Here is a 576,716-nt window from a genome sequence, read left to right as displayed (position 1 = left end):
AAAATGTGCATCGGGTCATGGCTGTGGCAAGAATGAATCAGTAATTAGCAGGTCTTCTTGGAGAAATTAGAGGGGGGAGACTGCCGTTGGAGATGCCCTAAGAGAAGCCAGTACTTTTGCTTCTGCCCCATCACCCTACTAGGGATAATAAGGAGTAAAATTCTGTCCTTATTTAATGCTCTTCCACAGATAGAATTCATTAGACTATCCCTTGTCAAAATGTGTAGTAAAATGTTAATAAAATATTTTCCCGTATGGCATAGTCTGGCAATTGCTATTCTATAAATTTTGTTTAGATGACTTTCATTATATAATCTATAAAAAAATAATGGGCACGGTTATTAAATAATTGGTGTTTGATTCTGAATGCAGGTTTATCTTCAGTTTTTGATATCATCATGCCCAATCTCTTGGACACTTACTCTATAAGGAGAAAAAATAATGGAGACACTTCCTAAAAGTTCCACTTAGAGAAGATGAAACGTTTGTTCATCTCAATCTACTTTATTTACTTAATCATGGCCTCATGATTTAAGTTTAAGTTCCTAGTATGACTTCCCAGTCCTCACATTTATTTATTTAATCAATAATATTTGTTAAGGTCGTAAGGGAGCTAATGATGAGCAGGAGATACAGATAGACCCTGTCTTCAAGATGTTCACAGGCAGATGATCATGAGCTAGAAACAACACAAATGTATTGTCTTGTCCTTGTCAGCCGGGACAGTGGGTGTTGGAAGAGAAGTACAGGGAGCTGCCAGACTGTGTTTAATGGGAGGATCTGTATAGTCAGGGTGTGGGGGTCAGGGAGGGCTTCCTGGAAGAAGTGGCATTTGCAGTGACCTGAAGAATAGGTGGGAGTTGACTTGCTGAAGGGAGAATTTTGGTGGGGAAGGAGAGCTCTTGCAAAGGTTCCTTTTCCCAAGCAAGCTGCCAGGGGTAAAGAAGGGAGACTGTGTGGCCGTGTTAGGTGTGGCCAGGCTAGGCATGCCCGCGCTGGTGGGGAGAGGGGAAGGTGGTGTGTCTGCAGAGAGCTCTGTTTGTGTGGCCAACTATTGCTCTATAGAATTCCATTCAATGTGAGATATTTATAGGCTCCAGAGAGAAGTTAGTGAGGCTGTGGAGTGAAAAGGCCACTTATTTACTGAGGATGATTTATAACATTTGAAAGAGATCTTTCACAAACAAATACAAACACATAGCTTCTTTTTTTCCCGTTAAAGTAGACTTTATTTTTCAGAGCAGTTTAGGTTTAGAGCAAAATTGAGTGGGAAGTACAAAGAGTTCCCATACACCTCTGCCCCTCCATGTGCATAGCTGCCCCCATTATTAGCACCCCTTCCCAGAGGAACATTTGCTCCGTGGATGAACCAATCCGACACAGACTACATGATGCTGCTCCACACTTACACCTGGCTGTGTTAAAGAAAATATGTACAATCTCTTCTAATGCTCTTTTTCTCTTTTAAGATGGCTGTATTGATATAAGTCATTTTCATTTATCTTTATCCTTCCCTGGTGGGTTGTCTTTGGGTGAATGCAGTCTTTTCTTTACTTGAAGCTTTTGAAGAATTATTTTTCTCTCAGGAAAAAAATTAAAAAGCTAGAAATGGAGAGACTTTGAAAATGCCATTGAAATAATGTCCGGGTGCAGTTGATTGAACTTACATAAAACTCTTTGAAAGCTGGATTGACATGCATTCATGTTTGATCTAGTTAAACCAATAAAATACAGGATGTAATCTTTATATAATTACAGAAGTCCTGCTGTCTGATCCTGCCTGGAGGTTCCAGTGATGATTCTGGAGGCAAACACCTTTCTTGTCTAATGTACTTTGAGTATTTTTTTTTGCTGGCTTTAAGCCAGAACAAGACTGCATTGCAAATACTGTATTTTATTTTTGTTATCAAGTGGCTTAACTGGTGAAGGCTATTGTAATCGGATGAAGAACTTCCCCTAGGGTGGAATGTTGAAATGTACTGGGTCCTTGTATTTTTCCATTGCTGTCCTGCTCAAAGAGCATTACCTGTAAGCAACGTAGGCGGATGGTGCCGTGTACACGCACACCTGGCCAGAACACAGTGGCCAGAGTTAATCAGGGCTTTACAGACATCCTTGATGCCATTAGGCAGGGTTCTTAGAAGTTCTTTATAGGGATAAATAGTATGGCATATGTTGATTGATAAAAGCAGAAGCACAGAACAGCTGCAAAACCTTGATGGGGTAGGGGTGTGGCGGGTGGGAGGGGCAGTCATTTTAAGAAAAACAGAAAAGCTAAAACCCAAAAAAGAAATAGAGATGCGTTTGGGGGAAAACACATATGTATGTGTGTGCATATGCATATACCTGTGTGCATGTGCATGTAAAAAATTTCTGTATGGAGAAACATGAATACATTCAAAAGACAATCACTGGAAGGATTTTATGCCTATTGCAGGCACATGATTATTAATTCTCATTGGTACTAACAGCTGGTACAGTTGATAGGAAAAGAGCAAACACCCCAAAATAGAAAAGGTGAAATGCACAGACAATTCATCCTAAAAGAAATACAAGTGGCCAATAAATGGAAATGAAAACAAAAGGAATACCATTGCCCACTCACCACATCGGCCCTCATGGAGAGATTGCTGCCACCCAGGAAGAAAAACATGGTGGGATCCCACTTCTGAGCTTTATAAGAGGATCCACACAGTGAGGGTAGGATGAAGAGCTGGGCGATTTTAAGGCCAGGATCACTCCCCCACTGCCAGAAACTGTAATTACGGCAAACAGAGCAATCCCAGGAATAACAATAGACTTTTTTCCTGACGTCTATCTCTGTGACAAGCACTTTGCTAAATACCATATGTGGATTATCTTTCTAATCTTTCCAAGCATCCTCTGACATCCTGTCTTCAGTAATAAAAAGAAAAATTATAATCATAGTAATCCTTCATGCTTGGTTGCTATTGCCCCAAATAAAATGACAGCTTTTCATTTTATGATTCGTGGAAAACTTTGCTTAAAACGAAAATGCGTTTGTTGAGGAAAGGCATTAATAGTGATTCCCCCCAAAATGTAAACAGCTGAACAGGTAGCCTCTGGGTATCATTGTGTTCCTTCTTTTGACGGGGGTGTGAGCCGGTAAGATGGGCAGCATGGAGTCCCCGCGGGGGCTGGGCAGCGGAGCTGGCATTTATGGGGCTGCTCAAAGCAATCCTGGCCGGGTTCTGGGGTTTCTGTTGAGGTCTGACCATTCTAGAAGTGGGACAAAAGGAAGCTAATCAAGGTGTGCCATGCACATGACTTCTCAAGGCCTCAATCCTCTTTTTCTTTTTTTTTGACCCTCTGCATTTACTAAATGAAACGTCCTGTTTCCAGCAGTAGGTCTAAATCTATTGTCATCTGCTTTCTACCTACTCGTCCAGTCTCCTCTCCTGTTCTCTGCTCCAACTCACCAGTCTTCCCTACCGCTTTCTGAACCTCCTGAGGACCATCCCGGCCAGTTCTTACCTCTGTTCTGAGATGATCAGTTGGGACATAACTTCCAAATGCACTGTAACTCTGACCCTTGCTTTGATCGACTGCGGCTGCTCTTTGTGGGGCTTCACGGCTGAGTTGAAGCACTGGCTTCAGGATGGGGGCTGTTGACTGTGGAGAATGTGCAGATGACACCTGTGCCAGTCACGATATGGGATGACTGGGGTGAATGTATGTCGGGCATCAGAGCGAAAGCCTGCCACAGAGATGTGGTCCATAATATAATAATGATAGCGTTTGTTGGTAACAGTCACGTCCGAGGCGTATTAGCCCACCGGAAACACTTGGTCAGCCAGCATTTGGGGCAGGCAGCGCGGCCTTTGACGGATGCCGTCCTGGTGAGGATCAGCAGCACGTTCAGCTGCTAGTGTGAGACAGTGAAGCAGAAGGGGAGCAGGAAGCCCTGTTGGGGAGCCCGCTCTAGTTGGGGAGCTGAGACTGAGGAGAAAGTGAGTATATCCTAACACTCGAGAGGGGCTGGGAGGGTGTAATCCATTCCCCAGGAGCAGTGCAGCCTGTGAGGGACCCTTAGGGACCCTTACCTCCTCCAGGGGGCCTGCGCTTCTGCGCAGGAGGAAAAAGCCCTGGAAGCAGAAAGGTCCCACCACAGGGGCCCTCTGGTCTGACTCAAGAAGGCTAGAGGTCCGCAGACCATGGCCCTGGGGGAAAAGAGCTTCAGGAGCTCACCTTGGCCCAGTCTGCAAGAGCTGAGGCCGTCAAACAGCCCTGGCTCTGTTTCGAAGGCATTCCACTGCGTTCCATCACTGGGTGGTGACCAGTTGACCATGCAGCCCTCACACTGGGGACAGGATCTCTGAGGGATGTGGGCCCTGCAAGTCCCAGCAGGAGCCACCTCTGCTCAGAGCGAGCAGGAACGACCCCTCCCCGAGATGCTGAGGGTGGGCCTCACCCAGGGGCTCCTGCCTGGCCGCCGGGTCCTGCTCTCGGCCTCTCCGTGATGTGCTTCTCCGTGGCCAGCCTCTGTGTATGACCGCCCCGCAGTCTGCCTGACCCCCTGCGAGCTTGGGGATTCTCACCAAGCCCAGGGCTCCTTGGAGGAAATCTCAGTCTGCTCCTAAGGCCCTTTTGCCAGCTCCCTTCCTGCTAACATTGCTAGGAATTAAACCAGGTCCTGTATTTGTCCAGCCTTGGCCTCCCCCCGAGTCTAAACTATTTCTCTCATGTAAACCCTGCCAGTAATCATACTAACGTCATGCCAGGCTGTTGATGTACGGCCCCAGCTTCAGTCCCACCTCACCTCACCAACGACCACTGATGTGTAGAGAGATGAGGGCCCGCTGAGGATGCTTGGAGCTCAGGACGGGAGTGGGTGGGTGGATTCCCGATGAGCTACAATCATAGGTCTGTGTAGCTGTTTTGGGGGGTTGAGGCTGCAGAGGAGAGTTACTGCCGTATGTTAGGTTTCATCCTAGGCTAGAACCTTTGCACCAGGCTAGCTCTTCTAGCCCATGATCTTCATGTTGAAGAGGAAAATTTCTAATCTTACATAGCTGCGATTTTTTACTCAGTGGTTTGGGGAATCCTTTTATATTCAGAGTTATTATTGGGAATGGGATACACTGAGATACATTATTGAGAGTAAAAGAGCAAAATGCAGTATATCCATACAATGGAATCAGACAATAAAATGACTGAAGTATTGTTTTGATTTTTCTGACAGTATAACTGAAGCAAATATACCACACCATTTAGCAAAATGCAGAACATTATGCTAAATGAAGGAATCCAGATACAAAAGGCCACATGCTGTATGTTTCTGTTTATATGAACCACCCAGAACACGCAAGTCAATGGAGAAAGAAAGTAGATCAGTGGCCGTGAGGGGATGGGGGGCAGGGAAGGGGTAACAACTGCTCACGGGTAGAGGTTTTTCATGGGATAATAAAAACATTAGAAAATTGGTGGTGACAGTCGCATAGGCTTGTGAATATACTAGTCACAAAAACTGTCCTACTTTAAATGAGTGAAGTTTTTGTATGTGATGTATCTCAAGAAATTTGCTACAAAGATGTATTTAGGAAGATATATCATTGGTTCAGTTTTCTCTTTAATGAAAACAAATGTAATACTCTTCTATCTGTACTGGTGTTCTTAAAATTAAGAGCTTAGATGTTCAAACATAGGAAATGGGCTTCTTTATCTCATACCCAGCCTTGAACAGTAAAGACCCAGAGACCACAGATCTTCATTTTGGGGAGATGGCCTCTGCTGCCTCGACCGACTACCCCAGCCGAGCCCAATCTGACATAAAATATCCCATCCAAAGGAAAAACCAAAATTTTAGTCCTGTGGAGTGAGAAGTTTCCACGCAGAAATTCTAATGGATGAGAAATCATAGTCTGAATATTCGTTCCATGTCCAGTGAATGTCCAGCCATGCCACGTGGTGGATGTATATTATTTCATTTAGTTATCCTGGAGGCCTCGAATATCAGGTATTGTGGTTATGCTTTACAGATGGATAAACTGTGGTGCAGGGACGGGAGTCCCTTGTGTCCATCCAAGCACATCCAGTGAAACGGAAAGAGAAGCCTTTTCACAGGAGATCTGACTCCCACGTGCAAACTCCCCCTCCCGTGAATTGGTTGAGATCAAAAGCCTCCAAATTGTACATTTACTCAAACTGCTGACCGTGGAGGAAATGCCCAATGTCCACTTCCCTGCTGATCTGTATGTCATTGCTCAGCACCCTGTGCAAAGCAGCCCGGACACTTGCCCTTCTAGACAGCCTGAAGTCTTCACTTTGTGTATGTCTGTGCTTATTTCATGAAATCAAGGACAAAATTGGACTTACATTACAGACACATTTGTTCTTTCAGGAAGAGAAAAATACAGGATGGCAAAATTGGCCTTTTGTCAATGCAGTTATTTAAAAGTTATATCGCTCACAAGTATATGTGGTTTTCAATTAGAAAGTTACTTAATGAGTCCGTATTTCTTTTACTTTTTGCAGAACAACGGTTCCCTGGTTTGGTGCCAGAATCACAAGCAATGTTCTAAGGTACGTTCCCTACAACTGTGTCGATATTTTTTAAAACTTAATTTTGGAATAATTATAAAGTCATGGGAAGTCGCAAAGATGCTACAGAGAAATCACATGTACTCGTCATGCTGTTTCCACTGATACTTACACCTCACGTATTTGTTGAATGATATCAAAAGCAGCAAAGGTGACACGGGGACCATGCATGTGTGTGGGTCTGATGTTTTGGCACATGTAGATTCAATGAATATAGTCACTCCTGCAGTCAACAAACCTGTGTCAGTATTTCTATCTACTACCTTATTTCTCTCTTTATTCTGCAATTTTTAAAAATCAAAAACATCTTGTGGTTCAACCAAATTTACTGCCTTCTACTTACACATCAGTTACTTTGTATGCAGTTTTGTACACATTTTTGATATTGTGATTTATCAGAACAATATATTTGGGCATTCAGGTGACCAAAGTATCTTTTTCATGTATTTGGCCCTCGTCCTTGATTCCTGGCTCACAGCTTCCAAAACATTTTCCTGAGCCGCGAGAGTTGTGGGGGGGGCTTCTGCTATTCTAATATTTGGTCTCTTGACCTCAGTTCCTGAAATCCCTTCAGGACCAGAAGGTGAGGTGGGTGTCTTGCTTATTCCCAACAAGTCCCTTTCCATCACATTGGGTGATGTTACCGAAGTGATTTTGTCCCTGAGGATGGGGCTGGTTGCCAGGGAACCAACCTTGGGCACAGGGCTGGGACTCAGTCCTACTCCTTGATTTCTAAGGAGGGCAGGGCCTGGAAACTGAGTCACTTACCATGGCCAACGATTGAATCAGTCTTGCCTAGGTAATGAAGTGTCCATTAAAAAAGGATTGCGGGGTACAGTTCAGATAGCTTCCGTGAGCATGAGCAGACATATATTTGGGGAGAGTGGTGTGTGGGAGGCTCTGAGTCCCTTCCCCATGCTTCGCCCTCTGCATCTCTCCCATCTGGCTGTTCCTGAGTCACATCCTCCTATAACAAACTGGGATCTGGTGAGTCAAGTGTTTCTCTGGGTTCTGTGAACCGCTTTAGCAAAGTGATTGAACCCAAAGAGGGGGTCATGGTTCCTGCTTCTCTAGCTAGATGTGGGATCAGCATCTGAAGTGGGAAGTAGTTCTGTGGGGCTGAGCCCTCAACCTATGGGCTCTGACTTCACCTCCAGGTAGCAAGTGTCAGAAATTGAGCTAAATCATAGGGCATCCAGGTGGTGTTGGAGATTGTGGAAGGGAACTACCCCCCCCCAAAGGAAGTTGGAATTGAGTGCAGAACTCTTAGTTGGTTAAGTAATTTGATCCTTCAAATAGTCTCTTTTCCACCGTTGAATGCTCCTTGCTGCACACGCGTACTCTCAAGTTGTCATACTCATTCATATGTTTAATAGCGTACATTTCTCACCTCCCACATCATGACAGTATTTTAAAAAGAATATTGTATAAACAAATAAAGTTTACAACTTGCTAAAAATAGTGGAGCAACTTTGGGATCATAATAGTGCCTGATGGACATTACTCTGGTACCTAAAACTGAAGCATTCCTTTATTTTGTAACCAAAATTTTATCTGAGCCATACATAATACTGAAATAACACATTTATAAAGAATGTTATTGTTGTGAAAGGTCTTCCAAACACGTTGTCTCAAAGTCAGTGATTGTAGTATAATATTCTTAAACCAAAAACTTGATTATAATGATGCATTCTTACATTCATGCATGCATTGTGTCACTTAATGCATATGAATATTATTAAAAATAGAGCAGAATTCTTAAATGAATGGGAAATCATTTGGTGAAAATAAGCTTCACTGAGCTCTGACTTGCTAGGTCCTAGACAGGAATGAAATGTCTGGCTTACGAGGTCTTTCCTCTTTTTATGTAATAACATAAGCATTTGCTCTGATGTTTTCTGATGTCTGTTATGTTAGCTCTTCAACTGGCATTTTGGGTAACCGGCTTTTGTCACCATCCCAGGAAAGTCTCTCTCTGTACACATCCCTTTTCTCCTTATCCTATCAAGAAAATAAGTAATCCTTTTTTACACACTTAAAAGAAATTTGAACAGAAAACGTTCATTTGAACTCCATTTTAAGTATCCTAATTAAAGAAAATTGCACCTCGAGGGATGACAGATTGTTAAACCATATTTTGTAATTGAAAGATGAAGGCTGACAGGAGACTGCATTTCACAAGAAAATAAATCAATTCCTTTTGCAGGAAAGCAAGAATAAATCAGTAAGTCCCAGCTAACTGCAACAGGAGCTTCAGCACACAGTATAAAGCTGACCTGAGGGTTGCCTTTATCTGTGTCATTGCAAATACACCTTACCTGTTAATCAAAGTTTATCTCCTTGGGGTTTTGTTACCACCAGGTGCATTTGCAAGTCATTCTGATTGTGTTTCTTTTGAGATTCATGAAGCACCACGGACACTTTTTGTCTTCATTTTTAGGTCAGTGAGGTGAACGGTGAATGACCCTGATTCCATTGTACAGATGGGGAAATAGCCTAGACGTGTTCGACAATGGTCTTGGAATCACTGAACCAGCCAGTAGAGGTGTAAGAAAGCTTAGAACACTGTCCCCTGTATTGGGCTGCATACAGTTCAGCAACTTGAAAAAACGTTTTGAAGAAATATTGGGACAGAAGAGCTAAAAAATAAAGTAAAACAAAGAATCCGATGTTGATGTTCTAACTTCCTGATGTATTTTAAAAGATAAGGTTTGCATAATGTTTTATAGAAACCACACATTCCTTGTCATTTCTGACTCCCTTTGGCAAAGCCTGCCACCTTCACAGTCCCTCCAGAATAGAATTTCTTCTTTGCATCTAAGCCCAACTTGTCCGTCTGCAGCCATCTCTTGTTTGGACCAGTCCTGAGCATCTTGCTGTGTCTCTCAGCTTCTGCTTTGCCCCAAACAATCAAGTCTCCACATGGCTGCTGGGAAGACTTTATACATCCGAGCTGAATTACGCTGCTGTCTACTATGTACCTTTTTTTTTTGGTATATAATTACATGAGCAACATTGTGGTTACTAGATTCCCCCCATTATCAAGTCCCCACCACATACCCCATTACAGTCACTGTTCATCAGCGTAGTAAGATGCTATGGAGTCACTACTTGTCTTCTCTGTGTTGTACAGCCCTCCCCATGCCCTCCTGCTACATTATGTGTGCTTATCATAATGCCCCTTATTCCCCTTCTCCCTCCCTTCCCATCCCCCGAGCACCCCCAGTCCCTTTTCCTTTGGCAACTCTTAGTCCATTCTTGGGTTCTGTGATTCTGCTGCTGTTTTGTTCCTTGTTTTTCCTTTGTTCTTATACTCCACATATGAGTGAAATCATTTGATACTTGTCTTTCTCTGCCTGGCTTATTTCATTGAGCATAATACCCTTTAGCTCCATCCATGTTGTTGCAAATGGTAGGATTTGTTTTCTCCTTATGGCTGAGTAATATTCCATTGTGTATATGTACCACCTCTTCTTTATCCATTCATCTACTGATGGACAATTAGGTTGCTTCCATTTCTTGGCTATTGTAAATAGTGCTGCAGTAAACATAGGGGTGCATCTGTCTTTTTAAAACTGGGCTGCTGCATTCTTGGGGTAAATTCCCAGAAGTGGAATTCCTGGGTCAAATGGTATTTCTATTTTTAGTTTTTTGAGGAACCTCCATACTGCTTTCCACAATGGTTGAACTAGTGTACATTCCCACCAGCAGTGTAGGAGGGCTCCCCTTTCTCTACTATGTACCTTTTGATGGCTTCCCGTCTTGCTCAGATAAAACATTGGCGGTACGCTTTCTGCCTGTGCTCTCTGTCCTTCTCAACCCCCTCAAGGCTGCTCTCCTTTCCCAGAGGGACGCTGGATCATCCCCGTCCTCATTCACATCTCAGCACAAAGGCTACCTGCTCAGCCTTGCTTTCCCAGATCACCCTCCCACCCAATTAACACATGCCGTTGTCCACATCACACTCTGACACATTATGTAGTTACTCCTTTGTCTGCTTAGGGTGTCTCCTTCCCCAGAAAGTCAGCTCAGTGGGGGCATCGACAGAAAGTCGGCTCTGTCTGCCTCATTCCCTGCGGCAGCCTCAGAGCCTAGAATGGTGTTCGTAGGTACCCAACAGACATCTGTAATACATGAATGAAACCCATACATTCCATTTCTTCCTCCCCCAGAGCACTTCATGACTGCCTTGCCTTCAGGAAAAAAATAATGTATAATCCATTTCGTACCTGTGTAACTTTGCAAGATGATTTATCATTATTCATTGGAAGAGCTATACCTTTTTCTAACTTATCTCTAGCCCATGAAATAGAGTGGGTTTATTGTGAAGGCCTTTCAAGATGACCCTTTAAAGGGAACTGATTTAGTTAGAGAAAATGCACTCATTTGCTCATTTTCTATTCTATCCTCTGTTCCTTGGAATGCAGACCAATGGCAGGGGCTCCAGCAGCTATCTTGGGCCATGAATTGTCCTTGAGATCTCTTGCTCAGTTTAGGAGTTGATTCTGCTGCTGTTCTGGGGTTTTTCCTGAGTCATTCCTCTGCCTGCTGTGAACTGTATAACTTCCTGGAAAAATCGTGGGCCAGCTTTACCAAAAGAATCATGTCTTCTCTTTCTTGCTTTTGTATGCCTATTATCAACTGGGAAGTCAAGAAGATGCAGTCTGAGATGGCCCACTTTGCTGGGCCAGCTTCATTTAGGAATCCACAGTAAAGACGCAGAGAAATGGATTTCCTAGAAATTCCTCCATGAAGGTGGTTTTTCACATTGAAAGAACATTTTACTCAGAGGAGCGTGTTTATGCCTCAGCCCTCCAAAATAAGCTGTTTGTGAAACTGAGGTCTTCGCCATATTTCCATCTCAGATGATTAGGGGTTTGCTTTCCATAAAGATCCCAAATCTACCCAAAAACTATTCCTTTAGAAAATTTATTTTTAGTGCTTCAATTTTAGTCGTAACCAGGTCATAAGATCATCGATTTCTAATTAAGAACATAAACATGTGCTTTGGGCATAAAAGAGAAAAATGTGTTTTTTTATTCTAGTTCTTTCTAATAAATTTTTATCTAAATATGATTTTCTTAATCCAAACCATCCTAATACTTTTTGGAATGAAATGTTATTGTGGCACTATAAAACATGCTAATAAAATGTTAATAAAATTCCATGTTAATGGTACTTTTAAGTTAGTTCAGTTTTAACAACGTGCATGATTTTAAGAACCTCTTTTAATCTCTTAAGTAGCAAATCATCCTATACCAAACAGAATGTAAATTTCCTAATTTTTTCCAATACTCCACAATGGGCTGGCTGCTCAGGCCTCTCATTTATGTTTCCAGTTTAACATTTTCTTTAAATATGTTTGTTCTAAAGGGAGCTTGTTTATTTCCACACATACTCAGTGAGCACCTCCTGTGCGTCAGCCCCAGTGATGAAGGAATACACAGCCCAGTTCATCTTTGCTCTTTGCCTCTTTGGCTTGCTGCACGAACCCCCTGCAACAAGGTTAATGCACATGCCTTTAGAGTCCCCAGTATTGTAATGACAGGCCCCCTCACTCCCCTTCTCCTCACCTCACCCACTGGTGCACTTGTAGGATCTACGCTGATTTTTCTCTTTGCTGATTTCATCATTTTCGCCCCAGTTCTAGCTTTCTCTCCTTTCTCCCTTTCCGAGGTGCCCCCGAACTCCTCCAACTCATTGGTTGTGGGTTACGTGACTGTGGCCCTTTCAGATTCTGCTCACGCTCCTGAGGTTGGTTTTTCAGTCTTTTTTATTTTTGTCACTGATGATAATTTATCATACTCTGGTGGCAGCACACAGATAGATGTTAATAAAGCCAGAGCTATGTCTTCATAGATGTGGGCAAAAATAACGTAGCCAGTCTTTGGGGCAGTGTGCACGTCCTACTGAAGTAACAAAGACCCTCAGCCCAGGAAGAGCACAGACTCAAAACGCAGTAAGTGCGGCAGTGAGGAGGCTTTCCCGAAGGCACACACTGGGAAAGGGGCGTGTGGGCAACCTCAGACAGGAGGCCCTGTTTCTCAGGCTTCGTAGGAAGGATGCAGAGAAGAATTCTAAAGCTGGCAAGACTTTAGGAATGTTCCAGGGCCATTCTTTCGTAGCACAGGTGAGGAATCTGTGCCTGACGCAGTCACCAAAGAGAACCTCCTCCTCAGCAGAAGGCCTTCTTAGAACCTGCTTCCCATTTTACATGATTCCACTGAATAAGCAGCTGAATAAACGGAAGACCAGTTTAGGGATGGTTTCGCAACATTTGCTGGGAGTCTTGAGTGGGTGGGCAAAAGACCCTGGTATTTCGTCTCAGAGAAGTTAGGACAGTTTTATAAACCATCCTATCGTGTTTGTATCTTTTTTGTCTTAGTGGTTTCCCTTTTCAACGTGACATTCCATTACACACTGTGATATTGTGATTTATAATAACATACATATATATGTTGGGTCTACATCACTGTTTCTGGCTGGGAGCTCCTAAAACTTGACATTTCTTGAGCCCTGAGAGCAGTGAGGTGGCTTTTGCCGTGTTAATGAGGTGATATTTGGAAAGTCCCTACTGAAGGGGACTAGTTGCCGTGCAGCCAAGCCTGTGGTTAGAGGGTTGGAACCTCCGACTCCCACGCCCAGGCCCCCAGGGAGGGGAAGGGGCTGGAGAGGGAGTTCAGTGTCCAGCGGCCAATGACTTACTCAGTCATGCCTACTTGACGAAGCCTCCATAAAAAGCCAGAAGGGCAGGGTTCACAGAGTTTCTGGGTTGGTGCCCACATGCAGATGTGCAGAGAGTGGCTGCTCGGAGAGGGCATGGAGGCCCCATGCCTGGCCCTCTGCATCCCTTCCATCTGATTGTTCCTGAGTGACGTCCTTTTGTGATAAACTGGGGATCTAGTAAGTAAAATGTTCCTCTGAGTTCTGTGAGCCACTCTAGCAAATAAGTCAGACCCGAGGAGGGGGATGTGGGAACCTCTGCTTAAAGCCATTTGGTCGGAATTACAGGTGATAACCTGGGCTGACAACTGGTGTCTGAAGGTGGTGGTGGTGGGGGGTGCGTAAAGAAGTCTTGTAGACACGACCCTTTAGTTGTGGCATCTGATGCTATTTCCAGGTAGATAGTGGCAGGATTGGGTTGAAATCTCACTCTGCTGCTGTCCGAGAACCCCTTGCCGGTGTGGAGAAGCCGCCCCCCACACTCACATTGTAATTGATGTGTGGGGACCCAAATGGCAGGCAGCAAAATGCAACTTCTGTAAAGACTAGATAGTAAATATTTCCATCTCTGTCAGCCTGTAAGTTCTCCGTGGCAACTAGTCAACTCTGCCGTGGTAGCACGAATGAAGTTTTAGGGAATAGTGACAGGTAGTACATAAACAAATGAGTGACTGTGTTCCATTAACACTTATTTATGGACACGGACATCCGAACTGCATATAATTTTCACGTGTCATGAAATTCAATTTTGTCCCAATCATTTAAAAAACATAAAAACAGTTCTTAGGTCACCAGCTACACAAAAATAGGTGCCAGGCTGGGTCTGCCCATTTGCCAAGTCTCTTCTATGTTATCTCATTCACATATGCAAAACCCAACAAAAGAAAAACATAGAAATTGCCACCTTCTCCCACCACAATGATGTATCTTGATAAATATACAAACTCAAACAGAAAGGGACAGTTTCTAACACCATTTATGGCACATGGTTGGTCGGCTTGTGAGAATGGATGCACAGCTGATAAGCAATAGTAAGAAAATGTCCAATCACAATTCTTGAAAATGCAGCATTAAACTGTGATTATTAGAGCCAGTAAAAAATTGCGAAGCCCTTGACAATAAAAATAAAAGATTACTGGAAGTCCTCTCCTCCGGCCCTCTTCCAGGTTCTCTCTGTGGTTCATTGTCTTGGAGCTGTTTCCTAGTCTGGAAGTGGTGGCAAGCTGATGATAATGCAGATGATCCTTGTCCACGGAAACGCAAATGAACTGTGTCCCGCAGATAGCAGCCGATGCTCGCCCCATGAACAGCCCGTTATGCATCTGTGGGTGAACCTCTTCCAGCATTCCCTATTTTGTGCAGATATGTTTCTATTTCTTGGCTTTCTCCTTTGAGCCGAACGTCACATATTGGTGCTTGCAGCCTTCCTTGAGTTCAATCTTTGATGCACGTTCATTTTATATTTTCATGAGAGTCATGCATTTACTTTATAACAGATGTCTCCTTTCACATTATGCTCGGTTACCTTTCCGAACCTTCCGTCTAAGACCGGCAGTCTCAGTGACAGCCCACCTGTCTGGGGGGAGCTTGCACGCCCATCCTCCCTTCGGGTGTTATAACTCACTTGGCTTTTGTTTGCCATTTGGTTTTGAGGAGATGTGTTGAAAAGCAGTAATTTAGGGCCCATTCTTGGTGCCTCTGCATGCTGCTTTGATCTCGGTGGGAGTTCCATTCTCTTAAGGGCTGGGACTCCAAATTCTCGGTCATTTTCCAGGTTTATTCAGAGTCAAATTGAGAGGTGAGGGAGATGGCATTTGCTCGTATGAACATCTGGACAGCTTTATCTGACTACTGTGAAATTTATTGGATAAGGGTCAAACCTCTGAAACACAGTCTAATGTTTTTGTTTTGTGTTAGATGATTTCTCATTGATGTGGTAATGATTGTAAATCCACAGAGCCCGGGGAAAACATATCTTACAGAGGAAAAGGAAAACTCAGGCATGTGTTGAAATACGCTGTGTCCACATACCCAGGGACCAGAGTGGAACATCTTATATTTTGTTGCAGTTCTAATAAACAATGGATCAAAATTTCAGATGTTTTATATATCTTAAAATATTTAAATCTGTGATAGTACTGATATTCATGCAGTTTTCCTTTATATAATCAACTTCAAGGGCAAGTTGATGTGTATTGAGTATCTGTTGTCCAACATATTGATGTTGTTTGGGAATTACTGGTTGTTTTGTAGGCAAAATCACTATTGACAGTGATTGTCAAGAATAGCGTAGGTTTGTGCCATTGCAAGTAATACCCTTTGTAGAAAACTTCTCAAGTGGTTTAGTCTTTATTTTGGATACCAATGTTATTATTTCCGTAAGTAAAGGTCATGGCATTATTTCTCAGGAGAGAGTAAACGGGATGTGATGATCTGAGAAGAGAAGAAAGCTAGTCTTTTATTTCCTTTAAGTAATAGAAGGTGGACTTAAAATTGGTATGGAATGTACATGAGAAAAAATTATCAGGTGTGTGAAGCCCGGCTGCTATTCTCTTGAAAAAGAAATCTACACACAACATTATGTTCGCATGATTAATAAAGACTGTCGAAGGGAAAATTTGTCCTGTAATACCGTTAAGTGGATACTAGCATGATTTTAAGTCACTCAAAGTCAGCGTCGGTCCCTGTGCTTACCAACAGAAGTCTGTCTTAAGGGAGGCTTGAGCTCTGGGATTGCACGGTCTGCGGGCAGATGGAAGCCGGGTGACCTGCAGGCTTGACTGGAGCATTGACACTATCTGCCCAGCATCCCTCTACAGGAACGTTCAGATGGATAGCATCTCTGATGTAAAGGCAGAAATGGGGGCGGGGGGAGAGAGAAAAGTGAGAGAAAATGAAACAGGCAAAAACAAAAATAACATAAATGGGGCAGCTAAATAAACATCTTGTTTCAAAACCTCACTTGTTAATGGTAAGGAACGAGGGCTGAGATTCGAGAGCAACCGACACAGGCTGCCAGCAGGGCCCCCTCTAGCCGGATCGCAGGTGGGCGGAGGGGTTCACGATTCAGGCAGTCAGCGCTTGGCTGCCCCTTCCGTCTGTCACCACCGCCTGGAACGCAGGCTCCTAGTTCTAATGAGAGCCTCCAGGGCTGTAGGCAGCCTGAACCATGTCCCTGATTCCCTTCTCTTCACACAGTCATTCTTATGGTAAGTGTTCTCTGCCCTCATGCTGGGGACTTTATCAGATACATTAATGGGCTTTGGGGTGGTCGTTAGCCTGCCGTAGGTAGAATATTCCAGCATGTATATATATTTTTTAGCCTAGAAACTAGCCTCTTTGCTAAAGGAATATGCAAAGCTACGCCCTGGGCTAGTAGCCCACTCCATATTTAAGGGAAAGTGCAGAATCTTACTTAGATTGAAATCCGGCATGTAACATGTTATAGCCCAATGTGTTTCTGATTTGCTGTACCACTTTATACAGCTGTGAAAAAGAACCTTCCACCTGCTGTAAACTTCAAAGACTTGGGGGTAGGGAGAAAGCACCTCCCTGTATGTCATTATTCTTAACTCTCCAGATCTCTTACCATTCACTTCTCCTCCCATCAGGTGGAGGTGCAAATGAAATCTCTTCTGTGGTTCACAATTCAAGAAGGGTTCCCGAGGGCTGGCTTTACAGAAGGAATCCATTCGGGCACGTGAACAACATCTCAGCATGCATTTATGTGGTGACTGTGGTCTGACAGATGTTTTTCAGGCTGTGATGTGTTCATCGGAAGGCACACCGCGCGTGAATGAGCGCCGATTCTTTGAAGATGTTGGTTGGGGTTTGACCTGCTGACTGGCCTATGCCGACCGAGGGCTGGAAACTGTGCATTTTAGGCAGGAGACAGCGCTGGGTTTCAAGAGCCAGGAGGGGCAGAAGTGGTGGGTGGGCACTGAACGTGGAATTATGCCGCCTTGTCCTGCCTTCCCCAAGACGGTCCCTGTCCATATACTCCCTACTGGGGTGAAAATTCTCATTGGAATTTAGCAGATCATTTGTGTTGATAATGTTGACCCCACCCTGTAGGTAATCCTTGACATAAAAGTGAAGTCTAGGTCTCCGTCATCCATACACATAGATCATCTATACATAGAAATTCCTCTTAGAAACTGATTTTTGTTGGTGCATAGTCTGTGTTGGAAATATCATTTCTCTATTCTTTCTATATTGAAGTCTCATTGATACACAGTCTTACATTGGTTTCCAATGTACAACACAGAAGATCAACAGTTCCCCATATTAGTAAACCCTCACCCCCTCTAGTGCAGTTACTGTCAGTCAACACAGGAAGATGTTACAGAATCATTGTCTATACTCTCCATGCTGTACTATCATTCCTGTGACAGACTTAAATTGTAATTGAGAATTTTTATGACCCACTCTCCCCCTCTTCATGTAACCACCCCAGGACTGCCCCATGGTAACCACCAGTCACTTCTTAAGTGTCTATGAGCCTACTACTGTTTTGTTCATTTGGTTTTGTTTTTATACTCCACAAATGAGTGAAATCATTTGGTATTTGTCTTTCTCTGCCTGGCTTATTTCACTGAGCATAATACCCTCTAGCTCCATCCATGTTGTTGCAAATGACAAGATTTCCTTTCCTTTTCATGGCTGAATATTATCCCATTGTGTATATGTACCACATCTTATTTACCTTTTCATGTATTGATGGATACTTAGTCTGTTTCCATAGCTCAGCTGTCTATGTTTTTAAGAACAAATCATTACAGGAAAATAAATCTAGGTTTTAATGTGAATGGTTTTTATGAGCTGGTTGAATAAAGACATACTCTTGCTGTCTAACTAACCTGAAAAATTGGGCTAGTTATTACAAGCTAAAATATTACCTAGTGGATTTGGAAGAATCTCCCTCATCCTGTAAAGAACATTCAGCCACTTGGTATATGCATTTTGCAGCTGGTTTGGGTAGGAGAACTTGTAAGATTTCATTGCTTACAGCATGCTGTTCTTTAGGTGACACGTATGTATGCACGTGTGTGTTTAATGGCAAAGGTGGGCATTTGTTTTAAATTCTTTTTCAGCCTAAAATGATTGTAGGCATGCTAAATGGGATATACCACTGAGGTCATACCTTCTGTTTTCTTCTGGGTTCATAGAGAAATACTTTTCCTAAGGAGGACCTTGGTCAAGTACTCCCTGTACTCTCCATGCATGTCTAGGCAAAGGTGGCTTTACCTTTGCGCTCCGACAAATGTCCTTGTTAGATCTTAAATTTTCACAGTGCACATCAGAGCTAGCAACGCTTCTGCTAGGTAAGAAATGACAATGTTGTGTTAACAAAGCTGAGACTTGCTAAGGAATAGAGTATCACACTCATCATGTCCTCATGATACCAAAAAGCACCAGGCAGCAGCAGTATTTATATACCCGGGGCATATGTAGTTCCCAGATGCTCTAGAATATAAGCCTTGATTACGCCACTAAACTGTGTACCGTCACCATCTCCAAGTCAGCCCTTAAGGAGTGGCTTGTACTGAATCGCGTGTTGCTGCACTGCCACATGTGTCAGATTCTTCTCAGAGGCCATCTCACAAGCCCAGTCACCGAGGCCACCCTGAGGACTGCGAAGACCTTGAAAGAAGGTGCCATCTTTCAAAGGAAGCTTGGGAGGGATTCACTGTGTTGGCTTTATGAGCATTAATACTATGCTTCCCCTTGAAATTGGTAGGTGGTTTTAAGTTGTGGTTACTGTGGAACTTTGTCACCAATACTGTTTTCCCCTTGGAATTGGCTGTTAGAAAGCGGAGACGCATCTGTAGCCCCATGTTTAACGAGGGTGCTGAAAGGAATCACATGCATTTAGGGGACCAGCTTCATCCACCGCTCCTTCTGCTTACCTGCTGTCCCAGCTGTTATTGCCCTTTCTCTCTTTTTTCTCTCCCTCGTAAGATTTGTTTTTGGCCATATTACACACATCTTTGTAAAGTGTCTCGAATCCCTTAACAGGGAGAAAGGCCATAGATAAATCCATAAACCCATAAAATAGCAATGAACTAGAAGTTGCCATATTGCGGCTGAAACTTGCCCAATGAGTTATTCGATGTTTTGAACCATTTCATCGATGATTTCATGGTTAGCTGGGATGAAGTGACAGGACACCTAAGTTCATAGCAACGGCCTTTCAGCTGGGCAGTGATGATGCTGGAAGTTAGTGTCAATTGGGTAATGCCTGCAAGTGGGCCAAAGAAATGAGAAAATGCAATTTAAATGATGAAGCTGGGGGTGCAGGACAAACGCGCTCTGATGGGAAATGACGTAACTGGAACCAAGGTGCAAAGCTTTTGTTTGTGTGCGCCATTTGGGGCCAAAGGGGTCTGGCCTTGTCTTCACAGATCTTAAGTCATAAATAGCAGAGGTCAAAGAATAGTCTTTAAAACGACACAATAAAGAAAGGACCTCTCTCAACTGGGCCTTTTCAGAGCCCAGCTACCCATGTAGGGTGAGTTCATTTTCCATTTGTGTGTGGGGGAGAATGGCGTCAAGTGTGCACTTTGTAAAGATTTCCTGTCTTTCTTTCCTTCTTTTTTTCTTTCTTTCTCTCTCGGTAGTAGTATAAATGTTTATATTAGTTTGCACGGAGAACCTTCTCTGTCTGCCTAGGTTGTGGAAGACCGCACCGAAAATTTTAGGCAAAGACACATAGACGTGGATGAGGTGGGATTCATTTTCTTTGCAATGGAAACTACCGTCGAACGGCCGGGTGGGAATTGTTATCAACAGCTCGGTTCGGGTGGATGTGCACATTGATTTTCAATGTGTATATATGGTCATGCAGAACAAGAGATATGCTGGTGGTTAGAAAAATGGGGTCGCATGGCCTTGCCTCATTAAACAGTATGCATCTTAAGTAATTACCAGTGACTAATTCAGCTTCACATTACACTGTTCACAAGAAGTGTCGAAGCAGCCGGTGCCGGGACCAGCCTGGTGCTGTGCAGGCAAAGATCACGTTAGGAGTCCGGCGGCCTGCAGATGGGGCCGACCCAGGCGTTTGCAGACTTTTCTCATGTGCCGGGGTGTCAGCTTTGTGGAAAGTGAGAGGCGAGGTGCCCAGCGCTCCCTCGGCCGCCGCTGCTGCTGAAGGTGGGGCTTCTGACGGCCCGCGGCTCCCGGTTCTCACAGCTGAAAGGGTGAACTTGGGCCCCGCCGATGAATGGGCTGTGTTTCCCCAGAGGAGCCGCACAATGGCTTCAGGACTATTAAGCTGCGAAGATTCATGCTTCTGCGTTTGGGAGTGTGTGTTCAGCGACTTTTCCTCGGGGAGGGAGCAGGGCGTGCGGGTGTTGGCTTTGTACATCCAACTGGGTGTGCATTTTCCCCTTTTTGTGTGAGGAAATAATGCCCGCACTGAGGCTCACCCTCCCCTGCTCCTAAATCCTTCCACAAAGAGATACTGATGAAGGCTGGCATTCTGAAGAACTAAATGCTGCTTTAACGTTGCTTTATCTGCTTCAGGGAGCACAGTGTACGGAGTCCGGGAATTCACACTCGGGCCGTGAGCCCCCCTCCGTCCGCTAGCGCTCCCTGGGCACAGAAACCACCCCTTCTCATAAGCTTTTGAGAAAGCCACTGAGCTGTGCAGGCCGGTCAGCTGTGAACCGTGATTGTCTCGGAAGTGCTGCACGAAGCAGCGTCATCGAGAAGTGTTTTAGGTCCCCTGGAAGCCTGTTGCTCAGTCCGGGGCAGCCCCACTCCAAGGGCCAGTTCGCAGCCAGCATGTTTCTGTGCCATCTTTTAATGCTCTGGAAGGCTGCTCCTTCTGTACCCATCCTGCACCTCCGCCCCGTTTACTCTGTGGATGTTTCCCTGTTTCATTTCTTGGTCATTTGGAGACAAAAACACAATGACCCTCCTTACAACCTTTGTTTTCCGACGGGTAATGGAGAATATTACAAGAAGTGAACTCTGAAGAGAGGTTAAATCTCACATGCTGAGAAGCTTTCCTGTTACTTCTAAACCATTTTCTGCCTAATCCTGGTACCATATTTGCTGGAAAAACATATTCTAGGTTGGAAGAGCCCCATCTCCATGCCTCCACTGTGCAAAAATCCCCCAATATCGTAACACAAGCTGTCATTCTGCTGCGAGGCTGTCTTCATCAGGCTGAAGGTGAGACTCATTTGCCTGGATTCTGCTTGGATTTGCAGGGTAGTTGATGTTCATAATGCATTTATAACATCACTAAGAGCACAAATCCAGCCTTAAAATATTTAAAGAACAGAGTTGAAGCCTCTGTCTGTCACCAGAATCTAACAGAAATGGGAGCACATCAGATGCTTTCCGGTACTTGCAGTTCAGAGTGAGAACTCCCGATTTCTGGCCAATGAAATATCCCTCTGCCACCTGCCTCATCCTTCCGGGTATTCCCCCATCTGTACGTACACGAATCACTGCAGTATTTCCCTCTTGAGCTGTGAGTTCAACTCCCGCCTGGTCATTTCTGATGTATGTCCTATAAAGACACCTCAAGTTACCGTGTCCTAATTTAAATGCCTGCCTTCTACTGTTTGCACTAGAGGTGGGGAACAGGGCGGTGGAGACGGTGTCACTTACAAGCTCTGTGATGAGGACCAAGCTGCTTATTTGTCCTCCCTTGTACCTACCCCTGCCCATGGATCCTCAACGTTAAAGAAGAACATGAATGAACCACCCAAGTTAGAAACCTCAAAATCCTCCCCAGGCCAGTCTTTTACCTTTATCCCCATCCTGCGGCAGAGTCCTTCCCGTTCATCTCCCACCGTGTTGCCATCCGCTCTTCTATAACTCAAGCAGGGATTGTCTCCGAGATATACTAGTCCCGTGTTTTTTTCTCCCTGCTTCTATTCCTGTGGCCCCAGCTTCAGACAGCAGCGGGCTTTCTCAAGTACTTGCAGGCTTAAGAATCTCCTGGTGAGTTTGATCAAATACAGAGATTCCACTTTAGCACATCTGGTGGGCTGGGGCCTGAGAGTCTGCATTTCTAAGAGACTTCCAGGACATTCTGATGCTACTGGTCCAGGGTAGCTTTGAATTTCTCACCGTTAAACCTGGTGGTAGCTGGAGGGTGTGTTTATCAAGTTGAGGAAGTTTCCCTCTCTTCCTAGTTTACAAAGAATTTTTATCATGACTAGGCATTGGATTTTGTCAAATGCCTTTTCTGCATCTATTGGTATGATCATTGGATTTTTCTCCTTTGGCCTATAGATTACATTTGTTGATTTTCCTATGTGGGACCTGCCTGGCACTGCTGGCATACATCACACTTGGTCGTGGTGTGTCATGCTGACACTTTTTTGGATTCAATTTTCTAATATTTTCTTGAGGACTTTTGCATCTGTGTTCATGAGAGATACTTGTTTTTCATCCTGCTTATTACAGTTCGTTGGTCTTCTTGGATCTGAGGTGTCTGATATGGTTCTATCCTCAGCTGTGTCCTTATAATAATAAGTGGGTCCAAGGCATCCTTAATCTGTCTTACCCTGTTTTTTATCCCTAGCTTTTCCTCTGGTTCTTCCTTAGGCCTTCCACCGCTCTCCATCCAATGCCTGTCTGTTCTTGCATGCTGCCTACTCTCTCCAGTAGACCTCTTTGCATGTTGTCATAGTCATTGTAAATTCCCAGGCTCATAAGTCCAGCGTCCGTGCCGTGTCTGCTTCGGAAGGCTGCCTTTTCTCCTCACACCGTGTTTGCATTTTAGTATGCCTTGTAATGTTTTTTTCTTGATGGCTGGCTGCGATCTGCTGGGTGGAAGCAAGGGCTCTCAGGAGGCCTTTAGGACTGTGGGGCTGAGGCATTGGGGAGAGGACATGATCTGTAGTCCTGTGATTAGGTCTCAGTCTTCTCATGAGCCGAGACCCCTGCCCTGTGAGCTTCACAAGAGTTTCTGGAGTTTTTTTCCTTCCCCTTTAAGCAGGACAGAATGGCTGAAGCCAGGGGGCACTGGGCGTTCCCCTTCCCAGGTCAGGTAGCCTCTGATAACCTCCGCAGGCTAGGCTCTGGTGAACTGATCCCCCAAGGCAGCCCCTGCCCGGAACAGAGTGCTTGGCATTTGTTGAAATGGCTGCACTTCTTGAGGGGCTATTTTCCAGTATTTAGTGTGTTAATCCGGCTGAGCTCTTAGAGGTGGATCTCACATTTTTGTGGGACCTCACACACATAACTGGGACCCCCTGAAGTTTTTAACTCCCAGACACATCACACAGCATCCCCAGCAATCTGCCAGTTGTGGTTCAGGTTTCTCTCCTCAGCTGTGGTTCTGTGTGGTTCCTACTTGCAGATTTCTGCTCTGGGAAGTTTCCCTGTCCTTCTCCCTGACCTTGGACCAGTGGTTTGTTCTGTGACCTCCCTTGTCTTACGGATCTAGGCAGAGTGTTAATTATTCCATTGCTCAGCATTTTAATAGGTGTTAACACGTGGAGCAGCAACATGCAAGTTCTTTGCTTGGCATCAGAAGCCGATGTGTCCATGCTGTATGTTTTTGCTGTGAAATTATCCTTTTCCTCTAAGGGCCAGATTGGATTTCTTTCTTCTGTGCAGCCGTCCCTGACCTTTGTATTTCTTTAGTTCCATGACCAGCTACTCAGTTCCTTTCTGTTCACTTTCATGGCCTTATAGATTTTTTGCTCTTATGTCTTATGTGTTTGCACATGGAGCCTGAGATTCTTGAGGCTGGAACCTCAGTGTCCTCACCACCTTTATTATAGTTTGGCTTGTCCTTCTCAGCTCACTTTCCATTTGTGAGATGGTAGTTACGTGCCACCTCTTGCCTGACCCAGTGCTTTTGCAGGGTTAAGTGGGGTGTGGGGTGGGAGTGGGTTGGATATAAATGTAGTCATGGGAATCAGAATTCTTCTGTTCTGGGCTCTCAGAAGTGCCCGCCAATCAGTATGGCCTTTTCATGTCCTTCACTTACATTAGCAGTCATCGGACATTTTTATGACTTCTAGAATCTTCCTGAGATGTGTGGATAGCAACTTTGGCTTGATCTTTCCATCATGATGCTAATAGTTTTCATTAGGTTGTTCAAGTTTGCAAAAGTCTTCACATAAGTTCATACCATTTGCTTTCCTGAGCCTCTTTCTCACAAGGGAAGGGAAAGTATTAACTTTCTTTGGCTGTTCTGCAAGAGACAATGTAGAGAGTAGCCTTCTCAGAGTCCCATGGCTACTAAGAAGTGAGGACAGAATGGGCCCCAGCATCCTTGGTAACTTTGAAAGGCAGGGGTCTGGGAGACAGGAGCCCAGCTGCATGGAAAGGAAGGCATTCGACTTCAGCTGTGGTGCCCCCCTATTTTGGTACTTTGGCCAAAAGTACCAAAAGGAAAGAGAGTTAAGAGGGAAGTCAGGGTTTTGAGAGGCTGCGCAACCTCTCAAATGATGGATTTGGTTGTATTCTCTTGAATGTATAGAAGTACAATTTCTTCTTCACATTTTTCTAGTTTGATTGGTACAGATTGTCATTGCTCCATTTATAATTGATATGGAAGGAAAACTTCTCATCTACCCTCTTAATTTTCTCTAGCTTGGCCTGTTGCCTACAAATTGGCATTTATGCTAGTTTGGAGGCGGGGCCCAAGAACACTGGGAGAACGTAGGGATGGGCTCCTAAAACTTCTGCTCCAGTGTGGCGCTTGCGACTTCTCAGGGCCCATTGGCCAAGCAGGTCACCGCACCTGGAATGAGGTCAGTGGGGCAGAGAAGGATACAGAGGCATGGTCGCAGCTGCCCTCCTCTTCTAGGGGGGCAGAGAGTGTTTGGGATCAGCATGCAGTCTACTTTATAGGAAATCAGTTAGAATGACGAAATAGTGGTTTAGTCACTGGGCATTTGGACAGGTCTGCAAACAATGGTAGTAATGGGGAATACTTTGACATATTTATGTCTTCAAAGCCTGAAATGACAGTGAACATGCAGGATCGGTGATTTTAGCCTGAGACCCAAGCCTTCGTTTATTTAGCTCTGATGGAGACGGTGTTCTTTTGTAGTAACATGAAACCACTCTGAGATGGGATTTTCACGCAACTCGAATGAAATCGTGTCATTTTTTAATACATGAAATTCAGGCAGTGCTATTTGATATACACTGTGTGCATAATGCTCTGCTGGAAGTCATTTTTCTGTGGGTTAAAATTTTAAATTACTTTACATGTTATTCTGCCTAATATCTTGGCTTTATCCCAGGGTGCAGCCAGGCAACTCTCTGGCTTGGGCTGAATCTTCTTTATTCGCTGCACTTCCTTTCCTAGCAACTTATCTTGTAGAGCTGCAAATGTGCGAGATTGGCACTTTAGGTGAATCATCTAGGATCTGTTCAAATGTATTTATTTCATATTTACAGTTATTTTTGCTATTTTACACTACAAATTACTGGTGCCATGTCACATAACATACTATGTATGATGCACCTTTTTGTCCAGGCCCCATCTTAGGGATCCCCTCCTTTAGACCAAACTTCTGTATTGAGGAGGTCTGGGTGCTGCTCAAGGCTTTGTATTTCCAACTAATTCCCAGGGGATGCCAGTGCTTCTGGCCCATGGCCAATACATAGTTTGCCCAGCAAGAGTACCCAGCTAAACTGGGAGCACTAAAGCTTGTAGAGGTGGCACGTGTCTAACACCGCTAATTAGTGGCAAAGATTATGACACACTTTCCATTTTATCATGCATGATTGGTTTTTTTGGGGTTTTTTTTTTTTTTTTTTTTTTTGTTTTGGCTCCTATTGGAAATTATTTTGTCCCCCCAGCCATTATTTTATTTCATCCCCAACTAAAACTCATTCCGAGAGGCTGAGTTCCAGGATCCTTATTGTTATTGTTTTACAAAAGGAGATGCTATGTGGAAGTTAGGAGTTTCTTTTCTGTTGGGGCGAAAGTCTCCCCCCTAGCAGGTGCTCATCACCCAGAAGAGCTTCTCTCTGATGCAGCCACATGACGAAGGGAATGGTCTGCACCCCGGCCCACGGGCACACGCAGGAGAGCAGGGCCTTGACGCTGAGTATCCGCAGCTGGGCAAGCATCCCTCCATCTCTGAGACGCTGTCCTTGGCTAATTCTGCCCTTGAGCCCAGGGAGAGATGCCTGTCCATGGGGAATATTTTCAGGGCTGCTCGTGTTGCCTGAGTCAAAGCAAGATGTTCTGTGCTGTGCTCACCCCTCTCGGTGCAGAGGTGACCATGGGTGTGAGGTGGTGTGTGTGTGTACCTGCACGTGGGCCGCACAGCTAGCCGGGCTGCACAACCGTGCTGTCCACTTGTCTCTGCATCCTGATAAAATATATGTTCAGATTTAAGAAGTTACCCTTTTAATCACTTTTAAGGGAGTATTTCAGGGGCATCAGTACATTCACATCACTGTGCAGTCATCACCACCATCCATCTCCAGAACTTACTCCTGTTCCCAATGGACACTCTGTCCCTGCTGCACACAAGCTCCCACCCTGGTCCCCCAACCCCTGGCCCCACCACCGATCGTCCTTTTGGTCTGAGATTAGGACAGTCCGAGGTGCCTCATGCAAGTGGAATCCTACAGTATTTGTCCTTCCGTGACTGGTGTATTTTGCTCAGCCTAATGCACATCTTTTACAGCCAAGTTTTTATTTTGTTCATTGTGTTTTATTATTATTTTTTACTTTAAACTGTTGAAATAAAGGGACAGTGTCATCCTTTAATCTCTCAGACCCTGAGTTGAATAAGTACTCATGCGAATCGATGGTTCTTGAACTCTTTGTCCATCAGAGAAGCCCTTGAACCTGGCAAGCCTGATAGCTTTTGCTTTGCAGTTAGAGGGAGTTGTTTATTTTGGCAACTTGGCTAGCCGTTCACTTAGGAGGCTGTTTTCTCTGCAGAGCCTATGACCCGTGGGGTCCCGGTTGCTGCCTCAGTAAGTGGCGTGTGTACCCTCTGTGGACTTCTTTCATGGGCTCCTCTATTATGTGCCTGTTTCCTTAAGTGGCTGTGCATCTTCTTGGGAAGAGAAACTGTGGTCACAACCTCTGGGCTCCCGTGGGCTCCCGACAGCTGGGCAGGCAGTTTTGTTCTGTGTGTTGGGGCACCGAGATGGGCCGTGCTCAGTGAAGGGGGATGGAAGCTTGGAGAACGTGCAGTGGGCGAAACCAGCGGTGTATTCTGAGAGGTGCTCCTTCACTTTCCCCAGAAACAAAGACTTGATCACTTTACAGGGGTTCAGACGGAATATCGCTCTGGCCAAGTTTTGTGAAACTGCACGTTGTTGTCTCTAGTGCCCGTGTTTGTTCTTCATACTTTAAAGTACTATTCCTGGCATCAGAAACTTTTTGTAGCTTCACCCTCCAAGGACTTGAAGCAAAAATACAAGATTTTACTGTGTTTTACCATACTGCTGAGTACCATTTCTTTCCGGCAATATCCATAGTATTTCTTAAAATGTAGAACTGGAAGGTGAGACATCTCTGGAGGCACTTGGGGGTCAACCGTTTGTCTCATGCAGGATTCCCTCCGAACTTGGACTCGTGGGAGCGCACAGTCATGGACAGCTTTCCCTCACCTACCTCAGTTACCTCATTTTGATAGGGAGTTGTTTCATTCGTCAAGGGAAAGGGTTGGTTACTAAACCTCCCCAGGTATCGGTGAACCCGGGTAGCTCCCCCAAAGGTGGCTGGTGTTGGCTTCATGTACAGGCATGAAAGGAGAGGTGAGCATGGCTGGTGGGTGCAGAGCTCGCTCCGGCCGCCGCTTGCCACCCGTAACAATCCGGACGCACCCAGCAGGCTCGGTGTCAGTGGGCTGGGACTGCACTCAGCAGGAGCAGCTTGCCCTGGGACGGCTATTAATCTTGCCTTTGGTTCTGGGCCCTGCTGCTCATAGACATCTGCCTGTCTCATTATTCCCTGCCTGGTGGCAGGTAGGCATAGAAGACCCCCACAGTGGCTTTTCTTTCTCTCCTTTTATTATTGATGTTGTTACACACTGCTAGGTTAGGATTGTTCTCACTGCTCTGAGTTCAAGACCGCAAATAAATAATTCTACGTGAGTAAAATGAAATCTTTCATTGTTCAACAACCCCTTAGCCATTTCAGAAATAAGTAATTCTGAACGTTGCAGCATATTAGGTCTGTCTAACTTTTTACAATAATCCCAGAAGTTTTAAGGCCACACTGTCCAGTACAGTAGCTGTTTGCCACATTTCCATTTAAATTTAAATTTCTTTAAAGTGAGTGTGTTTTACAAATTCTGTTCCTCAAATTATACTAGTGTGATGGTTCTCAGCGGGAGGTGGTTCTGCTCCCCCAGGTGATGTTTGGCACCATCCCGGGATATTTTTCATTGGGAATAATTAGGAGGGAGGGGTGCTCCTGGCCTCAGGGATGGAGCCCAGGGCTGCCGCTCAGCACACCACAGTGCCCGGGACGGCCCCCCACCCCGAGAGAAGTATGCTACTTGAAAGGTCATACTGCTGAGGGTGAGAAACTCTACCCTAGCCCCATCTCCCGTGTTCCGTGTCCACCCAGAGGCTGCAAGGCCGGCCAGCACACACTTCACCAGGCAGCACTGTCTAAGGTGAGAGAGAAGAAAGGCAAGTGCCAGCGAGGAAAGGGTGTCTTCACTGCCACACGTCCCAGTTCTCCCCGCCTGTCACGTCTCGGTGCTGACCACTGGCCACGTGAGGACTAGCAGTCAGTGTCAGCTCCAGGGTGGACAGAGGCTGTCTCATCCATTGTTTTGCTTAATGTTTGCAGAGCAGATAAGCTGTCCATTTTACAGATTTATCAAAATGAGAGTGCAAGGGATTGATTTGGCTGTTTTAGGGTGAATCAACTAAAAGATTTTAAAAGGAAAAGCTGGCTCAGTCGTGCCCACGCATCAGGCATGCAGCCCAGGTCTTCTGGCTTGGAGCTTGGACTCTTCCCACTATTACCACCTCCTTGCACTGTTTTTAAGGATTAAAGTACTCGATGCACAACATTAGAAATAGGCCAGCTTTCAAAACCCTGAATAGTGTTTACATCTTTATTTTCCATGGCTACTATCAGAGGGGAAAGGAGCATATAACGAAAATACAAATTTTTTTTTTTTTTTGCCCCTCACAGAATAATTCTGTGAGGATCTTCCTGAATTTACAGATCATGTTTTCATAAAGGCATTTTTAGGGACCATCTCATTAAAGAGGAGAACACCTCTTCCCCTCTCCCCTGCTCTGGGTCAGCAGAACCTACGGACAAATGATGCAACTTTTTTTTTGAGAGGGCATCTCTCATATTTATTGATCAACAACAATAAAATTCTGTATAGGGGACTCAATGCACAGTCATTAATCAACCCCAAGCCTAATTCTCATCAGTCTCCAGTCTTCTGAAGCACAACGAACAAGTTCTTACATGGTGAACAAGGTCTTACATAGTGAATAAGTTCTCACATGGTGAACAGTGCAAGGGCAGTCATCACAGAAACTTTCGGTTTTGATCACGCATCATGAGCTATAAACAATCAAGTCAGATATGATTATTCGTTTGATTTTTATACATGATTTATATGTGAATCCCACATTTCTCCCTTATTGTTATTATTATTTTTTTAAATAAAATGCTGAAGTGGTCAGTAGATGCAAGATAAAGGTAGAAAACATAATTTAGTGCTGTAAGAGGGCAAATGTAGATAATCAGGTCTGTGCCTATAGACTAAGTATTAAACTAAGCTAGACAAGGGCAACAAAACATCCACAGATGCAGAAGATTTCTCTCAAAACAGGGGGGTGAGGTTCTAAGCCTCCCCTCTGTTGGTCCCCGATTTCTCTCCTAATGGCCCCCCTGCGATGATGCAACTTTTTACAAAAATACCAAGTCTCTTTGTTTTTCATATGTGGAAAAGCAATTTTCCTCAGGTTAGTTTATGCAAATAAACATGTAATGCATTCACCTTAGTTTTCTTGAGTTTGTACTTCGAAAAAGAAAAGTGGGGGTGTGCTTAAACAGACTTATGCTGTCTCAACTGGATGAGAGCTTTCGAAGAGCTAATCTAAGTATATAACATTAAAGCGTAAATGCAGAACTCTACTCAATTTCACTTACTTTGCCATTTGAATTGCGTACAAAACAATCAGTCAAACAGCATTTAGGTTACAACAGGGAGGAATATAAATCAGGACTCCCACAGAGAGACACCTCTTAACTATTTCTAAACAGGATTGTGGAGGTAGAAATGTTTAATTGTAAAGAGCAAAGAAACAGGCTTCTTAGATTTAAATACGTTGATGGTTGTGTTTTGTCAAAGGTTAAGACCCTCGGCTCTTCACGGCTGTGCTTTCAGATAGACTGCTGTCGTCTTTAATTTCTGGAGGCTTTTTTAGGCAGCTGGGTGGACTGTCTTCTGAGCAGCATCGTGGAGGAAATGATTTCTGGCAAAATGGTTACCATGCTTGTTTTGGAGGAAATCATTTGAGAGGCTGCTTCTCGGCTTTGAGAGCTACAGGCACCATATGATCAATTTATGTATTTATGTATTACCACATCTTTTGGCCTAGAAATGATGCCTGTGAAAATGTGGAATACATTAGTTTGCAAAACACTTGAGAGTTTCTCTCCCCGTCTATTAACTTTTGAAAGGAAATGTGTAGTTGAGGTGTGCCAGCTATGTGGCTTTTGGATTTTGAAAAGTTCCTTTTCCCTGTAGGATGGACAGTGGTCCTGGGACCATAGTCTCAATTTCTACACTTCCTTCTGCGGCCCACATAGGCATTTCAGATCATTTTGGGGAAGAATGACTGCAATCAAAAAGTGGCCAAGGAAATGAGGATTTGCTGTTACGTTATGCAGAGGAGACGGGACAAAGATGACCTCGTATACAGATAAAATGTACAGATGTGACCATTTGCCTGACACCATTTGCTGGGAATTTCCGTACTGCTCCGAGGCCTCCCCACATTTCAGGGGTGGGTCACGAATTTCCATGTGTGAATTATGAATTTCACATGAATGGGGCGTGTGTATTTTATTATGAGTTCCTCGGGGCTGGAGTTTCATGCTCAGCGTTTGAACCATTGATGTCTTTAAGGCCTTACAGAGCAGAGAGAGCCATCCGTCACTCCCCAACCTTTGTTATCTTAGGGGATGACTTTAATTGTGTCTGTGAAACCTGTTGATTTTATAAGTCTGACTTTACCAGATCACAGGAATGCTAACATAAACAACATAACAGATAAAGCGGCCTTTTTTCCTATTTGTAAAACAAAAGAAAAGATCAAACAACCATAAAATAATAATAAATTAGTGGAAAGCTTGAGGAAGTCTTTCCACACTCTTGCAACAGATCAACATGTTGATTGTGCCTCCTGCTTTTCTTCGACGTCTAAGTGAAGGGGGTCTCATAGATTGTTCCCATGTCAGAAAAAGTAAATCCAGGACCAGGAGTTTCTTGTTACATAGTAAAGAAATAAGCCAAAAGGCGCAGACTTTTGCTTTCTGAGGCCCTTCTCAGAAGCATGTGGAGATTTCTGTACTCTTGGCATTTGGACCCTGATGACAGGCTTAAGTATACGGAGCTGCTTGACACCTTGGGTGGAGACAGGCAGGCAGCAAGGTCCCTCTGGACGGAGGGGTCAGGTGCGTGGGGAGTGGCCCCTGAGGCCTGCCTGCCTGTAAGGAGTCAGCTCATCCCCACCTCCTCAGCCCCCTCGAATCCCTGCTGTCAGGTTCTCCACCTTACTTAAACGTTGACTGCACTCAGTCTGGACCTGGAATTAAGCTTCGTCCCTGTAGCCTTTTTGGGAGACTTATCTAACACCATCATTTCCAATTAGGAGCAGTCTTTATTTTGCTTTTCAGAGCCGAGCAGAACTTGGCGATCCGTTTCTTAGAGCTCTCAAAAGGCAGAGGCGGAGGACAGTTTGGAAGGACATGGATGTGGCTGTAGGGGAGGCGCTCCGGACTGACATCCGTGCAAATGTCCTGGGTCTAGAGGGCAAACGTGTCTGCCGGCTGTTCTCAGCGCTCTTTGTATGAACCGGGGGACCTCCTCTGACAGCCTTTGGAAAAACTGTCCAGCTCTGTCCGAAAGAGACTTTCCTTTTCCACGAAGCCTGTGGTAATGGCGAACAAAACATGTAAGACGTTTGCGAAGCACCATCACCACTTAGGAGATTTCTAGTCCGTCTGTGAAAAAGAACAGATTATCGCGATGACATCAGTGAGTGGGGAAAAGAGCCAAATTTGGTGTGAGGTGCCCATTTTAAACAAATGTGAGATGAAAGGTAGTTAGCCAGGCATGCGGCGTTTACCAGATTAACGCCAAATGATGGATTGATGATGGTGTTACAAGTAAGTTTTAAAATATGCATTTTATCTTAAAGTCACATTACATCACCTTCATATTTTTACATTAGAAGGCATCTAAAAGAAAAATGATCTCAATGTGTAAGAAATAGTTGTACAGTTGTGTTTGATACCATAATGTGTAAATGTACGGCTGAACCACACGTTGATACCCACATTAAGCAATACTTTAGTCACGTGCCACCTAGACAAAGTTCTCATTTCTTTACTGGTTCTCGTATTTTCCTCGATTGGATTTCTGCGGACAGTCCAGAAAATGCTGTCTCGCCCTTGTTCTTTGCCCTCTGGAAGAACAGCCTGCCGAGTTGTCCTCTGCTGCCCCGTGAGATCAGCCCAGCCTCCGTGAGTTCTCCTATTACAGTCAGGATGTGGCTGGGTCAGGATGAAGACCCCAGCTGAAGGGTTTACAGATGTGTTGGCCCCTCCGTTGGCCAGTTCAGTGGGGAGGGCGTGCTCTTCTCAGTTCTTCATCCAGGGGACAGGAGGTGAGCCCCTCCCAGAGGCACTGGGGCTTGTTAGCAACGAATGACTCACACACGCTGGAGCAGACGCCCCCCTGGCCCCCACAGAGATTACAACACTGACCTCCGGGTTACTTGACAAGGGAACTCTCCCGTGTGAGTCGACTTCCCACTGCTCCAAGCCAAGCCTAAACGGACCGTTCACGGGGAACGGGGCTGACGGATGAGGAGTTTATATGCACGGGAATGGGCACGAACAGCATGGTGTCTGGCGTGTAAGGCTCTGCAGGCAGGTTACATGCCGTGAGCATTGAGAACTGACGTGCTCCTGGGATAAAAGGAGGCTTGTAAACTCATTGGCATGACCGCGTGGGTTCAAGTTTTCATTCTTTCTAAAGTCAAGGGAACCATGTGAAGTAATCAGGACTAGGCTGTGTGTGTGGGTGTGGGTGTGGGTGTGGGTATGGGTGTGTGTAGCAGTCTACATCTGTGATTTCTCTGGGAAAGTGATTTTTTAATGCAATTTAAGGAAATCAATTTCTGTCCTTGGATTTTCTTTTTTTTGGTGAATGGTTTTCTGCACACGTGCAATATATGCTCCACAAAATATGTAGCATTGTAATGTAAAATATGAATGATAAATGTTGCTTTATTTGACAAAAGGTTGGTTTTCATAAGAATGCAGAAGTCTTTCTGGAGACATAAGAACACACGTGACCCACGGAGGCTCTGAGCATCTGCTTAAGTCCACATCACAGCTCAGCACTGAGGCTTCACAACGATGTTCTTTTTTCTGTCTCTCTAAAACATCAGCTGGAAATGACTGTTCACAAGGCTAATTTAGCACCGTATCCCTCAGTGACCACCAGAAAGGAAATGTGATTTGCATCTTTCTTCACATACCTGATTTTTACATGCCTTGACACACTTTTCTGGGAAAATATGTTTAAATGTTAAATGCTTAAATAAAGCAACTTTCCTTTGCGCAGATGAAAACATCTTTCCTTAAAGTAATTCACTTGACCTTTTGTAAATGCCTCATAAGCTGAGAAATGGAAATATTCATGAGAATCTAGTATTTAACTGCTGACTTCTGGGGCATTTCCTCATATTTAATGGGTACTTGGGTAACACAGCATCAATGATGAGTATTAAATATTCTGAGAAGGACTTTTTCCTTTCCTATGACAAAACAAAGGGGGGATGGTTTATTTAGCAAATGAATGAATTCTATGTGGATGGAATATTTGGCAAATGAATGAATTCTATGTGGCATATGTGGCATGTTTACTTTAAAATCATTCATTCATTTCAAAATATTCATTGCCTGCCTGTTAGGTGGCCAGCCCTTCCTGTCTGTGCAGGTACTTGGCATACCTGCTCAGGCTTTGCCTTTGGGGAGGCAGAATGCATGTCGTAAACATGGAAGGAAGAAAGGAAGGCAGCCATTTCAAAAATGAATAGACATTGTATCAGTGTTTTAAAGAAAAAAGGCACTATGCTAAGAAAGATAGGAGGTATGATTGTTGAAAGGGTTCTCTGAGGGTGACATTTCTCTGAAAATTTGAAGAGTAGGTAGGCTTCAGGACTTGCTAGCTAAAGGAGCAGCATGTATAAAGGCATCGAGAGAACTTTTGGGACCTGTTACATGTCCAGAAGAGACGTGGAAAAGTAGGCAGTAGGCTTTCTGCAAGGCTAAGGAGGAGCAAGTATTTAAAATTCTGTATAAGGTGCAAGCATAGAAAGCACTGTGGAGTCATAAGTGGGGGGTTGGTGTGAAATGATACAAGATACATTTTAGAAAGACTAATGGGGCTGAGAATGGAGATTGAAGACTTGTTCAGAAACACATGCACAATTTCAGGCAGCGACTGCAGTGAAGGCGGGGTGAAGTGGATGAATTTGGGTTAAACCCAGGCAAAATTGGCCATTGTTGGGTATGGGGCGTGAGGGAGAGGGCAGCACCCGCCATGATGTCTGAGTTTCTGGGAGAAGAACGGGGCCAGTTACTCAGGTGGCAGATGGTGGAGGAGGAGCTGGGTGCTTTCTGGGGCAGAGGGAGAGCCTTGTCAGTATATCCTTCTGGACATGACGGATGTGAGCCTGCGAGAGAATCCAGGGATTTCTTAATCAGACCGTGGGGATCTGAGGTCTCGAGCTCACAGACAGTCAGGACTGCAGGTGTAATTTTGAGCTGCCCATGGTTTTATGATGTCTATGGCCACCGAGGAAAACCCTTGGGTAATTCCTATATTTGTTCACGTTGAGAGTATTTGTAATTCTTCCCTCCGTGGTGATTTCACAAGTGTCGTTAGGTTGTCAAGGACGGGCACTTACTTGAATCTTGTCGGAAAGAAGGCAACATGGTAGACGGAGTGGTGCAGCCGATGGCCAGAGGCAGAGGCTGGGTCCTTGTGGAGCTATTCCGACCCCTCAGACATGCTGTGTGTTCACACCCACGACCTTCCCCGCCCTTTCCTTCCCACAAAATGAGGTTTATAAAACTCAGATTACCTTGCAGAGTTCATGAAGTTTCAGCCACATGATTTATGGACATTTTCTAGCCCAGTTCAGGTGCTATGCTGACAGATATTTTATGAGCTCTGAGGAAGAATGAGGAGATGAACTCAAATGTTAGTGACCCGTTACAGAAAGTGTTTCAATTCACTTTCTACAAATTGGATGCTTGTCTCACTTTTAATACACTAATAATAATATAGCTGCAGTACCTATTTTAGGGGGCTATTTCTGAATCCAGAAAAGGTAAATGTTTGTGTCTTCTTTCATTCATTATATCTCTTTGACCAACTACCTTCATGTCCCATGCACTTTCACGAGAAATAACAATATATGCAAAATTCATGAACGATACTCAATAGTATATGTGAACTGGCATTTTTACCATATACTAGTGATGGTAAAAGTCCTTAAAACTATAATTTCTTGTGTGTTTTTTAAAACAAAGTTCTGTACAGAATTCTAAACTGTGTTTTCTTTATCACCTACTACATCAGCTGAGTCTGTCCACCTGCTCTGAGTAGGTGTTACCCTCAACATTGTTTTTGTACCTATGTGATAGATTTCTTTGGAGATGTATCATCTTTAAATGTTGGCGTGTATGCCGTGTGTATGAGAGTATTAAGAGATCGCGGGTTTTTTTAATTAAGAGGATTATATGGTTTTTGGTGAGCAGTTTTAGGCTTACCTAAAAATTAAGCAGAAAATATAGAGTTCCTGTGTGTTCCCTTCCCCCGCACAATTTCCCTGACATTAATCTCTCTGTTACCTTCTTCTGACTTGCAGAGTAGAGGGCTGTCAGGAGACAGAGAAAAAGTGCAGAAAAGCAAGGAGAAAAATGAAACAGAGAGCAACTCAGGACTTCTAAAGGGTCCAGAGCCTTGATCTATTTTTTTCCAGCTTCACTATTGACATACCACACTGGGGGTGTTTAAGGCAAACAACGTGATTTGATGTGTGTATATTGTGAAGTGACCACCACAGAAGGTGAGTTAACACATCCATGTCCTCGTGTGGTCCCATCTTTGTGGTGAGCACATGTAACATCTATTCTCTTAGCAACTTTCTAGTGTCTGAGACGATCCTGTTAATTATAGTCATCGTGCAAATCCCCAGAACTTGCCGTCCTGTAACTGGAAGGGTGGACCCTTGCCCCACCTTCACTCATTCCTCCTCCCCACGTCTCCTCACCTACATCTTTTTAATGCTCTGGCTCTCCTGGCCCAACCCAGCACTTTTGGATCAAAGCTGTGCAGTCGAACAATTAGGTTTGCATAGGAGAGTGAAGAGCAATGACTCCCGTGCGGCGGATTCATCTTTCCTGGGTTGGAAGTTGGTACCCTGTGCTTTGTTTATCATACCAACTCTGCTACTGTGGAATTAGAGATTTCCTTTGTTGTTCTTGTTACTGTTTATTAGTAGAGCGTGCATACCCCTGGCAGGTGTCGACCCTCGGCACGCATTAACCCAGTCGAACCCCACTGCAGTCTGATGCCGCACTTACCCTCCTTCCCCCCATTCTCTGTGTGCAGAGTCCGGGAGAGACAGCGTTTGAACTCACGGACCTGCAGTCTCAGCTTCCAGTCATCCCCGACTCCTTCACAGCTGTAATCTTGACCTTCTGATCCAGGCAGGATTTGGGGGAATGCCTTCTAGACACTCTGGTCCTTTCTGGTCTTTGACAACTAAGTGTTTTAACCTGCTCCCTGCTGTCCCCAGAAAAGAAGCCCACCATCTCCCTGATGATGTTCTATACCAAGTAGACGTCAACAGCGTGGAGAACGTGGAGACCATGTTCCCCTGCGCTCCCCGTCCCCTTCCTGCTGTGTCAGCCCCGCCCTGCAGTCCTGTTCATTCTATTTAAAAAGTTAAATCATTCCGTGAGACGCTTTCCTGGGGTTTTCTCTAAGGTTAAGGATGATGTTTGAAAAAACGTGCATGGAATTAGAAAAGGGAGTTTAATTTGCGCACTCTCAGGTAGGCTTCAGTCCCTTATAAAGCAAATGTGAATTCATTTTTCTCCTCATTTTAGGCTTGAACTTTGTTAGGGAATGTGCTAGAATTTCAAGGGGGGAGTTTTGGCAGCTCTGAGCCCATGATGGAGGTAGGGCTGGGTGGAAGAATGTGGACAGAGTTCATAATTTCTCAGGCACACAGAGTTCTGCATGATTCAGTCCGATCCCAGCCCTGGGGTGGGGTGGGGGGGATCCCCGCTCTTTGCACGAGGCCAGTCAGCCTAGAGCAGTATGTATTTTCTCCCAGGCGGTTCCTGCTGTTGACACTTGGCGTGTTTGCTTGGGGTGGAGAGCGAGAGGGTGGTTTGCGGGCATCAGATGATGCCATCAGCTGTTGGGCATCCCTGGAACTCCTCCCAGGGCACAGGAGGTGAACTCAGTGGTGTGAGAGTCAAATTTTCCAGTTATCAGGGAGTCTGGAGACTGGAGGAGACACAAGCTTAAGGGCACTTATCACAAGCGATGTAAATCTCCACCTTTTGGATGAAGGCCATCATTTCATTTAGTACAAAACCAGTTTGTCCACATTTGCTTCTTGGACATTGGAGAACGCGGGGCATTTCCCCTGAAGGGCCTCACCATGTCATACATACCATATCACACCTTTGGAATACAGAAATTCAGCCTTCCCAAATTTCACTCTAACCTACTGTAAATGATGCAACAATACAGTAAAAGTTAAAACTTGAAAACATCTCAATTTTGCAAATGTTTTAACTGTTGTGTGTGCATAAATTTTCCCTTGTGTTACAATCGCAGCATTACTTAATGATTTTTTTATGATACCATCTGTGATATAAGAAAAAATAACGTAATCCTGGTTTAGGAATCACTGAATTGCAAATAGTGAAAAATGAATGTGCTCAGTGTTTTCCTATTTTCTTCGCTTCCACATATTCACATTTTAATCTTTAAAGTTTGTTAAATGGGATCAAGGCGACTCTTCATACTGGTAAGTACATGTCAGATTATATAGTCAATTTGCAGTTGGGGGTCTTTTTCTTCCTTTTCTGTGTGGAGTGTGTATGAGTCAGATAGGAAATGTCAGTGTTTTCAGTCTCAAAGGATATGATCAAAAGTCACTCACTTTACCAGAATGAGCCCGGTAAATATTGACACAATTACCTGCTCTAATATTTTGAAGGTCAAATTAACTGACCACTTTATTTTCCAATACATGTAATGTATATAAGAGAATTACCAAAAAGCAATGTTTACATGAATTGGCTCATTTCCCAAAATAGCCTCATCCTTACTGAGTACTTTTAAAAAAGAAACAAATTTTAAATAAGCGTAAAGTTGATACGTAGACTTTGGCATTTGTCCTAATGAGTCCGCGATGAAGACAGTACACTCCCTCTCGAAAATAATACAGAGAATGGAACAGAAAAAAACATCCCTCGTAGTTCCGCTCCTCAAATTGTCACTTTTGTCAGCATTTGCTTCCCACATTTTCTCCCCGGAACAGTAAACCCTGGTTGGGAGAACCTTTCTGCTGGCGGCTGAGGTGCTGTGGGCCCACGTCTCATGCACAGCTCTGCTGGGCCAGCTCGGGGAACCTTAGGGGGTCTTACTTCCTTCTGCATTTTTTACTTGTATTTTGAGGAAGAGCTTTATCTTCCTATTTATATTTACGTATCAGTATGGGCTCACAGATTCTTTTTTTTTTTTTTTTTTAGCTCCAGCATAGCTTTAATTCAGACAGATTAAACACCTAAATGTGGGCTCACAGGTTCTTATTTACCTTGTCAGAGAAAACCAGAACCTGACAGTTGTTAAAGTGTTAAGAACAGGTTACTTAATCAGTCACCATTGCAATAGGGGAATGAGAACTTAGTATCAAAGCAGCTCAGCTCTGAATACAGCGTGGACGCGAGACGTTGCAGCCAAGGAGCAGGACGGGGAGGTGTCAGTGGAAGGGAAAGGACTTGGAGGGCCAATCCTCAGCAGTAAAGGGGGGTTCTGGCTAAACCCATTTGATGGAATTCTTGCTGAAGGCAGGCCAGGTTGATCAGATATCACCTGGATGACCCTGGAAGATATGCAATTTGATCAGACATTCAAGTTGACCAGATGGTGGGAAATGCTGCTTCAACTGGCTAAACAGGACTCCTGCTAAAACAGGGCTCGTGAGGACTGACTGGCCCAAGGACGGGGCATAGTTTATAAAAGGGCTCGGAGGAGCCCGTCTGGAGTTTGCTCACGGACAGAGTGTGAGCGTCAGCGCATTGCCACTGAGTCCTGCCTGATTTGTTGTGCTCTTCAGTTTGTCCTGCTGTGACTCGCAGCAGCATCGCCAAGCATCACCAAGCATGTTTTTTCTGAGCACTTAGTGATTTCTCAGACACCGGGAAGTTCTGGGCCCATCTTATCCCACCCTTACCCCCCCATTCCTGCATGGAGTCCTCGGAACACAACCTTCCACAGTCCGTGGTGATGCTCATCTGGTTTACAAGAAGGCCTGGCCTGAGACAGCCTATCTAGAAATACTTGCCTCTGCAAATATTAAACATGAACAAAGCTTAAACGTGTACAAAAGTTGGTAGATTGAAGTTCTTTACACACAGCCACACAAATTGCCAGAAGATCTGAGTTGAATAGCCCATTATACAAAATCAGTAAGGTGGACACAGGTATGTTTGAATGCAAGGGTTTTATTCATTCCCCACCATGCTTTCCAGCAAGAGTTAGATGCCAAATTTATTCTTTAACGTAAAAAGGAGAGCCCCTCGCTTAAGGATGTAGTAGGGCCCCTGGAAACCGAGAATGCAGGGTCCCTCTTGAAAACTCTGAAGTTCAAGGCAGCCGTTGCAAAGCATCCCGCCGAGTGTGTGGCCCCTTCTACACGTGTGCCCTGTGTTGACCGGTCAGACTGCGCACCGTGAGGCCAGCCCTGCCTGGAGTGTCGGCTATCGCCGCTTACAGGAAAAGATTCGGTGGGGCCTGCTTTACTGGCAGCCCTGGCAGCAAGAGCGAGAGCTTTGCAATCGGCCCTTCCCGGTCCCCCGAGGCCTCTGTCCCGAGTACCCCCACAGGCCTCCTGTCCTTTCCTGTGCCCTAGTTGTTCTGCACAGCCTGCCCGCTCCGTCCCCCCATCGCTGCTTCCCCGAGAGCTCCTGTCCCTGGCTTAAGGCTCGGCCCACAGGCTGTGACGTCCCGGCTGCCAGCGGCAGGGCCCGTTGAAGCATGGATGCCCTTCTGTCTGGCGCTCTCCCGCGACGCTGCCGACCGTGGGGCCGGCCACCGTGTCTGAGAATGACCACCAGGCCCCTCGGGGAGCGTGCACTCGCAGGCTCTCTGTTACCGCACGGTGGCGGCAGCCACCCCTGCTGCCTGCCAGCCAACCGCTTACTGAAATCCCATGGGCCACAGAACTCCAACAAGTCTTCTGTTACGGCCCGAATTGTGTCCTGTGTGCGCCCCACGCACATTCCATGTTGACGCCGGAACGCCCAGCACCAGATGCGGCTGTTTGGAGGGAGAGGGTCCTTGAAAGGGTAATTACGGTAAGTGGGGCCATCACTGTGGGCCCTAAGGCCGGGTGACTGGTGTCCTTACGAGAAGAGGAAATGACACCGACACGCACCGAGGGACGACCATGCGCACACACAGGGACAAGCCGGCCGTCTGCACGCTGAGGAAGGAGGCCTGGAGGAGCTCCTCCCCCAGGGGCCTCAGAAGGAGCCAAGCCAGCACCTGGGTGCGGATTTCCAGCCTCCGGGGCTCAGAGAAGAGAAAGGTCTGGTGCTTGAGCCGCGGGGTCTGTGGTGCTTGTAACGGAGGCCCGAGCGGACCCGTATCCCCGCCGAGTGCCTTAGGGTTCCCCGCGGGCCGGTGTGCGCCCTGCACTGACCCACAGCAAATGGTCACAGACGCCTCGGCTTCGCGCTGCACACTTTCTCCGGCCTGAGAGCACATGGCCTCTGCTCGCGCTCCCTGTTCCTTTGTTTTGATAACGTGCAGCGAGGACAGCTGTTTACAGGACACTGCCTGCCTCCTTCAGGACCTGTGTGTGCGTGAAGCTTGCAGCCGTCTCTGCGCTCCCAAGATCGGGCTGCGGTTGTGGGCCAGGGTATGCAGGTCGTGGGGCCCCTCTGCCGCAGGGATGTGCCTGTTCCCCTGCCGTCCGAGAGCAGACAGGGTCGCGCTGGGATGTGCACAGCCCCAAAGACCGCTGCCGGTCGTCTCCTTCAGCGAGGTTGTGTCATGAGTGCAATTAGTCCGTTAGAGTTCCTGAAATGAGAAAGCTTCTGAGAGCAAGGATTCAATCCACTCATGCATATCATCCCAGGATAAATTCCTTCATCCTGGCAACAAATACTCATTGAACAATTATTAAATATCTTATGCTCTGGAGATAAACTGGACACATCCAGCCTTTGAGCGCTATGTAGTCGTATGGGGGAACATAGGTCATGGAGAGGAAATTATGGCAGGAGTTGAAGTGTGGTAAGCCAAGGGCTAGGACACATGAGGGAGAACCCAGGCCCTGGGGACATTTGGGGGCAGATACCCAAGCTTGAGTTAACAAACTGAAAGGGGTGTGGGGAAGGCTCTGACGGTATTCCAGGGAGGGTGGCCCGCTTGTTATCCAGAAGGTGGAACCACCAGGGCACATTGGAGGAATTCAAACTGTACAGCCTGATGCAGATGGGAGCCCCCTGTGCCCCCTCTGTGCTGGGAGGTGCTGGCTGGCTACCATGACTTGGGTGGAAAAAGTCTCCCAGTGGCCTGTACCTACTAACCCTAACCCAATACTGCACTGAGATGAGGGTACTCAAATCATAAACCTTTGCATGTGTGCATCCCGGGCTTCCTTCCATGCTCTGCATTCCCTCTCTCCTCCCTCACTACTCTGTCTTAGGAATGCGTCGACCCACAGTTCCCCAAGGTGTGGGTTAAAATGACAGCCCTGAATGCCAAGTCCATTCCAGTCGTCTGGCACCAACTGTAAGTTCTAAGCCATTAGCTCAGTGTGGCTAGAGCGTCCAGTTGTCTGGGGGACGTGAGTGTCCACAGCCGTGCCTGCAGAGCTGGGCAGGGTCTGGCCGCAGGGCTTTGTGGACTGTTAGTGTCTGCAATAGGCAGGAGAGCAGGACCTGTCCCTGGCATAAAGGGTTCTGGCTTCAGTGGGACAGACAGACGTGAAGAGTGAGTCTGGAAGCAGGGTGAGATGGAAGATGCTTACAGAAACCCTGGTAGAAGGGCCTAGCAGCCTGGCTGAGCTGATGGCCCAAGGGATGGAGAGAAATGCATAGACCTGAAGCCTGTTGTTAAGGTTTACGGCAGGGAAGGTTCCACACGGCTGGGGGAACAGGGTATGGCCACCTCCTGCAGGGTAACCAGGGAAGGGGGGTGCCTGCAGTGTCACTGTGCAGGCCCGGGAGGCCTGCTGTGTCCCTACTGTGATGGGAAAACTCTCCCCATCTACAGGGGAGAGACGTCTTGTGACGGCGCTGGAGGCAGCCAAGCAGGGCCTGCTCCAGACACTGCAGGTGTGGGCACTGGAGGCATTCCGTTTTCCAATTAGTTCTGTTCCCTTCACATCACTGGATAGTAAACCAAGGGCCGCTCTTGGCAAAGCCCCAGGCAGGCGTCAGCGATAACGGAGTCACCTATCGATTTGAGGATTCTGGGAATCAAAGAGCCTATTTCACAGTTCCACTCACTCTGCTGATGTTGGATAGGACTGAATGACATCCCCTTAGATAAAACCACCTTGTCTGCTTTCTCTGAGCTGGTGAGCTTCCTACACGAGATAAATTCGCCTTTAACTGCCAGAGCCCCTTTCTGCTGATGGTCTCAAAAGCACTTGATACAATATAAGAGAACAATTTTGAGGTCTCAGCCTCTTTCCAAGGGTCAGAATTCTGCTGACAATCTCAGTTCGTTTTAATAAACATTTGATGAGCTGCGGGTATGTCCAGGGTTCTGCTGTCTTGGGAGGAGTTGATGAATTAGACCAGGGGGCTGGCAGGTTCTTTCTCTTTAGGGCCCAATAACCAGGATTTGGGGTTTTGTGGGACAGATTGATCCTGGGTAACCACTGGGACCATGCAAATGAATGCTCTGTGTGCCAAAAGCTTTTTCTCATTTTTTTCCAACCATGCTAAAATTGCAAACTGTGGCTAGATTGCAAAACAGATTACAAAGACACCAGCTTCCGAAAACAGGTGTCAGGCCGGCTTTGCTTGCCAAACCGTGTGCATGACACACACACACAGCCCCTGGCTTTAAGGAGCCCTTAGGCTATTCTGGAGGGAGAAACACGTGGGTACATCATGTCACCACACTTACGGTGAGAGTTGTAGTCGTGGGGTAGGGATCAGACAGTGCGCCCTGGGTTCAGCTTGCTTTTGGACCTACGTTAAGGGCTTTTGTGTTTTAGTTCTTGAAACTCTGCTACAGTCCCTAATTAAATGGAGAAAAGAGCAAGAATCAAGGAATGCAAAATCCACTTTTTTGCTAACAAAGGGCTTTTTTCTTTTAGTCCCCCTCATGGTGAGTTTGTAGGAGAAGATCAGAAATATTTCTGTGGCTCAGATACATCTTTCTACACATGAAACAGAGACAGACCTTCAACAAGACCACAGTTGATTTTTTTCTTTTACGGTGCCTTTCCTACTTTTAGAGTATAGATTTGTCTTTTGGGCTGGGCGGCCGGGAGGGAGTTGGTGTTTAATTGTACTGAATGCTCTTTGGGTATAAATTTGGCCTGTGAATATGGAAGTAGTGTACCAGTAGACTCTGACCTCCTGATGCAGACCAGTGGGAGACAAGATAGTAGGTCCAGCATCAGGCCGTTGGGGGCAAGGAGTGGAAGAACAGGCGTCAGCTCTGGCCGTGGGGCTGCAAGGCGTGGCGTGGAAAGCCAAAGCTGAAGCTTACAGGCACATGTCTCATCCCACCCAGGGTCAGCACCCAGGGACTGGGCTGGGTAACACTCTGAGGTCTGCAGCCATGTCTATTTCTGTCCCCAGCACCTGGCACCATGCTTGATGCTCTGTGGTTTGACTGGAAAACAGGGACATAAGCTTCATATCTACAGCCATGTGTTATCTCGGGTCCTTCTTCACTCATGCACTGAACGTTTATCGAATGCCTACTATGTGCTAAAGACTGTTAGAGACTCCGGTGATGCTGGAATGAAAAGGCAGGCACAGGGCCTATCTTTGTGGGGCTACCTTCGAGTGTGGGGGATGCAAAAGAAACACAAGAAGCAAATCTGAATGTGGTCGGTGAGGAGAGCAAGGGAGAAAAATTAAGCCAGAAAAGGGGAAAAGAGGGTTTGGGGACAGAACATGCACTTTGCAGCAGGTGCCCACGGGAGGTGGGTGTGAGCAGAGTCTGGGGCAGGTGAGGGACCGAACAGGGGTGTACTGGGAAGTCTTGAAGGCAGAGCCAGTGACCCCTGGCACTTCGCTTCCTGAGGTGGACAGTGAGGAGTCCTCTCTGGGCACTGACGTCATCCGGCAGAACATCCAAGCAACATGGCAGTGGGGCCATGCCCACTGTGGGCAGATAGCGGTCTGTTGAGTCTCTCTTGCACCTCAGCGTCACCACACCTGAAACCAGCACACTGGAGAGATGAGCACATGATGACAGCAAGACGAAAGAAAGAAGTCTGAGTGTGCAGCCTGTGAATCACACTCCGTACTCTAAACGGGATGAAGACCAGCTTGGTGCAGTTGTACAGTGGGCTGGCTCAGCCGAGGACACCGGCTGTGTTTTGGTGACATGCTGTGTTTTATCGAAACATCCATGGCAAAGGGGCATTGGGCTTCTGCGAAGGTGCTCTTGGCTGTGTCTGTGATAAGAAAGATTTTGCTGAACTTGAGAAGAGAATTCTTAGTATTTGTATGGGGAATAATTGTTCCCCCAGCCCACCTCCTTGCCTTTCACTTACGCATCCTTGAATCGTGTGTCTTGTTGGGGAGTACAAAGCTGACACTGAGAATTTTTTCTATTTTTTTATGTTAATCATTGCTTAAAAACATTTTAAAAGTACTACTGACCTGCCTGCTCTTGAGCCACCGTCTGCAGGCCCTCCCACTGGGGAGACTTCAGCCTGAGGCAGGACCACCCATCCCTGTGATCGCTAATTGTGATGGAAATTTAGGGAGCTGAATGAAATTCAGCACCCCCACTCACTAGCTAGGCATTTATTTCAGATAATAGAGCCATGACAGGCCTTGTTTTGTTTGTGCTATTTCCCACTCTTACCTGTTTTGTTATGACCTTGTGGAAAGCCAGGGGCGAAATCACAATCTGGGGAATTGTTTCTTGATTTAATATCATCTGAAACGTTTTCCGTGCACCCACTGGAGGAGTCCAAAAATGAGGGTCGCATCCCTCACACACACTCATGTTCCAAATCAGGTAAAGACGATGCATTTGACGACACTTGGGTGCTTATTACATGAAAGTGTTGCTCTGAAAAGGAATTTCTCCGTCATTTTCCCCAAATAATCTTTTCTTTTCTCATCGGTTCACTGCCAGTATTATTACTTTGCCAATCTCTGGCTAATTTTAGTTCACATTTTCTGCGCAGTTCTTCCAGACCTGAGCACACCGTTCTCCTTGGCATGCGCATGGTAGTGCTGGAGAATTCTGGGAGGCTATTTGCATTGGTTTTAAAGAGGGCAAGGGAAGGTCATCTGCTTTGGATCAGCGTGTGGGTTTTGCAGCCCGAGAGGTAGAGGCCGCACGGAGCCACCCCGGAGTGGACGGGCGGGAGGGGTGCAGGCCCGCCTCTGCTGCCGGGCTGTCCCGCGAGCCGCGCCGGCGTTCCCAGGCGCAGGGCGCCGTGTCCGCGTGGGCACATCTTCACAGTCATCTCTCCGGTCTGCAGACACTGGGTGCTTTCTTTCAGGTGTCAGCGCGGATCAAAGCCGCCCAAAGAACATTTGCATGAGAATCCGTAGAATGATTAATTAGCAATGGGCATTAGTAAGTTTTCTTCCAAGGCTTTGAAACGTCTTGCATTGATAAACTAGTCCTGTTAAGCCTTGACTCCTTTTCAAATGGTTTTCCCCCAGTTCTCCCTCTGTGACTACAGATTGGATTCCGCCACCCCACCCACCCTCTGCAAGTCTATTACGTCGATTCGGCAGTGTTGGCAAAGGACAGCTTCCCGAGGCTGACACTCATCCGCAGCGTGCACTTCACTTCCCAACTGTAGTGTGTGGTAGTGTCTTCCATTCTCTCTCTCTCTCTCTGTTTCTGTCTCGATTTGACACTCTGATTCTCACGGGCCTTTCCCTCATGATCCACAAAGGGCCTGTGGTCCGTGCGTCAGCAGACAGGCTCATGAACACATTCGGAGGCCGCAGTTCAGCAAACTGCACGGACGCTGCCGTGCTCCGTCGTGGCGGGCACAGCAAGCGCCCAGGAGAGACCCTCCACCAGGCTTGGAGCCTCTGGAAAAAGTTGTAAGCATGCACAAGGCGATTGCACTTCCTCTGGGGCAGGGGCAGGTCCGCCAGACAGCTGTCATGGGCAGCAGGTATAATTAGCACTGGCCAGCCCTTTGCCAAAAATAAAGCCTGTCCCCTTCACGCGATTGAGGTGTGTGGATGGGCAGCTTACATGGTTAAGAAAAAGGAATGGAAATATGTTACTTTCGCAAATTGCATATGGAGACACGTGGCAAGGGCGTCTGCCAGGGTCTTGGAGAGGCGCATATGGTGTGACAAGCCCCCAACGTGCAACTTGATCAGCTTCCTGGGCGACCCCTTCAGCCCGGAGGGAGCGGGAGGGCTCCCCAGCCTGCTGCACGGGGCAGTGACTTCCCGAATGCTGGTACTTGCAGGAGCGCCGCTGGTGCCGGCAGAGCTTGAGACGACCGTTCCTGCTTGCGAGACGTTTTAAATTGTAGGACTGGGTTCTGTGGAGACCAGGAAGAGTGCATGGTGGGGTTTTATCGCTGTCCTTCATCGAGCGCCTGCTCACCGCAGGACACACGCGGTGGACGAAGGCAGAAACCTTGAGCTCCTGAGTTTCAGAGAGGAGGGTGACAGGGCTGTGGTGAACATCAGAGTGAAGCAGGAGCTGGGAGCCAGTGGTGCGCTCGTTCTCTGCGGACCCTGGTGGGCAAAGGCCTGGGGCCGGAGGGAGGCTCCCCGGCTGCTGTGTGTCCTCAGGTCCTGGCCTTGAGTCAGTCACATGAGTCAGCTCCCTAGGCCATACAGTCCTGGACCAAAAACTGGGACCGTGAGGTCCCCTGGCTCGCTCTCACAGTTCACGGGTCTTTGCGTTTTGTTCTCTCCCAACGATTCCGTCTGCACCGCCTCTTACCATCGGAGATGTTGGGAATAGTTTGCATTTTCCATTTTATGTCTCGGCGTTGAGGACGAGCCCGTCTGTGGATGGTCTGGGTGCTGTGGGGATTCTGGGTCATTCCTGCAGAGAGGTAGACCGGGGTGGTACGGCATTCGTCCCCTGCATCGCCTCATCTTTAAGCCTTTCCTGTTGGAGCCATGCTAAGGGAGGGCCTGGGGATACAGGAGATGCTGACTTTGGGGACTGCCCTGCCTGGCTTGGTCCTTTATAGTAAAGGCAAGATACCTCAGGGACTATTGAGTCATGGTTCAGCTTTTATTTACTGAACATACAGAGTGCACCTGGGTCTATGTTGTGTCCTCTAAAATGCCGTGGATCTACATGATCAACGCGTGGCTTTTGGAGAAAGAAAGGACATACAAGACATTAAAAAGTAAATCAGCATATATGTGAAAACTGGCTACTTAGGAACATAGCTGGACCTTTCAGACACTCACAAGAGTATTTCTAAAATAATATTGTTACTTAATATAAGTAGAGTCACAAATTTCTATGGTTCCTTAATTTTATGAAATGACAATATGTCATCAAAAGGAAAAAGAATAAAAGTTAACACAAAGAATTTTTATTCTTCGACTTGCCTTGGTATAGCTAAATTATAAAAAATGTGCCTGTTTTTTAATTATTTTGCTTATTTTAGACTCCAGTATTATAGCCAGTAGTTATTTAGTTTGAATGTCATTGGATGCTTTCTTTAGCATTTACTGGATCCAGTTAAATTTGTTTCCATTGTTATAAAAGTATATAATTATTCTATGTTAGTATAACTCATTGTTCCATTTCAGAAGCGTATACCGTGTTTTCCACTAGAAAGATTAACCTGAGAAGCATTATGATAATTGGCTTGCCTATCAGTTTATAACATCATTACAATTTAATGAACTTCACTGGGTTCCAAATGCTTTGTGGAAATGGGAAGTTTTGATAATTGTTGCCCCCAGTTAGATGTCTGGGGTCAGAGTGTTCAAATGAGATACAGTAAAAATATATGTGTTAAGGTGCTTGTTTGGTTCAAAAGAGTATAATGAGGGGATTTCACTAATGTCATAATTCATATTTTTCATCTGTTGTTCGTCTTAGTGGGACGCCTAGGTCTGCTTTAAAGGAACCTGGACATAGTAAGTCTGCTTATTGCTTTTAGCCAAGAGGGAATGTGTCCCCAAAGCAGGCTCCACGTAGAAACACTCTGTTCACTAAAAAGCTGGCCAATTTGCCATTTTTTATATAAGTATTCCAAAAGTCCCACAGAAATGTTACTCAAAGCAGCGCTGATGTGTGGACACACTCTGTAGACCCTAACGTTCTTGCCAAGTGTTAGTAACAATTGTTGCTTGTTTTCCTTAACGTTCTCTTTTCATCCTGTGAATTGAGAGGCGATCCCTCCTATTCTAACCTACTTCTCTTAGCATCTTGTCAGAATTTCAATCTGGGTCACATTACTGAGGAATCCACATTGTGGAGACCAGCGAGTGTCCTGACTCCGAATCGGGAGGATGTGCTCTGAATACTTCACCCAGATGGATGACGATTTGTGCTTACTTGTTCATATCTCTTACTTTACCCCGTTAGTTCTCCATGGGGGTCCCTCTGCTCTCCACCCACCTCCCAGCGCCCAGCGGACATTTGGCAATGCTTGGAGATATTCAGGGCTTTCACAAGTGCAGATGGAGGTGCTACTGACCTGAGTGTGTAGAGGCCAGGGATGTAGCTAACATCCTGCGAAGCTCAGCCCCCACAGCACGAACTCACCCAACCCCAAATGTCCTTCATGCTGAGGCTGAGAAGTCCTGCCATTTCCACAGGGTGAGCGGCCTGCTCACATAGCCGTAGGAGGTAGGACAGTTTTCTCTGCATCCTCAAACGGTTCCCCATGGGGCTCAAGTCCTAACCTGGATCTCATTAACAGCATGCAAATGCCATAAAATATATTCTCTTAAAATAGGATTCTATTTTCAAGCCTTCCCTTTTTTGGTGGGTAGAGGGCTAGCCTTGCCTTCGCTCACAACCGCAGTCTACAAAAGATAGAAAGCTCTCTAATGTAGCCAAGTAAAGATGGAAATAATAGGCATTCGTGTTTACGTTTATGTCCATGATGGGAAATAGGACATCATTTCAATGTAGCCATTCTTAGAGTATTTTCAAACCCTAGCAGCAGTTTCCAAAATCACTAGACCTGGAAAATTCCAGAGCACGTTCCTGAAGATGTCATCTTTGATTGTCTCACACACTTGTTCCTGAACGAACCAGGTTTTCCTTTGCCCTTTATTATTCACTTAAAAAAATAGCATGTATGATAGATGCACTTTGTCATCTTGCTTTTCTTCCCCAGGTAAAGATTCCCATAAGGATAAATGCCTAGATGTAGCTAGAGATAGTCTTACTCTTTTGAAAAAGTAAAGTACAGGGACTTTTAAAGCAATCTGCTTTCAAGAATCAGAGGGCATCTGTGTATTTGTTCCTGGCCCCCAACTCTGCCACCCCCAGCCCCCCACTCCACCCAAATCTTCTTGTGTAGGAAGAAAAGGTTTGTATAAAACTATTTGGTGTATTCCCAACATTCTGGATTCAGGCAGAGTTTGAGTTCATGTTTCTTTACATTAAAATCAAAAGATAAGATGGATTTCAACATAAACTAAAAAAATAAAATAGCTTCAAGATAAGGCATTCGAAAGCTGGGTGGAGAAATATGAAAAGAGGAAGCAATAGTAAAAACAAAGGATAATCCCACAAATCTGCCATACCTTAGTTAGCACAGGTCATGGATTGGAATTAAGTCCACCAAAAAGCCCAGGGGTTTTGAATGTGGGATCTGGGGGTCCACACAGTTGAAAATCCTAGTTGCCGCCTTGCCAGCACCTGAAGAAAAGACCTTTGGTCATCCTTCCGATTCAGGCAGGCATGGACATTTCTTCTGTGGGAGAGCTTGGCTGCATTGACTGCCCTCCATGGATGGGGGCTTGCACACGGCTCCCAGGTACGATTTTGCCTCAGTGCACTGCTCCCTGGAATGCCCTTGAATTGCACGTTGAGGTGCATTGGAAATGGGGGCCTCTTGTGGTGAAAGGGTTTCATTTCAGGATCACCCAGGGGAAGTACACCTAATGCAATGTGAAGGCTGCAGGGTCCTCTGCCCAGTGCCGTTCTCTTCAGCCTAAATCTTAAACAGAAGCAGAGCAGAACAATAATACAATAATATAACCCAGAGTGGGAGGGCCCGATTCACTAGCACAATGTGTGATGTACGCTTAGACTTGCGGTCACCAGTATGTTGGGATGGTACATCATTTGGCTAAATCGACTAAGTTATTGAAGTAGAAAGACTCCATGATTACAAGCTGCAAACTGCTTTTTTTTTTTTTTTTTCTCTTTCAGGCTAAGACCTGCACTGTTAGGAATCCACAAGTGAGTGCCAATTCTTGGCTTGGAATGTCTAGGATTTGTTTATTTCTCAAGAGGATCTTTTCATTTTCAAGAGGTCATTTTTTCTAGGTGACAAACAGAAAAGTCTTTCTGTTGCCCTACAAAAATAATGTAATTGCTTTCTAGAATTTTCTAGACTCGGCGCTTGTGGGTTGCTAAACATGTTGCATGAAAATAATTACTCCAAAATGAATATAAATTGAAAATACTAAGTTTTTAGGAAAGATTTCCATTTTTGAGTGGCCAGTATCTTTTTCTGGAATCAGTGTAATCTGAATTAGTTGCAATCATTTAGGTCGTGATCCTCAGAGTCAGCCTGTGTGGGGGTCACCTGGGGTCCCTGTGGACCCATTTTCTGGGCTGCTATTTCAGACCTATTTCATCTCAACCTGGTGGAGAGTGGGAGCGGGCAGGATAAAAACTGCACTACAAGAGGATGTAAATGGAGCCACACAGTGTGTGGTTTTCTGTATGTGGCATCTCTTAGTCAGTGTAGTATTTTTATGGTGTGTCTATGTGTAGCATGTGTCGGTTCTCCATTCTTTTTCACTGCCAAATAATATTCCATGTATGTTTTCATTTTGCTTATTCATTAGTTACTGTATATTTGGGTCATTTCCACTTTTTGGCTGTTATGAATAAATCTGTTATTGACATTTGTGTACAGATTTTTTTTTGTGGTGTGGATGGAAGTGGAAATATATTGGACATGTTTTATCCAGATATTTTTGCATTAAATTTATGTCTAATTTCCAGAATTGCCTGGAATAGTGTTATTAAGTGAAATAACAATATTAAACTAAACTCTGTGTTTGAACCTTTGCCCCATTGCCAATATGCACATGTCCCCCACGTAATACAACTCAAATCCCTGCTGTGAAGGCCAGAACAACACAAAACCAGAGCGGGTACCTTTCCGGAACACTAAATGCTAACCTTAATCAGGTAGTAGGCTACCTACACACATCCACACATGTCAGGTCCCTTCCATGGAGAAACATTCACTTTAACACACTGTGTAACCGAGGTCTGCATTTAATATTTACAGTAATACCTCCATAGGGCTTAAGAAATCCATGAGGATTTCCCAGTGCAATAGCACGAGTGTGTGTGTGTGTGTGTGTGTGTGTGTGTCTGGTTATGTTTACAATGACTCCTCAGAAACATAAAATATTCTTTATTGCTTTTTCCCCTCTAAAATTCCTTACTCTTTGAGCATTCCATATGTCTGCCTAGCCTCCTTACTTCTAACGTTTTCTCATGATTTTAAAATGCTGTTCTTCTGCATATACAGGCTGAGCTATTGAAGTAAATATCTAATCTTATGCAATGTTGGAGAAGGACGGATGCCCCTGTTACAGTGAGAAAACATTGCTGTGTCAAATGTAATTATTTTTAGAAAACCCACTTTGTTTCTGAACTACTGATTGGGGTCATAGTCACTGATTTAAGTCTTTAGTGGTTGACCGTACCCATTGGTTTCTGGAGTAGAGATTGTAGAGATTACTTATACAAATAATTGATATTAATCATGTCCTCTGAAGCTTTTCTTTATAGAGACTGTCTTTAGATAGAATGAGCTACTCATTACCCTTGAATAGCCAATGTCTCCTAAGAGAGCAACAAGTTTCCTGTACTGAGAATCAATTTCAAAGTTCTGTGACTTTATTGCAAGCAGAAAAAAAACCCGTAAGAAATCTGTCTTCAGTATTGCCAATAGTATTTGTTGCAGGTTCTTTCTGCTGATTAAAAAGTCTGTGCAAAAGGCTGTACTTTGCATTTTTTCTCTTTACAGGGGAGGGTGAGAAGCCGGCCTGCCAGGAGAGAAGGCTCGGTGTCTCATGGTGTAATCGAATTGATTCGCTGGGGCTCTCCGTGCGGTGGGCAGCGGTTTACGTGTGCCCACTTTCCGTCTGGTGGAGAAGGGGGTCTGCCCCTGTGCAGCCGGCTTTCCAGGGCCGCCTCCCTGTGCTCGACCCTCGACCCCCTCCCTCCTGGTGGAGACCTCAGCGAATGCAAACAGATGCCTGTTGCCAGAATGCAGGACTTACCCTGACCCTCAGCCTGCCTCACAAAGGAGGGCTCCTAGGTCCCCAGGGAAACACACCCTGCATTTTTATCACTCCGTGAAATGCGGCGTGAAAAGCCCCCTGCCTCAGGCTGCTTAGCCACGCAAGGCTGCGGGAGGGTGCGCTGGGAGGGAAGTGGGGAGCCAGCGAGGAAGACAAGTGACAGCACGGAAAGGAGGCCTTTCCCCAGCTTTGACTGTGAGGGCATCTGTGGTGTTACTCATTAACAAACAGCCACTGCATTTCCAAAAAAATAAAGCCGAGGGAAGCTCCTCATTTCGTGGGAATGACTCGCCTTAGGGGACAAATCGTGAATCTCCAGAAATGCCCAAGGGATGCTCTTTCTGCTCAGTCGTGTACTGGGCCTTGCCTGCTCTGTGCAGTGAAGTCTGAGGATGCGCCACCCACATGTACGGCTGCGACTTACTGAACTGGGAGGACTTCCTGATGTTTTGTATAAACATGTACAGATGCTTGTGGCATATTAAAGAAACAGAAGAAAAGCATGCCTCAGCATGACGTGCGCTAGTGATGTCAGGACTGAAGTGTACACGGTTCGTTCTCGGTAATGTAGCTGCGTCACATCGGTTGCTCCATGATTCTGCGGACGCGAGGGGGTTAGTCACTTTCATGAACTGGCGTGTGGACAACAACAGGAATGAATCGGGAAGAAAATAATACATCATGTGAAAAACACATGTGTTTTTTTGTCCTGCATATGCTCGGCCAGTTGGACTGTTCCATGTGGTGACTCTAAATTATATTGAGCTGGCTATTCAGATTTATGGGGTTGGTGCACCTGCTCTAAAACTTCCAAAATAATTTCACATGTGAGTGAGGCTATTTTTAAGCTCCCCGTGATGGAAGAAAGCAGTGGTTAACCAGAACAGATCTGCCATAAATACCACACATAGCTGGCATAATAGAGGGATGGCCTCATATACCTTGTTTTCTAGTGTGTGAAGTCTTACTTAGGGAATTTTTACCATTTCATAAAGCACACCACTCCATGCTGTCTTTATGAGGTAATTAAAAGATTAGTTCTACGAACGGCACAGGATATTTGGAGAAACAGAAGCTAGACCTTTTGTGTCTGATAAAGGAACATAAATTTCTTGAATAAACAGTCTACACTTTGACAGCATGCCTGCTATGCTTCTGGAAACATCCAACAATTACTCCAACGACTGCTAAGATCCCAGCTTTCCTTGCCCGAAAGCTAAAATTTACCCTGAATAGCCTTGTTTGTCATAAATCATGTATATGTCTCATCCCACGGTACAGCAGACACAATACAGGACAGATTTAGGCTGCTGAAATACGCGGCTTATTTTCACGCTGCAGACGATCAGGTCTGATGGGAACCCATCTTCCATCCCACTGGCTTTTGCTACCCATTCGTTTCCCAGTCATCATTCTGCTTTCTGCCTAGACACCCCTTTACTCAGAGAGCGTGGCCCAACTCCACGGCAAGGCTAGTTGCCCTCATCTCTGCTTCTCTCCGGTTCTCTTCCATAGCACGGCTCCCCCTGCATGATAGCAGCGTGATCAGTGGTGCCCTTCATCACACCTACGGCTGAAGCAGGAAGGCTGTCTTACATGTCCATGTTTTCTCAGGGTCTCTCAGAGTGCTGGGCACGTGGATGTGGCCCAGAAAATACGTGTGCAGGGGAAGGAGGGGACAGAGTAAAGGGCAAGTGCTACTTTGTCTTACTTTTGTTTGCTGCAGAGCACAGGGGTAGTAGGGCTATAAATGAAGCCTGGGGACGCAGTACCCAACTGGACAAGCTGTGTCTGCATTCTGTGCGTTGTTGATGGCATAGGAATGCACATCTGTCACCTTCATTGCTTGTATTGGGCAGTGTCGGCGAGGAAAACAAACCACCCCAGGTACATAAACCGGAAGGAATTCAACTGAGGGGATTGGTGCTTCTTGGACGATTGGAAGGGTTGGTGGGCACTGTGTTCCACATCTGGAAAATGACCACAGCAGTATGGAGCTGCGCCTCTTGCTCACCCTGAGGTGCCTCTGGAACAACTATCTCAGGGTTAAGACTCTTTCCCTGATGAAGCCACTCTGGGCATCCAAGCAGCTGAGGGATGAAGGCCTGAGGGCTGCAGCACAAAAATCTCAGACTTCCACGTCCAGTGGCTCTGAATAGCAGAATAGTGAACAGGCAATAGCAAACACACACAGAAACCCCAAAACCTTATGCTTCGTTTCTGCCTTAAATGCTGCTGAGGTGCATTCATTAACCCAATTGAATGGAGACTCCTAGTGGCCAGGCCATCCAGGAGACAGAGTTTTTATTTCTTCTCCCACCGGAAGGAGGGCGTGATGTTGAATGCACAGCTATGTACCTTTAACCCTCTCAATTTGTCCTACCCGGTGTGGCTGCCACTAGCTGCATATGGCTCTCTGGCTCTACAAATCTGCATGAATTAAACTTCATAAAAATTAAATATGTACCATCTTAGTCACACCGGCCACATTTCAGCTCCGCACGACCTCATGGGGCTGATGGCTACCATATGGGGCAGTGCACATGTGGACCATGTTCACCGTCACGTTGTGTTGGATAGCACTGCTCCGGAGGGTTGCAGCCGCCTACTTTCTCTGCGTTTTTTTGGGTCAGTGGAGCAACTGATGAATGAGTGGGAAAAGGACTGGAGAGAGTAAAGGTAGTGTCATTCAGCGTTCAGTTTGCTGAGTTGCGACATGCAGAACAGCAAGAGGAGACTTCCTTGGTTGGGATCTTAATAGAGTGAGGTCAGGGGGGTTATGAAGGGAAAAATGACAAAAGTCCATGTTGCCCGCAGTGTGAGGCAGTCTCTTTTGGACCCCGTGCAAAATCTTCTCAAAGACTGGGATCCTCAAACCCCTTCACTCTGACCCAAGCTTCCTGAGTTTGCTGTCGCTGCTCATTTGGATCAGGTGCATAGAAGAGCTTCGCTGTTTTGTCGCTATGCAATTTCACCAGACACCAGAACCTCAATATCACTCTTATGGGGGGAAAGGGAGACCAAAACTACCCAAGGGACACGGTGCCAACTTTGGGTTTAAGGCCAAGGAGATTCTATGCAAGTAGGGTTTCCCATCCATAACTGATAACATATTCTCTACCATGGTGTGTCTTTTTCAGCTTCTGCAAAGTGATGAATATTTCGATGCCCTTGTTGGTTTTGCGCAGACCTACCGCATCGGACCGTGTTGAAAGCACGTGTTCAGGGATGCACTAATGCCTTAGAGGCGCTTTCATGTTCACAAAGCTGGGGTGATGTGATCTGGCAGGGGAGACCAGAAACAGGAAAGTCCGTGGTCCTTTCAGGAGCACGCCAGGCCTTCCTTGAACTTGACATCTGGGACAACAAAGCCGCACAGATAAGATATTAAGCTGTCAGTGTTACAAGTTGCTTCTATCTGAAACGGATTAGCGTTGACCCTTGCTGCTTTGTCTAATTGTAAGGGCTTGCTTCATTTTTACGTTCTCTTAGATCCTACTGCAGTCATTTACCTCTCACACACATTTAATTTCTCGGACATAAGAAGTGGACACTGTATATATCTACCTATGCCATCCCTTATTGCCGATAAGAACAGTCTCATTAACCCACGGCATATACATAAGACTAGGCTCGAAGGTAGCTCTGTGAGATGTAACATAGGGGCAGAGAGCAAAACCCAAGTCCTCCTGGGATATAGGCAACATTTCCTATGGCCGGTAGCACGGGGGAAGGGACACCAGGCCACCCAGCTTGGGAATACAATTGACACAGTTCTCCAGGACTACCAATGACATGATATCTGAGGAATGTGTGTTGTTAAGAAAATGCATAGAAAAAATACATACAGAGATATATCAGCACCAGTCGTGCCTAAGCTTTTAAATGCAGCATGAAGTGAGGGGAATCCCGATCTCCCTTCAGCTTGGAGCATGTCAAGGAGTTCTTTGACCTGGGGCTCAGAGGTGTCAGAAGCACGCGGTGCAGGTTAAATCCTGGCATTCACTCGGGAGGTGGGGCTGCTCTTTAAGCCTACAGATCGCTGTGGCTGCCGAGGACGGTCTGGATAAGCAAAATCTGGTCGAACAAAAGCTTGAGATTCTGAGTTCCCAGCAAGGTCCTCCTCGATGTAGCCCCTAAAGTCCGACAGATGGCCACAGTAGGTCTCTTGAGTTGTTTTGATTACCTTGAAGCCAGTATTGGAGAAAGATGAGTGGTTGATTGGATTGTCTGCCAAAGGACATAGATGCCTCAGTCAAACGATAATAAAAAAGTGGTGGTGGTGGTGGTGCCAGAGGTGTGTGTATTTACATTTTCTGGGTTTGAAATGGCACACAGAGATAGTATTTTCTAGCCATTGTTGAGTCTGTGAGCACTCTGATTCAGTGTAATGTTTTATTTCCCCAGAGCAAAGGCTGTGTTACCGTCAAGTCCCCGGATGGGGCTTAGGTGCTGCTTGGCCGCACTTCCCTCTGAGAGTCAGTCCTTGCGTGGCTTTAAGAAAATGTTCATGTTAAGGTGGTAAACTTCCTCTTTTCAGGAAAGGGCACACACCCCTACTCTACTTCCCTGCCTCCGCCACACACAAACATCCGTTTTCCCTCCCTGGATAGGGGAAAAAATGTGGGTTCTCCTGATTTCAGAATATGATGTATGAATTAAGGCAGGAGGGGCCCGCCCTGGGGAAAGCTAATCATTATTCACGGCATGTCATGGCGGGGTGGCGACTGCAAAACGAGTAGCTTACACTCATTTCCTATTTTCATTGTGAGGTGCATTCTGCTTTGATGTTGTAAGAAGAGTTTATTGAGTACAAAGGAGGGAGGGACATTTTCAGAGGCGAATTGGACCACAGGGTTGGCTGAACTCGTTTCCTGTGTTTGATAGTGAGAAACCAAGACAGAGTCAGGATGATTGAGGTCGTGACATAACCACGGTGGAATTACCTGAGACTTCCAGGATGGCTGGCGTTGCTGGGTCCCCCACGGACTGTGGTTAACCCCCTGTTCATGGAACCTGTGAGGCCCACCTTTACAAAACCTGAAAGACTCCTGGTGAGCAGTTTGGGGGGATGGCCAGCCACCAGTCGGTGTGGGGTTGATTTCAGAGCTGAAGCCCTGGCTTCTAAATCTCCATTTCTTCCTGCCAGCCCATTGGCAACCGCTTCATTATTTTTTATATCATCTTTTGCCCATAGATATATGTCCACAATAACATTTTTTAATGATTCCTAGTGAGGAAGTTTTTGATTTGAGGTCTCAAGTGCTTAATTTTAAGATTATGTATTTATTTTGAATTCCTAATGATTTACAAAAGTCAGAAATGTTATGAGAATAATTCAGAGAACTTTCGTGTACCTTTCATCTAAATCAGGGTAGAGCACGCTTTCTGTTAAAGACAAGTATCCTTTGGCTTTTTTGCACATAAATTCTGTCATAGCTACTCAGTTCCACTGTTGTCACACAAAAGGAACCTCAGAGAATCCATGTATGGATGGGCGTGGCTGTGTTCCTACAGATTTTATTTACAAAAACAGATAGCGCGCCAGATCTGGTTTCTAGATTTACCAATCGTTAACTTTTGTCTGTGTTTGCCGTATCTGCTTCTTTGCATTTCTGTACACATATTTAGGAAAAAATGATACATATACACGTACAATTGTTATTTTATCCCAACCATTTTGCAGTGAGTCACAGTCTTCCTAAGTCTTCCCGGCTAAGTGACTCAGCATGCATCCCATACACAACTACCTGAGAATTATCGAAGGCAGGGGAATTCACTTTGACGTCATAATACCTTCTCATACACAGTATATGTTTCATCTCACCGGCTGTGCACATGATGTCCTAGTGTTGCTTCACTGGATGCAGGACCTGGTCCATCATCATGCTTTGCACATGATTGTCCCTTTGTCTTCCGTCCTCATCAGTCCAGAAGCATTCCTGAGCCTTTCTTCGTCCTTCCTGACATTTGTTAACACTAGGGGTTTTTGCAGCCTTGTAGAAGGTGTCTCATGCTGGATTTGTTTGGTATTTCCTCACAGTTCAGTTTAGGTGCTACGTTTGGGGCAGGAACCTGCCTGGGTGATGCTGTGTTAGTCCCAGTGCAGCATTGGGGGCACATGATATGAGTTTTCCCGTGCTGGGAGGTGTGACCTTTATCACTAATGAAGATGCCACCTGCCAGTTCTCCACCTAAAGGTGCCCCTTCCTTTGTAGTTACTGTCGCTTTACCTTGAGAAATAACCATGCGGATGTTAACTTGAAACTTCCCTGCTATGCTGACGTGCCATAACGGAAGATCAGGGGGACAGTCTGGGTACTCAGAAAGCATGCTTACCCTTCCAGGCAGCAGAATTCCATGACATACCCATCTCAAGGTAACTTAGTGACACCCATGCTGGTAGTTTAGGTGAGAAAGAATTGCAATGAGTGTACCATTTTCCAATAAGAACTACCTTGATTCATTTCTCTTTTACATTTTAGTGTTGTTTGTTACTAAACACTGTCCCTGAAACTGGGGTCTTGATGTCAGCCTTCCCTTCAGGGTGAAAAACAGTTGTGATAAAATGAGTCTCTGATTTGTAGATAAGCATCATGGTGGGTGAGTAATTATCCTTTGGATGTTTCAGAGAGAGTTGATTTGTGATACCAAGTGTCTAAGGGACAGCATCATTGTTCTGGGTTGGCATGCTGATCTGCTGTGGTTTAGGGCTCTGATGGCTGTTCAACTGTACTTGTATGGGATGTCTGCCAAAAGGTTTCATTATTTTGGCAAGGCACGGTTCACCTTTCAACACATTTCTATACCAAGAAATGTGCAACATTTTCTATACCAATTGCAACAATTTCTATACCAATAGAGCCGGAGGGAGTCCATGAATACTTCTAAAGGCAGTAGGGTGCACATATTTCAGGAAATATATTGGGAAAAAACCTCTACTTCCATCTAAAAATCAGATCTACGGTTTCCCAGAGAAACTCGCCTGCCATTAATTCAGAAAACAGAAATGAAATGGTCTTTGGAAACTTTTCTAGATGGCGTTATGACATGCTATGAATATATGCCCGTGTGAAATGAAAAGTCAGATTTCTTTTGTGGAACCCAGCGCTTATTCGTTACATTCAGGCAAGAATCCAGACAAAAATGTACACCTTTATTTAACCTTTCATATTCAGCAATAAATAGTTTTGTAAAAGCAGAGCATATGTCCCAGAAAATGCACGGTGCCCTAGCCTTAGACATTCAGTTCTCATTCTATCTTCTGGCCACACACAAGAACCGTAGCCATTGGCATTTTGGCAAAATTTTCAACACTTTTCAAGCAATTATTGGAGCATGCTTAAGAGGCTGGGATTAAAAGAAATTTTATTTTCTTCTTCAATTAAGAGAAAAAAAGTTAGACATCAGGAAAACATGAAAGAACTAACATTCTACATATTGGTCCTCTGGAAATGGACGGGAACCCGGTTCACCGAGCACCTACTATGTGTACATACTTTAAAAGGTTGCCGATATAATACTTCAAAGGAATCCTCTTGGGCAAATAGTATTCCACTCTTTTATGTATCAGAAAACTATGGTTCATGATAAAACTTGAGTAGGGAGAACATATTTAGCAAGTGGAAAAAGAGGGACTGTCCTCTAGGCCGGTATGACGGCAAGGATCCACGTTCTTCCTCTCGCCCTCAGCGGGATCGTCTGTTTCTGAGCCCCTCCCCTGTGTTACCCAAACACTCAAGCCCGTGCAAGCTCCAACATCAGAACTGCACCTACAGGGACATGCTGAGGGTCATCGCCGTTTTCTCACCATCTTGGAAAACCAAGTGGATCAGCTGTGCTGCTCACGAGCACTGCCGTGTCTCTCTGCATCCAAACCCTTCCGTCCTGTACGCCAGACAGTGAGATTGAATGGCCTGTGTGCAGTCACAGATGCAGCCCTGGACCTCAGTCCTGCTGCCCAGGCATTGCCTCTACGCACATGTTTTAGTTCTCAAATCTGGCAGGTGGACGGTGGGGACCAATGGCATCAAAGATTCCTTGCTCTGTGGAGTTCTGCGGTACTGCGCTGGCACCCCGGCCACTTTCCCTGGGACTTTGGTCCATCGATGATTTCCTGTTTCTCCCCTATCCTCAGTCGGACCCCCTCCACTTGATCCTTTCTTTCTGCCTCCCGGCATGTTCCAGGTCTCATGTTCATGTCTCTTCATGCATAAACCCAAAACAGAGGAAGGGAAAACATTTTGCTGAACTGGGAGATCTCATTGTTGAACTCCTGCTGCTCATAGTGCGCCTCCCCAAATCCGTCACCCCCCAGTCTTCATATTTTATGTGTGGTTGACTTGAACAACATGGATTTGAATTACATGTGTGATTTTTTTTTTCAGTATACTGGGAATTTCTTTCGGAGATTTGTAACAATTCGGAAAAAAGACCATTTTCTCTAGCTTACTTTATTGTAAGAATACAGTATAAATACAGAGAACATACAAAATATGTATACATGGTTCTCTGACTAGTTTATGTTGTCTGTAAGGATTCCAGTCAACAGTAGGCTATTAATAGTTAAGTTTTTGGGGGAGTCAGAAGTTATATGTGGATTTTAACTGTGGGGAGGTCACTGCCCTAAACTCTGCGTTGTTCAAGGGTCTCTTTCTGCCGAACTTCCTTTTGACGTGTATCCTGGACTTTGGCTTATAAATGACCGTGCCTTTTTTACCTTTCTAAACTAAAGAACTTGAAGGCAGGTTTTTTGGGCAGTTCATAGATTCAGCGGATCCATGGCTTGGTAGGTGGTAATAAATTCACCAGATGTTTATGAAAGGAATGAATGAATGTATGAATGATGTAGAGGGGAAGGAAAGGGGAACTTGTAAATGCTCATCATTAGCTTTATCCTTTCTCTAGAACTCCGTATCCACAATTCCCGATAGCTCACTGGCCATCCTTCCTGTACATTCACTGGACAACTTCTTTCAGAGCAAACCAGCAGCCATGTCTGTGAGCTTGCACCTCCACGTTTCTCACACATTTGCATTTCCTTTTCCTTTCTCCTAGCATCCTCTGTCATCCTGAGGGTGTATTGACTCTGGAAATGGTAAGGGGAAGCTTTGGAAGACATTGTAAAAACTTTTACTCTAACTGCATTTGTGGAAATCTCCCACTTTTCTAATCCATCTATTCCAACACTCAAGTCATCTCAGCACAAATCAAGGCAAAGAATTCTCCGTTCTTTGAGTATCAGTGTCTCCTCATGGAATTCCAAGGGGCATCTTTCTAGCCGTGTATTTTCCTACATCTTCTCCGCCCTTTGGCTATGAAATGTCATGCTGCTCCCTTGCCCTGCCCCATTTTGCGACCTACTAGAATATATTTATGTGCAAGTCCTACCCATCCCAAGGTAGGTCATGAGTGCTCCGATCTGTGAAATCCTCTCCAATAATTCCATACGGAAATACGTTATCACCTCTTTAGTTCCTTATGGCACGTTATTCTGCCACTTACCTTATGCTTCATTGCATTAGACTGACTGACATGCTTTTCGTCCCATGGGGACCATATACTACCTCAAGGGAGAATGAATCATTGTCACACTTCCCTCTACCTCGGTGACTGGAAGTACTTTGCACACAGGAAATATTTATCCATGTTTGTTGATGTAGCACATGGTAGTTTCAACAGGTTGAGATTGTGTGGAAGGGCTGGTTGCTTTGTTTTAACATGGGTTCTATTTATTTAGTGTAATAAAATTACAGCTTCTATTTCCTTGAGTAGTGAGCAAATGTAAAATTTCAACTGTATAGGAGCCTTCTTTGCTTCAGAATTTGTTGTGATTGCTATGTAGGTAATGTAATTTCCTTTGCTGTACTTTTATGGAAGTGTTTAGTCAAATGTAAGGTCTGAAATTTTGTGCTAAACTGTCCAGATGTTACCAGATATTACCAAGTCAGTATCAATAATTTCTCTCTTGGTCAGTACTTCAGCTCATAAGAATTGGATCCCTTTGTGATATGAAATAGTCTTAGGGCTTGTGATTTCATAAATTCCTTGGAATTTCTAGCACCTAGGCCATTCTGAACTGAAACCTCTTTGGGATCAGCATAATTTAGTAATCACATAGATTCACAAAGCACTTTCCAGTTTCCAAATCCCTTCCATGTATGTTATCTCACTAAGCCATTGTAGCATGTGGAGATAACAATAGGTCAGTGCTTTACAATGGAAATAAGGTCTCTTTGAGTGTGCCAATTCGTGGGTCCACATTCTAATTCCTGCTGTCTCAATCACAGTCAATTGCTTTCTTTCCTCAACTTCCCCAAACTGTAGTTTCCTGACTAATCTCTCTCTAAAATGTGAGAATAAAAGTACCTAACTTTACACACCTCCTAAGATTTGTTGTTAGGAGGGTCCATTGGACAAATAATTTTTAAAGGGTCCCATAAATCTGTAAAGAGTCTGGCACTCTTTCAGTAGTATTTTAATAAGTTACTATGGGTGATTGTATGCTTTCTATATTTGAATTAGCAAATTAAGGCTAAATAGCCTACATGATCTTCTCAGTTGTACATTAGTCACGAGGCAGAGATGGGGCACAGACCAAGGCTTTCCACGCCTCCATTCTGAGCCAGGTGCACTACCACAGTGCCCAAGGGTTGTTAAGCATCTAATCTGTTCTCTCATTTGCAGGCTCACTCCCATATGCCCTGTGAAAGATTATAAAAGGCTTAGCAGACATAGTCCCTTCCTAAGAGGAGTTTATAGTCAATTGGAGATAGTGTGACTTCAGTACAATTTATAGTCTCCACAAATAAGTCAAAAATAAAATGGGAGAATTCTTGGGGGAAACTATTATAAATGTTACATGTTTACAGAGAGGGAAAATCAGTGTATAGTGTGTGACAACAGCAGTCACAAATAGATAGATGCTTTGAAGCTGCTGTTGATCTGACTGGAAGACAGAATAGTTTCTCTTTAAGCAAGAAATAGAGTAACAAGGGGAAGTAGAAGGGATCTTGTGTGTGGGGAACAGAAGAGATTGGCTTCACTGAACGAAACTGATTTGAGGCTGAAGAAGGTGGATAGGCAGGATTTACTGGTTGACCAGATATTTTGAATGTAAAACCATATACTTTGGGCTGAATCTGATAATTATTGACTTATCTGAGGACTCACATAATCAAAACCCTGTTTTTAGAAGGCTTAATGGGGCCGAAACAGAACTGTTATGTGATTAGAGGAGACAGTTCTGAGTTAGCCTTAACTCTTTATCCTGGCGAAGGTGTTTCTCAGGATCAACTGTTATTACGGCTAATCCATTGCTTTTCTGTTGTATTTTGTTCAAAAATTCTCAACCTCAGTACTGTTCCCATTTAGAGGCAGATAATTTTTTCTATCACTTGGGGAGCTGTCCTGTGTACTGTAGGATGTGAAAGCAGCCTTCCTGGCCTCTACCTACTGAGGCCAGTACCTCTTCCGTCAGTTGTAACAAACAGAATCATTTGCAGACACTGCCAGATGTCCCCTGGGAGGGAAAAAAATCACTCCCATTTCAGAGCCACTTATAGGAGCAATTAAAATAGTTTACTTAGTATATTGCACTGTAAGTAAATTGCAATAAAAAAAGACCTCGACAGTGTTATGCAATGTATTGAAAAGTTGGAAAGGTTTACATGAAATCCGTACATAGCACTGCTGTGTCTGGTGGGAGTAACCAGGCAATCATGGACCAGAACTAGAAGGCAGTGAAGAGCAGTTGTTCTCTGGATGCTGGGGGAGCCCCTGCCTGTTTACCATTCTTCCGTCACTCCTGTCGTTTGTCGTTTACCCTCCCTTGACTCACTCAGTATTTCCTTGGTCCCTGTAAATATTTGAGTGTGCCAACCCTAGGTCCTGGTTATAAAAACATTTGAACTTACCAGTGAATTTATTCAACAAGTGTTCTTTGGACTGCTAGTCTATGCTAGGAATATTGCGGTCAATGTCGGTCTCAGCATTCAGGCATCGTACCTTGTAGTAGAGCATCATGTGAACACGTTTATATTACTGTGCATTTTGAAATAAAAGTTTAACACAGATGTATCATCTAAGCAAGTGATATTGCAAATACCTCTTTCCAGATTAAGTGAAAAATAATTGGTATCTACACTCCAAAGGATAATAAATGTCATTAGTTCCATGAATCTTTTTTTTCTAAGTTTCTCTGAAATTTGAAGTTTTCTTCATTGTGTTTGAAGCAGTAGCCTAGGTGGAGATTATTTCAAACAGTTCATCACTAAAATTGGAAAGCCTGAAGCACAGAATAAAATATGAGCCTTAGTTCCTGCTTTTTGGTGTAGGTGATATGGGACTGTGTCCCTCATAGTTGCGTTATTATAGTATATTTCATATTAATTGTCTGCTTATAACTGATAACTCATATCCCTTTTCCTATGGAAGTGTGATTTTGGGGTACCCTCTTTTGGCAAACTTTTTAAAAACATACTTGGAGGAACAGGACCTGTTTCTTCTTGTTTGAAGTATGAGAGAAATGGCTTTAATATTTTTTTCTGCTTGGCTTTTGTTGAAATCACTTTGCCTGGCCAAGAGCACTATAAAGAAATAGAGCTTTGGCAAATTTATCCTACAGAGAGTTATTCAAATGTCAACTCTAGCCTTTTCTTGTCAGGCAGTTTTCACAGAGGATTATTAAAAGAAAATGTTGACTGCCATTAATTACATTTTGAGATGTGTCTTCAGACACTGCTGATTACTGGTTATTGGAAACGAGGCAAACATTCAATTAAAAAAGAACTTGAGATGAATTGCATATGCCGAGGATAGACTTGGCAGACAGATTCTGGATTCACAAGAAGACAAGTGTTATGTATGGCTTCCATTAGCATCTCAGAAACATGCCCGTTTTTGTAACTGATACTTGTTTTGTATAAGGTGTTTGTTCCACAGTCTGTCAGGAATGGGTCTATCTAGAATTGTGGAGCTCTCAGAGAACTGGGACTGTTTGGTACACTGCTGTCTATGGATGTAAAAAAGCAACTGTATACATATGCAGTAGCATGTTTTTATGATTTGCATGTTCAGCAGTGACAGAAAGCAAGAATTGCAAAATTATTTTGAGATACTGTTATTAGCCCATTGGCATCAAGCAGTTTTTATATGGAATAAATGCTTGTTCCTGGATGAAATGACGAAGAGTTAACTTGTAAGTAGCTGAACGTGTGTCCATGAAAAATCCTCAGATACCTTGGGGGTGGGGGTGGGGTCTTGCTATGTCGTAGGACACTTGTCCAACAGACAGCATCTCCAGGTTCATGGAAGAGTGCCATTCAGTTCTAATGGTCTTGAGAAGGAATTAGGTCTCTGCATTCTTATTTAATGACCACTAAACTTTTTGGCTTGGAGCCAGTGTCTTAATTCAGGAGAGTGCTGAGAATCAGGCATTAGACACAACATTAGGAAACAAAACTGACTCGTTAAGGAACTCATGAAGTACATAAGGCTGACAAGTTTAGGAACTATTTCATTGCTATGAGAAACATGTTATTCTTTTAGAGTTCTTGTATTCCTGAAAAACAGCATTTGTTTTCGAACATGCTTGGGAGAAGGGAAGGAGAGGTGAGCACTAGTAAGCCTGGCACAGACTCACAGAGGTCTTGGGACAGTATCAGTGAAGAGCTCTCTAGTTTTTTAAATTAAAATATCTCAAAGTGAATCGTTCATATGCAAAATTGGAGACTATAAAATCTAAAAAATGCTTGTAAGAAATAGGTTGGTTCTTAATGAAACATGCATGAAAACGAGAGAGATACTACAAACTCTTTGTTTCCCTGAAATTCTATAGCAGTTCTTTTCTTCCTGAGCTTTACTGAGATGTAGTCGACATGTACGTCATTGTGTGGGTGTGAGGTGTACAGTGTGATGAGTCTGTACACGTGTGGATGGTGATACGTTTCCCAGAAGAAGGCAGTTCTGTTTAAAGTTTAGTAAGCATCAGAATCTCCAGGGCAACTGGTTAAAAGAGACTCCTGGGCCCGGATCCCAGGCATTCTGATGGTAGGTCTAGGGGCGGCCATGGGCCTGCATTTCTGATAGAGCCCAAGGGGGTGCCCAGACCACCAGTCATGGATTGCCATCTGAGTAGCATGGCTGTAAGGGATTGACTGCTGATACACGGGCAGAGGTCTGTTTTCAGATATATTTTTCAGTTGAAAAACTTCACAATGGTAACTGAAAATTAAGTTTCACCATAGAGTCACCATAGAGTCTTGAAGCTCTGTTTCAGAACAGGAGGTTGCTGGAAAGCAGGGTGAAAAATAATACTGGTGTATATCATGAATTCCACATTGTACATGTCTGAAAGGTGACTGGGCATTTTGATCCTAATTGGAAAATTTATCAGTAATGAAATAAAATTTGTATGGACCAACTTATTATGAGCTGTGGGAGCCAGGGTTGTACCCATATTTAGATGACTGTCACTGGACTATACATGACTATTCATTTTCACTGATTAAAAGTTGCCTTAAAATATAATTTTGAGAATCAAATCTCCATTAACATGAATGTAACATTTTAATTTCAACCGTGAGGCCTGGCTATTCTCTCTTATTTATAGCTATATATTACACATGTATATTATGTGTAATACTTTATTTGATATAATTCTATATATAGTACTATATAAATTAATCTATATACTATATATGTATATATGCTTTGTTTAATCAACAATATCATTATTATTGTTACTGAACAATGGAGCTTAGCTATTATGTTTGATTTACTAAAGTATATGTGGTGATAATTACACACACCCACACATATATATGTTCAAATTCTATTCTGATCCTGTCATGTCAGAATGTAATGTTCAGGTTTATTCAATGTATTTAAAAGAGCAGTTAAACTGCACGGGTGTTAATGCTGCCAGATGCACTGAGCTAACAATAATGTGTATCTGTACACACACACACAGGTGTGCATGTGTATGTGCATAGAGGAGATAATACAAAATATAACCCAATGTTGCCAATTTAAGAGAATTAAAATTTAGAGCATATAAAATCTAATATTCTCATAAGAAATAGATTGTAGCCAAATATTGCCAATTTAAAAGCAAGTTAATATTAAAGTCTATGAGAAAAAAACATCATCCATCACAGGAACCTTTCAAAGGTGTTTCTTCCTAACAAATATGGCCCAGCCTAGCAGGCTGCCTGGTGGCGGGTATCCCTGCTTTTCCACATGTCCAGGTTCCCTTTTCAGTTGGGATCAGTTCCTCTCTGCAACGATGCTCTTCTTAGGCCCGTGTTATTCTCAGATAACCTGAGCCACAGGTGAGCTGACTGCCTAACCCAGCGAGGACCGCGGCCTTTCCAGTCAGTAGCGGCCCCGCGTCCTTCTCCTTCGAACCTGCTTCTTACCTGGGTGTGCCTACTAATTCTCACCGTTACTCTCTCCCAGTGCCTGGAGCCCTGCAAGGAATCCGGGAGGCTGCGCGAGCACCACTGCCAGCACTTCTGTGAGGTAAGACGGCGCCGGGGCTCAGCCACGGGCCCTCCGCACACGGCCTCCCCCCGGCAGCGCCCAGCGGGGTCCTTGCAGAGAAGCACCAGACCCCTCTGCAGCCCGGGGGCTTCAGTTTACTTAGGGACGTGTGTGTATGTGTGTGTACATGTGTGTGTGGAAAAATTCTTGAGTCTAATGAGAAAATAGCCACCTACTGCTTCTCTTATTGGTGAATCAGACAGAAAACAAAATGTATTACTGATGCTTGGACAGCTAGAAGCTTTTTAAAGGTACAGGCTGTTGGCAGCTGGGCACCGTGCCTCCTGACTCTTGGATGGGTGATTCTCAGCATGATGCTGGGATTTTCACCTCGTTGTTCACCTTTGAGCTCTCCCTGTGCGGGGCAGAAGGCTTTCCCACCTTTAACTGTGGGAAGCATCGTACTTGCCGCATGCTTTAGATGATAAAGAGGATTATTGTCCTGGACGATCCCTGTCTGAAGTCATCCGTCATGCTGGGAACGGGGAGAGAGGGTTTGCTGGACTGTCTCCTCTGGGGCAAACCGGGGATCTGCATGCCGGCCCTGCCTGGGGTCTGCAAACTGTCGCCAGGAGGACGAAGGGCCAGGCTGGCTGCATGAGGGCCTCTTGGCATAAGAAGAATTGGAAGGTCCCCAATCAGAGGAGCTCCACTGAGCGTGGTTGGGGGCGGCCCAGAACACACGTCCTGTTGCTTTGGAGCGATGGTGTTATGGGGCCTCAGTGGAGCTGGGGGCTAATGGCAACTCTCCGTGGTACTGCAGACAGACAAAGCCTGCACAGGTGTTGGCCACTTGCAGGAGTGGACCTTCTCACCTGGCTGTCATTGCAGGGGGCACACGAATTCCGTTCAAGAATGTCACTGTGGAATCGGGGTAGCAATGGCTCATCAATTTTATGCTGCATAAAATACCTCCAGTAAGGACACCATTTGACCCTCCCGGTAAGCCTGGAGACAAGCCAGGCTCCCAGGAAGTCCACAGGGTCGGGAGGACCCGGAAGTCAGAGCTCATGTGGGTAAATGGCTTTCCCACAGCCAACACTGCAGGGAAAAAGACCCCTGACTCCCACCTCTCTCTCTGTCAAAGGCTCTGCGACTGGACTTCTCTAGGACAGTTACACGTGAATGTTAGTGTTACAGTGTGACTTTAGAAAAGTGTTAATATCGATTTAGAAAAGGGCATGGAAATGTTTCTCAGTTATGAGTGTGATCAATTCCTAATCTCTTTTATTCCATTCTGAAAGTTCTTACCCAGCATTTGGTGACTGGCTGAAATATTGGTGATCTGCAAACTCCTGCGGAATGATGTCTGTTGTCAGAAGCACTTCAGGCCTGGTGATTACCATGCATGAAGTCTTTGGAAGCATTTTGTAATTGTGAGCGTTAAAATGCCTTGAATAATATGTGGGACTGGCAGATACGGAAAGGCATTTGGCTAACTGCTCTGCTACGGCCACTCATGGCTAAGCTAATGATTTAGCCTTGAGTCAACTAGAAGAGCCTTTATATGTCTTTTTGTGCCAGGCCTTTTCTAGATGTTGGAGATGATACAGTGGAGTATAAATCGTGGTTTTTGCCCTCCTTTGTGGAGCTGACATATCCATGGTTTTTCCAAAATTTCTGGCTTTTTTCAGAGATCCAATCCAAACTTTTCAAAAAACATATGCTTACCTGGCATGAAATGTAATGTAGCGGTCGTTATCTATTGCTGCATAACAAAGCAGTCCACGCTTAGTGGCTTAAAACAACACCCGCTGATTGTCTCATGGTTTGTGTGGGTCAGGGGTGTGCACACGGCTGACCTGCCTATGTTCTCTGCTTTAGGGTCTCACAAGGCAGCGATCAAGCTGTTGGCTGGGGTGCATTCTCATCTGGGTGCTCGACTGGGGGAAGAATCTGCTTCTAAGCTCCTTCCAATTGTTGGCAGCATCTGTTTCCTTGCAGTTGTGGGACTGAGGTCCTGTTTTCTCGATGGCTGTTGCCTGGAGGCCCGTCTCAGCTCCAGGAAGTTCCTTGCATTTCCTGGACACGTGGCCCCTTCATGGCTCTAGTTCATCAAGGGCAGCAGGAGAATCTTGGTCTACAGTCTGCTGAGCCTGAGTCTTAAATAGCTAATAATCTCGGGAGGGACCTCTCTTCACCTTTTCTACATTCTGTTGGTTAGAAACAAGTAACAGCAAGTAACAAGTAACCCAGGGGGAGGTGATGACACCAGGGCAGGCCCTGACTGCCTGGGGCTCACTCTGGGGTGTGCCTACTACAGAAAACAAATGAAGGAAGGCAGCCAGGCCCTTGAGACTTCGAGCAGAGTGGTCACCAGAAATAAAAAACACACTGATGAGTCAAGGCCGTGTCTTCCACGTTCTGTAAGGTACAGTCCTACTTGTACATTGTACTGTGTTCTGTACACAAACCGTGCATCCATATGAACTAAAATGTGCTGCTCGACAATCTTAAGGAACAAGATTATGCCATGCTGTCGGCTTGATAAGCACATATCCCTTAATACCTGTGCCTCTGGGTGAATAGTGTTAGGTCTGATCACTGAGAGGTTAGATGTAATTCAAGGTCATTTGAAATCTCTCTCCCCGGTAATTGCAAATGTGATGGCAGCTTTCCATCACTGGCATTCTCTCTGAAATAACTCTGAGGTCCTCCGAACCACGTCCGTTTATTCAAGGGATGGGACTCTGTGTACAAATTGTGATCTGCTCTGGCAGGAAAGGTTAATTGACACTTGAAAGGTGGGAAAAACAGAGGCTGGTAAACGTGGAGAACTTTGTGGAGAGACCTCAACCCAGTAGTCAAATAGCTCAAGTCTTGATGTTCAATTTCAGTTCCTCTGACTGTTTTTATGTCTGTGTTTTTTGTTTCTATCCTATTGTGCAGGAAATGTCTGACTATTATGTTGAAATAGACCAAATCCTGAAAAATTGATACCTGTTCACCATTTGTAAGGTTTGTCACTCACTGGAACTGACGCAGTACAGGCCTGTCCATCCTCTCACTTATCATATTGACCCTCCCAGTAAACCTGTTACTAAGAATGTGCACAAAGTCCATATTGTCATGACCTTAAGTTTCCCCTTTGTAGAAGGTGGGACCCTGAAGGACTCTAGATTTTATTCTTCTACAACAGAAACAACTCAGATGGTCAGATGTGTGTGGCACAGTATGTTATTTTGCAAGATAGTTTGAGCTTTACGTGTCTTCTAAGGCATGGGTTTGCAAAACACGGGCCACCAAGCAGAAGTGATCTGTCTCTTGTTTTTGTAAGTAAAGTTTTATTGGAACGCAGCCACCCCAGTTTGTTTACATATTGGCTGCTTTTGTATTACAACGGCCGACGTCAGTAGCTGTGATGGATCACATATCCATGAAGCTGAAACTATTTTGCAGAAAATGTTTTCCAACTCCTACTCTAAGAACAACAGTCATAAATGTATCACAAAACCCACCCAACCATTTAGACTGTTTTTACTTCTTAATCTGCATGACCAGCACCCATTTCTGTACAGAAAGCACTATTCTTTGCAATCTCAGTCATAAAATAGTTCACTCACAGAATTTGACGGCAGGTCGGATGTGCGGAATGGGGAGAAAGGAATGCATGATGATGCAGGTTTTGTCAGGGACGGCCAGGAAAGGGAGTTGGGATGGCATGGATGCGAGACTGGGGTGGGGAAGGTGTGACAGGCACAGAGTCTCTGGGTAAGGAAAGAAAGAAGGATAGGTGAGAAGTCCACTGTTGAGCCTGCTGTGTTTGAGATGTGACGTGAGTGCCCACATGGGATGGGTCTTAGGCAAACAGATACGTGGGTCTGGCCTTGAGGCGAGACACCTAGGCTGGAAATACAAGCGTCCTCGGTGACAGATGGTCTCGAAGGCCATGAATTCGAGATTCACCCAGTACCCATGGATAAGTCGTGGAAGGAGAAGGGCTGCGTGGTTATGCACCCTGACTCACACCTGTGTAAGAAGGATTCCCAGAAGCCACAGAGCAGCGAGTGGACTCAGAGAGGCCGGCGAGATGGGAGGAAGCACAGGTGATGGGAAAGCTTCGCGAGAAGGAAGTGGTGCAGTTGCACCTGTAAGAATGTTCGCTGTCAAGGTGGATCACTGATGCTGAGACGGAGAGCCGTCGTCAGCCTTACTGAGATGTGGCCTGGGAGCAAGTCCACCCCTCTGTGTCACAGGACAAGAGCCTCTGTGAGAAGGCAGGGCCCCAAAAGGTACACTGGGCGTGTCAGGGTGGGATCGGTGCACGTTTTCCCTGACTGTGTCCCTCTTCATGGTGTCCTCGGGTAGCTGGCTGAGGCTGCAGGTGGGAGAAGACGGTTTGAGTGTGCAGTGACTGGTGCACCACACATTTCCCCAAAATGGTTTTATTACTATAAATAAAAAGCTTTTACCTTTACAAATGAAACCTTACCTTTTATATTTTCATGATACATGAAAGTGGTGTTTACCTGTCTGGGCTGTGATCCTTGGACAGTGGTGTAAGCTACAGATTTGGTCCAAGTTTTCTTTCTGACTTAGGGGTAGCGGGAGTGGTGGAATCAAAACATTTCAGGGATGTTTATGAGTTTCTATAATTGCTATGAGATTTAGCTGTCATCTTAAAAGAAGTTATCTTTATTATGACAAATTTTATAGTCCTGGAAAATGAGGGGATGAAGAATCCCGAATGACTTTTCAGGGTTGTTCAGTAATTTATTGGCTATGTGGAATATGTTCTCCATGGAATATACATCTTATCTTTTGCTTTTCTTTTTAAAATAGGGATGTTCAATTTTCATTGATTTCTTTTTTTTACATGACACTTGGGAGTGTATATGAGAATTGAGAATTATATGAGACTCCGTTGGAGGGGAATCGATGAGTCTCGAAAGCTTCTAAGAGGCTGAGCCTGGAGATGATTCCGAATGAGTTAAAGACTTATCTTGTCTGACAAGAGGGACTAGACAGGTAGCCACCTAAGGTGGGGATAGCATGGAAATGACCAAAGCATCAAATTTAAGTGAAAAATAAAAGATGCATGTAAGGCACTTATCCGAGTGTGAACATAGGACGCATCAAACAAATATTAGCTATTTTTCTTATGAGGGAGGGAGGCAGGGTCTCTCAGCACTCCTGAATTCTGTGATGGGTCTGTAAGCCACGGAGTGAAAAGAGCCCCCTGAATACGGGTTAGGAGGCAGCTGGGAGCGCACTTCCGAGGGTGTCTTTGGGAAATAGTAGTCAATCCATACAACTCCGGGCTGCAGACTAAAAGGTCAGGGAGGACACAGAGGCTAGATGCACCTGCTCTTTCTCTAAGTTCAAGGGCCTCCTCTGAGACTGCCTTTGTGGGAGCAGGAGACACAAGTTGCTGTGGTCAGGTGCTTCCGTCTTGAGGGAGCGCTTCAGGCGTGCTTTCACTCGGGAAGACTTCACTACATTTACATGTCAGGGGGAAATGACTCATTGTCAGGAAGGTGAAGTTGGAGATACCTTGCGGGAAAAGCCAAGATTGCTGGGATAAGAAACTGGGAATGAGTCCAGCCTTGTGCAGAGGTGGAGAGACTCATGCTTCTGCTGATGCCAGCCAGCTCCCAGGATGACCTGAGTGGGTTTTCAGACTGGATCATGCACACGGAAGCCTGTTGGCATGCGGAGTCCGATTCTGCAGGTGTACGCCGTCTGCATTTCCAACAGGCGATGCCTCTGGGCCAAGGACTGGCCTCTGCACACACATGTATGGACGGTGGGGCAGCATCAAGCACTCACGTGAGTTGCCTGCTATGTCTGTGAATTCTTTTGTAATTTCTTTCAATATTCCATAGAGAGAAATTATGCAATTCCTGATAATGATTGAAAATCAATGCAAATGGTTTTTAAAAGTTAAAAAAAAAACCACTCTTTATTCAACAATGCACACTTAAACTTGTTGCTCTGTCTCTATCCCCAAATTGATATTCATTGGTGCGGGAGTCCAGCTCCAGCCTAGGGGTGGGATGCCCGTAGGTGCAGGACGGAGTCGGCGTATGGAGAGACAGGACACGGAGTCAGATGGAGGTGGTCTCTCGACAAAGTGCCAATGACAGCTTTATTTATACCATTTTGCACAAGGATATGATTATTTTTTATTATTCTGATGATTCATTAGTATAGGCAGTTGGTTAATAAGTATAGGCAAGCTTTTTTCTTTTTTTCTCCTTTCTAATCTATTCATGGTTGGTCAAGCATTAGACAGGTGATTGTTTTTCTGTTCCTTGACCGAAACTTTTGCTAGCAACATGTACTTTATTGTGTTTTACGTTTCTATGCAACGCAGTTTCTAAGTAGTGCATGTGACCGTAGGAGCGTGCAGTATGTAGCAGCGACTATGGAGTCTATCAGCTCAGGGTGAAATTCAGGTCACCTAGTGCCACAGTTAGCTAGGATTCTTTCCCACAAAAATATTCTGAGAGGCTTTATAAATTTATAATCAATCTAAAATCATAAACTCATATCTTCATCTTATACCCCTTTATAGGGCACATTAGGCAGCAAACTAAATTTCTTCTTCTTATCTACATTTCTCTTTCTTCTGTGTGGATACTAAAATCTCCCTGACATATGCTACCCAGGTCTCCGTGACTCCACTACTGCAGGGACTAAACAAGTTCTTACATGGTGAACAATGCAAGGGCATTCATATCATAGAAACTGTTTCTGTTTTAACTACAAACAATCACATCGAATATAATGTATGATTATTCATTTGATTTTTATACTTTATATGTGAATCTAATAAAATCTTAATGTAGTAGGTAAATGCAAGATATAGATAGAAAGCATGGTTTAGAACTGTAAGAAGGCAGGTGTAGATGATCAGGTTTGTGCCTACAGACCAGGTCTTAATCCAAGCTGAACAAGGGCAACAAAACATCCACAGGTGTAGAAGATTTCTCTCAAAACTGGTGGGGTGAGGTTCTAAGCCTCACCTCTGTTGGCCCCCTTTTTCTCACCCGATGACCCCCCTGCGACTGTGCCTGTCTTAGGTTGTTCCTCCCTTGAGGAATCTTACCCGTCTCTGGCTAACCAGCCATCTTATTACGGGGCCATACAGGGAGATGTAAAGCTGGTAAGTGAGAGAGAAGTAATATTCTTTGAAAAGGTTAGTTTTTCACTTCTTTGCAGATTTATGCTCCATGGCTTCTATGCCCGGCACTTGTTTTGAGGTATCTTTACTTCCTGGAAAATTATGGTGCTTGGTAATTTCACGTATGAGGCACAAATTCTAGTAAAGGGCCGTAATTAGGAAAGAAGAAAAACAAACTATAGAAGTAGTAGAGGGAAGAAAACATGAGATGATTAATTAAGTGTCAACAGGGTTATTCTATTCAATATTTTCTCATGACTTTATTTCTATAAAACTTTCCAACACTAGTTTCACTAGCATGGTAAACAAGGGGGGCATTCTCAGTGGAAATGGGGTGGTCAATATTTGACTAACTAACAGCAGGTTTTGGTACTTTATGCTAAGATTGCCATTTGGCCCCTGCCCGTTCCATTCTTCAGGAGCACCGTCCTGAAAAGCTTTTGGGAAGTTTATGTTCTCATCTTTTCCATGCTGCTCAGCAAAGGTTAGCTTAGTCTTTGGCAACAGTGCAAGCAAAAACCAAAACCAATAGTATAATGGAGAAAAACAAACTCAAGGTGGGTGATAGAGGGAGCCGGCTGCGAAGGCCCCTGCTTTGCGGGCGTCTTCCTCCAGCCTGAGCTTTGCTGCACAGCTGGAGTAGCATGGCTCCCGGCACACTGGGTATTGAATTCCAGGTTAACAGTTTCTTTATAATCAATATTCAAAAACATCTGTCCACTCTCTTCTATCTTGCATATTTTCTGAAAATCTTTCTTTGTTTTTACTGCATATAGTATCTTTTTATTTCTCTGCTTTTAAGGTTTTCTTTCTATGTCTGATTGTAAGTGACATGATCATGGCGGACCCTGACTGGGAGTTTTTTTTTGCTCCTTTTCTTGGGAGCCATCGAGGTTTTTCTAATTGCCGGCTTATAATTTCAATCAAATTTTTAACACATCAGCCAACATTTTCTTTCTGTCCCGTCCTCTGTCTCCCTTCCTTCTGGGACTGTTATACTGTCTCCTGGGTCAATGAGTCTCTGATCAGGTTTCTTTTTAATTTTTTCCCCCTGTTTGCTTCATTTGGATAGTTTTTATCCCTATGTCCTCACATTCCCTGCAAGTGATCTGTTCTTCTACAATGTCTAACATTTTTAGAATCCCATCTGGCATACTTTTCATTGCTTCATTGTTACTTCTGGAAGTTCCACATAGGTTTTTCTGTGTTTTTCATTTCTCTCCCTTCTGTGTTCATGTTTGTATCCACATTCCTGGACATACAGAGTAGATCCATAACAACTTTTCAAATGTCCTTTCCTGCTAATTCAACCGCCTCCATCCTTTCTGATTGTGTTTCTTGAGATTAGTTTTTCACCCCCTTTTGTTCTGTATCCTAATTTCTGCTTTCTGAGTATTTTGGATTGGATACCAAATTTTGTGTTCTGAATTTTGCTCTTTCTCCAAAAAGTGTTAGACATTGTTCTGGCATGTAGTTAAGTTGAGATCAGTTTGCTCTTCTAGAAGCTGGCTTTTAAATTTTTGTAGGGCAGGTCCAGAGCAGCCTTTAGTTGAGGGCTAATTTATCCCCGTTACTAAGGTGCTGAGTTTCTGAGGACTCTGTCCCACGTCCTGCGTATCATATAATCTTTCCACTCTGACTGCTTGGAATGTGCATTGTTAGAGTGTATGTTGTTAGAACTCTAGGAATTGTTTGTCCTACTGCTTTCTGGTTGTCCTTTCCCCAGCCTTGTGTAGCTCTGCCCCTTCAGATCACCTTTCAGCCAAACATGCCAGGCATCCCCCAGCAACTCTGGGCTTCTCTCTCGGTGCACAGAGTTCTGTCCTTCCTGATATTTGGCCGTCAGGAGTCACCTACATCAGCCTCCTCAAACGTTGATCTCTTTCCCAACTCAGAAGTCACGGACAGGACTCTCTTTGGGTGACCCTTTCCTGCACCGTGGACTCCAGACAACCTCCAGCATCTCGTGTTTGGCAGTCTTTGGGTGCACGTCATTTGTGGCACCTCTCAGGGCCCATTGTCCTTGTTGACCTGTGGGGCAACATCTGGATGAAGTTGTTGCGTCTAGTTTGTCCAGTTTTAGAGTTGTTTATGGCAGGAGGTCAATATACAAAACGAGGTTACTCTGGTTTTGCGGAATCTGTTCTTTATGGTTGCACAGCATCTAGGTTTAAACACTATACTTCACTCATTCCTTCTCAGTTAAGACAGCTGTCCTGTCTTCTGAGCACCTTCTTGGACCTCCTTCCCTTTATTTCACTTGGTGTCATTCCTGTTTTTCAACCAGATACTCACTGTGCTAGAATGGTTATTTGCATTTTATCTCTTTACTGAAAGGCAGAATGACAGCAGGAGCAGTGAGTTTATTCTCTATGCCCCTGTTGTGGGACACACAGCTGGACACCATTCAGATGTTGTTGAACATATGCTACCACCACTGGTTGTCCTAGGATTTGTACATGTGTCTGTTTCGGCCTGCGCTCACGACACGGGCAGCTCTTTTAGGGTCTGTCTCCTGCAGTGGATTCTAGGCTTCTCCAGAGGGTGATGGAGTCTTATCCCCTTTTACACTAGTGTACTGCTGGCTAATATATCAATTTATAGCTCAAATCCTGAATTTCTCAACTCTGGCACTATGGACATTTTTTAGTTACATAATTCTTTGCAGGGGGCCATCCTGGGCACTGTAGGAGGCTGGGCAGCAGCCCTGGGCTCCACCCACTAGATGCCAGGCATGCTCCCCTTCCAGTCAAGGGGACCAGAAACATCTCCAGACCTTGCCTAATATTCCTGGGGGTGGGGGTGGGGCTAAAATCACTCCTTTTGAGAACCATATTCCTAACCTAGGGTAGTTGTAATTTCCCTTGCACATTCATAAGGAAATAGCGTTGATTTTTTTTTACATTAATTTTCATTTCATTCTGTGATGGTCCGATCAATTTAGAAGTGGCATGATTTCCCCACAGTAGTGTATAAACAAAGGAAAAAGAGATTTCAAGGAAGCTTTCTGTGGTCTTTGGTTGCTTAGTAAGCATATGTTTGATCTTCAACCTCTTTCTTGATACAGAGCTCCTAAAATTGTTTGGAATTTCCTAAAGGATGAAGGCATTCAAAGTGACTTTGTTAAGTGGATGAGGTAACTTTGGGAATGCACCTAAGGAAGGGCAGCTGGTTGCCAGGGGAACCAGCCTTTGATTAGAGGGTTGGAACTTTCCCATCCACAGACCTCCAGGGAGGGGAAAGGGGCTGGAGATGGAGTTCAAGCACCAGTGGCCAATGATTTAATCAAGTATGTCTGTGTAATAAGGCCTCTATAAAAACCCAGAAGGCATGGGCAGTGACTGTAATGGGGTATGTGGTGGGGACTTGATAATAGGGGGAGTCTAGTAACCATAATGTTGTTCATGTAATTGTACATTAATGATAGCAACAAAAAAAACCCCCAAAAGGCAGGGTTCAGAGAGCTTCCAGATTGGTGACCACGTGGGGATGTGGGGACAGTTCCCAGAGAGGCCGCAAAGCCCCAGGCCCTTTCCCCATGCCTTCCCTCAGCATCTCTTCCATGTGGTACTTCCTTTTGTATTTAACTGGTGGGCTAGTAGGTGGAATGTTTCTGTGAATTCTGTGAGCCGCTCTAGCACATTGGCCGAATCAGAGGAGCTGGTTGGAGAATCCAGCCTGTAGCCGTTCTGTCCGAAGCACACGTGACAACTGGGAGTTGCTGTTGGCTTCTGCAGGGACGGGGGATGCAGCCCTAGCGGGCTCAGCCTCTCCCTGTGGAATCTAATGCCATGTCTGGGTGCACAGTGTCCGAATGGAGTTGGGTTACCTGACACCCTGCTGAGAAAAGTGCCCATCTTTCCTGAAGTATGATTCTGCTTATAACGTGGGTGGCTGTGATGAGTTTCCAGAGGTCGGTGGTGTTTGCAAAATTCTCTAAGATGGAGACCTATTAGAAATTTAACATCATAAATCAGAGTAAACATCTACATTTGACAACGTTAGAATGTATTCCATTTTTACAGGAAATTACTGGTGTGAGGATTTTAGGCAACCTATCATTCACCTATAGTGTTCCCTGGGTTTCATAGAATTTCCAGAACTAAGAATTCTGATACTGATATTATCAGCCACCACTAATTTAAACCTTTCTATATGCCAGAATCTGTGCTGCAGTACAGACTTTATTCAGAGTAATATTATGCAGCAATCATCATTATTATCCTCCTTTTCTATCTGCAGAAACTGAGACTCACACAATTAATCTTGAACCCCAAGTCACCCAGCTCTACCTTCCTGATGTATTGCTGTGCCGTGAGTGGAGGAGCAGGCAGTGTTTTCTTCTGTTCCCTTGTGTTTGCTGTTCCCCGCTTCTAGAACATTTTTCTGTCCTTCACGCCACCCTTTCCCACTGAAGTCATCCTGATGGTAGATGGCTTGTCTTACGAGCTTGCTCCTTGTCTAATCCTTTTTCACCTCCTGAGTTCTTCCCTTACTTGCTGCTTCTACCTTTATATCAATGCAAATTGAACTGTTGCCTGAATTCACCTCTTTGCTAATAAGCGCATAAACTGCAGTCAGAGTGGGGCATACTTCTCATACTTCTGCTCATCTTCAGAGCCCTAGTTCCTGGAAGGCCAGTTTGGCTGAAGAATCAGTGTATACGTGCTTCTGTGGGCTAGTTATTTCACAGGCACGTCTGCTAACGTCTGTAAACAAACTGCAGGCAGAAGAGGAGAGGTAGAAATGATGCTCTAGCCAAGGTGCCCTGGCCATCCTTGATTCTCTAGGAATTTTTGGATTTCTGAAATTATTTTGTGTGCCCAAAGATCTTCCAGCCAGATTCTAGAGCGTCGCTCCCAGTGGAGAATCTGACCATTGATTTCTCCCATACGAGGTGACACGTTTACCTTCAAAATAAATACTAAAGCAGGCTTACGAAGAGGAAGCTAGATACACATAAGATGACTGTAACTTAACAAAAAGAGTATGTACTCACAGGAAGGGACTTCCTAGTGTGCAAGTTTCTGATTTTCTCCTACATTTATATTATTCATGGCCAAGGTCTATAATTTGCCTGGGAACTAAATTAATTGTAATCACATCTAATAAATTCATATGTATAATTGAGTTTCTAAGCAAATTATAATTGCATTTCCAAGCATAAATTAGAAACATTTGAATTGAGAAGGCTTTTTCCTATTTCATGCATATGTAGTATTTAGATGCCTTCTTTGAAAGATACAACTGGTAGGTCTTTTTGATAGTATAATGTCTTTCTTTTTTATAGACATTATACATGCCCATTAAAACCTTTCTATAACAAGCTACACAAGAGAATAAAACCAAACCATTACTCCAAATTCTACCATCGGGATTAGCCATTGTTATGTGTAGAGAATTATCATTGCAAATCAAAGAGTGCTTTCTTAGAAACGTCCACTAAAAAGGTTGGCTGCTGGGGGCATCTGGAAAATCACATTTGGGGAGGGATCCCACCATTCCCTAGTGATAAGAGGGGCTCACTATGCCTAAACCATTACTCCAAAAAGAATGGTTTATGGTGAATACATGCTTTCCTGCTGGGAGTCAGGATTTTTGCTGCATGCTAGGCAGAAGGTGCCTAGATGATCAGTCCCCAAGGTACACCCTAGACATTGCGTCTCTGCTGAGGTGCTCTGGCTGACACATTCACACATGTTGACATAAGGGATTGGGACTGAGGAGTTAAGAGCATCCGGGGTGACTCTATGAGGAGAGGACCCTCGGAAGCCCGCAGCTGGTTTCCCCCAGACTTTGCCCCATCCCAGTTTCCCCTTTGCTGAATTTGCTTTGCCTCCTATTGCTGTGGTAAATCATGACCCTGTGTATGACTATATGCTGAGTCCTGTGGGTCTCCCAAGTGAGGTACCAAACCTGGGTGCGGTCTGAGGGACCCTGACACATTAATATTAGACAACCATCTTACCTGGCCTCTCTGTATGCATGGTAGATTTTAATAATGCTTATAGCATAATATTACTTGAATATAACAGAAGAAAAAAGAACCCCCACATTTTAGGGGGAAATTTTTATGAAAAATATGAGATTAAAAGCAGCATTTTTTAAATTTCATGTTTTTAAAAGTATTTACTGATGTCCTAAGATTAAGTTCAAGGTAAGTCACACTCACATTTCTCACACGACTCTTTGTGTGCCCACCAAATTGTCTAACGTACTGTGTTTCTCATTTTTAGTTTTATTATATCAAATTCTTTTCCCTAACCAGAGTAGCTACTTTAATTTTAGTTTTATACTTATGTGATTGATAAAATGACTAATGTCTTTTAAGCTGATTTTTTTATACTTGGCTTTTTAATTTGGACCGTATCTTCGTTTATTTTTAAAAAACAGTCCAGAGATATCATTTGCTTTGAGACTGTTCCCAACAGACTTTACCTCTTGTACTTGAAGTCCAAATTGGACTGCGCAAATGTTTTTTCCCACATAATATGTAAATATCTGCCTCATTTTCTTTGTGTACTGAGTTTTGTACCAGCCCATTTATTCTCGACCTGCATTACCTGTTAGGGGTTCACTACCACTGCTGTGGTGATGGTGGTGGTCCTGGAGAACTCATCTCGGGGGATTCTGTTGTCAAGGTGATACTTCTGTTTATCGGCTGGAACAGAAAGAGAATCCACCCAGGCCCTGGTTCTCTGCAAAGGCTGCCGTATTGGACAGTAAGCACATGGTGCAATTCTGTTGAATGGAACTGAATACCACATGCGACGGTCTTTCTATATCTGAGGCCCTCATATTTATGATTTCTGTCATATTAAGATGCAATAATAAATGGGATGTTTTTATGTTCATCATTTCCATGATTACTGTACAAATTATTTTATTGTACAATACCCTGCTTTTTACCCCAAACAAAATGACAAAATGAAGGTAATAGTTATCTTTCTCAAAAGCATTCAAGAACCATTACCGACTGCAGTTACTATTTCATTTTATTTTTATAAAATAAAAATTTTATAAGTGAAAATATCATATTGAATACAATTGCCACAGGTAAGTTGGGCTTTGCATATTACCGAGGTCAGACACTGAAAAACACGTTTTATATTTTTGGTTAAGAGATGAGATATAGGAGAGATTTATAAGAATTAACTAATATTGCATATGACATTCCTTAAAATATGAAGGATTTCTCACTAATACCCAAGTGTATTTCCTTTACCACTTTGCTCTCTGAATAATGATGCCCATTAGATAAGAAACTACTCTAGAAAAATACATGATCTTTCAAGGCTATTCCATTCTTAGTTTTCTAGAAGGTAAGGGCAGAAGAAAGGAAACAACGAACAAAAATTCATGACCATGGTAACCATGATTTTGCTGAATTTTAAACTGGAGCCAATGACCTGGCAAAAGATTGCCATTTGTGCAGTTTGTGAAATTATTCATATGAATAGTTTTATAAAGGAACTGTAGTAGCATTAATTTTATCATTAATAATTTGCCTTCATAGATAGGCTATAACTACATAAAGAAGAAATATAGCATTTAGCACATGCACCTTGTGTTACCCCACCTTTGCATTTACTATGAAGCTGATGCTCAGTATACTCATTATGATTTGGATAACTTGCAGTTTTCCTAAAACTTTCACACCCCTCTTGATAAGTCTATGAGTTAACTAATTTTTGATATCACAGCAAATATTACAGGCTTAATGGTCGGGAGGTTGCTCTCTGACACCAAATTGACCTTTGTTCATATGATTTCCAGCTAGCCATTTGGGGATCAATTCACACAATTTCTTTATATGTAAAGTATTAATGTTCACATACCATTTTCTCCAAACTGCACATTTTTGTGCTTATTCCATTCACCTAGTACCTTCTCATTAAGCTGTGATTGAAGGTATAGTGAGAGACCTTGTGTACAGACACCATATGCTCTCCAATTTATAAACAGACCATTAATATTTTTTCAGCCTAATCCAAGATAATTATCCAAGATAATTGATAGGCAACATCAGAATTTGCCTTCAACACATAACAAACAATCGAACGGTTAAATAGAACCTCTCTGTATGGTTATTGTGTCACATCCATGTATTTGTTAAAATGACCTTCATTTAAGTTAAACTACTCAGACTATTTCTTTCTTATAAATTCCAGCCATTCCCTCTGTGCTGATTTTCTGAGTTTAACCTAGCAGGAGCATGTTGGAAACTTGTGGCTAGTCACACTGTAAAAGAAGCAGAGACAAATTTCTATCTTTGGATCTTACAACATTTTTTGTCAAAAAAAAATTGGAAATGTTAAACAGTAAATTTGTAGCTGTGGGAAAAGAAGAGAGACACCAATTACTCCTCTCCTATTGAGTACCTATTGTGTGCCACCTCTGCATAATAGGGCTTAGCTCTTTGCATGATCTCATGTAATATTCATAACATTATTTGTATTATCTCAAACCTGTGGACCAGTCTAGGAAATGCCAGTACAAAGATGAACATTTTTGTTTCCATGGTCCTCAAAGTAATCACACCAGGAAATCACATTTTTGAATTCATACCAAAAAGGGAAAAATTTGAGTAAATGTACAGAACCCCTTTTACATCAATGGGAAGATCGATATTCCTGTGCTAATTATATTATGATCATTCTTCTTTTACCCTCTTTGGGAAGAAATGTTTCAGATCTGGCTAGGGCACTGTTTTTATTGTTTTGAATTCTGCCTCATTAGCTCGGTAAGCAAGTTATTAAGATAAGGAGATACCATGTCTGCTTTCCTGTCCTTCACCCTTCCAGGCTGTGCTGGTTGGCACACAGATAATTGGGATAATGGGAGCAGAGAGCCCAGGTTTCTTATCAGATTCTTGACTCATACCTTATTGTCATGTGAAGAAGTTTGAAGTGAGGTGATCTGATTATACCATGGTGCAAAGTACGTCACTGTGAGTTCCCCATTAGCAAGCAGAAAACACTTGCCAGGTAAAATAAAATTATTTTTCCTTGGAAATGTCAGCTCCTGTGGCAGGTGGGGCGCTGATGATTTTGGTAACTAAGTATTTTCTTTCAGTGCATGTATCGTATACATTCTGTTGAAAGAGGAAAGCTGGTAACCATTCCATAATTGTTACAGATCCCTTCACATACTTTTTTGATTCCTAATTTAGGATTGGACCTAAATTTAGAACTTCAAAAGCCAATGAAGTAAAACCATCTAAATAACTAACAGGACAATGAACTGTGGAGTTGAGAGAAAAGCCTTCAGAACCAATCATGCTGTAAATGTTTTAAAGGTTTTTTTCTATAATTAATTAGGTACAAATTAATATGGAACTTCTCTATTGAAACTGTGGCCTTCTAAGTTTTACCTGGAAGGTTCTTAAGTTGAGGCACTATTTTAATCCACTCAATTCATGTTTTCAAATTTTACATATGACTAATTATTAACAACCAGTTTTCTTAGGCATCTACCATTCTAATTCAAACCTTAGAGTTATACTTTTCTAGCTAGTGTTTTTTGTGTTCCACCTTCTATTAATGAATTTAGGAGTGTGAAATCTGTGCCTTGTATGTAATTGTAATAGACTATTGATGCCTTGACGTATGTTAAATTTACAGTATCAGAAAGAGTGCAGCTACCGGGGAACACCACTCTTTGATGCTACGTGCATCCCTATGGAATGGACACATTTCTAGCTCTTACATAGGTCTTTTTAAAATTGTGGTAAAATACACATTAATGTATCATTTGCCATCTTAACTCTTAGGCAGATTTTTGATTCCATCTTTTTTGGGGAGAAGAAGCCTGATGAAACAAAGTACACAGGCATTGGGGTCGCCCAGGGTCACCGGGCCGTGTCTGTGCTGAAGCTGATTGGATTTGGGGTTCTCAGTGACATTTCCAGTCGTCCACATGATGAATGATAGGCTAAAATCAACCCTCTTTTTGGGAAAGGGCCAGAGACATTCCTTTCTCTTCTCCCCACCCCCTCAAACCAGGGGCTTTGTTGATGGTGAGGTATTTGCCTTTCTTTCTATTTTTTTGTTGATATACCTTCGCCGTTGTGTGAAATACTCCCTGGTGAGTGGCCCTTGTCATTCACGGGCACTGTCTCCTGCCAGGGTAGCTGGTGTTGCCTGCCTGAGGAGAGGGAGAAGCCGCTGTCAGTGCGCGGGCAGGCCTTACAGGGGTTGCCCAGGTGTTCAGGTACCAGGTGTGCCCAGGTGTCCCAGCTGGAAGAGAGCCTTATTTGGGCACCAGAGAGGAGCCGCTGGCAGGGCGCGGGCGGGCGTGAGCAGGTGTGACCCGGCTGGTCCCAGGAGTCCCCAGGTGCTGGCAGTGGAGACTGCTGGCTCGTCCCAGTGTGGAGTGGTGGGTGGCACACTGGCACTCAGCCGCTCGGTGCTGGACGGGCCCCCGGTTTGCGCCCACCTGCGCCGCCACGTGCATCCTTGCGGCCCTGCCTGCGACTTGACACCGGATGGTAACGGCAGGAGCCCTCCTACCTACAGCATCGGGAAACTGCCCGTTCCAGATGCCCCCGGCCTTGGCGCGCTCTGGCAGGCGAACTGCCCTGGCGAGCGCCCAGGCTGGGCCACGTCCACGCGGCACGGGAGCAGTTCCAGGCAGGGCGCCGCTCTCCGCGTACCCAGCAGCATCCCAGTCTCTCCCGTCTGTGGCTTCTCACCGTCTAGGCCGTGGCACTGCCACATCCGGCTGGTGAGTGACAGGGAGGCTGGGGACGTGCCATGGGCACTGCCTCAAGCCCAGGCTCGCAGTGGCCCCAGACTTGCCACTAGTGTCCCCAGGGCCCCTCCAAAGGGGGTAAATGGAGGGCCACGGAGTTCACCCGGCTGGACAGCTGTGTGGCAGGTGATAAGTGGGTTTAGCGGGACAGGCTTAGGAATAGGGAAGAGGTGGGTGTGGCGGTGGTCATATTGCCAACCACCTCCCGTCAGACGGAGGGAGGGCCGCGCAGAGGCCTCGCCCCGTCCTTCCCTGGGTGGGGCCCCAGGAGCCCAGCAGCACCCCCTCCAGGGGCAGAAAAGGCCGTAGTAGCCGCCCATTGCCGCTCATGTCCTCGCTGTGACTGAAGGCTGTTCTCAACCGCTTTTCCTAAGGAAAAAGGATGCATTTGGTCAGCGATGCTTTCCAAGACTCACTCTTGTCGGTGTGTCCCTGAAGTGACTCAGGGAGCACCTGTCCCCCTAATTTTCATTCTGGGCTGAGCTGAAATGCGGTCAGCGGACGCTGTTCAGAACCAGCTGGGTCACCAGGAGTCCTGGGTCTCTAAGGGCGGTTTGCCCGCTTACTGCCCCGTGCGGCGGGGATTCCGGATCGGTAAGTACACATCAACTCCGAAGGCTGGACGCTCTTACAAACGCCCCATTAACCGGACTTAGCCCCTTTCTGATCAAGTATCAATATGTGTTAAGTGCCGTGAGGTTTATAAAGGTTCCACAGGCTGCCAGCTAACCCATTTTAATGAGTATTTATAGTATATGGAGAAAATAAAAGGAAATGAAAATATATGTACATATACATAGTCCAAAGGGCCCCTGAAATGCTATTTCCCAAATGTTTATAACCCATTATTGGACAACTGCTTGGAACTCAGAATGTGATACTGTGCAAATGGGTGTGTGTGCCATTGATGTGTATCTGTCGTGTGCAATCTGAAGTTACAAACTGTCGTATTCCTTTAGGAAGTTAGCATGAAATATTACTTCTTTAGCAGAAAAGAAAGCAAGTGCACTTACTCTTAAAACACTTGTGGGAAATATTTGATGGAAGAAGAGTTTTGACCTGCATTTCTCAGGTTTTGGACATTCGAGGTTCCGTGTCTTTGATGGGGGAATTTTCCTCTTCTCTCCCGTCAGCCTCTGTTCCCCAAAAAGAACTACGAATGCCTGACCAGCTGTGAGTTCCTCAAGTACATCCTGTCCGTGAAGCAGGGAGATTGTCCGGCGCCCGAGAAAGCTAGTGGCTTTGCCGCCGCCTGCGTGGAAAGTTGTGAGGTGGACCACGAGTGCTCCGGGGTCAAGAAGTGTTGTTCCAACGGGTGCGGGCACACCTGTCAGGTGCCCAAGACGCTGTACAAAGGTAAAGAGCAGAGCTGAGTCGGTGCAGGGCACTTGACAGCTCAGGGGTTTGTGTGTGTTTGGGGAAGGGTGTCTGTCCACATGTCACCATTGCAAGAAAGACAAAACATTAAGAAACTTAACTTTGTGCCGCATGTGAACATCTGAAAATATGAATGGATCTTCGACGTCAGCCACAGTGACATCATATTGGGCTCACAGCAGATCATTCACACTGATTATGTTTAAACTTAACATGTACGATGATGGCATAGTATTTTTCTCCACTAAGAATAAATCAGTTAAGCTCCACTGGGTACACTGGAGAAAACAGATAGAAATCCTTGGAAAATGGGCTGGGGATGGCACGCTTGAAAAATGTATAATAAATACATCAGTGTGGTGGTTTTTCTATTGGCACAAGCCAAGAACAGAAGTGTCACTGTGTGGACTTTAAACATCCTGATGAGTCTCCTGAGATCCTCCATGGAGGAACTGCCCTCTTCCAGAGCATGGAGGGTGGGGAGGGATTCAACTCTTCAAAACATTTAGCACATGTCATAGTTTGCCTTTATAGGCCATTTCCAGAGCCCTTAACTCCTCTTTGGTAAGTGCAACCAGCCTCTTGTCCAATGTTGTCCAATGTGACGACATTCTTTTATGCCAAACTGATGCTGATGTATTACATCTGGTTTGGGTACCATCAGAGGATGCTGTTACACATAAAATGTTAATATGGTTTTGGGTGTAATTTGAAGAGTGAAATAAATCAATCCCTAGGCTCTGTTCATCACAAGTAGAAAGAGGAATCTCTCTCACTTTCACTCACACACACCAATTATATGTGATTTCTAAACACAGATAAATTTTTTTAAGAACTATGTACAAAAGACTATTGACCAGCAATGCAGGTGAATGATGTGTGGCTATTTTCAGAAGTCCGTTCATGCTGCCCATCCTTGACCTCTCCTTCTCTCTCTTGATCTTACTCAGAAATACTCTCATCTAAAACCTGTGTCATCCATCCTGTGTCTCTTCTTTCTGCATAGGATCCTTGGAAACCTGGCATAAATATTACGTCTCAAATTCAGAATAATTGAATTTCCTCTTCTTACCAAGTGATGTTTCTTTAATGGATTTAAAGCATTATTGTTTTTGTTCCTCTCATCATAAACCACATAAAATCCCTACATAAAATCTAACACCATTCCATTTTTAAAAGTCTATTATTCTGAAATCTTTTCTGTTATTATAGATCATTTGCTATGTAAGTATTAGCATTTACCATAAAAATAGGATGCTTTTACAATGATGGTTGAAAACCCATTTGTAAAACCTTTCGTGTTTTAAAAGCAGGGCATTTTAAAGAGGTAATATAAATTAAAATATGCTTTTATATAAAAGCATTAAAGAATCAGTATGAATTTCAAATATGCTAGTTCACCGAGAATAAGGGAAACATTCTACGAAGGGCCAGCATAAATGATTATTAAAAGGTGCTTGCAGTTTAAACTTACACTTCACTACTTATGATGGATTTTGTTTTTTAAGTGCTGAAGTCAATCTTCTACAAAGTAGCTCTTTATTTGGATTTTTTTTGTGGAGAGAGGCAATTCATGGAGAAGAAACCATGACTGGAATAAGCAGACTCTGAGAATGGCTTTTGCACGATGATGTAAGGATAATACTCTGTTTATTCGGAAAGCTCTGCAGGTGTACACTAGACAGTTTCCCCTGCCCTCTTCAGTACCCCTGAAGGCAGGCCGGTTTCCGCGTTCCAGGCGCCTTTGCAGTCCTGATGCGTGAGTTAGCCCGTGCAGCCAGGAGGGGCTCCACAAGAGCCTGTTAGAGCCTCGCATTGACAGTCTGAGCTAATTAACCACTTGAAGTCCCTCATCGCATTCCTGGAGTCAAGCTGCTTGCTCACTTTCGAGAGAGGGTCGTGGCCGCACTCTTGGGAAAAGGGTCTTTTCTGATCCAGCAGTAGGCTTTGCGAGGAGAAGAGCACGTTTGGAGCTAGACCACAGGCATGTGCATCAGCCTTGGCAGATTAGAGTACCAGCCGCTGCTGCCATCCCGCTCACCTCACGTTGCCCTGTTAGTGCCCCAAAGCAGCCGGTGTGCAGCAAGCTGGTCCCCATCCTTCTGCTTGTCTGTGTAATCTTTGCCTTGAAGAGGGACCCACTCCGGCGTCGTAGAGATGATCTTATCCTGCTCCCAGTTCCTAAGGGTGACAGCTGAGGACTTGGTGATTGGTACCAGAAATACATCTAAGCCCTCTTCCCACCTGGCTGGCTCTCCTGTCAGGTTTCCTTTGACTCTATTCAACTGCCATAATAAGACCCTAAACCTCAAGCCATCTTTGGGCACCATTGTATTAATATATGTTAATATATGTCATCGTACTAATAGAGTAGAAGTTAATGAAAAGATCTCTTGCTAACAAAAATTTCTAATCTAATGAAATCACTGATTTATCAATTGTTTTAGGCTAAGGCATCAGGGGGCAAAATCAATACCACATCAGCCCCCACCTGGTCCAGAAGTTCCTTTCCGGGATAGTCATGCACACGGCACTCACTTGAGTGGACAATTTTCCTAACTTTTGCAGTAAATTGACAGATATCCATCTCTGTCCTATGTTTCCTTTTATTGCTTATTGGGTTAATTAAAAAACAAAACAAAACAAACACATACAAGCTTTCAATTTGGTTTCCTGTGTTTGTACAGGGAAGATGGGGTACTCACTTTATAGGCAGCTTCAAAAGCTTTCTATGGTGGGAAACTGAGTTCTTAAAAACAGGACATTTTTGAAAAGATGTTCAACAAAGAGATTCATTATATTTGAGCATTTGATTTGGTTCATGGTCTTTAGCTGATGCCTCTAAGCAGGTTAATACTTTATAGACCAGCATTACAGTTTGAAACAGTCCAACGGGACAGCAGAGCTTTTCATTCACCCTCCGAACAAAGGAAATTGTTAGCAGCACCCTAGAAGACTTGAAAACGTTAGCGTGGGTAGGTGAGGCCTGAAGGTGCTGCTTCTCTGAAATGCGAACCTCGGTGGCGTTGTGGAAGTTTAAGCGGCTGACCTTCCGTAGGTCAACTAAACGATGGCTCTCCGGGCCCCTTAATTTCCCTTTGATTCCCTCCTGTTCCTATTTTAAGCCTGACTTAGCTTAGACTGACTTCCCTCCAGAAGATGTTATGCTTTATTCTGCTCCTGCTCAAACTACGGCCTCTCCCGACTCTCAGCTGTGCCCCGTGGATTGGGCGGGGAAGATGTAAAGATTCCGGTTCATGTGTGACTCTCCATTATCACCATTTTCCCTCTACCATGTACGAACTGAGAATTACAGGTGTCTCAGTTTGTTCCTTTTTCAAAAAGATCTGATGATGGAGTTGATTCAGTAGTTCCATGAATATCTTAATGTCTGAAGTAGTTGACTTTCAGGCCTCTGGGGATGGACTGATACCAGGATCACCCATTAATTTTTAGCATTTTGAATATAGTGACCCAATGCCTCAGTGTCATAGAAACACGAAATCTTGATTATGAGAGATATTAAGTGGTTGATTATGGAATCATTGCAACACTCTCTCTTGCCAGTTCTCATGACACAAATATTTCTACATGAATAATCAGATCTGGTGATTTGCAACTGCTGATTATCTCCCACTATCTGTATAGTTTCAACATTTTTTAAAGTATTGGGTTGCTCCTCCTTTGATTTCAGCAAACCACTTGTTAACGCTTTCAAGAAAAAAAATGCACTTGTTCCCTATTGTGGGATGTTACGTGATAGCATTTAAAAATTTTTAACCGATTTTAGATAACAGTTTAGATTTCAGATGACAGATTTGTTCCAAAACAATGAAAAAAGAAAAAGTTTGGTTACTTGCATAATAAAAAACACCGAGGAGGGCTGCGTTCCACAATCTGCTCATGCCACTGGGAGGCTGAGTGAGCTAGCCAGGACCTCGGACGGACTGCCTGTGGGGGCTGGGGGCTGGGGTGCGCGGCCTCATCTGCACACAATTACGGCCCACTGCTGGAGTTTCTTCCAATCAAGGGATCCAGCTGACCTTAATGCAAAGCAGACGGGCCATTTCTTAACATGCAAATCGCAAGATTATTGTACATGATAATTGAAGAGATTTCTAAATGAAGAAATTTGAACTGACATTGCCTGATGCTCATTATGTTCGATTAAGGCTCTGGTAGTTGAATGATGTTTGAGATTAAAACCTTATAGCAAGGGGATTTGGAAGCACGGCTTTGCTTCTGATGAGTTCAGGTTACTCCAGTGGCTGGAGCATTTACTGTAGCTGCATTTATGCTAGGGGGTGATACAGAGGAGAGCCAAGGAGAAAGATGCATTTGGAAGTCTTAGAGAATGTGCTCCAGGAGTTGAAAGAGCTAGTCAAGCCTCTTCTCTTTACCATGTGCAAAGAAATCAAGTGACTCGCGAGGTGTTCTCAAGAGGCCACGTTCTCCTCCCAACTCCACCCAGCCCTCAGTAGGAATATGAGGACCAGACGGATACTAGTAGACAAGAACCGTACAAGGTAATCATTTGGTCCAGATTGGGTTCTCATCACTCTGAGCAGATTTTCACCAGGCTTTTTTCTTGACCTGAAACGAATACAGAGCTGCTTCTGGATTGAAATGATCATCCGTTAAGTTTGGGATTTCCATCCTATCCAGGATTGCCAGGGATTGATTTTTTTGTTTGTTTTATTGGATATCCAAGGCTCTTTTGTGTTATTCTTGCACCTCCCAGCATCCCATCATTTTATTGCACACAGTATAACCTCAGAAAGTTCCAAGTCCTTCTGTAAGCACTGACAGTTCTGTCGGTCCAATAAAAACACTTCATCTTGTACAGTTAATACCGCTTTACTTATTATTTAGTATTTGCCTTTTAAAAAAGTAAGAGTAAACAAATGTTGGAGTAATATGACCTTGCTGGAAAAGAGAGGTGTGAGTCCTTGGGAGGTACATGGCTGAGAAGGAGGCAAGAAGCATGCGTTCTAAGTCTCCCCCCTTCCCCAAGGACCGTCAGGCAGAGGGCTTTCCCACCGTCACAGAGATGTATGTAAATGTCTCAGCATCCCCTCATTTCCGCAGATGCAGGCTGAGGAGGTGGGTTGGCTTTTCCTTCAGCAAACACTGAACATTTGCTGGGCTATAGGTGAGGTGTGGGAATGAAGGAGACAATTTCTTGACTTCTGGAGCTGAGTCTGGTGGGGAAGACAGTCATGGTTGAATGAGCTTGCTGTAGAGAGAGGCAGTTACGTGCGTGATTTGACAGGCACAGGCTGAATGTTGGGGCACAGGGCACAAGAATGGAGCCTTTATTTCCAGGTGGGAGGTTCAGGGAAAGTGGTCCTGAGGGGTGGCATCTGGACTGCAGTAAATAGTGAATGTAGCATTTGGACTGAGCCTGGAAGTATTCAAGGGTCTGTAATCAGAAACTACAGGAAAAGACATCTCAGAGTGAAAAATGAAAAAACGAAAATGGGCTGTGGTGGTATGAAGTATGTGTTTCTAGAAAAGCTGGGCTCTGCCTCTAGAAAAGAGGTAGATTGTGGAACAGCTCTGTAAACTGTGCCAGGAGCTAAACTGAAAGCAAGTGGGTATAGATCGTAGAGCTGGATGCCTTCCATGTGCTGCAGAGAATCTCCCCTGCTTCCTGTTGAGAATGGTGTGCAACTGAATCATCTGGGAAGGAGAGGAGACCATCTCTCTGCTCTAGAACCACCACTGTGAAGAGGGAATTAGAAAAAAGAGATGGACTTGCAGGCACCTGGGTTGGGAAGCTATTGTGCAGGTCCAGAAAGGAGAAGAAGGGCCTAAGGGAGTGTGGTTGGTACGGAGACAGAAGGCCTTGAGACTTTCTGAAATTATACTGAGTGATAAAACAATGGGATGCTGGGAGGTGCAAGAATAAGTCAAAAGGGCCCTCAGATATGCAAAGCAGGGCATCCTCGTGAAGACCTGTATTGCAGGAGGAGGGTGCATTTTGGGGAGAGGCATTTGAGATGGGACTTGTTGAGCAGGCAGGTGGGCGGGGTGGCACTGGGTCCAGGACCATCAAGGATGTTCGAGTCCCAACGTCCAAGGGATCTGCAGATCTTTGCACACCACCTCTTTTATTTACTTGTGCCAAGTGGCTTTTCCTAATTCAAAATGTGGAAAGAGGCAGAAAATTCAGAGAGAAACCTGAGATCAGGTCTTAGCTCCAGACAACTTATACTCCTCAGACTCAATTACTTGGTGCTCAAAATGTAGGTAACTAACCGTTACCCACTTCATGGCGTTAAAGTAATGACTTTACAGCAAAGTATAGGGCTGTGCGGATAGAATCTGTCAGCCAGTGAGAACAGAGGTGGCATCAACTGTGGTGAATGCATTCCCTGAAAAATAGGTTTTGGAAATCAATGAACTTCAGCCAGATATAAATACACTATTTTGAGATTATTCAACTCCATCCACCGAGATGCTTTATCTCCTGAAAATTTTCCCATAGCATGAATTCAGGTCAAAATGGAATGAGTTGAAATTCAGCCAAGCTCACTAACATGCATCAGCTGTTGAACATTTCGTACTTGCATGTTTTCCCATTTCCTCTGTGTTTAACTCAAGAAATGCAAAAAGAGAGCATCATCAACTAAATTTCTCAAATGACTTGCTGGTGCTTTGGGCAAATGCTCATTCTAAAAAAAACACGTTATTAATGGGAACTGGTGTTCTTGGATCTGATGGCATAGAACGTCATGATGCTGTAGGCTCAAGCTAACTCCATTAGTCTCACATATCTTATTAGCATTATAAATTGGTTTTAGAATTCCCTTGCCATCGTGGCCACTATTTTGACCTGTGGTTCTTCAATCTTTCAAACATCAGACAACTTGCATGCACCACAGGGGCACAAAGACATGAGGGTGATTACCTGCCTTAAAATGAGACACCTGTGAGGGACTTTTGAAACGAGGCACTCACTCGGGCCAGAATCAGACATTGCACATTCATCATTTTCCAATTTTAAACCATAAACCCATAGGAGAGAGCCCCAGCAATCAACTGGGGGAATGCAAAAGACCCGTGCTTCGGAAATCGTTCTTGCACAGTTTGACCACAGGAGAGGATTTAACCTTACGGTTTTTCCCTTGAAAGCAAACCTGCTTGAGATAGAAAGGGGAACAAATGCCCAAGAATCGTGTGACAAGGGCAATAGAATGTATTTGTAGAAATGGAGTGTGAGAACGAGAAAAAAGGATTTCAACTCTGATTCCCACCTTGCCTGAGTTCCACGTCTGCCTCAGGTGATGTAACTCAGTGACATTATTCATTGTGAAGAACGCACATACAAAAATTGCTCTTGAGATTACTGGGAAGAAAAATATCCAGAGTCAGGAATCAATGTAGACCTTCTGTAAAAATGGGCAAGCTGAGAAAGAAAGAGGTAATGGTCTTGAGATGTGGTGGGATGAACTTGGGGTCGTGAGATTTCCAGGTGCATATGCAGAAATGAAATGTAATGGCAGTGCAAGGAGGCGGGCCTCAATTCGCAGTAGATGAGACTTGTCTCTCCTGCAGATGTCCTCCCTCTCCGTGGCATCCCCGAGAGTCACGTGCAGATGGTTTTAACTGACATACTCCTGTTTCAGGTGTTCCCCTGAAGCCCAGAAAAGAGTTACGATTCACAGAACTGCAGTCTGGACAGCTGGAGATTAAGTGGTCCTCCAAGTTCAATATTTCTATCGAGCCTGTGATCTATGTGGTGCAGAGAAGGTGGAATTTTGGAATCCATCCCAGCGAAGATGATGCCACCCATTGGCAGACAGTGGGCCAGGTGAGTGCCTCATAATCTTTGTTTTCCCCCTGGAGGCAACACCCATGCCACACCTACAGGTGCACCTCCGTCAGAATAGCCTGAGTACCGAGAGAACTTAACCACAGGTGGAAATAATAGCATGTGTATCTGTGTAAGGCAGGATGAGCATCGTACATACGACCTAACCGCACAACTAGAAGACTGACTGTTGGCTTCATTTGCTCAAACTATGTGTGGAAGGGAGATAGTTTCCTAAGCTGAATGCTCACATTTATTTCTGCCAAGAGCTGCACTTCCTCGAGATAAACTGAACACCGAGTGGAGTAAGGGATGCGGAATGCCACGAGACTAGTTAACCTGGTGTTTGATTATCTGCATCACTTTGCTTCTCCTTCTCCTGCACATAAGCCATTATTCCGTGCAGAGACTCCAGTAGTGCAGAGGACGGTTCGTATCACAGACCGACTGAGTAGAAGTAGCCAGCAGCTCAGCAATCTTTGCTAAGTGCTTTCCTCATCCTGGTCAACTTACAGATTGAGCGCCACCTGCCCCGTAGCTCTCCTGGAGTTTGTCTCGGCACGGCAGCGTCCTTTAGTCTTGGGGTGGGAAAAGCAAAATATTTTCTCTCGTTTTAAGAGTTGTTAAATGGACTACCGTGTGCAAGGAAACAGCACGGATACGGACAAAGAGTGCATTCCCAAGATGAAACCGCTTCATGCGTTTCCACATTTGTCAACAGGGAAGAATTCCCAAATTATTGAAAGGCTTAGGAAAGCAACTGGCAGGAAAAGTCTCAGTTTTAAGCCTCCTTTCCTGGAGAGAGAGAAGACGTTGCATGATTCCAGTTCACCACTTACGCTCGGTGGCAGCACATGTCATTCTTTCCTTCTTGCTCAGCTCCATGCTGCGCGTACCAGGCTCACATCCGTTTTTCAAATTCAAGGCTAAAACTCTGAAGGGTGAGGCCAGTACAAGTGTCATTCCGAAGTCTGCCATGCGAGGCAGAAAGCCACGTGGAGGGGGTTCGTATCCTTCCTCTGATCTCGCAAGCGTTTAGCTTCTTTTAGATATTAACGTGAACCTGTCCTCATTTTCAGTAAATGGCTACAGGGTAAGGTTTGAGAGGGTTTCTGTTCGGTTCTCCTCCTCCAGGGAGCAGCCAGGTTGAGCCCAGCACGAGGCATAGATGAGGCATAGAACGGGGGTGTTTATCCCACGGCATCGGTTTTCAGGGCTCCCATCCAACACAGAAGCAGGTGTATTTTCTCTTAGCTGATGAAGGAGGGAGTGGGAAGACCATAGAAGTTATCTGGTATCTCAGAACTACAGCAGGAGAGAGAGCAGAGCCTACAGGCCACCTCCGCCCCCAGTATCAGTTTTTTTCTCCTTTTGACGTTTTATTAGACAAAGATATATTAACACACTTTATCCTTCAGGAACACACGCCTGGGTCCTTGCAAATCTTACCTGATTTACTCGATAGCAAAGACAATTTAAGTTAACATGTCCTTGCAGAAATTGCTCACGTTAAGTGGATTTTCCTATTTATTTCCAAAATTATGTTTGGCGTGCCAGCTAAATGGGTATTTTCTTTCTGTAATCTCACGATGATTTCATTTTCTTGTCTGTCATGTAAGATCAGCTCATGTGTATCCTCACTCATACGTAGAAATTGGTTGATTAAACCCTGCCAGTGTTGTATTTAAAAATCTGTTAACCAGATTTAAAAACAGCCCACACACTTACCATAAGGTTTTGACTTCCAGACATCTTTGAACTCTTTGGGGTGAAATATTTATGAATGGGATCAAGCTATTGAAGGCTTCCCCAGAAATGCCCGATTCTGTGACACTCTCCTCATGACGGAGCCTGATTAGCCACACTTGTCTCCAAAGGTAGAGGGAGGTCAAGGCTGTGTTGTGCAGGCTGATGAGTCGGTGTCTTTATAATGCAGACCAACTGACATGTGTGGATAAAAGGGTTCTCTGTGCTCTGTGACGTTTCTCCTCAGACCACAGATGAGCGGGTCCAGCTGACTGACATACGACCCAGCAGATGGTACCAGTTCCGAGTGGCGGCTGTCAACGTGCACGGGACCCGAGGCTTCACTGCCCCCAGCAAGCACTTCCGCTCCTCCAAAGGTCAGCCTCGATGTCCTGGCCCCACACTCCGAGGCACACATGGCGTGCACATTCCCCGTATCTCTGGGATCATAGTTAATGCTGGCCGACAGGTGGCTTTCTGTCTTTAGCGAGTGGGACCAGATGCGTTTGCAGGCACTGTGTGAATTTATGATGAAAGACATCGTGGGGCTTTTTACCTTCAGAGATGGTGGAATAGGAAGGGGCTTTGTCCACTTTTGACTTGGTGCTTTCCCATTATCAGCCTCTGCTGAACCTTTGCCTCAAGATAGTCTTCATCAGGCGCCGTTCAATTAATTTTTGGAGTAAAGGGTTTCGTCTGAGCTACGTTAGACTATGCAGCTTTTCGTCAAATGATTGTTAAGTAGAGTGTGGATTCATCTCTTCAGTTTCATAACATCCAGAATTTAAGGCCTTCCTGAGTCACTTTATCTTTATTGTCAATATGTCCGGTTCCTATTTTTTTGGTATTTCAAAACCATTATAGAATCTGATAAATAGGAACCATATAACATTTTTGATTAGTTTAGTCTGTGATTGTTGAAAAACATAATTTGGATACTAATACCTCCAAGTTTATATCCCCAAATGTGTTTAGATGGCTGTGCACTTTCTGAATTAACTATATAAGCGTGGCTAATTACCAAGATTCTGTTTTCCAAATAATAAATCAGGTTATCAATCTACTCACTACTAATCTGCAGTTACCCTCTCCCATGAGGGCTAATTTAAATTTACTTTGAACAACACGCATTGTGATATTAATGAATAATGTGATACCTCTCCATCATTCACCCATCTTTCATTATGGGAGCGTTTGCACCAGCTGCTATAAACTGCAATTTCTGTTCCATGATCGGGAAACTTACATTTCAGCTGATCTGTTTCTCAGTGTACACTGTTGCCACCCCTTTCTCTGCAAAATCGTCATCTTCAGTGGAAAACTTGCAACCAAAATAATTAGATACGTGGATTCAATTACAGTGCATGTTGTAGACTTCGAACTCCTTCTTTCAGAAAGCCCTTTTAAGAACAGGAAGGAGCATGTTTCCCCTGCACTGAGGCATGTACAATATGCACGTTTGGAAGTGAAAATGATAAAGACATCAAACCTTGTCGGAAGACTGGTTTCCCCAATGGTCTGATGATTTAGAGACCAGTGGGTTCAGATGCGATCCAGGCACATTGTCGTCCGAATGCTGCCATCTGTTTGGCTGCCTGGGGATCCGAGCTGGTGCTCTCAGGTCTAGGCTACAAATTCAGACATGAGGCAGAAGTGGTTCCCAGCCTCTGCAGACAGATGTTGAGGACCTTTAAGAGCTGGGTGGGACCTGGCAGAGGTGATTTTACAGCCCCCAGGGCTGGTCACATGCCTGCTGATTACTTAAGAGGCATCCATGCTGGGCAAGCTGCAAGGCCATGCCATCCCAGCCCTTCAGAGTATATCTGAGCACCTTCACAGTCTAGAATGACAGCTGCCATCACTCAAATTTAAATGGGCTTTCAGTTAATGGAAATGCACCAGTTTGGGGAAACACTGCAGTCACTGTTTAAATGTTCTATTTCCTGCTTTTACAAATACCCCCAAAATCCAGACTTCCATACATCTCATTGTAAGGAGCATTCTAGATTTCTGTTCTTGCATTTCTTGCAAACCAAAACTGTCTAAACAGGGTGCATGATAGATTCTACTTTGGTTCCAGTGGCAATGTGTCAGAGAAATGATGGGAATATAATAAATCCGCTAAATGGTTCAATACATTTCTTCCAGGATTTGTCTCAAGGATACCTAACCGTCTACAAGAGGGTATCACATCTTTCCCTACCCTACTCAATCTCATCAAAAGTACAAAAGTGCCTGTTTTTCTGGGTCAGAAAATTTTTTTTAGCTACTTATTTGAAATTTGACTTACAGACCATAAAATTCTACATCTTTGCTGAAACTCTAGCAGATAGAATCTGTGATGAGTTCTGCCCAGACATTTTGGGTTTGTACGAAGTGCAAGAACAGAAATCTAGAATGTTCCTCCCAAGGGGATGTGGGGAAGTATGGATTTGGGGATATCTGTAAAAGCAGGAGATAGAACATTGTAACGATGGCTGTAGTGGTGTCAAAACATGGTGCGTTTTCATTTCATAAAAGCTCATTCAGTCCTGCTGGGCTCCAGACCTGAAACTGTGTAAACTGTAAGCCATCCAGGGGCTCCCAGTGGCTTTCAGGAAGAGTCGTTGCTTCTCACAGGTCTGTACGAAGAGGAAGCAATCATCTTGTGTGTTTGAATCGGGTACAGTCTTCATAATTTAAGGCTGGGTTTAGGGAAAGGGGAAGGGATGTTTTTTCATCTACCATGAGTACCTCTGAAAATAAAAGTAAAATTTAAAAACTTGAGAAAATAGGTTTCATTTAGTGTATGCTTTCTGCCTGAGAGTCATTGGCTATAAGCATGATTTTCGAGGAAAAGCCCAAATTCTTGTCATCCTCTTCTTTATGGTTACATTTAAATACAAAATTAGTCTGTGCTTTGCCAGGACGGACCGGCTGTTAAGTTCATTTCCTTTTTTTTTTTGAGAGGGCATCTCTCATATTTATTGATCAAATGGTTGTTAACAGTTAACAACAATAAAATTCTGTATAGGGGACTCAATGCACAATCATTAATCCACCCCAAGCCTAATTCTCGTCAGTCTCCAATCTTCTGAAGCATAACGAACAAGTTCTTACATGGTGAACAAGTTCTTACATAGTGAATAAGTTCTTACATGGTGAACAGTGCAAGGGCAGTCATCACAGAAACTTTCAGTTTTGATCACGCATCATGAAAAGTTCATTTCCTTTTACCTCGTTTATTTTCCTCTAACTCCTTAGACTAATGATTTTTATAAAAAACTCTTGAGCTGTTCACAGATTGGTAACTCATTTTCATGCTTTTTCCCCTTCCTGGTGAGTACCATTTTGATTGCTAACCCCTACCTGCTGCAGAAGAAATATGGGTAAAATTAGTGGGTTTTGCTGGCAACAGAGAAGCTGAAATAGAGGCTGCAATCATGTCTATCATCACTTATTCAAATTCTCTGTGTTCTCTTTCCCCCTGGTATTTGAGATGGAAAATTGGCTTCAATATTAGCAGTTAAAATCACAAATAATCCACCAGCCTAATGCATATGGTCCCTTTCTACTTTTACTTTTGTTTTGCAAATGGAAATGTTAATCTTTCCACATGGCAGATTGACTTGCTAGGTCACCTCCAGGAGGAAACCCTTTTCTAGCCACAGGACCTGCCAGACCCAGGGTCTACCCAAACTTTTCTGTCCCATCCTGCTTGGAACAAGCCAGAGGAAGCATCAGAAGAGCAGGTGTACATGTTGCCCGCTCCAAAGGGTGTCGGCATGTGGTGCTTTAGAATGTGAGCTGGGCACACAGGGATCCCCTGCTAAAGACAGGGCTCCCCCAGAAGCCCATGTGTGGTAAGCCTTTGAGCAAGTGGCTTATCAAGGACGAGACCAGGAAACAGGTCGGGTGAGAGGGGAAGCGAGACGGGGAAGAGAAGGAAAGAAGCGGAAGGTGCCTCCTCTGTGGGCAGCAGGACCTGCTTCCCCGAGGGGGGCCCAGCCACTGAACGCGATCGCCCCCCGCACATCTGTCCCGCATGTGGCCCGGCAGAGGCTCAGGTGAGGCTGGCCTTCTGTGGAGCTGATGTGCCCTGACATTGGCACAAGTGCCGGGGAGTGAGGTTGGGCACAGAGTGTCTGCTGTCGCCTTCTTATTTCACTCAATATGCGCATGATTCTTGCGGCGGATGAATCCAATACATCTTGAATTACCGTTTAAAATAAATATATGAATAGTTTCAGGAAAGGAACGCCAGCGTGCTTCCACAATTTCCCAGCATCAAATGAGTTCCACATTATTTCTCACTCTGGGAGTGAGAAAACCACTGAACACTGAGCCCCAAATGTGTGTGGCGATGATGGTGGGTGAGGTTAGTACCAACAGATAAAGCATCTTTGGCTTCTGGGTTGTACTGGAATCTCCTTCAGCGAATTGGTGTTTAAGCATCCCTTGATCATGTTGTTATTTAGTGAGGGGCAGAAAGATTTGCAAATCCTGCATGCTTAGTATGGGCATCACATATTGCTAAGTACTGCTATCTGTTACATTAATGATGAGGTTGCGGAACTGGGGGAATACCGTGCTTGTGGCTGTGGACATGACGACTTCCCTTTTGAGGTCAGAATGAGCTTTACTTTGCAACTGTAAAGCAAATATCTTTTTTTTTTGGTATCATTAATCTACAATTACATGAGGAACATTATGTTTACTAGACTCCCCCCATCACCAAGTCCCCCCCACAACCCCCATTACAGTCACTGTCCATTAGCATAGTAAGATGCTGCAGAATCCCTACTCGTCTTTGTGTTGTACAGCCCTCCCCATGCCCCCACCCCCTACATTATGTGTGCTGATCGTAATGCCCCTCTCCCCTGCCCTTGTCCCTCTCTTCCCACCCATCCTCCCCAGTCCCTTTCCCTTTGGTAACTGTTAGTCCATTCTTGGGTTCTGTGATTCTGCTACTGTTTTGTTCCTTCAGTTTTCCCTTTGTTCTTATATTCCACAGATGAGTGAAATCATTTGGTACTTGTCTTTCTCCGCCTGGCTTATTTCACTGAGCATAATACCCTCTAGCTCCATCCATGTTGTTGCAAATGGTAGGATTTGTTTTCTTCTTATGGCTGAATAATATTCCATTGTGTATATGTACCACATCTTCTTTATCCATTCATCTACTGATGGACACTTAGGTTGCTTCCATTTCTTGGCTATTGTAAATAGTGCTGCGATAAACATAGGGGTGCATATGTCTTTTTCAACCTGTGCTGCTGCATTCTTAGGGTAAATTCCTAGGAGTGGAATTCCTGGGTCAAATGGTATTTCTATTTTTAGTTTTTTGAGGAACCTCCATGCTGCTTTCCATGATGGTTGAACTAATTTATGTTCCCAACAGCAGTGTAGGAGGGTTCCCCTTTCTCCACAACCTCGCCAACATTTGTTGTTGTTTGTCTTTTGGATGGTGGTGATCTAAAGCAAATATTATTAATGCACATATATGAAAGTATTACTTCCTCATATATTGTTTTCATACTGTAGTTTCATGTTTCATAATGTTTCATAAACTAGATGATGGTGTTCAGGATTATTATGACCACATCTAAGGTGTGAGGAGGTTTTCCAGGGCAGTAAGGACTGATGAGGTTGATGACCTACATTAAGGAAATGATGAAATACCTAGTATTAGTTGACCTTGTTAAACTTGAAATTTCTTTAGACAAGGAGAATGATTTTGCACTTTTCCTATGATCCTAGAATAATCTGGAAAATTTACGGTAACTGCTTATTTTCAGCCTTCAGACAGTCAGGTGCATCACTGAAAACATGAATGGCTGTGATTGCCTTTACACCTGTTAATGTTCCTCATGCCTTGAAGTGACGATGAACTCACAAAGTAATTTCCCCTCTTAGAAAGGGTCTGCAGCTCCTTTTTGAAGGCTAAAGACCAAACCATACAACAGGAAGGGGGGCTGCTTTGAGCCTCTTACTCCAAACCAGGAAGAGCAGTCCTTTGCTTTTGCACTGCCCTCTATGATCTTGTTATAATCGACCCATTCCAATTGACAGAGTTTAAAACTGAAACTGAAATGTCGCCTTAGAAGTTAAAGTTAGCACGTAGCAGAAGTCTGTTACTCATTCAGTAAATGTTTACTGAGCGCTTCCCACGTGCTAGAGGATATGGAAGTGAGCAAAACAGAGACAAAAGCCTCCCCCTATGGAGCTTTTATCATGAGCGACGCAAAGACAGGACATGGTCAGTCGGCCGGTCGTAAGGAGAACAGCGACGTGGGACAAAATCATGGCGAAAACTGCTTTGGTGAAGAGCAGGTAGCTTTTTGAATGGGGTGATAGCTGGTGGCCGTGCAGGAGGGGAGGAGCCAGCCACCGGGGCGCTCTGGGGGAAAGCATTTAGGGAAGGCCAGTGGGACAGCCTCAGAAGCGCATGGTTCTGCTGTCCAGGAAATAGCATGAGAGCAGGTGGGACTAGAGCGGAGGGATGGGCAGTACGAAAGCAGCTTTGGGAGGTGATGGGGGCCAAGTGCAGGGCACTGGGGAGATTGCCTGCACTGCCACCCTGAGACGAGAGGCCGTGGGCAGCTGACAAGCCGAGGAGCGGCAGGACACGGTTCCTGGAGTAAAGAATCACCTGCCTGCTGTCCTGACAAAGGGCCCCGGGGAGGCAGCACCACGCTCAGTCGCACTGGGTTTCCTCTGGGACGTCCAAGTGCAGGTCTGGGAAGACCAGCGAACACCCGGGTCTGAGTTCAGGGGTAGGCTCTGCTGCAGACGTTCATTTGAGAATCATCAGTACATTTGAGGCTCATCAGCATAAAGACGCTTTTTTTAAGTCCATGACCGCATGAGGTCCCTAGGTCTTCTCTTGTCTTCCCTGGTCCAAGACAGGAGAAGAGGCCCCCGAGTTCAGAAGCTAGAGGCTGTCCTGTTTAGAGGAGGAGGGATGGGGAGAAACCAGGTAGGGGAGGCTGGGAAGAGACTTTGTAAGAAACGGGAATTAATTTGTAAGAAATGAGTCCTGTGGGACTAAAGGGGACTCCAGCAGAGCGGGTTCAAGTGGAGAATGGGATTCAAAGAGAATGATCAGGGGCCTTGTCCACATGGGGCACAGTGGAGATGCCCAGGGGGCTGTGCTCGACCAGCGCATGCTCACCGTGCCCTCAAAGGTGGGTGCAAGTTCCTCCCCACACTGACCGCGGCATGCTCTGGCCACTTGGCACCAAGTATGGGTACTTTTCTCCTGCGCTGCAGGTCCTCTACATCAGAGCTGTGTGTATGTTTTACATTAAAAACATATTTCACATAAAACATACAAGTATTGTAGGCCTGTAATTATAATATAAATAAACAGGCCCCACCCCGTCTCACTGAATCAGTATATCCCAGTATAAGTCTTAGGTGCCCCCAGAAGGTCCCAGTGTTGGTTGTTTGACAATCACTTGATCAACAGTATCAGGTAATGTGCTCTGAATTAGCCACTTACCTACACACGTGAGTATAAGGTGTTCTCATTTCTTACAAATTCAGCAAGTAACCAGACCTCCCGTCTTTATAGATCTTAGAGAAAAGCGAGAGATTTAAAAAAATACTTTGTGCTTCCATCATTCCAAAAACATGACTGATCCTGATAAAAACTTGGGTATTTCTCCATCAGTGTTCTTCACATATATCACGTTCGATTTAATGTCTTCGCACCTCTGATGCGGATGGTTTTCTAATCGGAATTATTGACAGCATTTCCCTAGAAGGGCGTCATCTCACGAAAGTGTCTACAAATCATTTGTGGTGAGGGGCATCTATGCCTGCCCAGTTGGTGGCAGAAAATGAAGGAAAGACCCTATAGCCTCCCACACATTTATTTATCTTCCTATCCCTGTTGAAAATGGACGCTTGCAGAATGATAATTCCAGCAACTAATGTCTCTCGACAGAAAAAGGTTTCAGTTATCCAATTTGTAACATGGATTGTTTTTGTTTTCCCCTTTGTTTTTGCTGATCTCCCGTGGCTCTGAGCCAATTGATGCCAGGATCAAAAGCTCTGGAGCCACAAAGATGAAAACAGTAGCTGATGTGAGCTGGACGTCGGTCTTTTCTTCCGAGAACTGTCAAAAGCTACTCTATTTTGTTTACTTATTTAATGTCCACTGACCAAATTGAATGTTCCCTCATTTTACAGAGCTCTCTCCTTTTCAGTCCAGGGAAAATGCAGCTGGCTTGCAGTGGGATGGAGGTGAGATGCTTAGAAGGATCCCTCTAGATTACAAAGAAGGCCCAAACCCATTCATTTTGTTGTTTTGTACGCTGTAGTTTGAATGGAGGCTTACAGAGGACACCTTCCTGCTTGTTTGCAGCGGTTCTTCCTATAAAAGGCAACGCTTCACGTGCTGGCCGTGGGGTCAGGACACTTCCAGGGGTGTGGATTTTCTTCTCATGCCTGGGTGGAGTCACACGGTTACTCTTTCTCCTGGGACTGCAGATCCCTCTGCACCACCAGCCCCAGCCAACCTCCGGCTGGCGAACTCCACCGTGAACGGAGATGGGAGCGTGACCGTGACAGTCGTGTGGGACCTTCCTGAGGAACTGGACATCCCCGTGCACCACTACAAGGTGTTCTGGAGCTGGGTGGCCAGCAGCAAGGCCCTGGTCCCAACGAGAAAGAAGCGGAGGAAGACGACGGACGGGGTAAGTGGAGTGAGAGGAAGAGGGGCATCTCCTTGCAGGCAGGTGTTGGAGCTCCAGGTGGCTTCAGAGAATGGAGGGCCATGCCAATGTTTGCTTTTACCACTTTCGGTGAAAACAGTTGAGTTTATGGACCAGCTCCTATGCAAGGGGCAGTCATAACTCCATAAACGAGAGGAACAGAAATGACCTTCATCCTACCTGTCTGGTCATAGAAAACGATGTAATTCAACATGCCCCTTACATTTAGGTCTTTTATTTTGTTTTCTTGTGTTTGAGATCTTTGTTCATGGCTTTTCTGTTGCAACGTGTGCCCATCTATAATCTAATCAGTGAACCAGTTCACAGCTTGGGAAATGGATGTTTGACAACGTATTTTTCTCATTGATTCAAAGAGCTTGGAATGGTTTATTTTTCAGATGCCAAGAAATAAAATCTCTGAGCCGTTTTCTGCACTGAGGTTTCTGTGACAGTGATAATTTTGCATTCTATGAAATGCTTTGTGCATAAAAAAGATATTGAGTTTCCTTTTCGTATACACAGTATACATTCTCTCTTGTTATGAAAGTTACATAGACATTTTCCCCTCTGATGTGTAAAGTTGGATTCCAGAAATCAATACATGTTTGCAAATACCCAAAAAGGATAGCAAGACTTATTTTTTTTTGTAGTGAAGATTCCAAACTGTGTACCACTTAGAATTACAGAACATGCCTCACAAAGTCCACATCGTTGATATTTAGCCTTGATACTTGTGTGGTTTTATTTTTAAGAAACTTTCTGGCAGTCCCACCTTTTTATTTTGAAGGACTTTGTAACAAGTGAAGATTGGTGATGCAGGCTTGCTAAGAGGAAGAGCTGAAGGAGCTCATGTTGAATCATAGGGATTGAGAGCAAAATGTGACTTGATGAAATGCTGGCAGCCCCCACCACACATGTGGACACACACACACACACACATGTGCATCAAATTCGTAGGGAAGTTTGCAATTATTTCCATCATATAGCAATTAGATAAAACGTGAACTACAAATCTAATTATAATTTTTAATAGGCCTTGAGTAGCCTAAATCATGGGTCACTGTCTTACAAGTCACTATATATTTGGTCCACAAGAGCCACACTGTAAGTCGTGTGGATCACTCAAGTTCTCAATATTAACACTTGACCAATTGATAAGGAGCATTAGAAACTGGAAATACACACACACACAAAAAAAATTCCATGAGAAATTATGAAATTTTCTTCTTCGGCTTCCCATTTCCTAAGATGGTATTCTAGTATCCTTGGTAGATAAGGGAAGAGGAATTTTCAAGGGAATGCACTTTCAAAAGTGGATTTTATTTTACTTGCTAAAGATAGTAATTTAGGGAGAGTGATCTGCAATCCAACAGGAAACCCTTAGAGAAATTGGGAATTGGTAGTTTATGCAGACATCCCACAGTTTAAAAGAGGAAGAAAGTTCACAATGAAACAGAGATGTTTGCTGGGCGTGGACCTGGCCACACCTGGGAGAAGCCAAAAATCAAGAGTCTGCCGCTCCGACTTCCCCTTCTGGAAATGCAGTCCAGCCAGAGCTGAGCAGATGGGAGATGGCGAGTTGCACTAACCCCTCAAAAGCCTGAGTCATACAATGATTCTGTCTGGTTCACCTGGCTGCGTGGCTGGATTGCTCAGGCTTTGGTAGAATCCCTGTATGACTGTGGGCAAATTACATTCTTTGACTGTGTCTTTTGATAGCATCATGCAGAGAAAACAGGGTGAGTGCTCGATACTTTACAAGTACAATGGCAGAAAAAATTCTTAAAGTATTTTGGCTTTTTCTTCAATTTCTGGTGAGAATTTACTCATCAAAGATGTAAACTAAATATCAGAGATACACAATTAATGCCAGTTCATAGTTTGTCTAGGTATGTGCGAACATGCACCTCTGTACGTTTATTACAAACAGTGGTCCTTGCTCTGTGAGGCGGTATCTAGCGAGGGGTGGTGGTGGAATGAAACATTCATTTCCAGACAATTGCCAGAGAGGATTAGGAATATAATTTCCAAAAAAAAAAATAATAATAATTAGCCTCAAGGCTTTCTAGGAAATTTATTCTGATCCATAATAAAACTGGATTTTCAGATTCTAAAGGTCCCTAGGAGAATCTTTTCAAGCAGTGACTATGACCCCTCATGGTGATTGCTTGGGAAGCTCCCTAGTGATCTGAGGGCATCGAGGGCATACGGAAGGCAGAAGCTAGTCTGCCTCCCGGGGACGTGTGAGGCGGTGCCCTGAGGGTGAGAGGCAGCGGGCCTGTCCTGGAGTCTGTACGTGTTCTTTTCCTTCACAGGCTCAGAATTCCGTGACCCTGGAGAGGCTGCAGGCGGACTGTGACTACAGCGTGGAGTTGCAGGCCATCACGTACTGGGGACAGACCCGCCTCAAGAGTCCAAAGGCCGCTCTTCATTTCACGTCCACACACACCACCCACCACAGTAAGTGACTTAACAGTTCTTCCCAAGGGTTTTCCACCTACCGAGCCATCACCCTCGAAGAAGAGGGTTTTTTTTTCTTTACATCTTATGAAGATGCATAAAACTTCATACCAATAGCCATGTATTGGATTTTTCTTTATTTCTATCTACTTTATGTGCAGTATTTTGGTGTCATAATGGAAACTTGACATGAAAACTTAGGTCTCATGCCAGCACATTCTTATATTTACATAATTTTGGGTCCTGGTGCCTATGCATGCTTGTTTTTAAGGGAAATAAAAATTCTGTGGAGTAGTGATAAACTTTTGCTTTCACCTAAAACTAGGACATGCCCACTTTTATTGCTGCTCCACAGAGGCCATAATTAATGCCGGCAAAGCTACCTAATAGTCCAGTGAGTAAATCGTTCTCATTTTAGTTTTCCCTATTTCCCCTTTTTCTAAACTAGCGTGTTTGCTATGAATTGAGCAAAGCAGGAGGAGAGCGTTGCGTGTCACTCATTTCTGAGCTAGAAAATAAGTGGCTTGATGTTTCTGGCTTTGTGTGCAAGTGGGGACTGCTCAGAGCCTGTGGTGGGGCAGCTCCCAGATAGGCTGACAATCGAGCAGATTCGAGGAGGGAGAGGGAGCAGGCCACTGGGGTGGGGCTCCGGCGACGTTCATTCCCTGGGCTGGCAGAGCCCCGTGGCATCTGCCTTTCATCATGCAGCGAGCCTGGTGCTGAGAGAGAAGACGAATGTGTTTAAAGCTGGTTTGAATTTACAAGGGGGCAAGCCCGGTCTCCGGCGTTAGATGCACTGATTACTCATAATTGTCTTCTCCCACCTGGCGAGCAATAGGATCCAAACGGGCAGGTCTGTTTGAAAGGATGCTTTCAAAATCGGTCTCGAAACAGAGCTCCCTACGTGCTTGAGGAAGAGTCTCTTTAGGGGCCGAATCTGAACCATCTACTGTTTTCGTGTGTGAGTCTGGGTATAGTGCAGCTTACGCCTGAAAATTCTCACGAGACCTTTTTTGTGTTTAGCTACTTTATTCATTTATTAAACCTATTGTTTGTTCAGTCATTCATCAAACTGAAATGTGTGCTTATGCATGAAGCCCTGACTGTCTAATGATGGGAATACTCACTCCGTTACACTATGAACGTGTACGCTATAGAATATTTGTACCGCATAGACTCTATACGCTGTATGGAACCACGTAGTTACATGCACACACATCGACATGCATATACGCACCACATGCAAATACACTCCCACGTGCACAGACATTATGATCACTGTCAGCACTGCGTGCATTTTGATCTGTGCCTTGAAAGTGCCTAATGGTGAATTTGGAAGATAACCATGTAAACGCGATCATACAAAGACCAGTCCATTGTATGCAGGACTGTAGGAGCCATGCAAGCAGAAGGAACTAAGGTGGTGGTGGGGACAGAGTGCCGCGGTGTTCCTCACGCATCCCTGGGAATGAGAACGCTGTGGGCTCACAGGGTAGGGTGTCCTCCCATCCAAATGCAGCAGCCAGATGGGCGGGTGCAGAGGGTTGCAACAGAGCATTGTGTGCAGAGAGCTCGGCCCTGGCAGGCAGGACGGGGGAGCTGAGGCAGCCTGACAGAAGGTGTCCCTGCGCCATATGGATTCAATAACCGTCCATAGCCTAATGGTTCCCACACCTGCCAGCCTCACCACCCCTGATCTCCAAAACCTTGCCCTCGGCAGCTCGCTCGGCATCGGCACTCGGATGGCTAACAGGTGTTCCACACGGAACATACCCAAACCTGAGCTCTCGATTTCCCTCTCACACCTGCTCTCCCCCGGCTGCCCTGCCTCAAAGGGCCCCACCATTCACCCTTTTGTTGAAGCCCAAAAATCCACAGGCCATTCTCCAGGCTTCCCTTCCCTTTCCTCTGGAAATCTATTCTTTAGGACGCCCTTTGCTCTCTGATTTCAAATGCTCTGTGGAATCTGCAGAGCCTTTTCCACATTGAGGCCATTGTTGCCTCCTTCTTATAAATTAAAACAGCCTCCTAATTAGTATTTCTCTTCCCGCTCTTTCTTACACATCCGTTTTGTAGATGCAGCCGGTCTTTAGAAAGCATGAGTCATGGAGCAGACGGTCCTCGCCTGAGGTCCGCTCCCGTGAGCGTCACCTGGCCACCTTTGCAGTTTACTTCTCCTGAATTACACTCTTTATGCCCTTTGTCCTCTCAGACCAAAACCCTTTAAACTTCTCTTTCCTCCAAGACATTTTCATTGGTTTCTCGTGCTGGGAGTTTCATCTGTTGTATAAAATAAGTTTAACTTTTGAGTTCCTTCTGTTTTTTTTCCAATAGACAACAGCCCTGCCACACTAGAACCTGGTGTGACATTGTGGACTGCCGTAACTTCGTACAGGTTTCTTCTCACAATGAAAGCTGGCCATTGTTGAGCATATGTCCTCTGGGGAGATCTCCCCTAATTAGCTGCTCCCTCTGCCCCGAGTATGATTATAAACCTTCTCTGTGACACATACCTTAAGCCACACTGCACAGTGTGGCCTAAATTCCTCCCTCTCGGAAGCTGCATGGTTCCCCATAAACAGAGGCATGTCTACCCTTTCCCACATGTTTACCATCTCCTGTCCTCTGTGATCTGAGGGAGTGGTGCCCTTCCTTATGCAGATGATAGCCTCCACTGTGTGGGGTCTAGACTTACGCCTCCCCAACTTGGAGAACCAGAATCTCATGTGCTCAGAGAACATGGATTATCTCTGTGCCCACAGCAGACGTCAGAGTCCGTCAGCGTCAGTCCAGAAATCTTTGTGAAAGTAAATGAATCCCTCTGTTACCTACAAGTCAACCAGCTCCTCTCCAGTGGAGAGGTTCTTTCTGAGTGTTAATGTCACTTCCTAATCTTCTTGTTAAAGTAGATCATGTTTTACTTGACCAATAAACAGATATGAAAGCTAACCCATCAAAGGCCACTTTCTAAGGATTCACTGCTTCTTGTCACATGGATTCAGAAAAGTATTAAAGGAAAATTTTAAAAGTAGTAATGTAAAGTACCTGTCGTAACACATTTATCTGGGGCTCAGTGTCCTACAGGAGTCTGGCTTTATAAAGGATTATGCAGGATATAGCGGAACATTTGTCAGGATTTTATATACCGATGATGATATATAATCTCATAAACACTAGTCTATGACTTTTACAAGAACATTGTATATTTCATCATGAACCAACTAGAAGTGAAGAATAATTACAGCTTTATAGTATAAGCAGGGGAAATTATATTTTATAGGAAGGAGAATAGTAAATGTCAGCATGTAATTTATTTTTTTGAGTTATATTTTTACAAGTCTGCAGACTGCTAGGTGTTTTAGTGATAAAAATTTCTATGCAAGCAAAGGCTGAATGTTCATGCAGTTTTATGAAAGGGTCCCTTGAAGGAAGAAAGACGTAACACTGTCCTGAATAGAAATGCAGCTTGCTTTTCTGGAGGCAGGACGAATATATTTCCAGGACTGGCAGATTCTAATTGTTTTACAGTCACCTCATGCAACTGGAATATTCTTCTAACTCTCCAAAATAAAGGTGGGGAGGAGAGAAAGTACCCCAAATCTCTCTGTTAAAATTAATCGAATTTTTGACATTAAAAAAAATAAGTCACTAAATTCTCTTAACTTTAGTACTATAAAGAGTCTAAATCAGACCTCATTCCTTCTCAGAAAAGGTAGAAATTATTTTCCTTCCAGTTTTGTTTACTAGTGAAAGTGGAGGGCTCACCTTCGAGTCCCAAACATGTTCCCAGGACTGAAGTATGTACCTGTCTGTCCTTTCCATGTGCCCTGCCTACGTGTTGACATATTTCTGCACTAGAGTCATTCAGTCAACCAACACCAGTCTGATCTTCAGCTATAGGAAACTCTGTTATATAATAAACAATAAAAGTTTGCATAAAATAGAAAGTAGGAAGACTAGTCACTTAGAGATGAAACATACAATCTAAACTTCTGTCTTGATTATACACAGGCAAATGCTCCACATCACAGATTATTAAAGGAGTGAGAAGCATAAATGGGCTTGTAAAGAACTGAAATCCTGTTATTTAAAACACAGTTGAACAATATTTCCATTTAAGGTCTTGCACCAGGTATTAATGTGTAATGTTGATATTTCTAAGAAGAGCTGTCCATATTGTTTCCATGATACTGTATTTTAATTTTATTTTGTGTGTTTCCTTCACAACTACAAAAGAAATCTGTAATGAGAAATACTACGTATATGTCTTATTTAAGTCAGAGCATCTCTCAAGCCTTGAATTCATATCAATCAACAACTGAAATTCTGGGGATGACATGTAATAGGCTTTTGGGTACCCCGTATCCCGACCTATCGTGAAGGGGGGTGGCATCAACTTGAGCATGTAACAGTCTGCAGTTTTATGTTACATTTCACTGTAAAACATAGGCACTGAATTAGGAATGCATAATAGAATGAAGTTAAATGTACTGGGATGAATACCAGGTTGTGTAATTGTTTTTAACAAGTGAATTAGAATGCTGTTCTTTGTTGCAGAAGAACAACTTGGGAAACCTAGAAAAAGTCTGGTGCACATAGAGCCCCCATTTCCAAGAAGACCGCCCACCCGCCTCCTGGAAATCGGAGCTCCATTCTACCAAGACGACCAGCTGCAGGTGAAGGTCTATTGGAAAAAGACCGAAGGTGCGCACACACGTTTTCTATCTGGTATTTGCTTTAATTAGCTAGTGAAATAGCAGTGCCTGTGCAGAAGGCAATGTCCAGTCTTGGTGTTCACGCTAAGGAAAACAGTAGCCGAACAAAACACTTCAGTACTTCTTTTTCTAAAACATATCTTGCTGTTCTGTGGACTCCCAGAATCTGTGTCAAGTTTTGAAATCAGCAAGTTGACGGCCTAGATTTTAACATCTCGGGGATATTGATCTATCTTCGTTTCTTTCCTACAAGTCTGATCTTGTGTCCAAAGCCCTCACAGTACTTAATATTTTGCACTGTAAATTTTTGTCCTAAATCAGCTTTTTATTTTGAAAAGACCCATAACACAACCAATCTGGAAAAACAGAAAAAAAGTCACTTATCTCGGTATCATTTTCATGGAAACAGCATTTTGGTGGAAAACTTCAGAAGTTTCCTTTGCGTGTGTGCTTCCTCATTTGTTACATAAATGTGGTATGTAAATAATAAGCATGTGAAACATTTTCATATGATAATACATGAGTATTCTCTCTTGTCATGTATTTTTCATAACATCTTAATTGCTGCCTTCTATGGATACACCACAGTATCATAACATACCATCGCTACAATAAAACATGGAGGTGCCTTCAGATATCCATAACATAATTAATACTGCGATGAACATTTATCCTTAGAATAAATTTTTTGTTTCTATTAATATTTGAATACTTAACTTTAGAATAAATTCTTCTTTATTGGTCCATTGTCTTTATTCTGAGAATATTTATTTTGTAATATTGAAATAGTACTCATAGAATTATTTGACATACATATTAATCTAACATACATTTTTAATTCTTCTGAAACACGATTTCACTGAGATTATCAGATGCGTGCCTTAAGGTCTATTAGTGTTTGGGCTCTTTTTGTTTCAGAATTTTCTTCCAAGCTGTTGACATCCGTTCTGCAGCTTAAATAACATTACTATTAACATTACTATCATGTTAATTAAAGTTACATTTCACTTAATATTTTTTATTAAACTAAAAATTATATAATGTATCCATATTACTAAGTTTAATAATAGTTTTATCAAAAATAGTTAAATTATGAAATGTGATCTATTATATTTATCAATTTCAAATTAGAATTATATGTCAATATGATATAGTTTACAGAACATTTTGCTAATAGAATATCGAAAATGCAAGAAATACATACAGAAAATGCAAACACCTTACAGCAACCATCAGGCAAATATCAGTAGTAACCATCCCCATCATGGGTTCTAAAGTTGAAGACTGGTCTTGCCTGTGTTTGAAATTTACCCAAATGGAATCACAGTCTGTATTTGCCTTGTTGCAGTGGGTGTTACATGGGAAGTAGGTAACTGACCTATTCTGCTGCATGAAGCAGTAAGTCATCCATTTCTGGTGCCGCATGGCTGTCCCTCGTGCACCTCAGTTCAGGTACCTTTTCAGCTGTCGGTAGAGACTTGGTTTGCTCCAGTGATGGGCTACTAGGAACTGTGCTGCTGTGAACATCCTGTGAACACCCATCTTCGGTGCTAGTGTTCTCCCCCAGAGGCGACATTCTTAGGTCCTGAATAGCTGAGCTTTAGAAGACACAGCGTTTCAAAGTGCTTGTCCCGACGGACATTCCCATCACGAGGCTCCCAGCTGGGCCACGTTCTCTCCGCCAGGTGGAACTTGCCACCTTTTAAAGTTTAGCCATTCGGGTACCTGTGTAGTGACAGCTCGGGTGTCATGTTGATACCTGTTGGATTTGCATCAGGAACTATTTAGCCAGTCTGCCCTTCAACAGTCCTTTACCTTTGGAGTTCTGAGTCATCTGCTGGCTTTGTGTATTTTAAGTTTTTCTCTCACTCTGACCCGCTTACCTTTTTTCCTTAATTCTTAATGGTTTGTATGCTCAGAGATGATCGATTCAGCATTTTATTTCCCTTACAGTTAGTGGCTTCTTGTCTCGTGTAAGCAATCTTTGCTTATACAAGAGTCGCAGACACAGTCTCCTTATCTCATGGAATCGACACCATTTAACCTTTCTCTCTTAGGCTGACTTTGACCCAGAATTGAGGGAGTCAGTGTTCTTTTCTTTCTCTTTCTTCACTCTTGATCTCCAACTGACCTAGCATCATTTATTTAAACATGGTTCTTCCCTCAAAGCTTTGTGGTGCCATTTTTGTGGGAACTGAAATATATATGTATGCATGTATGTATTTATTTATTTATATGCAAGTTAATTTTGATCTTTCTATAGAGTCTTTGGGCATATGTCCCCACATTGTCTTAGCCACTATGGATTTATAAATATTTTCAATAATAGTCTTCCAATTATTTACTTTTTTCAAATTGTATTGTCTATTTGTGGTCCTTTGCATTTTTATATAAACATGTGCATTAGTTGTTCATTCTCCACAAAAACCTGAGATCCAATTTATTGAGATTGCGATTCATCTCGTGTCAGTGATAGGAGAATTCACACCTTAAAAATCTACAAACGTGATATTTTCACTGACAGCTAAGTGATCATGCTTGTCCTCAAGATCATAAATGTGTATACATGTAAATGTATGCCTGTGTATTTGCATAAATACACATACACATTACTTTAAATAATCCCAGAGCTCAGGAGATAGCTGAGAGGTAGAATGTGGATGTGAACCAGAGCTGTAGCACCGAATGCTTAATTTGTGTCAGAGTTTGCAAATGTGGGTTCATTTCTACCACATCACACAGCCACTTACCTAAGTACTAAGAAAAGTCATCCTCTAACTAAATTTTTGCATTTTTCCCAAAAGCCCTTTTCCTTAAGTTAGATCCATCCTGTTTCCTTTTTTATTTTAAATATGGAAACAGAATCAACATAGGAAAACACAGCGGTGCTCCCTTCTGCAGAAGCACTTGGTGGGTGGGTGTTGTAGCAACCTTTGGGGGGGTCCAGAGCAGACCAAGGTGGAGAGTGTGTGTTGCACTGTTATTGCACATTTTTCCTCCTTCCAGAAGCTTTAGAAGGCAGCCACCATGTGACCTACAGAATCCCAAACCAAAGTTTCCCCAGACATTATAACACAAGTGCATTCATAATTATTATAAATGCAGGAAGGGAGACACCTTTTAAATCAACACGCAGCCCTACTATCATATGAATTTTGTATAGAATGTGAATGTGGGATATGATTCTGTCCCGAAAGAGTGGAACGTAAACAAATGGAATGGAACATTATGGAACGGAATGGGATGGAATGTTACGCTGTAGAATGCAATAGAATGTTGTGGAATGGAATGGAATGTGACGAAATAGAGGGTACTAGAATGGTCTGGAATGGAATGGAGCATTATTTGATGGAATGGAATGATGGGGAAAGAAAGTTCTGGCTGGCTTTCCGGATTTCTCAACCCTAAAAAAGTATACCTTGTGTGCGTTATATGCAGCTCAATAGACCCCTCCCAAGTGGTTTTCAGCTGTGACACCGTAGCTGAGTATTCTTGAGTTACGACTGAGTCCCACCAGTGATAAATCACATAGAAGAGGTCCTTGTACACTCATCAAGACAAAGTTGTAAGAAGAAATTGGTCAATAGATGTCACATTTCCTGAAACTCATGGTGGGCAGGATGTTGATTTTGGATGTGTAGTTAAGGACGAACCAGCAGAAATCTATGCACTTCCCTTGAAATTTCCCAGAGAGGGAGCTTCAGGCTTTTTGTATGACTTAGGCAACATGTAATTTTGTAGGGAAAGGAGTCAGGCGTCAAATATGCACCCTTCTCAGCTTATTTGCATGTGATAGTTGGTTGTAATTCACCTTTGACAGTGAATTTGTAGAAGAAATGTTTTTGCAAAAGTAATAGTTCCCTTTATATAATGTTAACTAGTAATTTTATTATTCTATAGCCATTCGTTCATTTTTCCTGCGTGATAATAGAGATAATAGAATCCACAGATTGTTGTTCTGGCTTTTGGCTTCTGTCTTAGTGTTTGTACCCCATAAATATGAAAAGTTAGCTCAGACAGAGAGAAAACATTCATCCTTCTGCTGTGCAGAAGTACTTTATGTCTTGTAAGTGCTCAGAATTCTTAACTGTGCAAAGTCAAAAAGTTCTGTCTTACCAAAGCTTTTTTTTAATTTTTACAAAAATAAAGAGAACGAGGAATTATCCCAGGAAAACATGTCATTTCAACTAACATTTACTGAGCACCTCCTGCATGCCAGGCACTATTTCTGCAAGAGGCATGGCAGAGAGACAGAGATTCCTGCCCTGATGGAACTGGCATTCTCTGATGCCTTTCCAAATGCATGTCCCCCGCCCCAGAGTTGTGACTTCAATTTTCTGTTAGGACAGCTGTTCTGTGGTGCCCCAAGATGACCTCTGTGCCTCAGAGCTGTAATTTCAATGACCTCAGCATTCTGGATCATTAGACTTCTCTGAACTTAGAGATGAACATTTAATTAAAAATTTTGCAGCCCTTCATTTACACCAGACACTGAGAGTTAGATATATTGAGAAATAAATGGAATAATACTTTTTGAAGCATATTGAAAGTAAATTTCCATATTAAAAAAAACTTTTCAATGTACATTATAAAGAATATAATATATATTGAGAATATATAATATATATAAAGAATATAATGGTTCAAGAACCAGATCAATGAGGCATTTATCATAGCCTTTTCAAGGCTGTCCCCTTAGGAAGCAGTTGATATAATGATGTTTATAGACTGGGTCCTGGAGCCATATCCTAAAATATAAGCTCTCAGGATTTTAGTAATTGGCAAGGTGAAGCTAAAGATGAGATAACTGTATAAATGATTTCCATGGAAGCAAGTCAACTAACAGATACAAACGTGGGTATTTTCTTGTTTTTTTAATGTCCCCAAACTCAGTTTGGGGGGCACCGTTAAAAATGCTTTGAGGCAATTTTAAATCTAAGTTTGATATTCAGCAGATAAAATCAAGAGGACTTGGTGATGGGTTGAGGGACATGAACGGTGACAGGGAAGACGAGATCATATCTGTAGCTGGAGGCTGGCGGGGGGCATCACCTGCAGTGAGGGCAGCATTGGACCAGCAGATGGGGCGGTGAGCATTTTGAGTTTAAAAATGCCCCGGAGGCAGTGGAGAAAAGGAGGAGTTAGTGCAGTAGGAGGTGAAGGCGCTCCTCTGACTTTCCCCAGAATTAGGCAGCGCACAGCCTACACAACTACACAGTTTTCCTTGCTTGGATCTCAGGAGAGGTCAGACGTGGACACCGAGAGAGAGTTTCGATGAGAACGAGAGAAGGAACCTGTGTGGAGGAACTTCCAGCTCTGAAAGCAGGACAACGGGGATGACCCGGCAGAGGACACAGCGCATGCCCAGAGGGATCAGAGAAGACGGAGATTTGTGACAGGCCAAGGAAGCAAGGGTTTCAAGAAGAAAAGGGTGGTGATGAAGAATGTCAAAATATTGCTCAGGCTGCGTGGGAGATGTGGGAAAGCCTGCTGGGCTGAGTGGCCCGCCAGTGACCACTCTTTAAATAGAAGGATATAATTTGAATGCTGCCCGTCCAATATGTTAGCACTAAAGTGTGAAGATTGGGTTTAAGGCAACAAAGGAAAATGTGGAATTCATTAGGCATGTAACACAAGAGGCTACCTTTTACTACTGATTTCAAAATGGTAAGAGCATCAGTCGATCCTCGTTATTCCCTGGTTCTGTGTTGACAGAGTCATCTACTCACTAACATTTACGTGGAACCCCCAAACCAATGCTCGTGACACTTTTGTGGTGCTGTGCGGAGATGCACATGCTCAGAGTGGCGATAAATTTGAGGACCCTGTGTACACATTCCCAGCAGGGCGACCCTGTGCCTTCTTGTCTCAGCTCCCAGGCTGCAAACAAGCGTCCTTTGCAGGGTCTGTTTAGAGCCATTGTTTTTGTTCTTTTCTTTTTTTTGCACTGCCTTGCTTTTCGTTGGGAGATTTTGCTATTTAAACTGGCCCCCAAGTGTATTTGCTGAAGTGCTGCCTAGCCTTTCTAAGCCTTTTAAGCATGAAAACTGTAATATGCCTCACAGTAAATAAGATACTGAGATAAGCTTTGTTCAGGTATGAGCTGTTGGCCTTTGGTGTTCATGAATCAGAAACGTGGTGCATTCAGAAAAAGAGAGACTTTGCTGGTGTATGCTCAAGGCTGCTCTGTAAGGGCCTAGAGGGATGTCAAATGTGTGTGCGATGAAGCTGTAGGAAACATAAAAAGTGGCTAAATATGCGATTCTTGAGAAGTTATAAAACAAAGTACAGTGGACGGTAACTATCTTGAGTTTTCACGGAAGGCTAAAGGAATCCACGGTCGCGCTTGGACACCATCATAAAAACTTCTCAACTAGCGTGTGTAAGCTATAGAGTCATAAGACAATTAAGACCTTACAAGAAATATATGTTACATATGGCATCTTTAAACACAAGCACACATAAGAGAAGATATGTATCAACTGGCAGACGGAACCGTTGTGACCTGAGGTTCATTAGAACTGAAGCCTGCATCTCCTCAACAAGGGCTGTTCAGTATTCGCTAACTCGGCGTTCACGGTGATTTTCTAATCCATTGTGAATAATGGGGATTGTCTAGACATCCAGGCACGATGCACGCCGCCTTTTGATGGAGCTTGAAAACCCGAGGAGTGATGTGTGTGTTTTGAAAATGTGCCACACAGACGGCAGAAGACAACGTGTTCGTTTTAATCAGGCTTACAAATGTAGGTGTTATTATGCAGCTTTGGTGAGGCCAGCAAATCAAGAGAGAAGTGCCATTGCAAAGAGGGCTTATTACTCCCAGTGTGCAAAGAGGAAGAGGTGGGTGTGTGGAGATGCGCAGGGCCAGCCGGGGGGCAGCGGGAGCCAGGCAGCTGTGCTCAGGGGCCTGCCTGGTGGGCTCCTGCAGGAGGGAACCGGGGCCCCCGCGAAGCAGCCCCAGGGGCGGCTAGTGTGAACAGTTCCAGCGGCGTGCGCCATGGGGGTACCTGGGCATGGGGTGCTGAGGGCAGGAGCCAGTGGCCCTGAGGGTGAGCACCTGCCGGGAGGGGTGTGTGACCTCTGGGTGGCTGGCCTGCCTACGAAAGGAGTGCTTCCAGCTGACTGCTTGCTGTCTGAAGGCAGGAAGGGACAGTCCCCCCAGGGACAGCAAGAGCATCATGTCTGAACATTAGAAATACAGAAAATGAGAAGATGTGAGTAGGTAAAAGGCAACGTGAAAGCAGGGGGCCAACTTGAAGCCCCAGATCGAGAATATAGGGTTAGAAATTGAGTTTGGAAAGTGTCTTTGGGACAGGCAGTTGGGGGCTGCGGGTCTTCAGGAGAACAGTTTGGGTGGGAGCCATTAGCAGGGGCAGATGGTGTTGAAAGTCCGGGGAACACAGGTGGCCCACGGAGAAGGTGGGGGCTGTGGTGTTAGGCGCGGAGAGCTGAAGGCAGGGTGCATGCCCGCTCCCCTGAGTGCCTCCTGGGGAGGTACCGTCATGTCACAAGGTACATGTAGGGCCCTTTTAGCATGCCCACAGGCATAGGTCGCACATCCCGTAACTGTCACAGTGAGCCAGAACCTGTCCCCTGCTGTTCCCAAGCAAAGAGTGTCAGTCATGCGCTGTCGCCACTCAGCGCTTCTCGCTGGCTCTTCTCTGTGGCTGGAACTGCTCAGCCCAGGATGGCAGCCCCCAGCCCCCTGTGGCCATTGAGGCTGATGAAATAAATGAAAATTCAGAAGTAGATCCCGTGGCTGCGTTAGCCATATTTCAGCTGCTCCACAGGTGGGGCTGACCAGGGGCCACCACGCAGGAACATTTCAGTGGCGCAGAGGACGCTGTGGGTCCTGCCGGCCAGAAGCCTGGGCCAGTCCTTCCGCCAGCCCTCTCTCCGTCCAGCCTCTCCAGGAGACAGGCCGGCCTCTCCAGGAGACAGGCCGGCCGCGCTATGTGAAATCGGAACCCTCGGCCACATGCCCTGCCTCTCTCCACCTCCCGTGTTTATCCACAGCCTTTTGCCACGAAGTCAAATGTGTGCCTTTCTTTCTCATTTGTGCGGCACGCTTATGAGCCACGAGGGCCGCTGCTGCTGGGTGGCTGCTTCACCACTCTGCCCAGGGCAGCCCTCTTGTTGAATTTGCTCTTGATTGATTCATACTTACGGATAACGTGTAATTCTTTCCTCCCCCTGAAATGTCTTTGATGTCTGCCGGGCCAAAGTTCACACCTTGAGTAAGGGGTCTGCTTTTAACCAAACACCGCCAGTGCCCGCTTGGTGCCTCTTTATTTCCTCTGACTTCAACTTCTTCTTTTCTCATTCTGAAGTGCTGCGCAGGGCCGGTTCCCACTGCACCACCAGCCTCCCTGCCTCTGTCTCATCGAAGCGTTTTGCCCTCTGGGAACCTCCATGCAGGCGGAGACACTCGTTCCCTGCAGAAGTCCCGGCTTCTCCCGCCTGGGACAGCCGGGGTGATTATAAACCTCACAGCATCCCCCTTCTTTCCCAGCTCAGAGACTCTCTTGTCATCATTTTCTCTTTTCCACCGATTGCCCAAGGAAAGAAGGGGATGGCATAGGCTGCTCCCCCTGGGAATGGGGACGTGGAAAGGGTCTGTCTTCTCGCCTGTCCTTGAGACTTTGAGTGGCATTTCAGTACAAATACATGGGAGGCCAGGATGTATGCGGTGAGGCAGGGGACGCCATGCACCCCTGCAGCCGCTGATAGGTAGGGTTCAAACGGGAATACGTCTGATCAGCCCATTCTTTGAGGAAAATGCTTTACTGGCCTGGGTTCAGTAGCGTCTCTACCAGGTTTAGCAGAAGAATACAGGCTTCAGAGGCATGTGATGTCTCCACCCTCCTTCCAGCACAGGAGTTAAGCAAACAGCTGCCGAGTGTGGCCCTGTCTTGTAGGGGTTGACCTGTCCTAGGAACCACTCCAGCGTTATTCCCAAGACATTGCTGGCATCCCTGGGCTGTGACTGTGACGTGTTCCCTGCTCAGCTCTTCCACATCAGCACAGGCTTTCCTGCGGCAGCGTGCATCCCCCAACTTCGCTGCTCATAAGGAAACATGAAGCAGCATTCTGCAAGGCGTGCACGCCTCCTGTAATTCATGTGTGCGTTACTGGGTCACGGCAGAATTTTATTTTCTTCCTTTCTCTCGCACGCTTTAAGAGCATTGGGCTGGTACCATGTGACTTCCACACTGTTCTTTTGTGCATTTTGATGTTTCAGATCCCAGCGTCAGTCGCTACCACGTGCGCTGGTTTCCGGAAGTCTGTGCACACAACAAAACCACCAGACCGGCGACATCGTCTGTTGTGACCCAGGTAAGCAGATGGTCACACCGGACAGGAAGGTGTGCAGACCATTGAGGAATGGTCGGCTCCTGCTCATCGAATTAGCTACTGAATAAATGACTGCATGGAACTGGACGTCTAATGGCTATTATGGTCTGTCACCCTCTTGCCCATTTGACATTACACCGAGGGCTTAATGCTGTTGTTGACCCATGGCAGGGCCCAAAATGCAGAGACTAAAGATGCGTGGTTCCATAACAGCAGTAGGCTCGTAGACACTGAGAAGGGACTGGTGGTTACCAGGGGGGAACGGGATAAAGGGGCACGGTAATTCGTCATCACAATTTAAGTTGGTCACCAGGACGGTAGTACAGTATGGAGAATATAGGCAAAGATTCTGTAACATCTTTCAACATTGACAGATAGTAACGGCACTAATGGGGGGTGAGGATGTTATAATACGGGTGACTGTTGAACCACTGTGTTGTGCATTTGAAACCAACGTAAGATTGTATATCAATGATACTTCAATAAAAAAAAAAGACACACTGTTAACGAACTCCCAGGTCACAGAAGAAATGCTTCTGAGTCTCTGTGTGTTTTATCTTGATTGGACAGAAGCTTTGAGTTACTGTCTGGATTTTGACTTGGCACAGTGATCAAAAGATAGTATTTCCCAGTGAATTTCTGTATGACTGACTATCCATGTCCCTACCACCTGTCCTATACACCACACATCAGATTTGACTTTTAACTTTACAAGAATGCTCAGCTCCTCAGGGATAATAACTTTACCAAAACTATTCAGTATATTGCAGGTATTTTGAGGTTAATGCATGAATTATCGAGCAGGATCAACAAAGCAACAGAAAATGTGGATCAGGACATCAAATTATATGTGGTGTGAATGACAGCAGCTTATATGTACCATAGCAGCACAGTTTAAAATATCAAAAGGCATGGCCCCTAATGTATAATTGATATTGATGCATGAGATTAAACGACAACATTTTTCTTTTGAATATTTTCTAAAGCAACAAGTACAGTATTTTTAGAATCTTATGTCATCACGTGACTTCAAGATGGTGAGATAACATGAGTCGCTGGGTCCACAGCCGGGCTGTTTCTTGCCAGATCTGACTTTTTCCAACTCATGCTCACCAACATTACCCCTTTTATTTTTCCTTAAGCTCCCATAGTTTGTGGCCTTCAGCAAACAAACGGGAAACAAACAAGGAAAAGCAGAGAAAGAAATGAACAGAAGCAGGATTTACTAAGTTTTTTGTGGGCGGGGAATGAGGCTTTTCCTTGTTTTTCTTAGGCGTGCTTTGGAATTGTTTGGAATGTGGCTTATTTTCGGGGAGCTGGCCCGTCCTAGGCTCCTCATCTTTTGAAACGCTCAAGCTGATCGTAGCTCTTTACTGAGCCTTCAATGTGTCCGGTAGACATAAGAATCAAAGTCCTGCAAAGGCAGGCTGTCCAAGGCTTAGAACTTGACTGTTTCCATTTTTAAATGATGTTTAGACACATTTATTTTCATTGCTACATTGGAGCATCGGCTCATTTGCCCATTGCTCCACAGACGTCTGCCTTCTGTGCCACATGAAAGCGTTCTTGGGATATCTGCGAAGCAGTATCCTTCGTGGCCAACTTGGAATTCCAGTACATTCCCATACAAGTGCAGATTCGTTCCTGAAATAAGCATCTCATGTTCTGGGTCACCCCCATCTCCGGTCCCCTCCACAGATGGGCACCAGCTCTCTCCCCAGATTTCCTGCTCCACCAGCCACAGCGGCTTCTGCTCTTGACCCAAGTGATTGAGGGAAGGGCTGGAGCCTGTTTTCATTTAATTCGTGTCCCATGGTGTCCTCTGCATCCATGCGGCTGCCCGGCAGGGACCCCATCCTTCACCCAGAGGGCACCATGCAGGGCCATTGCACCTGTATCTTTTATACACACGCGTCGAGCTCTGACACTCTGACCCAGAATGGACAAGCATAACAGACAGATACAAGAGACGCACAGCGACGCACCTGTTACAGCCATCATGTCGCCATTCCGTGTTAGGCTCAAGTTGTATTCTAAGCCTCTTATTCCTCAACATTTTGACCTGCTTTTCCTACCTCTGTTTAATCACAGTGTTAGAGCAGGAAGCATTAATAAGGAGGGGAAAATGCATTGCTAAAGAGGTCTTCATTGTTTTTATAAAGAAACTTACACGTAAGCTAAGCCTGTCTCTCTGAGAAGCCTGAGCTAGCTTTTTTCGTATTTAAAGAAGTTAGATTTTTACTTACAGCTTTGCAGTGCCGCCTGCCCCACTGCCAACTCAGAAACACACTGGCTTTGAAGGTTACAGTTGTCTGCTTTGATGCAGAATCCCCGGGGTCCCGTCCAATTCTAGGCGACATGTCCAATGCCATGGGAGTGTTTCACAATTGTAATTAATCAAAACATGGACAGTGTCTCCTTTGTACTTTTTATAAAAGCCATATTGCACACGCTCCCTATAGACGAAAATACCCTTGTTGGCATATGATTTCATCTCCTGCCCATTTTTTTTTTTTATCCCTAATGAGATTTACTGCTGACGTATTCTCTTTCTCTTGCTCTAGGAAAATTATCTAATCCTTCAAGATCTGTCCTTTTCCTGCAAATACACGGTAACCGTCCAACCAACGCGGCCAAAGGGCCGTTTGAAGGCAGAAACCGTTTTCTTTACGACTCCGCCCTGCTCTGCCCTGAAGGGGAAAAGCCACAAACATGTGACCTGCCCGGGCGAAGCCGGTAAGCTTTGACCTGAACTTCCACGTGCGTGGCTGTGGCTGTGGTGTGTGTGTGACCCCCTGACAATAGTTCCAAACTGCATTTCACGAGACCCTAAACATGAACTCCTCTTTCAAACTGTCATATTATGGCCCAGTTTTGGAGGTCATATATGGATGAATGTACGCATTACTTTACGCCATTGGAAAGGCATCCTTTGCTGGCGATAGTATCCTTTTAGAAATGAAGGCAAACTTTATAGCCTGCCTATGTTCTGGCAGACTGTATGTAAAGCATTTCATTTTTATCCCACCCCTTTGCCATATGATTATCCTTACACACTTTCCACGCCTTGGAAACCCGCCAGACCTTGTCTTATCCCTTCCCATCCCCTTCTCCTTGCCAAAGCCCCGTTCCTGCCCCCAGGGCAGCTACTCCCAGGCTGCTGGAACACGGCGCCCGAAGCACTTTCCAGTAACTCCTAGGAAAACTTGAATATCCACCCTTGTCATCGCAGACTTTTCTGTTCTTGAAGAAATGGCCACATCTTGCCAGACTGCCAAATTCTCTCTCCTTTTTGCATCCCCAAGGCAGGGCTATAAAAAAATAATCCCCACGGGATTAGCACCCCTTTGCCCAGGGTTGCAGTTGGTGTGGCTTTTGCTCAAATACTGTCCCCATAGGTCCAAGGGGGGATGGCCCAGCAGGGTGCCCGGTCCCATGTCTCTCCTCCTCCAGTAATGCTGGTGTTCCCTCTCACCGCCACAGGTCCTGTTCTTCCCAAGGTGCTTGCGAGGCCCGAGAACCTTTCTGCTTCATTCATTGTCCAAGACGTGAACATCACAGGCCACTTTTCGTGGAAGATGGCCAAGGCCAATCTCTACCAGCCCGTGACTGGCTTCCAAGTGACGTGGGCCGAGGTCACGACGGAGAGCAGACAGAACAGCCTGCCGAACAGCATCATTTCACAGTCCCAGATCCTGCCCTCGGTATGTGCCCGCTCAGTTCCGACGTCCCCTGCCCGTGCGTAGTGACCATCAAGAGTTGAATATTTCCATCGTGCTGTGTGACTGTACTATTGCTGCTTAATTGTACATTTTCTTCTTCCAAACATATTAATTTAAGTATTAACAAATATCACAAGACTTCCTTTGAATAAACTATCTAGATAAACTCTGATTACGAGAGACAGCTCTTCAACAGACCTTATCCTGCCCTGTATGTAGGTGGTGTAACAAGTTTTTTCTACCTTTGTTCACCCCCTGTCCCTCTGGTCCAAGTGGACATGCCCTGTTTGAAGTGTTAAACTGGGGGAAAAAAAATAGCTAAAAGAAGCTGGTTGTTTTTCTTTCTTTCCCCCTTCAAATTTGGCTGGAGCCCATAGTGAGTTGGCCTATCTTGCCGGCCACTTCATTCCTTGGCTTCAAGAAAAAAATCATGTGTGGGCTTTTACCCTCTCCAAAAAAACACCCTTTGGACATTCAACTCCTGCTCCAAAAAGAAAAAACAAAAAAAAACAAAAAACTTAAATCCTGGAGGGAAAATTTCTTAAGAATTAGAAAGTAGTTATTCCATGAACGTATGAGGGTTTTATTGAGTTTGGAGAACAATGTGTTGGCCTGAAAACCCACATTTTCAGTCATGGCCATTGACAGAGACTGGGTTTTTAGGAAAACAGTTGGCTCATTCACGGAAATGTGGATTATCAGGAATTCACATCACAAGGTGGGCAGATGAACACTTTAAAGCATGGGAAAGTCTTAAAGTGACAGAATAAAAACCGAAATCCTTGAGAACTGGCACCGCAGCCAATTTCAGTGCTGCCAAGCATCTCAGGCTGCCAAGAACTGAGTAGGTGCTGAGATGATCCAGCACAGCCAGGGCGGGCAGCATTCTGCAAATGGCGCCGTCGTGGTACAGAGCAGGGGACCTTGACCAAAGTCTCACCCGGGGAAACAAACGGTCCTGCAATATGTGTCCACTCTGCGCGTTGTTCATAAAAGGTCACTGACAACCACCTTTTTTGCACAACTTCCTCAGGATCATTATCTGCTAACGGTGCCCAATCTGAGGCCGTCCACCCTCTACCGACTGGAGGTTCAAGTGCTGAGCACGGGAGGGGAAGGGCCCGCCACCATCAAGACCTTCCGGACCCCGGACCTCCCGCCGTCGGCGGCACACAGTGAGTGCTGCCCTGTCCTGTGAAACACTAAGATAACACACGTTACGACAGTTGCCTGTGACAGAAGGCAGCCTCTTACCTGAAAGTCTTCCTCCCCAGCTGTGCTTTCTAAGTTTTATTCCAGCTGCCTGCAGTGTAAGTTACACGGCTGACGCTCAGTAGCCCCCTTTTCCACCCTCTCCCTCCCTCCTTTCTTTTCCGTATTTATTTTCCATCTAATGCGTGCTTTTCCCTTGTGTTTTAAACCATAAATACATACAGGGAAGAAAAGTCTATCATCTCATCAATCAAAATCTTTTTACATTATGATTTTCAAATATAACAATATAGGAAACAGTATTTTGCTAAGGAGCTTATTTTCTTATGACATGAATTTTACTACATGTACTACATGCATTTTCTTTATAATATGACCCAAATCAATCCCTTTGATTTGTTGCTAAACAAATAAATTTTGTAAAAATTAAAAACATCACCTGTTTCAAAAGAATCTTGCTGATGTTTAATGATGTGCATTATTGCTTTCCAGCTTAAATTTAAAAAGCTCTGTCTAAAGATTTGTCCGCTGGTAAGAGCATTGAGAAGCAATTCTAGTTTGACAACTGATTTTTTAAATGGTGGATCACATTTGCCCCCGATAACTTTTTACGCTTACAATTTTAAAGAAAAACAAAACCTGTCAGAATGGGAGACCTTGATGGCCCTGACCTGTGTAAAGGTTGAGTGAATATGACTTTCTGATGTTGTTCCATTGTCGTTGGGATTGATAAAGCTATTTATTCATTTTTAGACCTTTCTGAGGAAACAAAAAGGATTTCAAATGCTTAAATAATTGTAAAATGAGGAGAGCTGCTTGTCTTCTTCCTCTAGAGATTTTATAGTTTGGGGGAGAGAAGAGAGGAGGGGAGAAGGGCCAACTGGGGAGGGAGGGAGGAAACCGGGGTGGATGCATGCACGCCGGAGCCTGCAGACTTGCACCAGTGTGCTGGCAGGGCCTCGGCCTGGGTCGAGGCCTCCCTGCACACGTGTCCTCCTGCGGTTTATTCCGCACCTGGGGAGCAGCCTGACTGACGTGCGTCCTCTGTCACTTCTCAGGACCCCATCTTAAACATCGTCATCCCCACCACTACAAGCCTTCTCCACAAAGATACTAGACAGCTCCCAACGATGTCCACACATCGAGCGACCACATACCCGTTGACCCTCCGATGATTCTGAGCGCTCAGAGGCCATGGGTCCCCCCAGCGCAGCTCCCACCTAACGTCGTGTGCTAAGTTCTTCTATCCATCCCAGAGGCTTCTGGAAACAAGTGGCAAATAGCCAGTGAGGATGGACACTGGTTTCCTGTAAGAACGGATAAAACAGAGACTCAGCCTATTTAACTGCACATTCTGTTTCCGCCTATGGTTGCCTGAATCTCAGTGACTGGGGAGCTGAGATTTCCCTGCATTTCAAGTGGCAAATTCTGGAAGGAAGTCAGCATAACAAATACCCAACTCACACGCATACTAAGCATGAACTTCATCAATAAAACACTTTTAAATTACTGATTTGATTGGAAAAATCAACTATGATTATACCGTTTTTAGGCCCTGATTATTGAAATCTTTTGTAAGATGATTTTTATCATGTGTGATTTTTAACAGAAAATTTATAATCTGAAACATACCGATTAATTTATATTAAAAAAACACTCCCACTTGAAGCAGCATAAGCATTTTGTTCAGAGGAAAACGAGAGTTCCATTTGTAGATTATGTTGTACGAACGACGTCCCAAGCCGGACGCGTTTAGTGAGCTAAGCTGCTATCCGGAGTTCGCCTTGGAGAAATTAAAATTCTCTTCTGGGATAGTTCTTAATATTTCATCCTGTAACATGAGGGATTTCCCTGATACGTTATTTATGTTTTCCTTTTTTCCCTCTAAAGTGGAGAATAGCTGCTGGGTGGTTCACCTTGTGTCTAAACATTTACAAAACCTCTTGAAATGAAAGAAGCCCAGCTATTGTATATTTTCAAAATATTTACAGAGATTTGCCCTTTTCTTAGTCAAAGTAAGCTATTGGTATGCTGGAATATTCTCAGTGATGGTAGAAGAGCAGGGACTTTGACTGGCAGACGAGGTCAGATCTGCCTCTGATGACTCTCACCACTCTTTCAAAGCCATTATATCTCATTGCCTTGGAAACCTCCCGGACTGCAGATGTCCCCCTTAGAGCGTGAACTCACCTCAGAAGCCGTCATGAGTCTGTTATCAGTGTATATACTGGGGCAGCCTTTCCCCCAGAAATGTTTAGTTTAATGCATTTTTTTTCTTGAGTTACTGTCCACATACATGCTTTGAAATCTGCATATATGTTTGTGTCCTTGTCCTTTATAAGAGTATGTGTGTGTGTACAGACACATGCATATACATGCGAATCACACAGAAATTGTTTTCACAGCTCACAAATGGTGGATAAAGATGGTCTTGTAGAGATCTGAAGGATAATAATACATCTTCCCCAACAATGTTTAGTCTGAGGAAAGAACAATGTGTCACAATGAAATATTTTAAAGGAAAGGCTTCCTCATTTCATTATCTACCCAAGTAAAATGGGGAAACGTTCAGTCATGTCTTGGTCGGTTTTGATGGTGGAACCTGCTCGTTGTGGCTTTGTTGTTCCCTGGAAGTGCAGATGCCCTGACAGTCCCGGGGAGACCTGTCCACCTGGCACCTTCATTTCGTGAGGCTTCGCTTCAGTGTCTAAAGGCAGAAGCGATGTAAGATGGAGAGAAACTATTTGTATTACTCTGTCAATGCATATCTTTAGGAAACAAAGCCTGTAACAGATACTGAAAACTGTTCCCTGTGTATTAAACCATTTTGAAAGTTGGTAATGCAGCCTAATTTTGCAGCTTCATGCCACGGACAGAGAGGGGAAATCTCAAAATACAAGTTCACGTTGCCTCTGAATGGTTTTCTGAAGCTCCCAGCGTGGCCTGGGATGGACTTAACCACAGTGTGTTGTGAAATCACCTGGTTTCAAGCATTAGATATTTTGAATAGAGAGAACAGGAAACAGCTTTCATTTAAATCACCCCGAGCTTGAGCAAACACCACAGAGATCTCTGAAACTATGATTTATTCTAGTGTCTTTTTCAGCATCTGAATTTCAAATTCCTATAATTTCAAAAATGAAGTCTTGTAATTATCGGCTACTAGTTTATATTTTACCTTAATTTGTCATGAACAAATTCACGTATTTGTCCTAGCCAATTCTTGTACTGTTGTATAGTCTAAAATGAAGGAGTATATATACATAGAGACAAAATATTATTAAATATTACGTAAGTTTAATTTTTTAAATTTAATTATGTTTCTTTTGTCTGGGTAATAGACACAGTGAATATATTTTTACTTTGGATAAAGATTCTGAAGCTCACACGTTCCTTAAAAAATCTAAAGCAGTTCTTATGCGCATCTAATTTTGCTATAATATTCAGTATGTTAAGTTTTATTACTATTATTAGAAGAAAAATGCTATTAGGCCATAAAAGAAACATGAGCGTTGAAACTCAAATTATGAATTTTAGTCACCTCCAATAATATTCAGATGTGCAAAGACAATTACAATGCTTTGAACTTGAAAATTAAAATTTTGAGCATCCTAAATAAAGGGATAAAATACGTTCTTCTAAAAAACCTGGTTTTGGTGGCTGTTTCATTAAAATTACGTGCATTATTTGAGAAAAGGTATATTCAGTGATAGTATTTACTCTTTTTAAAGCTGAGCTCATCAAAAGCAGTAAGTCATGAAGTCCAGGCAGTTGACTCGATTGCCCTGAGCGGTATGCAGCCGTTCAGCGAAAATGCTCATGTTGTCACAGTGGACCCATGCGAACCCCTCAGTGTGGTCTGCTCTTCCCAGGCATTGATCATTCTAACTGGACAAGTTAGAGATGATAAAGCGATGACAGGTAATTTTTGAGATGCTTATTAAACATAGTAGAAAGTTTCAAAAGGTGTCTAAACCCCAGAACCCAGCTCACTGCGCTGCAGAGCAGCAGCTCTCGGGCCAGCACTGTAGCCCATGGGGCTGCTCGGGGCTCTGTGGGGCTGCAGTGTGCGCTCTGTAGGACGCGGTGCAGCAACCCTGGCCCTTATTGTCTAGATGCCAGAAGCATCTCCCCCAAATGGTGACAACCAGAAATTCGTCAGACATTGCCAACGCCCTCCACGTGATAAAGTCACCCGTGGTTGCGGGTCACTGCCTTGTGGGGTGATGTTTATGAATGGATGAGAATTTGCCCCATATGAGGAACCGACAACATGGCAGGGGGGAGCTCTGGGAACCTAGGAACAGCCAGGAAGGTAGAAGATTTGGTTCAGAGCCCTAAATTATGTCTTTCCTGTCTGCTGAGAAACCTAATCAAAAGACTGAATTCTAACTTGTGTCTGTATCATGGAAGTATGAATACTAATTTTGTTCTGCATACGAGACATCATTGGTGATGTGACTTATTTATTTAACACCCTTTATTACACCGTGTGCCATGTATTTCCTCAAGTTTATTCACTCCCATGATTGCAAATATTACTAAATCTAGTTACACAAACTTTGGCATTAGAACCAGAACACAAAAGCTGAGTATCTGTTGCATGTACTTTAAAATACATTTAAAATATAAATAAATGCATACAAGTGGGGACTCTTCTCTATGATTTTGCATGGCCAGACTCAGTTTCTTACCTCTACTGAATATTTTAGCAAGCTATACGATTTGCAGCGTGATTAACAGAGATCTGTATGTTAACTTAATATTTACTTAATTACTTTATAATGTGCAGATAACAGAATGCCTACCTTCTCATCCGAATGCTCTGTAGACATCATGTCCCTTACAGTGGTCATTTAAAGTCACTATTTATTTATGTTTGTAATAAAAACTGTTTGATTTTTGTGTGTCATGTTATTTAGAGAGAAGTAATCCTGTAAAAAACATTTGTAAAAACAAAAAAGTATTGTAAATAGTCTGATATTTGGTGACTCATTATTTTCATGGTAGAATTTGTACATACTGATTCAGTAATAAAGTACCCTTAAACCTGCCCACTGGACTAGACTCATTTGTTTGCTTAAAAAAGGAGACCTTTTTTTTCCCCCCTGCTTAAGAAAAATTAAGTTTCCTACGCTCCCTGGGCTATGCTCCCTGTCAGTATGAATGGAATTTGGGGTCTAGTAAATGTAACAAAAGTGTGCTTCATGCTAATGAAACTGTTGTGGGAACTGATGTACAGCAATTGAGAATTTTTGCATGCGATTCACCCCTACATCCTGAGGGTTTGTTGGCATGTTTTACCAGTAGTCTACAAGGGCAGAGTGCCCCCCCACCAGGGTCTGTCCATCAAATGCCAGTTAGGCGTAGTGCCAGCAAGCATTGGTCCGTCTCTGAGTTGGGACAGGACATTGTGGGCGGAAGGCCGCGTGTGTCCAGCATCCCCACAGCGCGTTAAGAGGCCGCACGCCTGCCTCCTGGCGCATGGAGCAAGTCTGGGGATGGCAGAGAGGCAGGCTGTCCCAGAAAGCCTGGCAGCTCAGGGGGTGGTTTCCAGGAGCCCGTGTCACGTCTGTGTCCTGAAAACCACTCTTTCCTCCCTACACTTAGAGCACAGAGGCTGCCTTGCCTGCTGTGTGCCTGCTTGCATGCCAGAGGTTGGGGGCACTGAGTGGGGCCAGCTCCCTGGGGGGGACTCCTGAGAATTCTCTGCTGGGAGGGGTGGGGGACAAAGAGGGAGGCTCAGTGCAGCGGGAAGGCATGCAGTGTGTGGCCGGGAGGGACTGTCAGCGGTGCAGAAAGGCAGCCAAGCTGCCCAGGCCCGTGCGAGGCGGGCAGGCCACGCGGCCTTCGTGCAGGTAGCCGTGGGGGATGTGCCCACAGGCCGAGGAAGCCTTGGCCATGGAGGTGAGCATAGGATGGGGAAAAGCAGCCTCCTAGGAATCGGGAGCATCCCCTGGGGCCACGTGGAGTGCCTTTGTTTACCAACGGTGACATTTTTCTGCCCAGATTCACTGAAAACTTTGTGTTCCTGTGTAATCGATTGGAAGCCGCTGCCCCTAGACATGCCTGGCTGGCCAGCCCTCGGCCACCTCCCAGCAGTCCCAGTGGCAAATGCCAGCACAGGGCCGCAGGCCGGATGGCTGCACTGGTGCCAAGTATGCCAGAGGTGAGTCCCCAGGGACAGGAGCAAATGGGCTGTGGCCGGGGTGGAGCGGGATGTTTGGGGTCACCGTCTGCAGGTGACGAGAGCTTCTGACCTGGACGAGATGTGCCTGGCTCTGCGCTGGGCATGTGCTACATGCCCTGAACTCTGCATTTTAAAATGCCTCCTTTCATGTTACATGAACCTTACCTCCATACACAGAAAATATTAGCAATGCCACCTAATTCCCAAATACGAGCAGAGGCATACATCACATTCCATTGTAGGGAGGTACAACTGAATGGTTCTTGCCCGTGGCAGGAGGTTTCTGTCTTTATTTGCAGTGTAAATTATCCCTGTGATTTTCAAACAAAAAGTAAGCAAAATGATGGTGGCACTGAAGGAATGTACTGGTGTTGGTCTTGTGCAAGAAATACCAGAGAAGGTGGCTTAGTCTGGGCTCCCCGTGGGGATGGCCTAGCATGTCACAGGTGACACCAGGTCAAAGCTGGCCCCGAGCCTCTGTCCACTCCGTGGCCTGAGGCTGCGTGGCCACTGCTCCCCCATGTGGCCTTCCGTCTGCCCTCCACTGTGCACTCCAAGAGCAGGGATTGCGGGCTCTGGCCCCAGAGACCAGGCGTCAAGCGTACGAGAAAAACGGGATTTTGGCCATCAGCTCCGCTTGCGTGAGCAACACCATAGGGTGCACAGCTGTTCAGGGCCGGGGGGGACGCTGTGGCAGAGACTCAAAACCCAGCGACTATGTTTAGTATTGTTCCTCTGGGGAGATGTTTTCACACACATGTGTCTTGAGAACATGACTTTGTCCTAAATTGGAGAACTTTGATGCATTCCAGCCATTTATGGAACATGCCATTTCAGGGGAGATGGCTGTGGGTGACAGAAATTGAGCCTTCTCTGTGTGTTACATGTGGGGTGCGCCCATCTTTCCCCTGCCTCAGCTTTCTGACTCAAAGTCACAACTGGGCCACTTTGTGGCTTTGGGGAAGATGGGGTTCGTTATATAGACGTGTTGTGAAAATTCCAAAGTGTGTGTGTGTGTGTGTGTGTGTGTGTGTGTGTGTATAAAAGCATCAGATAACTAAGGCAACTGTATTCCCTGAGATAATTCAGTGCAATTGATAGGAAAAAGCCCCTTACCATGTGTGTAGCAATCCCTGGAGTGATGGGAAGCATTCTAGAGTAGGATGAGGAAACGAACTGCTTCTGTAAGATGCGTGGTGGAAAGCTCTGATCTACAGATAATGCAGTAGAGGAATGTGGAAAAGCCAGGACTACGAATGAGAAAATGTAGCATTAAGAGATAAATGGTGAATGAGGAGAGTAAGTGGAGACAGTAGGCGGACGTTCATGAGGCCCGGGGAAGCGGGTGGAGAAAGAGTAAGGCGAGGGCATGAAGCCAGGACACAGGCGCTGTGCTAACTCAGACGCCACGCCAGGCCGTAAGCTGGGGCCGCTGGAGCAAAGGCAGTTACGAGCATGTGGCCGTCTGTGCAGTGACTTGGGCTGGAGAAGCAGACACGGAGCTAGAACTGCGTGCAATCCGGCCTCACTGCATAGGATTTCGCCTTACCGACCGCACATGCACGGCCGTGCCCTCCGTTTACCAGTCTTTTGGAAGGAGTCATTCTTACTTACTTTTTTATTTTGTGATTCCCATTGTAGAAATAATAAAGAGCAGTTACTACCCTGGACCTCCAGTTTCCCCCAGAAGGTAACATCTTCCCAAAGTCCAGTTTCATCACCAGGAAATTCACATTGAATATCATCCTGGAGCTTATTTAGATTCTACTGCTGTTACATGAATGTATGTGTGTATATGTAGTTCTGTGTGATTTTATCACACATGTACATGCCATTGTGTTTTAAGCAGAACATCTGAAAGGCACACAATTACTTAAATTACTTTTAAGGAAGTATTATTTATTTTTGCATGTTTCCTCTAAGGCTGAATGCCATTTGTTTTATGCTGATTTTAAGTTCAGTGATATAGAAATGACCACCTCAACCTGCATTTCATACTGTCCTGAATTCCAGTTAGTGAATTGTCTTCATAAAGCGGTGGCCTGTCTAGTAAGTCTGCACAGAAAAATCTGTCTTGTCCAATGTATTGAATTTATGTGTAAGTAAAATCTATGGATTTGAAAAGTCATTTCACAGTTACAAGAGTAATTCGTGTGCCTGTTTATGGTCCAGAAGTCGACGTGAGGGATTAAAAAAGAAGGTACCAGTAAAATTCATCATTATTTGGAAAGGAACACATTGCCCAAAGTAGGAAAGAGATTGAAATTTCAGATTCATGTAACACTTCAAGATTGAGTTTCGAAAAATCTCCTCTGATAATCAGCATGACCCTTGGTCAGCCGCTCTGACAACTGGCTGCCCATTAGCATCCCCGGGGGAGCTCTGAAGAACACCAGTGTCTTCTGGCACCTTGAGGTCTGCAGTGAAGTGTGCACGTCAGGCCTGTGTTAACGTGTCCCCAGGGAGTTCTGATACACGCTCAGTGCTGAGACCCACTCCGTAGCCTGGGAGGAGACACCAAATGGTACATGTGATAAACATTCCTGCCTGCAGAGCTGAAGAAGTAAAAAGTCCCAGGGAAGTATCACCTTTTGATTGCACTCAGTTGTTTTTTTTCCTTTTATGCTTTATGCTTGACTAAATTACACATAAAACTTTAGTTACAGATACAATACCCATGCAAAGACATTTACGTGTAGCTGGATGTAGGTCTACATATAAGTTGACATCTCCCATTTGGTCTTGTTTTGTCTGTCCCTGGGCATTTATCTTGGGAAATAGTAATAAAACACAGAGGTAATCAGTGGTGTTAGTAGAAATGACACGTTTGTGTGGCCTTGAGAAACAACTTTCAGACAGGCAGCTTCTAGGGACTGAGAGGTCATCAGACAGACAGTCAGAATCGATTATGTGTTGTCCTTCCTTACAGCACCAGGTTCTGTGTGACCCGAAACTGATCTGACTGACCTTTTCATCTCAGGTATCTCTTCCGTCATCTCAATAGCCCATCAAGTGCAACTGGGTTCATTACGAATAACGGAGACCATCCCTCGTTCCTTTATGGGGCTGACTGCTGGGCCTCACCCCAGGTCGATCATAAGGCCCTCCTTGTAGTTTATGAGACGAACGGCATACAGTGCTAACCCCTAGCGCTAACACATCCTGAATCCCGGGTAATTGTCAGGCACCAGGCGAAGGGTGTTCTTTGCACCAGGTCATTCATTTCTCTCACCGTCCTATGGGGCTGGCAGCACCTTAAAGCTGAGAAGACTGAGGCACAAGTTGTTTAAGTCAGTGTCTGATGAAATAAGGCCACCAATATCCTTGCAGGACCACCACCCTGCCAGCCTGTCCGCCATCACCTGAGGTGACAAAACGTACTACAGAGTCGGTAAGTAAGCGCATGATTTTTCCTGTGTGGGTGTAATACTAGGTACGCAGGTGTGAAATGCATATGCTGCTACATATATGTATGTGTACATGTCAATGTGACTTGATGTGTAGGAGGGATTGGTTTGTTCGTTTGCTCAATCCTGTTGTGTATTTGCTCTTGAGTCACACCTGACCGATCCCATCAGCATCTTGACAGCGGGAGGTTTTAGTGCCTCTGAATGGATCCTAACCAGCAGCAGAGGGGGAACCACTGCCTTGCAGAACCAGGCGAAGTCTCAGCACTGTTGGAAGGCTTCTGCACTTTGCCTTCCACCTAAGTTTCCTCAAAATGTGTCTCGAGTTGGCGACTGGCATGGGTACTAATGAATATGGGTCATCTCGAAATTCTTTTGCAAAATCTCCTCATTCTCTTCTCCCTCCGCTACCCAAATTGTACAGGAGACATTCTAATTGTTTTATGACTTTGCACAGAAAATTATACTTTTCAGTTTCTGAGGAAATTTGGGACAGTTCAGGAGACATCCGTTTAAAGCCTTTGTCAGAGACTTGAGTGGGAGTGCCTGTATTCGTGCGGTCATCGGTTTTGTTCACGATGACTCACTGCCCTGGGGTTGGCAAATAGTTGCATTGTTTCCCTGGCCATTCGTTTCCTGTCCCATCGCCAGTCAGGTGGTACACTCAGTGTCTAGGTGGGAGGTTTTAAGAAAATTAAAAAGGCCCCTTGTGTAGGTTTGCTGCCTGTGGTTCTGGTTTGGACTCTCACACACATGGGAAGGTCACTGCATGTGGCTCAAGCCCACGTTTCTGAGTGCTCAATATCTGCCAGGTTAAATTAGACTGTGAAGTTGGAGACGTAGTCCTCTGGGCATTTTACATGGGCAACTGTTGCTCAATATTTTAAAATTACATTTGTATGGATATAAGTGATTATTGAATCAAGTACGTCAAATGTTTCATGGAGATATCATTATTTTTTTTAATTTGAAAAAGGATTATTGACTGAGGACTGGATTGAAGACTCAGTATTTCGGTTTGTCCCCACGGGGACAATTATAGCTTTCTCCAAAGATGGTAAATCTTAAACCATACAGTGGTTTAAGGTTTACCAATGAGTGTATTTACTAGAATGCTGTTCGCAAATAAACGGCAGTGTTGACTAGACCTCTGTAGTCACGGTAGAGAGAACGGCTGATAAAAGATGCTCCAGTATCGCCCAGCCAGGAATGCAAAACATTTCGGTGCCTTATCACCAAATTCTCTTAACAGCACTTCCTTCCTCCAAAAGGGACACTGGCTCCAGGCTGGGAAGGACGTGCCAGCGAGGCGTCCTTCCCTCCCTCCCCGCTGCCCCCATCGGGCTGGCCCTTGCTGTTTCCCCAGACATCCCAGAGTGGTACCAAAGCAAAGCCTGGCCAAATTCTGGTCCCACAGCCTTGCAGGCAGAGGATGGCCCTGCGCCGCCTTCCAAGCACAGGCAGGAGCGCTGCACCTCCGTGTGGACAGAGGCGACTTTGTGCCTCCATCCCTGCGGCTTGCAGGCGCTGCTCTGTAGTTTGGGGGAGACCTGAAGCCAAACATGGGTGATCATGCGGTCACGGGCACCCAGCCCCTGGAAAAAATGCGGAAGGAAACACTGCAGGGAGTCCCCTGGGAAGGCAGAATGCACGTCCTGCAGGGCTGGGCATGGCCAGGAGGCCAACAGCAAGCCGTTGCCCAGCACGAGGTCAGCTTAAGCGGACATGTGTGTCTGAGCCCCCGAAGGGGTGTCTTATGCAGGTGGATGGCCAACCCCACAACGTCTCTGGAGGGCTTTTAAAGAGACGAACCTCTTGCATGAATGTTTTACTGCCTTAAGAATTGGCCTTTTGTTGGGGGATTGTCCGCATGCCTCTCCCCGCACAGGCCATGGAGGACTTGGCTGAGGGAGTCCTCCTGGTGTGTGTCCAGGTCCAGAAGCAAGGAGCTCGCCTTGCAGCTGGGAGGGAGCCTTCCAGTCAGATCTGGCATAAAGGACGAGTCTGTCTGCATCCATAAATAAGGTTTGGTCCACTGGGGTGCCCAGACGGGTCGGCCACGCTGCTCAGCGATGAGCCGTTAACTGGGGCTGGGAGTGGGACCCAGAAGAGGGATCATCTGGGGACCGCGGAGCCGGATTCCATCCTGAGGCCCTCGGCCCGCTCGGGAAGGCTGACCGGGATCTGCACGCAAAGCACTCAGCCCCCGGGCCACCTGGGCTGAGTCTGAACGTGCTGCTTGGAGTCCAATCCTGTAATTATTCCCCACGGACATTGTCTTCTTGAGAAAACCAAAGTGTGTGTCACCATTCATATCTACACTCATCTGACATTGGATGGACTCCCTGTTGCATAAAAATTGTTCTCAATATCACTCACTGTCTTCCAGAAATTTCTATATAGCAAATGGAACTGCAGAAGAACACTTGGAGTTATTTTTCTCTCTTTCTGTCTCTCTGTCACTCCAGGTAAACTGGTAGTGGACATGCCATAAACTATTCAAACACAGCCAGTGTCCTGGATGCAATTGGCTCAGAGAACCTCACAAAGGGAGGCCGATTCTGGGCCATCCCTTTTCTTGCTTTCTCCAGCTCCTCGGCTAACCCGCAGGCATGGCCCGAGGCTCCTCTTTCCAGCTTCAAAGCCTGCACAGAAGGCCTCCGCCCGCCGCATTATCCATCTTCTTTTCTGCCTTTGTGGAGCCTTGTGAATACATGGGGCCCATCCAAAGGACCCAGGGTAATTTCCCTGTTGGAAACTCAGCTGATGAGCAACTTTAATGCTCTCTGCAGTTTTAATTCCCCATCGCTATGTAAGATGTTCCCAGAATGAAACAGTCTCGTAGTAGACGTTCAATATGCAAAGTTCCCATTTCTGCTCCCTGCCCTCTCAGCTACCCAGAGGAACACGCCGCTGACATATTCATGAGTATCCTTGTATCTTTCCCTGTATGCATTTACAGAGTGGCCTTTTTCATACAAATCCAAATTGTATGTATTATTCCTCATCTATGAATATGTCTTACTGATCTTTTTATGTCCGTGCATATACACCCCCCCGTCCTTTCTGATTAGAACGCTGTAGGCTGAAACACCATCGATTGCATAACCATTTTAATGGGGATGGAGTTTGAGGGCTTATTTCGCCCACTGTCACTTTGTTCTTATCTGTGTATGTGTCCTTGTAACATACATCTGTGTGTGCCTACGCAGGCTGCCCCCTGTCATTTGTGTGTGTGTTTCTGTGATCCTTGTGTATAACATCTGTGCACACATGTAGGTAGTTTTAGGATGGATTTTTAGAACAGGTTCCAAAAATATGTGCAGCTTCTTTTTCAGAAGCTGATAGAGTCAATTTTCTGGGACAGCCCATTTCCCCACCAGCCTGTCAACTCTATTACAAGTTTCTAAAGTTTTGTCAATCTGTTGGTTAAGAGATAATGTCAGATATGGTTTTCATCTTTACTTCCAACCTGACCAGAGAGGACTTCCCATCTGGATTGGTTCACTGGGCACTCTTGATCTGTTGATTGCCCCTTATGCCATTTGCTTACATTCTTTTCTTTTTAAATTCTTTGATGTAGACAAAAGGAACTATGATTCTGAACTTTGATTGTCTGACTCAAATATAGCCAGTCTCATTCTGGAGTTTGCTTGATGTGAATTCTTGTTGACGATGCACAGGAAAAGTTCAACTTTGGTGGGACTGGGCCCGTGAATCCTCTATGGCTGCTGGGTTTGTGTCTTTCTTCCTAAGAGCAGCTGCATTGTAAGAATATATAGATGGAGGCCTCTCAGACATCTGTAAACTTATCTATAGTTTCTATTTATCTCTTCAATGCATCTAGTAAGAGACAGGGGAGTCTTATGTGTTTACTTTTTTTTTTAAAGTGGATTCACACTGTTACCAACAACAGTTTGCCCCTATTGACGTGAAGTCCATCATTATTATGTCTCCATGAAGACACTGAGTTGAGTCTAAAAAACGGCTATTTTCTTTGATTCATATGGATTCTTCAGGCAGAGAAAAAAGTGTCCCCTGGTGGTGCAGAATCCATGCCTGTGCCTAGTTTCTCGAAATTGCTCCAGGAAAACGCATTCAAGCTGCAAATCCTAAAGGTGCCTATGTGTGTGTCAGAAGCTTCTTTAGACAGCATACAGAGAGTATTACTAATAATAGTCATACCCCCCTGCCCAAACAGTAGTTAGTGTTTCTTGTCATTTTGTGTGTGTGCCAGACATTGTGCTCCAGTGATTTCTTTGAGTGCATCCTCCTTTAATCCTTGTACCAACTTGACACGGCCGGTCCCAGGACCAGTCCCACTTTATAGAGAGGAGAGAGGCACACGGAGGCGAGGAACATGCCCGGGTTCTCAGCCGGCAGCCCACAGAACTGCACATTGACTTCAGAGCATGTTCTTAACAGGAAGCCATGTGGTCTCTGAGTGTAACTGTGGAACTTGGTGACTGTCACCTCCAGGACGTGAAAACTTTCTCTTTTGAGACTGATGTACCTGAGAATCAACGTGTGGAAGGCGTCCCCCCGCACCTGCTTTTCCACGTCACCTACTGAAACTGTTGCTCTTGTGCTTTACAGAAGACAGTCCCACCTCTCCGACATCCCAAGTCCCGCTGTGGCGCGTCATGATCCTGATGGGAAAGCGTTCCAACGGGCCAGCGTGAGAACGGAAAGGGTGGGGGGACAGCCAAGGATTTTCCAAGAACATCATGAGAACTCCCAGTAGAGGCTTCTGTTTTTGTAAGAAGGGAAGCATGGTGTTTGACACAAGGTATTTCGTTCAAGTGATGATGTGCTATTTCCGCAGACCTTGTAGAGTCAATGGGAACAGCAGCACTGTCACTTTAGAACCCTGTGAAAATTCTTAGTAACATCTCCCAGCTAAAGGTGGAATAAAAACTTCTCCTGGGGAAGATGGGCAAGCTTCAGGACTCGTTACTTTATGATGCCGTAGAAATCAAAGTGGCCTGCATGACTGTGAACTCCAGGGCACACAGGGCAGTACCGATTCTCTGGGGCTACTCCCACTTGCATATTGTATTTATCGTCTAAGCTGTTTTAATGAAGTACTGTATATCACGAAAGCATTATCAATTGTGCAACATGTACAATATTTTAAAAAGCAATCCATATTTTCCCATATGCATTTCTAAAACTGAGCATCATTTAATGCATTTAAAATTACTGCCTGCCGAGAGAAAGCACACTTTTCCTCTGTAATTCCTCCCATTTAAAAAATCCTACGGTCCTATAATTAGATTGCAGATTAGAACAGGCCGGATAATGAGATCTCCAAGTTTGTTCACCCACAAACCAATCCAAGTTTATTTATTCAAGAAAATCACATGTATATTAACCAATGATTTTTTTTTTTAAGTTGCAAATGAAGAATAAGGTATTGAAAATATTGAGACTGAGTTCTCGTATTATTAGTATGGCTGACCAGTTTCACACTCTCAAATGACAGCTCACCAGGAGTTGTCTGTGAGCTGGTTGTTGACCATCCTTGATGCCTATCAGTGGCCGAGAGCGCCGGCTGCCCTGTAGAGGTGGTGGCATAAAGCCTGGGCGCAGGGTCCCAGAGCTCCTGACAGCACAGCCCCGCCTCTCACCTGCGCCTGGGGGCTGCTTCCCCCACGCACACCGGGGTGAAACCCAGCCGGCCACTCTCCCACTGGGAGTGTCTGATCCGTCTCCCTCCCCTGACCCAACGGTCAACAGAGCCCCATCCTCACACCTCCTCATCTTTCCAGTTTCTAAAGCTACAGTGACTTCCCACTGAACGTTTTTCAAAGATTCTTATTTCTAATAAGGAGAAAAGCTCCCCTTTCTTATTTTATTACTTAGGCTCTATAGCAAAGCGAAGCACTATTTAAAAAGCTGCCGGTCACTGCTGTTTGCCTCACCAAGGGACCCATCCTACCCCCCCAGGGATGGGGCTCAGGATAGAGGTCAGATTCAGGGGGTGCTGTGAAGGTAGAGGTAAGAATGATACAATAGGCTTGGGGATTTAGGGGGGCAGATCTATGTCACCAGAGTGGAGGGGCACTCTCAGTTCAGACAAAGGGAGTTCCTACGCTTTTTTGGGTTGAATATGATTAAACAGCTACAAAATAGAGGCTTTCTCTGAACTATTTCTTCAGCCCTTTCCCAGTTTCAAATGAGGCAAGATGGGTGAAGATTCTTAAGCACCTAAAGCCTACTTTTATAACGAGCGAGTGCGACTGTATCTGATTTCATTCCCTGATGCGGAATACCTTCAGGATCTGAAGTAGATAGGGCATCACTAGAGGAAATTCTTTTGGAGATTTTGGGAAGTCTTGGAGCAGGATACTAAGGACTGCTTTGGTTTGCCCACGGGAACTTTTTCTTATGCTTTTACAAAGAATACAGGAGGGCTTGCTGGACCATAATGCAGTAGCTTCATAAAGAGGGACTGACAGACAACAACGTCTCCTGAAATGTGGGGGGAGCCGGGCTTTCCCCTACCAGACCCCCTTTCCCAGCAAGCACATCCATGGGCTCTAATGACTTGTGTTCACTTCATTACAAGTAGAAATTTTTTAAGCATTCACACTCCATTTGTTGGTATTTCCTATTTTGCAAATTACAGGCATCCATTAGTGTGTTCGTAATACCAGTTCACAGAAACCAACGCAGGGTAGGTAAAGGATGGCGTTAACATTAAATTATAATGTAAAAATGTGTTCCCATGTATTTTAATGTATAAATGCTGCATATGTGCTTTTAGTCTCGTTAAAATTATATTAGCTTTAATAATGTCCAGGATGATTGACTTTTAATGGATGGTCATGCTAATTAATGATGGTTTAATAATACAATTAATGATTATTTCAATGCATTAGGTACCCTCAGGGGTGGTTTGTCGCTAATAATAGTGTTAGGTAAATGAACATTTCAAATGATGCTCTTGAAACTTCAGATCTCACAGGTGAGTACTTACGTGATCTCATGGGATGGTCATTGTGCTGCCCTCCTCACATGGTGAATGAAAAGCTCCTACCGGGATTAAATAGCACAAGAGTCAGCAGTGCTCTTGGGTGCTATCTTGGACTTGAGATATGGTTAAATATTTTCAATCCACAGTTGTTGTTTTTTTGCTGGAAAATTTTAAGCTCCATGTCTATTTGTGGGGGCTGGATGTAGTTAAACCTAGAAGAAATCACCTACAAACTCATGAAGTGTGCACAGGTCACATGACTGACAAAAGGCTGGGGATTAGGTGCAAGCCCTCCATGGCACAAACCCCCCCATTTGGCCCTTGGGATGTCCTGCAGGCCATGGACAAGACACATCCCATCTACCAGGGGGGAGTCCATAGGCAGCCACCTGTCAGGAGTCCATGTATCTTGATTACTCTTAATTATTTAGGTAGATGGAAATACACACAGATGTCTAGGACCGTCTTCCTACATCCAAACCAGTTGTCTTATGAATACAGACTTATATACATTTACACAGTCTGTGAAAAAAAAACTCAATTTGCCAAAGGATTGTTTTGGTCAACATTAGATAAAAAGGAGGAGGGAGATAAATATTTGTTCTTGGAACAATGAGGGCTTTCTCCACTAGTGGTGTATTTATTCAAGTGTTATCTGTGTAGTACAGAAAGTTATTTTGCATTTCATTTTTTAACATGAAAAGGAAGAACAGTAAACAATCTTGATGTGCTATTTGATTGAGGGGCTTCATGATCTTCATCTGTCATTGTAAAACCAAGTCCAGTTTATTATAGCTTCTTTGGACATGATCGTTACATGTACAACAATTTGTCTAAAATGGAAATAAATCCTAGTTTCCCCTGCAACTATGCGTGATACAGGCACAAGTTATCCAAAAAACCCCCCACAAATTTGGGAATTACGTGCCTGAAGAATGTATAGCATTTAAAAAGAAAACCTCTCTTTGCTAGTTTTTATGAAATGAGAATGCTGAACACTGTCTCTATTCTCCTGCAAAACATACTTGACTTTCTCAGAACGGTATCACTGCCAAGGGAGGGCACTGCACAGACCCACGTTCATGTCGCCCTCAATTCTTAGGAGTTTCTCCACTGGGACAATGTTTACAGAACTTTGCAGTTAGCTGGTAGTGTCAGATTGCACAGCTGTGGCAGGACTGGGCAAACAATTGGTTCAGGAGACGTGCCCACATGGATGTCATCTGAGATGGACTGGAAGCTTGCCTTGGAAAAAACTGCTTATTGCAATGGCTCTCTTTTAAAGATTTTTTTTGCAGTGCAGCCACTCCTATTTGCCCTTCATTGAATGGGTGTACGCAACACCCAGAGATCCAGCCACCCAAACGCGCTGGGGATGAACGCCCCTTGATGTTCTGATGACTTGCCCTTGATGATTTTAGTGAATTTCACATTGACTTGAAATCCCTGGCCCACCCTAAGTCACAGGCCCATCAAGTCAATGAGACAGAACACGTCAAAGGCAAATGCTGGCCGCACACTAGCAAAGTGCCATGTCTTCCTGGACCGTCTTTCAAATCCTGATTTTGGCAGGTGTAAGTTTTAGGTCTGGTTTGTCTGTGAACAGATTTTTGTTTTCAGATTCAGAATATAAAATTTGTTTATGCATATCAACCCTGGGGCAACAGTGTTCTGAAGCACCCTGATGTGGATGCATGCTCAGCTGAAACTGGCTGCTATCAGCCAGGCATTCTTAGACTCTAAGAACATGTCTCCTAGCACACATTGTGTGGTTTCCATCCTAGATTAGCAACATGAAGCAATAATTAATCAAATGAGTATCTCTTGCCATATTTTCTGGGTGCAAAGGTTAAATGTGTGTGAGTATGGTCATTCAAAAATTTTCTTAGAGGAACAGGATTAGAAAGGTGATCCCTGTGTGCAGGAAAAAAATAGATTGCTTATTTGAAATCATTTGCACATGTAGGTTTTTCATACAAAACAAGGCATCTTAAAGTCTTGTATTATTGGGGAGATTTTATTCACATTTGTATTCTTTTCCATCTTGAACTATGCTAATTATTTATGTTAAAGCATATTGACAAAAGTCATAAAATGCATTTACAGTCTTGGGGGTTACATTTTCGAGAAAACAAATATTATTGATTTACAAAAGGATGCCTAACACTTCTAACACATTTTAATTAGCCAATAGAAAAACATCTACGGGGAAGAAGGAAGGTAGCATCTGTCAGCTTCCCTAACCAACCCTCACTCCTACCCATGAGGCGGTGGGACACTCACAAAGCTTTGATTCATGTTTCAGTAGCTGTCACTGGAATTGTCACAGTAGTTGTCAGAGAGCTAGTATTTGCTCTGTACTATGTCCTTCAGTCTTTGTGGCTTCATCTGCACATCTTTAAACCACTGTATTAAAAAGTACACAGTTTCTGCAAGCACTTTGCACTGTACTTTTAAAGGTGTGGCATAGAACGCTGATCTTTTCATTGTTATAAATGCCGTCTTCTTCATGTGAAGCAATCAGGTATTGGGATGTTCTCTGCAGCCACAGAAAGGACAATATACCCCACTGGGCTTACATCATGTCCAGGAGCATTTCAGGAAGAAGGAATTATTCTTTAGTTATTTTTTTAAAATAATGGCTTCAAAAATTTTACCCATTCACTTCATATTAAGTTCAAGTTACCAAAATAACTGATCAGAACTTTGTATGTTCATATGTGTATTTTTTTATATATGTTTCATAATGGACTGGAAACATCTCGCTTTGCTGATATGCAAAATCCAGAGGTGTATTTTAAGAAAACTCTTGTGCATGGGAAAAAAAAATGGAATAAATCAAGGATTCAACTTGAAGTTATTTTCAGTAAAAAGGGAATAATATTCATTTCTGTGAGATGCATCATAAAGTGACGAATGAGGAAAAAACTCCACAATTTAGGATGCAGAGGACAGTGTATGCAGTTCCAGGGGGAAATATTATCAAGCTTTACTGAAACACACTGTCAAAGGTCCAGTGACAAATGATTATCAGATGTACTGTATTTTTCCTTAAATAATTATGTAGGCAGAAATGAATGTAAACAATGCATAAATTACAATTTGAAGAATAGCATTAACCCAAAAGCCCCCAAAGTACAAATCTTCCATCAGGATTGAGGAAAGAGTGAAAAGACAAGTCTACAACCTCAAAATAACCCTGCGGCATAATGTCCCTTGAGGTTCAAGGACAGATTCCGCCATCAGTTTATGGGTGTGACTTTGTTTTCTTCTACCAACCAGAAAAGGAAAACGTGAATCCACCTGGCGATTGCCAGTGCTGAGGCTATCAATGCAAAAACCCTAGTGAATAAAAGCAGTGAAGAGAAGGAGAACACCTTACTGGTGGTTTTCAGAAGTGTGCAGGGCCGCCCTCTGAATTAGGTAGGTGCGTGCCAGAGGGTTTTTGCAATTCCAGGCTCCTATTAACGGCCCAGAAGTATTTCAGATTAGAATGTTTGGTTTTGGATGAACCAATCTGGGGGAAAGTAGATGACCTGAAGGGTCTCAGTGCAGTGCGCCCCCTCTGTCTTCCATCACTCCCTCTGCACCCCAACCTGGTCCTAGCCATGTGGGAAGAAAGGAAATCAGAGAGGGTCCCACCTTACTCAACATGGAAACCAGCTGAGCTGCCGTTCATCAAGGCTTTTTCTATTTTCTGTCAACTTTAGCAGGCCGGGGAGAGGAGAGAGCACCCATGCTGATTTCCTGTTGTGTGTTTTCTCTTTTGTTTTTCTAAAAAAAGATGCTCCTTGGAATTGTACCAAATTCATATGTGATTCTGAAGCACCATTTTCGTTCTCTCAATCAGGACTAATTACTAAGGAAATGGCTTTTTCTTTCAATATTAACACAAAGCTCCTGAATTTATATATATGTTTGTACTTATACTATAAAATACATATAATATATAAATATATTAGAAAATACTATATAGTTAAAAATACATACTATATGTGTGAAATACAGATTATAGACTTAAGAAAAGTATATGTGTGTGCATACTATATGTAAAAAATATATTTTTCTAAGTCATTCTATAGTTTTGGTTACTGTAATGAATAAAATGCATTTATTCTAATTTCTTACTGGGTATGGCTAGAATAGGAAAAACATTTTTGTTGTACATGACATTTATCTAATTTATCTTACAAATTCTTATTTTTTTTTTCTGGTTTTTGTAGATGCATAGTGTTAGCATCTACATACTAAACACTTTAGTAACTTTAAAAAACTGTATGTATAATGCTGATTAAATTTCTCTGGCCTTTGTGCAGGAGTGAAAACCTCCACAGCCAGATTGCAGCAGAGCATAATTGCTAATTTTTCCTTGGTTCAATAGAAACAGCGCTTGCTTCTTTGTTTCTTGTGATGATTGGTGGGAGGCAGTCCTTTTTATGATTCGGTCATTGTCTTCCTGTCTTATCTTACAGACTTTCCTTAGCAGCCTTCCCATCATCAGCCACGAGGAACAGAAAGAGAGGGTCTTCTCCTTTAGCTGGTTAGTAGGACAAAAGATCTCCAACCACCCTTGCGTCCTGGATTAAGAACACCAGTCACCTTGAATATCTTAGATTCTATTGACAAATGCTTTATTTAGAATTTTTGTATGGAGTCATGCACGACAATCATATGCAGTTATTCTATGGTGTTTTCAATTATTTTGTATCTTGGCAAGCTTCAGCATTCAAATTACACTAACACCATGAAACTGGGCTGTTTCCCAGCTTTTTTGGTAGCCTAGGAAAGTTTACATTTCACAGCAATGATTTGTAGCTCCAAGCCCCAAAAGACCTCAGCTGGAAGGCCATGTGAGCCTCATGGATATTATTTTTTAAGCTAGCGTCTCTAAATCACCTTTTCAACACCCTCCTTCATTATTTGTAGATTCAGTTTTCTGCCTCTTTGGGAAGCAAGTCTGGCTATTTTTGCAGGAAAATTAACCATTTTCTTCAGAAATCTCCTACACATTGCAGTAGAATTGCCTAAAATATACTTTTATAGTTTAACCTATTATCTTGTAATGCTATTGCTGTCTTTATTCATAATCTCGTTCACTTTTTGCCTCCTCTTATTTTCTCTAATCTTTCTGGAAGTATATATATATGTATGTATCTTCCTATCAATTTACAATGATTGGTATAAATCAAGCTACAAATGATTTTATATATAGTTAATAATGAAAGAAATATATTTGGATATATTTATGACTGCCAGTATTTATACTATTTCAGTAATTTCTACTTTTATCTTTACTCTTTTGCTTTTTGGTAAATACTTATCAAAATGAGGATGTTTCCCTCCAGGCCTCCTTACTGAGAATTTTACTGTGGGTGTGTTGGATTTCACTGAATGCCCTTTCTGTGTTTATGGATATAGTCATGTGTTGTTTTTTTTTTTTTGGCCTGTTCATGTGATGAATTACACTCATTGAATTTTGAAATAGTTTTGCATACCTGGGAGAAATCCTACTTGGTCATGGAGTATGATTATTATTATACACTGTTGGATTTGATTTGCAATTATTTTGATGAGGATTTTTGAATCTATGTTCATGAGAGGTATTGGTCTGTGGATTTCTGATAATGTCCTTGATTCTGATATGAGGGTGAGGCTGTCTCATAGAAAGAGTGACAAATTATTCCTTCTGCTTCTGTTCTCTGAAAGAGATTGTAGAGAAATGTTGTAATTTTTTCTTTAAATGTTGGGTGGAATTACCACTGAATGCATCTGAACCCTCTGCTTTTTTGTTTTGGGAGGTTATTAATTATCGATTTAATTTCTGTAATAGCTATAGGCCTATTCAGAGTATCTCTTTTTTCTCATGTGAGTTTTGGCAGATTGTGTCTTTCAAGAAATTGTATTTCATTTGAATTATCAAATTTGTGGGCATGCTTAATAATCCTTTATTATCCTTTCAGAGTCCGTGGGATCTGTAGTGATTTCTCCTCTTTCATTTGTATCCTCTTTTTCTCTTAGCCTGGCTAGAGGTCTGTCACTTTTATTGATGTTTTCAAAGAATCAGCTTTGGCTTCATGGATTTTTCTCTATTGGTTTCCTGTTTTCAATTACATTGATTTGTGTGCTAATTCTTACTTTTCTTTTATTCTACTTACTTTGGCTTTAATTTGTTCTTGTTTTTATTCTGTTTTTCCAAGCTGGAAACTTAAGTCATTGATTTTAGATCTTTCTTTTACTATATACACTCAATGCTATAATTTCCCTCTTTGCATTGCTTTCTCTGTACCCCACAAATTTTGATAAAGTGTTTTCATTGTCATTTAGCTCAAAATAATTTTAAATTTCTCTTGAGATTTCTTATGATTTATGTGTTATTTCAAATTGTGTCTCCATGTGTTTGGGGGTATTCTAGTTATCTTTCTGTTACTGATTTCTAGCTAAATTCCACTGTGGCCTGACAGCAGACATTGCATGACTTCTATTCTTTGAAATTTGTAAAGGCATGTTCTGTGTCTCGGAATGTGGTCATTTGGGGGAGTGTTGTGTGTGGGCTGTGCTTGGATGAAGGCGCCTGGAGATGTCAGTTCATCCAGGGACTCTGAGGCTGACTTCCTTTTCTCCTCCTGCCAGAATCACGAAGGCATTTTCTTCCAGTATTTACTGTGAGAACCTACATGAGCTCCTGGAGGTAAAACTGACAAGTGTGAGCCCCCTGGAATTTTTAGCTCTGAGTTTTTGCTCTGGTTAGTTGTGAATCTGTCCAGCTGTCTGTCAGTCCAGTCCTGGGGGTGCAGCCTGTGTCCCCCTGTGTGTCCTTCCAGTCCTGGGGGTCAGGGATGGCCTGTGTTCACCTGTCTCTCGAGTCCTGGGGGCAGGGGTTTGCTGTGTACCCTCTCCTCTCTTATGGTTCTGAGAAGAGTTGATGATTTTTCTCCCTTATCATCTGTGGAACTGAAACTGGAAGTCTTATTTGCTTTTTTATTTTCCTAGTTTCTTACTCTGAGCATGTAAGTTCATTTACATCCCGTCCCTGTAATAACAGACGGTCAGGTGGCCCTAGGTCTGACATAGGCTTTGGGATATAGGATGAACATTTGCATTACTTGCTGTATAATTGACGGTTCTGATTTTTCCTTTTGGTCTAGGGGCGTTTCATACAGTGATTTTTTTTTTTTTGGTTCAATTTACACGTGAATCAATTTACAAATGATTAGGTTTGGGGGGGTCTGTCTTACCTGAAGGTTTCAGCCCCAGTCAAATTCACTATGGATTCAGTGAGACTGAGAGATGAGAACGGAACGTTCTGGGGTAAAAGGGTTTATACCTGGCTTTATTCTCCCAGTGGGAGGTCGAGCACTAGAATCCTGTCTGCGTCCAGTGGTCTGCAGGCCTGTCATCCACCTCCATCCCCACCTCCATTTCTGCCTCTGCCCAGAGCACAGGGCAGAGCTCTTTATATAGTGACTCAGTCATAGCTCATTGCCTACGGGCGTGGGAGCATTAGCCTAGCAGCAGGCTAATTACATCATCAAGTAGTTTAGGGTCAGGGGAGGGTCCTGGCCATAGGCACCTCCACTTCCCCCACAGGGTCACTTTGTTGATATGGAGCATTGTATATGAAAGTATTTTGTAAAATTTGGACATTTTGAATATTATTAGGATTTCGGTTTTGCAAAGTCACAATCAACATGTAAATGAACATATGCATACACACATGTATTTATAGATATAAATGTAAAGATACAGATACAATTACAGATGAGGATATAGACATAGATTTAGATAGACTGCCCATGTCTGTCTCCTTAGCCCGCACAACCCTCATGCACATGCTCGGGTGTGTCTTACAGCCTCCCAGCGCCCGGCACCTGGGCTCCTTGGCAAGGCGCCTTCTCCGGCCACCAGCGCCCGCTCCGGCAGGGCACACGGCACGCCTGAGGTGCCAGGGGATTAATGCCTCCCATGCAGGACTCAGGCAACAGCTGATGGGAGCCGACAACCCCTGTTCGTGTGGGAGTCCGAACTCTGAGGCTGCTCCCAGGGATCCTCGGTGGAATTTGGCTCCAGTCACAGTGATAACTAGCTGGACAAAAAACACCCTTCATTAGCTTCTCCTCTTGTCTTACTTCCCCTTTCTCTCACTGATGTTTCTTAAGACCACATCCCAAATAAATTGATTCAAATTTTTGCCTCAGCCATCTGTTCCCAGATGTTGGACAGACAGACACACACACACTCTCTCTCTCTCTCTCTCTCTGCATGTTATGGAAAGTAACACTTTTTTCTCCAGCAGTAATAATGTCTGAGGGCAGGTAATTCTATTACTTACTTTGACCAAAACAGAAAGGTCTGGAGTGTTCTCAAAACACTTTTTGGTGAGTAATATGTGTTTTACAGAGTCGAAAATCTGTATTCTCCGTTCAGATTGTGACCTGCAATTGAATGAGGTGCTGTGACCTAGGGCTTGGTGTGCTCCGAAGTAAAAGGCCTTCCCTGGTCTATGAAGCGCACACGGTGACAAATAGGGTCCCTTTCTGACTGACAATGTTCCCCAAAAGAAGAGCCGGCAGGTGTTAGGGATCTCACCTCCATGTGGAGTCTTCCTTAGGCCTGACAGAAGTGCTTGTTATCTCAGTCCAGGATCTTCTTAACGACAGTAACAGAAATCCAAGTTGGGGGGATTCAAATCAGTCCTGGAGCCCCCTCGGTTTTGAGGGAAGGAAATGAGTATTACAACTTTGGCATAGCCCACGACTGGTGGTATGACTCGGTCTGGTGTCTGTGCACTTGCTGGCTTGAGGGAAAATGCAAGCAAAACAAAATGAATAAATAGGGTACGTGTTGCTGCTGAGCTATAGCCCTGTAATCATTTCAAACTCGATGTGGCTGAAACTGGAAACCGTCTGCCAGTGGTTAATATCTCCATAGCTTTCAAACTGTTGTGAATTTGGGGATTCCGGGAAGGGACTCCTTTCTAAAGTTCTTAAATAATGGTGTAGGATTCCTGCTGTAATATGCCAGAGGCGGTTTAAGAGACGATGGGTGAATTATCTGCTCTCTCTCCTCCACACGGTCTACCCTACAGATCCTAAGTCCTGTAATGCAGGAAATGCTACCAGAGATTAAATGCTTAGAGAGAAAGTGGAGACAAATTGATATGAAACCCACATCATACTATCTGGTCTTTCTCAAATGGCATTTGGAAGAAAAACAAGAGCATTTCTGCTTAAATCCTCTGAGCCTCTTTCAGGCTTATCTAGTGTGTGTATGTGGTTTTTAGGAGCTCTTAATCAAGAATGATTTCACAGGTCACGAGCTCACCTGCACGTCACAATATGTATTCTGACAAAGTTCTGCCTTGCCTTTACTTGATTCCAGCTAAAACTAGTCAAAATCATGACTTAGTCTTACTCTTTGGGGTCATGCGGATGTAACATTTAAATATTTCAAGTATTTTGCTTGTTTGGCTAATGGTTCCCTTCTCCATTTGTGGCTCTGGAGACAAACATCAGCTCTCCCTGCCTTCAAATGCTGAACCACCCTGTTAACGCCACATTCTTTGTTAGCAAACACTTTGCAATACACACCCTGGATATGTATGGGTATAAGAAGTTATTATAATCGTGTATCTTATTTGCAACAAAAGCTCTGTCTAGAAAGCCAGAGAACAATCTTTTGATTATTCTCCAGTATAATTTAATCAAGGTATACACGTGCCTTATATATACTCTTACTTGGGGAGAACACAGCAAGAGGTAAACATACCCCAGACCATCTAAAGGCTCATGGAGAGCAGTGCTAATGGATCACGAGTGGAAGTTTGCACCCTTGTTTTCCATTCTTCAAGCAATCCTGGTCCTAAAATCATACACCTGTGCATTAGGAGAGTTTGGTGAGATCCCTGGAGTCGTGAGCTGTATATAGCCTGTCCTGCTGACACTGGGCTTGGCAACCTGGCTGGGCCAATGGGAAGGAACTGAGCGACAGGACCATGGTCCAGCCTGGTGCCAAGGCCTCCAGAACCTTTCCATGTCCCCTGCATTCCTGTGATGAGCCATCAGGAAAGCATGTCCCAAGCAGCCACTGATAAAGAGCACGGGGCACCACACAGCATCAGTGGACCCCCATCCTACATAGAAGCAGAGGGTCTGGCTCCACCGGCTGGGTTTGGATGAGATTTGTCTTTTTTCTTGCTCAACCTTATTGCGGTAATTACTCCATAAGCATGACATAACCATGGCTAGGCCGTATTACTCCAGCTTGCCTTAAGCAATTTGGCAAAAAGCATGACAGTTCAAACAAAATAACAATCTGGTCCCAACTCCAGACACTTGCACACAACCGCATCCCATCGGGAGGGTCGCTCCACCCCCCGCAGGACCACCCCCCCACCAGGGGCTTCTTCCTGTCAGTTCCTAACCTGGACTTTGGAAACCTTGGGCAGAAGGAGAGACAAATGAAAATGTAAGGGAGAGAAGAGGAAGCGAAGGAGTGAACACGAGTAACTTCTGAGGCCAGAAAGCAGCAGGGAAATGGTGAGAACTGCCTCGAGCCCTCTTCTCCCCAGTTCTGGCTGTGTTTGAGCCCCTGTTCTTCCAGGGAGGCCTCTGTGGGCGATCCCAGGGACACCTCGTCAGCGGGGTGACCTCCTGGTGGAGCTTCTGCAGGCCCCTTATTTTCATATGCATCCTTGTTGTTTCAGATAAATGGAGTCATTTTCTGGCTTCAAAGCTGGGAAAACCTAATCAGCACGCTTGTCAAGGGGAGGCTGCTTCATCATTCATGATGGCTCTCCCTGCATGAATATTATTAATAAAATATCTGCACTGCAAGTTCAGAACTGCCCCAGCGCCTCTGGAGATCTGCATGTCCCGTATACTATTGTTACCCTTTGTGGTTTGCTGATGTCCGAGCACGTGGTCCATGCCAGCATTGGATTAGGCACTGGGGTACAAAGATGCTGTCTTTTCCCCAGGAATCTGGCTGGACGGACAGGCAGATACAAAGATAATTCTGTGAAGTGTGTGTTAAATTCTAGGATACCCTGGGCATTCAGGAACTGCAGAGAAGGGGCATAGCAGCAACCTCTAGGAATTCGTGAGTTTTAAATCACCAGGTTGCAACTTCTCTTTATGAATTAAAGAAAACAAGAGTACCCAGGTTTACTCATTCATTCATCCACTGCAGGCATTTACACCTGCTTTCTTAGTGTGAGCATCCAGTGCAAAACACACAGAGGGCACTTAGAGCGCTTCTCCTGTGACAGACCCCGTCTCCATCTCCAAGGTGATGGAATCCTGACACCGATGGGGAGGTGGAAGAGAAGGCTGAGGGGTAGACCAGGAGGCTGGAAAATCTGCTGTGTGTGGTAACAGTCTCCACGTTCCCTGAGTTTTCACCATCATGAACTCCTCGCATTTCAGGGGTGCATGTTCAGATCAATCCCCAGATGCTTTCAAGTGAGACATAAATTAGTGTCTCGTCCTCTGATTTGTAGGCTGATCCATGCCATTAGCAGTGTTCTGCCCAAATAGTGCAGAAGTAAAAGTTAAGATTCAAATTGAAACTGAGAAGTTTTCCCTTTAGGAACTAGCAAGTCAACATTAGTATTGATAACATTTAAACTAGTGAGTTGAAATATTAACATGCTCCAGTTAAAATGAAATCCATAATGTACAGAAAACGTAATGCCTACACTGGCGGTTCAGAGTATGAACGATAAAGGAGAATGAGGAGCTTGTCTCTGTTGCAGGACAGAAAGTCAGAGTATTCTACCGTGGATCTCATACGCCTTCATGCTGTCGTTGCTAGTCTGGTATCCAGGCTGATCTCATCGAAAACCTCAGGGGAACAGACTTGAAAACTTTCTAGTCCAGTATCTTCTGTCACTCATGCAAAGTGAATTCCTCACGTAGTGGAAGATCAAGTTTGAATGGTGTAATGTTGCTAAAAAATGAAACGAGGTGGTTAATTTTCTCCTGTTATATACACACTTGCATACTTTTGCATCTTGACAGAGGTAAGCAAGAAAACAAACTACTCAGTCGATTTGCATAATGCCCAGGGCTCTGAAGACAGACAGGGAGGGAGTAATGTCAATGTCTAAAACAAAGCTCTTCAGTGGAAGATGCTTACATGTTATTTAAAAGTATTGGTATGATTCTGCTTAAGAGATGACTTTTGAATGGCACCTCCGAAAAGAGTCACTCAGCTCTTCCATGTGCGGTGAATTCTCACTGTGCTGTCCTGGATAGAATGTTCCAAACATTCCCTTCTTTTATGCACTGTGGCAAGCAGCCGTTTGAGAAGACCCCAGGCACCCTGGCTTCCCTACCTCATGCCATGTTCCGTGTCCTGTTGAGTGTGGGCTAGAAGTGGCGCTTTGATTCTCAGGAATGCAGTCCTGCCAAGTGTTAGCAAAACACGTTTGAGATGAAGTCAGAAAAGCTTGTGACTCCGATTTTGTCAGCCTTCTCTGGTTCTTCTTACCCATTTGTTTTCACAAAGTCATTTGTGAGGGGCCCTAGGGAAACCCCCAAACTTGATCTTCCACTACGTGAGGAATTCACTTTGCATGAGTGACAGAAGATACTGGACTAGAAAGTTTTCAAGTCTGTTCCCCTGAGGTTTTCGGTGAGATCAGCCTGGATACCAGACTAGCAACGACAGGATGAAGGCGTATGAGATCCACGGTAGAATACTCTAACTTTCTGTCCTGCAACAGAGACAAGCTCCTCATTCTCCTTTATCGTTCATACTCTGAACCGCCAGTGTAGGCATTACGTTTTCTGTACATTATGGATTTCATTTTAACTGGAGCATGTTAATATTTCAACTCACTAGTTTAAATGTTATCAATACTAATGTTGACTTGCTAGTTCCTAAAGGGAAAACTCCTTGTCATCAAGGAGCTGAGGGCCACTTCTTGCCAACAACTGGCACAGACCTGAGGCCTTCACTCCAGCAGCAGAGGAGGCTCAGAATCCTGCCGTCCTTCCAATAGCCATGAGCCCGGCCTTGAATAAAGATGGCTCCAGGTTTGAGGGCCCAGTGACTGCAACCTCATAAACCCTAGGTCAGAGCACCCAGTGAGCTAGGTCAGAACTCCTGCCCCCCAGAAACGGCGAGGCAGTGAATCCTTCCAGCCATTACATTTTTGATACACTTCGTTACGCAGCCGTAGAAATGAATGCAGTCATTACACACCATCTCTGCAATTATAACTTCAGACAGAGTCCTTCACTAGATTACTTGTAACTAAACAGAGAGCACTGTATATCATCTTTTGGTGTGTGGAAAAAAACAAACTAGATAATTATGAAATATTTTCATTACCTGAATTGTAGGGTAAGCATGGGTCACTTCCTGGGATGAATACACGTGATCCATGGTGGTGGTTGAAATGTCTCCGACGGTGATTTTCGGCAGGATTCATTTCAAGTCCGAAATTGATTAACGATTTGTGGTGTCATCTTGAGCGGGTGGCTTGGTCTTTTGAACCTGTGTCTCCTTAAACAAATGGAAATGATAAAACCGATCACGTGGCATTTGGGTGAGGCTAAAGTCATGCAGCAGTGTATCTGACACTTAGAGCGATCTTAATCTACCACAAATATTATTTTTATGTCCCTAGTCCCTGAAGAGTTCTTGATTTAATAAGACAGGCAGAAATGATTATGGAAATATATGGTACATGTTTTAATAGAGGTAGAGTCAATGTACAAAGAGAATCCAGGCTAAGGAGTAATCATTCTTTCCTCTAAATATTAAGAACACCATTAGCTGGTTGCCTCTGAAGAGGGAAAGATGAAAAATGGACAGGACTCTGACTTTTTTTCCCCCAGCCAGACTTCATTTGCTAGCTCTGAAGGTGACATCAGCCTTATCAATTATATAGGACTTTTCCTAAGTCGGGTTAGAAGAAACACATGTGTTTGATCTGTAGTACCTACAAGCCAGGTAAAGAATTGATCTGAATATGATATATATATATAACACATATTTCAAATATACATATATATGTGGATATACATACACACAGATATTAATGATACATATAATTATATTAGTGATATATATGTAATTATTATATACTATTCCATAGATATATATACAGGCACAAACATAAATACGGACACATACACCCCTTACCTAATGAGTGGCTGTCCTTGATTCACTGTAGAGTGACAGTTTGACAATAAGTGCCAGCTCTGTGTAACATTCAAAGCTTCGTTCAATGTTTCTTCAGTTCGACCTTCAGGAGATGGGCACTGAGATAAGGCACAGCACCTCATAAAAATGCCATAGTGCAAATGCTTTGTTTATGTTCCATTAGCAGTCGGTGTGCAGCATTTCTACCACTTCAATGGGTCTGAGTTCCTCACCTTCCAGGTCCTGCCAAACATATAGATAACCAGATATTTACATATTCAGTGAATGCAAATATACGGTGGAAAAATGTACCTTTGTTCTTCTTTTCCGTCCGGCTGTCGTAGTGCAGTGCCTTAAGTGCACGCCACGTTACTTCGATGGATTGAGGAGCATCGAATGCTGCTCCTAAGAACTCATTTAGAGCCATGGGGGCTAATTTTGCAAGACGAGAGCTATGCCTCTGGCTCTTTCTGGAGTCTTCTAATGGAAAAGGAAGGTAGCCACCACTTCCTTAGGTTTAGAGCCCATGACACCGTCTTCAGGCCGCAGCTCCTGGGGGTGTGAAGTGCAGTCTGTGTACGTGGTGAAAGAGCCGCGGGCCGGCGTCCCTGGCACAGGAATGCAAAGTCCTGTGAGCAGGCGAACCCCTGCATGGAGCTGCGAGGAGGAGCTCCTCACTATCGGGTCCTCCTTCTTGTCCAGAGGGCCATCTTCTCTTCTTTTTTGGGCAGAATTCACATTTCTCCTGGTTCAGCAAAGAGAAGAAACAAAACCCGGGCAGACTACCCCCTGGAGACTTTTCTATAAAGAATATTGGAATTGTTATGATTTTTTTATCATCACGCATATTTCTAATATAAAACTAAACAGTGACCAAGTGTCAAAAGAACTCTTTTCCCAACAAAATGTGTCACGTTGAGGAGGACAGTGTTCCTGGGACCGACAGCGGGGTGTCCCAAGGGAGCGCTTTATGGAAATGGGACGTGTCTGCACGTGTGGAAATGAGGAGTTGCTTTGACACGTGGAAGGCAAAGCTATTTTGCTTTTTCCTTTGGTGATGTCTCCCTTTATTTTATAGTTTGCAACCATTTTCCTATTTTTAAAAGTTATCACTTTAGACTATAGGGCTGCTAAGTGTCTAGCTTACTGTTCTGTCTGAATCATTTCAAAAGGCTTTCTCACCGCTGTCACACCTGATTACTCACTGAATCAAAGAATAAGCCCCTGAAGGAGCTTTCCCGGTAGGTTAAGTGTTTACAGTTCCACGGCTTATGATTTCTCCCCTTAGAATGTGTGTTCATCCACAATATAGGCTGGAGAAGCACAAGAAATGAAAAATAAACACGGAGGTGTTTTAGGAGCGTGAAACATTATGAAAAATGTTAGCATAGTATAATTGTGTCATGTTTTCAGCTAGCAATAAGGTAAAGATTAAATAAGTAAATTACATTTTCTGTGGAAAATCTTGACATATTTATGTCTTGACACACTCAAAATAATTTTCATATGAACAACAGTGAAGTAAATTCTCACCTATTCAGCAGTTCTGCACGCTAATTTTATTAAAGCTGAAGAGAAAGGTGATACTTACTTTTTTTTAACCTCATGGCATTATATTTATTCTCAATATGCCCAACCAAGTGATTTCCCATTTTTGATAATAGTGAGATCATGTAATCAGCTACAACCCACGAAGCATGTTTTGGGGAAACAAAAGCCTTGATGTCTCAGTTGACTACATATTCATTCTACACCAATGGTGTGATAAAATCTAAGTGATTTTAGAGACTGGCATATTAGAATAATTCCGCTTCATACAGAATATGTAGTATGCTGCCCTGTTTAGAACACACTGAAATATTGTGTCCAAACCATCATCTCATTTGCAATATAGGCTGGCAAAGGAACATGACCGTCTCCCACACAAACCCGGCAGACATTAAACATCGATGGCAGCACCCTTTGAAAGAGCCCGAATGTGACAGCTTAAGTTTTTTTCCAGCACAATGGTCCTGCTAGTCACAATGCCTTCTCCTCATAAATTAGGAGGTGGAGCCTGTTGTTTGGGGTTTATCATCATCCTCATGTTGACATTCAAACAACTATGGTGATGTTAAATGAGGAAGGGCTTAGGAAGTGCTTACTGAACGTTGGTATCTTTTGTGGTAAGAGTTTGCATGGAGTGGAGGGAAGAGCAAATAGGGCAGGCAACGAGGTCTTTGGGACCAGAGGTGGGAACTGGGAATATTTAACCGAGAACAACAAGACCCAACAGTGCATGAACAGTCTTCGAATGGACACAAGGAACACGGTGGGGAGTTGCAGGAAGGATGCCTGCTCCTTTGAGCAGGAAATGCCAATCAGCGAATTTGGTGCAAGAGGCATTGTTAAAATGGGCGAGGTGCTCTCTGCCAGCCACTGGGACTCTTCAAAGTTGGCGGAGGCATTTATGGACGAGAGGAACTTGGGGGCAGAGAATTAAGCAGTCACTAAATTAACACTCAAAGGCTTATGACATGAAAACACTCAATTTTCATGAAAACAATTGTCACTACACTAGATGATGTCTCACTAAGTTCAATGATTTTAGCACTGCATGATTGCTGAGTTTGTTTTGTAGGCGTGACTTGTATATTCACAGAAGCCTGTGCACATCTCCTCCTGAAAGCTCTTTGGGTAAAACCCTAAAACAGCCTTAGACCCCACGTCTGCTATGAAGTTATCTGCATTGCGTCTGTTTGCTACAAACGCTTGGAAGCAGGAACTGGAGGTAAAAAGTACTTGTCATCGTGTAAGTCAATGCATTTTCTTAATGAATTAGTAAGTGGAGACTGTCACTTATTTTTATCTTGATTCTGACATGAGAACATGCTTCAGAATTGCTGAGCACGTGTGAGGAGTGTGTGCACGGGTGCTGATGGGGAAGGGCTGACTTCAGATAAAGGCATGGTGTTACCCATGAGTCCACACTGATGCCACATGGAGAAGGGAAAGCCCCTCTTTAGTCAACTAACATGGAACGAAGGGCATTAGAAAACCACCATTGTCTGCCATCACATTGGTATCAATGCCAACGAGATGCCAAAAGGAGTGTGATGAACAGGATGATACGTACGTAGCCTCAAAGTATCTCACGGCTTTCTTAGCAGTACCGCCAATGTCTTATGAATCGCCAAGGGCTGATTCGTGGATAGGAGGAAATCGGGGAGATGTTGCCTTGGCTGGGAGATGACCATCCCCAGGGACAGGACAAAGGGAGGGGCCTCACATGCTTCCTGGCACGAAGCACTGGGGAAAACAGACCATGGCTTAGGCGGGATTCTTGCCCCAAAGCAATCAATGGAATCCCGCTGTCGGGAATCAGCAAACTGATGAGCTACAGGAAGGAACTCACCTGTGACCTTCAGCACTGTGCTGTCACGAAACACGATGACAGACTGTTCCATACGGGACAGTGCAGCTACGGGACCAGGTAAGGCAGGTCACGGCGCTGTGGGGGGTCAGCCCGGGAAAGGAAAAACTAACCTAAAAGGGAAATTGCAGACAATGGGCGGTGCCGAAATGTGGCTGTGAATCAGGTCATAGAACCAGTCCCGATTTCCCTGACTTTGATGACTGCAGCAGACCCGGGCAGTCTTCAGCCTTAGGACACACACATCAAGACGTTTACTGCTCTGTAGGTGTGATATGTGTGCCTCGGCATCAAACGGTTCAGCAAGTTATGCATCTACTTTGTATGTAGGGGCGTGTGCACGTGTGTTACGTGAATGTGTGTGCATGAGAAACACAGGAAAGAGATTAGATGAAAGATGACAGATGATACAGATGACAGATCGATGGTATACAGTGAAGCAAATGTGGCATGATTTTAACATACTCTGAGTATGTTACATGTTTCCAGTCAATTTTGTATAAACTTAGACATTATCTGTATGCTTGAAAATATATCAAAATAAAAAGGGACAAATATGAACAGAAATAGGGATGAGAAAACTGGGTACTTTAAAAATAAATCAAAATAATGGTACCTTTCTGGGTAAGCCAGTAAGTTGCTTTTTAGTTCACTCTAATAAATTTCATGATGAATTGACTTTAGCAGTGGGTCTTGCTTTGTGACAGCTTTGTTCTCTCCAGTTAGTCCATCTTCCATACAAAGTGAGGCTCCAGGAAAGCTGAAATGAAGAACAGGAACTTTTAAGCCTTTAAGGAGAATACAGCAGGATACCTGGTAACACGGAGTGTAGTGGAACGTAACCTTAACCAGAGACAAGCCTGATACCACTGGGCTTCCTCAGGTGGTTTTGGGATCCCACCTGCCATGCCTGCATCATGTCTGGGATGCCTGGATTTCTGATCAGCAATTGCAAAATTGCTGCAAACCCCAGTGTCACATGGAAAAACAGGACATTGTCCTCTTTTTTTTTTGTTAACATTCAAATTTTAATAACATACATTTGACCATGTGCTTATTTGTATATGGTGAACTGTACTCTAGTACGGTGTAAGCTTCATTCTGTGGTTATTCCAAATTTTACACGAACTATTCTTAGAAGTAGTAGTATTAAATGAAATGTAAAAAAAACAATTCATTCAAACTCAGCTTCCGGTGATGGAATCCAAGTTTAATTACAGGAATGCAGTTTGCTCAAACTGCTCATGGGGTTCAATGTCACTACTGGTTTTTCAGAAATAGTATTGACATGACTTTGTATTTGAAGAATTTAGGCCAGAACTGCTCGGTGCCAATTATGTATGGGATAAATGCACCCTTTAGTCACCTTGTTTGCAGAAGGACTCGAGGCAGAAAATAGGCTGGCTGCAGTAAATGGCTGAGTCTGTTCTTTGTATTTTTGAGTGGACTTTAAGGATGTCACAAGTAGTTCTAGCCACTCATTGAAAAGAATGGATGTCAAAGCAGTGGTAAATGGCCACGCTATCTGAGGCTCGGTTTTGAATGATTTCTGTCCTCTGGCTTGGAAGACAGCACACAGTCTGTTATACACTAAGCCGGGAGTTGGAGAGGGTAAATGAGCAGAACACATTCGGCCAAGGGGCTTCCAGCTGGCCTTATTCTCCCCGGGCCCCTGCAATCCCAGCGCTTGAGTTTCCTTAAGATTGAAAGCGGCATCACGGCACGGTTCTCCTTGATGGCAGCTGCCCCGGGACCTGTGGGCTGCAGGGACGTAGGGGGACAACTACGTCATGTGCTTCCAAAGTTCGGTTTCAGTAACTAAGAGGGAACAAATATTTACTGGTCATCTCTTGACTCCAGATGACATCAGGGTGGAACCAGGTTCCTAGGAAATAAAACACGTGCTACTTAGTAAAAGGGTGTAGTGTTAGTGGGAAGATGACATGAGCCGTTGCTCCAAGAGAAAGCTGTTCCCCACGGCCACCTCCGCCACTTATTCTCTGAGGCTGACAGCTGCCTGTGTATATACAGATCAGTACCCTAAACCCCTGCTCCCTTCTGGGAGCTGCTGTCAGTTTTTGATAAGCAACAGGTCACAGAGTATAGGCGCACCTCCTCTTATTGTGCTTCACAACTACTGCGTTCTCTACAAACTGATAGTCTGCAGCCAGCAAGTCTATCGGCACCGTTTTTCCAAGTGTTTGCTCCCTTCCTGTGTCTGTGTCACATTGTGGCAATTCTTGCAATATTTCAAACTTCTGAAAATGACTACATTTTTTACGGTGATCGGCAATCACTGACTATGACTCGCAGCAAGCTCAGATGGCAGCTAGCAGTTTGTTTTTGGCAATCAGATATTTTTAAATTAAGGTCTGTATGTTTTCTGAGACCTAATGCTACTTGCACACTTAACAGGCAACAGTATAGTATAAACATAACTTTTCTATGTGCTGGGAAGCCAAAAAATTCACCTGAATTGCTTTATTGCAGTACTTCCTTTATTGTGGTGGTCTGAGCCAAGCTCACATATCTCCAAGGTGTGCCTGTAATTCTTTTCAGTTGTGAAACTCATTTGCCCACAGAGTCCTTTCCACATTCATGCCATGTGATCGTGAATTAAATTAGTTATCCCAGACATACAAGCCATTTAAGAGGGAGGAGAACCTTTAATACATGTGCTAAATTGCCATTGGATCTACTATTAACAGTATTTACATTCTGCATAAAGAAAAACAGGGACAGCAATAACCTATTTTGTATTTAGGTTCATTGAAAACATGAGAGAATATCTATGATATCTGCATCCTGGCTTTTTCTAATTTACTATGAACTTTTTCATTTAAAATATGAACAATGCTTACTGCGGAGATGGAGAACTGCATATCTGACTCTTCACTTGATTGTATGTATTTTGGTAAAGACAGAAGCTGAGACTGTTTTATTCCCAAGATAATAATCCATAAAGAGACACGCACCATTGTATTACAACAGCCCACACACGGCTCCTTCAGATGAACACAACCCATTTCCTGATGTCTAAAGAACTGAAAAATTCCAAGTGGAGATACCTGTTTCCCCAAGACTGCAAATTTTATTTGTGGTTCTGTTTCCTCACGCAGATCAGCTGGAGGCATCCCCAGGACACAACAGAGAATGGGGACTGTTAAGTGATTTTCCACACTTCCCTCAAATGCAAAATGGCAAGCACTTTAAACACTCAAAACCCAGCACCCTCCGGTGCCTGTGGACGCGATGGCTTATTTGCTATCGTCTTACATAAGTAACTGGGGCCATAAGATGTGTGTTCCTGTCTTTGGATTCAGGAGCCATAAATCTTGAGCAAGTTAAAAAGGCTTGTGTGGAGATTTCATGAGAGGCTGGTGTTGCCGGAGTCTGTTTGCTCCATCAGACATCTGTATGCAATAGTCACAAAGATATCCTAGGAGGGTTACAAGTCACACGATACCAGGTTCCCCCATGACCCTCACTGAAGCCCAAGTACTCTTCCTGTCCCCCACCCTGCTGCACGTGAAACTTTTGCAAACTCATCAGCATGGACTCAGGCGTACAAAATTTCTGTTTTCTATCACTCATAACTTTGGTAAGCCTTTTTGGGAAAAAAACACGGTCAATGTTTATGCTATTAATATAAATCATATCAGTTTACCTAGCTTGGGATGACAGGAATATCTAGAAAACACCTCAGTTTTGTCAAAATGGAAACTTTGCTTCAGCAGCGCTTCGAAAAGACAGAAAAAAAAAAAAAAGGAGTGAGATTCATCCTAGATTTGGGAGATTATATCCAGGTAATAAAATCTTAATAAAAGGGAATGGAAAATAAAACCAAAGCAGACAACAGAATTTTCATTTCTTGTCGCATCACTTCCAAAGCATTTAAAGCGTATCATTCAGGATTTCTATAAAACTTGGGCCACATTTCTTCTCAGATAAACCCCTTCTCTTTTTGACTCTAGATGAAGTTTTAGAAACCAAAGTATTCCTAATAAGAGCAGCTCTCGATGCCACCTCTACAGTAGCACAGTGTACATGAAAGATATCAGTGTCAGCTGCTAAATTATTTTCTGGATGGCCAACCTTATTGTTTGGATTCGTATTCTTAGTCCCAACCATACAGATGTGCCCTATTTTAATTTTTTTGAAATAATATCTAGTGCATTTTTCTCCTTGGTATTTACGTATTTTCTGCAGATCTTCACCATTAACATCAGCCTTTGGAGCGAAGCTTACTGTCCCCACACAGGGGGAGCACAGAAGAACCTAGAAAGAGAAGCCAAATTCATGGTCTTTGCATAGCAAAGTGGTGCAGAAATGTTGGTCTTGAAAACTGAGCATTTCTCGCAAGAAAGTGGTGCTTGAAAACGTATTTCCTTAATTCCAAATTCGCATTTAAGAATCTAGAGGCAAATCCTGGAGAACTGGAAACATTGGGGTTGTGTCTTTAAACCTGAGTGTGAGAGAGATGCCCGATGATATAAACTCCGCCACCAGGCAGAGGGGCATGAGCGCTCTTGTGGGCAGAGCAGGGTGATTGCAGTGCTATGACCTGCTGGCCGTGTGTGAAGGGCTGCCTTTCACCAGGAAGCACAGGAAAGTTCAGGACGCCCTTACGCATCCCTTCCTCACCTGAAACTCTTGCAAGAGGCAATCTCTTCCTTGAAAAGGGAAAGCATAATGTGCAGGATGTTGCCTTAGGAGAGTAGAAATGGCCTTGAGTCAGAGAGATGGAGACTGTCTTCTGTTTTCCTGGGACCCCGGAGGCAGAGGGGGGCAGCCTTACAGCAAGAGAGGTATGGGGGGCCTCTGGGGGTAACAGGGCCCAGATAGCCCTCTCAATTTAGCTAAAATGAGCAAGGGTAACCTCCTGGAAATTGAGACTTCCACTAGAGAGAGGAAAAGGGCAGATGGAAAATGCACTGGTACATTTACTCCCAGGACACGATAACCTTTGGATTGGCACAATGGAGGTTTGTGAGCTAAGCTGCAAACAGATGCACAGAAAAAAGAACTGGAGTGTGCTTGAATCTTTGACTCCACTCCTAACTTGCTATAAACAATATAAAAATAAATGAATTAACTTCTCAAAGTAAGTTTGCTTGCAGTAAAACACGGATTAAATACCTAAATTTCAAGGTTGTCACTAGGATTGGATGTAATTACACATCAAGTAACACAGTAGGTCGTGGTTAATATTATGATTGCTATAACACTAACTGTTAGAAAAATACGCCTGTGATGGAGGCTACTCAGAGATCATTGTGTCTAAATTGAACTAGATGAGCATAATCTGTGCCCATCATCTTTCTGGTTGGCATTCAACCATCCACACTCTGAAATGAAACAAAAAACTAAACATTGCAACACATCTCCAGGAATGGTGACAACGGTAGACAGGTTATTTTGTCAAGGCACCTGTAAAGATCAGGACAACATGTGGTGAACCATTTCAAGCTGCCCAGGATTTCTCAAAGGAAGAAACCCCTTTAAGACAAACTTGATAAGGGGATGGGATTTGGGATGAAAGCCAGTTTAACACTGTGGGTCTCATGAGAGTGATCTTATCAAAGTGTGTAGCAAATGCCAAGGGACTTGGGGGAGGCCCTAGGCTTGAAGATTCCATGGGAGGCAACCAGCACCTGCTGCCCAGATTGTTTACAGAGAATGGATTGGACGTTCTGGGCTCCATCATTCGCTGCCAGTGTGGCCCACAGGCCAGCATATCAACTCACCTGGGAGACAGGAGAAATGCAGTCTCAGCCTCCCCTACTCCAAATGCTGCAGAATCGGGGTTTTTAACAAGACCCCTAGGTACCTTAGGGGCCATTAAACTTTGGGAGGAAGTGCTGGCACAGACCCATGTCCATGTGAAAAATCTAGGCCTTGCATTACACAAAGCCGGAGAAATAATAGTGCCTTTTAATAAGGCTTACTTTTATGCAATAGCACATGAATAAATCAAATAATAATCACAGTAGCAGAGATGGACAATTTTTGAGAAACGAATAAAGAAAACCTTGTGAGAGAAGTTGTGTTATGATCATGTAAAAGTGAAATTTATGCTCCGTAAGTGTTTGTTTTTGCTCAGAATGATGGCACTGCTTTCAGAAACTGGTAAAATTAAGACCATTGTTCTGGGAATAAAATATCTGTTCTTTTCTGCGGTGTCACTTTTTTGCATATTCATGTTCTGTACACAATGACCCTTTGTCACCAAACTGAGACACTTCTGAGTTACAACCTTTCCCAAAAAACTCTAGGCATAATTTCCAGTTTAGGGTAATTAAAATAGTCTGCAAATAAATAATTCCAGGACCCAAGATATAAATTTTTTAAAACTTATCTAACAAGAGTCAGTCTGTTTATTCAACCTGATCTACCTACAGGTGAGGATTATTCCCATCCAACACGTGCTAAGATGCGTAGAAAGGGATGCGTAGAGAACGTGTCCATGGCCAAATGGGCCAGCATCACTGATGCCTGCATCTGACCCCTCACCAGACAGGGAACCTGGTAATAAACCTTAGCTTTATTTATGCACAGCATTAATTGCATAGTGCATGCCCAGTCAGTGTTATTAAATTAGTAGTGAATGCTTGCAGCAAACTCTATGTGCTTTTCTGTCTTTGTGAATATTTTCGGTCCTGACTGGTAAAAACTAATAGGTCATTTCCAATCAGGTGCTTAAAAAGATGAAGCTTTCCAAGTATATCCAGTTTGCCATTCTTTGCTTTCAGTGTTACTATTTTTCTGCATTGTGTGTAGAGGTCAGTTAACCCTGACATTGGGTGTTGCCCCATCTTCCAGGGATTCTAACGCCTGTGGGCGCTATCAGCGGAGAGGTTGGCGATGGCTCTAAGCTTGGAGGAGGGTGAGCTGCGGTCCTTTCCCACCTTGGACCAGCCGGATGCTGCCGTGAACCTGAACTTAGGCATTTGCAAGTCCCTGCCTGCCTGCAGGCTGCACCACTGGCCATTCATAACCGGCTACTAACCAGCACTTTCCTTGCCACTTGCCCTTTAAATTTATGGCAAAGTCGATCTGCAGTGCACGGCATTTTGCATTCAAACACATTTCCGGACCATTAAGCACTGTAAGTGGCATTTTAAGTAGTAATGGGAGTTTTCAAACTCCCTCTCTCTTCCTGGGAGAAACATTCCTGTTTGTAAGGATTTTGTCATTGCTTCATAATCGACCAGCCTCTACTTTTTATAGTTCCTTTTTTTTTTTTTTAATCCCTTGCCTTTTAAGGTTTAATGTTTTATTATCTTATCTTTCATCCTTGCTGCTTTGGGAGCCTTTAAAAAGGCAATGACAGCAGAAATAGAGCCAAGACAATGACTTTCTGTTTAATCTGGAATTCACTGGTGGGAGTTCAAGTAAATTTTACCTGCAATGTCAGTGTTTGCTGTAAAATGAAAACTAAACGCAGCACTATTTTACCTTAAAGAGCAATGAACCGGGCAAGCAGGATACACGCACGTTTTCCTCTCGGACACAATACAGGTCAATACTGCTCGCCCAATTCTTTGCGCCTGAAGAGAGACAAGATTAAGACCCTGATGTATGCCTCTGTTGCACGTGACTCCCAGAAGTGAACACTACCATTAAAATGCAAAACTCTTCATTGCAAATATCGGCAACACAAAAAACAACTATTCTACTTAATGGGATTTTTCAGAGTGTATACATAGGGCACAAAAAAACAAATCAGCCGATTCTAGTTGAATTAGTGGGTTACACAGTTAAAAGAGGAAAATATATTAGGCAATTGTTCCACAAACGAATAGGTATTTCAAAGAAACTAGAGGATTCGTATGCCAAACTTTTGACCACTGAGTTCCAGAGAAATGGCACTTTGAAAACCCTTTGGTTACTGAGAAGAATTAGTCAAGTTATAAGCTATTTTCCGTATGCAAGAGAGCCACGCCCATTCTAGGTACACGGTGTCCATTGTCCCCCCAAATACACCCTGTGTATGAAAATGGGAGGTCTGGGTGGGGCGGAAGATGGCGGCGTGAGTAGAGCAGCGGAAATCTCCTCCCAAAACAACATATATCTATGAAAATATAACAAAGACAACCCTTCCTAGAATAAAGACCAGAGGACACAGGACAATATCCAGACCACATCCACACCTGAGAGAACCCAGCGCCTCGCGAAGGGGGTAAGATACAAGCCCCGGCCCCGCGGGAGCCGAGCGCCCCTCCCCCCAGCTCCCGGCGGGAGAAGAGCAGGCAGAGCGGGAGGGAGACGGAGCCCAGGACGGCCGAACACCCAGCCCCAGCCATCCGGGCCAGAGTGCAGGGCCCTCGATACTGGGAAAACAGGGCAGCAAGAACAGTGAGCAGGCACTGGAGGCTGGGCGACAGAGGACATAAGAAAAGCGCGCGACCATTTTTTTTTTTTGCTTTTTTGCTGCTTTGTTTTGGCGAGCGCTTTTTGGAAGTCTTAAAGGGACAGGGACCCCAATACTAGGGAAACAGGGCAGAAAGACCGGTGAGCAGAGGCCTGAGGCTGGCACCGGAGAATAAAGAAAAACGAACGACCAGCTTTTTTTTTTTAAATAAAAATTTTTTTTTTTTTTAATTAAAAAAAATTTTTTTCTTGTTTTTTTTTGTGGTCGTTGTTTTGTTTTGGCGGGTGCTTTTTGGAAGTCTTAAAGGGGCAGGGCGGGCCACTTAATCCAGAGGTAGGGAATCCGGGACCTCTGGGCACCCTAACCCCTGGGCTGCAGGGAGCAGGGAGGCCCCTTACGGAGATAAATAGCCTCCCAGCAGCTCCTGCTCCAACGCGACTCCACCATTTTGGAGTAGCTGCCCAGCCAGGCCACGCCCACAGCAACGGCGGAGATTAACTCCATAGCAGCCGGGCAGGAAGCAGAAACCCTGTCTGCGCGCAGCTGCGCAGCACAAGCCACTAGAGGCCGCTGTTCTCCCAGGAGAGGAGGGCCACAAACCAACAAGAAAGGAAGTCCTTCCAGCCGTCACTCGTCCCAGCTCTGCAGACTATTCCTATCACCATGAAAAGGCAAAGCTACAGGCAGACAAAGATCACAGAGACAACACCAGAGAAGGAGACAGACCTAACCAGTCTTCCTGACAAAGAATTCAAAATAAGAATCATAAACATGCTGACAGAGATGCAGAGAAATACGCAAGAAAAATGGGATGAAGTCCGGAAAGAGATCACAGATGCCAGAAAGGAGATCGCAGAAATGAAACAAACTCTGGAAGGGTTTATAAGCAGAATGGATAGAATGCAAGAGGCCATTGATGGAATTGAAATCAGAGAACAGGAACGCATGGAAGCTGACATAGAGAGAGACAAAAGGATCTCCAGGAATGAAACAATATTAAGAGAACTGTGTGACCAATCTAAAAGGAGCAATATCCGTATTATAGGGGTCCCAGAAGAAGAAGAGAGAGGCAAAGAGATGGAAAGTATCTTAGAAGAAATAATTGCTGAAAACTTCCCCACACTGGGGGAGGAAGTAATCAAACAGACCACGGAAATACACAGAACCCCCAACAGAAAGGATCCAAGAAGGGCAACACCAAGACACATAATAATTAAAATGGCAAAGATCAAGGACAAGGAAAGAGTGTTAAAGGCAGCTAGAGAGAAAAAGGTCACCTATAAAGGGAAACCCATCAGGCTAACGTCAGATTTCTCAACAGAAACCCTACAGGCCAGAAGAGAATGGCATGATATATTTAATACAATGAAACAGAAGGGCCTTGAACCAAGGATACTGTATCCAGCACGACTATCATTCAAATATGACGGTGGGATTAAACAATTCCCAGACAAACAAAAGCTGAGGGAATTTGCTTTCCACAAACCACCTCTACAGAACATCTTACAGGGACTGCTCTAGATGGGAGCACTCCTAGAAAGAGCACAGCACAAAACACCCAACATATGAAGAATCGAGGAGGAGGAACAAGAAGGGAGAGAAGAAAAGAATCTCCAGACAGTGTATATAACAGCTCAATAAGCGAGCTAAGTTAGGCAGTAAGATACTAAAGAGGCTAACCTTGAACCTTTGGTAACCACGAATTTAAAGCCTGCAATGGCAATAAGTACATATCTTTCAATAGTCACCCTAAATGTTAATGGGTTGAATGCACCAATCAAAAGACACAGAGTAACAGAATGGATAAAAAAGCAAGACCCATCTATATGCTGCTTACAAGAAACTCACCTCAAACCCAAAGACATGTACAGACTAAAAGTCAAGGGATGGAAAAACATATTTCAAGCAAACAACAGTGAGAAGAAAGCAGGGGTTGCAGTACTAATATCAGACAAAATAGACTTCAAAACAAAGAAAGTAACAAGAGATAAAGAAGGACACTACATAATGATAAAGGGCTCAGTCCAACAAGAGGATATAACCATTCTAAATATATATGCACCCAACACAGGAGCACCAGCATATGTGAAACAAATACTAACAGAACTAAAGGGGGAAATAGACAGCAATGCATTCATTCTAGGAGACTTCAACACACCACTCACCCCAAAGGATAGATCCACTGGGCAGAAAATAAGTAAGGACACGGAAGCACTGAACAACACAGTAGAGCAGATGGACCTAATAGACATCTATAGAACTCTACATCCAAAAGCAGCGGGATATACATTCTTCTCAAGTGCACATGGAACATTCTCCAGAATAGACCACATACTAGGCCACAAAAAGAGCCTCAGAAAATTCCAAAAGATTGAAATCCTACCAACCAACTTTTCAGACCACAAAGGCATAAAACTAGAAATAAACTGTACAAAGAAAGCAAAGAGGCTCACGAACACATGGAGGCTTAACAACACGCTCCTAAATAATCAATGGATCAATGACCAAATCAAAATGGAGATCCAGCAATATATGGAAACAAATGACAACAACAACACTAAGCCCCAACTTCTGTGGGACACAGCAAAAGCAGTCTTAAGAGGAAAGTATATAGCAATCCAAGCATATTTAAAAAAGGAAGAGCAATCCCAAATGAATGGTCTAATGTCACAATTATCGAAATTGGAAAAAGAAGAACAGATGAGGCCTAAGGTCAGCAGAAGGAGGGACATAATAAAGATCAGAGAAGAAATAAATAAAATTGAGAAGAATAAAACAATAGCAAAAATCAATGAAACCAAGAGCTGGTTCTTCGAGAAAATAAACAAAATAGATAAGCCTCTAGCCAGACTTATTAAGAAGAAAAGAGAGTCAACACAAATCAACAGTATCAGAAACGAGAAAGGAAAAATCACGACGGACCCCACGGAAATGCAAAGAATTATTGGAGAATACTATGAAAACCTATATGCTAACAAGCTGGGAAACCTAGGAGAAATGGACAACTTCCTAGAAGAATATAACCTTCCAAGATTGACCCAGGAAGAAACAGAAAATCTAAACAGACCAATTACCAGCAACGAAATTGAAGTGTAATCAAAAAACTACCAAAGAACAAAACCCCCGGGCCAGATGGATTTACCTCGGAATTTTATCAGACATACAGGGAAGACATAATACCCATTCTCCTTAAAGTCTTCCAAAAAATAGAGGAGGAGGGGATACTCCCAAACTCATTCTATGAAGCTAACATCACCCTAATACCAAAACCAGGCAAAGACCCCACCAAAAAAGAAAACTACAGACCAATATCCCTGATGAACGTAGATGCAAAAATACTCAACAAAATATTAGCAAACCGAATTCAAAAATACATCAAAATGATCATACACCATGACCAAGTGGGATTCATCCCAGGGATGCAAGGATGGTACAACATTCGAAAGCCCATCAACATCATCCACCACATCAACAAAAAGAAAGACAAAAACCACATGATCATCTCCATAGATGCTGAAAAAGCATTTGACAAAGTTCAACATCCATTCATGTTAAAAACTCTCAGCAAAATGGGAATAGAGGGCAAGTACCTCAACATAATAAAGGCCATCTATGATAAACCCACAGCCAACATTATATTGAACAGCGAGAAGCTGAAAGCATTTCCTCTGAGATCGGGAACTAGACAGGGATGCCCACTCTCTCCACTGTTATTTAACATAGTACTGGAGGTCCTAGCCACGGCAATCAGACAAAATAAAGAAATACAAGGAATCCAGATTGGTAAAGAAGAAGTTAAACTGTCACTATTTGCAGATGACATGATACTGTACATAAAAAACCCTAAAGACTCCACCCCAAAACTACTAGAACTGATATCGGAATACAGCAAAGTTGCAGGATACAAAATCAACACACAGAAATCTGTGGCTTTCCTATATACTAACAATGAACCAACAGAGAGAGAAATCAGGAAAACAACTGCATTCACAATTGCATCAAAAAAAATAAAATACCTAGGAATAAACCTAACCAAAGAAGTGAAAGACTTATACTCTGAAAACTACAAGTCACTCTTAAGAGAAATTAAAGGGGACACTAACAGATGGAAACTCATCCCATGCTCGTGGCTAGGAAGAATTAATATCGTTAAAATGGCCATCCTGCCCAAAGCAATATACAGATTTGATGCAATCCCTATGAAACTACCAGCAACATTCTTCAATGAACTGGAACAAATAATTCAAAAATTCATATGGAAACACCAAAGACCCCGAATAGCCAAAGCAATCCTGAGAAAGAAGAATAAAGTAGGGGGGATCTCACTCCCCAACTTCAAGCTCTACTATAAAGCCATAGTAATCAAGACAATTTGGTACTGGCACAAGAGCAGATCCACAGACCAATGGAACAGACTAGAGAATCCAGACATTAACCCAGACATATATGGTCAATTAATATATGATAAAGGAGCCATGGACATACAATGGCGAAATGACAGTCTCTTCAACAGGTGGTGCTGGCAAAACTGGACAGCTACATGTAGGAGAATGAAACTGGACCATTGTCTAACCCCATATACAAAAGTAAACTCAAAATGGATCAAAGACCTGAATGTAAGCCATGAAACCATTAAACTCCTGGAAGAAAACATAGGCGAAAACCTCTTAGACATAAACATGAGTGACCTCTTCTTGAACATATCTCCCCGGGCAAGGAAAACAACAGCAAAAATGAGTAAGTGGGACTATATTAAGCTGAAAAGCTTCTGTACAGCAAAAGACACCATCAATAGAACAAGAAGGATCCCTACAGTATGGGAGAATATATTTGAAAATGACACATCCGATAAAGGCTTGACGTCCAGAATATATAAGGAGCTCTCACGCCTCAACAAACAAAAAACAAATAACCCAATTAAAAAATGGGCAGAGGAACTGAACAGACAGTTCTCCAAAAAAGAAATACAGATGGCCAACAGACACATGAAAAGATGCTCCACATCGCTAATTATCAGAGAAATGCAAATTAAAACTACAATGAGGTATCACCTCACACCAGTAAGGATGGCTGCCATCCAAAAGACAAACAACAACAAATGTTGGCGAGGCTGTGGAGAAAGGGGAACCCTCCTACACTGCTGGTGGGAATGTAAGTTAGTTCAACCATTGTGGAAAGCAGTATGGAGGTACATCAAAATGCTCAAAACAGACTTACCATTTGACCCAGGAATTCCACTCCTAGGAATTTACCCTAAGAACGCAGCAAACAAGTTTGAGAAAGACAGATGCACCCCTATGTTTACTGCAGCACTATTTACAATAGCCAAGAATTGGAAGCAACCTAAATGTCCATCAATAGATGACTGGATAAAGAAGATGTGGTACATATACACAATGGAATACTACTCAGCCATAAGAAAAGGGCAAATCCAATCATTTGCAGCAACATGGATGGAGCTGGAGGGTATTATGCTCAGTGAAACAAGCCATGCGGAGAAAGACAAATACCAAATGATTTCACTTATCTGTGGAATATAAGAACAAAGGAAAAACTGAAGGAACAAAACAGCAGCAGAATCACAGAACTCAAGAATGGACTAACAGGTACCAAAGGGAAAGGGACTGGGGAGGATGGGTGGGTAGGGAGGGATAAGGGGGGGAGAAGTAGGGGGGTATTAAGATTAACATGCATGGGGGCGTAGGAGAAAAGGGAGGGCTGTACAACACAGAGAAGGCAAGTAGTGATTCTACAACATTTTGCTATGCTGATGGACAGTAACTGCAAAGCGGTTTATAGGGGAGACCTGGTATAGGGGAGAGCCTAGTAAACATAATATTCATCATGTAAGTGTAGATTAGTGATAGGAAAAAAAAAAAGGCAGTTCCTGTGTGGTAACCTCCAACGAGTTCTACACAAGGGTATAAAGGGCATATAAAAGTGTAGGCAAAGGGTCCGTTTGTGTTTATACAGAGGATCAAAGCCTAATTGGGCTACCCCAAAAATGAACTAAGATACGATATGAAAAAGAACTTCCAACATCTGCACCCTCTGGAAGACTCATGCCAGAAGATGATCATCAAAAAACCCCAACAAAGATCCACGCACTGCTACAGCTGTAGATGCACTCATCCCACCAGTTCCTGGACCTGCCATGGGAATGAGGAAGGAGATATCTAAGCTGGCCTGTGCATACAGTAAAACAACAAAATTGGACTGGATCTATACTGTTGGAACTCAACCAAGAATTTGGAGAAGTGCAAATTGTAGCGCTCCAAAGTCTTACAACTACAAACTATTTATTGTTAAAAGAACATATGGCATGTGAACAGTCCCCAGGAATGGGTTGTTTTAATTTGTCTGATTTCTCTCAGACTGTTCAAGTTCATTTGGACAATATCCACCATATCATAGATAAGTTTTCACAAATGCCTAAGGTGCCTAACTGGTTTTCTTGGTTTCACTGCAGATGGCTGGTAATTACAGATATGCTTTGGTTATGTAACTATACTCCTATTATGTTAATGTGTGTGTGCAATTTAAGTAGTAGCTTAAAACCTATACATGCTGAAGTTACTCTACAAGAAGATATGTCAAAGAAATAATCAATCTTCCCAGGTTTTCTTCCGCCTGCTACTTCTATAGCTTTTCTTCTTCCTTCCTAATTACAACCCTTAAATAGAATTCGTGCCTCATATCAAATTTACCGAGTATCATAATTCTTCCAAGTGGTAAAGCTACCTCAAGACAAATGCTGGGCATAGAAGCCACAGGGCATAAATATGCAAAGAAGTAAAAAGCTAACCTTTTCAAACAATAAGGCTTCTCTCTCACTTACCAACTTTACATCTCCCTGTATGGCCCCGGAAGATGACTGGTTAGCCAGAGACGGGTAAGATTCCTCAAGGGAGGAACAACCTAAGACAGGCACAGTCGCAGGGGGGCCATCAGGTGAAAAATTGGGGATCAACAGAGGTGAGGCTTAGAACCTCACCCCCCCGTTCTGAGAGAAATCTTCTGCATACGTGGATGTTTTATTGCCCTGGTCTAGCTTGGATTAACACACAGTCTACAGGCACACACCTGATCATCTACATTTGCTCTCTTACAACACTAAACTATGTTTTCTACCTTTATCTTGTATCTACCTACCACTTCAGCATTTTATTAAAAATAATAATAATAAAGAGAGAAATGTGGTATCCACATATAAATCAAGTATAAAAACCAAATGAGTATTCATATTTGAACTGACTGTTTAGAGTTCATAATGCATGAGCAAAACCGAAAGTTTCTGTGATGACTGCCCTTGTACTGTTCACTATGTAACTTATTCATTATGTAAGAATTTGTTCTACATGTAAGAACTTGTTTGTTGTGCCTCAGAAGATTGGAGACTGACAAAAATTAGGCTTGGGGTGGAATAATGATTGTGCATTGAGCATTGACTCCCCTATACAGAATTTTATTGTCGTTAACAACCATTTGATCAATAAATATGAGAGATGCCCTCACAAAAAAAAAAAAAAAAAAAAAAAAAAAAAGGACAGACTTCCAATGGTAAAATAAATTAGTAACCGGGATGTAAGGTATAGCATAAGGAATATAGTCAAGATATTGTAACAGCCTGGTAGGGTGATAGCTGGAACCTAGAATTATGTATATAAATGTTCTACCACTGTGTTGTACACTTGAAACTCATGTAATGTAATACTGTGCATCAACTACCCTTCAATAAAAAATAATTATTAAAAAAAAAAAAAAAAGAAAATGGGAGGTCTGTCTGCCGACGTTTCCTCACGCGGGAATCAGAGGAGCAAGATGCCAGTTTTGAGGAATGTGTAAATCAATTTGGCTCCATCTGTTCAAGGTTCTCCGGCTTTTTTCTTATTTTGTTCCTTAAGGCACTCACTCGTACCCCATGGAAACTGTGCCAGCCGTCAGGTATGGAACAGCGTCGACAAAGGGCTGAAAAAACCCTCCCAACTGTCCATCTGTAATGCTATGTAGAGTGAAAACATCATTTGAAAAGGAGGGAGAAAGAGAGGCTTTTTAAGAAACACACAAAAGCTGAGAAATTTGTCTCCAACAGACTTGCTCTTTAAGAAATGTTAAACCCAGTATTCTTGTGGGCAAATATAAGGGACTTTTTTTTTTTGTTTGAGATTTCTTTAAAAGGTAATCAACAGTTGAAAGCAAATTTTAATAAACTGTAGGTTTAATGTATATGTTGAAGTAAAACGTGACAAAAATAACACAACATCGCGTGGGTAGCAGACTGTTGTGAGCTTACTTTCTATAGGATGAGGCGCACTATTATTTGAAGATGTTACAGATACACTATAAACAGTACTGTAGAGTAAGCACTAAAAACTTCTTTTTAATTCTAAAGAGGCATATCTAATCCAGTGGAGATAAATGACATTATTTTGTACATATACACAAAAAACATTTACCTTTATTTTTCCTAAGTGCTACTTACAATTCAGTATAAATAAGAAGAAGCCTAGGCCAGATCAGGTATCAAAATCTTCCTAAGATTGCTATGGAGGCTAAAGGTGCATGCTGAAATTATGGAAGAGTTTAAAATTAATGCACTGGGACCTTTCAAGTTTGCTAAATTGGCTTCTTAAAAATGCCCAGTGTAATATTGTGCATCACGCGCCTCGGAGTGGCAGGGTCCTGCTCAGCCTATGCTTGTATGCTGGAATGAGGCAGGTGAAGGGCAGAAAAAAATAGGAGAATTTCACAGAACCAGACCCAGCGTCCGCATTAATGCCCCTGGGAGCCTAGGAAGAATTTATGTGACATGAGCCAGGGTTTTAGTATTTAAGAGAATGGGGATGGATCTTGTGTTACTTCTGGGTCCAGTCTGCAATGTGAATGCCTCAGAACAGTTTAATACAAAATGTGGAAGGGATATGTAATAACAACCAGGAACCATAGTATCCTAAATTAAATCGACGAATGAAAAATCTGCAGCCAAACGCTGATCTGAAACCGTGTACGAGGCTTGGCACCCAGTTTGATGGGGATTCTATGGAAGGGATGTAATCAGAGCTCTTAATTCAAGAACTAGCAGAAGATACAGAATACATCATACACAAGGAACATGCTTACGATCCAGGAGCCTCATTTACTATTGTCTGCTGCAATTTAAAAGGTAAGAAAATGAGGTCTCTACTGCACGGAGTATGAGGAAGGGGTGTCACTTCAGTTGGTCTTAAAATAATACAATTCAAAGGAAAAAGAGAAACTAAGCCTGGAATCGTGTGGACGTGCAGAAGGAAGCACATGTGTATCGAAGAGGGAGAAGGCCAGCCTTTTGGAATGCAGCATATCTGAATGATTTTATTTCTTTCATCACAGATTATTTTTTTAAATGGATCCTTTCTTCCCTCACCCTTTCTCCCATTTGCACTGAAATGCCATCTATGTCCCTTTGTTTTCCTCTTGGACTTCACATGAATGCAGTCAGAAATGAAATAGTTCCGTACATGAGGAAATCTTTACCATAAAAACATTCATTGTTAATTGTACATTTCGGCACTGAAAATTATTGACAGACCACTTTCGTGAAATAAGACCAAAGGATAGATGCTAGGACACGAGACAGGGTCCCTGCCCTTAAACAGCTTATTATGCATCTACAAGGGTAAAAATCCATGCATGTGTGTGGTGGTATTTGGTAGGAGATTATGAACACAGCAGTAAGATGGTAAACTCAGAGAAGGGGTTACCGCTTCCTGCTGTGGGGATTATTGTAATGGAGTTTGTATTCGTCACCAGCAGCCCTAGCAAAATGCCATAGAGTGGGCAGCAGAGACAACAGAACTTTCCTTCTCACCGTCTGCAGGTGGGAAGTCCAGGACCCAGGTGCCAGGCAGGTGGGTCTCCGTCTGAGGCCTCTTCCCTCGGCTTGGAGGTGGCTGCCGCCCACAATGTGCTCACACGTCCTCAGGGAGATCTGGGAGAACAGGAACCGGAGTGAAAGTACTGACCCCATCAAGGCCCGCCCCCTTCTTGATTTCATCTACCCTCATGGCCTCCCAAAGACCCCACCTCCAAAACCAATCACTCCACTGGAGTACGGGGGTGTGGCAGACACCCTAACAATGAGTTTCTGACTGAATTTGGGGGCACGTAGCTAGACATTTTGCAGTGGCCAGAGGCATGGCTGCTTGTCCCACTAACAAGCATGGCTTGATTTCAATTTCATTGCATTCTGCCACTCATTGGAAGCGTGTAGCTCACTGTCTATCCCTGGCAACCTCCCTGATTTTTGTCCTGAGCATCATGTTCTCAATGAGACAGGAGACATCCATTCCACCCCATCCACAGGCACCATCCTGGACTGGATTTACATGACCCAGAATATTGTCTCCACCATGCCTGTGCCATACCCTGGCCCTTGATGGATATCGTAACACTCAATTTGAAAAGAAAACAGCTTCTCTGGGAGCTCATGGTTTTAGACTGAGTCCTTGCATCAGCAAATAGCTAGTGTGACAAAGATGTACACCCACGGAGGAAGAAAACAGGACAGATGGAGCTGTGTCTGGGGAGGTGATAGTGTAGGGATAGCAGGAGATGTCAAGGAGAAAGAAGCCCTGGGAAAATCTGATGGGCGTCTCTTAGGTTTCACAGTTAGATGCCACCTCCACGCTGCTCATGAGGTAATATTTCTGAGCATGTGCTGTGGCCCAGGCCCTCTGGAGGTCTCATTTACTCCTCTGAGCTAACTGGTAAGGCAGAATCAATCATGCCTGTTTTATGCACAAGACACAGCCTAATGTAATGAGCTGGTTGGTACTCTGCAAATCTCAGGGCTATGCATTTTCTGTTGTGTGATGTGGGCAATTAGTGAAAGGGATTAGCCACAGTACCTGCTTTATGGGAACGTGTGAAGATTAAATGTGGTGCTGAGCATAAAGCATTCAGTCTCTCGCCTTTGGGAAAAGCTCAAAGGGTGCTAAATGTTGTTACTCTCTGCAGACAAGGACACCGAGGCCTAAGGAAGTGTACTGCTTTGTCCAATTTCATTTCTCTGACAAGCTTCCTGACTCCTGACCGTAAGCGCTTGGCCTCAGCAAAGTAATTCAGGGCAGCAAGTCCTCTCAGTCACATCTGTACACACAGCACAGAGCCGGAACTCGGAAAATAATCTCAATGGATTCCACCAAACCCATCTTCTCCACAATATTTCCTCTTTCTATGGCTATTCTCCTCTGAAGATCCACCACACTCCTATTAGGGCTTCCTCAGGGATGCGGTTCAGTCCATTTCCATGGCTAGAAAAAGGCCAGATCAAAGAATGCCTTTCAGTGGAGGCCAAAGGTCGGCCTGGCAGCCCTCTGCTCTCACCAAGGACCCAAGGGGCACCTGTTCTGTTCCAGACTGACACCAGGGATTGGCGCTGGCCCATCGACAGAACCAGAGGTACTCCTGGCTGTAGGGGCTCACCGTTCAGCGAGCCCATCCACCCTTTACTGGGGAGGTGGCGGGATGGGGAAACGCAGTTTGTACTTGGTGCTTCTGTGGGCCAGGCCAGTTCGTTGGTCCCTGGCTGGGAGTGACCCAACGGGAGCGGGAAAGGAATGCACGGCCCCTTTCCCCCAAGGAGGGGCCCGACCCTGCATGCTAAGGACTGCTTAATTCAAGAGCAAGAAAACAAATGCTAAGGGCTGTGGCTTCTTTGCGACAACTCCTTTCTAATGAGACAGCAAAGCCTTTTTATTGGTGCAAAACAACAAAAACAAAAACAAACAATGTTGATTTCTAATCAAGACAGCTCAGTGTGTGGAATGGCCTGTCTTTCAAAACACGCAGCAGTGCAGATAAACATTAAAAGAGAAGATTCAAACATCAGTAGATCAGGTCTCAAGTCCACAAATTGGGCTCAGAGTTCGACAGGAGCGTGTTTCCACCAACATATAAAGATCACCCCTGCCTGCCTCGCTGGGCACCCGAGCTGGTTCGCCTACAGGAAACCAGGACTCAGAAGAGAACGTGGTGGAAGCTCGGCTGTCTCGGGCACCCTGGTGCCTTTAGCATATTGCAAGGTGTGGTAGGGCCCCGGGTGAGGAAGACACATTGCCCAACTCAAGAGTAACCACAAAAGTAGCCGAATCAATGCCTCACCGGCTCAGGAATAGGATCAGCCAGATTCCACAGTGCCTGGGAGGAGTTCCCCAGGATGCACGGGGGCACTGAGCCCTCTGGGGTGAGTGGAGGTCCTTAATGAATCTGAAGATGGGGAGATGGGCAGCGGATAAGAATATCTCCTCTACATGAACTTACAAATACATATCCATACAAACACAGAGAAATAGGAGGGAAGCCAACGAATCCAGGGACTGCAAGATAAGTTTAGCCCACAGCAAACTACAAAAATGGAAATGGGACAAAGATAGAGGAATAACTATTTTGGATACTCAAAAGGATATGTGAGAGATGAATATTAAAAAAAGAAAAAAAAAGTCCTGAAGGGAGAAGATAAACACTAGATGGGGAAAATTCAAAGAGAGAATTTGTACCCAGGGAGGCAGTGTGTACAAACTGACCCAGGGTCAGCTCAGAGACAAAAAGAAAAAGAAAATCTGAAAGGGAAGTTACATAATATGAGGAAGAGATTGAGAAGACACTATATAAGTTTAAAGTTCCTGAAGAAAGTAAACATTTAAAAAAATGGTAAACTAAAGGAAAGAGAGTACTCCATTCAAAAGGGCAATCGAGTGACAAGCAGAGGCAATAAAAATCAACCAAATCGTAGACAATATAAAACAGCACAATTTCAAGGATAAAGAGACATGTATCAAATAAAAAAGTTTACCTGAAATGAGTTGCAATTATGGTGCCTGCAGATTTCAGACTTGCAAAAATGGCCCAGAAGGTAAGAGAAGGGGAGAAAAGGGAGAATGTATTAGGGGAAGAGTATATTACCTGTCAAATCAGTTCTCTCAGAAATTGCTAGAAAACCCCAAAAACAAAACCACAAAGGACATAGAGGATTTAACAATAGTCTTAGGCACCTTACCCTAATCGACACTGACAGAACGAACCCTCCACTCAACAGCTAAAGAATACACATTCTTGTCAAGAGACAAATGGAATATTTACCAAGAGAGGCGAGGTCATAAAATATCTCAATAAACATAAAAGGACTGAAAAGATACACAGTATAGTTGCCACTAAAACAATCAGAAGTCAGTAATGAAGTACTAGGAAACCCAATGTATTTGAAAATTAAGCAACATGTTTAGAGGACAAAAAGGAAATGAGATGGAAATTAGAAAACATTTTAAACTGAGAGATGAAACTAACCAAAATCTGGGGATGCAGTTAAGGCAGGCTTACAGGAAAATTCATAGCTCTAAAGGCTCATATTAGGAAAGAACAATGTTTCAAAACTGGCACACTGAGCTTGCACTTAAGCTAGAAAAAGAGATGCAACCGAATCCCAAAGTAAGTAAAATGAAGGAAATACCAAAGATAATATTTAAGGCATTGAAATAGAAAATGAAGAAATGACAGAAAATGTCAACCAAAACAAAATATGGTACATTGGAAGAGATTAATAAAATCGATAAACCTGATCCACAAGGGGTTGGGGGGTTGGGAGGCAGCAGAGAGAGGGAGTGATTTCCTGGGTTCATAAGGTAATAAGGGAAGTCACTGCCCTCCTTACAGGATATTAAGGGGAGGCTATAAATATTCATGCCGATAAAATTAAGCACTCAGATGAAATTGATATTTAAAAAAATGTTACCAGAATAAACATGAGGGATAAAAAGCAGAATGTCCTGAAATTGCATTTCTAACTAAAACCTTCCTCCAAAGGAAATTTGAAACCAAATAGCTCCATTGATGAATTTTAGGAAATTGAAGAAATAAAATGAAAACTGCACAAATTCCTTCAGTAAGCAGAGAGAACACACTATCTGTATGATTTAATAAAGCCAGAACAACCCTGATAACAAATCTAAGTAAGAACAGTATAAAAATGAAGCAACACAATAATCAACAAAATCAAGTTCAGCAAATAAAGAATAAAAAAATACTACCACCACCAAGTGAGAGTTATTCCACAAACGTAAGGTGGATTAACATTAAAAAAAAAACAATCAATGTAACCAGTATTAATAATATAAGAGAAAAAAATATGTGATTTTAGTAAATGTAGAAAAACCATGTGATAGAATTCAAGACCCAGTTATGATTGTGGGAGTGTGATGATTGAAAGACCACACACTTTCCCCTAAAGTGAGGTGAAAATAAGAGAATATTCACTCTCATTTTCACACCATATGTATTGCAGGTCACAGTGCAATAATACAGTAATTGTATTGTTTAAGGTGAGGGTATTAAGAAGGTAGAGAAGCTAAGAGTCTATAATTACAGAACCATGATTTTGAACGTAGATGATGCTAAGGCATATGAACAACTAATGACGCTAAGTAGTGAATCTAGCGCTGGTAGAGTTAAAAGGTCAGTATCCAAATGCTGGGTCTATGTTTATATATCAGTTACAAACGAGATTTTAAGTACCAAAATGCCATCTTCAACTACATCATAAAACACGGAATAGCAGGGATAAATATTCGCCAAAACAAAAGCTGAGCAGAACCTCTGTCCTGACATGATAAAGCAGTGCTGAGAGCAATCAGACTTAGATCCATGGAAAGAGAGACCACATGCAGGCATCAGGGAGCCAGTACTGTGAGGAGCGCAGCTCTCCGCAGGCTGTGGATAGACCGAATTCAGTCCTCATCGATGCCAGCGAGCTGTGTGGACAGGCACCTGCTAAAGGGCGGCAGGAGCTAGATGGTCAACCCACGCCCGACACGAATGCCAACATCCAGAGGGCTCGAGGTACCTGCTTTTCAGGTGTGACCTGGAGGGTAGTCAAGAGTGAGTCGACACTGCATGGACTTAGGGAGAGGATACGCGAATAGACGGACGAAGGAACGCTGAGGGCTCTGAAACGGACACAAGCCCACGCATAAGGTGGAGAGAGACGGTGCCCGGGGAAGCCCTTGGGGGAAGGAGGGATTTTCCACAGTGTAACAAAGGGGCTAAGCTGGAAAGAGGCAAGTGAGACCTCCTTTCACTGAGCATGTCTACGGTCTCTGGACAACACACAAAAACCAACACTGCGGGAGCTCTTAACAAACTAAACAGTAGGGGTCTGGGCGACTGAAATCAGAACCTGGCTAAGGTGCCATCACAGTGCTGGGGCTCCCAATCTGCCCCCCTCGGTGTCCCAGGTGCGAGCAGGGGGCTGCCGGGGTCCCAGAACTGGGCGCCGGGTGCTGACGCACAACTGGGAGAGGCGCCCTGCTTCCAGCCCAAGGACTAGGGACAGAGCCTCCTGGCCCGGACAGCGTGGAGAGGGTCCTTGTTTCTTCCCACTTTGTTCTTTATGAATCTCCCTCCTCTATCCCGGCTGATCCAGGATGAAGGGCTGCGCTGTCACCGTGGCAGCTTCGGGGCGGACCACTGAAACCCTAAAAGGAAGCGATCGCATCCACTTTTGCCAGAGATCGGAGGAAGGGGAACCTGGTGGCCTGTGGAGCGTGGGCCGGTCCCCGCTACCCCTTCCTCTCCTCTACCTCCTGCTGCTGCCCCTAAAGGGGGCCCCAGGTCGCACAGAACTGCACGACCTAATGGGGGTGCAGCTGAAACCCCAATAGAAACCTGTCTTTCCAGCGAGATGTGGCGTACGTGTGGCAGATTTAGTACAAAACAATATTAAGATGCTTAGTTAAATCAGAATTTCAGACAAATGACGAATGTCTTTAATATTTGTATCAAACTTGCTGTTTAGGACGTCTGTACTAAAAAATATTCACTCTGTATCTGAACTGGGCATCCTGGCCAGTTTTTCCTGTGGCCCCCCTCTGTGGGGCTGACTCCAGAGAGGGGTAAGCTGCAAAGAAGGCATGGGGGCCAAGGGAGGTCTCGGTCTCCGTCTCACTGCTGACTGGGCGATGCATGGAACAGACCCAAGGCAGCTGAGCAGGGGCTGTGAGATCTTCACTACCGCAGAACCCGCCTCCAAGTCCCAGGCTGACATGGAATGATGCGTGTGCCTGGCTGACTCACACAGCCCGGCAACGGCTTTGAAAACTGATCTGACCTTGGAAACGCCACCCACAGATAGTAGGAGAGAAGATGGGGGAGTGAACCTCACTGTGTACAATTTTTTTAAAAATGCACAAAGATGGTGATGGAACAGATGGATATCTACATGGACAAATAAACTTGAATGTATCAGAAACGAAAATGTAAAATCTTAAGTCAAGAAGTTCTAGAATAAACTTTCACATAAAGCTTATTATGATCTTAGGGCAGCCAGAAAACTTCTCAGATAGGAGAAAGATTGCATTAGTTAAAAGGAGTGAATCAATTAGGCATTGCAAACTAAAAAGAACCCTTCTACTCATCAAAAGATACCTTTAGGAAAATGAAGAGAACCCAATAGAAGATAACTGGATTCCCTGTGTCTGGCCTAGGTCTTGTCCTTACAATAACATATTTTTAAAAAGTCTCTGTATGTTAAGAAGAAAGAATTGAGGAAGTCTTCTCAGACTGTCCACAAAGAAAGGTATCTACATGGCCAAGAGAAAATACGTACCGTCACTGTTCACTAGAGAAGTGCGGATCTGAATCCCAAGGAGACATCCCTCGCTCACCAGCACGCCTAAAACCAAACACACGAAGGTGCAGAGCAGCAGAACCCGCCCGTGGGATGGGACCCCGGGATGTGCTACTGAGGCAGCCACCTCGGAGTCTCTAGTGCAGTCAGACCAACACTCTGACCCAGCAGTTCCATTCCCGAGTACGGACCTGGGAGAAATGAAGACAGGGGCCCGCACCCACTTGTTCACACAAGCTTTATTCATGTGGCCAGGCACGGGAAGCAATCTACAGGTCCACTCGCAGGAGGACGTCTGGGTAATCCATGCCTGCTGAGCGGCCCAGAGGGATCAATGATGGACACACACCCTAAATGGGGGCGCCTCTCAGGAGTACTGTGCGCATGGAAGAACCAAGCGCAAAGGACAACTTCCTGCAGAGCCACGGGTGTGTGATGTTCTCCCACAGGCAGAGCTAATCTGGTGCAGGAGCTGAGAGCAGGGGCCTCGGGGACCGCTGTGCGGTGGGTGGAGCAGCTGGGCGGGGGCTTCAGGGACCCCCTGGGGAGAAGGGACGATGTTCTGTGGTTTGATGCGCTGTGTTTTGCACAGGTGTGCATGTTACAGAAGCAAGCTGTGACACCATGGAAATCATGAGAAAAGCTCATAAAAACATTGGAAAGTTGACATCACTCCCTTTTATTTGGCACGAGGAAAGTCACCATACATGAGGTAAAAAAAAAAAAGACATAGAAGAGAAGATAGCATGTGCCTCTTTAACTTACTGACATGGTTTATTTCTGGATATATCTTTTTGAAACCCAACAAATTAGTACATTAAAAGACCCTCATGACACTTAAAAATGGTCAAATTATATGCAATGCTGATTTATCGAAGAAGAGCCCCCAAAATGGACCAAAAAAGAAGACCTTGTGGTGAGTCAAGAATTTACAAAATATCACAAAGGTACACATTCCATCCATCTCAAAAGAGTGGTGTTACAATATGCTGATTGGAACGTACATAACTGAGACAATTGCATTGGTGGGCAATTGGCAATGTGGACAGAGGTAAGATGCCCTTAGTCCTACCCCTGGACCACCTGGGAACCGCAGGTGCCACGTGTGCGTGTTCCAGAGTGGAAGTTCTCACCCCTGGGTGATCAGTAGGATCACGGCTCTGGAATATGATCCATATGCTCTGGAATATGGCACCATAAATAAAGTCACTCCGGGAGGGACGTCATCCAGCAACCTGGGCTCTCAGGGAACTCCTGAAAATCTTGACACGCAGCTTGTAATCCAAAATCTCTGCATAACAGCACTGTTTGCCTAATAGTGGACACCTGGAAACTGCTTAGATGGTCATTGATAGGAGCATGCAGGAATGTATATTATTATCTATAATGAAATCGATCCTGCACTTAAAATTAATATATTATACCCTCACCTAACAATATGACTGAGACTCAAACACATAATTTTGTAGCAAAATAGCAAGTACAAAAGAATATGGATAATACAAAGCCATTGGCATTATCGAAGCACGCTGAACCATGCTATATATTGTTCACAGATGCGCAAGTGCATAATAAAAGTATAAAAGTTCATATGGGAATAATACAAACCAAGTAAGGGTTTAGTAATTATGTCTGCGATGAGAAGGAAGAAAAAGGGACAGGAAATAATATATGTGGGGGATGATTCCACCGGTAATATTTTTTTAAATGTCTCAAGCAGATGAGGCCAAATATTAAAAAGGTACCACAGTGTTCACCCTAACATTCATCATACTTTCCTGTGTGTTTAAACAATATTCTATGGAAATAAAATTTATAATTAACGCTAATAAGCATTCATAGTTTACACTAATAAGATCCTAACCCACAAGAATGTGGTAGAATTCGGACACATACCCAGGTATAACACCCAAGCCATTGCTATTATTATGATGACTATTATGGATTCTCATCTTTCTTCAGGCATAACATCACATGGATTCGAACTTTTTAATGTCTTCCCTCTTACAATTCCTTCCTTTTCCAGATTCTCCTGTTTGTTATTAATACAATAAGCTTACTGAAGCCAAGAAGGAAACACACACACGTTTTAGTATATTGTGTTTTCAATATGGTTTATTCATCTTTAGAGAGAAATGCATATAGCAGGATCTGATTTCACTGCCCAAGCAGAACACGTCAGCTCGGTGTTGGACCCTGGTTGATTCTTCATTGCTTCCAGACCCTCAAACCCAGGCATGATGAAGTGTGAACGAAGGACACCTTTTAGGATATTTAACTGCGTGATCACTGGACATGTCCAATGAAAGGGCTCTCACGCAGGTTCTCACCTTACCAACAGGTTTAGAAAGGATCAGTCTTCACCATAAAAATGGAACTTTTTTTTTCTTGAATTCAACACACTATTTAAATAATTTATGAAGTCCTTGAATCGTTTTCTTTTCTCATTTGGAAATGTCGCTTGGTCGCTGTCAGACTGCTTACACCCTGAGAAATCCAGGCAGGTACAGAAAGGGATCTGGCACTGAAAACCTATTTCAAAACAGTTGCTACCTTTTAAAACTGAAAACCGGCTGTGATTTTGTCCTGGAACCTTGTGTTGGAATGGCGGCTGACACCATGCTCCACGGGGGCACATCTGCGACACACATGTCACTCCGGAGTTGAAATCCACCCACAGGGACCCAGTGGGATGACTTAGTGGCATGAACTGCGCTGGCATGCCTCTCCATCAGCCGCTCCGTGCTCTTTCCACGCACAGTGCAACTTCTTCACAAAATGGTCCAGGCATACAACTACTCCTGGTGCATCAGGGATTCCTCAGAGGGGAAAGGAACTTACCTTGGATGCATCCCATCTGCCAGTCAGAAGACTAAAACATTCATATATATTATTTCCATGGAATCCCCAAATGGTATGAAATTGGCTGAGCCATTTATGTAAAAGGAACATGGAATTAGAGACAGTTTTCTCACCTTTACACGGATCGTGTGTGTTGAACACTAGATCCACATAGCCTGTGTCACTCCTGTTCTCCTTGGTGCCGCGCCCGGTGTTCTACAGCCCGTGCTTCTCCACCCCCCAGCTGCTCCCCATACTCCCCATTTCATGCCTGTCTACTTTAGCTGCTTCTAAACTGGGAGCCTGCTGGAAGTTCTCAAGATGGTCCTCAGTTCCTTCTTCTGTGTTCCATGTTCTTACAGGAAACCTGCGTTGGGTGGAAGGATTCCAAGATGGGAAACATGGGCTTTTAACTTGGATAGAGATGGAACTGAATTCACGTCTGTTACCTGCAGCTGTGTGGCGTTGGACAAGAGGTGCAAGCCCCGGGGGCTTATGTCTCTTCACCTGTAACGCCACTTCTTAGGTCAGATCGCCGCGAGAACAGGATGGGGTTCCATGCACGCAATGGCAGGCTTCCACTGCACCTGGCAAACATTGGCTTGGCTTCACTTGCACCTGCTTTGTGAGGTTGCCAACCAGGATGGCATCTTCTTGGCCTTGTTCTGGCAAATCACATTCAGCACTGGATGCATATAACAGTTGCCTAGTTAATGCTTTTTGAATGCAACATTTATACATTTCTAGTCTTTTTTAAGGAAGCAGTTTTCTTTAAATAAACTTTAGTTTTTTAAAATAATTCTGTATATTGAGAAGAGTTGTAAAAACAGCAGTAGAGAGGGTCCCCGTGTGCCCCTCATGGAGATCCCTGGTGTTGACGTGTTGTGTAATCAAAGGGCATTTATCACAACTAGATGATTAACATAGCTTCAGTGCCAGTAGCTACTCTCCAGACTTTACTCGGGTTTTCTCCATTTTTCCACTACTGCTCTTCCCTGTTCCAGGATCCATTTAGGATCCCACACGACGACAGTCACCATGTCTCCCTGGCCACCTCCAATGAATGGCAGGTTTCTTGTCTTTCCTGGTTTTTCCTGACCTGCACATGTGAGGGGGACTGGCCAGGTATTTCACAGAACATCCCTCCATCTGGATTTGAGTGGCACTTTTGTGACCTTTAGATGGGGGTGTGTGGGCTTGGGGCGACCACCACAGAAGTGAAGTGGCCTGCTCATCACCCCATAGCAGGGGGCGTGATACGGGAGCTGTGTAGGGCGTTGGAGCAATCATTTGCTCACAGGGAGAGCCTCGTTCTGCAGGAGTCAGGAGACGGCTCTGCTTTAAGAATGCCTTTGCCCTCCGTGTCCTGTTGCACATGATCTTCTCAGCGGCATCCAGATCATGGGACATCCCTCATTCCCAGTAAGACATGTGAGCGAGAAAGAGACCTGTAAGAACTGAGCTATTTGGCACACAAGCAAACAGACAAAAAAGCACGTGGGCTCCAGTCAGTTGGGAAAAACCCCCTTTGCTCTGGGGGCTCTGAGAGCTGTCACCCTGATGTCCTCCAACATCTGTTATAAACAGCTGCACCCTTCTGCAAGCAGTGCCCGCTCACGTGCCTGAAGAATAAATGTTCCTGGGCATCTGTGGCTGTGTGTGTGGCCCAGCTCAGCCTGGGATTCAGGCCTGCAAAACCAGAACTGTGCTTCCCAGGGAGAGAGGGAATTAATACGTGTGAGACTCTAGCTTGGTTGAAAGGACACACAGCATGGCCTGTCTACAGAGACACCTCCTGTCTACAAAACTCACCCAACAGATACCATGGGGGTGTTTCTATGTGTACGGATGCTGGTGGCTGGGTTGGAGATTCTTACAAAGCACACAGATACGGCTCCTTCCTCCTGGCACCCTCCCCCTTTCCCACTCTCCTTTTCTGTGGCTTACGAACTGAAATTCATCTCCCAATCGGTGGTTCTCAGCTGTGCCTCCGAGGGGACATGTAGCGGTGTCTGGAGACAGTGTAGATGGTCATGACTAGGGGGTGGTTGGAGGTCCCCATTTAGAGGGTAAGGGCCAGGGATGCTCTCTGCCCCGCAGTGCACAGGACAGAGATTCATCCGGCCCCGGGATGCAGGGAGGGTGGTGGTGGACGAATCCCAGCAGGCGTGGCTTCCCCATCTTCTCCCGTCCACCACAGGTCCATGGGAGCATTAATTATCCCTCTCCTGAAGGCCTCCTGGCTTCATTGTAGTCTGAATCCACCTCCCCCTTACGGCAGTCACACTTCTCTTCTGTGCCTGTACTGAGCTCATTCACCGACGTGGCTGAAGCACAGAGCAGCAGGCGCCCTCACCACGGTGAGACATCTGGCTTCCCGGGACGGCCTCCTCCCTGGGGCTGTGCCTGGGGCCCTGCACAGCCCCAGCCATTCCCTGTGACCCTGGCCCTTTGTCTCCCGAGGATGCAGCCCCCGTGTGCTCCTAGCTCGCTGCCCCAGCCCCTTCTCCGTGCCCCGCCACACTATGTGAAGGGCTCTGGCTCAGTCCCGCCCTGTACCTCTGCACGCATGTTTCATGCCTTACATTATTTTGCCTTATTGCATCACACACCCCTTCAAAATGACTTAAGTGAGTAGAGTCACCTCTGCGTGGATGTCCTGTCCTTTCTCCAAGTCAGTATGGCCCAAACTGAGCCCTCCCTCGCCCGGCGCCCTTCCCCTCGCACGGCTTCATCTCTGTAAGGGATAGTGCCATTCCACCAGGCATCCGAGTTCAAAACTCGTTCGCCCTGGACGTGGGTCTCAGGGACTCCCTGTGAAATCAGCCACCTGCACGCAGATGCAGAATTGCCTTCTCTCCCTGAAGCTCCTTTCAGAGCTGGTCCTTCCTGCCACCTGAGCTTTCTGCTGCTTCTGTCTTCAGTTCACCGACCTCCTAACTCGGCTCTCGTTCCCAAACACCTCATCTGCGACGGCGGGCAGTTCTCCTGCTGTGACCAGCTTATGTCTCATCTGCCACCTGGCATCACTCATCTCACTTGTCTGTCACCTGCTGTTCCTTCTAGTTAAAAAAAATAACCCAGAAACTTTTCATTTTGAAACAGTTTTGCATTGGTCTGTGTTTCTCTGGAGAACCCTGACTTATACAACCTGGAAACTAAATCCTACCTGTACCCACAATATTTTGAGGATGTTTGCTTTCGTCCATGCCAGACACATCTCCGGGGATGGGTTTTACTATCTTGCATTTCACTTAAGAGTTTTGTATCTCTGATCATTTCTTGCCTCTGCTCCAGGATTTATTGCTTTTCTCTAATAAAAGTCCTGCCTAGTGCAAAACTGTGTCCATCAGAAACACTCAAAAGATATTTACTAAGGGAAATGAATGAGTCATCCACTGACAGCTTATGTTTATATGCTCACTTGCAATATTGTATTTCTTACACCAAAGAGAAACCTAATGTGGATTTCATTAAGACAACATCGAAATACTTCTGGTTGCAAAGCTAGAAGCATGCAAGGGTTTTAAACATGTGGCAGATGCACAACAGAGAGAGAGAGGTATGTTTTCCCCTAAAAAAAAAATCAATTCCAGGAAAATGAATGCCTGGGACAGCAGCAGAGTAGTACAGAGCTGTTTACATACACCAATCGGGACTCAGTAAACACTAGAGGCAGCATGGCAGGAACCCAGACCTGCACCCCGCACAGCCGTGCTCAGCTTGGAATGCTTCAGAAGAATCTACAGAATATTTGCATCTATCCTAGTTGGGAACCATCTCTTCTTCCCCTGAAATAGGTATCTTTCCTCATGCTTCCTGTGATTCTGGTATCGGCTCACACTGTTATTGAGTGCTGCACATGCACATGATAACAATTTTTGTTCTTTTCTATAAAAGGCACTTCTCACGGTAAATCACACCCTCCATGGCTTCCTATCTCTCCTATGAATGACATAATAGAAGATGAGTCTGTATCAATAGATTTCTGTGAATCCTTATAGTGGCATATCTTTATTTTGCTTCCATCAGCATGAGATGCTGGTCCTGAATTTTTTGGGAAGAAATTCCAGCGACTGCTCCTCTTTTGGGGAAACAGACTTGAAAATTTAGATACGAGCCTTCTGCTTAAGCAAAGTAAGTTACTTTTTCAAAATAAAACCAATAGAGAGTCCTTAATATAAAACGTTTCTCTTCCTACTATATGTTATCTGGCTACAAAACATAATTTTTCTAAACTATGTTTGGGATAGAGTCTTAACCCTAAGCCTGTCCATCAATATGTATTTGCTGACCGATCAATCGATTTCTCACGGCCTCCGCATCGCCAGTGGTACTCCATGGCTAATGCCCATGCCACGAGGATGCTCCTGTTCTCAGGGCACTTTGCAGGGGCAATAGCAGAATTCAATAGGAGGTTGCATTCTGTGAAACCTCTTCTCCCAGGCTTCCATTGTGCATTTATTGCAAAAGCTCCATTCATCATTAAAACCACCAGAAATAGTTCCAATTCTGTTCCTTGCAATAAAACACAGAAAATATGCAAATAGTATTTTGAGCATGTTTCATAAAGTACGTTTTCTTGACACCCTGAAGTATACACTGGGCTTTCTGGAGGTGGAAGCCAAGTGCATTTTCACTCCAGATAGGCTCATTCATACTTAATGATGAAATGAACAATTTCATAGCTTACAAGGGCTACACATGTTAAATGCTGAGTGTATGTTAAGTCCCTCTTCTACTTTTTAACCTCATGCTTTTCCAGGCTTCCTCTACTCTCAATCCTCAATATGCATGTATCAGCTAAATGATTTTGGATAATACAGGTATGCCTGAGGTAAGACAGCAGCCCTCACCTAAATTCACATTGTCAGCTTTGGGAGAAAAATTCTGCCCGCTCGGCATATAAAATGTGGCGACTCTTTGGAGTCATCACACCACTTGCTGTCAGGAAACGGTCCTGCAGTTGTCCTAAGTTCACCTGCAAGGCTGAGATGACTCAGGGCGACTGCACAGGTGTCAGTGCCTGTCAAATCCCGTCCATGAAGGAAACATCCTAGAGCCGAGGACTCTGTTTTTAATTGTTGAAATTTGTGTGTTTCTCACATACCCACAAAGTACAGAATTGAGACAAAATCCAGAGCACTGAAAAGATGGCAGTTTTATCGGTTATTGGAGTATGTATGTCAAGGTCTAAGAAAAAGAAACAGGGACTTTAATCTTCTAAATGGACAGAAATAAGCAGTAATTTAGATCATTAAAACACAACTGATTTTCATGTATCTAAAATGTTAATATCTAATTTTTACATTTAAATACATTGGAGCCAAGACATGATGCAATACTCGGAGAAATTCTGTATTAACCTGAATATTAATCCTAGGGCAGCAAGGTATCATTTAATTAATATTTACACACACAAACATTTTTGAAGTAACTGAAGTGATCAGAAGCAAATATTGAATTTTTGGAAATGGATTCGTATTAGAGATAATATATAGTTAGTTACTTTAAATATGTTAATAATCTTCTAACCCACTGACTGAAATGAGCTTTCCGATAATGGTCTGTACTTAAATTAAGAGTAGAATCTAATATTTGAAAAAAAAACCCATAACCTGAATCTATTAGAAGGTGAGCAGCTGTGCCCTTTTGTTATCTGAAAACATATCCCCCACGTTAGGATGTGTGCTTCGCATACTTCCAATAAAAATTTAAGGTAGACAGACATAGTTCTCTGGTTTTCTTGCATGACGGTGTTTATTAGATGCTGTGTCATATGTTGAAAATCTCCAACAGGCATCTGCTTGACAGATGATTGAACGCTTTCATCATCCACGTCCAAATCAAATGGGTTTAAAGCTAAAAAGGACACGAAGACATCAGCCAGTTGGTCCTCCCATAGCTGACATGCTCTTGGAATTTCTGAAGGGCAACATTCCTCTGCCACTTCAAAAGAAACTTGACTGGTGGCAGATTACCATTTTGCCAATGGAAGATGTTGAGTTGTGAACGCTCCCCCATATATGAGGGGGCCCACGTGGAGGTGTGCTCAAACGGAGGAAGTGCTCTTTTACTTCCCCGAAGACTTGCTGTGCCCGTGGATGCCACCCTTTATTAGCTTTTAGGTTTACAGTTGGTGGACTGGACCTAGACAGGGTATGAGTGATTGGGCCAGGGGCCACGTGGGGGCAGCCGGACCCCCTTCCAGCTTTGTACACACACACAGCAGGCTCGGAGCATGGCAAGACTTGGACACTTGTGCTGCACTGTTCAGAGGGGACCTTAAAACTCCACAGCCAACCATCAGTGTCAAATTAGCAGAGCCATCAGTTCAAATCTGGGTGCATGCGCTCTGCAGCTGCACAGAGATGCCGGCCCAACTCCAGCACTGCTCCGTGTGCGCGCCTTTCCTGGACGGTCTCAGCATTGTAGGTACTGTTTTTCTTTGGAAACATCTTTAGCTTACGTATCTTTATTGTCCAGATACTGACAAAAGATGCTGACAGTGTCCTCTCTGTCTTTATGGGTTGAAGTACCCATTCTAGCGGTATTTATCAATTTGGAAATTTGCAAACATCTCAGAATATATCCTCTGCAAAAATCAAGGCTCAATTCTAATAACACATATTTGCATGGCTTTGTTAGTTTACTAAGCCTTTCCACTTAAATTGTCTTGTTGAAGCATGATTATGCCTTGTTATGCTGTTTATAAGATTTTATTTCTCATCAAGTAGGACACATTAACATTTGCAGATTAACCGTTAATTTGTATGTATGTGCACATACAAACCTGCAGGTCTTAAAAGAATGGCATTTCATTTTAAAATACGAAAGTTGGATTTTTGAATTACAACTGAGAAGTAACAGTGACATGATGTTGCTGAACCTCAGGGACGCAGCAGAGCCCAGGAGTCAATTTTGGAGGACAGCAATTACTAAAAATGAGGAGCGATGCTGAAATGATTTCAGGTTAATGAAAACAGGGCTTGACCTAATCGCCCTGCAGCCCCCAGCGAGCTGATGTGACCTGGGTCAGAAATTCCCCTCGGTGGTCTGGCTTGTCAATAAATAAGCCAGAGCAATGGTATCTTTATTTTCAAAAGTAAAGCATGACAGGGACCTTCTGTGCTTTAGAAATAGATGTCAAGTCAACGAGTCTGTAATCAAATGAAAGGTCTACAGTTGCATCATTCATGTCAGATTGTGTCATGGAAGTTCACGCAAATAATCATTCAATAACCCCTCAATTTCTAAAGTGCTCTCTTTCAGGCCAGGTCTTTATACTTCAGGAGCTAATTTTTAAAAATTAATACATACACCCAGTTAATAAATAACATTAAGTGGTCTATCCTTTGGAGAAGGATTTAGTATGTTTTGTAGCTGATTCTTCTCAAAAGGTGTGTCACATTGACACAGGTCCAACAGCATTTTCCTCACCTAATATGTGCTAGTTACTTACTACTAGAAACATTGAACAGTACAATATAGTGCTCCAACTTATAAAGCAAGATGCAACAAAGCTTAGGATTTTTGCAGGTACAGGATGTAAAATGCACACACAAAAGGGAGTAAAAAAGTGAAGTCCTGTAAAAAAAAAAAAAAGAGGTAACTGACTATTGATGTATTTTAAAACTAAATTAATCTATTTCCTCCCCCTCCAAAAACCAGTGTGAGGATACATTCAGGGCTCGATGCAAGAGGCCAGTGGGTGTCACTGCCTGGGACTCGAGGGGCAAGGGGACCGCTGAGGAATGAGGTGCGGTTTGCTCTGATGACTGAGGATGGCAAACAGGGAACTGCTGGACACAGAGGTGACTGTTGCTTGTGTGGGAAACTGGGTTGTAGCTTATACTCAGCTTTGGAAATATTTCTGGAACTTACATTTATATGTTGATCCTGAACCATTGTCCCACTGTTCTGTGACTGTCACTTCACAGTTCTTTCCAGTATTTGTTAATTCCCACTCAATGTTGCTTTTCAAAATGTTTTAACTTCATCCTACACTTATTCTGGGTATGTCTGTCATTTCACCATTTCTGTGCTCCGTGGTCCCCACCGCCTTCCAAATGTTTTGATTAGAGTTGTGGCAATTACATATATTATATATAATCATGTAAAGAAATTATAATTTAAATGAAAATTTCTCTCACTTGCATACACCTCCTTACAACTACTAAAATTTAGAAGTAATGTTAATGTAATTTAAAATGTCTTTTCTTCTAAATCAGATTGAGCAACTATATAATATATGATGTACCTTTCTGACTGCCCTGTATTCTTAAGTAGCTGTATAACTAACATGGATTAAATCTTGGAAAATTTGCTAATAATAGCTTTTCATTCATTAATAATGGTTTTTATGAGTCTTTTTTTAAGTCTTGACATTTTTATATAAGCAGGTTTTTACATAGATTTTCACTTAGGAAACTATATTATTAAATAAAATAATGCTAATTAAAAAAAACCCGCATTGATTTCTGTGCTCAGGGCACTGTCTTTAGAATAGCAAAGAATTCTGGGCAAGATGGGTAGTGGAATCTCAGACCTGACACATTCCTGATCATCATGTCACTATGTCTCATTCATTAGCCTTGTTTCCCACAATTGCTTAATTTTTAGTTTTAACAAAGCCATATTTTTGACATTATGGAGTTAAGTCATGAATGATAAGTTCTGCTTCTAACATTTGAGATCTTCACATACTTCCGATCCTTCTTCAAGTAGAAAACCAGTAGAAGGGCAGTAAAATGTGAATAATAGGTATTAATAAAATCAGATAAATGGAAAAAAAGTAATGAAATGGAAGAAGAGTCTTCTCTAGATTTAGGGCATTACCAAAGGCTGTATTCTTGCCTGTTAGCTAATCTGTCCAAATTAGAATAGTATCTGACTTTCATACATGTGTGGCTAGGACGGTTGGTTCATTCTTAAACAACAGGTGCTCAGGGGCACAGCGTTTTCAAATGCAAGCATGATAATATCTCTTGGTGTTAAAAGATCCTTAAACAAATGATCTACTTAGGAGATAGTTAGTACGTCCTTCTCCAAATGGACACATTTAAGAGATGGAAACTGCATTGAGCAGTGGTCCTACTGGTGTGTTGTAAATACATTTTGTGTTGTGTCTGCCAGGATTCCAGTCATCTTACACTCTATCTGATCAGATGCTTCCATTTCTTCATTTCCGAGGCAAGCTAATCAACGGACGATTTCTATCAGGCTTCTGCCTGTAAACGTTTGTTAGCACTACCTGTGTAGACAGGTTGGGGAAGACCTAGCCGTGTCCCCACAGACACCTAGACCGAAGAATGCAGCTTTTCTCCTATGAATTCCATTAGTATAAACGAAGTGTCAGGAAAATGCATTCTGTTTGGGTTCTGCAGATGGTTTAAACAGGTGCACTGTTTGGGGGTGGGGTGGGCTTGGGCCTCTTGCTGTGGATTGCAAGGCCTTGGAGGTTATACGTCAAGGGCAGGGTCTTGGATGCCTGGCAAACCTCAGCAGCCTTTGGTGGGGAAGGAAAAAAGAAAAGGAATGTGTTTTCTGTGAAATTTATGGACTGTAAAAGATAACTTCACCTGCATCTGTTTTCTCTTATTGGAAACACATGAAAGCTGTTGCTGGGAAGGGACAATCAAGTGTCTAGTTTCTGAATGCGAATCACTGCAGGTACCCCAAGGAGATCTGGGATGTGTCGGAGCGTGCGAAGCAATCGGCTGACCGCCACGACGCTGCCACTGGGACCCTCCCCAGAACGACCCTCCAGCGCATCCTAAAAGTTCCCTTTTTGCTTATTTTGGCCAAAGGTGATTTTCCCAACTGGAGGTTATAGAATGTTGTACAGAAGTGGCTTTGACCGCACAGTTCATGCTGATATGCAGGACTTGACTGGGATTTAAAAGGAGTCCTGCTATTTCAAATACTCCAGCCGCACAGACAACATTTAAGCCTGGGCTGCCCGGTGCGGCTGGCGCCTACCTAACGCGAGCTCTCCATTCAATGAAGAATGACCAGGGTGCCCCTCAGCCCAGTCACTCACGAATGGTCTGCAAAGCTCTGAAGCCATTTTCCACAACAGTGCTGAGAACGTTCCGTGAGGCGGGTACTCAGCCTGGCACTTGAAATTCAGAGATCCACACAATAGAACCCCCTACCTCAAACTTCATGGTTCGGTAGAGTGTTTCTAAATTTTTTCTTACACTGTCACATCTTTATTATTTTTAGTGTTTCTAAGTTTTAGTCTATTCTCGTCCACAACCATTTCTGAACTATGACTTTCCCATTAGCTAGACATCCCCCCAGTTGGAGACACTGGTACCAAATTATCCTTGGACTTCTGCATAGTTCCCAAAGGACTGGATTGGAGGAATGGAGATTGTAGCTCTTCCTCAGAGCTGCCACCTGGTTAATTCAGGCCTCTTTCAAGCCGTTTGCCTCTCTGCTGCCTCAGTTTCCTGGTGTAAAACAAGGGGCTTGGTGAGACCACCACTAAGGCTAGGCTCCTCCTAGTTCTAGCTTTCTAGGGTTCTGGGTGTCTCGGTGGGCTCTGCACACTCGGGAATTATCCTGCACTTCTGTTTTGCAGACTAACCATCAGTATGATTTATAGGCACCAGGATTTTACTGCTGCTGATGGCTCCTCATGATAATGTAAAAACAGCTCTATTCCTGGATATTAAAAGCTTATTTTTGATGGATATGATTTTTGATGGATCCCACTATTTTCCCCTAATAGAATAGTTTCCAGATATCGTGGGAGATTTTTTTCAGAATAGCAAACCCATCTTTATAAGAAAATTTGTATTTAAAATGTTTATTTTGTTTAAAGGAATACATCTTAATTATCAAAGAAAATTCTAAGACAAGATTCCCAAGACATTTTGGATCACCTGAGCATCACCAAAAAGATTACATAGCTTTAAACTAAACGTCCTGCTATTTACTGCTCAAGTCCAATTAACCGCCATTTTCTTGTATGTGCAATGTGCTGTATTATGTTTCATTGGCTTTTCATTTATTAGAGTAATGTAGTCATGTCTGATTGTGATCAGTTTCCTTATTCTTAAGTAACAGCTTTGCAAACTGTCTAGCATAGAGAACCAGATCCACTAAGTTCATCTTCAGAGAGACCAACCGTGAAGAAGACAACTGGTTCTATTTGTTTAGGTCTGTCACACAAACTGAGAAGTAGGTGTGTGTGGTTAAAAAATTCAGATGGCCAACAGACACATGAAAAGATGCTCCATATTGCTAGTCATCAGAGAAATGCAAATTAAAACCACAATGAGATATCACCTCACACCACTAAGGATCACCACCATCCAAAAGACAGACAACAACAAATGTTGGCGAGGATGTGGAGAAAGGGGAACCCTCCTACACTGCTGGGGGGAATGCAAATTAGTTCAACCTTTGTGGAAAGCAGTATGGAGGTTCCTCAAAAAGCTCAAAATAGACATACCATTTGACCCAGGAATTCCACTTCAAGGAATTTACCCTAAGAATGCAGCAGTCCAGTTTGAAAAAGACAGATGCACCCCTATGTTTATCGCTGCACTGTTTACAATAGCCAAGAAATGGAAGCAACCTAAGTGTCCATCAGTAGATGAATGGATAAAGAAGAGGTGGTACATATACACAATGGAATACTACTCAGCCATAAGAAGAAAACAGATCCTACCATTTGCAACAACATGGATGGAGCTAGAGAGTATTATGCTCAGTGAAATAAGCCAGGCGGAGAGAGACAAGTACCAAATGATTTCACTCATATGTGGAGTATAAGAACAAAGAAAAACTAAAGGAACAAAACAGCAGCAGAATCACAGAACCCAAGAATGGACTAACAGGTACCAAAGGGAAAGGGACTGGGGAGGATGGGTGGGAAGGGAGGGATAAGGGTGGGGAAAAAGAAAGGGGGCCTTACGATTAGCATGTATAGTGTGTAGGGGGGGCATGGGGAGGGCTGCGCAACACAGAGAAGATGAGTAGTGATTCTACAGCATCTTACTACACTGATGGACAGTGACTGTAATGGGGTTTGTGGGGGGGACTTGGTGAAGGGGGGAGCCTAGTAAACATAATGTTCTTCATGTAATTGTAGATTAATGATAACAACAACAAAAAAATACTGCATGGCCTCATTTACATGTGGAACCCAAAACAGCCAAACTTACAGAAGCAGAGAGTGGAGCAGTGGCTGCCAGGGGGTGGGGGGAAGGGGAAATGGGGAGCTGTTATTGGGAATAAAGTTTCAGTTATGCAAGATGAATAAGGTCTGGAGAGCCACTGTCCAGCACAGGCCCTGTAGCCGACCCCGTTGTGTTGCACACTAAAATGTGCTAAGAGGATAGGCCTCACGTGAAGTGTCACTGGTATTACTACCCTCACAGTAAAGAGCGTGGGAGGGGGCTCTGGGAGGTGGTGGCTGTGTCCATGGCCTTGGTGACAGTGATGGTTCCACAGGTGGATACTTCTCCTCAAATTCATCAAGCTGCACACATTAAACACGCCCAGCTTTTTACATATCTCATACCGCAGTAAAGTGGCTTGAACAATGTGTGGGAAAGGATTCAACCTCACTGTTGAAAGGAGCACGCATTGTAAAAAAAAAAATACCAGGATTGTACAGTTTTGTGCATGCTGATATATGATTTCTTGGACCACGGCTATAATACCGGTGCTTTAAAAGTTCACTGTTAGCCATGGACATACAATGGCGAAATGACAGTCTCTTCAACAGATGGTGCTGGCAAAACTGGACAGCTACATGTAGGAGAATGAAACTGGACCATCGTCTAACCCCATATACAAAAGTAAACTCAAAATGGATCAAAGACCTGAATGTAAGTCATGAAACCATTAAACTCTTGGAAGAAAACATAGGCACAAACCTCTTAGACATAAACATGAGTGACCTCTTCTTGAACATATCTCCCCGGGCAAGGAAAACAACAGCAAAAATGAACAAGTGGGACTATATTAAGCTGAAAAGCTTCTGTACAGCAAAAGACACCATCAATAGAACAAAAAGGAACCCTACAGTATGGGAGAATATCTTTGAAAATGACACATCCGATAAAGGCTTGACGTCCAGAATATATAAAGAGCTCACACGCCTCAACAAACAAAAAACAAATAACCCAATTAAAAAATGGGCAAAGGAACTGAACAGACGGTTCTCCAAAAAAGAAATACAGATGGCCAACAGACACATGAAAAGATGCTCCACATCGCTAATTATCAGAGAAATGCAAATTAAAACTACAATGAGGTATCACCTCACACCAGTAAGGATGGCTGCCATCCAAAAGACAAACAACAACAAATGTTGGTGAGGCTGTGGAGAAAGGGGAACCCTCCTACACTGCTGGTGGGAATGTAAACTTGTTCAACCATTGTGGAAAGCAGTATGGAGGTACATCAAAATGCTCAAAACAGACTTACCATTTGACCCAGGAATTGCACTCCTAGGAATTTACCCTAAGAATGCAGCAATCAAGTATGAGAAAGATCAGTGCACCCCTATGTTTATCGCAGCACTATTTACAATAGGCAAGAATTGGAAGCAACCTAAATGTCCATCGATAGATGAATGGATAAAGAAGATGTGGTACATATACACAATGGAATACTACTCAGCCATAAGAAAAGGGCAAATCCTTTTTTGCAGCAACATGGATGGAGCTGGAGGGTATTTTGCTCAGTGAAACAAGCCAAGCGGAGAAAGAGAAATACCAAATGATTTCACTTATCTGTGGAATATAAGAACAAAGGAAAAACTGAAGGAACAAAACAGCAGCAGAATCACAGAACTCAAGAATGGACTAACAGGTACCAAAGGGAAAGGGACTGGGGAGGATGGGTGGGTAGGGAGGGATAAGGGGGGGAGAAGTAGGGGGGTATTAAGATTAGCATCCATAGCGGGGTGGGAGAAAGGGGAGGGCTGTACAACACAGAGAAGACAAGTAGTGATTCTACAACAGGTTGCTACGCTGATGGACAGTGACTGTAAAGGAGTATATAGGGGGGACCTGGTATAGGGGAGAGCCTAGTAAACAAAGTATTCGTCATGTAAGTGTAGATTAATGATTAAAAAAAAAATGCAGTTCCTATGTGGTGACCTCTAATGAGTTCTACACAATGATATAAAGGACATATAAAAGTGTAGGCAAAGGGTCTGTTTGTGTTTATACAGAGGATCAAAGCCTAATTGGGCTACCCCGAAAATGAACTAAGATACGATATGAAAGAGAACTTCCAACATCAGCACTCTCGGGAAGACTCATGCCAGAAGATGATCATCAAAAAGCCCCAACAAAGATCCACGCACTGCTACAGCTGTAGATGCACTCATCCCACCAGTTCCTGGACTTGCCATGGAAATGAGGAAGGAGATATCTAAGCTGGCCTGTGCATACAGTAAAACAACAAATTTGACTGGATCTATACTGTTGGAACTCAACCAAGAATTAGGAGAAGTGCAAATTGTAGCGCTCCAAAATCTTACAACTACAGACTATTTACTGTTAAAAGAACATATGGGATGTGAACAGTGCCCAGGAATGGGTTGTTTTAATTTGTCTGATTTTTCTCAAACTATTCAAATTCAGTTAGATAATAACCATCATATCATTGATAAGTTTTCACAAATGCCTAGGGTGCCTAACTGGTTTTCTTGGTTTCACTGGAGATGGCTGGTAATTACAGGTATGCTTTGGTTATGTAACTATACTCCTATTATGTTAATGTGTGTGTGCAATTTAAGTAGTAGCTTAAAATCTATACATGCTGAAGTTACTCTACAAGAAGATATGTCAAAGAAATAATCAATCTTCCCTTGTTTTCTCCCGCCTGCTACTTCTATAGCTTTTCTTCTTCCTTCCTAATTACAACGAATTCTTAAATAGAATTCGTGTCTCATATCAAATTTACTGAGTATCATAACTCCTCCAAGTGGTAAAGATACCTCAAGAAAAATGCTGGGCATAGAAGCCACAGGGCATAAATATGCAAAGAAGTAAAAAGCTAACCATTTCAAACAATAAGGCTTCTCTCTCACTTACCAACTTAACATTTCCCTGTATGGCCCCAGAAGATGACTGGTTAGCCAGAGACGGGTAAGATTCCTCAAGGGAGGAACAACCTAAGACAGGCACAGTCGCAGGGGGGCCATCAGGTGAGAAATTGGGGATCAACAGAGGTGAGGCTTAGAACCTCACCCTCCCTGTTCTGAGAGAAATCTTCTGCATCCGTGGATGTTTTATTGCCCTGGTCTAGCTTGGATTAACACATAGTCTACAGGCACACACCTGATCATCTACATTTGCTCTCTTACAACACTAAACTATGTTTTCTACCTTTATGTTGTATCTACCTACCACTTCAGCATTTTATTAAAAATAATAAAGAGAGAAATGTGGTATCCACATATAAATCAAGTATAAAAACCAAATGAGTATTCATATTTGAACTGACTGTTTATAGTTCATAATGCATGAGCAAAACCGAAAGTTTCTGTGATGACTGCCCTTGTACTGTTCACCATGTAACTTATTCACTATGTAAGAATTTGTTCTCCATGTAAGAACTTGTTCGTTATGCTTCAGAAGATTGGAGACTGACGAAAATTAGGCTTGGGGTGGATTAATGATTCTGCATTGAGCATTGACTCCCCTATACAGAATTTTATTGTTGTTAACAACCATTTGATCAATAAATATGAGAGATGCCCTAACAACAACAACCAAAAAAAAGTACACACTTCCAATTGTAAAATAAATAAGTAACCGGGATGTAATGTATAGCATAAGGAATATAGTCAAAATATTGTAACAACTTGGTATGGTGATAGCTGGTACTTAGAATTATCATGTATATAAATGTTGAATCACTGTGTTGTACACCTGAAACGAATGTAATGTAATACTGTGTGTCAACTACCCTTCAATAAAAAATAATTATCTAAAAAAAAAAAATAATAAAATAAATGTTCACTGTTATACTTTCACAAAATACTGGTAAAAGAATTTCTTGTATATTTATTTTGTATGGTTGGGGTTAAATTTCTGAAAAATACTACTAGAATGGTATAACCCCAGGTATGCAAATATAAAATGAGTATTCTCCCCCCACTGAACCCCACTAATGCTGGGCCACTTTGCACTCTGACTGAGAGTCTGTGAAAATACCAGCATCCTCACTATTTCCAATATTGTGCATTACCTTTCTATATTGGCTTTTTTCCATCTGATGGATTAAATGATTTCTCTTCTGTTAGTGTATTTTTAATTCTACTCTTTTTTGTGTTTGTGTAAGCATTCTATATGCAAATAATAATTTTGGAAACTGTTATATCCCTTCTTTTCCCACTAAGTTTACCATTTGTCTCTGGACCTTTAAAAGCATCTATATAACTGTATGTGCCAGAATGAAATTCAAAATTTGATACTCATCATTATCATGTACCTTGTATGTCCGTCATAGTCATGTCACTGTAAGAGGGTAGGGAAAGTGATGAATTTTTACATAGTTATACTCTAATAATTTGAATGCATAGAAAGATTGGAGAAAATTCCGAAGACTCTTACTTAAATATGGTTCTCAAAATCTTAGGTGGAGACATACAGTAATAGTGGGAGCTTTGCCTCATATTCTAAGGAATGAATACTCCTCAACTCATAAGGCTAAACAAGTTCATAATACAAATTTGTTAATTAATGAAAAAGAAGTAACCAAGTTATTTTTTGATAAGCAAAACTACTAGTTAATCTCCTGCTCCCACATTCTAAATGAACACAGTTGGTTGTCTAAGAAATTGATTTGTAAAAATTTATCCCCCAAAATACCTATCTGACCAAAAGATCTGTAAGCGATGAAATGAACACTGGAGTCTTAAATTCAACCCTCATTATTAATACCTAACCTTTGCATGACATAGTTTGCAAAATGCTTTAAAACTTCTTCAACTTGCATGACATCTAAAAACATCTGAATTGTTCTCATCCTCCAATGTTAATTAAGGAGAAATACTTTCCACGTCAGGAAAAAATGTTCACGTCATCTGGCATTTCTGTGGTTCCTTAGTTTACTGCTTGTAGGAAGCAACTTGCAAATACATATTTTTCATGGAAAATGGAGAAAAACTATTTTTGCTTTGATTATTGAAGCCACTGCTTATACACTGCCTGCTTTTCCCTGCATAGCATTGGGCTCATGGTTCCAAACATGCACTTGAACACCGTAGAGAGGAAGGGAGCCATCCACAGGCGTTTAAGACCTACAAGGCCATTCAACACAGTGTCAGCGTCTGTTTGCTTGACCCACAGTGAACTGGGTTAAATATGAAAGAGAAGATCCAAAAGCCTTTCCATTTTGCCAATTATGTTAACCGAACAACAGAAAACTCTAAGCAAACAAATATAGAGCGGCGGTTTAATGCCCGACGTTTGCTCCATGCTTTGCCAGACACACCACCACACAGGAAAACAATGAAACAGGTCACATGGAGGGATGGGCTTTGCCTTTTAATCATCTAGCTTGTTCTCCTTTAACCTAAAAATGCACTGCAGAATTTCCCTGACCAGGAAATCCCTGAATAGGATAGAATCAGGTTGGAAAATATTCTCAGCCATTACAAATCACAACCCAGATTAAATGTGTTATTTAGTTACAAACCATAAAACCTAATCCTTATGCGACCGTGTGTCCACCACTGCCCACTGTACCATTATACCCACCAGTGCCCAGTGTGCCATATGTCACAATGGCAGCACTTGGTTCCTTCCCACGGTGCTTACCATGCATGGTCTGTGATAGAAATAGCCACGGACAGGAGAATAGCTCAATTTTTGCTCAGGTCATTTGCTAATGTCTGTTTTCCGCTGGTCCTAGAAAGGACCTCTTTCTGCCTTGCTGCAAATGTGTGAAAATGGGCACCAAGAATTCTTTCGATGATGAAGAATGGAAACTACATCTGTCTGACTCACCTAACAAAGGGCAAAAAGTAAAATCTTGCCAAAGTATTTTTTGGTAGGAGGGAAAGTAGTGAGTTTTGATTTTTATCTATTTACTGGGGAATTTCCTTCTCTTTCTCTGGAAATTGCCTGTGCCTGTATGTACTCAGTTTTGTTTTATTGGTTGTGAGCCTTTTTGAGCAGTAAATAACAGGTAACAGCTTTTTGCTCAGTGATATGTGACCAGTTGTTTCCAGGGAAATGTGTCATTTGAGTTTTTATGTGGTTACTTTGCATGCAAGATAAATAAAATATCAAGGTTCTCCTTTACACTTTTATTGCTACAGAACATTACAAAAGAGTCACCCATTTTTTTTCATACCATTATAATTTTGTTTACTACATGTAACTTAAAAAAAATCTACCTGTAATGTGTAGAGTGGGATAGGAAGGAAACTAGTTTTCATTAGCATCATCCATCTTGTCATGACAGAGCTGGAGTGCTGGCTTTCAAGGGCTACTGCTTCTATTTATTATTACTCTATTCTTGTTTTTCTTTGTCTGCCTAGTCTAGCATGTGCTTACTATCACTTCAGTTTTATGGTCCTATAGGTTGCAAGTGCCCCATAATTTCCATTTTCAGTATTTCCCTGGCTCTTCTTTCACTCCAGATGAATCTTCAAAGTCAGCAAAAGGAATTTGGCTGGGGTCATTTTGCATTTTTATACATTAGTTTAAGGAGTATCATGTCTACAATACTGAGTAGGCTCAGTGACAATCTATGCTTCCTTTCTGAAGCACTTCAGTTTTCTCTAGCTTATGGCTTTCTTCTTATTTTTCACTCATAGTTGCTAAGTTACATCCCGGGAATGTAATTTTGTTTGCTATGGTGAATGCAGTATTTCTTACACACAATTTTCTGAGTGTCATTTGGGGATAGAAACCTTTTCATAGAAGTATCTTCCCCAAGTGAACGCTTGTGTTTTTTCCTAATCCTTTTCACACTTTTGTGTAAGGTTTTTTCTAGTGACCAGCACCTTCCTGGGACTGTTTGAATGTGTCTGTGGTAACAGAACACTTCTCTTTACTCTATAAAGGTTCCTGCTGTTCTACTGCTCAGAATGAGGCTGAGATCTGCCTTCCGTCACCTCTCAGACTAGGACGTAGCAAGCCCTTCTGATTTAACTATGGAATTTTACTAAAATGAATGCTAATATTTTTCAGACGTCTGTGTGCAATAGGGAAAGAATCTTACTGTGCTGACTGCCATGAAGATCCATGCCCTCAATGCATTTACTGATGCTAACATAGCCCGATTCTTAGATTTCCGGAATGTGACATCATTTTGATATGCTCTGGTTAAAAAAAAAATTTGCAGGTAGGCCCATTCCTGCATTCATTCAGCCTATATTTGTCTGTCTGCTCCATGCCAATACGTGTCATGTAACGTAAGATAATGCAATGTGATGCAACATGATTCCAGATGAGCTGTGACTCCACAATAACACAATGGTGCCCACGGACGTGGGACTGGAGTGGGGTGTGACTACTCTAGACATGGCACTCAAGGACCCATCCCTCTGAACAGATGACAACCTCAGTGAATGAATGACGACAAGGATTCAGCTTTGAGCTCACAGGAGTGCCCTGAGTTGGGAACTGATTTAGTCTCTTCAGTGAACAAGGCTAGTCCGGCAGCGGGTCAACAACCAGTGTTGGATTTATTATCAAGTGTGTGAATCTTCGCAGGCTCCTTCTATTCTAAGACCCTGCACCTAAATTCCGGTTTTGTAGTTCTATATTCTTCTTAAACATAATATTTTTAAGCTTCAGATCTCATAAAACCTGTATCTGCCTCTGCTAATGGCAGAAAGACAGAGATGTGGGTGAGGTCTGATCAGCTGTTGGGCAGGTCACACGGAAGACTGAACACTTTCCTTGAAGGACAATCCAAGTTTTATAAACAAGGGAGCGGCTTGACCATACGTTTGAGAATTTGGACACATATATGTAATCCCTTCCTCTCAACAGGCTTCTCTTTTAAAGCAGTTTCAGGTTCACAGCAAAATTGAGAGGCGGGTACAGAGATGTCCCATGTATCCCCCACCCTGCCTGCTACAAAGCCTCCCCCGAGATCAGCATCCCCACCAGGTGGGACAGTCCTTACAAATAGCGAACCTACAGGCACACGTCATTATCGCCCAGGTCCATAGGCAACACTAGGGTTGGTTCTTGGCATCGTGCATTCCACGGGTTTGAGCAAATGCATAGCGACACGTATCTGCCATTACAGCGTCAGACAGAGCGGGCTCGCTGCCCCAAACATCCCCTGTGCTCCACCGCATCACTCCCTCTATATAGCTTACATTTTATAAAAACAAAATTCTGCATCTTAGATTTCGGAAAAAAGAAACACATTTCCATGAGATGATATTTTGTTTTGCTCCTTGATTTAATATTAAAAAAAATGAAACTAATAAGATTTTTGTTCAATTTGGCACTTGAAATATTGTTCCCCAGCTGGAATTTTAAACCCTTTCCCCCAAACAAGATGACATGTGCGTAACTTCTCAGCAGGTAGAAGAGCCCAACTAGAGGCAGGCCACGGTCACCAAGAGAAGCGGGCAATGTTTAATAGCTGTGAGCTTATGGCCATGACACAGGGTTATACTGGGACCCTGCAGTGCCCCTCTGGTCCTAGGGGTGGCTTTTTGTATGTTCATGATGCTTATGCACACCTCCTACAGCGTAACAACATACATACACACACACTCTTATATGTACATGTATAGTGATAACACACTCCTATAAACACACATGCACACTATCAGTTCTTATTTGTGATGGTGATGTCCTCTGAAACACCACGAACACAGAATTAACACACACTGAACCTTGAGGCTTACAGGTGCCGGTGAGCCTCTGGTCACAGTACTTTTATCAACTGATCAGTACATAACCTTGTTGACGTGTGTTTCTGCTGAATGACACTTTATTTAATTGTTGTCTTGTTAACACTGGAGACACACCCATCAGCACGATCGCTACCACCCAAACGAGTCTTATGTACCAAGTATTTTCTCTGTAAGGTGCATCCCAGCCTTCCTGCCCTCAGGAACACCAGACGGCATCTCGGCGCTGTGCTTGGGGTCATTTTTAGCAGCAAAATCACCAACAAAATGTGAAACACGTTTTAGACCACATAAAGGATGCTTATGGACAGTAGGAGAACCGAACAAGGAAGGCAGAACACTGAGTGTTCAGCACCAGCGGGGAACGTGGATGTCGGGGGGCTACACACCTCCCTCCCTCTGCATGCCCACGGATGACTGTGTGTACATGCAAGCATTCATTTGTGGTCACAAACAGATTTCGGTGAGTGGGCATATTCGCGAATACGTAACCTACAGACAGTGAGGACCAACAGCGGCTACCTTGTGCAACAGACTGGGCTTTCTGAGGGCGGGACACATCCTGCACCTGCTCTAGTGAAAACGGTGTTGTGCTCAACCCTGGTAATCCACACACAAAACTATTTTCAAACATTTAAAAATTGTAGAGTTATTTTTGAAAAGCCCGAAATTCAAATAAAATTGATGAATTTTGGGAAGAGGGGGCTTTCTCTGCTTTTTGACCTGCCTTTTGCCCTTTGGGAGGGTAAACGGGAATCGTCCAAGGCGTTATTACGCACGGCACCAACACTCTAGAAATCATGCTTTTCAGAGTCTGGCATCTTAGTTCCATGCGCCGTTCCTTACCCAAAGACAGTATTTCTTCTGCCAGAAAACGAGTGCTAAACCAAGAACAATTCCTAACTATGTGTTATTCCTGAGTTGTTCGTAGTGTGAAGTGTCTAATATAGAACAGCCGGTACCCAAATTAATATTCCACCACAAATTGTAAGTTGTCCGGTCGGTATTTCCAATGCCCACTTTCCCATCAGGAATTCTTTGGTAAAATAGCCTCCTGGAAGTAATTCATCTCTGCTCTGGGGGAGGCCTGCTGGGGAGGCGGGAGCCCCCAGGATCCGTGGACATGCATGATTTAAAGGAGCCTGCATGAAAATCTGCCAGGGACAGAGCCGGCATCGCAGGAGGTCTTCTGGAGTGCTTTCAACACATTTTTGTCTTATAACTCACCCTTGTGTGAAGTTGCAGGGCGTCTGTGCTCCAAGACTTGAGGTTCGATCATGCAAAATGAAGCAAAATTAGACGTTCATCTGTGTCAACACCAAGTCAATGAAGTTTTCAACATGCTTCATCCCTGTTTCTGGCAGAGAATTGGGGTGCTGGAGGCAACGGTGCACACACGTCTGCCAGCTCTGCGTTTCTTTGCCCGTAGGAGCTGCATTCCAAAGAGTTCCCGGATCCTGGGGCTTCAGAAACCAACAGCGGGCACAAGACCCTTTTGCAAACCCAGTGTTCTGGAAGATACGCCGATATCGACAACACGACTCCAAGACAGTGATCACCGAATCCTTCTGTCCTCCCATCTCCTAGAAACCCCCATGAGGTGGCATCTGGAGTTTCCTGGCTGGAAAATTCTAGGACTGCGAGGGCTCTTCAGAGTGAAGGCAGAGCGTGCACCCTGATGGGGAGCAATGGGGTCACCAGGCGATCCAGTGCCTGAAGGGATATGCCAGGCTGGGCTCTAAGCCATGACTCCTGGCTTCAGATCAGAGCCCCCATTACAAGCAGGGAACCTGGTGGGCATAGGAGCCTGGGGGTGAAGGCAGTCTGACGGACCACTGCTGACCTACCGTCAGCAGGACCAGCTGCAAACCCCAAGCACAGGTAGCACCGGGTCCCTAAAACGCCTCCAGGCTCCACCAGGACTGGCTGAGGGGCCACCAGGACTGGCTCATATGTGACCAGGTCACCAGGACTGGCTCAGGCATCAGCTGAGCTGCAAGGTATCTGCAGGTGGTCAGGACAGAGGTAATCAGAAGTGTACTGTGCCTATGGTTCATTCTGCCACTAGTCTTGCCCCAGGACGCCTTAATCGCCTTTCAGTGGAAATAAACCTGATTCCAAGAGCGCCCAAGAAGGACAGTTCCTCCCGGACCCCACACAAATGCTGTCTGATCTAGAAGGATTCTAGCTCTCATATAAGGAACTAATAAGTTACTATATTTTTGTCATGACTATAGAATGTTTGGACACAGACACAGCATTGCTAAAAATAAACACTGACAAGGCCCTTGTCTTCCAGGTCGGCCTGCTCTATATGGTCACTTAGCCGCCACCTGCACGTAACACCCAGGTTAGCGTGCTCTGTACCGTCTTATCAGCACCGCCTGCACTTAACACCCAGGTTAGTGTGCCCTGTACCGTCTTATCAGAGCTGCCTGCATGTAACAGCCAGGTTAGCCCACTCTGTACCTCATGTCAGCTCTACCTTGATAGAAAATCCAGGCTAAGCAAAGAACCATTACATACACTAAAAATGTTAGTCCAGAAACAGGAAAATTAGGCCCTTGCTTGCTCTACATTCTCCAGTCTTAAACAATTCACTGTTTCTGAAAAGTGTTCGAGATTAGCAAAAAGACCATTTTTTTACTTTTCAAATTCTTCCAAACTGACAATTTACTTGGCTAGAGGGATCAAAAGCAGAACTATAAATTTTGCTTTTAAGAATTTGGCATTTACAATTCAAATTTGTTTTCATTTCTGAGGTAGACTTAAAAATCCTTTCGTTGAAGAACCCTAAATCATCTAATATTTAAATAGATGTCTAGGTTTCTAGTGTACAATTATTTTTAAAAAGTGCTCTGTCTTGTGAACGTTAGGTTAACTGGCAAGTTATTTGTCTTGTTTTGTTTTTTGAAAATCTTAAAGGTTAGTCTTGTGCTAATTTTGCCACAAAAGCATGTTACGCTAATAAATCACTAGATAAATCTGTCTTTGTTCTCGTGAGGGGAAAAAATAGCTATCACACATCCTTAAGTATTGTAAAATGTGTTTGGGGAGGTCAAAGTCATTCTGAGTCATGATTTTCATTGGATGGTACAGTTTTCCTTTCCTATTTTAAAGGATAGATTCTTTTTTTAAAAAAAATGTAAGATCATGTACAGCTATTTGATGGATTTGGTTAATTCATTTTGAGGAAATAATAATGTACTTCAATCAAGTGATAACTACACGTACATCAGAAGAACTTATGACAAAGAAGAAAACCTAGGGGAAATTCCCAAAACTTAAGTCAAAGAAATGACAATTTAGTAAACCTTTTTTCTTAAGTGGACTGGGAGAGAAAGTGTGATGTGACGGGTGGAAAGTTAGCCAGACTTGGTGCTGGAGGAGTTGAAATCTCAGTTCCCACGGTGCAGACCTAGTTTAGCTGCCTGAGATCTTCCAATTCCTCATCCAATTCCAATTTCCTCATGGAAAAATCAATTTATGTGCCTTTGTCTTGACATAGAAACCTGCGGCAGACTCCCCCCTAATGCTTCTCCCATGGGACGCACGGGCCCGAGGGTGCACCGCAGGAGTTTCCTTCCGTCACCAACTAGATACGTAATTCACATTTTAAAAAAAATCACTTTCTTAACCAGGAGACTGTACCTTCCATGAGGCAGGACCCAGGAACTCTTTTTGGTTCTTGTTTTGGCCACTACTTCTTGCCCATCACTTAACCGGATCGGTGGCACACAGTAGATGCTTACCAAATATTCACTGTAAAATGAATAAGGAATTAATGAATACGAACTGTTTAAAGCCACTCCTCTTTCAAGTTGAGGAAATTTCCCCAGACAATTGACCACTTTTAAAAATCCCCTTTGGCCACTGCTGCATCTGTTATTTCGAGGTGCTGATGATTGCCAACATTCAGCTTCTTACCTAGGGCATTCACATACTTTTTAAAAATGAACATCTCACCACTGTGCTAACATTTGAAATACCAAAAGGAGGGAGCCAATTTCTTCTGTCATGGGCTTTTGATTTTGTCCTGGTTGAAACTCCTGCACTGCCTCTGTTGGGATGATTAACATCATTTGTGCTACGTCTCATTGTCCAAACTGCTAATATTTGTGTTTCCATGGAAGGTCCAGTCTGTCTGTGTCTGCCAGAATGACAATGTGATGACGTATAGGAACTTTTTCTCAAAGCACCGTATGTAACTGCTATTGACCAAATGTGTGTGCCCCGCCCCCCCGATCATTCATATGTTGAAATCCTAACCCTTAGTGTGATGGTGTCAGAAGCTGGGGTCCTTCAGGAACGGGGCAGATCACGAGGTGGCACCCTTGTAGACGGGAGTAGTGCCCTTGGAAGAAAGCCCAGCGCACTCCCACGTACCTTCCTCCAAATCAGTGAGAAGACGCCTTCTGTGAACCAGGACGGGGGGATCTCCTTAGACACTGAGTCTGTGGATGCCCTGATCTTGGACTTCCAGCCTCCAGGGCTGTAGGGAACGGATTCTGTCGTATATAAGCCACCAGCCTATGGTACTGTGGCCCAGCAGCCTGCATGAACAAGATCATCACGTACGCTTATTACTCAGAAAAGCCCGTGCATATAATCATCAGACAGGTGCAAGAGATGACAAATAACCTCCTAAAACATACAATATTATAAGGCTTAGGGACGATGAAAACACTGGCAGGAGGTTTCCATTCCTATCATGGTTATTCGTCAAACTTTATCCTACCTAAACAAGTTTTCTCTCTGACAGCATTCTGTAATTTCAAGACCAGGTGACTATATGAAAAAAAGCCGCTAGGCAATTTTTTACAACTACTTTCCTCAACAATACTCTCAGATATCCAATGGTGATTTAGACCCGGTATTTAAAAGAACTGAAATAAGTAGTTCTTGGTCAATGACCATTTTAGTGTTTTCTAGTGACAGAAGTGATTCAAACCTTTGAAGCTGTCATTCACCTTTCTGGATATCTTTGGAGGTCAGAATTTTAACGATTACTGTTACAACGCTTCTTTCTCTACCTTTATACAAAGTCCTGACATTGGTTTGGAACCGTGAGAACCTGCTTTCTTACCTTTTTATTCCTTGCTAACTTATCCTGGATGTGAGAGGATCTGACAGGCAAACCGCACCCTATAAAGCATATTATCATGTCCATGGCATGTGATGTGGCCTAGAACTTGCTGAGCTGTACCACGGACTCCAGAATCCCAGAAAATCGAACCTTATACCTGTGCTGACTGTCATTACAAACGCTGGGCTTACTGATATTTTAGCAAGGTGTTAGAGATAAAAATGCAGCAGGCTTTTACTAACCATCTGTTTGCGTTGAGTAATCACTGATCATCTGTTTTGTCTATTTCACTGGTCACCAGAAATAAAATTTATATGCATATGACAATATATAGTGATGATAAATGTTATATATAAATAAAATACCTATGTAAAAATCGTATTTCATACACACACACATACATACATACATGTTTGCCTGTAATATACTTTTATTGGCATCTTTTATGTTTAACATTATTCATGCATGAATACAAACATTTCCCAGATCTTGTTTCTTGTATACTTGGCTCTTAATTATTATATTTTGGAGCAACAAACAAAACCACATTCAAATGAAATCATGGTGATTAAGTCCCCTGGGATGCCCTGAACTTTCCAGCAATTGCCAGAGTCTAACAGAGAAAATTTTCCATGGGATAAGTGTTTAGTATTTATTTTATAGTAACTAAAATAAGGTTGGGCATTCAATACAAATCTACAAAATAATACATTTTTTATTATGAATACTTACTGAAGCCCTAGCTAATCTTACATGAATAATCTTCTGAGGTGGCAAAATATCCATATAAGATAATGCTTGTAGGAACCTGTGTTTACATACTTAATAATAGCGCTTACATCTAAACAGCTGGGAAAATAATATTTTTAAATGGGACAATTAAAAAAATGCATCTTTAGATCTTCGTATTATAGCAGTGTCAAATGTCAACCATATTGGATTTGCTAAAGTCGTATGTCATTTTTAAATATTCTGCAAAAGATGAAATACTCAGATTAGTTCTTGAAACCATGGGGTTTGGAAGGAGAGGTGTATTATCTGATAAGAATGAATGCTTTATATTCCAAATCAGTTTAGAATTTTTCAATGTTCCCAATCAAGTCATGAATACATAAACTGGGAGCAATACTAAAGATAAAATCTCATTCAATCCTTCTAGTTTTAAGGATCTGAGACCCTTGGAAATGAATGAGTCACAATGTGTACACAAAATCCCCAGCAAATAGATATAAAAGGAGACACAGAGGGAGCTTTCTGATCACTGTAGACATGTGTGTTCTTAGCTTTGCCTTTGAAGTGTTCCCCAGACGTAAAACTGCAGAGTCCTCCAAAGCTCACTGTATTCAAACTATCCTTTGCTACAAATCTGGTTTGGGCGGGAATCTTAGGAACTTAAAGCATGCTGCAAATACTGATTACACATGAGTATGTGGAGCATGTCAGAGAGCATAACTTGAAGAAGATAAATATTAGCCCCACTTGACTGTGATATCAAATGAGGTATAGAGGCTCCCCAAACTCATGCCAGGGCTGTGGACTTTGAAGAGGGTCCACAGATTCCTTTTGTAATGAGAACCGCTCCCTCCCTGGGCTCCCTTCTCATCCTGTGGAAGGGATTATGACAGAGCTTTACTGGCATACTGTATCTGGCCTTAGCATTCCCATGAAGAGTTACTTAGAACTGAGATGTCAAATCATCAGATGATACTTCGAGTCTAGGTAAACAGGCGCCCAAGTAACCCACGTGTATTTTGAGAAACGAGTAACAGGGACCTACCTGGCCGTGTGTTGACATATTGGTTGTGAACTGAATATCAATGTAGGAAGTCTCGCGTTTTCTTAATTTCATTGAAGAAGGGGCCCATGTCCCGCCAACCATGAAACCTAAATAAGAAAAAAAACCAGAAACCTATGAATGTGGCTAAGGCAGGTCTGTCTGGACTAGGCATTGGGGAGCGCAAGGAATACACCATGACCCCTTTAGGGGTCTGCATCTAAGGAAGGATGGGGCTCATTAAAGATGCTTTAATAAGCTGATGTGACACAAAGCGCAGACAGACGTGAGTCAATCTGCACGGGGCTTGGGCATAGGGAAAGGGATTTGGAGTGTCTAGACCTTCCTTTTCTGGAGACTAACTTAGTCTTTGGGTAAGTGGTGGGACTGGCCCAGCCGATCTTCATTCATTACAGAGGCAGCTGGCGGCACATTGCCAAGAAGAGGCGACTGTCTCCCCCGGAAGTTCCCTTTGAATACGTCTGCGTCTGCACAACTGAATTTCGGAACGCCAAAAGGGGGACGGGATCCTGGTCTTGTATGTCCCTGTCGAGTCTTCCCTTTGGAAGTAACCGTTCATTCTGGGACACACTTGGCTGGACTGCAGTAATCAAACACTTGCATTTTATATTCACCATGTATTTTATATTCACATTGAGAAAAGCAACATCCTCTTGAAAAAAAAAAATATCCATATTGCAGAATGACATAGCTGTGACTCAGCCAGTTCCAGCAATTTACTCTGCCAGACTACATCCTACCTTTTGGGCTTGTCTGTCTCCACGACTGAGCGTTAGCCTGGAAATATACATAGAACAGGTGTAATTCAAATAACATTGCAAAGGTGGGATTGTCAAATGAGGGCAGAGTTGGGAAATGCTCTGATGGCCTCAGATGAAAGTGGGGCCCTCATGGTGTGGGGTGAGCTGCCTTCAAAGAGGAGGCCCTTACCCTGTGTGGTGAGGAGGCCCTGGGCTTGGGCCTGGTGTAGGGGTGTGGGAGTCACGCTGCGTACATGGGATGCGACGCTAACAGCCTCGGAGGCCAGAAAGCCGGCTCCAGGGAGCTGACCACGCTGGTGGAAGAGCCTGTTCATGGGAAAGAGCGGTGGAAGATGAGAATCGATACCAGGTGTGACCGACCTGTCTTACGGGGCCCCCAGCGGCCCCTCAGAGGCCACGGCCTCCACTTCCTTCCTGCGTCCCACGTTACCACCTTTTCCCGCCACATTTCCTCCTGACACGCAGCAGATCAGAGGTCATCAATCTACTGCCACTTCCTACAAGTTTGAAAGAAAGCCTGACGGATGGCTTTCCAGAGCAAGGACGTTCTGACAGCCCCTTTACTGGAAGGGCATTTTTTCCCCTGGGGAAACCTGGAGAAAAAAATAGAGAATGTTGGGTTGACGCTGATATCCAGATATGAAGTAGAAAAAAAATCATGGGTGACAAATTTTGCACACACAGAAATAGTCACAGACGATTTTTCTTCACTCTGTTTGACAACGTGTTATGTAAGAATGTTGTAGCTTTCTTTAATAAACCTTATTTTCATCTGTCTGTCCCAAGAGAGACCACTCACAATTCAAAGGCCATGTGGAGAATTTTCAAAGCAAGAAATGTCCCTGGAAACCTGACCACATTTTGTGGAGAGATGGGACCTACATGGATGAGGTGACAGCCTTTCTGTAGTTGGCCAGTACTCAAGTCAGGTGCAAATCATTTTCCCTAAATGTATTCTTCTCTAGGAGTGAATATTTGTGCACACAGACAGACAGACAGACAGACACGTTTATAAAGACACATAATGGGACAATATCTTTTTTAGGCTAAGCTTTATTCACCAAGAGCTCCCGTTCAGACAGTCAGCAAATGGGTCTGTCTGCTACTCTATTTTAACACAGACACCACCATGTCTAGTAGTGGAGGGAAACATAAGAATTTTGCTTTAGATATTTTAGGAAAATATATGCACAAGTTTTACTAGGTGCTGTGAGCTGTTCCAACTGCTGCCTACAGAAAAGTCATTTGCAGACTTGGTGGGAGCCAGCCTTTGAAATCTCCCGGGTGAGGTCTTGTCATGGGGGTCTCTAGGAAGGAGAGATTTACAGACTTCGAAGGGCCTGGGCCCACAAGCTGAGGGTTGCTTTCTTAGCTGTATATTTAAAAGTATATCAGTTATCTGCATGCTCGGGACCTGCTGATGGGTGACTCTGTGGAGAACCTGGAATCATCACGGAGTATCTGTCATAAAACAAAAACAGAGCTTTTGAATTGCAAATGTGCAGGCAGAATCCCGGCTCAAGAGAGCATTAAGCCAAACTATCAGCAACCTTGGATGTAAAAATATGCAGCAAAGTCTAGACCTGTTCTATTTACTTTCTTTTTTTTTTGCTACTGCAAAAGTTTTTTTTCTCTCTTTCTTTCTTCTCTCCCTGTTAAAAGAAAGTGGCTGGCCCGGCATGTTCATCAAAGCACTTCACTGAGAATGCGCTTGGATAGACTGCATTCAGAATGCTGACTTGTGAAAACAAAGGGTTGTTTTGTAATGCACATAAATTATGTGCTTTAGAAAAAAACAGAAGGTTCAGAATTCTTTAGTGTACTCTAGCCAGGGCAGGAGGGAGTTTGGCCTATTTTTCATTTCAGCACTGCTAAATAATGTTTGTTAAGGACTCCATGGCTGACAAAACTCAAACAGAAAAGCACAACACATTATGGCTTTCTACTTAAATTTATTAAAATTAAACTTAAATCAACATATATATTTATTGGGTATCAACCATGAGCCCAAACACACTGAATACTATTAGGAATGCAAAGATGGACTAAAAATGTTAGAAGTTTGGGTGAAAGTATCTCCTCTATGTATCTAGTGGTCTATGGATTCTAAGAACTTGGGGTACATGATTTCAAAAAGTATTGCCTCATTTCAAAGAAGCTCTTGGTTTTATCTGGTTGAGGGTTCTTAAAATATCTTATTTGAAACCAAGCTGTGACCTTGACGGATGGATGCTAGAGGGCACAGGCATGGAGATTCCATAAGCATAAGACCTCAGGAGTAAGGTCCCACCTAAGGTGTGTTAAGGTGGACGGTTTGATTTGTTGTCTGAAGTAATATACAGAGGAAGCAACAGTGATAAAGCTCGTAAAAGGCAGCACTGACAGTTAATTAAAACATTATGATACTATGAAGACTTGGTAAGAAAATGCTGTGATCAATCATTCAAGGAGCTCTCCTTCATAGCGACTAATTCGCAAGTGGTGCATGTGGTTGGGCTGGCGGGAGGTACGACAGAAGAGCCATCAGCCTTGAAAACAAGTGAACAGGTAAGGAGAGAAAATAAAATGGATGTAGAATGTTGTCCGTAGATCTTGGTACATATTTGTGTAGTGAAGAGTTTAAAATTACTTAAATTACTATAGGCTTGACCAAAGGTTAAGGTCAAAGAGTTCTTCCATCATTTAGTAAAACCCAAACTGATACAGACAATGAGGAATTTGACAGTTAAATGTAAGGAAACAGGTAAATAAGTGAATAAACAAATACAGCCGACAGCGACATCAAAGATACCAAATAGCAAGAAATCAATCTAATTATGTGAATCTTGTACACAGGGAACACAGCAACTGCGGTGAGAATTTAAAGACCCAAGTAGAGAAATCTATCCCTTTTATACAAAGGACTCCGTATATTTAAGTATTTCGAGATTTATTCTCCCCAGCTTCATTTATAGGTTCAACGCAATTCCTATTAATAGTTCACCAGGTTTTTGGTGACAGCCGAGCAGTTGACACCTGAAATTTATATGGAAAGCCAAGAGCCTAAATTAGCCAAGCTTTTCTTAGAGAAGATCAAATATCAAGGGCTTAGTTTACCAGATATCAACACATACAATGAATAACCAAGACACCAGCACAGCGTTTCTAGAACACATACAACAAGAAAAAACAAAAAAGACAGAGGCACCAGTTTCAACAAAAAGAAATCTGTGGAAAACAGTCTAGAATCTGGGGAATGACCCATTTATAAAGTCTACATATTTGTGAAAAGATGCTACAATCAGTTCCCTGGGGAAAAGGACTGCCAATTAAACAAGTCATTTTGACATCAGTGTTTTAAAAAAGGAATCTTTAGCTCTACCTCCAATAAATACATATGAAATAGATCATAGACCCCCTGCAAAATGTATATAGTACAACTGTAGAAAAAAAACAGGGGAATATGCTTATGAACTTGGGTTATGCAACATTTTTAAAACAGGGCACAAAAATCACAAGCATAAAAGGGAAAAAAACAAGACACATTGTTTCTCATTGAAATTAAGGACTTTTGTTTATCAGCAAGAAAGTTAAAGGAAAACCTAGATATAATTGTCCCCAAAGGACCACTATTCAGAATACATAAAGAGCTCCTACAAATCCATACAGAAAAGAGAACTGAATTAAACATTTTCAAAAGACATGAACACCTTCCAGATGAGGATGCCAGAAGGTCAATAAGCTTATAAAGTCACTCCACATCATTACTCGTCAGGAAAATACAAATGAAAGCCAGAATATATGCCACTATCCAGCCACTTAGAATGGACAAAACTGTAAAAGAAAGATTGACCACCTTAAGGATTTACATGGCGAGGAAGTGACAGCATCTAACTATATGGCTGTGGGTGTGCAAACTGGTGCAACCAATCTGGAGAACCATTTGGCCGTGTCAACCGACTGAGAAGGAGTAGATGGTAACACACGTGTATCCATATGTAAAATATCACTGAATTTCACACTTAACAACATGTACAGCATATGTACATTATGCCTGAAACATGATGGTAAGTTTACAAACTCTGATTTTCCCCCTCACCTGCAATGCTGTAAAATGTTCAGTTTTAACAAAACATGATGGTGAAGGCGTTTTTTCAGAAAGGAGGCAAAACTGATTTCTGGTTCATTTTTTTCCCCCCAGAATCCCATTCACATACACCATTTCACAAATTATGCATTTCAGCAAAACAGTGGGAGAAGAAATACATTTTCTTCACTTTAGTAGGCAAAAAGGATCCCCGAGGCTCTAAGAAGCATAGCACTGATCAGAAGCGTAAAAACGAAACTGTCTTCTTTTATAAAATGATTGTCCTGATCATACTATGTGTCAGTATTTCAAAAGAAATGTTACCCAATAGAATTACATTGTATCTGGCCATTTCCTTCTCTTACTTCATTTCTAATATATCATACAATTATCTCTAAAAGAAATAACTTGGTAATACAGATGAGACTCGGTGCTGAACTTGCAAAGGGGTAGTTTTGACTAGAATAAATTCACAATAACAGCCGTAAGTTTCCAATACATAGGTCGACATGCATTTTAATAGATACACTTTTTCTCCATTCTGGTGTATAATGACATTTATGGAAAGCTTCAGGCTGACCTAAAGGCTCATATGTGACCATGATCCAGCTTACACCAACCTAAGGCATGTAAGTCAGGCTGTAAAAAAATGCAATCACATCCTTGGAAAATTCCCACTGGTCAGGAGTTCTTGGTTCCAAGTGATCTTGGGTCAGTGCATTCCATAAGGCTTTCGCCATGTAGAAACATCGTCTCAACACTGTAACCAAAAAATAATTTGATACTCAAAGAAGCAGATGGTGTGCAGGGCTTCCTGCGTGCAGGCGCTTCAGACAAGCGGACCGTGGGCCAACATGTGTATTAGGAGCAGAGCTGAGGCTCGAACACATGTCTCTCTCGGTCATTTTTCTATTTGGTTTTTGTTCTTTACCTCCCTGAAATAACATCCAGAGTCAGCTTGGCATGGCAGTCAAGCTCCAAGGCCGTGGAAGGAGAATAACCCGGGTGTCGTTCCCAGGTCCGCCGCTCACCACCTCTGGGGCCTCAGGCAGACTTCAGCCTGGGCCCCTCGTGCAAATGGGGCGAGCAACAGAGGCAGCCTGACTGGGTCATCACGAGATCCTGGGGCCCAGGCGCGTGGCTGGTCTGTGGCACAGGGGCCTGTGTCCAGCGAGCACTCCATAAATGAAAGCCGTATTTATTACGCCATCCTGCTGGGGGGGGTGTGGACAGGTTCTTTCTTGCTGTGTTCCCACATGGTCTTTCTCTGTGGGCACACATCCCTGGCATCTTTCCATGTGCCCCCTAATCTCTTCTGATAAGGACACTGGTCATACTGGATTACAGCCTACCCTCATGACCTCATTTTGACTTAATTACCCCTTCACAGGCCATTCTGAGCTACTGGAGGGTAGGGCTTCAACATATGAATTTTAGGGGGACACCAGTAAGCCTGTAACAGTATATATACTAGGATGATAGATTCAGGCTGTCATGATAGAAATGCCGCCCTTTCATTAACCTCAACAGTATTTTCTTTGTCTCCAACAGATATTCCCAGCCAACCCTTACGGTTATATCCATTAATTTCGTGAGCACCCATCCCTCCAGGGCCTCGGCGGCTGTGGGAAGGACTGTCTCTCACTGCAGGAGAGGCACGAAGCGAATGGCTGAGTCTGAATGGAGAGCGGCGGGCTCGGACCTCACCTTACTCCGCGCACCCCAGGAGGGGCGTCTCTGGGTGCTGTGTGAAGGAAACGGTGGGGACAGAGTCAGGGGCCAGTTATGGAGCCACTTCAGTAACCCAGTGAGGCAGGTGGTGGAAAAGGTCCCACTGAGGCTCTGTCTATATGTGGAGCAGAGCTGAGCCTCCTGGGAGTCGGAGGGGGTCCACGTCAGCTCAGGTGCACAGACACCCGTCTGTCTCTCATCAGCGCAGGGAATGGGGCTGCTTTAGACCATAGTAGGGACAGCTGCCCTGTGGGCACTCACCGGCCCCCACATGTCAGGAGGAGGACAGTGCAGGGATCTCTCTGACGTTCAGGGACACACAGGGGAAGCCTAGCCTTTGACTGGAGGCCACCAACTCATTTCCTTTCCACCATTGCTGCAGATTCCCTCATTTTAACCACAAGCTCTGGGAGCTTCCAATCACGTGCCCACCAGTCTGTTTTCTGGTCAGTCATGTGTGTGGCTTTGGCAAGCTCATCACTTCACTCTGGCTGGCAGATGCAGAAGCATGGCATTTCCACAGTCTAGGGTGAGTCCCAGGGCAGAGTTTATGCATAATTGGCAAGACAATGCCTGAATGGCCATGCCATAAATTGTTATTCCTCTGTGAGGTTTAAAAGCGACTTCAATTGTAGGATTGCATTATTGGAACCCTGATAAATTTCCATTTAATCTATTCCCCCACCGACCCAATAAGACTGATCGGCAATATACTGGCTACTATATCGAGAGTTATATTTTACTTGACCAAACAGGATGACCTGTTAAGCTTCCTGGGTGATTTTGCTGCTGAGGTTCATCATTTCCTTTTTCTTATAGTAGCTTGGTCGCCGGTTCTTGTGTACAGCTCTAGAATTAGTATGGGGTGCTTTACCTAAATTAGTGGACATTGGCCTAAGCTGTTTGAAACAATGAGAATAAGTGAGATCCTGCAGAAGAGACAAAAAATCAAGGTTCACCACCAAAAAAATGTGCAGCATAACACAATTCTCTCATAAGGTTTTTCTCTAGAACTCTTTGGGGAAGAAACCACCTTTTCTGTTTCAGTGATCAGTTCCAAGATTTTTCTCTGCTCTTGCCGACATAGCCTATTAGCAACCGTGATTATGTTGTACAGACTTATGGAAATTCAGGGTTTTATCGTGTTTGCAAAATGTTACTCTAGAGCAAATTGTCTGCTGAGCCAGCAGCCCGCTGAACCAATATATAATGTTACTCTGATTAAGCTGATTAAAAGCTGTATGTTTTGACACACACTGATAAGGCTAACCTACTGGAATCGTAAACAATAATGAAACAGCTAGTTTCACGTCACATGATATCATGAGCCCTCCTCATGAAGATTACAAGCACATTTTAAGATTCTTTTCTCATCTGTGTCTGCATTTTGCAAGACAACGTCCACACACATCTCAAAAAGCACGGCTCACAGTGGAGTGGTTGAGAAGCTCGTTCACGCACACAACTTTTAATAAAATATGTTCTGTGACGTTGACTCCCACCTCGTAAGTTCAGAAATGGGAAGGCCACAGATCAAGAAACTGGTGACTCCCTAGAACTCTTTTCCACCTATTTCCAAAGTGTCCCCTGGGTGAGTAACAGTCCTGGCCACGGGATTGTTTGCGTTCCTGATGTTCCCGGACATGAGCACCAGCGTCACATGATCATGCACTTTCTATTTGAAAAGCAAACATTTCCTTTTGATTATGACAACAGGAGAAAAACTACCAAAATGCTTTATCTGCTGGCTTTAAGCACAGTAAGAAATGAAAAAACTTAATTACCTAAGTACTAGGTAAATAGTTAACCCAACAAACCTACATTTTTTGTAAGTATTTATTTTTATAAATAAATACTTTTATAATAAATAGTCATTTTGGAACTTTAGTCTGCTGTCTTTTTTGGTCATATATGAAAGGCACACATTTTAATGAGACATAGATACAGATATAGTTCGTGTATATATGGTGTCTACATATATAGTTAAGTGTGGTAGTAGAATAATGGCCCCCAAGTAGGTCTACATCCTGATTCCCAGAACATGTGGTTGTGTCACCTTGGAAGGCAAAAGGGAGTGTGTAAGTATGATTCAGTTAAGGACCCTGAGACGGAGGGATGGCCCCGGATGTCCAGGCGTGTCCAGTGTCATCACAAGGTCCTCCAAAGGGGGAGGCAGGAGGGTCAGAGTCAGAACAGGGATGCAAAAAGGAAAGCAGAGCTTGAGTGACAGGAGGAGGGCCCACAAGCCAAGGAATGCAGGCATGCAAGCAGCCTCCAGAAGCAGAAAAACTAAGAAATTAGATTTTCTGTGAGATCAACCTTGCCAAGGTCTCCATTTTAACCCAGTGAGATTGCTTTGGATTTAACCCCTCGAAATCACAAGAACATAAGTTCAAACAAAGAAATGTCTAGTAAGCTGTGACAGCAGCAGTAAGAAAATGATACATTATTCTAGAAGGAAACTCTAGGAGAAGTATTAAAATAAAATATGAAACATTAAACTGAATTCAGAACTGGCTTCCAAGGTTTGGGGATCAGCCACCGTGAAGCTTTGTCGACAATGAGGCATCTACGTGTCTTCAATGATAACTTAAAAAAAAAAAAAGATTTTTAAACCCTGAAGGCATGTTCCTATGTTCCTTTAGAAAGAGAAAAAAATTTAAACCTTTAATGATCTGTTTTTAATTTTGCTAATATCAGAAGAAAATATTGCCACATGTGTTTACACATTCTGAAGCAAAAAGCAGACCGGTAGGAGAAAAAATCAAGAGAACCTGCACTTTTCACTGGCATGCCTGAGGTATCTAATATTGCTTCCTCAGTCACAAAAACAGCCTATATCCTGTTGCTTTGTGCAATTAAAGAGAGAAAGACGCATCTTCATATTTATTTTGGATATTTAGCACACAGGGGACTCATAATTAAAATGAGTCTGTTCCTCTGCGGCTATTTAAAAGTCAGCAGGAGGGTGTTTGAAAGGAAGCCCTGCATTTTTAACATCTCAGGTAATTTTTCCAGCCTTGGGAGATTCACGCTGCTAAAATAAATGCCTTTGGAGAAAGACTAGAGAGCTAGTTATGTTGTCATGGGTAACAGATCGAAAGGAAACAGGCCTTGGAAAAAGAAGGTCAGAGCTCACCGCCTTTCAGTCCCGAAGTCTGCACCCCTCCCTTCTGGGGGCACGGGAGGTCCCGGAGCCCACAGGTGCTCCACATGCCTACACTGTCAATCAATGGCCTCCACCACAGGTCAGCCCTGTGTATCAGTCATGCGACTGAGGGCACCATGTTGTGGTGAGTAGTTCTGAGCCCTGTCCCCCACGTTGATATGAGTCTGATCATCTAGAAACTTTTTTCCATTTTTCTCTATTGCAAGTGTGTGCACATGTTTGGCATACAGTAGGAACTCAATACTGTTGGCCAATGTCTCCTTGCTCCTGCAGCCTGCAGGCTGCTGTGGGCCCTGGCACCGCTCATTCAGGGAGCCCGTCTCCCCAACCCTGCTCCTGGGAACCTGTCTGCCCCTCAGAGGGACCCCATCCTGGCCCTGCTGCCGCTCTGTTCTGCAACTCTGAACAACTCAATGATATCTACCTTCCCTTCAGTCTGTTGCTTCAAATTCCCAGCTTCTCACTCTTGCACCTTCCAATGAGATCATCCTACTGAACCTAAAAATAGTACAAAACCAAACAAAGGGGGAGAAGGGTGATGTTTTGGTTGATGGGCAAGTCAGACATTCTGGGAAGACAGCAGGTTCAGCACCATCCCTTCCTTTCCAAGGTGTACATTTGTAAAGTATAGATTGTTCATGAATTTCAATCCCAGTGAGAGTAGAAGGTAGGATTTGGGGAAACTTGGTGACAGGGATTTGAACATGGACAAAGGTTCATGGTCCCTTGTGACCACAGCAGTCAGGCCTGGACCTCTGAGAGACAGGGATGGACGTGGCCCCTGTAAGCCAGCAGCATGGCGTTCCTCCTGCCAAGAACATCCCAGACGGGAAGAAAAATGGCAGTGATTTTATGAGTTCAAGTTTAGGAATTCAAAAACAAGCTTTACCAACAGTACTCCTTAGAAAAGCCCCCCTCGCGCCACTAGCCCGGGCCTTTCGAGGTGTAGAGGCAGAAGCCAGCACATGTACAGTCATCTATTTCTCAAGGGCCCTCCTTCTGCAGATCTATGTCGTGTAGGATTTCAGGTCAATCCCAAACCACCTTGGCAGTTTTCCACACTGGCACTGTACGCGTACGGCAATGCACGTCCACCTGTCATTGTGCAAGGAATAGGATGTTTCAGGGTCTAAACTTTTGAGAGAAGTGACCATTTCTATTTAATATACTTCACAACATGAAGCTTCACTTTTTAAACATTGAAGTATCATTGATAAACAATTTTATGTTGGTTTCAAATATACAACACAGGGGTTCAACAGTTACCCGCGTTATTAAATCCTCACCCCCTCTAATGCAGTTACTATCTGTCAACATAGGAAGATGTTACAGAATCACTGACTGTTCTCTCCCTGCTGTATTACCATCCTGTGACCAACTTATACTATGATTGAGAAATTTTGCATCCCTTTATCCCCTTCACCCTCGCCACCCATCCCAACTCCTCCCCCATAGTAACCACCAGTCACTCACTTCGCAGTGTCTATGAGTCCACTGCTATTTTGTTCCTTCTGTTTTGCTTTGTTCTTATACTCCACAATAAGTGAACCATATGTTATTTGTCTTTCTCTGCCTGTCTTACTTCACTGAGCATAATATTCTCTAGACCCATCTGTGTTGTTGCAAATGGCAGGATTTATTTTCTTGTTATGGCTGAATAATATTCCTTTATGTATATGTACCACCTCTTTTTTATCCATCCATCTATTGATAGATAAGTAGGTTGCCTCCCCACCTTGGCTAATGTAAACAGTGTGGCGATAAACATAGGGGTGCATATGTCTTTTCAAATCAGGGATTTTGTTTTCTTCAGGTAAATTCCTAGAAGTGTAATTACTGGCTCGAATGGCATTTCTATTTTTAGTTTTTTGAGGAACCTTCATACATACTGCTTTCCACAGTGGCTGCACCAATTTGCTTTCCCACCAACAGTGTAGGAGGGCTCCCTTTTGTCCACATCCTCGCCAACACTTGTTATTTCTTGTCTTTTGGACAGTGGCCATTCTAACTGGTGTGAGCTGTTATCTCACTCTGATTTTATTTTGCATCTCCCTGATGATTAATTGTCCCACTTACTGAACTTCATAAATGCATTTGAAAATATTGAGAAATTGCTAATTTGGAAATGCATCTTATCATTCATGTTAAAACATGATAGAAGTAAGCCTTTATCTTGAGAAAGGAGGTTTTTATTGCAATCCTAGTAATTTACTACATTTGTCTGTAATTACATTTTTTTTATTGACAAAGAAATTTATAAATATATTTTCAATTGGTATAAAGTCTTCATTTATTATATTTTCTCAGCAGGTTGATTACTGTCTTTCTTTGAAATATTGTAAAGATAAGTAAAAATTGTGCCAAAAATGGATCTGAAGTTCCTTGCAAATATAATAATAATAAATATAACAACATAGTATCTATCTCTCCTGGGAATCCTGCTTCTCTGCTTGAATGATCATTTATGCAGATATGATATTGTATAGGTGAGCTTAACAATATTGAAGCTGTAAATGTGCATAAAATGTCTTCAGGGAAGTAAAGATTTTACCACTGAATCATTGAACACTCACCCTAAACACCCAGCAAGTGGCCTTCAGCACTTCATTTCCTCTGTGTAACTGCAGTTGCCAAGCATCCGATGAGGTCAGATGTTAGCAGCCCACCTTTTGCTTTGACTCATGGAAAGAGAATCAGGCCGTCTCCTTGAGTCTTTCCTTACAAACACACACTGAGAAGAGCTGGTACACGTGTGATGAAACCGACCACTTGGTTCAGTGGTACGTATGCCATCCTGAAAAGGTTAATCAATCAGCCCTGGGGATGGCCTTCCAGAGACAGCAGGACAAACAGTGAAATAAAACGATATGAAAGCACTGATGTATGCAATGAGAACTTCAAATACTTTGCAGGGTTTTGGGAGCTGAAAGAACCTTAAGGCCGTATAATCCAATGCCATTATTTTGTAGTGAGAACTGCTATAAGGAGGCAAAGGGTTTTTTTCAAGGTGTTGTAGCTGACACTAGGGATGCTGCCTGCTACCCTGGCATCATCATCTCTATCAGCTGCACTGCTTCTAGTAATCTGCCTACCACTGGATGCCCCCTGCCATCAGTACTTTGGAAGTGGGGGCCAGGAATGTGTTCTTTATCGACAGAGAATTTAGAATAGGCTGTAATTTAACTCTATAAACTAGAGTCAGCCAGTTTAACTCAGCCACATGCATGCACTGATACAAGCAACTGCTCTTAACACCAGGAATACTGGTGTTTCATACACAATCTTAGCAGGGAGGAGAAGGAGTTGAGGAGGGAAGGACGTTTCACTGCACGGGAACAGAGCCTGCCTCGTACAAAATACTTCCTCGCACTGACAGCCCCTCTCGCGCCTCTGCTCCGAAGTGTCTGCCTCATCCTCCCACAATTCCTCCCTCACTCTTCTCCAGGGATGCTTCTTTTATGAACCCTCATGCATCCTCTGATTATTTTATCATACATATATGAAGATAGCTTGTGTGGACATTCTTACACAAGTTGTCCGGATACACACACTCTCATTTCTCTTGAGCGTATACCTAAGAATTGAAATGCAATGTTAAGTGTCCATGCAGAGGAAAATGTCTGAACCAAACGTGCTCCCTGCTCCTGCCACGGAGGGCAACAGTACACACGGACAGCTGACAGAAGCAGCGCAGGGAGCGAGCCTCGAAACCGTCCTGTTAGAACGAGCGCCTGTTCTTGCAGCGCCGCTCGGGGAGGGAGCAGGTGGACACTGCCCAGAAAACCTCAGTTCTCTAGCGCTCAGATTTTGTCAACAAAGGGAAGCTCGATAGAAAAAGGAGATCCAAGATGTCAAACTCCACAAGACTCCCGCCGGGCTGTGAAATATCACTGAACATAAATTAGTCAGCTCGGCTATGGTGACTGTCTGTTTTTTGCCCCATGTTTTTCACGATTTGAAATAAAGCCTGATGAGCATTTCAACCCAAGGGTCGGTTCTTCCTACTATACGGCAAACTGCAAGCTCGAACATTGCTTCGATCAGTTCACAAGCCTGATTTCAGCTTCCACGGTGGTAAAAGAAAGCAGGGCGGGGGCTATACTTCCACATTCGTGCTGGTGCTAACGGCCAGGACAGCTGCTGGTGGCTTCTAGGCAGTCCGGGTGCCGCCATGGTGTGTCTGTGTGTTCGTGTCAAGGGGGGAGCCGGCTGATATCCTTTAAGTCATCATCAAACCCTGCTATTTGCTCTCTCTCTTCAGCAACACACAAAATTCCCCAGCCTCCCTTCAGTCCTCTATGATTTATTCTTTGGACCCTAAAGATCACAGCCACCTTGTGCACCTCCCTCCCCTTGTGCAAAATTACAAATGGTTTTAGAAACATGCATCTTCTACTGTCTTTCTGCCTTCCTCCATATTGCTTCTTTAATTACATTTTTTATTTACGTTTTTAAGATCATGGCAGATTCGTAGGAACTGAATGAGCACCCTGGAACACTGCTCGGTTTGGGCTTTGTTCAAGACGTGTAAGAAATAATGCAGAGATCCCAGGTACCTTTCACCATTTCCCTGTGGGGTAACACCCTGCAGAACTCACTCTATGGACACGGTTGTCCACCAACCTCATTCAGATCTCCCCAGCTCCACACGCTCTCATTCTTGTCTGTGTCGCTAGTTCAATGCACACACATAGAATTATTCCTCCATAAAATTTGGCTTTTACTTTGCTCAGCACTTTGATAAGTCTCTAAACATTCAATGCCTCAGGGAGCTTAATTCCTGTTGGGAACCCTATGGAGATGATTGTGAATATTTTTGGATCTTGAAATTCCTTTCAATGAACTGGTAGTCAGTTCTTTGATGAGAAGAGTTATCTGAGAAGGTGCAGACAGTCACTGGAACTTGGTGTCATGTCTCTTAATAGCGAATCCTCACATCTGCATTTCTCAACCATCTTTCCTTGGGGACACATTATTCTCCTTTTAAATGCTGCCATGGTCTGATTTTGGACCTTGATGTAACAAAAATATAAACGTAAATAAATCTGTTGATAACCGAGGACATTTAGAAGGTGTTGGAGCAGATTTCTTGCTATTGGATTTTATTGTATTTCAAAGCCCCAAATGATGACAGGGCAAGCTCTGTAATGAAAATGCTTTAAAGAGACAATTTTTATTCTGCAGCTCTTGACATGGGGAAAAGCTCTCCATTTCTCCACGTCTGTTTTTTCCATCTGTGAGAGATAAATCTCCTACCAAACTCATAGGTACATTGTGAGTTCCTGGTCAGATAATGGGGCCAAAGTGCCAACCTAGAAAGCTCCATCCAAACAGAGAGGGATGATTCCTATTTTTATTGGTGTGACCCTTGGAACTTGTAGGAGATGGTTAATAAAAATTCAAAAAGCTGTGGCCCATAACTTGAGAATGTCAACACCCGCCAGCATTTTTGTCACTGGGATCCAAGTGGCAGCCGGCAACAGTGAGCAAGTCTGTTGTGTGGCCTGCTGTGTGGCCGCCCCATTCTCAGCTTACAGGCTCTACAGTGCCAGCCTCCACCCCCTGTTATCAGGAGACTCGAGAAACTTGGACACATTCTTCTGTGTCTTCTTGGCACGGAGGTCTGGAATAGTTTCGCCTCTTAATCTCCATTCCCTTTCCGTTCAGCAAACACAGCCAGCTGCTTTAATTGAGAGTTTTCCTGGCTGTAAGGCTCCACCACGCTGGGCAGATGGGAATCACTTGGTGGCAATAAAGTTAAATCAAGATATGCATTTTTGTACACTTTGGGCTTGGCAGAGTGCGAAGGAGAGGGTTTTGAAACAAGAGCCTACATCTTTTTTTTTTTTTTTGTCAAAATATTATTTGTTTCAGAGGCTGTCTCTTTGGGTTATGTTCAAGGAAAGGATTCCTGAATAGAAAGATGCTACTTCTAAATATTTCCTAGGAGACAGTGGCCCACAGACTTGCAATTTTGAGAAGAATGTCTTTGGGGTGGTTGGTCCGTATTTGAGGACTTTTCTGGCAAAATGCCAGCCGCCTAGTTTCTTAGAGAATGGAGCCTCTTTTGGGGCAGCGGAAAGAGTGGGTAGAAGGTGGTTTTCTATTATGCCAGAAAAAAAGAGGGTGTTTTAAGGATAACTTTAAAAGGTTTAAGGAAATGAAAGAGGCCTGTGTGCTGAGCTTAAAGTAAATCCCCCTTACACCTTAACAAATGTGCACAGTGTCCCATTCCAGGAAGATGGCCCCAGAACATGGAAATGTTCAGTGGTAGGCAGAAGACAGTGTGTAAAAATTAAGTTAAAGAGAAAAGAAAAGCATGGTCTGGATAGGTTAATCGTCTGCCAGCAAACTTAAGCATTGAATATGACCACTTCGGGGTTGGGGGTGCATCTCTGTGCCTGAACCCTGGAACACATCTCTTCCTGGAAGCCAATCTCAAGACCAATGAAGGTCTATGTGGGGTCTTCTGACTTCATCCATGCCACGAGCTACCCTGAGCTGACAGGCAAAACCATCACACGTTGCAGCTCATGTCAAGACTATGCTTGGCCCAGAAAAGGTGTGAATGTCACAACGCCCCAACACCCGGGCCGAACAGGCTGAAGAGATCTAATTATTTTAATATGGTGCAATGTTTTTCAATGTAGCCTGTAGTCTCAGTTTTGGCTATTTCCAATAGCTTCACTTTTAAATAACTTAAGTCATTTATTTTTCCTTTGCTTTTTTGAACTAGTCTCATAAAGGGTCTCTGCTTACATTTGTTCAGCTCAGACTTTTAAGTTAAGATCTTTATTCATACCTTAGTCCAAGGGTTTTTCTGCAGAACGTTCCTGTGAAGTGCTAGATGGTGAACAGTTTAGGTCCTGCAGGACATGGGGTCTCTGTCACAACTACCCATCTCTGCCACTGTAGCATGAAAACAGCCATAAACAATACATAATCAAATGAATCTGACTGTGTCCCGATACAGCTTTCTTTAGAAAGCAAGTGGTGGGCCAGTTCTGGCCCAAAGACTGTGATTTGTTGACCCCTGCTCTAGAAGCTGATGCTGTCCAGGTATCTAGAGTCTGGGGTCCTAAGCAATTGAATAATAGATCAAAGCAGGGACTAGCCACCAAAACCCTTGGGCCAATTCTCATCAGTTCACCCACTGAACTGTTACACAAGGAGAAAAAGCGAACTAGAGTGAACAAAAGCAACATGTAGCAATATTTTAGAAATGATACTAAATGAAAAAAATTAAATCATTAAATACTGCATCTTGAGCATCTCTTTTATTTTTTATAAAGCACAGAAGCACATAAAACTGATGTGCTTTGGTGTTACCATACATTAGTCTTTCCTATTGTAGAATTAAACACAAATGGAATCATGTAGTAGGTGCTCTTGTTTTTTATCTGGTGTCTTCCACTCTGCATTCTAATTTTGAGATTCATGCATATCATTGCATTGTAATAACAGTTTCTTCATTTTTATTCTGAGTATCCATCAATGTTTGTTAGTTTCTTTCTTTTCTCTTGTTGCTACATTGTCACTTCCAGTTTGGGTCTAGCTGCCCCATAACTTTGCCAACACTTGCTATGGTCCGGCTTCTAAATTTTGATCATTTTGATCAGAGTGCACTGATATCTGACTATGGTTTTTAATTTGCATTGTCTACTGACTCATGAGAATGAGATTTTTCAGTCAACAGTTTCCTGGAGGTAAGAGGGGAATCCTGGCAACTAATTCCAAAAGGGGGGTGAAATAATATTTTGGGGTAATATGCTCCATCTCATTATGGTGGTTGTTATATGAGTGTATAACCACCAAACTTAACAACAAATGGATTCAGCCAAGTTGTAGTATACAAAATTAACACACAGCAATCTGTTGCATTCCTATATACCACTAGCAGAAAGAGAAATCAGGAAAACAATTCCACTTACAATTGCATCAAAAAGAATTAAATATCTAGGAATAATCCTAGCCAAGGAGGTGAAAGACTTATACCCTGAAAACTAAAGACACCAAGAGAGAAATTAAAGAAGACACCAGTAAATGGAAACACATCCCATGCTCATGAATAGGAAGAATTAATATTGTCAAAACGGCCATCCTGCCTAAAGCAATAGATTCAATGCAATCCCTATCAAAATACCAATGACATTTTTCAATGGACTAGAACAAACAGTTCTAACATTCATATGGAACCACAAAGGACCCCAAATAGCCAAAGAAATCCTGAGAAAGAAGAAAAAGCTAGGAGATTATGCTCCCTAACTTCAAGCTCTATTACAAAGCCACAGTAATCAAAATAGTTTGGTGCTGGCACAAGAACAGACCCACAGATCAATGGAACAGAATAGAGAGCCCAGATATAAACTCAAGCATATATGGTCAATTAACATACAATAAAGAAGCCGTGGATATAAAAAGGGGAAAAGGCAGCCTCTTCAACAACTCATGTTTGCAAAACTGGATAGTTATATGTAAGAGAATGAAACTGAATTATTGTCTAACCCCATACACAAAGTAAACTTGAAATGGATCAAAGACCTGAATGTAAGTCATGAAACCATGACTCTTAGAAGAAAATATAGGCAAAAATCTCATCAACAAAAATATGAGCAATTTTTTCCTGGACACATCTTTTCGATCAAGGGAAACAAATTAAAAAATGAACACATGGGACTATATCAAACTAAAAAGCTTCTGTACAGCAAAGGACACCATCAGCAGAACAAAAAGGCAACCTACAGTGTGGTAGAATATATGCATAAATGATTTATCTGATAAGAGGTTAACATCTAAAATATATAAAGAGCTCACACGCAAAGGCAAATAACCCAGTTAGAAACTGGGCAGAGGACCTGAACAGACATTTCTACAAAGAAGTACAAATGGCCAGTAGGCACATGAAAAGATGCTCCACATCGCTAATCAGCAGGGAAATGCAAATAAGAGCCACAATGAAATATCACCTCACACCAGTCAGAATGGCCACCATCCAAAAGACAAGAAATAACAAGTGTTGGTGAGGATGCGGAGAAATGGGAGCCCTCCTACACTGTTGGTGGGAATGTCCATTGAGGTAGCCACTTTGGAAAGCAGTATGGTGGTTCCTCAAAAAACTAGAAATAGAAAACCATTTGACCCAATAATTCCACTCCTAGGAATTTACCTGAAGAAAACAAATCCCGATTTGAAAAGATACATGGCCCCCTATGTTTATCACCACATTATTTACAATAGCCATGGTATGGAAGCAACATAAGTGTCTATCAGTAGACGAATGGATGAAGAAGATGTGGTACATATACACAATGGAATATTACTCAGCCATAAAAAAAAAGAAATCCTGCCATTTGCCACAATATGGATGGACCTAGAGCGTATTATTCTCAGTGAAATAAGGCAGATGGAGAAAGACAAATACCACTGGCTCATTAAGTGACTTAACTTATTTGTGGAATATAAATACAAAGCAAAACAGAATGAACAAAACAGCAATAAACTCACAGACACTGAGAAGTGACTGGTGGTTATTATGGGGGAGGAGTTGGGGGGATGGGTGGTGAGGGTGAAGGGGTTAAAGGGACACAAAATTTCTCAACGATAGTATAAGTTGGTCACAGGACAGTAACACAGCAGGGAGAGAATGAATAGTCAGTGATTCTGTAACATCTTCCTATGTTGACAGACGGTAACCGCCCTAGTGGTGGTGATGATTTAACAATATGGGTAACGGTTAAACCCTTGTTGTATATTTGAAACCAATACAAGATTGCTTATCAGTGATACCTCAAAAAAACTTAAAACTAGATGCATTTCATTGTACAAGAAATCGCCTCAACAAACTCAAAAAAAACCCCACAAATACATGGAATTGATTTGAAAAACCCATGAAATAAAATCTATTTAGGGACAAATACACATGTAATAAAATTCCTTTTTTTTTTTAAGATATAAAGCACAGAAATTCAATAGAGTGGCTGTTGCCAGAAAGAGAAAACATGATAAAAGAGGAATATGGAGATAAGTTTAGCTTCACAGGCATTTGAAGGGTCTACAAGGGGTCCATGTGTTGTGTGGACATATAAACACTACATAATAAATTCTACACATAAAAACAAGATCTTCATGTTTGGGTTAGAATCTTACAAGTGTTTGAGTTCCAAGCAATTTTTTTTAAATCCCACATCTTTCTAATGTGGGATACACTGTGGTGACCAGTAATGCTAGGGTCTGGTCTGACAGGACAAGATTGTCTGGGAAAGAAACTGCAAGATTCTGAGGACATACTACCAAGTTTTCAATGGCATTTAATAGCTAATTTAAAATGGCAGGGGTCATATATTCTGATGAACGCTTTTAGAAGATCACTAGGGACATGGGGGAACTTTAAATGACTATTCCTAAGTGAAAGAGGCGAATCTGAAAAGGCTACACACTACATGACTGAAGTTATATGACGTTCTGGAAAAGACTAAACCGAGGGAACAGTAAAAAACTCCTAGTTTCAGGAGTTGTCCAGAGAAAGAGACATGAATACAGAGGAATACAGAGGATTTTAGGGCAATGAAAATACTCTCTGTGATAAAGTAATGATGGATATATGTCATTGCACATTTGTCCACACCGATCAATCATACCACACCAATAGTGAGCCCTAATGTAAACTATGAACTCTGGGCGGTAAGGACATGTCACATAGGTTATCCTTGGTGAAAAAATGGGTCATCTGCTGGGGATGCTGATAATGGGGGAGGCTGTGCATGTGTGGGGGCAGGGGAATCTCTAGACTTTCTTCTCAGTCTTATTATAAACCTAAAACTGCTCTAAAAATAGCTCTGTTTAAAAAATCATTAGGACTGCAAAATGCGGTGGAATGGGATCCAAGAAATTATTTGCCAAGTGGTGGTAGACAGGAAGTTGGATAGGAGTTGCATTTGAATGATAATTTAGAGTTAAAGTTGACAGGGTTAGCTGATGGTAGAATATAATTTTTAAATGCCTCCCCTATGATACACAACGTCTTCCCCTATCGAGCTCGTACATAATGCGTGACTTTTGTTAGAACCCACACGTCTGATCTCTGTCTTAAACTGATTGGAGATTTGGAGTATTGGTTGGACAGCTGAGAGGCAGAAATAATAACCAAGTGCCAGTCAGTATTTTCTTCTGGACATGAATTTTGTATCTGTCCTAGAGCAGGGGCAGGCACCCAAAGGCACTTTGGAAAATCCGTACACTCAGAGGCCCCTTCGGCACTCTACTCTGACGGCATGCTGCAGTGATGAGAGATTCCCGTCACTCAAAAAACAATTAATTCACACTTTCCTCTATAGAGGCCACAGCACTGGGCTCAACGGGAAAAGAATAATATCAAAATCTGAGCTTCGCATATCACGGAACTTTGTGCAGCTATGAAAAGTATATTGTTTAAACTTTCATTTGTCAACAAAATTGTTCTAAAATAAGGGCCAAATTGTTACATGAGAAATGAGAACACAGAGCAGCCCCCGCCATAACATTTTTAGTACCCCCACTGCCCCGTCTGTGCAGAAATACCGCCAGTCATTTCCATCCCTAGAGTTTGGAATTCTGCATTTTCTCGTCACCAGGCAAGGTTGTCCTTCACTGAGGTATACACTGAACCCTCTCTTCCATACTTTTCTTTCCAACTCTGTTGTTCAGTTCCCCCCAAGCTTCAGTCTATTCTCTCAGGCCTCGGCTCATGGTTCTGTGTTTGAAGAATTTTGACATGAAATTTGGAACCTTTTAACCTTTGGAACACTTTGTATTTTTCAAGTGAGGACCTTTTGCTGTTTTGTTTTCTCTTCTTACAAGGGCACTTCAGTTTTAGACCAAAGCATGGAGGCTATAGAGGGAACATCTGAGAACACATCTGTGCATAAGCTGAGGGCAAATTACCTGGGGCCTGGCCGTTACGCTGTTTGTGAACAAAAGCCAGGTGTGCAACCTGAAATAAATTCAACCTCCTGTCCTCCTCCACACATGGGCTTTACTGTCAGGGTTACCACTCAGAGAGCTTAGTTTGAATTTCAATGCACACAATTCAAGAATAAACTAAATGATAGGAATAACTTTTCCTGATTGTAGCAACAGTGAAAGGCACAACTCTGCTAGGATTTATTCTTCACCCATCACTAGTGGTGAATGGAAGTCAGGCAGGGGATGTAGAGTGCAGCCCCAGCACATGATTATAGGTAAACGAAGCCCCAAATCCCAGCAAGGAAAGGTAGAAGCACAATTTTTTACATCCATGTTTGCCTTTTACGTGTTGAGGGCTAACTGAAACATCACCCAGTAAAAGAAAGCATTTCTCAAATCACATTTTTTCTAGGCAGCTCAGGAGGGTGAGAAGAAGATGATTTGGCTCAATCCCTGCCTCACACCATAAATGATCAAGGATGCAAGGAGCCTTTAAGATCTGCTAAGAATTCTACACTTCAGACAATGTTCCACACGCTATGAAATCAGATATTCTTTCTGCAGTTTGAAATGACTTAATCATCTTTTTAAAAATAGAGGCAGAAATTCACTTAAACTGTACAGATCTTACATGTACAGCTCTAGGATCTTTACCCATGTATACCCCTGTGTGAACGTCACCTACGTCACAATAGATCATTTTCTTCACCTCAGTGAGGTCCTTTCTTCACCTATTTCCAGCACCAAAGACATCCTCTATTTTGACTTGTAGCATTACAGATTAGTTTAGTTCAAATCTAAATTTTATATAAATGTTTCTGAAGCATTGTAACCGATGAATAGATACCTAGAATTACTTGCACATGTAAATGTCTGGATCTGCATTAACCCGTACATGAGTTTATCCATTTACAGTAAACCATCCATTAACAGTCAACCATCCACTTACTGGGTTGCTCAATTCTAGTCTACGCGTATAGCAATACCACAACAGTTAATCAGTAAATCCACTCCTGACACATGGCTTCCCCAGCCGGAGCACGGTGCCCTCAGGAAAGTCCACCACAGTGGCTACCATCACCTCCCAACCGCTGTATTACAAGGTCAACCTCACCTAAGAAAGCAGGAAGTCTACCAATTTTTCTTTCAGCTCGATATTAACTAGCAGCTTTTTGACTCACTGACACCTCATGCATCCTTTCATTCATTATGGAAATAACTAGATCCCTGGAGAAGGGCAGTGAGTGTCGCACTGAACATTCGCCTGCTGAAATCCACAAGGCAGCTGCTTTTCAAAAGTGAGACAGAATAATTCTCACGCTTTCTAACGTGGCCTTCTTACCTGGTTTTAGATACAGACTCGCTTTTCTCCAGGAGCAGGGGCAGAAGGTCACATGTTGTATGACCCCCTTAACGAGGAAGGTCTGGGACACACCCACAGAGCAGCAGCCGGGGGTGGGGGGCTGTGGGGGGGACATCAGCTAAAAAGGGCAGGTTTCTTTTTGGGGTAATGCAAACGTGCCGGCATTGGATAGGGTGACGGACACGCGGCTTTCTGAATAGACCTAAAAACATTGCTCTGTAGGCTTTAAAAGGGTGAATTACATGTTATGCATAGCATTTCTCAATTTGATTAAAACATCAATAAGCTATGTGCTCTTTCTTTAAAACAAAGTGCTTAAATCAGTCTAAACCCTGAGTTTAAAAAAACATTAAATTGTCTGCTAAATGGGATTCCGGATGTGTTTTCCTTATTATAAACGTAGTACTGCATCTGAGTACAAGAAAAGGACAAGAGAAGTATCACCAATATTTATTACACTTAATTCTCGGTAGTCTCTTCTGCTCATTAGCTTTTTGGTTATAAATTTGCCATCGTTCTTCAATTTCCTATTCTGGAAAAGTGAGACGTCTCAAATACAACAGATGATTTTAGAGAGGCTTCCCCAAACTATGGTTCCACAGGGTCTTTTGGGTCTGTCAAGTCACGTACAGACCTCCCCACAAATGCCCCTTTCCCAGCATCGCCATATTCAAACGCCTGCAGCTCTTCCTCCCGAAACGCAAGGCCTAAACCTTCATGATGAAGTGACCAGGTGTGTGCATTTACACTAAGGGAGAGAAGCTGGAATCACACGGCACGACGGAGAGACCCCACGGGGCAGTCTAACGAACGTGGGGGCAGCTGCACTACAGAAGAGTTTCTTGATGAAACGGTACAAATATCAGTACAGATCTGATGAGAATGTCCTTGGGGCCACAGGGATACCGTCCAACAGAAGCATGTAAACACCCTCAGGTGGGTGTGTCTAACCTGCCGCGTGCCACTTCAGAGGCTGAAATACAGTCTATGACATTTCTGCCCTGCTTCAGTCTCGAGCTGAAGGAGCAGAGCACAGTCAGCCGAGAAACAAACAGAACCTTCCACGTATTTCTGCGTAAGCCATGCATCAAGGGGGCAGAAGGAAAGTACTTCTAATGATGTAAACTAACAAACACAAAGACCGGTGAGTGACAGAAATATATATTCAAAATATAATTGCGTGTCTGAAAAAAAGAAGCTTTAAAAATATTCCTCCAATATGCGATTGGGAAATAACTATTGAAAGAAATTTCAGTATCTACCTTGCCAGACCATTTCTGTATTTTCAGGAGAAATTCCTCTGCCTGGAGACTGACAAATGTCAAAAACAGTGGTGTTATTAAGTTTGGCTCAATGGCCAAAAATTGACAAATTAGGATAATGTCTGAAGAACAACATAATTTATTTCCAGATTATCATGTTGGTGGGTTTCCAGCAGGGTAAGTTTTAAAATCTTCACTGGGACCTTTATGTAAAAATCATGCGAATACCTATTAGTTAAATTACCTCATATACATATTTTATAGTGATGGGATATAAGCCATTTGTTTGATGATGAAAATAAAGTACCTGAATATGTACAGTTGAGAAGATTTCACCTGCTGGGAAGGACATTATTAGTGTTGAAAATCTGGTATCATGCGGAGCCTGCAAGCGTCCTCTTAGCCTAAAAGATAATAAAATTGTGTAGGACAGAGTTTCAAGTATTCACCTAATAAGCAAATAAAGCAGGCACTTAAAATTTAGTATCCTTGAAATACTGATACTTCATTCTGTGTTTAATTCTTCCTGCCACCTCTTAAAATGTATATAACCTTTTACTGTCTTAAATGAGATTTTCTTTGATGCAAGTTTTATGATGAGCAAGTTAGGTGAATGAGTTTTGCCAGAGTAAAAGTGAAATACTTGGGTGTCATTAATGAAGGGCGTCAACAGAATGTCCTATCAAATGAGAACGCAGACGGCGGCAAGAGACCACACTTCCTAAGAGCTAACAGCATCTCGGACACACGGGAAGAACACTGTTGGGAAACGAGAGATGCGGGTCCTCACAATCTTTTCCTGAAGGAGGCCGTGGGAGCGTAGTTTCGAGAAAATCGGGTCTGCTGAAAACCATGATTTCAAATATTATAGTTGTGTCTATAGGACCTTGAAAACTTTTCCAGTGGCTACGTTGTAAATTAAATGGTGCCAAAAATTAGTCTGACTTCAAAGGCAGAGAAAAACTATGCCATGTGTTTGAAGTCTAGAAGACAATGGCTATATTCACTTCTACAAAGAGTCGTTTAAGTTAAAATGCTACCTTTTCATCTTGCTGCCAGCCAGTAACTTGAAAATGATCGACTGCACAGCAAAAAATATGATCCCCATTATCCAGAAGTGGATTAAGACTGTTACACTATTTGTTCAAGTTCTACCAAATAAAATATTTCCATAGAAGATTGTTTCAGATGGGGTGATTATGAGATACTAGGCAGTATTTATAAACAGAAACCTCGGACTTCCCTCTTGTTTCTTCTGATGAAACACTGTTTTGCTACGTATGTGTCTTTACATCTTTCCCAACTTAACAAGCATAAAGGATGCAGAAAGGAATATCCACTTTAAGGAGCGGTGTTCTCTAACATTTGTACAAGAGGAGCAACAGATTTAGGCAGACTGCATTTTTCAAATGTTGAAATTTCATGTGCTATGCATGAGTCTGTGCAAGAATAAGGTTGTCAAACTCTTTTTGTTTTAGTCAAACGGCTGGTTTCTGTTTGTCTTTCTTCTCTACATGCAGTCTCTGGCATTTCGACTGTAGAGCAGGAATCCGGTACTGTGAGCTTGGATGTGGAAACGTTTCCCCACAACATGGACATGAGCTCCCCTCCAGAACAGAACAGGGAAACATGAAAAAAGAGACCGTTCCTCCAGTCACATGGACCAACCCTGAGACAAGGAGGGAGAGAAGCACAGGAGGGGGGTGCTCTGGAGACAGGCCCTTCAGGGTCCTCCCAGTGCTGACCCCCATGGTCCCTGAACACCTGGCACTGGACACGTCGTGCCTGTGCCATGTGCATCCAAATGCACATTTTCCCTCAGGATGTAAGGAACCGACATTTCTGGATACAATAAGACATGGTTTTAGGGCTTGTGGAAAAAGACATGTTTGAGGCTCAAATGAGAGCTCAAACTGTCTCAGAAATATGTTTGTTTCAGCCAACTCTGAGCTGTATGGTGCCAAACTCAGAATTCCTTTTACTTTACACTCCAGAGGATCTCCAGGAAATTCGAATCGTATGGCTGTTTTACTCAACGCTTCAAATATTTTCCTCTATAAGCTACTTAGCGTCCAAAAATTGTTCATGTCTGATTTTACAGACACAAGACCATGTTTGCCAGGAATATGTCAAATTATACAAAGTCTACCTGCTTGGCAAATTTGATGTTGTCCCGACATTATTTCTTTATCAATTCTGCTTCTCTTCAAAACCTTTTCTAGGTAGCTAGCAGTCTGTCCATGTGATCTGTAACTTCAGTGAACAACACAAGCAAAATAAAAATATGAGCAGAATAGCAAACCAGTCCAGAAACAAACATTCCTGTAAGAATACAAGGTAAGGAACAAAAGAACACATCTAATAACTTTGGGACCCCCTCTGAGGGATCTCCTTGGATGTCCAATTTCCTTGTCTCAAGGACCTAAATTTGGTCAATGTTTCCATCATATGTTTGCATCTGTATACTGAGGACTTTTAACTTAAAACTGGGAAGTCATAATACCACGGAACCCTTTCTAGCCCTCTGCAATTTTTAACTGCTTGTAGATTGTCCCATTTCGTCCTAACTCTGAGGGGCTTAGGGATTCTATCAGGGAAGTCCTGTGATCCACAGGTGTGGAAATCCAGTCTAAGAGGACCACGCGTGAGTCAGCTCATGAAGAGCAGGCTCGACAGAGTAGGAACAAGAACCCAGAGCATCGCACTTCACCCCTCAGCAAAGCTGTCCTTGGGGGGAGGAATCCGGAACCTGACCTGCATTTAAGCCACATCCTGCGGTTGTGGACCCAGGGACACTAATTAGAATCTTAGACTATTGTTCTCATCTGTAACATAGGAGTAGGTAACCCTCTATAGCTTTGACTATATGCTGTGGACTGTCCCAGTAACCTCTCATTTTACGCGTTTATTTCTCTCCACAATCCTATGCCAATCCCATGCATAGGAGTGTTGTCATCAGCCCCATTTTGCAAATGAGACAACTGAGGCACAGACAGGTTAAGAAACTTGCCTGAGGTAACACAGTGAATACGAAGCAAATACAATTTTGTCCCATAGTTTGTGCTCGTAACTGGTGCACTTATGTCCCCTCCTTTAAATCCAGGACAGAGTTGTTTCAGGGCAAAAACAGGTAAGGAATTCCAGGAGTTAAGCTAAGTCCGTGGACATGGTCTCCCTTCCTTATGTTAAAGCACTGAAAAGTGAGTGCTTTGACATAAGTACATCTACACCTACATCTACATCAACTCTTCCAGTTAAATGGCATCTTATATTCCAGAATCCCATGCCCGTGTGAAAGAGGAAGCCTAATATCCTGCTGCTTTAGATCATGTAAATTCAGAATGGTTCAGGCGAGTTGCCTTTTCTTGGGGAAGGAATCAAACTTCTGCAGCAAACCAATAAACAAGTTGTTTCAATAAAAGAAAACCAAAGACTAGACAAGCCCAAGCATTTAAAGTAACGAATGTGGAAGCATCGTCTGCCTTCTGCCCTATAAACACCCATGAGGAAGGTACCAGAAGCCTAATTCCCTTTGCTTCTTCTGCACCACAGTACATAGAAAATAAATAGGCGGTTTCGAATTAATTCATTGCATTTGTTTCCCAGGATATGGAGAGTCTCCTTAGTGCCTCAGGCCAATTTAAACTAAAAGAACACTTTTCTTGTTTCGGTTACCAGGTAATCCTATACATCACACTGCATGTTGGAGGCTTGATATTTTCTTTCTTTTTTTCTTTTTTTTTCCTGGATAATTATTTTTTATTGAAGGGTAGTTGACACACAATATTACATTAGTTTCAGGTGTACAACAGTGATTCAACATTTATATACATGATAATTCTAGGTACCAGCTATCACCCTACCAAGTTGTTACAATATTTTGACTATATTCCTTATGCTATACATTACATCCCGGTTACTTATTTATTTTACAATTGGAAGTGTGTTTATATATATATATATATATATATTTTTTTTTTTGTGAGGGCATCTCTCATATTTATTGATCAAATGGTTGTTAACAACAACAAAATTCTGTATAGGGGAGTCAATGCTCAATGCACAATCATTAATCCACCCCAAGCCTAATTTTCATCAGTCTCCAATCTTCTGATGCATAACGAACAAGTTCTTACACGGAGAACAAATTCTTACATAGTGAATAAGTTACATGGTGAACAGTACAAGGGCAGTCATCACAGAAACTTTCGGTTTTGCTCATGCATTATGAACTATAAACAGTCAGTTCAAATATGAATACTCATTTTTAATTTTTATACTTGATTTATATGTGGATACCACATTTCTCTCTTTATTATTTTTAATAAAATGCTGAAGTGGTAGGTAGATACAAGATAAAGGTAGAAAACATAGTTTAGTGTTGTAAGAGAGCAAATGTAGATGATCAGGTGTGTGCCTGTAGACTATGTGTTAATCCAAGCTAGACCAGGGCAATAAAACATCCACGTATGCAGAAGATTTCTCTCAGAACGGGGGGGTGAGGTTCTAAGCCTCACCTCTGTTGATCCCCAATTTCTCACCTGATGGCCCCCCTGCGACTGTGCCTGTCTTAGGTTGTTCCTCCCTTGAGGAATCTTACCCGTCTCTGGCTAACCAGTCATCTTCCGGGGCCATACAGGGAAATGTTAAGTTGGTAAGTGAGAGAGAAGCCTTATTGTTTGAAAAGGTTAGCTTTTTACTTCTTTGCATATTTATGCCCTGTGGCTTCTATGCCCAGCATTTGTCTTGAGGTGTCTTTACCACTTGGAAGAATTATGATACTCGGTAAATTCGACATGTGGCATGAATTCTATTTAAGGGTTGTAATTAGGTAGGAAGAAGAAAAGCTATAGAAGTAGCAGGCGGAAGAAAACCTGGGAAGATTGATTATTTCTTTGACATATCTTCTTGTAGAGTAACTTCAGCATGTATAGGTTTTAAGCTACTAATTAAATTGTGCACATACATTAACATAATAGGAGTATAAGTACATAACCAAAGCATATCTGTAATTACCATCTATCTCCAGTGAAACCAAGAAAACCAGTTAGGCACCTTAGGCATTTGTGAAAACTTATCTATGATATGGTGGATATTGTCCAACTGAACTTGAACAGTCTGAGAGAAATCAGACAAATTAAAACAACCCATTCCTGGGGAATGTTCACATGCCATATGTTCTTTTAACAGTAAATAGTCTGTAGTTGTAAGACTTTGGAGCGCTACAATTTGCACTTCTAATTCTTGGTTGAGTTCCAACAGTATAGATCCAGTCAAATTTGTTGTTTCACTGTATGCACAGGCCAGCTTAGATATCTCCTTCCTCATTCCCATGGCAAGTCCAGGAACTGGTGGGATGAGGGCATCTACAGCTGTAGCAGTGCGTGGATCTTTGTTGGGGTTTTTGATGATCATCTTCTGGCATGAGTCTTCCAGAGAGTGCTGATGTTGGAAGTTCTTTTTCATATCGTATCTTAGTTCATTTTCGGGGTAGCCCAATTAGGCTTTGATCCTCTGTATAAACACAAACAGACCCTTTGAGGCTTGATATTTCCAAGGGAAGTTTGGGTCTTTCCCACCCGAGTCACTCTTCCTGCCCCTAAGGCTCAGGGATGTCAGTTTTGTCCGCCCATCTGTCCCCCATCTCTTTGGGTCACTCCTGCACCAGAATATCACTGCCTCTGCAGGCGGTCCAAACTCCTCACCAGGGAGACGCTAGGAGGCAGTGCTGCCCGGCCTCAGGAAATGCGTGTACTCCGAAACGCACTGCACACCACGAACCCCAGTGGTTCGGCTTCCACCGCTTGGTGCACATCAGAGACGGCGCTCAGCATGCATAGGAGTGACAGTCCCCAGCCGAACCCGGGCATGGATGTGAAAATACATCTTAAGGGCAGAGACTCTGTTATTGTCACTGGCCAGGAACCACCATGGGGTTTTAGGTTTTGAAAAAGCATCTGTTAGGAAGTAGGAACACAGAGAGGAAGACAATACTTTGGAACCCACTTCTGGTTCATGCAGGAACATTCTCTGTTTGACAGCGGATCTTTACTTGTATTTCAAGCAGTGAGCTCGTACCCATTTCCCAGAGTTGTGGAAGGGCTATCAGCCATGTGGAGATTGCACAGTATTTTACATACTTTGAATGGCATTTTTATTTGAGAGCTCATTTGTTCGGATGTGACACTTCATGCTAACCGTGCTAGAGGCCACACGTAAACCTGATCAGGGGAGAATATCGACATACTGTCTCTGCAGCTTGTATGATCTGCATGTTCGTGGTTTAGTCATTGGGTAATTAACACAAAAAGAAAAACCTCTGAGCATTCCAGGAAATAATACCCTGGAACACATTTTTAAGGAATAATATTCAATGCCCTGAGGCTATAAAATATAATCCTTTAACATTTTCCTTGTGTGTTTTCTATAACTTAATGATAGTTTTTTTTTTTCCTTGATGAATGCTCTCTAGTCTGACAAAATTAAGTCAGGGAGGTTGTGCAGTCATCCTGATGGCCCTTTATCCTCGCTGCACCAGGAAGCACAGAAATGACATTTAAGTGAATATGACTGAAGTTCTATTTTAGGGATAGACAAAGAGACTAACTCTTGATGTCCATATTAAGTCCTTGCTCATGTTTTTCAGTGTCTGGGATTCAGTCTTAGACCAAACAAATTTGGTTGAAGAAGGAGCCCTAAAAAAAAAAAGTTTCGCTTGTGTTACAACCTGCGGCACTAAAACAGGACAGTGCTGGGCTGAAAGCAGGAGAGACGGTCATTAGCCCAGTCGAGTCAGTTCCCCGCCCCGGGACGGGAAGGCGTGATGCTCAAAGGCAGCATTTGCTGCTCCAGCGAGACCCCAGGCAGAGGATGATCAGAACAAGTTATGTCGTTCGGTTTGAAATTTTGGCCAAATGCCATGCTTTCTTGTGCTTGCAGACCGATTCGTATTTTTAGTGTCTGCAATGTATCATTCGGATTCATTTGGAAGAACTCACATAGCAGACAATGTCACTCTACTGTTGTCGTGCTTCGTACTGTATAACCTACATTTTCTATTTAAATCCACTTTGCTTCCATTCATGCATAAGAATGGAATATATTTTCAAAAATCACTCCCTAAGTCTTCTTAGAAACATCGTATTGAAAATGATGTTCTTCAGAGGCCTCCAAACAAATGTGCTTCTTTACGCATGACCCACTGTAAAGGTGTGTGAGGTCCCAGCTATTCTGAAGAGGTGCTGTGGAAGCTGGTGGCACCAAAGAGTGACGATGCTGAGAACTGTGCGTCCAGCGATGACTGGTTCAAGCAGAGAGAAACCCCGTGAGGTGGTCCAGCTTCCCCCGATCACGTGTGAAGGCTGGGGTTCCCGCACGGGATCACAGCGTGGGCTCTGACACCGGCTTTTCAATTCTTCCACTGTGAAAGGACGACCCTGGGAACGAAGCCAGCGATCCCCAAGGAAGTCAGCTGCAGTGGCTCCCCAGCTGCCCGCCTGACTGCCCTCCCCCAGGGCCTCCGGCATCGCACACGCCTCTCTCGGCCCTGCGTGACCGCTCTGCCCGCCAGAAAAACCTACGGGGCCTCCTGAGGGTGCGATTTAGGCAGGACACGGTGCACAAGGGCGGGCTCCGCTGCACACGCTGTCATCGGCTGGAGTGCGCTGACTGAGGGCACGTCTCTCACAACGACTCAGGGGAGCAGGTTGTGTGTTGGCTAAGCTGAGGGGACACCTGGGAACTGGCTCTTCTCCACGTGGCCCTGTTCACGCGCCCTGGGCTTCCTCGCGACACGGGGCATGGCTTCCAAAGCAAGAGTCCTGAAGGGGCCTCCAGGCTGATGCTCTGAAGGGGCACCCTGACAAGGACGGAAAACTATGCTGTGTGCATGCATGTGATATATAGAGAGCTATCTAGGTACTCATCTAGATACATATCAATACTGTGAGAGATGTGTGTGTATATATATATATTTTTTTTAATCTGTGTGCATATATATATATATATATTTTTTTGAGAAACGCAGCTCACCACCTCCAGTTTAAAGGGAGCTCTACCTGTGTTTATCCCACCTTGCATGAATTGCTACGAGCGAGTTTTTATTAAATTGGACCCTGGGGCAATGGAATGGTTCCCTTCCACAGAGAGCATGGATTGCTAAAAAAGGCTTTGTCTGGAGTAGCGAACCCAGCACCTGCTGAGTGAGATCCACCAGCAGAGAAGAAAGACTTTCAATGTGATGGAGAGCTAATGCATAAACTAAATAAACAGCTCAGAGGATCAGACCACGAAGCTTGACTTTCGGTAATTATTGCCAGCAAAATCTGCACATTTGGATGACTTGCTCACAAACATAACAACAATAAATAATTGTTAAAAATCCGCTCCTTGCACCCATGTGTGTATGCTATTACTTTATATACTGTGTCTGGATTCAACTCCCAGACCGATGACATCAGTGTTAATGTATCATCCTAATTTGCCAATGAAATACCACCATGTGTTGCTGAAGAGCAAAAATGTTTATGATGAAAGCTGAACCCATGGTGCAGATCTGTAACTGTTATCTCGATCTTAAGAAATACAGAAGCTGTCAGAGAAACGGTATTTACTGACTGTCCACTGGGTTGCTGGGTACAAAAATTCAATAGGTATCTACCTGCTCATGCTGGAGACAAAATCAGAGGCAATTGCATGACACTCGGGGTTTCTTTCTGAATGTGACCTCACATCTCTCTCTGGTATTTTTCTTTCTACAAGACCCACATGTCTGTATTTTAAACCTACCAGTATGTGGTAAATATAAATGAATGACTCCATTCAAATAGTATAATATTGGAGAGCAATGGCCTGATTCCCTGAACCAAGGTTAGGAGATAAACTGGGCCAGAAGTCTGAGTTCTGAACAGTGTCGGTGTCGTCCTTTTCATCAAATGCCCCTACAAATACACATTTTATACCCCTGGCTCCTCTAGCCTGAAGCTGCCAATCCTAAACCCAGACCCTCCCTGATGTGTCTGGACCTGAGCCTAAACACATCCAGAGGATGGGCAATGGAGTTGGAGATCTGCCCGTGGGCAGGGTCAGCGCACTCAGAGGGTTGGAGTGGCAGTGATGTGCATGGGGCTGGGGCGCGGGAGGAGGGGTACTAGGGGCAGAGGGGCAACATCACGATGATCCCTCAGGACGGGAATGTCTGGGAGGTCCTGGCAGGCCCACCCGCGTGAGGGCGTGGTGGGGAGGACAGCTGACAGCCAGCCTGTGCCCCAGGCATCTCCTTAACTGGCACCCTTATAAAGCTTTAGCCTGTGCTCTGCCCTCACACATCCACCATCTGGCCGGATTCTCCTCAGTCTGCAGGGCCAGTGGGGCTGGAACCACCTCCCTAAGACTCTATACACATCGCCCCTCATTACAGCCGGGAGCACCCCGTCCTCCTCCTCCACTGCCCACCCCGTCTGCCCAGCACTCGGTGGAAAATGTGGTATCAGGAAAATTGCATGGACCACCACTTTTCTTCCTCTGCCTGGGACAGAACAGGTGCTGTCAGCCTACTTAGGAAAAGGAACGGGCCGTTCAACTGACCCATTTATACAAAGTGGCAAAGCCAACTCTCAGACTTGCCACCCTATGCTCCTCTTGGAATAGGGACTGCGACCCAGGACCCAGGATCCTTCTATGTGACTGTAGAACCAGAGGATGAACTGGAGCAGCAGGGAGCAACTCAGGAGAGGGGCCAGGACGGGGCACTGGTGCACGGACCTGGTGGCAAGGGTCTTGCGTCCGGCTGCCAGCCCCGTCGGTCACAAAGCTGGACCCGTAGCCACCCCATCATTTGCTTCGGTTTGCCTCGTTCAACTCGCCTGCCCCACTCACTCCACAGGCTGTTTTGAAACTGTTCTCCTCTCTTTAAACTTTCTATCCCTAAGCCTGTCCCTCAGTCTCAGCTTAAAAGGAATGAGCTAACATGTGTTGAGTTCTCAGCAAATGCCAAGGGCCGTTCTAAACATTCTAAATCTATTTCCATATTCAATCATTATTCCAACCATATGAGTTATTCGCATTCTGCTGTGTGGCTAAAGAAAGGGAGGTAGAGACAGGGTGAGCTCCTGAGGCGGAGGGGGGGACAGACGGGAGGGGGTGGGGCTGGGATGGAAGGCTGAGGGCCTCCTCGCCTCCTCGTCCCCACGCTTCCACTGCACGCAGCCTCTAACTCCCTCTGGCCTCAGCAGAGAAGATGCTCCACTCTGGTCTAAGACGCATTCGTCTGTTGCGGCTGGGATCCTTTCCCATCCAAGCCGAACGGGGACAGAGTCACTGCTCCTGCACCTTCAACCTCACACCCACTCTGCTCCCTTTCTAGGACTATCCACAAAGAAAGTATTTCCATTAAAAAAGAAAATCTCTCCATCCTGACTTCTCTGAGATGCACCCAACCGTGTCTCTCCCATCCTGCAGGATCACATTTCTAACAAGACTTCTCTCCTTTTCCATCTCTCCATCCTCATGTGACGTCCTAAGTCCACTGTCACACGGCTGTGTCACCACTAGGCCAGCCCAACTGTTCCTACGAAGGCCTCCCGGACCCCTACTGACCTTCCAACTGTGTGATTCAATGAGCACTTCCTTGGTCTTTTTATACTTGATCTCTCTGTGGCATCGGGGCCCGTTGTCTGTCTGTCTTTCCCTGGCTTCTATGACATCACAATGTCCTGACTCTCTGTGTTCCTGGCTGTGTCCCTACACTGTCCTTTGTGGGGTCCTATCCCGGTTCTGTCCGTTTCCACGTCAGAGCACACAGCACGCTGCACTCGACCATCTGCCCCTCCCACGGCTGTGCACGGGGCGCCTCAGCTTCCGAGGGGCTGCCTGACCCTTTGGGCTGCATGCCTCTGTGTTGGGGGCACCTGGCCACCGTAGGGTGTCTGAAGCTCCCCTGCTCTCTCCCTTTAGGCCCTGGAACTCCCCTCCCTCTGACTGAGACTTCAGGTGTCTCCAGGCATTGCCAGGTGTCCCCTGGGAGTAAAATCACCCCTGGTTGAGCGCCACCATTTCACACAGTGTCCACCCCTTTAACCAGTATCTACATTATAATCCATAAATAAACGTTTTTGCATTTATCTTCACAGCCCAGACCTTTCTCTCGAGTGTCAGATTCTCCAGCCCTCCTTGATCATTCCACATGGACACCCCAAAACCACAGGAATGTGAGCTCACCATTCATTCCCTGTGCTGAGCTCACCTTCCCCCCCCAGCTGTCTGTCTGAGCTCCTGCAGGATCCCGACCTCGCAGAGGGCATACCACCCACTCAGGTCCCCCAGGCAGGACCCCGGGGCGTCTCTCACCCTCATCAAGCCCAGCACCAAGCCACTCAGAGACTCCTTGTTGGTGCACAGCCTCCTCTCCTGCCACGTCTGCCCGTCTTCTGGCTGCCTCCACCTCTCCTCCAGCGAGCACACAGCTTCCAGGGGACATCCTGACTGACTTCCAACCAGTTTTGAACAGTCATTAGTCCAAAAGTGACTCAAGCGCCCCTGTTGGAGTTCCCGCCTGCCCACGCCTCGCAGACACCTTTACAGCTCAACGCATTTCCATATCGTCACGATGATGTTCAAACTCCAGAGACCTATGATGTGACCCCTGCTTGATTCTGGCCCCTAACTGCTTACATCATCTCCCCCTTTTCCTAACCTCTCATCACCTAGCCACCCGTTTCCTTACAGCTGCAAAAAAAGGGCCATCTGTGCGTCCCCCTGAGGCTCTGCCCTGGGTGGTCCTTCCGCCTGGGTGCCCTCCTCCTCACCCTACCTCTCCACTCCTTCCTCCTGCCCAGCGCACCCCTGCACCTCGCCCCTTACCGAGGAAGCTTTCCCAAGCCACTTCGGCCCCGTGAAAGGCTTCCCCGTTGGGCCACCTGTCTGACGCCCACCCCGTTCCACCAGGCTGTGTACTCGCCCAGTGCCCTTCCCAGACTGAGCTCCGTGACCGCATGCTGGGCATGTGATTATTGTTCGCTTTTCAAATCCCATTATAGATACAGTCCAGAAAAGTAATCGATCAATAATGTAATAAAAAAATGAATAAAAAATGCAAGAATGCTCTATCTGGGCAACTGAATTACAGTTTAGCATCCAGGAAAATTTTATTACACCTTAATGCACAATGTTGCAATTCAGAATTTTGAGACAGAGCTTTCCTGTCACATTGTTACTATCATCCCCCTGCCCCCCTGGAAGGACACAGTATTAACGGGAACTGTGGTCGGGGGAGACAGCAAGGGGCTAGCAGGTACTGAGTGGCCACGCGATGCCGCGCTCTCATGCACCGTCTCCCTCGATGCTCACAGAAACCTTTGGGGGCAGGCATCACCGGGCGGCGGAGGCTCAACAGATTGCCAGAATCATTTAGTGGCTTAGAAGAACCTACACTTCCTACCTCTCAGTTTCCTCAGGAAGTGTCATCTTCTCACATGCCACGCCCTGACCCTACTCAAGACAATGGGATTTCCCAGGGCATCTGCAAGAGGGCCTGGGGATTCTGCCTACTATATGGACCATGTGAAGAGACAGATTTCCTCTCTGAAGAGCGAGCTTCAAATTCCAAATCCTTAGTGGGTTACTTAATCACCTATGAGGTTCAGTAATTCCTAGTAATTTGTGGTGATTAGTCACACAGCTATAATCTAACAAACCATGCTGTGTGTTCGCACAGAAACACCATTGGGATCCTGCAGAGGACTGCAAGAAATTTAGGGTGTGTTTTACCCTCGTTCCCAACACCCATGTCACTTTGGGAGAGACCTTTAACTATCCCCATTAAAAAAAAAAAATCCTCAAATCTGGCCTGCCAAGAAAACTTGTTTAGCTAGCAGCAATATCTCTATAAAAATTATATGGTAACAGTAGACATGGTTGCATTTCTATCCACGTAAGTAGTTTACCATCTTTTGGCAGGACTGCACAAACGGCCAATGCTTTAAAACAAAGGCCTAAGTGAAAACACAGGCCCACAACCCAGGAATAGGCCAGTGTGCAGAAAGGAGGCCCACAGAGGTGGCTTCCCGGCATGGATTTATGGGGCTGGTTGGCGCGACATCAGTCACAGGTTACAGTGAAGCATGCTAGGCATTTTTTGTGATGATTAAAATGAATAGCAGGTAGGTCTGGACTCAGATAAGATTTTTTCCTGGGAAGATGAGAGATCAAGCCCCAGCCGGAGTACTGCCTTGTCAATAAAAATTCAAAGCTTTAGAAGGTAAAGCACCAGCCTATCTCATGTCTAGAGTTTCTGGTCCTTGGCACCGATGACATTTGAGGTTGGCTTATTCCTTGATGTGGGGGCCTGTCCTGTGTCCTGCATGGTGTTTACAGCAGTGCTGGCCTCCACCCAGTAGATGCCAGGAAAACCCCCCGCTCCTCAAAAGCAGAAATGTCTCCAGACATTGTCCATGAGGAAGGGGTGCTAAATTACCCCCCACCGAGAACCCCAGCTTTCTTTAAGCAAATAGATTAATTCTGTTCTCCGAGCCTGGTTACAATGCACTGACCCAGCATGCCTGGGATCAGATGAGCTGATACAGGTGAGAGTTTGACATGCGCTTCTAGGATTCCCAAAGACAAGCATTTCCTACATGTATCTCACCTCAAGAAGCCTTCTAAATTGCTTAGGTAACTTGGAAGGAACAGAGCCAGAACTGAGCACACTGATCCCATCAGTTGCCTTCTTGGTGTGTTTACATTTTAAAGGGGTGCTTCAGCTGTGTATCCATATGGGGAACAGCCTGCTATAACCGGGAATGGACAGACTACTGAAAAGGTTCATTTCTCTGGAGCGTCCTTCAGGGGAATTCCACTTTGTTTTTAAGACAGATGAACTAATTGTTTTCAGGAATAGCATATTGTGCTCCTTGTAAAGAGGCTTATTCTCTTCAATCCCATAATCAGCCACTCACTGGGCCGCTGAAGTTCAGGTTTCTCTGTGCTCTGATTCTGTAAGAAGCCTGCACCTTGATAAAGATGGACTGTTACTACGTTCATGTCTATATAACACGGGAATCTTTACAGGTCCTTTGCGGATTGATGAAAGTTCCTTGTTAATTCTCAACTATTCCTGTGAACATCTTTAACACCAGAAAAATGTTAAGGGATTTGGTTTATCTTGAGTTATATTCAAAAACTTTCAAAGCAGGAAATAAAAGCAACATCGAAAAGAGTTGTTGTCTTCTGAACGATTTGGTTTAGATAAACTAGCCATTCTCTCTTCACTTACTATTCTGGAATGGAACTAATTTTCTGTTCCTTAATGGACATATTCTTAAGTGAGTACATTTCTTTTTAATTTTATTCTCACATCAATAAGTGTAAATCACATGTACGACAAGATGTGTGAAAATATTTAATTACATTTGAAGTCTTTACTTAAAATGTGAGAATACGAATCCCAGAAATGTGGTTTTTTATTTTAATAGAAATTGCCTCCTAATCTACTGTAGATTGATATTATTTCTGGATTAAGGATTAAAACGATAGAGAGTGGAATATTGTATGTCCACTATAATTCATTAAAAAGAAAGATATTTTAAAAAAGAAGATAGAGTGGGAAATATATTACACAGTCATAATACTCGTGGACAGGAACTCACGAATGAATGAGTTTTCTAACATTAAGTTACATGTGGCAGAATTTTCCCGGGGTTTAGGGGGGGAAAAAAAGAGAACAGAGGTGAATCTAGTCAGCATCCCTTTATTTTAAATAAAGTAGCTTGTTCATTGGCCGCCACATATACCTAGGTACTAGAACTTTCAGAATAACCACATGCCCTGCATGAATTCAGTAATTTCAACCCTTTTCATTTTTAGTAAGTGATCTTAGCAATTTGACAATTGTGCAGTCGTTCACCTCTTACAGTCATGGGGGAGAAAGAAGCTGTGTGTCTCCTCATAACTTCACTCCTTCCGGATATGGCGAGACAAAAAGAGCTTTAGACCAATGTGTGCCACACATACGCATGTTTTCTAGTGAGCAGACACGAAATCCACCAAGCTGTTCTCGTAGCCTGGGGGAGGCACCACTTCCTGCTTTTAGGAACTCTAAGCAACATGTTGCCTCAAAGATTCACCGTGACACCATTCCGCCAGGCACCACCATCCCCGCCCCCGTCATGCCGGATGCTATTTAACAACCCGACTGGTGTAATTTGAAATGATTTACAATACCAACATCTAGGTGCTGAGTAACCACCTCCAGACTGGGGATTCTTAACTGGTGGCTTTCACCGCCAATCACCCTGAATTCAGAATTCCTGATAAAGGCCCTTCAAATGTTAATGAACCTTCCTTAAGGTGTACAGCAGGGATTACTTGCATATCCACACATGTATCAGTCTGACTGTAATTTCTGTACAGAAAAATCAGGCAACGTACCATGTCCACTGGAATACAGACATCGCCCTAGGAGTCAAGTGGGAATTCTGTTTCCACAGATGGGTGATGTAAAACTAGCAATCAGAAATTGAAATGTGTGAAACACTTGGAATACGCTAGCCCACCTCTTTAACTTGATTTTACAGAATTAATTTGCTGTCTGAGTACATTCTGGTATTCCCACATCCATGCTGGTGGTAAGAACTGAACATTGGAAATAACAGAAACGCTGTGACTAAATCACATTTAGAGCGTTCATAAAACAGAGTGGTTTTCAGCGCTGAAACAGAAGGTATCGCTAAATACAGAGACTAAAAGAGGAAGAACAAAACAGTTTCAGTGAAAAGCTTCTCAAAATGGCACATATTGAAGGGGAACAGGCAGGAGAGACAAAGAGATACAGAAGGGAGAAAAAGGTCTTTCCTTTCCTATAGCTACTTTTTACCTTTTGAATGTTTTTGCAATGTGTTTGTTACAGTAGTTAAGCTTCTTTGTAATCTAAAACAGGTTACAATGTCTCATTCCATGTGAACAGTATGAGGAGATTAGTAGAGGAAAATGGAGATGTTTTCCCCAAGACAAGTACAACTTCATTAAGCGCATTTAATGTAACATTTAATTCTTTCAGACCCAAAGTTCTCAGGTCCATGAATTCATTCACTGCTCTTTACTCCAGTAGAATTACAATAGCTCACAGAAGCAGCAGATGCTACAAAACAGGGGGAAGAAAAACAAATTAGGTCACAAAGCAGTTGAAATGAACACGGTTTCCTCATCATCCGCTCTCACGTGGGCCTTGGCTATGTGTGAAACTGTGAAAATGAAGAACTCAGGATAAAAATGTCCCGGCCTCAGCTCAGCCTGTTTGCTGTCTATTATTTTCCAATTTCTGGACTTTTAGCAAATTAGGTAACATTTCCCTTTCTGTCAGTAGAGGACTCTTCTTGCCTCCAAGGTAAACTGTCACCAAGAAGGTTATCTACAGACGAAGGATCCTTAACTTAGAGCAGATGTGTTTAAATCTTTCTCGGTTTGGCCAATACCTCCCGGAATCGTAAAGCCCTGTCTTTAATAAAGAACATCAAATACATCAACAGGCAGTTGAGATCCCCTCTCCCACCCCAACACTTATTGAGGAAAATAAATCACCTCGAAAGGGATAGTACTCAGTTATCTCATGATTTCTAATGTCTGCTTAGAGGGATAAAGCATGGCCCTCAAAACAGACATTCATCCACTTCTGCGCAAGACGGAAACTTCATAACTTAGAGACCTGCCCACATCTTGAGGCTTCAGGGTGCCGCTGACGTCGGCCTACGTGTTCGCTTGGAGACTGATGGGGGTGGTGGTACTGGCTGGACTTCCTGGATATCAGGGGCATTATTTTTTTTTCTGATGCTCCCAACGTCTCTCTGGCTTTTTAATTTTTTCTTCTTGCAGTTTAGGAAATGCAGACAACTGAATTAGTGAAGAAGTACAGTTCAAACAACACCATTTTTGTACTTGATGAAGTTTAGTTTTTAACCACTGCAAATACTGATACTGTAGTAATAAGAGTGAACTATTTCCTTAGATGAATGATTCTGAACATGTGGCCCTGGAGACCTTTGAAAAAGGAAGATGATTGTGCTCCATGTAGTCAGGAGCCCTGGGGTGGGGCTGGTGCTGTGCCATGAACACACCCCTCAACGTGTCCAATGTGCCAGCATTTGAGGGACCGCTGATCTAGACACTATTCAGGAATGTCAACATGCCTCACAAAAGAACCCTCCGCTGTCATAGAGTATTTCCAGTGAGAGACTGGACCGTTTCACATACAGGCACACCTCCGAAATATTGTGGGTTCGGTTCCAGACCATTGCAATATCACAATAAAGTGAGTCAAATAAGTGTTTCGGTTTCCTGGTGCATACAGTCATTGCGTTCACACTCTCTCATCATCTGTGAAGAGTGCAACAGCACAGTGTCTAAATAAACAATGTGCATACCTTAATTAAAAAGTATTTTATGGCTAAAATATGCTAACCGTCCTTGGGGTTTTCAGTGAGTCCTAATCACTGATCACAGATCCCTACAATAAATGCAATAGCGAAAACATTTCAAATATTGCAGAATTACCAAAATGTGACACAGACACGAAGGCAGCAAATGCTATTGGAAATACAATGCTGAGAGACTTGTTCGATGTGGGGCTGCCACCAACCTTCGTTTGTAAAAAATGTAGCATCTGCGACAGGAAATAAAGTGATGCGCAATAAAGCAGGGGACGCCAGTATTTGTATTTCATAGTTGAAACTTACTTCCCATTAAAAAGATGATATTTTGCTAAATATTAGAAAATGGTTCACAGATTAATACTTCGGTAGAAGTAGTGATACGTTTGTGGCTTCCTACTATGAACACATGATGGTCTGTACAGCTTTCTCTTCTTGGAAGGTTTATCCTAAAAACTCGCAAATGAGCACACAACTGGAAGGGTGGGCACTGCCTCAGGCAAACAAAGTGTGATGTTGTTTAATAGGTGCCCACAGGATCCGGGTCGTGCTAAATGCTGGGCACAGACTATTTCCATTAAGCCTCACAAAGAGCCTGTGATGTGGGTATTCGTGTTATCTGCACCTGACACACAAGAATAGAGCTTCCCAGTGGTTGAACAGCTGGTGGGAGGCTCCGTGGCTAGGGAAGCAGGCTTCATCTCCAGGCTGTAAAGCCCGTGTTTTCCCATCCCCAGCAGCCTCAGCACGAACACAACCACACTCAGGTTCTTCTTGGTTAATGGGGGCAGTTCTTGTTTGCCTCCTCTTACCTGTCCTGCAAAAATCAGCTTCACTGTCTATGTTCTGCTTTAAGTGTATGAAGACAAACCACTACGGCCAGGATCACGAGCTGTACCGTTAAGATTTGTAGGTGGGAAGGGGTCACTGTCAGCCAGGGCACAGGGCTTGGGGAGGACGGGAAGAATGGCCTCCCTCAGGTCTGACTGCAACCACATTTCTATGCTCACCCGGCTCACATTATGCTCTTCTAGGCAGATCAGCTAGAGGAATGTGGCTCTGGTTGGAGGTGGCATTTGTTCTAAAAATATGTCACTTCCCGTAAGTGGTGTTCCAGCACCTTTATCTCCAGTATCTCCTAATACAAAGAGATAAATTAAGTGTATTCTGGAAGCATAGAAGCCACCCAGATAGTGGCAAGCATAGCTGCCTTTCAGAGCCACCCAGAGAATGTATGACAGTTAATAAAGAGTTAAATGGATTAAAATGATGCAACTCAAGACATTTGTACGCATGCTGCATTCCGTAATTTATATTTAAGCTATTGGATAGTTTATATTTAAGCTATATATAAAGTAATATAGTTTACGTTTAAACTGTGTGTGTGTGTGACTGTATTTGTATAAGAGGAGATACAGCCAAAATATACAACACTAGGAATAACTAAGCTTTCTGTCTCAGTGTTTGCAATATGCTCAAGAGAGCTTAATCCAGATTGATGTGATTTTTCTGGCTCTCATAGTAATTCCTGTGGCACTGGGAGGGCTTCCCAGCGAGGTGGGTCCAGGCCATCCCTACCTTTCCATTGGAGTGAGACAGAGGTCTTTTGACTGGTCGATTATTCTTGCCTCACTCAGCCATCCCCGGCCTGAAGTCAGAGCAAACCTGTTAAAATGTAAGCCAAGTCGTTTTCTTTCTGTGCTCCACACCTCCCACCTTCTCAACCAGCTTAGTGTGAAGGCCGAAGCCCTTACAGCGGCCTCACCCTGCCCTGGCCAAGCCGTGCATCCATCTCTCAGTGGTCTCTTTCCTGCCTGGACCTCCTCTACCCTGGTGCACCTTTGCTATTCCTGGAAAACTGTAAATTCCTCAGTGCCTGCACCCCTATCCCCACCACTCTCTAGCCAGCCTGCCTTCGCCTGTGCGGTTCTCCTCACCACCAGACACATCACAGTTTTGCATGTTTCTGCCCCAGCCGTGGAATTTCTAGGGCCAAGGACCTGCTGGGGACCACCGAGAGCTGCACCAGGCCCAGAAGAGGCTCTCAGGACACATTTGTGGCATGCATGATCCACGGCGAGAAGTACCTAGGAAATCTTGATACAAATGAAACACAGATCCCACCAGAATTTTAAGTTCCGGGCTAAGCATTGCCGCTGCAGAAGGGCGGGCCCTAACCCTCCAGCGTCTCACTCGAGGTGGCTCCATCGTAGACAGTAAGCGCCTCCCGCTCACCCGCCCGCTGTAAGCTGGGCTCAACATGCCTCACCCATCTTGTGGCTCTGCGACCCACGCTCAACAGCAGGCGCCCCGCGATTGTGACTTGCTGCCCGTTTCACCTTCTGCACAGTCCGCCTCCTGTCTTCCCTGCCGACCCTCAGAACCCCATCATTCCCATCTCGAGGACTGAGATGAAGCTCAGGAAAGGTGCCTCCACAGATCTCCTGTTTCACTTCTGCAAGGCCTTCATCTCGTCTCCCACCCCACCCACGTATTTCTTTCTGTTATCCTGCACTCACTGAAAAAGGGAGAAACACAGAATTTTGATCAAAAATGTATTGAGAAAGAAATACCTTTTCCATGTTTTCTGTAGCTTTGGTCACAGCAGAGTCTCAAGCATTTTTTTAAAAACAAAATTGTGTGAATTATTCCAGTGTGCAATTCTAAGAGGCCATCAGATTATTGAAAGACCAGCGTGCACAGCACGAGTGACTGACTGCTCAGGGCACTGAACGCGTGGCTGGGGTAAGTGACGGAAAGAACATTGCACGTCTTCATCTTTGGACACAGTCATACGGTCAGAATTTGGTCCTCTTCCTAGTGGATTTTTTAATTTCTGGCTTCCCATTAGATGGATGAACTGATTTGATTTGCAGTTCTTGGAGCACAGTTTTTCCTGGAACTATCTGGTTAATTGGTTGAACAGTTGCAACACAGGAATGATTTCAGAAGAATGTAAAGACGTTTCCGCCTAATTGAATTATCTTGGGAGCGTCCTCCCACCTCCCAGCACCTCAGCTAGACGAGGAACCCTGTGGAACACATTTGTTTCCGATCCCCAGAGATCTACATCCACTTTATGGCCTCCCAGTCTCTCCACCTCACTCCCTCCGTTATGTCAATTCAATACACGTTTCAGAAGGCCCACAGTGACCACGGGACTGTATAGATCCTTCCATTGTGGTGGTCCTGAGCGTGAGATGCAGAATCTCCTAAAGCAAACAAAAACAGCGGCAGATCCATGATGTCAAATGTAAGAATACATGGGAAAACGGGTCAGACGACTATACTTTCATTCACAGGATATTGACCATTGGCGATTTTTGACTCCAGCACTTCCAAAAATAAAATAGATGGGTGTTCCTCCTCTGTTCTCCCTCCCCAAATCCGTGATGGTCCTGTAGTCACAACTAACTCAGCAAGGCTGCCAGAAATACCCTGCTTACCTCTGCAAGACTTGTCCGCTTCACAGCCAGTGACAGAACCTTTCCAAAGCGAGCATTTATTTGTATTTTTTAAATGGGGTATAGATGCTCTCCTTTCGAAAACAGGGATTTCATTTCACTTCTTTCTCGTAGTGGGAGTTTCCGTCTGCTAATACAGCCTCTATATACAGTATAAGCCTATAAAGAGTATATACTCCATGTGACACAGATTGCCAAGGTAAGTCACGTCCCCCAGCAGACTTCAGGCGACTGTTCTCCACGACGGAGGGTGCCACTTGCACATAGGCAGAGCTTCCTTTATTGGGAATCTCGCTCATACCTTCCTTCATGAGACTTCATTTTTTGTTAACATTACAGAAATTACACTTACTTCCGTGACCCTTATGTAGTTGATGGCTAAGGCAGAATCCTCTGTTGGAAGTTGCCTCGTATGGACACGAGGTAAAATATGATGTGTTTGGGGGATAGTTTCTGCTATAAAATACACCTCCACTCCTTTAAATGCCTGGGCTGGGGGAGATTTGCCTCCTCTGTCACCCTGGGGACATTCGGCAGTGCTGGAGAAAGTCCTGCTGTCACAGCTACAGGGTGGAGATGCTAATGGCGTCTAGTGGGCAGAGGTCAGGACAGGGACCAGCACTTACACTCCACGGGACACCCCCACAATAGAGAACGATCGGGCTCCCAAATACCGACAGTGCCGAGGCTGTGAATTCCTAACCAAAGAAAGGAAAAAAAATCAACACAACATGAAAATCTTTATCTTTCAAACCAAATTTTCTTGGCTTATTTTACCATGCCTTTTTTTTTTTTTTTTTAGCATTCTGAGTGTGTCAAATTATTTTAGAATTCCCTATTTTCCGTGCATTTCCCCTCCAGTTTGGTCTGCGCATCACCCCACTCCTGGAAGCCTTACGCACACCTTGCCAGTGCTCCAAGCATGGATCTAGGAGACAACTGGTCAACACAGCGACACTGAAGGGGAGCCCGGTGCATGTGTTAACGGTCCCCTTCCAGAAACACAAACACCTCTTGCTACAACACTCATGTCCTTGTCTGCCCCACTGTGCAGCTGTCTCCTGGCTGAGTGGCCATCCAGTCACGACCAACAGGCCCAGCAAAGCTCACTCACTCTTTATGTTTTCACTCACGACTTTCTGACAGCTGTCATAAGTCGCTTGGCTTGGACCAGAGCCTGACTGTCTAACTTAAGTCTCTGTTCCTCTCAAAACACAAGGGTAAGACAAGGTTAGTTTTCCTTGATGAGCAAAGAAAGTCACAGTCCCTCTGATGCACTTACAGGCATGGCCTCCTCTGTTACCTGCCTCAGGTCACAATCCCGAGGGAATGCGGGAAGATAAGCTAGGACAACCGCTTTTCATGGAACATATGCCACACTTTCTGAGAATAGTAAACTCTACCGCAGGTTTCTTCGTGCTTTGACAACAGTTCCTGCTCGCAGACTAGTTCTCACAGAGACTGCAAAGCACCAAACATTCCCATCTGACCACAAACAGAAAAACAGATTTTTTCACCTCTTATTAACCCCATAATTTTTTTTATAAGTCTACATATTTTCTTCTACATTTGACATATATTCACGGTACTCAATTTTTATTAGGCATTTAGTATGCATACTACTCAAGAGGCTCTGTTACCACTTAATACAATATCATTATTGCTAAAAAACCAAGAGAGGAAGGAAAATGTCTTTTTTTTGTTTTTTATACTTGAGGTTTTTTTGTTTTACTTTATGTAACTTTAATGTGTTTAAATGTGTTTACATTTTAAACTACTTTAATGTGTTTCCAATGCCACTGGGCAACAGTTAAGGCTTTGTCTTTGCTTGATCAAAATATTTTCCTCTAACAGAATCATTATAAACTGAAAGAAATGCCTAACTCTCAGGAACTCTGCTCTGACTAGAAGTGAAGAGTAACGGCTTACAAGGAACGCTTGCGTAGTTTTGAAAATGTACATGGTACCTTCTCAAGGGGAGGGAGGTTACCGCCAGTTAGGACACGGTTTTCTCTTCCTGAATGTGGATCTAGATTGCATTATCTTTAACAACTGCAGACCCCTGGAAAGTGTGTGTGTGTGTGTATCTGTGTGTGTGCCTGATCTTTCTTGTATTTTCTAGCAATCATCCTCTTGAAGACTATGAGGACTGAGGAGATAAACCCTCCTCTGATGGCAACAGAGAGACTCTGAGGGGGCTTAGCTGTGGGATATCCCAGCACCCACTGGCACTCTGGTCCATTTCCCTGTGAGTACCCACGCCGGCAACCATTACCTTCAAATTAATTAGAATGAAAGACAATGAGCAGGTCATTCCCCTGTCACACTGGCCACATTTGCAAGGCTCAGAAGCCACGTGAGGCTAGTGGTCACCGTAGTGGACAGAGCAGGATAACAGAGCATCACCACCATTGCAGAAAGGTCTGTTGGACAGTGTGGTCCTGGACGGTTCTCAGCCCCTCCTGCTGACGCTGGCATCACGAAATACGGCTCTGGAAAAGGTCACCCACTGAGGGACAGTCCTCTCAGTTTCAAGGTGGGAGCAAGGCTGACATTTGGGGTAGTGCTGTATTGATGCTGAATTGAGGGTTGTGTCCACAGCACAGGGGGGCCCCTTCTTTATCATTTTTATCCTTCATCTTTCTTTTTCTCTCTCACCAGTTTCTACCTTTTGTTTTCACATTAACTCTCCCACTTTGTCTCTCTCTACTGAAGGAAAAATTCATTGTCTCTGGAATTACTGCCCAAAGTTAGAATTGGAATACACCAAGCGACGGCGCCATGTGGAATATATTTTTGCATTTCCTTAGAACAGCCCGTTACTTGGTGATGCAATAGTGGGGAAGGTTTACTGAGTTTGTTCTGTCATTGAAACGAGCTCCACTGAAGTCTCATTAACAAAAGATAGTAGGGAAATACAGCCCATCACGTCTCCGCTGGGACCACGGGTGGCCGGCGAATGGCGACGGCAGTAACAGAGCCGAAACAGAGTCCTGGCATCTGGGCATTTAGCTGCACAAATGTTATTTGGAGGGGAGCAGTTGGGAGGGCAGCTTCCTACTGTAACGAAGTTGCAAATTTTATTTCAAAACAAATGGATCGGCGCAGATTTTTTCTCTACACTTTCATTACATAGAACAGAAGGAGACTGACCCAGCGACCTTCATTTCTCTTTCTATCCCACTTGCTTGGAAAACTTTTAATGAAGTTACTTTTGGAATAAGATCCTCACTGTACCTTGCTTCTTTTTATCCTAAAGAATTTCAAAGTATACGAAAAATGCTCCCAATATTTTTATTGCAGGATACAACTTTCTTGGTAAAGAAGAGTTTATTCACCAATGTTTTTGTGATGAATTATTCGTTATGAATGGACACTGAACTCATCAAGGAAGATGAATAAACACAAATGAATGTCCAGAATTAACGATCAGTTATCGATCTTAACTTCAGGACCCCACGAATCATATGGAAGGCTCGTTCTTGTTTGCTTGTCTTAATACCATACATTTCACTTCTTGGACTTTGGCCTTTTGTCTCTCTGGCCGATGGGCAGGCAACCCCTGCCATCTGCTGCTCCCTTTACCTAATCGGGAAAGTCAGTCCTGTGTGGTCTGGTCCTCCCGCCTCGGAACGAGCGCTGACAATGGTCGATCGTTCCATCTTCCCGGATAGTTTTCAAGGTAAGGGGAGGATGAGTTGAGGGGACAGGATAGTTAGATACCTAGGACTTGGGATACCAGAAGGGGAATGCATATAGACAGAAGGACAGCAAAGTTTCTACTTTAACTGAAGTTCATACTGCATTTGGTGAGCGTCTGTTTGTTTCATAAAATACTGTGTTACCAATGATACGTATGTGGATTGATGACATGCAAAATCCATGCAATTGACCCCATCTCACCTTTAAGGATCCATGCCCCCACTGTGTTCCCAGACATTTCACCTCAAAGATTTGAAAATCACCAATCCTTGGGTATCATTTCCATTTCTTTTTGTAGAGCTCCATTCAGGAAAAATGCATTTACTAACGGTTATTTCCTTAAAAAACATTTCTACCTGCACCTCTGTCTAGCTGCATACTCTGGTATCCGTGTTGAAACAAGTCTGGAGTGATGGCCTCTACACACCAACATGAATTCTGTCCTGGCAATGTTTTATTTCCCTAGTACTTAAAAGTTCATAGCATTGTGTAAACTTATTTCCACGATTTACTTAATTAACTGAATAATATTAAGTAATTCTCTTGATGTAAGTTTTAGAAACCTAAGTCGTTATGTAGAGGGTGTCTTTGCATTGCATCTTTGATGGTGCAGTAGGGCCCGGCTCCTAGATATGGGGTCAGTAAGCCAAACATGAGAATACCTCTAAGGCCCCTGATGAGTGGCAGGCCGCTTCCCAGAAGCCAAGCCTTCCTCACTACACCCTTGTTTTGTTTACGTTAGAGCTTTAGATCTAAACCTTCCTCCTACAATAATAATATTGCTTGCCCCAAAGGACAAAACATGTGAAATTTGAGCATCTTTCATTTTCTGCTTTCATAAAGAGGAGATGATACAAATTGGCCACGACATATGTAAAACCATGGAAATGGGTAAAAGCATGCTGCCCGACGTACTCCTCCCTGCTTAGAAACTGGTCTCTGAAATGGGGTCCTTGCATTCCTCTCTCTATGACGTCGCAACTTTCCCAAAGACCATTCTGCCTAGAAAAATACATGAAAACATACAGAGGCCATAATGTTTTGAAACAGAACTATTTAAAATACACACGCACGTGCCAGACCAGCCAATTATACATCAAATGTCTCCTTTTTATGGGCCACAGAACCAAAGTCCTGTATTCAAACAGCGGTGTACCCTCTGCCCCAACACCTGAGGTGTTTAATGTAAAAACTAATCAAAAATACTCAAGATAATACTTTTTTACTGAACATCAGTGATACCTACACAGAGTTTTTCAGGTACATTATGTACATGTAATTAATCTGAATGAAGCACGCCGTTTTCAGATCAGCACACTATTTCCACTAAAATCCACATTTCATATTTAACATTTTCTTTTGTTTATAGGCATATGTCAAATAAACCGTATGTCTTACAAGACCCTCTTCAAGGGACTTACTTTAAGTGACAAGTTGGTGACGTAAATGCCATTCCTTTTTGGAATCTGATGGTTCTACCTCTAGATGTAGTTATAATAACTCACTAGGTACTCTGTTAAGAATTATAATATTGTAAACGACCTTAAATACTATTGGCATATGTACAAGCTAAAGTCCAAACAGCCCAATGAATGCGTATAGTGGTGCCCTGAGCACTTCCCACCATCACAAAACTTCATGTCTTGGTATCTAGACTTGGCGTCTAATATTCAGACCACCTAGAAATCCAGTGGGCTGGAAGGAACAGCTTCCAGAGTATGTACATGTGCGTTTCTTTAGTCTACAACCTCTCCTAATTGATCACAGTCAACTGGTAGATGCACATTTTACTCAGGGGAAGCTCATGCAGGAGAGGCGAGGAGATGGCGTGTGACCTGAACATCTGAGGAAAATCTAACTGAAACAGGAAAATTTCCATGTTTCTCTCTCTCAACCCGACCTTCCCTTCATCTTAGTCTTGTTGAAAAGATTTAAATCTCTTCAGGCTGATGAGGATGGAGGTTCAAGCCAAGAAGGAGTAGGTGCGAATGCAAAGCCTGAAGTTGCTTCTGGAATACAAACGCTATTCAAACATAATTTCATAATTTGGACCTTGTTGAACTGCCCACATTTCAACCATCCTTGAGCAAAAACAAGAAATCTGTCCCACCGCCAGAGAGATTCCCTGAATTCCAAATGGAAACAACATTTCTCCATTCCTTGAATTTGTCCTGGGCCTAAATGTGCAGCCTCGAAAATAATGATTAAATGCTGTTTTTGGACCAACTGGCGAGTTAGTTTTAAAGCTCCCACCATAAAAAAAAGAAAGAAAAAAATTCCTCTCACATAACAAGACACAAAAATCAAATTGTCTTTTGGCTCAAATTTTTCTTCACATTCTTTTTATTCAAGCTTATGTTAAGCCATTCTTACAGTAAAATGTTCTGTTTGGCTCCAAAAAAAAATGAATTTACTCTCATCTGCTCTGCTGCAGCCTAGAAGGAACTGGGCCCTGAACTTTTGGTAAGCACGTGAACAAAATAACAGGTAAGACCTCACTACTTTCTGAATGCTGGACACAATTCTGATTGTTTGAGTCCATTTTCACTTTTGTCTTTAATACCTTGATTTTCTAATGTAAAAGACACTAGAATAGCCATAATCAAAAAGGATTGGTGAGAAGAAACGCTGCTGAGGAGGATGTAGAGAAACCGGAGCCCTCACACATTGCTGGTGGGAAGGAAATTGTGCAGCCACTGTGGACAGCATTTTGACAGTTCCTGAAAAAAGTCAAAGGTCAGTGTGCCATGCGATCCTAGGTGCTACTCAGGAGGCATGGAAACGTGTCCGCGCGAAGTCCAGCACACGCATGTTCACGGTGGCATTCACGAACGGAAACCGCTCAAATGCCCATCTGTTGATGAACCGGCAAAACAACACGTGGCACATGCATTCCGTGAAACACTGCAGCAGTCTGGGCCCATCAGAGACGGACACCGTGCAGCAGGTGCAACGGGAAGTTCAATGTAAAGAAGTAGAAACTGTGCTGAATGCGGAACCGTAAAGGTGTATGGAAATGCCGCATGTTACCTTTGGCCTCAGGAAGAGGGCCCAGGTGGACAAACTAAAAAAGGGTTTTAGAACTTCCTGGAGGGCGTGTGGACCTGTGACTGGAGCGTGGAGGTGTCTGCGGGTTAGAGCAGACTAGAGCCGCGGGGCCACCTGCAGGCCGTCCCGGGGAACGCAGGTGGCGAGCAGGTGGTCAGCACGCTGCCGCAAGGCCGCGTGGGAACTGCAGCAGATCACCCCTTGGTGTGTGGCCCTCTGTGGGGACCGGCTTCCGAGCTGCTAGTGCTGGGAGAGTGCTCCCAGACCCCCATGTCAGGGCAGCTCAGAACCCTGCACGGAGGGCTGGGGCCGGCTTCCTGGAAGGCCTCACATCCACCCTTCCTATCCCCCACCCCCAACCTGCACTGGAAATCATGGGCCATTCTTCCTCTTGCAATGTTCCCCCAGCACCCTGCACTGAGCAAACTCTCCAGTGGGGTGCACGCTCAGTGGGATTCCACATTCCTCACAGAACACCTCCGGAGGGCCGCCTCGGCGGTGCAGAGTGGGAATAAACTGACGGCTGGCAAAAACTCTACCCTGCAATAAAAAATAAAAAATTGTGCTGCCGCTGCCTTCCACAGTTTGGATGAAACGCAAAGGTAGGCGGGGTGGAAATGGCTGTCACGAAAAAGCACACAGAGTGTAGGACCCCATTTTCATAAAATACCCAGAAAAGCAAATGCATAGAGACAGAGAGTCCTGGGGGAGGGGGATGGGGACTGTGTGCTCACAGGGAAGGCCTTCTTTTGGGGTGATGAAAACACCCTAAAATGACATGATGATGAAGGGTGCACAACCCTGTGGACTGAAATGCACCCTTGAAAGAGGTGAATTTTATGGTGTGTCTACATCTCTGTCGAGCTGTTCAAGAAATACTATTGCACATTGGGGCAAAAATAAACCTTTGATGAGACCTAGCTTCATTTTTGGGTTCACCACATGGTGCTGTTCTTAACCCAAGCAAGGGAGCGTGGGTAGCAACGTGGTTAATGAGTGTCTGGAATCCTGCATAAGCTGGTCCTGAATAATTGGAGTGATTTTAAGTATCACAATGACCCTACATTTGATCACACACTCTCGGCGGGCCTAAGTTCCCATTCTAACCCTGCTTGCTCTGTTTTCTCTTTCTTGATGTTACTGCCTTTTTTTTTTAGTGGGTAGGTATTTACATTACACAAGTTTTTAGACCCAACATATTAATTTATACCAAATCATCTTCATCTGTGTGAATATTTTCTCTATTAGCTAATAATACATACTGAAAATAGACTCCTCAATGTCTAGCTTGCTTTGAGGGTGCTTGTGAAGTCAGAGGGCTTGGCGCACGGGGAGATGACGGGCATCGGTCCATCTCCTGCCTCCTGTCTGTCCTGGAACCCTGACCTGTGAGTCTAGTCTTGGCACAGTGTCCAGCTGACAGAAGCAGAGCTTCATGCTTACTGACAAGCACCTGGGATCCCTCCTGGGGACAGGGAGGTCGGCTGTGGCTACCAGAAACTGAGCCCAGCAGTGGCGGCTGGGTCCAGCACCATTCTTCAATGCATCCAACTCCAGCCAGACTCACCCCCCCCCCGGTGTGTGTGGTCTCAACACTATAACAGTGTGGTCGGACACCCAGGGAGCGACGACAGGGACAGACAGACAGTAAATCACCCCTGCTCAGCATTACTGGATTCTTATACTTAATTACTGATATCAAAACTCTGTAGTGTACTGCTAATTTTTCCCATAATGGATTTCTTCATTTTGCTAAAGTAACTTATTAGAGCTAGCCAAGCTGTCAATTACCATTTGAAGTAATGCTATTCAGTCTTCTGAACACTATACAGATACAGGCTGCTGATTTTCTGACTGAAGAGCACATGACGAATGGAGGTGAGACCCCAAATGTGTCCCAAAGCCAATCGCCTATTATGAATCAGGAAGTGCAGAGGATGATTAGTCTCCCCGTGCTCACGAGGCGGTCTCCTGTGGGGTGTGCGGGGACAGGTGCATGCTGTTGGCGTGACCAGCTCTGTCCAGGTCAGCACTCTGCCGTGTCCACAGGAGGTCTACCTCTCCTGGGCCGCAGTAGAGTCACTTTATTTCTACTCACCCTTCTGCCTCTAGAGCCAAAGAAAGATCTTAATCACCGAAGGTTCCGAGAAGAAGAAAAACAGTGAGGAAATGTGGATCTACATCTCTCCATTCCTCAGTCGAGGAAGAATGGGGAGACTCTTCTTTAAGGCAATTTGAATAGTGGTGTTGCAATGTGAACATGGAATCCTTGTCTGGAGTGCCAAGAATTAGGTTCAGAGTAAGAAAAGACTGGAGAAAGACGTATTACTGGCCCTACACAGAGATGTGATCTCACTAGGCTTTACTGCAATGGAGGATGACTCCTTATTGATTCAGGAGGTACCCTGGGTATGTGGAGAAGGAAGCAGAGACGGAATGTAGCTGATATTCCGCCCCAGAAAATGGACGCTTTGACAGTGGAGAAGGCTTTCTCTTCCCTCCTCCCCAGGTCTACCTACTGCCCTAAACACCAACCTCTCGGCACACCCTGGCCAGCCAATAAGGCACTGCCTATGGATGGAGTACGGGGGCATCTTGGGGTGACGGTCAGAGCTACTCGACAGGCACATTTACCATTTCACAAAGGACTTGGAAACAGTCAATTCCCTAACCAGGCCGCGTGACATCGGATGGAAACTTCATGCCCTGCAGGGCAGTGGGAAAGATATTGTGAAGCAGATGGGCATCCTAAAAAGACTAATTATAAATAGAATTAGAAAAATGCAAATATATCATCTCACTTGACCAAAGTAATAGCAGCGGATTGAACATTTTCAGTCCAGACCATCTGGGCTTGATTCTCATCTGTTGAAATTCTACAGGAGCTATTTTGGTTCTGCTTGGGAAAGTTTTGGTTGAGTGACAAGCAAGATGAGAATCTGGTCCTGTTCCTGAAATAGAGAGATCTCTTTTTTTTTCCCCCCCTCACTCTAAGTTTGAGAAAAGTTGCTTTAGGAAGAAGAATTTGATACCTGAGGATACATTTAAGAGATGAACAATACATGCCACCATGTATTAATTTGGAGCTCAAGCAAAGGACAATCGTTTATATATATGAAGAAGACAGCTTGTTTCCTCCACATTGGAAGGAACCCAATTTTCCCACACTGCTGACATGTCTATGCTATTCCTCACTGCATATACACCTTTGGATGAGTTTTCTCTGTTTCCTAAGGAAGTTCTGGAAGCGGATGCGCTATATGGTGACAGACGCAGAGTGGAGGAAAGATTTCTCCTTTCTGTGCCTTGATGTCACTACGTCCCTCCTTGTCTCAAACTCTGTGGATGCTGCTAAACTAGGTGTGAGCCACTGATTTCAGAAACACATTTTCTTTTAAAATTTGCCAAAATGTCATTCTAACAACAACATAAGACTTCTGGAGAGAAAAAATCTACCCACAGTCTTTCCACCGTAACATATTCCTTTTTTAAATTAAAAAAAAATGCCCATCTTGTCTTTGCTCATATGAGTACACACTTTTTACAAATGGTCCAACTGAAGTACAGCACGTAGTACAACCTGTTTTTTACCGTTTGTTCATTTCAAGGAATTCTTATTACTTGATTTGGTCTCTCACAGAACTAGAATTTTTAGTGCGATAATTTTGTAAGTGTCACCAAATCCAATGAATATTACCAAATCCAGTAATATTCATTTAATACTCCCTAGGAAGATTCATTCACTCAAACATCAGGAAAGAATAGAATTTTGGATTCTGTCTTCTAAAGAAACTTAAAGTTTTATGATGATACTAATCATTTCAATGTTAATACAAAAGTCCCCAATAATGCTTTAATGATCAACTATACATTCCATTTAAAATCATTTCCTTGCCACCCAAGACTGTATCTTTTTAGTTACAGGCCAGTCGTTCTGCGAATTAGATGCTGATTCTGTCTGCAGCAATCAGGTGGCCATGGGCTTGGCATTACGGGACTACAAATGGGTCACAGGTCTTTTAAACCACAAATAGTTGGATCAATCCCAGCCAAGAGCCTTGTAGATGGTCCTGGCTGCTGATGCATGGCGGTGGTGGTCTCCGATTGCGTCTTTGATGGCTAGGACATCAAGTGACAGAATCCAGGACATCTGCCTGCACACCTCACCTTAGGCTAGTGGGTTGTGGACACACATTCATTCTTGCCCTGTTTCCATGTTGGCCCTTCCTCAGGTCTTCCTAAAAGTGCTCTGATTTTCCCTTGGGCAATGAACTCCTTCCCCAATGTAAACAAGGTGGTGTGGGAGGCTTGCTAAAACATGGTATAGGAGATACCGCCTCTCACATTAGCCCTGCTCCTCTGCAGGCTGCTCTAAATGGTAGAGATGGGTATTGGGCCTGGTCCCTGGATCATGCTGAAATATACAGGTGGACTGCCAGGGTCTCTGAGCCCCCTCAGGTGGTGTACTCCTGCTGTGAGCTTGTGGTCCTGCGATTCCTTTACATGAAAAGTTATTATAGCCTTACCGCTTGAGGAGATTAGTATTTTAAGAGCCAATATATAAGAAAGCGATTGTGTATGTTGAGTTAATATTGACTTCTGCCAGTTTGACCCATGAGGTTTATGTCTTCTTTATAGAACACATCCAACACGGAAAGTCCATGTGGCCCTGCCAGCTGCCCACACTCTTCTCTCCTCCAGTTTGAAGCCCGGCCAGCTCTCTGCACGTCCACTGCCCTGGGGCATAGTACTAATCCAGACTTCACACCTGGGGGATTCAAGACGCCCCAGTCCAAATCCCTGAGGTCTCCACCAGGTTGCTGTTTGGCTACACTGGCCACACGTGCCTTTACCAGACTGCCTGCCACCAGGGTCTCCTGTCTTGGTATTTTATTCTAAATGAACTGGCCTAGGGGGCCTGAGAGCTTGTCTTAGGAGATCCGTGACACCTCACTGCTGTCAATACCTCATCAGCCTTCTCTGGTCAGTCAGCACGCATGGCCCCGTGGTCCACGGCCCTGCCCCAGAGTCCTCCATGGGAAGTGGAACCTACTTACTGCCACCACGTTTTGCTCATTAATTTCTGCCTGCATTAGTCAACTGCATTAACTAATCAGTTATTCAGTGATAACCTCTCAAGGTGTCCAGTATCACAGATGAGAATTTTTCCTATAGGAATACAAGACCATCTTGTCCATGGAAGACTACACTGGACCCCTTTCCTTGATTCCCCAAATCCTCTAATCTGTTAAAAAAAAAAAAAGGCTGTTAATAGATAATTTTTGAGAACTCTTGAGCTCTAAGCCTCTAGGTTTTTCCCCAATTTTTCAATCTTCCTCTTCTCCTGTTATTCTTTCAATCCTACTGACTCTCCACTCTTTTAGGGTTGCATTGAATAGCCAAAACTAAAAAAAGCATGCTGAATTAATATTCTAGTCACTGTATCTTTGAAACCATTGAATACTCTTCCATTTAGAACCAGATCCCCTTGCTATAATTATCAATTATAAGAAAAGGCTCCTTCCAATTTTTTTTGAATGCGAAAAGTAGTGCAAAACCTTTGTTTATTCCCTTAAGGCTGAGGATTTCTTCACATTTTAAGGAAATAGGACTGGGCCAGCCTTAGAGAATTGTTTACAATTCCAAGAGTGGGTAATGGTTGAGAAAACTTGTTTCTTTCTGGTTCTGAAGCCCTTTGTCTATTTGCATAAATTTTGAGTGCACTTTAATGCTTATGCAAAGGGTGATCAGACTCACAAATCTTGCATTTATGATAAATGTGAAACATCTGTAAAGATAAGGTCTTAAATAAAAAAGGGTTTATCCTAGAACTCCAACCCAAATCACAATAAACGGTTTTATTTAGGTGAATGTTGTCTGCAGACGGCCTTCACCCAACTCTAGCCCTGAAATGATCCATAAAGTAGGCCCAGAGAGACAACAGGTGGGGGAACACAGTCCATTAACCTAGACAATCAACCTGAACTCTGCAGGGAGATGGGACTTAGAGTCACTTAGTCAAGGCTGAAACGTATGAAGTCACTCTACAAACAAGCAAACACCTGTTTGACTACTTCGGGGTCATTCTGGCTCTTAAAATAGTTAAGTATGAATGTAGAATTAAAACAAATGCAGGTGCAAAGAAATAGAACACAGACTGAGTCACGCAAATCACCACCCAGGGAGCCCACAGCTCTCTGCAGAACTGGTTTTTCAGCCTGCAACATAGCACCCCACTGCCCTGGCAGCCACTACGAGTCCATGTGACCAGCATCCCCGGGGTAGAAGACTTCCTATCCAGGCTTCAGAACTCTTCTCACTGGGGGTCCCTGCTTGCAGACCGTGCACCCAGGCCCCAGGGGGAGGCCCCGGGCAGTGCATAAGCCCTGTATGCACACTTAAGGCCTAGCACCATGGGTTTAGGTAACTTCACGACCATTTTACACATGCGGACACTGAATTTACAGGATGGTCCCCCAAATTCAGCAAGTAAATAAGGGGGGTAGGTGGGACACGAGGCCTGCTTTTACTGATCCATAAAGCTTGTGCTCATTTGATGGCACTGTGAGGTGAAGCAGGAGGCATTTAGGAATTGTTTTACAAACAAGTCCTGCTGGAAAACATGATGTTATTATTTTAATAATTTAATTAGTGGTTCTTAGTCTTTCTCCTTAAGACTAGTGGTCAATACACACCAAACAAAGTGGGTCATGAGGATAAATTACAGTGCTAAGTGGGCTCTATTTTATATCAGAATGCAGCCCTGCAGTGTGGCAGGTTCACTGGCTAATCACTTACTTTTATGCTGTATTTATTTTCATAGCGCATGTGCTTATCACAGATTCTTAGTTATGACTCAAGTAAAACTGACTTACCATTCATTTTATGTCACTTTGTCTGGAGTTTGTATGGTCTAACTGAAACCAAAACAAGTACAACTAACTATATTCATTTTGACAGATGAGCCAGGCAGTATGGAAATGTACATTTGAGATGGTATTTTGTTAACAGTAATACCAGATAAGATGAAAATATTCTTGGATCATACCAGTTCATACTGGATTAATTATATCCCTTCATTCAAAAGAACTATCATTCGTGATCCTTCTGCGGCCTTCTTTTATGTTCCTTATTTGATTGTTCACTTAATGCAAGGAGCATCTTGTCATTTCAACTGCGCATTATTAGGTGAAACCTAAGCTCTAGTGTGAAACGGGATGGAGCTACGGAAGGGGGCAATGAACACCATATGCACCGTCAGGACTTGGAGAGGCCTGAACAACGGCCCCCAAAGCCTTCACGTCCTAACCCCGGAGCACTGAATGTTCCAGCACATGACAAAGACTTTGCAGATGTGCTTCGGGATCCTGGGGTCGGGGAGGTTGTGGGGGGTTATCCCGGTGGGCCCTTCAGGCAGTCACTGCTATCTTTATAAGAGAGAGGCAGAGATCTGGCACACGTACAGGGAGGAGAAGGCAATGACGGCAGAGGGATGGAGGAACAGGGCCACAAGCAGAGGGTCAGCAGCAGCCGCAGGAATCTGGAGGGGCCACACGGGCTGTACCCCAGAGCCTGCGGAGGGAGCGCAGCCGTGCCGACCCACACCTTCATTTCAACTCAGTGTACTGATTTTGTACTTGACATCTCTGAAACTGTGACAAAATAAGTGCGCCCTGTTCTACACCACCAAGTGCGTGGGGATTCATTACAGCGGCCACCGGAAACTGACACAAGGTCACAGAACCTATAATGACTGCCACCTAGGAAGGAGGGACTTGAAACGGACCACTTCATTCTTGTCTTTCTCAAGAGAAAACTATAAACAAATAGCTGTTTGCAATCTTGAGCGGCTCTGTGAGGACTCCCGGACCCTGGGAGGGTCGCAGAGACCCTCAGCAGGCCAGGCCCTGTGGCCTCAGGGCACCCAGTACCCTGGAGGGGCGGCTTTGCCAAGGGCATTCGAATCGGCAGGGACGATGGTACCATCCGGGGAGAGTATGGGGTCTCCTTTAGGAAACCTCACCACCGCGGCCTCGAGCAGGAGGGTCAGAGCAGCTCAAAGTGCTCCAGACAGCAGGACTAATTTACCGACACTGCACACACACTCGGGGTCACCAGACCATTGGCTGATATTTGAGAGGAACTAGACTTCCTGCAGAGAGGGATGTGAAGCAACCAGAAAAAGAAGACTCTGTAATTGTTCTTGGGTTCCTGAACTCATTTACAGGCTGTTCTGGTCTTGCATCAGTTACGTCCTGCCAGGATATCACTGTGTCACGACAACCACAACCCCAGAAGTGGGTAAGGACACACGTTTATGACACACGTCTGACGTCAGCGGGGCTCAGCCAGGTGGGCATTGCCTGGTCTTCCCTTCGCTTCAAGTCTGATTACATCACATGGATCAAAGCAAGTCACGTGGGTGAGACCAGCGTCTGGGGTGGGGAGGAACCCCCTGACCACAGAAGAAGGTGCCAGGCAGTGACACGATCAACACGGGAAGCAGGGTGAGGAATGGGGGACGATGATGCAATCCACAAAACGTGGCTTGAATAAGAAATAATTACACACGATCGGATGTTTGCCTTTCTGTTTTTTTTTTTAAACTTTTATTCTATCTCAGCTTTCCCTCCTTTTAAGCCTAACTTTCCTGGGCTCACCAAAGGAACAGGTACATATGGAATTGGTGTCTCTGTTATTGCCACTGAACGATTTCGTTGTCACCTAAGCAGCCAGCGACTACTTCCCGAGCTAATCTGTGCTCCATCTGGTACTGGCACGTCCCTGCAGTCCGGTGCACGGATGAGCACAGAGCCACAGTCAGCAGCCCGGGGGCGACGCTCCCCTTCCTCCCTGAAACACCCGCCTTTATGCTCCCCTTGAAAAGCCACTCCTGAGGGTGGCCCACTTGGTTAACCAAGCTGGGTTCTGCCTACTCATGGCCCAACGCTCTTTTCCACTCATCTGCATATTCAGTTCTCTGCCTCGTTAGGTGAATGTTCAAAATTTACTGAACATATGATCTGCACTGGGTCCTAACTGGAGGGCTAAGGTCCAGACAGGGTGACCATAAAATGCAAGATGCTGAGTTAGATGTCCAGGTCAGAGATAATAAGTGTTTTGTTTTTTTTTAATATAAGCATGATTTCAATGTTGCATGGTATATACATCTACTGAAGTCAGATCAAATCATTGGTTTTCTGACCTTTTGATTTACGGGACTCCTGTGCTTTTTATTTGCTAAATCTGGCAATGCGACACGTGGAACGAGAAGCAGACATGATCGCTGCCTTTCCAGACTTCATCGTCTAGTAGACAAAACAGGAACATAAAAAGATAACTACGAGATTTTTTTAATATGGAAGAAAGATGAAATTAAAAGTAGGCACTTGGTATTTGTGTGCATATTTAACAGGGACCTATATCCTTTTTGCGGGTATCAGAAAAGGCTTCCTCTTGTCTCTAAATACTCGGTTATTAAAATAGTTCACATAGGTTCATATGGTAGCACCCTGTAAGCGCTTTTACTGTGACTGAGCAAGGCGTTCCTGAGCACAAGTATGCGGAAGGCAGCGGGTTTTCCTGCACAGAAGCCCCGAGGAAAATGGGGCCCCCGGTAGTGTATGTATTATTTGCCTGGTGCTGCGCGGGCACTGTGACCCCGCGGGTCTGCCAGCCAGCCCGCCTGCACGTGGGAGCTGGGCTCCCTGCCGTGTCTGCTGATGGGGGGTGGGGCAAGCCAGCGTCTTTGCAAACGGACCCTAAACCTAAAGCTGTCCGGCTCCTGTGAGAACCAATTACTTCCCCCAACCTCTCTGGTTCCAACTGCACGCCCACACCCACCCACACACACGATCGCCCTTCCCACACAGTTACTCTTCTCCAGACAAAGCAGAAGGGAGAGCTGGCCTGAGAAATTTCTGAAAGTTGATCCTCAAACAATTAAAATCACAAAAATCGATCGCAGGCTTGGCAGGAAGCCAGGCACTGACCCTACGTTTCCGGCAGCAGCTGGTGTAAAATGGAACCTGCCAGGCAGGAGGCGCTGAGAAGCTCCTGGGGGGGGGGGGATGATGCTGCTGGTCTAGGGACCACACTTTGAGGAGCAAGGCCCTGATATAGGGGTTTCGCCTAGAAGTTTCCACGGTGCCCTCTGCACCCGTCAAGGTTTATGGTACCAACAGTGGGCGGAAGGTGGAGGTGGCCGCTTGGAAGGCAGCTGCCGCCTTGATCACAGAGACCGTGCTGTTGGTGCAGGAAAGCCCTCACTTTACGTGCTGGCCAGGTGCTTGTGGGGAGGCCTCTGGTCACTTCCTAGGCAGGAGAGTCCGCATAATGCCGCCCCGCATCAGGACCGGGTCTGCTGTGCAGAGAGGCGGGCCTCCGTACGGTCACGGCACATTTTCTCAGCTCCTTTTCCGTGGTGGCCGTTGCCAGGCAGGCGGGACGGGCAGCCCGCAGGTACGTACCGACTCAAGCAGAGGACAACCGGCCGGTGAGCAAGGGACAACATCACGACGATGAGCCTGCAACGGAAGATGAGCCGAAGTCCGGGACAGGGAAGGCTCCCAGGCTCGGAGACGCCTGCTCTGGAGAGGGGAAGGGCACAGAAACCTGAGACTTGTACGACTAAACGGGACTTTGCAGAGCACCTAAGTGGACTTCTCATTTCATGGGCATTGCCCCTGACTTCCAGGTAACGGAGAGTCTCCTACTTTCACCCAATCAGGGTCGTGGCCAGGATGGGTACCCTGATTTCCAGGCCGCCCATCCAGCGCTCCTCACGATGCTGCAGAAGCTGACACAAAGCCAGGGACGCAGGGGCGACTCTTGTGGCTGGAGTCTGGCCCTGTGTAAACTCTCCCGGCTGGTACCCTCACCGTCAATCCTCAGGATTTAGTTCGGTTTCACCCTTGTGTTTATGCTCCCATTACACAGTAATAATCACAGAAATATTTCCTGTGATGAAAGACTCTTAAATTTCCAGCGCTGCTTTTTTTCTCTATTAAACTAAACTGATTTCAGACTTTGGAGTTCACCAGCAGCTTTACTATTTCCCCAAGTTGGAGGCTTAGATGTTGAAGGCACAAATAAACACACTGCAGCCTGGAGAGCCCGGGGGATGATTCCGGTTCTCTGAAAAATAAACTGTGACTTAACAACCTTGTCTGATCTTGTGTGAGCAGGTTGCCGTGCCCCGATGTGCCCGGGCAGGCCGTGCCTTCTCATGATGAACTAGGGATGAGAACCACACGTTTGCTCCTAAGTCTGTGCAGCACAAATGCCCCCTTGAAAGCTTGGAGTTTCCCTTGCGTGCGTCCACACTGACGGATAAAACAGATGACTGAGGGATGAATTAATTATTCAGCCAACATGCAAATCGGTACTAGTAGTCACCATACATCACGGAGTTTGTCTGAAGCGCTTGAAGAGGAAGACTATATGGGAAGAACTGGTTGAAACAGAGAATTACCACTTCCCAGATTCTTAATTGTTCAAATGCCAGAGGTAATTAAAAAAAAAAAAACTTTTAATGAATGTACTCACATGACACTCATACAGAAAAGTGTAATATCAAATTTGGTGATACGTCTAAGCTCGAGGTATTCTGAGGGATGGACTGGATGGCTTTGAGAATTCAGAATATAGTCCTCTCCCACGGGTGACACAGTCCTAATTCCCCGGGGACCTTAATTTACGGTGGATTGAAACATTATGTGAGTTCACTATTACAGCAAACAAGACCCTGTCAAATCAAACTATTATTCATGCACAGGGACATAAACAAGAGAAGAATGAATCTCCTGCCTTCTTTAGAATTTTGCATGTATAGTTTACACACACACACACACACACACATCAGGACAAACTATTTCTGGGTTTAAGAAACAGTTTGTCCAAAGTTTGAACAATGATTTCTGAGGTTAGCTTGATAAAGCCCACAGAAATCATTCATGTCTGTGCCTGACACAGGGGAGTTTTATAAAAATATTCACTGTCTTTTCTTGGCCAATAGCAAGGCAGAAATCCTTGTCATATACAATTTTACGGGTGGTAGGAAAACTGAAAATTTCTTCATCTCTCTAGTGAAAAAAAATTAGGACACAAGAGAGAAGCCTTTTAAGCAGATGTGTTTGTATCAGACTCTTTCAAGGATATGTCATTGTAGATGAAGCCAAATGAACGTACGAGTGGTGAAGGAAGGAGTGTGCACTCATTGAGTATTTTAAGGACGTCCAGTAGGGCTCCTTTGCCCGGCCCTCCTCCTGCAACCCAACAGGCAGCCAGAGTTGGCTTGAAATGAAATGGATAGAATGAAGTGAAATACCTGAAAGCTGTCTCCTTAAGGGCCCGCGCATGTGCCCCAGGGACACTGTTCACCTCTCCTCCGACTGCTTTCCCTCCAACTCTTCTCATGGCTGCATCTGCTTATCCTTCAGCTACTATCTTTATCCCATTTTGTACCCATGTACATGTTTAAATAATTACTTTTTGAGCCCCAGTGAGCACCAAGCACAGGAGGTAGGCATGGGTGTTCTGGGGTCACCATGGTAACCCAGGGCGCAGCCCACAGCAGGGCAGAGCAGGTGAGGCCCCTGCCTGCGAGGAAAGTGCAGCCCCAGGTCTCAGTTACCTGCGCAGGCCCCACAGACAGAGCGCAACCGTCTGCCCCGTCTCCAGGTCTCTGTTACCTGCGCAGGCCCCACAGAACGGAGGTCACCTCTGTCCCATCCCTCGGGTCTCGGTTACCGGTGCAGGCCTCATGCAACAGAGCACACCTGTCTGTTGTGTCCACGGCAGGGCACGGGCTGAGATCCAGACGCCCTAGTCTCTGGCCAGGAACTGGTCCCGGTGCTGGGTGGCAGGGAGCAGCGGCCAGGCCGGCTGGGGGTGCCCAGAGGCCCGAGGAGCAGCCGCACGCGGTGCAGGGGCAGCATAAGGTGCGCAGGGCATGGGTGCGGCCTGGGGATGCCCTGCGAGAGCATGCAGAGGCTGCAGGAGAACCTCACCACCCCGTAGGGCACCCCAGGGCACCAGCCAATGGGGCTGTAAGAAACCAGGCACGCCGAGGTGGCAGCCACAGCGACTGACTAGCAGGAGGCCGTGGCGGGGACTGAAGGCCATTTATGCAAGGCAGCTGCTCACGTCTAGCAAAGCCTTTGGCGCGCTAAGCCGCAGACCAGCCATGCACCGGCTCCCACCACTGGGTGGGTGTCTTGACGTGAGGAAGATGGGCAGTCACAGCCCTCAACCTGTGTGGCACGCTGAATCACTAGCACCATTTTCAGCCTGGATATTTCTTTATGCAGAGAGAGCTCTGGATGCTGCTGCCCAACTGGTAAGCACCAAGGAGCAGCATGACTTGGAAGCTGTACTTCACACTCATAATCTTGGCACGTTAGGGTGACGCGGGCAGTCAAAACTGAGACCTTCGTCTGTGTTCCATTGATTCACTCCACAAGGACATACACATTCCTATTCACTCCACAAGGACGTACACATTCCTGCGCAGAGTCCTATATTCATGTTTAGCATTTTATATAGTTAGAGAATGCAATATGTGATACCTTCTTGGGTATATGCATGCATGAATATATATCGTTCTCTGTTCCGTATGCTGCCAGATGCTGCAGGCTAACAAAAACACATAAACCTTGTCTTTGAAAAGCCATCAAAGGTTTCCAACTTCAAGCTCGACTACAAAGCCACAGTAATCAAGACAATTTGGTACTGGCACAAGAACAGACCCATAGACCAGTGGAACAGAATAGAGAGCCCAGATATTACCCCAAGCATATATGGTTGGTTAATATATGATAAAGGGGCCATGGACATACAATGGGGAAACGACAGCCTCTTCAACAGCTGCTGTTAGCAAAACTGGACAGCTACATGTAGGAGAATGAAACTGGATCACTGTCTAACTTCATACACAAAAGTAAACTCGAAATGGATCAAAGCCCTGAATGTAAGTCATGAAACCATAAAACTTAGAAGAGAACATAGGACAAACTCTCTTGGACATAAACATGAGCAACTTCTTCATGAACATATCTCCCCAGGCAAGGGAAACAAAAGCAAAAATGAACGAGCGGGACTATATTAAACTAAAAGGCTTCTGTACAGCAAAGGACACCATCAATAGAACAAAAAGGCATCCTACAGTATGGGAGAATATATTCATAAATGACAGATCCAATAAGGGGTTGACATCCAAAATATATAAAGAGCTCACACACCTCAACAAACAAAAAGCAAATAATCCAATTAAAAAATGAGCAGAGGACCTGCACAGACACTTCTCCAAAGAAGGAGTTCAGATGGCCAACAGGCACATGAAAAGATGCTCCACATCATTAATCATCGGGGAAATGCAAATTAAAATGACAGTGAGATATCACCTCACGCTAGTTAGGATGGCCAACATCCAAAAGACAAACAACAGCAAATGTTGGCGAAGTTGTGGAGAAAGGGGAACCCTCCTACACTGCTGGTGGGAATGTAAATTAGTTCAACCATTGTGGAAAGCAGTAAGGAGATTCCTCAGAAAACTCAAAATAGGAATACCATTTGACCCAGGAATTCCACTCCTAGGAATTTACTCCAAGAATGCAGGAGCCCAATCTCAAAAAGACATATGCACCCCTATATTTATTGCAGCACTATTTATAATAGCCAAGAAATGGAAGCAACCTAAGTGCCCATCAGTAGATGAATGGATAAAGAAGATGTGGTACATATACACAATGGAATATTATTTAGCCATAAGAAGAAGAAAACAAATCCTACCATTTGCAACAACATGGATGGAGCTAGAGGAGATTATGCTCAGTGAAATAAGCCAGGCGGAGAAAGACAAGTACCAAATCATTTCACTCATATGTAGAATATAAGAACAGAGGAAAAACTGGAGGAATAAAACAGCAGCAGACTCACAGAACCCAAGAATGGACTAACAGTTGCCAAAGGGAAAGGGACTGGGGAGGAGGGGTAGGAAGGGAGGGAGAAGGGGAATAAGGGGCATTATGATTAGACACATAATGGGGGGGGCACGGGGAAGGTACAAAGCACAGAGAAGACAAGTAATGACTCTATAGCATCTTACTATGCTGACGGACAGTGACTGTAATGGGGTATGTGGGGGGGACTTGATAATGGGGGGAATCCAGTAACCACAATGTTGTTCATGTAAGTGTACATTAATGGTAGCAAAAGAAGAGAAGAAAAAAAAAGTCAAGCCATCACAGGAATTGCCAAGAATGACAGCAGGGTGTGCTGCAGGGGTGGAGAGAGGGGCACAGAGAGGAGAGGCATAGTGACCAGTCTGGGCACTCAGGGGCTGGTTTGGTTTTACCATTGAAAAAAAGGAATTAGCAGGAAATGAAGCCAGACTCCGTGGGCTAATAGGGGTCAGCAATTCACCCTGAGACAGTGTGACCTTTAGACAGGGAAACAGTGTTGTAGGAGGAAGGGATGGGGCAGGTGGGAGCAGCCCTGTGGTCTGGGGGCCGGCTCCCCATGTGTGTCCGTTTACAGGCTTCAGCAGGCCGTGTGCTCATGTGTGCTCTTCATTACAGGAAGCTGTTCAGGAAGGAGAGGATGCACACCTGGGTTCTGACCTCTGGCTCCATGGAGGATGGACTGCAGGCTGCCTGGAGAACTCAACTTTGCCTCCGTACCAGGATGGGAAAGATCAACGATGGGAGGCTGGAACGACAGTGGCTTGCCTCTTCCAGATTCTGCTGTTCCTGGCAATGCTCTGCGGTCCTCAGCGGGCACAGGCACCCCTCCGGTCTCTGTCTCTGGTGTCACCTGGCCGCCTCTCTGGGTGTCTGTCCACGTTTCCCTCTTCTTACAAACACACCCGGCACTGGATTGGGGCCCACCACAGCCCACCAAGCCCTCACCTGAACTTGACTACGTCCGTGGAGATCTTGTTTCCAAATAAGATCACACTCATAGGTCCCAGCAGCCATGCATTTTGGGGTGATATTATCCAATCCAGCATGATGCAGTATTTTTAAAGCACTAAGTCTACATTTGCTTGCATTATATTCACTTTTTAAATGACCTCCTACTTTCAACAATGTTAGAAGAAAATGGCGGTTTCCCATCAAAAATCTCTTTTAGATTCCTTTAAGACAGAAACCCAGGTGCGGACGTGGGGTTTGCTCTGTCCCTGCCTGGAGGGCTGATGCTCGCTAAGGAAGGGCGACGCCTTCCCACATGTCCGCCCCCTATTCCCTGCCCTCCCTCCTCACCGCTGCTGGGGTTCAGTCCAAACTGCACTTCCTTCAGATCCAGAGGATCTCCTGCATCGCCTGACTATCTGATAAAACCAGGGGGAATTAGGTCAGTGATAGTGAGTCTCTTCTGTTAAACATTCCTATCCACACAGAATGAATCTAATGCACGTTTCATGCGGGTCCACACCTAACGGTTATAAATTCGTAGCTAATAGGACTGAAGACTGTACACATTAACCTTGGTTTATATTTTTAATTCCTCTTATTTACCCTCCTTATAGTCAGAGAAGAGTCTGTTTGAAATTAGAAATTTTCTTAAGAGTCACATTTCCAGGGTAGCAACTCTTTTTTGAAGTGATGTACCCCATGGGGGATAGAGGTTAATGGTTTAACCATTAAAGACTGTACGTCACACACCAGAAAGCTTTGAAATTGTACCCAACCAAGTACAACAGCCACCACCTCACAAAGTGCAGAGCATGAATGGGATTTCTTATGGGACTTTTGTTTTTTCTCCTTTTAGACAGAAGCTCAAAGAACTGTTCCTCCTCCTGTGTGTGAATTGCTTTGCTGATCATGCGTCTGTCTGGAACAGTAGCTGCATACATACGAGTGGGAAAACGAGAAGCTTCAAGTTCATCAGACTGTCTTCTGAAATAACCAGATGAAGAAAAAGCCATAAATGTTTCTGAAGTGTTTCTCGATGTGATCAGCATAAAGCAAAGCATTCAGCGTAAAACCTTCACAAGGTGTGGCATTCTCTTCAATCCTCAGAATTACAGGGAAGGCTGAACTATTTGATCAGTGTAATAAACACTTTCTTAACAGAGGAGGCGTTTTTTGCCTTGGAAGGGGGGATGTCATAAGAAAAAAGGCAAATATTTGAGTTAGTAATATGCAACTTCAATTAATTAGGTGATATTTCCATCAATTTTGTTTTCAAAAAAAGGCATCAACACAACTTCAAACTCTACTGTGTTAGGATGCTAAGAGGGTACAGTGCATGAGATCATGAACAAAACTGTTGATGGGATACAGAGAGTAAGTCCCACGTTTCATCAGCCCCCGAGAAGCACACCCAAACGCACAAAACGCTGAGAAATAGTGTCTGGTGAGAAAGGATGTCTTCAAGCTCTGATTCCTGCAGAGGATTCTGTTCCCTTGCTTGCATTTCTGTGATATCTGCACTGCCTGCTTCCTAAGGTGACCCAAGCCACACACACCCTTAGCTCACCCAGGCGGCAAAGGGAAGTGGACAGGGTGGGTGGGGGACCACTGAGAATGGCGGGACGTTTCAGAGAGGGCATGTCTGTCTTCCCTTTGGAATACTCTCAAGAATTATGTGGTAGAAAACGGAGGGAAGATTTCTCCCGAATCCACATTCATCCCAGTTGACAGGACAGAAAGAATTAACCAGATTTCAATGACCGAGAGCACCAAAGTCCACCTTTAAAAAAGCAGTCCTGGTTCTGGTTAAAGGTATTTAGACCATCTCTATAAAAATGATTATAAAACAGTAGGAGATACTTAAATAACTAGGCTGCATGCAAATACAATGTTTTGAAATGATTTTAAATGGAAAATCGCAAACCTTGTAAGCAGAAACAGATGATGGTCAGTGAACGTTACCCGGCAGGAGGGTGATGACTCATTACGTGCTGTCATGCAAATGTTTTCATTTTCGGCCAACTTACTGAATCCTACAGGGCCCGTGAGTACTTCATACTGTAATGGGGAAGAGCCTGGCTGCCGGAGAGAGTCCCTGATCTCAAATTTCCACTCAAAATGATGGCCTGGGTAACGCAAAGTAAATTCGTTAAATCACCTAAGCCTCAGTTTCCTTATTTTTAAAACTGGGAAAATAAAAATTGGCATTTCCCTCATAGAGTTGTTAGGATTAGATGAGGTTACTCGTGCAAACTACTCCGTCTGTTACATAATAAATGCTTGATGAGCACGGAATACTGTACTCTTAGGATCTTTCCAAAATGCTAATAGGTAAGTTTTGCTCTTACTTAAGAATGAAATGGATTTGCATATATATTTGTAGCAATTTTGTCAGATAAATGATACTGTTTAAATCAAAATTCTTGAGGAAAAATACGTGCGTATATTTCCCTCAACATTCCCCTGTCACAAAATAACTTTCCTCATCATTGTCAATTACTCAGCCCCTGTGGGTGTTTCAGGGGAGTTCAGCCCTCTAGACTTGCTCAGCATGCTGCCTAGGGAGGGTCAAGCTCCAGCACGTCCAGGAAGAAGAAGTTCGGCATAGCAGAAAGGTATCCCAGGTGTAGGCAGAGGGTCAGCGCTCTAGACCTGAGCTACTGGTGAACTCACTGTCAAAAGCTTCGTTAGAAACATCAGTGGAAGTCAACCTGATGCTTTTTTTGAAAACCTATCATTGGCAATATTATCTTGCAAGATTGATATAAAAGTATGTGCCTTGATCACCACTCAGGCCCAGGGAAACATCTGGGTCTTGTATTGATACAGAGAGCATGTACCTGATGATACAGAAAGCATCATCTCTTTAGGAAACGAGCACTTTCAACTCCTTGTGTTTCTCTCCTTGCCAAAAGGTACCCAGGTACTCAAAGGCAATGTTTCACCTGCTCTGTCACATAAATTTTCCCTTACATTTTTTTTTTGTAATTATCACTCATCTTCACATTAACGAGGAGGCTTTCTCCTAAATTCTGTAGGTTTTGCGTACTAGCATGTGTCTTATAGGTTGCCTCAAACATACTTTGAAAATAAACCCAGATTAGAAATAATTAAGGGCAACAGGAAAAGAAATAATTCACTATGTATGTTGTGGTAGTCAAGAGAGTTGAGTTAATATAGAAAATACTTGTGTCGAGTCTGCACTGGGTTCAGGGCATGATGCATTATGCTTATCTTAAACTTCACATGCCTTCACTGTGCAGATGAAGTTCTTAAGGTTTAGGGGACCACACTTCCTGCCTGAAGTCCATCCTCTAGTGAACAGGAGCTCTGAGACCTGCAGGCAAGTCTCTGTGGCTCCATCCTCTTCACACATGACCTACAAATTCTGAAGACAGTGACAGATGTTAGATAATTCATAATGATGGAGAGACTCAATATATATACACATTGCATACTGTTATTTCTGTTTTCCTTCAATTTTGGAACTCTTCCTAAAATCATAGAGATAGTGCAGAATGACAGATTCCGTCTGCAGCCAACATTTCCACAGCTCCTGAAATGGATCTAGGACTCACTTAGAACTGTAAGACGGCATACCATGTCGTTTGTCATGTGATTAAAAGCTCTGGAAGTTAGTCGAATTTCTGTACTTACTGGATATAAACATTTGGGCAATAACAAATGAATTAGAATATCAATGATTTCAATAGGATATTATTTATTTTGAAAAGTAGATTCATGATGGTGGAGTGAGGATAAACTTCTATGAAGTTTGCTTGTTTTGGAGAATTTGGCCTCCACCACAGGGCTGTCGGAGGAGATGCAGTTCCTAAGGAACAATGCTTCCCACCCTCTGGAATGAAGCACATGGTGGGCTGCCTTCTTTCTCGACACTGAATATTCCTAAATCCAATGATGTCCCAGTCTGGGCTCAACAATGAGAATGAATGGATTTTTCTGGCTTGACAATGAGAATGAATGGATTTTTCTAGCTCATGCATAATTCTGGGAGGCCCCACGTCACAATCTTCAGATGGTGAAGTTCCTCAGTTTGGTGGAAATGGGTATGACTGTGTAAACAGTGGTCCTCTCTATGAGTCAGTTCGAAAAGACTTCTCTGTCTCAGTTGCTCGGGGTACGTGCACCACCAAATCTTAATTTATTCTGGACTCAAGGGCATACCCGGCGTAGTTCAGGAAGTTTACGTGAGGAGAGTCAATTAATATATGACATGGAGACAAGACTATACAGTGTGGAAAAGACAGTCTCTTCAACAAATGGTGTTGGCGAAACTGGACGGCTACCCATGCAGCAGAAAGAAACTGCGTTACTGTCTAATGCCACACACAAAAGCAAGCTCTAAATAGATTCAAGACCTAAATATAAGACATGAAACCGTAAAATTCTCAGAAGAAAACATAGGGACAAAAATCCCTTGAACATTAGCATGAGTCATTTTTTTTCTGGCTGTCTCCCCAGACAAGGGCATCAAAAACAAAAATAAACAAGTGGGACTACATCAAACTAAAAAGGTTCTGTACAACAAAGGAAACCATCACCAAAACAAAAACACAACCTACAGTGTGGGAGAATATATCTGCAAATGATTTATCTGATCAGGGGCTAATATCCAAAATATACAAAGAACTCATACAGCTCAACATCAAAAAAACCCAAATAATGCAATTAAAAAATGGGCAGAGGACCTGAATAGACATTTTCCCAAAGAAGAAATACAGATGGCCAATGGGCACGTGAAAAGATGCTCCACATCTCTAATCATCAGAGAAATGCAAATCAAAACCACAATGGGATATCAACTCACACCGGTCAGAATGGCCACCATCCAAAAGACAAGAAATAATAAGTGTCGGCAAGGACGTGGAGAAAGAGGAACCCTCCTACACTGCTGGTGGGGATGTCAATCGGTGCAGCCACTGTGGAAAGCGGCGTGGAAGTTCCTCAAAAAACTAAAAACAGAAACATCGTTTGATCCAGTAATTCCACTTCAAGAAATTTATCTGAAGAAAAGAAAATGCTCAATTCAATGCATTTTTTTTACTGATGCATTATTTACAGTAGCCAAGATATGGAAGCAACGAAAGTGTACATTGATAGATGGATAAAGAAGATGTGGTACAAATTCACAATGGAATATATTCAGCCATAAAAAAGAAATAAATCTTGTTATTTGTGACAACAGGATAGAGCTAGAGGGTATTATGCTAAGTGAAATAAGCCAGGTGTAGAAAGACAAATACCATATGATTTCACATGTATGAGGAATCTAAAAACAAAACACCAAAAACAAAACAGCAGTGGACTCTCAGACACTGAGAAATGACTGGTGGTTACCATGGGGGAGGGGCAGGGGTTGGTGGGTGAAATAGGTGAATGGGATAAAGAGGCACAAGATCTCAATCATAACATAAATTAGTCAAGGGGATGAAAGTACAGCATAGAGAACACAGTCAATAGTTCTGTACATCTTTCTATGCCGACAGTAACTGAGGTGAGGATTTAATAATGCAGATAACAACAAAAAAGGAATGTTTATGTAAGACCATTGGCATGAAAATGAGCACCAGTAGTCTGGGGTGAGTTCAGATATTGAATTAACTAACAGAATAAAAATGCACAGCGAATGACATCCATTACAGGCAACAGGTACATACAGCCTGAAGTATTCAGGTGGGTTAGCCTCAGAGTTAAGGATATCTAAGGATTCATCTTAGCCCAGATGTTGCAAAATCCATAGACGCCTTTGGGTTCAAATAAATAATTAAAGATTTCAATAGAAACTATGGACTGGAGATGTTTCCTGTTTCCAAACTGGATTGAGATGGGTCTAAATCTGGTTACTTCAATTTATCTATTATATAGAGTCAATATAATTTGCTTAAATATATTCATATCTAAAAATAACAGTGGGAGAAATATACACATCATCAATAAAATTCAGTTTGCTCGGGAACTGAAACAGCCTTACGCACCTCAGGTCCTCAATGATTTCTAAGCAGCAGGCAAGGATTTAAAAATCCTCAAAGGTATTTATTAATAACAAACTCATTGTCAAACTTGATGGATTAGAATAGCTTTATTTGTGTTTCCGTTTTCGGCCATTTCTGTGGTTGGAGAATCAATACATGCTGCAGAATCATAGCAAGTTCAGCAGAGATAATCATGAATGGGAGAAATAAAAGTTCAAACCTAAGTTCAAAACATTACGTAACTGATAGGTAGAGAAAGCTTCTCTTGTACCTTTAACTAGAGACCCAGGGAAACTGCACAGTACTTTTCCTGGTACCCATCACCAGTGTTTGCTCGTATTTGATCATCTGTCCCGATCCAGGCAATATTTGGAATTTGCAAATGATCTAAAAGATGTCCATTTTCCTCCTTGTAGTTAGCTGTCTTTCTTGCAGGTGTGTGTGTGTGTGTGTGTGTGTGTGTGTGTGTGTGTGTGTGTGTGTGTGTGTGACTGTTTCTTTGATATTTCTCCTCTCCCGCTAGGCCCTGAGCCCCTCAAGAACAGAGCCGTGGTGTCTGCTTTTCCTAATCGCTGAACCTTCGTGTCTGACACCGTGTTTGGCTCGGAGTGGCTTTCGATACCTACCTCCCCACTGAGTAAATGGCACTAGGTTTACATCAATGAACTAATGTGTACATACATTGTCATTCACTTGCTATATTTGCTTCTTTTAGCCCATTTTATTTAGAAAATACAGATTGTATTGAGAGCTACAGGAGAAACTCTTCAGAAACAGATATTCACCACCGTCCTTTCATGTCAAAAATTCTATCAAAATATTTCTGCATATGTACTTTGCGTTTCAAAAATTATCTGTTCTTATAGTCATCAGATTTATTGCCATAGAGTAAAATAATTCCTTCTATCATTTTCCATTTGCTATTTCTTTAATTTTACTTCCCAAACTTTGAAATTATATTATCTATTGACTTAATCATTTTACTCATACATTTTCCCATAACCAACACTTGGATGTATTTATGTTTATGTACTTTGCGTTTAGAAAATTAACTGTTCTTATACAGTCATCAAATTTATTTCTACAAAGTAATTCCTTCTATCATTTTCCCTGTTTGCTATTTCATTAACCTTCAAATTTTTCAAATTTCAAACTTTGAAATTACATTATCTATTGACTTACTCATTTTACTCATCATTTTCCCAGAACCAACACTTGGATCTATTTATGTTTTATCATTTGTCTGTTTTCAAATGCTTGATTTCATTTTTCTTTGTTTTACATATTTTTCTTTTTTTTTAAATCCAGACTTTTTTTTAGAGCAATTCAAGGTTCACAGCAAAATTGAGGGGCAGAATTTTCATTTTCAACTGCTTTTTCTAACAACTTTGGTTGACTACTCTTCACATATTTTTCTTTCTTATTCACTAATATAACTTTGAAAGTTATAAAATTTCTCCTGAGCATGAATTGGCTACTCACAAAAAGAAACATTATTTTCTATAAATTCTGCATTTTCAGTTTTTTTCTCTTTTACTCAACAGTTAAGACTAGAGACACAGAATGGTAACTGACTACAAGACAGATTGTAATTGATTTCATTTTATTTTACTTTAAATTTTCTAGGTGCTTTTTAAAAAAACTTTCATTTTGTTATTGATTCTTCTTTTATTGTTTGTTGTGGAATAAACTGGTAGTGATTATTTCTACTCTGGATTCTGGTAAGATGTGCATGTGTATTTAAGTGTGAGATCTTTTGTTTTTAATAGGTGGATAAACTGACCTCACTTACATTTACTGCTTTGATAGAAATACTGGCTATTTTTTTCTATATCGTTGACCCTTGAACAACATAGGTTTGAACCGTATGGCTCCACATACACGTGGATTTTTTTTTCCAGTAAGTATATTGGGAAATATTTTGGAGATTTGCAACAATTTGAAAAAACATTTTCTTTTCTCTAGCTAATTCTATTGCAGGAGTAGAATTATAATACATATAACATAGAAAATAGGTGTTCATCACCTGGTTATGTTACCAGGTAGGCTTCTGGTTAACAGCAGGCTATATTAGTTAAGTTTTTGGGGTGTTAAAAGTTATACATGGATTTCAACTGCATGGGGAGTTGGTGCCCCTAACTCCCACATTATTCAAGGGTCAACTGTATTTTCTTTAATATTTTAGTTTTTGTTCTTTAAAAATATTTTCATTTTTTATAGAGTTTTGATAGAAAACTCTATCAAAATAAAACTATCAAAATAAAAAGGAAGGTTCTGGAGGCATGTTCAGTGATAAAAAGCTGATATTCTACCTTTCTACTAAACAAAGAGCTAGAAACTATACTCAAAAGGGTTGCAAGAAAACCTCACCAACTATTTGAAAAGAAGGCAAATTTGTTTTTCTCTTTTGTTCTTTATATTCTATTTTTTTAATGCAGACTTCAAAAATGGTGAACCTCAAAGAAGAGAGGAGAAAAATAGCCATACTGACTTTTTCTCTTGGTAATAATTCACACAGATTTTAGGAAGAAATCATATTTAAGGAAGAATCTCCAAGTTCTTAAAAATAAGCTTCATGTGTAAGGGAAAAACAATTTTAAGTTTTTTTTTAAAAATTGCTTATCTTTATCTCAAGCGGGGCACATAACTGATTTTTTTCAAGGGAAAGATCTTTCTTTCCCAAGATAATTTGAGATGTGCTACATATGAAATTCTGTACCGACACTGATGATCTCTGACAGATTTCAAATTGTTTATTCTATCACCACGGCTCATCAACTGCTTTTGCTTTATCAGAGTTGAAGTGTTTTACCATCAAACTTTTCTGCCTAAATTTGTCTTTTAGACTAGAATTTCCTAGACTTGAATACATGTAGCATGATTTTATGCTTTGTTGAATCTTTTTTTGTTTGCTTGTTTGCTGAGGGAGGTAAAGGAAAAATGGAGAAGTAAATGAATCGTAAGGATCATCCTTAGTTATAGAGAATCACGCTTAAAGGCTCACAGTTTTAGAGTCTTTCATCTCACAGAAAACTTTTTAAATGATTTCATCTTAATAGCTAACATATTAAAATTTTTAAACTATGATCTTTGATGTTGACTATGAGTTTTAAAACGTTACTGTAAGAGTTACAGCCCGTGTTATGAAATCAGCTTGCACGAGGTGCCCCGCACCAATGCGAATAATTCATGGCATTTCAGGGCCAAGTTGCCTGGTTTCTCTGGAAACCATCTTTACAAGCAAGAGTTTTGGGCAATGATTTCTGAAGTCTCTAACAGGCTGAAGGGGAGCAGAATAAGACACCCTAAAGTATGCCTATTTGGCACAAGGATTACATTGAGGCTGGTTCTTTTTCAAATAGCAGATACAGGAGAAGGTCTGAAAACCCAGGAGAAGTTGCCCTTTCGAGTGAGAAATGCACATTTATAAGGGAAATCTGCATTTCCCTTGTAAGAGTGTCTTCCTCTCTGTACCAGGAAGAGAAGGATAACTCGACATCTTTAGAGCTCCGTCAACGGGGAAGGCACCAACTTAAGTCTGCTGAAGACCCCGCTTACTGTGTCTTTCAGGTCGCCTCCCTTAACCGGCTCCCTCCACCCCCAAAATCTTCTTTCATCTCTAGCTGGAGATGGTATATTTAAGGTAATGACTTGGGCCATTTCAGGGAGTTCTAGTTTTTCTGGGTCTCTCCACAGGTATGGGAGATAAGTGTATTATTAAACTTGCTTCTTTTTTCTCTTGCTCATCTGTCTTTTGTTACAGTGTGTGTGGGTCTCAGCCAAGAAACCGGAAGGGGGTCTACATTGTGAAAGCAAAACGGGTTCCATTTCTACAACACAGCAGAGCCTCAAATGTTTAAAATGTAATTCACTGTGGACTGTGGTCAAAGTAAGGCTGACTTCCGGTAACGGGGCAGTTCTTAAAGAAAGTTTAAAGAAGATACATGGTCATCTCCACAGTTCCGTGTTTGGGGAAAGTTGCGACTTGGGGCTGTTGGGGTCATCAGGGAATGAATGTCCAGGTGGGAAACAAAGACGGCTCTGCTCTGTTGCCAGGCGGTGGAGCGGTGGCCCCAGGCTTTCTTATCAGAGACGAGAGGAGAGTGGAGAGGGGCCTGCAGGCAGCCCCGAGAGCTCCTGCACGGGGGCCAAGGCCTCTGCAGCATGCAAGCAATTTGCCTTTTACCTCAAGGGGGCTAACAGATGTCTTATCTTTAACTGAAGAGCATTGGGAAAACTTTAGTATTTTAAGATTAAAACTGGTCAGACTGGCTCTGATTGGGTTTGCACCTGCCCTCATCTTTTGTTTTGGGTTAACTTTCGCAACTAATTATGATATTGATGACAGCGATTGCTTCAGTGATCATTTTGCACTATTTTAATAACCGTACATATCACAGATAGAAAAACAAATCAAGCACATGACAGACTTTTTTTCCCTGGAGACCCCAGCGGCTCCGGCTTAAATTTGCTCATAATTCTAAATGACAGCACTATCAGTGTGCAAAGAGGAAAGATAATCAGCCCCAAATGGGGAGAACTGTCCAGACCCTAGCATCCTAACTCATACTGGACCAAACCAGATACCAGCACATACAGGGTCATCAGTCTTGGTGAAAACCTGAATAACCGTTTCCCAGCCTGGCATGGAGGAGAGTAAATACACTGGCAAGAAGAATTTCTGCAGACGGTGAAACCTGCTGATCACAGCCCTGTTCGGCCCGCACGCTTAGCACCCACAGCGGCATCGGTGCTGCCATTTTAGAGCACCAAGAGCATTTCCACAACCACCGGGCACAGAGGACGCAGGTCCTCCCAAAGCATCTCCTTTCCAGTTTCTCAGGGCAACAGAGAATACACAGCAAATGGACAGAAATACAGTTTCACAGGTGACCTCAAGTTTAAAAAGCCATTTCCCATTAGTGCCCTTTTACCATTTGTATTAAAATAACAGTGATTTCCATCAAAATGGCTAATTTAGGAGGCTCCTATAGTTCTACAGGCTTGTTAACGTTCAATTTGAGGTCACAGTTAAAATTCACCCTGTTATATGGTGCCAACGTGCGGTCAAGAAAATGGGGGGAAATGAACCTCACAGTTGAAAAAAATCACCTATTTTCTTGTAAGTCACTGGAGACAAGAGGTCAAGCCAAAAGCATGTAGCCTTCCCCCAAGTCCAGAGATGAGAGGGGCTTCAAACCCCTCAGAAATTATTAAAATGTATTTGCTGGAATTGTACCACGGTGTATAAGGAATGACAGAGTTTTGGAACGTGAATACAGGGCTTTCTTTTCTATGAAGATGGTCAAGACCTGGCAGGAGGGCGTGTGTTGGGCATGCCGGTGCCTCTGAGCTCGCGGGGCCTCGCGGGACCCTACGGGACACGCCACAAGGCAAGATCAGCTGGGAAATCGGAAAAAGAAGGTGCACACGAAGGAGGGACAAGAATCACTACACGAAGTTGAAGGAAGTCTCTAATAAAAGCACCTTTTCCTTCTCATCTCTGGTAAAAATAACATTTTCCCTCTATAGGCTTTTTGATCAACCTTAGATAAAAATATTGTTTATTTTCTCAGGCTTGTTTATGTAGGTGATCAAAAGGAAGATGTTTCCCATCATGCAATGTGTTTTTCAAACCAACACACACACATTAATGATTTAAGACCATTTCTAGACAATGCATCATTTAAAAATTAATTGAGAAGCAATGTGAATCTTGTTATGGGTAGAGGGCACACTTTGGACTTTAACAACATTGCTCTTTCAGGCATGTTCTAAGTGTGCAAGTCGTTTTTAACTTGTTAGAGCACACCTGTCTCTAAACTAGTTGTCTATGGTATTAATTCCACTGCATATATTGAAGAACTGCAAAAAGGCAACATTAGATTGATATTAAAAAATCAACTGTGTGAGTAAGTGGAATCATGTTACACCTCTTGGATAATATGAAACATGGAAAATTACAACATTGGGATGGCAGCTTATGCATTACGTTGGAAAAGAATAATCTTGATAAATGTCTTAATTCCTTCCAGTAGTTACAGGCACAATGATGTGGATTGCACAAACCAAACATTATGACATTCTTGGAGCCTCCTGCATCTAGGGAAGGAAATCTTCAGCCTGGTTAAACGTAGAAGGAAATGATTTGTTTACATACTGCATTTGACAGATGGAGAAATTAATGGTCTTTAATCTAACGCAACTGCCGCACCAGGAACCAGGATACAGCTAAAAAATCACTTAGCAAACGAGGCCGGCTCATGATAAAAAACATCTCCTTGACCTACACCTCCTACTATATATGCCAACTCCAAAGGTCAAATACTGTTACAAATTAGATTTTTAAATTAATTTAAGATTCTGTTTCACTAGCTCTGAATATGTGTACATGGCTATTTCTTGATTTATTAACTTGAGATAGAGGCTATTAACTTCCAGCATTTCTAGAGTCCTTACATCATTCCCTGTTCCCTCCTATAATCCTCACAATTTCTGAAATTCATAATTATAGTAAGTTACTGGTTGTAGTTCACATTTTGGCAGGTACGCAAGTCCACATGGAGACCCCCACTTCAGCATATACAGATGTTTATAACCCCACTCCCATCCTTTCTTCCCACACTCACAGAGAAAGCCCTGTCACCTCTCTATCAATGTTGAATACCGGCAATCACCTGGAACCATTATTTATATTTCTGTGCCTAATATGTAGGTGGGCCTATACACCGAAAAATCAGTAAGCAGGATTAACATTAATGTTACAAATACTACTTTTTAGGTTTACTTTATAAATTTCATACTGTTATAAACTTAATAGTATATTATAAACTTATAGTATTTATAGTGTCCCACAACATATTTGATTGCGTTTTTATTTTAGAAACAGGTTTTATATTCTTGAGTTCATAATTGTCTTTCTTTTCTTCTTCATATCTCTGCATTTATCTTATTTTAAACTTCTTCCTGGTTTCCCAATCATATACAAAAGGAAATGGGATTTTTTTTTATTATTATTTAATAAACTAAATCTCTCCCTGCAACCATCCTTTCTCCAACTCTATCTGCTCTAATCAGAATTTTTTATCAGGAGCGTTCCTGTTCTAAAACTTCTCCATTACTTTTTTATGTTTAAGGTTTCCTGAATAACAGGCTCTTCCCCCCAATTCACTCATTTCTCTGAAGCACCCATGTAGAAAGCATTAATGCCAGGAGGTTGAATTATCCACCATTGCATCAGAAACGACCCTCACCTTTTAGCAGCTTGAAGCAACCAAGAGTGATCTCACACGGTTTCCGAGGGTCAAGAATGTGAAAGTGGCTTAGCAGATGGCTCTGGGCCAGGCTGTCTGATGAAGTTGCGCTCAGCCGTCGGCCAGGACTGCGGTCATCTGCATGCGGCTGGACTTAGTGCCCAGCTCAGTGACGCCTTGACCGTGCCGAGGCCCTGGTCCTAGGACGGCACCCTCACGTGGCGGATACCAGGAGCCCTCGGGGCCTTGCTGGCTGGTGGCAGAAAGCCTCAGTTCCAGCCCCACAAGCAGGGCCCCCCTCAGGGTGGCTTCCCGATGGGCAGCAGCTCCAACCAGTGACCCAGGAGCACCATGAAGATCAGGATGAGAGAGACAATGCTTTCATACAAGTTGGGTTCCGAACTCACACCCCATCCCTTCTGCTTTATGTAGTTAACGTGAACCAACTCACCAAGTCCAGCACACGTTCCAGGGCCGGGGGACTGGTGCCATGTTTGCAGTGGAGAAGCATCAGTGAATTTCTGAGCGTACTTTTAAAACCACCACATGATGCGTTATCCTGTCCTTGGACTGGGCGAAGCTCCCGCAGGTGTTCCGTGATCACCTGAACACCAGTTTCATGCCTAACGTTGCAGGTACTGCCCGGCTGTGTTTGGCAACAAAGTCTTGCCTGTGAAAAGTTTGGCTTTTATTCTGTTGTAAGTTTTTGTTTTGTTTTGCTTTGTTTTCTTCCTGTCTGGATTTAAGGTATATATGCATTCGATTCTTGTCACTCGTGGTAGTAATGTTCTGTAAACTCTTCATGAACACTGAAGAACAAATACCAATCTGCAGCCTGTGTGGGAAGAGAGAGGGTCAGGTTCCTGGGAGCCTCTGGTCACATTTTCGTCAACTGATCAATACATACTCTTGTTTTATGAGTGTTTCTGTTCAAAGCCACCTTATTTACTACGCATGGTTGAGTCATTAACACGGACCTCACAGGCATTAGCACTCTAACTCCTGCCTAATGAAGGCTGTGGGACGCACGGTGGTCTCCATCAGGCACCACACAGCCTCCTGTACTCAGCAATGTTAGACAGCTCTTCAGCACTATGTCTGAGAGTCATTTTCATTGGTGAATGCTGAAACAAGGCACCCAGATTGCAGTCCATGGCACTAAAGAGACCCCAGAAAGGCCACCTGTTCATAGTATGGAAGCAAGACATGAGCACAGACTGTCACCTGATTCGACCTCAGATGGGAAGGTGAGTATGAGGTCACTCAAATTGCTCGCCGCTCCTTTGAGGTCACCTGTCAAATCAGTTATTATCGAACCACCACCCTTCATGTGGGCTCTGCTGTTGAGAAAATCCACATGAGTCGGTGCTATTCTTGGAACCCCCAAGTTTCTATGAGGTAGGAACCATCGACCTTGCTCATGGATGTGAACCTGCTGGCTAGTCCAAAGTCTGACTGGCTGCATGGACGTCTCGAGAAGCATTTCTGAATCAATTATTTCCAACAAGTAAAAATGCAGCTTAGAATTTAATTTGGTGAGAGGTCAAACGAATGCGTGCTGTCCAGGAGCCCACTGATGATCTGGTGGAATTTTAAAATATAGCTGAAACAGCAGTTTGAAACCAAATTAGAATTCTTCTGAATTCTGTGAATTTACAAAATTGTGTTTATTCACATAAGAAGGAGTTGCATATTCACACTTTGCACCATAATGACTGTGGGAAAGAATGATCATCTTTTCCCTCAACTCCTGGAGGCATGCATGCATCATCTCTCCGAGTCTCTGCCCCAAAAGCAGCCTGTTCCCATCATTCTGATTTCCAGGTATGGCGAGCTCAGTCTGTGTTTGCAACACATGCACATTTCTGTGAGCTCCTGTTCTCTACTCCTTCCAGTAATCATGCCTGAAGGCCTCCTTCCCCAGATGAGACCCCAAGTCAGTCTCTTTAACAGGGCAATAAATGTCTGGCTAACCTTGTCATGAAGTATGATGATGGCAGAAACTTGGGAAGGTGGTTGTATATTTCAGAATGTATCAGGAACAGCAAGGGGGGAGAAAGTCATTCTGCGCAGGGCAGCGTGCTGCAAAGTGCAAACTGTGGACAGATCGCGGGAAAAAGAGAAGTGTGTTCTTTTAAAAGAAATAATCGTATCATGCAGGGGACAGATACCTATGCTATGCACCCCCATCTAGTTTTGTAAATAAAGTTTTAGTGGAACATAGGCGCACCTATTTGTTTACGTATCTCTGCATGCTTACCCGCTATGACAACAGCTTAAGGAGTTGACACAGAGACTGTATGGCTCACAAAAACCTAAGATATTTACTATCTGACCCTCTATAGGAAAAGTATACTGACTCCTGCATAGCAGGAAGAGCACGTGGCTTGTGGAAACAGTGGAAGATCCCAATTATAACTAATAATTCCATCTTGAGTTTTTCGTACTGTTGATTGCACTCAAATAGGCAGAATAAGATTCAGCCTATCGCATTAAGTTGCTCACCAAATAGCAATTATTTTCCCGTCCTTTACGTAGGAAATTCAAGAAAAAGCAATCACTGTGCTTCCGCACTGCTCCTCATGGATGTTATTTCAGAGAAAAATTAACATGGCAAAAGATGACATTATCAGTGAGCTTCCGTATTGATCAACTACTTATTTTCCATATAATACTCACTAAATGAAGGTCCAGCTGATAATTTCCCAATTAGTATTTTAATATACTGTGCCATCAGGATAGGTATACATTACCTTTTATGACAATTTTTGGAGAAAAAAAAATTATTTCAAATTGAATCCCCAAAGTGGGTAAAGATATAATGGGATATCAAGTTGGATAACCTACTATTTATATTTTTAGGTGAAGGACAGATTCTGAGAATAATATCATGGCCAGAATGTCCTATGACTTTTATCTTTGACACTGAATAATAAAGTTCAATTTAAGTAGAATAAAGGTGACATGGTTCTTGGAACAAAAGAAGTTGCAAAATAAAAGCTAGCAAGTCGTCATAAAATGAATCGGAAAGGGGAAGATGCACTCAGTGTGTGCCAGGTGTCGGATCCGACTTCTGCTTTTGGCTATACTGAGCAACAGAAGCCGGGGTGAGTGACCAGTTCTTTTAAGAACAGTCCTGCATGAAATCCTTCAGCTGTTCTCACCCACTCGTGCTCTTTTTCATTTCTCTTGACCCCTGGGTCTCAGCAGAACCTCCAGAAGAGGGCCCCGGGTGGCCCGCTCCCTGCCCATCTCATGAAACCACCTCTAGCCTCGCGGAAAGACCCGTGTTCGTCCCTCACTCACTCACATTTGGTCTCCCGCCCTTCATATCTGCAGAGGCTTCAGGTTCCACCTGTACACCCCGAGTGACACTCATTTGCATAACCAACATCTTCCCAGCCAACGAAAGGGACACTTCTCTAGCATCTCTATTCAAAGTCTCTATAAAAAATGCCAGCACTGAGGACATAGAGTCTATTCAAAATACCTGGCCGCTGAGAGCAGAGAGTTCTAGAGTTTTTCCAAAGGGACGCTGGCCAGGGAGTCTGGGAGACAGTGTGAGGGATTCTGTCAAGCGTGGCTGTGGCTTTGCTCCAGGAGGACCCCCCCGGGCAGGTGACGCCATCTCTGGCCCTCGGGAAGAACTCCAGTTGGATGGAATGAATGTCATTCCGTTAAACATCCATTTGGATGACTGAGTTACAACAAAGAGGCAGCTCTGTGGGCCAAAGCACACGCACCGATCCGGGAGCATGTGTCCGACGCCTACTCCTCATTTTAACCATCTCAGGGTCTGAACTCACTAGAGCGCATTTGAATGAGCATGCCCGGGATGGAGGCATCAGTCTTCGCCGTGGTCTGGCGTGTGTAACGTGGGCTCTAGGAAGGACTCGGCCAGGTTCTTTGCATGCCAGCCTCTTCAACCGGATGAAGACACAAAACGTCACTGTTGGGTACAGACAGGAGAGGCCCGGAATGTCAGACTTTGGAAGAACAGGGAAGGAGCACCCTCTGGGTGCCAGAATACCTGGAAAAGAGGAAAATGAAAAAGACTGAGTAGCAGTTTACCTTTATTCCTTTTAGGACAGTGACCAAGATTTGTGGAGAAGCTTTTTCCTTCAAATGGAAATTTACCTCTTTATAGAGTCCCTTGGGAGAAGACTCCTCAAATTAGCACAGAATCTGATGGGGACCATTTGCAATTTGGAGGCAACACCCTTCCCCATAAATGCTGAAGAATAAAAAAATAAAATAACAGTAAGCATCCCCCGCCCAACCACTCATTTAAAAAAACAAAGAGAAACTTCAATGAAACTTAGATAAACTGATTTATCTCATCCACAATCAAGCGTGGTGGGTTGGTAATTAGAGAGATTTAAAGCAGCTTCTGTCTAATTCAACTTTACCTTTAAAGAATCTGTTCAAGCTGCCGTGATTGAATTCTATAAAAACACTCCCAGTTCGGGCTGTCTGAGCAGGGCCTCTCCCATGCCACAGTCGTAGACAAATCTGCTGTGATTTATGGGAACTCAGAAGAGGCCACGTTCAGGGTCTGGCACATTGCTTGTTGCTGTGTGGCGACCTCAGTCACAGTCACACCCTGGGGTGACAGCACTCGGGCTGTTCTGCCTGCCCCTTTCTTTCCCTTTCTCATCAGAAAAAGGAGAATCACTGTTTACTTGGAAGTAAAATGCTTTTTTTTCTCTAAGAAAAAGTCGGTTTTCCTTTTGCCCATCTGTAACAATTAGTTCACATCTCCTTAAAACCAGGCTTTTCGGGGGCCTGAAATGTAACTTATATTCTACTTTACTTCTGTAAATACAAAACGCATGGCATTTAACTTGAAGTACAAAACAGAAAAGGAGGAGGAACCCGTTTGCGTCCTGGCCCAGTGCTTCCTGCTCCTCCACGAGCCCGTCTCCAAGGCGAGTCACGGGCCCCCTCTGAGAATGGGTCTCCTTTAGGCAAGACCCACACGTCCACCCTCTGAAAAAGCACCCTGCCAATCCACCAAGTGATTCCCCAGAAAAATGTTTTGGGCTAGATTTTTCACTGGAATAAGTTAACGCGACTTCTCAGCTGGTGCACACATAGTGTTGCAACCAGGAGATCACGACACAAACGAGAGAGAGTGATTTCCACACCTTGACAATGGAATGGATGACGCGGTGGATGATAATTACTCAGATAGTGATAAGGACACTGTAGCAGTGACACACACATGCTCCATTTTGCAAACCAGAATAAAAAAAGAAACGTACGCTTACTGGGTCTCGGATAGCCTCCTGTACTCATGGAAGAGAAGAAGAACTCCTGTCTGAGAGAACCATTTCAAACCTCTGTAAAGGAACAGTTTGGTTTTAGGAAGCACATCTAGGGTGCGAGCTCTGCCTGAAGTTATAGTGTCTTTAGCTGCATTCTTGAGCTCATCTTTCCCTTATTTTGCAGCAGAGAGACCTCAGCCATGTAACCAAGTCAATCCATTATTTTCCCTGGAGTCTTTCAGGTTACCAAAAAAAAAAAACCTTCTTGCTATCATAATAAACAAGTAATCCTACTATGCACAGAAGAAAACTGCACCCTGCTGGATCATCAACAAACTCAGTAATAAGAGTCAGATAATGAAAAAAAACAAAACTAAACAAAATGCCTAAGGCTATAGAGAAGAAAAAGACTCAAATGGTGCCTCTGGGACCAGGTGACCACAAAGAAAGAGTCAGCTTCCATTCTGCCCTGGGATGTGAGGGCCTCCGAGGAACGCTCTCCCCAAATATCTCCGTAACTGTTGCCTAAAATTTCACACTCAGGTACCCTTCCTCCCAGAATTGGAGTCTTAACGGTTCCCAGGTCTCTCAGAAGCCTGGAACACAGAGGCCTTCTGGAATAAACAGTTCAGTACATATGAACACTCACTGGGTCGAAGGTGAAAGGTTGCTTTGCACATGACAGATAAACGGCGGCCCTGCGAGGACGGGCTGTGTTCAGGCAAGCTGTGTTTCTGGTCCTGGCAGAGGTAGGCTGGTACTGCCAGAGGCAGCCGGCTGGAAAGAGAGCAGAGCGTGGCCGCGAGGAGCTCGGGCTCCAGGAGGCGCTGGCCTGGGGGAAACATGTTTGAAGCCAGAGCTCCAAGACTGGAGTTAACGTGGTGCAGCGGTAGAACCCCCCCGCCCCCCGAGCTCCAGCAGCGGGAACTGGCACATGGGGGACGAGCTGGAGAACGCTGTGCCCTCACCAGGCAGCTGTGCAGCGCTGCGGACCCCGGGGGACCTCTGCAGGAACTCACACTGGCAACTCACGAGACCAGCATTCCACACGCAGACACCTGCCACAAAGTCAGCACAGACCACAGCCAACGGGAGCACAGAGAGCCTTCAAGGAGCAATAGTTCAGTCACTCAATGTCTCCCCCCTTTTTAAAATTCCTTTCTGCTTGCTCCAAATCTGTAAGGGGCAAAGTGGGGAAAGTAGAAGGCAGAGAGAAGTGCCAGACCCCATATCCTTCTCTCCAGCACTCCCTGAGCTACAGGGTGGGGGAAGAGAGAAAGCTGAGTTTTGGACCCAAACTCGACACTGGGTGGGACTTTTTCATACCAGGAAGTGAGACTTGACGATAAAAGCGAGAGTTTTCTCATAATTGGAAATGTCTGGAAAGCAACAGGATACAGTCAAGATGTCTTCGGGGCTTAGGAAATGGTCCCTAAGATGCAGCAGGTTGAGGGCAATGTGACAGAGAAGTGAAGCTTTTTGCAGGGTTGCTCACTTATTTCACAACCGCACGGCCCCCTCGCTGCATTTTTATCCCAGGAGACCCCTGGGCACATGTCTTCTCCCTGGGGTCTCCACTAACCCAATTTCTCCAAGCCGTTAGCATTTCAATGCACTTTGCCTTCTGTGCACTGCAACTCTTCGACATCTGCTGTGATATCGAGCAAACAAACTTTTGTGTTTCATTATCATTCTCCAAGGAGACTTGGGAACACTTTCCCCCACAGAACTAAAATCCCAAACAAGAACAGTGACCTACGGAATGCAGAACAACTTCAGGCAGAGTCCCACAGAGATTTCAAAACTGCAGAATTAAGGAAAAAAAGATCAGCAAGCAACATATCCCAGATCTGACAACCATCAGATGCATCATCTACTGAGTCAGATAGTAGACCGAATCTTTGGCTGACAGAGAGAGATTTTGCTCTAAATAGAGTTTGTTCCCATTGGCCAATTCACAGTCCTCTTCTCCTCTTTTGATTTTAAAAACAAAGTACGTGAGTTCTGCACACCCATGTTGGTAACCAGTGGACAGTGGCTGTGTATCACATACTGTTTCACAGCACATTATCTCAACACTTCCACAAACCTAATTCCAACACGGACATTACACTTGGTGTTGAAAAGTCCTTGACCATTGGAGATCTTTGCCAAGAACTACATATTTATTTTATATTTTCATAGATATGTTCCAGTTACAATATAAGCAAGTCCATGTGCACATGTGGGGTTGAGACACAATGCCTCTTAGGCTAGGAGTCCTGCAGGCTCCATCACTGGGATGACCGATCAAATACCATTGATTTAAGCATCCTAAAAGTCATTCTCTCGTTACAAAGGTAGACACATTTATTCCCTTGAGTAATGCAGGTGTGATTCTTCCAACGGGAAAAGCTATTTTGAGCTTTTAAAAATCAACTTTTTTATGTGGCTCTTCCTTAAGAAAATTAAACATGGGAATAAACCAAATTTACTGAAAAAGAGACTGATAACTTACTTAAAAGAATGGCTTTTTATTTTATGGGAAGATTCACAGAAAGATGACTTAGAATATAGAACTTACCTTGTGCCCACACATATGGAAAGACTTAACACTCATGAACTGGGAATCCTCCATCACATTATATAATCCAGGAAATAAATTACACATGAACACAAAATGTATTTATGTTTAAACTCTGACATCCTCCAGGATTTAGTCTTAGCGTTTGTCCGCACTGAGGGAGAAAATTACGAATGTTGCCCATAGCTACGTACGAACTTCTGATCACCTGCCACTCTAGAGAATCTAGCTCAGAGATCAGCAGGTTGAATAAATGCTCTGAAGAAACAGCGTGTAGAGTGGAACCAGTTCCAAATGTAAAGTCCTTTCCGTACATCTCCTTCCCCAGAGGCTTGCTGGCTTGTGTCTGGACAGGACTTAGGCTAAATGACCTCATGGGCCAGCGCTGTCTCTCCAATCACTGTTACGTGGAGGTGACAGGCTCCAGCAGACGTCTAAGCCTGCAATGTGTGCTCCTCAAAGGGAACTGGGTGCTATTCTTTATGACCTACCAGACGTCACATTTCACAGAGGGAGATGCCAGGGCTGGGTTCATTTGACTGGGACTCGCCTGATGTTCCCTGTCTATATTGGAGCTGTTATGCAGCTCATCATCTGGAGAAAAATCAAAGAAAAAATACCTCGTGTGTACTGATCAGTGAAAAAAAACACGCACGAAGGAAAGGCACACCGCCCTTGTGAAGACACACTACAGGACGGTGTCTCTGATGAGGGCATCTAGAAGACCTTGCTCACGGCTCCCTCGTGCCAGGGAGTGGACTCCAGGGCCGAGGATATTCTCTGCCACCCTTCTTTGTGTTGTTTCTTCAAATAAAAGGCTTTTGGGTAAATTATTTACCATCAAACTTATATTGTAAAGAGGCTCGGTCATGAGCTTTCTGCTCCTGATTCTTACTCAGATTTTCCAATCACAACAAATATGTCAAATCTCTTCAAACAGAACAGATTTTGGTGTCTTAGTCCATTGGTGCTGCTGTAACAGAATACCACAGACTGGAGAAAAATCAAATAAAAAATATTTATATCTGGGGGCTTATAATGAACGACACTGATTTCCCACAGTTCTGCCAGCTGGAAGCGTGCGGTCAGGTGCCAGCATGGCTGGCTTTGGGTGGCCTTCTCCCTGCTGCACTCACAGCTGTCTTTTGGTACATTCTAACATGGCAGAAGGGGAACAGCTCTCTGGGGTCTCTTTCCTAAGGGCACTCACCCCATTCATGGGGCTCCACCCCCATGACCTAAGCACCTCCCAAGACCCCACCTCCAAATACCATCATGTTGGTGGATAGGCTTCAACATATGAACTTAGGGGGACATAAACATTTAGGCCATAACATTTGGCACTTAATAAACTTCAATAACTACAGATGAATCATTGGTTGGTTTTCAAAAGGTATTTTTCCTGTGCATAGTGGTGGCATTACGAAGGGTGCACGATTCAGTTCATCCATGTACAGTCACGGTTCACAGAAGGCGCATCCCCCCTTCACTTGGAGAGGAACACAGGATATATTCTTTGGAATACATCCTGTGCTATTACTAGTAAGCCATGTCTGTCGGCATTAAGAAAACCAGCATGAAAAATATACTTTCTTAGCCACTAAAAAGGATAGATGGGTCTGCACAGTGTAAACTGGTCTGAATCGTAAGTATATTCCTCTCATTACTGATAATCTATACCATCTTCATGGATGACATATATTTATCATGTCATTTTTAAGACAATGAAAAGAAATCACACATCTGTTTTTTAAATTGAGTCTTCAAACAGAAATGCAAACATACACTATTTATTCTAAACTCCACAAACAACGAGGCGGACCAGCAGAACTTTGCGTAGTGTCAGAATATAGGAACATTACTAATATTTTTCCAAAATGTGGAAATTTGTCATTAGGTCCTTTTGGTCCTTATTAACATTCTGTCTCCACGGGATGCCTGGGTACTAGCATTAGTCAAGACATCATGGAAAATGTGCAGGAGGGATGAAATTAATAAGAAACAGATTAACGCTCTTATTTCATCTAGATTTTAAAAAGACTGGCATGATATAAAATGATCTTGTGTATTTATATGCATTTAACATAAAATCTGAACATCCGTTCTTCACTGAAATTCAAAAACAAATTACAATGTTGCTGTTGGAAGCTCTTGCCTGCAAATCTTCAAGAATTTGAGGGGTATCCATTTGTCTTGTAAGAGTTAAATAGCTCTTCCTCATAGCAAAGAAATACAGAAAATGACTTTTAAAGGTCCCCTTTGGTTTCTGGAATGTATAAATATTGTTGAAAATTATTTTAGGAGCCCGTATAACCATTGCATTTTCTATTTGTAATGAATAGGTCATCTTAACTATGGTTTCTGCACCATCAAATCAATGAGTAGGGTGCTGGCATTCGGACTGACATTGCTCCAGTGGCTTGGCTGGCCAGATGGGGCATTGTTGAAACACCTCCGTGGACTGAGTTCACTTCAGGGACCGAAGTGTTTCCACGTGTAGATAACATGTAAAGGAGTTCTACACAACTCAGTCCATTGGTGCACACTTCCTACACACAGTGTAGCAGCTTTCTGTTGTCTGTTTTCTGATGGTAGCAGATTAGCCTAGAGTCAAGCACCCTGAAGGATCAGTATCTAAGATGTGACTATCTTTTTTTAACTCCTGAGCTTGTTCTCCAATCACGTTGGCCGCGTGATAAAGTGTTGCAGGTACCAACAGACACCGAACAAGAAGCACCTCTGGTTTCAGAGGCAAGAGGGAAGAGCTAAATAGGATGGATTGTTCAACGTCATTTACCAACACATCTGAACACTACTTGCCAATTCTCTGTGGGTTAGAAAAACGTTTTGCAATGGTCTTATCTGGGCTTTTGCCCCAAAGCAGATGTTGAAATAAATATGTGCGGCAAGGAGTTCGTGCAGGAGGCAGTCGTGAGGATCATGCTGAAGCACGGATGCGATACAGGAAGGGAGAGACTGTAATGACCGGTCTCCTGGTGAGGGGTACACGGCCACACCCAACAGGCCTCCGTCCCTATCTTTACAAGACTGTGGAGCACGCCTCGCAACCGGCCTCCAGGAGGGACGAGGAACGCTCCTGCCCAGAGCCTGCCCTCTGTCACTGAGCAGTACTTCCAGACTGGGGTTCACCAGGGGCCAGAGATACATCTGGCGGCCAGCCAGAGACGGCCCCCGGCTGAGGGGACTTAGGTCTGAACATGAGGTTCGCAGCTGTGGACGGGTGGAGAAATTGTGCACCACGATGCCGGGGGCCTCTGAGATGGCTGGAAAGAATATCCGGGCCAGTACCAGTGTGCATTACACTAACACACTCACCTCCTATCCCACAACATGCCCCTGACGGCAGATGCTGATACGGACGGCTTCCATCTCCCCTTCCTCTCCTCCTGGCAACTTTCAGGGGCTCTGGATAAACAATTACCCTCCAGTCTTTTCCAAGATGCAGATTCAGGGCGCTCTATTTTCTGTACCCCACAGCATTTCGGTCACATTTCCATTTTAACGCCTACTATGTTGCATAATTAAGTAAGTACCGCGGCTCATTGATCCAACACTCAAAAACGCTTTTTGCACCAATGAACGAGATGCCCAGTGTGCTAGTGTGATCACTCCTGCATGAATTAGCACAAATGTCGTGGCAGAAAAACCACAGAGCTTTGATCTTACAGTTCTGGAGGTCGGAGAGGCAACACGGCTCTACAGGGTGAACGTCAGCTGTCAGCAAGGCTGCGCGCCTCCTGGAGACCAGGGGGTTCTGTGTGGCACCATCCCCTGCCTCAAGATGCTGCTGCATTTCCTTGGCTCGTGGACCCAGCCCGCCGCCCTCAGAGCCAGCAGCGCCTCCTGTCCCTGATGATGTCAGTTCTACGGAGTTCAAGATTCCACGCTTCGTGCAAAACTTGGAGAGCAGGGCATGTGTTTCTCTCCTCGGTGTAAGGGGAGGGATCGCAACGCTCGGCTTCTCAGTTTAATTCCTACACCTTTTAACCTCCTCTTCCTTTGCGCTATTTTGGTGAAAAAGGAATGTGCAAAACAATTCTTTATCTGTACTTTATAATTCTGTATTTAACACCCATCGGACGGTTTCCTACCTCCTCCTCATCTGTCCTGCTCTGATGTGACACTGCATTGCTGGCTGAGAGGCAGGAGCAGGGACACAGCATCTCTGAGGCCATTTGGCTGTGACCCTGGCTAATGGAGGGGCAGTGTTCTCAGTTCTGAGGGGCCCTCTGGGCGTAGAGGGGATCACAGCTGCATTGGCAAAGTGACCAAAGGACCCCCGGCCGTGCGGATGATCACACTACAGCCTTCTCACCCCAACCCCACCAGGCAGCGGAGGAGGTACTATTAGCACACCAGCATGCTGTTAGCACTACTATCACAAACAAAGTTCGACACAGAGTTCATCATTAAACATACAACACATACAGCCAATGGCAAAGGGACGCTTTTACCGTAACATTCTTCATTCTGCGTTAAGTGATCATGTATTCTGATATTAAAAAATATAAATGACATAGGTTGCAGCCTCAGTATGAACTATCAAATGATTAGGTAACAATACTAGTTTGCATTAGCATAAAAGTTTCATATTAAGTATTTTATAAGTAGAATTATAAATTATGATAATTATAGGGATGTTAGTAATGGGTGTCTTAGAATAACCATTTAAATCCAAAAGGGCAATAACTATAGCCATTACCATTCACTCAAAGATGCCTTCCGTTCTGTACCTCCAGAATGACTTTATGTGTATTATTTACTATTTACATAATGCTAGATTCCCATTGTATGGATGGGAAAATGTAGGCCCAGAGAAGTTAAGAAGCTTACTAACAGTCGCACAACCACCAGCCCCTTCAGCTGTATTTAAAAGGACCCAAGGAGATGGAGTAATTTAATTATATTTTAACAGAAGCTAATGCTGGAAAAGACTGAGTCATAATAGGAATTATTTCCTCTTTAAAAACAGGCTGTATATTTTAGAGTTTTATTGGGTTCACTGCAAAATTGAGCAGCAAACACAGAGAGTTCGCAGACGCCTCTGCCCCACACTCACTCGCCATCTCCCCCTTTAATAACATCCTCCACCAGCAAGTACACTTGTCACGACTGCTGAACTTGCTCTGACACGATGATCCCTCAAGCCCATACCTCCAAGCTGAGGTCACTCCTGGCGGTGTACACTCTGTGGGCTTTGACAGACGTGTAGACACGTTCCTCTTATTACAGGATCGTGCAGAATGGTCCCACCGCCCCAAAAATCCTCTGTGCTGCACCTGTTTATAATCATTTCCTTCTGAATCATATGTCCTATATTTTTTTTTTTTAAACTTTGCTGGACCATAGTTTCCTCAACTGCAAAATAAGGAATCAAATTAAATTTTCCCTTTGCTTCCTGTAAGGATGGTATCAATGTATTTGCAAAAGTGAAAATCTAATCTATAGAGTTTTGGAAAAAATATGGGTAAGGTTTCTCAAGTCTCATCTGAGTTACTTGGTATTATCTGTAGCTCTGAGGACTCAGAGTTATAGGCCCTCTTCTCCCATGACGGCCCCAGAAGGAAGCTGAACCCATCTCTAGAAAGGGTGTCCAGTCAACTCAATCTAATTTAAAGACGGCAGATATTAAACACACCATATTCCCTCAAGGTCTCAAATTATATATTGGGCTCAGGATGGTTTCTGCTTAGAAGGTGGAATTAGTTACATGAAAACACATAATTTTAGTCCAAGCAAGGATTTAATAACAGGGTTCGATGTAGTTGGGGCTAATTAGTCATGCATACTCAAGTCAACTAAAATTTACTGAGTGAGCTGTCTGCAAGGAAAATGGAAAAATAGTAAAATGGGAAATTGGAGACTTTTAATAAAATACAGTCCTTGCTTTTAGAGAACAAAATTGACAAACAAATATGTATTTGGTGAAAGTATGCCAACCATTAAATAAAACATGTTGTTTAGGGTTAATGGTTATAATAAAGAATTCTTTTAGTGTGTATATGTAGCATGATTTGAAGGTTGGGAACTTCCAAATAACATGACTAATGTCAGCTACTAAACTAATTGAATAAACACCCAAATGAAGCCATAAAAGTCTCTCTTGTTTCTGTTCCACGGTTATGCAGTTCTGACTCGCTTCCAGGGGTCATGTCTTTGAGCACGGCAATTATGTTTTTGGGGAGGATCAACTCATTAGACCATCATTAATCATCAAAAGCAGTGTGCTGCTCAACTGTTTATGCCATTACCCAGCCAAAGAAAATTATTAAAGGGAATGATATGTGGCGGAATTACGGTGGTTGCCCCTGATGATTCATGGAGATCGTTTTGAGTGAGCTTTTTGATCCTAGGCAATGTGCAGAAACTGGTGTTTCTCAACCTTTTTAAAATTATCATTTCCCGAAGGAGCCTTTTGGGACTTATTTTCCCTAATTGTTCTTCCCAGTGAAATTTTAATCCCCACAGAGAGTCTGGATATCTTTTAATGCATTTAATGACTTTTTCACCCCCAAGAACCAATTCCCACACCCTTGGGGACAATACTGCCGCCACTGACAGTGTATCACAGCAATGAACCATTTAGTAGCCAGGAGGAAAGCAAATAATATATAAAACACTTCTCCAAATGCCTACGGCTCTTGTGCTTACTTATTGTTAATACGAATTACTAAACCACGGAGGGTCTACTTCTGGTGAGATACAATAGAGTGTGACTATTTATTTATCTAAATATTATATATCTCCTGTCAGAACAAGCATGTCTTAAGGAAAGAATCACCTTATATTCATTTTTGTAATCTTCATCAAAGATAGAAATAGGAATGGTACATGTCAGGCTTTGCTGAATGTGTGGATGGGTGGATGGATGGGTGGATGGGTGGGTGGGTGGATGGATGGATGAGTGGGTGGATGGATGGATGGATGGATGGATGGATGGATGGATGGATGGATGGATGGATGGATGGATGGGTGGATGGGTGGGTGGGTGGATGGATGGATGAGTGGGTGGATGGATGGGTGGGTGGATGGATGGATGGACGGATGGATGGGTGGATGGATGGGTGGGTGGGTGATTATTAGATAACAGGACGCAGACAGGTTTTTAGAAAAATTCACTGAAGAGATGGGATGGTCGATTTGCACCAACAAATGTTATATATGGAATATATGAATATATATCCAGTCCTTAGTCACAAGGAATTCCACACGGAGGGTGTGTAGCTCAGCTGGACTGGACAAGACCTCAAGACCCTCTGGAGGTTGGATGGGTGCACCTGATTTAGAACTGCCCTTCTCTGGTGTCCATCACAGGGAGTAACTGCCTAGCACCAACTCTGCCTTCACCCTCTGTATGGTTATGTGGAGAACTCACCTTTGAAAGGAGTAAAGTATTCATCTGCTTCCCAGCGATGCTAACCCTTCAAAGTATTCACCTCCCCCTTATAGAAAAGAAAAAGTTATAATCAGGACAGGAGTCTCAAAAAGTGAAAACACTTGGGTGAGTGTTTCTGATACATGAACTTTGCCCACGAATTCTATAGCTGAATGCCAAGAAATTTGTCCAAGAAAAGAGCTAGATGATGTTTCATCCACAGCATTTAAAAAATCAATACATTTGTTGAAATGGTGCAAAATATGCTATGCCCAGGGGCTTTAAATCATTCACAGGGTGAAGGTGTGTGGCCCTTCATATTCCTTGAATCTCAATCAAGGGCTAAAGATTTGTTTGATCTTCTCATTTCACTGCGATGGCACATGTCATTCTCATTCTGTCTCCATTTGACAAATGGATAGAATTCTCCATTGTGAGATGATATAATCTCATATATCCATAAATGCTATAAATGTACATACACATTATAGGCTTTATTTTTTAGAGCAGTTTTAGGGCTCCAACAAAACTGAGCACAAGGTGCAGAGATTTCCCATATACCCCTGCTCTCCCACATGCACAACCTCCTGCCCTATCGACATGTCCCACCAAAGTGTATTTTCTATGATTGATGAACCATCATAACACATCCTAGTTACCCGAAGCCCACAGTTTATATTAGGGTCACTTTTGGTGCTGACAAATGTGTAGTGACATATTTCTTTCACTCGGGTATCATACAGAGTGGATTCACTGCCTTAAAAAAATCCTTTTGTGCTTCATCTATTCACCCCTCTCGCCCCCTAATCCCTGGCAACCACTGATCTTTTTACTGTCTCCATTGCATGCCTTTTCCAGAATGTCACAGAGCTGGAATCCTTTGCAGACTGGCTTCTTCCATTTAACAACATGATTTAAGGTTCCTTCCTGTCTTTGCTTGGCTTGACAGCTCATTTCTTTCTAGCCCTGAATAATATTCTACTGACCAGAAGCACCGCAGTTTATTTACCTATTCACCTACTGAAGGACATCTTGGTTGCTTCTAATTTTGGCAATGATTAATAAAGCTGCTATCGATATCCATATGCAGCTTTTTGTGTGCACATAAAGCAGATGCAGGAACCATGAAATTAAGAGATGTTATTTGGTTGTTTCTGAAGAGTTTTGAAGGTTCTTGCCAACACACACACACACACACACACACACACACACACACACACACACACACAAATCACAGAGTACATACACTCGGCCTTCCCCGTGAGCCTGCACACATCAGTTTATCAGTCAGTCACCAGATCATCACGAGGTATGTGTTTTCCCCCTTCTTTGGAACGTAAAGGACAGCATGTCAAACGAACAGGATTCCCCTTTGGGAGTGTGTGTGTTTGAATTGATATTAGATGTTGAGGTAAAGTAGGTCACTAGGCAAAAATTAGATTGATGAATTATTTTGAAATGCCTGGTATTTCTAGAGCAAATTATTAAGCAAATGGTCCAAAACTGAAATTATACATTGTTGTTGAAGTCAGGTGACCTGATAATTCACGGCGTCATTTTGGGGCACTGGCATGTTATTTTTCAAAGCCAGACAGGGTCAGTATCACTTTCCTTAGCACAGGAGGTAAGAAGAACCTTCTCTTCTCTCATCAGTATGATTAAAAATGATGTCTTACACATGGAAAAGAGTAATAGGTGGGATAATTTAAAAGTGTAAACAAATGTTCTCATATCCATTGATCCAAAAATTAAAATTATTTTTGAATATTCATGACTTTTCCTTGATCTCCTTGGAAGAGTTGTGAAATATAACTTTTCATGTACTCCTTTTCAAAAGTACGGAAGACAAGGAGCTTCAGATCTTTATAAGTATCTTCTGTGGAGCAGCATTAGTAATAAAAGAGAGAACAGCATATTATGCCTTTGATTTAATCTTAAAGCTCTCTGGAATTAAGTACATATAACTTAAAATGGAACATAAAATAATCATGTCCCAAAAGCAAATTTAGGATTTAATGATGAAAACTAATATAAACTCAGATTGAATAAATCATCCCAGATGGTGTCCTTTTAAGTAAATTGAAACCTTTTTCTTTTTGTTTCTCATTTCCTCCCACTCTCTCTCTCTGTCTTTGCAAATGAGAAATTTCATTTTTACTATTTTTGGAATCATGGTAATGATCTGAATGGTATGTGCTGGTACTCAAACTTCCTCAGAAGATGACACAATTAGGAAAATAATTGAAAGTAAAGGCTTTTGGAGTGGCCATTTTATGGGGAAAAATACAGTACAGCCCTTCTATATTCTGTTACTATTTCTAAATCTTCAAGTCAGTGATTACAGAATCATGTAAACTTAATCTGGGAAGCAACCTTTCTAATCCTTTCCCTTCACAGCGCAGAACCAGTGAAATTTTTGAAAATCCATTTTTAAAATAAAACGTACTTTTCCTAAAGAAAAATCAATAAGAAAATAAAATAGGCTTAATTATCTGGAAAGAATTTGACTGGAGAAGACCTTCTTCACCTCCATTTCTGTTTTTTCTTTTTTTCTCCCTCCATTCTTCTTGGAATTTAACAGTTGTTTTAAGTTATGAAACAGAATGTCTTCCAAAATGCAATAAATGAAAATATTTTTTTAGGGAACTTTTGAGACTTTGGGTTAGGATAAGACAGTGCGGCAACTATGCTTCCAAGATAATTATGACTAAGAGGAGACAGGCTTCTGAATATGTCTTGGGTCTGAATATGTGTCCTGCTGAGGACAGACGGGGTTAGATGGGGAAAGCAGATGTTTATACAGACGGAAACCTGAGGAAGCACGGAAAATTGAGCTTGTTGAAGAGGGCACTGGTGATGCGAAACCCACCACACCCAGCCCCACCACCGACCACATTCCTGAACCTCTCCTTTATCACTGACTTTCCCTGGTAGGAAGCGTTGGCCACATCCCCTCCGATAATGGGTGAAAAAAACCCTCCACCTTTGGTGCCAAAAAAATAGGATATAAATTTCAGCCCTATCACTTAGGATTTGCGTAGCATGATCCAAACCAGCCCCCAAATGTCTTTGAAGATGAAAGAAATCATAACATAAGAAAGTGCCTGAAATGCTGTTTGCGAAATGTTGGTTGAATCTCTTCTCTGAACACGGTACATTCCGTCCGGACAGGTTTACGCTTCTATTACATGTTGCTGCTATTATTGCATGACAGGGTTGGTGGAGATAATTTCCATTACATAAAAACACGACTTATTATTTTATGATTAAAGAGGTGGTTTCTTAGAACATAGCAATGCCATGCTAATTAGCATTAAGGCAGTGTGGCTCCTGGGAGTGGGACGGCAGGACCTTTGCAAGAGCATCTTCCAACATTCCCAGAAGATTAGATGACGCTCAGTTTTTCCCTAGGATATGAAAACCACGGCACAATCATTGACTTTTATTGACTCCTGCATCAAGTATGTATTGGGGCAAATACCAGAAGCCCTCCGAATGGCCAGTTAGCGCATTCCAAAAGGGGTTTTCACCCACGAACACAGAAAACTACCCCAAAAGGTATGACTGGATTTCCTGCATGCATGTCCTGATCATTTTTAAATGCAGCCACTTGAGTTCCCTGTAAAACTGTAACAGTGATTTCTCTCCATTACTAAGATGTACAATTGTTGGAGGTGAATTTTTTAGATAAGAAAGAATAAATAGTCCCTCCAGGATCACCCAGAACCCTTAGAGTTTTCTGACTTTATCCTCACTCATTTTTCTGCTTTTGGTGAGTGTAATTCATTTTTAAATAAATAATTATGTGCTTATTGGAGATATTACTATTGAAATTAGTGGGGCATGGTCTTTCGACTGTCACAGCTGTGGAAGTCTTCACCACTGAGGCCAGCTTGGATCTGCAAAGAGCTGTATGGCTAATCTGGCATCCGGCTGGATCCGTGAACGACGGAAGTGATTTCATTTGATGATAATAATTTTGTTAACAGAAAAGGAGTGAAATATTTTAATTTTATTTTTTCACGACTTAATGCCTCAGGCCTCATTGCCTCCTTTATAGAGAACAGAAAATAATATTTACTTCATCTGGGATTTCTGATGTGACAGTATTTCAACAGTGTCTGAGGCATATTTTTCCAATGAATATCACTTTTCTTTCCCTTCTTGAGACTCATAAGATAGTTCTGATACCAATGAAAAAAAAAAAACAAACAAAAAAGGTCTCAGCATTGTTTAGGGCCCTGATGGCATTTTTAGAATACTTGTGCAGCCACGGCAGGGGCCCCCCTGGGAAGGAAAATACCCATTTCCTTGGGTAAGTTTCCATGTTACTTTTTTCAAAGTCAGCCCATCAGGTAGATGGCACTCCAGAAACCTTGTCTGTAGACCTGGACCTGATGAGTGGCTGGTATTCAGGGCGTGCACAGGGAAGGTCTGGTGAGGTCAAGGCTTTCTGCTGTCTCTGATTCTTACTCATCTGAAACACCTTAGGAATGGAGTGGCTGCACGGCCTACCGGGGCCAGGGAAGCCCTTCCTTCCTGGAAGGGCCCCAGGGTTTTAAAGCGGAGGCACGTTCTAGCAAGAAGGGGATGACAGTGCAGTGCTTCTCTGGGCTCTCTGCCTGCTGGGGACTTGCTGCCCACAACGTGAGCTTCCACATTCCTCATGAACGCCACCCCAGGCCGCGGAGGGAACCCCAGGCCTGGGAGGCAGGCTCACCAGGCCCCGTCTGTGTGTGCACACGATCCTCCTCTGCAGGGAACGTCTGAAGACTGCCTCTAATCCTTGCAAGTGGTTAGAATTCTTCCAGCCCCGAGGGGCAGAAGTGTCTCTGCCCTCCAACAGGGTCACAGCACCGCCAATGCTCAGTCAACAAGGGGACACGTCCCACAGAGAGTTCACAACCCACTCCTGGTCGCATGTTCTCTTTCTTCTTTACTCTATTTTGTGGAAAGAGATGCAAATCTCGGCAGTACCTTGTGCAGGGAATTCTTGTCTGTTGGATGAAGGGCAGGCAAACGTTACAGGATATCCTGGGGGGTCTGCCCTGATGGAGGGTTTGTAGCAGAAAATTGCTGAGAACACGGACCCTCAGGGGGAATTTAGAGGTCTGAGTAAATGGCAGGACTGTTCTGATTTAAATGTCCCCATGGTATCCAAGGTCAGAAGTGAGACGGTCCCTCTGCATTGTTCTGTGGGATGGTTCTATTTATGTGGGCTGCTTTTTGACATTTATTTATTTTTCCTTAGAACAAGGTATATACAAAGATACACCACAGGGACTATGTTTTTCTTAACTCTGGCCCTGGCATTGTGTGGGAGAGAGATCCTCATTTAACCTGTGCTTCTTTTACTAGTTCCAGATTTACTCGGTTCATCGACTGCTCCTTCAATCAAATTTGAAACCATTTTATCAATCCATTTCCTTGGTTTTTATAATGTTTTGAGTGGGGGTTTGCTTCATCTGTCTGTCTCCTTTCTGTCTGTTTGCCTGATGTGGCCTGGGCCACGCCTTCTTATGTAACCTTTCTTCATTGCTTGGTTAGGTGTGGGGTTCTCTTTTGACAGAAGCATTGCTCGAACAGGTATCTTAACCTAATCAGACTGCCTTTGCCTTTGGAGGGGCCGTTTCAACATATTTGCATTCAGAACCACAGTGAGATATTTGCCTTATTCCTTCCATCTTACTTTCTACTTATTAAATGTGTGCATTTTTACTGAGTGGCAGTTTCTATACAGTACAACACACAAATCTTGAGTGGGATGGTTATTCACTTTTTGGCCAGGAACACGCATGTGCACCTATCACCCAGACCAACAGGCAGACCCTTCCCTGTCACAAAAAGGGGACTCACAGCCGCACCCAACCTCCCGGTGTCTGGGGTAATACTTACTCACAATGTCATCTCCAGGAATACAGAGTATGATTGGTATTGCTAATTAAGAATTTGTTCATTCACTAGAGACAAATTTGAACTGTTAAAGGGAAGTTGGGTCTGGACTTTAATTAAGGTTTTTTTTTTTTAAAAAAGAATGTCATTCATTTCACAGATAGAATAATACTCAGAGTTCCTTTTTTTGTTCCCTTAATTTTAGTCCATTGTGGTTTTTTTTTTAGTATTTTGTCTATATCATCTAAGATGTAAATCTTATTAGCATAATATGTTTTAAAAAGTAATATTTCTTTAACAGCTACAGAATCTCTACTAATGTCTTCCACATATTACTTGTATCTGTTTTTCTCGTGTGTGTGTGCGCATATGCATGCTTATTCATATGTGGGGAGTGTGCTTTAATTTCCAAATAAATGGTTTTTTTCTTGATGTATCTCTGCTACTGACTTCTAAATAAGTTGCATGTGAAGTGGGCTCTGGAAAATCACAGCCTTTCTCTCTTTAAACGTTGCTTCTCTTCCACTGACCCTCCATTTTTATGAATGTTAGAGTTTCTCATTTAATACCTGAATCTTTTACCTCATGTTTTCTTCCTTCCATTCCCTTTTGCCCTTGTGGTGCATTCTGCGGACATGTCCCTAAATAACTGTGATGGTTAATTTTCTGGGTCACCTTGACTGGCGCAGGAGCCACAGAGAGCGGGTAAAACACGACTTCTGGGTGTGTCTGTGGCGGCGTTTCCAGAGCGACCAGCATTTGCATCACGGAGCAGACCCGCTGTCCCCCAGGGTGGGTGGGCCTCACCCAGTCCAACGCCCCGAGGGCGAGTGGAAGGAACAGGGCAGGAGGGTGGATTTGCTCTCTGGTCCGGCTGAGGCATGCCCCTTCCGCGTGGGTCTCAGTACCCCTGGTACCCTGGCCTGGGATTTGGACGGGGACAACAGCACCAGCTTTCACAGGCCCCCAGCAGGCAGACAGCCAACAATGGGACTCCTCAGCACTGGCAACCCCGTGAGCCAGTCCCTCCCGATACACCCCTTTGTGTCCATCCACAGACTGTTGGTTCTGTTCCTCGGGGGAACACCAACTCACATAGTGCCTTCTGTGGTGCACAAGTTTTCTCTTCACATGTGTCACGTCACCTGCTACATAAACTGTCACCTGAGCTTCTCTGAACCTCAGCAGAGTGTATGTTTCTATCAGTACCTTTTTACATATCCAAATGGTTATCTTTCTTCCTAATAAGCGCTAGTTGCATCCATATTTGTGTGAACGGTGTTCCTCATTTCTTTAAGCTGTTCTATGTTCTGTACCTGAACATTCTAGAATCTATCAGACACCTACTCTTTGCTGTACCTCTCACCTCCCACAGGAGTGGTTTTCTTCAAGTGCCCCCAGGAATCACCAGCGAGCTCTCTCTTGAGGCCAGTCCTTGGCATTTCTGCAGGCCTCACTAGAGATACGCTTTGTTTCTGCTGGTAGACAAGGAGTAACACACACCTGGCAAGCTTTCCGGATCCTCTCTAGGGGTGTGGCAAGGAATGGGGTCACCGGTTCGGCTTCCTATCTCTCCTCCGGCCTAAGGTTTGCTACCTTCTCCTGCATTACCTCCTCCAGTAACTTCTTGGTCAGCCCTAGGCTCCCTGGACCAGCCGTAGTTCAGGTTTGTTTTCGCACGCAAAGGAGTAGACCTTGAAAAATTCCATTGTCACTGGTGAGACCAGGTGTATTTTTAATTTAATTTACCATTTAAGTTTTAGTCTGAATTGAATATATATATATGTGTGTGTGTGTATGTGTGTGTGTGTGTATATGTGTGTATATTCATATGTAACATTATATATATGTCATATTGCATATGACACTCTATGTATATCCCATTATAGTATCACATGTAAGATTATATATGTGTCACATTGTGTATGATACATATTAGATAACAGCTGTGTTAGATCTGAATCCGTTTAAATTTTACTTTCTTGTATAATATTGCTTTTCATGCACTTGTTAATATTTTCTTAGAGGCCAAACCACCCGATCAATTTCCTTCTTTAGTTCACAGATTCAAGCATAATGCTATGTAATATCACAGCCAAAAATGTGTGTTTTAAAATAAGATATTTGAACTTGTGATTAATTTAAATTCTAAAAATTATACTTTGTGAAATACTTGTAAACATTGAAAAGGTAGTGGTGTCCAATTTTCCCACACTTGTTCTTTGAGGACAAACTTTGGTGATGGGTCAATTGGAGGGACTGAATAATGAAACTGTATGTTGGGGTAAAAGTTAAAAGTAAAAGTAGAATTTTTATCCCTTTTTTTAGGCACATTATGCAGTGCCATGAACCTGTACTGATCTGCAATGATTTACAAAGGACACTTACTGAATCAAGCCAGGAGTTTTAACTATCAGACTCCAAGCAGCTGGGACAGCCTTTTGCCTCTGTCACCCTTATCTAAGTAACAATCTGAAAATAAGTACTATGTATCACCTTTAAGCACTTCAAAACTTTAACCTTCTAAAGATGGAACCTGGGCAAAAGTTACTACAAATAACCCTATGTATCAGAATAAACTACTTATGGACAATTTTCATTTTAATGCGTTCATCCATATCATCATAAATATTTCGATATTTCAGAACTGTTTCACCCATGTGAGGATTTTAGTGGAATTATATTTTTCCAGTAAACAAATTTTTACAGTCTATCATTCAAGAGTACTTTCAGATAATGTTACACAGAAAGTGAGAATTATAAAAAGTATGTGAGAAAATCGAATCTGGGTCTTCTAATTTTGCATCATGCTCATTATCTTCATCACACTGTTACCTTTTTAAAAATCCAAGTACTAGCTTTATGAAGAAAAGGGTACTTTGACACTATCTAAGTGAGTGCAAAAATTCAATGGATATAGGAACTGAGCTTCATAAGTCTTTACGTTCATTCAATTTTTGTAATATATTCATTCGCAAAAAGAAGACCTATCAAATTTTCCCATGAAATATAGTGGTAAGTTGTAAATACAGTCTTTAGTGATTATGCTTTTCTTCTTAAAATTTTCAACTGTAAAATTACAACAACTAAGTTGTAAATACAGTCTTTTTAGTGATTATGCTTTTCTTCTTAAAATTTTCAACTGTAGCTGTTCAAGGGGCGAACACTGAGCTATCCTGTCTTTCTGTTTCAGGCTGTGATATGACCTCTCCAATCCACTGCATGGATTCTCAGGACCTGGCTGGATTAACTGCTCACCCTCCCAATTTCTTCACGATAGCTAAGTTTGAGACCATCTCTTTGATTTCTAGAAAGATCCCAGAACACTTCCAAGGTTCATCTGCTTTTGCTCCTGTTCTCGTAAATTTGTGCATAGTACAAACATCCTGAGGCTATGGTTTAAATATTGGTGTCTCTGTATGAATGTGTAATTAATACCCATTAATTAGTTCACCAAGAAAGCTGGTTTCTCTGGCCGTTTGGCCATTGACTGCAAAAACAAAACAAAACAAAAAGAAACAAAAAATACCCAAACAGCAAAATGTATACACAGCCTTTCAAAAGTCTCTCTTCACATCTGTGAAAATGTCATCAGATTATTTTGTGTGAGATTGTGAATTTTCCAGGTTGAAACTTAACATCTTTCCTCTAACGCACTTCTGATGACTGATGTCATTAATCTCTGGAGCACAAGGGGGTTCATCAGCCGGGACGTCTCCCGCCCCACCCCATGACGCAGGACACGGAACTCCGTGCGGCTGTTCCTATTACAATCACAGTGGCCGCCAGCCTTCCAGACTGCTCCATTTTCTTCTCTTGTCCTCCACCCTAAATTACTCAGCAGAGATGGTCCAGGCATGCAGCCCTATCTCCTCCCTTCCACCACCTGCTTCGGTGTGACTCACCTTGCCTCACCTTGCCTATTTCCTGAGCAGGAACCACCACTGTGGGCCACTATCTCTCCTTCGAAAATTATCCTTCCCCCTCGTGTTGGCATGGAACCTTCATGGATAATTTGGAAACATTAAGGTTTCTTGTGGGTGTGTAGATACCACCCTTGCACTCGCAGATCTGTAGAACTGATTGAAGGCTGCCAGCCTTACTCTAGTTCCCTCTATCGAATGCCTCTCAGGATTTATTCAATCACCTCTACAGAGTAATGTGATGTGATCCTCAACCTCAGAACCTAATTTTAAACCAAAGAAATTAATCACTGTTTTCATCTAAGCATTCACTGAAAACTATGTTAAGAACGGCACCTAGGACATAATAGCTTCTGACCCTTATTATGTCCCTTTCCCAATCCTACTTGAAAGGCATTGTTTTGAAAGACATTGTGCTTGGGGAGTGAAAGATGAATCAGAGATGAAAGTGAGTCATAAAGCATGTTGTCTGATAAAGACATTACAATATGTATGATAATAAAAGATTCCTTACTATAGGCATCCCCACCCCCCATGCTTCATAAAGATAAGTAGCTCCTATCACATGGCGGACACTACCCTAAAATCAGACATGCCTCCGTGGACCCTATACTGGAAACTGACATTAATGAAACCATCCTACAAATGTGAAGTCGTACCTCTGATGAATTCCCTGCACTGGCAGGTCCAGGGTGCTTTGACCGCATGTACTAAGGCAAATACCCCACCCAGGGGCTCTGAGGAGCATTTCATTAAAGAGGACATGTACCTGCACTCTCGCATAAGACTAGGAGTTAACGATGGGCGGACGGGAGAGAGGACAGGAGGGGATTCAGAATATAAGATGTGACATGAGAGGCACAGGAAAAAAAAATGTGAGATGTTTATTAGAGTTTGCCAGGAATACAGAATCAATGGAATGTGTGTGTGTAATACACTGGGAGAGAGAGAGAGAGATGTAGGGGTTCTGCTCACGTGACTGTCAGGGCTGGAAAAGCAGAGATGTGCCGAGCAGACCAGATGCTGGGGACCCAGAGGAGAGCCTGATGTTACCGGCTCCAGTCCCAGGGCTGTTTGCAGGCTGACTTCCTTCTTGCTTAGGGACCTCAGGCTTTTCTCATAAGGCCTCAACTAATTGGATGAGACCTCCCCCTCCCCGTTATGGAGCACAATCTGCTTCCCTCAAAATCTATTGATTTACATCTTAATCTCAACTAAAAAATACCTTCCCAGCAACATCTGGCCTGCTATTCAACCAACACTTGGGAACCATGGGCTAGGCAAGTTGACACATGAAATTAATCATCCCAACAGCTATTTTTGGGTCACATTTTGTAATATGGGCACTGAATGTATATTCCAAAGGAAGAGCAATATCTATTAAATCAATATAAACTGGCCCCACTTGTGAAGTTCAGGACTACAGTTTATAACTTCCAGGGGCTTACAAATTTTCATTTTAAATAATCAAAATTATTTGCTGTGCTTCTCATTTTAAGAATTGATTTAGGACATGCACATACACACACGCACACATACCCATGTACGGGCTCCTACTTACATAGCCAAAAACTTACGTAGAAGATAACAATCATATCATTACTCTTCCTGCCCCTGACAGGTAATCATTCAACTGCCACTTTTCCATTTATGATCCTCGTTCCCAAATTTAAAAAATGTTTTACCACTACATTATGCATCACTAGATACACTGTATTCATTTTTGCATGGTTTTGAAGTTTATGTGAATGTGATCCTATTCAATGTAAGCATCCAGCTTGCTTTAAACTCACTTTTATGCTTTTGATATTCATCCATGCTGGTAACTGCAGCTGCATAATATTCATTATATGAAAACACCCCCATTTATCCACTCTGTCAGTGGACACAGGTCATTTCCTATTCTTACTTATAGAAGTAATGCTATAAAATGTGAGCAAATGCCTTTTGTGCCACTATACAGTAACTACCTAAGGAGTGGAATGAAATTTGTTGTACATTATCTGCTGTGCCTACTAGGTAACTCCACGCTTTTTCCAAAATGCTGAGAGTATTTTATTCCCCCCCATGGCGTGTCTCATCCCTCCACACCCTCTCTCATACTTATCGGACATTTAAATCTTGGCTCATCAGACAATGCAAAATGTTATCTCATCATAGCTTGAATTTGTATCCCCCAGGATTAATGCAAATGAGCATCTTTTCTTATTTTTGCTGGCATTTTGTGTCTCCTCTTCTACTAAATGCCTTCTCATGTATTTTCCTCTTTTTTCCCTTGGTTTGTTTGAATTTTCCTTCTTGATGTGTGGAAGTTATTTATCCACTTTGAAGAAACATCCATTCATTGGCAATATGTATTGCAAATATTTCCTCTCATCTCGTGGCTTATTTTTTCTTTTGTGGTTTCATTTTCCAAACTGAGTCATATATTATATACAATAAAATTCACTCATCTCAAATGCAGTGTTCAAAGATTCTGACAAATACCTCCAGCCGAGAAACCACTCCTACATAATGTGAGGTGTACGGCTACTTGCTATTTGTCTGCGTATTCTCTTTCCCTCTTTATCTTCTTTATTTTGGCTTATTTTTATGATTCCATTTTACCTCCTTTTTAGAGCATGGGCTATAACTTTTTTTTTATTTTAGTAGTTGCTGTGGGATTCGTATTATGCATCATTAACTTATTATCCTCTGCCATTAATGATATTATACCTGCTTGCATTCAGCTGTAAGAACCTTAAAGCAGTTTATTGCCATTTCCCTTCCTGGACTTTACGCTTTGTTGTGTATTTCTTTCTTTTTTCACAGGGGTTAAAAATGCCGCAATACCTTCTTACTGTTTTAGTTAACAGAGTCAACTCTATTTTAAAGATACTGACAGACTAGCATATTATATATTGAGTTCCGTTATTACTATTTGAAGAGCTGTTCATTCCTCTATGTAGATGCATACATTTATTCTGATAATTGACTTAAAACCATACTGTTTGGGGCCTGAAACCATACCGTTGCTTGTGGTTTCTTTGTGTCTCACTTCCAATCTTTCTCTTTTCTTGCCTCTTGATTTTTCATTATATTTTACTTATATTATTTCAGTGGTTATATTATGGGACTTACCTTTCAAGTTTGTAAAGTCTGGAGTTAATGACTATCTTCACTTTTCTTGCACCTGAGCTATTCTAATCTCATCCATTTTTATCTTTCAAGGTAGTTAAAATCTAACAAACTAAAAGAATGTCATAGAAAGAAGACGGGCTATGAAATCAAACAGTCCTTTTTAATGTTAGTTTTACCTTTTCTTGGTTAGAAACTTTGGTAAATAACTCACCTTTGAGATTTGGTCTTCTCATCTGTAAAACTGGGCCACAATATTTAATTGCACAATTTAAAGAACAGGATTAAAAGGCACATGGTAGGTGCTCATATTTATTAGTGACTTTTTCCCTACAAAACTTAATGAAGCAGACCTTGGCAAGGGAATCATATCCACTTGATTTGAAATTCGCAAGCTAATACTGAAGCACATTTCTATCTGCCCATGATATAATGTGAACCTGACATCATGTTTAGACAGAGAAGGAAATATAAAAACAATGCTTCAGTGATGTAAAGAATGAACAAATGCACCAAGAACCACCAATAAACTGCTAGCCTTCAAAACCAGAGACCAAGTCGTGCAAAGGAGTCTGTTCTCTTTTGTTGAATTACCACATTGGGCAAGTCTCCTTATTTTGATGGGTCTCAGTTTCTTCATCTATAAAGTGAAGACACTGAATTGTAATGTCTTTCAGATAATGTAGCTTTCTAAATGTGTAGGATTCTCTAATTTGATTTCATAATTTGGGAAAGTGAACTGCATGTCTCATTGTTCATGAGTGAAAGCATCGACATGTCTAACATTTTAATTTGTAGTATAATCCCACGAATATAATTTTGGAAATGCAGTTAACTATGAGGAGACTATCTTGGATGAATAAAACTATCCATGTGTTTGAAATATATATATATATATATTTTTAGAATTCAGGAGCTTCCTGCTTGGATCAATAAGGACCCTACTTGTCATCCTCCAATCTCTTATAGAAATATATTTCAGGGTTGCATGTGAATAAACAATGCTGTTTACTTGTGATTTGCAAACTCTAAACTCTATACTTTGATGTAATTTTGTTATTCTTCTTCACAAGGCTGGTGCATAGAGCACTTTTATATCTGACAGTACTCTGGGCTGTGGTATTAACTGCTTTTCTACATTAGCCTTACCAGATGTAGGACATTATTGGTTTCCTTTCTAATAAGGGATCAGATCTCATTACTGTCCTAACTCATGATTACTCCTGAAAACTGCAATAAGGAATCAAAATGCCAGTTGACTGAATGCCTATGAAGATGACACTTTTTTTTTAACATCAAAGTCAAATCACTTTGTCCAGTTCTGCTTTTTTCCAAAAAATGCCATACTCTTTGAGCATCTCCTTATTAAAGAAATTGTGCTAAGTTCCTCCTGCTCTTGCTTGCTCTTGTCATATTAAGTGGAATACATTAATAATGTGCTTGAAGAAATTTAATATTCACACAGTATTTCTTTGTTCCACTAAACTCATTTTTCTGGTGAATTCATCTCAAATGAACATCAATTTATTAAATGTAAGGGGGAGACAGAGGTGTAGGCAAGACCTGGGGTTTGACCCATTAGGGGGGGGTGGTGCTTTTACTGGAGGAGAGGGATGTGGAAGAAGGCACAGATTTGAGAGAAATGATACATTGGATTTTAAGAATCCTTAGTTTAAGGGACCCTTGGTAGACCCAGAGAAGACGTCCATAGGCTACAAGGGTGAGTAAGTTAAGACTGTCGTGACAGAGTGAGCTATTGGGGAGTTAAGTCGTCGGTGTGTATGTGCTACTGGGAACTATGAGAACTGGGGAGAAAGTTTCCATTGCTGGGAAAGGATGGGAAATTTTTCTCTCTTCAGAGTGAAAGTGTAGCTGAGAACGCCACTCTACTGAAAGCACTATTTATAGGACTTTGTAAAGTACATTCTGAAAAGCAAATTGAGATGGAAGAACTAAAGACGTAAAAGGAAAAAAAAGTCACCATAGAAAATATGGGTGGGGTCATGGGAAGAGGTTAAGTGGGAAGATGTAAATATAGATAACTGGACCTCTTGCACCCGGGACCGCCAATGGGTCTGCACCCCACGGCGCCGATGGAATCATCCCACCCCACTCGGCCCCAAGTCAGCCTGAACGGTTCCGCTGAGATCCTCTTCCTGATGCACGGGGCTGTGCATCAGCCTAAGTCCATCGCGTGAGCCAGGCTGTGGTTCTCATCAAGTTATGGGGATGGACTGAAGCTCGAACTCCTTAGGTCAACTTTCAAAGCTTCTCACCACTTGGCTTCAACCCATTTGCACCTCTTCCAAAGAGCAATCAGAGTCTCCACAGTCTGAATCAATCTCCCCTTTTCCTCCGCCTCAACATCACTGTCTGGGGGCCTCCTCCATGGCAGCTACAGTTTTATAATCTACTTATAATCAGGAAGCATGCATTTGTCTTCTCTCTGCCCCCCTGGTGCTCTGGAAGGTCTGCATTAGTGCAGCATTGCACTTAATAAATGGGATTATTTTTTATTTTATAAAGTCCTAATGGCAACTGTTTTAAACATGGAATTCCATCTATCATTGAGAATTGTAGAAATTTTAACAAAGGACCTTGGAGAGCCTTTAGCTTAAACAGCTCGTTTTCCAGGCAAAACCGAGGCCAAGAGTCATTTGCTCAAATACAGGAAGCGATCAGTGGCAAAGCAAACATAAACACTGGCTTTGCTGTGCTACAAAATGGAAGTGAAAATTATTTCGGCTCATATGATTCATGTAATTTTGATGAAATCCATACTGAAAGATGTGATAAAATGTCATCAAGTGCTTATGAAAGTATTTTGACCAGAAACTTACTAACAGTTGTTTGTTCTGCAAGCTAAAATGTGTTAGTTATACATATAAAATTTATGATGATTAACTCGGATACCATACCTTACAGGTTAAAAAAAAATACAAGTGTTTAATTTTTTTTAAATATTAGGGCTTTGTAATTGCATTTACAAAGTTCCTGGTTTCACCTGGCATCTTAAAAACATATTCCTTTAAATTACATGAATTTAGGTTCTCAAGAGACTGACTATGGTTAACCAGGTCTGTGCAACACTGACCCAGAAATTGTTCCCAGAACTGGAAAATGTGCCTTCAAGAGAAATAAACTGTTTCTACCAAAGTGGAAAAAAGATATTGTTGGATTAAACTACAATTTTATTTTTAAATATCACCATCCCTTGGGAAACATCATTACAGCTTAAAAGTCATATTCACTTACAACTTCCATTCTTGATCCTTGAAATGTCATTTTGTAACCCCAGTACAGAGTGGTGTGCCCCTCTCTGAGTCCCTGGTTTTATCATGGATACCCTTTCAAGCAGCATTCCTGAATGTTAAAATGATGGATGACTTTTCATTACACTTACCAGCCAATTTGCTGAAACATATTATCGAAAGCAATGTAGCCCTTTCCTAAGAAGAGATCCCTAGTTTTAATTTACATGTTTTAGAAATGTTATATGCTTGAAGATTTAAATCATGTGGCTTTATAATTCACGTTAGCAAGTTAGACATAATCTTGTGAGGAACAAAAAGTTGTATTTTAATGTAAATTTAACTTCATGGGCCCGCTGTTGCTTTGAAACAGCAAACCGAGCTCCTGTTTTTCATTTACCCCAGAGCTGACTTCTGCCTGCACTCATGTTGGTGATCTCTAGACAGAAGGCGGGGAATCTCACTGAGGTTGTCTGTAACCTATTAGTTCTAGAGTTTAGCATCTATACTTGGCTGCTTACTTATAACAGAGAAGAAGGTCATTATCTAGTTACCAGGAAAAATAAAATCTGATCCAAATTATCAAAGGGATTACTTTGTTTGAAAGAGAAGCCCTGACTGGTGTGTAAATGACACTGAGAGAGAAGTTACATAAGGAGATCCGGTAACCCCTGAATCTTCCGGCTGCTGCTGGTTAGGTAGGTCAGTGGTAACACGGTGCTGAGGAGGTCGAGGTTATGTAAAACCCGTTGCTCTGGTTCATGGCCATAAAATGCACCTTGAATTTCACCTGTTTCAGAATATACTTATTAGGGACAAGTCTTAAATATAGGAAAACAATTATATTTACATATGAATGCACATATATGTCATTGGAGAAAAGTGTACGTTAATTTATGAGTTTAGGTACTTTAGATACAAATTATAAGCATCTCACGTGAATCCCTTCTGGAGATGATCCTTCATCCCATTCTCTGATGGCTGCCCACAGAGCAGCACCTACTTACGGTTGTATGTTTTCATAAACAGGCTCTTAAATTTTCTAAGAATGTGCCAGCTTGGCAGTCTGTGTCCAAGTCAGGGAAGTCACAGTGACTGGCCTTTTACTGCTGACATAAAACCCTCCAAACTAGTTCCTTAGCAGTGGGTACCATCCTACTTTTTGCTGCCCAATTCTAACCAAAATCAGGCTGTGAATCTTCTTGTTCAGGGAGAATTGCTGGAAGGATATGCACATGGTCTGTGCATCCGAGTAATTCTTGGATCCTGCTTTTAGAAGCGGAATTCAACAGTATAGCTTCCATTGTAACAAGCGCTTCGCTCACACTTGGATTCATTATGCTAACCTTACTTTCCTTGACTCTAATTACATCCATTTTCCTTAGACCGTAGTCCATGTTTCTGCAAGTTCCCACTAACTGTTTTAGAGTGGGCTGAGCCAAGTAAACCTAACTGAATAAATGAGTTAAAAACAATGGGTGGAGTTGCTGCAGACACAGTGCCCTCTGGGAAATGGTAAGGTTTGTTTATCTGCTCTGTTCTTTCCTTCTCAATCTCTGAAATCATGGAGAAATGTGAATACGAGTTATGTAGAATGCACTGCGATAACACCTGGGAAAGAACCTTGCAAATGCACTGAGATCGAGAGTGGAAACCGGTCAGAGGCTGTGTTGTGGCTCTCGTCTCCAGCTTCCGGCCTCTTAGAGGACATCCACGCAACTCTGAATGCTGGGAAACACATCATTTATCCCACGGGTATATCGACGCATTTCGCAAATGATATAATTTAGTCCAGTTCATATTACTGGATCAAGAAAATAATGGAAACTGCCCTTAGAAGAACTCCTGGTGGAGGGAATGGGCTTCACAGGAGTCAAGTCATCACTCCTTTGAACAATCTTAGTTCCAAATGCCTTCGTTATTAGAGTTGGACGGTGAAGACATCTCCCAGGGGCTGTCCATTAGACATATTTACAGTGATGGAATACTTGATAACTGTACTTTCCAAGATGCAATCACTTTTGGAAATGTGGCTTGTGTAGCTGAGGAATGCATTTTTGAATTTTCCTCAGTCTGACATGATGCAAAGGTAGTCCCGGGTGCCTAGCGGCTCCCACGGGGGACAGCACAGCTGCAGACTGTGAAAGAAGGGGCATAGGCAGGTGGCCAGTCTGACATCTCACCGTCTGTGTCTGATACTCCTCCTTGCTACCTTTTCTAACTGTTTAACAGACAATTATATTAATAAAGCTCTCTGGTTCTGCACTCTTAATGCCTAAAGGCATCACATCACATTTACAAGACTAAAGTCTGTCAAGCCTACCTAGTGCCCTCAAGAGAACATTAGGGGCTGAGACCCTAACTCCTCTCAAGTTACTGATGTGATTTAAACTCCAAGCGTTACTCTTCCACATTAATCTGGTTGGCTCACAGAGATTTTTGAAAACAGGAAATATCTGAAGATTGTGCCTTTTAGTTCACAAATATAAAATGTATATAAATAGATGATTCCAATACTGTGAATCTGTACACCGTATGCTCTAAATGAAGCCACTCCCCTTAGACTAGTGAAATGTTCTAGTAAAATTAATTGCACGGTAATGACATATTGGTCTTGAGCATTTGGTGTGTTTTTTAATTGAATGAGAAGCAATGGATGATATTGGTGAGCATGGTCCGTCTCTTTAGCAATGATCATGAAAGAAAATTGGAATTGCCGGCCTGGGGGCTCCTTATGACCCCCCGATACAGGTTGCAGTCACTTCCTTGTCTGTATGTCCAGCCTCAACAGTGAAAAGTCAGACTGATTCATGTTTCATCTTTTGCCTCACCCCAGGGATCCAGAGAGTCACTAAGTCCTGTCCACTGAACCTCATCATGTCACTGAAATCTGTCCTCTCTTTCCCCTCGGCCTTTTTTGGGCTTTAACCTTCTATCAGCTTCTGTTTAGAGTTTTTGACACCTACCATCCTCTTCTACATCCTGCACAACAGATTGTTACCAGTTCTCTTGCTCAAGTTCACAACAAACCATGATCTACTGTGCTAAAAAAACAAGACACACCAAATACCTTTACTTCTAGAATAAAATACAAACTCTTCGGCTTAATATCTAATATTCTCCAACATGCTGATTTGTTTAATCACTTCATGAATTCCTTCCAATAAAATCTTTGACTGGCAACAGACACAATTCCTACCATCATGGGGGAATAATAATCAGGACAGATGCTGAGGAAAAAATTAATGAAATACAAAAACAGATGTGATACGTTGTACAAAAGAAATAAAGAATGCTGACAAGAAGCATGGAGGCCAGTGGCCAAATCTAGGAGTTCGGGACGTGGTCTTACGGGAACCTGACCTTCAAACCGAGATCTGATGAGTGCACGTAATAAACTTAGAGAAGGAAGGGGGAGGGAAGAAAACTGCAGGATGGGTTTGGCCAAAGGAAGCCCCGGTGGGCTCAAGAAACTCAGGTCTGTGTTGTTGCCCAGGGAGAAATACATTAGTGGCACTTAGATTTGTCAGTGCCCTGAAGTCCCACGAGGGGAGGGGTGTGGTGTTTCTTAAACTAGAGATGGCTGGCATCTAGCTCAGGGTCTCCAAACCAGATCGACCAGGCTCACGTCTTGGGAATCTGCCTTTTCAAACAGCCCTCCCTACTGTTTTCATGTGGGTGGCTGGTGGTATTCTTGATCCTTACTAAAAATCCTTAGGGTTTTCCTTGCATAATTTAAAAATTATTCATCTGTTCACACTCTATCCTCTTTATGTTCTGTGATTTTTTTTTTTTAAAAGACAGACAGGGATAATGAGAGGCAAATGATAGCGGCTCTTTCTCCTTTGATGAATAAAAGTTATATATTCACTCCCGTGTGTATGACCAAACAAATAGTGGTGAAGATTTTAAATTTAATAGCTTTTTTCTCTTCCCAACAGATTCAGAAAGATAGACCATCTCCTTTTAACTAGTAAAACAGCAATATTTGCAGGCCTTGACAGAAAAAAATCCTATATGAAGATTGTAAGATAAAGATTTCTATATGAATAATTCCAGTTTCAAGGAATATTCATCATATGGAAATGGTGGGCTAGTTTAATGTTAAATACTGATATGAATTCTGTTTCTTTAATTTAAAAAGTATGTAAGTCAAAGTCTGATCTTATTCCTGGCTACTGCCTTTTTTAGATTGGGCCAATTTGAGCTAGTAAAGGAACAATTGAGAAATATTCCCTTAGCTAAAAATTAAAACATGCACACGTATTTTTTTCTCAGAGTGTTTTGCCCATGGAAAATACATCTGAGACTTCTCTAGAATTCTGTACAATCTGGAGCACGATGCTTCCAAGCCACCCTCTTAGTCCTTGGTTGCGCTAGAATTTTGAGTCTTTTTCTCAGGTTTCCCAGGAGTCTCCAGTGAACTGGATTGAGTTTTATGTCTGTTCCCATGGTTGAAGCCTGATTTGATTGACAAGTGTTTGCAGAGAGCCTGCCGGATGCCCAGGAATTTGGGATAAGGACCAAGACATGACAGACAGCCTCTCTCCACAAGGAGATTCCTGGACTCATGCAATGACTACGGCACAAGGCAACTTGTGACTCGGACTACCTAACGCTAAAATGCTCTAACTGAACTACTGAGTTCAAGGCACACGGAAATGATGAGGAAAATGGACAGAAAGCTGACTGCCTGCGGACACAGCTGCCGCCCTCACGGCTCTCTCTCTCTCTCTGAATGCATCGTTTTCTGATGGCTCGCACCCCTGAGAGACGGTTTCCTTTGGCTTTATCACCACTTACTTTATTTTCAAAATTAAAAGAAAATTTTAGGAAGGAAAAGAAAACTAAAACACAAAGCAGGTAAAAAAAAAAACTATAAAATCAGAGTAATAAAAATCAGCCTGGGATTCATAAATATGAGACTGAAAGTGGATATAAATCCACAAAAAGGAGAGGATTCTCTCTACAAATAAGAGACCGTGCTGGCCCCACATTTTTCTTGGGATTTCACCAGCTCTGGCTTTCCTGCTGGCCCTGGAAACGGTGATGAGGTTTCCGCGTGGCTCGCTGCAGCCCGGACGCCCTGGAGGCCTTCGGTCACAACTCTGTGTCTTCGCATCCTTTTACACACGCCTATTGGACTGTCCTCCCTTAGAGTTTTGTGTTTATGTGATTTTTCTGCCCCTACTTGGAGGTTGTCTGCATTGGAGACCAAGCCTCACTCATTTTTTACTTGGCTGCCTGCCTCTGGGGCTCCTGGTTCGCTGCACATCACTATTAAAAAGCGTCCAAAGTTCCCCAGGGGCTGAAAGACCAGCTCTGGTCTGGCCACCTCGTCCCTCCCCATTCCTGCTGGGTCTCCTCATCCTAGCTGCCTTCCTCTCCAAAAAGCCAGGAACTGCAGCAAGTCCCCCTGCTTCGCTGCACCCTGCCACCCCTGTGTCACCGGGCAGGCACTGACGCCTCCTCCACGTCCCCAGTCATGCCGTCCTGGGTACCTTCTTATCACAACGCTCAGCTCAACACAGAGCTGAATGTCAAGTCGCATCTGTTTCTCCTGACTGTAGGGTCCGTGTAAGTGGGCATGCTTCCTTGTACGTGTTTTTTCTTTATTTTGAATCCTCAAGCAGAGTGACTGGGTCAGGGTAGGTGTTCAGGCTATTTTTCGCATTGAACATTAATATCTGTAATACCACTTTATAAGTCAAATGATCACCGATCCACTCCTTCTCACTGAATGAATTTTCAGACTTGAATTTGAAAGTCCCTTGGACAAGGGCAAATCCATTCATAACTCTTAGGGATGGACCAGCGTTCAGCTCGGTGGTTCTCCACACTTCCTTGGTAGTATCAACAATAACATGAGAAAACGTGACTTCTCAACATGGTTGGCTGTGTCCCTTAGTATTATAGAGTCTTTAAAAAAACAGGTAAATTATCCAGCATTTCAGGAAATACTTGTCCTAAATTAATTTGTGCTGAAGATGAAGTATGAAAATCATACCAGTTGGGCATAAAATACCCTCTACTCTTCTATGTGACAAAAAAGAAAATAATTTTAAAAATAACTTCATTTTACATAAGTACAAATGAAGAATTACATACCCCAAATTATTCTGGCATTTTTGTTTCTATCACTGGTTGTTACGACAATCACTGGGATGGACAAACACTTCTCCCTCCTGGCTGCACGTCAGAGTCCTGGGGAGCACTTGGCCCAGGCATGCCGTAGACATGATAAAGTGTAAAGCCCTGGGAGATGGACTCAGGCACCTGTGCCTTTCAAATTTGTCCGGCAAGTCCAATGTGCAGCCAGGTTGAGAAGCACCAAGCTAGACCAACGCCTCCAAACCTCCATGCGCACACCGGTCCCCTGGGGAACTGGCTAAAATGCTGGTTCTGGCTTTGGAGAGAAACTTGAGGTTCTGCACCTTCACAAGCTCCCAGGTGATACAGAGCACACGCTATGAGGGGCACGGGCCAGGGGATCCTACATGGGGAGAGACACCCTCATTTTAGGAACATGCAAGGGTATTTGGAATTGAGTTTTCCGTTTGTGTGTGGCATCTGTTATTTACGGCCAATCTACTTGAAGGAAGCAGTCCGTTCACTTCTCTTGAAAGAGATGTCCACCGTAAAAGCAGAACCTGAAAATTGAGAGGGCATAGTGCACGCGTGGCCAATCTACTTGAAGGAAGCAGTCCGTTCACTTCTCTTGAAAGAGATGTCCACCGTAAAAGCAGAACCTGAAAATTGAGAGGGCATAGTGCACGCGTGGCGAGACAAGGGCAAGAGAGCCCCCGTGAGCCTCACCGTCTGGCGTTTGTGTCCTAACCTGATCCTGATCCCCTCCTTCAGAGTGGGCAGGCCCCATGACTGGACTCTAAGGAGGTCACTTCTGTGACCAGGCTAAAAGCCCTCTGACTTCCATTTTGCTGCAATGGGTGCTCTATATTATGTGGTGGCATGCAGGCTTTGATGAGCAAGTTGCCGTGTCGGAGAGCCCAGTGAGGCCAGGCTTCTGCAACATCCACAGAGAACTAAGGCTTGCAGCCCGACAGCCCGTGAGAAGCCGGAAGCTGGCCAGCAACCAGCTGTGTCTGGAAGCAGTTCCCTCCTGGTTGAGGTGCTGTATTGCAGCCTGTGAGGGACCCCAAAACAGAAGACCCAGTTACGTCCTTCCCAGACAACGGGAGATAGGAAATGGGGGCTGTTTTAGGAACTAAGACATTGGGGTGACGTTTTATACAGCCATAGGTGACTAATGCGATGGGTGACACAGGCGAGGGATGTGGGCCACTTCAGCACAAACAGAAAGGCGGGAAAAAGCTACAAGGGTCTGTTTCAAGGCTGCATAAACTCCATAAAAAAAAACACATGCATCATCCACCCTTTTGCCAGAAGAACAACAACAAAAATTGGTGGAACAGTTAATTTTTTATGAAAATATATAACAGGTTTGAATAGACAGTGGGGAACCCTGCCCAATTAGGCATTTTAACAGATTTCTAATAGGTAGGGAGGAATCCTTATCATTGGGTCAGATATGTGAAGAAATCAAGTGGAAGAAAGGATATAAAACATACACTGCTTAGGCTAGAGTTCTTCAGGGGAGTGATAAGCTCACAGGCACACTCAGGGGCTGACAGGAGAACCATCATTTGCTCAATTAGCCCTCAGCTTAACTTTAAGCCCATAAAGAATGATGCTACATAATCCCAGGTGTATACTACTCACCATGCAGGCTGTAGAGTGTCTTTCAAAGACTGTATTTCAGACATTTCTTATTTACAGACACTGTTGTCTCTCTTATAATGCCCACCTTCTAAGACCTTTAAACATCTTTTATGAGAAATGTGTCACCCTCACTGACTCCCTCTTGAATGGGTGATGCTTTGAAACTTTCAGTCGTCTAAAAATTATGCCCAAGAACGTCTAAGCTGATGCTCTCCCGTTTACACAGCAGACGGGTTTGGTTGTGACCGGGCTCTGCATGCCTGAATCTTCCAGATTATATGCTTTACAATCTTTCAGGAGTAAGTGAATCCTGGGCTCTGTCCAGTCTCCTGGGGTGCTGGTCATGCCCAAGAGGGCCACACTTCCTTACACCTCTCTGGTTTCCAATGTGGCTTGTCTTCTCTGCCCATAGGTCAACTATGGGCACCCCTCAGCCAGGGTAAAAACATAACTGAGGTTCATCTCTATCAAGACACATTTCATGTTACTTTAAGAAAAAAAGTTGTCTCTCAAATTGGGTTATGAAGCACAGGACCTTGCTCTTCTATGACTTGTGGAAAAGGGAGAGGTTTAATTATTCTCTGGGATAAAATAATTTCTTGAGAAATATTTGACTGTAATTTGTCATTCACACTGGTTGTTTCATGGGCTGGAATTTCCCCTCTCCATTTTCACTTCTCTGTTCTTTCTACTGACCAGAAGCATCCACGCATGTATTCCAGAGCATTCCCAAGCTTTGAGCCAGTTCTTCTCTGGGCATGAAAATATACCTCTTGGATTCACAATTTATCTCTGCTTCAGTTCTAGAAAACCAAGATAGCCACTAGCTGGAGGCTACATTTGAGGTTTAAAGTTTACTTTGGGAAAATACAGGCAAATACTATCACACACATCTTTCCCATTCCCACAAATAAAAAACTAACTGCATTTCAAGCAAATTTCTCTCGGGCCAAGAACAAATTGTGGAACACAGCATGGGAATTAATTTAACTTTAATGTTACAATTTTATCCCAAATCCAAACTCACAACAACTAAGAAATACTGTATAGTAGTATGTTTACAAAATCTAACAATGCCACCTTTGTGGCATCATGTATGAATTATTTAGAGATTATACAGAAAGTATCTACATTTAAATACTTTGCTTCTTCACTCATTCAATTAAATATCTAATGCTTAAAGCAAGATTTCAGACAAGCAGAAACAATGTGATCTAAATTTAAAATGTGATGTAATTCTGTTACTCTACCACATTCTATATTAAAGAGGGATAACTGTAAACCTACGTTCTATTTTTAAAATATTTGATTGTATGTATCTGTGAAATTTGTTCTCCCATGATGGAAAATTCACACCTCTCAAATGTCTCTCATGTTAACATGACTGCTTTAGTCTAACAGTCTTCACACATCCTTAGTTTCCAGGAAGCTAAGTTTGAACACGTCAATAATGGACATGTAGTTATGTTTGGGACTATTACTAATATCATAACTGGAATTTTGTAAGGCTTTGGACTGAGCTGAAACAAGCTAGTTGTATCGTGGCTGAAATTATGATAACCAGTTGTCATAAAAGCCATAGCTTGCTATGAAATAGCTGAGCCCCAGAAGGAACATGTTAAGAATAAATATAGCCATGTTGATCAAAAGAAAAACTATGAGAGATTTCATGTCAATGTGTGACAAAGAAAAGCTGAAGAAACTATGAGTTTTTAAACTCTAAGAAAATCTAAACAATTAAACGATGAAGATTTTTTTTTTAAAAATAGCAAAACATGTAAAGAGAAAGAAGTAAATTATAATCAAGGAATATGTGTTTTCTGATTTATCTTGACATCCCTGGGGAACACCCTTTTGATCGTTGCATCACACAGTTGTTTTTATAGCATTGGCTCCAATATCATGACTTGCCATTGCAATGTGGCATTATGTTCTTAGAATTAAAAAAAAGTAGTCTTAAATTCCCATTAAAATTATATTTCTATTCAATATCAACTCCATTTTTTGACTCTCCACTCCTTCCGCTTTTCTAAATATGGAGCCATGTTGATTCCCCATCATAGAATTTACTCAGCAATTTCCGTTGATGTGAGCAGCAACCTAGTAGAAGACAAAAGGAAGATTCAAGGAAAGGCCATGATTTTGCAGCGTCATCAGCCCAGATACAGACAGACGGAAGCAGAGAGTCTGTGGATTTTAATCTATCTCTAGGAGACAGGAGACTGTCTACACACTCCACCAGCCAGAATTTCAAACTTGCAACTATTACAAATTTCAAAAGACTGTCTTTTTTTAAATCTTTCAGCCATAACACAAGCACTATAACTCTCAGACTGTAGAGCTAGCCAGTTTGGAAATCTACATTTATAATTCTCTATTTTTATCACATGACTGCCACCCGATTCATACACTCACTGCTGATGTGCTCTGAAGTTTTTGTTGGCATGAGGTGCGTGGTGACAGATTTCTTCTTTTCTGAATATGTTCCCAGTGCCTGGTGAGCTCGATTCTGTATCGACTCACAGCACATGCGCTCACCACACCCTCCTCAAAGAGAGCGCTATTTTAAGACACTCCTGTGCCTTAGTGCAGCTTTCTCTCTATCTCCTCACCTGTGCATTTCCTCATTTCCTTTGCCTTTGTTTCTTGAATTAAAATGCAGAGGGCACTGATTACAGATGGTGGCCTGAAGGAGAAAGTACAGAGATGCCACCCTGCTCCCGAGCTGGAGCGATCCCTTGAGAGATGCTTCAGTAGGCAGAGTCCTAAGATGCCCCCGCCCCAACCGCACGGAAGAACTCAACCCTGTACAAGGCAAAAGGGCTTCTGGAAGATGGAAATGAGATGACTCATCACTTGACTTTGAGTTGATTAGAAGGACTATGCTAGTGGGACTAATCCTGTCTCCTGAGTCCTTTGTGAGCAGAACATTTTCTCTGACCATTGGCAGAAGGGGACGTCAGAGACATGCCACCCACGAGGGGGAGTTGATGCATTATTGTTGGCTTTGAAGACAGGGGGGTTACATGGAGGGACAGGTGAGGGTCTCCAGGAACTGAGAGTGGCCTCTGCCTACCATCCGGCAACAAAGCAAGGACCTCCATCCTATAACGGCAAGAAACCGGATTCTTCCAACGGGAGATGAGCCGAGAGGCGGAGCCTTCTCCAGAGCCCACAGAGAAGAGCCCACCTGCACGCCTTTGACTTGGGCCTTGTGACACTCTAGGCACGGAAGCCAGCAACATCTTGCTGCATTTCTGACCTACAGAACTGGGAGCTAATAAACAGTGTTTTAAGTCCCCCAGTTTTTCTTTACTTCTCTTTTTTTGGTTACACAGCAGTGGAAAACTAATACTAGCTTCCTGTGTTAAAACTTAGCATCTGCTATTTTGAGATCAGCTTGAGCTGTAAATGTCCATTTTGCAGTTAATTCTCTATCCTCTCTCTTACAGTTAGCAAGTAATAATGCTCTTGCTGTCCACGTATTTCTCAGGTCCATCTCTTTCTGTTCTTCAGCCTGTTGGTTTTTATCTAAAGTTTTGCAAGAACCTCAACGTCGGTCTCTGCTCTGAGCTCTCTCTGACACGCCACTGCTAGATTCTTCTTCCAGAGGCACAGAGGTCACCGTGCTACGCTGCTCATCACAACCCATTGGTGAGTGACCATTATGTACTTTATGAAGGATAAAACCCTCCTTGGGAACTCAAGTTCTTCAAGACCTGTCTGCAGCCTACCTTCCTGCTGTTATTTCCCTCCTCTTGACATCACACACTATTTGCTCCCATCAAACTATGCATTTGTTCATTTGCTAGAGTGTTCTAATTTGCAGGTACATTGCTGGTATACATGCCAAGATGTTGCCCATTCATTATGCTTAGTTCACATGTGACTTAACCACATGAGGATGTCTTGCAAGGTATGAGTGTCTTTTCTCCTTTCAGTTTCCGTGGCACACGAGAGTGGCCCTTGGAAGTCGATGCCTCATCATTTGCCACATCCTTAGGCCTTACCAGCTTGTAGATGTATTTCAATCTGCATGAAAGGCGCTGTGTTCCTCTAAGTGGTCAAGTGGTAAAGAATATCAAAGGATGAGGGCAGCTCCTAAAAATACTTGTACAATATGCATTTAATTTAAAAAATGCCAGGTTGCAGAACATGACACATAAGATGATGTGAGTTTCTGCTGTGCTTGCTCTTGGTCCATTCACTTTTGGAAGAAAAGAAGAACAGGAACGAACAAAGAAAGAATGGACTCAAGTGATACAAAAATGCCCAATGTTGACTGGTTACTTCCCATTAGTGAGATTAAATCAAATGCAAAATATCCTATCTTTACATTGCACAGATTTCACAAATTAAGTCTTTAGTGTTATTTCACATATTATGCCCATTTCGATTAGCAGTTGTTCCCAGGCTGATTTAAGGAGCCCAAGGCTGAAATGCTCAGCTGATGATTTTTCTGCTATTTTTCTAAAATTTCCAAAAGTGTGCTCTTCATAGCCTTAGGCACCCTTGCTGTCTAATTTCCACTCTAATTTAGGCAAACAGTAGGGGTCAGCCGTGAAATACATCTGATGAAAACAGAGTGGATGCAAAGTCCAAAGTCTAAGAGTCCCTACTTGGGAAGCACTTTCTTTGCTTTTTCTCTGAAAAGACATGCTATGTAATTCTGTGCCCTCAAATTCATTAGGCAGGATCTAAGCATCATTTCAGAAGAGACAGACAACAAAACAATTGACATTCAAAAGAAAAAACTGTTGCAGAAGTAGGTGTTTGAGATGTGCTTTCAAACTTACAAAATCAAAATATTTTAAAGTCTCTCCAAAAATATTTTTACATTCTGTCCTTTTAGAAATAGGGCTCTGTTTTTATTTCTGAAACTTATTTCCAATAAAATAAGGTCAATTTTTAAGTGAGTGGTATAAATGCCCTATCCAATGGAAATATTTCAGGAGAATGGGCTATTGTTAGTATTATATGTTTTTGTGCATCAAATTTCAAAAATGGCCTATTTTATTTAACGTTTTCAGTGTTTTCTTATATTATACTATGTTGGAGTGGAAGGGCATAGGGTATTAATGAAGAAGGAATATTGCTGACCATTTATGCAACCTCTTTATTTTACAGAGAAGAAAAACCCAGTGACATGTGGGGTTCTCGTGCAAAATGTGTTCTCTGTATCTCAGGTTTGAATTATCAGATTGCTCTGCCGGTATGAAAATGTGTTGATAGAATCACTAGTTTTTACAAATCAAAATTATTTAAAAATAAACTTTCAACATCTTCTGGTTCCACATTATGGACGGAGAACAACAATAGGTCTTCCCTTCCCCCCAGATGCCCATTTAAAAAGGAGAAAAAACAGGAAGGAACCCATAACTGGAGAGAAAAGTAGGTCAAAGCCTGGAAAGCAGAGAGGTTTCTGGAAGGACTATTCATGTAAGAAGTCGAGCCGTGCAACCCGCCTTGGAGAACATGTGTTTCACTGTCTAATGATAATCAGACTCAGGGGGTAAAGGTGGAGGGAGGCTAGAGGGTGGGAGTGGAGGGGATAGTGAAGCCTGGCCAGGGACATTTCAACCTGCCTCCCTTGTACCTGCAGAAAGGCAAAAAGGGTTCCTCTCTTTGTAAATTAAAAGACTACCTGGAGCATATCCAAGTGTGGGCAAAGGGTTTGTTTGTGTTTATACAGAGGAACAAAGCCTAATTTGGCTACCCAGAAAATGAATTAAGATACGATATGAAGAAGAACTTCCAACATCAACATTCTCTGGAAGAGTCATTCCAGAAGATGATCATCAAAAAACTTCAACAAAGATCCTGGTGCTGTTGCAGTTGTAGCTGCAGTCATCCCACCAGTTCCTGGACTTGCCATTGGAATGAAGAAGGAGATATCTAAGCTGGCCTGTGCATACAGTAAAACAACAAATTTGACTGGATCTATACTGTCGGAACTCAACCAATAACTAGGAGAAGTGCAAGTTGCAGCGCTCCAAAATCTTGCGACTACAGACTATTTACTGTTAAAGAACATATGGGATGTGAACAGTTCCCAGGATTGGGTTGTTTTAATTTGTCTGATTTTTCTCAAACTATTCAAATTCAGTTAGACAATATCCATCATATCATTGATAATTTTTCACAAATGCCTAAGGTGCGTAACTGGTTTTCTTGGTTTCACTGGGGATGGCTGGTAATTACAGGTATGCTTTGGTTATGTAACTATACTCCTATTATGTTAATGTGTGTGCGCAATTTAATTAGTAGTTTAAAACCTATACATGCTGAAGTTACTCTGCAAGAAGATATGTCAAAGAAATAATCAATCTTCCCATGTTTTCTTCCGCCTGCTACTTCTATAGCTTTTCTTCTTCCTTCCTAATTACAACCCTTAAATAGAATTCATGCCTCATAACGAAATTACCGAGTATCATAATTCTTCCAAGTGGTAAAGATACCTCAAGACAAATGCTGGGCATAAAAGCCACAGGGCATAAATCTTCAAAGAAGTAAAAAGCTAACCTTTTCAAACAATAAGGCTTCCCTCTCACTTACCAACTTCACATTTCCCTGTATGGCCCCGGAAGATGACTGGTTAGCCAGAGACGGGTAAGATTCCTCAAGGGAGGAACAACCTAAGACAGGCACAGTCGCAGGGGGCCATCTGGTGAGAAATTGGGGATCAACAGAGGTGAGGCTTAGAACCTCACCCCCCCTGTTCTGAGAGAAATCTTCTGTATCCGTGGATGTTTTGTTGCCCTTGTCTAGCTTGGATTAATACTTAGTCTATAGGCACACACCTGATCATCTACATTTGCCCTCTTACAGCACTAAACTATGTTTTCTACCTTTATCTTGCATCTACCTACCACTTCAGCATTTTATTTAAAATAATAATAATAATAATAATAAGGGAGAAATGTGGGATTCACATATAAATCAAGTATAAAAATCAAACGAATATTCATATTTGACCTGATTGTTTATAGTTCATGATGCCTGATCAAAACCGAAAGTTTCTGTGATGACTGCCCTTGCACTGTTCACCATATAAGAATTTGTTCACCATGTAAGAACTTGTTTGTTATGCTTCAGAAGATTGGAGACTGATGAGAATTAGGCTTGGGTTGGATTAATGATTGTGCATTGAGCATTGAGTCCCCTGTACAGATTTTTATTGTTAACAACCATTTGATCAATAAATATGAGAGATGCCCTCTCAAAAAAAAAACAAAAACAAACAAACAAAAAATACTGAGTGTTCTGACACACACACACACACACACACACACACACACAGGCACAACCGACCATGTTCAATCAAGAGCTTAGATCACACCGATACGGTTTACAGAAAGAGAAACCAAAAAGGAATCAATCATTTGTAAAAATATAAAATTAGAAATGTGGTTTTAGGTCAAAGATAAGAGGAATGCAAAAGAAGTCAGGTCCTTGTGACACTTCGGAACACCAGAGATGAAATAAACCCCATAAACAGTAGACCACAGAGTCAGTACAGATTATCTACAAGTGAATGAGATTAAGATTTGCCTTAGACATTTCACATGCCCACCGTGGTTGCAGAAAACCAACAGCTCTATCTCAAGTGCTTGGAAAAAATAATATGAACCCAGTCAAACTATTAACCAAGCTTGAGGCCAAGACAAACATATTCGGGCTTCATAAAATTTATGTCCTAGATAGTCTTCCCGATGATGTAACTTCAAGATATACATAATATAAAGACAAACTTCAGGAAAACAAGTGACAAATATAAACAGAAGAACCTATGGGTTCCAAGGAATGGTTGATCTAACCCAGGAGTCCATTTAAGCAAAATGACTTCTCAGAAAGCTCCCTGGAAGCACCGAGTCCAAATTAGGACTAAAAATTCACAGACAGTTAAGAAAAAAAAACTAAAAGAAAAAACGGGATGGATGCCATAAAATACACATAATGAATAAAAATGATAAATAATGTAGTGTATGCTTTAGAAAGCATGTGCTTATTCTCACAAAAAACAAAGACCATGAGACATTGCAGAGGGAGACCCAGTGCTATCCAAGAACTGTACATCAGGACGGTTTTAAGCTCAAACCTCATGTGAACCAAATAGCGGCCCACTGATGAAGATGAGCAGGAGGTGTCCGTGCAGCAGACCTCAGCCCTGACAGCACACTTCTGACTGGTGGCAGGCTCAGTGCCCGGGACCCCAGAGAAGGCCATCGCTGCTTTCTGAGGCTACAGTAGTAGGAACAGTTAAGCTACTGGTGGGCACCGTGCCTGCGGGATCTCCACGTGTTCAGGGGCCCACGGGAATGTACTGATTTCCTCTAAAATCACAAGGAAAAACTGCATATGTAGGGTCCAAGGGCATGTTTTCATTGAATGTGTTCCTCAAATCACAAAAAATGAAATTGTGAGGGTGCATGAAAATCTATCACAGTGGGAGGGGCCCAGCAAGCTGGAGTGTGTGGGTCCTGCCGTGTCCTGCTGCGGCCCGATGAATGCTTCCTTCGGGTTTTCCACATTCCAGAATCGGCTTGTAGACTAAGCACAATCGACCCAACTGTATTTCCAGAGCAAGATCTAGATGTTATAAACCCTTGCCAATGGCCAATTCAAACAGTTAGATGTCTCCATCTCCAAGAGGTGGAAGGTCAGATAAGAACTGGTTGGAAAGCAGGGGTGCTAACATTCTCACCTTAATGAAGAATCAAAAGAATGTGTCAATGGAAAAACATGTATTTTTTTAACTTGACAAGTTAACCAGTAGAAATGACTATACTTGTCAGATAGAAACTGCTCAGAAGTGCCTACAGAATATTGTGGTGGACAGGATAACCCCCTGCCACACACACACACATTCAAGATACCCATGTTCTAATCCCAGTAACCTGAGGACATGGGGGCCTATGGCAAAAGGGACTTTGCAGAGGTGATCAAGTTAAGGGTCTTGAGATGGGAAGCTTATCTTTAATTATCTGGGTAGGCCCAATGGTATCAGAAAGCTCCTTACGAGAGGGGAGCGGGAGGGCCAAAGGCAGAAAAATGATGTGAGGAAGGGATGCAAATGCTGAACTGATGTGCTTGAACACAGAGGAAGCGGCCACGGGCTTAGGACTGCAGGCGTCTCTGGAATCTGGAAAAGGCAAGGGAAGGGATTCTCCCCTAGAGCTTCTAGAAGAACACAGCCCTGCAAATACCTGGGACCTTAGCCCAGTGAGACCACTTCAGACTTCTGACCAACAAGACTGTAAGTTAGTGGATCTGTGTTGTACTTATTTGTTAGAGCAGCAACAGGAAACAAGTGCAAATACATAGATGGCTGAATAAATGAACAGATGAACACATACATGGATAGGGTGTCTCCCTGCATGCAGACTAGTCTAACCTGGTTGCAGGGTAGTTGTGACTAGTGTTTTATATATCTATCAATTCTGGATACATTGTCCATGTTCAGTTGGTAGCCTGCTTCCTTCCTGTGCTCCATTTCTGCCTGAACGTTCATTTACTTTAATTGTCACTGTGTACAGTCATTTACACTAGTTGGAGGCAACAGAGAGAAGATGCTCCTCTTGGTATTATTTTAAGATGTTTTGTTAAACTGTGTTTGGCTTTTGAGTATTTATAGATTCCTGGCTTGTTACGAGCATCAAGATGGTTACTTAGTATCAACAAAATTTCCCAACATCACAGCTCCTGAAGCCTACGACTGTGACCCAGAGGCAGGAGAACTGCCCCAGACTCTCCGCTTCCAAAGGGCAGGGGGCCGCCAAGCCCTGGATCATCGGTGGGGAGCCTCACATGTGTACTGCTGAGTGAAAGAATCTGACATGAAAGGCTTCATGCTGCACGGTTCCAACTCTATGACACTCTGGAGAAGGCAAGGCTATGCAGCAGTAAGGAGCTGTGGTTGCGAGGGGTTAGGGAGAGGGAAGGGACGAGCAGGTGGGGCACAGAGGGTTCTCAGGTTGCTGGAAGCTACTCTGTGTGACACTGTGATGATGGATACATGTCATTGCACATTTATCCAAACCCAGAGAATGTACAGCATCCATCTATCTGTCTGTCTGTCTATCTATCTATCTACCCATCCACCCACCTATCTATCTATCTATCTATCTATCTATCTATCTATCTATCTATCTATCTATCTATCTATCTAATCCATCTAATCTACCCATCCATCCACCCATCCACCCATCTTTCCATCAATCATCTCTTTATCTATCTATCTATCTATCTATCTATCTATCTATCTATCTATCTATCTATCTAATCCATCTAATCTACCCATCCATCCACCCATCTTTCCATCAATCATCTCTTTATCTATCTATCTCTTTATCTATCTATCTATCTATCTAATCCATCTAATCTACCCATCCATCCACCCATCCACCCATCTTTCCATCAGTCATCTCTTTATCTATCTATCTCTTTATCTATCTATCTGTCTATCTATCTATCTATCTATCTATCTATCTATCTGTCTGTCTGTCTGTCTGTCTGTCTGTCTGTCTGTCTATCTATCTATCTATCTATCTATCTATCTATCTATCTATCTATCTAATCCATCTAATCTACCCATCCATCCACCCATCCACCCATCTTTCCATCAGTCATCTCTTTATCTATCTATCTCTTTATCTATCTATCTATCTATCTATCTATCTATCTATCTATCTATCTATCTATCTATCTAATCCATCTAATCTACCCATCCATCCACCCATCCACCCATCTTTCCATCAATCATCTCTTTATCTACCTATCTATCTCTTTATCTATCTATCTGTCTATCTATCTATCTATCTATCTATCTATCTATCTATCTATCTATCTATCTATCTATCTATCTATCTATCTATCTATCTATCTATCTATCTATTCTTTCTATCTATCTACCCATCCACCCACACATCCATCTATCTATCTATCTATCTATCTATCTATCTATCTATCTATCTATCTATCTATCTATCTATCTATCTGTCTGTCTGTCTGTCTGTCTGTCTGTCTGTCTGTCTGTCTGTCTGTCTGTCTGTCTATCTATCTATCTATCTATCTATCTATCTATCTAATCCATCTAATCTACCCATCCATCCACCCATCCACCCATCTTTCCATCAGTCATCTCTTTATCTATCTATCTCTTTATCTATCTATCTATCTATCTATCTGTCTATCTATCTATCTATCTATCTATCTATCTATCTATCTATCTATCTATCTATCTATCTATCTATCTATCTATCTATCTATCTATCTATCTATCTATCTATCTATCTATTCTTTCTATCTATCTACCCATCCACCCACCCATCCATCTATCTATCTATCTATCTATCTATCTATCTATCTATCTATCATCCATCTATCTATCTATCTATCTATCTATCTATCTATCTATCTATCTATCTATCTATCTATCTATCTATCTATCTATGTATCTGTCTGTCTGTCTGTCTGTCTGTCTGTCTGTCTGTCTATCTATCTATCTATCTATCTATCTATCTATCTATCTATCTATCCATCCATCTGTCCATCCATCCATCCACCCACCCACCCACCCACTCACCCACCTACCTACCTACCATATGAAGCTAAAATAAACAAGTCTTTAAGTTTGCACAGGTTTCCAGATCCCAACGCATATCTTGTACAATCACCCCACTTCAGGTATTATTTCCGTTATTTGTTATTGAGTATCACACTGTCCCAGAACTTGGTGGCTTCAAACAACAAACACCTTATTGTGTAATACTATTCAGTGGGTCGGCTGAGCTCAGCTGAGTATTTCTGCCCCGCACGGTGTTGGCTAGGAGTGCTGTCATCTGGCGCATCAGTTAGAGCATCTGAGATGATGGCGCACTCATATGTCACATGCCTTGGTAGGGATACCTGGGCCCAGCTGGGGCACTGGCAGGGCTAGACCTGTCTGTCTGTCTGTCTCACCATGTAGTTTTAGAGTCTCTGTGTCTGCTGGCCTCTCCACATGGTACCCCCAAGCCCTGTCCAGTGCTGTAGCTAAACTCCTTATATGGCAACTCAGAGCTGTCAAAGGCACATAGGTGGAAGATACGCAGTCCTTTTAACTCACACCTACATTTGGCCCAGCATTGTTTCCACTGTCAATGGCCTCACAGAAATCACGGAGCCTGCCCCGATTCAGTGCAGGAGGGAGTAGTGCGGGGAGGCACGGTTCTCTGGAGGCCATCCTGGAAAACGAACTAAAACAAAAGGGCACAAGGAAAGGGGCAGGAAAAATTCTGGAAATGTAGGCGGTTGCCATCTCAGTGAAGTATTATTTACCATGGTGTCCTCTGTAGTTGTAGTGCAACAGCAAATTACTTTATCCCATATGACTTGGGAAGATCCTACTGGTAAGAACGTAAGGTGTACATTTCACTGGCGTGAGACTTGAGGAAGCGAGACTGATTTGAAGGTCAGAACAATTATCCAGTATTGTGGAAGAAAAGGAACTACTGAAGAAATACTAGCAGATATTGAAGAAGTGAATGCATACAATTGTTAGGATCAACATGACATGTAGAATAAAGCAAATGATAATAGTGATATCTACTATTTGGTATCTAACACTCATTTAGTGTTTATCTCAGGAACTGTTCTTGGTAAATTAGAGGCACCGCCTTTAAATCTCCACAAACCTGTGAGATAAATACAGGTATTATTCTCATTTTACCAGACAGAGATGTTGCTCAACACAGTTACTGAGCAATCTGCCTATGAGGGCAATTCGCCATAGTGATAGTCAGATAGTCAGAAAAAACTCTTGGGAAAATACATAAATACTGGAAAATGCAAATGTAGGTTCCTGAGAAAAAAAAATGTTTTTTTTCCACATGGTCTTCATAAGATGTAATGGTGCCTAAGGAGCGTCAGAAAAGTAGGGGCTTTAAATGGAAAGTGAGAGTTGGGTGTAGATTTGAAAAGCATCATCTTTCGGACAATGAGCAATGCTTGATTTTCATTTGTCAAATTAACATGTGAATTATTCCATTTTATAATCCCTTTAATATTTACTGGTTTCTACCAACAGGCAGAGCTCAGGATTGAAAATAAATTTCATTAGATTTGTTTTACCTTTGTGGAATACTTCTAATACTATGACATATTTTATTTGATGTATTTTTTATGTGTAATTAAGTAAAAAATGTATATAAGAACTTGAAATAAGAGTCCCCATTTGTTTCTACATGGTTTTGTAGCAAAATTAAAAAATGCATATATGCAAAAACAAAAGCCAAAATATGTAAGTAATCTGTTTCTTCCTTGCTGGAAGAGCCACTTTTAAGATCTTGGACATTCTTCTGTGCACTCAGACTACTGACTGGGTGGTTATGTATATAATAAATATGTACATCTCAAAAACTGGATCACCATATGACAAAAGATCATCTTTTTTTAAGCCACTGCATGTGATATTAGAAACATAAGCTCATGATAATAAAATGTATCTAGATCATTTTAATGGCTAAAGAGTATTTTGTGTCTATATCCTCTAAAAAAAAAATGCCATCCCTCAACTTTGGGGCTATAAAGGGATTCATTTTTTATCTCAAATAAGCAATGTTACGATGGTAGCTATTTTTCATATAATTTGCATATCTGTCTGAAGTGTTTCAACAGAAGATCCTAGAATTAGAATTTTTCATTAGTTATGCTCTTTAAAATAACATGGATTTGTTTTTTGGTACCCTTAAGTACAATAAAGAGAAGAGGCAATGATTTTCTAACATCACCATCCAGATACCACCATAATACTTCTAAAAAAGTAGGCATATGTTTTAAAAAAATTCATACAGCAGTGAAAAATTCAGTATGACAAATGCTCCCTCTTTGTCCTTTTCATGAAACTTACAGATTGGAGGACTGTCCATGTGAGCATAAGCAACTCATTATTTAAGGGGCCATAGCTACTGAAGGGCCCCTCTCTACGGGTGGGGAACAGCCCTAAACTAAGTCAACTTCCTGGATGTTTTCCTGGCCAGTCCAAACCGCCCCACCACACACCCTTGCAGGAAATGAAAATGTGAGTGTGCCCTGGAATCCGGTCTCAGCTTTCAGTCTCCAAGGATGGGGAGGCACACTTTCCGGGGGGGCTCCTGGGAAGCCCCAACTCTCTTGGAATGTCTTGGATGACTTGAAGTCTCTTTTGGCTTGCTTTTCCCTAAGTTTCTGTTATTTAGAAAAGCCAGGGAAGGTAAAGAAACAGAGTTGTATTCCTTTTGCATTTTTCTCATCTCACCGTGTACCCTCCTGGTCTTGTCTTTGATGGCACATGGATCTTTAGAAAGGGGCTTCTTTTCTTGGAAAATTGCCTCCACCCCATCCCGGGCCAAAGCCTTTGTCTATCCCAAAGCCACTCGTGAAAGATGAGGGCAATTGCTGATCACGTAACAGGTTTAGACTCACTAACCGCTCCCCTGGCCGAGACTCTAAGGAAGAAGGAATGAGAAGCTCCAGGGAACAGCACCAATCTAGGCTTTGCTGATGTCTGGAAACATCAGGCCAGAGAACATGCTGATTATAACTCCTTCCCTTTGTTTGCATGCTGCGGGGTCAGGCAGTAGGCTGGTTAGTGTTTGGTTTGTATGTTTTAAAATTACTCATGCTAATTATATCTTTTTTTTTTACATTACATTTTATCTGTTGAAAAACCCAGGTTGTTTGAATTGTAGTGTTTTCCACAGTCTGAGTACTATTTATTGCATATTTATGGTACAGTTATACAGGTTGCTCTGTTCTCTGCATTTCCTGATAATTGTCAGCTAAATTCAGAGGCTTGATCAAAATCAGATTTGATCCATTTGGCAAGCCCATAGTTGCAACTGAATTCTTTCATCAAGAGGTACATATTTTCTGACTTTCACTTTTTTTTTTTTTATGTTATCAGCATTTGGCATTCAAAGCCTGCATCCATGAATTCAACAAGGGCTGAAAAATGGCCTGGCTCTAATTTGATGGCTTGATGTATTTATTTATTTAACTGTAGTCACTGTATAGCTCTCAGCTAACATTCTGTTGCTTATACATGTTAGATTTTCAAGGTAATAAACTGGCTACCTCTCATCTTCATAATGCAACCAATTGGTTTTATTTTTTAAATATCTTTATACATTCATGAATCTAAATATACTGGATGGGTTTTCATGCATTACAAGTCTTACCCTTCCTGAAGCTCAAATGGGCTCAGCTCCAGCCAGCGTGAGCTCCATCAAGCTGGGCACTGAGCCCTTCCGACCTAATGCCACAAAGTCTTAAGTATCGCCCTTGCGCTGAGGTGTCCAGGGTTTAATTCTCATCCCCTGCTCCTGAACAAGAGGCAGCCATTTCTTCAAGAAACTCAAGCTTCTTGAATTAGGAGATGGCTTATCCAAAGCCAGATCTGGGTACCAGGAATGCCATTGCCAGTGGCTTGGTCGCCGTTTCCGACAATTTTCAATGCAGTTGAAAACTGTATCTGAAACTTGAGACTTTATACCCATATTTCCAATGCAAATTTGGGGGTGCAGTGTTTGTACTTAATCCCTTCCATTACCCATCTTTGCTCCACATTGAGAATCTTCATTCTCAGGAACATGGGATGATAAAATTAAGGTATCTCATTATTACTCACACATTCTATCTAACATTACAAACACCTCAAACAGTATCAGGACTAAGAGCAATTATCATTGCTAAAAACACTTCCATTTTTTTTTTTTGCACATGCTGTTGCCATTGTCTCTCATTCTCAGTCATTATAGCACCTGTGCTGTCAGGTCACATGACAATCGCACTAATTCTCCCCACTTTGATCCATGTTTTTTCTTAGTTTTACAAATTAATGGTAAACACTACTCTTGATATGATGTCTCTAGTACCTTCTGTTGTCTGAAGATTATTCACTAGCTTTTAATTGTTCCCTAAGAAAGATGTATGGGGACCCTGGTCCTTGAGTTCTTGAAGGTTAATAACAGTTTGTGCTGTTATAAGTGGAATTTTTAATTCCTCTATACATTTAGGATGGTTTAACTATAGGGAAGCTATTGAAATATGTATGCCAATTTTGTAACTGACTCTATTATTTAACATGTTGTTTTCTTCTATTATTATTATTATTATTACGAATTCTTTTGACTTTCCCATCATCAAACAATGCTAATTCTGATTTTCAAAATTTTAAGTAATTGTAGTGGCTGAGCGTTCACCCTGATATTAATAAAAATAAATACTGGCAGAGGCACCTTGTTTCTTACTGACTCCGATGGAATGTCTTTTTCACCATTAAGACATATTTCGGCATTTGTTTAAAGTTATTTTTATTACTTTCATTTCTAGTTCACTTAGAATTTTTGTACAAAATAATGGTTGGATTTTATCAAATTCTTTTTTCCCGCTTACTGAAACAGTGAAGTTATTTTTTTCATTTCACTTAATAATGTCATGAATTACATTAATACATTTCCTCATATTGAATCATTCTGGTATTCCTAAAATAGATATTATTTCATCACAGGATATTACTTCCTAATATACTGCTGGTCTAAATGTTCAATTTAAGAAATAGTTTGCATTAATATTTATGTAACTGAGATGACATATATATATGCAAATACTTTCTTACTTTCTGATCTCTGTCACATTTTAATAACAGAGCTAATCTACCTTTGTAATATTTAATACAACTATTCCTTCTTTTTATATGGCCTTGGTCAGTTTTAGTACCACAGGGATTAATTGTTCCTTTAAAGTTCAATAGCACAGAAATTTCACTTTCCTTATATTACAGGGAAAAATTACCTATGAAATAGGCTTCACCTGTCACTGCGTAGGTGGGTAGGGAAAGTGGACGGAGTCTTTGACAACTTTTTTCAATTGAAAGCATGGCTATTCATGCTTTAAGAGTTGCCTAAAATTTCACCTGGAAGAAGATGCGCCTCATCCTCACGAACATTCTATTGTTTTCTCTGTACACAGCAATTTTATATTCTTATTCATCCTTCACATTTACTCCCCCCTCTTGCTTTTCCCCCTTCCCTGGCTTACACTCAAGTACACCAGATTTTCTCTACAGAGCTGTACTGTGCCCCAGGGCTGAGGGCATTAGGCCCTACGGGTAACTAACAAGTTTGTTTCTAGAATACAAGGCCCAGATCTAAGACAGCACATGTGCACCTTGTCCTCATGTGCAGCTGCCTGCAGATCCTTGGCCTGTCATCAAGTGCACGGAGAAATTTCTCAGAACCAAGGGGAAGCTATCCCTAAGGCTCATAGGCCTTCTCGCTGCAGAGTAAGACTTGGGGATGCAAGCGCCTGCACCTAATGACCAGAACTGAGAAAACAGACAGACACTGAACTCCTTGCAAGAAGCAAGGATGCTGTCGTGAGCTTTTCGGTCTCTTGTCTGGAGGTGCCCGAGACCTGACTCTGCCCTCCACGTTCCCAGACATGGCTCTGCAGCGGGTTCCCGGCTGCAGCCAAGCCAGGAGGATGCTCACTTGCATCCCTCGTCAGCTCCCTGCATCCCAGCAGAGCCCCAGTGTGAGCGTGCCCTGCACTGGGAACAAGAGAGGAGGACTGAGCCTCGGGTTCACCAGCTCCTCCTCCTGCCTCTGCACCTGAACAGGTACATCTGGGCAAAGAGTCCGCATTCCTTAAAATACTTATTTTAACTTGCTTAGCTCATAGGAGTGGGGGTGGGGACCTGAACAAGCCAGAGTGGCCTGAACTGGTCGTCCTGCAGGTGCAGTCAGGTCTTCCTACGTCCTAGGAACGAGGCTGGGAACTTATCCTCTGGTGAGATGCCCCGTGGGCCACACGAAGCCGTACTGAGCGTCGTGGAAAGCTGAGAGCATCGTGGAATTGTAGACGGAATACTGGGCGCTGACACCGACTTTTGTCCCAGAGCAGGTGGACAGCAGGTAACCTCTGAGAGTCCCCCGCACCCTCCCCATGACCCTCTGCGAGCACTTTGCTCTGGGATCTGGCTTTCTGTGTTCTGTGCTCCAAGCCACGGACCTCCTCTCTTTGGGGGAACTGACGCCAACTTCCACAAGTGTAGTCCTGAGAGATTTTGGTTGTATACACCACAAATTTGTTTAAAGAAATCGGTATAGTGTTTATATATAAATTCTACCCTGTTTTCCTATCTTCCAAGTAATATTTTTGTTTTTAACTTTATTAATTTCTTTGTTCTCCTATTTTTCAGGTTGTCTAGGTACATTATTGTAAGGGTTTCAACTTTATTTCATGAGGTTAGAAATGAAAACACTACATTTTTCGGAACTTATTTTCTAGGGACACTTTGGGCTGGACTGTCTGCCAGGATGTGCTGGATGGAGCTGGTTCATCCTGACTTCTTAAAAATCTCAGGAATTTGGGGAGCCTGTTGTTCAATGCTGTCATTATTAAAAATTAAAGTATATAAACTTACAGTCAACTTGCATTAAGATCCCCAGGAATAAATAATCACCTAAAATTCTCTGTTGCCTCCGTGCATGTTATCTCTGCTTCTGAGTTCGTATCTGTGGTGGAAAGGCTATCAAGTGGTGGCGACCGCTCATCTTTTCCCATTTCTGTGTCCATGACCACACTGCTGGTTTGAGGTTGGCTATGGCGGGAGTATTTCTGTTGCAGAAATCAGCAAGTGCTACAGATCTGGACTTAATTTATAGTTAGTGATTTTCTCAAGCTAAGAAAATGTTACAGACAATGGTAACAGTACAGATTAACTGTAAAAGAACGTTGGGTCTGTAGCCATTACATTGTGAATAGTGCGCTCACGTGCGTGCGCGCGCACACACACACACACACACACACACACACACACACACACACACACACACACACGAAATACCTTCCAGTATTCCGAATCGATTAACTACCCAATATAGTAGACAAATGGCGGCTCCTGAGGCAGAAATGAAGTTCTGAGGACATCTTCACTGTTCTGTCTTATGTATTAACATAAACAAACACACAACACTCATGCAGGAAATACACTTCAAGAACCAATTGTCTGAAGTTTGTTAAATCACCAGAAACGATCTTCATTGTGTTTTGATTTGTACACCCCATTAGCATTATTTTTCTGAAAAAAAAATGCAATTGCATTCTAAACCCCCTCTTGAATTCTTGTTATTTAAAGAGTGCTGTTGTTAAAAGAACACACCCACTTAGGATTTTATTAGTGGTTTTGTTATTAAGTTCTAATTTTATGGTTTCCTAGTCATAAAACGTAGCGACTACTACTGCCCCCCTTTATTGATTTATTAGGGGCTTTCTTTGTAGCCAAATATAAAGCCAAATTTTGCAAATGTTTTGTGCCTCCTGAGAAGGCAGGCATTGGCTGTGTATACCTAGGTATTAAATAAAGAGACTTATATCTATATATCAAATCCTGATTTCTTCCTCAAACTTCATGAATTTTATTTACTAATCTCTGAGATCTGAAAAGTGTGTCCCAGCCTCCCTTTCTCCTATTTCTGACAATCTCACTCAATGATGTGTGAGCACAGTCATAGCTTATTAACACCTGATACTTTTCCTACCGTTGCCCACTCTTGGCTTTTATCTTGTTCTTCATTTTAAATATTCTTCTTTGACATATGTTGCATTCTTTTTTAATAAAAATGTTTGGATTGATTTGTTTTAGTGGTGTCTCTGGTAGACAATAACTCATCACTGGATTTTAATCTGGTTTGAGTGCCTTTTCTACTAACAGAGATCCTATTTACATTTACGTCTAAAGGCAGTTCGCGTACGTTGTGTCATTTTCTATGCTGTGTTAGGCAGAGGGTGGTGTCTGTGCTTCTCTTTCTGGGTTTGGTCTCTCGAGTCATGTGGGAAGCATGTGGTCTGGTTTTCCACAGTGCCCATTTGGGACACCTCTTTGCCTGTCTTACAGGACAACGGCATCTACATTCTCTACTGTGAAATGGTCTAATCTCTGCGCAGGGGACTGAAGGTGGGCTGTTTTTTCCCTTTAGGTCTCTTAACTTCAGTTGGTCTTTCTAGCAGATATGGAGTGTGGCTAGGTCGGATCTCACCAATCCCATCACCTCCGTGCTGGAGGTGCCATGGCAAGTGCCATGTCCTACCCGTTCTGGGGGTGTCACTCCTCTGTATGATGAACTCTGCCATGGTGACGGACAAAGGCCATGGGAACCTTGGCCAAGTCAGTCTTTTTGTTTAGTGGAGCCAAGCTTTCCCCTCCCTGGCAGAGCCTCCCCCTTGTGCCACTGTCCCCAGGAAACAGCACTGTGATTTTACACCTGCTAAAAAGTACCTCTGCATAGATAACACCCAACAGTAAAATGCTGTTCTAAAAGATTAAACTATGTTGAATACATTTCTGCATGTTTTGCTCCAGAATAACCTGTTTGACCTGGGCTCTCATCACCATTCCAGAACCCATATGGATTGTGTTAAACAGCCAGGCTGTAACCGGGGTTTCAATTTGCTGTTCATTACGTTTGTAAACATCTATCACAGTTCATGCTGTTCCCTTAAAAATGTAGAAACCTGATCTAAAATTAAACTCAATCTAAGCTTGAAGAAGCTAGAAATCAGCAAAAATCTCAGAAGGAAAAACTAGTAAGTGAACAAGCTAACAAATAATCCAGTACTTTCACTCTTTTTTTATTGTCTCTATGTTATTCCAATATCCATACTTATAAGGCTTGGAAATAAATATGTGTGTGTGTGTGTGTGTGTGTGTGTGTGTGTGTGTGTATGTATATGAGATCCTATGTATGCATATATAGGATTGTGCATACCTATATGTCTTTTTTCTATATCACATATTTAATCACTACCCATTCACCTTAGGTTTATTCCCTAACTTACTGCTGAGACCATATGTTCCTGCGCACAGGATCCCAGCAACCTCTGTTCAGGTGACTCACGTCAGAGTAGCAGAAAACCAAGCGTACAGAGAAAAACCCACACGTATACTAATGATGTACAACGAGTCAGGACAGGGCAGATATGACATGGTGACCAACGCGTCCCCTCATGTCAGGGACCCAACACAGATGCATGTATCGCTGACATCCCCCTCGGGTAGTCCCACTCCACCGGCCGGCTGCCATCTCGGGCACACGTGGGCCTCCCAAGTCCCCAGAGAGGGACAGCTGAGCGTTCTGCGGGACATGGTTCTACAGAGGCCTGGGTGTGGCTTCTGCCCCTATGAACCACTGCACTTATGCAAATGGTCACATGCTCACCTCTAAGTGCAAAGGGAGGACGCGGGGCTCGTGTGCAGGAATCCGAGCTGGTCGCAGCCTAAGCCTTTTCCAGAGTAGACGGGCTTATGACGTGGTGGGCGCCAGCCCTGGGCTCCTCCCCGGGGATGGGGAAGGGACGATGTCTGAGCCACACGCTGACACTGTTGGGGACCTTCACAAATCAAACACACAAGAAAAGGCCGATTCCCATGATAGGTGACATATGATACATGCTTCTGAAGCACGGAAAAGGCGGAAGGTGGGCGAGCAATTTGTGCCCCATCCCCATGATCCAATAGGTGGGGGTCAAGGGCAGACCCCCGCTGAGCCAGGGATATTCTTTCTGCTGCTGATGGGAGACTTGAACGGAGGGACGCCAGGAGAGAGAGAGACCCTGGAGCCCCACTAACGGCTCTTGTGTCCTCTCCACTGGTCACCCCGGCCCTCCACAGACTGTCCTGGTCCCACCAGCTGCCCCGCAGCAGGTAAGGGTGCTGAACGTGCGGCCTCCCCTCGTGGGAACCGTGAATAACAAACCATCTGCAAATGGATGTCATCTTTTTCTGATCTGGTGGCCTGGCTGTACCTGAATAACAATCAGTGTACCCACTCCCTGCAGCCCAGACCCTGGACGTGCACAGCGGTGTCCCTATGAAGTGGGGAGGGGGAAGACCAAGCTGCAGGAAACCTTCCATGCAGGCGGGATTTGAAGCCATACACGTCGTTGTCCCCTTCGTGTTGAGAGAACCATGGCCCGGGGTTTGGACTTCAAGTCATGCACGGGACAGAGCCGACGGGTCTGGCTGGCAGCTCAGGCCCTGGGAAGAATGCAATGGGCAGACTGTGATCAGGTGGCCTGGGAGGCGTGTGCAGGTGGGCATGGGGGGCCGGGCACACACAAGCGCTCCCGGGGGAACTGACTTTAGAGGGGGAGCTGCACAAGCAGGTGCCTGTAGGCCTGTCTTCCCCAGCACAGATTAGCCACAGACGACAGCATCGGGGGGAGCTCCTCCTGAGGGCTAACCTGGCTACTGCCGCGGCACACAGCGAGGACAGTGGAGCAGAAGGGGCTTCCTGCGCACCCCCACAAACCCCTGCCATACATGCACCACGCTGGGCTGACTCAACGGAGTTGTCAAGGCAAGATGCAGACGCACAGGCAAGGTGGCCACACTCCCAGCCTGCCTGTTCTGACACACTCACCCTCTGCAGCCCAGACGCATGGCCTCGGGAAAAGGCAGGGATGCAAACGCAGGTTTTAAGATCATCACACAGTGTGTGTGTCATCCTCATTCAATTATAACTGCCTGAATATAACTTTTTCTCTCACTTCAGGTGAACTGGCATTATGTTTTTTCTAAACCCTAAACAGCCCCAGAAAAATTCATACACATACTTTTTTTAGCCGTATTTCTTCTAAGCCCTTCAAAATATATTTCTTTGAATTAAAATCACAAATAACCTTCTGAGTTAAATTTTCTTTCTACTTCACTCTTTATGTAATTTCTTTTACCATTTTTGTCTAGGGATATTTAATAATTTTGAAGACTATTAAAGGACCAAATGAGTCCATTAACATTGGATGAAAGCGGGTTTTAAAAAAAAATATGTTAAATATGACAACCAAATATATTTTTTGAAGCTAAAAGTATCATCCTGATCTCTTAGTATTGGTCAATTTCAGGAAAATGAATATAACTTTGATAAAAGAATGTAGTCAGATGGCAAAATGTACAGATTTAAAAACTAAAACAAGTCTGGGGATAGTAAAAAGATAGTCAGTTGCCAAGGGAAGGTGGGGAGTGATAAATAGGTGGATCTTGGAAAATTTTTAGGGGAGTGAAACACTTCTGTAAGTTACTATAACGTATACACATGACACTATGCTTTTGTTGAAACCTACAGAATTGAAAAGCGCAAAAAGTGAACCCTAACATAAACCAGGGACTTCAGTAAATAATTAATGCATCAATATGGGTTCGTCATTTGTAACAAATAGGCCATAGTAATGTAAGCTGTTAATATCCAAGGAAACTGACTGGAGGATATAAGGAGAGAATATAGGAACTCTGGGCTTTCCGCTACATTTTTCTCTAAATGTGAGACTGCTCTGAGAAATGCAGTTTATTCATTTTTAAAGAATTGCACCCACAGAAGTCAGAAAATAACGTTTATGACGGTAGAACCTCTAAGTGATGCCTGAATCAGTTATTTGCTCAGGTATTTAAAGTACATGGCATAGTATATCAAATATAATTTTGAACTTAACCACCAGAAACTTCAAAGGAGCGGTTTTCCCAAGTATGAAGAGAGGGTGTTACTCATGGTCTGCACACAAACCTACCTGGGGTGCTTACAGGACTGTTTAGAAGGGCTTCCTATCCTCAACTGCTGCCTTGTGTAAAGAGGCATCGTCCTCATAATCTCTTGGTTTGCAAAGAGCACATGAATTGCAAATAACTTGGACTTCATAAATTCATTAAACAGCTTTGTTCCATAGCAGGGGGAAAATCCGGCCAGTGTGACCTCGGCTTCAGCCGCAGACACACAGTCGCTGGCGTTACTGTCACGGTGAATCCCCGCATTTGCTGGGAAGCCTTCACAATGGTCCACACCACGGTCCTGAGAACGTTTCCAAGCCCGTGGAGCTGTGCCCACGGCAGTGCACCACCCAGCCTCCTGGCTGCACCATCAGCTGCCTGCAAGTGAGCAGCCGGGGCCCCAGCTCGCACGCAGCCTGGAGGGCCCCCAGATGCTCCTTCAAGCCCATTCATTACCTTTGAATGTGCTTCCCCATCAGCAAGGCCGCCCATTGTTAACCTCACCTGAATTCCGGGACATGCTGGTTCTGAGTGTTCTGAGTCAAAATTCTTCCCAAGCCATGAAAAGTTGGCGAGAGCCTGTTTAGTGGGCCTGGAGCTGAGACAACGCGCCGTGTGGCGAGGTGACTGGGGAAGCTCGGAAAATGAAGAGGAGCTTGCAACCCAGACAGGCCTTGGCCGGGGGTGAGGATGCCACACAACCCAGCAAACGATGTTAGCACCCGGGGAAAGAAATACACGGATTGGCTGCAAAGCTCTCTGAACTGAAGACCCACCTCCTTCTTCAACGGGAAATATGGAGCCATCAGCCTCGGACTCACTCGTGTGCCCACTCTAAGAATCCATATAACATCATCTATATCCAGACCCTTTTCTGCATTCATGAAAATTTCTTGAATCTAGAAAGTAGGTAAAAAACTTCTCTCCATCATTTGCTCTCTGTGTGTCGCCGGGCCTGTGGCTCAGCCTTCCCAAGCCTTGAGGGTTCACGGTGGTACCCACTTTACGGGGCTGTTCTGATAACGGAAGTCTACCCTACGTGAGATGCAGCCCTGCCATCTGATAGAGGGTATTCCTCCACAAGCGCTCAGTAAAGTCAGCTCTAACGAGCACCCCTGGATATTCACACGGCCACAGAAGAAAGCCAGATGCCAACCGTATCATTTTCTCATTTCCTTTCTGCATCTACTGCTTCATACCCTATGCCCTGTACATGAGAAGCCACAGAACACCCTAGATGTCTCATCGGCAATATGCTCCCATTTTCCCCACCTGATCCGACATGCTCATCATGTCAGGATTACTACCTACCACACTTAAAATAACTACTTACCGGGTATCTGCTGTGTGTCACGGGTTATATACAAAATACCAGTCCAGGAAAATGGATACATAAATGCGGTGGAACTCATTCATCCAGGAACGGCTTACCCAGCCTCTCTACACAAGCTCGGTGATACGGCAATGACGAAACAGATCCGTCTGTTCTGAGGACGGATGTCCAGCGTAAGAGACAAATAATACACAAAAATGCATACGGTCTGTCAGGGGGTGACAACTTCTCTGAAGAACAGATCGGATGAGGGGCCAGAGGCTCTTGGGAGTGTGAAGTGACAATGACCTCTGTGAGGTCACACAGGAAAGGTGGTAGGAGAAATGGAGGTGGGGTCCGGTGTGAGAGCATTCACATTTTCCTATACATTTTTGTAATGCTTCATGCCTGCAGAATGGACTAGAGTTTGATTAGAAACTATAATAAAATAGTGGGACAAAGAAAATGACATTTCTGCACTCTCACAAAATACACCGTGAAATGTATTTGACTATCGTTAGCTGCATGGATTGCCCGTGTATTAGTCACATTTCGGATACTCCCCGGCTCATGGAGCAGTGGCCATGTCTCTTATACTTATGATTTCCCACCCCTGATGTGCTGCCCTGTAGGACTATGAATTAAGGTGAATAATGAAAACAGGGCACGTGTGAATTCTTTATCCCTGAGCCCATGACGCCCTCTCCCCAAAATACCAAGCCCCCACTCCTTCCAACACCCGCTACTTGGGACCTGTAGGTAGAGCGCTGCCATTGCCCAAATGGGAGACTGTTGGTCTGGAGAGCGAAACAGAAGGAATGGGGGCGAGCACGAGAACGGGGGGCCGATTCCGCTCACTGCTGCCTCCTCACTGCCTTCATCGGGGGAAAGGGGGACAGATGCTTGAACCCCCAAGTGAACTCAGGCACCCCGGGGCAGAGGGGAAGCAAAGGCCTGAAGGTCCCCAGGTGTCTCCGGTATGCTCGCTCCGGGGCAGTGGAGAAACAGCACACACAGGCAAAGACAAGCCCGGGCCGTCCACCAGGGTCCCCGGGTGCCGAGAGAAAAGCGACAGCCGTGGGAATCCTAGCTCCCCAGGAGGCGGCACGCTTTGGCTGAGATGGAGCTGGCGCGGCAGCCAGGCGTGACGCGGGTGAGGCGGCAGGGGCATGCCATCGCATTTCAGCGCCGACCAACCAACGGTCAGGAACTGGAGACATCCGAGGGTCCAGCCGGGGACCGGGGTGCTGCCCGGCCCCAGCGCAGGGACTACGAATAGCCTGCGATTTCAGACGCCATCGCAGAGAAGAGGAGAAAGAGCCAGAAATGATTTATTCGACCAAATAGAATTTGGCTGCAACCTGATTGTCTGCCATCTGGCAGAATGAGGACTCAAAGTTTAGCTTACATGGAGTTACAAAAAGAAAACTATTTTTTATATGAATGAGCATTTGATCTAAAATACCAGACCCACTCACTCTTTTCAGGCCTTGGCAATACCACTGTTACTAATGGTAATAACACCAATATTAGGGAGAACAGAAAAACTAGAGAATACTTGAGTCCCGGCTTAGGTTTTAAAAAAAATAAAAGCTATGAAGGTACTGAGCGGGCCAAGCATTTACTTCAGTTTGCAGAGCACGTAGGAACTGCCCATCAGGGCTTCCAGAAGGGGAAGGCCGCCTGTAGGCAGCTCAGTGTTCCTGCCCTCAGGCTGACTTCCCCGCAAACGTTCCCCCAACGGGCAGCTCTGTTGACCTGCAAAGGAGCCCAGGAGGACAGGGAGCTAGTGGGAGGGGAGGGGTGCTGTCAGAGGGCGCGGAGGGAGGCCCTGCACCATCCCTTATCCTTTATACTCACTCTGTGACCACACAGGCCACCAGAGGAACACAGAACACAAGGCTATCCAGGGTCAGGCACCATTAGACTCGAGCTTCTCTGACTCCCAGAAACGCAAGGAAACTTGAGTTGACTTTTTCTCTTTTAATTTCTTTTTCACTCTGTGTTTTCTGCTTCCCTCTCTATACAGAACCAGAAAGACTTATTCTAGGCTAGGATTCTCGCCTCCGTATCAGAACTTGGCAAGCAGCTCAGGGACCAGTTCAGCCCACTGCTTATTTTTGTAAATAAAGTTTTATTAGAACACACCCTTGCCCATTCATTTGCATATTCTCTTTGGCTGTTTTCATACTAGATGGCACACCGTAGCCTTGGAAACAGAGACCATAGAGTGATCCCACAGCTGAAAATATTTACAATATGCCTTTAACAGAAAAAGTTTGCAGACCCTGGCTCTACACTGTTTTATGGACCGAGCTGAATCGAGGGGTATTCTGTAAAATACGTGAGGGGTACCCCTCGAAACTGTCAAGGTCATGCGAAATAAGGAAAGTCTGAGAAACTGTCACAGACTAGAGGACTATAAGGTGACAGGTCACCTAAATGGGGTTGTCATCCTGGAACAGAAAAGGACATTAAGCAAAAAAGGAAGGAAATATGTGAAAGCTGGGACTTCAGTTAGTAATGTTTCGACATTGGTTTATTAACACTTGACATTATAATGTACTGTGTTATGGTAAAATACCAAGGGTAATGGAAATGGGGTGTGGGATAGGTAGGAACTCTACTCTCTTTGCAGTTTTTCTGGAATCTAAGACTCTTTTAAAAAAGCTTCCTTAACGTAAGAGTCATGTATGCATGTATGTGTAAGTTTATTAAAAGAGAAGTAAGTTATATGCCAAACTATTAATATTTACCTTTGGGAAAGGGATTGAAACTGGGATGAACGGAAGGTTAGAGTAGCTTCCTCCATTTTACTCTGTGTAACTCTGTAGCATTCAGGTATGTTAGAGTGACAAAATGAATACATATCCATGATCAGCCTGTTTATAGTCATGAAATGAAAAACTCAGAATTAATTTTTCAATGTCACTACAAATCTAAAGAGATTTTAAGAGTGAATGGGAAAAACATGGTAGCTATACATTTTGAGGTATTTATTAGTTTATGCATTTTTTATTAGTCTTTTAACAATAACTATCTTGAATGGTGGGAAGTTCTTGTTCTGTTTAAAAATATTTTTCAAAGAGGAGAATGTTAAGTACTCTATGAGGTCCCTGCCACGTGTTTCCGTGGGGCTGACACGGAAGGTCAGATGAGTGGTTCCATCTTGCCCTGTCCTTCCGTGACTTGGAGCGTCCCCTGATCAGCGCCTGCTCAATCAGAGCGACTTCGTCGGCAATCCTGAGCCACAGGACCTGTCTGAGGCTAAACTCATTCAGTGTACATGTTTGTTTCTTAAGACCTTTGACTCCCTAAGTAGCTCTGAGAACCGCCTAATGTGACTGAAAGAACTTTGGGTGCAGATTTTGTGATCTCTTTGAATAGCAGGGAAGTGCCTACTATTCTACACCAGCGTTAAGTCTGCGGCATAAAATCCAAAAAGGATGTTTTCTAGAGAATCAATCCTGTTAATGGTGGTATAGGATGAATGAGGAGGCTGAGAAAAGAGTCCAGACAGCCCACACTGCCTAACCAGGCCCACTGTGATCAGAGCCATATGCCCCGTACAGTAGCGGTTCACCACAGGTGGCCATTTGGCACCTGAAGTGAGATGCTTCCAAATTGAGAGGTACTGTGAGTGTAAACACACAAAAAACTTGGAATATAAAATATCCCCTTAAACACCTCATATTGATTGATTATAATGTTTGGGATACACTGTGTTAAATAAGACATAATGTTAATTGCACTGATTTCTTCTTGCCTTTTTAATGTGGCCACTAGAAATTTTACAATTACAGAGTCATCTTAAATTCTGGTTTCTGTTAAAATTCTATCAGGCAGAGATGATTTAGAAGCACAAGAGAAAACTTTTATGTATCATTCATAATACAATATGTATAACACAAGTCTGGTTTCATAGTTTCATAGAAACTTCCAAAAATAATGTAGGAAATTTATCAGGGTCCTAAGTATTACTACATAAATGTTAGAATGATATAGATAATCTTTACATGATATTCTAAAGTGACTCAACAGTTCAATATGGAAAAAAACAAAACAAGCATAAACGATGGTTTACTTAAAGAGAAGGCAGCAGAGTTTGAACCTCAGGTTTTCTGGGACTGTCCATCTTTATACATGGCTGTAAGGAGTACATATTCATTCTGTGTATTAAGTACATATCCATATTCATATGTACTTTTTATGGACCACAGCATGGGTCCCTGAAGCTGAGAACGCACACAGACTCAAGGTCTGACCGTGACAGGAAACTGCCATTTCTGCACTAAGTGTAGGGAGCTTCTCTTATGCTCCACTGCATGTAATGAGCTCTCAGGTCAGTGAGGCGGGGAGGGGGAACGGGCATCTGTTCACACATATGCAGTTTCCACGTGAAAACTCGCAGAGCCACAGCCAGTACCAGACACTCTATAAAACTATTATTATTTTTACCTAAGGGCGAAGTTGAGCTTTCTACCTCTTCAGTTAAACTCATGATGTAGAATTTCCACCTCAGTTCCTTATCGTAAGACTTACTAGTTGGGGGAGCTGGCCAATTTACTAATTTTAAAGAACTTAGTTATTCTTGGCTTCCGTATTTATTTGCTCCAAGAAACAATGGGACAAATGCTGCAATGGAAGCAAGCGGCCTTCGCAGAACTTATAACGCATCGTCTTCTGTGTTTTTATAATATGTTCTCACTTACAGAATGGCTCCAATTAGCTGGTAAGGGCCAAGGTCACACTAAGCTCATATTTTGGCAGTACCTGTATAAATAGAGTGCCGGGAAATGACTTGTTTCTTGGAGGGGTGGGGATGTGTGGCCCAGCGGGGCCGACTCAGGCCCTCACTGCACCATGCCAGCCCATGAACTAGGGCATCAGCTTCAGCTGGCTGACTTTAAGCTATGCTTCAGCATCTGAGTTCCTGGGAGAGATGAATACCCGATAAAAGATGGGCTGGAAGACTCATCCTAAAGAGACCAAAGAATTCTGAGCACAATACGCCTCATTCTGAACGTGGCCACTGACATCACTTGGACATGTGCTGTAGACCAGGGGCGCGTTTCATTTTGGCATCGTGCGCACGTGTAAGCAGCCCCATGTCCCAGCCTTGCCGTTTTCCTCTGCGGCATGAAGGTGCCCCTACCACGGAGAGCAAATCCACGAACCAAAGCCTCATCATGATTGCGTGGGTCCGATGGTCAACCATCCGGGCCCCGCAGTTCTGAAGCCCCAATGCTCTTTTTAATTGATAATCTGAAAAAGCAGCATCTTCAACTGAAAATCTAGCTTTTATATATATATATTTACTTTTATTTACTTTTTATATTTATTGTTAAATACACTTGCTTCTCGGTCATCCCTATCACAGCCCCTGCATTGTCTGGAAGCCCTGGAGATACCATCAATTTAAGAAACCACTGTTCTGAGAAGGGAAGCTTCCACAGAGCTACTTCTTGAGTGTCCAAGGGTGAATTAAAATGCAAAACACCACAGAAAAGACTGTTATTCCAAGAGGGTACAATGCCACTAAAAACACCAGTGGAATCCTTAACTTTACCCCTCCATTTATTTAGAAGTCAGTTCTCAGAGAAGAACGAGGGTAGGAAACCTCCTTGGGTACAATCCCTGTTTGACTATCATGGGACATGGGGGGCTCACGGGAAGAAATGGGGTGAAGATTCCTCCTCCGTGCTCTGTAATATGCAGATTATATTGTGAATATAGTATTTCTGGATTGTACATGTGAAAGTTGTAAGACACCAGATGTCAAAGTTCTCACCACAAAATAGGAATGGGATCATGTGACACGATGGAGGTGTGAGCTAACACGACAGGCATCCTATCGCGTCACAGGAGTGTATCGAGCTAGCACGTTGCACACCTTAAACTTATGCAACACTGTCTATCAATTACACATCAACAAAGCTGGGGGGAAAATCACTAATTGTCCTCACCCGCAGACCCTGATCCCTTAGCTCCCTGTCTGCACTGGCCCTTTCGGATCCTGTGAAGGCTCCATTGTCCCCGTCCATATGGGCTTCTTTGCTCTGAATTATGTGGTATTTGGGACACCACTGATCTGGCATGTAGTGCATGCAGCCTGTACTGCCATTTCTTTTCTAACATGGACGTCATGCCTCTGTTCCCACTTGCATTCTCCTGAAGACCATAAAATGTGTTCATCACTCTGTCCAGGAACATGCAAACAAGAGCTCTCATTCAACTCAACTGGAAAAATAACACGGGGGCAGGGGTGTAACACAAATGGGCTTTTAGGGTTTGGTGAGAAGAGTGTGCTTTTAGACTCCTTCAGAACACTTGCAGATGAGCCCCTAGACTCTTGTCTGCTACATTCTTCTCTTGCACCTTTAGTCATTGCTTTCAATGATGCTGGTCATGCTTCCTCAGTTATTTATTACGTGTGCCTACTTTTCACTGTGGCTCTTCCTAGCCATGCCTACAGCATGCATTGCAAGGGAGACACCTGATAGGTCAGCCTTACTATTATGGGACTTGTAAATTGTAGACTCTCGTCTGAAGAAGCAGTCATCAGTCTAAACTTCAGCTATCTCACTGTCTATCCCTAAATATCTGGCTGCAGGACGAACAGACCCCCCCCCAACCCAGCATATTCCTCTCACAAAAATACACGAGGAATTTTCAGGGAACACGAAGGAAGCATTAAAACTTTACTCTCAAGAAAACTAAACATAAACATGGTAATCATGTTTTGAGAAAGATCTAAAAAATGCAACTACATGACATTTTACAATTAAGTTAAATTGTTTCCCCTAAGATCACATCCAGAAGAAATAACTCTTTAAGCACATGAATAGACATTTTCACTTGATTTCAAGAATTTTAAGGAAGGCAGTTTTGGCCTCCAGTGATTGGAGAAGGGGCACTGAAATTCATCCCTGCTATTTTTGTGTTTCTAGAAAATGAGCTGTTTAAAACATGTGCTGACAGAGACCTGTAACTAGGTAAAACAATTATGTGGTTATTGAGTGTTGATTAAGAAAACATTGTTTGTTTTCATATAATTGTTAATAACTATATTACTTATGGATGGTGGAGATATTACATTACCTTATGAAGTAAAAATAATTCTGTAAGACTTCAGGCAAAACTGGGTATCAGGCTCCTTAAAGAAGTAAAGATTCTTAATTCCAAGTTATATGGGTCACTGGGCACTTCTGTAGTCTAACAATAATGCACCTTTATAAAGCAGAAATCCTCAAAGGTTTCATGGTGTAATGCATGATTCAAATGATCTGAAAATGTCCTACATGATGGCAACATGTATATATTAAAAATGATCCTTTCCAAAATGTCCTTAAACAAATATCTTATATTTTAAGTACAACAGCAGTGAATGTTTTATCAAGTAAATCCCCAAAGGTAGCACATTTCCACTACCTGCCGTCTAGCGCCCTCTCTTTTCTCACTCTGGTTTTTATGCGAGTGCCAACATGTGATTCGTACACAAAGCAATGTTGCTTCTGGATCTACGCATCCTAATTAGAGAGTTAGCAAATTATATTGCAAAAGAAATGTTATTACTACAGTCATATTTTGTGGGGAAGAGAAGACAGTAGTCTGACTAGGGAAGAAGAAAATAAGCAAGCAGGTCGGTGTGTTGCTAAGGAAAGACATCCACCTGGTCTGTCTGTCTGCCCACCCTGACTTCCCTGTGAACTTCACCCTGCCCCATTTCTTCTGGGGGCCCTTCTCCCCCCTTGCTACACTCAGCCTGGACTTCAGGAGTGAGCACATCTCCAGCCTCAGTCACGAGCCTGACTGAATGCGGCCTGGGGCGGGCAGGATTTCTCCTGGGAGGGCAACGCAGGGCCACACGCCCCAGGGTATGCCAGACATGGAAAAGCCTCGGCCAAACGACACAAGTTGGAAGTGACTGCCTCAGGACTGCCACGTGATCCGTCCAGGCTCACGAGAGTCAGAGATTTCCCAGCATCCTGAGCAAAGCCGCTTTGCTCTTTAAGCAGAAGGGCAGGGCCAGACAGCCCTTCTCCTTTCCGAAGGCGGGTGCACGGAGACCCGAAATGCTCTCCATGCTGTCGCTCCACCAGGCACGCAAAAGATGACCATGTGAGCAGCATTTCAGAAACGTAAGTCAACATGTTAAAACACTTTCCGAAGAAAGGTTATCTTTCTGAGTACCACACAACATCTAGACAGAATGAGTAGAAATGACAACATTTTCAAATGAGTGTTCCTTTCATTGTTAAAATGCTTCTAGGAGAGAAAATTGCTACAAAACTGCCTGGAGCTGTAGGATGAGAATCGAATTCAGAATTGGTGCCCTGTGTGGGCCTCCCACAGACCAGGGTCACATCCTATGGCGGGTATGCAGAGGGATCACCTGGCATGAGAAATGGGGAGGGTTCTTCTTTGTTTTCTTGGCCGTGTTCTTGGTCATTTTATCTGTAAGATCTTGATGCTTTTGCTGTTTTTTCATTTGGAAATGCAGTACACGTACATGGCTAGTTTTCCTATCAAATGCTAATTTAAAACCTAAGTATCTTAAAGGGCAATTACAAACTTTTGGATCTTCATCCACAAACTGAGAGCTGTCTTCTTTGGCCACACCATCTTTGAAATGCCCTCGGAACTACCTTCTCTATTTTAGGTCACCTTGGTGAGCACAGGACATTTTGCTTCCTTCCAACCCAGGATGGAGGCCATTTCTTCTAACTTAAGACACAGTTATTTTGTTCTCTCCAACACTGGGCTCCCTGAAAATACCTAAAAGGCCACTACGGAGCGGGACTGGGGACAAATGTGTGTCTCCTGATCCATCAGTCACCACGTTAACGTTAAAGAAGTAGAACCACCTCAAAGATGATTAATAAGGTAAGAGCCATTTCCCCGGGCACCAAGGTGAGCATCTTCACTTTGCTGTCTGGACTATCCCTGCGATTGACAGGACTTTTCTTCAAAAGGAGCTCCCTGTTATTCGTCTCCTTACCTATGGCTCTTTGGTGCGTGCTTTCTTCTCACCTGCTAACCTTCCGTGGGCAGGTGCTTTCTCACCTGGACTGTCTTGCCCGGTGCCTACACCCTTTACAGCAGCACGAACCTCCGAGCACAAAATGACTTTTTGGAGCTGCCGTCCTCTCAGCCACCAGGAGAAATCTATTCTCAGAAATGAGCTGCCTCGAACCAAAACATTTTAAAAGGTTGAGGGTTTGATAAACCACCGCACGAACACATTCAATTAAAATTGGCCAAGTGACTGTAACAGACGAAAAAATAAACACTGTGGATTGCCAAATTAGATTAGGCCATAGACTCCTGGTCCATTACCCTCTCTGGGGTGTCCTTGACAATGCCCTCAACATCAGGTTTCACAATAAGGCAGAAATGTCCCTATGATGAACTTGATAGGACATCAGAAATGGAAATGGGAGAAACTCCTTGACCTCAAAGAGCCACAGGCTGTCGTATATTATTTAACGGGCTTCGTAAGCTTCTTTTTAAACCCTACATCCTTATACAGCTTGGTTGTCCAAAACGGCAGGCAGTAGCTACCTATGGCTGTTCTGTTCACATTTACATGAACTGAAATTAGATAAAGCTAAAAATTATTTTCCAAGCACCCCGGCCACAGGTCAGGCCGTCTAAAGCTGCGTGGGGCTGGTGGGCACCACCCTGGACTGCCCGGGTAGGGGACTGCCGGAAAGTTGCCCTGGCCTGAGATGCTCCCTGGGGTAGACGCCTATCTGAGGACTGCTCTCGGGGCCGGGTTTCTGTTCTGCGGGGGGGCCTTTGGTTTCTCCTGGAAAGTCAGCAATGCTTGTGGAACGAACGTGCCAGCTCCCAGTGCTGTGGCAGTGCCAGGCGAGATTCCTCAGGTCTGAACCATTCGGCGGGCCCCCCTCCCACTGCATACCCGCTCGCCCCTCCAGTGGCGGTCCACGTCCCCCACCTCCCACGTCCGCCTCCCGTCCTCACCTTGCGCTCACCGTGGCCCAGCTGCACGGACAGCCTGTGCTTTCCCTCGTGCTAAACCCTTGCTCCCACTCCATTAAGAGCGGCTCTGCTTCCTTCACCAGTAAGGCTGCACTTCCCTCACAGGTCAAAGCTCTTCTTACTCCCAACAGAATATTTATGTGTTTCCCTGGAGTCAGGTACAGTTTTCCCCTCATGGGGACGCCTGAATCATTACATGCTCTCACTTCAGCACATACGTCTTATTCTCCTTGGCACCGCGGTGGTGAGCAGACCTGCCTTACGGATCCAACTGCCTCACGGGTTAGGATATCCGGGGGGCTCGTGCTTGAGCACCTCGCGGTGACTGACACACATTAGGCATTCAACCAGCGAGTCTGGAACTCAATTTAAGTGACACGCTAGGATAACTCTGCGGAAACTTGGAGGGGTCTGCACAGAGTCGGCCTAGTACTGGACCCTGGCTGATTCTCCCTCCCTCCCCAGCTCGCGCCCCTGCACCCCTGTCCTCTGGATCATCCCCCTGCCTTCAGGAAGCTCCTGCGTTCTCACTGTGTTCTGCTCAAGCTGCCTGCTGTGTTCGACCTCTCTTCATTTACTGCCCTGACCCCGAGGTTCCTGGATGTCCATCCAGCTCTGTTCCTTGGACCTACTGCTCTGACCCTGAGGTCCCTCAACGCCCGTCCAGCTCTGTTCCTCGGACCTACTGCTCTGACCCCGAGGTCCCTCAATGCCCGTCCAGCTCTGTTCCTCGGACCTACTGCCCTGACCCCGAGGTCCCTCAACACCCGTCCAGCTCTGTTCCTTGGACCTACTGCCCTGAACCCGAGGTCCCTCAATGCCCGCCCAGCTCTCTGTTCCTCGGACCTACTGCTCTGACCCCGAGGTCCCTCAACGCCCGTCCAGCTCTGTTCCTCGGACCTACTGCTCTGCCCCCGAGGTCCCTCAATGCCCGCCCAGCTCTCTGTTCCTCGGACCTACTGCTCTGACCCCGAGGTCCCTGAATGCCTGTCCAGCTCTCTGTTCCTCGGACCTACTGCTCTGACCCTGAGGTCCCTCAACACCCGTCCAGCTCTGTTCCTCGGACCTACTGCTCTGACCCTGAGGTCTCTGAATACCAGTCCAGCTCTGTTCCTCGGATTTACAGCTCTGACCCCAAGAAAGGGGCTAGATGACCCATGGACGGAAGCGCGGGCTGATGAGTGCCGCTCTCCTGTGAGGCACTTCACAATCTCAGGTGTCGGCAGCTGTTCACACTTCTGGTGTGCCTGGGCATCTCATCATTATTACCCATATTTAGATCAAAATAGTGATGATGATATAAAATTGAAATGATACTTCTCAAACTTACAGTAGTGTGAATTCATACGTATGACAGTAAATTACACAGCTCATCCCCACTCGATACATAATCAAATACAATGCTGAGCAGGTGGCACGTCACCTAAACAGCTCTGCGCCTCTGACTTCCAAAGCGATGTGTGATGGAAGTCACGGTAATTCACTACTATGATGCCGCTTGATAAGAAACATCCTTCCTATGTGCCAAAGAATTTTTATTTCAGTCTAACCTGAGACACTCTTGTAAGTGAGCGCATGAATTAATGAGTCACTAGAATTATTTCTGGGCTCTATAACGGCCTCGCCCTCCCACAGCAGACACAGACCCTGAGACCTGAGACAACACGGTCGCTGTCTGAAATGTTACAGTCGCCCCTGTGGAGTTATGACCTAAGAGAAGAGAGCAACTGTCTGGGGCGCTGCTTTTGATGCATCACGTAGTAATGAAATGTAGGAGACGAGCTACAGAAGCTGTCTGATCAGGTTACATCTCTGCTGGAAGCCCCAAGTTCATTTCTAATGACCAGTGGGATGACACGCTTTCAGTCCTCAGAGGACGCCCCACTGTGTTTGGGTGCCTGGAGCTTCAAAAGAGGAAGAGAACTCACATATGATGCTTTCAAGACCCTTGGCAGAGACAATAGTTTTCAGCACATAAAGACAAGACTTTAAGATAACATATTTTGAAAATAACCTTTATGTGACAAATTGCTATTAAGGCCCTATTTTGGGGGGTGGGGGACACACAGCCAGGAAGTTTGGTAAGTAAAGATGATGATTTCTCTATAAACATTCTCACACATACCCACCTCTGTATGTTGACCGTGACCCACACCCCCTCACCCTGCAGGTGAGAATGGCTGAAATGTGACATGTATGAACACGCAGCAGCCAGGAAGGCAACAGTCACTTATCTTTGAGGAACAGGAGACCCTCCTACAATTCCAGATTTGTGCAAAGTCAATTATTTACCCGGTTTTCCTCAATGAGACAGATGATTACTTCAGTCTGGGATGGAATGGAGCACCCTTGCTGCGCTGACATGAGACATTTTATTTCCTCTAGATGCCCTCAGCACCAGGCTGTAGATAATTTTTGTTGTCTATTTCACCTACACAGATACTAGAAAAGAAACAAACAAAAAAATCTGTCGAATTGCACACCAGAGTCAAGGCTGGTGACACCCTTCCCCAGCATTTTCCATACCTTTTTGGCTGCCGTGATGGTGAAGGATACAATTTGGACGTGTCAGTGTAGTTCAAGGTACAGTTCCCTAAAGACAAAGTCATCACCTGCTTTGCTAAACGCTGAAACCACTCAGCGCTGGTCTGCTCACTGCCAGCCTGCAAAAACTGAGCCCCCCGCTGCGATGACTTCCCCTCCGGCACCTTTGAGGGAGGTCCTAATTGATCATAAGGTCGCTCCCCCAGTGACAAACAGCCTGTGTGGAACACACTGATGGGTGAAGGGCCCTCCGCGCTGGCTGGGAGTCTCACAGCCGAGCTCGGCCCCCTGCGTTAGGAAACCACGAGCCTGCTCATGTCCATGTCTCTGACCCACCCTCCTCGCATCTCCTACCGCGGCCTTGTCCTGGATGGTATTCGTGGTTATCTGCGCTCTACTTTTATTTTCCATTATTACTCCCTCTCCAGAACAGCAAGCGAAGCATCTCACCTTCAGACTGCCTTCCATCCCTGCTGATTGACTGACTACTTCCACTAACGAATAGTTCAATCTCATCCAGCTGAAGTATCCACTGGCACCTGCCCTCCTTTGGACGTTCATACTCCTGTTACCTTCTTTCAACTGCATCTCCACTTATGGCCCCATTGAGGGTAACCTTTTTAATAACTTCCTTGCCAAGAAGCTAAGCTCTCTTCGCTCCGCATTTTATGTTATTCAATGAGCAAAACGTTCACACACCAGATCTGTCTGCTGTTGTTCCTTTCACTCACAGAGGAGAGCCTTACTGGGAAAAACCATCTGAAAATGCCAGATGGATAACAATGCATTATTGATCACCACAATCAACCAGGATTTTAAAATATCCAGAAAAATGTAATGCATTTCTCGGTTCAACTCAATGTCCACTTTTCACAATTATTCGTTTAAAGGTTCACCACGCTCCAAATCCAATCCTGCCTCACTCCGTGTTTGCAGTAGAGGACACAATACCTCCACCATGGAGAGACATCAGCCCCCAAACAGCAGCCCCCAGCCTCCCACCCCCAGGCACACAGCATCTGACCGGGGAGCAACCTGCTCACTGCCTGTTCCCTCCCCGGAGCAGCCCCTGTGCTGGTTCTGCGGGTCCAACTCCTGCTTCCCAGGAACATGATGCTTCTTGCTACACATTTTTATCTTTTAGTCTTTCCTTTCCTAGAGGAGTATTCATGAAAACATTTAAAACCCTTTTACTTTCTCATCAAGAAAAAGAGGAAGAGGGAAGGGGAAGGAGAGAGTGAGGGAGAAAAGAAGAAAAAAACAGAAAGAGAAAAGGAAAATAATAAGGAAAAAGAAAGTTCTCCTTTACTCTGGCTTCCTTCTCCAGTTACACTTTATCAGTTCTTCATACAATTGCGGTAATAATTGTTTCCACTTTTGCATTTTGAGCTTACTTCTCACATGAATCTGTCACTCCAAAAAACAGCCCCTGCTCAGGTTACCATGATCTTCATCCTCCAAACGCCATGAATAGTTTCTGGTCTCCTTCCTTTCTGACTTCTCAAGAGCATTATTATCAGTCTGAAATATCCTGTTTCCTTGAAATCCCGGACATCCGGAAAGCTTTTTGCGTTCTCCCTCCAAACTCAAATGTTCTTTTCCATTTTGCTGTCATTCTCTCCACTTCACAAGGACAGGGGTTTCTGCTTCTCTCCACACATAGCCTTTATTCTCTCGATGAAATACGAGAGAGAATAGTTGGAAATACGGTCGCCCAGAAGGGTGTTACCTTCAAGTTCCCAGGCCCCGTATCTCCAAATCTACACATGGGAACACAAGTGCGGGTCCTTCCTGAGCTCCTGTCTGCGCCTTCCCGCAGAGAACACTCAGCTAGTGTCATCCAGATCGGACCCCTGGGCCAATCGGCAGTTGTCAGGATGGTGGAATCACAAGACTACAAGGAAATTGCATGCATAAATCCACTTTCACAAAGAGATGCGTGCAAATACTTTTCTGTAATGAAGGGAGCAATGTGGGAGTTGCTGAGCAAACACACACTAGACCTTTGCTATGTGAGCAAAGAGTGGGATTTCGCACTCTGTACTTTCTACCTAAGGAGCTTCACTACATCGGTGACATCAGAATCGCCACCTGGGTTAGTCAGGGTTGGTCCAGAGAAACAGAACCAATAGGAAGTGTGTATATGTAGAAAGAGATTTATTTTGAGGAATCAGCTCAGTGTGACTATGGAGGCTGGTGGGTCCAACAGCTGCATGGTGGGCCCACAGGCTGCAGACCCAGAAAGAGTGGACGTTGTAGTTTAATTGTGAAGCCCACCTGCTAGGAAAATTTTCTCTTGTTCAGAAGAAGCCTGTCTCATTCCACCAGGCATTCATTTGATTGGATGAGGCCCAGCCATATCACAGACGGCAGTCGCTTTCCTCAAAGCCCCCCGATCTACATGTTAATTTCAGCCAAAAACACGCTCACAAGACACATCCCGAGTGACGTCTGACTACCTCCCCGGGTGCCCTGGCCCAGCCGAGTGGACACGGAAAATGAACCATTGCACCATCCCCAGCTCGTATCACTGAGGTTCAGACCAGACAACAGTATCTACTCACTGTTCATCTCCACTAAAGCTCCAGTCACCCCCACTTAGTTCACCATGTCCAGACGGAGCTCACGACCATTTTCTGGAGACTCGACTCCTTGTACTGTCCACTCCTTCTTGACCAGGTTATGCAAACCAGACACCGGAGACGATTCTTGAGGGATGCCCCCCACTGACTTCCTCCGACCACCGAGTCACACATCACAACCGTGTCTTGTCAATGTCAACTCCGAAGTGTCGCTCGGCCCCGTGTGATTTGTTCCATCTCCACCCAACATGACCCAAGCAGGCCACCGTCCCCTCTCCCCTAAATGACTGAGAGAGTCTCCTAAGTGCCCTTCTCATTCGCTCTCTCTTGTCCTTAAGGCATGGCTAAGATTCTCAGGATTGCCTCCTCCATTATATAATTACACATAAACGTCTTCCAAATTCCAATAATGAAAAAACATGTTTTAAATTGGCACTCAGGAAAAGACATATATTTTGAATAAAGAGAAGCATTAAATATATATATATTTGTATGGATAAATGCTTTCAAATCAACTCACCAAAAACAAGCCCAACTGGTCTAAAACTAGGAAGATAGGTTTTCACTGGGGGTTAGCAGACTATATCCTGCTGACCAGACCCAGCTACCTTCTTCTATAAATAAAGTTTCATTGGAACACAGCCACATCTACTCACTTTTCATTGTTTCTGGACACTTTCAGGGTAAAACAGCAGTTGAGTAGCTGAGATGCAGACCACATTGTCTGCAAGCCTATCATATTTCCTATCTGGCCCTGTACAGAAGCTTGCTGACCTCTGGTCTAGAGCTTTGCATCTCAAGCTAGAACTTGCGTCAGAATCCCTGGGGGTTTAGTAATGGATTCATAGCTGGGCTTCACCTGTAGAGGTGCCAATTCAGTAGGTCTGGGGAGAGGACTGAGTATATGTATTTCTAACGACTTCCCTTAGCCATGCTGATGCGGCTTGTCCCAAGATCACATGCTGAGAACCCCTAGTGAAGCCAAAACTACTCTTCAGCTCAGCTGTATCAATTTCCTCTGCTTAAATAATAGCACCATAAAGTGGCTGAATATACGTCGCTGAATTAGCAACTTCCTTTGCATCTTATAATCTAAGTGTTATCCATCACAAATTACTGTATCAATGGCTCTGAAGTATCACTAATCATTACCCACCTCCCTCACCGACCAGTGAGGGGCTTATGCCCTCACACAGGCTTAACAGCTTGTCCCAGAATAGCCCCAAAGTCAATAGTAGCCGACGACTGGAAGTCAGATTTCTTCAGCAAGTACTGGGGTATCCAGGTCACATGGCCTTTTTATAGAAATTCTAGACTCACATGATGGACAAAGAACCAGAGGTCAGCTTGTCAACTGCCTTGCCTCTAAGCCCCTGGCAGATGTCAGATTTCCCAGCTACTCTGGGGTCCTCGGTCCCATTCTCTCACTGGAGAAACAAAAGCAACTTCCACACACTTTGAAAGTTGGAGCCCCCAGCAAAATCCAGGCGCCATTTGCTTAGAATTTTAAGATAATTCAATAAAGGTTATTAAATGACCTTGAAAAATAAACTAACTCTCTGATTCTGTTTTCTGTGGTTATATTCCATTATTTGGAAAAGGATTTTCAATGCCAGTGTTATCAACATTATCTATTATATTAGTAGTAAGGAGTTAAGTTTCTAAAGACATGATCTTGAGTCAATTATATTGTGTAAAAGCTCCGTAAACTGTGGCAACATAGGTTTTTCCTTGAATTCCACGTCCAGTCAAAATACACGCTCAATTTGAATTCCAGAGCAGCTAGATTAGTTACACCGGTGTCCTTCAAAACTCCTGACATAAATGTCCCTTAAAGGAGAGCCACATTTGGTGAAAGTCTTTAAAAAGATGAAGAAAAGGAAAAAAAATGGTCGTGCTGAGGCCAAGTTCACAGTTACCTCAAAGAAACAACCGAGAATATGATAAAAGATTAAAAATGTCAAATGACATGTGAATGTTGAAGCCACAACTTAGTGCAGGATTCAGATTTTATCACATTGTACCTGCAATATGGTAACTCAACTCACAAAAGAGCCACAATTCAATTATAACCATTTAGCTTTCCTACATCTAATCCATAGAAAATAAGTCCTTTTCCTGATGGTTGGCATCTTCCACAGCCGGGAATTCAGTGCCGAGGACAAAGAGCATGAAGCCTCTCTGAGTTAGGACACTATTCACAGGCATAATCAAGCATTTAACGGATAACGAGTACCCTGACTTTCAAATCCAATACACCAATTATCAGAAATCCTCAACCACTGTTCACGGTTCTTGCCAGACAAAATACATCTCATACCGTACAGTAAGTCATACATTACACCTTCCGAGGAGTAAGCAGGTTTGTGTTTTAGTTTGACGGCAATCTGGAACCAGACCAGTTCCAAAATAAACGAATTTACTTTGCCGTGGTGCTACAGTGCGTTTCATTTCTTTTAAGCTCTGTTAAGACCTGTGAGCGCTCTTACTGGAGACAGTTCCAGAAGCTCGGTGGTGTGATCTGTCCTCGCTGGCTACCAGCTGCTGACCTCCCAGCCCTCCCTACCCTCCTGTTGTTCGCCAGTCCGGGGCCCTTTCGTGATGCCCAAAGCACTGTTCCTTTTTCCACCTTTCCGCCTTTTATTAACCCTTATCTTTACAGACTAATACCCCGCAATGACTTTGCTGTTTGATCATCTGTCCCATGGATGCCCCCAAACACAGACTGCTCCCGAGACCCCCATCTTTCCTACCGTTCTCGTCGTCCATGGGGATTCCTTCGCCACAGCCGAGTCCCCTCCCTCTGGCCACAGGCACGGTGCCACACTAGCTCGCGGCCTCTCAAACTTCCTCCATGCGCAGCGCCTCACCCCTCACCTTCTCCCTGGCTGCTGTTTCTTCGGGGACCCAGCAAGGGCTTCAATGCCCGAGGTCCCATGTTTGACATACACCCTCGCACCGAAATCCCCGTTCTGCATTGATCCGTGTGTCAGTACTGGCCTATGTGTTCTGTGTTTAATATTCACAGTTCTTGGGGATGTGTCCCATCTTCAGCTGACAGAGGAGAAAACTGGGAAACAGAGTTCCTGCCTACAATTACATCGAAGACTCAGACTGGACAGGCTGGCCGCAGAGCTGTCGCTTCTTCGCCAGTGTTCTGTGTCCCCACTTCAGTAAGGGCACCGCCACCTCTCTCCCAGGAATCCACGAAGGGGTGCGGGAACCTGCTGGCCGTGTTTCCTGAGACGTGGGAGAGGCCGATGTGCCAAATTAAAGCAACACTGAGAGAGAAAAATATAACATATGCAGAAATAAAAAGTGGGGAGAGTACCCTGTGGTATCCCAGCCTTTGGTTCTTGTTTCTTGGAGACTTACTAGATCCTTACATTTCTTGCATTTTTCTCATCTTTCTATAGATATTTTTTTTATGCCTGAACCTTAGATCCTATGGCTGTTTCCCTCACTCTCTGCCAAACTATGTACTTTTCCGTACAGAGAGAAAATACAAGTGCTCAGATTGGCACTTAACACGGGACTAGCATTTTTACCTGTGACATAGACAATCTTCCCTTCCCCTCCTCCTGTGGTGACCGCAGAGATGCTCTTCTTACTTGTCTACCTGTCTCCTGGTTCCCACTGACCAGTGACTTCCCAGGATACGAAGTCTGTTATCTACTCTCCTCCCAGAATTTTTCTCCTCTCTGTCCCATGCCTTCTTTCTACCCATATTTACACATGCTCATTTTAAAAATAAAGAAAAACAAAACCTCTCCCACAACTGGCAGCCACTACTCCCCTTTACAGCTAGGATGCTCCACATTCACTTTCTTACCTCCTGCCGAACTTCACGGTTACATTGAAAGAAATCACCTCTACGCAAGACAGGGAAAATACTGAAGGGCATTTTTTAAACACTTAGTAAACCTTATTATAGGATAGTTTTATAGGTTATTATAGGATAGTTTCAGGTTTATAGCAAAGTGGTAAGAAGATTGGAGAGTTCTTATATATCCACACCCAGTTCCCCTCTTGTTAACACCTTACATTCGGGTGCCTCATGGATAACAACTGGTGAACTAATATTGATATATTATTATTAGCTAAAGTCTGCTCTTCATCTGGCTTTCCTTAGTTTTCCTAATGTCTGTTTTTTGCTCCAGGATCCCATCCAGGATCTCACATTATATTTAGTAGTTATATATTCGTTTATATCTTCTTGGTGTCCTTTATACTGTCACGGTTTCTCAGACTTTCCATTTTTGATGACTTTGACAGCTTTGCGGGAAGTTGGTCTGGCATTTTATACAATATCCTTCAATTCTGTTTTTTCTAATGGTTTTCTCATGGTTTGATCGGTGTTACAGGTATTTGTGGGGAAGACCACGGAAGCGAAGGGCCCGTCTCATCATGTCATGCAGAGGTTGTCACATGCCCTCACCAGGGCTTATCACGGTTGATGCTGACCCTTGATCAGTAGGCTGATGAACTGTTTGTCAGGTTTCTCCCTGGGAAAATTGCTCACCTTCCTTTCTGAAGAACATTCTTAACAGTAAGACATTCACATGTCAAATTTGAGAGTATCTAAATAATCAGGGAATTGTGTTGCACGCACACACACGTACATGAGAGCTGTCCTCTCGGGAGGGAGGGCACTGGGTTTGCACTGAGATGGGGAGGACACAGAGAGACCCAAGTGGGCAAGAGAATACCAGCCTGTGGGGTCGGACAGATATCCTAAACTCAGTGCAGAGCAGGAAAGGTAAGTGAACAGAGAGGGTTACATTCTGTACCACTTGGGAATCAAAGTAAGTTACTGTGAAACAAAGACGAGAAGTACAATGGTTCAAACAGGATGGATGCTCGTGTCTCTCTCGTGCCACTGCTGAGAGATGGGTGCATGTGGACGAGGGCCGGAAGCACAGCTCTGCCATCCTCAACACCTGCCTTAACATCTCTGGGCTGAGGTCTTCTGCTCCGTGTGCCAACTCCGCTAAGCCGAGGAAGGAACAGTGGACGGCATCTGTGTGCCCCTCTCAGCGACGAGAGGCACAAACTGTTTGTGTCACCACCATTCATACTCCACTGCCCTCAAGTTAGTACCACCACGCATCCAGCCGCAAAGGGGTGGCCACAATGCGGGGTCTCACTGGATGCCCGTGTGCTTGCTAAAACTTGGCTAGGTTTATAGGAAAAAGTAGCCAGAAGAGAATGGATACTGGGAGAATAAATACAGGTCAAGAATGGGCAGATTTTTAACCGCGTATCTGCAGCCAGGCTGTTTGGTATTTGTCCAAATAATAAGATGACACGTGAATAAAAGCTGCAGATGGAACCAGCGCCCTGTTGAGTTTACGGGCCCACATGATTCTCCAAGTCCCATCCACCCACTACACACCTCAGACAGGTGAGTCAGCCGGGCTGCGACAGAGAACAATGAAACTCCTGAGCTCTGAGGCTGGCACTCACCTCTGCTGTTCTCCCCAGGAATGCAATCTGAAGCTTGTTTCCGTGTTTTAGTGGGAAAGCCGGTTCTAGAAGCTTCCAGGTGAGTCTTCCTGTCAGATGCATCTTCCCTCCATGGCTCAGGGACCCACAGGTGGGGAATTCTCCCACTTGCCAATTGCTTTTGTTTCAGCTGTGCACTCAGGTCTTGGGGAAACGACGACAGGATGGGTTTTCAGATATGCTGGGCTCCCTGCCCACCAAATTCTATTTTTACCTGACTCCCAGAATCCCCCATCCTGACGAGAATCATTTGCATTCTGGGACTCACAGGTTAGACTCAGCCCAGAGGTAGCGTTTGTAAATCCTAAGATGCAAGATAGTCTCCTTTTTGCAGTTTCCAGACACCCAGGTAAAGGGCTACCAGCCCTCTGGAGGAAGACCAAAAGGAGGATTCGTCACTCACCCTCGTGGCCTCATCTCACATACCTGGTCTGGGTTAGAGATCAGTAACTCACCCACGTGGCCTCATCTCACATACCTGGTCTGGGTTGCACGTGAAGGTCTTGGGATTGACTGAGAGGCTAGGACTACCTTTGTGCTGACCTGCTTCTGTTAGCAAACCTACCTGCTTCGTGAGCACAGGTCAGCAGGATGGTAGTAAGATGCCTAAACTCTTCAACATAAAGAATATGGAGAGCAAATGAGATGAAGGTAAGTAATGAGTTGACCACAGAGGGGACCTGCCAGCAAGTAGTCACACAGACAACTGACCTTGTCCTTACATCATGCTTAAGGTCGCACCATTTTACCTAACCATGCCAATTCTTTATAATGTACCGAGAAAGAGCAACCCTCTGATAGCATGCTGAAATGGCTGAACTCAATAAGAGTACCCTTATAAAATTTTCCATTCATAAGACATAGATAAGCCTGAGCCTCCTGCATTGAATAGGAATGTGAAGAATATGAATTATCAATAATTTTTCATCCTCTGAGCATTTTGGAATGTTTTCTTATAGGGATTATATTTAAAACCATACACTTAATTAGTGTGTTTTATCATTTACCCATCTAAATGATAAGTAGGTAAAAATATATAGGAAAACATACTCATAATTTTCTGACTTAAGGGCAAAATGTAATTCATGATGACATTTCAGTGCCCAAAATTAACTTCTTAATTCTAAAAGTAAAATTACAACTAAAATACTTTGTATAGTATAAATCAGAAGCCTTAAATTACAGAGGAATCTGAAATTAATACATGTATCTTGATAAGTCGCTGAATTTACTGGAACAATGTTCTGGCTATCTTGAAAAAACTTCACCGTACTTTCAGCCTAATTAGAAATAAACAACTTGATTTACTTTCTTCTTTGGGAAAAGAAATGGGAACAGCTTTTGTTCTTTTATATGGGAAACAGTAATTTTTATTAAATATCAAATTCATGTTTCCTTTATGCATATAAGGCAAAATGTTTAAATGCCATCTGTACCTCAGTACTGATTCATATAAAGTCAATTGGTTTAGCAATTGCTAAGTATTTCCTTTGTAATTGAGTTTATCAGTAAATTTGAATCTGTAGCCCCAGGATAGCATTGGAAATAGTAGGAAAATTCACTGACTTTCTCATTTCTGTCTAACTAAGTGCCCCTCGGGCAGCTAGGTGCCCGGCCTCTTTCCACAGTACTGATACGCCAGTCCTCTCAGGGTCAGTAATTAGTGTTACTCTGAACACGAGCATTTTTCTTTGTCTCTTCCTCCCCAAGCCTATTTATTAGACATGACCTATATAGCTATTTTTCCCTCTTTCTCTTCTCCCATTACTTCCTATAATTACATCACTGTACAGTATTGCCTGCCTCTCCTGGTGACTGTTGCGGGTTAAACGGTTTGCCCGGAAAGAGCCCTAAACCTTGGGAGCTCAGAAGGCAGCTGTATTTGCAGCCTGACTCTTTACAGAAATCATCGACCTGAACTGCAGTCATCAGGGTAAGCCCTCACCCAGTAGGGATGCAGTCCTTGCTAAAAGGGGAGACTTGGGCATGACACAGATACCCACGGCGGAAGACGGTGTGAGGGGACACAGGCACAATGCTATGTGCAGATGGAAACACAGATGGCAGTGATGTTTCCACGAGGCAAGGAGTGTCGCAGACTGCCAGCCAGCCAGCAGGGCTAGAGGGGCCCCGTGGAGCAGATTCTCCCTCCCGGCCTCAGAAGGAATGGACCCTACCAACGCCTGCACCTTGGGCTTCTAGCCTTGAGAATTGTGAGACAGTACATCTTTTGTCTAAGCCGCCCCAGTCGGTGGTACTTTGTGAAGGTGGCCTAGCAAAATAATAGGTTGCCTTTATACCTGAAATAGTGTATACTGCAAATGTCTTGCTTTCCTGTATCAGAGAAGAAAAGGGCACAGGTGTCTGGGAACAGGAGAAGACGGGACTTTTCCTATTATCCACTGTCTTATCTATTAGGCTGGAGCACGGAAGTGGGTGCCATTTGGCCAAGACAGACGCCGACGAAGACTCTCATCCTGCCCCAGAGCGGCCTCGCCCACTTTGTTCACTGTGCAAAGACATGAAAAATCCAAGCCCAGAGCAGGAAGACAGGAAGAAAGACTGAGAGGCCAGCTGCCTTCCGGCTGCCCACTCACCCGCCGTCCTCCCCACCCACACCCCTCTGTGCTCCAACACCTCCCTTGGTGCATGTGAGGACGTTCTCAGCGCCCCATTTCCACACCAGGGTCCTCCCCTGGGGCGGGTTGTCCCCCAGAAGACACAGGGCAACTTCCAGAGGCCTTCCTGGCTGTCACAGGAGGGAGTGCGGCCGGCATCCAGGGGTGCTCTGGAACCCTACAATGCTCGGCACAGCCATCCAGCACATACCAGCTGTCCCCCAATGTCCTCAGGGCCCTGGATAAGAAGTGTGACCACGGAGGGAGCGGTGGGCAGACTGTCCCTGGAGAGAAGATTCCCAGGCTGGCTGCCCTACCGTCACTGTGACCTCCCCTCATCAGCATCTCCACCTGGGCAGGAGGGGCCTGGCAAAGAGGGCAGAGGAGCGTCTGCACTGGGGCATCCTGGAGAGGTGCGGCCGGTTCCCGCCCTACAAGGCTGAACGTGAGTGATCCCCGACAACGGACGGTACCCCCGTCCCAGCACAGATCCAAGCACACAGCGGACACTTCATCAGCACGGCCTAAACGAATGGAAAGTGATTCTTTTCCTTTCACCAGTTACTAAAATAAATATGAGGGGCATTTTTTACAGTTGAGCATATAACAGGTACAGCGGCTTTCCATCATGCCCATTCCCACTTTTCCATTGGTTAAAACTGGTAGCGCCTCTTAATCCATGGTTTTTTATTTGCTACATTCCCTATGGGATATTGGTAGAGTAAATTGAGGGCCCCTCTGAAGTCCATCACCCTTTATTCAATTTTTCCTTATGGCCCTTCAGAAATAATTTTTATTTGAATGACATATCAAATATATTATTAATTTAAAGAGTCATCATGCTAACTATTTTACATGCATGATTTATTCAGGCCCACCGCATTAAGGACATTGACCTCCCCCTTTTTTACATGGACTTCCAGAGCAGAGAAGTCATGAGACAGCCAGCCAGGCTCAGGGCAAACCCACACCCTTTGTAAAGCCCCAACCTTGTGCACGAACGAATGCCTTTAGCTTATGAGGTCGTTAGGATTGTCCTGGTTCCCCAGGGAGGGCATGGAAATGCAGTGTGCTTACGCACGTTGGCCCAGAACCCAAGCAGCAAATGCTAGACCCACGAATCAGGTTCTCCCAGACGACATAGCTCATGGCCGTAGCGTCGGGACATGCTCCTGTCGCCCTTTCTCTGCGGGGCCTGAGCAGGGCTCTTCCCTCCTGCCCCTGTGCCTGCTGGAGGCAGATCTTGTACCTTCTCCATCTCATTTTTCTGCTTTGTGCCACCCACCCAAAGACGGACCCCAAGAGCTGAAGTGTGAGCAGAAGGGAGAATGGGGCCAGCACCAGGCATCTGCTTCACGTGCACCAATTTGCAACTCGTGCAGCCATGAATGACTATGGTTCAAGGCAATTTCTTCTGGGGACATTGCGTTGTCGTGGACAAGGCCACCATGCCAGGTGAAGCAATTACTGTAACTGTTTAGTACTCTCTAGTAACAGGGCAATGAGGCCCAAAGACACCTGGAAACACCTCAAAAGATAATCCGTTGCCACACATGTTTTCACCCAGAGCAGGAGCAACCTTTATTTGTTGAATTAAGTTGAATATTGTCAAAAACACAGTTTAGTCACCTCCCCAGTCAGGTTTCCAGAAAGGACAGAGGAACACCTTTGAAAAGTATCTGCGATGGCTAATTTGCAAACAGGAGATTCATCAGAAGAGATGGCCTTTTCTTTTTCTAACATCTAAGATGCTAGTACCTGAGAGAGTTCCACTAAGCGTTTTGTTTCAACATTGCATTTGCATTGCCTGGCCGATCCCATTTGATGCTTTGTACTCAGCAGTGAGCCACGTTAGACTTCAAGCGCACTTCACAACCAGTTGGCTGGAGTTGGAAATCTTTTGCATTCACACGGCGCGAGGCGGCAGCCCCGGAAGGTTGGCTGGGACCTTTCTCCATCCAGGACAGCTCTCCTCTTGAAGCCCTTCAGAAGCTTGCTGAGGTTGTAAAAACAGCTTTGAATATTTGGTTTGCTATTAAGAACCAAATCCTCTCTGTAATGGTGAGAAATAGCTATTTTCTTAACCTACCCATAGTTGAGCTAACCTTCAAAAAACAAAACATTACACTAAGTTGTGTTTCACTCCGATTTGACTAAAAGAAAACTCAAGGATATTGTCCTGTAATTTTAGAGAGGGCCAGAATTATTAAATTCTAATGGATTTGGGGGTTCACTCTTACTGTTCTAAACATAATAGGAAAATTGTTAAGTTTGTATTTTGAGTCAGATTTAAAATTCTGTCAATCACGTTCAAGGACACATATGCGAGTCTACAACACATGATGAGTGTTTACGAATTAAAATGTGATTTAGAGGTTGGCAGCCTATCACAGAGGTAAGATTCATTAAATTTTAGATTCCATGGGCTGTGCTGTTTAATGACTAATGAGCTGGCCTCATCTCTCGCCAGGTTTAATTGGTTGGAGTGGATTGAAACGGATTAGGAATAAAGTATGGTTCTGCTTGGAAAAAGCTAGACCTCCTTTGATGGCACTTTCAACTGGTATTAAAATTAATTTAAAAAAATATGAGGCTCAAACACCAGTCCCCTTTCTGCAACGTTTCATCAAGCAGAAAACCAAATAATTAACGTATATGTGTTTTTTTTAAATGTGAATTTCATTTTGTTTCAACAAGTTGTTTCCACTGAAGGCAGTCTGCCTCCAGCACCGGGCCCAAAGCTTTTTCTCTTTAATCATGACAACAGAGCCAGCTACAGAGAATTTTCTGTGTTTACAGCAACTTTAATGAAGAATTGGAAAATGTGGCAAATATTCTCACATAAATTGTTTTGTTACTGCCTATGGTAGCACTCAGTGTTTACCATTCTTATTCATATGTGGCAAAACAAAAAAAAACAAAAAAAAAACCCAAAAACTAAACTTCCAAACACCAAACACAACTTAGCAAACCTCCAAGCGTAGGATGCGTGTCCCTGACAATATAAAGCAATTCCTATTGTTTCCCCTCGGGCCATGAGTAATTTGACGACATATGCACTGGGTCTTTAGAATATTCTAAAGAGAAGTAAGACCAGAAGTGATTTCAGCTTAGAGTCTCCAACAGGAGGACTGGAAACGCCACTGTTTTCCTGGGACGGACAGTGAGTCATGAAACTGCAGCCTGTGTTGCCAGGGCACTAGCTGGGGGTCTGAGGTGCCTATTGGGCGAGCTTGGCCTGTTGCACCGAACACCACGGACTGGGCGGCTTCCACAACAGACGTTTCTCTCAGCTCTGGGGGCAGGAAGTCCAAAGCAAAGGTGCTGGTGGGTCTGATGATCTTTCATTCTCATTCATTCTCCCCCTTTCCCTCTCTCTCTCTCTCTCTCTCTCCCCCTCAGGAGTAGGGGAAGGATGCCTGTGCTTGTTTGGAGTGTCTGAGGATTCTGTATAAGAAAATACAGTAGCCCTGGTGCTTGGCCCCAGACACAAGAGTCCCAGGCATGGGCAAACAGACCTGCTGCTTTCAGGCGGGGATCCTAGCACGGAGAAGGGCTGGATCAAGAGTGTGCAAAGGGCTCCTCACCTGGGAGGATGGGGAACGTGCCAAGAAGACAGGCCCCCTTTATGATGTAAAGCATGGAGAAGATGGGGGGGCCCCAGCTGAGGAGGCGTCGAGGGGACGGTTCATCGGGAAACGGGAAGCAGAGTGAAACTGATGGCAGAAACGAGAAGCACTGTGGAGAACACGCCGCCAAGAGGAAAGGATGAAGGTGGAAGGGAGAAGGCCTGAGGCTCAGAGGCAGGGAGCCAGGGAGATGGGCTTCTGAAAACGCAGCGTGGAAAGTGGGATGCGCAGGGAGAGAAAGCCCACGGAGAAGCAGCCAGACAGCAGGCGGCCAGAACCGGGGCAAACTGCTGGGAAGGGAAGGGACTGAATGGAAGAGTGGAATGAAAGGCTCACAAAACAGGATGGCGTTCCTAGGAAGTTTAGCATTTGAGAGAGTCAAGACCCGGTCCGAATTCTTGGGAGACCATTGATATCGTCAGTGGTATCATCCCCACTTGGAGAGAGTCGGTTTCCCAAAGTCCGAAGGATCAGATACCTGGTGTTTGCCATTGATGGTCCTGCTGGTCTTACTGATGGGCCGGAGCCCATCTCAAAAACAGTTTAGTTCATTAAAATCTGACAAGCAATGCATGTTTGTAGCATCACCTGGCCTCATTTGCATTTCTCATTTTCTCCTTTCCTGCCTCTTTCTTCTGGTTTAAGAGGCACTGCGTGCCTGTTACACCCACTAACTCTCAAGGGCACCTTTTATTTTTCAGAGAAAAGGAGCTAAATTAAGCTAATGAATATAAACAACGAGGCTTCTTACATTCTGAAATGAAGAGCATCTCCCAGAGCCACACAGTTGATCCATTAAAGATCACGTTACAGTCTTTTTACACCTGTACAATGTTTAACCATCATAATAGAGGGAATCTGTTGAGACAGGAAATGAAGTTGCAGTTTTATGATCTGAGTAACAACAAGCTCATGGGGCAGGGTAATGTGCGCTTCGGCTTCCGCAGCATTTCTGCACACACGGCCTCGCCTGCCTGCCGGCTCACTGACAGACATTTCATGTTGCTCTGGAGGAGCGTTCTTTGAATTGCATTATGCATGATCCTCGATGTCTTTAACGTCTCAGCCTTTTAATAATTCAAAAAAGAGAAAAATGATTTCAACCTCTTTCAGAGTTGAGTTTTATTCCTGTTTTCCCCAGTGTGGTCTACTTAAATCAGCCACCCCTTCACTCATCAATACCGAGACCTGAGCCGGCGTGGCCGTGACATGCTAGAGAAGCGCGTTAGTCCATGGGTCCCAGCAGCGAGGCCTCCCGTAGACCCGGAGCTGCAAACTTAGTGAAGACACGTCACCAAACACAAAGGGACCTGAGGCTAGAAGGGCTCTCATCTTCTTACTTTAGAAATAACACTGCCACAAAGAACCACCTTTTTGTCCCTGTTTCTTACTTAAAAATAATCATTTCCTTAATTGCTAGAACTTGATAAACTCAGTTAAACATTTATCAATCAGCACTGGGGAAAAATAGGACAATTGGAGTTTTGTGTCCCCCTCTCTGAATTGTAATGATTCCTTTAGCACAAGGAGTCCTTACAGAGATGACATGACAGATGTGGCCAGGATACCACTTTCAGCAGCACACTGTATAGGGTGACACATTTTTCCTAGTGATACCTAAAGTGTTCACGGATCTGATTTATTCCTAAAGGAACATCTGCAGGAATCTGAGGACCAACAGGTGGGACGATACTCTAGGAATGAAATCTTATTTGCATACAGGCTAAGTTTTCTCTCAAATTGTTAAAATGCACACAGCACTAATGTACACATTACGATGCTTCCATATGGTAGAGTGGGGAAGGGGGGTTCATTGTGTCCCCTTCGTGACTTCCTTGACCTTCCTCACATTAAAACATGAAATATTTGTGCAGCAGATAACAAGCAAAAGATTCCCCAAGGATTTAGTTAGGACAACAGGTTGACAGAAAAACCTGTTCCATTTATCACTTTAGATTAAGTTGAAATTGTCAGAAACCATGTGGGCTGAATTTTTTTTCTAAATCAATCTTAATACTTTCATGGTACAAAGTTTATTTTTGAGGAAAACTAAAATTTAACTGATGAAAATGAAGAGAAAGTGGCTGAGAGCAATTGTGCTCTGACATGAATTTGGAAGGATGTTCTGTACCCTAAACATTTGGCCTCCAACTGGGTGACTATGTACATGCACATGGAGATATGCAGGAGACGTCTAAGTAGCAAGTTAGTATTTTTAAAAATACACTTGCCACATGTGTGCATCACTTACAGGAAAAGGTCAGATACACCCCTCGAGCTATTTGCAGATCTATGTGCTCAAAAAAATCTCTGAGCCCGTCAGCTGAGAGATGCAAATGCCCTGTGCTTTCCCACATCATGAAGACGCAGGACTGACTGGCTCCGCATTGCACCCCAACACTTTCCCAGCGTCCGGTCAGCATGTGTGCCTCCTAGCTGGCTCTCCGCACCTCCTAACTGACTCTGTGTTGTACCGCCCTCTTCCTTCTGCCCCTGGTCCTGCTTGCCGCGCCCACAGCTTCAGTCACAAGGATCTCTCCCTGAGATGCCTGTCTCCTCTGCCAACATCCACTTCTCCTTCACGGCTTAGCTTAAATATTCTCTCTAAGCCCTCCTCAAATTGCTCCCCATGGTGGGTCACTTAGATCTGCCTCTGTGTCCAACAGAACGATTTGTTTACTTCTTTCAGAGCTTGCGGAGTCTGAGAGGTGAGCCACCGGTAGGCTCCGCTGTGCCCTCTGAGAACAGAAACCCTTTCTCATTTGGTTTCAGGACTCCCCACAGAGCCAGGATCCGGGAAAGCAGAGTGTAGAAGTGTGGGTGGGGAGCCGGTTCCTTCCCCTGCAAGCAGAGGTTCGAGACAGGGCCCCGTATGGTACACACTGCAGCTGCTGTGCCTCGGGGGGAGGCTGTCCTCATCCCCTCCCGCCCAGTCACCTGCTGCAGAAGGAGGGATCCCTCGGCAGCCTCAACAGTGCCGGATGGATGAACACAGGACACTCGGCCCTGGACACACGAGACGGGCAGCAGCTGACCAGCCACGTGGAGTCACATTCTGGGGAGGAGGAGGCCCGGCACGCAGGGCCGCCCTGGGGCACGTGGGGGCAGAGTGAAGCGGCAGGGGCCCTGGAGGCTGGCTTTGCAGTAATGAGAGGGAGAGGGCATTCCCACGGGAGGGTGCGACTGGCCCTGAATCGTCTGACTGATGTTGCAGGCTGGCAGGGAGGCGAAGGCCGTGACGCTGAGCACCATGAGATGAGGCCGGTCTGTTAGGAGAACCACCTGGGTGGGGAGCCCTTCCTGCTGGGTGGGGGCCAGATCTGGTGAGCGTGGGGCACAGTTAGGACCCTGGGATCCCAACAGGCTAGAGGATGTAGGTGCAGTACGTACAGAGTCTGGCATGTTCTCTTTGCTCTTATGCTAAAATGGTTTCAGGTTCTAGGCGGGCGGCCCTGTCTGGAACAATCCTTGCAGACATTGTCTAATTCAAGTTTTGGAATTGGTCACAATAAAGGGGCCCCTTTGGTAGCCCCGTCACGGCAATAGGGGCTGCGGTGTGTTTCATGGTTCGGTAATGACGGCGATTTGGACAGGAGTCTGCCGTCCTCTCAGCCCCAAGTCACCACTCTTTCAAGCATTTTTTGAGCTCTGGGAACTTAAAGGAAAACATACGTAAATGAAAAACCAGGGGTCTCTGTGTGCAGTAGAGGCTTGCCGTGAGGATGAAAGGTAAACCAGTCCACAGCAGCTGCTGGTAAGGAGCTCTCCTAGCAGTGAAATAAACAGCAGTCAGGGTGAGCAGGATGAGGAGTTGGCAGGTGTGCAGGGAGCAGACAGACATGGGCTGGGGGGCCAGTGAGGACTGCAAGCGTGGCCGGCAGCTCTTAGCACAGTGTTCTGTTTAACTGCGTCAAGCAAGTCCGGATCTTTGTCACCAGTGAGAAGCAGCAAGGTGGTTCTTACAGTGTGCTTTGATGTTGTGTGTGGGATACATGTCGGACGTAACCTCATACAGTGGTTTCCCCTGTGCAGTCACCTTGTATGCAGTGCAACAAATCATCACCATCTTAGTGTATTAAAACACCTGCTCACGACACCCTCTAATCTGTGAGATGTGCAGGCACAGGTTCCCTGGGTCCTTTGCTGGGGGTCTCCCCGGGATAAAGTCAAGGTGCCGGCTGGGTAGCATTCTAAGGCTGGACTAGGGAACAATCCATTCTCAAGTTCATTCGGGTTCCTGACACAATTCAGTTGCTTGCAACTGCAGGAACTGACTGAAGCCCCATTTCTTTGCTGGCTGTCAGCAACCGGCAGCCACCCCCAGGTCCTTGCCACGTGGTCCCCTTCAGGGGTACATCCAAGTGCTTTGTTCCTTCAAGGCCGGCATGAGAGTTTCTTCAAGAGAGTCCTGGACCGTCTTGATAGGGCTCACCTGTTAGGTCAGTCAGGCCCACCTCCCTTCCATGAACTCAAATCCACTCAGTGTCTGGGGACTGTGATCACATCTGCCAAATCCCTAACCCTTCCCCACATCCTTAGTGGTACCACAGGAGCACCCTCACCATGGTCACACTCAACGCGTGGGGAGTACACAGGGCGTGCACACCAGAGGGCAGGCATCCTGGGGCCAGTTCACAATCCCGCCTGCCACACCCTGCCCTTCAAACACTGATCTGTTTGCAAAACCACAGCCACACGCAAAATTCAGAGACCAGTATTAGTCGCTGAAAGCTATCAAATTTTACCGCCTCTAAAAACCAAGTCCCACACAAACAGCGCACTTTGTACCAGTTTCCTGCAAATGCTCATCACTTCTAGCTTTCATGACAGGCTGCATAGGGTAACAGGACAGACAAGCATTTCATCTCAGCACAATCATATTCTGAGAACCTCCAACCTCCCATAGGTCCTGCTTCTGGTGTGCAAAGGTGAGAACCCCGCCAGGTGGTAGCCCGTCCTTCCCGAACCCATCCCAAACCAAAAATCAGTAAATATGTTCTTAATACCTCATTCCTGCATTCACTCATTCATTCATCATTCAACAGATAATCACTGAGACCAGGGGTCCCTGAGCCTGGGGTCACTATACCGGCGATAGACAGGGTTAGGGTTAGGGACAGGTGAGATCTGACTCTCAGCTCAGCTCCTAAGCCCTGAACAAAACCGGGGAATTTTCACGTGAATAAAAATACCTAGCGTGCAGGACTGTCAATAAATTAGAAATTCTGTGCATAAAATCCTTAGCAACTTTCCGGGCACACGATAGGTGCCAAATAAGGAGTAGACATTGTAGGTATTGGCACACTTTCCCTGATTCTCAAAAAGTTGATGGCAGCTGTGACTAGAGGACTGAAGGCAGCTTTGGCTCGTGGGCCGAGCCCCTTATACCCGAAGAACCCACCCGCTTTGGGGATTCTAGGCAAGGACAGTCTGGACAGCAGTCCAGAGCAGAACGGCAGCGCTGGGATAAGGGGCTCAAAGCAGGTGCTCTATGCAACCTTAGGACAGAGAGGCCCCTTCTGGCTGGTGCGGTGAAGGAGTGAAGGCTTCGCAGAGGACTCAGTGTGTGGGCAGGGCCATGAGGATGAAGGTGGTGGGGAGGAAACTTCACTCAGAGAGGCAGCAGTCACCAAGACTCCGATGTGGGAAATGGCAAATGTGGAGAACAACACGAGGCCCTGATTGGCTGGGGACACCAGCTGATGGGAGACCACAGCTGAGAGAGGGTGCGTGGGGCGGTGCTGCCTCCGCAGAGACTGGCTGAGCATGGAAGACATTAGTCGGGAGATAATGGGGAGACATTTAAGGCTCACAGGACACAACTTACCCAACTGAAGAAGAAAGGGCACCCCAGCAACATCTTGTTGCCAGGGTTGTGTGCGTGTGTGTGTGTGTGTTCATTTCACACTCCTTGAACAGAGAGACGAAGGTGTTAGAATTCCATCAACATCAACATTCTCTGCAGAATTTTGGAGATAAGCCATTTTATCATAGATGGATTTATCATGAGATAATATAATGATGGGAAGATGACAAATTCCACTCTTTGGGGGAAAAAGCATAGTATTCAGTACATAGCCTTGGTAAGAAGTATGACAGTTTAACTGACTTAGTTGAGATTAATTATATAGATGTTATTTCTCAGTTGTTCTGTTTCAGCAACATGGAAGCCACTATGAAATAAAAGTAAATGTACTTAATTCTCAGTGGGAGAAGAACAAGAGCACGACACTCCCACCGAAGCAGGCGGCAGGAACCCAGGACACCCGGCTCTAGGCCAGGTGTGCACTACTGCGCACCTGGCCCTTCACCTGAGAGTCCGCACTTCTCTCGCCCACGAAATGCGCATAATATCTGTTCTGACTGCCAGGTAAAATATCAACCAGGAACAGCACACTTCAACTGTAATCGTTAGTGTCTGAGATACAGCCGTCTTATTAATTGCTTTTTTATCTTCCTCTTGGCCAGTTACGAATTGATGCTCAATTAACATTCCGTGTGACAAGATTGGCACATCCCACAGCATTTAAAAGATCACTTTAGGGAACATCTTTCCTATTGTTTTATTTACGCAGACCCTTCCAAGTCCCATATTCTGTCTCCCTATTTCCATGTATCTTGACGCTCAGGGGTACTGTGCACACGAGATGGTTTTCATGTGCATGTCTTGCAAGTGCATGTATGAATGTTAAGGCATTCCTGCCTTTTAAGGCAAGCTTGACATTTGCAGTTTCTATACGCACAAAAGTCAAGCTGGCCCTGAAAGAGAGTCATAGCTTTATATAAATCTAAGGAATCATTAAGATTTTTAAAATCATCTTTACCATACATTTGTACACAGATGCTGAGTGACTCTGTGAATTAACGTTGAACAAGTGTTTTGAAAGCAGAAGTCAATCTCCCTAACTTCCTCCACATCACACGTAGCAGAGTTCCACAGCATCGTACAAAAGGACCCCATCTACAGTCCATGTGGAATTTCACTTCTGCCTTCATAAATAAATTATGCCTGTCACTGCCATTAGACGTGATTCTTACTCGGAACCATCACAACACACCTTCAAGAACTCTGCGGCGTTTCCTGTGTCCCTCTTTGGATACAGACATAATGCAAAGCTGTTAGAAGAGGTGATCAATACAGCTGACAAAATGTTTCAGCGTCTGGAAATGCCAAAATGCCTTAATGTAAAAATGCCCGGGGAAACTGGTCACTAAGGTGCATTTAACTCCGAGTCACGTTCGTTCCTGCTTAGGGAACTTCCTTAAACATAAGACAGTGAATGTGGGAATGTTGAGAGTCACAATAAGGGGTCTTGGAGTTCCCCTCAGTCATCCGGCGTCCCTGTGCCTTCCTAGGCTTTGTCCCAGCTTCAGGACGGGCTGGGAGGTGAAGGGCATGAAAGCGATTATGGGATGTTTGATAGGAATTAAGCTAGATTTGGCTTACTATTCTGCCAGCATCGGATGGGAAGACCCAGCACTGCAGGCATTCAGAGGGACTATTCCGAAAATGAGTTGCTTGCAGAGGGCTAGGGGGCAAGCAAGAAGCTAAGGGAGGCGGGAGGCTGCCCAGAGGTCCACAGCGACGGCCCGTCCTGCCACTCGGTGCTGCACGAGGAAAGGAGCCCTTGACCTTGGTGATGCAGGGCCGACCCTGACCCCACACCCATGTCAGAGGGGGTGACGGGAACGGTAGTTTCCATGCTGAGAAGGGAAAGGGTGACAACCCATCGCCTGGCACCTTTGGTCTGCCTTGTCCCGGTGGTGCAGTGACGACAGGAGGGGGAGGCGCAGGAGCGGGAGCAGCAGTAACTTCTCCTTCCCTTCAAGAAAGTCACGGTTTTGAGATTCTCTGGGTGTCGTGCACTTGACAGTACGAGACGAGGCACAAAGATACGTCGCAGAGGAAGAGGGAGAAGGGCTGGCCGTCGCGGTGCAGGGAGCACTGGAGAAGCAGCCTCCCAAAGCAGTCCGCCTGCCCGGGACGACGGGGAGGGCGGCGCAGGCACAGGCGATGGGAAGCCGAGCTCCCGTGGACGCTCACCCCCGCCCTCTCCAGCCCACTGAACGCAGTCAGCACCCAGTGACACCAGCGCCGTGGCCCGGTACCACCCACGGCTGTCTGTGCTGGCCTCCAGCTGGTGCCCCTAACTTGTGGCAGGGGGCATTTTACGTTTGTCTGTTTCCTAGAAGCTGAGGTGTCACCCAGGAGATGGTGGCAGTGGAATTTCAGAGGCGCCTAGGCAGGAGTGGGCTGGGAATTTCAGCTGGTTGGAAGTCTGATTCCTGCCTGGAAGCAACAGGATGGCCTGCTGGCCACCCATACGCCCTCCTTGCTAAAAACGCCTGAAGATCTTGGCCAGGGTAATGCGGCCGAAAGACGTGAGAAACCGAGATGAAAATAGCCTCACTCATTTGTCAGAGTAACAATGAACACATAAGAATCTTAGAGTCCTTCTCAATATTTGGATGTTATACTTTCTCCAAGAAAGCCCGGTGTCACTGAGATGACGCACAGCCTGCTTAACGTTTCTGGACGTTCTGAAGCGGAGCGCCTTTCTTTAGGATTCTGAAGGCTTACGTGATGTCGAGCTGGGAATCATAAACACATGCCAGATAAGATCCTTTCCAACGGTTTGTGGACTGGCTCTGCATGGATGGAAGCACTGCAAGGGAATGCCTCACAAAAGAGAATGCTTTAAGGTAGGAAGGAGAAATGCATTAATGAAAAACACTTGGGTCTTAGTTCCAATTTTAGCCATGGATGCCAGGTTAAAACTATTGACCTGGACGTAGAGAGCTACAGATTCCTTATGTTGATTGAACTGGGCAGTGTGAAGGGATTTCTGGTTTTCAACATGTCTGATATCCTGACCAATTAACATGCACGCCGCTTGACAGACAACGGCTCCACGTCTGGAAAATCTGGCAGAATCTAAAACCGATCAGTGGGGACCTGTCTGCTTCAATCACTGCTGGTTGTGAGTTTGTGTCCAAATGAGGTATGTGTTTCAAGCTATTTGATTTTCACAATGCTTTCGGTTTTCTTTCTTTGGAAACCTTATTTTTCACCCTGAATTTAAAACACATCAAATTCAAATCAAAGCAAATAAAGTTCATGCTAAAAGCCCTTAATTACACACACACACACACACACACACACACATACATTATGGCTTTCCCTCCTACCAAAACACACACACACACACACACACACACTACAAGGGATGCATAAAAAATTATTATAGTTCTTAAGAAAAGGGACAGGATGTATAAGTGGTTTTACTGTATACACCAAAAAATAAAATTCATCAAATTTGGATGTAAAAAGCCCACATGATTAGTAATATACACACACATACATGTATTAGTAATGTGTGTTTATATATATACTTTTTTTCTACCCTGTGGTAATCATGCTTTCTTGAAACCATCCAAATGCATAAAATCGAAGCCAATCATAAAAACCAGGCAGCTTATTTATTCAGCAAAGATTTACTGATCATCCACTCTTGGGGATTCGGGGGACCTACTAGATTCACATCAGCTTTGTCTTACCTGACTTTGGAAACAGTCAAGAACTAGATAGAAAAGGCAGGCAATTGGAAACAAAAATACAGTTCGTGTCTGATAAAAGCTGGATTGAAAGATACAGGTTAGGAATGTAGAAAAGTGGATTTCCTCCTAGTGAACCTCCCAAATTAGACCCTGTCCCCCAGCGTCCGTAGCCGGGACATAGCAGCAGAGCGCCTGCTCTCCTTGGGTGAGGCTGCCGCCAACGGTGGACGGGGATGAGGAGGGGAGAACGCTAAACAGACTGGCTTCTTCATTCCAAATGCACCACGTCACTAGTATATATTTGCACATGACTCACATGTGCTTTTTGCACACACTGCTCCTCTGCTGCACAAACTGGTGGGTGGCTCCTTGGGTGTAGATGCGGCTGCTCCCAGCTGGGCAGACAGCATTTGAAGGATGGAGACAGTCGGTCTGGTTTCGGTCTCACCGGGAGCCGTCCTCAATGTGCTCACTCCAGGGGGGTGACAGCTGTCAGGAATGTAATTTGGGCACTAAGGATCCGCCACGTGGGCTGTGTGTGCGCTGTGACACTGATGTGTCTGTGCAGCAACAGTTTTCACACCCTTGTCTTTACTATGCTCCTCAGTCGGCGATGCACTTAATATACTGAGGAACACAACATCTCCTAATCATGTGCAAAATCTTGATAAAGTGCTGCGCCTCTCAGGGTGCAGCATTTGACACACCCCCTTGTAAATCTGCAAATGAACAGGCATGCCAGATAGTCGCTACCCCTTCCCTGCCAATGCACTCAGCACCTTCCCCATCCCTCTGAGCCCTGTGTTCCAGGAACCAAATGCTGTCTTCCAGGGAGGCGACCCGAGGAATCATTTGCCCCCAGAGCTGCTGACACTGCCTCTTGCCCTGGAAACATGCAGGCCTATCAGTTACGGGGCATTCCTCCATGCCCACAGCTTTCCCTGATGCTCGGGAGTTTCCAGTAAGGCTCGTACATCTAATGCTCTGACTTCACTTCCACAGTGGAGCAAGTGAGCTATTCTTGAGCATAAAATTTAAGGGAGAGAGAAAAACAGGAAGTCATCAGGATGAATACTGTATTAATGTGCTTTAAAAACATCTACATTAATGCAAAACAACCACACAATGAATAAAATATCAACATTTTAAGTAAGAACAGGATCGGACCTTGGACTTGAGTGGCTCACCCAACTCTTGGCCCAGAGCCCTAATAATATATTCAGTTCACACGTATTTTATTATTGCAACGTTTGCAAAAACGAGATACCTACTCTGCGATCGGTTACAATCTCTCCATGTCTTTACTCCCAATGTCTTTCTCCAATTACCTTTCATATCAGACAGGGTTGGATGATCCAAGCACATTTTGAGCATCATTTTAACAGACAGACTGGTTGGAGTAAGGTTGGGGTAACCCTAGGTTTCAGATTAGTGGGATGTTTCTTTACGATCCCAGCACTTTTTCTGTACTTAAGTTATAATTCCACTGCTTTCCTATTACTGCTGCAACAAATCAGCACAAATGTAGTGACTTGACATAATGCAAACTCACTGCCTGACAGTTCTGGAGGTCGGTCGTCCTAAAAGGGCTGCAGCCACGTTCCTTCCGGAGGCTCGAGGGGAGACTCCATGCCGTGCCTTTCCCAGCTTCTGCAGGACTCGCCCTCGGCTCACAGCTCCATGTCATTCCAGCCCCTGCTTCCGTCCTCACATCCCCTCCTCTGGTTCTGACCCTCCTGCCCGCCTCCTGTGATGACCCTGGGACCCCGTGCATCATCCAGGCTCATCCCCCATCTCAAGGTCCATCACTGAATCACCCTGTGATGCCTCTTTTGCCATGTAGGTAACATATTCACGAAGCTGGGCACTAGGGCGGGGACATCTCTGGGGGCCACGCAACATCCTAGTGTGCGAATGGCCCCCAGAAATGCCCTTGCCACCTACTGTGCTGATCCCCTGGGTGACCTGCCACCAAGGTGCCAGACCAGCAGGCTTCTCCCTGTAGGAAGACGTGGCATGGGGTCCCCCACCCCGTACGGGGATGTCTGAAGTGCAGGAGCAGTGAGGTTGGAAATGATAGAAGCTGGTCTGTGGAAATGTCTTCCAGTCTTACAGAACATATGTGAAAGAAATCTGCTAGATGTTTTCCTAAATTTCACACAATCCCAGAAATCTATATCATATCCCACCGAGTTCTCACACCTAGGGGCCAGTGTATGAGCTTAAACGATATTGAAATCCAGAGTCAACTTAGTCCACATGTTTCTGAAGACTCTTCATAGCCTCTAGACAAGAAACTAAGAAACCTGCCGTCTGCACTTCCGTCAGGAGTCCGCAGTGAAGAACAACCTTAACTGTCACAGAATTGGCTGCAGCCATTTTTTTTTCTTTCTGCCAATGTCAGCTCAGTATTGACAGTTTTCTAAAGCTCAAACTTCCCATGCTTATGTTCCCCCACGTGGAGCTGAGATGCAATTTAAAGTCCTGGCATGACACCATGACAAGCCTGGCTATAAAACACCACATTTAAGAAAAGAAAGAGGAAGGTGATTGCCAGTTCCTGCCTCTGTTACATCTGAAAATCCTGAATATGAAAATGAAAAGAACCTATTTTCCTAGAACCAATTCCTGTTCTCCTGTGTGACATCTTAGAAGGTTTCAGCTGCCTGGCAGCTGTGACACTCTTTGATGTCCAGGGCCCGTGTGATCCCAGGTCAAGCCACCTCTGCCTGGACCCTATACATCTGCTGACTCGCACACAAGCACACATGGAAGGCATTCTTTCTCAGGCTGGTTTTTGCCTAAGATAATTTATCCCTCAGGGAATATTTTCTCACCTATGGAGTGACTCAGCAAAGGGACAATTAAGCTCTAGCGAAGCCACTTGGTAACCCCAAGGCCAGACGCCTGGATCCCAGCCCCTACTTGAAGCTTCCATAACTTCCTGGGGATGTCATTTGCAAATTTCAATCCACGCCCACTTCTCAAGGTTCCTCAATAAACAGTGAGAGTTTGGTATTGGGGCATCCCCCATTGTGCCACTTTCTCTCCTACAAAGCAGCCAGGCAGTGGAACAGCTAAATTTCACCTTTACTACTGATAAAAGATCATCAGAAGATAATGTATTGGATGTTAGCAACAATGGGATAAACCCACATCCCAGAAGACTGCATTCTCCCACTCAGGAAAGAGTAATGGTAAAATGACCCAGGCCCCCCCACGTCCTGTGGGGGTGATATCACAGAGGACTGGACCCGAACACACGTTCTCACGAAGCAGTCAGCCTCCCAGAAGGGAAGGAGCAGCTATGTGCTCCGATCCCGAGTCCTCAAGCCACAGAAGGTGCATGACCCCTCCTCCAGAGGAGGGAGTGAAGGACAGAGAGGCCGGGACTTTGCAGTAATATATGCTCTTGCTTGCAGAAATGCAGAGAGAATAGTATGGAAATTCCATTCTCCCATCAACACCTCCTTTGTGCCTGGAATTATTCTAGGTAGTCACACATGGGTTATATTTTTTACTGTTTACACACTTAAGTTATTTAAAATCCATCTCCAAATGTCAAGATAGGATGGAAAATTTCCAAAATCAAGAGGCACAGTTAAAAATACGCCTGCTCTCCCGTTGTTATAAAATGGTGTCCAAAACAAACTAAAGAACCCATAAATTCACATCATAGGGTCAACTGGGAACATACAAAAAAGAAGACAAACCAAACTGGCTGGATGGCCACAAAGATGACGTTTGAAATAAATATTATGGTCTGTTCTTAAGAACCTGAGACAGGAAAAAGAAAGAAATAAGTAGGAGCCCAATATTAGAACAACAACAACAAAAATCACCAAAAACAGAGCCCTTTCTTATAAATACATTATGTCCTTTGGAAATCCTGAAGGGATGCATTTTTCATTTAGAAAATATTGGCCTGTTTTTAGACAATGTCAGGAACTGCAAAGTAATATCATAATGGTAAATTCCTCTCATGACTCATCTTTGAAATGATTTGAAATTCAGATGGGAAATCATACGTTCAGGACTCCTTTCTAGTTCAATAACTGGGGGTGAAAAATCGCCAGCAGCACCTCAAAAGGAAAAGATTTAACACACGGGAAACCCACACAGGGCACTTGTTCCCACACTTACTGATAGAGGAATTACCCACTTTTCCTCAAAGTAATCCAAGAATCTCAGTACCATTCAGTGGGAGCAGGGTATTTTTTCGTAGCAACTGTCTAGATGTGCTCTCTCTGCTCAGCAAGCTGCCTGTGCCCTCACGTGTCAACCACACCACCGCTCCAGGCCCCAACTTTACACTCTGCTTATTATCGTACATCGTCTACCATTGGGGCAGCACAGCTGTGGACCATTTGGAACTAACGCCTTCCGTTCCTTTCTGCTCCTCGAGCACCCTCTATTTCTTTGGGTAAAAGGATTGGCTTGTTTCAACAAACGTCAAAAGCTGCCCCGGCAGGGTATCTCAACTATAAAGGAGTCTAGCTACTTACCAAAGGTTGATAGCACTTGAAACAAGATTTTTCCCAACTTTTTCCTACAACCAGTTCAGTATTATTTAAAAACTTTTAAAAAAATTCTTAGATTTCACAGTATTTTTTGAGCAAAGGACCTAGTTACTCTATGAGAAGTCACCAAAGCAGTCCCATCTGGAGATGGGCACCACAGTAGGGTGCTACATAACAAAAATGGAATTGGCTCATTGTTTTGGTGACAGGGCAGCAAAGGAACTCGTATTTTAGGGTACCAAGCTGAGATCCTTGGTACAAACCTGGAAAATATTTGGTTCATTTGTCATATACGGTAAATTAAAAGGTGGACTGTGTAATTTTTGCAGGATGTGAATGGAAAAAGCTGGAAGGTCTTTGTGTTCACTGTCTCCAACTACTTTTACTAAGACATTACAAAAAGGGAGATTAACTTAGGCAATAATTGGCTAATTTGCAAGCAGAGATGTAAGGAAACAGGGAGGTCAGAAATTGGGGTCATTAAGAAAAAAAGAACTGTTTCTGCCCCCCATCACCAGGAGGTATAAATGTTGTTCGAAGCCTTCCTCAGAGGCCAAATTAAGTCATTTTGGGCAAATAATGAGATCAAGCCCTGGGCAATGATCTGATTCATGATGTCGCTTGATATATTAGATGATCTCATGGGAGTAAGAAATAAGATGAGAAAGTCTAAGGTTAAACTAAGAAGCCAAATACGTGGCGCCGAGTTGAGAACTTTATCCAGAGAAGAATGTTGGGGATGACAGACACATGAACCTACTAGGCAGTAAATAAACTGGAAACCTACTAAGTGTTCTGAGGAATTTATACTTTTACTGACCTACAAGCCTGCCCTGGAAAGGCATCATACTACAGGAGCCTTCCATGGACGTCGGAAGGAAGAGCTGGTAGACGCGCAGTAACGGAAGCGCTGTGCAATGCCCAGCACCCACTTTCTACTTGGCCAAGGAGAATGAATGTGGAACTGCCTGCCAGAGAGCCAGACAGCCGAGCCAGTGCCAGAAGCATCCCTGCTTAGACAGATTTCATGACCGCTCTGTATCTGTTCTTCTAGAAAATGTCAGTCACTGATGGCGTGGCTGGCCTTATTGTCGCCTGTGATAAAGGGCCAGTGGATGTGAGTGGAGTCCCCCGGGAAGGTGTCTGCTGGACCTGTCCCTGCTCACTAGCAGCAATGAATTCCTTGGTAGCGTGTGGCACCAGGGTCTAACAAGCGTCGGCTCAGCACAGGACGTCTGCCCATCTTTGGCAACCGGAGGAGGCAGTCTGCCTGCAACTGATAATCAGGTGCAAGCCAGCTGACAGCTGCTACGACAACGGCACTCAGCAGTGTGCCACATGCACGCGCCCCCAGCCTTCTGAGAGCCCGGCCTGATGGGTGGCGGAGTGTCAGAACCCCTCATGCTACAGTCGGTAAATAAGCAGGGCGGCAGCCTCGCCTAGGGGCTCCCCCCAGGCACTGTGCAAATCAAACACACCAGCCGGCCTCAGGTGCAATGCTCTGACTCCAGCAGCCACCTTCCTGTAAGCGTCTGATGCAAGGCAGGGCCGAGAGGGAGAGGAAATGCCTCCTGGGACAGCAGACGTCCGACTGCGAGGCTGCCCCCATGTGAGGAGTCGAATTCACGGACAGACACCGACGCTGGGCGGTGGGAACCAGGGGCTGAGGGCGGAGGGAATGGGAATGAGGGCTTAATGGGGACAGGGTTTCTCTCCGGGATGATGACACAGTTCTGGGGATGGACGGTGGCGACGGTCGCACAACAGTGGGATGTATTTAACGCGACTGAATGCACGCTTGAGAATCGTAAAAATGGCAGATTTTATGTTGTGTATATACTACCTCAATTAAAAAAATATATATATATATTATATGTATGTATATAAACAAATGCACTACCCAGCCTTGAAGAGACATGGAGGAACCAGAAACACACATTAGTAAGTACAAGAAGCTAATCTGAAAAGCGTACAATGTGGCTCCAACTCTATGACATTCTGGCAAAACCACAGGGACTGTCCAACGACCAGTGTTGCCAGAGGTTGGGAGGTAGGGGGCGGAATGGGAGGAACGCGGAGGACTTTCAGGGCAGGGGACAGACTGTGCATGAGACTGCAGTGACAGAGGCGTGTCATCATACGTTTGTCCAAATGCACAGAACGGGCCACGCCAAGGGTGACCCCAGTGTGACCAGGGCACGCTGGGGGATGACATCAGTGCAGTTGTAAGGAACGTCCCGTGTGGTGGGGGTGTGGAGAGCGGGGGGCTGTGCACGTATGTGGGCAGGGGTATATGGGCCCTGTCTGTACCTTCCTCTTGATTTTGCTGTGAACCTACACCTGTTCTAAAAAAAAAGTCTCGATGAAGAAAAATAACAAGGAAAAAACAAAGTCCTCCTTGATCTGCAGCACCGACTTCCATTATCATCTTCATGTTACATGAATGTATGCAAACATAAACCAATTATGAACTCCTTGATCTTTAGCGCTGCACAAGAGGAAGATGAAACTAAGCTGGCAGATTAAAAGCCAACAGCCCACAAAACAAGAAAATCCAAATCGTCGCTAATGTGATGTGCCAGAAGCCTGTGTTGGGGAAACGAAGCACCTGTTTAGAACGTGCCCGTGGTAGGTTGTGGCAAGCGTGGCCTGCCCGGCTGCGGACTGACACGCTCACCCACAGTGCCCAGGCTCACCCCGAGGGCAGGCTCCTCTCTCCGGAAGGGCAGCTCGCCCCGACCACCTGGGCTGAGGGCATCCAGTATTCAGCAGGACAGACACAGGATCGGTGGCCTGGCCTCTCTTTCCTCTCTCGGTACTCAGATAAGCAGCCCCCACTCCTGGGTGTCAAGGCAGTGGACACACAAAGGGACAGAGACCTCCTGCTGACTCCCCGGTAATGGCAGCCACCTTGACGATGCAGGGACAACCTCACTAGTCTTCAGATGGCCACCAAAACAAAGGCAGAAAAATAATACAGAACAGGATGGTAGAAAATCAGCCAAATACCAAACATTCGTCTGTAGACACTCAGCTTGGATTCAGTACCAGTTAGATCAACCTGAACTATTTTCATATTTCTTCCTGGAATATGTTCAAGTGGATTCAGAGGCAAAGAAGTGGGACTGGTACTTGACACAGGACTTAAAGTCTGATCTGTTATTTAATCAGTGTGATAGTGAGAAAAAATGTTAATTTCTTCAGCATGTTTTCTTCTCTTAAAAAAGGATCAAGTTTGTGCCTATGATCCGTTCTATCTTTAAAATTGTATTTTTGATACAATAGTGTTTTGGCTAGCATACCTATATATAAAGTATAGTAGAATTTTAATTGCGATAAAATGGTTTTTCGAAAACAGCATTACCACTACTCGCTAGAGCACTGTCACTGCGTAAAATCAAACATCTTGAGATGAATATTGCATATATGGTGTACAAATGTTTTAAGTCTTCTCACAGGCAACCACGAATATCCTTTTTTGTACTCTCTTTAGCAGAGCTCAACACAAAGTTACAGCACCCCCGTTAGTGCAGTCATGAGCTCAATAAATTATCTGTACTTCCCCCATACATTTCCTGTGTGTGCTAAAGGTCCTATAAAAATGACATGAATTGATACATACCAGGGATCTACAAGTATTTTCAGTAGAGGGTGAGAAAGTGAGATATGCCTATCTTTTCAGGGCCACACGAGCAGTTATGCATCACTTGCCACTGCAGCAAAAAGCAGGTACAGACAATATGTAAATGAATGACCTTGATTGTGTTCCGATAAAACTTTATTTACAAAAATGGGCACTGTACTGAATCGGACAAAGGGTTGTCATTTGCTGATTCGTGGTATATGAAGGCCCCGATATGATAATGTGAATGCAGAAAATGAAGAATCATTTTCCTTACTCCTGTAATTATTTAGATGTTGAAACACTGGAACGTCAAAGTTAAAAGAATCAGACTCTAAAAGGAAATTGTATACACTTCCTTAAGTGTTTTAATGTACAGTGTCATATGTATGAAAAGTAACTCGATGCAGTGCAAATGTAGGTTTGTTTTTCTCATTTGGACCATGCTTATACTTTGTATGGAGAAAGCATGCCCACAGTGTAAGGTGATTTCCTTTCGACATCTTGAAATGTCCACTTGATGTCAAGGTGATGAGAGACTCAAAGAATAATTTGGTGTCAATGTCTAAGTTAACCTTCCAGAGAATTTTCCTTTCTGTAACAAACAATCTTAGAGGATGAAGAGATGATAGCTTTTTGGCAAGGCAAATTTACATTTTTTTAGAATGTTAATAGTAAAAAGTTCTTCCTTCTCTTCAGTAAGAGCATTATCTGTTTTAATGTAGGTTATTTTTCCTCAAAGGTGTTTCTCTACTTGGAAATCATGTAACATCTCCATCCCACTGAAAAAACTTGGGCTTTCCGTCCTTTTAGAACAGGCGTCAATGCGGAGACAGTCCTTGTACCAAAAGAAAAGCTTAAGTAAGCATCATGTCCTAGGACACTGCTTACTGTATTTTTGTAAAATTATTTTTAAAACTGACATTGATATATAGCAAATAAAATGTGTATGCCATGTCAAATTGAGACAAGATTCAAGGCTAAGTCAGCATGACAGCTGTGAATGTAATTAAATTTTATTTATGGGTTAAAAGTATTTTTTGGTCAATGTTTTTAGTGACTACAACTTCAATTGTATGGTCAATCTAAAATTGCTTAACCAAGGCACACTGAAAATAAGAGTATCTTAAAAATGAACTGATCCAGAATGAGATAATACATGCCAGTATTCCTAGTTCAGAAAGAATGGCAGATAAAAACATTGCTAGCTATTAAATTAACCTTGAAGGCAAGTTAAATTTGGGTACAATAATCATACTCCTACTCAAGAAATTCAAGGGAAATCCCTGTGCTGAATACTGTGCATTATTTTAAATCTCCCTGAGAATATGTAATATGCGCTTATTCTCTTAGGAGTTCATACAGTTTTAAGCAGCCTGGAATAAGATAAGGAAAGAATTAAACATTCACATTTTAGGGTCACTGAGAAATGTAAACCCATCTATTCACTTTACTAACATAATCTTGTTCAAAGCTTCAGGTTTGGATTTAAATAATCTATTTTTATGATGAGTCAACAATCCAAATAAACTATTTTATGCCTGGTAGAGGCTGAGAAGATAAGGAATGACGGGCAGAGCATCACCGAACTCTGGTGAGAAGTAGAAAAAAAAATAGATGAAGTTACTAAACTAGGTCCTGTTCGGTGATATCCTAGGATCTCAGTGTGAAAACAATTTTCAGATCCTGCAGGTGCCAAGACAAATGAGATTCACACAGAGACACCAATGAGTGTCAGAAAAATGTGAGGCAAAATTAAAAAAGAAAAGTCACCAGAAGAAATAGATGGAGAATGTAGGATTTCTGCATAGTCAGTTAGTAAACGACAAAGAAGTTTTTACCCTCTTGCCAAATCATACAATGATGGGTTTTAAAAAATTCACATGAAACTAGTGAGGATGTGTTTGAAGTCTGTGAAAGACAAGCTTTTCGGAACTTGAATAACTATGTTCTGGGGTAAAGTAACTACAGATTATGCGCGTCTCAGAAACTGCTTTGGGTTTGCAAGCGGTCATCCCCTAACTGTGCACCACTCAGTTTCATTCCTCCCCCACTTCTGACCCCATCCCATGTTTCTGCGTGTACATCCTACAGTCTACTTTGGACTATGGTAATTCCTATATTCAAGATACCTTTGGTCTGTCTCTATACATCTCTCCTGGAGTTTATACATTCTTCATTGCATCTCATACCGATTTCATCGAAGAGACTGTACACAAATTAAGATTCCAAATAAAGCAAAATGAGATCACTAATTTCAAAATAAATCAATGTCACAGAATGAGAAATGGATTCAGGGTTGGGAGATTGGGGTTAAACACATCAAACTCTACCAGCAGCCAGGCACTACAGTAACTCTGACGTGCTTGGACTCTTTCTCTCCGTCTCTCTCGTGTGTATATTTATCTGTTCCAACTCCCTGGATGAAGCTTTATTTTGTAAAATACGAGCTGTGAAAGTACTGAGCCAACTGAGAAAGCCGTACATAGCAACAGTCAAGGGAACGGGACGCCAAGGCTCCGGAATGGGAGGCAGAAGACCAGGTTCCAGGACTTTACTGGCATTGACCCTGCTGTGCAACCACTGACTGATGGCTCTCAGGAAGGTGACTGTGTGACACAGTTACGCCAATATTGTAGATTTCGAGGCAGGCATGACTGTCTTCAAATCCCTATGAACTGTGTGCCATTGAACATACTTGTTATCTTTTCTCTCAGTGCCCAAATCTGTAAAGAGTAATGGATAAATGGAGCCTCAGAGGGTTTTGGTGGGAATTAAACTATGCAAAACTTGCAAAGCATGGGCCCCAGTGATTGGCATGGAGTAGCTTCTCAGTGAGCCAATGTTCACCTGAGGTCCAGGTGAAGATGTACGCACCACTCTGTGCGTGCAGGGGAGACCACAGCACACCTCGCATGTGGCAGTTGCTCACTTCTTTCCCCTGAGACTGTCCATCTCCCCGTCCTCTGAAGTCATAAACTGTACTCTTCCCTCAAGACCGGAGTCAAACTCCCCCTCCCAGGCAGAGCCTCAGTGTGGTTCCCCAACCTCAGGCAGCTCCCCTCTGAATTCCCACAGCAGCCACTGGCGGTCCTTCCTCCGCGATGGACCCTGCTGTGTTACCAGTGCATCCCTGCTCCTGGTTTTTTGAATTCTGATCGAACGCCCTGCTTGTTATCTCTTTAAGCTTTTATTCTATTTACCTCTATATCTTGCTCCTCAGAGTGTCTCTGTTGGTGCAGGGCTGAATGAGTGATGTTTTTATCTCTTTTGTTATGAATTTTCTATGTGTGCTCTTAAATGCATCATCTTTAGGTTGCAACAGGCGTACAAAACAGAAATCAGTAAAAAATACATATTCTACTTGTTTTCTCATGTTTTATTTTCAAAATGCCTTTGCATGTGCTGTGTCCTTTCATCCGTCTACCATCCCGGCAGTGAAAGATACGTCATCTGGACTTAATTCTGTCTTTTAAGGCGGGAAATTCATCAAGAGGTGCTGATCTGGTTTGATCAACATTTCACAGAAAGGCTGCCTCTTGTATCAGTCTTCATTTTGATTCAGTTCTTGATCCAAAAAATCACATTAAAGTTGATATTTCTCATAATAAAAAAATTGAAATACAGTTTAATAAGTCTTAAACCAAGACTCTACGATTATATATACCTTCATATTTCAAGAGAAAAATAGAAACATTTAATTTGCACATCCAGGCACCTGTTAACAATGATGTATTTACTTGGAAGATCTTGCTTTGCTCTGTATGTACAGACCAAACATTATATATTCACTGGACTCGAAAACTGGGGGCGAGGTGATTGTAGTCATACACCGGCAGATGAAGCCAATTTCTGTGTGTGTGTGTGTGTGTGTATGTGTGTGTGTGTGTATTTTCCATTAAGGACATTTCAACCCTTGACAGAGGAGACAGTGTTCTTGCTACAATGTATCACTGAATTTGGCTTCAGCAAATCCCCTGCCGGGAAACTCTTGGGAAGATTCTTTGTCTTGCTGAATCTTGTATCTAGTTGCTCCTTCAGTACAGGCAGAAAAAAAAGATGCTGACGTTAAAAAAGAATAAATCTAACAGCTGCAGAAATAATAAGGCTCACAATACCAGTCCCATAGCTGTGCTCACAGTAACCGCAAGAAGATGTGTGGGGAAAGACCTAGCTCAAGGCACGCTTCGAGGTGGAGAAAAGAGTTAACATCATTGGAGTTACCCCCCTGGGCTGACCGTGCTGGATACAGACTCACGGCGACTCACAGCAATGCAATTTCAATGTTCTTAAAAGTAACATAAGCTTGGGGTGGGGGGAGGGCATTAATTTAGCTAATGCAATAAAATTCCTTATTTTGCATTTTACTATCTCTTGACATCAGAGTGCAGTGAGATCAGTCTCAAAACGTCCCCAAATTAGTGTGTTGACATGTATGACGCCACCGAGTTACAACAGGGGGTGCAGTGAGACTACAGAGCATTAAGGTGGAACAGCCCTTACGAAAAAAATCATCAATGGCTCACTTGAAAAGAGGGGGGAAATGGTTCTCTTCCCTGTAAGTGATTAGAACACTGCATCTGGCCACCTTGTGCACTGGTGGATGAGCATATTTTTACTTCAACATGAGAAGAAACGTAAAACACTTCAACAAAGACGTTACATTAGGCCTCACTTCTCCCAGTGAGGCCAGTACTTCTTGCATCTGCAAACACAAGGGCCTGGGTACAACACGTTCAAACACCCTGATTAAGATGGAAGGGACAACTTGGTATGTTTTAGAGGACAGCATCACATCTAAAATGGTTTAAAACAGAACAGTAGTTTCCACTTGCAGTGTAGGCACCATTTACTCAAAAGAATGCCCATACTGAGAATACAGTTTGCTTAATGCAGCTTCATGAAATGCACTAGGCCTATACCATTAGCACAGCTACAGATGGATGTAGTAGTTAGTTTTTTACGTGCTAGCTTGGGAATTTTTCTAGGATTTATAATAGAATTTATATGAGGAAATGTGTTTTGAGTTGCAAACAACCTCTTACAAATGGACATTTGGGACTTTCTTAATGTATTAAGTACACTTACATGACAATAAGCAATGTTGCTTATTAATATGTGGGAAGCATTTTATAGTCCACTGAAATTTTACTATAACTTGTGATAATATAACTTGCATAGCCATGTGTGTGAACAATGGGAGTATGATTATCTTGGATGAAATCCTTATGCAGTGGGGAAAGTTTGCCTGATGTGTTTAGACTCTTAAGGAGTTATTAGAGAAAACAAGAAAAATGGCTTAATAGATGTTCCCACATATATGACTGGAATATTGTAGCACCAGAAAGTGACAAAGACAGGCACTGATTTTGAAGGAGCCACAAAAGACCTATTGAAGCAAAAGTCATAATCAAATTGCACCTTGGAACCCCAGGCCCTTCTCAGCTTGAAACAGACATAACTTCATTGCAGGTGGGATCAGCCAGGGTGGTGTGACATGCTCTTCCGTGGTACGTGAGATGGATGGCACCTGATTGGGAGGCGACTGGGAGGTCCACCTGCCCGTTTGGAGAACATGAGCTGCTCAGATGCCCAGACACTTAGAAGCCCAATCCAACAAAGAAAAGATGGATCCATGGATAGGACAGGAGCCAAGCAGATGCACAGGAACACAAGTTATCCGGAAGGAGGGCAGACAAGCAGCACGGTTAAGACTGAGGCTTTAGGATGGGTCCGCTGCGAGGGTGCACCCAGGCTCTGCCAATGAACAGCTATGCACCTCATACCAGCTTTTAAATGTCCAATGCTGACTTTCCTCTCACGTAAAGTGGGGATAATCCTTAAACCTGATAAACTTGTGCTGGAGGCCAAGGGGATAAGGTGTGCCAAGGGTCTGCTGCACGCCAGGGCCTCCTACTTCTGCACCAAGTAGTATTCCTTGACGGACAGGCACCCAGTCTCATGGACGGACAGACCAGTGCAAACCAGGGAGGCTATCACACAGGCAAGGGGCATCAGGGAGCCCTAAAAGCAGACAGCACAGCCTCAAAGCAGTAGGCTTGGAATTCCCACCAGCTGCACTGCCACTATGAAGGCTGCCTCCAAGATCACTCTGAGGAGACATATTCAGAGACCAAGGTGTGCGAGCTATGCAGGTGCGCCTCTCAGGGGGGCCCACTGCTCCCTCCTCGTACCCAGATGCCCTGTCACGGATACAGACATCTGGAAGATGCTTACTCCTAGGTGTTTATACTACAGGCAAGGTCTCGCAGACTTCCATGTCTGGGGAGTTTAGGGTTCAAGGCAGGATAGTGAGGTCACAGATCACGGATGTGGCCACCAGAGCCAGGAAAGGCAGGCAGCATGTCTCAAGAGAGGAACCAAATAGAATCTGGTTGTTATATCATTTGCTCAAAACCAGAGTTACACCAGCCAATGGGACTTTGATATTACAAACCACGACGGTCCTAGAGGGGATTAAACTTAACACACAGGAGAGGGGCGGAAGATGGCGGCGTGAGTAGAGCAGCGGAAATCTCCTCCAAAAACCACATATATCTATGAAAATATAACAAAGACAACCCTTCCTAGAATAAAGACCAGAGGACACAGGAAAATATCCAGACCACATCCGCACCTGAGAGGACCCAGCGCCTCGCGAAGGGGGAGAGGAAGGCCACAAACCAACAAGAAAGGAAGTTCTTCCAGCCTTCACTCGTCCCAGCTCTGCAAACTATTCCTATCACCATGAAAAGGCAAAGCTACAGGCAGACAAAGATCACAGAGACAACACCAGAGAAGGAGACAGACCTAACCAGTCTTCCTGACAAAGAATTCAAAATAAGAATCAAAAACATGCTGACAGAGATGCAGAGAAACATGCAAGAGAAATGGGATGAAGTCCGGAGGGAGATCACAGATGCCAGAAAGGAGATCGCAGAAATGAAACAAACTCTGGAAGGGTTTATAAGCAGAATGGATAGGATGGAAGAGGCCATTGATGGAATTGAAACCAGAGAACAGGAACGCATAGAAGCTGACATAGAGAGAGACAAAAGGATCTCCAGGAATGAAACAATATTGAGAACTGTGTGACCAATCTAAAAGGAACAATATCCGTATTATAGGGGTTCCAGAAGAAGAAGAGAGAGGAAAAAGGATGGAAAGTATCTTTGAAGAAATAATTGCTGAAAACTTCCCCAAACTGGGGGAGGAAATAATCGAACAGACCACGGAAATACACAGAACCCCCAACAGAAAGGATCCAAGGAGGACAACACCAAGACACATAATAATTAAAATGGCAAAGACCAAGGACAAGGAAAGAGTTTTAAAGGCAGCTAGAGAGAAAAAGGTCACCTATAAAGGAAAACCCATCAGGCTAACATCAGACTTCTCAACAGAAACCCTACAGGCCAGAAGAGAATGGCATGATATATTTAATACAATGAAACAGAAGGGCCTTGAACCAAGGACACTGTATCCAGCACGACTATCATTCAAATATGACGGTGGGATTAAACAATTCCCAGACAAACAAAAGCTGAGGGAATTTGCTTCCCACAAACCACCTCTACAGGACATCTTACAGGGACTGCTCTAGATGGGAGCATTCCTAGAAAGAGCACAGCACAAAACACCCAACATATGAAGAATCGAGGAGGAGGAACAAGAAGGGAGAGAAGAAAAGAATCTCCAGACAGTGTATATAACAGCTCAATAAGCGAGCTAAGTTAGGCAGTAAGATACTATAGAGGCTAACCTTGAACCTTTGGTAACCACGAATTTAAAGCCTGCAATGGCAATAAGTACATATCTTTCAGTAGTCACCCTAAATGTTAATGGGCTGAATGCACCAATCAAAAGACACAGAGTAATAGAACGGATAAAAGAGCAAGACCCATCTATATGCTGCTTACAAGAAACTCACCTCAAAACCAAGGACATGCACAGACTAAAAGTCAAGGTATGGAAAAACATATTTCAAGCAAACAACAGCGAGAAGAAAGCAGGGGTTGCAGTACTAATATCAGACAAAATAGACTTCAAAACAAAGAAAGTAACAAGAGATAAAGAAGGACACTACATAATGATAAAGGGCTCAGTCCAACAAGAGGATATAACCATTCTAAATACATATGCACCCAACACAGGAGCACCAGCATATGTGAAACAAGTACTAACAGAACTAAAGGGGGAAATAGACTGCAAGGCATTCATTCTAGGAGACTTCAACACACCACTCACCCCAAAGGATGGCTCCACCGGGCAGAAAATAAGTAAGGACACGGAAGCACTGAACAACACAGTAGAACAGATGGACCTAATAGACATCTACAGAACTCTACATCCAAAAGCAACAGGATATACATTCTTCTCAAGTGCACATGGAACATTCTCCAGAATAGACCACATACTAGGACACAAAAAGAGCCTCAGAAAATTCCAAAAGATTTGAAATCCTACCAACCAACTTTTCAGACCACAAAGGCATAAAACTAGAAATAAAGTGTACAAAGAAAGCAAAGAGGCTCACAAACACATGGAGGCTTAACAACACGCTCCTAAATAATCAATGGATCAATGACCAAATCAAAATGGAGATCCAGCAATATATGGAAACAAACAACAACAACAACACTAAGCCTCAACTTCTGTGGGACACAGCAAAAGCAGACTTAAGAGGAAAGTATATAACAATCCAAGCATATTTTAAAAAGTAAGAGCAATCCCAAATGAATGGTCTAAGGTCTAATGTCACAATCATCGAAATTGGAAAAACAAGAACAGATGAGGCCTAAGGTCAGCAGAAGGAGGGACATAATAAAGATCAGAGAAGAAATAAACAAAATTGAGAAGAATAAAACAATAGCAAAAATCAATGAAACCAAGAGCTGGTTCTTCGAGAAAATAAACAAAATAGATAAGCCTCTAGCCAGACTTATTAAGAAGAAAAGAGAGTCAACACAAATCAACAGTATCAGAAACGAGAAAGGAAAAATCACGATGGACCCCGCAGAAATACAAAGAATTATCAGAGAATACTATGAAAACCTATATGCTAACAAGCTGGGAAACCTAGGAGAAATGGACAACTTCCTAGAAAAATACAACCTTCCAAGATTGACACAGAAAGAAACAGAAAATCTAAACAGAACAATTACCAGCAACGAAATTGAAGCGGTAATCAAAAAACTACCAAAGAACAAAACCCCCGGGCCAGATGGATTTACCTCGGAATTTTATCAGACATACAGGGAAGACATAATACCCATTCTCCTTAAAGTTTTCCAAAAAATAGAGGAGGAGGGGATACTCCCAAACGCATTCTATGAAGCTAACATCACCCTAATACCAAAACCAGGCAAAGACCCCACCAAAAAGAAAACTACAGACCAATATCCCTGATGAACGAAGATGCAAAAATACTCAACAAAATATTAGCAAACCGAATTCAAAAATACATCAAAAGGATCATACACCATGACCAAGTGGGATTCATCCCAGGGATGCAAGGATGGTACAACATTCAAAAGTCCATCAACATCATCCACCACATCAACAAAAAGAAAGACAAAAACCACATGATCATCTCCATAGATGCTGAAAAAGCATTTGACAAAATTCAACATCCATTCATGATAAAAACTCTCAGCAAAATGGGAATAGAAGGCAAGTACCTCAACATAATAAAGGCCATCTATGATAAACCCACAGCCAACATTATATTGAACAGCGAGAAGCTGAAAGCATTTCCTCTGAGATCGGGAACTAGACAGGGATGCCCACTCTCTCCACTGTTATTTAACCTAGTACTGGAGGTCCTAGCCACGGCAATCAGACAAAACAAAGAAATACAAGGAATCCAGATTGGTAAAGAAGAAGTCAAACTGTCACTATTTGCAGATGACATGATACTGTACATAAAAAACCCTAAAGACTCCACCCCAAAACTACTAGAACTGATATCGGAATACAGCAAAGTTGCAGGATACAAAATCAACACACAGAAATCTGTGGCTTTCCTATATACCAACAATGAACCAACAGAAAGAGAAATCAGGAAAACAACTCCATTCACAATTGCATCCAAAAAAATAAAATACCTAGGAATAAACCTAACCAAAGAAGTGAAAGACTTATACTCTGAAAACTACAAGTCACTCTTAAGAGAAATTAAAGGGGACACTAACAGATGGAAACTCATCCCATGCTCGTGGCTAGGAAGAATTAATATCGTCAAAATGGCCATCCTGCCCAAAGTAATATACAGATTTGATGCAATCCCTATGAAACTACCAGCAACATTCTTCAATGAACTGGAACAAATAATTCAAAAATTCATATGGAAACCGCAAAGACCCCGAATAGCCAAAGCAATCCTGAGAAAGAAGAATAAAGTAGGGGGGATCTCACTCCCCAACTTCAAGCTCTACTATAAAGCCATAGTAATCAAGACAATTTGGTACTGGCACAAGAGCAGAGCCACAGACCAATGGAACAGACTAGAGAATCCAGACATTAACCCAGACATATATGGTCAATTGATATTTGATAAAGGAGCCATGGACATACAATGGTGAAATGACAGTCTCTTCAACAGATGGTGCTGGCAAAACTGGACAGCTACATGTAGGAGAATGAAACTGGACCATTGTCTAACCCCATATACAAAAGTAAACTCAAAATGGATCAAAGACCTGAATGTAAGTCATGAAACCATTAAACTCTTGGAAGAAAACATAGGCAAAAACCTCTTAGACATAAACATGAGTGACCTCTTCTTGAACATATATCCCCGGGCAAGGAAAACAACAGCAAAAATGAGTAAGTGGGACTATATTAAGCTGAAAAGCTTCTGTACAGCAAAAGACACCATCAATAGAACAAAAAGGAACCCTAAAGTATGGGAGAATATATTTGAAAATGACACATCCAATAAAGGGTTGACATCCAGAATATATAAAGAGCTCACACGCCTCAACAAACAAAACACAAATAACCCAATTAAAAACTGGGCAGAGGAACTGAGCAGACAGTTCTCCAAAAAAGAAATATAGATGGCCAACAGACACATGAAAAGATGCTCCACATCGCTAATTATCAGATAAATGCAAATTAAAACTACAATGAGGTATCACCTCACAGCAGTAAGGATGGCTGCCATCCAAAAGACAGACAACAACAAATGTTGGCGAGGCTGTGGAGAAAGGGGAACCCTCCTACACTGCTGGTGAGAATGTAAACTAGTTCAACCACTGTGGAAAGCAGTATGGAGGTACATCAAAATGCTCAAAACAGACTTACCATTTGACCCAGGAATTGCACTCCTAGGAATTTACCCTAAGAATGCAGCAATCAAGTATGAGAAAGATCAGTGCACCCCTATGTTTATCGCAGCACTATTTACAATAGCCAAGAATTGGAAGCAACCTAAATGTCCATCGATAGATGAATGGATAAAGAAGATGTGGTACATATACACAATGGAATACTACTCAGCCATAAGAAAAGGGCAAATCCAACCATTTGCAGCAACATGGATGGAGCTGGAGGGTATTATGCTCAGTGAAACAAGCCAAGCAGAGAAAGAGAAATACCAAATGATTTCACTCATCTGTGGAATATAAGAACAAAGGAAAAACTGAAGGAACAAAACAGCAGCAGAATCACAGAACTCAAGAATGGACGAACAGGTACCAAAGGGAAAGGGACTGGGGAGGATGGGTGGGTAGGGAGGGATAAGGGGGGGGGAGAAGTAAGGGGGTATTAAGATTAGCATGCATGGGGGGGTAGGAGAAAAGGGAGGGCTGTACAACACAGAGAAGGCAAGTAGTGATTCTACAACATTTTGCTATGCTGATGGACAGTGACTGTAAAGGGGTTTATGGGGGAGACCTAGTATAGGGGAGAGCCTAGTAAACACAATATTCGTCATGTAAGTGTAGATTAGTGATACCAAAAACAAAACAAACAAACAAACAAAAACAAAAAAAAACAAAAAATAAAGGGCAGTTCCTGTGTGGTAACCTCCAATGAGTTCTACACAAGGGTATAAAGGGCATATAAAAGTGTAGGCAAAGGGTCTGTTTGTGTTTATACAGAGGATCAAAGCCTAATTGGGCTACCCCGAAAATGAACTAAGATACAATATGAAAAAGAACTTCCAACATCAGCACTCTCTGGAAGACTCATGCCAGAAGATGATCATCAAAAAACCCCAACAAAGATCCACGCACTGCTACAAGTGTAGATGCACTCATCCCACCAGCTCCTGGACTTGCCATGGGAATGAAGAAGGAGATATCTAAGCTGGCCTGTGCATACAGTAAAACAACAAATTTGACTGGATCTATACTGTTGGAACTCAACCAAGAATTAGGAGAAGTGCAAATTGTAGCGCTCCAAAATCTTACAACTACAGACTATTTACTGTTAAAAGAACATAAGGGATGTGAACATTCCCCAGGAATGGGTTGTTTTAATTTGTCTGATTTCTCTCAGACTGTTCAAGTTCAGTTGGACAATATCCACCATGTCATAGATAAGTTTTCACAAATGCCTAAGGTGCCTAACTGGTTTTCTTGGTTTCACTGGAGATGGCTGGTAATTACAGGTATGCTTTGGTTATGTAACTATACTCCTATTATGTTAATGTGTGTGCACAATTTAAGTAGTAGTTTAAAACCTATACATGCTGAAGTTACTCTACAAGAAGATATGTCAAAGAAATAATCAATCTTTGCATGTTTTCTCCCGCCTGCTACTTCTATAGCTTTTCTTCTTCCTTCCTAATTACAACCCTTAAATAGAATTCGTGCCTCATATCAAATTTACCGAGTATCATAACTCCTCCAAGTGGTAAAGATACCTCAAGACAAATGCTGGGCATAGAAGCCACAGGGCATAAATATGCAAAGAAATAAAAAGCTAACCATTTCTAACAATAAGGCTTCTCTCTCACCAACTTTACATTTCCCTGTATGGCCCTGGAAGATGACTGGTTAGCCAGAGACGGGTAAGATTCCTCAAGGGAGGAACAACCTAAGACAGGCACAGTCGCAGGGGGGCCATCAGGTGAGAAATTGGGGATCAACAGAGGTGAGGCTTAGAACCTCACCCCCCCTGTTCTGAGAGAAATCTTCTGCATACGTGGATGTTTTATTGCCCTGGTCTAGCTTGGATTAACACATAGTCTACAGGCACACACCTGATCATCTACATGTGCTCTCTTACAACACTAAACTATGTTTTCTACCTTTATCTTGTATCTACCTACCACTTCAGCATTTTATTAAAAATAATAAAGAGAGAAATGTGGTATCCACATATAAATCAAGTATAAAAACCAAATGAGTATTCATATTTGAACTGACTGTTTATAGTTCATAATGCATGAGCAAAACCGAAAGTTTCTGTGATGACTGCCCTTGTACTGTTCACTATGTAACTTATTCATTATGTAAGAATTTGTTCTACATGTAAAAACTTGTTTGTTATGCCTCAGAAGATTGGAGACTGACAAAAATTAGGCTTGGGGTGGATTAATGATTGTGCATTGAGCATTGACTCCCCTATACAGAATTTTATTGTTGTTAACAACCATTTGATCAATAAATATGAGAGATGCCCTCACAAAAAAAAAAAAAAAAAAGGACAGACTTCCAATGGTAAAATAAATTAGTAACCAGGATGTAAGGTATAGCATAAGGAATATAGTCAAGATATTGTAACAGCTTGGTAGGGTGATAGCTGGAACCTAGAATTATGTATATAAATGTTCTACCACTGTGTTGTACACTTGAAACTCATGTAATGTAATACTGTGTGTCAACTACCCTTCAATAAAAAATAATTATTATTAAAAAAAATAATAATAAATAAAAAAAAAATAAAGAGAGAAATGTGGTATCCACATATAAATCAAGTATAAAAATCAAATGAGTATTCATATTTGAACTGACTGTTTATAGTTCATAATGCATGAGCAAAACCGAAGGTTTCTGTGATGGCTGCCCTTGTACTGTTCACTATGTAACTCATTCATTATGTAAGAATTTGTTCTACATGTAAGAACTTGTTTGTTATGCCTCAGAAAATTGGAGAGTGACAAAAATTAGGCTTGGGGTGGATTAATGATTGTGCATTGAGCATTGACTCCCCTATACAGAATTTTATTGTTGTTAACAACCATTTGATCAATAAATATTGAGATACCCTCACAAAAAAAAAAAAAAAAGTACACACTTCCAATGGTAAAATAATAAGTAACCGGGATGTAATGAATATAGTCAAGATATTGTAACAGCTTGGTATGGTGATAGCTGGTACCTAGAATTGTCATGTATATAAATGTTGAATCACTGTGTTGTACACCTGAAACGAATGTAATGTAATACTGTGTGTCAACTACCCTTCAATAACAAATAATTATCTACAAAAAAAAAAAAAAAAACAAAAAAACTTAACACACAGGGTTAACTGAAAAGGAAAGATGCAGACACCAAGACACTAGCTCTACCAACAAATCAGATGCCCAAGGGGAGAGGGCATGTCACCAGTCACCGGAAATAACCCTATGAGTTCCTGCCTATGTACCAGATGTTTACACCCTTCAATGCCATTAACGTGTTTGGCTCAATCTTACTTCCCCAAATCAAGACAAGATGTAAAAATTATTTCTGTTCTTTTTCAATGGCTATTTTAGCATCTGAAATGACAAGGTGAAGGTAAATTTCTGTTTGTCCAACACAGGGAAGCTTCAAAACCTTTGGTGTTCCAATTACTGATTCAATGGCTAACGCAGACGTGTTGAGTTTTAATGACCTGACCCCTCCCCTGTCCGCCCTCTTTTTACATTTCCTGTATTCATACACTTTCTCAACTTCTCAGTGTACCTGGCTTGATGACTAATCCATGAATATGAAGGGTGGAGTGCCTGTTTGGCCATTTAAGATGGTGGCACCTGCACAGGGGCTTCATTGGATTCATGATTTAATCCTTAGCCAGCAGTTGGCTTTACGCCCAAAACTTTCTTTCACACTCAGAAGAAATGTACAATTTAGGGTGATAACAAGAACCTGGTGTGGACTCAGTTCTTTTCAGATAACCTGCTGCATTGTTACTCCATCTGAGAAGTAGTGGGACTTACGTCACCTCATAAAGGACAGGATAAAGCAGACCAGAATTCCAGAGACTTCATTCTTTTCACCTCATCCATAAAGTTGGAAGAGCATTTCCTCAGATAAATCAAACCACTGCCGGAATTAGGCATGACAAGATTTCAGCCGTGTACTGTTTTGTGTAATGAATTCCCCAATGGTGCAGCGTTCATGTGAGTTTTAATTGCCAAACCACACAGAGTCACCCAACCACACTGATCTATGTTGTCCATTGGAAATCATCTATCTTTTCATTTAAAATAAGTATCCTTTCACACACGCACAGCAAGACTCAGTCTAGACTTTTATTTTTAAAGCATGACACATCAAGATGAATAGTGACTTCAGTAAGGAGCCCCACATGGGCAGTGATCTGTTGTTCTTTTGTTAGTGGATCAGGTTAATGCTCTTTCTCTATATGGGATGCGGGGAAAATACTCATCAAGTTCAGGGTAATTCCCAAAAACTAGCAGCAGGAAAGAAACGCAAAGCCAACTGTCCCACAGATGTTTATCTGCGCACCTACACGTGTGGGTGCAGAATTCCATGCTGCTGTGTGTGAAGCGTCTCAGTGAGTTTACTAGCTATCATATCATCAATCATGGCTCAACGCAGGAAAATGCTTCTGCTTTTTAATTAGTCATATTCTGAGCACCTATTTTAGCCATAAAATTGGCTAATGGGTAAAACTGCTGTACTTAGTAGTGGTTTAGCAATCAAAGAGAAGCCATGAAAAGCCCAGGAGGGTGAATTTACCTCAGTTGTACTGCAGGCCTAAATAAGTAAATCCTGTATTCAGTCTTCTGCTCACAAGGATACCTGACAGCACCCCGAAGCACCCAAACACCCTCTCTACAAGAACCGGGTCCCTGCCTGGATCAGTACTTGGGATCGACAGGCCTTACTGCAGCTGTGCTGGGTCTGGCTCTCACAGAAAACAAATGCCAGATCACTCTGGTCCCTTCACTGACATGGGTGATCCTTGTAAGAGTTTCTCTGTTTTGAGCAAAACTAGGTGTCCATGGTTTGCCCAGATGCACAACTTGGGTCGATCGGTGGTAAGTCATCCACGGGCTGCTGAAACCAGATGACTGTGTCCACCTGCTGGTCTGTGTGGCTCCAAGCCTGCATATTCCCAATCAATTAGTTATGAATTCAATCAATAGCTATTAATTTATGTATTTGTTCATTCACTGAACATGTTCCCTGCACCAAGCAGTATGCAAAGTACAGGTGATGTATCAGGGAACGGGGCATGTGCACTCAGAAGGCTTGCAGTCTACAGGGAGGGGAAGGCAGATGGATGTGGACACCCGGCGCTGCCACCATGGAAGGGTCAGGCTCGCCTATGAGGTGCCCATCTCCAAGGCACTCACGGGAGCCACCGAGGGCTCTCCAACTGCAGATGCTAAAGACTGGTCTGACCCGCATCCTAGAAGCCGCTGATGGTCTCTGCTTGCATGGGGGTTGGGAGAAAGACCCCTCTGGGGTCCCAGCACAGTCAGGCCATAATGATACCCCGGGGAACGGGGAAGGGGATGGAGGTGAGGGAAAACTGACCCTGAGAGATGCTGTGGGACAAGGGAGGATAATGGGAGGGTGTATGCTGGGGTGGGGGTCACTGACGGGAAGAAAGAATCAAGCAGGAACCGGGCTTCCTGTCTGGTGTTTGCATGGCTAGATGATGACCTTTGATAACCTTGGAGGGAAAAAACGGTCTGAATGGGGACCATTGATGTGAACATGATGTTTCAGGGTCAGCTTTCTCTGGACAAAACCAACTCAAACAGTATTCTCCACATTTACAAAAACGATATTGGAATCAAATGACTATGACATTTGAACAAGTCTCTAAATAGTTAGATAGTTTTCTATAAATGAAATAAACTTATAAACCTAGGAAATCTCAGGTTTGCAATTATTCCAATATTTTCTGTGAATTTGATAAAATACTTCTTACGCCTTTCATCTTCAATCCACGGCTCAGTCGCGTATTTTACACTGGAGTCACCGAGCTGATTGGTCTGACGTTCTGTTGGGCACCGTCCTCTTCTCTCTGCTCTCCCCAGATGCGTGGACTGGAGGCTCTGTTCTCTCTGATGAGAACCTCCTACCCATCCAGGTGTGGCCCTGCACCCCTCCCTGCCTGCACCTGCTTGTTCCCATCACTTCCCCACTTTCCCAGGTAGTTGTTTCTCTCCAGCTTTCCACACAAAGTCCTGCTCTCTCTCTTCCAAATGAACTCGTTTTTTTTTTCCCTTGTGTAGTACTTTTTCAGTTTGTAGCATAGCTCTTGATAAATTTGGAAGGTAGTTGATTTTCACCTTTCTTTTTTGGCATTTATCATTAGAATACTGAATGAAAGGAAGGCAGAGAGAGGCATAAACTCATTCTGGAAGAAAATATAAAAGAAATTACAAATTCCCGAATAGGTTTGTATTAGCTCTTTAGAAAAACTTGAGAACATTACGTCCATTGTTAAAAAGACTTTATGGGAAAGATAATGAAAGCACTGAATTGAGACAAAACCAAAAGATTGCTGAGCCACGGGAACAGAGTGAGGAAAAGGCATCATTATTCACAGAACCAATGAATAAAGGAACCATAAAAAGTTAGGTATGCAGACCTGTAAGTTGAACACCTGCTTTAAAGGACAGCCGTCAGAGAATTCCAGCATGTGAGGTGAGAGGCACTATGACTGAAGTCAAATTGGGAAGAAAGATGACAGTAATTAAGAAGGATTATAATGATTCAACAAAAACATGAAGGACTGCTCCAAAAAAAGCAGGGTTTTGAAACACATGGATTTATGGTTATGCACATATTGTAGTAAAAGGAGTTTCCAAATGTTTCCAGAGAGGATCACGAGAAAGGATTGTACTGCATATCAGTAGCCCAACAAAAGATGGAAATTCAAAACCAAAGCAAGCTTCCTTTGTCCTGCAGGTGTCCTGTCTTCACAGCAATGTGACCTCGAAATATCCTGAGAACCTTTATAAGTCGGGAACCTTCTGTGACAGACACCCTGAGATGCCAAAGAACTCAGGTATGCAGTCTGCCTAAACCCAGGGAATAATGAAGCCACTTAGGAGATTATGCAAATATTTAAAATGCAATTAGAGAACCTAAGGTTGCAAAGCAGAGAGAGAGAGGGCAGGGTGGCTACAGTCTGGTACAAAGTGACTGAGCCCCTGTGGGAAAGAAGCAAATGACATCCATAAAAATGATGTAAAAATAACACACACTAACAAAGATGAGCCCATGGCAAGGGCGGGGGCTCTACTAAAGGTTGATAGAAAGTGCCCATTTGTTTATGAATGGCAGGAAGGTGCACATGTTGGATTCCCCCACTCACGTGACATGGACGTGCTCAGAGCAGACCCTCTACATGCTCCTGTGTTCATCACGTTTGTCTCCGACAAAGCCTCATGAAAGAAGAGCAGCAATATTGTAATGTACTTTCTCATTAATAATTTGAATGCCTAATAATGATGGTTATCCTTGTTTTGAAAAGCTTGAGCTCTTCAATGTGATGGGGCTCAGGGCAGGCCCCTTGGCAGGTTGGCACTGAGAACTGGCAGGTGCAGGAAGGACTCTCTGGCCTTGCCCTGAAGTGGGTCAGAATGCCCTCCTGGGAGGCGCCCTCCCCACACCCAGAGGAAAGGAGGCCTTCCCCGGGGAAGGCGAGGGGCTGGGGAGGGATGTGCCGCTCACTCCTGGCGATGTCCCCACCCACCACGCTGTGCTTCCCCAGTCCTGGCACATGTGCCCACGGCTTTGTACCAGTCCATGCACCAGCGTAGACCCACTCGGGCTGACCCGTGTCCTCAGGTCTGCTTTCCTGAGGCTCCCGGGTCATGTAGAACATGGCACGAAATAAATGGGTTTGCTTCTCTCTGTTCCTCTGTCTTTTGCCACGGGGTCCCAGCTGAGACTCACAAGGGCAAGAGGACAAAGGCAGGTACCCCCCACAATAAATGCAACCCCCTCTCGCCCCACCTGTGCATCTACCTCACGCACAGCCGCCTGAGCAACATCGTCCTAGCAGGTGAGCAGCCATATCATAAAGGCAATCTTGTTTCATTCCTGGAAAGGCAAGAAGCCTGCAGATAGAAAGCAACACAAACAAACAAAATACCAGCATTTCATTTTGAGCATATTAGTCAGGGGGTCAGACAGAAGTCCCACATAAGCACACACACACTTCATGTAGAAATCATGAAGTAAGGCCACCTACCCTCCACAGTGAGTGTGAACCAAAAAGGCTCTCTGAAAGAGTGGGTGGGAATAAAAAACCCCAGCTGTGCATTTTGAAAGATACTTTCCGAAAGAGAGACAGGTGAGTTTTAGCTTAAGTGCTGACCATGCATTTCCCCCTTTTTAAGGGTCACGTGTGACTCCTGAACTAAAGTATTAAATGTGTTCCTCTAAGACCGGGGGTACTGCAACATCTTAGATGTGCTAGCCTTGGCTGACGGTGCCTCTGCGTTCAGCTACACAGAACCACAGAAGACGTCTCTTCCATCACACTATAATACAGACCATAGAATGACATGCCACGTAAACAGGTATGGACGACCACACAGAGAGGCTCAAGGCTGAGCTGAGTCTTCTCAAAGTTGACACTTTCTTACTATTTTGAAGCACTTTTACTGTTCACTATATTCTCATTAGGAGCTATTCTCAATGTAGATATTGCACATCGTCGTCAGTACAGGTTTTCACCAGGGCTTATGAGTCCCAAGAATGACTCAAAATGCAGACAACAACATTTTCTCTCCTCTCAGGAACACCTAATGCCAAGATTTCAGGAGACACACGGTAATACAGAAATTACAGGCACTACGTATTTTCCAGCGTTGTGCTGGAGTAAACTGCGGAAATCATCATCTTAAAATTCATAGTCATTCCGATTTCCTAATGGTTCCCGGAGGCATGCTATGCAACTGGCTAGGGTTGCCAGACAGAGCACATAAGAATACAGGAATCACATTAAAGATTCAGATAAACAGTGGGTAACTGTTGAGTGCATGTATCTCCTGTGCTTAAAATGAAGAATGCGTTAAGCTGAAATTCAGATTTCACTAGCTTGTTGCATTTACACGGCAAGTCCTAAGCCCTTGAGAAGGAAAAAAAATGCAAGTGCTCTGGCATTCAGGGGAGAGCGGAAACTTACACTACCTTGAGTTGCTTGGTGCAGGCAGATCGCTCAAAGCCACGTTTTGACACCACTCTGAAAACTTAAACTACCTCTTTTTGGCCCCGGAACACTTATTCCACTGTGCTCCCTATGTGTTACTTTACAACATAATTTTTCCAGTTATTTTTTCTTTTTATTAATTCCTCACTGGGTCATATCCCCACATGATAAGGAATCAACCGTAATAGGAACATACCTGCTAATAGGGAACTTTGTACCCAAAAAAAGGTTTTTTCCACTGCAAACTCATACCTCGGAGGGACAAGAAAGAGCTGATAAAGAGCCCCCCAGATTCGTCCCTGGATGTCCTTGGGTGTATGTGGTGGTATTACACTTTACTCATTAGCATTTTCTTGGAGTTTTCTTTCTTCTTAACGACAAGCACATCATTATTTTCCTTAAGTAATGAGAAGCTGGGAACCTGGCCAAAAGTCATCTTAACAGATGCTCTTTCATCATTTCAATGACTTCCATCATTTTGCAGATCCTGGTAATTCTATTTCAGAGGTGGAATTCGTGCTGAGTCTGGTGGGCTGCTGTTATGAAAACGGACACCGGAAATAAATTAACCTGGTGACCCCCACCCAACAAGCCTGGGGACGCAGGCTGCCCTGGTGTGTGTGCCTCGCCTGCGGCTTGGTTTTGCGGAATCCACTGTTTCCCATTTTGTGCTTCATTTCCACTCACCGTTTTACTCACGCCCCACACATGGCATTACCTGTAGGGAATCAGGACACTCTAGGTTTACTTTTGGCAAGATGAACTCATTGCAAATATTCTGGAGTCTGGAGGAAGAGAAACTACAAGCTCTATGTCACTAGGTGCTGAATTCAAAGCGCGGGAACAGTCCCACAGAACAGCAGGTGCATATGCGGGCGTGCTTATTCTGGAATGCGTGCTGAGGATGAAGACCGCGTTGGTCTCAGGTTCCTTCCCATAAACTGGACCCGAACTCAACCAGTCTGGATAGATAATGATGTCTTCGGTTATATCACTGTCTTTCTTTGACATACTAGCGAATGCCCGAAAGGGGAAGCTTGGCTGTCTGAGGTTCATCGGGGCAGATGGATTATCTGTCCTGTAGCAGGAGTCGGAGCACAGGCAACTCAGCCCCACGCTGGCCTGGGCCCTGGAAGTCATCTTCCTTCGGGGCCCAGTGACTCGTGTACACTCAGTGCTGCTGCCCACCGGGAGGCAGGAAGGAATGCCCCTCGTCACCCGGAGCCCCAGGTCAGCGCCCCTGCACTGCAGGGGACAGCGCTTCCACGCCATTTCATTCCCAACCGAGGGCGGCCCCGCCTGCTCACAACGGAGTCACCTTTGGTGGAAGCTTTGCCTTCCCGCCCTTTCGGCATCAAAGGCCTCCTGTGGGGACGCGCCCCACTGGCCCCCCACAAGGGGTCCTTGTGTGTGCAGGGCACTGGAGCTCGTTAACGGGAGAAAAAAACAGAAACAAACGTCCAGCTGACAAAGACAGAAAGGCCTAGAGGCACAGGAGCCTCCGGAACCACTTGATTAGAAAGGGGACTGGGTATTCATTCCCTTTTTGTTCTGAGAATTAGTAGGAAGTTTTCACTAGCTGTCCTTTCAAACTGGCCAGTTTGAGAGAATTCTCATCGGGAAGCACTTCTCAGTGTGGGTGTGTTCGAATACACTTAGGGCCTGCAGAATAAATTTTTCATTGTTTAAAAATTTTATTTTAAAGGACCAATATTTGACTTATGTGGCCTTACATGATCATGTTTCCAAAAGTGAGGTGTACAGGCTGAGTGTTTATTCTGAAAGCAAAGACAAAAACTTCTAATTTTAGAACAGGTAAAGAGAAAATTCCACGGAATTAGAAATTAGATCTGAGATTGGTCATAGGAACAGCAACTACCAAGTTCTTTACGTGGCTGGAGGAGGAAGAAGAGGCCTCCCACTTACGGGGCTCAGGAGGCCGGCAAAGCTGATATTTTTGCCAAAGTGGGTGTTTTTTGATCCTTGAGAAGCAGAAAGAAGTTATTCATGCTAATAAGTAAGTAATCTCTTATGTATTTTGAACGTCCTGTTTCCCATAAACCTAGAAATTAAAAAGTTTTCTCTCCTCCCTTCTCCTCTTTCAGTTGTTTTTTTTTTCAAAGCCTGAAGTCCAAAGTTTACAGTCTGTCCTAAGACAGATGGTTATCTTGCATTAGAGTTGATTTGGTTACACTGAATAAATATTCATCTGCAAATGTGATGCCTTATAAGCTTTGAAATAAAGTACACACAAGTTATGGTAATGCTGAAGACTAGAATAAACAAAGGCTGTTTGGGCCTGAACATAAACCGTTTCCAAATTAGATGTTATGTGTAAAAATGAAAGACTAATTCAGCATCTATGAAAACCACAGGAAAATACACTGTCAGCTACGGCTATATATATATGATGGTTCAATCTCTCTCCGTGACAGCTATAAACATAACAAGATCAACATTAAAGTATGTCTCACTTTCCAGTAATATTTCATTTTTTAAAAATCTTATTTTAAAGGGCCAATATTTGACTTACGTTTATTTCATGTCAAACATTTAGTTCTTCTCAGATTTAGAAGTTTGGACCATAAAGTCATTTATAGATCTGGCAAATAATTTTATGGGGCTTACATATTAGATACATGGATACTGCTTTATAATCTTCAATCTGTGATTCTGGGGTAAAAGTTCGCCACTGGTTAAAACCAGAAGGTTTTACTGTGACAAACAGCAGTAGAGGGAAGCTGGGATGAGCCCGGTGGGGAGCCAGGTGCAGCACCGGAACAGCCCCTTTTTGCGACCAGCAGTGGAAAGAGGTGACCTGTGTCCACACCACCAAGCCTAGCTTCTGCAAAACCCTTCCCATCCATGCAGATTCCAGTCCACATCGTCGGCTTGTACATCTCACTCAGCAACACCAAAGCTGGGATTGGGAGTGACCCCTGCAGATCCTGACGGAGCCTGGGCTTCTGAGACCACCAGAGCCTTCCTTCATCCCCCTTGATTTCCACCAAGTGCCCTAACTATTTCCAATCCCCGGTTTTCCCCACTGAGAATCGTATCCTTTATTTGAATCCTTGTGCATTCAAAAGACAGTCTGCATTCTTACATCTCTAATGCATTTCCATAACCATTAAAACATATTCCTCAGAGTGTCACAGTATGTTATTTTCCCCCTGTGGCAAGGTTGTTTTTGAAAAATGGCATATTTTTTCCCCCCAAATCAGAAACTACACGCTAAACTACAGTCCACAAAAATATACTAGGTCTCCCCACAGGGCACCACGGGGCTATCTATATCTCCCCTTTCCCCAGACAAGCTGTTCTGAATGCTGACTACTTCCCAAGGATGTGAAAGGCCAGCATTAGAACAGAGAGGTCCCTGCCCCCTGACAGCTTCCCTGCCTGTGGGACAAATCCACAATGAACAGGTCCACAGGTTGGTGAAGTACCTCATTGAAGCACTTCAAGATGGGTCTGAATGTCTCGGCAGGGCTAGAATGTACGGCGTCGTGCAGAAGTGTTAAACAAAGCCATCAATGCCTGTAAGGAGAGGTGGGCTTTCATCCAGTTTTTCTTTGGAGTGGGGATTGCTTTGCCTGCTTATGGAAAAGGGATTGCAGGGAAGCAGTAGAGAATCGGGGGCAGGTCAGGAGCTCTCAGTAGGCAGGAGTTGACAGAGGTTTGAACTAGATGTGGCAAAGGTGACAAAAAGGGTGTGCTGGGATGCGTAGGAGAGACCCGGCAGAGGGGACCTGGGGATGGAGGGAAGGGGTTAAAGGGTGCCAGGGATGTCTGGCTTGAATAACTGGGTAGATAGAAGAACCATGTGCTGAGATCTGGAAGACTGAGAAAGAAATAGATATTTTTAGGCAAAATTAAATGCTCAGTTTGGGACACGCATCTGGGATACATCCAAGCAGAAATCTCAAGACAAAACAAAACCCCGAATCCACCAGTTGGGCATAAGCCTGGCACACACAGGAGAGTCCTCAGCAGCCACACACGTTCAGGGGTTAGTAGCTAGTTGCTTGCACTTCAAGTGAGGAGGATGGATGGGAGGACTTCCAGCAAGACAGGGATGAAGAGAGGACCACTCAGAAGCACGGAGAACGCTCAGGAAGGAGGGAGACAATGTGGCTGTCACACTCAGCCCGTTTATATTGTGAGTGTCAGGCTCAGTTCCGCGGCGATTCCGTGCATCCTTTAGCACGTCATGGGCCTTTCTCTGCTGCAGCGGTTCTAAACTCTGGCTGCGTTTTACATTCACCTATGCACTTTGGAGTAATCCTAATGCCTGGGTCCCACCCCAGCTGGTCTTAAGAACTGGTCCACCCAGACGGTTCTAATGTTCACCCAGGGTTGAGAATCACTGTTGTTGGCTGTGGATATAAGCGGTACTTGTCAGATACACATAAGGGCAACCGGCTTACAGCGCATAAAGACCTTTGCTATTTTTCCAATACGCAAGTGTCACTGAACAGTCCCTTCATCTCTCCCCAAAAATGTCAAACTTTTATTAACAGAAGAATTTCACTTAACTATTTCATGTCTTGACCTATAAAAGCAGCATATATACCTGTATAGATACATTTTAATTTCTGCAGAGTTAATAATGCTGATCTGAGATGGCGAATGTGATCATGTGGGGACACGGAGAATGCCAGCAGCATCGAAGATAGGGACACTAGCCCCACCCAAAGGGAGAAGTTAGAAAGATTCCCCGAGGGTGATGGCGCCTATGTGACCTGAAAGACAGTGGGATATCCAGATGAAGAAGAATAGGGGAATTTCAGACAGCGCAACCATCTGGAAAAATGCAGGGAGACCCAAACCAGCATGGCGTGGAAAGGGGACTAACAACTCCTTTTAGCTGCAGCTTGAAAGACGTGGAGAATGGCAGGGATGCGGATGGTCCCTGCACAGCATGTCTATGCACGGCAGCGAGCTTGCACTTACTCTCTAGGTGGTGTGACCAATGAAAGGCTTTCCGATGGGCAGCGACGAGCCCTCTTTCTGTCTGTAGGACAATCCTAATCACTGTTCAGGACATACGTTTAAGGCAGAAGTGTACTCAGGGACGCTGGTGAGTACAATAATTGCCTCTTTGGGTAAGAGCTGAGAAAGCAGAAGGGACCCAGGCAGATGCAGGTCTGGGAACCAGTCAAGAGGTAAAATGCACTGAGTAAAGGACAAAGGGCTGGACATGTAGGACAAGGGGAGAAAGGACGGGGCTGTTTCCTAGATTCGGCACAGAGGGGATGTGGTGCCTGCAGTGTAGGGAACAGGACGATTCAGGCGGATGCCTGACATGCGACCAAGTGAGTGTGTCCCTCGGAGAGTGCACATCCGCATCAGTTTTCCGGAGCAGTTGCAACGAGGTGTCACAAATCCTGTTTTCCCTGCTGACACCTCTGAAGTGACTTAAAACAACACAAATCTGTCAACTTCTAGTTCTGGAAGTTACAAGTCCAAAACAGGATTCACAGGCTAAAATCAGGATGTCAGCAGAGTGCGCTCCGTGCGGAGGCCGTAGGGAGAAGCCGTTTCCTTGTCCTTTCTGGCTTCCTGAGTCTGCCCACATCCCTTGGCTCCTGGCCCCTTCCTCCCTCTGAGGCCGGCCGGGCCGGGTAAGTTCTTCTCACACTGGGCTCTCTCCTGCACTTCCGCCTGCCTCCTCCACCGTGGGGATCCTGCATGGTCACACCGGACCCACCTGGATAATCTCCCTATTTTGTGTCCAGCTGATGGGCAACCTTAGTCCCATCTGCAACTGGAACTCCCACCCGCTATGAAAAGTTAACAAATCCATGGATTGCAGGAATTAGGATGTGGATACCTTGGGGTGGTGGTGGTGGGGCTGTCATTATCCTGTGTACCACCATATCTTAGCATCAAACATGGCACAGCTGTGAGAGGTTCGGCATCAAATTTGACACTCAACAGCACAGAGTGTTTAACAAAAACCATGAAAGAAGCTGAGGTTTCCCAGCAGAATGAGAATAAAGGGAACAGTGTTTGGGGATGAATGTTTAGGGTGGATAAGAATGAGGCATCCATGAAGAAAATACGAGCAACTAGAGAGCGAATGGAACCAGGGGAACATAGTAGGCATGAGGAAGATGGGGTTTGGAGGGGTGGGAGCAGTGGTTGTAAGCTGGGTCAAAGTCTGCACCTTAGAAATCCTTGATGTGTTGAAAATGGTGAGGAAGAGGTCCACAGGCAGTGGATGTTAATTTTGAGTCAAGGCTAGGACATGTAAAATATTCCAACGTCTTTTCTACATGTACATTGTACAAAACATGTTATCCTCCACGGCAAACACAGATGCACCCCTTCACGTTCTCATCCTGTCTGAATCTCCTCTAAATTTCCTGAGCACATAAATGGAGTGCCTGGCTGAGCAGCGCTCTTACACGTCAGGACTTCCCACGGGCTTGTTACGGCTGCACACAGTGTGGCGGAAACAAAAAATCTCCTCTGCGGTTTCATTTAGATTATTGCCGCCCATTCTGGTGGAATGTCTACACCTAAGGAGAATAATCAATCCCACTGGATGCTAACAAAAATTGTATCATGGAAAGGATGTGTTAGCTGTGGTCTGAATTAGCAACTCTTTGCAGGGTGATTTTATTGTTGCGTACGTTCTCATTTCTCTCCCCTTCATTAAGTCACTACAACCTCTAGTAATGGGATAGGGCTCTTTTAATACACAGTCCATATACAAAATACAAAAATACACATTGCTGATGCAGGGCTCAGGGCATGGAAAGGCAAACATGAAGAAAACGAATGGGATTAAATCTGGTATTAAGAGAGGTGACCAGGGAAACATATTTACGATGCTGAAAAACTCAAGATACAAAGTTTGTATTAGATTTTTCTTCCCTTTATAGAAAGGGTGACATAGACATTAAGCAAAAAAAGACAAATTTTTAAAAAGTACCAAAAAAAAAGGTTGCACCCTGGGAGAAAGTCACTGAAGCGGGAACATGCATGCTGTAGGTAGAGGTGGACTGGTGTGACCTGCATGGGCAAGGGAGGATGTAAAATGAGGCTGAAGGTTGGACTCAGGCTTGTCTGGGGAAGCTGTGTGCCAAGCTGTGAGCTTTGGAACAATAGCCAGAAGCTTAATGTGACTATTCTGGAGAGAAGTTTTAAGTCTAAGCACAGATACAGAAAAACAGGAGCAGACACTAAGCATCCAAGACATATAATTAGCAGACTTTTACCACTGAAAGGCATAAGGAATAAAGGACAGTAGAACTCAGATAATTCTGAGGCTTTCAGAAGGAGCCGATGGCAGAATAACTGATTCACACTTGAAAAAGAGAAAGGAAAATTGTGGAGAGACTCTGACCGGCCAGGTGGCTATTTAAGCCTCCTAGAGCTGAGGGAGAGTGCAGGAGAGGCAGCTCTGAATCAGAGGTCAGCTGCCCAGGTGGAAGGGGTAGTGGTAGATGCACATGTTTTTAATTTATAGGAGACCTGGCTTTGATCTGTCCAAGTCCCAACTGCTAGAGGGCAGCTGGTCCGATTTGACAGTTACATCAAGGGGAATGGACTGAACACGAAGTATCACTGAAGTTGGTCTCAATATAAAGTGTTAAGGCTTTTCTTTGCTCATAACCAAATGTGCTTTTAGATGAAGCTAATGATACTTCAAAACCACGGGACAGTTAGGGAGTGTTTATATTTTAATCTGAAGCAATACACTGGCAAGAGATGGTAACAATGACATATCCCTATAAATCGCCCTGCAGTTGGCCAGCGAATGTAAATATGTCATCCGGGGTGATAGTAAGTGAGGCTCACTTGGCTGAATGGTAGCTTAGTGAATCTCCTGATACTCTTTTATGATTACATTCTGTTATTTTTGTTTGCCTCAGCCACACTTAAAACTTTCTTCTTCGAGTATCATTTGTGCTGATAAAGTCATTTAGTCATTGTTTATCCAGTATTTTCTCCTATTTTTTTCAGTCATAAATAAATCTTTCCTCTTAACTGTTTAAGAAGAAATTGTTTAAAAACTGTTCAAAAAATTTTTACATTGTCTAAAAAGGTTTTATGTCATCTTTATGTGATTTCTTCCATGCTACATTGTGAAAAAGTTAAGATATGTTTGCCTCTTCAAATTCTATAAATAACAGAGGCTATAAATAAACTCTAGGTTCATTGTTAAAATGAAAGATATTTCACCCGTCATGAAAATCATAGGGTCGCACAGTGGGCAGTCATATTTGTGTTTACCTTCTGTGAAATAAATATACTGACAGAGATAATGCCTGAGTGTCCACAGGGACTGGCAAGTAGGGAATCAGTAAAGAGTTCTCTTCTTGACCTGCTTTTGGACCACACAATCTCTAATGTTTTGGACCACGCAACGACTGGTCTAGGCGTCACCAGGCGGTACTGCAGCCGTCTGAGCGCGAGGGGACACGTAGGTTCTTTTGTGGCACTGTTTTCATACAGGCCGAGTAGTGCGTCAGCTCCACGTCCTGTGACTTGGCGTCTATCCGATCATTTGATTCTTTCACGTCCTCTTTGTTTGTCCTCTACTCCTCTGTTTTTTTTTTTTCCTGAAACAGAATTTTCCTTCTCTTCTGAAAAAGTCTATCTTTAAAGTCAAGTCCATAATGATTATTGTTCACTAAAGGAATAAAGCCATTCATGCATTTAATTCACCACTGGCTAAATGCCACATAGCAAGAGGCACAGATGCAGATGCTGGGAATACAGCAACGAGCGAAACAGAGAAAGCCCGGCTCTCCTGGGGTTTACACTCTTAACACAGCGAGACAGAAAACCACCAGACGGGTCCAAATGCCATAGTGCAGGTGACAAAGAGAGCTAGGATGAAAAATACGCCAAGGTACTGAGAAGAGAGGGGCGGGGTCGGTAGAATTTTAAATAGAGCAGTCAGAGAGAAAAATGTCTGCGAGAATAGTTGGGCTAAAGGAGAAAGCAGGGCAGGTTTCTGCAGGGAGGCCGTTCTAGGTAGAAGAAACGAAGCAGAAACACCTCCCCAGAAGGGCAGTGTGATTGTCCCCACCTCCTAACAACAGGAAAGAAGAGGTGAAATGAGATCTGATGGCCGAGCACGAGATTCCGTAATACACGGCGGTCTAGACTTTGCATTTTATGCTGACTGAGAAGGCAGGCAATACGGCGCGAGTCCACTGTTTGGACGTCCACTATAATACGCAAGTGTCATGACGTACAAGTGACCATGTGAGTATCACGACTTATTTTAACAGAATCACTGTGGCTGCCCAGGAAGATGAGCATGGGAACAGGTGGGCCGGCTGGTCAGACGGCAGGGCTCAGAAGCGGCTGTACTCCGGATGCAGCTGGAAGACGCAGTGGACGGAATACGCCAGTGACTTCCAGCCGCACAGAGCGCAAAAGTGATCCAGGCTATCCCGGTGCAACAGCTGGAAAAAGGCTGCCATTTGCTGAGCCGGGCAGTTTTGTGGGAGCACCAAGATTCTTTGGTGAGGCCAGGGGTCAGGGGGTGGAAGTCAAAAGTCCTCACCCTTGGCCAGCTTCTCTGTGTAAAGAAACAAAAATGAAAATATAAAGCCAAATAGGTCTAATATCGAAGCCCCAGGGTTAAGGGCTTGGGACTTTCTTGGCTGTTGGATTTGTATCCAAGGTGCCTGCAAGAAGAGGCAGTTTCTAAACTCCTCTCACTCCAGGTGCTGAGAGACTCAACACAGAAAAGGACATCACAGAGGTCATTCCCCAAATACGCGAGGGGCACGTGTCCCATGCCTGCCTTGCTCCCCGACCTCAGATTACGGTAATGAGGGCGCAGACCAGGGCCCTGACCGCACGGCGCTGATGTGCAGGGCTTCTGGGACATGACCGCCTGGAAGACTCTTCCTGTGTCCTTGCTGGCCTGACTACCCAAAGCCGCTGTGGCCTGGGCCCCTCATCACTGCACCTGAAGGGGCTGTCAGGGCAGTGCCATCACACACCCCTGGGGACCCCGGCGGGCTGCCCCTTGGCAAACCGCTCGGACACCCCACACCTGATGCTCCCCGCAGCCCTCCCTGGTGCCGCGGCACTGAGCTGGTCCTCAGCAGGCTCCTCCCAGCCTCAGACCTTCTCTCAGCACTCGGCACCTTCTCTCCTTGACCCAAGCAGGCTTTTCCACAGACAGGGTTTCAGGCACAGCCTTCCCTGCACTCCTGAGCTTACAGGCCCAGCCAGGCGGGCAGATGCCCTTCGCCTCCGCTCAGTCCTGTCGTCCAAACGGCGTGTCCTGCTTCCCTCTGCCGTGGGGCCCACCTTCCCTGATGCAGTCCCGTCTCCACTAGCGTTGTTTGCTACAGCACAACTCACTAGGGCATTTGACTTAGTCTGTCTATTTTTTCTAGATGCTGATAAAGGTCTCACCTACCCCTAGAAAATGATGAATTTTCCTCTGCCGCCTATTACAAGCTTAGCAGCTCCCTCTGCTCAGGGTCCACCTGGGCAAAATTAAGGTGTTGGCAGGACGGGCTCTAACCTGGGGGTCCCGGGGAACCGCTTTCAAGCCCGTCCAGGTTGTTGGCAGAACAGTGACTGGCCGGGTGGCCGTGGGCCGTAGGACAGAGGCTCCTGCCTTGTTTCTGGCTGTCACCTGGGGTCCCTCTCAATTCCTGGGGGCTGTCCTCAGGTCCTCCCACTTCCCCTAGTATCAGGGGGCCTCCCTTGCACGCACCCCCTCCCCTTCGAAGCTCTCTGACATTCGCTTCTCTTACCAGCTGAGGAAACTCCACTTTCCTGTGGCTCGTGCGATGACCCCACCTTAAGGCAAGTGATTAGGAACCTGACTCCCATCTGCAGAACTCCTTGTGCCATGGACGAGACGGGACATCACCACGACAGTAACACGTGGGGGCAGAAGTCACAGGAGCCATCTGGAAGGCCGCCTGCCGTCCCTCCCCACAGAGATTTCCAAGCTCATGTTTTGTCTTACGAGTAAGTGTGTGACCTAAAGGGCCTCACACGAAAATGGGAAAAAAACAGTGTATATGACAAGAGATTGCTGACTGCTGAGAGGCACTCGCAGACAGTGTTTTCGTCTCACCGCGGCTGGGAGTGACTGCCAGCGGCGGACCCGACCTTCAGACAGTGCGATGAAGTCCTGCTGTGAAGACGAGAGTAGGTGAGCAACACGGGCAACGGGGTGCAGAACGGGGCGAGGGAGACACCTCGCATCCCCAAAGATTTCATTTCTGTAAACACTGGTGAGAAGAGATCAACCGTCAAACACTGGTTCATGTACATTTTCAACTGATCTCAACTCATTACGCTGAAGAGCCAGATGTTTAAAGGGATCATTACGTTCAGCTGAGCGGGATGAATCCTACCCTTGGTTACGGTGGCTCGGACGAGATGCGCAGGGAGGGTGGATATGCTCAACATAATACTCTTTTTTTCACATATACTTTACATAAACTTGAATGTTTAAAAGCTGTAGAGGAAAAACTAAACAAAGACTAGACGAATGTTTCTTCTATTCCTTTGATGTAACAATTATAAAATTATAAAAAGAAAAAGAAGAGTCAAGTGTGGTATATAGAATATTCACTGGAATCTGGGAAAAAGGGGTTTTTGCAGGAACTGATGACAGCCCCTTGGACAAGCATTCTATATCCTCCCTGCAGCGTGACCCTCCTCTATTTAAAATAAGGATGTGTCAACATCATGGGTCACTTTCCCCTTGATGTCATGGTCAAAGAGTGTACCCTTGGCGTAATGAAACACTGCAGACGCACTCAGAGGTTTTACTGTTTTGAAGTACTTTCCCCAAAAAGCTCCAGGGATTCTTCGGTATCACCTGGTCTCACTGAATGGATTGTAAACAAGCTGCCTGCTCCGGTGCCCTGGCCTTACAAAGTCCCTTTCCTGATTGAAGAAGGCTCAGGACCTTTGCCTGACCTCAATCAGGTCCTGGGGTTCTCGGTGTAACAGACCCGCACGGAGCTAACTGAATGACTCTCTGGCCTAATTTCATCACGGTACTGCCGCTGTAGATGACCACAGGGTGACTGAGCAGGTCGTCCTCAGGATCCCACGGTCTCTTTCTATCTTGAATTCTTACATATTCAATCTGCCCTGCTCCATACTGGAGGCCAATCTAAGAGGAAGAAGACTCTCATTTTATGACTTTCTGTTAAAAGACTGCATACAAATGATTTTCCAGATTTTTCTGATTCTTTTGGGGAATTCACATATACACATGTTGTTTTATTAAACAGAAAATTCATCAAAATCGTCCAATCTATTAGCCGTTGTCTTGTTAGTCCTTACTCAAAAAGGAAACACAAATCTAGGCCCAAGACAGTGTGAACACAGAGTAGGTTATCAGAATGCACATGGTACAGAAGAATAAAAACACAGCCTTACTGGGTAACAGACGGTTTTCACTACAGTTTCCATATGAGTGGAACTTTGTTCTCATTATTTTATCTTTTCAGATGAGTGCTGGTAGAGGAAGAGGGGCAGAAAATATGTGGCTGGTGGTTTGAAATGTTTTCTTTTTCTGTGCTCGCACTTCAGAGGCTGACACTTTCTCCTTTCTATGTACGCTCCTGAAAGCAGATTGTGCACCTTTGTGTCAGTTTGTGCGTAACTAAAATTACATATATACATAAACACACACACACACGGAATGTGTATGTGAGCTATAAATATGTCAAATATGTATAAAGTGTCTATATGTATGAGATATAAATATCTGAAATATACATGAACTACACACATCTCATTGCATATACATATACGTAATAAATCTAAATACATAAACATACAACCTTTTGAACAAAACCATAAATTGATGTGACCAACTCTTAACTCATCAGAAGAAAATGAAAACACTTAAGTTATGAGTCCCTCATAAGGTTAAGTGACTCTTTCATCTACAAATATCTACTGAGCATCTATTAAATACCTGTTTCTTAAACTGGGGCAGTGACAGATGAAGGAATAGGAAAATAAAAGTCTCCTGCTTTCGTTTGGATTGCTTCTGCATGAAATCATCGTACTTTTAAAAGAGCTGCTGAAAACAATTACAGAAAAGGGCTGGGTAGGCTTCCACAACATTGTGTTAAAGCTGGCCCATTTGGTACAGGAAGGGAAAAAAAATCCCTCTTTGATTAAGCCACTTCAGTCTTGTTTCCTCAGGGCCTTATCCGTTCCACTGCAGTCAAAGCAATCTTCCTGCAAAACCTCCTTCATTATTCACCGCTTGCTGCTAGAGATCACGGGGACATATTCTTCTCCATCTGTGTCCTTTTCCCACCTTCTCCATCCTTGTGGTGACACACACCCAATTCATCTTGTCCTTTTCAATTTTCTTGTCCCTTGAAGCAAATCTACGGACAGTGGCTACCAATCATACCTCTATAACATTTTTATAATTCACTCTTTCTATCAGATACACTCTCCTCCTTTTTCGCCTTTATTATTTTGAGCAATGACTAGCACGAGCATCTCTAGTCTCTCCTTGTCTCTAGCACTACAATACTGTACATAAATGTTACCTATTATATGGCTCAGTATTCCACCACAAAACAGCGCTCCCTTTGGGCTTTTACTGTTACTTTTCGTTGTTGTTGTTTCTTTGGATTTAACTGAAGTATAACTGACACACACAAAAAAACTGCTGATGCCTACAATTTGACGACTTTGCATCTGTATGTACATAGTTAGGAAGCCATCACTGTCACTTGAGCTCTGCTGTCAAGGGGATTATAATTTCATTGGAAAAATAAGTCCTGTGTATGTGAGCACCGTCAACCTGCTAGAAGTTGGACTCCAGACAGAGCCCGCCATGCCTAGGTGTAAATCATCAGTCTTGGCCCCCATGGGAGACTCACCCAGACCCCGGCATGTAGTAACAGCTTATTTCTGCCTCCTGTAGCAGGACACAAGAATGAGGGAAGCACCACGTGTCTTCAAGGCTGACATGAGAGATCCCCAACCTCAACAACATCTGTGGATGCCCCTGCCCACCTGTGTGTGCTCCTCAAAGAGTTCTGACCAACAGCTTCTCTGCAAATCCCGTCCCCTCGTGCTGACCGGCCTCTGCATTTCCATCTGAGGCAAGAGCCCTCTTTCACTGTCAGCCTCCAACCAAGTTTCAGACAGGCTGTCGATGGTTATCACGTCCCAGATGATTCAAGTCTGGACATTTTTTGAGCAGAAAGGATTTATCCTCAGGCATTACTCTGGGACAAAGGGCAAAAGTGGAGGCCGTCATGAACACCCAGGGTTCCTGGGCCACCTTCTCCCTTATCCTGTTCTGATCCACACAAGACGTCTGTTACCAATAGAAAATGACAAAATAAGGTCTTGTCAAATGCAGTTGTGGTATGTGCAAAATACTGTCTGGATAAATAGGACACAGCAATAAGCTCAGGCCGGAGTCAGAAGGGGGAAAGGTGTCTCACGGAGGGAAAAGGCTTTCAAAGGGAGTGCGGACAAAGCAAGGGACCCTGTGCCCCTGATTAACATGCTGTCCCCTAATTAACTGCTTTCGTCTTCCCAGCAGAGACTCATGTGTCTATTGTCTGTTGATCATGTCAAACTGTGTCCCTCCCAGAACAGGCTCAAGGCCCTTAGCTGGCTCTCCAAAGTCACATTCACGTGACTCTTAATAAGGGATTCCTACATTCTGGAGATAAACACTAAACTGTTTACCAAAGAACTGGAATGACTATGGAATTGCCTTCAGAATAATCTAAAAAGGATGGGAGGAGGTGCAGGTGAAGACAAGACTGGCCATGAGGGGGTGTTTGATGCTGAGTGAAGGTAAGGTTATTATGCTATGATTCTATTTTCCTAACTTTATTATGGGTTTAAAGTTCTTCATACTGAAATTTAAATATTTAAAAACCATGCTTTTTACTAGCCCTTTATATCTCCTATACCCAAATTCAATCACATTTCTTTCTCTTGTGTCAGCCTATTGGAACTTGGCTGGCTTGGTGATTTCCACTGTCAAGCTCTTTATAAAATGTTAATGTGCTATTCGATCACTTCACGTTTGCACACATTATCCATCAGGGGTTAGTTACTGTCCTCAGTACTGTGACTAGAATAACTAATACAACATGACTCCTGTCCTAAAGCACCTAATGGGGGAACAGGTACTCACAGGCATGTGGGGGTGTATACTAGCAGGTGTGTGTGACCAAGTATTAAACGTGTTTGACACACAGTCAGTGACAAGAGTGGGTGTTGTGTTGTAGCTGGGGTGGAGTGGGGTGTCAGAATTCAGCAGAGAAGAGGTAACGTGTAAGTAAAGTACGTGTCTTGTTAAACCATTCTAGGCAGATGGAGTTTCAAGGAGCAAGGCTCCAAGAAATGAAATAGCCTCGGACACTGAATGCCAACTACAGTTGAAAGAAGTATAAGTGACCACAGAAATGTCATTTATTTGGTACTTTGTTTTGTACTGACAGTGATCATTCTACCTAATAAGAGGATTAAGAAAACAAGAATTATCCTAGATGTAATGCAGTCATCATAGGACAATTTGCAGTATCTCATAACACAGCTCATATTAAAGACTTCTTTTTTTGCTTAAATTTTTTACTATACTAATTTTGTGAAAGGCCTTTCTTAATATTCAAGGCTTACTGCTCTGAATAACTTGGAGAAAGAGATGATTTTGTGTTAGAATAATACCGCCTACCTCTCCATGAAAATCCCGAATGAATATTGACTGTGAACAGTGATGGCAAGTTTTATTCCAAGATGCTCCACGGTGCTCTGACTGCACCCGAATCATGGTGCACCATAATGCACAAAGAACATGAGACTCATGCTGACACCCTGCGCAGTGGCTGGCAGCTGATGGAGTCAAGCATGACTCTTAGGGCCCCACACAGAAATCCACATGCTATGAAAGTTCGGATTGTTCGAGTCCTTTAACAACAACAACAACAAAAATCACCCATGGGTTAGCCAGAGACGGGTAAGATTCCTCAAGGGAGGAACAACCTAAGACAGGCACAGTCGCAGGGGGGCCATCAGGTGAGAAATTGGGGATCAACAGAGGTGAGGCTTAGAACCTCACCCCCCCTGTTCTGAGAGAAATCTTCTGCATCCGTGGATGTTTTATTGCCCTGGTCTAGCTTGGATTAACACATAGTCTACAGGCACACACCTGATCATCTACATTTGCTCTCTTACAACACTAAACTATGTTTTCTACCTTTATCTTGTATCTACCTACCACTTCAGCATTTTATTAAAAATAATAATAATAATAAAGGGAGAAATGTGGTATCCACATATAAATCAAGTATAAAAATCAAATGATTATTCATATTTGAACTGACTGTTTATAGTTCATAATGCATGAGCAAAACCGGAAGTTTCTGTGATGGCTGCCCTTGTACTGTTCACCATGTAAGAACTTATTCACTATGTAAGAATTTGTTCTCCATGTAAGAACTTGTTTGTTATGCCTCAGAAGATTGGAGACTGATGAAAATTAGGCTTGGGGTGGATTAATGATTGTGCATTGAGCATTGACTCCCCTATACAGAATTTTATTGTTGTTAACAACCATTTGATCAATAAATATGAGAGATGCCCTAAAAAAAAAAAAAAAATCACCCATGGGAGTTAATTATATGTGATTTGATCATGTTTACATAGCCTAGGAATGAAAAGATATGCATTTCCCCTAGATTATTAAAAGAAAAAGGCTGATTTTCCAAACACACTGGGAACATTTTTTCTCATAACACAATGGTGCTTTCCTACAAATAACACAATCTTTGGGTAGACCACTTTTAATTTATTGAAGGCTTCCTTTATTATTTCTAATAAAAGAAAACAGAGAAGTAGAATGCCTATTAAAACAAATGTCCATGTACATGCCACCCAGAATTAACAGCAGTCACTTTTGTTTCAAACACGACAAAAGAGCATGAAACATTCACAGAAAGAGTGAATCACTTGAAACTACCATCAACTTAACGCATAACGTGTCTCTTAAGTAAAGTCTCTCAAATAAGTAACTTCATAAACTTGACAATGTTCTATGGATCTTCAAGAAACATAAATGGTAGAAAGTATGTATTCTCCTACAACTTTCATTTTACCTCTTTATACTTTGAAAACTTTTCACAGATACACTGAATTCCTTTTAAATGTTATACTGATTGTATCACACATTATAGGTATATCCCAAATTTACCATTTATCCATTAACAGATTTGGGTCTTTCCCTATTAAAAAAAGTGAAAAATTCAACAATGAATTTCTTTGTACAGATCACTGAGTTCACTTAAATATTCCAAATTTTGTCCAAGAAAATATAATGATGTGTGTGCATTTGATTTTTATACATGTGCATACGCAAATTATTTTTGTCATTTGTTTACATTTGACACTATTTTATTAGTTTAGTGACTCTGATGTTTTACTATCTGCTACATAGAAAATTAGGATTGGGGCATTTTTCCATGAATTTTAAGATAGGAATCTTACCATACATAATCACTCACTCCATCAATTCATCCTGTTCTTTTTTTCATGTTATTATGTCATTACCTTTTTATCTCTCTTTTAAATAAAAAGCTCATTAACTAGATTGACCAACAACATTTCTATATTACCTGACACATATCTAAACTGCGTTAGAACAAATGTTTCTCCTGGGAGGACTTAAGATGTTTAAAGGGCCCCCAGGTCAGAAATTTATCCTTCTGCGGTCTACCCCCATAGGATATACAAAACTTTCATGTAATATGCTGTTCAATTCTATTTATCATTTTATATATGACTCTCCATTGTGTCATCTTCATAGACAATCGCCACATCTTCTAACAACAACAGTAATCATTAACATAAAAATCACACCCATGTTCGCCATAACATGAAGAGATACTATCATTTCTTAAATACTTAATACCATGAAAGCACTTTTTGTAAATTATCTTATTTTACTATCACCGCACTATGATCAGGGTTATTACGTCCTTTATTTCATATTAGAAGGAAATAGACTCCCAAGAACTTACACAAGTTGACCCAAGTTACTCATCCACTAAGTGACTCAGGTAACACTGAGCCAAAGAACCGACAGTCTGAACCAGAGCTATTACGTCCTCCCCACTGTGTACCCACGATGTCTAGGTCTTCAACACAGCAAATACACAAACATTTTTAAGGTAATAAATAACAAGCTTTGTGAGGATAACAAAATTCTCATCAGTAAGGTGTTTTTCTTGTCCCTTGTGGGTAACAGCTAAAGAACAAGTGACGGAGAATCAATACAAAACAAATTAAGTTTCAACATTTATCCAAGTATATATCTGCAAATGAACATGTATAGAAAATGAGATTACTTATGAATTCATATTCTGTGAGAATACTGCAAATTTCCAAGGGCCAAATATATTTATATCTTGATTTTGGTACTTAATAGGAAAAAAATTATTTCTACAAGTACTGGGGTCAATTTGTAAATGAGTGTGTGGTTAATGGAGGGTGAATTCCCTAAAGTAGTGTTTTCATGACTTGCCTGATGGTAAGATGCACTTGGGGAACGTGTTAAAAGTACTAATTCTTCAGAATCAAACCTGGGAACACTAAAGCAAAGTACCTAAGGGACTCAGTGTCCAGCCTTCCTTAGTGTATCAGTCAACGAATGGTGTTAGCTCAGGACAGAGAGAGAAACATGCTAAAACAAAACAATATTTTTTTAAGTGCAGAAGAGGCGATATTAATAAAATAGTTGGGAACCTTGCAGAGTTGAAAGGCACACGTTTTCAGACTCAGAAAGATCAGCCAATCTTAAGCAGACTAATTAAAAAGAAAGCTGAGTTACACGCTAGTCAAACCAATAATATGAAATTCTGAGCCTAAAATGCATGTATTAGGAAAACAATTTTTAAAGATTCTTTTACTAAGAACTCAAACCAAGCAGTTAGATACATAGAAAAAAAGCAAGGAAATAACTTGTAAAACTGCAAGCATAGTAGTAGTAAAGATTGCACAAATTAATGAAACAGAGAACAAAGCAATGACACAGAATGCAACAGAGCTAACTGCTGAAACTTTTAAAACAAAGATATGACTGATGACCTTCTGGAAAGCTGAGAAATAAAGCACAGAATTGATGCTAGACATGATTTGGATAACTACATTCAGCCAAAAACTCCAAAATTAATATTACACACATTCTTTTTAAAACATTAAAACAAACTCAAAAAGAAATTGAGATCTTGAGTAATCTGACATGCATTAAATAACGATGGTATAATTATGTTTCTGCACATTGTGTGTATTATAGTTCACAGTAAAAAATTTTAGAAAGGACCATCACAGTGCAACCAGAGATTGCCGGACGTCTCTGCTCCTTGGCTGTGATGCAAGCAAACAGCTATTTTGTACACCCACATAATGGCCAACAGCCATATATAACTATTTAAATTATTTAAAACTAAGTAACACTTGAAACTCAGTCCTTCAGTTTTGGTGACCACATTGCAAGTACTCTACAGTCACATGAGCCTAATAAAGAATATTTTGGTAAAGACATGCCAGATGAGATTCTGCAAAGGAGAATTTACAGAAGAGACAGTGACCTGCATAGAACAAGGCCCTTCAGATGATCGGCAAGCTATTCTGTGAAGAACTCAACTATGCTGTTGTATCACAAATGCAGTCAGACACTGCTTGTCCCTGACTGGCCATGGCTGTCTTCCAATAAAACTTTATTTATAAAGCAGACAGTGGTGGGCCAGATTTGGCCCAGAGGTGGTAGTCTACCAACCCCAGGTACAGTTGGAGGCGCCTAGAATGAGAATGATGGTTTTACTTTTCCTGAGGATGCTTTTCTGCCAATAGGAGGAAATCACTGCATCACAATGGACTAAGGTTTTCATTTTAATACTTCAGTCCATCGTACTTTCTGCAACACAACAAACTCCCTAAAAAAAAAACAGCAGACCAAGCCGGTTTTTCTTTGTTCACGCCCCATGAAGGGAGTCAGCACTGAAAAGTGAGTGAGGCCAGCTCTGATTTTCACCACCTTTCCTGCACGCCATGCTTCCCAGGCTCTACGCAAGAGCGCACAGCGGTCATGGATCAACCTGACTCTAGCTGTTAGCTACCTGGGGAATGGCATGTCCCTTTCAAATCAAAGTGTTTTAGACCTAAAAGGCATTTCCTTGGAGGCCGAGCAGCAATGAGCCCTGTGGGGAACATGGCATCAGCCTGTTATGCACACGCAGCCGACCTGTGCCTTCCACACCTTGTAACACGCTTCCTCGCATCTCTGACCCGTCTTTTTACATTCGTGTTTTACTCTGATGAGGAATGAAAGGTTTGCTCCCTCTTGACAGTCACAAAGAAGCTGTCTGGAAGGCTTAACCCAGAGTTCAGGGCATAAAGATTAAAAAGGCTCCCCCAACTACCGCAAACCAGCCTTGAAGAGATTAATTTAGCAGAAATCTTGGCCCTCTACAGACAGAAACACTCAATGTCATGTTGATCTCTTGGATACCTTTTACCAACAGCAGGGGTATCAGGCACATGAGGAAAAACACAGCTCACTGCTCAACAAATGTGAAATGTAACCCTTACACAAGATAAACACAGCTCATATTTATTGAGGGAAAAAAAATTTTTCTGAAACTACAGTGATTTCATTCATGTTTAGGGTTGGGTCCTGGGCACGGATTTTCTTGCAAAAACAGGTATGATGCCATCTTTTACATAACAAGTATACTTGCCTCTGCTTGGTTTAATTTTTCCAATTGCTCATTAACAAAGAAGACACATTTAGGTAAAGAAAACCCAGGGAAAACAATGAGAAAACCCCGACTGCTTTCTGGATGGGTATATTTAGGAAATGTTCACTCATTCTTTGACCACTGAGGATAATATCTAGTAACCTCTCCCGTGAGCTTTGCACTACATTGATAGTCATAATTCCAGAATCCATGAACAAGTGTCCACTAATAGATGACTGGACCTCTGTTGCTCAGGGTGTACCACACATCTCATCTTCAGAAATGCCAGACAGATAAACACCTATATGCATATACACACACACATAGATGGTAAGTGCTAGCTAGCCAGCTAGACAGCTTGATAGACGCAGACAGACAGACAGATAGGAATAAAGCCAATGTATTTGCTTAATACTGCTAAGTCTCAAAGCCTCTGTGTATAATGTTTTCCAGTTGTCCGGATGAAGCTCACTGAAGTTAAAATGGGATCACACAGCTAGAAAGGAGGTGACTCATGTCCCTAACCCTCGTCCCTGCTTGACTCACACCCTCTTTCTTCTGTTTCCCACAAGAGTAGGGTAACAATAACCAGATTTTTATAGGATATACTTAGTTGAGACAGTTTAGGACTATGCATTCCTTCTATATTAAAACTGCTACCATGATACATATGTGTGTGTATCATATATGTGTGTGAATGTGTATATATATATACATATGTATACACATACATACATACATGTATTTTTTGCAAAGACTTCATTCCACAGAAAGTTAACATCAGATGTTGTCAAAAGTCAACGTTAATCAGGAAAACAAAGGCTCTTTCCAAAAAGAACCTTCTTCTAAAACGTTAATAGATTGTAGAATGACATTTCAGATTTATTTAGAACAATCAACTTGAATTGGTCGTATGTGGACATTGGGCTTTCAACATCAAACATACTGCAAAATTGAGGCAAAGTTTTTGTCAGAAAATATGCTTTTGAACATAAGTTTTTTACCATAGAGAGAAAAAAAGTACATTTGCTTCTTAAACGATCTAATGCGTGGCATGTGGTTAGTTTCCTTTGTCGCTTCTCAGATGTCCAGTAGTGGTGGACAGGTAAAACCTCCAATGAATGTGACCCAGACCCTTGACCCTAAGGGATGGCCTCTGCACGTTCACGAGGAATATAAATTTCTATGGGACTGGGAGAAAAATAATAGCAGTAACTATAATAACTAGGCTTAGAATGTCTTAGAGAGTTGCCCTTTGGCTAAGAGGTGCTTACTCTTATGGTAGCAACTGAAATGAAATTGAGAGCTAATTACAAATGCTCATAAAAGACATCTCCCCAAATGCAAGGCTGAGGGAAAGGTCAAATTAGGTGACTTTCTAAGTAGCTGCTCCAGGGGGTGGCTGAGAGCAATGTATGCAGACCGCACACACTCAGGGGACAGTAGGCTGCATTTGTTCTGACTGGAGTTGTTGACCACATGCATATACAGAAGTACAGCGAACTCCCTAAAAGTCTGGGCGAGTGGCCAAGGCACATTCCTATCTCAGCACAGAAAGGTGACTGCTTGAGAAAACATCAGGAAGAGTCACGTCCAGCACGAGCCAGAGGCGGGAGCTGGGCTTTGAGGTGTCACAGCAAGTGGAAGAGGTGGGATCTGACAAGGATGGGTGCGAACAGATGCACGTTTCGACAGTGCCAGGATGCTCCTCCCAATCTGGGAATCACGTAATTTAAATGCATCAGGAATAAAGTAAGGCAAGTCCCCGGTTGCCCAGAACTCCAAACCACACACTTCCCGTTGCTTTCCTTCACAACATGCGTGCACCGGAGCTTCTTTTGAGCCTGCCATGACAGTATAAACTCATACAAGAGGACTGTGTTTTTGCTGTATGCAAGCAGGTGCAGACATGCACACATATGCTTATTAGAAAACTGTGCATTTTACTGCGTTCCCCTGATACCTATTTAATAATCCTAACTATCAGGACAATTTCCAAGCTCGCAGAGGAGAGATTCCATACAAGAGGCATCCAACTGCCACTGCTTCTGAGATGCGACTATCACGGTGATTTAGATAAAGGCACCTACTTGTTTCTCTTGGAAGCAGCAAATGTGAAGTCAGCGTCTCATGATCCAAAAAGAGGGTGTTTTCTCCCCATGTCCTGGTGCTCCCCATGCAACTTTCCTTTTTCTGGGTTTATGGAAACTTGCCTTGTTACCGGACAAGGGCCTTTCATAAATGTATGCTATCAAATAGCACAACCTTTTGGCACAGAAGAGAGAGAGTTAATAAGTATGAATTGCAGGTGATTTAAATATTTAGATCTATGTATGTCCAACTTAAATTGTTAAGATTGTGATCAAATCAGAACAGTTTAAAGGCCCAGTGGAGCCAATTGCAACAGCTTATGAAGCCTACTGGAAAAGAGGCTGCTCTAGATTCTCAATGCGCTGCGTCCAGTGCGCCGCGGACTGGTGATAAGAGGAGGCCAGGATCGATGCTCTCAGCTGTCCACAGGTGCTCACTCGCCTAGTGGAGGTCCAAGCTACACTCTGATCAGTCTTGTCACCGTCATTCTCTTCTGTCCATACAGCTTGGTGCAGCCAGCACTCAAGTGATGGCCTTCTTTCCACAGCATCCTATCATTTTAGTGCTCGGACTGACTTTGGGGCCCATCTTCTCAAGTTTATTTTTTTACAGGTGACAAGACTGTGGACCCCAGAAGATAAAGGAAAACTGTGTATTCCTTTCGTGGGGAAGCAAAAACTAAAGTGCATGGCTGCACAATTCTTTTTCTGCTAAGTTTTGATCCTCCTTAGCTCTTGTTTCCCGTGATTTGTAAAAGATTTTTAGTCGATGGCCTGGGTACATCTTACGTTCCCACCTAGGCTTGAAGCGAGCTAACAGTAAAGTTTATGATTTACTGTGAAATAAACCTGCTACTTGAAAAGTCAGCATGAAGGTCGCCTCAGTAACAAAAATAAGCCACGATGTGACTTGGCTCCAATTAAACAAAACAAGTACGTGATGCAGTCATTCTGTTCCCTTTAACTAGTGTTACTGAAGCATGATATGTGTACTTAAGAGCTAAAAATATCTGAATACATGAGCTCAGCTAATCTTGGTACATCTTCCCTCTTTCCTCATAAAGTTTCTGAAATGATGAAGCACTTGCTTTGATCTCTAAGGAGGAACACACCACAGAAATACACCCTCCTTAAGATCCCAAACACCCGCAAATCCTGCCATTTCCTGACCTAACTCCATAGCTTTAGACAGTATCTATTAAGAATTGCAACTTTCAGTGGGAAAACTAATTGCATCACAATACTCATGCACGTCACTGGGAAGAAACGAGGCCTTGCACGCTGAGTTTTGCCTACTTTACGCATTCACACATGTTATGTTTTGAAATGATGCTGTAATTGCAGATCATGCTGGTATGTATACTGCTGAAGAATGCTAAGTTCTGCACACAGGGATACCTTGAAAGCTCCCAGGAGGAGGAACTTTTGTCTTTCCTATAAAGCAAAAACAGGTTTCTGCAAAACAGAAGACAATTTCCTGTCTTCAGGGAAAAACTTCTTCATTTTTTCAAAATAATGCAGTAAGAATAGACCATTCCATACAGCTGGTGTTAGGTCAGTATATGTGTACATCACCCTCCACCACGCTGTCAGAAAACAAAGTCTATTCCTCTAGAAGTGTATTCAGTTTCCCTGTCTGGCCTTTTCCTCTGTCGTCGCCCATGCTCTAATCGCCTGCACTTTAAGGGAAAAGCAAATACCCAGGACTGACACCTCACTGCTTCAAGCGGGATGGGACTGCTGTGCACTCACGTGTCTCTTTCCACACCTCCTCTCTTCAAACGCCTGCATGATGATGTCTGTCTCTCGTCTGCTGACGTGCATTTCCTGCAGCTACGGCCTGCCTCCTTTGCTGGGATCCGGCGGCCTGTGGCTGCCCTCTCGCTGGCCCCCGTGACGGCACAGAACTCTGTGGCCATCCGCTCCCTGCACCTTCGCTGTCTCCCGGCTCTGATCCTATCCCTTCATTGCTGACCCACCACCACGCCCCTCGCTGTCTTTCCCTTTAAGCAGCCTATTCCTGAATGCTGATTATTTGGGGTTCTCTTTCAGTCTTCTCTCTAGTTCTCCAGATTCATCCAGCTCCAAAATAAATCCCCTCTTCCCTCCCATTGCAACCTCTGTGATATTAAATCCCAAGTAACCACCTGCAGACTCCATGCCTGTGTTCTGCTTTTAGATTCTCGGTACCTGTGGCCTGTTTGATTACTTCTTTATCAGCTGGAGCACACGGATTATAAAAATGAACTATGCCTTTTACCCAAAATGTGTTTCTTCTTTCCAACCTTCTTCTGGTCACACCACCGTTCTGCTAGTTGGGTAGAGAACTTGCGACGGTTTATTTTCTTTTCCATCTGTCAGCCCAAGTTTGAGGCACACCCATTACTCTCAGGCAACAGGAAGGACTCCGTGGACCACACTTCTGTTCTTCCTTTGTCCATCTCCCTCAACAATCGTCCTTTCCTCCCAGCTCTGCGTGCTGTCGCTGCAGGCCTCCCCGACAGAAAGCTCCCAACACACGTGCTTCCTGTCCTCTGACGCTGAGCCCCAAGCCCCTGCCTGTCCCTAAGCCCGTGGGTGACTGTCCCCTGATGTACCCTCCACTCCAGTTACAGCTTCCTCCCAGCACTACACAAATCCTTCATTTTTCTTACAAGCAGGAGCTTCATTTGTTACCATTGTTCTTTGGATTCTGGTATAAAGTCATTTTTCTGACATATTTGTCCCCATAACGTCTGCCCTTAAAAGTCTCTCTGCCTCTGGAAGTGATGTCAATAGTTCAACACCCTTTTCAGGTTCCGCCCATCACGGGGGCAGCTCCTTGGATCACAGTGCTCCCCTGGGCCCCCAGGGCCTTCCTCGGGGGCCCCCCCTTTGGCACTGCATGCCTTCCCCATGTCCTCCTGCTCCTCTGCCTATCAGAGCCACAGCATGGAGGCTGGCAGTGCACCCAGTGAGAACAGTGACCATCCCAGGCCCCGTCACGTGGAGGTACTGGGCAGGAAGGCACGCTCACAGGTGTGTGCTCCCTCCCTCTGACACCCTCACCCCGAGCTCGGAGCTCCAGAAGCCAGCAGGCGAGGCCTCCCCAGTCGGAGCAGGAAAACCCCAAGTCTACGTCCCCAAGCCACTGCCCCCTAGAGCAGTCTGGGCCACCTACGGCCTGAGTTCTCGCGCGAGAGGAAACGAAGCCCTGCTCCTCCGGGCCTCCCTGCATCTTCGTCTCTGGTCCAGCTGAGACGCTGCATCGCTTGGTGCTGCGTGACCATCCTGCGCCGGTACCAGCTCACGTGTTTCATACATAGCCTCCCCAGATAAATTTTAAGATCTCATCAAAATCAACAATAAAACAGAAAACTGTTTTAAAACTGGCTATTTTCTTTAGGCTCAATTTCATCCCTCGACTCTAGGGCTTGTTTTTCAAATTGTGTTAGTTCTCCAATACCTAAGAGTTCAGAAGCTAATCAATGGCTTCTGTGAAAAGTGGGAGTCATGAGTTTAAGCATCTCCCTCAGCCAGACTATGAAATGGCAAAGTTTTGCCACAATATGTGGACAAACTGTGAAATCAAACATTATGCTTCATCATCAAATACGGAAGCTTTAATATTCTGCACATGTTTGGCAATATAGTCAAGCTTCTTTGTTTCAGTCCATTTGTATCCTGTTCTTTTACTGTAGGACACGGGTCTGCACCCTCTCCTTGGACAGGGAGCCATGCTCACTGTGTGTGTCCAACGAGGGCAGGTACCATACTATGTGCAGGGTCCCATACAGTTGCTTGTGGGTGGGCTTGTTACTCCTTAGACGGGCTGTGGCGTAACCCCTTTCCTGTCCACACAGCGTCCCAAGGAGAATATCCCGTGGGTGAGGGACTGACAGTCATTCTTAGGAGGGGCCCACTGGCAAGGTAGGTCAGAACACTAGGTCAGCCTCGGGGTTCTGGGCTCCCATTACCTTCCATGGTTTCCTCCCAGCAGGCAGGAATCAGGGACTGTCACATGTCACGTGGCGGGGTGTGTGCCTGGGAGGGATGAAAGACAACCCTCCCAGGCTCCGGGCCCGGCAATGTGACCCTTGTGTCACCTTTCTAAGGAGAGCTCTTGGAGGATGACGGTCATCAGTCCTCTGCAAAGGGAACCTTTAATCTGTCCACCTCAGCCCGGGCAGCCTTCCCTGTTTACTGACTCCTCCATGATAAGGGCCATCAGTGAAGGACTGTTCATGCAGGACCTTGGAAGGAAGCCCGGCTCAGGCACACACCTGTCATGAGGGGTCTCTGCCGGGTGGTACCTGCCAAGCGGCTGCAACTGGCGCAATGGGCGGTGGCCCATGTCAGGCCTCAGTCAGTGGCTTCACAGCCATCCAGGCAAACACACACACACACACACACACACACACACACACACACACACACACACACACACACACACACACACCACACACTCTATGGGAAACATTCTGATCTCCGCCTCCAAATACCATCAACCTAGTTTTAAATGACACAGTCAGAATTATCATAAGCCACAGAGTCTGTATAGTTTAAATAACTTCAATAGCATGCTACATATTTACCTTATTCACATAATGTGAAACGTGATTAAAAATGTTCAGGAAAATGTAAAAAATGAAGAAAGATACATGTTTAAATCATGAGGTTCTATGTGAGGGGTTAAAAGTTAAAACCCAAGTTATAGGCTGAAACTTAAAACCCAAGTTATTACAACTATAAATGTAAAACAAAATGAAACAAATGCAGAGTTCCTAATGAACTCCGGATCAGTTAGCTAGGTAGTAATCGTCCTTCCAAATAATTTAGCAGCCCCCCAGGTCCCCAGCATTCCAGTGGGTTTTAACAAGTCAAACCATGTACGTGTGCGTTGTGCGTTACAAAGATACATCCCAAAGAGTAGCAGGAAGTTCCCTTTTCTGCTCACGGAGAGCTCCCACCTGGCAACATCTGAGCCACAGTTTGCTTTGTTCTTAAAAGGTTAGGCACTCAAACTCCGATTAACAGAAGTTCTTTCTGCTTCTACAGTGCTTCCTCTTAGTCTTCGGTCCCTCGATGTGTCTGAGACGCGGCCTTTCATCTTCAGCAATGGGCTTCCAGGGTGCTTACGGGGCTAATGTCAAAAGCCATTTTCAAAGTAGATAATCAAATATTAGGTCACAAAACTCCTCTACTATGCACACGCAATGCACAAACCTAAGGCCATTTTTAAAAATTGAGTATATTTACAAAATTTCTAAGTAAATGTGGGGCCCATACATTTAAGCAGGAGATTATAAAGTTCTACGTTGTCTCAGACCCCATCAGCGACATCAGTCCGCTTTAGTTAAGTCAAGTTTGGTTTCCAGCGGTTCTGTCGCTCTTCTCTAAGCATTTGCTGGTCACCGTCACAGTCTTGGTAGGCAGCCTCCGTGTGGACACCCTGTGTAAACATCTGCGGCAGCTGTACCTCAGTACTCAGGGAACACAGGAAAGCATCAAAGCTTGACATAAAACATCTTGGCTAGCGTTTGGATTGTTCTGTTCTCTACAGAATGCAAACTAAAACCCCACACCTCCAAAGAGAACACCCCAGACTTTCACCAGCATTGAGCACCGGGAAGCCTTTCTCTTCCAGGATGTAATAGAACGGGGAGCAGGAACGCGGAGGAGGGGAGACGAAAGCAGCGAGAGTGACTATGTCCCATCTTCCTCATTAACTGCCGAGAGCTGATTCATTCAGGAAATACAGAAACTGAAGGACTAGATTCCATTCTCCGTCGGCAGCGAAATTCAACAAGCATCATTTTCAAAACTTCATGTAAACCTTGAAAAGCTTTAAGTGATTACTTATAATTGTCCAAGTTTCATCAAGTTAGTCTTAATCTTCCAAATAATTCTTTAAGAGATTTTACTTTTTCCCCAACCCATTATTTTGCTTTGAACATAAATTTTCATTTTTTTAAACTCTGTCATTAAATTGGCCATTTATGTACCTCTAACATTTTTTTCTGCATGAAATAGAATTTAAAAATATTACAAATCCCATTATTTCTTTCTGAAGTATACTTTTATAAAATAACCTTTACCTGCCCAATTCCAGGACGAACAAAGCTATCTGGGAACAGTCATTACAAGGTCTTCTCAAGGTCTCAGATGCTAAAACATACCTTCTAATGGGAGATCTATTTAAATTTTGCCCCAAATTTTAGGGACAGAATGTCTATATGTCCCGTAGATAAAACCCATCAGATACTTCATTTCCTAGCTTTCTGTAAAATGGATGTGGCTATGTGGTTAGGTTCTGGCCAATGAACAGGAGCAAAGGTTTCCTTCTGCGTAGTACCTTTTGGGAGTTGGGAGGGATGGCATCCTAGCTGATGTGACAGGGAGAGCAGCAGCAGCCACCTTAGTGCCTGAGGCATGGTGGAGCAGAGAGCTGCAAGATGCCCAGGTGCTTAGTGACGTGTGAGGGCATCATGTCCTCTCTGCATGGCACCCTCCAGACTTGATGTGAGTTAAGATGAACTTTCATTTTTTCAAGCTGCTACGACTCTGTGTCTAATATGAGACAACCCCAAGTGACACAGATACCTTACGATCCAGACGTGCCTCCAACCCAGGTTAGTAGGAGAAGTCTAGCACTGTTCTCTTGAGCCCATCAGGCTCGGAGGTGCCCCTCCGCCCGCTGCTCCTAGTGCGGAGAACACAAGAGCCCGTGCCTTTTCTATGCTGAGCACAGGAATCTGCAGCGGGATTCTCTAAGGTCGTAGGCGGCCTGCTATCTCCCCAGGGATTTGGAGAGGAAGCATGTTGCCACGTAAATGCCAGGACTCCCAGTTAAATCTGAATTTCAGATAAACAATGATAAGAAAAAAGTTGGAATGTTACATGGGCTTGCAGCTTCCATCAGCTGCAAAAACATAGTGGTTGCTGAAGTGAAAAAGCAGCAGGAAGCAGGCAAACTATAAAATGAGACCAGTAACTGAGCAAACAAGGCATCTGGGGGCTATTGAATGCAAAGCCAGATAGTCCTGTGCAGCCCAGTCTACCTGGAGGACGGCCTCTGAGTTACGGTTTTCAACACAACCCAAGGTTCACGGTGGTGACACTGGATCATTGGCCACATAAATTAAAGTCTCCAGGTTCTACTGCAGGGCAAAGTGATGGGCAATATACTTTATGTGTATTTATTTCTGCAAAAATGGAAGCATACACTTTAAAAATACACGTCTTAAAAGGCTTCTGTTTTCGATACAATTCACACATAGGGGAAGCCTCGGTCATTCTCCTACACGCTGAATCAACTAGGACGGTCAGAGGGTTTGTGTTTTGTTTGGGCTTTTTAAAAACTGCAGCATAAACCATTTTCTAATGATCCAAACTTTTAATATGCCTTCTCAGGTGTCTAGTGTGAATATAAAGAAAAACATGGTATTTCCATGTATGTCTCCATTTGTACACTCTGGGGCTATTTTCTGAGATGTCATTTAAAAAACTTGAAGGGATTTCAACTGGAAAAAAAATCTAGGCATTTACCTCAGTGCAACAGAACAGAAAGGTTTCTGAGCTGCAGCTCAGGAGGGGGGACGGAGGCGCCAGCGAGGTCTCCATCATGTATTAAGGCTGAGCGTGTGTGCGATGGAGCCGTCTCCCTCCAGCACTCTGCCTTTCCCGGGATGAGGATCTAGAGGTGTTTCTGAAACCAGTCCTAGGTTTCTTATGTTAACTAAACATTAGGCAGCCAAGACTTGACTTACAGACTCATCTGCATTGGACTCCAAAGTCCCAGATGCTATCATCTTGTTCTCATTTGGATCACCTCATGCACAACAGTCCTTATGTGAACGCACGTTAGGAAATGCAGCCCCCCAGGACTCCTCAGATTGGAATTATCTGCCACCTGCTGCACTCTTAACTGAGTAAAACCTTCCCACATATGCAGCAGTTCTTTCTGTTGGTGGTGAAATTGAAGCACTGGAGAGTGCATAAACATATGCAGTGTGCTACTGTCAGAAAGAGAAAGGTGGATGGTCAGGAGTATGCAGAACCACTGGTGTCTAAGACATGCTTCCAAAGGGGGTGGCCTCTTGACTGCAATTGGTATCACCTAATTAACACAATGCTTCATTACTCACCTAAAACCAAACACAAATTCGAAAGCAAAACAACACAAAATCCGTAGAACACACTTCTGATGATCTATAAAAGCTTGTGTCCAAACCAAGATCAATCAAACGCTTAATTCTCTACTTGAAACATTTTCTGGCAAAATGTCTTGGGAGTGTTCATAAAAATGAAGAGTAACACTTTTCAAGATTGTGGAATCCCAGGAACACATGTGATTGAGTGTGACTATGCTGCCTTATTAGATAGAGGCTGGCTTATATTACCGACATGTGGGCCCTTTGGTGCTGAAGCAAATTCTTCCAGTATTACTGACTTGTCCATGTGAAAAAGGTTCATTTTTTATCATTTTTCACCAATTCCAGTAGCTCATCTCAGTATGACATAGTAAACTGCCTGTGTGCTGATGCCTTCGATCAACGCTGACAGTGTTAAACATTATATTCTGAGATGACTGCTTACACCCAAGGTACATCTCTAAAGGATGGTGCAAGAGAGGCATTCTTTTTTCCAAAATCTGCTCCGTGCCTGGGTTCAGATATTCAGTGTGTGTTTACCTGAGGGAAAATATATTTGAAAGTCTTAATGACCATATCTCAAAAATTGTCTGAATCCATTCTGTTCATGAACTGGACTAGCAAGAATCAGGTACAAAAACTTTGGTAGTGCAGGATGATTCATGTAGTCTGTTCAGTTCATATATATTTGTTCCACTTATTGCCATGTCCCCCAATTTTCCCACTAAACTCTGCGTGTGTGATGACAACATATCAATCAGGGCAGATATCAAATGTGGAGCCCATGAACAGCGCGAAGGAGATAACGTCACAGTTCATTCTATTTCAACAAGTGTTCACCTCTGGTTATTTATAATGAGTCTAGCCAGCATTCTTTCATTCAGTTCCATGCAGATATACCCAGCTTAGAAGGAAAGATTTAAGTTTTACGTAGGAATTCCAGTTCACCCTCCAAAATAATCCTAAATGAGTCATAAAGATTTAAATCAGAGTTCGGAGGTTGAAGGAAAACCTGAATGGTAAGGAAGTAGTGGTGGGCACAGGAGGCTCTTATGGCACAGGCTTCGGAGGAGTGGGACCCTGGGCACCTGCTCCAGTCAACACCTGCTGGTGCTGAGCCTGCTTGGTGCCGCTGACTCGCTCAAGGCCAACACTCACACCTGCCCCACTGGGCTGTCTACCCACTGGCTCTGACCCATTTGCAGAGAAGCCGTTGCCCTGTACTTCATGTCCCCTGGCCAGGGTCCTGACCTCTTGCTCTCCTGCAGTCACTCACATCAGGCTCGGTGTTCCACAGTTTCTCATGTCCACTGATCCCAGGGTGTGCCAAGGAACATACATCATGAAGAAGGACACTGACACGGAAAGGAGGCAAGGAGAGAGAGAGAGAGAAGCACAGGAAGAGACAGGGCGGGAGGGCAAGACAGGCAGGCGTCCCAGGATGTGGGAAGTTTTATGTGCGCTCCTACTATCTGGGGGCAAAGAGAATGGGCTCAAAGCTTACCAGCAAAGAAAGCAAACGCCCACCATCCAGGGTCTTGAAATCCCACACCCACCTCCTTAGCACATCAAAATTCTGAGACTTAAAAGATAAATAGATGTACATATGTAAGATTCACACCACCAGGACACAAAACTTCCAGAAATTTCTTTGGGATCCATAGAAAAGTCCTAGACCTCACAAAAGGGTATGGCACTTGGAAACAAGATCTAAGCCCGGGAGAGGAGGTGATGCAATGAGCTCTCTCCATTCCTCCTCTGCACCTTTACTTCTTCCCCTGTACAGCCAGCGGCTGGTACCTGGACTTCCTTGTACGAAGGCGGGCTCTCCCAGGAGAGCCCACGTCACCAGCCCGGATCTGCTAAGGAATTAGGACCTCCAGAAGCAGCTCTCGGTCAGCGACTAACCAGAGTTGGGTCTGGGTATAAATGCCCCATCTTCCTGTGCCTAATCTCGGGTGGGATAATTCCATGCGGGGGTCCCACTTGCCCTTCCTGAATCCCCAGGGGGGGCCAGCTGCGGTCACCACAGGGGCCACGCACCTGATGACGAACACCCTAGGGCTGCCCCCTGGCCCCGTCTCAGCCCGCAGCCCCTCCGCTGTTCCTCTGGACCCCTCCCAAATACTTCTTGCACGGCAATCCTTGTGCCAGGGCCTGCTTCCGGGTGTGGAACAGGATGTCACTCTGAGGAAGGCCAAGCATGCATCTGACAAGGAATGACATTCCTTCAAGACAAAAGGGATGTGCCGTCGCAGATCCGTGGAACACAAGAATAAAGATTCCTTAGCTAACTTTTTAAATAGAATATGACAAAGTTCTGATCACAATGGAGGGAGCGATTTCATCATTACCAATGTATTTACGTGTTTGTTTCTTCAACAAGAGCCACAGAGATCAGCAGAGAAAGCCTGAATTAGTGAATGAGCAGGAGAAGTCACACAGCCAGGGGAGAGTAGGAAGTTCCACAGAGATCACAGAATGTCAGGTCCTTGGAGGTATGGGGGCAATAATACCTCTTCTTCCCACGGAACTCTGGAAATTGGAAAAAAGGAAGGAAGAGGAAAGAAACATGCCAAGTGCTTCCTAGTTTTTTAGGATGTGACCGAGAACAAAGACTTGTGTTTGTTTAGGGACTGAATGAATCGCATGGAGACGGAGAAGTGTGTTTACTACAAAGAGCACCCGTGCTGCTTGTTGGAAAGAGAAGGTGGAGAAAATGCATCATGAACAAAATGCACCAGACATGAAGGTGTCTGTATTCAGGCTGCGGCCAAGGCGGAGCGCCCCGCAAGGGACCTCAGTGTGTCCTCAGGGCGGTTCTGGCTCAGATGCTCCATTCACAGGGAGGGTAAACAACTGGCAGAGGGGCTGACATGCAGGGCTGTTTGCGAGCAGGCATCCCAGCCCAGCAGCTGAGCTGGAAGTGTTTTTCTCTGTGGTTGGCTAATTTCAGGAGCTAGCTGCTCTCATCTCAGCTCATCGGTCATGAGATAAAGGACAGAAACACAGAGGATCTTTGCCTCTACTCGTCAACAGGTTCAGGCCAGAATGACACATTGGGGTGTGTCCTTGTGATGGGCAAAGAAGGTCACACCCACACCCACAGGTCCTAGGGTGTCACGAGAAAGCCTGGACAGCGTGTCTCACCTACGGTGAGTCATACAGTGGGGGTCAGCCAGGTTCCGGAAGGCAGAGGGCGGAGACACTCAGGAAACACAAGGGCGGGGATCTCTTAGATGCAGCTGTGTTCCGGGGAGACAGGACTCAGGCAAAGCCCCCCCTGTCAGGGTCCCCTTCCGTCCTAGACAAATGAGTATCATTCATCACTGAATGATTTGGAAGAATGCTTGTTAGTAGGGCAAAGCGGGTCGAAGAAGGAGTCTCTAGAGGGCTGCTGGCAGAGTGTTCATGCAACATCGACCAGACCTTCTCCTGAGAGGTGGCTGCAAGGGCCAGTTGGTCAGGGCTCTACAGACCAGGCATCTTCAAAGAAGGATGCCCCAAAGGAAGAAGAGAAACACCCATATAAAAGGTTGTATGAAAATAAAGAACCACGAGTTGAAGTCTGAGAGTATCTAGTCCAAAGGATTCCAAGGGATCAGTGCCGGAGTCCAACTCCAGTGGGGTGGGGGGGGGGTGAAGCTTGAAAGGATGAGACAGAGTCGGTGTGTGGAGAGACAGGACACAGAGTCAGATGGAGGTGGTCTCTCGACAAAGTGCCGATGACAGCTTTATTTATACCATTTTGCACAAGGATATGATTATTTTTTATTATTCTGATGATTAATTTGTATAGGCAGTTGGTTAATAAGTATAGGCAAGCTTTTTTCTTTTTTTCTCCTTTCTAATCTATTCATGGTTGGTCAAGCGTTAGACAGGTGATTGTTTTTCTGTTCCTTGACCGAAACTTTTGCTAGCAACATGTACTTTATTGTGTTTTACGTTTCTATGCAAAACAGTTTCTAAGTAGTGCACGTGACCGTAGGAGCGTGCAGTATGTAGCAGCGACTATGGAGTCTATCAGCTCAGGGTGGAATACAGGTCACCTAGTGCCACAGTTAGCTAGGATTCTTTCCCACAAAAGTATTCTTAGAGGCTTTAATAAATTTATAATCAATCTAAAATCATAAACTCATATCTTCACCTTATACCCCTTTATAGGGCACAGTAGGCAGCTAACTAAATTTCCCCTTCTTATCTACATTTCTCTTTCTTCTGTGTGGATACTAAAATCTCCCTGACATATGCTACCCAGGTCTCCATGACTCCACTACTGCAGGGACTGAACAAGGTCTTACATGGTGAACAATGCAAGGGCATTCATATCATAGAAACTGTTTCTGTTTTAACTACAAACTTTAAACTATAAATGATCAAGTCAAATATGATGTATGATTATTCATTTGATTTTTATACTTTATATGTGAATCTAATAAAATGTTAATGTAGTAGGTAAATGCAAGATATAGATAGAAAGCATGATTTAGAACTGTAAGAAGGCAGGTGCAGATGATCAGGTTTGTGCCTACAGACCAGGTCTTAATCCAAGCTGAACAAGGGCAACAAAACATCCACAGGTGTAGAAGATTTCTCTCAAAACCGCGTACAGGCAGGAGAGAGCTGAGGCCACTGACACGGGTGGATGAGCCTGTCTGAAGAGCTCGCCTCGTGTGAGAACACGAGCTCAGGGGAGCCAGACGTGGAAGGTGCCAACTTAGGGAACAGACCAAGCGGGGGAACAGAGGAGGGTGGACGGAGGATCGGAAGAACGTAGGATCCGATCAAGACTCACTGGGGTGAGGTTCTAAGCCTCACCTCTGTTGGCCCCCTTTTTCTCACCTGATGGCCCCCTGCGACTGTGCCTGTCTTAGGTTGTTCCTCCCTTGAGGAATCTTACCCGTCTCCGGCTAAGCAGTCATCTTACGGGGCCATACAGGGAGAGGTAAAGCTGGTAAGTGAGAGAGAAGTAATATTCTTTGAAAAGGTTAGTTTTTCACTTCTTTGAAGATTTATGCTCCGTGGCTTCTATGCCCAGCACTTGTTTTGAGGTATCTTTACTTCGTGGAAAATTATGGTACTTGGCAATTTCACGTATGACGCACAAATTCTAGGAAAGGGCCATGATTAGGAAAGAAGAAAAACAAACTATAGAAGTAGTAGAGGGAAGAAAACATGAGATGATTAATTAAGTGTCAACAGGGTTATTCTATTCAATATTTTCTCATGACTTTATTTCTATAAAACTTTCCATCACTAGTTTCACTAGCATTGTAAACAAGGGGGGCATTCTCAGTGGAAATGGGGAGGTCAATGTTTGACTAACAGCAGGTTTCGGTACTTTATGCCAAGATCGCCATTTGGCCCCTGCCCGTTCCATTCTTCAGGAGCACCGTCCTGAAAAGCTTTGGGAAGTTTATGTTCTCATCTTTTCCACGCTGCTCAGCAAAGGTTAGTTAACCCTTGGCAACAGTGCAAGCAAAAAACAAAGCCAATAGTATAATGGAGAAAAACAAACTCAAGGTGGGTGACAGAGGGAGCCGGCTGCGAAGGCCCCTGCTTTGCGGGCGTCTTCCTCCAGCCTGAGATTCGCTGCACGGCTGGAGTAGCATGGCTCCCGGCAGATCAGGTGATGACAGGTTTTCAATGAAGCGACAGCTTGGAAACCGCGTACTTCTTGAGAGCCCACGCGTCAACGCTCTCGGAACGCTGTGCGGTCCTGGTGAAGGGCCCTCGTGACCTGAGCACCCCTTAGTACTGCATCTCCTTAGTGGCCCAGAGAATGAATGGCTGTCAAGAGAAATTGAAGCCCATGCATGGTGTGCTCAGGGTGAATCCCTGAAAGCTTCGATCAGGGTCCTGGCGTTAGCTCCCAGAGCTTTCTTAGAACCCGGGAGAAACGGTCAGCCACAATGCAATCTAGAGGCCCAGTTGAGACCTGCGCCTTCAGATCTTAGTTTTCAGCGACGCAGAGTCAGGCAGAGAGGAGAAAAACGTGGGCGGCTTAGTCTGGAGGGTTGTAGCCAGATCCTGAAGGGAAATGGTAGGAGTGGAGACTTGACTTGGGTGGGCGGTTTGTCTCCGGGAACAGGACTGGAACGAAGGAAGCCTGGGCCTCAGCTGCTGTTTCTGACTTAGGAAATCCGGTAAAAAGCTATCAGTTTGTGGAGAAAGGGAACAGAGGAAGGGGTAGTGGGTGGGAGACGAGGTCACTAATTCACAGGGAGGGGACACACAGCCGTCACGTGAAGCAGACCAGCTGAAGTTTCAGGCCAGGACCCCTCCGTGGGGCACGGTCCCACCCGCCTACAGGCAGGAAGGAGCTGAGGCCACTCACGCGGGTGGATGAGCCCGTCTGAAGAGCTCGCCTCGTGTGAGAGCACGAGCTCAGGGGAGCCAGACGTGGAAGGTGCCAACTTAGGGAACAGACCGAGCGGGGGAACAGAGGAGGGTGGACGGAGGATCGGAAGAACGTAGGACCCGATCAAGACTCACTGGACAGGACCTAAGGAGCCACTGGCAAGGGCAGAGCATTTGCAGATCCAGTGTGAATGATGAAAGCATAATATACATTCATTGAGCCAAAACATAACTTAAGCGCTTCACACAGATCAACTCGCTCAATTGCGAGATATTCTCCCTATATTAAACAAAGACAGTGGAGGACAGCTGTTCTTTCCAAGACCACACACCAAATAAGTACAGAGCCAACCGGTCTGACTGACATTGAAAAATGCACATTTAAGCACTACCACACACTGTCTTCTGCAGGAAATGAAAAACGGAGGTAGCAAACGCCCACTGCACTTTCTAGATGTCTGGCTGAGGAAGGAATGATTAATAGCAGCTAGAACTTCACTGAATGAGCATATGGGTTCTACCTGCTTCCAACTGTCCACTAAGGTAATCCTCGCAACTACCCACAGAGCCACACACTACAATCTTCCCAGATGGGGAGCTGGGCAGAAGAGGAGCTATGAGGTGAAGAACGGGTGCTGGCTTTTTGTGAAGTTGCTAGTTGATTTGGGGATGTTGGTAGAGAAAAGAGCAGAGACAGGATGTGTGACCAGTAGAGGGAGAGCTGGCAGATGTGATACAATGGCTCTCCTAACAAGCCGGACAGTCAAGGATGTCAGCCCGGAAGCCAACATGGGAGGAAAGATTCAGGGGGAAACACAGAATTCTAACTGGTTTAGGAGCTGTGTCTCTACTGACAATACCCATCTGGAGAAGGGAAAGAGGCAGCCCGGGCAGGCAGAGCAGACTTGATCAGAATGAAGAACTAGACATAAATAAAACAAGGCAACCTGGAGACTGTGGGTCAGATAGAAGTTAGCCTGCTCCCTAAATCCCTGGGAACCTGCAGCCCCCAGGAGAGGCCCACATTATCTCGAATTAGGGCGATCACCCAGGATGACCCAGCCGGGCCCATGTAACCACTAGGGTCCTCCTAAGACAGAGGTGGAGGGTCAGAGCCAAAGAAGGAGACGTGAGGAACGCAGAGGCCAGAACGATGGGGGCCATGAGCCAGGGAGCCCTTTAGAAGCTGGAAAAGACAAGAAAAGACTGTCTCCTGGAGCCTCCGAAGGAACCAGTCCTGCTGACACAGGGATTTTAGCCAGAATATTGGGGGTCCCGGAATCTGGGGGTGGGGAGGTGGAGAACGTCAGTCTTCCTCATCAGTACAGCCCTGGAAACCACACAGCCTTGGCGGAGGTCTGCCATCTTTGCCCCAAATGAGTCGGGCTGGAACTGTTATGTCAGCATTTTTTCAGTTTATGTATTTTAAGAAATAATGTCTTTCAGAGTAACCCTATTATGGACATGGAAAAATTTGCTCCTGAGCAGTGTCAGTCCTTGACACCTGCGTTCGTGGTTATGAAATTCTACTACTTTCTTTTGATAGATATTTAACTGACCCCCAAAAAGGGCAACTGGTTAAGAGTCCAGTGTTACAGTCGATGCCAAGTAGTGGGGAAGGGCAGCTCAGTGGGCCACGGGTTCTCTCCTCGTCCTTTCTGACAGTAATTTTGGTTACCTGGAGGACAGTATGGATGTCCCAAAGGACATGATTTGGAAAAAAGAGTCGATGGGTTAGAAAAGAAAATCTGTATCTGAGCAGTTCAGAATAAGCTCTCAAGAGGAACATGACTTATTTTTAATGTGACAGGACAAGCATTGTACCAATGATAAAAAGGATAAAGAAGTTCACTCCTAATCCTGTAACCATGTAATATTTTTTTATATTTTTGACTTGACTTTATCATAAACATTTTTTGTTCATAGATACTATTTTAACATAATGTTGAAATACATAAAGTCTTGAATTTATATATTTTTAAAAATCCATAAATATCTGATAAGGGTGAGTGGTATATAAAATTACTTTAAAAAGTTGTTTCACTGTAAGTTTAGTAGAAATCTGCAGCGTACTTACTGTCTCAAAAGCTAATGCAATTCAGACTTCTTTAATGGAACTATGAATATCAAGAAGAGTACTAGGTCCAATCCACTCCACCTCTTCACAGTACCCTGAGCATGTTTTTCTCCAGGCTGAGCAACTGCACATGAATATGGGCAGTTTGGACAGATGTTCCAAAGGGGGACTGGAACTGTGTGAGCCCAGCAGCCCGTCCCCTGGAAAAGAGAGTTGGGAAAACGAAGCAAGGACTGACCCGGAGTGGAGACACAATAGCAATTCTCAAATATCAGAAGTTGTTTCATTTAGAGAAACTTTAAATGTCTTCAGAGATGGAAGTGGTTGTCTCAAAAGGCAGTGGGTTCCTTATTCTTCAATGAAGGTCTTTGCAAGGTTTTTGGTGAAAGTATCTATGAACTGAGTAGATGGGTTGGAGTGGAAAAACTGTCCTTTTCAAATATAATATTCTGTGATTTTACTCCTGTGAGATCCAAATTTTCAAAAAATTACAAATTCAATTTTTATGTGGTTATCCTCCTTCCCTCTTTTGCCCAACTCCCCATGTTAGTCTGTGCAAAATGACCATCAAGGACCAGAAGAATCCACGACTTTTCATATGGTTGAAGTTTCATAACGTATCCCCATAGCTCTCTAAAGTGTAGAAAGTGGAGTAGCCAACTACTCTCATAATGTAAACTTCTCCCTCTTCTCCAAGGCACATGAGCAATGTTTAACATTTAATCAGGTGATAAAAAAGAAATGTAACAAAGGACAATAGAATTTTGTTCCAGATTTTGGCAAAACACAAGAGTATTTCCCACCTGAATGAAGGGGGAAAGCATTTGGCAAATCCAATATTTTCTGATTTTTATTTATGACTTACTTTTCTACTCTACTTGGCTCTGCCGTAACCTATTGAAGCCAAGAACAATTAGAACACAAAGAGCGTTTTGAAAATATCTGAACTTAAGTCACCAAGTTCAAGGTAAGTGCACGTTACTTAGAAGCCAATCTCTGAGTAAGAGGTAAAATATATACCATAAAATGATTCCCTTGACATTTCCTCCTGTAGCAACAACTGTAAAAATTCCAAATTTCATGAAGCCAAATGCAATCCTAAACATCTGACTGAAAGGCAGCCTATTTCACACTCCATAATTTTTATTTTTGTAATGCTGACGTCAGCCCTGAATATTGAGAATATTCCCCAATGAATTTACTTCAAAATTATTTACATGGACATTTATCCAGTCGGAAAAATATTCGTCTTTTTCCCGTAATCATTAACTGCAGATCTTCCCACCTGACTATGGCCTAGGACAGCGTGGAGGCACACGGGCACTATTCCAGAGGGCTGGCGGGGCGTGCAGGGAATGAGGGAGGCTCCTTATCATCTAGGTAAATGCGCAATAGCCCTGTTGCCTTCTAAACAGCTGTTCCTTATGCCCCAGGATTATTCGATGACAATCTAGGACATTAAGCCATTGACAGGGCGTGTCTCTAAGGTAGAGATGGAGATTGCTCGAGGACACACTGAATATCTGCATCCTTCTAACCAGGCATCTGAAGGCTTGCCATTCTGAATAATGCCGCCCTTCCCTCCTTTTGGGGTTCTCTCCACCTTAAAGTGTTCTTATATCTTAATGACATTTTCTTAGAGTATGATCACTGGTGCCTCTTTCTTCTTTTACGGTGGGTTTGACTTTCTAATGCAGCGAACAATCATTCTGGGACAAGAAAGGCTGACAGATACAGCAAACAAAATGTGACAGGTAATTCAGTTTTCAGTAGAAAAAATATTATGAAGTGTTTTCTTGAAATACCACTGGAGAGCAATCACAACAGAGCTTCCAAAATCACAACGGGAACAAATTCATCAATGCACGCTGGGCACACCTGCAAATAACGATCAAAATCAGGAAGCGGTGTTTCCTAACCCAGCAGTCTAGGCACTGACACTGCTGAATGAGAAACAGTGACAAATCTGTAAAAGCTTCACTCAGAAAACCTAATTTTTTGGATGGAATCAACTAATTTAGTGACTACTTTAGGATTGATTTGCTATTGTATTTGGGAGAATCCCTGCATCTCTCTCAAAGGCTCTAAATGAAGAAATATATTTATACGCATTTATTTTTAATCTTAAAAGGATGATTTTAAACCTGTTAAAGTAATGAACTATCCATGTAACGCGTTTCAATCATTTTCCTAGAGAGAATCTCACTTCCGGTGTGGAATGGGCTTTGATCTCCTATAATTTCTCTGCAGCTCTCAGCATTTTCCTCCACCCCGTACCACTGCACCCTTTCCCTCCCTAACCTGCTGCTGTGCCTTCAAAGCTCCACTTTGAAAAACAAGCTTCCCTCCCAGGTGCCTGGGGACAGGGCGGGATCTGTCCTCTTCAAACGCTAAACAGCTCATCACCCTGTCACAGGTCTGGCCCAGTGGGACGTGTCCCGCCTGCCCTTTCTGGGGGTCTCCCGCTTGTCAGCCTCGGACTGTTACCCTGTCATTCTGACAGTTACTGAGGGGCCTTGCTACGGGCTCAGACTCCTCTAGGGTGCTCGGCCCAGCAGTGAGAGTGGTTAGGGAAGGACATAAAAAAGGCTCATTTGATGCCCTCCCCAGTTTTACCAGCACCGCCCGTTGGCCACGGTTCAGCCAGTGAGCGGACTCATCCTCTCAATCCCATTGTTTCAGGTAGATTCCGTGAATGCCTCTTTGTGGAGGCGACAGGGAGTCTCAAAGGTCTACTGAGGAAATCTTTAGGACCTGCACAAACTCCTCCAAGCGACCACCTTTACCACAAGCCATCTAAAAACAGCATGTCTTCCCTTTCTTTCTATGTTCAGAGTTGAACACAATTGCTGGCCCTGTGCCGTAAGCATGTGCTCTCTCCACTGAAAGTCTTATTTAAGGAAAGAACGGTGGATGGCAGGATGGCTGGACCAATCGGTAAAGACATGGTTGGCCGTAGTTCGGGCTTTGCCACTGGCCACGAAAATCCTTACTTCATTTCCCTCATTTGTTCTTGGGCCTTGACATAGAAAACTGAGATTCTCTATTTTATTTGGAAGGTACTTTTAAACTCAACTTTACTGAAAATATATGTTGACCCCAAAAAAATTGCTTAGCTTGAGTTGAACTAGATTTAGTGAGGTTATCAAAAATTATCAGGAGGGGGCGGAAGATGGCGGCGTGAGTAGAGCAGCGGAAATCTCCTCCCAAAACAACATATATCTATGAAAATATAACAAAGACAACCCTTCCTAGAATACAGACCAGAGGACACAGGACAATATCCAGACCACATCCGCACCTGAGAGAACCCAGCGCCTCGCGAAAGGGGTAAGATACAAGCCCCGGCCCAGCGGGAGCCGAGCGCCCCTCCCCCCAGCTCCTGGTGGGAGGAGAGGAGTCAGATCTGGGAGGGAGACGGAGCCCAGGGCTGCCGAGCACCCAGCCCCCGCCATCCGGGCCAGAGTGCAGGGCCCTCGATACTGGGAAAACAGGGCAGCAAGAACGGTGAGCGGGCACTGGAGGCTGGGCGACAGAGGACATAAGAAAAGCGCGCGACCATTTTTTTTTTTTTTTTTTGCTTTTTTGCTGCTTTGTTTTGGCGAGCGCTTTTTGGAAGTCTTAAAGGGACAGGGACCCCAATATTAGGGAAACAGGGCAGAAAGACCGGTGAGCAGAGGCCTGAGGCTGGCACCGGAGAATAAAGAAAAACGAACGACCACCTTTTTTTTTTTTTAAATTAAAAAAATTTTTTTTTCTTGTTTTTTTTTGTGGTCGTTGTTTTGTTTTGGCGGGTGCTTTTTGGAAGTCTTAAAGGGGCAGGGCGGGTCACTTAGTCCAGAGGTAGGGAATCCGGGATCTCTGGGCACCCTAACCCCTGGGATGCAGGGAGCAGGGAGGCCCCTTACGGAGATAAATAGCCTCCCAGCAGCTCCCGCTCCAACGCGACTCCACCACTTTGGAGCAGCTGCCCGAGCCAGGCCACGCCCACAGCAACAGCGGAGATTAACTCCATAGCAGCCGGGCAGGAAGCAGGAAACCTGTCTGCGCGCAGCTGCGCAGCACAAGCCACTAGAGGCCGCTGTTCTCCCAGGAGAGGAGGGCCACAAACCAACAAGAAAGGAAGTCCTTCCAGCCGTCACTCGTCCCAGTTCTGCAGACTATTCCTATCACCATGAAAAGGCAAAGCTACAGGCGGACAAAGATCACAGAGACAACACCAGAGAAGGAGACAGACCTAACCAGTCTTCCTGACAAAGAATTCAAAATAAGAATCATAAACATGCTGACAGAGATGCAGAGAAATACGCAGGAGAAATAGGATGAAGTCCGGAAGGAGATCACAGATGCCAGAAAGGAGATCGCAGAAATGAAACAAACTCTGGAAGGGTTTATAAGCAGAATGGATAGGATGCAAGAGGCCACTGATGGAATAGAAACCAGTGAACAGGAATGCATAGAAGCTGACATAGAGAGAGACAAAAGGATCTCCAGGAATGAAACAATATTAAGAGAACTGTGTGACCAATCTAAAAGGAGCAATATCCGTATTATAGGGGTCCCAGAAGAAGAAGAGAGAGGCAAAGAGATGGAAAGTATCTTAGAAGAAATAATTGCTGAAAACTTCCCCACACTGGGGGAGGAAGTAATCAAACAGACCACGGAAATACACAGAACCCCCAACAGAAAGGATCCAAGAAGGGCAACACCAAGACACATAATAATTAAAATGGCAAAGATCAAGGACAAGGAAAGAGTGTTAAAGGCAGCTAGAGAGAAAAAGGTCACCTATAAAGGGAAACCCATCAGGCTAACGTCAGATTTCTCAACAGAAACCCTACAGGCCAGAAGAGAATGGCATGATATATTTAATACAATGAAACAGAAGGGCCTTGAACCAAGGATACTGTATCCAGCACGACTATCATTCAAATATGACGGTGGGATTAAACAATTCCCAGACAAACAAAAGCTGAGGGAATTTGCTTTCCACAAACCACCTCTACAGAACATCTTACAGGGACTGCTCTAGATGGGAGCACTCCTAGAAAGAGCACAGCACAAAACACCCAACATATGAAGAATCGAGGAGGAGGAACAAGAAGGGAGAGAAGAAAAGAATCTCCAGACAGTGTATATAACAGCTCAATAAGCGAGCTAAGTTAGGCAGTAAGATACTAAAGAGGCTAACCTTGAACCTTTGGTAACCACGAATTTAAAGCCTGCAATGGCAATAAGTACATATCTTTCAATAGTCACCCTAAATGTTAATGGGTTGAATGCACCAATCAAAAGACACAGAGTAACAGAATGGATAAAAAAGCAAGACCCATCTACATGCTGCTTACAAGAAACTCACCTCAAACCCAAAGACATGTACAGACTAAAAGTCAAGGGATGGAAAAACATATTTCAAGCAAACAACAGCGAGAAGAAAGCAGGGGTTGCAGTACTAATATCAGACAAAATAGACTTCAAAACAAAGAAAGTAACAAGAGATAAAGAAGGACACTACATAATGATAAAGGGCTCAGTCCAGCAAGAGGATATAACCATTCTAAATATATATGCACCCAACACAGGAGCACCAGCATATGTGAAACAAGTACTAACAGAACTAAAGGGGGAAATAGACTGCAAGGCATTCATTCTAGGAGACTTCAACACACCACTCACCCCAAAGGATGGCTCCACCGGGCAGAAAATAAGTAAGGACACGGAATCACTGAACAACACAGTAGAGCAGATGGACCTAATAGACATCTATAGAACTCTACATCCAAAAGCAGCGGGATATACATTCTTCTCAAGTGCACATGGAACATTCTCCAGAATAGACCACATACTAGGCCACAAAAAGAGCCTCAGAAAATTCCAAAAGATTGAAATCCTACCAACCAACTTTTCAGACCACAAAGGCATAAAACTAGAAATAAACTGTACAAAGAAAGCAAAGAGGCTCACAAACACATGGAGGCTTAACAACACGCTCCTAAATAATCAATGGATCAATGACCAAATCAAAATGGAGATCCAGCAATATATGGAAACAAATGACAACAACAACACTAAGCCCCAACTTCTGTGGGACACAGCAAAAGCAGTCTTAAGAGGAAAGTATATAGCAATCCAAGCATATTTAAAAAAGGAAGAGCAATCCCAAATGAATGGTCTAATGTCACAATTATCGAAATTGGAAAAACAAGAACAGATGAGGCCTAAGGTCAGCAGAAGGAGGGACATAATAAAGATCAGAGAAGAAATAAATAAAATTGAGAAGAATAAAACAATAGCAAAAATCAATGAAACCAAGAGCTGGTTCTTCGAGAAAATAAACAAAATAGATAAGCCTCTAGCCAGACTTATTAAGAAGAAAAGAGAATCAACACAAATCAACAGTATCAGAAACGAGAAAGGAAAAATCACGACGGACCCCACGGAAATGCAAAGAATTATTGGAGAATACTATGAAAACCTATATGCTAACAAGCTGGGAAACCTAGGAGAAATGGACAACTTCCTAGAAAAATATAACCTTCCAAGATTGACCCAGGAAGAAACAGAAAATCTAAACAGACCAATTACCAGCAACGAAATTGAAGAGGTAATCAAAAAACTACCAAAGAACAAAACCCCCGGGCCAGATGGATTTACCTCGGAATTTTATCAGACATACAGGGAAGACATAATACCCATTCTCCTTAAAGTTTTCCAAAAAATAGAGGAGGAGGGGATACTCCCAAACTCATTCTATGAAGCTAACATCACCCTAATACCAAAACCAGGCAAAGACCCCACCAAAAAAGAAAACTACAGACCAATATCCCTGATGAACGTAGATGCAAAAATACTCAACAAAATATTAGCAAACCGAATTCAAAAATACATCAAAAGGATCATACACCATGACCAAGTGGGATTCATTCCAGGGATGCAAGGATGGTACAACATTCAAAAGTCCATCAACATCATCCACCACATCAACAAAAAGAAAGACAAAAACCACATGATCATCTCCATAGATGCTGAAAAAGCATTTGACAAAGTTCAACATCCATTCATGTTAAAAACTCTCAGCAAAATGGGAATAGAGGGCAAGTACCTCAACATAATAAAGGCCATCTATGATAAACCCACAGCCAACATTATATTGAACAGCGAGAAGCTGAAAGCATTTCCTCTGAGATCGGGAACTAGACAGGGATGCCCACTCTCTCCACTGTTATTTAACATAGTACTGGAGGTCCTAGCCACGGCAATCAGACAAAATAAAGAAATACAAGGAATCCAGATTGGTAAAGAAGAAGTTAAACTGTCACTATTTGCAGATGACATGATACTGTACATAAAAAACCCTAAAGACTCCACCCCAAAACTACTAGAACTGATATCGGAATACAGCAAAGTTGCAGGATACAAAATCAACACACAGAAATCTGTGGCTTTCCTATATACTAACAACGAACCAACAGAAAGAGAAATCAGGAAAACAACTCCATTCACAATTGCATCAAAAAAAATAAAATACCTAGGAATAAACCTAACCAAAGAAGTGAAAGACTTATACTCTGAAAACTACAAGTCACTCTTAAGAGAAATTAAAGGGGACACTAACAGATGGAAACTCATCCCATGCTCGTGGCTAGGAAGAATTAATATCGTTAAAATGGCCATCCTGCCCAAAGCAATATACAGATTTGATGCAATCCCTATGAAACTACCAGCAACATTCTTCAATGAACTGGAACAAATAATTCAAAAATTCATATGGAAACACCAAAGACCCCGAATAGCCAAAGCAATCCTGAGAAAGAAGAATAAAGTAGGGGGGATCTCACTCCCCAACTTCAAGCTCTACTATAAAGCCATAGTAATCAAGACAATTTGGTACTGGCACAAGAGCAGAGCCACAGACCAATGGAACAGACTAGAGAATCCAGACATTAACCCAGACATATATGGTCAATTAATATTTGATAAAGGAGCCATGGACATACAATGGCGAAATGACAGTCTCTTCAACAGGTGGTGCTGGCAAAACTGGACAGCTACATGTAGGAGAATGAAACTGGACCATTGTCTAACCCCATATACAAAAGTAAACTCAAAATGGATCAAAGACCTGAATGTAAGCCATGAAACCATTAAACTCTTGGAAGAAAACATAGGCGAAAACCTCTTAGACATAAACATGAGTGACCTCTTCTTGAACATATCTCCCCGGGCAAGGAAAACAACAGCAAAAATGAGTAAGTGGGACTATATTAAGCTGAAAAGCTTCTGTACAGCAAAAGACACCATCAATAGAACAAGAAGGATCCCTACAGTATGGGAGAATATATTTGAAAATGACACATCCGATAAAGGCTTGACGTCCAGAATATATAAGGAGCTCTCACGCCTCAACAAACAAAGAACAAATAACCCAATTAAAAAATGGGCAGAGGAACTGAACAGACAGTTCTCCAAAAAAGAAATACAGATGGCCAACAGACACATGAAAAGATGCTCCACATCGCTAATTATCAGAGAAATGCAAATTAAAACTACAATGAGGTATCACCTCACACCAGTAAGGATGGCTGCCATCCAAAAGACAAACAACAACAAATGTTGGCGAGGCTGTGGAGAAAGGGGAACCCTCCTACACTGCTGGTGGGAATGTAAGTTAGTTCAACCATTGTGGAAAGCAGTATGGAGGTACATCAAAATGCTCAAAACAGACTTACCATTTGACCCAGGAATTCCACTCCTAGGAATTTACCCTAAGAATGCAGCAATCAAGTTTGAGAAAGACAGATGCACCCCTATGTTTATTGCAGCACTATTTACAATAGCCAAGAATTGGAAGCAACCTAAATGTCCATCAATAGATGAATGGATAAAGAAGATGTGGTACATATACACAATGGAATACTACTCAGCTATAAGAAAAGGGCAAATCCAATCATTTGCAGCAACATGGATGGAGCTGGAGGGTATTATGCTCAGTGAAACAAGCCAAGCGGAGAAAGAGAAATACCAAATGATTTCACTCATCTGTGAAATATAAGAACAAAGGAAAAACTGAAGGAACAAAACAGCAGCAGAATCACAGAACTCAAGAATGGACTAACAGGTACCAAAGGGAAAGGGACTGGGGAGGATGGGTGGGTAGGGAGGGATAAGGGGGGGAGAAGTAGGGGGGTATTAAGATTAACATGCATGGGGGGGTAGGAGAAAAGGGAGGGCTGTACAACACAGAGAAGGCAAGTAGTGATTCTACAACATTTTGCTATGCTGATGGACAGTGACTGTAAAGGGGTTTATAGGGGAGACCTGGTACAGGGGAGAGCCTAGTAAACATAATATTCGTCATGTAAGTGTAGATTAGTGATAGGAAAAAAAAAAAAAGGGCAGTTCCTGTGTGGTAACCTCCAACGAGTTCTACACAAGGGTATAAAGGGCATATAAAAGTGTAGGCAAAGGGTCTGTTTGTGTTTATACAGAGGATCAAAGCCTAATTGGGCTACCCCGAAAATGAACTAAGATACGATATGAAAAAGAACTTCCAACATCTGCACTCTCTGGAAGACTCATGCCAGAAGATGATCATCAAAAAACCCCAACAAAGATCCACACACTGCTACAGCTGTAGATGCACTCATCCCACCAGTTCCTGGACTTGCCATGGGAATGAGGAAGGAGATATCTAAGCTGGCCTGTGCATACAGTAAAACAACAAAATTGGACTGGATCTATACTGTTGGAACTCAACCAAGAATTTGGAGAAGTGCAAATTGTAGCGCTCCAAAGTCTTACAACTACAAACTATTTATTGTTAAAAGAACATATGGCATGTGAACAGTCCCCAGGAATGGGTTGTTTTAATTTGTCTGATTTCTCTCAGACTGTTCAAGTTCATTTGGACAATATCCACCATGTCATAGATAAGTTTTCACAAATGCCTAAGGTGCCTAACTGGTTTTCTTGGTTTCACTGCAGATGGCTAGTAATTACAGATATGCTTTGGTTATGTAACTATACTCCTATTATGTTAATGTGTGTGTGCAATTTAAGTAGTAGCTTAAAACCTATACATGCTGAAGTTACTCTACAAGAAGATATGTCAAAGAAATAATCAATCTTCCCATGTTTTCTTCCGCCTGCTACTTCTATAGCTTTTCTTCTTCCTTCCTAATTACAACCCTTAAATAGAATTCGTGCCTCATATCAAATTTACCGAGTATCATAATTCTTCCAAGTGGTAAAGATACCTCAAGACAAATGCTGGGCATAGAAGCCACAGGGCATAAATATGCAAAGAAGTAAAAAGCTAACTTTTTCAAACAATAAGGCTTCTCTCTCACTTACCAACTTCACATTTCCCTGTATGGCCCCGGAAGATGACTGGTTAGCCAGAGACGGGTAAGATTCCTCAAGGGAGGAACAACCTAAGACAGGCACAGTCGCAGGGGGGCCATCAGGTGAGAAATTGGGGATCAACAGAGGTGAGGCTTAGAACCTCACCCCCCCTGTTCTGAGAGAAATCTTCTGCATACGTGGATGTTTTATTGCCCTGGTCTAGCTTGGATTAACACTTAGTCTACAGGCACACACCTGATCATCTACATGTGCTCTCTTACAACACTAAACTATGTTTTCTACCTTTATCTTGTATCTACCTACCACTTCAGCATTTTATTAAAAATAATAATAATAAAGAGAGAAATGTGGTATCCACATATAAATCAAGTATAAAAACCAAATGAGTATTCATATTTGAACTGACTGTTTAGAGTTCATAATGCATGAGCAAAACCGAAAGTTTCTGTGATGACTGCCCTTGTACTGTTCACTATGTAACTTATTCATTATGTAAGAATTTGTTCTACATGTAAAAACTTGTTTGTTATGCCTCAGAAGATTGGAGACTGACAAAAATTAGGCTTGGGGTGGAATAATGATTGTGCATTGAGCATTGACTCCCCTATACAGAATTTTATTGTCGTTAACAACCATTTGATCAATAAATATGAGAGATGCCCTCACAAAAAAAAAAAAAAAAAAAAAAAGGGACAGACTTCCAATGGTAAAATAAATTAGTAACCGGGATGTAATGTATAGCATAAGGAATATAGTCAAGATATTGTAACAGCCTGGTAGGGTGATAGCTGGAACCTAGAATTATGTATATAAATGTTCTACCACTGTGTTGTACACTTGAAACTCATGTAATGTAATACTGTATGTCAACTACCCTTCAATAAAAAATAATTATTAAAAAAAAAAAAAAAAAATTATCACCAAGCCTAGTGTTCAACTCAACCTCCTTATTGCAAACCTGTTTTAACATCTTAAGTGAACAGAAAAGGTTTCCTGAAGCAAATATTCTAACAATTGTCTGTCAACGACACACATTCTAGTCTCCCAGGTTACAGGTCAATGCTCTTCAGAAGGAAAGGATTACAAACCTTTCAGTGTTACAGAAAAGCTCACTGCTAGTGTGGTCAGACTTTCAACTTCCATGCAAATGAAGCCACAATAAAGACACATTTATTCTAAATTGTGTCAGTATTTGTTGACCTTCACCGGGGCAGTCTGATGAAAGGTAAGTCACCATCGCAAAGCAAGAGTATCTCTTCTGTTTTCGGGTTTTCTAATCATTGCTGCATGAAGCCCAGAGTTACTGCTTTGAAGGCAATTTTAAACCAAGGATGAATCTAAATTTGTTTTTGACTTAAAAAAACTTTAGAAAGAGAACAGAAAGAATGCTTATCATCCTGTAGGACCACTCCTAACCCTAACAGCGAGTGGGTCTGGCCTCTAAGTTTCTTTAAAGCTGGGCCCCTGTGTGACCAAGGTTTGGACGTTCCACGGGACCCAGAGCCCCCCCTTACATGTATCAGGAGCTGAAAAGTACCTGATTAATTAATACAGTAGTGAATCTCGTTCCTGCCGCTGTTTTCAGACAGGACTATACACAAGGCATCCTGCCACCAGCTTCTGCATCAGCCCCACATTAACCAGCAAATACCATATTGGCAAATATGCAGAGACAGAAATAGATACAGTTACAGACATACGCTGTGGCAGAGATAGTTTCAGTTACAATGCAAAGAGATACATATACAGTTACAATGCACAGTCTCTAACTTCGGTTTTCAGTTAACATGAGCATTCTTTAAGAAACATACAACACAATGTGGTAGGTGAAAAATACCAAGAAGCTATGCAGATGAGTGATGGACTGAAGAATAAGGAGGCATGGGTCCAACGTCAGCGACAAAGGCTTGAGGGTGGCAGGACAAACCCCGCCCCCCATGGAGGCCCTGACAGAGGGGCTCCCCTAAAGACTAGAGCGGATGTCTAGGAAGGTGGGCAGCACCAGGGACGTCACCTGGAAGCTGTCTAATCAATAAGCACCTGCGAGCGGACAGAGGCTGGCTTCCCGATGGTGCGCGGCAGCTCTGATGGGGAAACCGGGTACATTCATGGGGTCAGTGTCCAGCCAGTCCTTACTCCCTCAGGGATGAAGATCCCACTGCTAGGCCGGACGCATGGACACACAGCGGGGCCTTGGTGGAGGGCGGCCAGCTCAGCCCAGCTCTGGGTCAGAGCTGTGACCTCCAGCCAGGAGATCTTGTCTCAGACCCCGAACCTTCCTCAACAGGTCCCCGACATTTCCACCACCTCCTGCTCATCTCCAAGTATATTTGCTTAGCTGGAGAGCAGGGATTTGGGTCCAGAAACTACTGTCTTAGAGGCTTTTTCCTGAGAGCTTGACAGTGCTCTTCACCCCCATGAGAACAAAACACATCGCCGGTCCTTTTATGAGCTGTTAAAGTCAGTCTCCCTTCTGCTCGCCCCATTCTGCCCGACTCCCCAGCCCTCTGTGCCTGGTGCCCTTTCCGTCCTCACTGATAAAGCTGGGTGGTGCCACCACAGCTCCAACAACGGATTGAAGAGCCAGGAGTCTGCACGTCGTGCCCAACCCGGGAAAGCTACTGCCTGTAGGTGGTAGATTTTCTCCGAAGCAACATCGCACCAGGCCCCAGGCGGAGCAGACCCCTCATTGGCAACCACTGACTGGCCCTGTGAGCTCCTTCTCTCCGCCTTGTCCTGACCACTGCCGTGAAATCTCGGACATCTCTCTCCCCTTCCCCGGGACCCTGCTAGGCCCTGTATGCGTGCGTCCCTTAATGCGGGCTTCCTCGTCCCTTCCTTCCCCTCCTGCTGTTATGACAGCCCTGAAATGGCCGGAAAACCTCCTTCTTGGACGATGGCAGGACTGTCCTTAAAGCCTCACGCCCTGCGCTTCCCCACACTTCCCTAGAGGGGTTTTCCAGACCACAGCCTGACCCAAGAGCCCTCCAACACGAGTCTTCAGTAGCTCCCAGGGGCCCCTGGTGGCTCAGAGCCTCTGCTGTCTGCCCCTCCCGTGCCCAGTCTCCTCTCCTGCCACGGACCCTTACTCACAGATGCATGTGAGAAATGGATGGCTTCCCCTTGCCCAAAGTCACACCTGTGTCCTGTACCTGTGCCAATTTTCCTATCTGTACCAAGAATACCTTGTCCTTGTTGCCTGGAATACCCTTATCCTGTTCAAACACCACCTATTAGGACAGTTCATTACCTCTGTTGGAAAGCTTCTACTCAGCATTTGCACAGCACCACCATGCAGAGGTGACCTTTGCATCGTGTGCCACCCCTGGAGGTCAGAGGGCACCCCTAGCTCATCTGAAGTACCAAGAGACTTGTGCTGTGTCAGGCCCTCAGCGGCCAATCAAGAAGTCTGGATACATAATATAAGCAAAATTTTGAATTTGAGTCACATGGTAAGGCACATACATTTGCTCTTCATAATTAAACACTAGACAAAGACTTAAATTATTATGTGGCACTTCAAATATAAAGCCAATTGAACAGAACTGCCAAAATGGATCATCAGTATTCCCAAGAAAGTGGCAAGTGGTACCTTATGCCAAGCAAGGCCATTAACCGTACACTGTTCATCCTGGAGTCTTTAAATAAAGAAGGACTATTTCTAATTTTGCTGACAGTAACTGTTCCATAGCCTTGTGATATTTTTAAGTAAATATCTGAGTTACTGTAAACAGGAACAAGATTTATAACCCCAATTCAAAATTATTTTACCTTTCAATAACTTAAGGCTTTGTTCTGTTCACTTAAATTGAAAACCCTAGACATTTATACAAGAAAATGATCCTATGCAGTATCTATTCATGTTCCCTCCCCCAGATTGTTTTCCCAAAAAATAAGGAAAGTGTGTACCAAAGAAGTTAAGAGAATTTCTGACAGATGTAATCTTAATGACAGAATTGGGATTTAAATCTGTTTTGAAACCTAGTTTATTACCACTTGTGTACTTGTCCACACCATAAACAAAACAACTAGTGTTAAAAAAAATGCAGTGTTTCTTGCTTCTAAGCACAAACAGGCATTCAGTCAAGACAGAGTTATTAACTGCATCCCATATGTCAGGCCACATTCGGGGATGGAGGAGGCGAGAGGTAGGGAAAGCGCTGAGTTGGTGCTGGAGAACGTTGGGTTGTGGAGCTCAAAGGGCTACTTCCCAATTATTTGACCTATCTTGTCTCCACTATGTCTTACCCCCGTTCGGAATGACTGCAATACCCTGTGGTTGTCTGCAAGAATAAAATGAGATTATGCAGCACAGTAGATAAAATGCAGAAGTATGTACACAAACGCAAATTGTTAGGAAAAACTAGGGGTTAACGGGCATCTTGGTCTTCATAGTCTAGTGCTGGAATCTCAAACGTCTTCAAACATCAACCAGGACCAACACGTGAGAGTTGGTGAGTGACTCGGACTCAGCAAAGCTGGCTGCAACTGGCAAATGTTTCACACTGATTTTTGTTCTAAATGTGTGAAGGAAGGAATTCTAACATCTTTACATCTTCAAGACCAACTCATGGTATCTGTTTAAAAGAACAAGAGACAAAATTGCTGAAGTCAATAGTTTAGGAAGGACCTCTGCTGCCAGAGGTAAGTTAGAAATTACTGACGGGTGCGCTTGGGAAGCCAGAACACAAGGAACGGCCATTCTGCAATGCTGTGCTGTCTAAATCAGGCCAAATCCAAGGATCTGGACAAGTGTACTAAGACCTGAATGCAGATGTTTCAAACTGGCTCCCTTTTTTCTTAAATCCTTGTGTCTGGTTTATTTGGAAAAGTTCCCGAGCGCCTATAGTTAGGAACGACCATATGAATATTTTAGAAAACAATCCAGTCACAGTGTGGATAAAACACTGCCCCGAAGCATACCATATCTTCACAATTAAGTAGAAAGAATAAAGTAATAACGCACTTTAAGGGGGACAGGAGTCATAAAGGACACTCATGGTACAATCATCTCTACGCGTACTGCACTGACAGGATTGGTAGAGGAGGAGGTATTCTGCGATGCAACTTTTCTTCTTACCAAGTTTGGATTTGACGTCTCTTCAGAGGACAGCTCTTCATATCTCATTACTAAGTTCAACTGTTCACAAAGTGCAGAATATGGAAAGCTCAAACCTCAACTTATAGTGGCATTTTTATTAAGTAAAAGAAAATAGTTCTATGATGCACATTGACTACATACTACTTGCACATTCAAAAATAAACTAATAAATACAGCTCCTGTCAATACAGGAGCGATTTCTACACCATAAGTTCCTAAGTTGATAGTGACTAGGCCCAGGCCTCCATCTCAGCCCTCAGTGAGGGAAAATACGTTTTGAATTGTACCCCAGTTTCCCCAACTTCAATTTGCGGGTAAATGGTGAATGTCAGAAAAGAGGAACAATGAGACGGAGGAGGCTAAATTAAGTCTGAAACAATCAGGATCCTGAAAGCATCGTAAGTAGTCAATTAAGGAAATCAGATTTTGAAAGGCTTTGGGAAACAAGAAAAGGACTATGAAATGTAAAATGATCGCAAGATAATACTGTTTACGTTAAACAGCATTTCTGAAACTTGATACTGTTAACAGTTGGATGGATACATCTTTAGTGTGAGGAAATGTTTAGCAGCATCTCTGGCCTCTAATCACCAGATGCTATTAGCATCCCTGCCTTGACGGGGGAAAATCGCCTCCAGTTTAGAATCACTACACATTGACAGACAGCATTCCAGCAGCCATTAAAAGGTCTCTCCAGTCAAACAAAGCTTTAAGACGTGAATTTACCCATTAGAATTTATGCTCAAGCACGGTGCATTTGTGTTCATTTTCTGTTGAGCGCTCACTGCCAAGGACAGTCATCAACAGCACTCTGGCCAATAACTAAATCCGCAGATCCCATATGCCCGTCAGTCTCACACCTGACAGGTGGGGTGGGAAGGGCAGGACAATGCGAGGACACTGAGGGACCCCTGCCCGGGAGGTGGTCCTGAGGGAATGAGCAACACAGAGGGAGAGCCCCGTGCACCTGGTCAGGGCTACAGAAACGCTTTTGGGACAGGGCAGAGGAATGAGGTCTGTGGTTGTCGCGCCAACATTCATTTCCTAAGTCACGAGAATGGCAGCCTGACCAAGCTCACCGTTGACGTAACAGTGAGCAGAACCATAGGTCAGCCTGGCTGGGCGAGTGTGCGTTTCCGAGAATGCGGGATTCCCCGTGGCAGCGACCGTCCGGCCGCCGGAGGGGGGCTGAAGACCAAAGGGCTGGAGAATCAGGACATGGCAAAGCGAGACGCGGCACATTGTTGCCTTGGGACTCCCAGGAGACGCTGAGGCTGTGGATCCCCAGGGCACGAGACAGTTCCAAAGGCAATGCCACGTTGCTCCGGGAGAACCAGGTGGAGTGTGGGTCGTCTGCTCACCCACGTTAAAACAGGAAAGGCTGCTGGCATCTGAAGGGATTCGTTGCATTAACCTTGCAGAACATCCCTTGTAAAAAGTAGAAAAGACAAGTATGGACTAAAACGTAAGAGGAAACATGAGGCAATGCGTAAAACGAGGTTAGTGTCTCAAGGAATGGACGGATGCACTGCACCATCAGATCCACTGAGAAGCATGTGTCAATAAATACTGGCACAAATAGGTCACACTTCACCAAAGAAAGGAGCAATCCGAGTCCATGTGGAGATAAACAGGAAAGGAGAAAGCTTTTCTTTACGGCATCATGTCAACTGAGGACAGGAGAAGAAATGGCAGAATTAGGGTATCACTGGAGGATGAAGCAAGTGGGTACCACTCGGATGAGAAACAGAGTACTTTCATGACCTCAAGAGTATTTGTGCACAAAATATTGATTCATTACAGTGCAAAAAACCTGGAAGCCTCCTCCTTGATCAAGTGATCAAGGTGACAGATTGCAAATGAGGAGACAAATCTACCCCCAGAGAGGATGCCAAGGAGAATACAGGCTCATATTTGTGACAGTCCTGCTAAAACTGTATACCCAAATCTAGTCACAAGGAAACAGAAGACAAAGTCCAACTGAGGATGTAAATTTCAAAACAAAAGTCATGACAATTAGAGCCACTGCAGGTAAAAAGACGCCAAAGAAATACAGAAGCTAACTGCAGCGTATACATCTGTACCGACTCTTCCTGCTATACAGAACACCATCAGGATAACTGGCACAACTGGGCCGGCATCTGCGGCTGGCATATGCCGACCCAAATTTCCTGATTTTGATGGCTGTATTGTGGTTTTGTTGGAGAATGTCTTTCTTTGCAGGAAATACCCACATAATTATCACGTCGACAGCTGGCTTCAAATGGTTTAGGAAAAATAAAAGCTCTTGGAATTTTTTTGCAACTATGTTAAAGTTTAAGAGGATCTCAAAATGAAAAGTATTACATATGGATTATATTTCTTTCACAACAATGGGAACATTAAAGGATGCCAGAAAAGTTAATTTTGAATAATCAGAAACATTATACTAAGGTGTTGGAGAAAATACCCCTCTCAGACTATTTAGCCATCTTAAAGAGAACCATTCATGAGGTTAACAATATTGGTGATAACTTGGTAAACCTTTAGTTCTGCAGAATGGAACTACTTAGTATTCAAAGACACCGGATTTGTTAAGGTGTAGGAATTAAGAAATATTGTCTTAGAGGAAAAATACCCTTGTTTTTTTTTAAAGCCAAGAATAGATAGCTATATTGCAAGTAGAGTTTCCTTTAAAAATTTTCAGAGCTAGACTTTAATCAGATGAAGTGGATTTTCCAAATTGAAGTGATTATGTGTGTGTATAGAACACATAATATTCAAGCTCAATAATTTTGTTGAGGATCATTGCATACTTTGCTTTGTCTGGAAACTCCCAAGGCACATGAGTTTTGAGTGCCTAGTCAGGTGGAATTCAAATAGTCCAGATAACTATCTGTAGCAACATCAGGAGCAATAAGTTTTGTTAGTGAGGCTGATCTTCCATTGCATCTACACATTGTTCTGATATAACTTACTCGCCTCCCACCCCAGGGCCTCTTCACAAGCCTTGGAATGAGGAGGACATTAATCCAGCTTAGTGGTTTTCCACTGGGGCTGATATCTGTCCCCCAGGGGACACTGGCAATATCTGGAGACATCGCTGGTTGTCACAGCTGGGGGATGAGTGCTACTGCCATCTAGTGGGTGGAGGCTGGGATGCTGCTTAACATGGTACAGTGTGTAGGAATGCCCCCACCCCACCCCAGGCACCCAGCCCCAAATGTCAGGAGACAGAAGCTATGAACCACAGACCTACATTCTTGTGCAAACCACCGCCTTGGGGCAAAGGGACTTTGTAGGCTTTGGTCCCTCTGGGATACCCATGAAGTGATGGATCAGAAGTAGATTCCAACTGACTCTAGGAAAACAGGGACTGATTTTAAGATGTCAAAATACTGCAGAGGTATTCTAAAAGGACATTTTTGATAATGCTTGCAAAAATCACATGTCTTTATATTGACTGAAAATGAGATTTCTAGAGAGTACACAGTAACTGACACCATGACTTTCAGCCTCTGAGTGCAAATGATGCCACAGTCTCACCAGCATCAACCTACAAACAGAGTGATATGTATCTCAAGCCAGATTTTTAAAAATTCCTCAAGTTGTGACAATATCATGCATTTCAAGAACCAGAGGCCATGGGCTATGGAGCAAGAATTACTCCGGATGTGAAGGGAGAGAAATTTGAAGAGAAATCACAGTGAAGCTAGCTGGGAGATACTGACGGGTGTTTTCCAAAGAGCTGTGGAGGTGTGAAGCGGGTGAGCGAGCCATGAGAATGAGACTGCGCCCCACCTGCCCATCAGCCAGGGTTTCAGGGTACAACAATAATTTTTTGGATGTTGTTGTTATTGCAAGGTGGCTCCCTTTTGACAATTTTTAAGTAAAGCACATGGGCTGCCAATTCTGATTTAGGGGTGGGACAATAAGTAAAATAAATTCATTATTTATTTATCGACAAATGGGATTTTACTATAATAATTTCCCCATTTTCAGGCAACCCCAGCTTTTTTTCCTTGATCCAAAATAATGAATTATACTGACTTTTTAAAATTTCTATCTTAAACTTGTGTGAAATAATAAGATATATATTTAACCTACAGCTACTTTTTAAATTCATTCATTTCTTATAATACCACTGCATTAAATATCATGACCTACATATCAAAATTCAAGGTCCCCAACTTGGAAATACTGTTCCCCTGAAACAGATTAAATTTCAGACATCTCAACGGAATGACTGATTGTATTTCAGGTCATGGAGACCCAAGAGGTTAAAGCCAGCTGAGGACTTAGGGGAAAGCCAAAGTTAGAACACAGGTACTGGGATGTAAAAAACTCTAAACCTGGAAACCCTGTGTAGGTCCAAAGCAGAACACTTTGGACCAGAGAGTCAATACGTGGTTGAGGAGGGATGAGAGGCAAAGAAGCGCAGAGGAGGAGTCATGCATGGTGACTGACTTTAAGAAGACCCCACATCTGACACGCACCTTAACGGACGGGAAGCTGCAAGGCACGTGGAAGAGTTGAGGGGCCAGAGGGAAGGCAGACGGTTGCAGGCCAACCAGGACTACACTGTGTGTGTGTACTAAGGTGTCCATGCATTCACCCATTTTCATTCATGCAACAGTTATTTATTGAAGCCACCTACGGGAGACTTCTTGCAGCAAAGAAGAGCTGGCTTTAGGCTCTGATAAACATCCCTGCTTTGCAAATAGTAACAAGAGTTACTATGCACTGACCATTTACAGGTGCTAGCATCTGTGCTAATAACTGCATGATGTAGATATGACTACTTCCTATTCAGATATGTGGAACACCAGGCTGAGAAAGGAACATGCCTGAGTCACAGAGCTATTAGAGAAAGAAGCCAGGCTTGCAGAGGTGATTGCTGTGTGATTTCTAACTTCCCACTGAAATACCTTTGAGAATAAGAAAAAACTCTCACAGTGTCACTGAAAGCTGTCTGACCACTCCTGTTCTCAAAAGAGGCAAGAAGAGTTTCCACTCACAAAAAGGATGCTGAAAGTAAGTAAGCAAAAGCACCAAGTAGTTAACTTAAAGCCAGCTCAAGCCATGTGGCTATCATAGGCAATCAAGCAACTTGGTATATTTCCAAGATATATGTTCTATATCTCTGCACCAATTTTTAAATCAAGGAGGGAAAAATATTTTTAATGCAAATAACCATATGCATATTATTCTGTGTTGATATAAGAAATCTATTTCATGCAAGAACACCACATTCTAACTTACTTGGTAGAGTCCAACTCTGTTAAATCAAACATTCACCCTCATTAAGGATAGAGTTTAGACTCAGGATAGAATCACAAAGTATCCGATTTATCACACTGTAGCCTGCACTATTAATCTGCAGAACTTCAGATGATTGAAACAGAGTATTTCAGGTGACTGTCAATTGTCTCAGACTTTGATGGTCAGCCAGAGTTTTTCCATTTAACATAAGGGGTGTTTTCTTTCTTAGTATTTGCACTTGAAGACACGGTATTGATGGCATGGGGGGTAACCAAGTCCACTCTCCAGTCACTTAAGAAGTTACATGTAAAAACAGAAATTAACAGTAATTTAGACCAATGGCATTTTTTTGCTTAGTGGCTGGTATTCTGGAGTTTGCTGGCTTAATTCAATTCTGTGCATTCCTATACATTAGGACCCCATTGGACCATTATTACTGTCATTCATACAGTCAACTCCAATTACCCAGCTCGGCAGACATACTGTGAGGAAGCCAGCTGTGTGGGCCGCGTGTGTGGTCCCACCCCTCTCCTGGCCTGCAGTCTTCCTACTTCCACCAGGGATTGGAACACTCAGACGCAGAGCAGAAAGAACATGGGAAAGACTCCTGGGATAGAGGGCACCCTTCCAGAAGAGAGAGGGATGCGACGGTATGGAAAATCTCTCTGAAAAGAAGAAAGATAGAAGAGAGCACTGCTGTGGGAATATTTAGTAATAGTAGAAAAAATAAGATACATGAAAAACAATCTCAAGAATACAATGAACATGTAAGAAGAATTGTAAATTGTAACAAAATGTTACCTCGAAAACATAAGAGTCGGAAATAACTACAAAATTTTCAACAATGAAAACATGAAACATAGGACATGTTCCATCATATATTGAGAGTACTATAAAGATTCAATAAGTATAATAAATGTATTTATGTCAATTCATTAGAACAGTTTCAATATCAATTTTATTGATAGGGTCAATAGATAAATAACGCTGTTATAGAGAATCTAGGTTAAAGCATCCCACTTAAGATGATGAGCTAAGGAAGACACATCATTCATTGATATTTCTTGGAAAATAACATTTTCAGCTCGTGGTTTATAACACATTTCTTTTGAAATGATAAAGAAATTAAGTATAGAAATCTTTTGAGAACTAGATGAAAATATGATTGAATATTTATCTGATCCTGCAATACACCCTAATCTTTACAAACATCCAAAGACATACAACATAATTAAAAATTTTGACTACATATAAATTTTTTTTGTTGTTTTAACAAAAACATGGAAAAGGACAATTACTCATTAAATATTTGGGGAAATAACTGCCATCTCTGTAGGGTGAAGGGCATTGTTATGGAGTGTTTGTGTGCCCCCAGATCCACATGCCGAAGCGCTCGACTCCCCCGTGTCACGGGGGCCGGAGGGACAGCCTTTGGGAAGCAGGTGTAGGTGAGGTCATGAGGCTGGGCCCCCGCGACGGGATTCGTGTCCTGGGAAAATGATGACACGGGGAGAGAGTGGCCATCTGAGAGCTGGGGAAGTCTTCATCGAGAACCTGACCGTGCTTCCACCACGATCTCGGACTTTCAGTCTCCAGATCTGTGAGGGATAAATATCTGTTCTTTAGGCCACCCTTTCTGGATACTGCGCTAAGGTAGTACAAACTAAGACGGATGTTAAAATATCTCTAATAAGCAACGGATATTCAAAAACCACTAGAAAAATATTAAGACTTTATATTCCCAAAAAGGTGCTAGAATCTATCTAAAATCATTCAACCTCAATATGAATATTGAAATTGAATAATATTGAATAATGAGATATTTGTCATCTATCAAAATCAATAGGAAATGACCAGTGTGTGCAAGAGATCATGGAAATAAACCCATTCATATTCTGTTGTTAGAGGAGTTTAGCTAATGTAATGTTCTTGGGTTCAAACTGGCAATGTGTATGAAACACAGGTCGAATGGTAGGGGACTCCATTACCTAGGACTAGTCTAGGCAAGAGAGAAAGAATTCTGTGATAAGTGGTTAGCAATTTGGGTAAAATAAAAAGGTTAAGAGTTTAATATAATATCAAATGCTAATGTAATCCTGAGTGTTTTCGAGGATTTAACTAAACTATGAAACTTTACGAAGAAAACATAGCTGAGTATCTGATCTGAGCAGGGTGAATGATATTTAAACTTCGAAGTAGTAGATAAAAAGATCTATTTTCTATTATAACTATACATATATATCATTGTAAATATACATAAAATACATAAAAAGTATTTTTAGAAACTTAGAGGTTATTTTGATCTTTCAAGAATCAGCAACTTTAGCAACATTACCACCTTACCGCCGTTATTTCTTACAAACTTGAATTCCATTCCTAAACTTTTGAAACAACTGTCTTCTCCTATGTTACTGTTTGTATATTTTCACTCAAACTAGGAATAAATTTCTCCTAAGTAGGCAGGACTTGGGTATCTTTGTCTATTCCACAGGACACAGCTTTGTAACTAACGAGGATTTTTATTTAGGTCTAGAAAAACTCGTGTGTATATTTTAAAATTCATGCTCAACACCTTGAGAACAGTCCATCTCAGAGTGAGTCCAGTCCGATGCTGGCCTGGAACCTGCCTGGCCTTCAGAAGTACAGCCTTCCTGCCGCACACATACTGATGTTGTTTAAAGCCGAACACCTCCACCACTCGTCTGGAGCTCTGCTGATAGTCTCGGTTGCTCCCAGCACCCACAGCCCCCATCTGGAACACCTTCACACCAGGGCCCCTTTCCCCTCCAGCGCCCCTCAGTACCACAAACATTTCACCAGACCTTCGTAACTCTCCTGAAATGATATTCATATGCAGCACAGTCCACCTACACACATTATAAACATGACAGGGAACAATGCCCATTGCGGTACAAGGCAGAAACATAAACAATGTAATGTACAATAACTCATCTTTTTAAATATGCAAATGCTCGGGCACAGTGACAGCAGAACATAGAATGAGGTTGTTACATGTTTGCTCCCATGTATAAACTGCCTTAGATACAAGAGAAGATGTTGTTCAACTGAATAATGATACTTAAAAAGACCCCAAACACATGATGCTTTGGGAACAGGTAAATTTATGCATAGTTGTAAATCTACCATAAATACATAACTATGGCAGGTGGCCTGATACATGGATCTCTATCAACAAGCCAGCCAGCAAGGGGCATGTCAAAAAGGAGGTGCCTTTCTAAAGCAGTGAACAACTCTTAGTGGTATTCTCCATGAAACAAAGTAAATCATTTTTCTTGAAGCTACGTCTGGTTACCTTCTGAGAATATTCAATGTGTATTAAACCTATAAAGAGAGTGCCTTGAGTTCCTATGTGTAAAGAAGTTAGTTTTTTAGCTTTAGAGAATCATAGACCATGTTCTCCTACAGGTTAGTCAAAAGTTGTGTGTACTCTGGGGAGCTTCTCCTTTGTGCAAAATCCTTCCATGCATTACAATGCCTGTGGAATCCCTGTAATTGTGACAACTGAAACATGCCTCTCTCCAAATTCCAAAAATACCACACAGGAAGCAGTGACATCCCATTTGAAAAGCACCAGTTCTGTTCCTTTCCCGGTCTCCTTGCATCAGCTTCGAAGAGTATTTCACAATTTTGCTACTTCTTCTGACCTTTCTTTTTATTTGTACCATTTGAAACACACCTTGTTCACATTCTCAGCTTTTCTTTTCCCTTCTCAAATAAGTCCTTCACCTACACCTGTGTTTACCTTTGCATGGAATGATATTTGCAAATGAACGTTTAGTAACACACACAGCTCCATTTCTTCAGCAAGGAATATAGATGATATTTTTATCAGCCAATTTAACATGAATTTAGTTGGAAGGATTTCAGTAAAAAGAATTAAAGGAAATTCAGCTGGTGAAAACTTAATAAAGAAATATAAAAAGTTAAGTTCATATATTTGTTTACTTAATGTGAAAGGACAGCAATAAGGTACGTCTTAAAAATCCTATGTGCCATAATACAACATTTAATACATCTCAATATCAGAATCGCCACAATATGCAATCATATTAGCCAAGTTAAATTTATTTTAAGGCATTAGCTATTTATGTTCTACTTTCATAAAGCGTTTAGCTATTCGTATGAATGGATTTGTTTTCATTCACCCAAGAAGTAGAAGCCCGTTTCATTACCTGCTTGGGGTGACTGCGCTGCCAGGACAGGAATCCTGTAATAAACCTCTGATGGTATCAATGCTGCATGGGCTCTCTAAGCACGGGTCTCAGAGACCCCTCGGTAGCCCTAGCCATGGGTAACATTGCAGAGTCAGGAGAATTCATCTGTGGCCCCACGGCTGTGGTGTTGACAGGGCTTCTCAACTTCTCCCAACGTATGAATGGGTCCTCACAGAAGGTTTAGAGTAAAGGCAAATTCCTCAAGAGTCTAAACTTATTAGAAATAGTGAATCTGCACGAAGACAGCCACGACCCATTCTGTCACCACCCCCACCAAACTGCGGCTATCCCGTGAACTCTGTGGAGAGCAATTTAATCCATAGCTCATTTCAGTAACTGTTTACGGAGCATTATCCATGCACAACACACTGTACAAAGCCTCAGGAGATGCAGAAACGGATGTACAATGATCATGCACATAGCTCTTCATGAGCAGTCGCCCTGGTTATCAGCCATCCAAGTATTTTCACTCCTTGGGCAGAAAGAACTGAGAGCCCCTTCAAACATACACTGGCAGCTCCTCTGCTGAGTTGCATAAGAAAGAAGGAGTCACTTTTCTCTAGTCATAGTCACAGCCCCCTCTCAGGGGCCACCTTCCCCAGGCATCTAATGCTACCTCTGAAAAACACAAGACCGTGGTAAAGACTGTAACATCTCCAGTTTTCCAGGTCCTACAGAGGAGGCAGTGTGGTTAATGGGGCAAAGGACAAAAAGGAGGTAAAGAAAAGCGTCTGTCTGTACTTCTAGGGCCCCAGGCATAGAGCCCAAGGAAAAGCAAGTCAGTTATACCAGCTGGAAGTCTCGAAACGTGTGGTTCAGCGTGTGGCTGTTCAGACACCGTCTGCAGCCCAGCGGTGCTGCTCGCAGCTCAGCTAAGGGGCAGTGGTTCCAGGACTGGAAACAGAGCACCTGAGCCAAGGTCCACAATCCAGTTTGCGGCACCAAGGAGCATCGGGGCCTCAGACATCACCTGACGTAACCATCCAGCCCCATTACTTTTCCCACAATGAATGGAAGCATCACTGCTCTTACGCATCTCCCTTTAGATGCAGTCACGCACTCGACATGGTCAGAGGGAACAAGGTTCACCAACGGTACCTCACGAGGAGAAGAGTTAAAAGAACAAAGATCCAGGAGCCAACATGGCGGCGTGAGTAGGACAGTGGGAATCTCCTCCCAAAAACATATATATTTTTGAAAATACAACAAATACAACTAATCCTAAAAGAGAGACCAGAAGACACAGGATAACAGCCTGACTACATCCACACGTGCGAGAGCCGAGAGTCTGGTGAAAGGGGTGAGATACAAGCCCCGGCCCCGCGGGAGCCGAGCGCCCCTCCCCCCAGCTCCCAGCGGGAGAAGAGCAGGCAGAGCGGGAGGGAGACGGAGCCCAGGGCTGCCGAACACCCAGCCCCAGCCATCCGGGCCAGAGCGCAGACACAGTACGTGCCCAGGGGGCCCTGGATACTGGGGGAACAGGGAGTAAGACCTCTGAGCGGGTGCCGAAGCTGATGCCCCTGTGACAAAGAAAAGCGGGGGCTTTTTGAAAGTCTTAAAGGGACAGGGATTTAACAGCTTGACGGAAACAACACAATCCACAGCCCAGTGGCTGGAAATTACAGGGAAAACTGGGCGCACTAACCCCCTGGGCAACAGCTCTGAGACCCCTCACGGAGGTAAACAGCCAAACAGCCCTCCGGTCCATTACCCCTCCGGGCGCTGCGAAAGCAGAGAAGCAGCCTGAGACAAATTCCGCCCACAGAAAGGGAAATTCCTCCCTTCCGGCCAGGCAAGACACAAAGACCCAGCCTACACGCAATTACCCAACACAAGCCACTAGGGGTCGCAGTTGGCCCAGTAAAGAAAGGCCAGTAGCAAGTGAAAATTTTGGCCCTCCCAGCTGACAGTCAATAGCACCTGTCAACATGAAAAGGCAAAAAAATATGATCCAGACAAGACTAACCCAGACAGCTTCGGCATCTGCTACATCTTCCCCTGAGAAGGAATCTGGGGAGATAGACTTAACCAATCTTCCTGAAAAAGAATTCAAAACAAAAGTCATAAACATGCTGATGGACTTGCAGAGAAATATGCAAGAACTAAGGAAGGAGAATACAGAAATAAAACAAGCTCTGGAAGGACTTCAAAACAGAACGGACGAGATGCAAGAGACCATTAATGGACTAGAAAACAGAGAACAGGAACGCAGAGAAGCTGATGCAGAGAGAGATAAAAGGATCTCCAGGAATGAAAGAATTTTAAGAGAGCTGAGTGACCAATCGAAAAGGAATAATATAAGAATCATAGGCATTCCAGAAGAAGTAGAGAGAGAAAAAGGGATAGAAAATGTCTTTGAAGAAATAATTGCCGAAAACTTCCCCAAACTAGGGGAAGAAATGGCCTCTCAGACCACAGAGGTACACAGAACTCCCATGACAAGGGATCCAAGGAGGGCAACACCAACACACATAATAATTAAAATGGCAAAGATCAAAGACAAGAACAAAGTATTAAAGGCAGCCAGAGAGAAAAAAAAGGTTACCTACAAAGGAAAACCCATCAGGCTATCATCAGACTTCTCAACAGAAACCCTACAGGCCAGAAGAGAATGGCATGATATACTTAATGCAATGAAACAGAAGGGCCTCGAACCAAGACTACTGTATCCAGCACGAATATCATTTAAATATGAAGGAGGGATCAAACAATTCCCAGACAAGCAAAAGTTGAGGGAATTTGCCTCCCACAAACCACCTCTACAGGGCATCCTACAGGGACTGCTCCAGATGGGAGCACTCCTAAAAAGAGCACAGAACAAAACACCCAACATACGAAGAAGGGAGGAGGAGGAATAAGAAGGGAGAGAAATAAAGAATCATCAGACTGTGTTTATAATAGCTCAACAAGTGAGTTAAGTTAGACAGTAAGATAGTAAAGAAGCTAACCCTGAACCTTTGGTAACCACAAACTTAAAGCCTGCAATGGCAATAAATTCATACCTTTCAATAATCACCCTAAATGTAAATGGACTGAATACACCAATCAAAAGACACAGAGTAATAGAATGGATAAAAAAGCAAGATCCATCCATATGCTGCTTACAAGAGACTCACCTCAAACCCAAAGACACGCACAGACTTAAAGTCAAGGGATGGAAAAAGATATTTCAAGCAAACAACAGAGAGAAGAAAGCAGGTGTTACAATTCTGGTATCAGACAAAACAGACTTCAAAATAAAGAAAGTAACAAAAGACAAAGAAGGATATTACATAATGATAAAGGGCTCAGTACATCAAGAGGATATAACCATTATAAATATATATGCACCCAATACAGGAGCACCAACATACCTGAAACAAATATTAACAGCACTAATGGAGGAAATAGAATGCAATGCATTCATTCTAGGAGACTTCAACACACCACTCACTCCAAATAACAGATCCACCAGACAGAAAATAAGTAAGGACACAGAAGCACTGAACAACACACTAGAACAGATGGACCTAATAGACATCTACAGAACTCTACATCCAAAAGCATGAGGATACACATTCTTCTCAAGTGCACATGGAACATTCTCCAGAATAGACCACATACTAGGCCACAAAAAGAGCCTCAGTAAATTCCAAAAGATTGAAATCCTACCAACCAACTTTTCAGACCACAAAGGCATTAAACTAGAAATAAACTGTTCAAAGAAAGCAAAAAGGCTCACAACACATGGAGGCTAAACAACACACTCCTAAATAATCAATGGATCAATGACCAAATCAAAATGGAGATACAGCAATATATGGAAACAATCGACAACAACAACACTAAGCCCCAACTTCTGTGGGACACAGCAAAAGCAGTCTTAAGAGGAAAGTATATAGCAATCCAAGCATATTTAAAAAAGAAAGAACAAGCCCAAATGAGCAGTCTAATGTCACAATTATCGAAATTGGAAAAAGAAGAACAAATGAGGCCTAAGGTCAGCAGAAGGAGGGACATAATAAAGATCAGAGAAGAAATAAATAAAATTGAGAGGAATAAAACAATAGCAAAAATCAATGAAACCAAGAGCTGGTTCTTCGAGAAAATAAACAAAATAGATAAGCCTCTAGCCAGACTTAGTCAACACAAATCAACAGTATCAGAAACGAGAAAGGAAAAATCACGACGGACCCTACAGAAATACAAAGAATTATTACAGAATACTATGAAAACCTATATGCTAACAAGCTGAGAAACCTAGGAGAAATGGACAACTTCCTAGAAAAATACAACCTTCCAAGATTGACCCAGAAAGAAACAGAAAATCTAAACAGACCAATTACCAGCAACGAAATTGAAGCGGTAATCAAAAAACTACCAAAGAACAAAACACCTGGGACAGATGCATTTACTTTGGAATTTTATCAGACATACAGGGAAGACATAATACCCATTCTCATTAAAGTTTCCCAAAAAATAGAAGAGGAGGGAATACTCCCAAACTCATTCTATGAAGCTAACATCACCCTAATACCAAAACCAGGCAAAGACACCACCAAAAAAAGAAAACTACAGACCAATATCCCTGATGAATGTAGATGCAAAAATACTCAACAAAATATTAGCAAACCGAATTCAAAGATACATCAAAAGGATCATACACCATGACCAAGTGGGATTCATCCCAGGGATGCAAGGATGGTACAACATTCGAAAGTCCATCAACATCATCCACCACATCAACAAAAAGAAAGACAAAAACCACATGATCATCTCCATAGATGCTGAAAAAGCATTTGACAAAATTCAACATCCATTCATGATAAAAACTCTCAGCAAAATGGTAATAGAGGGCAAGTACCTCAACATAATAAAGGCCATATATGATAAACCCACAGCTAACATCATACTGAACAGCGAGAGGCTGAAAGCTTTTCCTCTGAGATCGGGAACAAGACAGGGATGCCCACTCTCCCCACTGTTATTCAACATAGTACTGGAGGTCCTAGCCATGGCAATCAGACAAAACAAAGAAATACAAGGAATCCAGATTGGTAAAGAAGAGGTTAAACTGTCACTATTTGCAGATGACATGATACTGTACATAAAAAACCCTAAAGACTCCACCCCAAAACTACTAGAACTGATATTGGAATACAGCAAAGTTGCAGGATACAAAATCAACACACAGAAATCTGTGGCTTTCCTATACACTAACAATGAACCAACAGAAAGAGAAATCAGGAAAACAACTCCATTCACAATTGCATCAAAAAAAATAAAATACCTAGGAATAAACCTAACCAAAGAAGTGAAAGACTTATATTCTGGAAACTACAAGTCACTCTTGAGAGAAATTAAAGGGGACACTAACAGATGGAAATGCATCCCATGCTCGTGGCTAGGAAGAATTAATATCGTCAAAATGGCCATCCTGCCCAAAACAATATACAGATTTGATGCAATCCCTATGAAACTACCAGCAACATTCTTCAATGAACTGGAACAAATAATTCAAAAATTCATATGGAAACACCAAAGACCCCAAATAGCCAAAGCAATCCTGAGAAAGAAGAATAAAGTAGGGGGGATCTCACTCCCCAACTTCAAGCTCTACTATAAAGCCATAGTAATCAAGACAGTTTGGTACCGGCACAAGAACAGAGCCACAGACCAATGGAAGAGACTAGAGAATCCAGACATTAACCCAGACATATATGGTCAATTAAAATTTGATAAAGGAGCCATGGACATACAATGGCGAAATGACAGTCTCTTCAACAGGTGGTGCTGGCAAAACTGGACAGCTACATGTAGGAGAATGAAACTGGACCATTGTCTAACCCCATATACAAAAGTAAACTCAAAATGGATCAAAGACCTGAATGTAAGTCATGAAACCATTAAACTCTTGGAAAAAAACATAGGCAAAAACCTCTTAGACCTCTTCTTGAACATATCTTCCTGGGCAAGGAAAACAACAGCAAAAATGAACAAGTGGGACTATATTAAACTGAAAAGCTTCTGTACAGCAAAAGACACCATCAATAGAACAAAAAGGAACCCTACAGTATGGGAGAATATATTTGAAAATGACACATCCGATAAAGGCTTGACGTCCAGAATATATAAAGAGCTCACACGCCTCAACAATCAAAAAACAAATAACCCAATTAAAAAATGGACAGAGGAACTGAACAGACGGCTTTCCAAAAAAGAAATACAGATTGCCAACAGACACATGAAAAGATGCTCCACATCGTTAATTATCAGAGAAATGCAAATTAAAACTACAATGAGGTATCACCTCACACCAGTAAGGATGGCTGCCATCCAAAAGACAAACAACAACAAATGTTGGCGAGGCTGTGGAGAAAGGGGAACCCTCCTACACTGCTGGTGGGAATGTAAATTAGTTCAACCATTGTGGAAAGCAGTATGGAGGTACATCAAAATGCTCAAAACAGACTTACCATTTGACCCAGAAATTCCACTCCTAGGAATTTACCCTAATGCAGCAATCAAGTATGAGAAAGATCAGTGCACCCCTATGTTTATCGCAGCACTATTTACAATAGCCAAGAATTGGAAGCAACCTAAATGTCCATCGATAGATGAATGGATAAAGAATATGTGGTACATATACACAATGGAATACTACTCAGCCATAAGAAAAGGGCAAATCCTACCATTTGCAACAACATGGATGGAGCTGGAGGGTATTATGCTCAGTGAAACAAGCCAAGCAGAGAAAGAGAAATACCAAGTGATTTCACTCATCTGTGGAATATAAGAACAAAGGAAAAACTGAAGGAACAAAACAGCAGCAGAATCACAGAACTCAAGAATCGACTAACAGGTACCAAAGGGAAAGGGACTGGGGAGGATGGGTGGGTAGGGAGGGATAAGGGGGGGAAGAAGAAGGGGGGTATTAAGATTAGCATGCATGTGGGGGTGGGAGAAAGGGGAGGGCTGTACAACACAGAGAAGACAAGTAGTGATTCTACAATATTTTGCTATGCTGATGGACAGTGACTGTAAAGGGGTATATAGGGGGGACCTGGTATAGGGGAGAGCCTAGTAAACAAAATATTCGTCATATAAGTGTAGATTAATGATAAAAAAAAAGCAGTTCCTGTGTGGTGACCTCCAATGAGTTCTACACAATGATATAAAGGGCATATAAAAGGGTAGGCAAAGGGTCTGTTTGTGTTTATACAGAGGATCAAAGCCTAATTGGGCTACCCCGAAAATGAGCTAAGATACGATATGAAAAAGAACTTCCAACATCTGCACCCTCTGGAAGACTCATGCCAGAAGATGATCATCAAAAATTCCCAACAAAGATCCACGCACTGCTACAGCTATAGATGCACTCATCCCACCAGTTCCTGGACTTGCCATGGGAATGAGGAAGGAGATATCTAAGCTGGCCTGTGCATATAGTGAAACAACAAATTTGACTGGATCTATACTGTTGGAACTCAACCAAGAATTAGGAGAACTGCAAATTGTAGCGCTCCAAAATCTTACAACTACAGACTATCTACTGTTAAAAGAACATATGGGATGTGAATAGTCCCCAGGAATAGACTGTTTTAATTTGTCTGATTTCTCTCAGACTGTTCAAGTTCAGTTGGACAATATCCACCATATCATAGATAAGTTTTCACAAATGCCTAAGGTGCCTAACTGGTTTTCTTGGTTTCACTGGAGATGGATGGTAATTACAGGTATGCTTTGGTTACGTAACTGTACTCCTATTATGTTAATGTGTGTGCGCAATTTAATTAGTAGTTTAAAACCTACACATGCTGAAGTTACTCTACAAGAAGATATGTCAAAGAAATAATCAATCTTCCCATGTTTTCTTCCGCCTGCTACTTCTATAGCTTTTCTTCTTCCTTCCTAACTACAATCGTTAAATAGAATTCATGCCTCATATCGAATTTACTGAGTATCATAATTCTTCCAAGTGGTAAAGACACCTCAAGACAAATGCTGGGCATAGAAGCCACAGGGCATAAATATGCAAAGAAGTAAAAAGCTAACCTTTTTCAAACAATAAGGCTTCTCTCTCACTTACCAACTTCACATTTCCCTGTATGGCCCCGGAAGATGACTGGTTAGCCAGAGACGGGTAAGATTCCTCAAGGGAGGAACAACCTAAGACAGGCACAGTCGCAGGGGGGCCATCAGGTGAGAAAAAGGGGGATCAACAGAGGTGAGGCTTAGAACCTCCCCCCCCCCCACCATTCTGAGAGAAATCTTCTGCATATGTGGATGTTTTATGGCCCTTGTCTAGCTTGGATTAACACATAGTCTACAGGCACACACCTGATCATGTACATTTGCTCTCTTACAACACTAAACTATGTTTTCTACCTTTATCTTGCATCTACCTACCACTTCAGCATTTTATTAAAAATAATAATAATAAAGAGAGAAATGTGGTATCCACATATAAATCAAGTATAAAAACCAAATGAGTATTCATATTTGAACTGTTTATAGTTCATAATGCATGAGCAAAACCGAAAGTTTCTGTGATGACTGCCCTTGTACTGTTCACTATGTAACTTATTCACTATGTAAGAATTTGTTCTCCATGTAAGAACTTGTTTGTTATGCCTCAGAAGATTGGAGACTGACGAAAATTAGGCTTGGGGTGGAATAATGATTGTGCATTGAGCATTGACTCCCCTATACAGAATTTTATTGTCGTTAACAACCATTTGATCAATAAATATGAGAGATGCCCTCACAAAAACAAAAAAAAAAAAAAAAAAAAGGACAGACTTCCAATGGTAAAATAAATTAGTAACCAGGATGTAAGGTATAGCATAAGGAATATAGTCAAGATATTGTAACAGCCTGGTAGGGTGATAGCTGGAACCTAGAATTATGTATATAAATGTTCTACCACTGTGTTGTACACTTGAAACTCATGTAATGTAATACTGTGTGTCAACTACCCTTCAATAAAAAATAATTATTAAAAAAAAAAAAAAATCAAATGAGTATTCATATTTGAACTGACTGTTTATAGTTCATAATGCATGAGCAAAACCGAAAGCTTCTGTGATGACTGCCCTTGTACTGTTCACCATGTAACTTATTCATTATGTAAGAATTTGTTCTCCATGTAAGAACTTGTTTGTTATGCCTCAGAAGATTGGAGACTGATGAAAATTAGGCTTGGGGTGGATTAATGATTGTGCATTGAGCATTGAACCCCCTATACAAAATTTTATTTTTGTTAACAACCATTTGATCAATAAATATGAGAGATGCCCTCACAAAAATATATATATATATATATATATATATACACACACACTTCCAATGTTAAAATAAGTAAGTAACCGGGATGTGATGTATAGCATAAGGAATATAGTCAAGATATTGTAACAGCTTGGTATTGTGATAGCTGGTACCTAGAATTATCATGTATATAAATGTTGAATCAGTGTGTTGTACACCTGAAACTAATGTAATACTGTGTGTCAACTACCCTTCAATAAAAAATAGTTATCTAAAAAAAAAAAAAAAAGAACAAAGATCCTAGACACAGGCAGACAGGGCCACCCAGCTGGTTGTGGGCTAAACGTCAGAACCATCAGGAGGCCATGAAGCGGAGACCTGAACTGGGCATCGAGGTAATCAGAAGGGAAGATGCACGAGCCTGCATGCGGGGACTTGAGGAGAAGAGACGGGGGTCACAGTGGCACAGAGCAGAGGAGCAAGAGGAGGGGTAAGCAGACAACTCCCGCAGGGCAACAGCTCTGCCTTGGAAACAAGTCACCTGATTACATTTATGTCTCTCCAGTTAGAGGAGGGAAGCTTCCAGATGTGGAAGGGTCATTTGTTAGCCTTCTGAATAAAGCTCATAAAATCCATGGGTACCAGACTCCCAGCTTGCATAGAACACGGGTTTCTCTGTCATACTCTAAAAGCTGACGCTGAGCATCCGTGGCTGGGAGGTGATCTGGTTTTTTTTTTTCCTGAGGTAATTGCATTAGAAATGTCAAGTATTAATACAATAAAACTATTCTTTTCCCCACCTCTCTGCAATCTAGATGAAATCTCTCTCTCACGCTCCTTGTTGTACTGAGATTTGTCACTCCATACGCCTCGATTATATCATGGGGGAAATTGTGGAGATTATGTAGCAGCGGAAATAAAAGTCAACCCACAAAACGGAAATGCTCCCTAGCCTGTGTCAGTGAGCACGCCTGACTCTGCTTCTGTGCCCACTGGGGGCGGCCGACGCTGTCTGCTGACGGGGGGTTCGGGCTGCTGGCCCTTCCTTGGCCACCACCGCCTGATGGAGAGCAACTGCTGAATCATGTCTTCTCTGTCCTCACCCAAGACACACCCCAAGGAATCTCATTATGAAACTGATTTTGCTGTTGTCTTTAGGACAGAGTCTCCTTTGTCCATAAATCAGTGTAGCAGAAACTCACATTGGCGCTCAACCAAAGCGTGTGTCATACTCTTATCTACTAACTTTCCAGGACAGCTGCTGATGGAAGGACAGGCCAGAAAAAGGAAACGTATGACAAACTGAAATGTTTTGTTTGCTCAGAGCCCCTTCTGTGGCTCGCTTCTAATAGTCTCCTATCTGCCTGGACTTTTTCTGCAGTTCTTACCTTCAGATTTCTTGTGTTTTCTTCTCTAAAATTCTTAACCCTCTGCCAAGAGTTAACCATCTTCATGTAACAATCAGATTGGCTTACTCCGATTGCTTTTGGCATTTCTTTAATTCCTGAACCATTTTAACACTCACATAGCCCCAAGTATTTCTACCTGAAGCAAATAAAAGGGCCAATAGGTGACAACTAACTTGAAAAACATTTCTCAAACATTTTTTTCCTCAATTGAATAAGCCAAGTCAATGTTTCCAAAATAAAGGCTTGCTTTGCCAGAAAATATTTGTGAAGGTATTTCGATAGCTGCAATAGAACAAATACTTGGATGGTGGGCAAACAACACATGAAAACGATCTTTGCATTCCTGCTGAGCCCCTGTGGCAGCTCGTGCTCGTTTCTGCCCTAGCCAAGAACCCGTGAGATACTGGGTGACATCGTTTGTTCCCCAGTTCCTCCCCGCCACACACAGCAAATACGGTACAAATGCTTCATTTGCCAAAATGAGGATTTTCGTCGTTAATACACACCCATCTCAACCTGCCTGCAGTTCCTTGTCACTCAGAGTAGCCATCTGACAGGAAAGGATAGAAAAAAGCTGGGACTTGGCAGGACTGAAAAGCAGCCACAGTAGTAGGCCGTGCTTTGGCTGTAAACCACCTGTCAAGAATATCCCCACCTGAATTCTTAGCAGGAACTGGTGCTCTGTGACCAGTCACAAACAACCATAGTGTCATTTTGGTGATTACAGCTCCACAATTCATCCTCACATTTGGCAAAAAAAAAAAAATTCCAGCAAAGTGTATTCCCAGATACCTTGCTTATGTGGCCACACGAATGAAATCTAATAAAAAATCAATGTCATCCCTATAGCACTTACTTTAATATGTACTGTACTGCAAAAATATATCTCCAGAAATACTTAAAATTTAACCGTCTCTGGTCTACTTTTCTCTTGAAATTTATATTTAAAATGCAGACATTTAATAATGTAAATGTCAGAAATTCTACTCACATAGAAAACTCAGTTATGATCTGTAGTTATGCCTACAGTTTCTAAATGCAAAATCTTTAAAACTCTATGAAAATTATATCATTTGCCTCAGTAGTTCTCAGGCGAGGGCAGCTTTGTTTCTGGACCCTTCAGTTTCCTAGGAAGGGACATGTATGATGCTTGGGATGTGCTTGTTATCAGGACTGGGAAGTGCCCTGGTGCCACTGGGCAGCGCCCAGGACGGCTGCTCAGTGTCCTGTAGAGCCCAGGACGCCCCACCACAATTCTCCAGCCTAAGTGGAAATAGTGCTAAAGATGAGAAATGATGGTTTTCTCTGACTATGTATCTTCTTTTGATAAAAACAAGGTAGAAACATGAGAAAATACCTTATGGAATGTATTCTTTAAATTAAATAATACTTACTCTGCAATTTTCTACCATGAATAAACTAAATATGGACTATGAAACAGTCTTTTGGAAAGTAAAGTTCTTTGTATCCTTTTCCAAAATGCGGCTTCCTGTTTTCCTAAAGGAACACTTAAGAAATTCCTACTCCAAAGGCATCCCAGTTTGATGAGTTTTCCAGAAAAAAGACTGAAGAGTTAAGTGAAATTTAATCAGAAACATTCCAATCTCATTCGATTTCTTTTAAAATGTCACATGGATTTTAAAATTAAAGATGAAATCTATCTGAAACATGATAAGTGGTCATCCTACACTCTTGATATAAGGGGTATCTGTCAAATATTAGAAGTATAATTCATGTTCCTCATCTCTAAAAGTTTGAATTATTTTATTACCAACTCTAATCTTGGCTGCTTATTGAGCTAGCATCAAGGAAAAGATCTGATCTTATTTAAAGTGTTAATATTGGGGACCATCTTAATCAAATTATCATCAGTAATGGCACTTGATCAAAACAGTAACCTCACGTGATAAAATGCAACAGAGACAGCACAGGGACGGGGCTACTCCTGGTGAGGATGTGCGGTCCGAACAGAATTGTGAGGACACATCAGATAAACCCAGACTGTGGGGCATTCTATGAAATAAATGGCTTGTAAATATCTGTTGTGCCAAGATCAGGAAAGTCAAAGAAAGATGAGAAACCAGACTAAAGGACACGTCAAGTCCGAGCAATGCAGAATTCTGACTGGCTCCTTTGGCTATAAAGGACATTAGGGCTATTGGTGAAAGCTGAATGGGGTCTGATCATTAACTGTACTCTTTAAAAACGGGTGAGTTTGAGAGCATGTGAAAAACATCTCAACAAACCTGTTTAAAAATAGTCAGGTACTATTTTTCTTCTGTCTTATATCTAAAAATTTTATCAATCACCTTGTACTTTATTCATTTGTTCATTTATTCGGCCAATATCTTGCCCTCTGAACATTACTGAACTCAACCATAGTAAAAACAGACATGGCCAATCAGTGAAATATTCCTTCCTCCGTCATCAGTCATGTATTTAGAAGTTGCACACACCACGTCTCCCTAATATGAGTAAAAATAAAGGGAATTCCATATACAGATCATGCCTACAATCTCCGATATTCACATAAGCATTTAGATCTTTAGTTATTGAAGAGGGACGGCTGAGTGTCTGCAGTTAAACCAACCTAGGCCTTTCAATGGTGGTCTTGAAACACTGACACATTCTCAGGGGATGAAATATTTGGAAATCTACTAAATACACTTGGTTATTTTTTTAGGCTCCTTGTACATAAAAATATTCAGTTGTAATGACTACACTATCAAATTGCCACATTCCCCCCAAAATCTATGTTATTCTTTCATTTTCTCCATCTTTGTCTCTCTTCCCCTTTTGCAGATATGCAGATGAGGATATCATAGGTACCCTTCTTTGCAATTTGGTTTTTACTCTTTCTCTTATTTTAGGCACATAGCCTGCAGAGGAATTCCTTTTAGCTTCCCCAAAGCCTGCCATGACTGAGTTAAGTGTCATTTCTCTCTTAGAGTCTACGATTTAGACTACTGGCTCTCTAAACCTGGTCTTCAGATCAGCAGGAAGAGCATCCACCTGAAGCTTGGCAGAAACAAAAATCATCCAGCCCCTATCCACTGAATCGGAAAGTCGGAGAGAGGGGCCACGCAGTCCGTGCTTGCATAAGACCTCCAGGGCATCTGATGAACTCTAAGTTTTGAGAAACAGTGTCTTGATGCATTAGTTCTCAAAGTCAAGGGCATACAGAAACCACCTGGGAACTTGTTTAAAACGCAGCTCATTTGAGTTTTTTGAAGAGCTCCAGTTGCTTCTGCTTCTGGGCCCTGGGGCAGGGTGAGCAAGTCCATGCTCATTCTCTCTGATGCATCCGCATTTATAAGAGGTCCCACATCATCACTGCATGGATTAAGGAACAGGATTCCCTGGGAATGGGGAGAACCCCAAAGCCAAGAGCAGCGAGAGGACGTCCAGAAGTCCTTGCTTCCACCCAGCCGCGATCCTACAGAGAGGTCTGCAAGGGCGAGCGGGGCTGGTCACACAATGTGGGTGTGAGCTACACATGCTGTCACCTGATGGCTCTTCTCTGTTTGTAGGACAAGCACAGGAACAAGCTTATCAATGAGGTGACACAGACTTCTGGGCTCTTGACAGTCAGAACTGGGCACGAACCACTTACAGCTGCTGGGAACCCGGGCGCTGTGGAACTCACTGGGTGCCGACAACCCCTCCTGTCATGAGGAGCTGCGTCTGCATGCAGCCCTGCACTGGAGAAACAGGCAAGAAGCCCTCTGGCCCCAAACGGCTCACTGTCCATGCAATTCAGAGAGCGCACTTAGGGACCCAGGAAAGCCCAGCCCATCACACGGCTGGTGTTTAGAGACCCTGCTGGGAGAAGGGCCTTCCTAGACTACTACGCAATCTCTGATTTTTCGCCTTTCTGTATTATATGGTGCTTCCCACATACTATCCCAGAGGAAAATAATTACATAAGCACCCTATTTGTGAGATTCCATTTCCTCTCTAACCCTGAACACGGACTCCCCACTGTGATAGACTATGGATGGTTCTGTCAGAGTCTGAATGGAAGCATCTCACACATGACTATTGAATATTTTTCATTTCTGGGTAATTGAAAGTCATTTTGTGGTTCCATGAGGAAGTGGTCAGGAAGAGGGATGATGAAGTACACTTGCCTCTTGTATGTGACAAATGAGGGTGGGCTGCTCTGCTCCACAGCCTCGAGGTGGGAATCATTTAACATGTCACAGGTATGACCAGATGTTTATTATACTCGGAGGATACGAAGCAAATGGAAAAACCAAAGATTAATTAAAATACAGTTGCTACCGCTAGAGAAATTTTAAAGGTTTTGGGAAGAAGTCTTGATATGGTGCAAACAGGGGCACCAATGTTAACTCATACCAACAGCAAGTCGGCTTGGCACAGCTTGTCTCCATCTCCACCGCGAGCAGAACCTGAAGTCTTATACCGAAGCCCCCCGCATGCCTTATGGAATCCAGTGGATGCACAGAAAATACATACATGAATGTCTGAATATTCACGTAACAGCTATGGAGTCTGATACAGAACGCAGCTTATCTTCAAAATATTTTTCCATTGTATTTGTCAATCAGGATTTTTAAAATATTCCACTTTACATTGTCATATACGGATTTGCTTTTTAAAAAAATGAACCTCTCTAACAACTGGACGCAAGATTCTTACACTCAGAGGAATGAGTCAAGCAGAGCTATGTGTAACAAATTGGACAACCCTGAAGAAACATAAATTCCCAGACATGTACACCCTAGTGAGACTAAGTTATTTCTGAGAAAATTCTTTAAACAGAAATATTATTCAGCCGTCAAAAGAGAAGGACCTCCTGTCATTTGTAGTAACATGGGCAGACCCTCAGGGTGCTGTGCTAAGTGAAATAACCCAGAGAAAGACAAATACCGCATTTGGTATCACTTATACATATCTTATGATTCTGTTTCTCAATCATACCTCAAAAATGCTGGAAAAAAAGAAACACAAACCATGTTCCAAGCACCCTTAAAGATCTGGTCTTGGCAAGACTCCTGTGGGTGAGCTGTGTACTAAGTCCGGAGCCCCAAAGATCAAGGGGATCTACGGCAGACGGTTGGACAGTAAGTGAAATGCAAAACCAGCCTGGACACATGGAATATTTGGGTGATGCCTCCTGACTGACGACTCCTATGGCCAGGGAGACTCGCAGAACAGAGAAAGCTCCCTACACGAAGGCCTGGGTCCTCGGGGTGGACACTGAGACGTGCACTGAGGGTCTCCTGTGGAGCCTCGGTGGGTGGACACAGACGTGAAAGGCCACAGCACCAGCAGAACCAAGCCAGCAGACCTGACCCTCGGGCTGTCCTGTGGAGGGTGTACACTAAGCATCGTCGCAGAGATGGAGTGACTTTTACACTGAGGAAGGGCTGACAAGCATGAATAAAAGAAAGGCCTCCATCCAGCTCTTGGCACTGCAGGATTCTGAGCACATTTCCTCTACTGGGACGGGGCCTGGCAGAGCCCTATTTGCATTTGAATCCCCACAGAGCCGACTGAACAGGGCGAGCATTCTTCTTCGCTTCCCCTGGAAATTCAAGTGGACCGCGAGAGTCCAACCTCAGGTCTTCCCAAGGGGACTGGCTCCAAGGCTCCAGGCACAGGATTCAGTCCTGTAGGGGCTACGGCACGAGCCACTTGCCGGCGCATTTCCCCTTTCAGCCGCCCCCAGGAAAGTCCTCAGGCTTCTCAGAGGAGGACCGGTGTGCGTGCCTGGGCCAGAACCACGTACGATGAAGGATATGTTTTCAGGCAGCGCTCCCCCCATCCTGCCCAAGGGACTCACCGTTCAGCTGCATTTGGGAGGATGCAACAAAATTTCTGGCTCACCGGTTTGGTGAAAAATAATAATTATATTATTAAGACCAGTACCACTACATAATGAACTCCAGAAAGCTAAGGCATTATTTTCTAGTTCGATGTCTTCTCAGAAAATGTTCTCAGAGTAAGAATCTGATGAGCAACGGGAGAAGTTCAGACTATACATTTTTTCAAATAAAGGATTTGGTGCTTATAAGCATTGCCACAAACGAGCATGTCTGCTGTCACACTATGGAAAATACATTTTTTTCAGACTTGGTAGGTTCATAGTAAACAGAGCAAGACGGCAGGGCAAAATCAAGAGCGCCAGGGAGCAGACGGCCCTTTTTTCCATTGTAGGGCAGCGCCCCCTGCAGGAACAACTGATGTTCTTCATTTCAGAGTAAAGGTTTTCAACAATCTACTTTCTTGTTATGTTCGGTTACTCAGTAAAGTGATAGACTGGTGAGAAGTCTGCTAGGGTGCTTCATATGGAAATCACAGTGTGTCTGCGGCACTGATTCAATGACGCAGTGTGTAAAAATAAATCGTTACTTTCTTCTTGAAAAGAAGATGTTAAAGCACATTAGGAAGATTTTCACAAAGGGAGACTATTTGACAAATATAATTAACAGACACAAATCACCTGTAAAGCACTAAAAAAATACAAACCAAAGGTCACCAGTATCTTCATTGTGCAATGAGGAAATAAATCCCATTTAAGTAGAGAATTAAAATATAGCATAGTATATATTTTTGCATATTTCTTCTTGGTTTACAAGTTTAGTTATATTTTATCCATGCACTATCCATACAGTCTACTTATTTTAGATTAAGTGCACAAATCTAGTCTATTCTGGGTTAGTTAGATTCTGAAAAGCAGGGTTAAGAAAACAAATGGTCAATAAAATGTAGACAGTTTTTTTAAGAAGAAACATTTTGGTTATTTTGAGAGAACGTTTGTGCCGAAGGGAAGGTTGGGTTCTCTGCAAGCGGCGAGCAGGTGGACCCTGGAGGAGGGCGTTTGCTGTGGACAGCACCCCTGGGAAGGAGGAGGGGCAGCGTTTGGAGGGGGGAGCTGAACGCCACTGTGCCGCGCAGCAAAGCTCGGGGCAGGCCCGCAGGTGCCGGGGAGCCGACGGCCTGCAGGAGCTGCCCGGGCTGGGTCAGAGCGGCACGGCTTCCAACCCCTGCCTCACACATTCCCTGGACGTGGGTCACCCTGACCGAGACATGCCCTTGCGCGGACACTGGGCAGCTGAGGCCCCCCGGAGGGAGCTGTCTCCCACCCACACTCCCCGACGGGGCTGCCAGACTGGGCTTCTAGGGGATCAGCCATGAGGCCACCGAGTCCACCCGCTTTACCCATCTCCTTTCGGGGGTCATGTCCTCCTAGGATGCCAGCTTCTCCTCCTGGGAGTTGAACATGTAGCACAGGAAGGTGGATGGGACACACTGCAGCCCCCAGGGCCGCCTCTCATTCTTAGACAGCCCCAGCCCTGGCTACCATCTCTGCTGGCTTGTTGGCTTCAGGACTGGAGTGACATAAGTCCTCACCCCTAAGGGGCTGGGCCCACGCACTCAGCTCTTGCACATGCGGGGTTGATGCCCCTCTTGTTTTGGTGAAAATAATATAAACCACCGGGGTGACACACCTCGTCCTGGCCCTCATTATGTCATCACATCCCACTTTTGGGACAGATGAAGGTCAAAATGCGGACACCTCCCTTTCTTGCCCTCTGCAAACACAGAGCCTGAAGTGCCCAGGTGGCAGATGCAGCCTACAGTCCTGGGATTCTGGCTTGTGCCCCGGCAAATGTGGACTGCCCTGGGACCAGCGTGTCAGTGCCAGGCTGAGAGCTGCAGGCCCAGGGAGTGTGAAGTCCCCCAGCGGGTCCATAGGAGCAAAGAGTGGGGGCCTTCCTGCTCTCCCCCCTGGTATCAGGGCCCACAGAGCCTCGTGCCCCGTTCAATCTCTGGCACCACATCCAGTCTCCTGAATGCACACCCCACCATCTGAGGACAGGACCCCATCTTACAGGCAGCCCGACTTGTCAGTCATTGATTTCTCCCATCCTGTGACATCTGAGCACTGTCTAGTTCCTGTCGGATCTGCGGCCAGTGTTTCGCTTCTTATTCCTGGACTGATCTAGTCTCAGATGCCTGCCCCACACTGTGGTCCATTGTCACTCTCAGAATCCGGGCCTCTGCAGGAAGTTTGGCGATTCTGCACTGCCCACTGCCAGGGGCGCGCTTTATAAAGGCCTGCTCTGTGGGGTCAGCCCCCTTTGGGAGGGGCGCCCTGTTTTTACAGGACACAGCACCACCCTCCCGAACAAAAGAACACCTCTAGGTCCACAACACTGTTCTGTCTCAGAGATGCCTTTTTATCTCAAGAGGCTGGAGTCTGGAGAGAAAGAAATAAGCATTATCAGGGACTTTCATCAAAACAAAATGTTATCTACTATTTGACTACTGGAAATGCTATACAATTTATGAACCATTTATACATAACTAAGGAAACTCCATCACCTTCCATTGTCATGTCCATTGCCAGCATAAAAAAATCAATATGCCATTAGTGTGAAAAAAAAAAAAAAGTTTTTCTGAAGATTCGCTTGGTGGGAATACTGAACATTTTTTAAACAGTGAAGATGGGAAACTGCCTCTCTTTACGTTCTATAGTTTCCATTTCCTATACTTTTTTCTCTCTGATGGTTTGTAAGGTTGTGAGGCCTTTTGAGAAACTTGACATATTGAGGCGCTTTCCCTCAGAAAAATGTCAGTTATGGACATGCACATACAGTTTGCAGTTGTTTACGACCTCCCTAAAAGCCCACCCATAGATTTTGGAAGATTCCGTGCGTTTTAGAATTTGGTAGCAAGGGAAAAATAGATCATGCACTCGATCTGGATTCTAAAGACTGGGTGATGACTGGCTTCCACCATTTACTAATCACATGGCCTCATGCAAGGCAACTGTCGAGTGGCATTTTGCCAGCTACATCGCAAATATCTTTGCATATAATTTTATCTGACATAGTTGAGAGCGTCAGATGGGATGACAAAGGGGGAAACACATCTGAGTGCGGTGCTCACTTTTTTTTAAAGTTAGATTAACAAATCATGTCATTCACCTTATACTCATCACTACGAATTTCTGCCAATAGTTGCCTTTCTCTGATCTCTTCTATGCTTATTGACCAGACCAATCAATTCACAAAACAGTTAACCCTTTTCTCATGGCACGAGTGAAGTGCTTGCCTCTAGGATTTTTTGGCCATTGTATTTAGTTACAAAATCCTAATCATATCCACATGGTATTTAGGTACCTGCATGTCTAAAAATAGGGCAAGTTTGACTGAGGAGGCCTTGGTGGGTTGTTACAGGGGCCACATGTGGCTACACGCATGCAGTAGGAATGTGAAAAGGCCAGAGCTGCACGTGAAAACCCAAGGAGCTCTCCATGATGAGAGAGTCTTTGGTAGGACAGAGATGCTGATCAGTATTTGATGAAACGATGAAGTTTCCTCTGGTATCCACAGCTTAGTTACACTGATCCACTGAGCCAATTAATTAATACATAGTCTTTGAACTTCCACTAGATTCAAAGGATCATAATGGAAAAGCTAATGAGCATACATCAAAGTTTGCGATGTACCTAGCCCTTAAATAACTTTATTTTGCAACAAGCTCTCTCCAGAGATGCACCACGCACACCAACTCACAACAGCGTGTGGGACGAAGAGCCCCACCCTCCTCAGCCCACCTACACTCTCTGTCTATCTCTGGCATGCCCAGCGGAAGCTGCACCCAGGAGGTGGGCCACCAGCGGGACTGAGATGCAGTAAGGAAGGAGTTGCAGGGAGCGGATGATTTCTGGCACAGAGAAGCACATGAGGAATGAAGAAAGAACGCCAGAAAGGTGGGGCAATTGTCTATTTCACTGCTTTATAATTACTAATATGGCCCTACACTGATGGCGGAGAAAGGTGGCTATGTTTCTGATAGTGAAAAAGGCTCTATTTTTCTGCAGGCCCTGGGCTAAATCAGCCCCTCGTTTCCAACAGCACCATCACGAATTTTCTCTAATGGAACTCTGAACCCTCTCTGGACCTTCTTTCTCCCGTTATTACTGGAGTGAGATGCTTCTGCCTTGATCTACTGAGCAAGGCAATCCGTATGTGTCTCAAAGCTGCATCTGAATTTACCTGAGATACAGTTTTAGAATCTAGGCTCATCATCCTAAACTATCAGACTCTAAAGTTATTCTTCTGACACACAAATGAGATTTCAGACATAATAAGGAAAGTGACTGATATCCTACAAAAAAGTTTCAAGTTCCAGATGACTGTCACTATTAGATAGGTGTCTCTGCCAACGACCGCTTTCAGTGAGAGTCACAACTGAAGGTCAGGGTCAGCAGACCATTCTTTCCTGAAAACTCCAGGGCACCAGAGCTTTCAGAGGGTGAGGTGCAGAGAGTGTCCTATTATGGCAAAGAAGAAGATGGCTTATCAGACTTGGAATCTTTTTTCTAGTCTACAACAGAAAGGCTTGAACATAACAAAAGAGGTTGAGAAGAATTGAGAAAAGAACATTTTGTCTGTTAAGTCGATGCCACAGTCAATTTCACATGTTAAATTATCTCACTTCACTGAAATGTGAGCCTGTCTGTCACATCACCAATCAAGCATCTACATTCACTATAGTTGAAAGGATGTTTTCAAAAGCCCTTGTATTTACTCCTCTCTTTATCTAGTTTCTAGCTGATGGTTCATATACTGCAGTCCCTAAAGACGGAGGCAATTGAGGTTCCCTCCTTCTCAGTTACAAACAGATGGTTTTCACTAGCACATAGCTTTGTATCTCCAGAATGTTTTTTGAAAAGTACAAATACGTTATTTACAGGGAAGACACCCAGGAATGACTTCAATATCCATACCACGTGTGCTTAAAAGGGAATGAAAAACTGAACACAGATTTCCTGATTCCCCTTTCTGTAAACAATCAGCAAGCCCAGAATATTTTTCTATAAAAGCACACATTTTATTTAAGAGACAGTATCATGAATCCCATGCTATTACCCATAAAATATTTCTTCCAATCGTGGTTTTGAGGAAGATGATATTATTTAATAATTTGTATTCAATTTAGTCCCACACTGTAAAGTGTAAATAAATCATCATTTAGGAAATGGCACCTCAAAGGCAAGATGACAGTGGTGGGTTTCTTAAAATCTGTGTAAATCCTTTTGCAAAAATAAAAGATAACTGAAAATAAAATAGACATTTTTATTTTCATTGGCTGCTATACCAACCGAGCCCATCTTTCCAACTCAGTGGCTTAAAACAACACAAGATTATTATGTTATAGTTCTGGGGATCAGAAGTCCAAAACGATGTTATGGTCCTAAAATCAAAGAGAGCTGTCTATATTCCTTTATGGAGGCTCTAGAGGAGGATTTTTTTTTTTTCCAGTTTCCTCAAAGTCTGATAATTTTCTTAAAATATTCTCTTGAGAGAATATTTATCATTTTGGATTGAGTGTGCCTTTTCAATGTGGAGAATCAAATCATGTTTTACTGCAAGGAAATATTCTTGAATTATTAGTATCGCTCTGTTCTGTGTCTTTATTCCTTGAAGGTTATATTAAGTTCATGCAATGACACCAGCAATGGTTTCACCTCTTGAAGATAAAGCACCTCAATAGAATGAATACAAAACATCATTAAAAGAATGCACTAAAAGAAAAATGGATTAATTAACAATAGTAATAATAGTACTACAAGCAGCTAAAGAGGGTTACAATCCAAGCAGGCCCTCCTTACCTGGGCTGATTGGGTGGCCCTCGTGCCAGGCACAGGAAGCCCTGAGTGCCAGGTGCCCTATGGTAGAGGCCCAATGAGGAAACCTTTGGCATTGACGTCCGTCTCCTGTGTGCAGACCTCACTTTTACCTTAAGCACATGTACATCATTATTCCAGGGCATACCCAACGTATTTTATCATTACTATTGATCCAAGAAGGTAATCAGGCCAAAACTTCCCAAAATAAGAACCCACAACCCAGGACGTCTTGTACGCATGGACGTAAAGCTTGAACTGAACCCAAGAAAATCAATGAGAATGATCAGAACATCTGCAGCAAGTGTCCTGCTGCAGTTTCCTGGCTCCATATGAGCTCATCACCTACCCCAGACGGTCAACGCATGCAGACTCTTCAGGGGCTGAGCCAGATGGCAGTGAGATGCTCTCTCCCTTTCTTATTCACTGGTCAAGTTGAAGCCTTTTGCACACTGGTCCCCACGTCCCCACGTACCTGAGCGTAGGGAAGACACTCGATGCGGGCGATCCCCTCTCATGCCTCCCAAGTAACGTGGTGGGATGCTTTGGGGGTGTCTGCCCCACCTCGTAGGGCAGGGGGTTGCTACACGTCTGCGAGAGACAGACAGCTGTGAAGAGTAAGTGGACCCCCAAATCTCTTTGTCTGCTCTCTGGCCACTGGACGTACACCACTCCCTCACGCTCCCCAGAGGAGGCCGGGTCACAGGAACGCTCGGCCACACCAGCGTCTGCAGGAGTCTCTCCCTGAAACTCGGAGGGGAGACTCTCTCCCTCTCGGCGGCGGCTTCTCCATTTAGGATGAGGTGACGGTACCCCGGGCTGGAGAGCAGGCCCCCGCGGTCCGTGCTTGTGCCGGCTCACCGTCTGCACTCCCCACACAGGCGTGCCAGGACCGAGGCTTCCTGCTGGCGGTCAGCCCTGCTGCTTTCGCCTCCCGTCCCTCCCTCCACCTAAGGGTGCGTGAGTCTGTCGCCAGAGTCTATACACGCCTGTGCCGCCTCTTTAGTGACTGCAGAATAATTCTACTGCAAGACACGAAGAAGCAACTGCTCCTCTCCTCTCCAGCTTTCTACTGTGGAAACCGCAGCCCTCGCTTAAGAATAATCCTCAATGTGACTGCGGGAGATGAAATATGGAATTGTCAGGGCCCATATGATATTTTGTTAAAAGTCGAAGCACAAAAACACACCATACATCGGGGGCTTAAACAACAGACGTGAACTTCTCATGGTCCTGGAGGCTGGACCCCGAGGTCCAGGCGCGGGCAGGGCTGGTCCTTCTGAGCCTCCCTCCTGGGCGTGTGCACGCCCTGTGTCCTCACTTAGGTGGTCGTCCATCTGTGCAAATCTGTCCAGATCTCCTCGTCTTATAAGGACACAGTCCTATTGGACGCCCACCCTAATGACCTCATTTTACCTTAACTGCCTCTTTAAAACTCCCATCTCCCAATATGTACCAGCAAATTCTGAAGGCCCGGGTGTTAGGACCCCAATGTAAGAGTGGGGCAGGGGACACAATTCAGGTCATAACATCCCAGGAAAAAAAGAAAAAAAAAATATATATATATATATATACACACACACACACATACATTCACACACGCATACATATATATTTCAAAAACCTATAGTCATAAGCAATGCTGTAGTCCTTTATTTACCACTTTTTAAAATGAAGGAAATTAACAAAGCTCACCTCCACCTACTCATCAGAGTAGAGAATATTCCTAATGAGCATTCACATATTTCAAGGAATGGAACACCAAGATCCCTGTCTGATTTTTTCTTATACCTCATTCATTCAATGCAGATTTGCATTGGGCTTTAAGAAAATAATTCCATTTCCCCAACATTTCCTAAACTGCAAACTTCAACAATATGAAGTCCTGTCCCAAATATGTTATTTTTGGAAAAACATAATTAGGTAAGTGTTGCCTTTCAAGACCTGTCCTAGGAAAGTTCCAGAAAGCTCTTGCCATAAACACTGTTCTTGACAAATCCATTTACCACTCATGCTAAGTGTCAGGTCATTTCAAGAACAAAAGAAAGAATGTGAGAAAGATGAGCATGTCAGCTGATACATAATATACCGACAAAAACACTGATACTTGAAGATTTATAGGAAAGTTAGAAAAGAAGTAAACGATCTTGTTAAGGTTTGTTATACTAGAAGGCAAATTTTACCAATATGTATTATCAAATATTCCTGCTGAGGAATTTATAAACATTAATGACAATGATGATTAGACAAACAATTGTAAGATAATTCCGCAGGAGAGGCTCAATAGAAAACATGCGAGTTTGGGTCTTTAGCTCCCTTATAATATATTAGTGGTGTACGTAATATACCAGAATGTCTTAATTTAACAAATGATACTCTGACTGAGAAAGGGGGTTAAGAGATGGACCATATTCTCAAAGAACTCCCAGTTTGGAAAGGAGATAACTAATGCGTATCGATGGTGAGGTAGTTTAGGGGAAAGACATGACATACGCTCCTGTGTCTACAAGTCAGCTCCTTTCAGTTACGTCCCCTCCTCTTTTTCCTGCCCGTGTACCCTGTCGGGTCACCTGGCCCCTTACCACAACAGCCTACCCATTCCCCACCACTTGCCAATTTCTGCATCCCGCAGGGGGCCTCTAGGACCAACTGGGTGCCCTCGCGCCAACACAGGGCAGAGGCAGGCTTGTAGGCGGGAGGCGTGGCCCCCCTCTCACCGACAAGTCGTGCCTTTGCTCCGGCGGAGAAGCCCTGCCCCCAGGTCAGGACGGGCGATGATGGATCTGGAAACAGGGCAGTGCCCCTCTGTGTTTCATATCCCCTCCCAATGTGTCCATGCGTGGCCCTTCCCAGTGTGTCCCCACCGCAGGGGACACCCAGGGAGGACCAAGATTAGCTATTGCTCCACTGCAACAGCTGTTCTCTGGCCTCCTATGCCTACCTAAAGGGTTTAGGGAGAGAGGATCTTCCTATAAATCAGGGGTCTGCAAACCATAGTCCCATCCTATTCTTTTATAGCCCAAGAGATAGTTAAAAAAAAAATCTTTTTCAATAGTTGAAAAAAAAATAAAAAAGACTTTGCGGCACATGAAAATTATTTGGGCTGCCATTTCAGTATCCTAAATAATGTTTTACGGGAACACTAGCACACTCGTTTGCTTAGGTATTGTCTGTGAGCACGAGAGTGTAGTGCTTCCGCCACGCAATTGTAGCACTGCACAGCTGCAAAGCCTAAAATATTTATTATCAAAGCATTACAGAAAGAGTTTGCTGGTCCCGGTCTCACGTCTCACCCTCTACTCTCTCTATTCTAGGACTCCAGTAAGGCTTGACTTCGAGGCCGCCCTGCGTTCCTTTCAATATGTAAAGCTAGCTATAAATCCCCGTTTCCCCTGAAAAGCCTGACTTTCAAGATTGGCTGCTTCACCTGAGATTCTCAGCTCTGGGAGCAGAGGTGAACAATGACCTCATTATTTCCTCCTTCCTTGCCTGCTTTAGAAATCTTTACCGGCATTTTAGATAACGGATGATTCTGGTTCACTGGGTGGGGGGGGGACATTATACCCAAGGGCAAGCAACAGAACGCAGGAGTGGGTTTCGAAAAATATTACCTTCAGGACAAATGACATCAACAAGGGTAGGAGTGACACACACCGTAAATAGATGAAGGGATGTGGGGAGACTTGAAGGATCTGAGAGACTTTTAGGGGTGAACAGGAGGGTGATGAGTGAGGGTGGGAGGGAAGGTGACACAGAAAATAAAATGAGCAGAAGCCTCAAACCCCAGGTGCTCAGGCAGTTCCTCTAAGAGCGTGATGTTTGCAGCAATGAGACACTGGGAAGGGGGGTAACACAGGGACACCTGAAAAGGTCAATGATTACACCAGTACACGCTCTGAAGTGGATTCATCAGTGTTCCCATTAATCAAGATACAGTCTGTCAGTGTGTGACTGACGGGCATATATCTTGCAACCAAGATGCTCAGATTGAATTTCCTGCAGGCAGAATGTGCGTGAAACCAAGAAAACAGTCAAATTAGTTATACCCTGGCTCATGGAAACAAGGAAAAAGAAAATAAGGGACGAGGACTAGACAGCTCAGGAAAGGGGGACTCGGAGCATTTTACGTAGCCTCTTCCTATTTCCTTCTCCCCACCGAGCTTATATTTTGCTCTTCCCAGGTTAGAGGCATTGTGATTCCTCGTATCTGTAACAGCCTCGCTTATTTCGGCAGCCTCCTCTAAAACCTGCTCAATCATACGAAATATTCAACAACTGTCACTGAAATTCACATTCGGAAATACGTGATGCCTAGTAAGAAATGTCAAAGAATTAAAAAGAAGTCCATACATTGTAATGACTGTCATGTGACCAAATAAAAGAAAACTTGGTGGGTCTTAATTTATAGAAGAGCTGACTTCCTGAGCCACTGAGCTACAATAATATGCTAAGTGATGTAATTGACACACCTTTGCAGAACTGCCTTACAAAAGGAAGTGCAGACTCGGGCAGAATACAGTTGAGGGCCATAGCGGAAGACAGGACTTAGGTTTAAGAAAATATCACTTTTCTTATTAAATATTTTAACATGAAACTTTGGTTTTTCTAAGTGAACATGGATAATAGTCAACCCAAGTCACAGGGTGTAAATAATGTACTATGGGGACCGGTGTCTAGTAATAGAGTTAAGGGTACTGCATTGAGGGGAAGAATGGGATTCTAGTCATTGACCTGTTGGGGTTTCAGATCATGCGGCTGAGGGCAGGCCCCTTGGCATGTTGGCATTGAGAACTGGCAGGTGCAGGAAGGACCCTCTGGCCTTGCCCTGAAGTGGGTCAGAATGCCCTCCTGGGAGACACCTTCCCCATACCCGGAGGAAAGGAGACCTTCCCCTGGGAAGACGTGGGGGGGGGTGGTATGTGCCGCCCAGGCCTGGCAATGTCCCTGCCCACCACTCTGTGCTTCCCCTGTCCTGGCTTGATGTTCACATCAGCCCACAGCTTTGCACCAGTCCACGCATGAGTGCAGACCCACTCAGGCTGACCTGTGTCCTCAGGTCTTCCTTTCCTGAGGCTCCCAGGTCACACAGAACTTACACTAAATAAACGTGTCTGCCTCTCTCTTGTTCGTCTGTCTTGCCACAGGGGTCCCGGCCGAGAACTCACAAGGACAGAGGACAGTTTCTTCCCTTCTATGGTACCTGTCTGTTGAGTACGTTTGAGATGGTTGACAGCTGAGATACCTTCTAGGTTTAAAATCTATGAAATTCTTTTATCTGGTTCTTCAATATTCAGTCCAACTTGTTGAATGCTCACTATGTGCCAATCATTCTGCCAAGAAATGCCAACTGGATTCAAGGAGGAAAGGGTAGAAAGAATTGAAGAGAGGGAGAGGTCCCAGTCTGAGATGTCCTTCATCACTGGGCAACCATTCATGTGTTGAGAAAATGGCAGTTTAAATTCTCTAGACAGTTTCCCTACATTTTGATCTAACTTAAATGAATCATGCCCATTACATGCTTTCTTCAGCTTTTGTCTCCATGATTCTGTCCTTCCTAGTTTATATTCCTAGTTTTTGTGGTTTAATGAAGAAACACAAACACAGCCATACAGAAAGCATCACGAAAAAACCGTTCCCCTAATTTTCATTTCCATAAGCTCTGCTCCTCTGTCTTGTGTTGGTATAGCTCTCTGGTGTCTCCAGTGAAGCCAGCCTCCGGCACTGGCCACGCCTGTCTCCCAGTAGGTCTCTTCCACCTCCCTGGTGTCACAGAGCTTTTAAATCAGATACCAGGTGAGGCTACATAATGCTGCTCCAACTTGGTCTTACCGATGTGCAGTGTCTTCTCATTGTCATTTCATTTCACTGCTTCTTTCTCTCCACCTCAGTCTGCATTTTATGAGGGACTGGGACGAGGAGAAGGACAGAGGGCAGCCCCTGCTCTTGCACTCTGTATCATATCCCTATTTTCCATACATAAAGCAGCACTGCTTACTTGATGGTCCTGTCACAGACCTTAGTTAATTAATAACACAAATGCACAGAGAATCCCCTGCATGTGGTGCAAAGCTCTAGGTTGCTGGGGGACCACAAATCAATGAGTAGATGTGGCACCTTTGACCAAAAAGCTTCAAGGAAAAATAAAACTGAAATACCATTTGGGTGAGAATGTTCTTTGTAAACCCTTCAGTATTCTCAACGGGTTTTCAGAAAAGGGTTTCATGTGCCCGCTTTGACTGGGCATGGCATCTTTCTTGGCAGCCACTTGGCAAAATCTCGGAATTACTTGTTCTTAAGAGCAGCTTGACAAGTAATTTTCCAATCATGGATGAATGACCCACTTTCCTCTGAACCTAACTTGCAGGAGACCTAGCGATGTTCCTGAGTGGGCAAGTTAACTGATGATGGAAAGGTTAAACTTCCTGGGTGTCTCTCAACTTTTATCATGCACCCAGTAAAAATAGTTCTAACTCACTGTGAATTGCAAAATCAAAGAATTTTGGATCCAGAAGTAGCACAACACAGATGGAGTATACAAAGCATCAGCCCTAAATCCTGCTGTTTTCTTAAGACATCCTTCTCTCATGTATCAAATTATCAGGAAAAAGAAGTGCCAGTAAACTCAAGTCTCGCTAAAACTACATAACTGTTTCCCATATGTACTGTCAGCCCTATGCATTTGTCATGCATTGTATTTAGCTTATACAACTTACTTATTTAATTCTTCCTCAATGCTCTCAATAGGGTCTGTTCCTACATCCCAAATAAGATCTGGGAAAACCTCCGGTGAAAGGAAGTGAAGCATGGTGGAGCTGGCGGAGTTGAATTCTAAAACCCAGGGATTCGTGGTGGTGGAGTTTTGATGTCCAAGACGTTCTTCTTTTTCCTATTTGCTCCTCATACAGTTTGTAGGTCCCTAAGGTATTTCTTAAATTATATTTGAAACAGAGGTTACCGGATTTCAACGTACTATTCGCGCGAGCAGTGAGTCATACTTTAATCAACAAAGCATATTACGTTCTTATAATTAGAATGCTACAGTGGTTCTGTGCAGCTCAGCATGGCATCTATGAAGAGTGCCATCCGACCCCGACTTTACCCTCCATCTGTCTTCACACACAGAGATGTGTGCCATTTTCAAGATGACCTTTTCAGAAGCTTCCCTGAGTTAACCACCTCTAACAAGTTGTTTCTCCTTTTGGGCATTTAATATACATCATCTGTCATTAGCTCACATTTATGGTTCAACACGCAAGAGTCAACGAAAAATAAATCACATAGATTCTACATAATAAAATGGGATTCCTGAGGGGAACATGCTTTATCTACTGAAATTGGCAGCTCAGCTCTGTTCCAGAGATGGGCTCCGGTTGTGCTTGGTAGGATTTACGCTTTCTGGCTGATTGACAAACTTGGAGATGGGCCGAGCGACGAATCTGAAACCCAACCAGGAGTGGGTGTTTGCCAGGGACTTCCTCAAAGGCAGACATCCCAGCCCTGAGCTTAATTCCAACACCACAGGCTTAAGGAAAAGTTGTGCCACAACTGGAGTCCAGCAGAAAACCACGGCACTGGATCGAAGCTCCCAGGAATCGTTTCCAGCAAGTGCGGACGCTGAGGTGGCCCAGGTTGCCTGGTGAGGCTTGACGCTCTGTTGTCTTTATTTTTAACGTGATGGGTGAGCACACCTGGCCAGTGGAATTAGCCTGATGCTGAAGTGATCCCGTCCTCTCTCAGGATTCTGCTTCTCCCCCCACGTCTCTGAGCAGGATCAGTGGTAGACAAGCTCCCCTTAACCATCCTTTTCTTGAAAACCCGCTGAGAATACTGAAGGGTGTACGAAGGACATTGTCATCCAAATGACATTTTGATTTTATTTTTCCTTGAAGCTTTTTGGTCAAAGATACCACATCTACTCATTGATTTATAGTTCCTCAGCAACCTAGAGCTTTACACTGCATGCAATGGATTCTCCCTCCTATGTATGATTAATTAGCTAAGATCTGTGATAGGACAACATGTCATCAAGTAATCAATCCTGCTTATGTATGGAAAATGGGGATATGATGCCGGATGGAAGAGCTGACCTCGCTCCTCTCTCTCCTCTCTCCAGTCCCTCAGAAAATACGGACAGTGGTGGAGAGAAAGAAGCAATGCCTGCTCATATTTATCTTTGTTACTTCTCTGTGGGTTTTCTAATAACCTATTCTTTTGCCAGGAAAAAAGACTTACATCATTCAGGATGATTTCAGCAGTAAGTCAAGAAGTCTTAACTCCAAAGGGCCTTGGTAATAAGGGAAAACCACTATTTTGAATAAAGGGAAATGAACTGCCACATCTCCTGGTCCTGCAGGCTTAAGAGAGCTGCTGCAGTCCCATGAGCCCCAGGAGGGTTGGTTTATATCTACAAGAAGAGATTCTATTGCTTTCTAGAAGCTCCTTTCCCCAGGAAGAGCTGCTTTATCTCTCAGGAGTTTTTCTTCTGAAAGTGCACACGCGTCCCCAGGGTGGTGGCGGGGGGAACTGGAACACATCTGCACTCCGACCTGCCGTCCGTGCTGCCCCATGCTTCCTCCCTGTCTGAGGAGACCTCACTGGCTACATGTCCATTTCTGGGATTTGGCTCTTGAAGGTTCTCAATCCTTCTTTCCCACCCTCTCCCTCCCCTACTGCCTGGCAACCCACCAGACATGTATCTGTTTGTTGCAACTCTTGACACTTTTTGAAGCTTTCTGTCCCATCCTGGGTTATTCTTAGATTCCCAAACAAACTGACTCATACAAGTGAAATCTTGGTGGGTTGAGAAGGCAGAACTTTATTTACTAAGCTTCCCGCAAGAAGTCCCACTGTATTGTCACTTTGAGGCCCATGAGAATGCGTTATATAATGTTTTCTAGATAGGGACTCATTCAGAGTTGCTAACCTTTTAAAATGGAATGTTTCCCTAAATATCTTTTTGTGAATTGTAAAAGGTGGGGTGGGAAATATTGAATGAATCTTTAGAAAACAGCTCAGAAAGTTGGAATAAAACAAGCTACTTAATACAGATCTGACTGCAATGCCTTTTCACTCAAGGACAAATTTGATCATCTTTTTTTAAAAAGAGTTCTACTCTCCATTATCCATTAAACCTATGAAAGTCATAAGCATTACTGTCTTGCTATCAAATGGCACATTACAGGCAAAGAAATTACACCTAGGTTTACTACTTAAGGAGTTAGAATTACTATTTGAGGACTACTTAATTTATTATGAAGAAAGTTCTGGAAGAAAAGCGTACATATATTGCTATGTAAAGCAAGGACTATATATTTTTATGACATCTCCAAATTTGCATTGAACTCTGCCACTGACGAGGTTCTTTCATGCACATCAGCTGTCTGTGAGGCTCTCTAAGACACCCAAATGGAAGCACTGTTATTAGCAGCACCTCTTTACAGGTGATTTGTGACAAGGTCCTGCACAAAAACGATTTGCTTGGAAGGAAGCATTACAGGGTCAACCCACAACTGAAACCCAACACTCTGAATTCAAAATCGTATGCCCTTTCATACAGCATTTTAGGACTCATTTATAAAGAATTTCTCTTGTCGAAAATATGGGAGGCTGAATTATCTGTCATTAAAAATACTGTTCTATACTTTTCAGGCTCATAAAATGTTTGTGTGAATTAATATAAAACACGATGGCTGGCTCACTTACACCCTAAAGTTAAAAGTACAGTGATTTGACATAATGATTTTGTATTTGGTTATGTTTGCAAGCTATGTTACACCCACTTACTAATTTTTCCATCCTTGCTACCCACTGGTCTTTAGAAATCCAGGCTGATACTGCTGTACTTGCCTAACTAAAGAGAGACACATAATGCTCAAGGGAGAACACGGAAGTGGGTGTATGGTCAGGATAATGCCGTGTGGCCTCTGAGAATAAAATATCCAAGTGATGGAGCAATTGCTGTTGCTAGGATCTACCACACTTTCCATATTGCCCAGTGGGGTTGGTTGATGCATCATGTTGTCACATGGCTTCAATAGGAGAGCAAGTTAGATTAAGAGGTTACTTTGAACTCATCTCAAAGGTATGGCCAGGAGATAAAGGCAAAGGGTAAGAAATGGAGGAGCTTCTTTTAAATTCCACCCTAGCATCATGCTTGATGGCAGAGATTATGATCCATCATAACATAACAGAACTTCCATTCGGTGACCGCTACTTCTGAAGCATCGTGCAGAACGTATCTTAATGACCTTAACGTGTTTAAGCACATGGATCTGTGCCTCTTGACATTTTCAGGCTCTCTTATAAAGAACTTCTGATAGCCCATCCACCTCGGCCTCAAGTGTCACTGTAATGCCCACCAGAGCTGGGGCACTGGGATCCCCATATTACACTTTTGGATAACTAAGAATCTTGAACCCCCCAAAGATGGCAAAATCCCCAAAAAGTCATGAAAATAGAGATTTCAGTCATTCATCGGATCTTACTTTGACACATGCCCTGATCTCACATGATCATAAAGAACACTTGGAAAGCAAGCAGTGGTACCTGCACGACCAACAGGAATTTAGGCTACAGGGCACCCTGGAGGCCACGTCCAAAATGAAGTCAGTTCCTTAACCTGGCCGTGTTTTATTCCCATTTCTCCCTCTTTCCCCCAAACGCCAGACACGGGCATCTATGACTGCCTCTCTGCCAAATCCACGTGGACGGTGTCAGCTTCCACTAGCTGTGGTCCCTGGGACAAGGACCGCTGCTCTCCACATATGAGCATCTTCTCCCCACCAGCCTCATCACGGGCCACGTGGGTCGACGCGGCATCCTGAGAGTTCAGAGCTTTCTTCTCTCGTCATTTCCGTCTTCATCTGCTTCTGCAGCTGCTCCTTGCAACCCCCATCCCAGAACTATCTACAGGCAGGTCAGCTGTTGGCACCTGACTTCTCCTTCACGCCTGCACACGGTGCTGTTAAAGTCCAGCTCTCCCCGCGCCCACCTTCCTCACCCACGTTCCGTGTCTCCCGCTGACCACAGGCACAGTCCAATCGCTCTAACCTGCTGTTCTGTTCTGGTTATGGGCCGCATTCCACCCCACAACCTGCAGACCAGTGAGCTCTGCCTTGACGCCACAGAGCCCTGATTTTGTGATACAGCACAAAGCTAATCCACAATTACTCCAAAGAGATCTGCCAGCTCGTCCTAATCAGTAGAACATGAAACCTCACTGTGGGTCATGGCCATTATTTTCTCTTTTGTCACCTACATTTTAAAAAATGCCTTTCTCAGTCAATACGCATTTTTTTTTTTTGGTAACAAGACTCATTTAAAAACTGCTGGGCTGTGGGCCCTCTTACAATTAAGCCTTCCCTAGACTCCTGCTTTCATTTCTGCTTTCCAGCTCAGTTCTTTATTGGGAATAGGACACGAACCCCAATTCCAGGCTGGTTGGTTGGACAATGACCCCCTGGGGGTCTCTTCCTGCTAGAGTTTCTGTCTGCATCCCAAATGGAGTCCATTTCTACATTCTGCTGCCTGAACCTGTGTGGACTGCCCGAATCTTCAATGGCAACTTGACCTGAGGCTACAGAAAAGCCACCGATACACACGGCCCCACGTCTTTGGTTTACAAGGACGGGACATCCCTGTCCTGTTGTAGAATTAATCACAAATGGGTACAATGGCAGGGACTTCTCCTCTGGCCTTCTACCCTTCAGGCCTTCTTTACCTCTACACAGATCCTACTGTCACCTACATTAGTTAAGTCACAGCCCAACTGTGCATTACTAGCATATACATGCATGTACACACACACACAGGTATGAGGAATAGGTACTGTGTGTATATATACATACTGATGTAACTACTCATATGTTTGTGTGTGTGTGCATGCCTGTATACATGAGGTGTGTAATCCAACTCCTTTCTGGGGAGCTGAACTTTTTTAGTTTTCTCCAAGTTTTCTACTTGATTGGCTGCCCTCAGAGAAGGATCAGATAAGCAGACACAGTTAGAATTCAGAGAAAAAAAAAATGTTCCCAGTGAACAGGTAAAGTTCAGAATCGTTGCTCTTTGCAGCCAGCTACCAAAGTGTCAAATGCTCATATGTTCACAATAACTCTGTTAAGTGAAGTCCTTTATTTTCCAACCATTTATAAAATTCTGTCAATTTTACTTTTGAAACATGTTAACCCAAATCCGAGAAATGGACTCACAAGGACTTGTATGCTATCAAACTGGCAAGAAAATCTTTTTAAGGAGAAAAATATAGATGATGTTATGTGTGTGCTTCTCCTTTACTAGTTTTTGGAAACACTCGGGAAAAAACTGGAAACCAGTGTTGAGGCGTCTGCCAACCGTGTCGTGTTGGAAAACCCAGAGGATTCCCCACGGGTGAGCACGTATGCGATGTGCGAAGCACCCTCAGAACGCTCCCCTCACGACGGTGCTCAGTGTACGCGTGTCATGGCTTGTAAAGTGCCACTGGGTAAGGACGAGATGCGCGTGAAAAGGCGTGGGGCACGCTGGTCACGGGGAAACTCAGCGAAGGGGGCACAAGCCACCTGCCAGGGAGGCAGCCTCGGAAACATGTGGTGAGGCAGTGCTCCCAACACAGAGCTGAACTGCACATACGTCGCAGAGCGGCAGCAGCGTGAGGAGCAGGAATGAGGCCCCACAAAGAGCAGCTTTTTGTTGTGAAGAGCTCATTACCCTGGAGGACATTAAACAGAGGTACTTCTCTGTAGACAGAAGAGTATTTCATATGAAAATGTCACTGTCCAGACAGACACATTAAAAAATAGAAAACGTGAATCTGCGTGCCCACTGTCAGCAATACTTTCCCCTGTGAATGATTTTTGTACTATTTATGTTAAGTACTAAGTACTAAGCTTGCCAACAGTATTAAGATGGGGGCACCGGAATCAATTCCTTGGACCCAACAATCCAGAACAGAGCCCAGAATGCACTTGGTCACATACTGGTATGAACCCCATGCAAAGAACTGGGGGACGTGTCATCCTTAAAGACTGAGTTTTATTCTTATTTGTTTGACCAGGGGCCCCCAACTAGTCTCCAAGTAGCACTATATCAGCGCATCAAAGGCACACGTTAAAGTGAGTCTCTTGCACAGCCTTGGGTGTGAGAGGCTTTGGGAGGCTTGCCGGCTACGTTTCTCCAGGTCAGCGGGCTGGCTACAGCCCCAGGACGGGCTGCCCAGGGGGCCAAGTGAGCCGCTGTACACGAAGCACCAGGAACCCCTTGTGAGGTACAGAGTTGCCCCATGAACCTTATTTGCTTTCATTTCATCTTTTGTGTTTCCTTTCTTTTTTCACCTCTTTGAACAAAAACTCCTAAAGCTTCCTATTGTAGGGGACACGTTAATGAGCCATAGAACAAAATCTCCTATCGAGGGGAGCACAGATCATTAGAAGGCATCCTGTGGAAGAGGTAAGAAAAGGAGGCATTGGAGAGTAGGGGGCGAGGAGGAGGCAGAGGAGATGGGGAGAAGGAGAAGAAGAAATAAAAATACAGTATGAATAATAATAAGCTGATGAAGTATGTATATTTCAAAATGCAGCAAAATAAACCTAAGTAACTGGTTATTACTAAACCATTATGTGTTTATACTTCCTTATGTTTATGAAGCATCTTCAAATTATTTCTTGTAAAATTATGACAAAAGACACTACATTTTACAAATCAGGGGACTGTCCCTTTGAGGGACAGGCCCAGTCTTACATTGGGTAGAAAACAAAATGCACACATGAACTTCCATCTCCAGAAAACCCGCCCAGCGTGTTCCCACTAAATCACGGCACTCACAGACTGCTCGAGTCAGAACCCTGCACAGAACCCTAAAATACTTGCTTTTTAAAGAACCACATATCCCCACTCTACTGAAACCCTCCCAACGCTTACAACTCTCTCATTACAGCCTGGAGAAAGTCACTAACTCATTTACACATTATCGCAAACTCATAAAAATAGGAAGATTTTTTTTAGAAATAAGTAATTCAGTTCTTGAAATGCACACTACTGGTGTTACTGTTCGTGCTTACTGGTCATGAAAGAAAGTCACTTCATTTCCATCAGAAGGCACCCCAAGGCTGAAGAAGGAAGGGGTCAGTCTTCAAGGCTGCTCTACTGCCGGAAAGACATTTTCAGTAACTATTTCCCAGTTGGGATCTGCTAGGCACACAGCATGGTACCAGGATACAAGAGGAATGGGATGAAATCCAAATAAACAAATAGCAATACACATAAATATATTTGTGCAAACAGTGATGAACCAGCAGATCAGGAAGACAGGAAGGAGGAACCCTCTATTTCTGCCTCCATGAGGAAGGACACAAGTCGAGATGCCGACACAAAGGAAGAGAGACTTTAGCTGGTCCCAAGCGCCAGTGGGGACATTGCAGACTAACACACGAGACAGAGGGAAGGAGGGCGTGCTCAGTGAGGGGACCAGCAGCCCGAGGAACCTCCGGATCCTTGCGGAGTGAGAGGGTAAGTTTAGGCACTGACTCAAGGGAGGGTGGCGGCTAAAGCCAGGTGGCAGTGACAGTCACAGAGAGGCTTAAAGCCAGGGCCTCTTCTTCTAAGTGTCCACCGGTGCCTATTCTTTAATTGTGATTGTTATTAGTTAGTATTATTACTATCTTTTAATTATTTATATTTATTTGTATCTTTTAATTTGAAGATGAAAGATCAATATTTTAAAAGAGAGAAAAAGGAAGGGGGAGGGATGGAGAAAGGGGCAGAGAGAGACGGAGGCGAAGACCGAGCGACCATGATCATGACTGAGTCTGCAGGTGCTGAACGCGTGGTCGCTGCAGCTCGCAGAGGGGGACACGGGCACGTGGGCACCGCTGATAAAGGCTACCCCAAGGTGTGAAAGACGCACCGGTGCCTGTGCCCGCACGGCTCTCTCACATGTCTGGGAACACAAACCGCACTGAGGGGGGCCCGACGGCCAGCCGGTGGAATCATTCCGAGGGTAGGAGCATCGTGGGGAAACGGCCCCGGGGAAGCACAAGGCCAGGAGGGTGTGAAATGGACACTGACAGACAAGGTGGGAGGCAAGGGTGTCCATCCAAGGAACACGCCAAGAGCGAGAGCTGAGGGCACCCTGCCACAGGGTGCCCAAGGCCTGCAGCGGGCGGGATGAAAGGCCGAGTCGCTCCACCCTGATGAAGACGAGGACTGCCTGGTGGTGGTGTGACAGTAAAAACAAGAGTCCCACAGGGCTGGGGGGCTAGCAAAGTGAAGGAAATGCTAGCTGCCACCACCGGAGCCATATTTACGGCAGCATTATCAAGGTCTTAGCACCGCGGGAGATCTCGGGGATCCAAAAGTGAACAAGACGTGATCCTGTCCGTAAGGCGCTCTTCGCGTAGCAGAAAGCAAACACGATTACACCGTGGAGTGACATCACAGAGCCTGGAACCACACAGCTGGGCAGGAGATGGCAGAGGGAGTGGGTACCTGCAGCAGGTAATGCCTGCAGTGGGCACCAGAGGGGGGACGCTGAATGAGCAGAGGACGGGGGCACCGGCGGTCCGACCAGCAGAAACACACATGGACACGAGGAAGGCCCGAGGGACCACACGTCTGTCTGCCTGAGCGTCAGTGCAGCCAGGTTCTCACCAGGAGGCATCTCAGGGCCACACATGGGCTCGTGGGCCACGCAGCTCTGATTCTGGCGGCCCGGTCACTAGCTCCAGCACCTTGGGGAAGTGTCCTCAGCTCCACACAGGCTCCTGATCTCAAAAAAGGGATAAAATGACTGCCAGCTCGTTGGGCAGAAAAAAAGATACAATCATGTCTCATGTTTAGTGCAATAGCTGGCTCAGACTGTTCCTCAAATTATTAAAACATCACGTGTTCCCACAAAAAGAGAGAAAAACGGTTCCAAAACTGATTTATACTGATTTCCTCATCATTTTAAAGTCTGGGATTGATCATACCAAGGCTGTCATAGTACAGATTTTGTTGAAAGAAACTTTTATTCCTGGTACGTGTAACTCAGTTGCTTGTGCAAAAGCCAAAATGTGACTTTTTTTTATCATCTCAGAAACATCTGTTTGGAAAGTTAGCACCAGCCAATGGCAGAGCTACCTACTTCTAAAATACATCATGTTTTGAGATTAAAAAATAGGAACTGAAATAAAGAAATAATAGAACAAACAATACTCAGATGAAATGCATTTGACAATTAACTATTCTTCATTACTGCAGCTTATGTATAATACAGTCTTGTTAAAAAGTAATGCTGCTGTCAAAGGCTACTACATTTTAAAGGCTCTTCTGCTTTTTGAAAAACACATAGAATCACCATTATTCAAGTCACATAATTGGATTGTGCAGTGAATTATTTGCAAGCTTTTCTTTAACGGGCATAGTGGAGAGCCACAGACATCAAATCCCCTTCTTCAAGCACAAAGGCAAAAGATCTCTGCAGGAAGATCTTTGTAGAAAGATTTTCCAGGTGGAAAATCAACACTGCCACCTGGCCCAGGACTAATTTCAGGGAAAATTTTCTCAAAAATCTGATTATGGGACGGCAACACAGTTCCAAATTCCTGTTAGAGAAAAAAAAAAAAAGACAGCTTAGGGCGTCAGACAGCTAGGAGTGCAGTGGGTTCCCAGGACTGAGGCTGCCAGGTGCTCCTTGCCTCATATGCTGGTTTGAGATCCAAAGGAAGACTTTCGTTCACCTTGTAAACAGGTAAAAAGCACAGAAGACCTCAGTGATGTATAGATGATAACAAGATTAAAGGGATTGATTGATCCTTGGAGAAAAATCCCTAAAGTGGTCCATAAACATTAGGAATTATAAAACACAGAAGCTGGTCTGGTTATAAAACTCCCCCAGTCCCAGGGTAACTGTGTAGCTTTGTCAATCTGCACACTGTGCTGATATACAGGCAACATCACTTTTGATTAGTAAGCAAAGCTGGTGTCTCGGGGCCATCTGGGGCTTTGTGGATAGGCACAACGGGACTCAGCCAGCTGGTTTATACTCCTTTGAACACACACAGGGAAATCGGTAACTGCTTGATGTTACAAAAAGCACCTTCCCGCTCACAAAGCCAACTCTCTATCCTGCTCTTTTTCTTTACCTTGTACGTGATGCAGTGGTGCAGAAATGGATCCCTTTCTAGAAGAAAGACAAGTTGAAAGTCTAACAGACTCGGGAAGGATCAGAGTTCTTATATTATGCGGGTGACAACAGAGCTGCCTCTTTGGAAAGGGGCTGTCACACATGAGACATTCTAAGCAGGTGACTGTGTGTCAGCAATTCTTCTTTTTTTTTAAGCATGTATTTATCTTCACCTAGATAGAGAACCACCATTTTCTAGGATGTCTTAACATTGCATTAGGTCATCCTTGGTCGATCTCATCATCACCTTATTCCAGAAAGTACATCAACGATGCACTGGCCATTTCCACGTTGAAGGCATGCCACACTGATGGAATTAATTCAGAGTGAGCTTGGATGAGCAGGATGGTCCCAGCATCCTCAGTGGAGCCATGAAAACATGCTGATCAACCCAAGCAAAACCAAATTGTGATATGCTCGCCCTAGTCCACTGACTGTTTCAAGTAATAGAGCAAAAGGAGTGATTCCCTCCAAGTACTTGAGTTTAGATGCCTTATTCGTAGGAAAATATCTCATTTTCATTTTATGCTTTCGTTTCTGCCTGGATACCCCACCTCCCTGAAGACGTGTCATCTTCAGTAACACAATTCTTGATGAGACACTCAAGTGCCACTTTATTCTGTGGTCAGTTATCAATTCCCTCAAGGTTTTCATATATCCAAAATGTGTTCATTTCCTTGCTAAGTGCTGGGGATGCAAATATAAGTATGACGTGGTTTCTGCTCTCAGTCTAGTACTTGAGAAAGACTTGCAAATAATTACAGTACACTGTGCTGTGTATCGTGACAAAGGAATACGCATGGCCTGGTAAGAACACAGAGCAGGGACCCAGAGCATGTTTTGGAAGAATCTGGAAAAACACCTAGATTAAATGTCTCTTTTAATTGTTCCCTTTCCTCAGATAATGTGTAAGGAAATATCATATTATTTTATGGTTGTCTAAGAGTTGATCTTTCTTTTTTTAAATTAGGTACTTATAGGAGTATATATTTCTTGGTCTCCAAATCCTAATAATAGGAGTAATACTTTTCTTTGAAAAATAGAGCTGTTTGTTGAGGAGCCGCTTTATACAACCATAGAACACATTTCTAACATGAAGAGTGTGACCACTGGAATTCTGAAGTCAAGAAGTGTCAGTATATTTTGCAAAGGGTCTTTCTGAGACTCATGAATGAAGGAACCTCTGAAACATCAAAATCAGTCTCTTGAGTTTTCCCCATGAACGTATATGAACAAAATCTCCTACGAGGCATTGCATCAGGCATCATTCAACCCCTGTGTCCCACAAGGAGGTAAAGTCACTAATGCTGGCTCATAGGGACTTGTACTGTACTCGGTTTCACTCTCACAGGTTTCAACCGGAACATTTCCTTTTCCTAGGTCTGCAGTTCTCGTCAAATCATCCCAGAACAATATGCACAGTGAGGACAAGAAATCCTTATTACCATAGCAATATGCCCACATCCATGGGTTTATATGTGTACTGAATACAGATAGACTTTAAAAACCAGACTACAGGCTATAAAGTATCTTAGTTATTCTGGGGTACACATATTCTAGGTTAATGCTGACCTTAATACCAAAATCGAATTTGACATTGGCTGAGAAAATCTCAACTGAGAAGGACTGTATCATTGCCTGTCAGAGAAACTACAGGTCAAATGTCTTGATCAACATCAGACCTTACACAAACACTGCCATTAGGCCTGTCATGTCTCACAGGCTCCCCATTACCAAGCACGATGTCCTGAAAACCATCACCAAAATGGTTGATAAAGCTGTTGATTCGTTTTCTAAATTTAATTTCCTCAGTAACAACTGCTGGCATTCACAAGCAGCCACTCTCAGCATCATAAACAACGATCAGATATTCTCCATGTAAACGAATCAGGTGGGATGAAAGACCTCCATACAGCAAAACTTAGTTGGGTTACGTGGAAACATAGCACATTCCTATTTCCAAAACATTATCACAGAAAAACTAATAAGTTCTCTCAGCTTCAGAATCTGAAGAAGCATCCCACTTACTCAGAGACTGTTCCGCAGGCCCCCAAAGTGGTCTCAGAGAGCCCAGGGCAGACAATACAAGCAATTCGTTTCAGAAGGAAAACTTGCTTCCTGAAGCCTGGTTCCCTATCAGCAGTGGAGTGTATAATTGATCGCCCAAATTGCAACCCTGGAGAGTGAAAGGGGGAAGGCTCATCAGATGGGATATAAGGCAACAGGTGTCAAGGGGAGCTGGCTTAGGTAAACATGCGGAGCCCCCAGTTATTACAAAGAAACTTGCTGGTTAAACTCAGTTATTTTTGCCTCCTGACTACATACAAGGTCATCTGGGGAGAACACACTCAAAAGTTGGTATTGTACACATATTCCTACATACACATATACACATTTACAGGTACAAATTCATACATATGCACACATCCATGAACTCAGATGCCTGAGCCCTCTTCCAGATTTCTGGAAATGGAGTGAATCTTGGACATTTTTTTTTTTTAAAAGCTTCCCCAAGTGATATAAAGGTGCAGCTGGGTCGAGAGGTACCGAAATGGACGATCTCCAAAGCCGTTCTCAGCTCTCAAATTCTGGGATCATAATTTCTGACCATGAATTTGCAGCACTTGGTATTGTCAAAGTTTTATAACTGCACAGTACTCATTTCTACAACACAAAGTATTTAATGCCAGTGACATCATAACCGGCATTTATTTGTGAAGCGTTTATAGTTTACAGAACAATCAGCATTATCTTTTTCCTCCCCTTACATTAAGCCCATGAGAAATTCAGTTTGGTTATTAGTATTATTTACTTTTTATACGTGGGGAAATTGAGGTTTACAAAATTAAATACATAGTTACAAGTTGTATTATACAATGAACATACAGAATAATTGAGCTTGGATTGTAAATGGAGATAGGATTCCTACTACACAGCTTTGAATCCCACTTCGATCATTTATTAGCTTGATAAGCTGGAAAAAATTAGTTTACGTCTCTGTATATTATCACTAAAATTAGAGTAGTAGTGATACATGCCGTATAATGTTGTTTGAGTGTTGCCTAGGATTTTACATGGCAGAGCTCAGCACTAAGCCCAATAAATATTAACATTTACTATTATTGGGCATAGTGATAGTAAATATTAACATTTATTATTATGATCAGTATTACTGCCATTCCTCCTCCTCTACTTCCTTCTTTTACTATAATTGCTACAACTGCTAAAACTGATGCTAATGCTATAGGCAGAGTAAACGGCCCTTCAGACAGACAAGCTTCATTACAGTAAAACCCTTTGAGGTAATCTCTTCCCACACACTGTCCCCAAATCTCTTCCCACACTCTCCCCAAAAAGCCAAAATGAAACATGCACAATCTCCACACAGGACACTATGTGAAGTCAGACACCCCAGAGATGTACCCGTACTGAACGGTGGTAATCTTTGGCCCAGAGACCAAACATTCAGAGTCTAGGCAGCTGCTAAGCTGGACTCAGAAGCCTGGGTGACCAGCAGCCCCAGCGATGCCCTGCTGGCACGTGCCTCCTAGAGAGCACTTTATTGATCAGCTGCAAGGAGTGCAGGTAGTCGGCACCTGCAGCCGCAGCACCCGGGACTGGCTGCCGTGTTTAAATCGAGGCCACCTCTTCCTGGGGACACGGCTGGCCAGGGCTGGAGGATGGTCCCTGGCACGAGGGTCTGGCCGTTTCTGCCCAAGGAGTTGCTATTGTACAGGCAATCTTTGTTTCGACACTCCTGGGGACGGCTGACCCCTCCTGGGAGGTGCGATGCAATGTGGCCCCCACCACCCCGCCCTCCTCCCCTCCCAGCCTCTCACAGGAATGACACTGTGGAGTGAAGGCTGCCCTTCACAGCAGAAGATAACAGCCAAGGGCACCCCACGCGGGTCAGGCAGTCCCGTCAAGGCAATGGGGTTGTGCCATACATGACTGAGAAGCAATGGAAAATAAATTCTGAGGATATGTTTGCCTCCAAAATGCTATTATTTTATGATTGTCTAAGAGTTTATTTATTTGGAAAGTTCTGTGGGGCTGTAAAATATGACTAACTTGTCTGTCTTCCTAATGGGGTGCCTACAACATGAAGCTCAAGGAAAAAAGTGATGATGTCTCAAGTTCTATCCATGTCATTTTTGTGTTGCAAATTAAATTTGTTATGCCACATTAGCTCAAAGATATGAATATTTTAATAATGCCAGAACCATACAATGCAATAAAAATGACTTCAAATTTTAAAATGTATTCAGTTCCAAGGAATTAAATTTCGTGAGGATATTTCTATTTAAATAGAGAAAAGGTATTCTAAATTACTGTTTTCAGTTTTAATTGTTTAATTTCATCCTTATTTCAGCACTACAGTTTCAACGCTTAAAACATTAAAAATAATCAAATGCTTCATGCTAAATAGTAAACTATTTAAAAATACTATCTGATTTAGTAATTTAAAAATTTTAATATCAACATTATTATGGTTAAAGAAAATAGTAACAGTTACTATGTGACAAGCAGTATTCCATATTTTTTAAAAATATATTGACTCATTTGGCTCCAGAAACATTTTAAATTCTAAATGTTATCATTACCTTCTTGTACATATTTACAAAACTTCATAGATTATTTTGTTCTTGTCAATTAAATGTTTTTGAACATTAACATTGCTCTGGTTTAGGAAGACAGTCATATAATAAATAGTTCTTACTGTGTCACAAATGGTATTCTATGCTCCTTACATGTACAGACTCATTTAGCCTCCTACACATTCTATAATTGAGAAGCAGTCAGTATCTCTACTGTATAATTTATGGAATGAAGGAACAGAGAGGTTAAGTAACCTTCCCAAGGGCACACAGCTGTAAGTTGTAGAGCCTGGATTTGACCCAGACAGTGTTCATGAATCAGGAGAAACAAATGCTGACTTAACTTAAGCCATACCCATTAAACTTTCAGTGTCTGAGGGTATTTGTAAATGTATCAATGACCATGCAAATTGAGTAATTTTAAATAGAATGGATTTGACTTAAACAAATGCATCTTGTTTAAAATCCAAACACGTAAGGCTCTTGTCAAGCACTCACCCTGAATACGCAAGGCACGTTCACAGGGCCCCAGCAGCCTGGCCTGTCTCGTTCAAAGGAGTCTCATATTGCTGACACGCTCCTGGAAGGGAGATAACTGAATTAGCAAGCTACGTAGAAAATGAGTCTTAGCCCTCAGACTTAACGTGGTTTCAGCCCTGAAACAGAATTTCCCAGCTTTGCATCAATTATTTTGTCAGACCTCTTGCAGTCATTTATCGGAAAGCATTCAGTGCGTGCGTACTGCACGCCATTCCCTCTGCTAAATCCTGGGCCTTTGAAACAGTAAGTACACTTCCTTATACCTCTAACACTGTATTGAATGAGCAGGTATTTGGTCTTCCCTGTAGCCGAGAAAGAATCCAGTTTACAGCAAATGTTGATTCTTTGCCTCTCTATGGGATATTCAGCAACATACCTTTGAAGGCAACTCCGTAAGAGCTCTCTCCTTTCTCTGTAAAATAGTCCCGATTCATGCGCTGTCTAAACTCTTCCCCCATGCCATTCCACGCTGGAATTCCACTGGCCGGCATTCAGTAGAAGTTGTGTTGTTTTCACTGTGATCTGAACCCAAGGACTGGGTTGGGCAGGATCCCCTACCACCCTGTGCCTCCTTCCACTGGAGGCGGAAACTCCTGTCTTAGGATGGCTGGGTGTCATCTTTCTCCTTCATTAGACTGCACCCTACCTGTCTCGTTCATTATACCCACAGGGCCCAAGACAATGCCCACACACAGAACTCTCACTGATACCGCTGAATGAATATATTCATGGAAACAGGTACATTCATAGAAATATAGTCATAGGTTATGGAGACAGCTCATAAGCTCTTAACGTGACTGTGCTGAATGAAATGCTTGGAAGTCTGAATGCTGATACATGTGTTAAAAAAAATCTATCATATTACTTCATAGACATCCTTGCGCTTAGTGCATTTAATAATTTGAGCACAGAAGGCCACTGCATGTCATAATTTATCAGTTTACTGAGATACAAATTTCAATAGCTTGGTTGTTAAAACTGGTAGAAAAATGTCATTTAGGTGGTGAAAAAGACTAGTAAATAATTAAACATCAATATCTAATATAATCTTTGCTCTCTTTTCACAGGTGGGCACTGTTATGTGCCAAAATGATATTTATGAGTCTGGGCCACTGGATAAGATGTCTGGAAGCAAGATTTGCAAAAAGGAGTTTAACATACACTTAACAGTATTAGGTCATTGACTATAATCAAGTAATTGGCACTTATTTGGCTAGGTTATTTTTTATTGATGGCTTTTTGGTTAACGCTTTGTGTTCAATTTGACATAGAAATCTCTAGAAGGCAAATTACATGTTACATTCACCTCCACATGTGATATACATACATATGTTTCATGAATATTTATTTTACATGGGTAGTCAATATTTTGTTTCTCTAAGTTTGTATTTGTAACCTCTGAATTTTCTAGGATGATATGTGCTTCTTTGGAAATAAGAAAAATATTTTATTTGTTCAAAAACTAAATTCTAACAAGAATAGAAAGAACTTAAATTTGTTCGCAAACAATTCCCCCTTGAATGTGAGTGTATTCACACAGAAAAATGGTTTTAAAGCTTGTTTTCTTGTCCTAGAGGTTGAATTAGCAGTAGCTGTAATTATGAGAGTTTTTGAATAAATAATTACATTAGTTAATACAGTGGATTATATTTTTATTTTTATGCTTTTTAAAATATAGTTTTCTTCACTAAAAAAACAGACTTGATATATTAAGTAATGGCTATTTGGTACCTCAGTGAACATTTTAAATAAACATCAGAAACAATCTAAACAAATGACTCTACAACCATTTGATAATTTTACTCAGGACAGCCTTCTACCTTTGAAATCAGTATCATATTCATCTATCTTTGAAATCAGTAAGTACTGTACAGAGTAAAGGTGGAGGCAAACAGTGAGACAAAAATGACCTTCATTAATCCAAGTCATTCTCTTTTAGATGTTTATTTAGTTTTATATAGTTTTAAATAGAGATTTCAGTCATGACTCAAGCAAGCAACACAGAGCGGCCCTTTCCATGCAGCATGTGCAGACTAAAGTAGATGATGAAAATGTGATCTGAAAACTTTCTGACCTGTCTCTGGAGGTGATTTGGAGAAAGCTGGAATGCACCTAGTGGAGAGCCCGCTCGTCGCTACCTGGACTGGGGCCCCGTAGCCCTTGGTTCTCTCTCGACCCTGGGAATGACGGCCTTTTGCTGGCATTTACCGCCTTCCGTGATGTGCAGTGTGCCGTTCTCACCGGCCAGCGGGGGTCGGACTGGAAACAGTTACAGGAGACCGTAAACGTCCTGCGGATGCCAGGACACCCATTTTCCCATGCGGGTCCGACCCATCTGGCATCAGTTCTTACGGGATTACGCGCGTCATCTTGGAGGCCAGCCCACCACTCTTGTGAAAGTCACTCATTAACGAAGGGCAAACATTCCCGAGAATCTGCTGTGCTTAACTGCTGCTGTCCTTTTAATTGGGCTCCTTGAGCAAAATCAAGGATCACAGTTTTCTCAACAATTTGAGGGCAGCCAGTGGGGAAATGAGAACGATAACACAGTGACTCCGGTCTCTCAATGGAGTCTACAGAAAGCCAGCCTCTGTTCATTCCGCCAGGGAACGGTTGGGGGGGTCAGCTCCGAGCTCCGAAGAACCCGGGTTTCTCTCCCTCAATACCCATGCCACCCAGAAGTGTCTTAGCTTGTGTGAGGCCACTCTCTCCACCCACTGCAGAGAACTGGCTGTGCAGGCTGAGACGAGGAATGTAACATGACTAGCAAAGAGTATGGGCTCAAAACTGTTGCCTGGCTAGTCTTGATTGTACTATTCTTTATGCACAGGACATGTAATCAAGCACCGAATACAGCAGGAAACTCCAGGAGTATTTGTCCAGCCCAAGAGCTTCCAGGCCTTGGCCCACCCCTCATCCTTCACCCTTGGCTGGACCGAGGATGGATCCTGATACACATCTGACCGATAACATATTCTCTCTACAAGAAATCTGGCCTCTGGGAAAAGGGATGCTATTCTCTGTGCTCTCTGGTTGAACTGAGGCTGGGTAAACTTCAGGACTCAGGGACCCCACGTTAGGTTATGAGTGCCTTGGGAAGGAGAGAGCAGATCCCCTGAGAGGAAGGGAAATCAGAGATGCTAGAGCGAATCTCCAAGACCCCAGAAATCAAAGGGGAAGCCTGGTTCTTGAAGGCTTTCCACTTCTTAATGCCAGTCCTCCATGCCTGCGTTCTTCCTTGGGTTCTACATTCTAATGATAATTCTCTTTGTCCACAAACAGTGATTTTCACTTTTTTCTCTCAGCAACAAAAGGGGTCCCAAATAATTTGGGCAAAGACTCTCAAGAATAGACAGTTAAAAAAAAAAAAAGAGAGCTCATTATTTTACTTTCTCATTTTATAAGTAGAAGCCACCAGTCAAACAGTCTCATTTTAGGCATAGCAGGAAATTTCTTTTCTCCCCTTTTCCTCCACGCTGAGTACACAGGACAGTATTTTCTGAGCAGAGCTACCTGACGGGCCCCTTGCTCCGGGCTGCCCGAGGTACCTACCTCACAGAGAGCAGTTCTCAGGAATGTCAAACGGATTGCTATCGGCAGGGTGGTCACAAGAGGCATAGAGTAAACACCATACAAATGTATGTTAGATAAACAAAAACAAATGCAAATTTGACATCATTTCTTTCCTCTAACATGAAGTGCATAGAGTTTCTGTGCTGAAAAGGTATCACAGTGATTTGCCATTCTAGCACAGAAAAACAAAATAGGCATGAATTAAATGAAAGATGAATAATGACCGAAACCACCCGAGACTCCCACCATTATATACGAACATCTAATGACAGAACCTGGGAGGATGGTAACTTTGGGCATAAGTGGGGTCATTGAACCAGTGAGCTTGTCTACCTGGTTATGAAAGTTTCCTTTGTTAATAACTGCATATCAAAAGCATGCCAAGAGTGGGATAATCTCCCACAGGTGAGGAGAGAGAATAAAATACTGGAAAGAAGGCTTGGTGCTTACAATGAGAACATCAACAGGGCTAAGTGGCTTCAGTGCAGCAATTTGGAAATAACAAAACTCCTATGACGCAGGTGACCTGAAGAGAGGCTTCCCCAGGCTACAGATGCTGTTGGAATGACGTCAGTCTTGACATTTCTTTGATTGACAGAGAATGACTTGTACGTCTTCATTATTTTTTAATATATCTGCCTAGGGATCTAGAGCAGTTCACCAGAACTTGGGAATTTTTTGTCCTAGTAAGAAGTGAATGAGTACATACAATTCAACAAATATTGCCCATAGAACTATGATAGTCTTATAGTCCCTACTCTGCCACTTATTTCCTAAGAAGGCAAGCTTCTGACCCATATTACCAATTCCAAATAGGAAATGTATCTGATTAGCTTGAGATATTACACCATTTCTGTCTGAGAAAGTCAGTGAGCATCTTGTAAAGAATGCTTTTGAAGGTGTGTATTAATGGTATATGTATGTACGGTTTCAAAATAAACTGTGAGATACGTTAGTGGGCACTTATTAAGTAGTGTTTATACTTTCTTCCAAAATGCTTTAAAATGAGAGGTGCTACAAAGACATTTGGCACCCCTTCTTACTTTGCAAAACGTTTTGGTGAAAGGCCACTGCCATTACGGTCATTCCTGTCATAAACAGACATTTACTAGCATGTATTTCTCTGAGCCTAGGTGTAAGGTAAGATCCTTGCTGCGACTGTGAGTCCTGCAGGGAAATGCATCACAGGGCAACATTCACATCACTTACTCTGGGGAGCAAGAGCGTTGCACCATCTGTAACATTCCAAATATCCCGGGATACGAGAAAGCTGGACAAAACTAATTCACCGCTGAACAACATTTATGCCGAATAATATCCATTGTTCATCTAAACCTACCTAACATAGCAACCACGTTCTCAGTGCAGCAAACATCACAGTCCTGTTCTTATTTCTGGGGGGGTGCATTATGCAGTTTTATCTAGCTAAAAGACCAAATAAAATGTTTTACACAGGGATGACAGCTGAATTTCTGCTTGGGTTTAATCCAACGCTTATTTATGGAATTCTGCAGTGATTACTGACCGCGACGGCCAGGCCTCTTCCTAGGGAGCCTTGCCCAGCCAGCTCCATGGCGACCTGCTGATGCTTCCTTTCCTGGGTGCCCACTGCCTGTGGGGCACATGCTCATCCCGTCGTGGTCTCACACCCACGTAGCACGATTCACTGTTCACACGGACTCTTCCGGGGCCATACATGTCATAAAAACAAACGCAGCAGCAGTGCTTTTCCAAGTTTGAGAAGTGGACAGGCAAAGAAATTTTCCACTAATACCATAAGAAAAGCCTCCTGGGAATGTTCTCCCGTGGGACAAAATTTTTAAAAAGAGAGAGAAATTGACAGGAAACGGTACAATGGTGGCCCTGTAACACCCACTGAGTGCCTGGTCCAGCCATACCTGCGGTAAGCCCTACCTCTACACTTCTCGATTCTTTGGACTAGCAGTTTTCTCTTTGCTGAAGCCAGTAAGATACCTGAAACACACAGACCACACAATTCCCAACTCACAAAAATTTACTATGCTTGAGCTGCCTTCCAGATGCTGGCAAGAACCGAAAAGTACGACACACTCCCTGCCCCAAATGAATCCTGAACACGGAGAGTGGAACACCTCAACCGAAATTAAAGGTCTCAAATGCTATCTCAGTGCCTCCTGCAGGGTAACAGAGAGGAGCATACGGTGAAAGTGGACAGAAGGTAGCTGCATGTAATCCGAAAGGACACTCTGATTTAGGCCCTGAAGAACACACAGGACTTGACAGAACAGAAAGGTGTGCAAGGGTGCTCCAACAAGAGACAACAGCCAACTAAGGGCAGAGAGTTTCTCTTAAGATGTTTTTTAAATTTTCTATTACCTAGCCCAGTCCTTGTCATATATTAGATGCTAAATAAAGTTCATTTAAAGAGAGACCAAAGGCATGAAGATACAAGATTAGATTAGATTAGATAATATGATTTATTTGGAGTGAGGACTTTGGTACCTTGGTCAATGACATGATCCCTTTTTATAACATTGCTCATAATGGGACTTACGTTCTTTTTATCATAACCTACTTTATGACATAGCTTCCAGGAAAAGCAGTGATCAAAAAGAGTTACTGCTGTTATGGAAATGAAATGGAGAAAGGGTAGCTTTAATTAATTGTGAGGCAGGTGCTTTTCCAGATGTGAACAAGTCCTCTAAATAAATACACAAATTAATATGTCACATTTATTAAGGACTTTTGAATTTTTCAACTAAAATTATAAATATCTAACTATGAATACAAATTTACAAATTTGCACCAGAGAAAGAACTGGAAGAAGTAATGGGAGGCTCTGAAACTCACAGTGACTGAGGAGCACAGTAATCAACACGTACTAAGAGCTTTTTGTGTCATTCATTCATTTTTGAAACAGTGTAGGAAAGATAGATTTTGTACAGGCCTTAGAATTAGGGGGACTTGGACTGATAATGTCACCTCTGTGTGGGTGTGGGAAAATTATTTTAATTCTAAATTCTCATCTATTATATATCCCTTCCTTTTATTACTGCTGTAAAAGTTAATACAAGGCAATGTGCAATGAAGGGTCAGCATGTAATGGGCAGTCAGTAAGTGTGGTAATTATTAATAAAGAGAGTCTAATAAAGAGGAGCAGATGCTCAGGAAAGCAAAGCATTTTGCAAAAGCAAGATAGACCAGAATTTTATTTTGTCTCTTTGAAATGAGATGACAAGGTAATTGGATACATTAGCAGTTAGTGTGTTTCTTTTAATAACAGCATTATTGATTAGATCCTGTACTCCAAATTAGAGAATTTTGGCTAACTTTGATGAGCCCTAAGGTACCAAAGGGGACACTCTGTTTATCACTTGGTAATATCACTTCTCTGACACCAGTATTCTTTCCCCAGTAATAACCTCTACTGTAAGGAAGTTATTTGCAGGATAACAAGAACTATTTCTCTCCACCTGTACAAACTGTGAACCATGCATGTGGCCAGGTTGAGGTAAAAGCTGCACCGCAACAAATTACACAGGGCAGAGAATACAGATTTTCTTCCACTGGACCTTTGGAAATATTTAAGACTCTGTAATACATTGGGATCCCACGTCCACCACGTGGCTACCAAAGATCTGAACCCCTCTTCTAAAAAATACAAAAATCATGAAAGATTATCTTACACTTATATGGAATAGCAACTGTGGAAACAGAAACACTCAAAAAATCTTAACTATCTCTTTTCTCCAGCTCAATGTGTAATATTATATTTGGACCCTTTCCTATGTTAAATCAAAATGAGGCTTATAAATCAATGTTATATTTTTTAAATGTTGCTCTTTAATAGAAATAACCTGGTATTTAGATTCTGTGCCACGTTAGGATGACCTCTAATTATATTCTCAGATGTATCCGATCACAAATAAATTACTCTTCTTTAGCATGTCTATTTTGAATTGCTTTCAGATGTTATCAAAGAAAAGTTGCTATCTACATGCACATATAAGAGATATACTACACATTTAATTCATATATTTTTAGAAAAATTCACTAGTGCTCCTTTAAATAGTTGGTTTTTCTAGGCATACTTCTAATGGAAAAAGCAGGCGCAATGGGAAAAAAAAAGGAACTTACATTAGTGAGAACTGTTTGGCTTGCAAGATTTAGAAACTCATTTCTATCTAGCTGAAGAAAACAGAAAAGGGTGAGTGCGCTGAGGGGGTGAGTCAGGGATGGGCACAGCTGCACCCCACAGGCTCAAGAAATGCCGTCACACCCAGGCCTGCTTCCCTCTCTCTTTCTGAGCCCCGATTCCCTCTAAGCTGCTTTATTTTCCGGACCGGGTCCCTCCACGGGGCGGAGCTCACTGATGACTGACTGCTTGTGCTCCATCCCTACGGAGAGTGAACTGCGGGAAGGGACGCATCCTTTTCCTCCGTGGTTTAGACGGGAAAGTGCCTTTCTCTGAATTCGATGGTGCCCTCAGAACAAGGGAATGCTTCCGCATGCGATGTCACCGGAGGCCTCTGCAGCAAGGGTACTGTTGTGTGCCCCAACGGTGTGGCCACATTCCCCTGAGACTACAGCGTGTGCACGTAGCCTTTACAGTTCACTGGCATCAGCACAGGAAAATCTGGGGGGTGATGTGATGGGGTGAGGACTTGGCAAATGAGAGGGGGCTGAGGGTGCAGCATGGCCAATGATGGCACGCCCCACAAAGGTTATTAACAAGTCTTAAGATGCCAAAAATGGCAAATAAAATAACTACATGGAGAACAGACAGGAAAAAGAGATTAGACTCAGGGAGTCTGGGGCAGAAGTGTGGCCAGCACCCCTTATCCTACCCACCTCTCTCCCTCTTCATTGACTACACGATAAACGCCTGTGGGCGGGAGCTGGGACGGGGAAAAGGAGCACGCAGGTGCGCACACTTTATTCTTGGGCCAGGTACTCCAGCAGGTACCTTCCAGAACTAAGGGTTTCTCTAGCGCTTACACCCGGAGCACCTGTGTGAGGCTTAGTACTAGCACATGATCATGCCTCTCTCTCACTAGACTCTACATCCCTGATGGGGAACTGAATTCTCAGCAACTTTCTTTGCCCGATACCAGCAGTGTTTACTACACAGTGGATGCTTAACAAATGTTTAATGGTAAATAAGCCAGTTCAAAACTAAATTACTAAGGAAAATAACGAAAAACAAGTCAATTACTGAAAAACGTTCTTAGAGAGCAATTAAATTACTACATACATCATGAGTGATTTACTCAAATCCAACATTAAAAACATAATACTTATGGATCATCTGCTACGTACCACGTGTTCCATTTGGCGCTGAGATTACGGAGACAGATGTAAATTTCTTCCCTACTTTAGAGAGCTGAACTATTTAATTAGTTGCATTGGAGAAAAAGAGAGACTTCAAGAGACAGTTTAAATTGGTTCAAAAGCATTAAATTATGGAATTTTTGGAACATTTTTCGCATGAGACTTACATTTGGTGGGATCTCTCTCACCAGCAGCTGCAGTCAAACAGGTGATCTCATCTGTGCTTTAAGAAGTGGGTCACGTAGTCGCGTTCATCCAGGCTGCCCAGTGACGAACTTTTCATCTGTCTTCCGCATCAACCTGCTGGCGGTGCCCAAACGCAGAAAAGCACGGCTTTGCCACCCCCTTCCCGGATTCTGGCTCTGTGCCGCTTGTCTCTCCTTAAATTTTCCATGCCACCACATAGTTTCGATCACCAGATTACCCCACAAGTTAGTGCAGGGCTTCACAGATTTTAGTGCACACAGCAGTCAGCTTCAGGATATCTGAGGCCTGGGATTCTTCCTAATGAGCGTCCTGGACGCTGCTCACGTGGGAAGACGCCACTCTAACGCAGAGTTAAGAGGGCAGTGCACAAGCTGATGTGCATTTGGCCTTCCCCTCGTTAAATTCAACAGGAGTGAAGAATGCAGAGTAATGTAGTTGCGCTATGCTCAGGCATTAGGGTGTCTACAGCATCAGCTGTTTCAAAAGGCTGCTTATGAGAAGTAGACACAAAGTATCTTCCTTAATCACTGCATCCTGGGTTCTCGCTTCTGATAAGTGTTGTGTGCCAGAGCCCAGGCCGCTGGCCTCCCAAACAGGGGACAAAGCAGCAGCCCGGGGTAAAGGCCATTTGGGAAGCTCCCCCCTCCTCTTAAGGCAGAGACACTCTTGCACTGGGCAGATTATCTCGTTAGCTTCCTTCAGTGAGAGCAGAGCACATCTATCCTTCAACAGCGGAGCCTGGAGAACCTTCCATCAGGAAATCTGAGGCTCCTCTACCCTTGGTTCTGATGAGACAGGGAAGACGCTGTTAAGGCAAACAGTTGTCAGAGTCCTCTGAATCTGGGTGGCGATGTCAGCCAACATCCTAGTCACCATTTAAAGCTACTTCTCAATCTATCCAGAGTCAACAGTGCCATGAGCGGAAACAGATGGTGTTTGTTGACAGCCTGCTCTGTGGCACGAGCCTTACAGCTTGGCGCCAATTTGGATTTTACCATCCCATTTTGCATTTGAGCCACCTGGGAAGGTAAGATTATGCAACCTGCCCAAGGTCACACGGCGCCAGCGGACTGAGGACGCGAACGCGGTGCAGAGCGTTCGTCCGGACTTTGCACTAATGCTTACGGGCAAAGGAAAGCACCAGGCAGCAGCGCTTGAAGAACTGAGCGGAACCGAACCCAACCGGTCCCTGCAGCCCGCCCTTTAGGGAGCGCAGCACCGCCCCGAAGGTGGGACAAGAGGGGAAGCCACTTCCTGGAGGCACACGTGACGAGTCCAAGCACTTCCGGAGCGCGGCGCATGAGGGTCGCTCAGGGTCACTTGGACTCTCAGATGAGGGCGGGCCCGCAGGTGTCGCTACAAGGCGCACAGGAACTGAAACTTATCCCTAAGTGTCGGAAGACAACGTGACTCCGGACGAGAAAGAGCTTGTCCCTTATCCGCGCTCGGGGACACCCAGGTCACGCGGCCCAGTGCGCGCCACCATGTTGCGTCCGGGTGTTTATATAGTACAGGCGGGCCTTAGCGGATGCCGTCGTGACGGGATGACGTCACATCCCGCGCCAGTCGGTTTGCGCCAACTCTTTGCGTGTGACCTTCCTGGGCGGGCTCACGGCGAGCGCAGTACAGCCCTGATAGGCGGAGCCGTTTTGAGTGGCGGGCAGGCTGCGTTCGGGTAAGGGAGTGAAGGGGGCCGCGTGGGCATTCAACACGGAAGTGCCTCAGGCCGCATTGGTAGGGCGGTGGGCAGTGGGCGTGGCGTGGCGGTGGGCGTGGCGTGGTGGTGTCTGGCCCCTGGGCAGGGGAGGGGCGGGCCCGAGCCGACCCCCAGGCCGCGCGCTGAGCTCTAGGCCGCGCGCGGACCCCGTGTCTGCGCTGCCCAGTCCCTGCAGCGCCCCCCTCACCCCAACAATCGGCAGAAATTAAACCCAAACCGGGCCCGGAGGCAATGGCTGAGCCTCCTCCCGCACAGGCATCTGCAGGGTGCATCGAACAAGGGCCTTAGGTTCCTACATTTGAGGGCCGGCCCTGGTGCTTAAATCCAAGGGCTTCCAAGTGAGCAACCTTCTGGGGGCATGTGGTGAAATCGTGCCCGTTGAGGCTTCGGAAAACACTTTTATATAAAATTTATTACAAGGATCCGATGGTGCGGTTGACATTTCCTGGAGCCTTTACTTGCCCTTGACGGTTGTGACCTCGGTTTGCTTTGAAAACTTGGCCACGAAATACATTGTATTGGTCAGTAATTGTGGGCGACAGATTAAATAAAAAATACGGGAGCTCATAATAATAATTTTAAAAATGGGGCTGAGGGAGTGGAGCAGGGACCTCTTTTTGAAATGGACTGATGCCGTTGCAAAGAGCAAATGTGCCTTTTATTTGGAATTTGCTACAGTGTCACTTAACCACAATATAGCCCTCCGCCCAAAGTTTCAAAAGATGGAGAAAAAAGGCCGAATGCCTTGCCAACTGGAACTTATCCATCTGTTTCTCGCCAAGTAATTAAATAGGTTGCCTAATCTGTGTACAAATGTGGAATGTTGTAACTTTTTAATTAATAATAACTATATTGGGTCAAGGTGAAAAAGGGGGGGGAGAAAGTTTTCTTTAATAAAAGATTTCGGTGTTTAGTTAGACTCTAATTGAAAATACTGGGCTTAGAACAGAAAATTACAGACCAAAAGAAAGGGTTGGGGAGATGAGGAGCAAAAGACGACACAGTACCTGGAATAAACGATACCAATTTACAGCATTTGTGTTTTTTTGTGTCACCATTTTCTCCGATAGAACGAAGCCCATCAACTTGTCGTTTGCAGGGTGTGGGTTTTTGGGCATTTACCACTTGGGGGCAGCATCGGCGCTTCGCAGACACGGCAAAAAGCTGCTGAAGGATGTCAGGGCCTTTGCCGGGGCTTCTGCGGGATCCCTGGTTGCTTCTGTGCTGCTAACGGCACCAGGAAAAATAGAGGTAATTAACTAGTAACTAGGCTGTGTTTGTCGTCAAGAAATTAAGACCGAACAAAGGAAATGAATGTTGCCTCTACAAAGTTAACTGGAGAAATAATCCTTTGCCTGGAAAACAGAAAGGTTAAGAGTTTTCTTTTAAAATTGAATCATTAGGGATCTGTGCTCTGGATTTGGAAAAGATTATTTGTGGTGACAATGAGACAAGGAAATGAAATGCCTTATTTTACTCTTCAGTGTTTATTTAGTCTGAAGAGCCCAGCTGTTCTTTCTCTTAAGCAAAGGATATTTTTTCATCTGATCATGCTAAGAGCACAGGGCCTGTTTTCAAGGAATTGAGCATGTGGCCAATATCTCTTTGCTTGCTCCTATTTACAAACAAGTATATAAGTTAAACTGTGGGCCTATGATTTATTTAACTGGAATGATACAGGAATTGTTTGCTTTTCATTTTTATAGTAAGAAGCAGCCCTGAGTTGAAAGCAGACGGCATAAAAATAAGCCTTCATTATTTCATTGAACGCAATCCATTTTAAAAATCTGTTTTCTGCTTCCAGACAGCATCCTGTACTTGCCCTCTTATGTGGGTGGAAAACATTGTATTTGTTTATTACTTACATACTCTACTGGCTTCTAACAATGAATAACGATTAATACATTCATGCTCAAGAATGAACTTCAGTCACACTTAAAATTACAAAAGTACAAAATTCTAAGCATCCAAAATCTTGTGATAACATCAGTGATGCGCTGCTTATGGAAGAGAAACTGGAGTTGACAGCAGTTGCGGGGGAAATCCACTTATCTTTTCTTCCTGCCTTTATCTGGTTGCTTTATTGGGAACTAGAAAAGGGATTAAAAGCTGTAGAGACCGCACAGGATGAGAACCTGAAGGCGGTGAACATGTAAATCAGGTGTGAACACCCCCTCACACACACTGGCAGCATCTTACCCTTTGCACTGCAAACCAGCTCCTTTCCATAACTGTCTCCTTTTTGAGGCAGGGGGCCTCCTCAGGGGTCCTTCCCTTGTGTTTACTGATGCAGTCTTGCCTTTAAGTAGGGCAAGTCCTGAGCTTTGGAGTTGGGTAGACTTGGTTTCAAATCCTCGGCAGATTTAGAAACATACTAAATGTGACTTAGAGTTAATGTGATTTGGAAACACTGCAATAATATATATAGCCTCTTAACTGAAATTCTGTGATGTTCAGACATTGAATGGTTTACCTGCATTTGAGACTAGATATCACCCTATTTTCAAGTCAGCTGACCAGTCCTTACTTATTTTCTCATAAGCTGGAGACCCAGTGGTGTTGTCTGATTGTGTTTGGGTGACATAAAGTGTCAGTATTTACTGGGCGCTCACATTGCAAGGTGGATAATGATTCTCAGGGGATCCTCACTTCTCCTTTTTCAAAATAAATCTTCAGCCATTTGATGAAAGGTTATTTTATTTATCTTTCTAGCATTTGTACTGTACCACTTTTAGGATTGCCTTGAGTTTAGGTAAACTGTCTCCAACTTACTCAAATCTGTGTTAGCTCAGCTCTCACTCACGGTTCCTCGAGCTCTGCAGTGTTGTGACAAATACATGCACAATTAGTCTAGTTCTGAGCTTCTGCAGGTATAATTAAGAGGAGCACCTGATGCCAGGTGTATTTGAGGTGGTAGACAAATTTAGACGTCGATATGTGAGGAGCTCAGCTCTGTCAGACTTGGCTCAGCCCTCATGATTGGCCAGGCATGGCGTTAGACACAGTGCAAAGCTGAGGAATGTTCCGAAGTACGTTTCCAGCGTGCTCACATGTGTGTGTGTAACTAAAATGAATATAAAACAAGCTAAGTGGGCAGTCTAGCTCAGAGGGAAGAGCACACATTTGGGGGACCACCCCCATTTCTCCTATAAGCGTACAGCGCCTTCCTGACAGGTGGGCCTGCATCTACTCCCTGTTACCTACAAGCCTCCTTTCTCACAACATTTAGAGTGATTTTATCCAAACACAACTCTGATTCTCCATCACCTTCCTTCCCCTTCCACAACCCAGGGCTCACGTTGCCTTTGCACGAGGTCTGAATTTCTCAGCATGCCTCTCAAGGCCCTGTGTGACTCGGCCGCTCCGGCTCACTAATGAGGCCATTCAGGTGTGCACCCCTCTCTGGGAAGTTCTCATGTTGTCCTTCCCTGTGTTCCTCTTCCGCCCGCACCTCCTAGTGAGCCCTGTTCATATTTCAGGTCTCATCCTGGATGTCACATCCTGGGGAAGCCTTTGGTGACCCCTGACGTCAGAGGTTGACGCCCGCTGTGTCCTCTTTAGTTGCTGTGCAATGCACGACCATAGCCTTGTGGCTTATGACAACCCACATGCATTCTGTCACAGTTCTGGGGTCTCCTGAGTCTGAAAGGCCTCACTGAGGTCAAAGTGTGAGCAGCGCCCTGCTCCGTCCGGAGGACCTCAGGAGGAGTCTCTTCCCTGGCCTGTCCCAGTTCCAGGAGGCCGACTGCATTCCCGGGCTCAGGGCCCCAGCCCCATCCTGAAGGCCATTTGCAGAGCATCTTCACATCTCTGACTCTGTGACGTCTGCCTCCCTCTTTCACTTTCAGGGACCCTTGTGATGACGTTAGAGTCACCCAGGTAATACAGGGTAGTCTCCCATTGCAAAATCCTTAACCACTTCTGCAAAGTCCCTTTTGTCACGTCAGGGAATGTATTCACAGGCTCCGCACTTTGGAAGGTGGGTGTGAGGGGGCTGGATTCTGCCCACCCGCCCCTGTCACGGGCGCTCTGTGATCTGCTCACTGGGGCACCCCTGAGTCTCCTGAGGGCAGGAGCTCTTGTATTTGGTTCCTGTGGAAGCCCAGTTTTTTGGCTGGGTGAACAAATGAATCAATAAAAGACAGACGGGTTCAAATCCTAACTCTGAGGAAATGGGAAAGACACCTCATCTCCCCAAGCCTCCATTCTTTTGGCCATCAAGGTGGGTGATCTTACCCACTTGCAGGGTTATGTGAAGGTAAGCTCGCAGAGGCCAAATCAGTGCAGCCCAGCCCAGGAACTATACCCCCTCCACCCATACGTATGAAACCCCAGCGCCCGAGATGGACCTCCGAAGCCTGCGAGCATCGGTCCTCTCTGCTCCTGTCTCTCTTGTCCGTATTGTCATTAATCATCAGCACTGTCGCACAGCTGTTCTCAGATGTGTTCCAGGCTGCAGAAATGAGATGGGAGAGAAGGTTCATTGTGCTGGAGAAATACATAGAAGAATCAGGCTTCAGACCTCAAAGATTTTTCTGTATATGGGCAAAGCTGTTTGAGGTGGCTCAAAAAGGAAAGAAAGGGAAATGAGGTTGGATCTGGGAAAACACATAGCTTGCCTGGGGACCAAAAATGGTGGATGAGGAGCAGGCCAGGTGGCCAATCACACACGTGTGAAGGAAAGTGACCCCCAAGGTCTGGGGCTGGCTTAGGGATCCAGGCACCTGCTGTAATCAGCACAGAGTTCTGAAACCAGGATGAATTTCTTTCTTTCTTTCTTTTATTTTTTGACAAAATGTAGCATGTCCTATTTGTGTTTTTTTTTTCAGGAATGTAATGAATTTACTTACAAGCTTGCAGAAGAAACCCGAAGGCAGCCCTTTGGGGCAGCAACACCAGGCTACGATTTCATGGCCCGATTGAGGTATATTCCTATGTACACATTTGACCCTTGAACATGGGTTTGAACTGTGTGGGTCCACTTATATGCTCATCATTTGTCAATAGCATATTGGAAAATATTTTGGAGATTTGCAGCAATCTGAAAAATTGTTCTTTTTGCTCTAGTTTACTGTATGTAAGATTCCAACCTATAGTACATGTAGAAAATACTGTTAACCACTGTTTATGTTATGGGTAAGGCTTCTGGTCAATGGTAGAATATTAGCAGTTAAGTTTGGGGGGAGTCAAAAGTTACCCTTAGCTTTTCGAATGTGCAGGGGGTCGGCACCCCAACCTCTGCATTGTGCAAGGGTCAACGTATCTATGTCGTACATTTCCCCCAGTAGCATCTGAAGACAAAATGTTGAAGATGTTCTGTATCCACCGTAGCAAGCTCAGCTCAGCTCAGCATTTTCCCTTCTGAAATATTTATAAGGTGTTCACTAATTCAAGGTGAATAATGCAGGTCATTCCTTCTTTAGAAGTGGAATGGAGTTGATCCTCCCTCCCAACGCCCATGAGCTGGCCCACAACCGACTGCACGTGTCCATCTCTAACACCAAGACCAGAGAAAATTACTTAGTCTCAAGTTTTTCCTCCAGAGAGGATCTCATTAAGGTAACACAGCAGTATTTCCCATTTGAGGAAATCAGCAAGTTCTGATTTAAACTTCCCTCAAGCAGTGAGCATCACGACGTTCTTTAGATCCAGCGTTTCGTGTCAGGCCTGACAGAGGATGAGCTCTCCATGAATTGTGTGTTTGATGCATGGATTAACTTGTATCCCAGCTCAGAACATGGAACTCCACAGGCCTCCTGTCCTGGCTGAGTGATTTTCTGGTGATGTTCATTATGCTCACATCCATTGTGCGAAGCAGGTCGTGAGGCCATTTCATAGCAGTAATCGTTTCTTAAATTCACATTACTAATAAAATACTTTGCAGTTCATGTAAGACTTCCTACATGCACCATCTTATTTGGTCCTTTGACAGTCCTTTCAAAAGTGGGGTGGAACAGGTATGATTACCGCCCTCGTATTGCTTTTCTAAACAAAGAAAAAATGGGTAGAAAGATCTTTTAAATGACATACCCAAGCATATACTGATGGCCAGTGGGAACAGATTCTAGAGCCCCAGTCTCTTGGTTTTTCAACCCGATGTTCCATTTTGCACTAATTTACAAATAACCAGGCACTTACTAAGGTAATACATTAATACCTGTAAATTAGAAAGGAGGTACTTTCCGTAGCAGAGATGGGCAATTTTTTCTCTTTCACTGCAAGCTTGAGGTAATACAGAAGATGCATGTTGGGACACAGCTGAAGCTGATGGATTGAGAGTGAGCTGTAAACGTTCTGCCAGAATTACATGATTAATGCGTTGATTTTTACTATCGAATCTTATGGTTCCTGTCTTACCATCTGCATGATATAATTTGAAATACCTAATGAGGTGTTGAATTGACAGGTAAAATGACTTTGTGCCTTAACAGATCAGACTGTTTTTCTCAGTGCACCAACTACACAGGTCTCTCACTTACAGATTAATAGTCTTTCTACCTTAGGGAAAGATTGTATCTTTCTGTAATCTTATGTAGACTTACTAAATGTAAAGGGAGAGGCTGGTTAGGCCATGCCTGAATCGATGCCTGTTTTCCATGCCAGTACAGACCCAGAAGGCTTTCGGTGGGGTGGAGTACGTCTTCCGGTTTGTATGGAAGCACCACTGAGTGTCATCACGTCATAAAAAGGGAGGGATTCATTCCCAGCCTTACCTTCTCCAAGTCTGTCTTGGCTGGTCTATATACAGCAGCTGGGTCCCTGTGTTTGCTATATCCCTTCCTGATTGACTTATGTGTGTTCAGCATGCTGCTTTATTTAGTTAGTTTTTATCATTTTCCTTCCTGCATTAGAATGGAAGCTCTGAGGGGGCAGGGATGGCTCTGTTTTGCCCACTTCTCTATCGCCAGTGCCTGGCACTGTGCCGGCTCCATCAATACATGTTTGAGGAATGAATACAAGTAAATACATAAATAAGCTAAGGTGGCATCTGTTACAATGACGTAATTGTAAACAAAAGAACAAAGAATGTAGATCCTACGTGTTCAGTGAGGTGGACAAAATAATTCCACTGGTTAGTGGCCCAGCTGGGACTGCAGTCCAGGTGTCTGACATGGTGCTGGTTACGCCACAGGCTGGTGCACCTGCACACCTGTGAAGAGGTCCCCAGAACCTGTGACTACGTCACCTTACGTGGCAAAAGGTATTTTATAGGTGTGATTAAGGTAGAGGTCCTGACATGATGATCCTGAGATGTCCTGGATTATCTGTGTGGCTCCAACGTAAGTACAGGAGTCTTTAAAACCAGAGATCTTGCCTGGATTCAGGGTCCCATGGCAGGTTCTGAGGTGCAGGACCCTTACACAAGAGGGCACAGAGGCTCTGGGCACTGTGGGCGACGCCACTCCAACAGTCAGCAAGGCAGGGGCATTCAATCCAAATGCCATGGAATTCAATTTTGCCAGAATCTGAATGAGCAGAACACAGACCCTCCCCACAGCCTCCCAGAGGGTACACGGCCCTCCCCACCTCTTGATTTTAGCCTGGTGAGATGCACGACCGATTCTGACCCCAAGACTGCATGATAATAAATTTGTGTTACTTTGAGCCCATACATTGGTGGAAATGTGTTATAGCAGCACTAGGAAACTACTGTATTAAGTAAACATGATTTTTTTCTTTTGTATAATAACTATTCAGAGAACTAGTATCATTACTTGAGTTCATGGAACAGAAGAGAAATAGTTGACACATGTGTAGTACCTTGTAAGGACAATACCTCAATAATCAACATTTCCTGGGGTTATACAAGGAGCATTTTAAATGTTTAATAGAAAGCTCTAACCTTCTTCAGAACTATGAAAAGGAAGCAGGGGTCGTTCCTGGATAGCAGATGGTGGCGACAGAACTGTATAAAATATTTGTCTGGGTTACACATGAAACACTGAGTTCCAGAGACAGAGTCAGAGAGGGGGCGGGGAGCAGCAGGACGTGGGGAGAAGATAACACCCTTGTGGACGGTGACGGCTCAGGCTGAGGGTTCTGACGACAGGAGGGGCAGTGGAGGAACGCGGTCCTGGGGGCACTGGGTGAGGGTGCCTGTTCTGCGTGTGTGCGTTGGGGGGTGGGGGCAAGAGAGCCACCCGCCAGCCCCACCGCTTCCCTTAGGTGGAGGCCGGAGGGTTCCCAAAGCATGAGTAAGAACAGCCCCCGGTGTGGATAACTTTGAGTCCTGGGAGCTTTGCATCCCTGGCTCTGAACACACAGCCTTGGGTTCATTTTCCAGTATTTGGAACCTCTATAGATGAGAGACAGACGTGTAGAGACAGAGATAGACAGGCAGAGAAAGAGAAAGATTAAGACCAAAACCTTAGGTACAGGAGATCAGGCATCAGTTGGTAGCCAGTAAAGGAATGTGGGAGAGGACTAAATCCCGGGGATTTTTTTTTTTTTTTGAGAGGGCATCTCTCATATTTATTGATCAAACGGTGGTTAACAACAATAAAATTCTGTATAGGGGACTCAGTGCACAATCATTAATCCACCCCAAGCCTAATTCTCAACAGTCTCCAATCTTCTGAAGCATAACGAACAAGTTCTTACATGGTGAACAAGTTCTTACATAGTGAATAAGTTCTTACATGGTGAACAGTACAAGGGCAGTCATATCACAGAAACTTTCGGTTTTGATCACGCATCATGAACTATAAACAGTCAGGTCAGATATGATTATTCGTTTGATTTTTATACTTGATTTATATGTGAATCCCACATTTCTCCCTTATTATTATTATTATTATTTTTAATAAAATGCTGGAGTGGTAGGTAGACACAAGATAAAGGTAGAAAACATAGTTTAGTGTTGTAAGAGAGCAAATGTAGATGATCAGGTGTGTGCCTGTAGACTGTGTGTTAATCCAAGCTAGACAAGGGCAACAAAACATCCACGTATGCAGAATATTTCTCTCAAAACAGGGGGGGTGAGGTTCTAAGCCTCACCTCTGTTGATCCCCAGTTTCTCACCTGATGGCCCCCCTGCGACTGTGCCTGTCTTAGGTTGTTCCTCCCTTGAGGAATCTTACCCGTCTCTGGCTAACCAGTCATCTTCCGGGGCCATACAGGGAAATGTGAAGTTGGTAAGTGAGAGAGAAGCCATATTGTTCGAAAAGGTTAGCTTTTTACTTCTTTGCAGATTTATGCCCTGTGGCTTCTATGCCCAGCATTTGTCTTGAGGTATCTTTACCACTTGGAAGAATTATGATACTCGTAAATACCGGTGATTTTTAACCACCGTGTTGCATTTTATGTCTGTATTTATCATTAACTAATTTATTCTCTTACTAACTAGTTGGATTTTTCCAACATGCTAGCTAGGTTCTCCATTATCTACCAGCTGACCGCTACCTTTTATTACAGACAGGGTGCTTCTGTATTTGAACATCTAACTGGAAACCTCTGTGTGTGTGTGTGTGTGTCCATGCATGCACGCATGCATGCACACATTTTAAGTCCATGCATGCACGCATGCATGCACACACTTTAAGTCCTTTTTCTTATGCTTTATTGGAGTATTCCGCGTTTGATGTGCATGTCCAGGAGTTCCTAGCCAGGTCTGTCATTTCCCAGCAGTGTCCCCTGGGCCTAATTATGTTTGACCCTCAGTTTTCTCAACTGTGAAATGGAGATAAAAAGCTAATTAGTGTTACCCTGGAGAGCAAATTGAATGAAGCGCATAAAACTGTGCTTTAAACAGTGAAGCCCTATATGCCTGCTGATCACAGCCAATGTTTAGTAAAAAAACAAGATACTAAGCCAGTCACATGACTGGTCAGCACCGCTGTATGAGTCTGTCATGAAGTTTTAAATGATCAACTGCACACTGAGTAGAACTGACTTCCGCACATTTTGATCCTTTACTTTTTACTCGCCATCCTGTTCATGTGCCGCTCTGTACCTCTCATGCCGTGGGAAGTGGATTGCCACCTAATTTTACCACCTTTTGGCATTTGACTTTACACCTCTTTACTAACCGGCCTTCTTTTCTTAAATGTGCTTGTGTGATGATTCATACTTAAATTGTATTAATGAAGTTCACTTTCAGAGCCATGAAAAAAGTATTATTTCATTTGATATCTGTAGTGATACTTTGTTTTCTGAGAACCTCTCTTTCTCAGATTTTTCTGCTTATTTTCTGAGAACCTCTCTATTTTCTGAGATTCCTTTTATTTAGGATGGGTTTCCATAGTATTCTGAATCTTATGTCCAAGTGATTTAACTCCACGCTATGTTCTGGGTGTTTGCATAGCCCCCAAATCCGTATGTTCAATTCCTAATCTCCTATGGGGTGGTGTTAAGTGATGTGGGATCTGTGGGATGAGGTCATGACGGTGGGGCCCTCCTGAATGAGACCAGTGCCTTTATAAAAGAGACCACAGAGAGGTAACTCAGCCCTCCCAGTATGTGAGGACAGTGGGAAGGGGGTTCTCTGCCGGCACTGAATATGCCAGCACCTTGATCTTAGACTTCCCAGCCTCCAGAACTGGGAGAAAAGCAATTATTTGTATTGTTTATAAGCCACCTAGTATTTGGTGTTTTGGTAAGGCCGCCCAAATGGACTAAGATAGGAAATTGGTACCAAGGAGTGGGGGCTTCTGTAACAAACACATGGAAGTGGCTTAGGAACTGGGTGTAACGAGCAGAGGCCAGAAGGGTTTGGAGGTGCACAGTGCAGGAGCCCACACTGCCGTGAATGGACCTTTAAAGGAAGATCTATGAGGACCCAGAAAGGAGAGAAGAGCTGGAGAGGGAGCCTCCACTGTCTTAGCAAATACCTAGGGGGTTATGAGCAGAACGGCGGTACCAGTCTGGCTGTCAAAGGCCATGCAGAGGAGACCTGAGAGGGAAACGAGGACGTGTTATTGGAACAGTGGGAAGGCCATCCTTGTTAGTGGGTGACAAAGAACTCGGCTGAACTGCGTCTGTGTACTAGTGTTTCCCGGGAGGTGGACTTGCGAGCAATGAAATGAACCATTTGATGAGGCAGTTTCCAAGCAAATCATGGGGGGAACAGCCTAGTTCCTCTTGACTGTTTATGTAAAATGCACACAGAGAGAAATGACTTAAAAGCATAGCAGAACTTACACTATCTGGTACATTCTTCACCTCTTCTTGTTGAAAAGGGTGAGAGCCTCTTCAAGACAGACGGGACGGGTGTGGCCAAGGGATGTCTGACAAGGAGACTAGTTAGCCACCTACACAGAAGCCAGCGCTGTGATCCCACACAGTGGAACCCGTCAGGGACCCAGGGTCCAGCACAGGGCTGCTGCACAGATCCCCCCACCGGGCGACATCCAACAGGGCCTTGGGAGTGGGGCCGCCATGGTCCCCCCGGGCAAAGGCTGCCTGCACGCCAAGCTGTCTGTGAACCAGGAAACAGGACCTCACCAGATGCCCAGATGCTGGCCCCTTGATCTTGCATGTCCCCCCAGCCCTCAGAACTGTAAGAGATCGGTGTCTGTTGTTTCTAAACCACCCAGTTCATGGTACTTTGTAACAGCAGCCTGAGCACACTAAGGCCCTTGGGTTTGTTTCCATTTTTCATAAGACAGGTGTTCTAAGACAGACGTGAAGTCTTGGGGTGTTGATTCGTCCAGAATGTGTTTATGCCGGCCGTTCCCCTCCTCCCCAGTAGTGAGCACACTGAGACAGCGAAATGATTTTAAAATTAGCCATGCCACAGAGTGGTGGTGCTTGGCCACCTGCCTGAAGTAGTCCAAATCACTGGGTTCTTCATGCTTAAAACTGATGCACATATGTGGTCGGAGGCAATCTTTGGACCCGCGTGCATACTCTGTGATAGAGGTACTCAGGAAGGCTTTCGTGCAGAACCATGATCCTCTCGGGGAGAACCACCCTGCCTCCTCCGCTACGATGCCCTACATTTCCTTGCACAGAGAGAACGCTCTTCCAGCAAGATCTTCTCACATTTAGCCTTGTGAAGGTGAAATAAAGCCTGAATTTAAGATTGGTCATTATCTTGGGAAGACGGGTGAAGATAAATTTGAATCTGTCTTTGAATTTCAACTCCACCAGCAGGTGCTGAATAAACAGCCAGATTCTCATTAAACTCTACAGTAAACTTAAGGCATAAATGAAACTTGTTGAGACTTTATTCTCCAAGGAAGGCAAGCTACATAATTTTCTAAACACTCCTTTTCTATAAAATATAAAATGAAAAGAGCTGGTCAGAACGTGTATTGAATATGCCCTTGGCAATGTTTTATACAGTTGCTATAGGAAGTCACTAACTTTTATTTTTATCATTGTATATTCAGTAAGAATGAAACAAAACCCAGACCAATGGTTTAACTATATATAGTGCTTAAAGTACTAGGCCAACTTGGGGGGTGGGGGGTCTGCACACAGGTGCCTGACTCCTGCATCCCTGCTCCCAGCCCTGTGCTAGTGATATTTGGGGCCCACACTTCTGTGGGGTGGGAGCCGTCCTGGCCACTGTAGGTTATTTAAAAACATTCCTGGTCCCTTCCCACTAGACGCCAGTAGTACCCAGGACCCCCTCCCTGCCACCATAGTTGTGACACATGAAACTGTCTCCAGACATTGCTAAATGTCTCCGGGGAGCTAAGACCCACCCCCCGGGTGAGAACCCCTTCTCTAGATGGACTGGGATTTCCTGGTGAGAAGAATTTCACTGGGAAAACTGAGGTGAGACACAGTAAAAGCACATGTTCAAGCATCATACTTTATCAAGTGGCCTTAGAATGTCCATCTTTAGCTCCTTCTTTAGAAAAAATCCCTTTTTGCTTGCAATAAAATGCACGCTGACTATGTGTAAGAAAAGCCACTCAATTCTCAACTCTCAAAAGCTAATTTTCCCACTAAGGTGTGACAGAGCAAATACATTGATGGGGAGGAGTGATGGGCATTTTGTACTTCACTGCACTCTTCCTATCATTTAGAAGGATTCTTGCTGCTATTATCTGTAGGGAAGTAATTGGATAGCATTTTTCATCCAAACACCTCCAAAGAGTTCCAGGCATTAACTTGTGAACTTCACATGACACTTTGCCACGGTGGGAAAACCCACATAATTCTGGTTCTAAGGGTTGTGATTTTTTTTTTTTTTTTGCAGAGCACATACCTCCAATGCAGCATAGTGAAACAGATCATTGTATTTATAGAGCGTCCTCCATCCAGTCAGAAGGATCTGAGAACTGTGCTTTCACAATGCGTGCGCTATCCGCAAAGTGTTCCATGTACTACTGCCGGGCAATGTTGCATTTTGCCAAGTAACTTCATTAAGTAGCTGCTGTGTGCTTGCAAAACGTTATCTAGGGTCTGTAGTTGGTTTTTTAAAGGAGTAACCAGTTGATGACAGGGTCAAACCGAGTAACGGTGCATGCAGTGTCCACAAGTGTAAACAGCCCCTCTCTGAAAACCACTAGATGTCGTCAACGCTACCAGTGGGCTGGTAACGTCGGGACCCAATATGCTCAGTTTCTATCCTGTCTCCCCCCTGACCTCCCACAAAACGCCTGCGATGATCCTCATTCCTGCTCCACCTCGTGGTGGAAGAAAAGTGTGGTTAATGTAGTGCCGCTCTATCACAGCTGCCTGTTGGAAGCCGAGATTTGGAGACGGATGCCTAAGTACAGGAGTATCTGCCTTGACCCTTCTTCGTAGAAGGTTGGAAAATCTTGTGCAAGGTTGTCATTGTGCCTTGGGTTAACGCTGCACTGTCCACATCTTGCGCTTCCTCATGCCTGCATTTTCATTTTCTTCCAGAGGCACAGATCACATAGCTTGTTCTGCACTAACACCAACCTGGCACAGCACGGCTGTGTAACACATGTCACATACTTCCTTCTTCCCTGCCTAAGTCCTTGTGTTGGGCTGTTACACCACTGAACATGCTATTGCCCAAACCTGATGCCCCAGATGCTTCTGGGCCACGTGGCAGGAGTTTGTGGCTGTGGGAGCCGTTACAACCTGGCCCTCTGCCCTCTGTGGGGCGTGTGCCGCCAGCCCCTCACTGATCCCACTGTTGAGAGTGGAGGCAGAGCAGCAGGGCTGTTCCTACCATGGAGAAGGGGATGCACCACTGGGTAGCTATGGAGCACTGGCTGACCTCACAAGGAGCCGTAGACCCTGTCCCTTTCGGTGGGGAGGGCCTGGGTGTGTTCTAGGAGGAGCCACTGCATGAGAGAGGAAGCCTGTGCAGAGCCCCAGGCACAGGAGGCCAACATCAGTGGGTGCCCGCAGTGCCGGCGTGCTACCCAGGCAGGGTCTGTCCCTAAGATTCACGTTACCCCGGCCACTGGCCTGTCACTCAGCTGCGGTTCAGAATGAATCTGCCTCTGAGAGCCAACCTTAGCAATCAAACCTGTAAAATTGTTTCTTTGGAGAAAATGCCCTCTGAGTTCTCATGAGTTCCCAATAGTTCTAAACTGATGATTCACAAATCAGTTTGGGGGCCATAATCCATCTGATTAATATATACCAAAACAAAATCTCATGAAATCTTGGATGACAAACAGCCACACAGTATTTGCTTATCGGTTGAAAGATTATAGCTTAAATATTCAGTATCTACTGCTGTGTCTTTCCAAATGAAACAATAGTGATTCAGAACCTACACTGCAAAATAAATTGTATACATGTCAGAAAAGCTCCCAGAACCCAACTTGTGTTGGAGGAAATGGTAATATGTTAAACGGCCATCTTTTCAACTTTTTTAATGGAAACTAAACCATAACTGCTGTCCACACCTGCCACTGTCTCATTATCATCCGTCCCATGCCACCAGCACATAAGATGTGTTTGTCCCTCAGCGACATCCTGGTGACATACATGAGAACATCCCTGAGCTGCAGCCTCTGCCCCCCTGTAATGACCCGAGGGGTTTGTTCCTGTGCAAAATGAGAGTGCAACTGTAAGATGATCTTCACAGTATACGACAGAACATTGTGAATAGTTTATTTGCAACTCGTACACACTCAAGAACTTCGACGCATATGGACCTAGTTTTGTAATGACTTGGCTGCCCAATTTCACATGCCAGTTTTACTCAGGCAAAGTTGACTGAATCAGAGAACACTGAATTGCACTTAGCTCTTTAGGGTCTTCCCAGGGATTAAAACACTGTCTTCTCTTTAAGTGTGTCCCGTTGTGCACTTGAAATACAGGGAACTTATTTAAGGTTTTACAGTATTTTTTAATTTAAAATTAAAAAAAAATTTTTAATTTAAAATTTCACCAGAATACCATGTCTGATCTGTTGGATAAGTGTCGGTGCCTATATCCTGAGCTGTGTCTTCATTTTCTCCTTCTAGGTTCTCCTGGCGAGCAGCTTCCTGCCCATTTATGCAGGACTGAAGCCAGTGGAATACAAGGGGCAGGTAGGTCCTCATAACTGACCTGTACCAGTAATTTCTGTATTAATACCTTTCCTCTGAAGGAGCTGATGTTACAGTTGTTCTGGCGGCTCCAAATCAGTTCATGTAATTTTTTTCCCCACAAATAGCTTTGTTTCTTGCTTGATGTATCCAGCCACAGAAGGCCGATGTGCCGACGTCCTTCAATGTTGATCGCTGAGTACCAGCCTGATGTCCTCCCACAGTTTAAGAGGGTTTCGAGGCCAAGGTATTCTCGAGCATCTTCCCATCTCTAGGGAAACGCGAACTTTTGCTTTAAACATCGTTTTGCTGTGGGTCTGAGCTTTGCGTATGGTTTGGACGACATAAAAATTTCCACCGTGCTGAAGACACCTCTCCTGTACTAGATTTTAATGTCTTTAGGGAGCTCAGGTCTTGATTTGATTGATGGCTTCAGTCATTTCCCTGAAGGGACAGAGTTTGTGGCAGCGGGCGGGGCTGAGAAGACTCGGCACCACTTCCGTTCGCACAGCGGAGCCCTGGCAGCAGAGAGCCTGCGGCTCTGGCCAAGATGAGCTAAGCCCACCCTCTGCTCCTGTGGTTTTTATTAAACACACGAACTTCCTGGATTCCACATCTGGTACTACCTAGGTAGGTATTGAACATACTGGATTTTTAAAATATTTCTTTGTGAACCTAATATTTTTATTTAAAGAAATCTTTTATTAGTGACTTAGAAGTATCACACTTTCATAAGGCTGATGATTACAACAAATAGTAAACAGTATGGTTCCTTCCTAAACTGTGTACCAGTTGTTTGAAGTGCTAAGATGTCTTTGAAAACTGCTTCCTTTTCCTAATTTTAAAAGATTTCATTAGCTCTTGCTGGCTGCAGCCTCTAAGACCATATTTAGCCCCCTATTTATAGTAAATACTCATTAACAGTTGAATAAATGAATGAATGGAAATAACCTGAACTTCAGTCAAATATTTTTTCTAGTGAATCTTCCTTTAATACACATGGCCTCTTTCTAGTGATCAAATAAGCTACGGGAATATGCATACTCTCAGAGCACATTTTCATAGGTTCTCGTCATCATTTCGAATAAGAATGAGGATTTTCAAGAGGAATTCTTAATAACTCACTTTTTGAGAGATTAGCATTAACATTGACAAGTGACTGAAGTATCAAAATAACAGACAGAATAAGATAATCTCTGGAATTGATATACACAGATCACAAGAAAACCTGTGGGTTTCTTTTCTTTTTGTCTAAGTTAGAATTCAAGTAATATTTTGACTGTATTATATAGAGAAAACATATCATTGAGTTATTCTAGTCCATTGAGCCTTTTGCATGGTTATTATTCCTTTTGTTATTGACATATCTGGGAAAAAGAATTGTGGATTACTCTATTACTATGCATTTGTATAAAATGACTACTATAGTCCTCAGGGTTCTATTTCTTCATGTTTTACACATTCTACATGGATATGTGGCTCAATCCCCAACACAGCAAACAGTGGTAGTTGGCCTGGCAACCAGCTAGATTTGGTTTAATGGAAACCTGGTTCTCAATTTGCAGAATGGAAGATCTTCTTTTTCAGCAACTATCTAAACATTTTTGCATTGTCTATTTGACTTTTAAAAAAACATATTAGTTTTCCAGGGAATGTTTTCTATATAGCATTTAAAAGAATGTTAACTGCTCAGTAACTCCAGCATTTTCTCCAAAATTGGATATACAAGAATCACTGGGTAACTTTCAGAACTTAAGGCAGCCATGTACAAGTTATTATTTAGCAGAAGTCAGTACCGCAGGGATCCTCAACCTTTGCTTAAAAATTGTATATATTTTAACCTGTCTCCCTTTCATTGAAAAATCTCACCTGTCTCTTCTCTCCTCCTGTATTTCTTCCAAATTCTCCCAAATGGGAGATTGTGACCTGTACCCTAGGGGGTGCATATCTCCTGGTCTCTCTCTCTCTCCCTCTCCCCTATTTTAAGAATCACTAACCAAGACTGTTCTGTTGGTAAGACTGTGTGTTCTCTTTGTCGTGAAGGCAAAGAAGATACGTTTGCAAAAACAAAGTAATTTTTAAAACCACCTTTACTTCCTCTGGGCTCTTGTTCCTCACCTTGCAGAAAGCCATTCTGAGGCCGCCCTGCCTCCATGACACATACTGTAATTTACAGGGGGTGAAAAAGAACAGTGAATTGCGGTGAGAAGATAGCTGCACCCATTTTTGAGGCATACTCTACAGCAGGGGTCCGAAAATTATTTTCTATAAAGCATGAGGCAGCACATATTTCTGGCATTGTGCAACATACAGTCTCCATCGACACAATCATTCAACATTGCTTTTTTAGTGGATAAGCAGCTCTAGACAGTATATAAGCAAAAGGGCATGGTTGTGTGCCAGTAAAACTTTATTTACAAAAAGCGCTGTAGTTTTCCAACCACTGACCCAGAGAAAGGAACCCTGCAAGCCTGAATTTCCTTTTCTGTAAAATGAGGAAACTGAATTTACTAGCATGACCTTCCTACCCAATGGCGCTCTAGTAAAGATTATATTAAGTGGTATGTGAGAAACTGTTTTATAAACCCTTAGGCCCTGTGCCATGGTATTTATAATAATTACAGATGTCAACATCTCATTCATTCTTCTAACAAAGTATTTTTTTTATTCACTTGGTTTTTGAGCAAAATGCACCCAAAGGAAACGCAGCCCTGCATGGGCTTGTTACGGGGAAGGATCCCAGCATCCAACACCCATCAGGCGCGCATTGTATGCTCTACAACTAGTTGCAGAGAGAATAAATAGACCATTTCAGTAGACACTGCCTCCCTGTCAAGTTTCCCCCTTCTGTTATATAATAAGAGTTGCTTGGATTCCTAAACCTTGGGTCATGTTTTCACATGTGCCCATAACACGTCAGTGTGGAAGGCAAAGTTTGACATGTGCTGGCAGATGTACGACCTCACCCACTGGGAGTCACAGGTACTCTGTTATCGCTTCAAAGTGACTCCGTTCATTCAGGTTTCAAGGCTGCAACCTTTTGGGAGCAGTCACAGCAGACCCCCACCCCACAAGCAGGGGTGAGTTTTTATTTTCTATTGCACAGTTGTTTTTTCAAAACTGGTTGGACTCAAGCAGTCGACTGGAATGTGGAGCACTTTTGGAATGCGCTCAGAGATGGAAATAAAGTATAGTAGGACAAGTGACCGCCACCCTGGGGCCAGCAGGAAGTGTGATTGTGAAACACACTGTGCCGGAGATTCCTGCACATGTTTGCACTTCACTTTCCTCTGGATGACCCTGCTGTGCACTGAAAGCTTACCCATGCGGGACGAAGCTGTCGTGGCGTGAACCAGCGCAGTTTTTGAGCTTTTATATTTTGTTGAGGAAGATTCTGGAATCATAGAAGCTCATGGCAGTAGCTACCAATGTATGGAAGGCTGCCTGCAATGTGGAAATGTGAGAATGACTTGCAGGAATAGGTAGCAAACAGCCAGAGAATGTATGGACAGAAGTATGTAAATACAGCATGGTAAACTATCAGGCATGAGATATAAAATATTTCCACTGTTCATTTCCAGGTCGAGGAATGTTTGCTGCTGTTCTGTTGTTTCCAGATATGTTGCTGGAATCAGCATGCCTGGGCAAACGTGTGGTGGTCAGGAGTGGCACAGCTCAGGAGAGCATAAATCAGGAGTAAGGTTCACTGCAGTTTAGACTCTCTGAGCTGCTGGGGGTTATGGCTTTCGGAAGAGCTAGTAACATTGCAAATTTAATCAAGTCATTTGATAAGCTGTATGTTTTCCACAGTCATTTATCCAATCAGAATAAGCTAACAAGAGCGAACAAAATTTGGAAAAAGGATTTTCAATTCCCTGAAACAGCAGTCATTAACCCCATGGTAAATTAGAACATTTTGCAATTCAATGAGCCAGATTGCCCTTCTTTTCCCTTAAGTTGAATAAGTCAAATAAGCTCTTACTTAAGTTACATGACACATGGTACATATTTTGAATTTCCCTTGATGAATCCTGTACACATTTCCACATCACTGCTGAGATATTCTATTGAGAATATGAAAGGTAATTTTGGACGGTGTCTTTGTTTCTTTTGTAGGTATTAACTTATTCTAGAAGTTGGTACCCATGCCTGTAGCTATCAGGAAAAAAAAGAAAGCTGTGGGACAATAGGGCGCAGACCTGGATACTCGGGGTCTTCTTACCACAAACCTCCATTTCTTAAACTGTTTACAGATCTATATATACATATGCCTAAACATATATGCACATACATGTGTTAAATATACCCAAACACATATGAATATGTGTCTACATGATATGGATAAAATAATAACACATGAACTTTAAAAAAGAATGTTAATATGCAAATTATCCAGGTGAGTTTCATTTAAATCTAATCTACTTATGTTTTCTCCTCCACCAAATGCAAGTTCCCTTAAAAGAAATTTTCAACACTGTCCCTTTTTATTTAGTTACTTTTAGAATAAATGTTTACGTTTAGGGGTGTTGGTAGTTGGTCAGTGCCATGACAGACAGTGAAGCACCCATCATTTAGACACCAGCTTTAGAAATAAAAACGAGAAAGACATTAAAAAAAAAAAGACACCTTAGAGAAAATGGATGTTTTCACTGAGATGAGGATGTTTTATTCTCACCTCTTTCTCCTTCCCTGCTCCACCTTTGTGCTGAACAAAACAGCTTTGTTTTTTTTCTCCATGACATTTTAAATGTTCCAGCGAAATAGAGTATGCAAACTTCTCCACTCGAGTCCTTTGTGAGGGGCTCTCAGCCACTACCAGATGTCTTTGTTTGTTCCCTTTTGCACATCAACTGAAGGATATTTCCAGTGGCAAATATACCTTGGAGATTATTTTATGTTTGTTTACTGTTAGAGTTGATTATGTTAGTACATCAGTTCAAGGATGGATGGAGACTCTTGCCTTGAAGTTGACAGCATAAGGAATCTCATCTGTGTTTCTTTGCTTGTACTTATCAGCATACACTTCTGCAGAAGCCTCTAGAAGCTTTTCTCACCTGCTGTATCCATCCCCCCACTTTGGGCATGAGTCTGAAAGCCTACAATTTCTTATAAGTCATGTTTCTTTTTTTATGCAGCTCTTCCCATTCTTTATGGCTTTAGACCTCAGGTACTCAGGAGCCACTTTGGAAATAGAGGAATTTCTGGTTGTTCTATTAATTTTTAAGTATATAGAGAAAATGCTGGTTTCCGGTTCTTATAATAAAAATGGAACGTTGTATGGTTGTGCATGGTTTGATCTGTTTGTCAGCAGTAAACTTGGCTTCCACTTGTGTTCAATAATAAATCCTCTCCTCATTACACACGTCTTACGCCTGCACCGTCATCCATAAAATCTAAAGTACATCTTAGGTTAAATAATCGAGTTAAGAGGTTTCCTGATTCTATTGAGTTCTTAACATGTAGTAGATTGTATGTGTTCAAAGGAAAGCAAAACAAATCTCCAAGTGGGTTAGTCCTCGTAAGCAGTAATTTGAGAACATATTCAAGGCATGGATTGTATTAGATGGAGAAGCCGACTGAGGGGTCTGTTCTCCTTTCCTGCACATGGGCTGTGTGTTGCTGACGTCTTCCCATGAGTGCTGTTTCCTTCCACAGAAGTGGATGGATGGAGGCCTCACCAACAGCCTTCCCATCCTGCCTGTAGGCCGGACAGTGACTATCTCCCCCTTCAGTGGACGATTAGACATCTGCCCGCAAGACAAAGGGCTGCTGCACCTGTACATTAACATCACCAATCAGCACATAAAGGTGAGTAATACATTGAGTGCTACTTCAAGGGAACCTAGTCCCCTGAAAGTTTACACATGCTTGCAAAACTTTGGATTGTGTTGATAATTTTATGTATAAATTGTACCTTCTCAGTATTGTTTTTACTACTTTCCAATATGTATCATGCATGTGGACCTTGGTGTGTCTAGACTGTGTGTGTGCAATCCCTTCACAGTTTATTAACTGTCTGTCTGTGAAATGTTTTCTGTTCCTTCACTTCTTTTTCTGGTCAATAGATTTGGTGGGATTTCCGTGCAATGTTAAATAGATTGTGTAAAAAGATGGAGATAATTAAGTATGCAAAAATACTGGAGAAAAATTAAGGACTCACTGAATAATTTACATAACAATCTAACTCCCTTAATCTAGTCTCATAGTTCTCAACCAGGGCGAGATCCCTAGGAGGCATTTGGATCTGTCTGGAAACAGTTTTGCTTGTCACATCCAGGAAGTCCTTCTGGCATCTGGGGGGAGCCCAGGCTTGCTGCTCAACACCCTTTTGTAAAACACAGGACACCCCACAACGAAGAAATATCTGGCCCAAAACGGCAATAGTAGAAGACTAGTCTATACATGGAGTTAACCTTTTAAGGTTAATTCTTTTCCTAATTTTTTAAAATCACTAATTGCATCTATAATATGAAAGCTTAGGTTTGAAATAATGCACATTTACCTATACTTTAATATCCTATGGCTTCAATTTGTCTTTCTATTCTAGCTGTCCGTGGCAAACTTGGTGAGGTTTAGCCAAGCCCTCTTCCCACCAAGCAAGAGGAAAATGGAATCACTGTATCAACATGGGTTTGATGACACCATTGAGTTTTTACTTAAAGAAAATTGGTTTGAACAGAATGCTTAAACGTCGATGACACAAAACAGATATCACACAGTTTTTGATGGAGACTTGTAATCAAATCGTTTTTTTAAAAAAAAATTCAGGATTCCCCATTACCAGTTTCTGTAACATTCATAATTATTTTTATTATTTGAATTATTACTTGGTACAAGGAAATAAGAAGCATTTTGCTACAATTCGGCTGTTTCATTAGGACACAGTCAGGTGATAAGGAAACCTTTCCAGAGAACAATCGCATCCTTTGAAAGGTCCATTTAACATTTAGGAGGGCAGGCTGTCTGCGTAAACCATGGAATGCTGGAAATGGAGGGCCGCCGCCTGCACGCTATCTTTACAGGGAAGGAGGCAGCATCTTAGACACGAAACAGTATTTCCGTGAGACACCAGTGCCCTGTAGTTCCAGAACAGAAGGAGCAACTTTCTCAGGCTGAACTTTTCTCCGGGCCGAACCCCAGTGTCCGAGGCAGGGAGGGGAAGGACTGGAGCAACGGGCAGCACCACTAAGGCTTTGAGGAGGGGTGGAGGAGCAACGGCTTGCTGTTCACAGCTGCTGTGCCTGGTAGGCTGGTGGACTGGTAGGCCAGGAGCCCACGAGGTTTTGACACTAGGTCTGTTTTCCTTATTCTTCAGTAGTTTCCCCTTCCCACCTTACTCCTTCCAAATCCACCCTCCAGCTAAGGTGGTTATCAGGCTATTTTGATGCGTCCTTGTTCTAAAGCCTAGGCTGCCGTTCGTGTTCTCTGTACATCTCTCTCTGTCTCTCTCTTTCTCCTGTGTCTTGGGCTCTCTGTCTCTCCATCTCTTTATTTGCTCCCACAAGGCCACACCTCAACAAATACTTAGCCTTTAGTTTACATACTCTATCTATTTATGCTAGGAACTCAAAACAGGTAATACACTACTAAACACAAGGGACCAGGTCAACCAAACAGCCTGGTAAATAAGGATCATATCCACAATAATCATTCACGTATTGTTTTTATATCATGTTCTACTGATCCCAGGTCTTACATTTTTTGAGCAGTTGTCCTATCATTTTGAGGACCGCATATGAGTTTATACTAATTCATATACACTGTCTTAAAATCGTTTCCTTGGGGCTTTGCCAAGCATGAACTCTTAATTACTTAAGAAGCAGTTAGAAACAAACCAGTTTAATTGCTTGTCTTTAACTGCTTTGCATTTCTCTTTCTGCCATTTGAAGCCATTGTTTAAATCAATTTTATGGTTCTTAAAAGCCCCCAATACACAATGTTTAGCACATAAACACTGACAATTGCCTCCTTTCTGCCAAGTCCTGCAGAGGCTCAAGGTAGAGTCGTCAAGGTAGAGTCGTCGCACCTCTTGGACTGTGTATGTTTTTCTGACTCTAGCAAACGCAGTTAAATCTTCACATTGTTCTAGTGAGTGACATGATGGGGATAGATACTCAGTTCATTCCTGCATCTGCTTATTCACTGGATTCTCCTCTTTTACCACTTTCTGGGACCATTCTATTTGTAGAAAGTTTAGTAAATTGTTTATCTGATGCTTCCTCTGAGCAAAAACAAGCCTAATTGTGTTAGACTTTTAAAAAGTATTTTGTCCCTAGTTTATATGTCTTTGACCTTGTTGGTAGATGGTACTTGCCTTGAAAACCACTGTAAGTTCATGGACACGGCAGTGCACTGGCTTTCTAACGCGAGACACAGGTGGCATTGCGACGCAGCCCGCAGTTTGTCTGCTCCAGGGGACACTGTACCAACTTCTCACGAGAGGCAAGTCACAGAGCGTGCTCTGGGGTGCGAAGGCTGTGTCCGCATGCATCTGTGCTAATGGGAAACACGCATCAACAACAGGCTCTGCCCTATTATTGGGATCAGCATTTTGAGGCGCTGTAGAACTGGTGTGTGGAAAGTCTGAAGAGACTTTCTGACCCAGATCCTGATATGTTTGCAGGGTAATTACTGTGACTGGCGGCTTGATAAGTTCCCAGTTCCCTACTGGGGTAATTTCCTAATATCTTTACATTGTCATTTAAAATTTCCCTGGTCTTTCCTTTCTTCTTTTCAGTAACACTCTTTACATTGTAACTATGGTAACCCGCAGCTTGCACTGCCAATGAGAGAACATAGATTTGGTTTCTAAGTTCAATAATGCTCTAAAGGAGCGAGCGGTGGATTAAACACAAAACGAAACAAAACAAAAAACTGTTAGTTCTAGTTTCACAATATTGGACGTGGCGCGTGTATAGCAGAAGTTTGCAAAGAAGCCGTTGAACGGCTCTGGGCATTTAATTATGAATCTAAACAGACAAGGGCACTTGAAATGGACAGAGTTTGGTTATGCTGCTTTTAAATTTTTTCTGATGATTAAAACAGACGCATATAATTACTTCCCTTTTTGTAAGTGTTAATCATAGAAAGTTTTCGGATCTAGTCTGTTCTTTTCATAGTTGAGGAACCAATAATTAGCAAAGTTCAGGGTTTTGAGGTTATTCTCGCTCAAGCTCTATCTATACTATAGCAAAATAAAATTGAAAGGTGAAGTAATTATCCACATAACTCAAAGCAGGAGAAAAGGCGATGATTGCAGATTAGGAAAAGATGATTTAAAAAAAAAAATAATCAGAGCAACTACTAATTACTAGTACTTATAGTACTGTATACTTATGTATTATATATAAGTACTTATACTAATAAGTACTAGTAATTATTAGTTTAGTTAGGCTGAAATTACCATGTAATTGCTCAACTCTGCACTTAACCTTGGTTACGTTGATGTCTGCCAGGCTTCTCTCCTAGAATGTTACTCTGTCCTCCTTTGTCATTAATAAGTATCTTATGGGGAAGTATTTCCAACATTATATAACGATCTCATTCTTCATCAGGTTTTCAATTTTATCTACACGGACTCACGGTTTCCTGCTTTTTCCCAGGAAATAGTATCTGCTACGCTCCTCATTTCTTTTGATGTGCGAGTGGCCCTCAGCTTGCTCAGTAGGACCTGTTCTGGTGGACGGCTGTGCCCTTTGATGGCTCCTCATCATTCTCTGACCAGTGCTTTGCTTTCTGGAACAACATTCTCCAGGCTTATCTTGTACTTTTGCTTCCCCCATTCTGGAATCAGTCGTGTCTCTAAGGGCTGTAATTCTTTTAATAGAAAATGGCATTTATATTTACGGTGTGTATAAACCAAATTTACTACCCAAATGACAATATTATTGGTGTAATGCTGCTCCCAGGTCCTCTCAGTGAATAGAGTTAGGAAATTTGCAGGCATATGGATGTGTGCGTGCATGTACCGACATTTACATCTATATTTATCTATGTATCTGTCAATGAATCTACCCACCCATCACTTATCTATGTATCTACCTATTTCACATATATGTAGAAGCTGTCCTTGCTTGCCTACCTGATGGTGATGTCTGTCTGTCCATTGTTCAATAATTGCATTCTGATAGGGCAACAATAAAATTCTAAATTAAGCCACTATGCGAATTGCCTAAAAGAAGGAAGAAAATTCTTGTCATATGCATTAAAATAAATAAATTTTAGTATGCATGTTAGATTAATAAAATAGCGGCACTCAGTTAAGAATAAAAAGTTTCAATAGAAAATGATTCAAAAAAATCGTTCATGGTTAAATGACAAGCCTGTGCCTTATAATAAACTGTGAAAGATATTACAATTAAATAAGGAATAAGAGAAGATGCCTGACATCTCTGCTATTAAGAAAAGGGTTCTAGAAACTCTAGAAAATACAGAAAGATAAATAAAAGCTGGGAAATGTAAAAAATAACAAAACCGTTATCATCTGTAAGTTGTGCAAGCGCTGTGCACATGACCTAATGCACCATAAATCCTCAACAGTTAGGGATAAAAATGAGTCAGTGCCTAAGAATGCAAGATAATCAACTAGAAAAGTGTTATGAGAAGTTAAAAACTATCCATGCAAAAAATCTATAGTAATAGATGAAAATTGATACTACTTTTATACCAGCAGAATGTAAAACATGAAACAATGCATCCACAATAGCCAAAAAGTCACATAACTTCTAAAAACTGTGCCAGACACATGTGAAAGTTCTGCACATTTACCTGCTTCTGCAACGATGACATCTAATGTTCCAGAATGGGGAATGAGGTTCTGGGTGGTGTCTGGTCTCACATCACATCACAAATTTCACACATTCCATCACACTGTCAGTATTTTTGTTTTCAAAATGTGACAAATGGATGTTAAAGTTCACCTGGCAGCATAAATGCTCAATGACAGCCCAGAGAGATGAAGTAATTTTGTAGCCTTAGCCTTAATATCTTCAGTGAATTTTCTCTTAGTGTCTTTTTTCCATTTTTTCTAAGGAGGCATTAGAGATGTTTCTTATTTAAGAGAAGTCAAATAAAGAGATCACTTTTAGGACAGTTAACTGTCAAAAGTTTTTAGTGCATGTGACAGAAGCCCAGTTCGAATTACATTTAGCCAAAGAAGAATAAAGGAATAAAGGAATGACTTGTTCATTTGGCAATACAATCTAGGGTGTATCTGGCACATCTCGACACAGCTGCTCAGACATAGTCATCAGATAGCATCAGTCTTTAGAACAGGGTCTTTCCAGATGGTGAAGTAAGATGCTCTCCAAGCAAAGCTCATGCTTTACCATATAAATGGACAAAGTGCATAGGGAGGATTTTTCTTAATAGGCCTAATAGAAAAGTCCAAGAGAAAATTCTGGTTGGGTATGACTGGGTCTTGTGCCAGCCATGATCTCCTGTGGGCTTGGAGGCTGGATACTCTTGACAGTTCAGGCTAGGAGCCCACATTCTCCTCTTTGACCTGAGGCCCAAATAATATGGAAAGAGGTAAATAATGAAGTACTTTTATTTCTGGCTTTTCTAAAGAATAAAACAGTACTCACACAGTAGAGCTATTTAAAAAATCTCTTGCTCCAAAGAAGCCCAAGTTGGAGAGTTTCATCATATGAGTAGCCAACTGTGTGGCATTCAGCAGGGAAGGCCAGTAAGATGGGGCTGGAAAAGCCATCGATGGACTGTCAGAGTTGGGTTTTGTGGAGGGATAGACTCAGGAACCAGAGGGGAAGCCCATAAAAGTATGTAGACAAGAGACCAGTCTTTAGCTTTCAAATGACAGCTTGCCAAAAAATTAAGTTTTTGAGCGATAATCCTTTGGGGTCTTGCTTTAACGGAGCGTCCCTTGGCAACTTGTGAGAAGTGCAGGGCCTCAGGCTTCATCCCCCACCTAACAGACAGAATCTGCATTTTAACCACTGTCCCAAGTGATCCATTGAGTTTTGAGAAATGCTGCTTAGAGGGTGGTTTCCACGGTGAAGGGAGTAAGAGATCGTTCTAGGAGGGTAATACATGGCAGAGGATACAGACAGTATTGCCATGATTTTATAGACAGACTTTTTTTCCTAAGATGTTTGATCTTAAAGGGATGGAGAGAGGACAGCAGACTTGGAAGTTAGATGTATGGTAGATGTTGTATTTGGTTGGTGAACATAGGGAGACAGGGAAGGAAGAGTTGGGTGTGTTTGCCAGCAAACAAGGAAGGCCCCGTGTGGAGGAAAGGAAGAGAGAACAAAGGGAACCCATTTGGGGGCAAATTTCTGATGAAAGTTGGCACCGGCCAGATCACAAACTGGATGGAAGACAGAACGCTTTGAGAGAGGCATGATCTCAGGAAGAGGAGACATTGGTGATAACAAACATTTTTGTGTGGTAAAGTGAACAGGGTGCTGGGCTTTCATCTCAAAATAAAACGCAGATCATCTAAGTTTAGAACAGCTGTGCGAAAAAATGTGAGTCTGCCAGGCCAGCTGAGACTATTTTGATTGTTAGTGAAACCAACACACTGCCTTTATGGCTTTTCCACCACGGTTAGGTAGCTGCCACCTAGACAAAGAATCAGGGCTGCAATGGTAAGGACTGGGCAAACAGCAAGTGGAAGGTTCTGGAGGGAAGGGACCTAGGAAGTAACAAAGCTCTCCAGTGTCAACCACCCCAGGGTCAGCTGCTCTGGGTTTTGTTTGGACAGAATAATGGATTGGAAGAAGTGACGGTTGAGTCTGGGAGAGAAACATGGAAATACCACAGTTGCAAGGTGTTTTCTTTGTAATGCAAAATTCCAAAAAAACGTTCTATACCTAGAACTGTGCTGGTAAGCAAGTTTCTAAATGCATTAGAGACAGTCGCTTTACCTTTGACATTAAAAGTAAATGAAAATACAAATTCCATTATCATTTGAGGGAAAAGTCTATTAATAAGTGATTGGGGATTCTGCAGTAACATATTTTAATGATTAGTAGTGATAACATTTGTCTTTCTACCTCCAGTGGTAGAATCTCCTCTGCAGTTTACTTAATCATGTGAAATATTCATAAAATAGTTTACATGTTATTTTTATTACACTCAACTTTTACAAAACTCTTAGTTTTCAAGTTCTATTAAATTAACTTTAATATTTAAAAAGAGCCCTTAGCAAATGTTTGCTAGTAAAGTCACCTTCCTGCCACCACGTTGCGATAAAAGTTTTGCTCCTTGCTTCTGCTCAAATACCACAGTTCCCCGGACCCTTCTCAGAACCATCCAGTCACCTCCCCGTCCACATGGAGGAAGGGAAGTGCATCCAGTGGGGGGTACCACCAGCTTCTCATAACCAGTTCGTTAAGTCATCCTGTGCTTATCCCAGCCCCCTTCCCTCCCTCTTGCTAAAGTGGAGAGAAGGTCTCTGCCCCTCTCCCAGCCAGCGTTTGTGCATTTCTCGCAGCCTGCCGCTCATCTTCTATCTATTCCCCTTCATCAAGGACCTCTCCCTTTTTCTCCTTAGTACGTTCCATCACTAACAGGCGTCACCGTCTCCCACGCCACACGTACAAAGTTCACCTGCACCTCCCCGCCTTGAGACACCACCATGTCTCTCTACTCACCTTCAGAACAAAACTCCTCAACTTGTACCACCGCCACCTCCATTTAACCACTTCCTATCGACCCCCTTCCTTCCTGGTCTGCCTTTTGCCCCCATCCCTGTATCCCAACTGCTCCTGCTAGGAT

General features: G+C 43.7%; 2 protein-coding genes and 4 long non-coding RNA genes across 12 annotated transcripts in view; 3 read left to right on the top strand and 3 right to left on the bottom strand.

Moving 5' to 3' along the window:
- The window catches only part of ANOS1 (anosmin 1), a 154,500-nt gene extending 21,464 nt beyond the window's left edge, over nucleotides 1–133,036 (top strand). Inside the window, exons 2-14 of one of the 2 annotated variants that reach the window (XM_057496178.1) lie at nucleotides 6,496–6,543; nucleotides 68,918–68,980; nucleotides 88,013–88,235; nucleotides 95,888–96,072; nucleotides 98,066–98,195; nucleotides 106,294–106,499; nucleotides 108,833–108,977; nucleotides 113,535–113,681; nucleotides 122,937–123,031; nucleotides 125,614–125,785; nucleotides 126,533–126,753; nucleotides 127,805–127,946; nucleotides 129,042–133,036. In XM_057496178.1, the coding sequence (XP_057352161.1) occupies nucleotides 6,496–6,543; nucleotides 68,918–68,980; nucleotides 88,013–88,235; nucleotides 95,888–96,072; nucleotides 98,066–98,195; nucleotides 106,294–106,499; nucleotides 108,833–108,977; nucleotides 113,535–113,681; nucleotides 122,937–123,031; nucleotides 125,614–125,785; nucleotides 126,533–126,753; nucleotides 127,805–127,946; nucleotides 129,042–129,100 (1,836 nt within the window). In that variant the 3' untranslated portion in view covers nucleotides 129,101–133,036. The remainder of the gene's footprint in view (nucleotides 1–6,495; nucleotides 6,544–68,917; nucleotides 68,981–88,012; nucleotides 88,236–95,887; nucleotides 96,073–98,065; nucleotides 98,196–106,293; nucleotides 106,500–108,832; nucleotides 108,978–113,534; nucleotides 113,682–122,936; nucleotides 123,032–125,613; nucleotides 125,786–126,532; nucleotides 126,754–127,804; nucleotides 127,947–129,041) is intronic. The other variant, XM_057496179.1, reaches the window with a different exon arrangement.
- Nucleotides 133,037–152,509: 19,473 nt separating this feature from the next.
- On the bottom strand, nucleotides 152,510–158,728 carry LOC118935936 (uncharacterized). Its single transcript, XR_005034051.2, has 4 exons — nucleotides 158,711–158,728; nucleotides 157,895–158,068; nucleotides 153,146–153,353; nucleotides 152,510–152,642 (listed from the first exon to the last, which is right to left on the bottom strand). It is a non-coding gene; the product is annotated as an uncharacterized LOC118935936 (long non-coding RNA).
- A 24-nt stretch (nucleotides 158,729–158,752) lies between these two features.
- On the bottom strand, nucleotides 158,753–215,401 carry LOC130681850 (uncharacterized). Its single transcript, XR_008995048.1, has 6 exons — nucleotides 215,250–215,401; nucleotides 214,515–214,625; nucleotides 178,979–180,463; nucleotides 169,620–169,672; nucleotides 162,105–162,910; nucleotides 158,753–158,953 (listed from the first exon to the last, which is right to left on the bottom strand). It is a non-coding gene; the product is annotated as an uncharacterized LOC130681850 (long non-coding RNA).
- Nucleotides 215,402–216,820: 1,419 nt separating this feature from the next.
- On the bottom strand, nucleotides 216,821–547,043 carry LOC130681968 (uncharacterized). Its single transcript, XR_008995263.1, has 5 exons — nucleotides 545,807–547,043; nucleotides 536,715–536,796; nucleotides 302,634–302,857; nucleotides 218,675–219,966; nucleotides 216,821–217,833 (listed from the first exon to the last, which is right to left on the bottom strand). It is a non-coding gene; the product is annotated as an uncharacterized LOC130681968 (long non-coding RNA).
- LOC130681969 (uncharacterized) lies at nucleotides 398,171–426,040 on the top strand. Its single transcript, XR_008995264.1, has 3 exons — nucleotides 398,171–398,733; nucleotides 425,539–425,638; nucleotides 425,917–426,040. It is a non-coding gene; the product is annotated as an uncharacterized LOC130681969 (long non-coding RNA).
- A 126-nt stretch (nucleotides 547,044–547,169) lies between the features above and the next one.
- PNPLA4 (patatin like phospholipase domain containing 4) lies at nucleotides 547,170–576,427 on the top strand. Of its 6 annotated transcripts, XM_057495916.1 has the most exons (8): nucleotides 547,730–548,084; nucleotides 548,634–548,814; nucleotides 551,188–551,442; nucleotides 552,393–552,487; nucleotides 552,987–553,122; nucleotides 562,914–562,979; nucleotides 568,632–568,784; nucleotides 569,524–576,427. In XM_057495916.1, the coding sequence occupies exons 4-8, from the start codon at nucleotides 552,474–552,476 to the stop codon at nucleotides 569,662–569,664; spliced, it is 510 nt and encodes a 169-aa protein (XP_057351899.1). In that variant the 5' UTR covers nucleotides 547,730–548,084; nucleotides 548,634–548,814; nucleotides 551,188–551,442; nucleotides 552,393–552,473; the 3' UTR covers nucleotides 569,665–576,427. The 6 variants fall into 6 exon arrangements, with proteins under 6 accessions (XP_036788486.2, XP_036788488.2, XP_057351899.1 ...); XM_036932591.2 differs by lacking the exons at nucleotides 547,730–548,084; nucleotides 551,188–551,442 and adding an exon at nucleotides 547,170–547,521 and having other exon boundaries at nucleotides 569,524–576,425; XM_036932593.2 differs by lacking the exons at nucleotides 547,730–548,084; nucleotides 551,188–551,442 and adding an exon at nucleotides 547,565–547,580 and having other exon boundaries at nucleotides 569,524–576,426.
- Nucleotides 576,428–576,716: the final 289 nt, after the last annotated feature.

Source organism: Manis pentadactyla, chromosome X, assembly GCF_030020395.1.
Source record: "Manis pentadactyla isolate mManPen7 chromosome X, mManPen7.hap1, whole genome shotgun sequence".
NCBI lineage: Eukaryota > Metazoa > Chordata > Mammalia > Pholidota > Manidae > Manis > Manis pentadactyla.
This window is presented reverse-complemented; position numbering and strand designations above follow the sequence as displayed.

Coding starts and splice junctions, on each gene's coding strand:
- PNPLA4 (XM_036932591.2), top strand. CDS start 547,331: ATGTTGCGTCCGGGTGTTTATATAGTACAGGCGGGCCTTAGCGGATGC. Junction 552,488..552,986: donor GATTTCATGGCCCGATTGAG/GTATATTCCTAT, acceptor TTCCTTCTTTAG/AAGTGGAATGGAGTTGATCC. Junction 568,785..569,523: donor TCACCAATCAGCACATAAAG/GTGAGTAATACA, acceptor TTTCTATTCTAG/CTGTCCGTGGCAAACTTGGT.